Genomic DNA, 538,152 nt, shown 5'->3' with positions numbered 1-538,152 from the left:
GATTTTCTCCAAAGCCAACCTCTCACTAAAGATTTCTTTAAGTAGATAGTTTTTGGTAGTTTATTTTTGTTAAATGTTAATGTTAAAGATCATTTGTACCGCGCACTATGACCACCGGAGTGGTTCCTTGGCGCTCTGGCGGATCTGAAAGTGGGGGTCGGTCGGTTAGTAGGGCATAGCGGGAAGAGGAAGAGCGAGTGTTACGATGCCCTATTGACAGCTTCAGTTTGGTTTGCACAGTTCGCTGAGCTTGGGTGCGGTTTAAGGATGGGTAGACTCCCATGATCTGTTGTACATCGGATTGTGGTTTGAGTGTGGTGAAGTGCATGCAGATTACTGTGCAGGGAGAAGGTTGCGTTTATTTTGTGTTTGAAAGGTGTATGTAGAGCTTGAAGTTTTAGGGTTGGGTTAGTGGGGCTTTTTCTTACCTCGTTGCTTCGGACTTCTGTGCTCAGCGTCTCTGCCTGTGTTGCCTGCTGGGTTTTTTGTAGTGGTTCAATTGCCGGCTACTGTACACAGTGGTGTCTTTCCTCTGTAATTATCTAGAGGTTTGTGGGGCATGTGGAGAAGGGTAGGTTGTGGGTTGGCTCTCAGTTTGGCAAGGTTGCCCCTACCAGTGCATGGGCGTGGTCCCCACCCTCCGCAGACCAGGAGCTCTAAGGCCTCCAGGTGTGCCAGTTATTGCCTAGTGCTCCCCCCATCTGCAGTTAGGGTTCCTGTCCCTTGGGTGATGTCTGAGGTGGGGTAATGTGGGGAGTGGGTCTTTCCTGGGCTCCCTCCCTGGCATGATCCCTCCCTAGGGTGATGTTTATAGTGGGGGATTGTTTGAAGTGGCTCTTTCCTGGGCTGCCTGCCTAGCTTGTTCCTTCCATGTATGCTTGTTGCAGTGTGTTCTGTTTCTGGTGGAGTCTTTGTTTTTTCTAGTCATTCACGTCTGATTCTGGGGTGAGGAGCCAAGTTTCTAGTAGTTTTGTGAATTTTAGGTGGTCCTTTGTATTGCCTATTTCTTTTGGGAAGGTGTTCCAAGTTTGTGCTGGCAGGTGGGAGACTGACAACCCTCCAAGTTTTTTTCTTGTGTATGGTTTCGGTTCTAGGCGAGTGTCGTTGCTTGATCTGAGTGCTCTCGTCGGTCGGTAGATGGTTATTTTCTTTTGTAGGCATTCTGCTCCTTGGCCGTGGATTACTCTGTGCATTATGCACATTGTTTTGAACCCGATTTGCTGTTTGATGAGTAGCCAATGTAGCATTTTTAGCGCTGGGGTGGTGTTTTCCCTTCGCGGTAGTCTGAGGAGAAGTCTGGCTGCTGCATTTTGGATACATTGCAGTTTCTTTAGTAGGCGTTCTGACATTCCAAGGTATAGGCTGTTGACATAGTCTATTCTGGACATGATGAGGGAGATGATGGTGAGTGTTTTATGGGTGAAGGAGAGGAACTGTAGGATCCTTTTTACTGTGTGCAAGAGGAAAAAGCATTTCTTGATTATTGTGTTTACTTGTGGTTCTTGTGTTAGTTTGTTGTCCATCAGGACTCCAAAGGTTTTGACTGCTGCTGATGGCGTCTGTGCTGTTCCTAGTTCTGTGGGCCACGGGATGTAGTGATTGTTTTCATGGTTTTGGGTATAACCATTATTTCGGTTTTGCCTGGGTTGAGTTTGAGACTGTTTGTGTTCATCCATTCATAGAGTTCTTGTAGACAGTTTTCGAGTGATGTGTTTTCTTCTTGTGCGTCTTCTATTTTGTAGATGATTTGTGTGTCGTCTGCGTAGTTGTAGCATGTAAAGCCATGTTGTTTTAGGAGCTTGATTAATGGAGTCAGGTAGATATTGAAGAGCAGCGGGAATAGCGACGATCCCTTTGGTACTCCACAGTTGGTTTTCCTTGTAGTGGATTTAAAAGGTTTAATCCAGACAGCCTCCATTCTGTCGGTTAGGAATTATTTAATCCAGAGTGGGGCTAAATCAGTGATTCCTATTTCTTCTAGTCTCCTGATAAGAATGTAGTGACTGACTGTGTTGAATGCTTGCGTAGAGGTCCAGTAGTATCAGAGCCACTACACCTTATATTATATTTGTATTTTCTTTTCTTAAAAAAATGTATGATTCATGTGGTGAGCCAGAAGAAGGACTCAGACAAGAGGACATGTTTTAAGCATATATTTATTTAGAAGAAAAGTAAACGCCTCACTGGCCCTAATACTAAAGTGAATTCCCTTCCTAACCAAACTAAACTAATGTGCTCGTCTGTTATCCAAAACAAAAATAGTGCTCGCTCCAAACCTATCTACTGAACTGGCCCTACCACTAGTAAAATGTAAAAGAACTGTAATGACTGCCCTGCACTCTTGGATCGTCCCAAAGGTCCCTCAGCCTTTGCCAGGAATCCCTCCTGGGCCTTGAAACAATATTAGGAATTAACAAAAGTTCCTCGAAAGAAAACAGGTATTGTCAGTCTATGAAAAAGTTCTTCAAAGAATCCCAGGGTTCAAAGTAGACTCAAGTTCCTGAGAAAACAAAGTCCACAATCGTCTTTATGTGGAGGGATATGTTCCTGATCCCCTTCCACCAACTTTGTTGATCTTTTCACACTTCGACCGGACACTCTTGTGCTCCCGTGATGTATTCTCTTCACTCTGCTTATTTTGCCCCTGGGGCTCGTCTGGGTTCCCCTGACCCAATATCTCACTAATTGAGCTGGGGTCCCTGTGACCATTTTCTACTTCTGGCTTTCTCTGTTTTCTTGGGTCCCTGGGACCCTTGGATGGGAGTCATTTTCTTATGTTCTCCGGATCTCTGTGATCCTTTTGTTGGCTTATGCTGCAATCCTTTAACTCGTCTTGCTCTCTCAGACTTCTGTCTCGCTCTCTCAGGCTTCACAGGTCTCTGAGACCCTTGGATGTGGCAAGATAAGTATCTCCCTGCTCCCCACTTGTTCTTTCAACTCTCTTCCTTCCTCCAAGCCTTTCTCAGTTTTCTTTGGTCCCTGTAACCCTTGGATCAATTCAGTTTACTTCTGCTCTGTGGGTTCATGTGACCCATTTGTCAGCTTACTCTGCTTGGGTTTCTCTGACTCTTGCAACCCTTTAACTCGTTCTGCTCTCTCAGGCTTCTCAGATCCATGTGACCCTTGGATGGGGTGTCAGTAGTCTTTCCCTGCTCCCAACTTGTTCTCTCGACTTTCCTCCTCTCTTTGACCTGGGCAGGCCGCGTACCTGCTCTGATGCAGTGTTTGCTCCAGGGAGGGCCCATCTCACAAGCGGCAGCAGCGTTCTCTGCAGCTTACTGCTTTCCACTAATGGGTGCTTGCGGTCTTTGAGTTCCGCCTATCTCACTTCTCTCTCGCTTTTTGCTGGCTCTTGTACCGAGAGAGGAGGATCCAGTCCTCCCTTTGTTCCTGGACTCAGTGTTGGTTCGCAGGCTCCATGCCCACCGTATCCTGTACGTGGTCCTGCCTCCAGGTCCAGTTGGCTCCACGCAGCCTCGGCTTCTCCAGTCTTGTGTGTTTCCTCCACTGGCGTGTGGCATCTCAATCCGGAGTCTGTCTCCTTCTGCACTGCAGAAGGTTTCACTGGTCTGCATTGCTCCTCCCTTTGCAGGCGGCCGCACGTCAGGTAGTCGCCTCTGCCTGGTAATCTCCTCCTCCATTCAAAGCTCATTGCCCCTTTATTATTGATCCTGTAATGAGAAGGGGGTGTTGTTCATTACAAGTTGTCAAGCAGGAGGAAGTTCAGTATTACCCTTAGCCAATATAGATGTCTTGTTCCCTTTTATTACTCCTATGTAGGCAGAGAGTACATTGGGTATATGGAGTTCCCCATCGAAATGGGAGTCCTTTTCCCCTAAAGCGGAGCCACTTCTAGTGAGGTCCCACTTGTCCAAACCACTAGAGAGGGTTTTGCAGAGCGGGCTCACCTCTCTAGCCTCAAAGCGGGTGGCTCCCCTCTAGGGAGAAGTGATGAATTTTCCATATTCGTCACATAACCGTCCAGTTAATTGGGCGCTCCCCTCTTCTGATGCTCTATTCTGCTGAGGTTGCCATTTTCCCAGACTAACACAGATTTGTCCTTCTTTTCTGCAAAGCTTTCCCAGGAGGATAAGGGAGAGTACTTCTTTGAAGGATTTCCCAGAGGAGGGTAGGTTAATAGATTCAGAAAGGTGTGCAAGTCCGTACCTATGATTGGCCTAGAACCACTGCGGCTGTTACTCTGGTGGGATAACCTCTAACCTCTAGGGTGATGGGAATTTTAGGATAGTTCTCTACATCCCCATGCAGGCAGGTGCTTTTTAATGCTCTCTCCCTTTCTGCATCCTCAGATGTTATTGACTCAGATGGTTTCTCGAGCTTGGAAGGGCTGATGGGTGCAGTAGCAAATGGCTGGTTTGTGTCTCGTAATGGGTATTTCGAGACACAAACCAGCCATCCCCCATCCAAACATGAACTTTGGGGGAACCAAATATTAAAATAGTCCAATCCAAGACTGCAGGTATTGAAATAGTGAATAATCAGAGTCTCATGCAAATAGGAACAACCTGGCCAGGCACCAGTCCTCCAGACTCTCCAGGAGTCGAGCCAGTCGCAGCCAGCAACAACGGCTCCATGCAGATGCTCTCAGAGACCAGCAACCATCCACCTGAGAAGCTGAGGCAGCAGTAGCCAAACTTTGCAAACAGCAGGAGAAACGTCCCACTGATGCAGATGACCTTGCAAAGCCACATTTAAAGAAAATACACTAATCCGCTGCCCTCCCTACAAAAGCATAACCCTTATATGCACCATAACAGACATTGGACCTCATTACGATTATGGAGGTATGGGAAAAATGCAGAACACTTCCTTCATAAGTGTTAACTCTATAACCCTTAATCCACCCCTCTAAGTTTTTCAAACACTCATTCACCCAAGTAGCCCAAGGGGTACTATCATGCTTTTTGAGGGTCCTAAACCTCTTAAGGTACTGGGAAGAGGTCTTCCCAAATCTAGCTATCAAAGCTCGCTTCACACATTCATAATCCATCCTATCCACCTCCCCCAACTCCATTACCACATCAGATGCAACAGGGGGGAGCCTAGAGAAGAACCAGGGGATCAGCTGATTCCCTGTGATGTCCTGGAGCCCATGATTGTATTCAAACATAGCTAACCAATCTAATACATCCAACTTAGGTTCATACATACCCACAATCTCTTTAGGCATCCAGGGTCTTTTTGGACTGGAGGATCTAGAGGATTCGGGGAGAGAAGCATTTTCCAAAGACAATTTCTTCATCTCTAGCTCATTGTTGAGTTCTATTTCATTGAGCCTTAGTTCTGGATGTCTCTGTTCAGTTTGGGCACTAATTCTTTTGAATTCAAGTTTAAGTCTAATTTTTTCCAGAGTGATAAATTCAGGACTTAATGTGGGACCTGACAATGGTCCAGTAGCCATAGGTTGAGGCATTTGAACAGACAAAGGGCCAAAGGGGGTGACATTGTTATCCTCCTCTTCCTCATCTGCTTCAATAATAACATCATCAACATTATCCTCAATATTTGCTATATTTGCTGGAGGGGTAGGCACTACAGCCCCAGAGTCTCCAGACTTTGTTTTTCTAACAATCTTTCAATCATTTCTGATTTCTTGCCTTTGACAGGAAGACCTTTCTGTCTACACAGATCCCTTAAATATTCAGCAGTTATTATAGCTGGCTATAACTTTCCATCTTTGACTTTCTTTAAAATTAACTTTTAATGATGTTAAACCTTGTGGTTAATTGAACCAAGGTACTAGCAGCACTCTAAAATGTAAATCCAATACATCTATCCTCACTGCTGTACACCAGTTATAGGCAGAATCCTGTGCAGTTCCCTTAGGTAGCACTACAGAAGATTAAGAAATAGTGAATAATCAGAGTCTCATGCAAATAGGAACAACCTGGCCAGGCACCAGTCCTCCAGACTCTCCAGGAGTCGAGCCAGTCGCAGCCAGCAACAACGGCTCCATGCAGATGCTCTCAGAGACCAGCAACCATCCACCTGAGAAGCTGAGGCAGCAGTAGCCAAACTTTGCAAACAGCAGGAGAAACGTCCCACTGATGCAGATGACCTTGCAAAGCCACATTTAAAGAAAATACACTAATCCGCTGCCCTCCCTACAAAAGCATAACCCTTATATGCACCATAACAGACATTGGACCTCATTACGATTATGGAGGCATGGGAAAAATGCAGAACACTTCCTTCATAAGTGTTAACTCTATAACCCTTAATCCACCCCTCTAAGTTTTTCAAACACTCATTCACCCAAGTAGCCCAAGGGGTACTATCATGCTTTTTGAGGGTCCTAAACCTCTTAAGGTACTGGGAAGAGGTCTTCCCAAATCTAGCTATCAAAGCTCGCTTCACACATTCATAATCCATCCTATCCACCTCCCCCAACTCCATTACCACATCAGATGCAACAGGGGGGAGCCTAGAGAAGAACCAGGGGATCAGCTGATTCCCTGTGATGTCCTGGAGCCCATGATTGTATTCAAACATAGCTAACCAATCTAATACATCCAATTTAGGTTCATACATACCGACAATCTCTTTAGGCATCCAGGGTCTTTTTGGACTGGAGGATCTAGAGGATTCGGGGAGAGAAGCATTTTCCAAAGACAATTTCTTCATCTCTAGCTCATGGTTGAGTTCTATTTCATTGAGCCTTAGTTCTGGATGTCTCTGTTCAGTTTGGGCACTAATTCTTTTGAATTCAAGTTTAAGTCTAATTTTTTCCAGAGTGATAAATTCAGGACTTAATGTGGGACCTGACAATGGTCCAGTAGCCATAGGTTGAGGCATTTGAACAGACAAAGGGCCAAAGGGGGTGACATTGTTATCCTCCTCTTCCTCATCTGCTTCAATAATAACATCATCAACATTATCCTCAATATTTGCTATATTTGCTGGAGGGGTAGGCACTACAGCCCCAGAGTCTCCAGACTTTGTTTTTCTAACAATCTTTCAATCATTTCTGATTTCTTGCCTTTGACAGGAAGACCTTTCTGTCTACACAGATCCCTTAAATATTCAGCAGTTATTATAGCTGGCTATAACTTTCCATCTTTGACCTTCTTTAAAATTAACTTTTAATGATGTTAAACCTTGTGGTTAATTGAACCAAGGTACTAGCAGCACTCTAAAATGTAAATCCAATACATCTATCCTCACTGCTGTACACCAGTTATAGGCAGAATCCTGTGCAGTTCCCTTAGGTAGCACTACAGAAGATTAAGACTACAGGTATGAGCAATAAATCCCCTTTGGTATCAGTCTGTACTACAAATATTTAGTTGGTAGATGTGGCTGAGCAGTCAGACTTATCTCAAGAGGGAGATGAGCAGTATTCAGGGTTTACACATTGGGACTACAATACTATGGAACAAGGAAACACTGACCAAAGCTTGGTATCAAAAAGAATATATATATTTATTTTACACATTCTGATGTTCACACACAAATCACTATTATAAAAGCAAGTTAAATCAGTCAAGAAAAGTATACACAACTCCCTATTTAAAGTGTAGACAAGTTTGAGCAAGAGTGAAAACTGAGCAAAATGGCACAGTGAAAACCAAGCAGAAATGGCACTCTATCAATTTCTCAAAAGGGAGGAAAAGGACAAGTTATACAGGAATATACTCTTAAACACACCAGCAACACTTCCCAAGAAGATTGTGAACAAGTTAGACAAGGCAGTACTTTAGCATGTATAATACCGAGGTGAAAACCAAGCAAAATGGCACTTCACAAGTTTAAAAAGTGGGAAGGAAAAGGTGGTTATAAGAGTTAGGTGCACCAACACATTTCTAGGTGAGAAGCAATCTAGAGAAGGCAGTTGTAACAGATTTAGCCAGAGTCAATAGGCCTGTGCCAGAGTCAGTGGTACAGAGCAAAGTGCCCAGGAGCAAAATGTTCTTGTAGCTGCAGTCAAGTCTTTGTTAAACGATTCGAAAAGGTGGTTGCAGAAGGTGAAAGACAATGTTAGATGATAGGGGCGGCCAACCCAGTAGGTAGGTAAAGGATTTAAAACACCTTTAGCAGTACCCAACGGAAAGGGAGGCCTGGCGGAACAATGTACCTTAAAATGTAGAAGAGGCTCCTGCGGTGGCGGTAGTTCCTGGCAGTTCTTGCAGTTAGGTAGATCCAGCAGAGGAACAGATGCTCTCATCGTGGAGGAAGGTTCGAGTTACTGTACTGCCCAGGGATGAAACCAGCCGCAGTGCTGCCAAACGAAATAAAAGGTATGCTCCTTTAAATCGCATTCCGGGTGGACTGGTGCCTGGCTATCCGGTCTCCTAGTGCTTGGCACTGGCGATTCGACCAAGGCAGGTCCGGGAAGGCAATTGGCGAACTGGTTGGCCCCACCAGTTCAAGGGAAGAAGACTCTTGTAGGCGAAGATCTTCTTGAGTCGTTGGAGAAAAGTGGTGAGGATCCGCAGCAGGGCTTCACCGGTGGTTCAGTCATTGCAGATGTCTTTGGCTTCTCTCCTCTTCAGCTTCATAGTTCCAGTGGCGACGTCTTGTCCTACAGTCCTCAGGACCCTGGTTTTATGCAGCAAGACCCCCATTCATACAGCCTAGCTGTCACTCACACAGTGGGGGGGCTCTCCTGGCGGGAGAACCCCCAGCCTATCGGGGCAGAGTGCAGCTTGGGTTGCATAGGCAACCCTGTCCAGGGTGCCTATTCCCCCTCCCAGATATCCTGTCTACCCCAGACTCAGTGGCGCCAAAAGGAGGACTTTTGTGCAGAAGCCCGCCAAAAGGACGAACAAAGGATCCCTGACCTGGGTTAGGACTATAGAGAAAGACATGAGAAAGAAATTAAATCAAAGTTATGGCAATAAAAACCTACCGGAGTAAAGTTAATATTAAAATAAACCGGCGGTATGTTAAAGGCCATCAGTAAAAGTGGTAGCCTCGAACAATGGGAAAATCCCATAGGAAAATATTTGCGGTCGAATATTTTCGGTAGTAACTACTGCCACCAGCCAGAAACTTTTGAGAGAGGGACTGTACGGAACCCCCTCGAAAATGAACACTAGGGAAAAACTATTAACCCTTCCCAGTACCTCCATAGTAAGATGGGTTGTACTGGTTTTGTTCATAAGATTTGACTAGTAAAGTCTATGGGGACTTTACATGCCTTGGGAGACGGTAGTCAGTCCCAGGGTATGGATTTTATGTTTGGGGGTCGCAATGACACAGAGGGTGCTGTGTACCACACATGAAAAAGATGATTCGTATGAGGGTGAGAAAAACCCCATAGACCATAAGCACACAAAGATAGCCTAAAACACACACTAGCAATCTGCCTAAGAGTGGGAAAAAAGGGTCTCACTCTTAGCAGGAGAAAAAAATAAACCCCTCAAATCCAGCAAAGCTGCTGGGGGACTCTATAGGTAAGGGAAATTAGCCATAGAAGAGAATTCTCCCGAACAGTGTCTGCAATAGGAAGGCCTGGGTTGAAGCCCAGTATGTCCTTAACTGTCTCCCGGCCAGATTTAGTGAAATGAGAGGGATAGGAAATAGAGGTGCAGTTAGAGAAGATAGAAGAGATGGATAGCGACCTAGATAGCTGCAGTGGTGAGGAGGACACTTACCAGGCTGATGGCACAAGGAATGGGGTGGGGGGAACACAGGGGATGGGGGACAGTGGGTAGGGGGGAGGCAAGAGAACAAGGTAGGACATATAGGACGTTACTGCACGATGTACTCGCAACAAATGCTATTTTTAAGAGTAGTAAAGTAGCAGTTGTGCACCCAGCAAAAATATGTTTGTTTTCCTTCTTTTTAAAAAAAATGGCAACAGCAAGTACAAAGCCGTGTTCGTTTCTAGCTAAAGCTGAATGGAACACAGTGCAGCATGGTGCAAGGGTAACAGAAGCACCCACATTTGAATTAAGCAACACACCCAAATAACGTTTTGAAATGCAGCAACACTGAATGCAGATGGTGCAAGGGAAACCAAAGCACCCAAATTCGAATTAAGCAACACACCCCAAAAACGTTGGGGGTGGGGCACAGTGGGTGGGGGGGGTTCTCCTCAGCCCATTGCGACAGTTGCTTTAATAATAGAGATGCAAATAATTTAGAATTGGAGTCGAGCATCGAGAGCAGTCTATAATTGGAAGGATCATCCCTGCCACCTCTCTTGTAAACTGGAATCAGGATGGATTTCCTCCAACTATTCGGTATCGGACCACGGTATCGGATCACTTGCCATGATTCGATGGAATAGCTTACACATTTGGCGTACCCAGAATTCAGGGTTAGAATTCAAGACCACGTTTGCGATCGTATCTGGGCCAAGGGCCCTAGATGGCTTCAATGTATGTATTAGTACTAAGATGTTGTCCACGTCCCAACTAGAGATAGACCACCCGGCCCCTTAAAGAATCATCGAAGGGTGAATTAAGTTGTTGCAAAGAGTTATCACAATATAGAGAGGAAAGATGTTCCAGCCACTCTTCTTCTGATACCACATTTCATTCCAGAAGGCCTAAATTGGCTAAGTGCTGTCTGGAATAAGCCAAACATTTCTTGTTGTCATTGGTTTTTAGGAGGCTAAACATAAACTACAAATTTACATTCTTCTTGTCTATGTCTGTGCCATCTCAACTAGTTTTTATATGTGGTGCCAAGGGCAACAAGAGATTTTGTCATTTTGCACTCAGTTTTGATGGTGTGTTTCCTAATCTTAGTTCTTTCCTTATTATGAAGCCTTTTGCGTTGATGTATGGCTATATCAAAGACGTTCTCTCAGCCAAGAGGTTGACATTTGATACGATTACCCAAATAAATTATGAACGCACCCAAATCCCATGCCAAGCTTCCAAACATGGAATTCAAAGCCTACCAATGCAGAAATCTTTCCAACATTAGTATCTGACTATATTATGCGGTTCCCTTGTAAATTCACCCTACAATTAGGGTTGGCCTGATTAAAAGTACGAATGTTACAAAGGGTTTGTGTCCATGAGATTGGGAAATGGTCGCTAATTGGCATTTCTGTCACTGCAATAGGACTGGAACATGTACACAAAGAGCAATCCAAGAAAACGTAATGAACACCAGATGAATAATTGCCATTAGTCCACGTCCGTTTCAGTTTTTGGCCCCTCATTTACTTCTTATAGAGACATACAAAGTCAATTGAGTTGCACCATTTCCCCCATCCATGGTCAAACTTGTTTTCCTTGGGTATCGTATACGATAAAGGTGCTTCAACTTCATCAGAGTCACTGCAGTTATGAGTTTCAAAGGCAATATGCGTGTTAAAATCACTGGCAAAAACCACGTTGCCGCCTGGGAACTGATCGAACATTGCCACTACCAAAACGTCTAAATTTTCCTGAATGGTCATCTTGTAGTCCATTATCAAATACTAGTCCATTGAAGTTCTAGTTGGGAAATGGATCACAGAAAGACATGATTTCAGCAAAATTACAGAGTTATATCTGCGATTTGGAATCCCTAACTCCTTTCAACAAACATCCAGCTTTTTTATTTTTAAATGGTTCCTGACCCTATTTAACCATCCAATTAGTAAATATGCAAACTTTATAATTTACCAAGGGCTTCACTGGGATCTGTGATGAGAAGCGTAGGCCCAAAAAAGTGCCTTTTTTAAAGTTCTTTGTCCTGCAAGGAAATGTAAAACTGAATATTTATATACATATAAACCTGCCTCTGTCCGTCCCCCTGTGCCTTTCTCTTCGTTTCATGTTCACCAGGATTTATTCTAACTTTAGGTAAAGCATGTTTTAGGGTTTTGTGCTCTTATTTTGCCCTCTACCAGGCAACTGGTGCCCATTAAGTCCTTATTGCATTCTCTGCATGTTTGTATGTGTAGATTTCCATTACCATTATAAAACACTACAGGTCCAAGAACTCGGAGGTAACCAGGGCTGCATCAGCATAATCTGTTTTCATTCTTTTTCTTCAAGAGAATGATGCATAATATACATGCAGCAAGAAAAGATACATTTTTGTTTGCACTAGAAAAATACTTTATTTTGTTGAGGTAAACAATGGGTAAGCACTGATGAATACAGATTTTGAAAAAAAAATGAAAACCCTGGAAATCCCCGCTAGAATTAGGAAAACAAACACTGAAAATCAGAAACCCTACTTATAAATATAAGGCATACGTTCTGATGTATGGAACGGACGGAGTGCAGGGAACGGTTGGAGTGCATGGAACTATTGGAGTGTGCTCGATCTCAAGCACCTAAGGTAAACCACCATATCACATCTCCACGCTTACTCTCTTCTTTACACCACCACTCAACTAGAACACAGCGATACTATGACAACATTCTGTATAGCTGTTCTCATACCATCACCTGCCTCATACTCCCCATCATCCTAACTAAAACACAGCTGGTTACACACCCTCTAGCCTAGGCGTTCTCCTCAGGCCTAACGCAGCCAGAATCAGTCTGGATAACAACCGGCCAGAACAAACGCATACTCTTGATCTCCCAACCACCACACCTACTGCTAAGAAGCAGCTATCACACGAATACAACACCTGCTGCACACATATCCGGTGCTCACATGCACCTTACGTCTCTCTCTCTCTCTCTCTACTGACTTGAACTTCGGTTCCCGAGGGCGTTCAACCTACCAGCGCCTTGAGGACATACCAATGGTACATAAGGCGCTATATAAATGCAAAGTAACATAACATAACAGTGAAAGCATGAGATAGGAATTCCCAGGACACAAAAGGTATACTCCGAGATTAATCAAAGTTTTATAAGAGTACAACCAGCTTTTGTAAGCTAGGTGCAGAACAACTATAAGCTAAAAGACTCCTTGAAAAATAACTCAAGAGTATCCCCAGTGGTTAAAGAAAACATGACACTTGTATCAATCTTAGCTAAAATCCCAATAAATGCAGGGTGAAATATTTCCAAGCACGGTCCCATCACACGTAACTCATAATTGAAGTACACTGTCTATTCATTAGCAGCAAACACAGATAGGACACCTGCTTTACTCCCCACACGTATCCCCAGACATGAGACACCACACACAGCAAAATACAGGGAGGTCACTCTGGTTTATGGCCTAGCAATTAGAGATGGTATCTACTTTAACCTCTCTCCACATACTCCTGTCTGGCTCAAGTCTTGATGGCCTGTCTGTTTACATGGTTGGTTGGTAAGAAGCCAACCAATGAAACTCTCTAATTTTACGCTGCCCATGAAGCAAGGTGCCAGCCAATTACATATTGAAGAGACGTTTATCAATTTAGAGGTGGTTGCAGGAGGAGCCATCAGACAAGTGTTGCCCAATTAGAAATATAACCCTTATAGAATGTATACGTAATCACCACCATTAACCAATTCCCATTCCCCTTAGGTTCTGGTAACTAAGATTACAGTATGATGTGAGTTATGACAAATATAGAATAGATAAACTATTGTTTTGTATGCAACGAATGAGAGCTCCAAGAATGCAATGATTGTATGTTGTCCCTGCTTTATATGGATGATAATAAAGCTGGGATTTGCCTTTTCTTTCTTATCTATTTCCATTATTGAGTCTGGTTTGAACTGGCTGCAGAACCTATGTGTAATTTGGGACTTTCCAGGCCATAGCCGGACCGATAGCACAGCGAGTAGAGCGCTCGCTTTGACATCTGTACAGAGCCTGCTGACACAGATTCAAATCCCAGCAGGGCCAAACTCAGCCTTTCATCCTTCCAAGGTCAATAAATGAGCACCACACACTGTGAGTAATAATAAGCAGCGCTCAGGTGCCTGAGGGTTTGTAGCGCTATATAAATGCAAAATTATTATTATCCTAATAGGACCTATACTCAGTTCACTATCCTGCCAGGAATTCCCTTTGTTGGGTCCCAGACCCTCTTACCGTTGGTTCCTTTTCTCTCTCGTAGTCTAGACAGCGCTGGTTTCTCAATCTAATAGAGACTGCCTCTCTCTGTTGGGTCCCAGACCCATTTTGTAGGTATTTGTTTCTCTTGGGTCGCAGACACTTTTGTATGGATTTTATCTTTGTATGTGTTTCTTTCTCTTGGATCCTAGTCCCTTTGTGTGGCTTTACTTTTCTTGGGTCCCAGACCTCTTTGTTTGGCTTTCTTTCTCTTGGGTCCTGCCCCCCTTTTTACAAATGTCTTTCTCTTGGGTCCCAGGCACCTTTTTATGGATTTAATCTTTGTATGTATTTATTTCTTCTTGGGTTCCAGAGCCCTGTGCATGAATTTCTTTCTCTTGGGTCCTAACCCCCTTTGTTTGGCTTTTTTTCTTTTGGGTTCCAGGCCTCTTTGTGTGGCTTACTTTCTCTTGGGTCCCAGACCCCTTCGTATGGCTTTCTTTCTCTTGGGCCCGACCCCTTTTTATGAACTTCCTTCTTTATCCCATAGTCCAGGCAGCCCTGGTTTCCCAGTCCACCAGGGAAAGAAAATAATTATGAATGTCACTTCTTACTGGGTGCAGGTCCAGTGTGGTAAGGTCCCTCATTGTTCCCAGCAAGCCTCCTGGGTTTCCTACCCCTTCTCTGGCTGCTCACTGGTCTTCGTTCATGGCTTCTGGTCTCTCGCCCCCGCTCCGGGAACCTCCTTCTCTCCCTCGGCTCTGCAGCGGTTCCGGAGCGGCTTCCTGCTTTTGGGCAGCATGCTCGGCATGGACAACACACTCCAGCTCCTTTGTTCAGCTAGGTGACCAAGCACTGGCTTCCTTCTTCTACTCGACCGTGGTAGATCGATCAGGGATGCCTCTGCAAGCAGGCAAGCATTCTATTCTTTGCACATTTGGCATCCAAGTCCCTCCAGCGGCTCACAAAGCTTCAGGTTCCTCGAGGGAGGATCTCTTTCACTCTGTTTGGATTTCCCTCTTCTATTTCAGGTATGTTCTGACCAATAGAATGTCTATGTAAACTAGACCACTCATGATGGTTTCTGAAGGTGATCTTCATTCTTCTGCACTTCTTTCTTGTCCCAGTACTAATCTTGCGAACTCACAGTGGGTCAGTTGGTCTCTCCTTCATCTCAGTACATAGGGGATACAAGTCCCTTTTGTAGTCTATACTCTTCCTCGTCCCAGTACTTTCTATATTACCGATATGGAAAAAGTACATGGGTGTGTTAGGGTTAGGTGGACTATGGGTATACCATGTTCTCCCCAGGTCATCACTAATTCTAGAGGTGGGTTTCCCTCCCCATGCAATCCACATGCTGACTAGAACTCCCATGGGAACTATCGAGTAGCAGCCTCACCTCCCTGGCCTCATGGGATGGGGCTTCCTCTAGGGGAGAAATTATGACATCTGGGGATTTGTCACATTACATATGTAGAATTTCCACTTGCAAATCTGACAAAATCCCCATGGCGTCCTATGGACTCCAAAATTGGGGCTTTTCTATGATATTACCTCACTAGTAATCCCTCTGTAAATCCACAGGAAAGAGTGGCAGTAACAGTAAATGAGTTTGGCAGTTTTTTCCAATGGAATACACCTCTTAATGAGGTCCATTGACAAGATGCACTAAATTCATTGTCGCCTCAGGACACGCCCCAGGGACTACACACCATAAACCCCTAGAAGCTTATCTGTCTGCATTCAATCTGCACACATCAACACAACACCAAGGGCTTCTTGCACCTCTCCCTCTAATCCTATTAATCACAGCCAACCTTTCCCCTGCAGGACCAAGTGCACCAAGAAACCATGAAAGTTGTAGCATCTGTGATATAAAAAATGCAATTACATAAAGTAAGATTCTTGGCCTAACATCTAAGCTTCTGATTAATTGGCAGGCATATTTCAGTACATTTTCTTACCCTGTAAATCTACTAAGAGCATGAACTGCCCCGCCTTATCTTGTTGCCATCCTTCACCAAAAGTCACTTGCTAGGCTTGGTTCTTTCCCTAGTCACCCTGGTTAAACTACTGGGCAGTCTCTATTTACTCTGCACTAATCGATATCTTATGGTTGTTTATCAATGGGAGCTTGGATAAGGGTGCCATTTCTGATCACAACCCCCTCAAAAACATCACAGGTCCAAAGAGTCCTAAGACTTGTCATGGTCTAGATCGAGAATCTCATGAAAAGCTTAATAGGTTGTTTCTAACTTTCAACCACGCAAATGCTGCAGACTCCCATAACCAAGCATCTGTAACGTCCAGTTAGAAAAGAGTTAGCTAGTTCCACCAAGCCACAAACAGCAAAGTCACAGATCAAAATCTTGAAGACATATTTGAAAATGAGCTGAGATCTTCCAACATACTGGTTCTTTATCACCCGCCATGACTTACTACAGAAAACGGTTGATGCGTATGAACGATTTCCAAACACAAACCACACAACCACTTTCAGATCATTCAGAGCTTTGCCTTACTTGACTGTGTAAATATCCCACCCACCCTCTCTGGAGCGATGTTCTGTTCTTATTTACTTATTTGTGGGTAATATTCAACAAACACAAATATCTTCAGCAAAGTAAATCCCAATTTCACCTCCTTACAATGCTCAGTCCCACCCTCTGACTTTTGAACAGTGGTACGGGTCATTTTGATCTCTCATAACAACACCGACATTGCTCTGCCTGTGATTCCAACACCCCCTGTGTCCTCATATTACTTGATCTCTCTTCTGCCTTTGACACGGTCAACCATGCCATCCTGCTCAACCGTCTCTGTGATAACGTGGCTATCACTGATCAGGCCCTGGGTTGGCTGACGTCCTTCCTCTCCGATTGGCCCTCACAGGTCAAACTTGGGTCCTTCCTCTCCTCTATCTCTACCTGTGGTGTTCCCCAGGGGTCTAACCTCTCTCCCTGGCTGTTCATCCAATACTTGGGACTTCTTTCCCACTGCATTGCCGCTCTCTGCCCCAACTTTCAGTGCTATGTGGATGACACACAGCTCATTTTTAGGCTCCCTTTAGCCATCTCTTCTCCTTCTCTCATCTCTGAATGATGTCTGTCCGCCATCCAGGAGTGGTGTGCCGCCAATGATCTCTGCCTTAATGCCAGTAAAACTGAGATTCTCTTCATCTGCACACCTGCTCCCTCCTTTCCTGTCACTCTCTGGCCGGCCTCTCTTGGCCATCCTCCTGCCCCCACCTGTGAGGCTGAAAACCTCGGGGTCATCTTTGACTCCACACGTTCCTTCTCTCCTCACATCTCGGATGTCTCTAAGAAGTCACACTACCAGCTGATCCTCCTCAGAGTTATTTTTTCTTTTTTCTCCTTCCCCAGAAGCTCACTGTCTTTAGAGCTCTGGTTCTCTCTAGGCTGCAACAGCCTCTTTCTAAAGCTGCCTGCCTCCACTTTCTGTCCTCTGCAACTCATCCAAAACAGGACTGCGAGACTTGTCCTTGGCCTCAAGCCAAAGGATCTTATCTCTCCAGGACTGAAATCTCTGCACTGGCTTCCCGTGGTGGCGAGGATTAAGTTCAAAACCCTCTGCATTGTCCACAAGACCTTCGGGGGCCTGGGACCCCAATACCTTCAACTATCTCTTCCTAAATATCTTCCGTTTCAAGCTCTTTGCTCTTCCGCCTCCAACTCCCTCAGGGTTAATCGCTTCTCCAAGCAGCAACTCCCTCAGCGTTAATCGCTTCTCCAAGAGAGAGATCTCTCTCTTCTGCTGGGGCCTCCCTCTGGAACAGCCTCCCTGCCTCTCTGAAACTTGAGGAGAACCATCTTCGGCTCTGGAAGCACCTCAAGACCTTCCTCTTTGCTTCTGCTTTCTCTCCTCCTCTCCCCTGCTGATCTCCTGGCTGAAACTGCACTGGTTACCTGGCTACCCTCTGAAATCGGGCCCAGCCCCCACCCCCCACCAGTTGCACACCTGCACTGCCCCCCTGGCAACCCTTGCACTTGGGGGCTGTTTCTGTATCTCTACAACCCCCTCGCACTTGACACCTGATGCCTGCACTTACCCTTGCACTTGCCACTAGCTAGCTGCACTTTTATTTATTATCTTCATTTATTTTACTGTTATTCTATGTACTGCACTGCACCCTTTTTCCCCCTGCACCTTTCCCCTTCCCCCTCCCCTGCACTTGCACGATCTCAATGTCACCTGGCCTAGTAGGATCGTTGTTTCTGTCTTCCCTCTGTTTCCCCTCCCTTGCCTCGTCGCACCTTGAAACACTTGTGTATAGGCGCGTAATGAATGCCCTATCATATCATATCATATCATGGCTGGCACACTCGCTCCCATCCTTCCTAGGTGGATCCCCATGCATTTAACTTATTGATCATAGGATCCAGACACTAGATTCTAATGCCCCAGTCCTTAACACTGTACGATGCCTATTGGTGAAGGTTTCTCTGTATGGAGCAATGCTGAGGAGGTTTTTGATTCCCCTTGAACCCATCCTCAAAGTGTGCCTAAGCCCTTTGGAATCTGCTTTGTGCTAGAAAAGACACACAGAGTTGCCAATGTATTATTAGCTAAAACCCCTACTTCATCCTTGGTGACTCTTGATCCTCTAGAGCGATTCGTTAGAAACAGTAATTATGCTGGATGCTAATTATGCACCTCTTCCTCAGCCATGCACAAGGACTGCCAGGGCATATGAGGGAGATCATGTGAGCGGCGACATAAGCCGAAGAAGCGGTGAATCGGTCACCTGAGACATAACCCGGAAACTACGTTAACTGAAAAGTCGCTGGACTCATCTGGGCTGCTGTGAGGCCTGAGGCCTCATCCTGGATTTATTAAAGATGGCAAAACAATCAATGGACGCGGGGGTAACGAGTAAAGTAGAATTTGATACTGATATTATTGAAAATTATGAAACCATTTCACAAATTCTTGAGGGGGGTTGCATCTTGGAGGGCAATGTCATTTGCAAGATCACTTTGAGGAGTCATAATCCAAAAAATGACAATCTGGATTTTCCTGTTACTGAGGTACAGAGACAGGATTCTGGGCATCTGTGATCAGCTACTCAGGCAAGGAGATTCTGCCATTTCAGCTGTGTAGATCCTGTTGATCATGCGAGCTGCCTTTGATACCATAGAAAAAGGAATTTGCTCCACAGCTTGGAGCTGCTGTTTGGAACGTGAGACTTACTTGATTTTGCTCTGGTGCTTCTTCTCCATCCGGGTTAGTCTTGGAGAGCACTATTCTCAGGAGCTCTGGGTGTCTTTTGCTGGTCAATGTCCACATGCTCACCCTGGCTGTGAGCATTGAGGACTGTTGCTTGGTATTCAGCACCCAAACAGCGCTGGAACTTGACAGTGCATAACGGGATGTAACTGTGACGAGTTACTGCTCATGGACTACCAGATAACAGCATGTGCCCAAAGCCACTAAGTCTGAGGTCATCTTCCTGGCTGTCCATCCAGGTTTATGTCTCTTGCCTTGTCTTTGCCCAAAGTAATGGGGTATTCACATTTGCTGATCGGGATTGTTTGTATTGTGGGTGTTTTGTTTGATTCCACCTTGCATTTAAAACTCAAACTACAGATCAATGCAGTTGTGAAGACGTCACATGACCTTTTTGACTCATTGCAAGAATCTGTCTTCTTTCAAGACTGGCTCACCGGACCATCCTCCTCCTGGCGCACTCTCTAAGCTTCGGTTCTGTAAAGACATCTAAATGGACCTTTGGTCCATTGTGATGAAAACTAGAAATGGTCCAGAGTAGAGTGAGTTGTCTAATACTATTATCATTTAAATCTGTTAATGGATAACTTAGCTTGGCAAACTACTGGATAGCAACTTAAATCAAAAGCCAAAAGTTGTCTCGGGAGGATAGCTCAGGGGCAGGTGCTCGCCTTGGAAGCAAGACGACATGGAGCAACACAGGTTCGAGCCCCGGTTCCACGCTTAGAAACCTCTGGGTATTACGCGCGTTATAAATGATCTATCATATCATAACTTAATCCTGTAGGAAGGGTCCAACCTGTCTGGGTCCAGTTAGCTTGCCTCTCTCCTCACATGGCACATATTATTATTTTTATTATGTATTTATTGAGGGCAGACAGAAGCAATAGAGTGCTTTATAATCATAGAGGGAGGAACATGGTGAGGGGTGCAGCGAAACAAGGGATTGGGGAGTTGACAACAGGGGAAGGTGGGCAGTTGGTGGCAAGGGATCTACAAGCAACTAGGGGAAGAAACAGTGGGGATCAAATCACCCAATCTCAGGTAGGTTGGGGAGTGTAGTGTGTGTGGACTTAGGTGTTAGGGAGGAGCCATTCTTTGAAGAGGAGTTACTTGGGCCCCTTCCTGAACTGTAGAAGCGAGGGGCACGCCTGATGTTGACTTGGAGGAGGCTCCAGAATCTTGGGGTGTAGATAGAGAAGGCCTGTCTTCTGGTTCTTTCCTTCCTGCACCAGCAAAGGCCTTACTTCTGGTGAATCGTAGGTCTAAAAGTGCAGGCAGGATGTTTGCATATCCCACAAAGTGCATGAGACCATTGGATGTTTTTTTTTTACACAAAACAAACCCAAACCACTTGACATTGTCCACATATAGTGTTTTCAAAGTCAATCTGCTCAATCTAAGCATGCTCTTTAACGTATGTTGCATTCCTTTTACGAATAGCAACAGCTTCCTCACCCTCTCTATGTGCATGCAATGTTTGCTTATCGCATATTGTAGACACAATCCACACAATTGTCAATTACAACACTTTTAGTTAAAACCGTATTGTTTATTAAAACTCACCTCTGTTTCTTCTTTGCGATTAAAGAACCCCACCATTTCTCTACACTTTCTCAGATTTCTGGGTATCCCTCAGGGGGAAGCAACGCTGCTTATGTCATGTCATTATTAGAACTCTAAAACTATACATTCAGTTAGAGTACACCTTCTCTCTGCCCTTTCTTCCAATGTCTTTTGCCAAATCTTTTCATTGTGTACTTAGGCAGCAGAAACTAAGAGTAAAGTCCCCCTGAAGAATACCCAGAAACAAGAGAAAGGGTAAACACAAATCAGGGTTCTCCTTGCTTCCTTTCTGTGTTGTTTAAATGCAAAAAAGAAACAAAGGAGAATTGTTGCAAACAACATCTGCTATTAAAGAAAGTGTTATAATAAACAATCATGTTGAGTGTTTGTACATTGTGTGATGAGCAAACATGCAATGCATATAGATCGGGCGAGGTAACTGTTGTTACTTGTACAAAGTATTAAAAGAATACATGGAAATGTATGCCTATGTTGAGTTGTTTGACTTTGGAAGCACTCTATAGAGACCTTGTGAAATGGTGTGATTTGTTTTGGTGTCAAAATCATGTATGATGCCCAGAGTAACACTTCCACGTTAGTTCGGGGACCCTGCATTTTGTGTCAATGTTTTGACGCATGGGATGTCCAGGCAGTGATGGACTGGCCTACAGGGACTTCTGCAGAGGTCCTGGTGAGCCTCTTCTCCACTGGCCTTTTTTTGGAAGTACCCTTTTTTATCCCCACCTTTTTGTCACCCACCTTTCCTTTCCAGCTCTCATCATTCCCCACATCCCTTTTAAGCAGAGAATTTGCTACAAAGCTTACAGTGTTTTATTCCGAAATAGTAAGAAATGTCTTATGTCAGTTTGTTTGTTAGGTTGAACTACACTGCATGGGGATGGTATGATGTTGTTACATGGCCAGTATATCTTATAGAGTTTTTTGCGGAAAGTATTTCAATGAAAAAACTCATTAAAACATATAGGGGTGAGGGAACAGAGAGTAAATAATAGGAGAGGAGGAGGGTAAAGCCCCCCAAATATAGATAACAAAAAACATGCGTTTTTTCAACAACAAAATGTGAGAACAAAAAAGGGGTAAAAAACGAATCGAAAAACAGACTGATGATGGATCAACATAGAACCTGGGGACAAATGTGTTTTAAAATTCAATATTAGGACCGATTTCCCCAAATGTTCTTGGGCTCAGAACTCTTCCTCTCCAGTTAAAGGGGTGGGGCCTGCTCGCTACCTTCACCCCCCTGCGCTTGAGTATTCTTCCCTCACTGAAGACCTAAAATATTTAAGCTTTACATATGAGCAAACCTGTAGAATAACTAATGCATTCTCTGATGAATCCTGTCCTGAGTCTGCATTGTCTTTTTTTTATGTAGGGCCCTGAACTGTTTGTGTAACTCAGATAACAGATGAGGGTTAGCATGAGGGTGAGTTGCAGACTAACCAGGTATGAAAGCGTAGCCCGGTTGAGGTGAGGCGGGAGTGAGTAATCGTGGTGAGCGTGGGGATTCAGAGTGTGGCAGACCATTGCCAAGAAGGTGCAAGAGTTCGGCAGTGGTGCTTGTGATGTGGGAAAGAAGCACAGAGTGGAAGGATATTGACATGGGCTGATTGACGGGGAAGACAGCACTGTGCAAAGAGGGCATTAGAAATTGACTGGTTGAGTCACTGCTCTTTCGGAGTAGCAGTGCAAAACTGCTCAATCCCTGACAGGCACCTTTCGTTAGTAGCTTCAGTGGCCCTCCACTTGAAGCCAATGAGAGGGCCCCTCCCTCACACTGATGCTGGTGTTTGCACAGCGCGTTGGGTCACAGATGGTATTCCTGCTAAGCGAAGGACATGGACTTTCCCCTTGGCTGTGTGAGCCTCACGAGGCAATCAGACTCTGTGTGTAATCAGTGGACAAGATAGGACTAAACCTGACTTTCAGGGCAAATGACACTGAGAGAGAGAACTAGGAGCCGGACAGTTGAAAGGTGGAGGGCCCTGACTTACCGGGCAGTCAATAAACTTGATTCAAGTGCTGTCCTAACTACCCTGGGAACCACTGCTCCTATGAGCAAATAAAGGACCGCACATTTCCAGAACATGCTATAAATAAAAGGGGATATTCCACAGAGGTATGTGACCTTTCCCGCAGAGCAATCTTGCACAGCGATCCAGACGCAATATTGTACAGAAGGATTCTCGGATTGACCAATCCCTGTCTTCTGTAGTGCACCTCTGTGAGTACCAGGGCTGCGCAGTGCACTGAGCTACATAGCTGGAGATGACCCATATTCAGCGGCTACTCAATGAACTGGGCTACAGAGGTGGCGATGGTCCATATTCAGTGGCTACTCAATGGACTGGGCTACATACCTGGAGACGGTCCATATTCAGTGGCTACTCAATGGACTGGGCTACATAGCTGGAGATGGCCCGTATTCAGCAGCTACTCAACCGACTGGGCTTCATAGCTGGAGATGGCCCATATTCAGCGGATACTCAATGCACTGGGCCACATAGCTGGAGATGATCCATATTCAGCAGCTACTCAATGGACTGGGCTACATAGGTGGCAATGGTCCATATTCAGCAGCTACTCAATGGACTGGTCTACATAGTTGGAGACGGTCCATATTCAGCAGCTACTCAATGCATTGGGCTACATAGCTGGAGATGATTGTTACGCTTACCTGATCTCTGCAGAGGCGTTGGGGCATGGTTGCAGCCCTCCCTGGACTTCAATCACCCCCTTCAGGCCTCTCCCTCAGTAGAAAAGCTGTGAGCACTGCTGCTGGAAGAACCACCTGAACCGTGTAGATTGTTGTGGTGTGGAAGAATGAGAAGATTGGTTCATTCCAGGCAGTGGAACCTGTCCTGGTTGTGCTTGCAGCATTTGTCTTGCCAATTCTTCAGTTCTTTCTCGAGTTACAATAAGATCCCTCCGTAATGCATTGGTTTCCTGTCTTGAAGCATGTACTTCAGCCTGTAATTCCCCTAGTAAGAAGGCTAACTGATCTGTTTCTGAAGTTTCCATAACGCCCAGGCAGAGAGTATTAGAGTCTTCAGGTTCTGTTACGCTCACCTGGTCTCTGCGGAGGCGTTGGGGCACGGTTGCAGCCCTCCCTGGACTTGAATCACCCCCTTCAGGCCTCTCCCTCAGTAGAAAAGCTGTGAGCGGTGGTACATTGTGACACTGCTCCTGTAAATTATGGAAGATAAGCTCTCCGTCCTGCTACTTCTGGCAGGGGCGCATCGAATGGGATCTAGTTCCTTCACTGACCACTGATAAGGATTAGTCCAATCCGGCTGCGACTATGCTTCTCCTTAAGATTGGTAAGTCTTTCTTGAGATCTTGTGAAGCTGTTCGTTCTATTTAATGTTGTTATATGTTGCTCCTAATTATGCCCGCAATAATGTCTCTCTTCTGTTTTCTTCCCTTAGATGGAAACGCAGCTTAGAAGCAGCTGTGAGACGTCAGACGTGACCGGAGGGAAGATGAAGGCTACCACAATGTTCAACAGCAGGTAAGCGAAGGTTTAAGGTAAAGCGTGAGGTATGGCGAAGCGCAACCTTAAAATGACTGTTTTTTCAATGTCTAACCTTGTCTTCTGTTTCTCCTTGCAGGCGCTGCTGTCGACAATGGAGCGTGTCCTGCTGCGTTGCCAAGATGAAGATTTCGGCGTTCCGGAAAGTGTAAAGATAAATACTTGGCTCGCCAAAGAGATGTACCGGTAAGAACAGCTTCCCTCAGTTGGTAAGTATGCTGGCAGGAAGCAGGATGTCCGGGAAGCAGGATCTTCAAAGGTAAGTCTGACCTCAGGCGACGGTGAGCGTTACGCTGCTTGCAAGTGCAGAATAACGCGAAGCACTGGCCTTAAGGATGAGCCACGCCCACCAGGTTCAGCCTGCATGCCACACCCAAAGCCAATCCATTAGCAGCCACACCCAAGAATACACTTGGGGCTGCTTAATGAATAGAATGTTCAGGATAATGCATTCTGCTAATGGATGAAATGTTCAAGGTTAATGCATCTGCTTAAGGGATGGAATGTTCAAGGTTAATGCATCTGGAGTGCTATGTCCATAATAAAGGCTTTTGGTGTTAAATGGATGTTCTTGTTTACCTTTGTTCATGAGCCTGGCGCCAAAGGCGCCAGGACAGCGTCCACCCAAGTCTCCTGTGCATGGTACCCCTGCATGCCTGTGCCCCTGACTTCATTACCATGAAAGCATTCCCCTCAAGGCCCCTCTCAAGGGTGGTTCTCCTCCCGGTCTTGGTTTGGTGGGATTATTGCGATGGAACTGTCTGATTAAACGTGGAGCATGGACGTGTTCACTGGGTTCCCAAGTTCGGTCTTGAGGTCCGTAACCTTTCGAGTCAATTAGGTAATACAATTTTGATCGAACCACCTTGGAATCCAGGATGGATTTGACTTCATATTCTGGTTCTCCATCTATTACTTCGGGTTCTGGTGGAGAACTAAGCCATGTATTGGGTTTCATTGGTTTGAGGAGGGAGACATGAAATATGGGGTGAATTTTCATGTGAGATGGTAACTCCATTTTCATGGCGACAGGATTGATTATGGACTTTATAGTATAGGGGCCCAGGTATCTTGGGCGGAAAGCTCTTGGCTCCTTCAGGGGAATATATTTGGATGGTAACCACACTTTTTCGCCAATCTGGTAGGCAGGAGCTTCCTTCCGATGTCGATCAGCAAACAGTTTTTGTCTTTCTTTAGCCTTGATCAGATGTTCTGTCGCCTCCTTAAAAAGTTGAGTGATTGTTTTATGCACGTTTTTTATGGCTGGCATTTCCAGGGTATTGGGTGGATCAAATACTGATGTCCTCGGATGTCTTCCGTGCACAGTGTAGAATGGAGTTTGCCCTGTGCTTGTGTGGACTGAGTTGTTGTATGCATACTCAGCTATCCAGAGTACATTTGTCCAAGAGTCCTCGGACTGTTGCAACATACACCTGAGATATTGCTCTAAAGTTTGGTTGGTTCGTTCAGTTGGCCCATCTGTTTGAGGGTGATGGCTTGTGGACAACCAGAGATCGATCTTGGCAATCGTACAACACTTTCTCCAAAAGGCAGAAACAAATTAAGTTCCGCGATCAGACACTAATATTGATGGAAATCCATGCAATCAAACATTTTGCTCTAGGAACATAGAAGCGAGAGTTGACACAGTTGGGAGACCCTTTAGAGGGATGAAATGGGCCATTTTGGAGAATAAATCCACAACAACTAATATGGTGTTGTATCCCTTGCAGGGTGGAAGTTCCGTGATGAAGTGCATCGACAGGCTATGCCAAGGTGCTGGCGGTACCGTTAGGGGATGTAGTAAGCCAGCGGGGTTCTGTTTCTGAGACTTGTGTTGTGCACAGACTCCGCAGGTTTAAAAAATTGAGCGATGTCCTTTCGTCAGGTTGACCACCAGTAGTTTTGTTTTACTTAGCCTGAGTTTTGGCTATTCCTAGGTGTCCTTCCACTAATGAATCGTGGTAATTTGTGATGATTTGCTTTTGCAGTTCTTGGTCTTGGACATATAATCGTCCTTGGAAACATGGTAGATTGTCTTTGATGGTGTACTGGTCACCTTTTAACAGCCATTCCTGTTGTGTTGATCGATCCATCAGTGAATTCAAACTGGTTCTTTGGTCATCCACACGCATAGTGGCAGCTATTCTGGTTTGAAGCCTTTCCTCAGGAATTATGGCCACGGGGTCGGATGTTGTAAAAGCCTCTTTCTCTTCACTCATGCATGATAGAGTACCGGCTTTCCCATTGCGTACTCCAGGTCTATAAGTGATAATAAATCATATTCCGTGAAGAAGAGAGCCCAACGCAGTTGGTACGAGGATTGTGCTTTGGCGGTTTTCAAGTATTGCAAGTTACGATGGTCCGTGATGACAGTGACTGCATGTCTCGCCACTAGAAGGTAATGTCTCCAGGTCTTGAATGCTGCCTTTATCGCCAGTAATTCCTTATCTGTGATTGCGTAGTCCAACTCGGGAGCTGAAAATTTGCAGGAACAGAATGCGACTGGGTGTAGTTGTCCTGTCTCGGGGTCCCGTTGTGACAATATTGGTCCCATGGCGATTTTAGAAGCATCTGTCTCAACTATGTAAGATAGGTCTGGTTGTGGATGTAGAAGAACTGGTGCTTTAGTGAATGCTAGTTTCAACTTCTGGAAGGCTTCTTCAGCTTCTGTCGACCAATGGAACTTTTGATTTTTCTTTAACAACGAAGTAATTGGATGTACAATTTGTGAAAACCCAGGTATAGACCAACAGTAAATGTTGGCAAACCCGAGCACGCTTTGCACTCCTTTCATGGATGTTGGTGAGGGCCATTGTAGGATTGCATCCAACTTTCGTGTATCCATATGTATGCCTTGTGGTGTGAGCATGAAACCAAGAAACTCGACCTCGGTTACATGGAAAAAACATTTGTCCAAATTGGCATACAATTGGTGTTGTCGAAGCTTCTCTAAGACTGCCCGGACATGGCCTGCATGTTCTTCCATGGAGTTTGAGTAGATAAGAATGTTGTCAATGTAAACAAGAGCACAAACGTCCAGTAGTTCATGAAGTGCATCATTCATAAAGAATTGAAATGCCGCGGGGGCATTGCATAGCCCGAAGGGCATGACCTGGTATTCAAAGAGGATGTACTTTGTGCGGAAGGCCGTTTTCCACTTGTCTCCCTCTTTTACTCTTACAAGATGGTATGCTCCTCTTAAATCCAGTTTAGTGTAGATTTGGGCATGTTTCACTTGGTCCAGGAGCTCTGGTAGAAGCGGTAAAGGATATTGATTTTTACTGTGATCTGGTTGATGGCTCTATAGTCGATGTAGTTCTTAAGTCCCCCTCCTTTTTAGACACAAAGAATAATGGCGAGGAGGCAGGTGACTTGGACGGTTGAATGAAACCGTTCGCCAGGTACTGATCCAGGTAAGTTCTAAAATGCTGATTTTCCTGTTCTGTCAGAGCATGAATTCGGCTGCAAGTTATCTGGGCTCCGGATACAAGATCTATTTGACAATTGTAGGGTCTGTGCAGGGGCAGAATGTTGGCTTGCTCTTTTTTGAAGACATCCTGGTTATCTTGGTATTCAAGCGGTAAGGAGCTGGTGAGGCCCAACATGATTCCTTTCTTCGGTTTCAGATTGGTGCCATCTTTTTTGTAACATGTGTCGGCACAATCATGAGGAAATGTCAGAACTCTTTTTCGCCAGTCGATCCTAGGATTGTGGGTCTCCAGCCAGGGCATTCCCAATATCATCTGGAACTGAGGAGCACCAATGAGATTGAAAGTAATTTCCTCTTGATGCCCGTCCTGACATAAAAACTTGACCTTCTCTGTGTATTGTGTCACCGGGCCGGATGATATCTGATAACCATCCACAGCAGTGATGTTTTCCGATTTCTGCTTCTATCGGAGATGAAGACCTATTAGTAGAGCCAAATCTTGGTCAGTGTAGTTACCCACAGCTCCACAATCAATATATGCCTCCAAGGCATGTATTTTTGATGGTTGCTTGTGATTCACCAAAAGCATTGGAAGGATTGGATGTGAGGTCTGTACAGATTCCTTTTTCATGCTCGACAAGCGGACCCCTACAATTGCCGGGCATTGGCGTTTCCCAAGTTCTGTTGTTCTTCCTCAGTTTTGTCTGTCGCTCCAACCGATTTCTTGGGTGGTTTTACAGGGCAGTCATGGAGGAAGTGACCTGCTTGTCCAAAGTATAAGCAAAGCTGTTGTTTTCTTCTTTTTTCCCTGTAGACTTTGGTAAGGGGACTTCGTAATCCACCAAGTTGCATTGGCTCAGACTGTTCATGTGGTTTAATCTGATTCTCACAAGGTGTACGTAAACTGACTGTCCCTCCGATCTAGCTCCATCCATTTTCCGATTCTGCAACCTATGATCGAGTTGCACCATCAGGTCTATGTAGTCCGCACACCTCTCAGGGGGATTCACCACTTGCCCCAACACATCCTTAAGTTCTCCATGTACCCTCGGTAAAAGAGTGTTGTTCTCTTCTCTTCTGGCCAGTGGGTCTGGGTTTTGAGAAGATTGAAGGTTGCAATATAGGTTAATAGATCTTGATTCCCTTGCCTGAGTAACAAAAACTCATTGCCCAGAGCTTGTTCTTGTGTGTGGCGGGCAAACAATTTCTCCATCTCATGTTGGAAATTTCCAAAGTTCCGGAGTAAAGGGTCATCTTGATTTTCCAGAGGTATAGACCAGTCCGCTGCACTACCTCCTAAATACGAGAGTACAAACACCACTTTGGCTTGGTCATTAGGAAAGGCTCCTGGTCTGCAGAGGAAATGAAGACGACATTGGTTCATAAACACAGCAAACTTGTTTGGGTCGCCGATGAAGCATTCAGGGGGGGCTAGAGGCACTGCTGCTGGAAGAACCACCTAAACCGGTGTAGATTGATGTGGTGTGAAAGAATGAGAAGATTGGTTCATTCCAGGGAGTGGTACCTGTCCTGCTTGTGCTTCTAGCATTTGTCTTGCCAATTCTTCAATTCTTCAGTTACAATAACATCCCTCCGTAATGCATTGGTTTCCTGTCTTGAAGAATGTACTTCAGCCCGTAATTCCCCTAGTAAGAGGGCTAACGGATCTGTTTCTGAAGTTTCCATAACGCCCAGGCAGAGAGTATTAGAGGCTTCGCGTTCTGTTACGCTCACCTGGCGTTGGGGCACGGTTGCAGCCCTCCCTGGACTTGAATCACCTCCCTTCAGGCCTCTCCCTCAGTAGAAAAGCTGTGAGCGGTGGTACATGGTGAGACTGCTCCTGTGAATAATGGAAGATAAGCTCTCCGTCCTGCTACTTCTGGCAGGGGCGTGTCGAATGGGATCTAGTTCCTTCACTGATCCCTGATAAGGATTAGTCCAGTCCGGCTGCGACTATGCTTCTCCTTAAGATTGGTAAGTCTTTCTTGAGCTCTTGTGATGCTGTTCGTTCTGTTTAATGTTATATGTTGCTCCTAATTATGCCTGCCATAATGTCTCTATTCTGTTTTCTTCCCTTAGATGGAAACACGGCCTAGAAGCACCTGTGAGATGTCAGATGCGGCTGGAGGGAAGATGAAGGCTACCGCAATGTTCGACAGCAGGTAAGCAAAGGTTTTTGGTAAAGCGTGAGTTATGGCGAAGCGCAACCTTAAACTGACTGTTTTTTCAATGTCTAACCTTGATTTCTGTTTCTCCTTGCAGGCGCTGCTGTTGACAATGGAGCGTGTCGTGCTGTGGTGCCAAGATGAATATTTCGGTGTTCCGAAAAGTGTAAAGATGAATACTTGGCTCGCCGAAGAGATGTACCTATAAGAACAGCTTCCCCCAGTTGGTAAGTATGCTGGCAGGAAGCGGATGTCCAGAAAGCAGGATCTTCAAAGGTAAGTCTGACCTCAGGCAACGGTGAGCGTTACGCTGCTTGCAAGTGCAGAATAACGCGAAGCACTGGCCTTAAGGATGAGCAGCTTATATAGCTGAGCTTCTGAAGCCACGCCCACTAGGTTCAGCTGGCCTGCCACACCCGAAGGCAATCCATTAGCAGCCACACCCAAGAATACACTTGGGGCTGCTTAATTAATAGAATGTTCAGGTTAATGCATTCTGCTAATGGATGGAATGTTCAAGGTTAATGCATCTGCTTAACGGATGGAATGTTCAAGGTTAATGCATCTGGAGTGCTATGTCCATAATAAAGGCTTTTGGTGTCAAATGGATGTTCTTGTTTACCTTTGTTCATGAGCCTGGCGCCAAAGGCGCCAGGACAGCGTCCACCCAAGTCTCCTGTGCATGGTACCCCTGCATGCCTGTGCCCCTGACTTCATGACCATGAAAGCACTCCCCCTCAAGGCCCCTCTCAAGGGTGGTTCTCCTCCCGGTCTTGGTTTGGTGGGATTATTGCGATGGAACTGTCTGATTAAACGTGGAGCATGGACGTGTTCACTGGGTTCCCAAGTTCGGTCTTGAGGTCTGTAACCTTTCGAGTCAATTAGGTAATACAATTTTGATCGAACCACCTTGGAATCCAGGATGGATTTGACTTCATATTCTGGTTCTCCATCTATTACTTCGGGTTCTGGTGGAGAACTAAGCCATGTATTGGGTTTCATTGGTTTGAGGAGGGAGACATGAAATATGGGGTGAATTTTCATGTGAGATGGTAACTCCAATTTCATGGCGACAGGATTGATTATGGACTTTATAGTATAGGGGCCCAGGTATCTTGGGCGGAAAGCTCTTGGCTTGTTTACATTTGTTCATGAGCCTGGCACCAAAGTGCCCACCCAGGTCTCCTGTGCATGCTACCCCTGCATGCCTGTGCCCCTGACTTCATGACCATGACAATGATCCATATTCAGCAGCTACTCAATGGACTGGGCTACATAGGTGGCAATAGTCCATATTCAGCGGCTACTCAATGGACTGGCCTACATAGCTGGAGATGGTTCATATTCAGCAGCTACTCAATGCATTGGGCTACATAGCTGGAGATGATCCATATTCAGAAGCTACTCAATGGACTGGGCTACATAGGTGGCAATGGTCCATATTCAGAGGCTACTCAATGGACTGGCCTACATAGCTGGAGATGGTCCTTATTCAGCAGCTACTCAATGCATTGGGCTACATAGCTGGAGATGATCCATATTCAGCAGCTACTCAATGGACTGGGATACATAGTTGGCAATGGTGCATATTCAGCGGCTACTCAATGGACTGGCCTACATAGCTGGAGATGGTCCATATTCAGCAGCTACTCAATGCATTGGGTTACATAGCTGGAGATGATCCATATTCAGCAGCTACTCAATGGATTGGGCTACGTAGCTGGAGATGATCTATATTCAGCGACTACTCAATGGACTGGGCTACATACCTGGAGATGATCCATATTCAGCGGCTACTCAATGGACTTGCCTACATAGCTGGAGGTGATCCATATTCAGTGACTAGTCAATGGACCGGCTAGATAGCTGGAGATGATCCATATTCAGTGACTAGTCAATGGACTGGGCTAGATAGCTGGAGATGATCCATATTCAGTGACTACTCAATGCATTGGGTTACATAGCTGGAGATGATCCATATTCAGCAGCTACTCAATGGATTGGGCTACGTAGCTGGAGATGATCTATATTCAGCGACTACTCAATGGACTGGGCTACATACCTGGAGGTGATCCATATTCAGTGACTAGTCAATGGACTGGGCTAGACAGCTGGAGATGATCCATATTCAGTGACTACTCAATGGACTGGCCTACATAGCTGGAGATGGTCCTTATTCAGCAGCTACTCAATGCATTGGGCTACATAGCTGGAGATGATCCATATTCAGCAGCTACTCAATGGACTGGGATACATAGTTGGCAATGGTGCATATTCAGCGGCTACTCAATGGACTGGCCTACATAGCTGGAGATGGTCCATATTCAGCAGCTACTCAATGCATTGGGTTACATAGCTGGAGATGATCCATATTCAGCAGCTACTCAATGGATTGGGCTACGTAGCTGGAGATGATCTATATTCAGCGACTACTCAATGGACTGGGCTACATACCTGGAGATGATCCATATTCAGCGGCTACTCAATGGACTTGCCTACATAGCTGGAGGTGATCCATATTCAGTGACTAGTCAATGGACCGGCTAGATAGCTGGAGGTGATCCATATTCAGTGACTAGTCAATGGACTGGGCTAGATAGCTGGAGATGATCCATATTCAGTGACTACTCAATGCATTGGGTTACATAGCTGGAGATGATCCATATTCAGCAGCTACTCAATGGATTGGGCTACGTAGCTGGAGATGATCTATATTCAGCGACTACTCAATGGACTGGGCTACATACCTGGAGGTGATCCATATTCAGTGACTAGTCAATGCATTGGGCTACATAGCTGGAGATGATCCATATTCAGCAGCTACTCAATGGACTGGGATACATAGTTGGCAATGGTGCATATTCAGCGGCTACTCAATGGACTGGCCTACATAGCTGGAGATGGTCCATATTCAGCAGCTACTCAATGCATTGGGTTACATAGCTGGAGATGATCCATATTCAGCAGCTACTCAATGGATTGGGCTACGTAGCTGGAGATGATCTATATTCAGCGACTACTCAATGGACTGGGCTACATACCTGGAGATGATCCATATTCAGCGGCTACTCAATGGACTTGCCTACATAGCTGGAGGTGATCCATATTCAGTGACTAGTCAATGGACCGGCTAGATAGCTGGAGGTGATCCATATTCAGTGACTAGTCAATGGACTGGGCTAGATAGCTGGAGATGATCCATATTCAGTGACTACTCAATGCATTGGGTTACATAGCTGGAGATGATCCATATTCAGCAGCTACTCAATGGATTGGGCTACGTAGCTGGAGATGATCTATATTCAGCGACTACTCAATGGACTGGGCTACATACCTGGAGGTGATCCATATTCAGTGACTAGTCAATGGACTGGGCTAGATAGCTGGAGATGATCCATATTCAGTGACAGGTCTTCTTGCTCTTTGGAATGACCTAACTATTGATACACGCTACATGGAATGCATGTAGTTGTGCACTGGAGTAGCTTCTGGGCAACTTATATATTATGTTCTACTTAAGGGGTATGAGCAGTGTTTGTTGTCCTGAGTATGATTGAATGTATAGAATTCACGTTCCAGGTTTTCCTATACCTTCATGGGTTTTGCATAATGTATAAGGGAAGCCACTTTAACATATACACATTATTATTGTTTATGCACATTCAGGTATGGATATAACGGAGAGGAGGAAACAAAACACAGGAGGTAGCTGTGTGCATGCAGCACATCACAACCGGTGCTGCTGTTGACTTACACCAACCACAGAGCACGCGCACCGTCTATCCTGCTGCACAGATGCTATTAGACCAGTTGACTGTGGTCTGGATACTTTATTGACTAAACCAGGGGTGTTGCTAGGTCTGGAAAAGACCCGGGGCTACGCTAATGTCAGAACTGTTGGGACTGGGGGCTAGCTGGCCCATTGTTTGTAGCTCCTGAGATTCTATCCTGGGCTACAACCAAAAGACCAGGGGCTATAGCCCCCTTATGCACCCCTTAGCAACGCCTCTGGACTAGACAGGTTGCACTTCAGATGTTCAGTCCCATAGATAAAATGCTCTGTGCTATCAGCCAAGCACAGGTTCTTATTAGCATATTTCATATTCTAATCCTAGAATAATTCATTCATTCATTCATTCATCTTTGGCAAACGTGTTGCCTCTCGATACCATTTTTGGCTATGCTCGATGCACGGCCAGCAGTGGGTTCAAAGCACATATTTTCCAGGAATGAGGCCATGCACATTCATTATTTTCCCCATTCCAGTGAAATATGCCTTCCACCCAATGGGAAGCATAGAATTGCAACCTGGTGTGTTAGAGCCATTGCACCCTACACCTGCCGATCACTGCAAAGAATCAAAGCAGCGTGTGACTCTCCATCTTGCAAACCTGCGCATTGGAGCACACAGAGCGCTCTGCAATGCACCAAGCAGCTGGGATTCAAGCTAATCGGTCCCCTTTGATTAATCAGGGCCTGTAACACAATGTGATCGATGCTTGTTGTTTAACAAGCAGCTACCACACACCAAATATGGGCCTCATAACAAGTTGGGCAGTATTCCGGCAGTAAATCCCCAGAATTACCGTTACTGCCACTTGTTCCGGCAGAATTACCGCCGGATTACAAGTGATGGTGGCGGTGTTAGTCCCTATTAATTTAGAGTCCATAGTACTCCATTGGGGATTTCGGCGGAATTACCACTGGCAGAATTACTGTGGTGGTAATGTTGGCGATTTTCCAGCGGCACGTGGGAGGATATGCCTCCAGCACGATGCTGGAGGTAATCCCCCACTCCAGAGCAGTACTCGCACTATGGCGGAGCAGGGAAAGTGCCAGTGATTCCGTTACCGGCACTTTTTTCCTGCAATGCCATACTCGTAATGAGCCCCACATGTGCCGCAGTAAATCAAACTTAATGATGTACCATATAAAGAGGTGTAGCCCTTGAGAATGCAAATCATTATTATTATTTGTATTATTAGGGTATTTATTGAGCACAGATTTAGCTTCAGGAAGCAACAGAGTGCTTTACAAGTCATAGGGGGAGGAGGACACAATAAGGAAAGCAGATCGCAAAGGAACAATACACGAGAGCAGGGAGCTAACAATGGCGGACGGGGAGGCCGGGCAGCAAGGGATCTACCTGCCACCGGGGTAGGAAACATGTGGCAGCATATTACCCAGTCTCCGGTAGGGTGTGGAACGGAGAGTGTGAGGACATGGTTGTTAGGAAGGAGCCATTCCTTGAAGAGGAAGGTCTTGAGCTCCAGCCTTAAATTTAAAAGCAGCGGGCGAGAATCTTGTTGATGGGGAGGAGGGCGCGGGAGGAGGGCTCAACGTCTGGAATTGTAAACGAGGTGACAATAAAGCATGAAACATGTTCATAACAAGTACTAAGGAGCTCATTTGTAGGGCCTTCTGCCAAGTGAAGGCCTTTAGTCACTGTGAAACCTAGATATTCATTAACATGAAATTGTAAAAAAGGCATAATGACTACCATCTGTGTTCACTTCCAAGAATGCCATTGAGTGGTTTAGATTACATTTATAAACCACTTGGACTTCAGCCTAATGCCACCTGAAATTGTTGATGACAATATTGGGCCCTAACATGTGACTTCCCAGCATATACCGCCCTTTAGGTTACTTTGTAAATTGCCTATTTTGTTATATACATTTTGTTTCGGTTGTTTTTCCCCTGCTAAAATGTCCTAATCTTTTGCACCATCATAAACTGACTCAGCACTTGTTCGCATCTTTATTTATTTTTATTTTTACATTTGTATAGCGCACTTAACCCTTAGGCATCTAGCGCCTAGATTTAAGATTACGGTTACAGAAATGACACTTAAGGTTGCGTTTACAGATTAGGTCAGTTACATTTGACGATCGGCACATGAACATCCCTCAGATCTGCAGAAGCAAGACAAGTAGGTAGGTATCTGTGAACAGTCTGATAAAAGCCCCCTTAACAATGGCGACGAGGGCTGGAGACCGCGAATGTATGGTGGCGTTGGCCGCTCTCGTTGAGGTGGCTCCGCAGGTGGCCCGGGTCCCTGTGTTCATGGACACGGGATGCCTGGTGCCCGTATGGGAGCTGTGATGTGCGGGGCCAGAGCGGCCGCGCTGCCCAGGAGGCGTGGCCTGGTGGAAACATCCGTGATTGAAGTAAGGAAAGAGGTGGATTAAGGAGTATTCGTGTTTGCACCACCCCGGGCTGCGGCCCTCATGACCAGGGGTGCTCATGCGGTCGGGGTCGGTGGGGCCTGCCCCTCTACTGTGTGCTGTGACAACACCGGCGGATGAATGATTTGGCGGCCGCACCGCAACGGGATGCTCCCGTGCGGGGCTGGCCGCAACAAAGCTGGAAGCGGCATCGGCAGCGTTATGGGGAGGTGGAGCTCAGCCCCTACGAAGAGTGGAGATACCCGGCGGCAGAGCCTGGTGCGATAGCGGCATCGGCCGCTGAAGAGGGAGCGATTGCGGTGAAGAGACGCTGCCCCCACCGAGAGGGGGAGGACGTGGCCTTCGCCACCACAGACGGGGCGGGTCGTCCCGCGGTGTAGAGGAGGCCCCAGGAAGAAATGCGGGCGATCGGAGCCGCAATAAGATGCCCTGCGGCCCGCCCGCCAGCAACAAAGTGGAGTGGCCCCTCCCCCATGGGAGTGGCCATGCACGCGACATTGGCCGCGGGGTAGTGAGCTGCCCCATCCCTTTAACCCCGAGGATAATGGCTCTGGTTCGGAGCAGTCAAAAAAAAAAAAAAAGGGGGAAGGTTGCTGCAAGCAGTGGGCCCTCAAGTAAGGGCCGTGGCCTGAGACATGCAGCCCAGTGGAGCGGGGCAGCCCCATTGGCCATGGTCCCCAGCTCACCAGCATCCATCAGGTGGGCTGGGCGTGTTCCGGGCAACCACACGGGCCACTCTCCACGGCCCACCGGCCTCCATCAGGTGAGCCTGGGGGGGGGGGTTCCAGCCCCAAGGCAAGGGAAGGTGTTGTAAGGAGCCCCCAGAAGCCGGGGTACCCTGTTTTCGCCAGGACAAAAAGGGCAAGGGTGAGAGCAGGCACCCATGGGTGGCTCATGGGCACTGTCCTGTGCACCCATCGCCCCCAGTGAAAAACAAAAGGGGGCGAAGGACCGGAAAGGGGTAGCTCCGCCAAGGCCACCGAGAGGGTCTGACATGAAGGGTCCCACACCCAACAGGTGGAGAGGGCAGCGCATCCTGCCCGGAGAGGGCTGAAGTCATCGCCCAGCCACAGGGTAGCGGCTCCCCAAGGGAGTGCTTGTGCGCCCTAAAGGACTCTTTGATTCGGAACTGATCCAGGGGTGTGGTACCAGTGGGCATGGCTGGAGAACATCAATGAGCCTAGTGCGGAAAAGGGAGTGCGGGAAGTGGCCCATCGTTGAAGCCCCACCATGCCATCGGGCTGCCCGAGTCTTCCTGCAACTACCCAGAGATCGGACTGGGTGGACGCCCCGGCATCCCAGGGTGCAGTGCTGCCTGCCCTGAACATGGAGATGGCCAAGCCAGCAGCCGGCCATGCGATCTGCCTCCATCAGTGAAGGACTAGGCCGACGCGGCCGCTGGTGTCCCCAGGTGCGGCTTTTCCGGCCACTGAACTGTGGTGTGACTGTCCTAAATGAACATTGGCAAGGGTCCAAACTGTTTTCCTGCGACTCCACGGGTGCACTGATGGACACTGTAGACATCCCCATCAAGGCTGGGTGGGGGGCAACCTAAACTGGTGAACGTCGGTGGATGTGGAAGGCTTTAAGTGGTGCCGTTCAGTGACATGAGACCCGCTCACCCAGGTTAATAAAGGGTGCATGTGTGTGGGAGTTATGGTTTGCAGTGGTAGTGTGGGCATTGTTATAGTTTTCCACTTATTTCATTGTTATGAAAAAGGAGGAGTGTTGCATGTCTCCCCTGTTGGGAGGCATGGTATCTCCCAGTCTGTTGTCTTGGTCACGTGGGGAACCACGTGACCAAGTTAATAAAGAGAATGAGCCGTTTCCGGGCTCGTCAGTCGATGCCATCCTGACTCCTGTGTATCTTTGCACCATGATGGTGCTGCGCAGCGCGCCGTGGGCCCAACACGTGGCCCGGCCTGAAGACGGTGCCCCTGCTGGGCAACACCGTCTACATTGAGGAATGATGCCGTCTGAACACGGCGCTTGTATTGCCCAGGCCTGGGTGCACCCAGGACCGGGGCAGATGGACCTGTGGTGCCAGTGCCCCGGAGCCCAGGAGCCCGCACGGTGACCCCTGCGGTCCACCAATAGCTGAATGTTTAATCCGGTGACCCGGATACCAGAGGGTGCCCCCTCTGGTCTACCCGAGCGCATGGATGCGTATTGGGCAAGGGACTGGTGAACCAGCCCCCTTAACAGCACCCAGACCGCAAGTGGCCTTTCAATCAGTAGCAAATCCTCAGGCTGAAGCAACTGCCTGGCAGCGCCGCCATGTTTGTCGCGCAGCCCGCGTCAACACCAGCCCCCTTCTTTTCTGGGACTGGTGCCAGGCACGGAGGCAGAAAAACTTGTTATATTAATTATAGAAAGCAGGACATGTTTTATTAACAACTCCCCTGCTGCATATTCTGTCAGACTGCTTCCCCCCTGACAGCAGTATTCCTTTTGCTGTGTTAGAAAGGCTAATGAATTAAAAAACAAACAAAAGTCCTCTATTCCCCGGCAGTGCTGCCGGATTAATCTGACGAATTGATGGGATTCCAAATTTACAACTTGCATGGACTGAGAGACTGAGGAGCGGGGCCGATCCTCGTCTGTACTCTAGTGCATTGTAGGTACGCCAATCAGTGCCGTGAACTCATTAAATTGTTTGACCCAACTGGGCTAAAACGATTATGGATCAATACCTTAACCCCCAGGCCCTACTTCGTCTCCTCTTGGTCTAGGATGGCAGTCAAGCGCACCAGTCCCCCCAGGGTGGAGGTTTCACTGTCATTGCTTATTGGGTGCAGAGTTGACTAATTAACAAAGGGAAGGAAAGCTCTACTGAGCCAAGCGCATGATTATTCGTCAAGCAAATTCAAAGAAATTGGGGAGAAAGCAAACTCTTCCTAGGGGACCCACTTTGGAAGTGTCAACCTCTGGCTGTTCAGAATGGGCCTATGCGCCTGCAGAGGTCTGATAAGCAACTGGACCACCTGTTTATTTGGGTCCTACCTAACCACACAGTCCTTACTTGTAAGCCGCAGGCGTTGACGTTTCGATGGCCATTAGGAGATTTTCAGAGCCTGGCAGCCCTCGACAGGCCCTCAGAAACCCTACCAACCAATCAGCCTAAGGCATTTCATTTGAACGTGTGTCCACATGATTATAGAGCGTAGCAAAATATGTCATTATGTATGCAATAGAAATACAGAACATTCAGCGAATACGGTAGGGCAATAAAAAAAATGAATTACAGCTGCAGTATTTGTAAATTCCATACTATAAAATGCCATACCTCCCCTCTTCGGTCTGAACAATAGATTTATAATGAAGTAATCATCATTTTTTGACAAGATCATATTTTAATAATATCCTGAAGAATTTCTCTCTCTAGTTCCCGGGTTAGACTTTTCTGATTTTACTAAGCAAAAGAAGTTGAATTTGAGTTCTTATTCAGTTTGCATTTTCACGGTCATCGTCAGGAGTTTGGGAACCATAGTGGCCTTCCTATCCAACGGGCAACTAAAGTTTGACTTTATATTTTAGCAAGATGGGAAATGTGAACTTCATTGCCCAACAGGGGCACACAACTTGCTGTACAGCAAGGTGATGTAAAGAAAGGGAATGAAGATGCAAACCTAGGGCTGAGACGGTTGCCACACCAAAGCATAACCCAAATATAATGAGCTAAGCAATATGCAAATCATTAAGCAATAAGCCCCGATCTTAACCGGTAATGACCCTCCCCCAGCAAGGGGCTTATTTCTATTAGTACTCTGGCCCATTAGACTGGTGTACTAACAATGTTCAGCATTTCGCAACTGAACAAAAAGTGGAGAAAAAGAGTAAACAAAGAAGATGGCCGCCATGTAATGGGAGAAGGGACAACCCGTATTTGACATGCATCGAAAGGCTTTGTCGGCTGGTAATGCGTCCGCGAGGGCCTATGAGATCGCCAGTCACTATCCAGGGACCAGCCAAGGAGAACAGCAGTTGAAAGACACAGCAGCCCAACGGGGGCAACTTCCATAGGATTGCCAAGCCACAGATACCTGTGGCTCACCGCAAAACATTCAACTGAGCCAAGGAACCGGCTCCACTTTGCTAACAAGATTGTCCAACCAGTAAGCCAGTAACCCATCAACCATAGCCAGCCAAGAATACATTTAGCCTTGAGAAAGACCATGATGGGTCGAAACACATGTCGGCTGACCGACTTAATCATCTTCCTTATTATCAGAGCAAGCATTACGGGGTCCAACCCTTTCAAACAATAGGATTGTCCCTCGCCGGGTACTAATCTCAATTACAATTAATTATATCCACATGTGTCACTTACACATTGATTGTGGATAATTTCAAAAGCTGACTGGGTTTTACTGTTGGTGGGTTGACAAATCAAGCCCTGCCCAGAAATGTGGACAGGTCTTGTGTATTTTGGCTTCGGTTATTATTATCAGTGAAAGAGGTTGATATTTTCGATTTTTCAGTCATATGTGTGAAATCAGGCTCACCCAGCGGGTGATATAGCATGGTATGCCTCGCAAGTCAAGCATGCTGTGATCTGTTGCAGAAATGCCAATATTCTGCCAACCATATGTCACTGAATTTCTCAGAATTCGGTGTGGTGAAGTAGCCTGGACCTCACGGAGAGAGTTTCTACCATTACCACAAAATAGCGTGGGAGTTCAACCCTGCTTCCTCCAGTTTTTGCCTATCCTACTGGTGTCACTCAGGGCCATATGTGCAAGATCCACGCTGCCTGGTTCCAGATAACCCTACCCTGGAAGATAAAACCCTTCCTTCCACCTGAAGATTTCAGAACCACAGTCTAGGCATTGGTAATCTGCCACATCAATGGGGAAAAGCCCTCCTCACTGGAAAACTGGTGGCGCACCTGGCCTCGTGCAAGGAAAACCGGCACGCCGCAGCACAACTCCTAAAAAGAAACAAGCAATTCAATCAGGTTTCTACCGTCCTAGGGGCGCTGCACTGACTTCCCATCTCCACCACAACACTCTTTAAGACCGCCTGCATTATCTTCAAGGATAATAACGCTCAGACACCTGCCTAACCAACTGCCAAACTCTCAGGTGGGTCGTTCTCCTCCAGGAGCCAGGCCATTGCAAGGCTAGTTATGAAATTGGCACACAAGGAAAAAAACTGGAATTAGGCCTTCTCTTGCTCTGCTCCTGCCTAGTGGAACAACATCCCAGTGGGAATCCAGACTATGCCAACACTCTGGTGGAAGTTCTAAGAGGAACTGAAGGCCTTGCTCTAAAGCAGTGTGCCACCTAGGCTCATTCAGTTCTTGCGTCAAGGCCTTCTCTTGCTCTGCTCCTGACTAGTGGAACAACATCGCAGTGGGAATCCGGACTATGCCAACACTCTGGTGGAAGTTCTAGGAGGAACTGAAGGCCTTGCTCTAAAGCAGTGTGCCACCTAGGCTCATTCAGTTCTTGCGTCAAGGCCTTCTCTTGCTCTGCTCCTGACTAGTGGAACAACATCGCAGTGGGAATCCGGACTATGCCAACACTCTGGTGGAAGTTCTAGGAGGAACTGAAGGCCTTGCTCTAAAGCAGTGTGCCACCTAGGCTCATTCAGTTCTTGCGTCAAGGCCTTCTCTTGCTCTGCTCCTGCCTAGTGGAACAACATCCCAGTGGGAATCCGGACTATGCCAACACTCTGGTGGAAGTTCTAGGAGGAACTGAAGGCCTTGCTCTAAAGCAGTGTGCCACCTAGGCTCATTCAGTTATTGTGTCACACCTCACCCCCATGGCTGGAACATCCCATGCCACATATCATAGCCTGCCCCCCCTTACCTCATATGTTACCTACGATGACATATCGAGTACTCCCTTGCTGGGTTTGTGCTATATAGAACGCAAAATACAAATACAAATGAGCGTTTTTCCCCATCTCGTCATTTCAATGCATTGAATGTGCTACACATGAGCTGTGCTAATATTATGTTTTTTCGCCTTTTGTGTTTCTTCTACATGCTCTTTGTGGTTCTTGCTCTTCTTGTGCACTACGCCTTCCAAATGTGGCTTTTTGTTGGTACCCTGGCTTGTCCTTCCTTGCTCTTAATGACATTAACTATGATGGTTTATTGCGGTCAGATGTTTTCAGTTGGCTGCACCATTGTTCGTGGATGTCTGTCTATTAGGACATGTCTCGGGGTAATGACACGGTTGTGTGTGCGTGTGACAGTTGTCGTTATCTGTCCTCATGTCTGGATTTCAAATATTCTGAAGAGCCATCATGGGTGTCCTAAAATGAGTTCTAATACACTTTGGCTATATTTTCAGTAAAAAATAACTGCAGGTTCCATTCTGGCCAAACCACTGTGAGATCTCAAACCATTGCCTTCTCGATTTTTCTTGAAAACATCCCTTGATAAAGTATCCTGGAACCAGTAGAACCCAACCCAACCCTAATCCAATACCAGCCAATTCTCTGACAAAAAACACTTTATCAATTTCCTGAATTGTCCTGCAAACCTATATTTGCTCAACAATCCATAGACACATAGCGATCCCATCTACCCTCTCTTGAAAGTCGATGCTTTGCAAACTAACAACTAGCTACTGCGGGAAAGAACAAAGTGGAGGAAATTGATCGAAAAGCAAAACTGCTCATCAAGAGAAAATTGCCCACTCTTCTTACAACCCTAAAGTGCCATTTGGTATGGCACAAAGGGTATCTAATCTGGCCACATAACAAGGATACCGGGTCTATATCTGCAATTCTGCATTTCGCTAAGCAACGCTATCTATGTAAAACTTAATATAGTAGCAGACTACATCACACAATTAGTCAATCCCGTCACTGACCCCATGCCCATTCCTGGGCATTTAGCCTTACCTTTAAAGTCACATTTTGCTTTTCCTCAATATCGCATGACTTCATTCTCTATTTTCTCAAAACACTGGAACGAGCCCCCTCCTCAACATCATAACTTTTAGGTGCTGAAATCAAGAATGACAAGCATTACCCTGGAGAAAGCTATCTTAAGTTATGTTATTTTTTATATTCTTATAAAGTGCACGGTCGCCGGGGGCATCATGGCACTAGGGAGTGTCTAGATAGGGAGCTGCCTGGAGCAGGTGGGTTTTCAGAGGGCGGCGAATAATAAAGTGGTCCTCTGTGGCTCGAAGAGAGAAAAAGAGAGCGTCCCATAGCTGCTACATAGGAAAATGTGCGACAGCCCAACCGGGTGAGGAGGAATCGGGGGACCACGAGAAGGAGAGCATCAGATGAGCGGAGGGAGCGGCTGGATGCATAAGACTGATACCTTTGCTGTACATCCTCTGCCCGTAATAGGGCCAGAGATTTAAAGGCACTCGCTTATGAACTGGCGGCCAGAGGAGTGACAGGAGAACCCGAGAGATGTGCGAGCCGTAAGGAGTAGCAGCGGCCACCCGTGCAGCGAGATTTTGCAATAGTTGCAGGCGATGCAGGAAATGATTCCTGCGGGAGATGGGAGGCAGCCTGAGGGCGGTGCTTGTACAGCATTGTTCTGGAGCATGAACAGAAAATGCAATGAGAGAACTCTTCCAGTTTGGCTGCTTCCAACGGGTGACCCTCTCCAGGGCTCTTTCCCTGCAAATCCAGGTTACACCTACACATTGAAGAGCAACACTGAGCTATTTGGTGGTGGGGGGGGGGGGTGAAATGTGTTATGGGGTTTGTATTTGGGACCCAGGAACCCATGGATGCTGTGAAGACTCAGTGGTACCCGTTTCTCAAGTAGAGAGAGCAGTGACAATTCCACCCTTACCTTGCATCACGCTCAGCTCCCCCTCCACACACCCGTCCCACATGGACTACATGCTACAGCTTCAGCGTGCCCTGCCCCTTGCCAATCTTCAATTACTCCAGGCAGGGGCATTCAGCACCATTGCCCACGTCCACTATAACACATCACAACAGGCAATTCCCCTTGACAGTATTTCTGAGGATTTGGAGGAGCACAGAGCCATCACAACCCAAGATGACACCAGGGAGAACATTGTTCTTCAGTAGAACTGTTCATTCCGCTTTACCTCACTTTCCCAGTCTAAGAAGGCACACATATGGGCACCATTATTTGTCTGGTGGTATCCTGTTGGTAAATCTTGCGATGTCTACCAGGCAGTAATACTTTTACCGGCACTTTATCTGCTGGAATTACCAGCAGATTACAGGTGCCTTTAAGGATAAATTAATCCCCATTCCTGCAGTTTTTTGCCGGTGGGGTGACTGATTTACCTCCAGCTCTTGGCTGGAGGTAAATTGGGTCTGTAAATGTGCCGGTAAATGGAATTACTGGCAAGTTTATTCCATACCGGAAAAACGTATAATAACCCTAATAGTAATGGAGAGGAATGAACAGCCATCCCAATCCAAGATGGCACCCACCAGGATATCCTACGTCACAAGGTTTATACCTACCTACTTCCTGTGTAGAAGTATAATCGTAGCTGTGCATCTAACGTTTCTTATGGCCACCACGCCTGGTTATTACAACTTAGACCTGACCTCATTACTTATTTGATCCTGATTCTAGTTTATTACTTTGAGTCATGTACACATTGTTTGGCTTTAGGAATCCTTCAGCTTGAGGCATTTGAATAGACATGTTATTATTATGGGGACTGATGATGAAAGGAGCTCATGTGATGTCTCTATTACAACCAATGCCTGTCGCCGCTCTTTCCATAGAAGGGCAATACTGTGGGGTTCCATTTTTGAGACCTCTGAGCCAGTATAGTAGGATACATTGGAGTTCTTTGATGCACACTTCCGAGGTAGGTTATTGGGTACTTTGGCCATTCTCAGGATGGTCAACAAAAGACTGGTTGTCACTGGCAAACCCGATCCTGCCTTATGACGCTGCAATTTGCTTGACCTAATTCAAACACTGTATGCCCTTGCTATGATAGTCGGAAGCCTTATTACTGCATGTTTGAGATGAAATTCTCGCACCCATGTATAAAGGATATGTCACACGCTCTGCCCTCTGGGATAGTTCAGCAGATTGTGACTTTGAAGACCTACTGACAGTAATAGATTGGCTCCTATCAGTGTGAGGTCTGCAAGGAAGTGGGAGCAGCCTGGATCTTGTGGCTTGACCAAAATGGAATTATTATGGGCAACTCATTGTATCTCTATGTGCCTCCAATTGAAACCTTGTGCAATGCAGCAGCGGAACTCATTGTGCATTGCTCTCTATAGTACGGACCCAACTACATAGTGCCATTGCATTCTGGCTTCGATTATCCAGTCTCCAGCATACACCACACTGTTCTCTGTGCGTCACAGCATGTTCAAGATACTCCCTGTACAATGACTGTTCTCTATAAAGTGCTGGGTTGCTGCTTCGAGTTCGGTTTGTGCTTTATGATGCACCTAAATATTCGCTAGCAACTGGCTAAGCACTTTCTGTGTGCACCATGATCATTGAGTTCAACTCTAAGAATATGTCTCTGAAATCTGTAAATGGCTTTTTGGGGTCCAGTGCTGGTCAGTCATAATTATGACGACATTCTCGCATCTTTGGCTATACGCCATTCTTCTGATTGAAGCGAATTCACCTCTTGCTTCATAAATTCCTCTTTTGCCCAAGGTACGGTCCCAAAGGATCTAAAAAGATAGATTCTGACCCCTCTGTTAAAGAAACCTTCCCTGGGTCGCCTGAGATCATCATCTACTTGACCTGTTCCAATCAGCTTTCCGGCCCCATCATGGAGCAGAGACAGCACTTCTTGCTGTCTGGCATCATGACATCCTAAGATCAGCTGATGAGGGCGACCTCAGTCTGCTCTCTATGCTTGGCATCTCTGCGGCATTCAATCATTTTCGATATACTCAAATCCTGATTGATCGAAGTCACCCAAGTATCGGAAGATTCCCTAAAGTGGTTCTCTTCTTTCCTGTCTGAATGGACTCAATAGGTCAAAATGGGAGTCCACTACTCCAGCTCTCTCTCCGTCCCTCGTGGTGTTCCACGAGGTTCCTCTCTATCGCCTTTATTATTTCATATCTACATTCGACCACTTCTGAGAATCTTCTCCATATTCATCCTATTTTTTCCTTCTTTTGCCAATGACACACATATTTACATTAGGGTTCACAACTCCTCAGACTCAATCAAGTGGATGTTTGACTGTGCACAACACCAAACAAGCTTGGATGATGTCAAATAGGTTGCAACTAAATCCACCAAAACAGAGGTTATTTAATTTGTCCCTAAGCATCTTCTGGCCAATCTTGTCACCCCCACCCCACCTGTCGTGCTCTATTTGATCTGCCTACGTCTAATACATATTAAGTAAACATTCTTGGTTGTATTTGGCAGGCTAATATTAACTGCAATCATCAGGTCAGTGAGACAGTAAAGTCTATCTAGTACCGGCTCAGACTACTTCGACCCATTCGTCCTCTCATTTCAGAAAAGGACCAACCAATAGTCATTGGATCACTGGTAAACTCTGAAACTTGATTACAGTACTGCTACTCTCGCAGGGACCCCAGCAAATCAAATCCATTGCCTGCAAGTTGCCCAAAATGCAGCCATCAGATTTCATTTTCATCTGCCAAAATCCACACCGGTTTCTTCTTACAGTTTAGTTTAGTTTATTGTTTGTAGTGTGCTCCAGACCCGAGGGTATTCAGGCGCAAGGCAGAAGGATATTCAAAGCTTGGTTACAACATGAAAAAATACATTTGTGTGCCAGAGCCGATTGGTTACATGTTGGCACAATCAGGTTGCGATGTATATAGGCAGGTACATTGAGGCATGCATAGATGTACAAGGTAGATAGAAGGTGCTGCTGGTGCCTGCAATGTGGAGAAGGTAGCGGGCATGTGCCTAGATGTCAGACTCTTTGAGCCAACTAGTGATGCAATGGCGGAACTTGTGATAGGTTTGTAGATTCTTAGAGGGGATGGTAGCGAATTCCATAGGAGTGCTGCCTTGACCTGTATACTGCTGCCTCCGATTTTGGCGCATTTGTATCTGGGGACCCAGAGGTAGTTGGTGTTGGTGAGTCTGGTGATTCTTGCGGTAGGTTTCAAGGTGAATCGGTCGCAGAGGTAGCAGGGTGCTGCGTTGTTAAAGCATTTGTGTGTGAGGGATGCAGTTTTTAGTTTTATTTTATCGTGGGTGGAGAGCCAGTTGTTGGCTCTTCTGGTATTGGAGATATGTTCTCTCTTAGGGATACCTAAGGCTGCTCTCAGCGCGTTATTTTGTAGGAGTTGGATTTTTTTTGATGGTTTGTTTATTGGCTCCTATGTATAGAGCGTTGCAGTAGTCCAGCCTGAATAAGATGAGGGCTCTGGCTAGGGTGATGCAGCTGTCTTGTGACACGAAGGCCTTGCCAGCTCTAATCAACGTGCATGTATATGCCGTGGCCGAGGCCAAGGCACTGACATGCTTGTTGAAGGAGAGAGTGGAGTCCAAATAGAAACCCAGAGTTTTAACCTCTTTGGCAACAGTAATGATATTATTGTCTATGTTAAATGCTGAATATTTGGGGCTGAGTTTTTTGAGGGTCGAGGGAGTGCCCAGGATGATGATCTCTGTTTTGTCATCATTCAGGCATAGACCGTGGGTGGCCATCCATGCCTGGATGATGAGATATATCCTGTTCACCAAGGCCAAATCCTTGTCGTAATCACCGGTAAGCGGTAGGAGAATCTGTGTGTCATCAGCATAGTTAGTGTAGGTGACACCCAGAAGGTCCAGATTATCGAAAAGGGGCTTGGTAAAGATATTATGGAGAGTGGGTGAGACGCAAGATCCCTGGGGCACTCCGCAGGTTATGGGGATGGGGTTGGCTGCTGCCGTAGGGGAGAAGACTCTCATAGTCCTATTGGTTAGGAAAGATTGTATCCATGCTATGGCTTCTTTGGAGAAGTGAGCTGCCGAGTCCAGGTGGCTGCATAGGACTCTGTGGTTGACCAGGTCGAAGGCAGCTGATAAATCCATGAGTAGAAGGAGGGCTGATTTCCCTTCATCCCGGAGTTCATCAATCTATGACTTGAGGTATAGGAGGGCTGTTTCTGTCCCATGTTGGTGTTGGAAGCCAGATTGCCTGCTTCCTAGTAGAGAGTTGGTTTCTAAGTATTTTTGTATCTGGGAGTATGCCATTTTATCTAAGATCTTTAGGAGAAAAGGCACTATGGTAATCGGGCGGTAATTGGTGAGTATTAGTGGGTCTAGGGTCTGCTTTTTCAGTAGAGGAAGCACCCATGATTCTTTGAGGTTGGCTGGGATGGTATTGGTGGAGAAGGATGAGTTGATGAGTTTCATGATAAAGGGGGCTAGATCTCTGGCTGCATCCTTTAGAAGTTGAGCGGGGCATAGGTCACCTTGACAGTTGGTGGGCTTGAGAGATAGTATGGTATTTTCTGTGTCTTTTATGGTGACTTTGGAGAACTTAAATCTGGGGTGATTGATAGGGTTGCTTGGTTGCTCTAGGTTGATGCTAGTAGGTTTGTTGCCAGGGAGTGTGGCTTTTTTCTTGGCAATTTTTGTTTGAAGTGTTGTGACTTTGTTGGCTAGAGCTTGCTGTATGTTGGAGCACCAGAGTTGGTCTTTGATGCAGTTGTCTGGCACAGGGATGTTGGAGCACCAGAGTTGGTCTTTGATGCAGTTGTCTGGCACCGGGATGTTGGAGCACCAGAGTTGGTATTTGATGCAGTTGTCTGGCACAGGGATGGGCGCTTCTAGCGCTTTGAGGATGACAAAGAGTTCTTTCGTGCTAGAGTTGGCTTGGGCAATTCTGGCGTTGCAGGTTTCGTGTTTAGCTAGGATGATTTCTTTTTTGTATAGGGCTGTAATGGAACTGAGGTTGGCTTTGTTTTCGTCAGAGGGTTGTGCTCGCCAAGATGTCTCGCAATGCCTTTTTTGTTTGCGCAATGATTTTAGGTATGGGGTGTACCATGAATTGAGATGGGCTTTGGGTTTGCTTTGTCTAAGTTTGAGTGGTGCGATGGAGTCTAGAGATGTGGTCATGATGTGGGTGAATTCCTTAATCATAGCTTCGGGGTCCAGGTTTTCCGGGATGGCATTGAGTGCGGGGAGGATGAGGGGTAGCAGTTTGTCACAGGTAATGTTTTTTTGTTCCTGGTGGGGATGGACAGCGCTAGAGGTGGAGGTGCCAGGGCAGGTTTGGCGGTGGTTAGGGTAAAGGTTATGAGGTGGTGATCTGTCCAAATCTGGGGGGATATGGAGACTATCGTGGCATTGCAATTATGGTCTGCTACCCAGTCCAGCGTTCTGTCTTTGTTGTGTGAGGCGGAGAGCACTCTTTGGGTGAATCCTTGTTCCGCTAGTATGTTAGCCACATTGGATGCGTGTATGTCTTTGGAGTCGTTGTAGCCTAAATTCAGGTCGCCTAGTAGTAGGACTTGAGAGGATTTTTTTTAGGTTATTTGAGATGATATTAGATATGTCATCTTCAAAGGTCCCGATGGGGCCTGGAGGTCTGTAGACCAGGTATATTGTGAGGGTCTGGATGTTGCTTATGTTTATTTTGGCTGTCATGAGTTCACATGAGTTGATGACTGGGGATGGCTCTAGTCTGCAAGGTAGGTTGTTTCTTGTTATGAGTGCAATGCCTCCACCCCGAGTATCGGTTCTATCTGATCGCGATACCTTAGCCTTTGTCCAACCCAACATAGTCATTTTCCAAACTACCATAGTCATTCACCAACTTACAATAGTGACTTCCCGGTTCACCAATCTTACCACTTTCCAACTCACCTTATCACCTCCCAAGTCACCACTGTCACTTCCCAACTCAACCTAGGCACTTTTCAACTAAGTACATTAACATCCATGTTGAGCATTCAGTACTATACAGTACTATACAGTACTATACAGTACGTACGGGCCTCATTACAGTTTTGCCGGTGCAATAAATGTGCCTGTAAAACTGCCAGCAATTCGAGTACTAGTGCTTTTACTGCACCGGCAAAATACAAGTTTGCCAGTGGGGGCAATGATCTACATCCAGCCAAGAGCTGGAGGTAAATATTGCCCCCCACTGGCATAATGCTGCAATTACTGCCAATCCCCTCCATGGAATGCTATGGGACTCCATAGAATGGGGAATTGCTTCCGCCAAAGTTTCCGCCACTTGGAATATGCCGGTAATTCCGGCATTCCAATTGGTGGAAACGCAATTACTGTTTGGGTGGCATCCCAGCAGATTTATTGGTGGGATATCACCAAAACTGTAATGAGGACCATGTCTTGTCATTATATACAGCTCTGAGTTTTCATTGAGAGTAACACATCAGGCAATAGCCCATGAACACCTGCGACAGATTGCAGCTGCTTTTTGGACCATTTTTAGTTATGGCTGGGGAAGGTGCTGTACGGGAAAACAACTGATATCGAAAGTATATGTGTGCATGGCGTGGCACTTTTTTTCCTGCCATTTGTAGAGTGCAATAGGTACCCGCCAATACCACGAGCAGTAGCACATTCTCTGCGTTATCTAAATGCGTGTCACACTCAGGTGATTTAAAATGGTAGTTTCTGCCTGCCACAACACTTCTATGAATGGAACGCATGTCATATTCAGGTGGTTTAAAACAGGAATTTCGGCATGCTAAAACAGTTGTCCAAAAGGTACAGGGTTAATTGCAGCTATTAAGCACAATCTGAAGTAATACAATCTTCTTAATCAAGTGTGCGGTCAACCACTTAATTTCTAAGCAAACAGCATCCCAGTACATAGCACTGTGTGAAAGCTTTTAGATTTTCTCTTATTTGATCTTTTTGCATGGAGAACAGTAACATGTTATTGTTATTTTGTAAAGAAAAGGTAAAGACCAGTATTATCATGTTATCTATTTTATTGGGAACATTTGTAGAAAATTGTAATATAAAAGCTGTAATCTTGAAAATATCTGAATGAGGGTGAATAACTGCCAACAGAAAATCTAAAGCTGTTTATCTTGCCAATGGTTGTTATGTTGGCTTTTGTATTACACCAGCATTTCTCCAGTATTTGCATACACTCCACCCACAAATTCAGATCACAGTTCGGCTTCCTGATCACCAGATAACAGAGAAGAGCGCTGTCGAAAAGTTCACTTTTCTCTCATCTTGTCTCTTATCCAAGGTAGGAATTTAAAGACGTGAGCATAGACGCCAGGTTTATCTTTGACACCACAGTCTTCTCCCCAGCTCACTACTCCAGCGAGATGGAAGGGGCCGTCCCCCTGACACGACAACGGGCCTCCGGAGTCGCCCTACGGGGAAAGCACAAAGGTCAGTGTACATTCAATGCCCAAACCAGCACAGCCTCCAAATCCAGAAACAACCAATACTCTATTTACATATTTGTTTATTTTTAATATTTACTATGCCACACCCAAACCCTTTGCTTCACCCAAGGCCTTTGTCGGGCTGTATGAGTTCAAGAGAGACTCTTTATTCTCTAACGCCAACCAATATATGATCCTCTTTAGTAAAACAATATCTTCAGGTCATCTTCTCTGGCCCAATGATTTTGCGTTGCTTTGTCTGTACCATAGTTTTGTGGTAGTTGAGGGTGAGGGGTCCTCTACAATGAAGTTGGGATCAGGGGATGATGGGTTTCCCACTGGAATGGTGTGTGATGACAATGGGCTTGGGGTCGCGAGGTGGCACTGTATAAGTCATTTTCCAATGCTTCATATTTGTCATTGGAGGCAGTCTGAAAGGATAGATATTTTTTCAGAGGGGAAACCAAAATGTAAGTTGTATTTTTGGTGATTGTTGGACAAATCTGGAGAAATTACAAGAATTAGAAAAGGGCTAAAAAAGAAATGGCCGCAACAATTCAGCGTCGTTCTGAACTCGTGGTCCTGCATCTTAGAACCACAGTACAATGTTAGAATTGCCATCCCATGGCCCACGTCCAAGGTCTGAGACTAGGGCCACACCCAACATGGTGGCTAAAATGGGTGGCATGAGGATCCATAAAGTAGTGCTGCAAGCCCGACAGATGTTAAGAAGGACCGAACCATTGGAAGGAAGAAAGATGTGTCGTCTCTCTATACATTATGATGAGCCCTGACATGGAACATGTGGTCCACATCTGGAGATGGAATCCCCAAGAGAGAGCAGAGCCTGTCCACCAGTGGCTCCCAAAATGATGTATGGGCTGCATCACATGTCTTCAAAAATGGGAGCTCAATGATCAAATCTGTTTACGATGAAGAAAATTAGGAGAATTGAAGTGGAGCCAATCAAATTCTCCTAAGGTCTGAGCAGGATATGGGGGACCAGTGTCTGAAGAATGGAAGATCACCAGACCTGCATAGAAGGGAAAGAATAAGTCGAGACAGCTCACAAATTACATAATTGATCATTGAGTATTTATAACACGCTTAATACCTAGAGGTTTCTAAGCGTGGACCTGGGGATCGAACCTGTGTTGTTCTGCATTGTCCTGCTTCCAAGGCGAGCGCGTTGCCCCTGAGCTAGCCTCCCGGCCATATAGTGACATATAGCTTCATCGATAGACCTGCCCTGCTGCAAACCTTAAAACTTTAATGAATTTGAAAAATCCATGGAATAGAGGCAGTGGAGCAGTGGCAGGGAACAGGAATGCACCTCGACGAGAGTAGGTAGATAAGGAGGGCATGATGCACTTGGTGTGTTCTCATGCTAGTAGATAGTTCTCCCGGCAGTGGTGGTGATCCTCCCCCTTATCCTCCTTCTGTGGTCACACTTTCTCCCGTGCCTGCTGCCTTAGGGTTTCCTCGTCATCTCCTTCCCCAGGTTCTACTGCGGTGGCAGAAGTCGCACGACTTGGCCCTGTTCCTTCCTCGCTGTTTACTATCTTTCCTGCTATTTCGCAGCACTCAAAAAGTTTCAGGTATCAGCTGTAATGAGATAATGCCAAACCCTACGTCCCCATCGCAGAGTATCCTCTTCAGCACGAGGCATAGACTGTGCAGGGCCTGAGCAGGTAAGTACCCCCCCAAAAATCTGTAAATGCCCACTCTGCACCGCTGTGTGAGCATTACAGGTGTTAATGTCACTGCAGTGGGCCCACCTACTTTAGCTTCTGGCTCTACTTGTTAGATGATCCTGGATCCGCTTCTGGCTCTTGAGGGTCTATTGCCTTAACCTCTGTAGCAAATAACAGTCTCGCATGATCGCCACTTAGTTGTTACTATCAAGCCTTCCCTCTCCTCTATACAACACATCCAAAATCTTGCGTCCACATTCTGCTTCCTGCTCTACAACATCTCCAGTTCATGCCCCTTGCCATCCGCTCAAATAGCTAACATTCTTAAAGGCCTCCTGGTGAGCTCTCATCTTGACCACCTCAACCTCTGATTCACTGATCTTGAGCGATCCACGATTTAATTGAATGCCAATCAGGTCAAAACGGTGCTCCTTTAATCATTCCCCCACCCCTCGCTTTGCAATGCTTTATTCATCCTTCTGTACTTTTAATGACTGTGCTTCTCTGCCCATCACCCACAAGGATCCCGCACTCAATCGCATGGTCCTGGTTCCTACAGAGACAGCTCCATATCGCTCCTCCCTTCTCAGCACAGACCACCCTTCCCATCAATCTATGACTGTGTCACTCCTACATTTCTTCTTTGTCGAGTCCCCCTTTTCCAGCAACACTTCTTCACCTGCTCAACTCTATGCCTCTGGAACGCCATGCCTGGCCCTGTCCTCCAGGTTTCCTCACGCACCATCTTGAAATGTCGTATTAAAACCCATATTATCTGGAAGGAGTCTGCCCCCTGTCCTCAGACTCCCTCTTCGACATTAGTCCTTGCCTACTGTGTGCTTGCTCTCTCAACCAGCCCCTGCTGCATGCTACCATAGCACAGCTGTCCTCCTCTGCATAATTCAATGGACTTATTCATGAACATTTAGTAAATGCAACCAGTTGACTCCACGTCACCGGGACACGAGTCTTACAGTCCTATGGTCTTTTATGTAAAACACTATTGCATTCTGGGAGTGGTCAATGTAATAATACATGTTTTTAATAACATATTTCTGAAAACTGAACAATTTCTGCTGAATTTCACCTTTTGTAATACAATCATCTTTGTATCAACTGCCTTGCTTTCCTCATAATGTTATTTGATCTCTGCTTCTTATTTTTTTCGTTTTTAAACTCCCACTTTTAATTGACCCTTTCTCCCTGTTTACCCCCTTCAATCACCATGTTGTTTTGTCGCTCTGAATCCTTTCCAAAATGACACCGGTTTCCTCTTCCCGGTGTCATCCAGCACTTTCCACATCCTTGAGCGCCACTGCCACGTCATTCATTTCTTGTTCATTTTCTTTCCAATGCTGCTTTGGAAAGCGACACCTCCTTTCTTTCATTAATTCATTGTACTGTGAGGAATCCTGCAGAGCCATCACTGATCACCAGCCTAAAGTCTCCTCCCATGTGGCCAGGGATAGGCCGCTACTACCTGATCCTGACCCTGGGGGTGGTATTCTGAGGGTGGATCACATGGGAGGAGATGGCTGACAGGGAGACTGTGACTCCACAGGGAGAGAAGCAGCATTCTTGTTGTGAAGAACATCCCTTAATTCGAGAGTTTCTGACGGCTTGCTGCCATTACTCCAAACCATCTGATTATAAAACTTGAAACTACTTTTAAACAGAACCCTATACAATCTCTATTTGTGCATAATGAGCACAGAGTATATGAAACATCTGACAATTTTGATGAAGGTATTTCAAACACAACTGTTCATCAATGTGATCCAAAATCATTCAAAACTTATGGGAACTCAAAGTCCCAGAAATCTCTAAGTACTGTGACTAGGAGGAGGCACAAGGAGTTCATTTGGAGGAAATGTGACTTACACAGTGTGCAGTCTAGTTGTTGTCAGCCCAGTCAATTACACAGGTGTCAAGGGGCTTGATGGCAGAGACATGTCCACAAAAAAAGATGGGAGAAAAAGAGGGGAGAAAAGTGCACACAGAGGAGTGTAAGGAATTATGCAGACATGAAAGGGTAGGCAAGTACTACAGACAGTTGTATACGAATTGTTCTAATGTCAATTGTTCGAATAACAATTGACCTTCTGCACAATTGACCGAATTTAAACGGTCAATTAGGATATATATGCGTGGGGAAACCCCCTGCAGGCCCCCACCCAATCCAACCCCTACCCCAACCCCCCTCCCAATCCCCTTATATTATTATTACACCAACCCAACCCATAATATATATTAAAATGACCATACGGTCAATTGTGCAGAAGGTCAATTAGGATCCCTATTATTAGAACAATTGTGTCATTCGAACAATTGTAAACGAACAATTCGGGTAATACCCTACAGACAGGCAACAGAGGCAGTGAACAGAAAGGGTCGAGGAGTACAAGTAAGGCAAACACTTTAGGTTCCCACTTGAGGTGTAATCAGAATGGGGAAATGTTTCCCACAGGGTCTGGTGAAACTCTCGCCTTCTGAGCTGGTTACTGTTACAGGGCCCCACTCTGAATGCTCATGGAAAGGAGCAGCAGGAGAGGGTGTCTGTGTCTGCACCCTAAGGCACACATGAGGAAACAGTTCCTTTCCTCTCCTTCCCCAGAAGCACACTGTCTCCAGAGCCCTGGTCCTCTCTAGTCTGGACTATTGTAACAGCCTCTATCTAAATCTACCTGCCTCTACTCTCCGCCCTCTGCAATTTATCCAGAACAGAACTGCGAGACTTATCCTTGGCCTCAAGCCCAGGGGTCGTATTCCTCCAGGACTGAAATCCCTGCACTGGCTCCCTGTGGCTGTGAGGATTAAGTTCAAAACCCTCTGCATTGTACACAAGGCCTTCTGGGGTCTGGGGCCGAAATATCTTCAACAGTCTCTTCCTAAATATCTTCCTTCTCGAGCTCTTCGCTCATCCGCCTCCAACTCCCTCAGTGTCAGTCGCTTCTCCAAGCAACGAGTTGGTGGCAGATTACTCTCTTCCGCTGGGGCTTCTCTCTGGAGCAGCCTTCTCCCTGAAACTTGAGGAGAACCATCTCCAGTTCCGGAAGCACCTCAAAACCTTCCTCTTTGCCTCTGATTTCTCTCCCCCTCTCCCCTGCTGATTTCCTGACTGAAACTGCCCGGGTTATCTGGCCACCCTTTCTGATCGCTGGCCCAGGCCCCGTCAATTGCCAACTGCACTGCCTCCCTGGCAACCCCTGCACCTGGGGACCATTGTTCTGGATCCCTACAGTCCCCCTACCAGCACTTTGTCTGCACTTCCTTGCACTTGCCACCAGCTGGCCGTTTATTTATTTTCTTATTTATTCCACTGTTTCTCATGTACTGCACTTTCCCCTCTCCCTTCCCCCTCGCACTTTTACTTTTCCCCCCTTCCCATGCACTTGCCCGATCTGAATGACACTTGGCCTAGTAGGATCGCTGTCTGTCCTCTCTCTGTTCCCCCCCTTGCCACGTCGCGCCTTGAAACACTTGTGTATAGGCGCGTTATAAATGCCATATCATATCATATCAAACTGACAAGACTGAAGCCTGTACGGGTCCAGCAGCCAAACTCTGAACAAAGGATTTACACAAGCACAAGTGTGGACAAGAACAGTAGCAGAAATATCCAGGGAAGAATAGGAGGTCAAAGTAAGCAATGTTCAGGACAGAGACCAGGAATGAAAGAGGAAAAGCAAGAAGAAAATAATCTAAGTGCAATGGTACAGGAGACTGGAATTACAGACTAGAAACTAAGGACCGGAATCATGGAACCACAGACTGAACTATAGACCACAATCAAGAAACGCCAGGAATGAAACTATGGACTAGGAAAACAAGGACTGTACTGCAGACTGGTAACAAGGGATTCAATTAACTGCACATCTGGACTGGAAGAACAAGGGCAGGACTGCAGACAAATAAGAAGGAAACTCCAGAATAGAAAATGTGAAGATAAAGCAAGGTAAAACGGACTATGGGCATAGAACAAGGAACTGCAGGCAAGCAACAAGATAATAGGTGGTAGAGAGCAAGGGGCTGCAGCCAGGGATCAGAGGACTGCAAGCACATAAGCAGGGCTGCACGGTAGGAAGCACAGAGGTGCAGGGTATAAGACAGGGGAGTGCAGGCAGAGTAGCAGGGTTGCAAGGCAGGGTGCACAGGGCACTGGAACAGGAGCAAGCCCTGGAAGCAACAGGAAACAGCAGACATCCAAGGATCAAAGCACAAAGGGCTAGGAGTGAACTCAATGCAAGAGCCCTGTGCTTCTGCAGGTAGCTTCTTAAATACTGACCTGCCCTGTGTTGAAGCAGGCTCATTAGCAACACTTGGAGCAGCACACCTGAAGGTAATCTGCCTCCTCCTTCTCTAGTCCTGGGAAAGTGAAAGCAACACTGATCTCTAAGGTTTATGGGGATTGAAGTTCTAAGACTGCTGCATAGCTATAGCCAGGGAATGAGAACTGTGCATTATCGGATATGTAGTTCGTGAAATTAAGCAATGAAGTACCAAAGTCTTGCGAATGGAAAGTAAAGACAAAAAATATGAATAGGTATTGTCAGGAGAGGATTATGGTAATGAATGAGTCCCAAATAGTCCAAAATGGGTGCTAATTGGTGCTCGTGTTGCACAGTCGTGACAGCGGGCCATTTACATCCCCCGATCAGCTATGGAAATGGAGACGCCAAGGAGAATGTCTGTACAGAAGAAAAAGAGAAAAGGAAGGCTGCAGAGTGAGCAGAGCGGGAAGCGTGAACAGTGGCGGAGGAAGACCTTCGGTGGACCCGGGGTGAGAGTGAGAGATGCCTGACCGAAGCAATCTGGTGTCTCTTAGGACCGGAGGAGAACTCTGGGAGAGAGAGATAGCGCAGGTGAAGCTGCACAGGTCTTGGCAGCTGAAACCAGGATAGCCGAGGCGGAGACCCAGAGAGACTCTGGACGGATGGGGAAGCTAGCCCCTTGCAAGCACATCTCAGCCACTGCACAGTGAACTGGTGAGTCAGCCTGGTATCGAAGGGGGCCCCGGACATGCGCACATGGTAACCAGCTTTGTAAAAGTACTTTTGAATATCGACCAAACATAATTGAATGAAAAAGGCGAACAATTGTGCAATTCTCCTGACATGAAATGTCAGTTGGGGGAAATCTGTGACCAGCATTGTCTAAGCCAAAAGACAATGCTGAAAGAATAACTGGGGCAAATGTGGTGCAATTCTCCTTACCAAAGAGGTCAGTTGGGAGAAACCTGGAACCAACATTTACAAGAGTCAAAAGAGATTCTAAGAGAACGAAAGAGGCAAAATGTGTAATATTCTGCTGACACGAGATGGCAGTTGGGGGAAACCTGGAACAAGCATTGCCAAGAGACTGTACAAGAGAGCTTGACAAGAGGAGCTTGAACAAACCCTCATATAAGTAATGCCAGTGTGCGGGAGATTGGTGCAAGTACTAACTTAAGTTCAAGAGTGTTGTACCACTGGAGAGGTGCAACTGTAAGAATATTTAAGAGAAGAGTGAATGTTGCAGAGAAGCCTGATAAGGATATCAGGTAGGGAAACCTTTTTGGAAGGAGATACCTGGCAGAAGAGTACACCACGGGATTAAAGTGTAGAAAAAGGGGGATATTCGTAGCAGGAGAGTAAACCAGGATATCAAGAGTTTTTTTCAATTGAAGTTGAGAGGTTTCCTGGCAGGAGAGTGTACTGGGAAACTTATTTTGAGTTGGTGTTTTAAAAACAGACTTATTAAGTTCTTGTTTCAATTGAAAATGTTGTCAACAAGAAACTTTGAAAAGACATGCCTTTTGCCAGATGTTTTAAGCTGGCTGTTTTATGGGTTTATTTATTGTATTTATTCCACTTCCCATGTACTGCACTTTCCCCTCTCCCTTCCCCCGCTTACTTTTCCTTTCCCCCTTTCCCATGCACTTGTGCGATCTGAATGACACCTGGCCTAGTAGGATCGTTGTCTGTCCTCCCCTTGTTCCCCCCCTTGCCTCGTCGCGCCTTGGAACACTTGTGTATAGGCGTGTTATCAATGCCATATCATATCATATCATATGTGAATCACTATTCTGAAAAAGACATTTGCTTTGCTATTCTGGAAAGCAGTAAAGACTTTTCCTTACTTTAGCTGAACCATTGTTTTGAAAAGAACATTTGTTTTCTCATCCTGAGAAAAGTAGTAGGTGAATGAGACATTTGTAATGTTTCTAAGAGACTGGTCTTGATCCAAGAACATTGTGAATAACGTACCTGAAGTAATTATGGGGAAGAGAGATAACCCTTGATACAAGAAGGTTTTATGTTTGGGTTATAAGTTTGAGTTGTTGCACTTTTCTATAAAGTTGAACTTGGAAATATTTACCTTGCACTGTTTGCTTGTACATGTTAGTTTGAGGGTCGGATTGAGTTTGGACACAGGTTCATCCTGCTCTAGTTTTTATTTCAAAGGAAGGTACATTCACGTTAGGATAGGGAAAGTTAGGCCTTCATCCTTTCTGCTTTTTCTGCTAATTAAATTACTAATATTGAGAAAAGTATCTCTTTGTGTCTGCCTCTCATTGCTGACCCCTAACCACTGCCATTGTTATTTAGTGAGCGGATGTGTTTTTGATGGAAAAATGTATTGATGAAGTTGCTTTGAATGAGAGGTATTCCTTTGGAGGTCTTTCTAAAGAGTGGTGTTTTTGCATGTTGCCTACTGGAACTTGTAGTCTTTCATTGATTTCATTTGAAGATATTGGACTTCCTCTCCTGATACCAACAATTATTTTGGGAGAGAGTTCAGGACACAAAACCATGGTGTCGCTGTCGTATGAAGGCCTCTAGTCACCCTACCAGAAGGACAGAGACTGACTTTAATGCTTCCTATCCGGTCGCTGTCCTGATTGCATCTTTCAGTCAATATCTGTTCTTCTGTGAAATGCGATGTGATTCATTGTGTGATGCTGTACTGTAAAGAGCTGTGCGAATGCACTCTACTTTATAATCTAACTATCAAAAAGTACCCATACTCTGCACAGATTCTGTAGGCATACATAGAAACACTCTCTTCAATTTTTGGAAATTGATGATCTTGTAGGTCACTGTTACGTTTCACTTATCATTTGATGTGCTTTCCACCCTGAAGTAAACTGAATTCAGAATGGATGTGTGTGGCTGGCTTACATACCAGACGTGGAGGGGAGGCGAGAGTGGTACTAAGTGAAAACATTGATTACTGTTAATCGATTTAAAAAACGACCGATTTAGAAAGACCGCTCGGAGAGGTCTTTCTAAATTGGACTGTCAACCCTGCGATGCACACCAGTGATGACATGCACGGCGGGACCCAGAGGAGGAGTCATGGGAGACCAAGGTGAGTGTGTGGGTGACTGTCTTTTGGTTTATGTGTGGAAGGTGGAGGGGCAGGGTGTAAATGTATCTGGTTGCAGGTTTGCGTGTGTGTGAATGAAGTGGGGGATTGACTGTGTATGCTTGTGGCGAAAGGAAGCAATGGGGGCTGGGGATGAACCCCCCCCCCCCCGAATTCATGCTATTTCAGCTTTTTGAGAGCCGCACATAAACAGGCAAAATAAATCGTCTTTTTTATGTGCGGCCTTCAAAAAGTGGAAAATGTACATGGTTTGCCTGCTGAAGCATACTGGCACCTACTGTGTGCTCTCATAACCTGTCACCTCACCCTCACGCTGTACTGTGTCTTGTGGTGTGTTTCGATGCAAATATCTTGGAAACGGTGTGTCCTAGGGTTTTGAAACAAGTTTTTCTTCTGTGCATTTTGTTTATCGTGTCGAGACACTTAAAATGAACGCTGTCAGGTACTTCTACAACCACATTGATATTTCACTGATTTCAGGCACCCGCAAAATCTAGGGAAAGGGTGGGGTGTGCAAATATCACATAGCCAGCAATGTCAGGAGGGTCCTAACAGTTAAGTATGCAAATGTGGTGGAGATTGGTGGAACAGTGTAGAATTCTCAAAGGAGCTATCAGGTTCTTCGATGGCCAAGTCTCCTTGAACAAAAGTCTCTTGCCTTTGAGGCTTGATGTTCTCGACAAGCATACACAAAGTTCTATTCCACTAATACTTTGGATGATTGCTTCACCCTTGCTCCCCCTCTTCCGGGTGCCGACCCCTCACAGTTGTTCCTCAACAATGCTATTAAACAGTTCTTTTCATACGCTAGTTAGGGTGATGACTTTACACCCTTGGATCTCGCTCGGCAAGGCTCAGACCACAAATGACAGGTGGGACACGTCACTTACCCTTGTCTTGCAGGATTTCCTGCTTTCACAAATCTTACTTGTAAATCTTCAATGTCTTTTTATACAGTTCATTGGGCTTTGCAGTTGGTTGTCGGCTTACCTCTGCCGGGTTCACTCTTGTCAATTTTACAAAACACAGTTCATTACTGATTTCACCATGCGGGATTCACTTCCCTTCTTCACAATCATCTGTCTGTCAAAGACTTTAGATGGTACAGAGGATTTTGGAAAACCCCTGTATGACCACTTTGACCTCTCTTCGCCTCTTCCCAAAGTCTTCTAGTTATGGTAGTCTCTACCTTCGGGTAATCACCCAGAGTTTTCCATGTGAGCACCCACGTGGTGCCGGATGACCCTGTTGCAGGCTTTTCCCCCACTTTCTCAATAGTTTACTGAAAGCTAAATTAGCCGTTTGCTACATTCGTTCAAAACAGTTTGGTTTCTTTATCAGTTTTCCCCTCGAATCACCGGCTGTGATGAAATTGCTTTGCTTTCTTGTCTGTAGAGTCAAAGCCGGTACCATTGGGCCATGCGTCTCTCCCCGGCTTGGCTGTGAACAGAGGAGGCGCCCGGGCACCGTTGACATCTGCTGCAACACACTGGGTATTGTTCGGGGTCTCCTTGGTGTCCCACTCCAACTCCCCCATCCAGGTGATCCTACGGCACTGGTCCACCCCCAGGAATTGGACCCAAAAGCAACAGGCGTGTCCTGGCCATCTGGATGTCAGATCCCCGGGTACTAGACAGGGAGACACCTTCAGGTTACAATGATTTAATCCTCCTAAACTGAAGTAAATTACGAGTTTCCCTTATTTCTAATGATGAACTGGTCCGCAGTCTAGCTCCCTGGACTGTGCAGGATCTGCCAAAGGATTTGATTCTTTGAAGTCTCGGGACAGATATCAGTGAATTCATAGTGGATTGCAGAGGTCTCAGAGAGATGTTCCAGGAGAATTGTTGTTGAGAGTACAAAGGAGCATTGCCTTAAGAAGCTTTGTGAACAAATGGCAGTAATTTAAACGTAATATTGGCTCCAAAGGCGAGCCGGTGTTGCCGCTTGAGGATGGGAGTAACATTGTCAAGTGTATGGCTGTTTGCAACAATACGAGCCACAGAATGTTGACTGATTTGCAGTTGTTGAAAAGGTTGTTTCAATAATCAATTTTATACCCAACAATGGCCCTTGCTAAGATGGCACATTGTGTTTCCAACAAAAGGGGTCTCAATTGTCTAAGAATCATAAGATGATATTTAATGGAACTCACAACATTCCTGATTTGAGGTAGAACAGACAGGAAGAACTACACAATCATCCCGAGCACCTTCTGCAAAATTTGTATTGGACAATTGGAGAGTGTAATTTCTTTGAGTGGGGTGATTTTCTTCCTCATTGCTAATGGTGGAATCAGTAGTAACCCAATCTTATCTTGGTTTAAATGAATGCAATTTGTTAACATCCAGGTAGAACATTTAACCATAGATTGAATAAAGACCATGTTGTCCCGAGGTATCCTATTAATTGAAAGATGATCTGGGTGTCGGCTGCATGTTCTAGAATGCCACAACCAGATCTACTGGCCATAAAAGACTTGACATAGATAGTAAGTAAGAGAGGAGAAGTGTGTGACCCCTGAGGGACACCACATGTCATCACCTCTGGTTCCGACATATAATCATCAATTTGAACTCTGAAGGTTCTTTTGGTTTGAAAAAACTCAAACCAGAGTATAGCCCTGATCTGACACCAAGGCAGCGTCCTTTAATTGTTGCAGTAAGGTGGAATGCTGCAGACATTCCAATAGCATCCGCAGACCTGAATCATCCTCATCTGTGATCTTAAGAAGAATATTGATTACATCGATCAAAGCCTTCTCTGTGCTTGAGGTAGAACAGACAGGAAGAACTACACAATCATCCCGAGCACCTTCTGCAAAATTTGTATTGGACAATTGGAGAGTGTAATTTCTTTGAGTGGGGTGATTTTCTTCCTCATTGCTAATGGTGGAATCAGTAGTAACCCAATCTTATCTTGGTTTAAATGAATGCAATTTGTTAACATCCAGGTAGAACATTTAACCATAGATTGAATAAAGACCATGTTGTCCCGAGGTATCCTATTAATTGAAAGATGATCTGGGTGTCGGCTGCATGTTCTAGAATGCCACAACCAGATCTACTGGCCATCAAAGACTTGACATAGATAGTAAGTAATAGAGGAGAAATGTGTGACCCCTGAGGGACACCACATGTCATCACCTCTGGTTCCGACATATAATCATCAATTTGAACTCTGAAGGTTCTTTTGGTTTGAAAAAACTCAAACCAGAGTATAGCCCTGATCTGACACCAAGGCAGCGTCCTTTAATTGTTGCAGTAAGGTGGAATGCTGCAGACATTCCAATAGCATCCGCAGACCTGAATCATCCTCATCTGTGATCTTAAGAAGAATATTGATTACATCGATCAAAGCCTTCTCTGTGCTTCTGTAAGGGCGTAATCCCAGAAGCGTATCCCCTAGAAACCATCTTGACTCCATGTGAGCTGGAGTTGAATGTTTTGATGCTTTATCTAAGATCTTTAAAAAGGAGACGTTGGAGAGGTCAATACCTGGCACAGTTTTCCAGACCAAAGGGGCCTTTTTCAGAAAAGGTTTAATCCAGGGCTGCTCTAGACAATAATGAATACTTAAGTCTTGAAATGAAGCATTTATTACATGGGAAACACTAACAGATAAAACATCAACACATTTGTTAATTACCTGAGAGTGGCATGGATCATCAGGGCGATTGATCAGAATCAAATTTAAAATAATATTTTTATTTACGATAACAGTTACATTTTTTAATACGCATTGATCTATGGGGCCCACAAGGTCACTCGCTCATACTGCTTTAGATGGAATGGTTTTATTTAAGAGGGATTTCTGCAATTTATTGCACCATTCACTGGATCAGTGACTCTTATTTGCTTTTGTTAAGGGGTTTCATTGTCCATCTAAAAATGTAAAAAGCATTTCCATGGAAGATCCGGCTGAACAATGCATTTTTAAATATGTTTTTGAAGGGAAGCCGATGTGGCAATCCACTATTCCAAGGTCTTCCACGGTACGTATTAGCATTATTCCCACAGAGCAGGAAAAATAGTAATTTGCCCATTGGAAAATTGTTAGCCAAGAAACACTGGATGGGTTGTAGAAAACTGATAGTGTTCCAAGAGAAAGAGTGGACATGTGTTAAATCAGTTCCTTGCCGGTTTCCCGGGGACGGTATTGGCGTATAAAGTACCTGTATCTCTGTTGCCACTGAGATTAGCAACTCAGAGGGGCCAGCTCATTTAAAAGCTGACAGCCCCAGTGGTTCGCTGGCTTGGAATAGAGGTTTTCAGTGAGGGCAAGGGTAATCCATGGTGACCTCTGGGTGAGGTCCCATTGTGGTCTTTGTGGGATCTTACTGCAAACCGCTATAACGCGGTATTAGGTTATGACATAAGACAATAAAGATGCCAATTTCAATAAGACACAACGAGAAAAAGACTGAGGAATAAAGTGGGACATTAGCGATGGAGTCAGTTCATCTTTGTAACTATACCTCCCATTGGGCTAATCAATCTGGCTCCCAACAACAAAGAGCCTCCGCATCAGAGGAGGCAGAAGCCAACCCGTGCACCACAAAGCACATGCAACAACGACATGATAGGGGAAAATGCAGTCAAGTGTCAAAGCCAATGTGACAGCGAGAGGAGATCATGGATCCGGATCAATGGAGAAAATAATAAAGACACCATGAAGTAAAACACCTGAAGACAAGGTCCATTCAGTTTCCAGGGAACAGCAACAAAACGGAGAAAAGGACCAAGGCGAGAGGTCATGTGCATGGTGCATGTTGCCCAAGGTGTCCCCAGCTTTACCATGTGTGCCAACATGATGTGTATGAGGAAGCAGTACATTCATCCTGAAGAGCGAAGGAGGCCAGCCCTAAATCTCACTTCCAGCAATTCTATAAAATGATTTTCACATAGGACTTTACCATTTTGACAGAGGTAGGTACTGAGACACAAGGCAATGTCTTTCTGCACTAAGGGTCTGCACTGTGATCAAGGCTAAGAGACATGAGAACTTACCTCTCTGGATCCTTAAACGAGAACTCATCCCCCAGACCAGATTTACTCCATGTGACACCGGGCGCTTTGCAGGATTCATTCCCTTAGAGCGAAAATGTTGGGCAAGGTGCACTCTTGAAAGAATTTCCTTAGAAGATAGGTTGCCAGCTAGTCTGCATGCCAGCATTACAGAAGAGTAAACCAGCAGGACCGACCTTTGAGGATCCCACCACAGCAGAGATCAAAGGGATACTGTGGCCCACACATGCACACACATGTGTTGAAATAGTAGCAATAACCTTGCTAAAAATGAAGACAATTGCACAAAGATTCATTTGTTATTTCTTATTCAAACATTGCTGTATTGGTTTTAGTTTGTGGTTCTGTTGCTTCGGGCCTGTCCTGCTTCAGCAATTGGCCCTGGAAATGTTTGAGCGTTATCAAGTTTTGCTTGCAACAACTCTCCTACAGCAGACGTAATGCATGGGAGTGGACCATATTGACTGTGGAGGAGAACCACAATTTAACGATTAGATTTCTGATGTATGTTCTACAAAGAAAATTCCTCATTACTTCACTCATTCAGTCACGTGTTCATCTATTCATCTGTTTAGTCACTCACTCATTGACTGATTCACTCACCGTTTTACCTATTTACTCATTCACTTCCTTCTTCACTCATTCATGTGCTCATTCACTCACCCATTCATGGTTTCACTTTCTCACTCACTAGGTTATGCACTCATTCACTTGACTGTGTGCTTGTTCATTCAATCACTAGCTTGCTCAACCCCTCACCTAGCTATACATTGATCTCCTCACTCTCACTCACTTGTTCCCTCATTTACTCACCCGATAACTCACTCAGTCATTTGCTATCTCGTGTATTAACTCAGACAAGCATTGACTTTAGTAGCATTGGTGTGATCATTGGAAACGATTATCACTAGCCGTGGTTCACCTATGGTGCTGTAATTAATCGAGGCTTCAATTCACCACCTTCCATGAGCAATACTCTTAATAGTAGGCAGAGACCGTAACTAACCTGGCATGAGTCGGCACCTCCTTCCAGGATACCAGCACAGAGCATGGAGCCATCAATGTTCTTTCCATAGGACCGGGCCTCAGAGCATCGATCCTCTGAGATGATCATGACATTGGCGTGCATCAGCTGGGATGTAGCACCTATGGACATTAGATTAGAAGCTTGTGAAAGAACATTAAAGAATCCAACATGTTGCACATATCCGTCTATGGTCCCCTACCCATGAAAAAATATAGATAGATTCAGTGACAGTCTCTGTTATAGAAATAAGCAGCCCCGTCAGGACCTACTATGTTTCCTATGTACTCGCTGAAAATGTTTGCCCATGCCCTGCTCTATTCCGTTTACATATTATAGAGATCTTTGAACTTATGAGTCCAACAATACAGTCTTATTGCAGGTAATCTGGGCTTATTGTTAACAATACATTGGGCCTCATTCCGAGTTGGGCGCAAAGGGATTACCGGCACCGGTAAGGACAACGGTGCCGGTAAACCCTTTGCGCCCTATTCCGAGGTCCCTTAGCGGGTCCCTCCTTTAACGCCTGGTCTGACCAGGAGTTATGGATGGGACCCGTTAAGGGACTTCAGAGCTAATAACGGTACTGCAAATTGCGGTACCGTTATTAGCTACTTCCCCATTCCCATTGAGCCCTATAGGGGCTCAAATGGGAATGGGGAATGGATTTTTCAATGGGGACTTACCGGTGCTGCAAAGATCAGACTACACCGGTAAGTCCCCATTGAACCAAGTCGGAGTCGGTATCAGTATGGGAGGTAGTCATGGCACAAATCACTACCTCCATACTCGGAATGAGGGCCACTTAGTCTATAAAGACTCAGATTTTAATGTTGATAACAGTCTCTAGTCTCTAAAGCCATTATAGTACAGTCTCTAGGATCTACATTTTCTAAAGCCGACACATGTTTCTCGGCTTCCTAGTTCCTATTCTAGCTGCACGAGAGCTGATGGGCCATTGCGGAAGACAGCATCTGCACCGGGGCTGCAGGTAATGAAAGAAATGTTTTTAGTTATCTGTGTATGTATTTTTGTATATATGTATGTATGCATGTATGCATGCTAGCATTTCTATCTGTAAGTGTGATCGAGTGAATGAGAGAGTATCTTTGGAATGTGTGAGGGGTAGGAGAAATTAATGAATGTATGACTGCATGTGTGTATATGGGAAGGCAAGTCTCCAATTATATGTGCTAGGGAGGAGGTATGGGTATTTGTGCAGCAACGGCATAGCATTTTTTTAACTGACATTCCAAGGTAAAGAAAACATGATAAGTGTTGTTACGTGGCAGGACTATGTTGGTGGGCCAGTGTGCATATATTCTTCCTTTTGTGACATGGCATGTTTTAACGGGCATCAAGAGTACAGCAAACATGATATCAAACATGATATGGTTTATTACATGGAAATACTGGCCTACGTTGGTGGGCCAGTCTAGACATATTTTCTTATTGTGATCTGGCATTATTTAATGGTATCAAGAGGAAAGACACCTTAATAAGTGTTATTATGTGGCTACACTGGCCTACTTTGGTGCAATTAGTCTGGATATATTTCCTGATGTGGCATTGAATTCTTTACTGGCATCAAGGGTAAAGCCAGTTTGATGAGCGTTCTTATGTGGCTAGACTGGCCTACATTGCTGGAGCCTGTATTGACATGTCTTCCTAATTCGGCATGACATTTTTACTGGCAAAGCCCATTTAGGTATTTTCTTGCGTGGGGATACTGGCATATATTGGCACAGCCAAAAGGCGTGGACATGTTTCCTTATAATATAATTGCTGGCATTGTGTGCAAAGCAAACAGGTATGTTGTGACATTGGAATGCTGGCAGATATTGATGCACCCAGCATGGAAATGTATGTGCACAGCCAGCATGAACATGTTTTTATACTGGCATGTATGGATAAAGGGATAAAGGCATCATGAAAATGTGTTGCGAAATGTTCCTGCGCACTGTTGTTAACTTTCAAATTTTGGATTTTTCCATGAGTAAACCTGGAAAACCGATTGCAAACTGTGTGGCTTTTTACCCAATTTTTCAAAAATGTGTGTTGTAAAATACGCCCATTTTAACCCATTTTTTTTTCTTCTCGCCGGGCAAATCCCCACCGTCTCCTCGGACCGCTCTGTGTTGGTTCCGGCTCACTCACTACGCTTATATAATAATATATAACAATATACTCCTGTATATTGTTGTAAACATTTGCACCCCTCCTATAAAAAAACCCAGTTGCCACTTCAGTATTTTACATTTATTCGCCAGTAATACTCTCCGGGCTCATCCCTATTGGCCTCTTTCCCTCCACCCCCAGGAGTGTACACAACGCCCTGGGGTTCTGCAAAGGCCTTAGGATGTCAGTTTCTTATTTGCCTTGGCCCTTAGTGACACACAAGAGCATCCCCTGTGTCATTCTACTTCAACCGAAGCCTACCTATAAAGACTTAGCCAGCTATCTAGACTGATGCTCACAACACATACCAATGGCGTGGCATCCTACCTATCCTACCTATTAACTGGTCTCCTTTGCGACCACCACAAGGCTGTCAAGCAGCCGCAAGCTCACGTGGCACTCTGCAAAAAGCTTAAACCAATTACATAAAACAATACATTTGATATCTGCTTGCCATATACACAAGTAGATAATGCTAAATAAAGCATGAATGTGCAGGGAATATGGGCCATCTAGGACCCTGTACTGCCTGGTAATGTGCAATTTGATATATGATGAGGCAAGGCTGACGTCCAAAGAAGCTGCATACTTAGGGTCAGCGGCAGGTGACAGTGGGCTTCATTATTAAGCATTGTTTAGGGATCACCAGGTTTCCTAGTAATACTGACATTAGCCCCCTGAAGAGGGACGTTGCTTTTCTGGGGGGACCAGGATCAGAGAATTGTTTAGGAGTCATTAGGTTGCCTAGTTATGCTAAAATAAACCCCTAGAGGCGGCCCTGGGTGTTACTGGAGGCACAGGGATCCGAGAATTGTTTAGCGTCCCTCAGGTTTCTTAGTAACAAGGAAGGTATTCCTCAAGATGCTGGATCAGAGAATTGTTTAGGAATCCTTAGGGTTCTTAGTAAGACTGATATTACCCCCCAAGAGATCACCTTATCTTTTACTGGAAGCGCTGGAATCAGAGAACTGCGTAGAGGACAAATAACTCCCTCAGAGAAGGCCCTAGCATTTACTGGAGGCATCAGGGTAAAATAATTGCTTAGAGCTTATTGGGGTTCATAGTAAAACCGAAGGTACTCCCCCAAGAAAGGACAGTAGCTTTTAGTGGGGATGCCAAGATCATAGAATTGTTTAGAGGTCATAAGGTTTCCTAGAAATACTGAAGTTACTCTGCAAGTTGGGATATTACCTTTTACTGGAGGTGCTGGGATCAGTGAACTATTTCATGGTCATCAGGTGTCCTAGTAATACTGAAATAACTCCTGTCCCTAGAAAGGTCCCAATCTTTTACTGGGGGCAGAGAATAGGTTAGGGCTTAGTGGGGTTCCTAGTACCGCTGATGTTACTCCTCAAGAAAGGACCTTAGCTTTTACTGGGGGTACCATGATCAGAGAACTGCTTAGCAGTCATCAGATATCCTAGTAATACTGAAGTAACTCCCCTAGAGCGGGCTCAAGGTTTTACTGGGGGCAGAGAATAGCTTAGGGCTTATTGGGTTTCCTACTAACAATGATGTTGCACCCCATGGTAGAATTTTAGCTTTTACTAGTGGCAGCACTGGGATCAGAGAACTGTTTAGGGGTAATCAGGTGTCCTAGTAATACTGATATAACTCCCCTGGAGATGCCTCTAGCTTTTGCTGGGAACATGAAGATCAGAGAATCGGTTAGGGCTTATTGAGGTTTCTAGTAACACTGAAGTTACTCCCCAAAAAAGGACCTTAGCTTTCACTGGGGGTGCCGGGATCAGAGAACTGCTTAGCGGTCATCACATATCCTAGTAATACTGAAGTAACTCACCTAGAGAGGGCTCAAGGTTTTACTGAGAGCAGAGAATAGTTTATGGCTTATTGGGGTTTCTAGTAACAATGATGTTGCACCCCATGGTAGAATTTTAGCTTTTACTAGTGGCAGCACTGGGATCAGAGAACTGTTTAGGGGTAATCAGGTGTCCTGGTAATACTGATATAACTCCCCTGGAGATGCCTGTAGCTTTTGCTGGGAACATGAAGATCAGAGAATCGGTTAGGGCTTATTGAGGTTTCTAGTAACACTGAAGTTACTCCCCAAAAAAGGACCTTAGCTTTCACTGGGGGTGCCGGGATCAGAGAACTGCTTAGCGGTCATCACATATCCTAGTAATACTGAAGTAACTCACCTAGAGAGGGCTCAAGGTTTTACTGAGAGCAGAGAATAGTTTATGGCTTATTGGGGTTTCTAGTAACAATGATGTTGCACCCCATGGTAGGGTTTTAGCTTTTACTAGAGGCACTGGGATCAGAGAACTGTTTAGGGGTAATCAGGTGTCCTAGTAATACTGATATAACTCCCCTGGAGATGCCTGTAGCTTTTACTGGGAACATGAAGGTCAGAGAATAGGTTAGGGTTTATTGAGGGTCTTTTGTTACACTGAAGTTACTCCCCAAAAAAGGACCTTAGCTTTCACTGGGGGTGCCGGGATCAGAGAACTGTTTAGGGGTCATCAGGTGTCCTAGTAACACTGAAATAACTCCCCCAGAGAGGCCTGAGCGCTGATTAGGTGGGGGCACCAGGATCAGAACATTATTCAGTTTTCTCTGGATGCCCAGAACCATGGGTAGAACTGAAAGCAGGAAACAGATGTTCCACTTCTGTGATCCATCTTGCCTATTGCAGTAGGACAGATGTGAGGGCATTGACAATAACACACATATACCAGAGAGTCAATGGTGTTGATTAGATGAAGCTTAACCCTTACCTGTTTCTGTCACACCCCAGCCAGAGATGAAGCAGTTCTTTCCGGGAGGAAATTCTATATCTGGTAAGCAGATGGTCTTCACATATCTGGTCTCCTGTGCACATTTGCCATTTACTTTTTTCAGTTCCAGAAGTGCTATTGAAAGGGAAAAAATATATATTTATGCTTTTCCGTATCGGAAGGCAAGGTGGTGACAGCGAAGCATGTCTCTCAGAGGACATCTGGTGAGGAATGAAAACAAAGTTTGAAAACTCCTCTCTGCTGTGACAGCTAAAATGTTTACTATGTGAGTCCCTGTGACTCAGAACCTGGATCATAGTGTTCCTGCTGTCATCTGTTTGCTCGAATTTAAGAGTAAAGGGGGAGGGATTTCGGTCTTTTTCCCAGCAGGAAAGAGTAAGGATGTCACCCCTTTACACTCTATAGGAAAAAACGGGCGTCATTATTTTCCCAGCAAAAAGACGTTGGTCGTAAAATAAGCACAAGCATATATGCCATACATTGTGATATGGAAGGCTGTTGCATAAATAAGGAAACCCTGCTTCTATGCTGTATTCCAATTCCCAAGGACAATGCACATGTCTGGTTTTGGTGCATTTTGGTGGTACAAAGGGCCACCATATGTATCAAAGCCTTTTGTTAGACTGAAGAGAGAGCACAAGTGAGAGAAAGCAAGAGTGACAGAGAGGGAGAGAGAGAGAGAAAGAGGGAGAGAGAACGAGAACGCTAAGTAACTCTAAGGAAACAAGAGTATCTGGTAGGGATGGCTACTGGCAATGCTGCTGGCATGAAACAGAAAAATCACAATGAGATCTACAAAACCTGAGGTGCCTTTAAATTCTCGTACTTTGATACTATATCGGTGTGCTGCAATCCTTCCTATGTTCCTGCTCAGCACCAATTGGCCGTCCAGATGTTCTAAATACAGCACAACACCGGCTTCCCCTTCCAAGTGAGCTTAGCCTCACTCCCTGCAACTTCATCTCCACAGCCCTCTCCCTGTCTTCAGTTCTATTCTATGACCATAGTCGTAATGCCGACCAATTCACTAGAGTCCCTTCACTATGAGCCCGGCTTGCTCACAATCGCGTTCCCGAACAACAATCTTTTTTTTTCAAAAATGTTAGCTGTTCATGATCTTAACCGTCACACCATGTTTGTTTTCACACATGCTTTTGGTCTCTTTTAAACGGAATGTGTGCTTTATTTAAGCAAGTAAGTCCAAATTCCCTCAGAAAGAGAACCAAAACATGTGTAAAAATAGAAGAGATAGGATCATGGTGTAGACATTTGACTAGGAAAGATGTCTTTTTTTGTTTCACAAATCTCTGCACGACAGGTAGAGATATTATCATTCCAAGTGGGCTAAGTCGACATGTGTGAGAACATTTTTGAAGGATGTGTTTTATAGAGATGGGTTTCCCCAGCACATTGTTATGGAAAATAGCATGCAGTTCTGTTCGGAAGCAAAGAGGACATTTCTGGAAGGATTTTCCATTAAGCATAGCCACACTGCACTTTACCATCCCAGGGCGAATGGATTGGTAGAGTGGATAAATAGGTTAATCAAGTGAGACATTCAGCTGGCTGTCATCTCCGGGTTGCCATGGCAGGAGGTGCTTCAGCACATGACGTGGGAGTACTACACTACTCCTCACTCTGTGACAAACCTATCACCGTTTGTATCGCTTAAGAGGCATGAGCCAGGCATGCAGTTGTGTCCAGGCCGGTTAGGGTTGGCTACTGATGTGCAAGTGCATAGGGAAATCATTTCCACTGTTATCAAGGAGGGGCAGGAGCATTAAAAGCGACATTCTGACTGTGAGAGGAAGGTCAGGAGTATTGATTGGTCTGTGGGGGATTCTGTTTTGATTCTGAACCATGGACTTGGGCACATGTGTCAGGAGAGTACATTTCAGGGGCCCATCAACATTACTGTGGTGAAAGCGGGGGTGGTAATTGTACAAGGTGGTGAGGTGTGCTCAATAGGAAGGTTGTTGCCCAGCAGTGGGGTGCGAAGCGAGGAGGAAGGGGGTGATGAGCAGGAGGGAGGGAATTGTGTGAGGACAAGCAGGAGATTGAAACGCCAGCCATCCTGGCAACAAGACTATGGGCCTCATTACAAGTTTGCCAGACTGGAAACAACAGTGCTTGTAAGCTCACCTGCACCGTTGTTTCCGGACCGGCAAACTACAAGTTTTGCGGGCGGGTCCGTCCTGCCCGCCAGGTCAGACCGTCAGACTTTAATGGAAGCACCGACACTGTTGCGCAGAGTGCCATTGCCAGTGCTTACATCTTCCACAGGAATGGAGATTAACAGAATTGCAGACGCCGGATTTACCGGACCACTGGGGCTGTAATGCCCTGGTTAATCCGGAAAGTCCGGCGCCAGTAAATCACTACGGGTCCGGCGGCAGCCTGCCGGTTTTACCAGCACGGCTACTGCCGGACTCGTAATGAGGCCCTGTGTGTGTTCATGAAGGTATTAAAGGACAATTAGCCTTTGGTGTCTCTGGTGTTCAAGTAACCTCAATAAGCATATGTATTCTTACGTTTTTTGTGTTATGCCTTTTAAAGACTTCTTGCATTTTCTCTTTTTATTGCCTAAAGGAGTTGTGGGTGGGGGTGGTTCTTAGTTGTTTAGGTTGCAATGTTTAAATTGTTTATTATTTTGCACTGGTTTCAATAGGTACATGCTATGTGTCACTTGTGCAGGACCGTCCAACTGGGTTTGGTGTTTCACTGAAGGGAGGGAGATAGGGTGTGACATGTGCTGTCACCAGTTCCAAATGTTCCCACTGCTTGGAACTGGTGGCAGTTAGTGAATGTACAGGGCGAGCGTAAGAGCGACGGTCCGGCAGTCCGTAGGCTGAATAAAGGACTCAGCTATAACTGGATCCAGCAGTCCATTCTATCCTAAGCCATCAGTTATTTTGTGTGATATGTGAGTGGGTAGGCAGGGAGTCAACGGAAGTCTTGTCATTTGCTTACCCTAAAAAAATAAGCACTGAGACGAGGAAAGGTTAAAGGCTGGTAATTCACCAGTACATTGACGGTAACCCGCATTACACTGAGCTACACTGTTCCACCAGCATGGATGGCCTCTTTGTCCACCAGTTGTGTCATGGATGAAGATGGCTGAATGGCTTAACAATTCACCATCATCCATCTGCCATCTACTGTATGGGTTTTTGCAGAGGGCGGCCCCCTTATCTGCTTGGGTGGATTGCAAACAATTAGAGAAGCATAAAACGCGCCCAGGGCACACATATTATTGACCACCACGCCATCTGATGGTCTGTTTTTAACCAATCCGAGGGATCAGTACAGCCCAGCCTTCTTATTGGCTGAAATGTCTGCATGTTGTGCAGTTGGTGGGGGGACAGATGGTCTTTCCATGATGTCCACAGTAGAACTTCTACCCTTGCTTCAGTTTTCTCTTTCCACTCCTACTCACCACGTACTTGATTCCTTTCGTCCCACTCTCTTGTGCGCGGTCTGTCTTCCAACACTGCATATGCTGGGCTATCACACAGGAATGTCCTTGATGAGAGATCAGGTATACATGTGCTCAGGGCCAGAGGAGTGGCTAAGTATTTTGGGGTTCATTTATATTATATATGCTAATTGCATGCAGGGCCCCCAGCCAACAACACGTGCACTTTACGTGTTGTTGGTCCACTGCAGGCAATTTTCAACTTCTGAATGACATAGCGCAAAAGCAAAGAGCAAAACAAGGTGAAATATCCTTTGCTCTTTACGTTTACACTCTGGCAAAACAGTAAATGACACCTACAAATGAAGCTTTGCAGGCAGCGCTTACTTATAGAGTCCTGTGGAACCTGTCTGCTCATTAGCACATTCTAATGCCAGTTGGACTCCACAGGAATCCATTGTTTTTACGTTGCATCCCCCGTCTTGATGCGCTCTTCCAAGATGGCGGAGGAAAGCATGGCAGAGATGCAAACTCTTCTTTGTGCCCCTGTTTTGCATTGGAAAAGGATGAACATCGCTGGAGCGGTAAAGCAAGGCGTAAACGCATTATGCCTTCAACGTATGCCTTGTTATACTGCTCTGCCCTGTGTACAATGATCTCTCTTGTGTTAGATTTAAATGACCAGCGCTGCTGCATTGTTCCTGGATATTGACTCGCTGTCATGAAGTAAAAATAACCGGGAGGAAATGGAATACTCAGTGTTAAGGACAGCAAGTAACAACTTGTGGCCACACTGGCATGATAGGTTACTTGACTAACTCATGTTTTTGTCATCGAGCTTTAAAGACCTCATGTTTTTCTTCATTGGCTGGGCTAAGGCCTTCTGCTGCTTTGAAAGCTAGCAGCAAGAAGCCAAACATAGACTATGTTATGCCAGGGTACACCACACATGCTACGAAGGGAAAATGAGAATGGTCTCCAATTCAGGTATTTTGCCCCCAATCCCCCGGATGCATAGAGACGTTGAGGCAATCCATTCTGTATCTACTGCTTATCTGTGGGTGCGCTCAAAGCAGTAATGATGGCTGTCACTGTAGCTCCTCTGGTAGAATTTAGGAAGGTTCTTCTTTGCCCCAGGATCTCTTGGTAAATACACATTCAGAGAGGTAGTCTAGACAACTCCTCAGTGTGCGGCATGATCAGATCCATAGTGATTGGTTGGAACCGGCACGTCTTTTCACATAGGTGCTGTACTCTAATGCTTTGACTGCTGGGTAGGATAGCTTCATGACCTGTGTTCTTTTTGGTTGCACCGCATCTGTGCCTTACAAGGCATCAGTGACCTTTGTTACCGTCCTCTCGGATCTTGTGTCCAGGCCACATCTGCCTATTGGGGTTGAAGCTCAAAGGAGGCTGTTCTTTCAGTGCACGCTAGTAGGCTTTGGAATTCCCTCCATTCTCACCCTGTGAGCAACAATGGACTAATATCAGAACCGTTTACCTGACATGTCCCAACACAAGGGATAGGCAGGGTCAGGCAATTGCCAACAACTACACACACCTGACTGCCCTACTGGGATAAAAGGCAGAGCACAAGAGCACACTCTGAATGCACGAGGAAAAGAGTATTCCAGGACGGCAGTTCAAATGGAGGAGAAAGGTGGCAAGACCTGAAAGGACATCAAGGAGGGAGTTGTCCTTGCCCTCTTCAACCCAGACCCGTGAAGCCTCCGACAAAGGAAGCATAAGATCGGGACTCGCAACTGGCGAATGGTTTGACGGATGTCAGCGGTACATGGAATAAACCTGCACTGAGAGCCATGGTGGGGAGACGCAGTTGCCATTGTGGTATCATCCTTGACTCCAGTGGCAAAAGAAACGCCAAAGCGTTCAACACAGACGGTGAGTCGGAAGAACCTTATAGTGGGCCAGACTGTGTTAGACTCAAGGTCGCAGTGGCAACATTATAAAGAGACAGAGGTCCTTTGTGTGCGAACTTAGTACCGGAGATAGAGTGGTCCATGCAACGTGGGTGAGTGTCTGAGGTCTCTAACTGGTACCCCTCTCCTGGACAGAGAGACAGTAATTGAACCAAAAAAGGAAGGAAAATACCAGGACCCAGAGGCCATAGGGAAGGCCGACATGAGGTGTCAAGGTGCTCATACACGGGTCACGCAAAACCCTGTGTACAATCGAAAGTCCTTAACACATTGCAAAAGAGTTTTACATTTATGAAATTGTGAACCCTATTGAGGGAAATGCGAGTCAGGCGTTTGCGCCCGGCAGAGGGCAATGCTGTGCAAACTGGTTATTGTAAATAAACACGCCCTTGCCATAGGGTAAAAAGTGACTCAGCGAGACGTGATCTGTCTTCGGAACGCTTTGTTTAAAGTTGGCAAGTTCTGTGTAAGGTCTGAGCCCAGATGAGGAGGACCTAACTAAAAGGTGGTTGTTTAAAAAGATAAGGAAATTGTGATTAGAAGACGATAGTGAACCCGACTGCGTAACCTCCAAGAAAAAAGTTGTGAAGAAGCTAAGCGAGCAACACTGTGATGACAAGTATGAACCCAACTGAGTGATGTCCACAGTGAATGGTTGGTCTGAGTCCCATTGAGGGGGCCTAATCACTGAAAAAAGGATCAGAACCAGGCTGAGAGGATCCAAGGGTGAAGCATAATCCCCCTGGGTGAAGGTTATCAGAAGGAACGTTTGTTTTGTTGTTTTGGCATATCAGTCCTCTGAAACAAGAGACTTTGCATGAGAAGACACTTGGGTACAGAAGGTCCTTATATAGAGAAAAGGAATTGTGAGCTTCTGCAAGAGAAGCCCAGGAGTGTGCTGTGCTCAAGAGTCCCACCTTGTCCCATGCTAAACACATGGAGAAGGAAGACCCCGGCCATATCATCCTGATTTATCATTCTGTGAACACTTCTTTCTTTTCTTGTGAACTTTATTCCACACCATTTTATAGCATAGCGTTAACGATTGGCAATAGGTTTTCTCACTATAGGGCCTTTTTATTTGACTTGACTCCACTAGGACTGTATTCTTATTATTTGATGGCCGTAGCACGGTTCCATCTTAGATTTATGATTAGATTAGGTGTTTATCTCACCCACTTTACATTTTAATAAACAGCCTTCAACTGTGATCACTTGTGTCTGTCTTGCTTTGATACCATGCCTTTCTTACAGTTCCAACCCTCGAGGAAGTCTATTCCACACTAAGAGTCTTCCCTCAGGAGGAACAAGAGGCTGCCTGTCTGATCAATGGTTTGTTTCACTTGTCTATGCCCCTGCCAAGTTTTCAGATAGTGGTTGGAGCATGGCCTACAGGTTGGCTCTTCAGTAGTTTTGCACCACAATTCCGATCACCCATTTCAAGAATAGTCAATTTTGAGAAATCCCAGTCCCAGTCTAAAACATCAAGAGAGCTTCAGGTTGAAGATCCCTGGCCTAGAGGAAGGGGGAGCACCTCAAAAGGAAATAACTTTAAGAGAAGCAGCAGAGGGAAAGGAGGCTAGCGTAAAGTTTGAGAAGTTGCATAGAATAAAGGACAAGCAATCTAGAGTCCAATCCCTTGCCAAGTTTCAACATAACTCCTGGGTCTCTGCCGTGGACAGTGCCCTGGAAGTTACACTGAATCACAGAGTTTTTTTAGTGTTCCAGCAACCTTCTTTCACAGTGATGTTGTCCTAAATGTGGGTTTGCTTCTTTGTCCTGGCAGTGGTCTTTTTAATCTGTCTTGTCTTGCTTTGTCTCTTGGTCATGGATTGAAGTAGAGGCAATGGTCTCACAAAGCTTCTTTTAACATTTTCCTTGTCTTTCGGAGGTGGGGACAGCCTAACAACAGCTACATTGGGAAAGAAAGACATGAAACGTATCTTGCCCTACAAGTTTCTCTCCGAATAATGATGATAGGCAGTCCATCCCCAAAATCTTCAAGTTCTTTTGGGTAGGATCTACGAACCCTGCCCCATCTGTCACCCACTTGGGTTTGAAAGCATTTGTAATACTTTTTTATTTGAGCTACCTGCCCTGTTGCTCCTAGCAGAGTATCAAGGCTAACAAGGCTTATTTACTTGAGCTGGTGTCCTTGGAACTCCCATCCGGATCTCCACCTTAACAGGGCTCCTTTTCTTGTGCTGGTGACTTTGCAACTCCCACCACGTTATGGACGACAGACCCCATCCGGCTTCACTCTCACTGCTCCAAGGCTCTATGGTGTGTCTCCCGCCAGGCTCTGGGCCCAGGTTCTCAACAGGCCTCTCCAGCTAGCCTGTCCTCTCAATTTGGCTTCTCCTAAGCTGTGGCTCTTCTGATTTAGCCAACTCCGTGCCTCTGGTTTGCCCTTTTGGCATAGCCAACACAAGTTATGCTCTCCTGCTTCAGTCTCTCGCTCTCCTCACTATGGAACCTCTCTCGCTCGGAATGCTGTCCTATCAGCCACAATGTGAGGAGGTTTGTGCCTCTCTTTTTACAGGTGGCGATAGAAAGAGTGAAATAATTACAGATGTGATTCACGGGTGTGTTACCCTATTAGAGAGCTGAGTGGAACAATAATGATACTTGAACAGAAGTCTACGATTAGGCAACTTAACACCTGAGGAACTGAAAAATGAAAAAGCATCATTGCATTTGGAATGCTGCAAGCAAAGTACTCATAAGGCAAACATGGATTGAAGCAAAAGGTTGTATGGAGTGCAATTATGTGAGCCAAAGCCGTCTATCACCAGCCATGAAGAAGAGGACGAAGAAGAACCAAGCTACACTACAAGATAAAATATACCTATGTATGACAGAAATAAATGCTTCTTCTGCAATAAAAAAGGAAAAAGAGGAAAAAGAGGAAATCAATTGCATTTGATAGCAACTTATTCAGCAGGCAACTGTTTGAAGAGAGCAGTAGAACTGTTTAACAATGGCACATTGAAGATTCATCTTAGCGATTGTACAGATCCTAGAGACCCTCACGCAAGTGAAATTGCCTCCCTGAAACTTAAGGAGAACCATCTCCGGTTCTGAAATCACCTCAAACCCTTCCTCTTTGCTTCTGCTTTCTCTCCTCCTTTCCCCTGCTGAACTCCTGGCTGAAATTGTCACTGGTCACCTGGCCACCTCCTGATCTCGGGCCCAGGTTCCTACCCCACCAGTTGCATACTTGCACTGCCCCCCTGCCAACCCCTGCACTCTGGGACTGTATTATGTATCCCTACAGTCCCCTACCATCATTTAACACCTGATGTCTGAATTTACCCTTGCACAAGCCACCAGCTGTCCGCACTTTTTATTTATTACTTTTATTTATTCTATTTATTTTCCTACTGTCAATCCCATGTACTGAACTGCCCCCTCCTGAACCCCCCCACACTTTTTCCCCTTCTCCTGCACTTGACTCAATGTCACCGGGCCTAGTAAGATCGCTGTCTCTGTCTTTCCCCTGTCCCCCCTCCCATGCCTCTTCAAGCCTTGAAACACTTGTGTATAGGCGCATTATAAATGCCATGTCATTTCATACCACAAGTTGTGTTGGACCACACATGTAGTGAATATCTTACGACGCAAACCTACACTAAGCAGAAAGATGCAGCTAAATTCACTGGCTTACGAAGCAACAAATGTTGAATTTGTGTCTGAAATCAGTGATTTTCTGCTTGAAGGCAACGTAACAACAATGGGGGAAACTGAAAAGCTTTACAGGAAAATTGCAGCTAACAATGGTTAAGAAGAAGGACAGATGAAAACAAGAAAACAAATCAAACGTTTCAAAGAAGAAGAGCTTGAATGTATTGGCATTATTTTTAGTAATCCGAAAAGGGTAAATGAACCACTTCAAGTGTCACTGAAAGTAACAGCAGACGTTGCAGTATCTCTTGCAGAAGAAGAATTTAAGTTTATTAAGAACAATAGGAGAACCCTTCTCGAAGCAGTTTTATAGAGAGCAGTTATGTCTTGGGAAAAATGACTTGGGAAAAATGAAAATTCACTGGAGGATTTGAAGAAGTGAATTTGGCAGATGTTATTCCAAAGAAGTTGCTCTTTTGTACAAGTGGTGCTGTCACGGACAGATGGGTATGAAAAGTAATTCAGAAAAGCGGGATACCACTGTAATGAACAGGGCTCATAAATTGTCACAGATGTTTTTTTATGAAACAGAGAATACTCACAAAATGCCCTTGAAAGTGGTAGTTGGGCTCACAATGCACACATCTACCCGCAGCAAATTCATCATTCAATTTCTGCATAGCATGGGATCTTCTATAGGTTACGCCAGAGTCCTTCAGTTTGAGACACAGATAGCCACAGCGGTAATAAAACACATGGATGAGTTTGGAGGATATTACGTTCCCTCTGAGTTGATCAGAGGCAGATTTGTCTATTGTGTTGTTGACACATTGACTTCCTTGAGGATACTCTGTATGGTAAAGGAACTTTGCACGGTACCGTTATTGTGGTCTATCAGGAGAAGGAGGATTCAGATGTCCTAAGCCTAATTGAAATATGAGGACCATCACCACTTTGATCACTGCAGAAGATTCCTCAGTTCCTGTCTGAAGTCATGTTTTACAACATTCTCAAAGGGTGTAGACCACAGAATCCTGTAAGCAGTCAAATCACTGATCATAAAGGGAGGAATTAGGTTATTTTAGATTCCAACATGCTTGAGGACCTACTTTGGATTATGGCGGAAGTCTTTCCATTGAGTGATTTGCAAGAATTCTTCAATCAAGCGTTGCTGGATACAGATAGTAATCTCACTGAAGAAACCGAGATTGATGAATGTGAGACAGAGTCGGACACACTCACTACAGTTCCTACTTGGTTAGATTACAATTCTATTATAAGTGATCCTCCAACTAAATAAACTAGAGTTTGTGTACTCCCACTAATAGATGCCAGCACAACAAACACACCAACACGGCTGACATTCATGAAGAGGTTGGAGAAAATAACATCTGTTGTCGTCCCAGAATCAAAAACAGTTGTAAAAGTGGATTAGGCCGTTACAAGCCTGTTTCAAAACTAGTTATGGCTAAAAATGACTTGTCAAATGACTGGGTGCTTAGAACAGATGAGCTACATATAATAATGGTGATGCTTTGAGCTGTTGGTTCTTTCTTGGATGGTACAGGCATTGAGGCCACCTTAACTGCACTTTATTATGCAAATGTTGTGTCGAAGATTCTATCAGGGAAGTGCAGTTGAAGCACACATGTCACTTAGGGTTGCACATTTAAATGCATCATTGATGAATTCTTCAAAGAGCATGTTGAAATCAAGGAGAGGATGGAACCTGTGCTTAAGAAGTATCTTAAAGGTTTACAAGTGGATGAGGTTCCATGTGTTAAAATCGCAGCAAAAATGGCTGTGAACACAAAATATTACAGCAAAAAGGCTGTGGTTTTGTCGCCCCAATCCCTGTAAAGTATGCGGGGGACTCCCCCACAACCCCCGGACACATTATACCATTTAAGGTGAGTGGGGGACACCCCCGCAACTCCCGCTCCCCTTAAATGGTGTAATGGGGTACATGTTTAACGGGTCACACACTTTTTTTTTCAGGTGACATTTTTGCCGCGATTTTATCACTGCATACCGTGGATGATTCCCAAGAAACAAAATCAGTCCATAATTACGTTCTGACAGTTCTGACAATTTTGAATGTGATAATCAAAATGGAATCCTTTCAGGCTAAAGAATCTGAAGAAAAACCAACACAAAGAGTTGCTCTTGAGAAAATTCATATGGTGGATACAATGCTTTTATTAATCACATTGGTCCGAACTGCAAACTGGGATTTACACCTTGCATCACTTGGAAGAGTTTGCTAAGTGCTTTTTCACCCTCAATTTGATCAACTCAAGTATGATAGAATGGTACTTAGCAGAGATGAAACAGCTTGAAAGCAAACACTTAAGACTTGTGGAATGAGTTTCGGAAAGACAATTGGGTAGTAAGCAAGACAAAAGTGGCCTTTTGTGCTTTAGGTTCAGATGAAGCTCTGGAGCATCAAAACAGGGCCATGAAAGTACTGATGGCGTGGTTAATAGTACTCAAAAGAAACAGGTTGCAACACAATTCTTTTTAGCCTCTCTTGAGCTGTCAAGGCTGTCTACAGAAGCAAACAAAACTGTAGTAATCACAGATTACGAATGGTCAAAACATCAACACCTAACAGCATCCAAAGCAACACGCCAAAAGGAAGATGTTCAACAGATCTACAACACAGTCATGCCATTGACTAATCCTGTGAACTATGATGGAATAGAAGAACTCATCAACATCTTTTCAAAGGCAGATAGTGATGAAAAAATTCAGAAGGTCACATCAAGAATGAGAACAAGGTTGCCAGATGTACATCAGCTTTAAAGAAGACCGGATTGAATCAGACAGTTGTAGCCTGTGGGCACCAATGAAGACAGAGAACCTTTAGCTGTATAAAAGTGCACACAAAGTTGTTAAGACAAAAGTATCAGGCACCATAGTGCAGTGAAGGCAGATTGTTCTTTGTTCACACGTTTGCTGATTGCTTCACAAAGTCGAACTGACATTGATCTACAGGAACGCTTAAGTAATTACGAATTCTCTGCCGTACCTCTTTCAATAGTCAACTTAGATGGTACAATGATTTTAGCTGGAAACAAAAGCAAGCTGATGAAGATACTGGAAGAGGAACAACACACAGAGGTCTCTAAGAGCACAAGAGGTCTCTTCATTTGTTACCAAGGACAGATTTCTGTACCAGAGCAACCATATTCAGCAGCTCTCTTTGACGGAATGGCAGAATTAAACTTTCTAATTTAGTGAGCATCCAGTCGAAGTTTTGCGATGAAGTAGCAATAATTTATGAGACTATGGGCCTCATCACGAGTTGGGCGGTAACGCTGGTGCTATTAGCGCCGGCGCTAATAGCCCTATCGCCATACCCGCCGGCGCTATTAGCGCCGGGTAATGGGTTTGGCGGAACGGTTAGTGCCCATTCCCCATTGGGCCCATTCGGGAATTCCTCATTCCCCATTGGGCCCAATGGGGAAAATTCACGCTATTACCGCCAGCGTATTTCCTGCTGGCGGTAATCGCGCCGTAAATCAGCAAATTTGCTGCGGATTTCCCCCCAGCTCACAGCTGGAGGGAAATCCGCCAAAGCCAAGATCTGGCGGACCCTTAAATGTGGCGGTAATAGCGCTACTGCTGCATTTAAGGGTTACCACCAAACTCGTGATGAGGCCCTATATGTCAGAAAAGGTCAAAGATATAAAACTATTCCTTATATGAACTTTTCTATTCCTTTGATCATGCTTAACAACATATCTACCACTAGAAGCACCCTAAAAGTAGCTAAACTCAAAATCGAAATTAGTATCCGTAATGGTGGCCATCTTGGATTAATGACATTACACACGCACACTGCCACAAATTCATACAAAACCCCTGGTAGTACATGATCGTGTGCTTCATTATCAATGCATCCCCAGTAGGCAAACCTTCCCTTCATTCAAAATCCCACGACTACGTTATTGTAACAGATGCCCCTCAACTAGGTGGCCAGTGTTTGAGATTGCCTGCAGGTGCAGTGCCTCTTTTATTAATGAGGATTGACATGTACTCTAGTCTCCATGGCCCAAAGTGACCAATACCCTGTCTGCTATGTTGGAATCTGGTAGTTTTGACCTGGCAGGCCTGGGACCCGGAGCTCTAGCTTCTAAACCAACTTGTGAGTAATTTATCCTCTCTGTTGGCATCTGTGCATGACCTGCAAGTATTTGCTGTGCATACCTTTTGTGTCTGCCACATGGTTTTCTCTCATTCCTGCTTCATGCCCAGACCGGTTACCAAGTGCTGAGCAATATGAAATCTCACTCATAAATGTGAGGTATGTAAAGCACTTATTATGGGGTTCATTTTTGCTGGGTTTTCCCATCAGTGCCAAATGGCTGGACTCTAAGACAAAAGAAGCAACCCTGTTACCTCCAGCCTTGAGGCACATCCCCCCCAGACTGACCTGAAATTCCTGTTCGCGGCCTGTAGGTCGCACCCCTTAGAGGTCAGCATACACAAGGCAAGTAAAGAAGGCTGTGTCCCATATGCAGGCCTGTAGGGGAATGGTCTACACGGAAGCCAGAAGACTTTGGGGCCTGTTGAGTTAAGTTGGTAGTGTGATGGCAGGGCCGTGCAGCCGGAAATGATAGGAGGGGTGATGCAAAAGACTGGGCTGAAGGGGGGTGGTCTTCTAGGTTTCCGTCCACAAAGTTGGTTTTTAGTATGCAGGGTTTAGACCCCAAACCGAAATTCTTTCACTTTTCTGGGGCTCTAGTTTTGGCCACTCACATGCAGAAGCCTGAAGTGCTGCACCAGGACCTCAAAGTCCCCTCATTTTCCATTCCAGCAAGCTATTTTCTATTCAGGGATCAACAGCAATGCACCCTGTAGGTGCAAAAAGGGTTCTGCCCTACTTAGCCAGATATGTAATGTGGGGAAAGATGCAGGGTCTGTGGGTGTTCTTTGGCTTTTCACCACCCATGGACGTTCCTACCCATTCTGTGCCCATCCCCACCCAAAACAAACACCGCCAGGATCACTTTGAACTATCACTGATGTTAAGTGGATGAATTAGAGCTTCTCAGAAGTCATGTGAAAGGTAATGGCTTAATTGCAGCTGTAAATCAACTCTTGGTGTAATAGAAATGTCTAAAGCAGGTGTTCATTCGGCCACTGGATTAATAAACAGTAGCAACAGTAAGTGTGTCCTCACATATGTTTCTTGCACAGAATCTCTGTTAAAAACCGGCATTGGCAAAACCAACAGTTTGACACTTAGACAGGCATTAGATAAGCAGGTAGCAACCATATTTGTTTCTATCTTACAGGCAGGTTCCTGGAATGTGCCTATAGAATGCCTATACACATGGAAATACTTCAAGCCAAACATAACACGTTCTATTACCCAATGGCAGAAGATATGAACAAATGAGATAGGTGACCGGTATCAACAGTGGGCAGAAGAGAGTTAGTAACAGCAATAGTCTCACTTCAATTTCTTTCACTATTTGAAGGACCTGCTTGGCCTCCTCTGCGATTCCCAGTCCAGATTCTGCCCCAAATGAAGCAGTGAGACGGCAGCCATCAGAGTGGTGGACGGTGTGCTGCGAATCACCACCAGAAAGGGCTCATGCCTGCAAGTCCTCTTAGATCTCCCGGCTGCATTCGACACAGTCAATGACCTAAAACTACTCATCCTCTGCACCGACAAATTGGGATTCTCTGGAACCATCCTAAAATGGTTCACACCCTAGCTATGCGGCAGACGCTAGGCCCTGCATGTGGGCTCTTTCAGGTCCAACTGACTCCCGGTGATGTGGGGGATTCACCAAGGTTTAATCCTCTCCCCAATCATCTTCAATCTTTACATGGAACCCTTGGGAACTCTCCTAAAAGACCCCATGTAGCCATCCATCAGCATACTGACGACACTCGAATGTACCTTAAGGTCAGTGGCCCCTAGGACACTGTTTGCCTCTGAGAATGTCTGGCTACTATCCAAACATGGATGTCAGGTGCCTACCTTAAATTAAACTCCACCTAGACCAAATACGTCCTCTTTCCTCCCCCATCAAATAACTCATGCAACACTGGCAGGACGACATGTGCCTAAAGGATTCACCCCTCAGCTGTCAAACCCAGCCAAATCCCTGTGCGTCCTTGATGACTGTAGCCTTTCCTTTGAAAAGCACATTGCCCAAAAGTTGCAAACTGCTTGGCTACAAATCTCCACAATCCACAAAATCAAACTCTTCATCCTTCCCCATGACATCTGCACGGTGTTCCACACCCTTATGATTTTAAAGATCGATGGGGGAAACACCCTCCTTGCTGGACTTCCAGCCACACACCTAGCTTGCCTCAAGTCAGCCCACCATTCTGCAGCTGGCCTCTATACAGGCACCTGTAAAGTTGACTGTGTCTCTCCTACACTGCGCAAAGTTCACTGGCTCGGACTCCCCAACAGAATCATATTCAAAACTGCGTGCATAACCATGAAAGCAATCTCAGCGGCTAAACTCTGCACATCTGGAGGCTCTCACGCCTCACATAGCACATTTATCTAAGGGTTGAGGTCTATGCTAGCCCATGAAGAGAAGACTTGAAAGCGCTCTTTTCCTGCCACGCTCCGACAATCTGCAACTGAAATCTGGCAGAGCATAGGGTCACAATGCCCCCCCCCCATTCCCTAATTGGCTCTTTCAACAATACCTGTCAGATAAATCGCACCCTCCCTCGACCAATAGTACTGCACTACTGTATAAAATGCCAAGCACAATGCTGGCACCCTACTGTTGTAAAACGCTCTGCTGCTCCCTGGCTAGGTTCACACTATAAGCAATAAAATAAATAAATAAACATTTCCCATAGAAATCTCCAACTCTTCTCATTCACGGGTGCCATCACCTGTTAATTCTGCTCTATGGTCAAATAAATCCCCTACAACTTTATTTGGCTGGATCTAAATCCTCCACCTTAATACCACTATTTGGAAGAATTACATCATGTCTGGCATCCAAACTTGCAATGAGGCCGCTTTCGTGGTCTTAATGTTTACAGCGAGGAAATATTCATTCACCATTTTAAATGAATACTGCTATTATTTTGATATCAGGGAGTGCTCCAAATTACATGATCTCATCTGTGGTCTGGCATTATTCAGTGAGTTACCGGAAGGTCTCCTTGATTGCTCATTAATAGCCTTCCATTTCCTGTAAACTCATACCCCCAGATAAAGAGCATTGTACTATTTGTATTTCTGTTTCTATTTGGGTTTATAGAGAGTATGTCCAGATTTGGAGGTCTCTTAGCGCTGTGTCAATCAATCAATCAAACAATCAATTAATGCAGTTATAGAGCAAACTTTCACCGAAGATGTTTTGAGTCTACAACTTGTGCATGGAAAGTGTGTCACCTACCAATGTCATTGTGATAACTTTCCTTTCGGTCTTCATACTGCTCATGGACAATAATCGACTTCACATCAAAGATTTGCTCACTCGTCTCATTTTTCAGAAGGTCCTGTTTTCCGAGCGCAATTGTGAAGTTTTCTGGCCGCACCCTAAATGTCAAGAAATTGAAGAAAAATGAGAAAATATGCTCTGGCACTAATACAATGACACCTCTTGCATTTAGGGGTATTGCACCTATTCAGATTGGGTCTAACACACTTGATTAGTACCTAAACCAGAGCTAGCCCCCGTCGTGTGCCCCAAATCCTGCAACATTGGATCATCTCCAAATCATCCTCTTACGTTCAAGCCTGTCAAGATCGGGTCATACCTTTAGAGTCTGAGTCTTCCCACTGAGCCAACATTCCCAAAGCCTAGCTGTATTTGGAGTAATCCATTTTGTTGTGATCTAATCTGCATTTTGGAGTCTAGATCTGTCAATATCCATTTGAATAGGGTGAAACTTGGATATGACATAATATAATTTGAAAATAATTATTGTGCAAATATTGCTATGGAATTGAATGGAAGAAGTTACTGTCTTCCGTAAATCCTCTTTGAGCAAAAGCAAAACATTCATATGCCTGGATAACCTAAAGGGCCAGCTCATTTCAAAACTTTCAGTATGTAAAATTGACCCACGAGTGGCAATGAAAGTCTCAAAACATATTCAGTCCAGTATCCATCAAACAGGGCACTACAAAGACTTTATTTTAACAATTCCTGTTAGAGAGGGAACAAAAAGATTATGAACAAGTTAGAGTTAATATTCAAGACCAAAAATGGTTTAGGAAATGGGGGCTCAGACTAGACCTCATTGGAATTCCTTTGATTAGTATATGCTGCATGAACTGACTGCCCCCCTACAGTAGGTCGTCCCCGCCTCACCTCAGTGGTTGATTCCGTACAATGAAATATTTCTCCATCTCACCCTTGTCTGTCAGACTCTCTTCCAACTAATTTTCCCATTTGTGCCAGAGGACATCTTGTTGAAGACAATAATGCAATTCCGAGCCAGAATAGCTTTGGTGAACCACAACACCACACAACGATTTGGTGATCACTCCCCCATTTAGGTCCAATCTTTGGAGCGTCTAGCAACCTCTTGCACTGTTGCCCTTTGATGTTTATTTTAGAGAATTTGGCAAGAACGTGAATATCTCCAGGAGCGACCAGACTACTGAGGAGAAGGTCAATCTCTCAAAAAGGTTTTTTTTAACGAAAGCTTGAGGGTAGAGCTTTAGATGCCACCATACATTTGTTGAGGTAAAGTAAGGTAAGTGGTTTTATTTAGCGTACCTCTGCAGTAATGTTGGCCTCACTGTACGTAGCACTGTAGAAAAGGGGGTGGGAGTTTTAGTGGGATAAACGGAAAGGCACATGAAGAAGTATGTTATGTTAACGCAGATCAGAAGTACCTGTTACCTGTGTGATGGTATGTAAACTCTGTGTTTTGGGGCTAGGGGTATACACTGGTTCAGATTTACCCATAACGCCAGACCCTGGCTACGGAAGCAAAGATGGTTGTGGTGAGGTGTTTGACAGAAGGTGGACAGTGAAGGAGTCTGTTTAGTACACTGGACCTTGTGGTTGTCTGATGGGGAGTGAATGAGGTGTAAGGTTCCAAGATTCTAATAGTAAGGAGTTAGCAAGGAGTGATGGAGGTGGAAGCAGTGTGTTGGGTAACCTCCTGGGCCTTGGTTGTACAATCTTTCTTTGGTTTGAGAGATTGAGGTATGGTCTAGTGTCACATGGCAATAGAGATTGGCATCCGGATGGGTATCGGATAAATGGTTATCTGCAGTGGATCGTACAACAGGATGTATTGGTAACATGTTCTTTGTGGGATTGTTATTTGTGGATTTGTGGATTAAAGCGCATATTTTATTATGTTCTTTTTCCTGTTGTGGCACCTATTCGTATTTGGGTGTGACAATATCCCTTGGGAAAAAGTTGTCAAGTAGGTGATATTTTTCCCTGCGCCCCTAAAAGCCTTCCACCCGCATATTCTAAAATGGGTATGGGTTACTAACTCCAGTCCTAGAATATTTGGGGAAAGTGCTTGATTTTCTTGGCAGTGCAAATTTGGGGAAATGTCGCCCCCCTGTTCATCTTTTCCCAGGTGACTTTATCACTGGATATTGAGGCAATTAGTCTCTCTAAACATAAGCTATAGCAGGTTGGTCTCCAATGTAACATGTTTTGTGAAAACATTCTGCATGCCTAGTCCCTGTATGAGTTTTGGAACCAGGGTAGTTTCTTGTTGTGTAGTGCTTGATTCATTGCTGTTCCCCCAATATGTTAGTTGCTTGAGCCATGTCTTCAGCTGTTTCCTGAAGGTCATGTGTTTCTCTTCCAGGTGGACATGCTTCAGTAGGTTGTTCCAGAGCTTGGTAGCCATAAGGGAGAATGAGGATCCTCCTTCTGATTTCCTATTTAAGTTAGGAACTAGAAACAAAGCAGCAATAAAGGACCTTGGTGTCTTCAAAGGTGTGTAGTGCTTGATCTTGCTTGCAAAGGAAAATGAGCACTCCATCTTCATGTTAGGAGGAGTAGGTCATGCAGAGGGTTTTGAAATGCTTTATTTACTTGACAGCCAATGGCACAGTCGATGGTGAGTATGTAGTGCTGGGGTAATATGTTCAAACCTTTTTGCTCTTTGTAATGTTTCCATGAGGTCTTCCCACAGTCCAAGACAGAGGTTGTTTGCGTGATCCAGTCTTGTTAGCAAAAGTGATATCAAAGCCAGTTTCTGTTGGTGAATGTTAAGTAAGGTATGATCTACTGCCATGCACAGGGTTGGAAAAAGCAATTTCTGACAATGGCCCTTACACGTTCAAATGTAAGGGTGCTGTTCACTGTGTTATCGAGTTTCCTTACCATGTCAGATGGTATTGGGCACGGACCCATCTCATCTGTCCAGGGGCAGTATTTGAAGGAGATGGACAGTGTATACAATCTGTTTTAGCTGGGTTGAATTTTAGCCTGTGTCTCTCATCCATGCATCCACATGTCTAAAGAATGTTGTTATATCTGGAGAATTTGTTGATGGATTGCTTGTGAGTTTGTGGATTATTTGTGCATCATCTGCATAGTTATAGGTGTCATGTAGATGTTTAAATGAGGAGGTCATTGTGTGGATCCTTGAGGTACACCACAGATCAGCAGGCATGGCTGGGATTTGTAGTGGACCGTGATGGTGGTTTCGGTTCTAGCATTAAGGAAGGAAGTGACAAAAGTGTAGGGGTGTTCCTTTAATTCCAATGTCTCCCACTCTCTCTAGAAGCATCTTGTGGATAATTGTGTTAGAATCAGCCGAGAAGGAAGGATGAGCACACTCTCTGAATTATCTGTGCCTCTTCCAGAAGGTTGATTGTTTAAAGGAATTCCCAGCGTGGACTGTACATGTTTTTTTCTAGTTTTCTTCAGATGAAAGGAGTGTTTGAGATGGGGTGATAGCGAGCCGGGTCATTCTGATCAGTTCTTGAAATTTTAAGAAATTAGTGGGACATTCCCATTATTGATCGAGTCATTAAAGAAGTATAGGACAATAGGTGTCATTTCTAGATGGTTTGTGATTCATTTATATAAGTTAGAAGGGCACGGTTCCTACGGAGATGCCGCTTTGTTGCATGAGTCATTGGGGGCTAGGAGGTCCTCTACAGCGAAAAGGCAAAATAAGGTTGGAAAGGATGAGGATGGGATGACGGGTGCTATGTTCTTGGTAGGGCACAAAGGTGACCATCCTTTACTAGGTGGATGTTCTTGGCTTCATCGGATATTATGCTGAAATGTGCTGCAATCTGATTGCCGAGTTCTTGAGTTGGATGTGGCTGGGTTGTGCCGATTCTATGCTTAGGGAGTAATGCACTTTCTTGGCTTTGATGACTTTTGTCCCGTAGATAGCTCCTGAAGTTAAGCACATTTGTCTGTTTGCAGATTTTGTCCACTTTATGATTTTCCTTTTTCATGTGGTTCGGTATGAGGGCGAACCATTTGTCAAGTTTATTCTTTATATCTTTTCTGAGTTCTTAAAAGGTTTCTTTGGACTGAGGGAGAAGTCATCCAGTTATGAATATGGCAGAGTTTCTTATCCGGTGTAGTTGGTGCTTGATCTGCAGTGAAGATCAGATCGTTTGCTTCGAGTCTTTCTAATTGAGTGTTGATGTGTATGTCTTTCCACAGTCTGGTCATGGTTGAGGCCCTTTTGGATTATTCAATGGGAAGATTGTGAATGGTATTAGTTCTTAATATAAAGTGGTCCTAGTCTCCCTCTAAGTACTATCACCTGATGTAAGATACTTCAATTTCAGTTGAGAAATATAGCCTCCGGAGCAACTTACAAGAACTTGGCTCAAATTTCAAACAAATAGCCTCAATGAGGTTAGTCCTTACAAACAAATGCTAGCCTCCAATGAGCTACTTAATAACAAGTGAAGTCTGAGAAAGACAGACAGTATCACAGAAGTTCACCACACAGGTTTAACATTTGTAGCAGACGTACAGTCCCTCACTGTGACAAAATCCTATTCAGGACAGAAAAGGTACAGGAGAGAGCAAAGGCTAATTTTCACTATAGCGGAAGTTATACTCCAACTTGGCTCAGAGGCTTTGCTGTTGGAAGATTAAAACAGGTACAAGTTTCTAGTATACCGCTCTCACCACTATGATGGTCACAGACAGAGGTCATTGTATACTCCGCAGAAATGTGCAGCAGCAGAAGCAGATGTTTACAAGCAACAGCAGTGCAGTAATCTTCAAAATTAAAGGAACATTCAAGCAGGCCTCTAAAAATGATAGTCTTCACTAAAAGCACATAAGCACTAATTGGGAATCATCAGAAGTTGGCCGGTATCCCGTTACTAAATCTGCATGAATACTGCCCAACGCATTTGCCATTACCATTACCACCACTTGGTCCGGCGGTATTACCTCTGAATCACAAGTGGCGGTGTAAGTCCCCATTTTATTTAGTCCATAGGACTCAATGGGGCATTTTTCGGCACAATTACTGCAGCAGTTATTACACCGAAAGTGGCTGTGAAGACGGCAAATTCACCTCCAGTCAAAAGCTGGAGGTGAATCTCCCGGCTGTCCCCCAAAGTCGTGGGTGCTGCGGTAATGCGGCAGTAATGCTATTACCACTGCATTTTTACCACACTGCCCAACTCCTGATGAGGCCCATTGTCCTTAAGGAACCACAAAGTAGAGGATCTTCACTGGACTGTGATATGCAAACACCCCATAAACAAAGATATGGCTATAGACAAAGAAAAACTATTCAAGAAAGAACAAGAATGTATCTTGCTCACAAAGGGCAACTTAAAAGGGCTCAATGAGAACGGTTGAGTGGTTGCGAGTGAGTCAATCCCGATAATCCAAGAGACATTCCAGTACGTGGGTCAAATCACCACTTAAAGACAGCCTAATCAAAAAGTATTTATAGACGTCCATGAGCAGGTATAGAGTCTGCAGATATAAGGAAGAGTAGATAATGCAAGCCCTATGAATATGTGATGAATCCCACCGTGATTGAGTACCAGCACCTAGAGATAGCAACCGAGTGCAAGAAACGCTAGAAAATTTAGACTGCATAAAATCCAATCTCCTGCAAGTAATCCAGCACCACACGGGAATATAGGAAGCAGATTTGTTAAACTACAGGACCAGCGAAAGAAGAAAGATATAACACTGCACCAGAATAGTGGGGTACGTCGAACTAACAAATATCAACTAATTTAGTAAGTAAGTACAACCACGCCTTGACAATATTATAAAGTAAAAAATAACAAAAAGAACAACAGCCAAGGATAATACAAGTACCATGATGCCCGGCGAGAAATGATAAAGTCGGACGTACTGCATGCCAGGAAGTGTAACGTTACAGGAAACAGAATACAGTAGGATTACAAAGGCTGCAGTGATGAGCTGCAAGCCAGCAACTGCTCAAGATCTACGGAGGGACACACTTGAATGTTGAAATAGGTAAGAACATTACACGAGGAATAAACAAGTGTTGAACGACTGAATGCTGATTCAACACGCGTAAGCAAGGCGGGTGTGTCTCCACAGGTCACAGCTATAACCTGTTTGATCCCGGTGGTAGAATTACGTCACAGCCACCAAAGAGCGGGTACGACAAACGCAATTAAAACAATCACGTAAGTGAATTATAGATCTCGAAGCAAGATAGCGATACAGTTTAGTGACAAAAGGTTCCAAAAACAGTAAATCAGTGACTACTAATGATATTACAACAATGTTAACATATATTTGTAGCATAGGAATTGTCAGCAAGAATCCAACAAAAAGATTCCACCGAGACAGATCACGAGTAACCTGGGAAGAATCCCTAAAGCACCATGTATCACAAAATTAATAATATATAGCATGTGGAGGTGGAATAATTTCTGCATGTAGTGTTAAAATGAAAGTGATAGTCTGCGACTATTAGACACGGTCGAGAGGTGAACAGTCAAGTTGTTAAGAATAGAGACACATGGCAGAAGTGTAAAGCTGTAGAGATTGCCCTTAATAAAAAATCATGTTCTTTGTTTGGCAGCATGCTACATATTAATTAGCATTGAGAGACGATTATGTTAAATGCTCTATATCATACCTGTATATGACTAAGTAATACAAGATGCATGTTTTGTTTAACTACAGGAGGATAAACTAAAAGATCCAATGTAAAGTAATACAAGACAAAATAGTCAAAGATTTTACTAAAAATACGCCTAATGAACTTTGAGAACCTGTAGTAACAAGCAAAATCGAAATGTAGAATTCCAAGAAACACATAATATAGAATGTGTAGAAATATATCACAGACAAACACCATAGTGTTTACAGACAAATTAGCCCATGAAGAAGTTCCAGAGACTCACACTCAAGCTAAGAAGGAACGAAACATGTTGGGCAGGCTGAATTTTGTATTAAAATCATGTAATGGTTTTTAACATAAATAAGATTCATCAAATCATTGTCTGAAATTTAGCACGTTTGCACTTTATGTATGAATGTGTATTAATGGAGAATGCCACAGTGTTTATTCAGAAATCTATGTTAGTATTCTGAGTTGTCTGAAACAGTGGGTGTTTGTATATGTTTTAAGGTAATCTAGATAGGATGCATTACAAATTTGTAAAATAGCGGTACACAGTAATGGAATTGTTAGAGTTGTCAGGTTTTTTGACAAAGTATTTTTACATAACTCGATCAATCAAATAAAAGAATGCAAGACTGACACCAGCAGTGCAATTCTTGTCTTCCGGCATATGAGTTGATGTGTTTACATATATTAGTTTCAACAAAGACAGCAATGCGAGACAAACTGAGGTTCGACTTTCCTAACAAGAGGAAAAAAGGCCTAGTTTCAACACAGACAGCAATGCAACACAATTCGACTGTATTAGAGAGATGTGAGTGATGGTTAAGCAATACAGGTCACTGATGCTTAGGTGAGGTGCGATAAGATCAATAGAGTAATTAGAGGGGTTGTTCAGTTTAGTGGGGTGCAGTAATTGCTTCCCCCCCTCACCGTTGTCAAAGCAGGTTGATGGCTGCTAGCTTCCTGCTTCACCATGAAAATAAGAGGACTAGTAGCCAATGGGGATGGTGGGTGAGGGGCGGGACACAAGAGGAAGACAAACAAGGAAGGAACACTCACAGGGAATGATGGAACAACACAAAGGAGAAAGGAGTCACTGCAAAACGGCAGACTTCAGAAAGGGCCCAGCACAGACGATTAGTTGGCCTTCCTTCAGCGCCCGAAATGAAAATGGGGCAGTGACTTAACTCAGACTTGTTGATGGTTCAAGGGGGTAAAGAGGATGAAGGGGCCACTCAGCTGGTTGCGGTATGAAGTGGCACTAGTTAGGCAGAGGCTCAACTGTGTCTTGATGGCTCAGAATTGTCTCAGTCCTTTTCTCGTTCAGCTGAGTGACAGCAGATGTCAAAGGTAATGAATGCCCTTTGACTTTAAAGTAGTGGGATCAATTAAAAATATTTGTACAGCTCTATCTCTCCTCAGTACTTCCTTGTCAGGGGGAAGTATGCTAAGCAGCCTTAAGGGGAACTGTCTCCACTCTGGGTACCTCCACGTCCCGGTCACGGGTTCTCAGTGTAGGGAAGCTCTGAAGGACTTTCAGCAGTGCCCCAAATGTTCCCCAGGAATGCTAAAGGAAGGATATCTCTCCCCTTTCCCCATTGAACGGGGCTTTGAATTGATTGTCACCAATCCCAAAGCTACTCAGCAGAATATTGGGTTCCCACTCCATTTATGGGTACATTCTAACAGTGGATAGGTGGCGTCCTGATAGAAGCCAATGGCAGTGTCCACCCTCATTTTCAGCAATACCCACATTAACTTGCTTATAGATAAATAAATTTGGGGGGAGCAGGGAAGCATACAGGAAGACATCAAAATTATTGAAATGTACTTCCCTAAACCGGAGCTTTCATTCTTCCTTAGTTCCGCCCCCAGGTCTTGCACCTATAGAAAAAAGCACTCTGCAAAAAGGTCTTCCCTGGCCGAATACTCCACTGGGATCTAATGCTATGTAATGGGTTCAATCCACACTGTAAAGCTGTCAGCTCCAAATGTAAGTCAGGTGTGAGAGTGAAGCACTAAGGAAGAAAAGACATCCTAGGTTGAGATATCTTCTATTCACAAGCGTGGAGAGTGAGATCATTTCACAAGAATCCCTAGTCTGGTTCTCCCACACCTGGTGAACATTCTGTGGGACAAGGCAGAGAAGTGACTCATCGTCACACTAACCCTGGTTCAATTACAGTCCATAAAACCGGTAAATGTAAAATTGGGCATTTCCAGCTGCTTCTTGTTTATATTTGTTTATATTTGTCCAGTATCCAATTCTGAAGGGCGTGGAGTGAAAAAATCTTTTATTATTTTGGAGTTGATTTAGAAAGAACATGAGTGTGGGCAGTTACTGGCAGGTATAAACTAGAGTAAAAACGTAATCTGAATGTGTTGGGTCAAGAAGCAATTTTAGCGGCCTTTCTCAAATATGTTGATTTTTTTTTTAGAAAGGTTGAAAGGGCCAAGTCTGTGGGATGGTGGATGAGTTCCAACTGGCTTAAATTGAATGGGCATAAGATGGAGGTACTCGTGGTTGGTCCTCTGTCTATGGCTGCCACGTGGACCCCTCCTTTTTGGTCTGTCTCTTTGGGATCCTTTCCCTCTCCTGTGACTGTTGTCAGGGATTTGGGAGTGAAGCTTTCGTCCTCTTTTTTGATGAAAGGCCAGGTTGGCACCATCTCTCAGGGAGGGCATTTACAGCTGAAAACACTGCGGAAAGTTCTTCCCTTTCTCCCAAGACATCTTCATGCACCGGTGGTAGCCTCCTTGGTTCTCAGCCGTGTGGACTACTGTAACTCATTTAATTTGGCACAACCTGTGTATCTCATCAGCAACAGCAGAATCTGGCGACTCGGTGGTTACTGGGTCACCTTACGGTACGCACACTACACCTATCTTGCGTAACCTTCATTGGCTCCCGTTGGCTAAACGTATTGCGTTCAAGTCCTTCTGTATTGTCCATCGTGCCATACATGGCCTGGGAGCTGACTACCTGTGGGTTAAGTTTCAGCTTTATGTCCCTACCCACACACTTCATCCTCTGGATAGCTATCTTTTGGTGGTTTCGTGTTTTAAACTGGCCAGAACTGGTAGACGTGCATTTTTGGTGGCCGCTGCCAAGTTTATGGAACACGCTGCCATGTGAAGTTCGAATTATAGCGATTCACCTTATGTTTAGGCGTGCTTTGAAAACCCTCTTATTCTGATCTGCATCAGGATTGTACCCTCACCCCCAAGATGCCTCTGGCGAATGTATTCTTTACACATTTTACAACATAACATAATAGGAATCAACAGAGAGAATGGAAAATAGAGCTGGGCGACATTGTCTGTGTTTCTAATAAGCTTATAATCTGTGCAAACCAACACAAAATGCAAAAGATCTTCCACAGCTTCCACACATAGGGGGCAGGTCGACATGTCAGGGAAGCTCTTCCATTTTACAGTGTAATTCCTTAGCAGTAAACAGTTCAATTGAGCTCGGGTGATCAACCAGCGGCCAGCCTTATTATGACTCAGTGTAAGGTAAGGCAGGAAGGAATCGACCCCACTAATAACTGCGTGCAAACTGTTCACTCTAATGCACATTTCTTTGCGCCTCTCACTGACTAACGAAACAAGAGAGCTCTTATAAAAAGTTTGTTGTTCAAGTAGCAACAACATACTCAGGGGGGGGAGTGTTTGAGGAGTGCAAGTGCATTCGTCTGTAGCAAATACTCTTGTAGAGGACAGCCATGGGAGTTTGTGGCAGTCTTCCCCAACTAATAATGACTTAATGATAAAATGGGTTAAGCCTGCATTAACGTTTAACCACAAACGCAATCGATGGAAAATCGGGGGCGAGACACCAATGGTCCTCTAAAAATCCCACCGCCAGTTCAATGTGGACAGCAAATTCGGGGGTGACCCCAGAAGACCCAGTAAGCGTTTAAAATACCAATGTATTTACAAGCGCCCAGATGCTTCCGGGTTAGGTGCGCTATATAAGTGTCAAAATAAATAAATACGTGCATTTTTACCATGGCGAAGCATGAGGACGTATACATAAATCTTATAGGTCTCATTAAAGTTATACTTACCCCGATGGGATGCAATGGGCTGCACTTAGAACCCAGCATGCAGAAATGAGAGATCCACCACATAAATGTCCCGGCTGAATGTACTGGACTCGTACCTTCAGCCCGAGAGAGGCCTGCCAAGGGTGCCGGCCTGGTGTTACCCTTTTCCCATGCAGGATGCGCCCTCGTGTTGCTGGTAGCTCTGGAATTCCACAGGTAGAAAATGCGGCTTTAGCAGTGTCAGGCACTGTTGTATTTTCTGTGGGTGTTGGCATGGTTGGCCTTGTAACTGACATTGGAGCAGGAATACTGACGAGTCTTAAGGCTGAAATAAAGCAGAACCAATGCCTCTGTTTAAATCAATGATGTGCCTCCACACAAGTGAGTAGAACAGTGGCACAGATCACTGCACAAGCTGCACCAATCTGTATGTGGTGGGTGTGCTTACCCTTCTCTGTGGGCCTTGGTGCACTCTTTGGAGTTGAATTTGAAACTGGACTCAGAGCAGGGATACTCACAGGAGTTAAAGCTGAAAACAACAGAACCAGTACCTCGATTCAACTAAATGATATGAGTAGAACAATCAAAGAAAACATTGTGGACGCTGCGTCAATCTGTGTGTGTGTGGGGAGGACTTACTCTTCTCTGTGGACTTTAGTGCACTCTTTGGAGTTGATATTGGAACTGGTCTCAGAGCAGGGATAGTAACAGGTGTTATTGCTGCAAAAAACAGAAACATTATCTCAATTCAACATGCTGTATCAATCTGTGTCTGGGGAGTGTGGGGGTGAGGAGGGGCTTACTCTTCTCTGTGGGCCTTGGTGCACTCTTTGGAGTTGACTTTGGAACTATCCTCAGACCAGGTACACTGACAGGAGTTAATTAGGCAATAAGCTCCAAGCCTGTTGGCCATTACTGCATAAGGTAATGCCCCTGGGGCCCATAGTTACAGGCCCATGTATAGCAAGGTCCTTAACGAAGGTACTAAAAGCATTTTTTTCTGTTCCGAAACACTCTGGCGTTTCGGAACAGAAAAATAAATGCCATATAAAGGGCCGCCGGGGAAGGGAAAATGAAGTCGGTTTTCCCTTTACATGGCGGCAATTGAAAATAAGTGAAAAAAAGTAAACAAACAAATTGCCCGCCATTGGAAAGGGAGAAGGGACTACATGTAGTCCCTTCTCCCTTTCCATGGCGACCATTCAAAAATAGAAAAAACAGTAAACAAAAAATGGCCGCCATGGAAAGGATGTGTAGTTCCTTCTACCTTTCCATGATGGCTTGTTGCAGATCGGGAGCGGCGCACTGGGACCAAAAGTGTTCCCAGCGCTTCTGCTCTCAAAATGGACAGAAAAGAAGGCAAGTGGGGTGGAGGGGGTGGTTCGAGGGAATTCTGTGAATGGAGGAAGGGGGAGGAGGAAAGACTTAACCGATTCCCCGGCGAAGGGATTAAGGCGCTATATAAATAACACATCATTAACATTAACATCAATCTGTGTGTGTGTGTATGGTGGGAGGGCTTACTCTTTTCCGTAGGCCTCGGTACACTCTTTGGAGTAGACCTTGGAACTGGTATTGTAGCAGGAATACTGACAGGTGTTACTGCTGAAAAAAAACAGAACCAGTACATCAGTTCAAATCAATAATGTGCGTAGAGCAGTCAAGCACAGCATTGCAGACTCTGTATCAACACCAGAGTGCAGAGTGGGGTACACCATTGCAGAAACATACAGCACCCCTTTTCTTTGATTTTGCATCACAGTTATTGCGTGACGCTCATCTGCTCCATGGTACCCAGAGTGAGCACTCACAAAAAAGCCACCTGGAATTCTTTGCCACCCCCCACACAGCAACCATAACTATCAAGGTGCACCCCTGATTTGATATTATAACTGTACCTCCTTTATGGGGTTTGTGTAGCATCTCCCCTGTGACTTATTGGGCCCAGACAAATTTAGGAAAAACCACGGGCTACATCACGTTGTTAGTGGTCAACTCTTAGCATTCTGTTATAATTTACATTTTCATTGACGTCATTAATTGTGCTCTAAAACATGATGCGTACTCCCTGTGAGTGAGTGTCAGCATAGTTTATGTTAGTCACTTATCTTATCCTACACCGCCTCTGTGGTGGTAGCAGTGCGTGGTATAAGTCAACATAACGTAACATAGCATAACTTGTGGGCGCAGCAAAACATATTTACAGCTGGGAATTTGTTCTTGCTGAAACTAACAGCCCTTGTTGAGCTATGTTGGAGTACTAACAGCCCTTGTTGAGCTATGTTGGAGTACTTCAGAACAAGCAAATCGCTTCGCTTTCACAAGGCCATTATGCCCGATAATGGCATGGGAATATGAGCGAGCTTTGGGTTGATGTACCTTTATCTGCCCAGGTGGGACACACATTTTAATCATTGCTGTGCGCACAGGTGTACTGGAAGATGACCAAAATACACAAACACGCCTGCAGTCATTAACGTAATGTAAGATCATGTAATGTTCCCTACCAGAGCAACTGCCAAATGGAATGAACTCCCAGCTCACCTCAGACTAGAATCAAACTATCTTAAAGTTTAGAAAAAATCTGAAAACTGTGCCGTTCAAATAATTTGGCAAATACTAGACCTCTCCCTCTTCCTTCACTGCTGTACCACTCAGACTGTCCTGTCTCTACTTTGTTGTCCTAGTCTTTTTGTGATGCACTCTGATGCGCGTGGGCTGCAGCATAAATAAATAAATAAAAATGTAATGCACCGGGAGTGGTGGCGTACAGCGCCCTTCTGCCACTTCTGGTGGCTTTGCTATGCATATTTCGGCATCAGGCCTTGCTTGATAGGATGAATACTCCTGTCACTCTCTTCATCTTTTCATGGGACTTCTGTTCCCCCTTTCTCCTCCCTCCCCCACACCTGATGCCCAGCATTGCCTTGTTCTCATTGAGTTGTCTGTCACTCTCTCTCTCCCCCTCTCTCTCTCGCTCTCTCTCTTTCACTCTCTCGTTCTCTATCTCTCTCTCTCTGGCTCATGTGTTCTCTTTCTCCATGTGCCAGCCAAAGAGTCCCAGCTGAAGTGCAGAGTGAAGAAAGACTTCCGCTGCGTTGCTCGGCGCGGTGGCAAAGTCAGCGGCTGCATGATACCTCCCTGGACCAGCACTCACCTCCAACCTAGCAGAGGTGAGCAGCAAAATGATCTTCTGCTTGAAATCACTCACAGAAAACAGCTACAGTCTGTCTTAGTGGATAGTGTCCCAGATAATGGAACCACACAACAGGGTTCCATCCAGCAAGGGTGCAGGAAAGTCTGATATGTTTTCTCTATTGAAAGGGGAAAAACACAAGCACTGTTAACGCTTGTCAATTCAACTGATACGAGACCTGACTGGAAGCCACATTTCAGAGGTTGCTACTGTGTTGTGGTTTACTGAAAGCTGCTAACCAATATCCCTTAGTGCATCAAGGGAGTGTGAGGCGATTGCTGTTGAGCTGCCTGACTCTAATCCACTGTGAACATTGTGCGGCGGTCTACAACGTTACCTGGATATACACAACTAAGACCTCACTGACTTGCATGGAGGCACATGGTATGAGACTGGCATTACTGCTGCTACAATTTAAATAGCTGAACTTAATCTTCCATTGCAGAGGAAGACTAGCCACGCTGCCTGACCCGGACCCGCTACTTAAGCTTTGCACTCGCGCATCATGGGAGTGTGAGGCGAGTGCTGCTGAGCTGTTTAGCTGCACAGCCAGCGCCTCACTCGCCCCCACCGGCTCCCCCTGCCATCTGTTACTGTCACAACTGTGACCAAGAATGTATAATTTAAAAACGACCATGCCAACTCACGACAATAAACTAACAGCAGCCACTCTCTTAGCCACACCGGTGGTCACGAGCTATATTAGAGAGCAAGAATCAACATCTGCCACAAGTAAGAGCGATACAGCGGTGCAGAAAGAAAATGGTCCAAGTCACTGACTACGGCCATTAGACGACTTTGGTCCCTGAATGCTCGACCCTACAACTCGCGTTTTATGAACAATCCTCTACAGGAGATTGAATCTAACTGCATCATTCCCAATGCACGGGACATATCCGAATGAATCCAAAGATTGCCTGCAATGACAGCGCAGATCACGGATGCTGAGATTCTGACCATTACAACGCAAGCTCCACCAAGTTGTGATCATATAGTGACATTGTTGATGCCAAGTAGCCACCATGGAGCCATCTGGCTCAACGTGCACCACGGTTCCTACTATGCTCGAGATGCCGCGCTGTGAGCTGACCTCCACTCGAGCCACCATACACATGGCAGACACCACCCAATTACCACAACTATACTCTCAAGTGGTCAAAACATCAACTAAAGAAGCAGAGTCTCAAGGGATGGCACCTGCGCACTTAGATAAGCATCGACCAGAGGCTACAATGACAAATGAGGAAATGTGATTGAATGTCAACATGTGCAATGGAAATGCCACAATTTATGAAACGCAGATAGATGAACTACTGCTTAGAAAATCTATAAATCTCTCTCATTCATCAATATTTTACCCAATAATGAACTCACCAATACCTTTGTATCCTCACCCATGTCCTATGTAAAGCCCACCCCTCGCCCGTCCTTTAGGTTGAGACAACCTGTAACATCACCACATGAGACTACTCTCAATGCCATAAATAATGGAATTTTTATTCTTACCAAATTATTTGAAACACTGGAAAAAAACAGAGGCCCAGGAAAATTTGGCCATGCTAATCTCGCTAAAGCCGACTGGATAGCGAATGAATTAAGGGACTGCCAACCAATGGTGGCCCCATTAATTATTCCTAATGAAAATTCAGAACCACATGATCAACCCCAGGCATCGAAGGAGGTGGGTTTGCAGACAGCTGAGACATGGAGGTCCGAGGAGCCTGTGGACACGAACCCAAATGGATCAGCATCTCTATTTGTAAGTGTTGTTAATGACTGTGAATTATTAGATCCCCAAGAGCCAATGTATGAAGTTTTTCAATGCCAGAAAGGAAAGAAAAAACAAAATGATCTGGGAGTTCAAAATGAAAAACATACAAAATGCTGCAAGAGGAAAAACAAATAAATCTAAAAAAATCATAGAACAATTGACCACCCCAATCACATCTAAAAAGTCTAATAACAATCCTAAAAAGTTTGGATTGCTCGGAACACTCCTATAAAACAAACAGCAACCTTACAAAAGGTGGCTACATGCATTGATTTATTCAAACCTGTACCACCTGACATCGATATTACGAGCCAGGAGGACAAATTAATGAATCTAACCACATACTCAGTATCCACCCTACCTGCATTTAGACCACTGGTAGAAGCAACTGACTACACAGTCTCCCCAAAAAGCAATAAGTTGGTTCATAGACATACTATCGTAGAAGACTCTGATGATGTGGATTACCATACCTTTATGACGCTAGAGGAAAAAAAAACGACGCATATGTAATAATCGGAATAAACAACAATCAAATCCTCCCGCAATAATGGCTCTAAATACCAATGAGATCCTAGAACAAGATATTCAGAAATCCCGATCCAAACAAGATCACACAAGAAATAAACGGGACCATGATGAACACTGAAACAATGACAAAAATTGGGAAATTAGAGACCCATATCTTAAACAATCGGATACCCTGATGCTAACTATGCTCAATCGATACAGGGAAGACCCTTATCCGAAGGCATGTGCCTTGGACACTGAAATGTCCATACTGAATTCATACTGTAACCCTGCTATGATAAAAGCCAACTATTTCTTACAACTGGTAATCAACATGCTTGACCTCATTGCATCAAATCCAAAGATAGGAACGACTGCTATTGTGGGTGATATTAACATAAAATGTATTTGCATTAAAAAGAATAAACTATCAAATTGCGCTAGAGAATGGTTAAAACCTATGAAAGAACAGAGATTCTTAATGTTAAATGGTACACTAGAATGAGATTCTCCACCTAATCCAATCTGGACTAGAGAATCCACAATTACAATCCTGGATTATGTTTTCATATCCGAGCAATCACTCAATATGTTTGGCAATTTCACCATCGCACATTCAACACTAAGTGACCATAATATTCTAGTGATCACTTGGGTAGCTAGGCCACAGAATATAGAGATCCCATAGAATTAAATGGAAGAAATTGAATCAAGTGGACCAGCCACATACTGGTAAAGCTATCAGAAATACTGCAGCATTATCTTAATTCCACAGACCCCATAACAAGAACATCCTATAGTGAAACCTTACACTTCTTTGCTCAACCATAATTAAAAGGTCTTCTATACCACTCGATTCATAAATATACATTGGATCCAATTATACAAACCATGAAATCTAACAAGAGGCGAGCAATAATGCAAATCAAACCATCTAAATCACCAAATATGATAGGAAATATAGCCAATATTTGTACAATATACAGAAACCATTTATGACTACACAAGGAAAGGAAAATACAGATAGCCCTAGAGCGTATGCTCTCAGTCATTGCGACCAAGTCCAGTTCTGAGATATGGTGATTATTAAGAGAGGGGTCAAAGTACGCCTCTTCCTTGTCACTATTAAATGCAATTAGTGCTGATACATGGACAATATATTTCACAGCACTATTCGCAGCGCCTGCTGAAGACATTGATAAAACAGTTATCTTAACCTTGAATTGTAAATCGCTCCTATTTGATCACCAAGATTTACTCATGCAAATCCATAGATTGAGCTCATCCCATGCCCCCGGGCTGGATGGCCTATGGAATACAGTACTGAAATCAAACCCACATCAATAGGCCCACATATTGAATTTTAATTTTCAAAAGATTTGCCACTCCGGACAGATTCCAGACTCATGGAAAACCTCTATCATCATACCAATATTTAAGATGGGCAATAGGAAAGATCACCTGAACTACCACCCTATTGCCCTTCTTGCTATTCTAGGGAAAATCTTTGCACGCTTAATATTGAGAGATTTCAGCAGGTGAATAAAGAAAGAAGCCAATCTTGAAACTCATCAGTCAGGCTTCATAACCGGTCTTGGCAATTGCTTTAATTTACTAATCCTAACTGCTATTAAACACCAGGTACTAATGACAAAACAAAATATCTACCTAGCCTTTGATGACTTTGAACAAACTTTTGATTCGATATCCAGAGAACCACTATGGAAAAAACTGAAGAGAGCAAACTGCCCATCCGTCATTCTAGAGCTTATACATCAGTTTTATAGCAACACATCTATCAGAGTGAAACTAAACCAAGATGGTCTACTACCAAATTCCATTCCAACACATCGACTCCTAAAACAAGGCTGCTTATTAGTATCCACGCTATTTAACTTCTATATCCATGATTTAAACATCACAATAGATGCAACACGTTCCTTTCCACCATAAGTAGGTGAAACTTCCATCTCTTGGCTCCTGCCGACGATTTAGTCATCCGATGATACCGGTGCTGGAAATACTGGTGATTTTTGCCAGTAAGGGGCCTGACTTACCTCCAGCTGTTAGCTGGAGGTAAATCAGGCACCTAACCGGGAAAACTCGTAGTTGTCCGTTGGGGTAACGTGCCGGTATACGGTAATACCGGCACATTAATACCGCACCAGCCAACTCATAATGAGGCCCAATGTGCATTCATATGAAATGCTTGTTATTCAGGAGGAAAACATTCTTACAAAAAGGTTCTCTACATCTCTATGACTTCAAAGCCAAACTGCGGAAAAAGTTAGCTTCTTGTTAAGTCCAATCTAAAGATGTAAGCGACCGTGCAAACATGCTTATCCAGCTTCAGCACTGAAGGGCTTCCGTTATTCAGTGCTAGTGGAAAAGCCGGAGGCATCTTCTTTCTCACTGCAGACATCAGTTGTTCCCTTGCCCTTGTCCGGTGATCTTATGAGTCTTGCTGCAGATGGCTGCCAGCTGCTTTCTGTAGTGACTGTGTACCATTACTATGGGGTTTTCATCTTGGGTGGTAATGTGAAGAATGCTGCTATGAACTTCATAGCACATATATTGTGGCAGCTGTAAAAGGCAAGTGCGAGGATGGATGGGATGCACATTCCCCTACTAAAAGTATTGAGAGAGAGAGTAGCATGGCTTCCTTGTACATTGGCTGTCTAGACACTGAGGCGTTCCCGTGACGTGTCCGTCTTGTGGGCCCATCTCTCTTATTCAAATATGTAAGTTAAGTCCTCCCTCGCAGTCTTCCCCCCGAGTACTTCAGGATGGTGAGGAATGAAGCCATAGTGCAGACCCCTGTAGCTAGCCAACTTGACACTGAACCAAGAAATGACTACCCCTATATAATGGACATCTGGTGTGACTCGACTATGGTCTTTAGCTCCACGATTGGACGCAACTGTGAGGCATCCTTGCTAGCTATGGATCAATACTCTAAGCCAGTAACGTATCTAACACAAGACAGACATGGCATTCAAACAACCCACGAATCTGCCCAATGATGATGGAGATGATGTGACCCATTCAGTGATTGGCTATGACAGAAATGAGCTGCAGGTTCGGATTGGAAGGAGCCAAGCCAGAGTGTGGCATGAAGAGGCACCATCCAAAGGTCACCTGAAAAGATACAAGAGCCATGTTTATGTGGGAGGGGAGGGATGTTCACTCATTGCTTTGTTTTCAGGTCTCTGTGCGTTAATACATCCTCTTTGCTACTTCCTGTTGGTGTCGGTCTCGTTGCTCTTGGATCAGCTTTCTGGCGGGGATCTAGAGTGAGAGAGACGGCTCCTCCGAGGTGCATCAGATACAGAAAGAGCCGCCAGTGCCCAAGAGAGGTAGATGACACAAGGACCATCCATCCTGGGGTCTGGGCATCCTGTCGATGACAAGGCCTTGCTTCCCTTTGCTGAATAAGAGTGACCTGGGCACTGGGCACGTTGAGTTCTAGGGTTTAAATAGACTAACCAGGGTGAAATCTAGACATTGGCCAGGATATACTGATGAGAGAAAGACAGTAGATGTCATCCTTTCTCATGGTGCCTAAAACAAGCAAAGCAATGTTTAAAGGTTTTGTTAACCTGGGGGTTCATGTCCACACCCAGGTTATGGGCCTGATTCACTGGACTATGATCGGCAGCTACAACTGAATCCTAAAAGCTACCAGATAATAATAGGTACCAGTTAATAATAGGCGGAATGGGTGGATCATAATGAACATAGGGTTAGTGGGGGCTCTGGATATTTACCAGCCATTACACCAGGCTATAAGGCTACATTATTGCGGTGCTTGAATCAGGGTTAGGCTGATATTATTAGCTGCAGTAGCTCTTTCTGCTAGTTGCCTGACGAAGACCTCATGCCTGATAAGCACTGTCGGGAATGTTAGCTCATGTCGCATCTTGTAACCTTTATTTACATCATGGGTGCACACCCAAGGATGGAAGGAGTTTTGAGGGTGGGGAGAAGGAGCATCATTCTACAATCTAGCGGCGAGGCTCCACAGCCAGGCATTATTCCTATAAAGGTAGGTGTGCAGCCCAAGCATGGTCATAAATAGACACGGCTCACCTGTATGAGGTTTCCAGAGGCACGGCAACGGAGAATTAATTCTGGCTGGGATTGAAGTCGTTGTGAAGCAACATACTGCAGGGAATAGTTTGACCACCACTGAATGGATGGATGTCTGAATGTTTTAATGGATTCAACATTTTGATTGGGGTTTAGAACTCTTACCCTACCACAATTTCCCACAAATGAGACAATGTTCAACAGGTAGTGGTTATTGTGTGGAAGACGCTAACCTTAAGACAAAGTGCAGATCCCTATGAAAGAAACCACAAGACCCTTTAAGACATATTGAGGATTAAGCTATCCCTGCTATCTTGGGGAACCCCACTCCCTACATTTCAGAGCAAAGTGGTGCTTCTGATCTATGTCTCTGCCAATCAACAAGGAAAACGTCTAGAATCGTGTGCATTCAGCTGACCCCCAGCCTCTGTCAGAGAAGGGAATGAGGGGGCCAGCCAACAAAAGAGGAAGCCTGCTTCAGGTACAGTCTGTGATCTGTAGATGTTCCTCAAGATCGGGTTGGGGCCTGTGAGGAGAGGTGCGCATGGTGACCTCACTGTCCTGCAGCAATAGACTTCTATTGATAACCAGCATCATGTAGTGCCTACACTGCCTTTGCAGGAACCCCCGCCACAGGATCCTGTGTTACTGTTGGATTGGCTGGTCTACACTGCACTCCAGCGTGAGAGAACTTCACTTCTTTGGACACTCCACCACTCACAAGCAAAGACTCTACCTGCAACAAAGCCTGATGCCACCAGACCCAGAGAAACCTGGGAAGCTGGGATATAATATTCTCTAATCCTAGAAAGCCGAGGTTTACTCGCACAGGGCCTTTGAGCAGTGGCTCCCGTTTGCTGCGAGGATCAAGTTCAAAACCCTCAGCATCATCCATAAAACTTTCTGGGGCCTAGGACCTCTTTACATCCAGCTTTATCTCCCTAAATACCTCCCTGCCAGAGTCCTTTGGTCTGCTAGCTCCAACTCTCTGCAGATGAGATGCTTCTCCAAGCAGAGAGTGAGGGGTAGATCTCTCTCCTCCGCAGGTGCCTCCCTCTGGAATGGCCTCTCTGCCCCTCTCACAGTTGAGCCGGATCTCCTTAAGTTCTGGAAGCTTCTCAAAACCCTCTTTTTCACTTCCTCCTTCCCTCTCCCCCTCCCATGCTAACTTTCCCCCTCTGCCTCTTGACTGACTGCTTGGTTCCTTCAGATGCTCACCCACTGCAGGGTCAAAGACAGAGATCAAGCAGGATGAGAAGAAATTAGAGGTGTCCTGGTGATCCATAGTGAGAAAGTGGGTGAGCGCTGTGTCTTGGGAGTCTGTGCTATGGAATCCAGATTGGAGATTTTTGATAAGTCCATGACCCTCGAGGAATGTAGCTAAGTGGATTACAGCAAAATGTTCTAACAATTTTGAGTAGTGCATGAGAATACAGATAGGTTGATAGTTAGCCGGGTTTTAGAGCCCCCCCAGTGGGCTTCTTTAAATTGGGTATGGCAGTGGCTTTCTTCAAGTAGTCTAGGAGGGGGGCTGTGGAAAGTAATAGATTGCAAAGAGAGTGCCATCTTCAGATCAAGGGCACCAGATACATGACAGTCTTTGGTGAATAGGTCAATGGGCCCACAGGGTGAATTTGTCATCCAGTGGATGGGTGCAAGTTTGGTTGGGGTGGTAAGGGAACTATGATAGAGAAGAAAAAGTGCAGGTGGGGGTGGTTAAGAGAAGGGGTTGTGGATGCAGAAAGGGGAGGCTGTTGGGTTTTCACACATCTCCTGATGTTTGGCCTGTGATCAGAGATGTTAAAATGTATTTAAATGTAATTCTCACATAAATAAATGGAAATCCAATGGCAGCAAAGTTGTGAAAAGTTTTGCCGCTAGAACAACCCTTGCTGGAAATTGAAAGTGGAATATCTTGCAGGCAGGCAGTAATTGTATCTTTCGTTATCCGAAGAACATCAGCTTATAGTTCATACTCTGTTTTGTTTCCACTCTGCACACTATTTGATGCAGCTTTAGTCGGGGGATTAAATGGGTCAGTAACGTGAGTTTACAACTCTTGGCGAGCGACCAGAAACTAGAAAATGAGGGTGGTATTTTTCTTGATAGGAGGCCCACAGAGATAAATAGTTTTCACACCCCACTCAGTTTTGAACAACACCTAAAGTTTATATTTCAGATTATCCTGTCAAAAACGGAGGGCCACTGGCTAATTCACAATATTCAATATCCTAGACTAGATTCACACAGCAACATTTCAAGACCGATTGCACAGTTTTTCAAACTTCAATACAGAGATTATAACATTTTGAAATGTCCAATGTTTTGCCCATATTACTAACATAAACATGCTGACTGTTCAGTTAGGTGACTTGCAAGACCCAGTTCCCTGCAAAATGTAGATATACGTAGACGATCCCTCAATATACGTACATTTTGCACATGCGTGGATAGAGCACAGGTCCCACTTGAGGGTCCCGTTGAGGCCTCTGAAGTAGCACCAGGGCTTCTCTATGCCGTCAGGGTTCCTGTTTAAAGGAAGCAAGTTGGACATGGTCAAATGAACACATTAACTCTGAAAATGGGCAATGAAATTATTCAATCATCTATGTTTTAACTCTTTGATCAAGGACCACAGTGCTCCACATTTCTATCAATGAATCAAAATATTAATAAAGGCGTGAAAGATTAAGTTTCCAAAGAAACAAGATTAAGAGATTTCTGTGCGGGGAAGGGCAAAAATGCATCAAGGTGGACTTGTGTTTCATCCCAATGAGAAGAAGCCCCAAAGAAGGAGAATCGCCACTCTCCCCGTTGGCTCAATGAAAAAACAGATATGCATTATTATTATTATTAGTATTATTATTATGTTTATTATTATAATATTTTTTTAGCGCTGACCTAGCTTTGAGAAGCGCCAGGGTGAAACTCAGGTGCTGCTGCTAATATTAGAGTTAGCCTGGACATTCACATCCAGGCACGAATTAAGTTTATATCATTCAAGCGCAGGGAGGCATATTAGACAGCCTTACGCGGGGTGAGGGAAGGATTTCCATAATGTGCAAAAAGGAAAGCAAATACATAGACAGAAATAGCCCAGGTGTTGATAAGCATTCAGCAGTTGTAGGCCGCCTTTTTACAAAAGAGTGAGGAGTTTGATCATGATGAATTACTGAAGGCCCACAGAAAGTACAAGGCACTTGGCTTAGATCATGCGCGATGCCTCCGATGGTAAGGCAAAAGAAGGGTCTATAGTGGGAAAGATAAGTAAACAACTGAATGGTTGATCGGGAAGGAGGAAGTGGATAGCCGAGATTAGTACTGACAAAGGGGTAACCATAGGGGAAGGTACAATGATTGTAGAGGCATATAGCGAAAACCCGGCATCCTAATCGGCTCTCTGCTGAGATATGGAAATTCTTGGGTAGGGACATGAACACACATTCCTGCTTAACTTGTATAATGCCAGTAAATTGAAGGATACCCTTCCGAGCAACCTGCAAACATCCACATTGTTGGTGATTCATAAACTGTGAAAACAGTCCAATTTGTGTCTGATTTGAGTAATTCCTTTTGGCTGATCTCACATCTGAATGGCAAGACCAAAATACTAGCAAACATATTCGCGAATCATCTAACAGGATTTTCCAACTTCAGGCCTCGAGGGCGGGGTCCATGCTGGGTTTTCAGGATACCCCTCATTAATATTAATGAGATACATTTTCATACAATGATTCCAAATGTCTATGAATTTTTCCTCATGAATACTAATAAGAGATATGCAGAAAATCCGTCAGGATTGCAACAACCTCATGCAATCACTTGGCTCGTCCGCCCAGACCAATATGGATTCAAACACGAGAGATCTATTCCGATGAATCCACAGAGGTTATTTAATGTCTTGGCCTTCTCTGATGCCATTGCTGATTTCCTGCATGCGTGTAGATGCACGCGAAGTATTCAGTTCAGGTGAATGGTCCTTTCTAAAGGCAATGCTAGAACAAAAATGAGATTTGGATCGGTCTTTAGCAACTGATTCAAGTTCTTGTGCAAGGACCAGTTTGTTGCCATCAGGATCAATGTGTACATGTCAACATCTTTTCAGCTGCGCTGCTGTGGGGTATGTGAGAGTGATGCCCATGTCTCATTTACTGTTTGCGCTAGTCATGGAACAATTGATTGATTGATTTATTTATTTATAGAGCGCTTTACACCAAGGCAGGGTTGCAGAGAAGCCATTGGTTTTACAGGGGTTGTGCTGGCCCGCGAATGCAGAGGGCAGAGTTTCACTATATGCAGACAACTTTCTCTTCTATCTCCGTAAACCACGGTTGTCCTAGGGGCTTGTGGATACATTGGGATAAGTTGCGTTTCTCAGCATTGGGGAGGGATGATCTGGGCCCTTGTGCAATGAGCCAACTTCATTTAAATACCTGGGAATCCACCGAGCAATATCAAGAGAGCCATTTCTCGGCCTGGACTGGGTTCTACTGTTAAGGAAGTTCCTGGTAATTGTGAGGCATTGGGTTTCCCTGCCCCGCACTCTGATGGGCAGAGTGCGACGTTTAAGATGGTGGCATTTCCAAAGTTTCTCTTCATATTACCCTCTCGGTACAAAATACTCAAGACAGATTTCAATAAGTTAAAAGGCTGCTGTGGGATAATAAATCCCCAGGAAAGCCCTACGAACGTTGAGCAGATCAGGCTTCCCAGATTTGCATAGATATTATTGGGCAACTCAAATCGCACTGGCAAATAACAGGGGTCACATGATTAAATTGAGCCCAGTTATCAGGCTGAATCAAGCTAATATGAGGTCCAGGGCACCGTTGCTAGTGCTGGATGGCAAGCCGGCGAGTTCTCCCCCTACCACCCAGAAAGATATTGCAAACCTGGCACAGACTGACCAAAAGAGTGGGATAATATACTCACACTGGCAGCTACGCTATGGCAGAATGTCATGTTGAAAACACACAAGTTTGTTAATATTAGTTAGAGGGGCAGAAGGGGGAGTATATACAAAGGTGACCTGATACACCAACTGAAATCCTCCTGCAAAATGAAAGATGCCTTTGATTTGCTAAGCACAAGATTCTTCTATACCTACAGATTAGACAGCACCACAAAACCTATGGGTATTGTCAACTTGCCTGATTCAACACCTCTGGAAAGAATCGCTGGGAATGGACTGCTCGATCTCATTGACATACACCCGTTATTGGAGACAAGGCACTAAACCTAGAGGTAGATGGGTAGATGGGAAGAAGACTTGGAGAATTTGAATGAGGGGGATTGGACGGAAGCCTGATGTGCACAGGAGGAGGGCAACATTACTTCTAGGCATTGCTTAACACATGTCAAGACTTTGCATAGGTCTTATTGTTCACCCATGAAACTATACAGCATGGTTCGGCGGGAAAGGTGGTATGCCGAAGATGTCACACGCACAAAGGGTCATCATTTCATATACTGCGGTCCTACGCACTTATTAAATGCTATTGTGGAATGTCTCTAAAACTCTGGAAAGAGTCCTACGTTGGACACTATTGCTGGAACCCACGTTGGCTGTCTTGGATGTGTGGAGTCAACTGACCTGTTCCCATTATGAGAAATAGTTTATTGTAAGAGCCCTTGTAATTGCTAAACAGGATATTGCTAAATGTTGGGGAGCCTCAGAAGCGCTCACGTTTAGGGAATTGAAGTTGGGAGCGGACAACTGTAGAGACTCTGAGAAATTAGTGTACAAGCAGCAGAGATGTGTCCAGAAGCTTGAGAAAGTAATTGCGGAACACCCCAATAGAGGTCTGAGTCAGTGGCCCTCATTACGACCCTGGCGGAAAGTGACTGACCGGACCGCCACAGCGTAAATAGCGTTTCCGCCATTGCACGATGGAGCAAAGTGCGGCCCATTCCGACCCATCGGGCACGAGCACCACGGCATGGCGGAAGTGCAAAGTCCGCGATGGCGGAAATGACCCCAAAACGGCCCACACCGCCGCCGTACGGCGCCCTAGGTGCAATACCGCCACCCATCTTAGCGGACACCGCAGTGAGCGCCAACCGGAAAGTACGGTGACCGTAAATATACGGAAACGGAAGTAAAAACATGGGCCCGGAACGGGAAACAACACGCCGTACACCTATAAAACCACAAAATCCACACAACCACTAAAAACACTACCCTGAGACACATCCCAACCCGCCATCCACCCTAGTGAAACCAAGAAAAATGGGAAAAGTAGCGAAGAAAGCGTGCGACCGCAAGCGGCAGGTCCACTTCTCCCGTGAGGAACTCACCGTGCTTACAGAGACCCTCCAGGAGAATGCCGCCGCCGTCTTCTCCACGCAAATGACCAGGACGGCACTTGCGAACAAGAAGGCCATATGGGCCCTGGTGGCACAGCGGGTAAGTGCGGTGGGGACCGCACCCCGCAACCCACAGCAATGCAGAAAGCGACGGGACGACCTGCGGATACGCGTCCGTAGCATACTTTCTGCCAACCGCAACATTGCCACAGCCACCGGGGGAGGATCGGAATCACCCATCAAGTTGACCCCCTGGGAAGAAATCTGTGCCTCCACCATTGGAATGGAGAGCATAGAGGGAGTCGGAGGGATGGAGAAAGGAGTGCAGACATCCGGAGAATCCGGTAGGTGGCCCAAATAAAACCATGCCAAATCCACAATGTCCAATCATGTGAAGAACCATGTGTCCACATAGCGCAACAGCAACACATGGCCAGGAGAACGTCCACACACATTGGCCTGATAGCGCACTTTAAAACTCACAATAAATACATAAATAATTAAAAACCCCAAAAACACCCACTACACGTGCAGCAGGCACACCCTAACTGCAGGCTGCCAAACAACTGCACCCTCACTCCACACACAAATGAAAGCACCTCCAAGGCCCCGACCCAAATCACCCTCAGGTACCACCCCAATGCATGTGATACATTGCCATTCCAATTCCCACAGACCCATTAATAACGCTCGCCCTCCTTTACTCCACCACAGGGTCCGATCCAAACGACGAGCTGCAGGACACCCCTACCAGCACACCTGCAAAGAGGGCCAAGACCAACGGCCAAAGACCCTCCACCTCAGCTGCACGCATCAAGACACGGCAGCAGCACAAATCAAGTGGCAGCACAGAGGAGGGAACATCAACAGGCACCCCAGCAGCCAGCATGCCCACAACAGCAGCACCACAGGTCCCCCCAATGGATGCCACAGAAGGCACTGCCTCTGGTGGCAGCAGCACCATAGGTGACACCCCATTAATGGCAGCATGCTCCGACACAGAAGACGGGGATGTCGAAGTCAGATCCATCCATGACCTGTCCCAATCCCCCTGTCTGTTCCATCCCGTACACCATGAGGATACCACGCAGGGGCACCCACAAGACGACGACTGGCCATCCCCCACAAGCCCTGTGGCAAGGCAACATGAGGCGAACAGCCACTCTGTGACACCACCGCAAATGGCCATGGCCCAGCAGAGGCAACAGTCCCTCGACCAGTTAATCGTGCAACAGCAGCAACTGGCCACGCTCCTCAAGGACCATGCCGATGAATGTGGGGGCACTAAGGCAGACATAGAAACATCAACTGAGACACTTAGGGCATAAATGGAGAGAAGTACAGAGACACTAAGGGCACAAATGGAGAGTAGCACCGAGTGCCTGAGAGTACAAATGGAGAGTAGCACCGAGAGCCTGAGAGTCCAAATGGAGAGAAGCACCGAGAGCCTGAGGGGGGAACTGCATGCGACGTCCAAAGACGTATGTGCCGAACTTGCCGCAGTGCGCCGTGTGCTCACTGAGCTCTCACAAACCCTTAGGGACATGCATGGACGTGAGCAGGCAGAGACATCATCCGTTGCAAGTTCCGTCCAGGGTAGCCCCCAACGTAGATCTGGGAGGAACCTGCGCTCCACAGGCAGGGGTGCCCCTGATACCCGCAGAGGGGGCTTGCAATAGCGACTGCCCACTGACAATGAGCATCTTCGGACACTGGTGTTCGGGGGGGAGGTAGGAGGGTGGAGGGGGTGTGTTGGGCTCACTTGGGTGGCGGGTCGATAGGGTGTTCAACATGATATCACATATGCCATAAACAATGCACGATCAACCAATGAGATGTGTGGACAATGATCTTTGTGTACTAGGCCATCATAGGCGTACAGTCCATATTGTGCATGTACCAGACACACACAGTGCCACGAGTCCCGTGTCCATGTATCAGCCACCAGGCGTGAGTGCTAGAAGCATGCATCAATGAGATGCTGACGAATGTCACGGCCCTCCTGTGCCTCGCGGACTCCTTGAGGTGCTGCCACATCCCCACCCTCATCATGACCATCATCATGTGCTTGCAGTTCTGCGTCAGGGGGCATGGGCACATTTCTACGTACGCACATGTTGTGTAGCATGACACATGCCATCACCATCTTTGCAACCTTCTCATGGCGGTACAGGAGTGCCCCGCCAGACCTGCTGAGGCACCGGAAATGAGTCTTCAGTAGGCCGAATGCCTGTTCAATGACTACACGGGTACGTGAGTGGGCATGGTTGTAGTCCTCCTCATGCTGGTCCCGTGGGTTCCGGACTGGTGTGAGGAGCCATCTCTTCAGTGGATATCCGGCATCACCTGTATGTGGACGATAAACGAATTATGTGGAATGCCATTGCTACGTACGCACCCCCCCCCCCTTCCTGCCAGGTCATTGCCGCATCACATACCCCACGTCATCATGCATGAAATGAGACTCACCGAGTAGCCAGGATCTGTACCCTGCGTGTCGCTCCATGTAGCGTGGTATTGTTGAGTTCCTCAAGACCATAGAATCATGGGTTGATCCAGGGAATCGGGCACAACAATGTGTAATGATCCTGTTGGAGTCACACACCATTTGTACATTCAGAGAATGAAATTGTTTTCGGTTGCGGTACTGGGCCTCCATGGCATGTGGGACGACCAATTCCACATGGGTGCAGTCGATGGCACCAAGGCAACCCGGTATGCCGCCAAGTGCATGGAATCCCACTTTTGTGTTGGTAATTTCCTGCTCCGAGCGTGGTAGAGAGATGTAGTCGTCTGCGTGCTGCAGGAGGGCATCGAGCACTTGCAATAGTGTCCGTGAGAACAGTGGCTGAGAAATGCCATGCAACTGTCCGACTGTGTGCTGGTAGGTGCCTGTGGCCAGGAAGTGGAGTACAGACAACACCTTCAGTAGGGGTGGGATGGCGGTTGGGCTATCTATCATGCTGACAAGGTCAGCCTGTGTCATGTCCACAATGGCGGCTATGGTGTCCCGGTCCAAACGGTAGAGGGTGTGGATCTGCTCATCAGTGAGGTTGAACGGATGTGCTCGGAGGCGTGGGATTGCGGGCTGCCTGCGTGGTGGTAGTGGCTGTGCTGGCGGCCCTTGCTGGCCCTGCCTTGCCCTCCTCCTCCTCCTGCGTCTCCTCCGTGCGGCCGGTTGTAGTTGGTGTTCGTCTTCTTCTTGGAGTTGGAGTACTTGCAGTGCTATCAGGTCCCCCAGGGCCAACATCGCGAGTCCTGCCGGTAGCATTTCGGAGTGGGTGTGGTTGTGGGAGGAGACTGGGTGTGCAATTTATGTGTTTTCAGGCTGTATGGCCTCCACCTGTGGTGATTCATTCCACCTGTGCAAGCTGCTCTCCCCTTTGGCCGAGCACGTCCCGCACACAACGCTGCAATTCAAGGAATGGCATCTTGCTATTACAATCATGTATTTGTACCCGATGGCCGTGTAACATTGGTTGATATGTTCATTCGGCTATGGTCCCATTGTTTCACATACAATCTTTGCAGTCGCGAACAGACTTGTGAAGGGTCAGTGGAACGTAGTACTCGAGTAACGGTGGACCCTCATGCATCACTGTACCGAGTTGCAACGACGGGCGGGGCGTCCCATTTGTGAGTGAAGGCAGTTGCCATTTTCACACACAGCCGCACTAGATGGATTAATTTGTGATTTCAAGCGGCCACAGATGCCTTTTCGACGTGATGTTGCAAATGAGGAATTCGAAGGGCGGCGCTTTCGGTTATCAGCTAGCGGCGAGGAGATGCCCACAGGTCTGACTGCAAATATAACGTTCTATTGTTCAATGTCCTTGGGACAGGGGCCATGGCGAGGATGCAATGATTGATATGAATAGTTTGGGATGCGCAATAGCGAAGTGGACGATGAGGCCGGACGTTCCCAAATACATGTTACTTCACAACACTGGAATTACGGGCTGGGGCACAGTGGATTTTGCAGGCTGCATAACGCACAGACTCAATGGAAATTTCTAATGTTATGTGAGTAAATATTCAGGCGTTTTTATACCGGGATGAGGGAATGATGAATGGATGCATGGACAGATGATTTGATACAGTGTTTGCCATGTACAGGGCTTCTTGGAATCTGTCCGCCTCCCCTGCGCTATGTGATGCAGGGCTGCCATAGTGGGACCATCGTCTATCTGGCCTTGTTGAGCCCTCCCTGTCTCGACGCGCCCTCAGACACTTGTGTCCATGCACGTTACCAATCCCATCTGATGGATTCTGTTTTCACAGACGCATGCACAGGTACACTTGTTTGTGATGGTGTTTACACCTCGATATAGATAGTTATGAGTCGCAAGTGGTTTTGGGGTGGTGATGATCCTTTGGAGTGGGCTAGCATGCATATGGCTGTGGATTTAGTGTGATCATTGAAGTGAGTTGTTCGAATGTAGTTCTGATGGCCATTCTGTTCTTTTTCTTTTCTTTTGTTTGACAGGTATCTCCTCCCCTTTTGCCACTGCCATCTGTATGCCACTCCTGCAGATGGCTTTTACTCCCGACACCTGCTGCTTCGTGTTAATCAGTGGAGCAGCATTACGATCTTATGGGACGATCGCCAATGGGCCACATGCCCTTACGCAGTACTAGTGGCTCGGAGCAACATTTCGGCCTTTCAGCTGGACTAGTGCCTCCCCATTGGGACGGCCCTGCGGTTCTGTGCGCTTCCATGTTGCCTTTTCGTGCGAGAATGCGGCCCTGTGTACCATGAAGGAACAGGGCGTCACACAAGAAGTAGCTGGTCATTTCTTGCGGATGCAGCCCACAATGGTGAAATGTGTTTTGGAGTTCATGGCCTAATGGCTGTATGGGCTTGGTGAATTTGTTGTGCATTAAATTTCTATTCTGATATGGGCCGTGTAGCGTTCTTCTTTGCAAGTGATGTGGCATATTCCTATTTGGGGAGCGATGTATTGTGAGGAGATCTGCATTGGGTTCCAGCTTCGGAGTATAGTTGCGTGGTACTGTGCTGGGCACGTTTGCCTACGAAGCCCAGTGAGGTCAGGGATGAGGCCTGCCAATATGACTGTTTGAATGATGTCATGCTCAGGGGCGGGGGATTAGGTTTTGTGTAACAGATGCCGGTCAGCCAGGTGGACTGGTGGAATGATGTGATTTTCGGAATATTGCTGGTCACAGGTGCCTGTGTTTGCGTGCGTTTCTTGGTGGGGGACTGAGGTCATGTCCATTGGAATGGCTTCTGTATTCGTGCCATCTGTGCCCTGCAGCTCCCATTGGCCCCTCTTGGAATTCTTTTGTTCGTTGGCATGCATGGGTGTCTTGTACATTTCACTGGTTGCATTGTGACTTCATTGCACCTACGGGGAGTTGTACTATGTGGCCAGGGAGCGGTGTACGGGCACTCAGTGGGGCCGTTTACGGTTGATTCGCGATGCCGTACTTCTCACCATGGCGGAATGGTACTTTCCGCCGTGCTTGATGGCGTTAGGTACATGTCCGCTAGGGTCGGAATTCGCATACCCTTGCGCCATGGTGGTTTTTACGGTTTGGCATGGCGCGCGCGCGCGTACTTGGTGCTGTTAGCGTTGGCGTTCACTACGGTGTCGCTAATGGCATCGTACTTTGCAGTGACGGGTCATAGTCGCACCGAGTGCTATTCGATGGCGGTATTGCATTTCCGCCATCGTTTTTCGATTTCCGCCAGGGTCGTAATGAGGGCCAGTGTCATGTTATGGTCATTTTGTGGTTATTTTGAATTCCTTTGTTGCTGGTTTAGGACAGGGAGGGTTGGGGATACAGCATCCATTTTGTTTCCTTGTTATCATTGTGTTATGTATGAAATGAAAATAAATGTTATTTAAAAAAGCGGGTGCTATGCAAACAAATGCAAACAGATCAGACACTGGCGGCACCCTACATTTCCATCTGATTTTGATGTTTTGACACTGGGTCATTGAAGGGGGCATACGTCCTCCACTTACATTGGGACCATTGGTGGCTGGTGGCATGCATTAAGGGTCTGCAGGGGTAGTTGATGGAACACCTGGGGCACCCCTTGCAACTTGCGGCAGTGCCTCTGCGACCCCTGATCATACAGCGCTGCAAGTTGTAGATCAAGGGTTTCTAGGCTGCCTGCTCCACCAAAAGGATTTAAGCATGCGATTACTATTTCTTTTATCAAAAAAAGCTGCATTTTTTTAGATAGCCTGGGGGAGGGGATGCACAGAATCAGAGTGGAGTACTGATTTGGACTGGAGGTCTGCCTGGCCCAGAGTCAAAGGGCCCAAGGTGAGGTCAAACTAGGGTCAGCACCAAATAGAATGCTCCAACTGAGAAGAAAGAACCCCTGGATAGCTGCCTGGTGCAGAGTGTGAGACTTTGGGCCTCATTACATGTTGGCCAGAGCGGAATTAGCGTGCCGGAATTAACGTACACTGACATGTTTCTACACCGGCTAACTACAAGTTTGCCAGTGGGGTGGACGAATTACCTCCAGCTTAAAGCTGGAGCTAAGTCAGGCACCTCACCACCCGAAATCACTGGTATTACCGGTGCCGTTAATACTGGCAAAATCCCCCATGGAGTCCAACAGGACTCCATGCAAGGTGGTTTTACACCTGACACCGGCACTCGTAATTCGGCAGTAATACCGCCAGACCAAGGGCCGGTGTCAGTATTTCCATTTTTTGGTATCCTGCCGTATTTACCACCAGGGTACCAGAAAACCTGTAATGAGCCCCTTTATATATTTTTTTATTTTAAAAAAATGTTTAATTGACCTGCTGGATCAGGGTCTCAGGGGAGTTAGATGAGTCCCCTTCCTCTACTGTGATAGTCATTGGCACTCTTGATCACAGACTCATCATATGCAGGGCAATCAGGATTTTGCATGTTAAACCTATACCTGGTGTGCACGGCTATAACTGCCGTAACATGGCGGATCTGATTTTAGGAGGTTACACTTGTCGCACTAAGGCAGCAACTCAGAATGTGCAGCTGTATTTAGCATAGAATTGCTGTAGCTGGCCTATCAGGCTATAGCTGGCATAGAATGGCAATAACTGATCCTATCCAGCTGCACTGGAATATATAGCCTGTGGACTTGGACTATGCAGCATGATAAGCCAGGTGTACACTCAGCAGAGCACCTGGGCATGTCATTTTGTTAGCACGTATTTATGTGAAATGTAATGTTTTGATTGCATTCCACCGATCTGTATATGAAATGTGGCTGTTTGTAAAGAGATCATAACTATTATGATTATTATTATTCTTGATAACATTATTGGTTTAATGATAGGTGCATTTTCCATGGGGAAGGTTTATTTAAAACTGTAATCGAATTATACATAGTAATTATTTGTTATTTTATTAATATTACGCTTTTTTACAATACTGTCACTTCCTGTGCTGTCATCAGTGTCAATGGTCATGTGGCCTCACTTCCTGTGATGGTATCACGGTCAAAGCACATATCCATGATGCCTAGGATATTCCTTGCATCACACCGGCAGTGATTGTTCGTGCAGTGATCAAATAGACAGAGCTTCATGGAGGGTAGGGCTGCTGTGCCAGGGTTCAGTTTCTGGGGCACCCTCACAGTGCAGCATAATATTATTAGTAGATGCGCAAGGCAACTAATGGCAGCATTGGAAAGTGCCATGGAGCTGGAAGGGGCCCTTATCAGGGCTGCAGGAAGCATGGCCCTATAGTTGCAATTATTGAGTCACCACAAGTCAGTGGAGATCTATGGGGCCAGGAGAGCACTGTTGGAGGGGCAGCAAGTGGATTGTTAGTACAGGCCTGAAGCTGCAAGGGAGAGGATAACGATGAGGAAAATAGAAATAAGGCAAAGTCCTTCATTTAAGGGCTGGGGGTTCATAGATGTTGGCCAAGTGGAGGTATAGGATGTGGACAGTCACCACATCCCTTCGTATTTCCCATCTGAAGACCTCATAATGGGAAGTAACAAAAATATGAGGAGGTTCCAAAGGCCTCCTGGGTTGTGGGGGAAAAGAAAATACACTTGATTATTCATAGAACAATAATATCTTTTGAAAGTAGAGATATACAAATGATCCCCAAAACAACCTGTAACCCAATGGCTAGATGACAAAGAGGCTGCGTATGTGGAATGGTTGAGTCCCTGTAGAGTTGAGGTAGACTCGTCGCTACTGAGTTGGAAACTCCAGTTCTGTATGGCACAGGGAAAGATTGCCCAATTCCCATTGACACAAGGTTGGATGTCTAAGGCCCAATGTAACAAGGTTGGATTATTCATTGTCGTGAAAACAAGAGGATGGAATGTTGAAATCCTAATGGGACAAGGGGAAATTAAGGAAAACCTGAGATATACAGATATGCAGTCCAAGATACTAAGGAAGGTTAAATGAAGAAGCTAAGGCCAAAACTGGAGGTCAGGCAAATAAAAGGAAAGACGAACTGCGGCAATCAAATCCAAGGGGCATACATGCAGACACAGGGAAACCAGACAGACAACCAGGCCCACAGAGAACACCCCGACAGGAATTCACCACAGAGGGAAGACATTTCAGAGCCAGAAGAGGCCAAAAAGCAGTGCCTTATATAAGAACATGGTTGCTGTGTGTTTGTGTGTGTGTGTGTGTGTGTGTGCACACACACATGTGTGGTTATGTGAATATGCTTGTGAAACAACAAAAAAATATACCACTGGTAAATTAAAATATTTCATTGATCATGATTTAGATCAGATTCACTTGGGTGTGGACTTTACATTAATTGTGCTGCTTACCATGATCTGGTCTCAGACACACTCTCTGAACCGGATCAAATTTAATATTTTTTATTTTTACCTTAGTTATTTTTTTATTTTTTTTTATTTGATTCGGCTGATAAATCAACCTTTCAATATAAAAACATACCTTTATGTTTTTAAATACAACAATTTAACATTTCATAACTTGATTACAAAACAAAGGTAAATACAAAAGAAGAAAGAAAAAAAGAAAAAAGAAGGAAGAAAAGCATGAAGGTAAATAAAATCTAAAAATGTCTATCTCATTTTTTTTCATATAAACAAGTTCATTTGAAATATCATTTGTATATGCTCCTCACATTTGATTATGTTTCTATTAAGTCTTCTTTTGCCAGTTTCACTTCGTCTAGGAAGTTTGAAATCGCATACCTCATACTTTTGAATCTCATATGAAAGATTATTTCCCAGAGCCTTTCGACATTTAAGTGAACACATGATTCAAGATATTTTTTAAAATTCTTACTCCTTTGTGCTCATAAAGTGGTGCATTCAACCATTACATGTTCAATGTTTCATCTGTCTTATGACAATATCGGCACAATTGATTAATCAATTTTAATGGATACCATCTGGATACCATCTGCAATGATTTCCTTGGTGTCCCATTCATTAAACATAAAGAGCATGAGACCTCCATGATGTTGAGCGTTAGTTGACTTCATCAAGTAACATTCAGTAGAGCCATATAGTTTTAACAGGAATTGGATTATTTCTAAATCTTTATACTTAAAGCATTGTTCCCTAGTTTTTATCCAATCGTTCTCCCATAATTTGGTTTTAGCTCTCATGGGGTTGGATAGGAGTAAATCCTGAGATATATTCGCCTCGTGGAGGTATTCATGAACATTTAGTTTCCATGATTTTATGAAGTCGTCATTGGAGCTGTTGCAGTAAATTTCCGAAACAGTGTGCACATCTTCCACTTATAATGCGCATGGAGTGTTATTAAACCAAATTCATGCCTAATAATGACTATAGGGATAGATAATGGAACATTTAGTAACGTCTTGAAAATTTACTTTCCATATTATCCCAATACAAATCAGATTTCCATCTTTTGGTTTGCCGAGCCATATAATATGATTGGAAACATTTTTTGTTTGTAATAGGTCAGAATTAGGCAGATTGAAAATTTACAATATCTGGCACAGATAATACTGGCTTGTGATATACTAGAGGCCAACTTAGTTTTTAAACTCTTGTCATAGGGCAAATCAGAATGTTGATTGTTTACATTGACCCCTAGATAGAGATAACTAGAAACCACTTGCAGGTTTGCATTGCCTAGATGCCATTCATTAGTTTTATTTTTCCCTTGTTTCAAGGTTCCAAACTGTATTATCTGTGTCTTTTTTGTATTGATCATCAACATGTTAATGCATGCAGAATCTCCCAGAACTTTTAACATATTGCGTAAGCCGACAGGTGTTTTGGAGATCAGGACAAGATAAGCCACGTAAAGGAGCCATTTTACAGCATGAATTCCTACTTTTGGAGCATCTGTTATAATATTCTTGAAACCCAACCCTACATCTTGCATAAAAGAATTTAACAAGGCTGATGCAAAATGCATCCTTGCTTCAGCCCTCTTGTAGTTTGTATGGGAGAAGACAAGGAGCCATCGAGGTCTAGTCTAACTTGTATTCTAGTGTGTTCGTGGAATTGAATTAGCCATTTTAATATAGATCATGGACCGTTATGATCCATTAGTTTCCTAAAGAGTATTTCTCTGTGAACCGAATCAAAAGCGGTCTGAAAATCCATGAATGCCATGTATACAGACTGTTTTTCCGGATAATTGTGGGCTATGATTGCATTCAGAATGATTAGATTAATGCTGGTCCCGAGACCTGCAATAAAACCTGTTTGACTGGGGTCCTGCACATTTTGTGAAGTTAACCATTGATTAAAATCCCTACGTATTAAACGTGCAAACATTTTACCAGGGCAATCTAGAAGGGCTATTGGTCTATAAAACGATGGTTCTGTTCTGTCACCCTTCTTAAACAAAGGAATCATTATTGATTTCTTCCGAGATAACGGGATTTGACCATTACATATTATTTGATAAAATATTTTTTCCAATATGGAAGCCCATATTTCAGGGTAGCTTCTAAGCATTCTATTATTAAGGCATCAGGCCCCGGGGTATGTGATCGACTCAGCTTGGATATAAAGTACAATATATCAGATTTATCAAAGTTAACTAGATGGTCCCATTTTGCCATTTAAAGATTTATTATACAAATTTGTAATCAGGTTTGATAAATAGACTGGTAATAATAACCCAGGTTTTTTCTGCAATAGGATTTATTTGCACCGATAATTGTGAAGTACAGGCGGCTGCATTTAACAAGTCCCATATGCCCGCAGATGATTTAGATACTATTTCGTTTAGCATGTATTCACTATCATTTTGGAGTAGAAGGGATTTCCTCCCACGCAACCAATATTTGTAGGCCAGCTTCAAACTTTTTGTTCTCATTAATCTTTCTTTTATTGGAATATCTTTTAGTGCTCGTAAATTCTATCTTATGTAGACTTATTATTTTTTACAATGGGATCAAAAGCATGTAAATGTTTGGTACCATTGATAGGTTTTTTAGTATACTATAGATGTAACGTAACATTGGTCTTTTCGATTAGTTAATGTTTTATCAAAATTTAATAAAGATTCAGGACTATTTTAAGCGGATCTTTCTACTATTTGCCAATACATGCTCTTCAATGGGATTTTTACATTACTTAGTTCGGCATGTCAGTCATAGTTTTAATTTAAACCATGTAGGGAAAGTAAAATAGTATTTAGAATTAATTAGTACATGAGCCAAAATTACAAAAAACTTGAACATCAACCCATGAATGAATCCTGCTAATTATTAATAGGGTGACAAAGAAGAATAGAAGTTTAAATGAAAGATGAGACCCGAAGTGGGTAATAGGGATGGAATAAAAATCACGTTAGTGAAGTGGGTCAATTGATATGGGTCAATAATATTGTTCCTTATTGACCTGAATCTTAGGTGGCAGATCAATAAACACATGAAAAACATATTTTTAAAACATCTTCACAAGTTCCACAATAAATTGCATTTGGGAAACAATTTTATAATTGTTTCCCCTAGACCAGATTCTAAATTGGAAAGTGGTTCTTAGTAGGCCCTATGAATTACTTCTTTGTTTACATGGCGTGGAACTGCATTAGGTTTGGTATCATCTCTTGATGCATCTCCTAGGATGTGCTAAGGGACATTCATTCTTGTCACTCAGCATCTGATTCATTGTCCTTGTAGTCTGAAGTAGTTGTAGATCGTTTAATTGGGTCTGGCAATGTGAAAAGTGAGCTAAGCAAGGTTAGCTGGGGTAGGTCAACTGTGAACATGATTCTCCGATAGCAGGTCACGTTTCGGCGGTGCCACTTTAGGTTTAGGAACTGGAAGCCGGACCTGAGGAGCCCTGATTCTCTATCTGCTTCCATACCAGAAAAACTGATCAGTCCACACTGACAAATAGATGCCCAGATCGTCTGCTGGATGCAGTAGTCCCCCACCAGGGTTGCAAGATATGGAGTTGCAACCCTGGGTTCCTGCTAGAAGCATCAACATTCACTATCATACTATCATCAGTCCAGCCAGTGCTAACATATATGTATGCTCTTTCAGAGTCTTTAATTGATGTCCTGAGCAAGGCAGTCCCTCACCAACAACGCTGCCGAAACGTGACCTGCTCTGGGAGAATCATTAACCTTTTCCCTAGTGGGTTGTATTTTTTTTGGCAAGAACATTTATGGGTGCACCTACATTTGGTGACCCCTACGTGATCCCATCACCCGTCGTACTTGCGGAGGTGTCCAGGCAGCATCTCCTAAGGGGCGGCACCCACCTACAGCGATCAGTCACAAAACGTTTATTTCACAGTGGCCGTGCAGGAGCCGTCTTTGCAGAATTCCTGTCGGCTCTTTGGAGTGGGGTGCGGCTCCGAGGAGAAGTGCAGGCCGGTGTTGTTGGAACTCTGTGACGGAGGAGTTCGGGTGAGCATGCGCAAATGAGTATAGCCTTGCAAGGGATAACAAGTAGGGGATAGATGTAGGGGAGAGTGTGAACAGTGTGAACACGCAGATATTGAAATTGTGAGTGTGGAATGTATGTGGTTCATTTTGTTTTTTGGTATTATTCATTTTTTTAAGAGAACATTAAGGAAACAAAATGGAATGGTAGGGGACCTCCTTGAGTGAGGGGAGATGGTGGCACCACTCATACTGTGTAATGGAGGTAAAGGAATTCATAGGAGCCCCGTATAAATAGATGGCTCAGGAATAGTAGTTGTTGTTATTTTAGCTTGTTATTTTGACTTGTTTTATTTGTGTTTTTATTGTATATGGTGGAGTTGTGGGGGGGCATTGTGTGATACGTAGTATATTTTGAATGTGTGTGTGTGGCAGTGTGAAAGGAGAACAAGGGAGGGGGAAAGCAAAGAGCATTTTTGAATTTTCTGACAGAAGAGAGGGGGTGAAAATTGATTGTGTTTTTTGACAAACTGTAACAGTGTGTGCAGCGCGTTAGTACAAGCATAAGGACTGCAAGGGCGTGACTACCACCACCATAGGAGGAGAAACCCCAATAGAGTATATGTGTAAGGCCCTACTGCTGTTCCGATACAGACTTTGAGAAGTACGATAAGCAGTGGGGGGAAGGTGGGGTGGACCCAGACATGTTTATCTACAGCATAACAGTACTCATGGAAGAAGTGCCACAAATTGACAAGGCCTGCTGGAGAGTGCCAACCGATTTTATTTTGCACCCTGTAGTGACCCAGAGTTGGTGGCAGGTACAATCCTGTCTCTAGACTTACAAGGGTTGGTGGTATTTGCAAAAAGAGTGGTTGTCCTCAGAACAGACAGACAAGGGTGCGAATGGCATACTGTATTATGCATCAATCCAACTGTACCCTCAGAGAAGTAACAGATGCAAAACTTTTTTTCGAAAACAATGACACCGATGGAGAGATAATACCAGAGATTTGTATCCCCTGTGAGATCATGGAGCAATACAGAAGGGTGCAGTCCCCCCTGATGGCTGTTGTTGCACCACCCCCCTTCATTGAGGCAGACTTGGAGAATGTGTCCGCAAAATTGTGGACGACCTACATAGGACTAAAAGAATTGACCCCAGTACACATTACACTAAAGGATGGAGCAATATTACCCAGACTCAAACAGTACCCACTATCAAGGGAGGCAGAAGAAGGAATAAAAGACAGGATACAGGCCCTACTTAATCAAGGTATAATAGGACATTCCACCTCACCGTGCAATACTGCGATCTACCCTGTCAAAAAGGCCACAGGGGGAAATTGGAGAATGATCCAGGATTTATGCCCCCTAAATGATGTAGTACAGAAAGAATTTCCTGTTATTCCGAACCCAGCCACCATTTTGTGTAGTATCCCCAAGGAAGCAACCCACTTCAGTGTTTGATTTAAAGAACGCCTTCTTTTCAATACCTTTGCATTCTGACTCACAGTACCTCACCACCTTTACCCATGGTGGGGAGCGCTATGAACACACTTGTTTGCCCCAAGGGTACTGCAAGAACGCAAGAATCTTTAACAGAATACTGCACGCTGACCAAGGTAATATCCAAGTGCCCAGCATGGTCATCCAATACATGGAGGACGTGCTTGTGTGTAATGACAGTGAGCAGGACTGCCAAAGGGACTCCATTACTCTCCTACAACCTTTGGCCCACAAGGGGTACAAGGTTGACAGGGCCACACCCAGACCTGTGAAAGTGAAGGGCATGCAAAAATTCCTAGGGTTGTGCAATTACTGTAGAGCATGGATTCTAGATTATGCAGCGTACATGAGGCCACTTCTACAGGGTCTCAAAGAAGCACAGAAAGGCAATCACCAACTCGAATGGTACAAAATGTCAATGATTTGAAAGAAGCGACATCTACAGCCCCAGTTCTCACCACCCAGACTATACACAAGAATTATACATATTTTCGCATTCATACGACACACTTCTGACCACCAAAACGACCCAGAAATTTGCAATGGGCCACAAGCCATTGGCCTATTACAGCGGTACGCTGGACTCAGTTATGCAAGGGCAGTGCGCATGCGAAAAAGCGCTTGCTGCAGCTGCCTTTGCAATTGAAAAAAGCTCCACGATTGTGATGAGATGCTCAGTAACATGGAACATTCGGTATTTGCAAGCTTAGAAAGATAGAAGTCTACCCTGACCACACAGATAGCATCGGTATACAGGATTATAATCTCAAGCCCAAACATTCATGTTGTGCGATGTAAAATGGTGAATCCCACCACGTTCCTAACAGAAGTGTGTACAGACGAAGACTTGCAAAGACATGACTGTGCCACATCTGAAGGGGAAGAGGATGACATCCCCAAAGCAAAGTATAGCCCATTAGTGGAGGGGGAAGTACTCTTTGCTGACTGTTCATTGATAATTGACCAGGACACAGAACAAAGGCATACAGGCGCATCAGTGTTGCGACTCAAAGGAGGAGAATATGAAACACTAGTGATGAAGAGATCACCCATGCACTATTCAACGCAAGCGGCAGAGCTCATGTGGTTTTTCAAGACACTACATGCATCACAAGAATGTCATGGGACCATTTATTCTGGCTCTGAATACGTCACTACAATACCGCATGCCAGGTTGTCACGGTGGAAGAGAAGAGGTTTCCAGAGAGAACACGGTTCCCCAGTACAACATGCCGCACTACAAGATACATTGATTTCCGCATTTGACACAACCCTCTGTGGTGACGGTCATCAAATGCACCGCCCACACCAATAACACTGACAAAATGTCATTAGGGAATGCTGCAGCGGATGCTGCAGCCAAAATGGTGGCCTACCTCTCTGTCCCAGTAATTTCACAGTACATCATAACAACACCAACACACAATCAACAAAGCACACCATATACAGCATTGCCCATTACTCAGCTCATCAAGCTGCAGGGCAAAGCACCAAATGAAGAAAAAGAACTGTGGTCAAAGAGGGGCTGTACATAGTCCCCCTTGATCTACTATGGAGACAAGAATGCACTGGCAAAGCAGTTATGCCTGTAGAGCTCTTGGAAATATCATTCAATCAGCTACACCACCCATCCCACAGCTCCAAACAGCACATTGCAGCAGACATACAAGAAGATTGGTTTATACCAAACCTTCAAAAGCATCTCACAAACATGATTGTACACTGCACCACCTGCCAAACTTTCAGCACTGTCATGATGCTGCGGATATTACGGGGCACTCTGCCCTGCCCCATTGGCCCATTCTGTGAGCTACACATAGACTATGAAGACATGGGGGAAAGGTGCAATGGTTCCCAATATCTAATAGTTGTAGTACGCTCTTTCTCACAATGGGTTGAAGCTGGACCTTTTGCTCATCTGGATGCCAAATGCACTACTACATATTTGTTGCACAAAGATTTTCCTCGATGGGGCATGCGCAATGTATTGAAATCTGACAATGGCACCCACTTCTTCAATGAGCTCTTCAAGGAGATCACATCACTGTTTGCTATTAGATAGTGGATGTGCTCAATGTACCACTCCCAAGCCAACAGCATTGTTGAAAGAATAAACATCCTCCTTAAAAGAAAGCTCTCCAAGCTCTACACCACATTAAAGAAAAACTGGGCGCACTGCTTGCCCTTGCCCCTCTTCGGGCTTACAAACACAACCAGGTAAAGACCACCAACTTTCACCCCACAAAATATCTGCTGCCAGACACATGCACAAGCCCATCTCCCCAGTTCGAAGGGCATCAAATACCCAAGGGGTTGCAGTGGTTTTGTGAGAAGAATTCAAAGATTATTTGACAAACCTAACATGTGCAATTAAATATGTCTCCCGACAGATTGCACCACCCCAGCTAGAAGACACACGGAACACTGCACAGGCACCTACGCAGACTCCATGCCCACCCAACCACTGCTGTCAGGAGAACTAATATACGTCCAAAGCTCTGTGGGTAAATGGAACAACCCCAGATTCCATGGCCCTTATGAAGTTGTGTTTTCCACCCTTCTCGCTGTAAAGGTAAAAGGGCTTCGGTATTGGATTCACCTCTCAGATGTTCATAGAGCACCCTCAAATACCTCACAATTGCCCTAGACATCTACATCAAAATGAATAGCCTGACTACATGTCACAGATAATAAACATGTATATCTGCTAAAAGCATGAGCACGTTATAAAAAGAAATATCTCTCTCTCTCTCCCTCCCTCTCGCTCCCTCTCCCTCTCTCTCTTTTACTTTTTCTCTCTCTCTCCCCCCGACTCCTGTATTTGTTTTCTCTACAAGAGTGAAGAAAATGGAACCCTCAATATCAAATGATTCATTGTACAATAAAACACAAACTAAGTGTAATATTAATTCTAGATGGTTATCTTCATACACATGTGGATTACACTTTAGCTCCTTAGTATTTACTATATTGATGTTTATGTTAGGCATTTATTGGGGCACATCTTTTATCTGGGCAAGCCATCTAAAAGAGGAGGTGAAGGGGAACATAAATGGAATTGTACTGCTAAACAGAACCAGCAACGCCACTGTAAATATGTATAACATTTCCCATGGGAGCAGAAACAGTATTGACACACAAGCAAATGTATCTGGACGGATGAGTGTGAGTAGAATATTATAAAATGTATTTCCTACCATTTTGAGAAACATTTTTTTGCAGCACAAATACCAGTAGCAATGTTAGCAAGAGTACACTAATGAAAATATATATATCAAGGTATGGTAGAAAGAGAAGGCAAGCAAGTAGGCCCAAATACGATGCATACCTTGGCCTTAGCCTGGATGCTATTGAAGATATTAGACACCCTGAGCTATCCAACAGCTAGTACACTAACATGAGTGCGGTAGGAAGACAAACAACCAAGGGTAGCTGCTATGCATGCTCATTAATACTGCACGCATCAGGGGCACCCAAGGTTTTAGTACCACAGGAACTTCCAATTATAGAGGCACAATTCCTGGTTCATCTTGCGACGACAACCCAAGAAACCTCAATTGCCTACGGCATCCATACTTAGTTATTGACAGACTGAAATATATAAACAACAAGTGGCAAGAAACAATGCTCAGATACCTAGTGGAAGGCCTTCTGGAGCACGAGAAAGAAGTACTGGCTTTAGTGGAAAGAACCTGTGCACAAATATGGACAGAACACATTACAAAATTGACATGGATTGCGGCAATGGAAAAGCCAGTGAAAGTGCACCAACAAGAGATGTATGTACTCTGCTTCTACGGTGAAGGAACTCACTTTATCGGCTCTAACGAACGATGTAACAGAACATAGTTGATTCCGGACTTGAAAAGGGGCATGGGGGCAGTGACGGACTATTACTGGTTATGTGGCTAAGCAGCATGCTTGCACCTCCCACCATCATGGAGGGGCTATTGTTCGCTGGCCACGCTGCACTCAGTGCTATTAGTAGTCCCAGAAGAACACCTGAAAGGGGGGCCAGTCCCAGATACAGAACCAACAGTTCCTCCAACATTCAAAGAACAAAACCCACTACCATCACCTGTGTTCCACATCTTACCCGGAAGGGGGTAGTATGAGGAACTAAAAAGGTGAAAGTGGTTGAACTACTTATTGAAAGATTCATCTATGCATACCGACTTTTCAGTTCAGCAGAAACATTCTTTGCTTCACTGCTGCTGCCCGGCATACAAGCAGCAACCAACGCCAAGTGACTGCAAATTGTGCGCTGGGAACTGTCCGGCTGGCAAATGACACTGAACGCGGATTCACGTCATAAAGGTCGAACTAAGAGCACTAAAACTGATGACGATACAGAACAGGTATGTGCTCGAAATGCTGATGGCGATGGAAGGAGGTGTTTGCTGCAAAATTGGCAATTCAGGCCCCCAGAAGACGCAGAGAATGGGTCACTATCTTATATAATCGCAGTAGTGCATGGATTAGGAGTTTTCATGAAGAAAGAAGGAGGATTACAGGGGGGTGACTGGTTTGATTTGACCTTCGATTGAGCCCCTCTTGGTTAGGAGCCATCGTAGAGATGCTAGTACCTGTTATCGTGTTCATACTGGTCATCTTCTGCACCTGGAAAATGGGACTCCGCTGTTGTGCCAAAGCCGTGCCTAGTAGCACAATGATGATTGTATCAAAAGTACCTTGCAATACAAAAGAGATTGAAATACAAACCGACCACCTCATTCCATGAATGTTCCCTATCCCCTATGGAGATGAAGTAGACCGCCTATACCACACCATCATTATCCCACCCCTGAAAATTATGAGGAAGTATGGTTCGATCTAGCAGGAGATGGGGGATGTATTTATATGACATGCACACCCGAAGAATATGCACAAGCAGGAGAAAGATTACAGTCAGTATGTTGAGCTTGGATGCCAATAAAGGGAACCCCACCATATGAGGCCACAGTAAGAAGGGAAAATTAGCACATGTATGCAGAGGAATGTGTTTCTGTCGAAGTAACGAAAGGTGGGTATGTTGGGAAGGAGATTAACCTACACCACCCACCTAGGCACTTTAGAGTACGGTGAATCCCATAAATACACTTGTGATGTGCCAATGCGGAGGGGTCCTGCTACGGGACCCTGCACAGGCACAATACTATGCAAAATGTAGATGCTTAGACTTAGTGCATGCATATAAACAGGTGCCATTTTGTAGCTACGGTAGAAACGTTTGGGACCGCATGGCAGTGCGGTAGACAAAGACCACAAACCTAATGAAGAAACCTGAATAGGCACAAACGCTGATGATAGAGAGACCCATGCTGTTAGCTTCCATAGAAAGTCTAATTTGTTACACATCTGTTGTCAATACATGTTATCCCGAGAAGGAATGTGCCCAGCAAGGCCACAAGAAAGTACCAGGTCGCTCCCAGTGCAGGTTCATCATAGCCAGGCCAAAGCAGACCTCTGACCCCCACCCAGCCAACCATGAGTTATGGCACCCAGAACCGTCCCAGTCCAGAGACTCCTGATCTCCATGATAATAGGTGACCCCTGGCCACCGACCATAAACTACTCAGCCTTTAAAGATCCAAGGAAATAACTGTATCATCATAAGCCTACCATGAGAAGAGGTGTAATGCGAGGAACAGGGAGGAATACATTATAGTCCAAAGTGAGGGTGGAAGACTTGGGTGCTGATGGTGCAATACAAAATGAGTGAAAATTGTGTGGGTCAGCCTGACCTCAAGATTCCCTATGTGTCAGTCCCCGAGCCTTCCAGGTGTAGGTCATAATGATAGAGTAGCATTGTTTTATATAGTAACTCATTGCAAACTCAATCTTGGTTCCCCGGAGATGAAGAGCCCAGCAGACCCCACGTGATGGAAGATGGGTGGACGGGGCTGGAGCCAATGGGCTGGCATCTCCTATAGAGTAGGCTGACCATGTATAAGGTCTCACCAACCAGTCACATGGGTTTTTACTATATATGTTTACATCACTGAAGATGATTTGTTTCCTTATAACATTCTGCTTGTACCATTTTTCAGCAGAACAATCTTGGGCACCACAGTTATTTGCTGGCATACCTATTTTTGGGTAATTAAAACTTGTTACCCTTGCAAGAATCTCTTGGCTTTTTTTCCCTAACGGGTTGTATTTCTTATGGCAAGAGCGTTTGTGGGCATGCTTTTAATGGGAAATATAGTTCTCTAAGAGAGGAAAGGGAGGACACTTTGCAAAGGTTTGAGAGATGGCATAAGTCTAACAAGTGACAGAAACAGCAGTGATAGCAATCACAGCGGTTCAAGAGACCAGTCCACAAAGAGACATCAATGACCGGTTTTAATACCAAGCCTGAATTGCAAATAGAGAGGATGATAGCATACTCTGGGCCAGACCTGATTATCTTATACAATCCACATGGGACAGTAGAGGAAAACTTCTTCAGAAAGTAGACCCCTGTCCTGGCAGCTGCAGATGAGGAGCATGGTCATGGGCTACAACAAGAAAGGGCTACAACAAGAGGGTTTTCAACAAACAAGAGGGCTACAACAAGAAAGGGCTACAAGAAGAGGGTTAAACCTCTCCAACAACAAATTGGAGCAACAACACTTAGATAAGGGAACCTCAACGTTTTACTAACAAGCCATTGTTTTCTATTTTTTTAAATCAGTGGACAATCTGACAATATTGCCCCCTGTAAAACTTGTGAAATCAACAAGGAATTTACTTGTAATTTTTGAAGAATTATCTATTTTGCTTTACAACCTGAGCAAATACAAAGTTTAAATACAAAAAAAAAACCTTGACTTTTTTCCTTCTTTCAAAATTAAGGGCGCGGGGCATGAAACAGTGTTTCTTTTGTTATGATCAAGGACCATGGTTTCATGAACTGCAATTTGGGATTCACTTACAGAGCTGTCACAGGAAAGGTGAGCTTAGAAGACAAAGGGATACCAAGATTAGAATTGCACCATAAGAAAAGCATGTGCATTAAGCTGGACTCAAACTCGAGAGAAAAGCTACTTACAGTTATAAAAATGAGCATCGATGAAATAATGTGGAAACATCATGGACTTTTCCAGCCCTCAATAGGTGTTTCTAAAGGTCATGTTCCTCAAATACAGGTCAAGGATGGGGCCACAACAGTGAGCATACAGTGCAACTCATGGTGGCGACTGCCTGCAAGAAGTCATGGGGAATCTTGCAAGACATGATGACTTGGACCATCGAATGGCTGAGCCCCACAGTGGAATCACACAGAGATCAGCCCACGAAGCCTAGAGTTTGTTGGACCCGCAACAGTGGCACTTTATCAATGCACAACAGCACAGGACTGGTTCTTTCACAACGTGGCACAAAGAATGTCTGTGCAGCAAATGTCAACAGGAGGAACTACCCCAGAGGTCAAAGCATCTGATGTCGTGTTTCACAAAATCAGAAACCAGATTGTCCAGTGTTCGATGACTCAACCTCAATCTTCTAAAGAATAAAGAGAAGGAGGCAGAACAACATCCATCTGGGACGGTAGTCACATCCACAAACAGACTTCATGGCTACACAATGAGACACTTGAGAAGATCTGCACAGTGTGAAGCCACAGCAGCAGGTTCTGCTTAAGGAAGGAAGAGTGCCAGTTCCACCATGAGAGACCTGGCTTTCTAGGGTACTTGCTACTGTTCATGGGCATTCAGCCCAAGGAAAGTCTGGTTGCCCCCTAGGATAATGTTACCTTTGTAAGTCACCTGTTTTTTTGTCCTCGGTATATGTTCCACTTTGTTGACACGTTCATAAACAGCTCACCAGGGGCCAGATTACAGAAACTTTGCACCGGTGCACGTGCAGTTTGGCATGGTTTAATCACCAGGGCAAAAAGTGTCCTACTGCAAAAAAGATAAATGTTGGATGCAATTGTGCACCAGGGCAAAGTTTGCCCTTGTGCTAATACCATTCCATATTATTTCAGTCAAATAACACCTTGAAGCAGAGGTCCAGCACCCTCTTAATTACTTCAAATGCAAACAACTTTTAAAGTCACATGAAGGTTCAAATGATGAGTGAGTGGCCAGGTGACCAGTGTGCAGAGCAATCAGGGACATCAGCACGGGAGAGGAAGAGAGAAAGCAGAAGCAAAAAGGAAGGTCTTGAGTTGCTTCCCGAATCGGAGGTGGTTCTGCTCAAGTTTTATAGAGGCAGGGAGGCTGTTCCAGAGGGAGGCCCCAGCCGAAGAGAGAAATCTACCACCCACTCTCTGCTTGGAGAAGCGTATGACCCTCAGAGAGTTGGAGGTGGATGAGCAGAGGGCTTTGCGAAGGAAGATGTTTAGGAAGGGAAAGTTGGAGGTAGTGCGGTCCCATGGCCCAGACAGCCTTGTGGACGATGCAAAGGGTCTTGAGCTTGATCCTTGAAGCCACACGTAGCAGTGGAGAGATTTCAGAGCTGGAGGGATACAATCCCTGGGCTTGAGGCCAAAGTCAAGTCTTGAAGCCCTGTTCTTGATCAGTTGTCAAGGTCAAAGAGTAGAGGCAGGCAGATTCAGAAAGAGGCTGTGACAATAGTCAAGCTAGAGAGGACCAGGACTCTGGAGACAGTGAGCTTCTGGGGGAAAGTGAGAAAAGGCAGAATATCTCTGAGGAAGTGCAGCTGATAGTGTGACTTCTTAGAGACGTCCGAGATATGAGGAGAGAAAGAGAAGATGGAGTCGAAGATGACATCAAGATTCTTGGCCTCACAGGAAGGAGCAGGAAGATGGCCTATGGTGGGTGGCCAGAGAGGGAGAGGAATGGAGGGAGCAGGTGTCCTGATGAGGAGGATCTCTGTTTTACTGGCATTAAGGCAGAGATCATTGGTGGCACACCATTCCTGAATTGCAGCCAGACAGTCTGGTATGAGAGAAGGAGCAGAAGTGGCTGGGGGGATCCTGAAGGAGAGCTGGGTGTCACTGGCATAACACTGAAAGTTAGAGCAGAATGTAGTGATGCAGTGGGCAAGAGGTGCCAGGTAGTGGTTGAAAAGCTAGGGAGAAGGTTTAGACCCCTGGGGAACACCACAAGTAGAGAGAGAGAGATAGAACAGAGGAAAGACCCAAGTTGGACCTGCGAGGGTCGGTCAGTGGAAAAGGAGGTCAACCAGGCCAGGGCGTGTCCAGTGCTACCCAGGTTGTCACGGAGGCGATTGTGCAGGGTGGCGTGGTTGGCCGTGTCTAAAGCAGAGGATAGATCAAGAAGAAAAAGGACAAAAGGAAGGTTAGAGTCAAGATTAGAGAGCAAATCTTCACACAAGTCTTCACGGGTGTTCAGGAGAGCAGTTTCCGGCATATGGCAGCTCTGAATACTGGTATTCGTGAAGACAACCAACATATTCAGTATGCCTATTAAACTGGCAGATGGCTTCATTAGAAGTGGGTGCACAAGGGAGTGCTTAAGGGGCAGGGGACGGTTCCAGTGGCAAAAGAGTGATTGTTGAAATCGGCCATTGCTGGAGCAAGGGTGTTGATATGGTCCTTGATGGTTCTGAATGAGCAGGAGAGAACCTGCTTTGACAAAACCTTCATAGATCGGACCTGTCTAGAAACATTGTCAGGGGTGACCAGGGGAAAGGAGGAGAAAGGAAGAGGAAAAACAGCCAAAGAGGGGCCAGGGTTGGTAGAGGAAGAGGAGGCAACAGAAGAGAGAGTGGAAAGGATGTCCTGAGTTTTAGTGGTGAATTGAGAAGCCAGGGCCGTGCAGAGGACCTGGGAGGGAATAGGAGAGGTAGAGACTACAACAGGATTGGCCAGCTCCTTGCAGATTTTGGAAAGATCGGCCAAGTTATTAGATGCTGCAGGGACGCTAGCTTGGATATAGTCTCTCTTAGAGAGGACAGACAGTCTGTCCTGCCTTTGGAGCAGGCTGCAGGCTAGTTTGTCAGGGGGTTGCAACTGATGCCCTCCACTTCCTCTCAACCACCCTACACTTGCTTTTAAGGGTGGCGAGGTCAGAATCGTACTTGGATGTGTACTTCAAACACAGGCTCATGACAGGGGCAAAGAGGTCAAAAGTGTTAGAGATAGAGAGATGAAGGTTAGAGAGGGCTTTGTCAGAGTGTGAGTCAGCCAAAGGTGTAGGAGGAGAGAAAATAGCGGCAAAAGCCTCAACTGACAAACGCTTCAAGGGTCGGATGACCCGAGAAGGCGATTGACAGTGCTGGGTCAGCTTGGCCTGAGGGGTAGCGAGAGAGAGGCTGGAGGAAAGAAGAAAGAGATCAGAACATCCAGGGTGTACCCTGCAGAGCGAGTCGGGCCAGAGGGAAGAATAGAGAGAGAAAGAGTCCCAGGGGTTGCGAAAGAGCCCCGAAGAGGGGCTAGTAGCAGCCTGGTTGATGTTCAGGTCTCCGAGGCGAAGTTGAGAGGTAGAGGTAAGTAGGAAGGAGGAGTGGTCATCCCACTCAGAGAGGAAGAGGGTGACCTGGCCAGGCGGCCTGTAGATAGTGGCCACAGTGAGAGAGAGACCAGGAGAAATAGAGAGCCTGCAGATCAGGAATTCAAAGGAGGGGTAGTCCTGCGTTGGAATGATAGAAGCAGGGATCCAATACAGGAAAATCATGGCTACACTCCCTCTGGGATGGTTGGGTCTGGGTTCGGAGAGGATCGTGGAGCCATCGGGAAGGAGAGTGTCAAAACTTGTGAGAGTGCTGGCCCATGAACCAAGTCTCGTTCAGACCGAGTACATCCAAATCAAACTCTTCCAGAGGATGGCAGATGTCAGAGGAATATTTGACAGCGGAGCGAGAGCTGAGATTAGCAATGTGGAACAAGTTGCAACCTTTGAAGGACTTACGTGGAGGGGAACAAGCCAGAGGTATACCCTGCGGAAGTGTTGGAGGTGCCCCAGAATAGGCACAGGAGTAAAGAAGTGATGGCAGGGAAGTTAGATAGGAAGAAGAGATTGCCAGAGAGATGGCGGAGGAAGGAGGCAACAGGGTGGCCAAAGAAGCAGCGGAGGGTGCCGGTTAATAGGATTGACTTAACAGCGACATTTTGGAGAAGGCCAATCTACCACTCCTTGCATCTCAGGTTCACTGGCTACAAACGGGGAGTGGTTGGTTGCAGCCAAACAGCAAGAAAGACTTATGGGCAGGTCCCAAGAGATTTATTTCGGTCACATTTCAGTCGAATAACACCTTGAACAGAGGTCCAGGATCCTCTTAAATACTTAAATACTTCAAATACAAACTTCTAGTCACATGAAGGTTCAAATGATGAGATACAACAGATGCAACAGCAAATCAAACTCAGCTCACCCTCAAAAATAGTACTTGTAGAGACGTTTAAACACTACACCAACAATAATGTATGACAGAGAGCGAGGTGGCATCTTGGCACTCGCGGTTCCTTTTTAAAATGTGTCTAGTATGGCTACACCACATTTTTAGAGCTTCTGGTAGGGAGATGATCAGGGGAAGCAATGGAGGTATGGAGGAATCACAACGTCCAACATGAACAGAAGAGGTGCAACCTCCCGCGCAACATTCTTCATAGTGCGCTATTGATTGCTAGTATCTCTAACAGCACCAGGCATCTGTAAGCGCCAACTGTGAGGCTTCTTGCTGCTTTATTATTAATGCATGCTTATTCCGAGTGGCTTGTGGTGATCACGTCAGCCTGATTCTTTGACTGGACCCTACGGTTCACCTTATTAGGTTTAAGTATATTGGGACTATGGTGGTACAGTTAAAATTGTGATGGCAATGTAGTGTCCCACTATTGTATCCTGTCCTATATCTATGTCTGTGCATCCCTGTCCCATGTCTATGTTTCCCAGCTCTGGGACAGGAGAAGGGGTCATGTGACAGGAAGAGGCGGGGGTCAGGCAGAGTGAGGAACACGTGATATAAAGAAGACACATACATACTTGCCAACCCTACAGATTTAGTCAGTATGCTACTGCTTTTTAAGCAGTCATACCACCTACAGATTTCAGTGACAGATCCTACTGCTTTTTACAGTGGGTTGGTAGGTGATTACTTTGATTGGGCTCAGACCAATCCACTGACCTGACAGCCACTTGACTCTGTCTTGCACTCTTGCCGGGACAGCCCTCAGGTGAACCACCAGTGAAGGCAAGTGGCAGAGCGTACCACCATCACACAGCATCTGCCTATCAGACTGAGGGGGGTATCAGTCGCCATGTCATTCAGCGTTCAACTTGCAATAAATATGTAATTCCTGGGCTGCCCCTACAGAGCAGTGGCAAACGTTGCCTACCAGCTCTGTGTGATTACCTTCTGTGAAGTTAGGTAATTAAATGTGGTGCTAAGTCACCATTCAGAATTATTACTTTTGAAACTTGCAAAAATACTACATCTTTTTGGTCACAGAATGTTGGCAAGTATGCACATACTCCTCAGCTCTGTGTTGGTGTCTTAACTGCAGTTGCTGTTTGCTTGCTGATATTAACTGCAGTGTACGATCCCAGTACCCACATGACAGGTAATGGAATGACTGCCATTTTTACCGCCTCACCATACTTAGCTGGGGGAAGTTTCTCCACATTAGCACTCAAACGTGGATGAATTATTGGAGCAGAAATACCAACCACAGTAATGCCTCTAAAATCAACATGGAGTCTCAAGGACCCTGGAAATGAGAATTAGCCCTGGCATTCTGCCCCTTGCAATAAGGTGCATTTTGCCCGATTACAAGTAGCGGTATTGCTAATCAGCTTATAAGGTCCATTGCTATCCCACAGTCACCTCCAAAATGATTGTTTTTTATAAATGTATTGTGATATGTTTTTATGGAAAATAAAACCTTTAGCAAATCAAACACTGAGAAATAGAAATACATTTTTACAGACTTTCCTTATAATTATGGTATTTGGTGGCTTCAGGTTTGCTAGCCCCATGCAGTTAAAGTCACGCGCATAATGTAGACTGCTGAGAGTCCTTGATCGAAGTTATGTGAAGATGAAGATAAAATAACTTGAGGTGTACAAACAATAACAACATCCAAATAAAGGTTCCCACATTTTAGTCCCTTGTTGCAGCTCTTGGAAATTATGGGCAGGCGATGCATGCAAGACCGTCACCTGGTAGGCATTCAATGTTACCTGCAATAATTATGCTCTCCAAGGCCATGCAGTTTGGCCCCGGGCATTAACGCATTGTTAATCTCTCTGACGAGCAGGTAGGAGTCCCAGGGAAGGCAGGTACGACCTTGTTCAGTGCGGCTCACCTTTCCTCTGTACTGAGCGCCATTTCCTTCATAACACTCATTAAACGCTGAAACAGATGACAGATGTGTTATCTTAAAAGTAGCATGAAGACACACTCGAAGCATTGCCACATGGGTTGGGTACATTACAATCAGCATAGAGGCACTTTTGCTAGACAGCCATAGTGTGTATGGCCTAATGGTGTGCAAAATAATACGCAGTAAAGAGTTAAGAAAGGGGCACTATAATGGGATAATCTCCTCCTTTTAGGTTTTGAGATAACACAGAATATCAATCGGGGAAGGGCTATTGTCCTGAGGAATAATAACCCGAAAGCGGTATATAAGACTATGGGCCTCCTTACGAGTCCGGCGCTAGCCGGACCTGTAATACCATTCCACCTCCGTGATTGCCGGATTTACAACCCCAGTGACCCGGTAATTCCGGAGGCGGAATTCAGTAAATTCACAATCCCATGGAGTCCAATGGGACTCCATGGGGATGGGGACCATGGAATTACTGGTTCCGTCTATGACAGAGCCGGTGTTTCCATGTCCGCATGCATGACTCGGAATCAGCCGGTCCGGAAACAACGGTGGTGATTTACCTGCACCGTTGCTTCCAGACCAGCTGACTTGTAATGAGGCCCTATTAGTATATTGTGATTATAGCATTATAGGTATTTGAGTTGTGTTACAGAAGTAACATTTAATTTGGTCAATTGCATTGATTACAAACTGCATTCTAAGCGTTCTGATTGGCAGTGAGGCAGTTAATGACTGCTAGATGGTAGATCATTTGATGTGCCTCTTCACTTTCAGAGAAGTTGTGTTGGTGCAGGGCTTGCCGACCCACCAAATAATGAAATCAGTAGGGTTTTCAGGATATCCACAAAAAACAGTAGCTAGAAATTAATATTTTGCATTTTTCTTGGTCATTCTGAAAAACACCACTCCTCTGATCACCAAAGTCCTGAAGAAGCTGCCACATGACAGAAACATGCACAATAATATTAAGTATAGTCTCAGCATGGACCAGATCATTTCCATTGCCCAACAGATGAAGCACTGGTCTGTTTGTAAGAAGCTTCCTGGTACAGTCAAGGAAAGTCTTGGCACTGCTCAACCGGTTGGCAACAATGTCAATGGTAGACAAGCACCTGCATCATTGACTATATAAATAGTGACGCAGTTGAACGCAGATCTTCTTTCATACGGCATGCAAAGATCAATAAAAAAAGGTTAAATCGAAGGAATAACAAGATAGTTCCTCCCTACTTTCCAAGGTTGGTAAACAGGAGTAAGGCTGCCATTCTGTCCACAATGACGATGAACGTGTCTTCAATGGGGCTTACTGACTGGGGGGGCATAAGGGTCGTTAAGAACTGTCTTGGCAAGTACATCATTCGCAGGGGGTATTCATTCTATTACTTCTTCAACAAGGGCATATTCACACACACGACACAGTTCTGTTAAACATACAGTAAACATTTCATAGGTTCATACACAGAGAATAGATTTGCACATCCGTCTGTCTTAAAAACGTTTTTCAATGTGTGTCTTTTACACAATATCCAGGGATCACAGACAATAACAGCTCGAACAATAAAGTGCATTAGAGAACCATTTATATACACATGTTTTGTTGTAATCTCTACTTGGGAAGCATACAATGCACTGAGTAGCTCTCCCATCCATAGTTAACACGTTTTCAACAGATTTCTAATTGTGTACCTGTTTATTATTTTGGTTTTATTACTGAATTTATTGTTTTAGGCTGAAGCCAATTCATCAGCCCATGTCATTCTAATTTCCATCCTCACAAGTTACAGCCTAAGTGTCTGTGACCCAGGCTTATCCAGGTAAACAGTCAATGATCTTCCAAGTCAGGCTAGCTGCTTGAGTCAATTATCTTCCAGATCAGGCTAGCTGCTTGAGTCAATGATCTTCCAGGTCAGGCTAGCTGCTTGAGTCAATTATCTTCCAGATCAGGCTAGCTGCTTGAGTCAATGATCTTCTATGTCAGGCTAACTGTGTGATTCAATGATCTTCCAGGTCAGGTTAGCTGCTTGAGCCAATGATCTTCCAGGTCAAGCTAGGTGCTTGAGTCAATGATCGTCCAGGTCAGGCTAGCTGCTTGAGTCAATGATCTTCCAGGTCAGGCTAGCTGCTTCAGTACTGGTCCGTGCATTTTAGTTTACCTTCACTCCTGACTCACAGCTCAAGGATGCTCAGAAAGATGTAGTTTTGACTTGGATGGACTGGGCCATCGGCAGGTTCAGCTACCATCCAGTTGTCTCCAGCGCTTTGGGATTAAGTCCCTCAGTCGAAACTGCTCAGCAGTGTTGTGACATGCACTCACCTAAGTACTGACAAACATCTCTTTCTTGTCTAAAGGTCCATGTTCACATAGCTTTCCCATTATGATAAACCAACATAAACAATATTCTTTCATGGGTCAAGTGGAGTACTTGCTTCTCTAGAAAAAAGGCAGCTTGAACCTTCCCCCATCATCCTCACTAAAAGTGCATGCTGGCTTTAAACAAAGATCTTGCAGGAAGCGACAGTGGCGTGTCCAGTGAGTGGGTGGCCTGGTAGTGACATGTGCTACCCCTGGAATCTGATTGGCCACCTCAGGTGCCATCCATTTATCCTACACTATGATGATTTTGTGTGTTTATGCTCGTACTACATGTGCCACCCCTGCATAAGTCAGTGCTCCACTTGGGCCACTCCAGTCAAAAGAGTCTGGACACACCATGGGTCCATGTTTATCACATTGATGAGTGGTGATGCTTGTTTACTGCCTACGCTGTCAGGGATAATCACTATTGCAGTGCAACTGAGAAGAGTTAGAATGGGTCTGAGTGATAGATTGGATTATTGCCTGCCACAAGATGTAATGTCATCTTATGGTATGTCATTTTGAGCTTCTAGTGCATGAAATCCCCTACACGAAGGGATTCTTGTGCTGAATGTCAGATAATTTTCAAATACAGCGGGTTATTCCTGATTGTCCTAGCTAAATTGTCTGAAGAAGTATATATTCAAGATGTCACAGAGAAGGAAAACACAGACTTAGAGAAACACACAGACACACACACATGCGTACACACATGCACAACAGTAAACAATATCATTGTGAGATGTGTCCCACGAATCCACGATGGCATCCATGAAAGTAGTACTTAATAGTACTACTAGTCTATATGCAATGGGCCCATCAAGATGTACGGACTGCGTCCTGAGTAGCTGATTCAGATGGATTGCAAGCAGTGTTATTACGTGGAGGTGGCCTCTCCTGCTCCTCCTCTCTCCCTGGCATCATCCATAGCTTCTGCCCCTCCCCCGGCCCAATACCACAATGGTGAGAAATGCTACTCACTGAGACAACCGTACCACCATTATCCCAGGCAGGCACATCAGGATGTGGAGACAATCTAAGCTGATGATGGCAAAAATATTCAAACTAACATTGTAACAGTAACAAGCACATGCATTAGACACAAAGCAAACATGCACTTCACATGAAGAACACGTACACTAGGTAAAATATGCATCTATACATGAAGAATAATAACAGTGCATCCACAGACATGAAGACACTGACATGAGCAATGTATATGGGGAATGTGACATGAATGACATGCAAATACAGCTCACTGACACAGAAAGAAGAGTGTCATTGGGCAGCCATCTTCTTACAAATGGAAGCTGCAGCATGCTTCAGAATGAGCAAAGGCCTCAGGACCTTAGGAAAGTGCAAAGAGCGGAATCTACAGAAATACATATCCCTGCATAGTCCAGACCATAGCTGGCAATTAGTGCCAAGGTTAGAATGAAATATGGGAGGACTGGAACAGCAGAACGAAGGCACAAGATAATAATTCCCAAGACGAAAGCAGGATACTCCCAGATTAATTAAATGTTTATAAGAATACAACAAGTCTTTGTTAGCTAGGTGCAGTAGAATAGTAAGTCAAAAAGTCTCCATGCAGAATTACTTAAGAGTGTCCCTGGTGGCAACAGAAAACACTAGACACCAATTAATATTAGCTAAAACCTCAAGAAATAGAAGGTAATTCGATTTCATACACGGTCGTCTAGCACGTGATATATAGCTGTCGAACACTGACTATTCATTAGAAGCTGACATAGATAGGACACCTGCAGTACTCCCTAAAAGCACACATAAACACAAGCTGCCATACAAAGCCAAGTATAAAGAGATTGCCCATTTTCATGGCCTAGGAATGAGGGATTGTAACTTTTAATCGGACAAAGAACGGTCCATGGGCTTCTTTCTCCCTACTCTGTGTCTGGCTCATAATCTTGATGACTTGTCAAGTGTTCAAGGTTGGTTAGCAAGGAGCCAACCTATCAGAATCCCAAGTGTCAGGCCGCCCATCAAGTAGTATCAACCAACCACTTGTCTTAATGATGATGTATTTTTTACTTTATCAATATAGGGGTGGTTCCAGGTGGAGCCATCCGATATGGGTAACACAATGAAATGTTTAACTCCTATAGAACTTATATATTGCCAAACCCATTAACCTATCCCCACAGGTTTTCTAAACTGAGATTATGGGGGTCATTCCGAGATTGGAGGCAGTCATGGCGCTATTTGCGCCATGACTGCCTCCAATAACGGGACCGAGTCTGGTGTGGTGTAATGGGGACTTACCGGTCTAGTCCGACCCTGGCGGGACTGGTAAGTCCCCATTGCACCAACCATTCCCCATTCCCTTTTGAGCCCCCATAGGGCTCAATGGGAATGGGGAGGGCGCAAATAACGGGCTTGTGAATGGCAAGCCCATTATTTGCGCCCTGGTCCCTTAGCGGGACCGTAAGGGACGTGTAGTCTGACCACACGTCCCTTACGGGTCCCGCTAAGGGACCTCGGAATTCTTACTCAATCTCCTTACCGGTGGCCGGTATCCCCTACCGCCCACCTCAGAATGACCCCCTATGTTATGACGTCATTGAGGACACATTTTGAGTACTTAAGTAATTGTTTTCTATTAACATGTGGAGAGTGACAAGACTTTAATGCTTGTATGCTGTCCTGGCTTTGTTTGGATGATAATAAAGCTGGATCCTGCTGTGCACATTGTCTACTCCGTCATTAAGTGTGGTTTGGACTGACTCTTAATTTCTCTTGGTTTATTTGGGACTCTGAGACAACCATAACAATCCCAGCCTCTCTGCCAATTTCTCTCACTTACTGTGTGTGTCCCCTACATACAGCGCTCTCTGGATTCCCAGGTACATTTGCACTTTATGAATCCTATACATACACATACATGCATACATAAAGGGAGTGTGTTGCCGCAAAATGCATGATAAACAATTGCATTTCATGTGTATGCTCTTAGAGGGATGGTTTTCCTGTAGAGAGCCTAAACAGTGTTTTTTAGGTGTTCTTCACAAGACTGCCAAGTAATTTGATTAAATGGCCTTGGACTCAGGCAGCCCTGTCCAATGAGAAGAAAATATGGCATTAAAGGGCACCAGCCAGCCAGACCACGTAATCTGGTGGAGACTAGGCTAGATAATGAATTATGAATCGTGTAGGTGAGGTGCCTTACCCACAACATCTGGCAGGTTGGCAAACAGAGTGTGGCACCTGTAAGGTTTATGCTACTCAGACACCCCCATTCCTAAGGAAGGGTGTGGCAGGATTTAGAAGGAGGCACGCATCTTCCTTATTTTAAGTCACTGTATTTTCATGGGACTGTATCCCATATGGACTGTGACCCTGATTATACTCTTCATTGTGTTGTTTGTGCTTCTGTGCTTAGAAATCCAGCGCTTTCAGAATACTTGCTGAGTGGGGATTCTGCAAAGTCGCCATCAGGCCGCGTTTGAGCATGATTTGCTCTAACTCATGGCTAGCTTCTGTATAGCATTAAAGCTGCAACAGTTATAAAGTAGCACTGCAATAAAAGATGTTACAAACGCTCGCAGTAAGGAGTGCTTGGGGTGCTTTGTGTCCATAATAAATTAATACATTATTCAGATAGCCTGGGGAGGGCTGGTGCTCTCAGATCTCAACCCTGGGTGTGAACGAGTGAGGGAGGATCACCTGTTCTTTGCCACGCCCCTATGATTATTCTTTCCCGAAAACCCAACCTACCTGGTCAAAACCCTACCAGTCCCGTCCCTCTGATTGTCATTTTCCAAACTCTCAAATGGCATTGACAAAACACTATCATTCCCACAATTCCCCCTGTTCCTTTCACAATAATAATCCCGGTCAGTCCTGTATGTTTCACAAACCCTATCCATCTCATCATTCTGAGTTAACCAACCAACCCCAGTCTTTTAATACCTTTTCCCTATCTTATTTTGTAAAATACTCAGATACTCTAATGTCCCCCTTTTCCCGAAACAAACACTTTCACACACCATAGAAGACAATGGACCAAGTCCAAAACCTGTTTACCTGACATGCCCCAACTCAAGGGCTAGGCAGAGTCAGGCAATTGACCAGAAACACACACTTCCTGACTGCCCTTTCCTTTTTTCACATGGATAAAAGGTGGAGTGAGAGAGCACATTATGAGCAAGGCAGAACACACGACGTGAGAGCTAACTCAGCATGGCAGTTCAAGAGGCGGAAAAAGATGGCACAAGTCGAGAGGATACCAAGGGTAGAAGTGACCTTGCCCTTATTGACAGAGACCTGTGAAGCCTTGAGAGAAGGAATCATAAGACCGTGAACAATAGCCAGCGTGTGTTGTAGCAGATGTCAATGGTGCCTGGGCGCCTCCATCGCTGAGAGCCAAGCCGGGGAGAGACGCATGGCCCAATGGTACCAGCCTTGACTCTACAGACAAGAAAGCAAAGCAGTTAATCACAGCCGGTGAGTCGAGGGGAGAGCCGATAAAGAAACCCAATTGTGTTGAACGAAAGTAGCAAGCAGCTAACTGAAATTTTGATGAACAAAGAACTGTTGATAAAAGAAACAGGGGGAAAACACGCAACAGAGAAGTCTGGCACCATGTGGGTGCTCAAGTAGGAAACGCTTGGTGATTACCCTGCTATTTGAACAAGAGTAACCAGAAGGCCCTAGGAAAAGGCAAAGGGGGGTCAAAGTGGTCATACGGGGGTCTTGTCAAATCCTCCTTACAAATGAAAGACTTTGACCAACATATGGTTGTGTAGTCAAGGGGAAAGAATCATGCATGGTAAACGTTTTACGCGAACAGTGTGTTGTAAAGGTAGGCAAGAGTGAACCCGGCGGAGGGATGCTAACAAGAAGGAACAAAGTCAGAAGTCCCATGAACATTGTGTTGACAGAAGTGAACCAGGGAGAGGGATGTCCACAGTGAAATATTTGAAAGGACATTGGGATCAGTGAATGCAAGAAAAGCGATTGTGAACCCGAAGGAGGGAAGCTGATGATTGAAAAGGGGTCTGAACCCAAAGGAGGGAGATCCAAGGGTGGAAAGTTATCACCCATCATTCGTTTAGAAAGAACTTGGTGAGGCATCTGCTCCCGGAAGAGTGGGACCTAGGGGTGAAGTCATCACCCTGAGCCATACGTGAAACAGAACTTTGTGTTTGTTTGTTGGAAAATATCAGGCCCTCGAAGGCAAGAGACTTTTTAGTGAAAAGAGACTTAACCATCGAAGAACCTGATAGCTGGACAGAACTGTCGGCTCGGGCTGGGAAAGCTCGAGTGTGTGCTGTACTCAGGAGACCCACCTTGTCCTGTGCTCAAAACGTGGAGAAGGTAGACCCCTGGCAATCACATCCTGACGTATTATTTGTGAACACTTCTTTTTTTATTAAAACCCTATCCCACACTCTTTCTTTAATTAGTTGTAAGGATTTGGCAATAGGCTTTTTTAGTTTATGCCTTTGACAAGATGACACAAGGGCCGCCTTATTTTTCATTTTAATGGTCAAAGCTTGCTCCACCCTAAGATTTAGGTTTGGATTAGGTGTTTTTCCACCCTGCATTTACAGTTTAATAGACACCCTTGAACTGTGATCACTTGTGTCTGTCTTTACTCTTGCCACCATGAGTTCCTTACAGTAGAGGCACACATGTTAAGGCACACTTGTGATGAATTATGGCTGGGATGGGAGAGTGTGGTACTACTGCTGCTTTTATTCTCAATACAGATGAGCTCTATATTCTTGGTGATGTGTGTCTGTGGGGCCAGGTGCATGGGGGCAAGGAGACCAGGAGATGCTACTGGATAATTGCTCATCAGTTGCTCTCCTTCAGATGACTTGTCTTCACCTGAGACCCAAACCAAAAGTTGCATTATGGGATGACGCAAAACTCCACAAAACAAGAGAATTTAAGGAGCCCTTAAACTCAAGAGTACAATCTTCCACTCATATCATTTGTGTATGTCTTAAATGTATTTGAGGTGCTCTGACAAGAAGCCCTTTACAGTTTCCCTGGGACGCATAGTACGCATGGAGTACATGGAAGATGATTCCAACGATGGAATGGTGATGGTGAGAGGCCCAGTGCAATCATACAATCAGGGCTTTAGAACTGGATGCCAGGTCACTCTAGGGTTCCTCAAGTAGGAGATGGCTTTTAGACTAGTGCTTAAAAAGAAGTCTTATTCAAAAGAGCTTGCTTCAAAAGGATTGAGGGGACTTCTTTTTAAAGCAATCTATGTCTTGATCAAATAGGTATTTTTTTCGAGTTTAGGTCTAGTCAATAAAATCACAATCAACATTTAACAAATAATCTATCTTCATAACCTACTCACCATTCCTAAAATGTATTTATCATAGTATTTGATTACAATTGATCACACCTACCAAAAAAAGATATTATGCCATCTTACATTGCCTGAGCAGTATTTCATGAACTAACCATTTTTAAATGTATTTCTATATCAAAGTAAGGCAGGACCTGTGAGAAATGTGAACATGAAATGAGAAACCGAGCATAGAATATCACCATTCCTAAAATATATTTATCATAATATTTGATTACAATTGATCACACATACCAAAAAAAGATATTATGCCATCTTACATTGCCTGAGCAGTATTTCATGAACTAACCATTTTTAAATGTATTTCTATATCAAAGTAAGGCAGGACCTGTGAGAAATGTGAACATGAAATGAGAAACCGAGCATAGAATATCACCATTCCTAAAATATATTTATCATAGTATTTGATTACAATTGATCACACCTACCAAAAAAGATATTATACCATCTTATATTGCCTGAGCAGTATTTCATGAACTCACCATTTTTAAATGTATTTCTATATCAAAGTAAGGCAGGACCTGTGAGAAATGTGAACATGAAACGAGAAACCGAGCATAGAATAAACCTTCTGGTCAAAAGTAGGTGCCGGGTTCTAGGTTATTAAATATGATCATGTCTTTCTATACCAATATTTGGGTTAAACTTTGATTGGGCACTTCTGCAGAATGTTCATGTAACCCCTATTTTCCGGCCATGGTCTGTGCAAGGGTGTTCACTTCCCCTCCCAGAGCAGGAACAGTCCCCATGGTTACCAACACCTCCACCCCACAGGCCTGCTTGGTAGGCAGAACCCATGCCAAATTAAATCGCTGTTATTAGGAGATCGCCCACGCCCTAAGTTTTTAGATCACTAATGGACACAGACCTAAGAGGAAATTTTACAGGGATCGCAACAGAGAGCGCTCTTTATTTATAGTAAACACTTAGAGCCTCATTACAAGCTAAGTGGAAGTTCTTCAGTAAATCCGCCAAAAAATTGCCCTAAGGAATTACTGTTACCGCCACTTGGTGAGGCGGAATTTCCTCCTGATTACAAGTGGTGGTGGCAGTGTAATTCCCCATTTATTTTGGGTCAGTTGGACCCAATGGGGCATTTTTTGCAGACTTACCGCAGCAGTATTTCTGCCATTACAGCCCATTCTTTGGCGTTTTCTGGGAAGCTTTACCTCCAGGGTTTTCCTGGAGGTAAATCCTCCACTCAAAACCTAACCTCATAATTTAGCACAGTGGCAGAATTGGCGGTAACTCAGTTACTGCCAATTTTACCACTTACTGCCTAACTCGTAATGAGGCTGTTAGACTTTTAACTACCCCTTCCTTTCCAATTACATAGGATTCCCTTGGCGTGAGCACCAACTAAATGGCAACCTGAAACGTTAGCTCACCCTTCCTTGGAGGGGTCTCGGGGACCTGGAGGGTGAGTCTGACGCAACAGACGCCTTACCCAAACTCAAGAACCACCCATATGATGTGTGGTTGGTCCCATCTTGCTAAGCTGCTTCAAGCAGGCCGCCATGTTATCACACTACCTCACGCCAAGCTACCTCTCCTCTACCACCTTTTTCATATCTAAAATCGTTACCTATATTTATCATCCTAAACCTACATGAAATTGCCATAAAAAACTCCCTACTTAAGGTTTAACCTACTTAACAGTAATTAAATATATACATATAACTACACATACATATAAATTTACATACAACATATAACACACATAAAACACTATGTCACAATGGGTTGACTGCTCCAGTCTGCCACCCTCTTTACAGTACCTTTGTGGGTCAGTCCAGGTGGTTGGCTGGATGGCTGCATGGCTGGTTGCATTGGCTAGCTGGGGGCCTGTCCCCATGATAACAGATGGGTGCCTGGCCCCTTTGCTTTCTTCAGGGTGACTCTGCCCACCACATGGGGCCTACCTGCGCTCACTGCTGCAGCCGTGGTATCTCCACATTTTTCAGGGTGACCCCGTTAGAATGGGGGCTGGCCCACATCACCGCTGTGGCCATGCGCTGTCATTACAACTTCAGGCTGTGTCCCCTGAGCCGTGGGGATTCTGCCACTTTGACAGCCGCTTCCATGGCCATCTTAACTTCCGGTGGCATCCCCTTAGCAAGGGGGACACGCCACGCTCACCTAGATGCGCCTATCATCAATAGGTTGGCCCCCTGGATCACTCTCTGGAGGGGCTCCCCATGTGGTGCCTGGTGTCATAGATCACTATAGGCTGTGGGGGACCGCTCGAGGCAGTGGCCCCCAGGTAAGTCTCTCTCATTCTATTCTCTGCTTCTCGCTTTTCTCTTCTTTTTACTGTCCCTCGCTAACTGTCCTCTTCAACTGTTTTCTTTTTCAAAATCCTACTGGATTCTTTTCTCTCCCCTGCCCAACCCATTCTGGGGCAGGGGAGTTCTATTCCTTTGTTTTCTTTTCTTTCTCCTGTTAACATTCCATCCAGCCCCATGGTCAGCTGGATGGTTTAGTCAAATCAAATACAACCAGCACACACATAAATAAAGCAAAAACACACTACACACTTAATAAAATACTTTTAACCAGGGTAATACAAGTATTTTATTAAATGTGTAGTGTGTTTGCTTTATTTATGTGTGTACTGGTTGTATGTGATGTGGACTAAACCATCCAGCCGACCATGGGGCTGGGGCATGGGGCAGATACCAATCTGCCTCTTTATTTCTAGGTGCAAGAATGCAGCCCCGATTAGACGGGCCCGTGGGGCGACGGGCTGCACTTAGGTCTTGTTTACAGCACCTGTGTGTTAAAGAAGGGGGCATGATACCCCCGCTTTAGTTTGAGGGGCCGCATTATGCAACAATGCTTGTACACACCGACAAGCTCTGCAAAGGCACAGATTTAAGGTGTGCACAATTTCTAAGCTCACCTCCTGCAAGCAGTTTGCAAATACCAACACAAAAGTGATCATAAAACCTCCAGGGCGAGGAAGTACAATTATATATTGTGTTATATATTGAAGATACATCCCGACCAGTTACGCTGCCACGCAGGCGCATACTATTCCATGTGCGCTGGGTGATATAGCTGGAAGTTAAACAGCAACATCATCACCAAGGTACCCAGCAACAATTCTCCTATGTGTTGATGACATGCCCAACAGCAAGCCATTCATAGGGAACACACAACTCTTTTCTCTAAAAGCTTCAGCTTAAGGGCAGGCACCCTAAACTGGAACCATCCTGGATTCATATGTCATCCATTCCTTTCCCCAATCACATGGGACTGTGTTTTCACAAACAATTTGTCTTCAGGATGTAATTGGCTGTGACGATCTTTTGAAATTGTATGTGGGATAACATCACTGATGTTCTAAGCAGATCGCGCGGTCTGAATGACACCTGGTCTAGTAGGATCTTTGCCTGTTTTTCCCTTGTTCCCCCTCCCTTCCCTCGTCACGCCTTGAAACACTTGTGTATAGGCGCGTTATAAATGCCATATCATATCATATCATAGCATTGACGACAATATCATGGTACACAATGTTCACAGAGCACCATTACGTTGGCCTGCATCATGGTTATTAATATATTATAAGCCAAACATAGCCCTTCAACAATACTGGCACAACATTTCCACCGACAATCTAACAGCAGATACTGCAACTCCAACAACCATCATGGCAGTATTGCCAGGGAATAACAAACACAGCAGACTATTTACCATGCCACCGACACATGCCTACACCACAAAACAGAACACTCCTCAGTGGGGGCTGAAAATGTCAACATGCCAGTATAAGATGCCCTCACCAAGCCAATTATGTTTGCACACATTTTGCCGGAATAGGTCCGCTTCGACTCCCTGCAGATTTCCCTTGAAGCCTGCAGCAAGTGCTCCTGCCCAACAGATCCTTGGAAACTTAAGGAAATGTTGGAAAAAGAAGAAGTCAGTTCCCGGGGCATTAATGCACTCGTGGAACAAACAATACTTTACTGCCACTGTATAAGGTAATAATATCCCTTTATATATGGTTGCCATATATAATGTCGCCGGGAAAAGGTTGCAGCAACATTATATAGGGGACCATACATATAGGGACAGGGGGAGCGAGGGTTCCATGTAACAATGTCCCATCAAAAGACGGCCACATGTGCCATTCTAACCAACCTCAAAAACTACTATAATTGTCATAACAGTGCCAATCCCTAGAGCCCCAGGTTGCAAAAATCGTTGATTTTTTTGATGTATTGGTGGGAAAACACCCTTTGGTATCGCAAAGCTTCTCCAGATATCCCATAGTCCAAGACTGATTACACTGCCACAGAGGTAATCAAACATATAATGGACAAAACCTTAGTGGACCATGGCATAGAAGAGGTACTCCTGTCCAACAATAGACTACTCAGAGACACAGCCACTACTTTGCTCAGTTCACACAACCTCTAGGATTTCACCAAAAATAAGTAATCCTATAGTAGCGACAGGCAGAAAGGGGCAGCAGGGGGCTTATGCCATCCCCCAAGAAAGGCACTGCGCATCATGCAGATGGGCGACCGCGATCTCCTGCCCACAGTAATCAGATGTCTGTGCATGTTCCATATAACATTGCACTCCACACCAGGAATTCCACTGGCCTCTCTTCTCTTCAGCCGCAGTAATAAATACATTATTTCTCAGGCAGAAGGAGACTCTTAAATCCTGCCTCAAAAACAGAGGTGAAGTGCAGGCTAAAGTGCAGTCGCGTGGCAGACTGCAAGTGGCTTACAGTGTATTAGTGTTTGGACGTTCTCTCTATGTGTTGGACCCTTACTGCAGGAAGAAGAGGAGGGGTTACCTTCAAAAGCCAGGTGTGGAGCGAAGCGCCGGTGTCAAGTGAGGGCTAAAGTGCAGTTGCATGGCAGTCTCACGAAAGGAGCAAGAGAGGTGATTGACCACCCTGCACCTGTGCTTACGGTGAGACTTCTGTGTAACCAAATTTGTGGTGGAATGACACTAAGAACTGTGTGTTGTGTGTCCACTCACTGCTAGTGCCTGATATTTTTAACAAAATGCCTACAATCTACACGCTACTTAGCAAAGCAAGACACAGCTCCACCCTACTGATGTGGTCCATCCAGACCTAAACACATGTCTGGGATTGTTGTTGGTACTCTTGTTCAGAAGAGAATTGCCTAGCATTTCGGTGCTGGACTGCCCCAGGGTAGGACAAAGACTGATATGTTTTGGATATTTCTCCTCTGTGAAAGATAGTGAGATAAAGACTCTGGGTAAGACTCTCATAACCAGGACTAATGTCTGGCAGAGGGACTCCCAGGACCCCGCTTGTTATTTGCATATTTGAAGTAACTTTGGGTCTCACTCTAAGTTACTAGGGGGATCTAGACATGGACCCCTTGCTCACTATTTTTAGAGAGGAGCAGCTCCACCCTACTGATGAGGTCCAACCAGACCAAAACACGTGTCTGGGGTTGCTGTTGGTATTTTTGTTCAGAGGAGAATTGCCCAGCATTTCAGTGCTGGACTGCCCCAGGGCAGGACAAAGACTGATATGTTTTGGATGTTTCTCCTCTGTGAAAGATAGTGAGCGAAAGACTCTGGGTAAGGCTCTCATAACCGGGTTTAATGTCCGGCAGAGGGACTCCCAGGAACCCCTCTTGATTTGTTGGGGTTTAATTTAAAACAATTTGATATCTTCATGCTACAGGAGACCTGTCCGACCTCGTTACCCGTAGTGGATGGTTACTCAGTACTTTTAAATCCTGCCAATAAGAACCCAAACGGTAGACCAGCAGCCAGTCTCTTGATAGCAGCCTGTAAAACGGTTGATTTGGAGATTTCAAATTGGTCATCTCCTAACCCGTCCATCCAAGCGGTTAAATTAACCTGGGAACTGTTGTGTTACTTTTTGTTGATCTACACATACCGGAATCAAGCAGATATTTCCCCGCAAGTATTTGCATATGCTCTGGAAGGATTATGAAAGGAGTGGGTATGTAACATAAGGTGGCATCGTGCTGGGTGGTGATCTGAATGTTACCTGCATATAAGTATAGAGAGCCCCGGGTTACAGTGTCCTCTGAGGCTTCTGGATGACGAGGTCGAGCTTGGTTCTCACTCATGGATTCTTGGGGGTTGCATATGGTGAATGGGGACAAGCCAGCAACTAATACCTGGTTGAGAGAGCCTCAATATGCCCTCCTTGATTTTTCTTTTGTTTCAGCAAATTTCTTTTTTAGATAAAGGCTCTTTATATAAACCCTACCAGGTCTGGTGACGATGTCCCTCTTCAAATGTTTTTCAACTGTGAGATTGCTACTAAACCCTATTATAACGAAGCATAAATGGTTTTAAATCAAGTTCAAAATAGATCTGGAGAACAAATATTGTGTCCAAATTCAACACTCGTCTTCAAGAGGCTCTGCAGAGTGTTAGCAAAGCCAAGCACAGACTGCAGTTAATCTAGGCTGCTATTCTGGCAGAGTTTCAGGAACCAGACTTCCTTTCATCAGAAGGAAACCCCAGTTCTGGCAAAACACAGATTTAATTTAGATGTTAAACTTAGGAAGTCCACCTTCAGACAGAACATCAGGAGCCTCGGGAAATCATCTCTCCTGAGATATGGATTAAGATAAAAAAATGAAACCTGAACCTTAAAAACCAGCTAACAACCAACAAAGCGCAGTTACTTCAGGCAGCCGCAGAAGAAAGGCTGAATGTTCACTTGACGAACAGTTCAGCGGATTTCTGGACTTTTATTAGAAAACTTGACCCCCCCACAGCAAGCTTTTCAATATAAATCCTATAGTGGAGGATCCTTGGATGACCTATTTCCAACAGACCTCTGCAAGGGTTGCAGTTCAGCAACTGGGTTAAATCTATCTCTGTTTCGAGCTGGCAGTTGCCGCTCAGGAGAGAGGATATTCTTGAATGAAGCTTTTGAGGTTCTATGTGAAGGAAAGGCTGATGAAGAAAGCTAGAGACCTTGGGTAGATGGATGCAGAACAATGTTCTTTAATGATTAGATCAGAGAGGTCATTGCACAAAGAAAATGATTTTCCAACTCAAAGCGAATGGCAAGAGACAAGAATCTCTCATAACATATGGTCTATCTTGCGATACTCAAGGTTGTTATAGATGGGATTACACACTCCTTTACAGATCATATGAAAGCTCATTCATTTCTGGAAGGTTTTCAGACTGCGGGCGTGAGTGCACAGCCCAAGTGATGATTCCTGGTAGTAATTTTGACTAACATTATTTGTTGTTTTTTTTTTACAATACTTTTGTTTTGATTGTTTTTCTGTTACAATTTTAATGAGATAAAATAGGGGAAAGAAAATGGCGTTGTTTTTGGTAATGTCCATTTTCCATTTCATTTGTTCCGTTGCTTCAGGACACTGCAATGTGATGCCTGCACTGTTTGGTGGGTCCTTTTTTTCTAGCCCGGTCCAACGTTATTTTCCCTTGTTAACGGGCTAGAACAGGACATTGTCGCTGTATGGAGGATGGAGAGCTCCACTTCCCATGCTTCATCTCGGACACGCAGCTTACCTCCTTCCCTGAGGTAGGCTCTTGGTAACTTACTGCTGTGTGAGCGCTTCCCTCGACCTAACCTGCAACTTCGCTGGCCGGGACGTCCGGGCTGGTAATGGCTACCCACCTTCCTATTAAAGCTGAGAGACTCAGTCAGCGCACTTACTATAATTGCAGATACCGTATCTTAAGTTCCGCGATTTTACAGTCGGGTGAGGAGGTGTCAATTTAGTGTCTGGTTGATCTTGCACACAGTTGTCCTGACTTCAACATTGCAGACTCCATCTACTCATGGATTGCCGGCTCAAAGGGAGGTAACTTCTTTGAACTTTCTCTGGGGAGTTGACATCAGAGCATATTTTATGAGCATTCTCCCTTTCCTCATCTTCCCCTAGAAATTCTATTTCTCCAGAGCTCTGGTCGTCTTTAGGCTGGACTACTGCAACAGCCTCTTCCTCAGTCTGCCTTTATCCTCCCTTCACCCCCTTCAGCTAATACAGAATAGGACTGTGAAACTTATCTTTGTCCTTAAACCCTGGGACTGCATCTCTTCAGCCCTAAAATCTCTCCACTGGCTCCCTGTGGATGCGAGGATCAAGTTTAAGACCCTCAGCATCATCCACAAGGCATTCCGGGGCCTGGGTTCCCATACATCCAATTCTTTCTCCCTAAATACCTTGCTGATAGAGCCCTTTGTCTTCTACCTCTAACTCTGCAGATCAGACGTTTATCCAATCAGAGAGTGCCTCTCTCTGGAATGGCCTCTCTGCCCTTCTCAGGCTTCAACCAGATCTCCTTAAGTTCCGGAACCTCCTTTTCTCGTCTTCCTTCCCTCTCCCCCTCCCTTGCTAATGCCGCCCTCTGCTGCTTCGACTGGCTGCCTGGTCCCTTCTGAGTTCTACAGGGCACCAGGCTCTCCTAGCCCAGTCCACCCAGCACCTCACCTAACCTGCACTTGCCCTTCTTGACACCCTCCCCCTGAGTAGCCTGTGGTTGTGCATCCCTACCAAGTCTGGTCCAAGCCTGTCCTCTCACTCATCATGTGGTTCTCACCCCACACATCCCCAGGCACTTGCGCAGCTGACCTCCCCTTAGCACTTGCCTCGCCCCTGGGGCCTACTTCTTCCCCCCACCGCCACCCCCTGCACTTGTATGCCACCCTCTGCCCCACTCTTCCCTCCCACCCTAGCATTTCCCTTCCGCTACTTCCTTCCCTGTGCACTTCTTGTTACCGCAATTGCACGATTCAAATGACACAATGCCTAGTAGGACCATTCCTGTTGCTTTCTTCCCTGTGTGCATCTCCTGTGGTGCCTTGAGACACCATTTGCTGTATAGGTGCTTTATAAAAAAAACATTCAGTTGCTGATTCTATGCAATCTGTGTCGATAACCGTTATTCCTAAACCGGGAAAGGAACGTTTTGATTGTGGTAACATCGACCTAATATCGTTATTGAATGCAGAAGTCAAACTTTGGTGAAAATATATGCTAGGAGATTCAGTGTTCTGCTGCCGGCACTGATTTCTAAGAATCAAACTGGGTTTGTATAGGGTAATTGTAATTGGTTATTTATAGATAACCCATAGATTTCTAAGCGCGGACCCGGGGATCGAACCTGTGTTTCTCCATGTCGTCTTGCTTCCAAGATGAGCGTGTTGCCTCTGAGCTACCCTCTCGAGACTAAGGTAGAAATAATTATGATAATCTGAGAGAACTGTTCAATGTCATTCATCTCAAGAAACATTCTGAAGATGCTAATGCGGCTGTTAGCATTGATCCTGAAAAGGCCTTTGACAGGGTGAATTGGGTACATCTCCATCAGGTTTTGCTTAACTGTGGCCCACCAGTCTTGCAGCTTTGTAATGCTTTATATAGTGGTGCAAGGGCCACAGGGACCGTTCATGGATATACATCTGAATCCTTTGCAATCCAAAAAGGGACCCGCCAGGCTTATCGCCTTGGTTGTGTGATTTATTAATAGAACCGCTAGTTGCTGTGGTTAGGGCACAACCGAGTATGAAAGGTTGTTTCATTTGGTGAATGTATCTCAAAGGTACTTCTATATGCTGACGACCTCCTGTTGTTGATTTCAGATACGGAACGCTCCTTTTGTGAGTTGATGTCAATGCTGCAAACATTTGAAAGTGTTTCAAATTATAAGGTCAATGTCTCTAAAACACTGTTCTTCCTGATTTCACGTTCATGTCATAGAGGGTTCCTTGATGTGCAACGGAATGTATGGGCTGATGGTGGAATTAGATATAGGCTACTCGAGATGTTGACGTACTCCTTGCTAGTAACATCAGGCTCAAACTTGCAGAGATAGTTAGGTTGCAGCGTAAATGGGGGAGATTGAACTTAACTCTCTGGGGTAACATTAGTGCAATTAAAATGACCTTGCGCCAAAAGTTTTTATGTTTTTAGCATGCTTCCACTTCCACTCTCAGGTAAATTACGTTTGGGAATAAATACACATTTTAATAGGTTTCTGCGGGGCGAAGGTGGGAAGTCGCGAATTCCAAAAGACATTCTTCAGAGGCCTGTACACTTGGGAGGTTTTGGCTTTCCTAGTTTAAGACAGTATCATTCTGCTTTCACGCTTCGCACATTGCATCACTGGCTCATGGTGGGGCAAGTCAATTGTAGGAATTGGGTCTACATTGAGAAATGGGTGGTTTCTCCGGCTCCACTTGATAGTTTGCTATATATGGAAAAGCGACTCCCTGTTGGCTCGACTCTGCCGTTTATAAAACATCTCATAAAGGAATGGAAGAAGAGCAATGAGACCCGTGGTGAGAAGTATCTGCTTTGTGTGGAGTCTAGTCTGTGGAAGTACCCGGCTGTGATAATTGTTAATTCCACTCTTTCTTGGATCTCTTTGCAGAAGGCAGGTATCTGGAGGATCAGACAGGTTCCTGATGGACAATGTTAGTTTGATTTTGAGTTGATGCATTTTAAACACAAGCTGTGGGTGTCTGAGAATCGGCGCTATTATTCTTTGAGGGATATTTTTGATGTGTTATTTTCTACCACGAATGCTAGATTTCATGGTCCACGCACGGTATTGCATTTATATAAGAGTATGCCGCTTTCTGCCTCCTTGCTCTATAAACTTCTCACGCCCTCTGAGTTCAACATGGCCTCTCAAAGTGATAGGGATAATTGGAACTCAGACTTGGATTATGAGATGTCTGATAAGGAGTGGAGCTGTGTATGTGTGGGTCCAAGCAGATTTAAAATGGATATGGAGCTGCGGTACAATCAGCAGAGGATGGCTCACTATATACATTGGTCCCCTCTGAAAATGTGGTCTTGTAAATTGCCCCAGGAGAATACCTGTTGGAACTGCAACGGGGGTGTGGATGCCACGTTACACATGTTTTGGTCTTGTAGGAAGGTTCAGTTGTTTTGGGGCGGGTTTGCAAACGTATAGATCTGGTGTTGGATCTTTCTCGACCTCGCACATCACTGGTTTGTGTATTAGGTTCTTTCGCTTCTAACTTCAACCTGCCTACTGGTAAGCGCTTCTGGGTGTATAATGTCCTCTTAAAGTTTTGGAAGAGTGATGTTAGGCCTACTGGTGATGATTGGCTGCATAGTTCTCACATCTTTCCAGTAGGGAGAGGGTATCTTTCCAAATTAAACAGCGGCAAAAAAAGCATGATGATACCTGGAATACTTTCCATGAGTTATATGTTTAACTGAGAGACCTCTTCTATGTTTTTTTCATTTTCTTTTTCTTCTCCCTTTCTTCTGCTTCTACTTTCTCACTCTTGTGTGGTGGTTGCATTGTTGCTCATGTGCATCTATTGTACTTTTGCATGACTGCTGTCAGAAACCTGAGGGTATTCTCACTCTTACCCCCCCTGGATCCTCTTCTCAGGTGGACAGGGACAGGCCATCGATTTTGAATCCTGACCCTGGGGGTGGAGAAGCGAGGGAGGATCACCTGGGTGGGGGGCCCTTGGGGATTGGAGTGGAGTACCCACATGCGAGACAGGGTAACCCCCTTTCCCTATTGAAGACCAACCTAACTTTCCCCCAGCCTTTATTGGCTATTGTAAAACATCTCCCCTTATTTCCCCACACTTTACCTATGACAGTGCTGCGACGAGGAAGTGGCGACTAGGAGTAATGAATGCTAGTAACTGCTTTCACCACTGAAGTACTGGGACGAGGAAGAGGCGAAGAGGAGTAATGATTGCTAGTAACTCCTTTGACCACTCTAATACTGGGACAAGAAGATGCCTGCAGAGCACTGTGAAGGTCAGACATTTCCCTCTAACTATAGTCAGGCAAATCTGATTGGGAAGTCACACCTGCAACCTGTCAAGTGGTTGCATTTGTATAAAAGAAGAGGCAAAGAGCAGCAAGAGGATGACCTACAGGGAGGCCTGTGCAGGAGAGACCAGCAGGGGACCCTGCTCATGAGGAGGCAGCAGTGGTCCTGCAGAGATGCCAAGATGCTGCCAGAAGACCCCGGAGACCTGTGGAACCCTGGACAAGTTGGGCCTTTGGAATTCTTCTGGTGCAGTAGCCTCTGTGGTTGATGAAATGCAGCTGGAGCAGCGAAGAAGGAAAAAGAAAGTAACCCGTTGAAAGCGTCCGCAGAAGCAGAGCAGAGCTGCTGGCGATCCCAGAGAGGCATTAAAGGTGCGAGCGAGGTAAGTTGGCAGACGGAGCAGAAGGAGTCCAGCGCATCTACCCAACAGGACCGCCAGAGACCGGTGAGTGAGCGGGAGAATCAGTCTAGACCAGTGCGCTCAGAGGAACTGCATGAAAACCTTGAGAGCAAAGAAACTCACTAATGAAGATTAAACGGGAAGGTTCTATGTCATATCATCGACAGTCATTTTTATGACTTAATTTTACGAATACATTTTGCTGAAAAACGTCATAGACATTTTTATTTTTTTATTTTTGAGGGGTTCGACCCCACAAACTCCTCTCCCCCATCTATTTCTAACTGTTCCCAACCGCCCAACCCCTTATGTCCCACCCCCCTAAATTTTGATGATTTTTTTGGCAACGTGTATTCGTAAAAATGATGGTCGATGAAACGACCTTGTACCAATGGGAAAGCACTCATTTGAAAGCAGCATATGGAATGCGAACGCAAGTGTGAAAGAGCATGACAGAAATGTGGGGAACAAACTAAGACCACTGCAAAGTGAACTTTGTGGATAAATACAATGCGGCAAAGCCCAAGACTGGCATAAGATGTGTGACACATTGTGGCAAAGCCAAGAGGCTAATCAGGGGAAGCCAGGAAAGTGTGAAACTGAACATAAAGCCAAGAGGTCGTCACGAAGAAGCTAAGTGAATGTGAATCTGTACACAGGGCAGATACAGAAGAACCTGTGTGGGCTGAAGAGCCTAAGGTTCCTGGTTGCGCGACTTGTGATGGGCAGACCAGGTGGTCTGACAACTGTGCCTTGACCAGGGAACCCTCCATTGTGAAAGCCAAAGACATTGTCAAACAAACCAAGAAGTAGCCCTGTGGATGCAATCCAGAAGGTGTGTCAAGTCGGCCTGGAGTTGTGTTAAACATTGAAAGACTGAGAACAGTATATGTTGCTATGTTGAAGTCTTGGAGAAGGGAACCCTGAGACTTGATGAACTGCCAAGCAGTCTTGAGGACGAAGCCTCAAGACCCTTTTTTCTTCCTTTGAACTATGTTGCCTTAAGCTTGGGGAAGGGAACCCAGAGGATTGTGTGAAACTATATTGCATTGAACTTAGGGAAGGGAATTTCCAGGATTTGTGGAAATTTCTTGAGCTTGCGGAAGGGGTGCTGAAAAGGAAGCTAAGAGCTGGAAGACGCTCAAAACTCTGTTTCGATCACCATTTCTTTGATTCACTCTGTTATTCCTTTTGTAAATAAAACTTTAAAAAATGCAAATTAAAAAAGAAAAAGGAAGAAGGCTTCCGCTGCGGGCCCTGATAGTTTATCAAACATGCTTCTTAAAAAGAACCCTGATAAGCGGCTAGACTCCCTGTATACAATTTATAAGCATGTATTGAGAAGCCAACAGGTGCCCCTTTCCTGGAAGATGGCAGTGGTGGCTCACGTTTTTGAAAAGGGGCACCACCTTGACCCAAAGTATTGCCGCCAGATAGCGCTTTTAGATGTGTTGTGGAAAATCTTTGCTTCACTTATGTTCAACCAACTGAATGAATGAAGTAGAGCGAATGACAGGTTCGATATACATCTGGAGGGGTTTGACAAAGGGGTGGGCATGGAACTAAATGGCTTCATACTGAACTTGAAGAGCTATTAAAGAAGGTTCGGTTATCTATTGTGCATTTATTGATGTTGCACCTGGATTCGATAGCATGAACCAACCTTTGCTTTGGAATAAGCTCTCAGAGTGGAACTGCCCTTTGTATTTGATAGAGAAACGAAGGGATCTTTATTCGGGCTCCTCGTTAAGAGTGAGATTAAATCAGGAAGGTGTCTTCTCCGACAAGTTCGGACGCATCAGCGTCCAAAGCAATGGTGCATTTTAACACAGGTACAATAACCTCTTTCTTTCAGATCTGGGCATGACTCTATCCAAGGTTAGATATTTTCCTCCGTGAAATGCTGGTTTGGCGGTGAGCTCTTTATTGTATTCAGACAATTTGGTCCTGCCAGATCAGACTTCCGTGGGTCTGCAATGACAGCTCATCCCCTTGAGCATTACACACAGGAGAACCGCATGGTAGTAAATGTCGCTAAGTCGAAGTTGATGTTTTCATGCACTAGTAAGAAAAAACCGAATAGAGGCCTTACCGGGTATTATAACAACATTGCACTGGAGAGGATTCTCTCATTTATCTGGGTTTTTGCCTGACGAGCAGCAGTAATAGGGAGCTATGCCAGACCCACTTAAAGCATAAGGTAGCTGCATTACCCGCCCAAGGCACTAGATTGTTTAATACATTTGGGTGCTTTTCCTTAGTACCCTTACCGCATGCCAGTAAAGATCTGTTAATTGAGAACCAGATGGCACTGAAGCAAACATGATGGTGGAAGGATTGGGTGTGCAAAGGACGGGATTGTAATCAGGATAATCGGTTTTATCATTTTAATCTGGAAATTAATTCCTTAAATGTGTTACCTAACTATTTAAAACGCTTCCCAAATGCCATCTGGCGACACTAATTTTTAAGTGTCCGACTAAATCTCTGACCCACAAAAGAGGTATTGAGCCCTCAGCTCAATTTAGACAGAAATGCACGTTTGTGTCAATTTTGCAAAGAGCCGTCGACCATAGAATCGCTACAACACCTGGTGATTTTTTGTACTATTGTATTCTATCTGAGAAGCGTGCACTTTGAGCGTTTTTCAGCTCAATACCGGACCTACACAACCAATGACTGGTGGGCTATTGTGTGCAGTGGGGCGCACACAGTTTAAAGGACATCGATTGAACAGATTATTTTTAGCGATAGAACATTTTATGATAGCTGGGTTTTTACAGCATGGATTCGTAACAGTTTTTAACACGAGTCACGTTTTTAGTGAATTGTAAATTGCACTAGTGAACGTTTTTTATAAACTTCCTTTTAAACTTTGTAATTCTTTGAACTGTTCTATACCTTGAACCTGATTAATGGGATGATGTTGATGGGTGAAAAGGTTCTATGTAAAGTCAAAACACCAATAGATCAAATAAATAACTAGCAATAACAAGCCCAAAAGAGCACTTAAATTATGAGTCTATATGCCCAACTGAGTTTGGTCCAAGTAGGTGACTAGCTCATAATTCGAGCATGCACAAAACCTCTCTGAATTGAGCTTGTCACAAAACCATACACAGTCATATCTCTCAGAGGGAACCATGGTGACCAAAATTGCACAGCACTTTGGGGCAACTACCACACACACCCCACAGATGTACCCATTGTACTCATATAAAGACGGGCTTCAGACAAACACACTATGATTGTCCTGCGTCGCCAGATACTGTGAAACATACATTATTTTCAGGGAGAGGGATGTTGTGTCCAAGAAAATCCAACACCAACAATGTCCTCGTGGCCACCCATTAAATGTAAGACCCTGGCCATCTTGGTAGAACTTCCTTGCCAGAAACAGAGTGCTTGTTCATTGTCATTTCTGCCTCTTTTTCTATTACAGGAGGGGTTCTATAGCCCCCTGCTTAGAGATGTTTCAGCCGAAATGTTGGTATCCTGTCTCATCAAGCAGAAAGAGAATCCATTATACATTTACCATAGGCGTCTGATGGGAGAAGAACATTGAAATCTCTATTCAATTATACACCATATCTCTTGAAAGGAGTTTCAACAAAAGCATGTTATAGTAATCTAATGAATATTGTTCATTTATATTGAGCTGCTTGCACATGTTTACATGGTACTCATTGTGTGGCCTTTCAGATGTTTTGGACTTCAAATCCCATCAAACGTATTCAGCACAGTCAGTGGAGAAGGATTATGGGAGTTGTAGTCTGAAAAAATGGAGGGCCACAGAATGAGTTCAAACGAAGGTTTAAATCATCTGCAAATGAAGAAAATATTTAGGATATATATATTCACCTGTTTCGCAGAATTTTCCTTTGTAATTGAGTGGGCATAAACATACAAATTCGTTATTTGGTCTCCCTCCACAGTCTCCTCCGTTTAGGCAAGGATTTGGGTTGCATGGGTCTAAAGCTGAAAGGATGAGAAGAAATGCATGACCCTGTTAGAGCCGTCAGTATCACCACCAAAGCTAAAACATGTCAGATGGCAAACAGCAAGTTGTGTAAATGGCAGTCTCCACGTGTTGACCCCTGATGGCCTTTACCTGCGTTTCACATATATGTCACTTGTTGAATTTTCAATGCATTGCATGACTTTTCATTTTCCAACTGTATTTTACATATTGCACTGTATGTGACTGCACTGTATAATCCCTGCTCCTGCCCAGGCCCAGGAAAACCAATGCCCCATGAGAACTAAACTCATTCCCAAGCTAAGCGACTGCTTCAAGCTTTACAGCCAGTGTAAAATCTGCAACCAGGGGGCTGGCCCTTTCCAGAGAAGCGTCCTTGGAACTATTGTGTCTATCAGGAGGGAGGGGAGGGACTGTGGAGTGGTGGGGACAGAGCCTTATAAATGTGTGGAGGGAGAACCTGGGTCTCTTTTTGATTGCTGCCGGTGGTGTGCTGATGTGTGGGGACAGACAAGCTTAGGAGGCCCTTTGAGCAGGTATCCTGTCTTTCCTTCTCCATTCTTCCCCTTTTCTCCTCCTACTCCCCAGCCTGCTCTGTTTTTCCACCAGTGGGCCTGCTGGCCTCTCTGCCTCTCTGCCCCCTGCTTCTTTCTCCTTCTCTTCCCTGCTCTCCCCTGCTCCCCTCTTCTCTTTTCCTCTCTCTTCTTTTTTCTTTTGCTCTCTTTCTCTCCCCCATTCTCTTTCCCTCTCTCTGTATCTTTCTCTCTCTCCTCAATTGCAATTCCTTTCTTTCGTCCCCCTTCTCTTAGCAGCCCCTCTATGCCAGCCACCTTCTCTGCCCTCTCTCACTATCTCCCCACTGGCTATTTCCCTCCTCACTCCCCACTCACTCCCTCTCAACACTCGCCAGCTCCCCATGCTTTCTCCTTTCTCCCCTGTCCCCAATCTTTCTCTCTCCCTCTCTCCTCCTTCCCAGCAGCCTCCACATTCAAACATTTCCCTCTCCAACCCTTACCTTCCTTTCTTGGGGTCCCATCAACCTCCCCTGCATCCATGGGTACTCCACCACTCCCGGGGTCCAATGCCAGTTGATGTGTCTAGTTAGTATGTTTGCCATCAATGCCCCAAATTGTGGCTGCAGCCAAGTGGAGACAATCATCCATGTCCAGTGTGCCTAACGTACTCGTCTGGAAATAAGTCTACTTCTCTGCCTGTAATAAACGTGTTCTGTGAAGACATTGTTTTTGCTCGTTGGTGTTCTTTTCGGTGTAGCATGCCTGTTATTGCCCGAGGGGGGAACCAGTCTGTCTGCATACACAACGCGCCTTCCCGGGGTGTGTTCATTCTCTGGCCCAAATCTGCGGCTCTGCCTGGGGGCTCCCACACAGCCTTCACAATTTTGGCCTGCCTCCCACATCCACAAAGTGTGCACCAGGTGATGCTTCCATGTAGTAGATGCGCTGAAACTAGTTTGTACAAAGTCTCAGCCACTGTATTTTGAGGACTTTAAAGTTTTCAAACTTTCACAGAGGTTCAGGCAAAAATTATTCTAGCAAGTTTGACCTTTGCCTACATATGTAACATGCTTGTGTGGATCATAATTCGTCTCGAGAAGGCATTCAAAGAGGTTGGAGTGTGCTGCTATGTTAAGGCCGGTGCTGGGAATGGAAAGGTTATTAAAATGAGTATTTAATATTCAATTACTGTTGGATTAGAATGAGGTTACAATTAGAAATAGAACTCTCTTTAAATAAGAATTAGAGTACATTTTAGAGTACAACTTTAATTGCAGAAGAATTCTATATCCCTTCTAGCATAATATCACACAGACACACACACACGCATGCAGACATGCACCAACACACACAAACCCCAACACATTCCTAAAATCCCGCTAACTCAAGATGCGACACCACTACGTCCCTTGTACAAGCTAAAGAGACAGCGATAGCACAGGTAGCGTAAAGGCGCGTCTTGATTTAATTACATGCTATAAATGTTAATTTCCCACCACCATCTACCAATCAAGTTGAGTGCTTCTGAGTTTCCCATAAAGGCATATGTGCTCCTGTATGTTTAGTGCAGAACATCCCTCACTTAGTTCAAACCAGACAAGCAAAGGCCTGCAAAACCATGCCCCCTGGCTCTTTGGCTTGCTGGGTCACTGGATCTCTTCCTGCCAAAGGCCCTGCATCTTGCAACCTCTCCCTGCTCCGGTTCTCCATTGCTATTTCCACCCTCTTTCCACTTCACTAGCTCAGATCCTATTGTTGCAGACCATCCCACACTGGTTGCATTTGTTAGCCCCATTTGTGGGTCACCATGTATGTTATGTACCACCTATATGGATTTAATAGGTGCAATCAGATCCAGGAGTCTATGGCTAGAAATGAATGATCAGGACATCTTGCAGGCCCCCCCATAGCACACCATGATTACCACGTGAGGCGTGCCCTGCATAGGCTGGGTGACATCATCCCACTGGCAACAGCCTGGAGAGTGCAGCAGCCCCTTTACAGAGGAGATGGGCAGCGTAGGCACGACAGCTCCAGAAGCTGGGTGTGTTGGTCCAGACCAAAGGAACCATAAGCCAACGAATGGTGCTGTTTAAATGAGACCAAAGGAGGTTGTAAGGAAGAGCATTCCTGGAAGTAGCAGGGCAGTGAGATGGCACATTAGACCATGCAAGAAGTCAATAGATGATGGTTTGCCTATGGTTTTGACAATGGTTAACCACATGTGGCAAATGGCTCAGAGATAGATAATGGATAGCCATGGTCAAGTGGTGTCCATGTTCCCCATACCTGCTTTTCTCTGGTCATAAAGAATTTAGATAGCTATGATTAACAACAAATAGACATGAACATTTGGATGGCATTTTTTTTTATCATTTATCCATTTTGCTTTTCAACAGTCAACATGGTAAACGATCTTCGCCTCAGCGATGGCTAAAGCAATCCTTCCAACTGAAACATTTGTTTGCCAGCAATAAGAAAATATCCCTTTCAAGTACACAGTCACTAAGAAAACATTTTCAAGATATGCAGACAAAAAACATACCTTTTATCAAAGTTCATGCTTTCATCTCCAGTGAAGCACACGTTAAGACCACTATCATTCAAACAAAAATCATCCAAGATGGCCACCATGAAAATGGAAAGCAGGGCTCCAAATGGAGCCCTTCTTCAATTTCCATTGTGGCCCAGGATCCAGGAGCAGCGAAGGTGGCAGTGGCATTCCAAAACAGAAATAAGGTGAGGGGTGAAGGGTCAGGCGGGCAGAGGCAGTGACTGGATGGACTGGGAGGTGGGGGGAAATGGAAGAGCGTGTGCAAGCAGCTCTTGGTTCGCTCGGATCAGAACGTGGTCTTGGATCCTGCTGCTCAGCCCACAATCTGAGCAAAATGATTGATTGCAGCACCCGCCCAAGTAACACTTAATAGTCACAGCACTATGAAATGGCAAGAACTGTTGCAGTGAGCACCACATAAAAAACAATATAGTGTTGATATTATTATATGCCTAAAGTCCTGTAGAAAATGATCATACAAGGATCCTATGGGTTTCCCAATAGAGTTTGCTATTATATTCCATCTTGCTTTTCCCATGGAAACCCCATAAGACTGTGTACAGTCGCTACAGCAGGATTATGATGCAGTTGGTTTGCTGGCCCTGGAGGAAGTGACTCTAGTGTTTCCTCTGTTGCCATCAGCTACCATTTAGGGGGGCAGCAGTGCCTCGTTTTCTTTGCTATGCTAAACCTTTGGTTCCAGCTCCTGCTTCCAGCTGAGGGTTAGCTCGAGGTACAGCTTCCTGATATTATATGATCTTAACAAGTGAAGAGGAATTATCTCACTTGGACAGTATCTCGGCTCATCTTGTCATTTTCTTTTCTCACCTTTGGATAATTTTGTATCATAACTGATATTGTTCTCTCTTGCTTTGGTCTGATTATTATATCCATCTATTCAACCACTTGCTTATCGCTTCTCTATCATTGGTAAAGCTCTTGGGCATGAAGGGCAGTACAAGCACAATTAAATTACATTAATAAATGTCTATTATCTAGAAATATATGCATGATGTGGTTGTTCTTCCTGTTGGAGCACCATCTCCCTTTAGAATTTGAATGACTAGGCTTATCTCTCATCAATTTGGAGAACCTCTGTACCCTTGCCCCTTTAGACACTCCACAAGTTCAATATGTTTACATCAGTGGGCGTCTCCAGTGCTCTTACCAGCACTGATGACAACTCACCCTCCTAACCACGCCCCAACCCTGACTTGTCTCTCATCTAGAGATGAACAATGTCTTTGTGGCAATTTGCCAACAAAAAAGGGGTAAGGCCGCAGGTCCCGGTAAGATTCCTATAGACTTGTTGAAAGATGAGCCGAGTATTTGGGCACCAAACCTGACAAGAATCTTTACTGCTGTGATTAACACCGGATGGGTCCCTGAATCCTGGAGAAGAGCAGACGTCATTCCCATTCATAAAGAGGGCGGAAGGGGAGAACCTATCGGCCCATCTCCCTTCTCGATAGTGCAGGGTAAACATTTGCTAGAGTAATACTGGGATACCTACAAGAATGGCTTGATGGCCATGGCACCAATCACACACTCTAAGCTGGTTTCCAGAAACATAGGAGTACTATTGACCGGTGCTTCCGTTTGTTTGTGCTTACTCGAAACCCTAATGGGGATGAAACTTTATGCGGTCTTTGTGGACCTTCAAACTGCCTTTTATGGAGTTCCCTGAGCCTTATTGTGGAGGGTTCTCTGTAAAAGGCAAATCCCCCAGCACCTGAATTATACCTGTATAGTGAAAATGAATGGGTGGTACGCTACGGGCTGGGTGGGTAGGTCTCAGATTCCCTCAGGGTCACAAAAGGCGTCAGGCATGGGTGTGGTTTTTGCCTCAAAATCTTTTGGTTAGGTCATTGATGAGGTTAGCATGTAACTGGTGGACAATGGTCTTGATGCGCCAAGGTTAGGCAGTGACAAGGTCCCAGTTCTTTTTTTTGCTGATGACGCTGTCCTCCTGCAAATTGACAAGGGGGGTCCTGGGAGTCTCTCTGCCAGACATTAGTCCTGGTTGCGAGAGACTTACCCAGAGTCTTTAGCTCACTATCTTTCACAGAGAAGAAATATCCCAAACATATCAGTCTTTGTCCTGCCCTGGGGCAGTCCAGCACCGAAATGCTAGACAATTCTCCTCTGAACAAGAGTACCAACAGCATCCCCAGACACGTGTTTCGGTCTTGTTGAACCTCATCAGTAGGGTGGAGATGTGCCTCTCTAAGAATAGTGAGCAAGGCCACAACACCACAACACCAATGGCCACAACACCAATGGGCATGAAAAGCACAATGGCAACGTTCTTGTGGAAATGTGTAGAGTTGGGGCTCACATTGAATGTGAATAAAACAAAAACAATGGTGTTTAAACCTAGGTCAGTGAAAAAGGTCACCTTGAATGTTATAGCAAAGGGTTGCAGATTAGAGCAAGTTACCTTCTTGGACTACTTAGGGCCCGGCTAAGATTTCAAGAAAACTGCTCGTGGTTCACACAAACACTGAGAGCCTGCATCAACCTTGAAAAATCTAGGAGTGCTGCAAAGGTGTTTCACAATCGTTGTGGAGGTGGAGCAGTCTCCCCAGCCCTTGAGTTGTATAAGAAACAGGCAATTCCATCAGCCCTTTATGGCGCAGATCTATGGGGGTATGTCAATACATCCAAATTCTCGGTAACAGAAAATCTGTTTCTAAAAATGTTGTTGCTGACCCCCACAGCCCGGCTCAGCCAATGCAATAATTTATATGGAAAAAGATCTTTGTCCAATAGCTGATCAGTTCTCAGTTAGACCTGTACTGCATTGGCTCAGATTGTGGACAACAATGACACTTGTTATCGTGATACCCTTAGTCATCTATTGGACCGAGAGGGGGAGGAGCCTCCTGTGGGTTGCCCATGTGAAGGAATCCTTCAGAAGGTTACACAGCTGAGGATGTGGGCCAATGCCAACACGCTGGTTAGAGCCTCATGGCAAGGTTCATGGAAGCTGTTTTACACCTTCCTAGAAGAAACATGGTGGACGCATATTAACATTTAAGCTTGGGGCCAAGTTACCTTGAATACAAAGGGGATTTTGGGTACGAGGAGTACCTGGATGTCATCACCCTGGGTTATGCGAGATCACTGTTTCTAGAATTCAGAATGGGTACTCTTAGGCTGGCTAAATTCACATGTGCATGGAGGCCAGGTCATACGAGCACCTGCCCACTGTGCGATTTGGGCGATGAAATGGTTCCACGCTTTCTATTATTTTGTGACAAATAACAATCCCTTAGATCACAATATTTGAAGCCCATTTTGAGGGCAAGAGTCACGGGTTCCATTGCAGAGGTGATGCAATGGTGCAGATGTACTTCTGAGCCATTGGTGGTGGACCTAGTGTCCACATAGATTCATCGGGCCGGGTTGCGCACTGGCAGTTTGATTAAAGCACGCATTTCAGATGAGTGACAAGTCATAATGTAGTCATTGACAAAAGATCAAATTTTTTACAATTGCAATTGAGATTGTGTTTTATCTTTGTATCAAGAATTATTTTTTACATTTAGATCCGTGCCCTGTTTTTAGAGACTTTATTCTTCTGCTTTCTTATGCATTGTCAATTTTAAATACTGATGAATTAATATTGTACCATTGAATATTGTTTTACATTTATGTTATTGGTTTTATGGCTCAGGCTGAATAAAAAATATGATGATGATGATAACTTGTCTATCACAGTCCTCCGGACAAGAGGATGTTGCATTAGGGAGAACCCACACTGTACTTGTGCGGACAGTAGTGTGGGGCTGCATTTGCCCAGCCCTAATGTGGATGTCTTAGCAGCATCTGTTTGTCATTATGGGGTGTGGTAATGGGGCACGTGATTTTAGTTGTTTTATGTGTATTTGTTTTAGCTGCATTGATGCTAAATTTGTTATACCTCTGGCCCATCCAAAGAGATATTATTTTGATCAGTGCTGCCTCTTTCTACCTTCCACTTCCACCATCCCTCTCTCCTGCACTCTCCTCCCTACACCGACCTTCTGGGCTCTTCTCCTTTTTTTGTTTAAAGACGCCCCAGTACATTGTCAGCACAATATCCAACATAAAGAACACAACACAACAAATCTGTCAACACAACAAACAGGTGTTGATAGATGCACAGAAAATTCATCATACACCAGTGCCAAAAGAACCTTCGGAAATAAGGAGTTTTTTTAGGGATGGTGGCATACTGTGGGCGATTCGTAAAAAAACGTAGCTACTATTTCAAAGCCACTACATCACCTAACAAGAAAAGCCCATCCAGAGCAATGGACACAGTCCAAGGAAACAGCATTCTGAAACAGCAAAGCTGCCCTCACCTATGAAACCACAATGGCTTACTTTGGCCCAAGCAAGCCTACCAAAATAGTGGTTGATATAAGTCCCATCGGCCTGGGAGCTGTACTAACCCAGACGAACAGGGAAGTCAGAGTAGTGGCATATACCAATAGAGTGCTGTCGTCCACAGAACATAGATGCTCTCATATTGAGAGAGAGGTTGTGGCAGTCCTATATGGATATAAACACTACCACATTTATATATATGGTGAACCGGATCAATAGTGAAAGACCACAACAACCTAATCCCCATTATATTCGGAGCAGCACCACCCCCTCCAGCGAGCATTGAAAGGTGGATGCTTCAACTCCAAGAATACAATGTCACTCTATCATACAGACCAGGCAACGATAATCCAGAGGATTAACTCTTGAGACACCCAGCAAATCCCAACTCAGGTAAACATCTGGATGAAATGGATCATGAAGCGCTCATTCACATGATCGCAGAAGCGGCAATCGCTTAATCCTTGACTCTGTAAGTAATAGTAGACGATTCAGCAAATGACGAGTGCATCCTGCTGATCATGAAAGTGGTCAAGACCGGACCCTATACCAAAGGACGCCAGGTGCTAAAATGACACTACAAATGATGTGGAGAATTAGACATGAACTATATGCATCTCTTGAAAGCATCCTCCTTAGATACTTGAGCATAGTAATTCCCGAAAACATGACACTAAAAATATTCAGATTAGTCCATCAAGGCCATCAAGGAATAGCAAAGAGTAAGGCTCGACTAAGCCAGAAGGTTTGGTTTCCTCATATTGAAGAAAGGTTGCAAAACTACATAAAGCATGTGTATGGTGTCAAACATCAATACAATGCAGAATCAATCAGGCATTCAATCACCCAACGGAAGCCGTCAACTGTGGGAGCAAATAAGTATTGTTTTGGATCGCCACTTCCTAGTAGTAGTTGATCAATGGTCAAGTTATCCTGAAGTTAAATTTATCACTACCATATCAGTCCACAGTGTGATAACCATCCTTGACCAGTGCGGCCCTATGCCAATGGTGATGCAGAACGAGTCATGCACACCCTCAACAAAATATTCAGTATTGTGCACAGTCAGGAAACGATCCTGAGCAGGGCTCTATATGAATTATTGGCACAATATGGCTCTACACCACAGTCTTCAATGGGGGTTAGTCCCGGCGAAGCCCTCAGGGGGGGGAGGATTCTGTGTGGAAACATTGCCAGAGCAAGACAATTCATTGATGACCCCACAGTGACAAAAAAGAGGAAACCCAAAAATGACAAGGAAAGCTCACGCAAAGAATGCGCCTTGATGACATACAAATAGGGGACATGGTAAAAATTACGACCAGAAAGATCGCTGGCAAAATAGCTTTGAACTATGAACCTCACCCTTGGGAGGTAATTGCCACAAAAGGGTCAATGGTCACTGTAAAAGATGACAAAAAGAGTGTCACCCTCAAAGTGACCTACTTCAAGAAAATGGAGACATCTAACTCGTCCCATCATTCAGGAATTTACAGGCCAACGACAGTCATTATGGATACTCCAACCAGACCTCATCCAGTGGTTATAGAATGCTCCATTGGACGTCCAAACTGCAGCCAAGGAATGATGGTGAGTGAAGAAGTTCAGATCGAAGGTGAATCCGAAGATGAAATACCGATACAGAACAGCGAAGGACAAAGATTGGACCTAGATACCCCATGAGGTCAGCGCGATGCAGATTCCGACACATAGTACAGGGACGATCCCATAGACTCAATGCATGGTACATGCCCGGACTAAGGCGACTTATTTTTGTTGAGTTTTGTTTTTAACTTGTTTGTTATCAGTTGCGGTGTAGATGGGATGTCACATCCCCAAGTGCTCTCTTTAAGCTGGAGGGAACCTCATGCGTCACGGCACATAACGAATAGAGGACTCAGGGCCGACATGAGTCAGTCCATGCAGAGACCTCAACTAACTCACAGCAGTGTGTCCAAGTATTTTGTAAGCGTGTGCAAAGTACATTTTGAACTATCGAAAACTTGCTTTAATGAATGCAACACCCCATATCTTCCCCCTCTCCTTTCGCTGCCTGTTCCTGTCTCTCTTTCTGCCCTCTCTCTTTCACCCTCCACATCTTTCCCTCTTCCTTCCCCACTCCTTCTTTATCTCAATTCCATTTTCTCTCTCGCCCTCCCTCTAATTCACCCTCCCTCTCTCTCTATTGTTTTTTTGGGGGCAAATCCCCCAAATATGTATAGAATTAATCTTAACCTCTGGCATTGCTCTGGGCAACCATATAGACCATCGTGCTTGGCCTGCCAAGCTATTACAAAGGGGGGAAAGACCATATGAAAATCAGGCTTGGTCCCACCCCGAAAGGGGCAGTCCAGCCCAAGCTACTTGGTCACATCCCTTCTGCACTAGACCCCAAGCATCCCCAAACATGTTTCAGCCTCATTGGGTCTCATCAGTGAGGAGTAGCTTGGGTTGGAGTGCCACGATTTCCACTTCATCCAAAGTGATTGGATTTCTTTCTACCAATGCCTAACTGCAGCGCATGCTCGCTCCTTTCACATGTGTGCTAACAACTTTGATTATTTTTGGTTAATGTATAAACCCCAGCCCAGAGAACACTATGATTAATGTGCACAATGATATTATTGTACACCAGCATTCATAACATTAAAGCAGTGTTCAATTGATGGCCCACCCATTAACGCGGACAATGGTGCCATGTTTAAGCAGGTGCCCCCAATTGAATAAGGCTACATCCCATCTCCCTTTGACCCTAAACTGCTCCCTGTCAGCCGGGTGGTAAGGGGAAATCCCCAGAAGACCCCTTTTGAGTGTTCTTTCCAGAGTACCTAAGGAATTCAAGCATATTACAACCTGCTCCATAAAGGTGGAATCCTAAGTAAGCCTGTCCCTATACCCACCCACCTGTTATGGTTTACAGTTTGCTTTGAGACAGGGGCGGCCCTGATTTGTGCATCCACAACTCTTCAAAGGTGCAGATGAGACACAACTCTCACCTGCCTAGGTGTTGTGAAGCGGCACCGCCATGAGTTAACACATTATGTAACTCAAACTTAAGTAGCCCACTGCCTCCTATAGATTTTAATGGGCTCCCTTGCCCAAGCAGACCTATACCACCCTAAAATTAAAAGTGGAGGTGACTTAAATGGGTCCACACGCCACAAAACACCTTAAATCGCACTCATTGGCCGCTCCACAGGCTAGAAAGTATGACTGGGATTCAGGATACTCAACCTTCCTCTGTAAAGTGGTGTGTGTGCATTCACCCCCTTTTTGGAAGCATTGCGAGTTGTGGAAGTTGACATTCCCATTCCCGTTGAGGTAGCCCAGCCACCTCTTTCTTTCGTTCCTTTCTCTGAGCTCTCCGTGTGGTGAGCACACACTGACCTGTGATGCATCGTTGGCCACTATAGGGATGTTGGCATCGGCATTTCTGTCGAGGCAGCGTTTTGGTGAGCACACATTCTCCACGGATGCAGGAGCTCCTCCGGCAGAGGTGATTTTCTTAGGAAAGAAACAAATTGTGTCATTTTATTATATCACTGTACCTTCCATTCTTTCTCTATGTGCATATTTTATACAAACAATAGAGGACACGTATGTAGTCCTTGCCAAGCCCAAGAAGAACCATTATAATTAGACTACGCCAACTATACCCTCTGCCAACAAAACTAGTGTTAGGGCCTCATTACACGGTAGGCGTTAAGGGATTACCGGCATCGGTAAGGGCACCGGCACCGGTAATCCCTTAGCGCGCTACTACGAGGTCCCTCAGCGGGTCCCGTCCTTAACTCCTGGTCTGACCAGGTTTTAAGGACGGGGCCCGCTAAGGGACTTCAGAGCTAATAACGGTACTGCAAATTGCGGTATCGTTATTAGCTCCTTCCCCATTCCCATTGAGCCCTATGGGGGCTCGAATGGGAATGGGGAATGGTATTTGGCATGGGGACTTATCGGGTCCTCCAGGGTCGGAATGACCTGGTAAGTCCCCATACCGCCTACCCGGACCCAGTATGTGGTAAGGGAGTAGCCATGCCGCTAATAGCGGCATGGTTACCTCCTACCGTGTAATGAGGCCCTTACTCTTTTTGGATTGTTCATATTGTATCAAATCCTCAAGGTGTGTATTTTGTGATATAAAGAGTTATTATGGTACTGTGATGATCTTGATTTTATTTATTGTGTATCGTTTTCCGAATCATCTATATTTCCACCAAAACTTCTCAAAGAGATCTAAAGTTCGTAAACTTTAAGTCTAATGGTAGGGTTGGATGAATATTAGCTGCTCCCAAATGGGTCAATGATTCCTTGAAACCTCATCCATTAAATTCAAGTCTTATGGTTGTTCTTTTTTGAGAATTCAACTGAATTCTGGGTTTTAACTTTAAGTTTAGGCTAGTGGAGCAAACCTATTGGTGTAGATAGTGGGAGAAATCGAACACACATCTGCCTCAGTGATGTGCCATTATAGCCATCAAGCCCAGTGTTTGGTGGCGTACAAGTAACATCAGGCCAGTTCTAGCTTACAGGATACAGGGCTGCTACCGGCACTGTGCACACCCCAATGTGGGGAAGACCACTATTCGTATACTGGGGATACTGCTGGGGGCGGGGACATTATTTTCAAGGGTTTTTTTTTCATGGTAAATGGGCTCTGCATGTATTTTGAATGCCCAATTTCCAAAGAGAAAAAAGTCAAACAAAGATGGCCACTGCAATGGGAAATGGAAAAGCAAGCAACTCCCTTTCATATTTCCATGGTGACGGCGAGGGAGCACGGCAGGTCTGCTAGAAGAGGGCCCCAGGGCGAGCAGGTAAATGGTGTGGTGTGGGGGCAGATGGTGCGGAATTCTGTCAGGGGCCAGGAGGATGGAGGGGAAAGGTAGAGGAGGCTCCTCTCAATCAAGAATGACAGACACATATGGAACTATTTCCTCCTTTTTTATGTTTCCGGTATCGTGTTTTCTTGAAAGGTGAACATTTTGTGTTTGCCTTAGCTGATTGGTGATCTCTGTGGAAACGATCACAGATGACTGAGGCTTGACAGAACAGTGTTTGTTCTGCTCTACTTATTCTGTATGAAGTGTGTGGCTGTTTTGCCGTGAGTGCCATAATGATTGCTGGCAATTGTAACGGTGAGTAATGTATTCCTGTCTTTCACTCGTGGCATGACTTCTTTTAGTTGTTTTTATTTAGTTGAATGTTATTTGAGAATTTCCTTCTGATGCAGCACTGCAGGTCTGGGCGCAGGGTCTGCTAATGTTATCAGTTAAGTCATTGCAAATGGTGTCAGGCTTGCTGTTGGAAACATCTGGAAACATCCTATCAGAAAGCCTTGCATTGCTGAACAGAAAGCATGCAATCAATAACAAAGCAATGACAAAATTCAATCTCTGATATTTGCATGCTATTTCCAAATAAATACGGTAAATGCAAAAGGTTGAAACTTCCATCTGAGTAATATTTAAACGTATGTCTACATGCATTTAAAAAAAATAAAAACAATACAATATGATGTGTGAATGCAAGAGCAAACCGAATGCATATTTGTAGCTAAATTGTTAATAGACATTTACACCAGAATTCTCAACTAAGACTTTTTTTTTTAAATAAGTTGTATTAGTATTTCTTTAAACGTCAACATCGGGACTCAACATTGTCCCAAGCCCCCCTTTCCTACCCCCATCCCTCCCGACCGGTATTAGTGTCTATGCAGTCCTTAGAATCCCATGCTTGCTTCGGTTTTAACTTGTGAACAAATCCAGGATACGATTGTTATGTGGGCACCATTGCAGCATGTACTCACTTTGCAGGAATTTGATGGCGTCTCCCCAGTCTGTAGCGAACCGCTGTCTGTCCCCTTGGAGCTTATATGTGAGTCTTTCCATCGCCACATATGTCCAAATCCTGTCGAGCCATTCTAGTGTGGTTGGGGGAGACTTTTGTTTCCATTTTTGTGCTATTGCTAGCCAGGCTGCAATGAGGAACCCCATAAAGTTTCGCTTTTGTGTCTTGTTAAGTGTTTTATCTCCAGGGGCCCACATACCGCACATCCAAATTCCTTCTTCTAAGTTGGCGGTACCCTTAAACATTACTTGCATCTGAGATTTCACTTCCGTCCAGAATTTTTGTAGTTCCCCACAGTCCAACCAGATGTGGCCCATGTGCCTACTGTGTCACACCCCCTCCAGCAGTTACCTTGAGTAGTCAGGAACATTTTGTGAAGCCTCTCCAGGGTATAGTGCCATTGGATCATCACTTTGGTCCAGGCTTCCCTTGTTTGTATTGCTCGTGTCCACTTGGGGATTATTTGCCATAGATGTGTCCATTGTTTCCTCGAGATTTGTTTTCCTAGCGTGATTTCCCATTTTTTCATGTAGTACCATGTGATGCTTTCTTCTTGGACATTGAGGAATTTGTAGAGTGTGGAGACTAATTTCTTTTCTCCCATTTGGGTCAGCATGTATGTCTCGAAAGGGGTGGGATCCCTTGTCAGAGCCTTCGTTATTCTTGGCATCGTGAGTCAGTGGTGGATCTGTTCATACTGAAACCTGTTCTTCTCTGTGAGACCTAGTAGTTCCTGGCATTCTGTGAATGATCTGATCTGCCTTCCCTCGAACTTGTCTCCCACTTTTGTGCAATCGGCATCCCTCCATTTCTGGAATGACCCTTTTTCTACCCCTGGGGGGAAGTCTGGGTTGTCAAACATTGGTATGAATGGGGCGGGGTCTATCGTGAGGGATTTTCTCTTGGTAGCTCTGTCCTAGATTTCCATAGTGGTGCTCATGACTTCATTTAACTTAAGGTTTTGGTGTCTATGTTCGGGTCTCTTCCACAAAAGGTGGCGCAGGTTTGATCTTGCGACGGTTCGATCCTGTGCCAGCCACCATTTATCTGATGTGTCTGTGATTCATTTGTTTAGTACCCACAGTAGAGCCGCCTCGTAGTACTTCCTGAAGTGGGGGGGTGCCATTCCTCCATCTGATTTTAGTGCTGTAAGCACCTGTTGTGAAAGTCTAGGTGTTTTGTTTTGCCATATATATTTGGAGATGGTTTTTGTGAGTGAGTTGAAGAAAGATGTTGGAATCCTTATGGGGAGTGCTTGGAAATAATAGAGCAATCTGGGTAGGATCGTCATCTTAATGACGGTTATTCTTCCCCACCAGGAAATTGTCAGGGGGTTCCATCTGTTCAGATCTTTCTTGACGTTTTCCATGAGCTTTGTGTAGTTTGCCATATATAGGTTTTGTGTCATAGGCGTTAAGGTCACTCTAAGACATCTTACTTCTTCTTCTGCTGTTTGTAATTGGAGATCTTTCATTAACTTGTGGATCTCGCCCTTGGTCCTCCCAATGCCATTACCAACGATTTCTGCTTGTTTATTTTCAGCCCCGATATTTTCCCATAATCGTCTATCAGCTGGATAAGAAGCGGGAGCGACCTGCTCGTTTCGGTAATAGTCATCATCATATCGTCGGCGTATGCTGCTGTGTTATGTGTGTGTGTGTCCATTTCTATCCCTTTTATGTCTGGGGTCGCTCTGATTTTTGCCAATAGGGGTTCCAGAAAGATTGTGTACAGCAGGGGCGATAGGGGGCATCCCTGCTTGGATCATGTTTATGAAATCGTTTCCCATACCCATTTTCATTAGAGTAGCAAATAGCATTGACCATTCGACCCGATCAAATGCTTTTTCGGCATCTAACGAGATAACTGCTGCTGGGAGTTTCTTGATGCCTGCCTTCTCTATGAGGTGTATTATTCGTCTTATATTGTTGTGGGTTTTCCTGTTGGGGATGAATCCTGCTTGTTCTTGATGAATCAGTTTGGGGAGTAGTGGCACCAGTCGGTTCACTTGAACTTTAGTATAGAGTTTCGCATCTACGTTAATCAGGGCTATTGGGCGATATGAGCTCGGGTTTTCTGGATCCTTCCCCTTTTTATGGAAGACGAGTATCTTTCCCTCGTTCATGGATGGTGTGATGTTGTTCGAGGTCTTGAAGGTATTGAATAAGGTGGTCAGATGGGGAATCAAACTTTCCGCAAATATTTTGTAAAATGCCGCCGTGAAACCATCCGGTCCTGGGGCTTTGTTCTTGGAAAGATCTTTAATTGCTTTCTCAACCTCCTCTGGCTTTATTGGCGCATCTAAGGCCTCTTTCTCGGAAGGGGTTACTGTCGGTAGCGTGATTCGTTTTAGGAAGGCCGCTTGTTCCTTATCGTTTGGGTGTTGTGAGGAGTATAGGTTTTGGTAGAAATTTCGAAATATGTCTTTGATATCTTTTGTTTGTGTTTTCCTTGCTCCATGTTCGTTTTTCAGGGTTTGCACCATTTTCTCCTGCCGTCTGCCTTTTAGTTGTCTTGCTAATAATTTGTCTGCTTTATTTGATTTCATCGCATACCAATGTTTTGTTTGTAGTATTTGTGTTTCTGCCCTTTTAGTTCTAATCAGGTCTATCTGGCTCTGGATGTGTCTGTATGTTCTCTTGATTTTCCTGGATGAGTTCTTGGTCATTTCTTCTCTTATTTCTTCCAGTTTTATCCCCAATTCTACCTCCCATTTGTATGAGAGCTTATCTTTTTGTGCTTTTAAGGCTATTAGTTGACCCCTGATCACCGCTTTGAAGGCTTCCCATGTTGTCCTTGGGGAGACTTCCGGAGTGTCGTTGTCCTGGAAATACTCCTCTATCTTTTCTCTGATGCTTTCTCTTGCCACGGGATCCTATATGATGTCTCTAGGAAGTGTCCATCGCCATAGGTTCGATCTTTTCGTGAATTTGGGGAGCATGAGCCACACCGGAGCGTGGCCTTTTTCGATGTCCTGTATTTCCCCAACTAGGGTCCCTGTTGTCCAAATATAATCTATCCTGGAACTGGTATCATGTACGTGCGAGTGGTATGTGTATCCCTCCGTTGTTCCTTTGAGTCTTCGTCAAACGTCCTCTAGAGCCAGATTTTGCATTGCCTGTTTTAGCGCCGGAGAGGGAGATCCCAGTTGGTTGCTTTTGGGGTTCGAACGGTCTTCTGTGCGATTCCATGCTAGGTTGAAGTCTCTGGTCAGAATCAGCTCCCCTTCCATGAAGGATTCTAATTTGTTGATCGTGTCCTTGATAAATCCCTCCTGTCCAGTGTTTGGAGCGTATAGGGTGGCTAGGTTCAGTTGGCGGTTATCTATCAGGACCTTCGCGAATACATAGCGACCGTTCTTATCTGCTTTTGTCTCTTTGATTTGGACCTGTAAATGGTTTGCAAAGGCTATGAGCACTCCTTTCTTTTTCTCTTCATCGTTTGACTGGAGAATTAGTTTATATCCTCTTATCCTGAGCTGGCCTCTCTTTTTTTTTTTAATATGCGTTTCTTGGAGCGAAATTATATCATACTTTTCTCTGTGCAGGAAGTGTTCCATTTTTTTCTGTTTCACCGGCGTGTTCAGACCTCTGATATTGTACGTTAAGATTTTCAGCCCCATCCTTTTAGGTTGGATTGTATTTCCATATTGGTTCTACCTTGTGGGTCGCTGTGAATTGTATTAATACCGGTAAGGGGGACTCTTCCCCTTAGAACTTCCCCCTCAACTTCCCCCTCCTCCCCCCTCCCTCCTTTCCCCCACAACTTTGTCCCTGAGGAGGGCACTGGGCCCTATGGTTGCTCCGGCGTCATGCCATCGCTCCATGCCCTCTAACATCTCAGGAATAACAGTGCGCAGGGATTCCTAAACCCTTCTTGTAGTGCTCTAATTACGGCGAAGTCCCGTGGCTCGGCCGGCAGCGATTGATCACCTGATCTTCTATAGCTTCTTGTCTCTATTATTGTCTCTCCCTCCTGTATCGGTTGTTCCCAATCTATATTTCTAGTTGGTTTCGCAGTGCGGGATTGGAGCCTCGTCCTTCGTTTAGTCGTTTGCCATCCCCCCTGGACTCTTCTTCGTCTCTGTGGGTCTTTATCGAGTAGAGGTTCTGTCTCCTGATCTGGGTGTCCTAGAATCCGCAGCCCTTCCTCACATGTTGTGATACAAACTTGCCTCTCCTCCCAAGTGAACAGGAGACCGAAGGGAAATGTCCACTTATAGCGTATCTGTTTCTCCGTGAGGAAGTTAGTGACTTGGTGCATCACTCTTCTTTTTCTGAGCGTGGATTGGGCTAGATCTTGGAAGAGTTGAATTTCTTTGCCGTTCATTCTAATCTGATCCATTGTCCTGGCTCCCCTGAGGATCTGTTCTTTTTGTGTGTATCGTGTTAGGGCCACTAGCATGTCTCTTGGACGGGTTCTGGGTTCTCCAGTTCTCCGTGGACCTACTCTGTGAATTCTGTCTATTTGGATCTCTTCTCCGGAGCCATCTGAGATTATGTCTTGGAACACCAATTGTACTGCGGAGCGAAGGTCCTTATCCTCTACTGTTTCCACCATGTTCTTAATCCTTATATTTGATCTTTGGGATCTATTTTCTAGATCCTCACATTGTGATTCTAATTCAAGTGCCAGTCATGCTAAGCGGTCTTGCGCTTCCGCTTGCTGGAGTGTTTCCTCGTCTAAGTTTTGTACCGTCCTTTCAAGCTTGTCCGTTCTTTCTTCTAAATTCCCAATGTCCTTTTTCAGTTACTGAACTGCCTGTCTCATTTCCCCCTTCATGTTTTCAAACTGGACTTGTGTGGAGGATATGAATTGGTCTTGAAATTCCTTGAACCAAGTTTTCATATCGTCTTTTGTTGCCATTTCTGCCTCTCCTTCCTGGTCTGATGCGTTCCCTTCCTTTCTTTTCTGTTTGTTAGTCTGCTTTGCCGTTATTTTGTCTATTCCCCAGATTCTTGACAGGTCCTGATCCTGTCCGTGCTTATTGTTGTGCTCTGATGAGGGCTGTGTCCCGTGCCGGGATCTGGGTTTTGGCATGTGTGTGTCCTTATGGGGGGTTCTCTTTCCCAACTCCTGGTGCTCTCCTGGTAAATTTGTGTGGGTGTGCTTCCTTTTACGTATTCCTCTGGCGTTTTTCTGGGTGTTGCCGCTTTTGGGTCGTCTGCTTAAGGTTCTGCGTGTCTGATCCCCTCCGGCGCCGAGTCTGGTGGGCCACCGTGTCCTTATGGAGGTACCGAGATGGCTCTTGTGGTGTTCCAGTGGGGGAGTCCCCCCACCGTACCTGGAGGGGTTGTGCGCTGTTCCGTGTGCCGTGGTATTTTCTGGTGGCCCCCGGGTTGGATAAAAGTCCCTCGTGCTTGGGAGGGCCCCTTTGCGGCTTTATGAGTTGTAGGGCGCTCGATATCGCGGCCCCGCCGATGCGGTTCTTGTTTCCGCCCCCTCTGTGTTTCGGGCTCGCCCTCTAGTTATGGTCGGCAGGGGGCTGGGGAAGGCCTGCCTCCTCAATCTTGGGCCTTCGTTCGGTCCGGGTGTGTATTTTAAATGTTGTGGCCTCTTTCGGGATACGCTCACATTGTTGGGGGTCCGTGTCTGTCCCCCCCGGAGGTGTTCGGGGGGAGGTTCTGAGACCAGCCAGGCCATAGAGGGCCTGCTATGTCCTTCCCCCCTTGGACCTTCGTGCCTCTTGTCCGGCGTCTCTGGTGGAAGTCGCCACCTTCCCGCTTCCCTTCGATCGGGGGCCGGCCTCCGTTGGACTCGTCCTCTCCTGCTTGGACGGCGCCTTCTCCCTTCCGGGGCACTCCTGCTCAGGATCTTCTCCACGGGCGGTACCTGTCCACGAGCCCCGGACTGGGCTCCTCTGCCGCTGGGCTCCCTCCGCTGCGTGAGGGCTTCCTCCCTGCCTCCGCTCGTCTCCGTCAGGAACGTTGGGTCTATGCGGCCCGTAGACTTCTCCTTGTGTGGGTCGGTACTCCGATTGCGACCGCACAAGGGGGGGGGCCGTCCTGGACGCTTTCCCCGCGACTCGGGAACTCCCGACGCCCGCTCTGCTGGGTCTATACGGAGGCGTGCCTTCCGATCCGAGGGGATCTTCACGGTGGTATCACACTGCGGATTTAGGTTTCTCGGGCCGAGGCTTGCGCTGAGTGTCTGAGGGAGGCTGCACTTCGAAGATCGGTGTCAGCTTAATTGTATTTCCTCTTTGTTTTGCGGCCCGAGCTGGGGGACGGAGCTCCGCTCACACACGTCTACCTGGCTCGGCCACCATCTTGAACCACCGTGCTTTTTTTTTTAACAGTGGTCAGCTGTAGTAAGAGCAGAGACACAGCACCATGGCATACATGCCAACATTATCCATTCCATTCGGGAGATGGTAGTCCAGTTCTGTTTTAGCCTTGCATTCTGTGTCTTATAGTCCTGGATTTATAACGGGGAAATCAAGGACTACAAGTCATAGAATGTAAAGTGAAAACCAGGAATGGACTAGCCTCTCGCAAAGGGAATGGATCATGTGGGTATGCATGCTATGGCATAAGAAATACATAAATGGGCATGCTTTTACAGAAGAATATAAATCGCTGATCTGTCTATAAGCAAACAATCTGACACAAGTGCACGTTTCGAAGGGCTATGGCACGGTCTGGCAGCTCTTACTAAGGAAACAGGATTCTGAGGTATATGTCCCAGTGCAGAGAGGTCTTCCCCCAACATTCAGTGCAGCACAACACGACATCATTGTATTTTTGGAGGCTAGCTTGCCGTCCATATTGGCGGTCTTCTGTCTCAGTGATTAAGAAGGTTGAATACAAAATTATCGATGGTAGCTCATCTGGTTAAAGCATCACTTGCAAGGTTGCGTAACCTCAGTATCATGAGTTCAAACCCCAGGCAGCCTTCTTACAGAGGAGCATAAATCAGGCCCCAAGTTTGATTCAGTCAATTGTGCTGATGATGGATACGAATATTATGCAGCTGGGAAGGCATGTACTTTAAATGTGCTTTGGGCAAAAGCATGATAACAATAGTAAATCGTGACCGCTCACCAGAGGACCCAAAAATATGTTTGTATTATCAGGGATCTCGAGCCTTTCACTCTCCAGGTCTTGTAGTCCACACCTCCTATCGGCCCTAACCAGCATGATCAATGGTCTGGGATCATGGAGGTTGTAGTCCATAAAATCAGGAGAGTTACAGGTTACAGACTCTGAACCGAAAGAGACTGCCTATATGAAAAGGTGGTGTTCAAATGATTGAGAAAATGTAACATAAAAACATTGCCAGAGGGCTGTATCTGTTATCACAATTCAACTAGCACAAAGATCAGAGAGTTTAGACCTCTGCACCCATATGTGGTGGAGGGCCGGCCTCTAGGCACTCAAACCAGTTATACATTGATTGAAGGAATTAGGTTTGGCTGAGTGAGAAGCCTCCCTATGTCACAGCTTGAAATCCCAGCATAGCTGATTTAGCTTTTCAAGCTTCTGAAGCCCAGGAGCTCCTGAGTATCATTCAGCTGAGTGATAACAGTGAAAAAAAGAGATTGTTAACAAACAAGTCCATGTCTCGCGTCTTCCGAAGGAAATTCTCCTCACTCCCGCAGGGTGCTAGCGATATTTGGACCATAATTGTAAAGTACTTTCCACCCAGGGTAGAGGCATGGAAGTTAGATTGATAGAGAAGGTTAGCAACTCCATGTAAGAATATGTACCGATAGCTGTCCAAGAAGGCAGAATGGGCTTGCCCAAAGTGTGCCTTGAAGACCGAGCATTCTACCTCAAACTCAATTGTTGGTGAGACCGAGAAGCAGTGTGGAGCCTCTTCCCTGTGATATTTGATCTCTTTTCCCAAAGTCTGCATGCAATGAAGCATTTTGAGCATTTTTCCACTGACCCACCAATTTATTTTGTATTCAGTAGTGGAGCAGTGAGTTAAATCTGGCTCTTATTTCCAAATCTCTGTGGCACTGGTGGGTGAGTGGCAGGATTCTCCTCTTTTATAGCTTTTGTCACGTGTAGGTGGAGGAATACACTGTTAACTATGCTCTGAACCCTTGTGTTTAGCGCTTGCAGGCTGTCCCTCTAGTCTGTACCCCTAAGTTAAAGGTGGCAGGGGAGACCCCTGGAGTATCCATAGTGGGATGTAGGCTGGGAGTGGAAGAGAAACAGAGCTAAGCTCACCTGGTCATTCTTTTTCAAAAGAAACAAGGAAACAGTTGAGAGTTGGCAGGGATCTCTTAGCCTCTCGGCTAATCAGGTTGATAGAATTGGATGACCTATGGAATTGCAAATGGAGCTTAGGTTGACTACCCAAGACCAGGGTGCTCTCAGGCGTCCTCAGCTGCTAGCCGGTTGTACCAGATGGTTTCTACTTCGGCTGGAATCAATCAAACAGAAGTCAATACTATTGCTTTACTCAACTTCAGCTTACATCTGCCAAGCCACAATCATCATGATTGTCTGTAAAATTAGGAGGACTGTACTGGATACATGGTTGTTTTTAGCAAGGCGCCCAAATAAAAGTTGCATCGCCGAATGATCAACTCTTTATTTGTTATGATTTATTTACCCCCTCTTGCAGGAAGTGGTCACCAGTTTTAGTAATCATGTGAGCAACTATTGTGTGAAACATTGATATGGGCCCGTCAAGGGCTATGTCACCAATATGCCCCTGTGAAACATTTTGGACATAAATAAAATCACCTCAGTAGTTGTTGAGTTGAGTGGTTCCCAACATTATCAGTGGCTCAGGTGCAATTATTTGGGTGATTCAAGTAAAAAGGGACAGTTTGATTTCAGGGTCAGTTTTGTTAGCCGGAGGATGAGGATGGAGGTTGCCAGAATAGTGTAGAGAATAAGCTTTAGATAAAGGTGAAGTGTGGTAAATAATTAAAATAGACTTTAGTTACAAAACTGAAATAGGATTTAGTTGAGTGACAGGTAGGAAAATGAAATAGGATAGGACAATATTTTGTCGCTACTACTAACTCCACCACATCCAAGTGACCACTGTGTATGGCATTAACTCATGTGACATTTCTTGTTAGTGTGAGGACGGTATCAGGTAATATTATCCCCACCAAAAATATTGCTGTATATATGGTCGTCGGGAACGGCCATAGGCGTTATTTGTATTTGGGATAATATTAGTGTTTTTTGGGAGTAGGGGTTGCGGGGGTGACCCCGCTCCTTTTAAAATAATATGCGGGTTGCAGGGGTGTCCCCCGCAGGTTCCATGCCTTAATATTGCTGCACAAATATGACAGTATTTTTGTATGGCGATATTTTTGCGGGGATATTAACACATGGAACCGTGAGGACGAGAACACCACAGGATTGTTAGTAGATTGGTAGGCAGGACATGACATTACATTCCGTAGCTGGAAGTGAATGTGCCATCTATTAGTGGGCATACCAAATACTAGTTGGCAGATGCAGAGTTGTATAAATCTTGATAGTTGGAAGGAAATTACCTTCTGCGGATGTAAACTGAGTGCCTTGTCTTTTTGTGGCAAGACCAAATACTAGTTGTAGAGAAAAAGTATTTTATTCCTTGGTAGGCAGGAGGAGAACATTCACATGTTTCGTGGCTACAGAGAAATGACCAATTTGAGGACCTACATGTATGGAGCACCTAAAGGTGGCAGGAGAGAGGGAGGCATGCAGAGAAGGTTTAGCCAGCAGTCTCTGTGGAAGAGGCGTGAGCAGATTTGCAGATGTCATCTACTGACAAGTAGGGAGAACAAGGACAAAGGTGCAAGGTGTGGAATGTTTCTGGCGTCCTTCACTCCCATGCAATGCAGATATATCTGAGCATGGTGATGAGGATGATGATGACGATGATGGCAATCAAGGTAAATGTTGTGACTCATCTGGGTCGAGGACCCCCACAACACATTACTTTGGAAGCCCATGATTCAGAGGAGGTTGTGAAGGCCGCAGGTAAGGAGAGGAGGGAAGGACAAAGCTACTCTTCTACATGTCTACAACTGGCGCTTATTAAAAAGATAATGCCCAGATTGGGAAAACAGCATGATCTGCTTTAGAAAAGGGCATGAGTATTGAACAACAGTTAGTGAGAGCCTATATAGAACTCCAAACACCACCACTGAGAGAATTGTGGGGTTTGCCACAAAATTGGGGGCATTACCCGTGTGGTGGTTGCCTATCATGTCATATGACTTCCGTATTTGAAGTCTTTGAATGCAATAATTTGAGGTGAAAACATACGTTGCAAAAGATTCAAACACTACAGAACAATGCTCTTAGAGCCGCCCTAGGAATTCCAAGAAGAGAGCATATTTCAGAGGCTAGAAGACAATCCAACTGGCTTTCCACAGTGGACAAAATTAAACTCAAAACAGCCTCTTTAACATTGAAAAGTATCAACGATCTAGCGCCCAAATACCTAACTGAAAGATTCAATAGAAAAACCTCCTCTAGACCTACTAGAGAAGCATATTCCAACCAGTTAGTGGTACTCCCATTTAAACTAAGTACTGCCGGAGGAAACAGCTTCCTGGTCAAAGCTGCCCAGCTGTGGAACTCCCTCCCGCCCTGCCTAAGATCTTCCCAATCCTATTCACACTTCAGATCTAGTTGCAGTCAGTGGATTAAAGAAAATGATTAAAGAAAATGATCTATAAACCGGCCTTATGCCTACATAACCTCGGACTAACAAGACTAACTCTGCATACACCCTGTATATAATTGTATATATTCCTTACTCTCCATATAACTGTATATATCCTGTACAATGTATATTTACCTTACTGTCTTGTACTATGTAACTGTTATATGCAAGTAACTACAATCTGTTACATGTGTAACCTGTAAAGCTTAAAGTATTCTTGAACAACGCGCCCGGTTACCCTCGGGTCTGGTGCGCGCTATAAATAAATAAACAAACAAACAAACAAACATAGGTTCCACACTAATAGTAATTACAAAAATGTGGTCATTGTCCATGTAACCTATTGTACATTGCATCTACCTCTAGAACGAGGTCTACACGATTGAATGAACACAGACCATATTTGAGAAAAGGCACAGCACCAAATAAACTTGTTCAACACTTTTTGGAAACATCACAGACGTAGAATGATCTTAATTGGGCCAACATTGAGAAATGATCACAATCACGTAGAAAAGGTAACAGAGCTCATAAATTCAAGATGAGGGAAAAATATTAGATGCTGCTCAATAATTCTATTCGAGGAGGTTTGAATGACAGAGTAGAATTACTATTCTCCCAATAACACACATGGCGACTTTACCCGACACGCGTATCGTGAGTGACGCAGAGCCAAGAATGCATACTGTGTGGATGTGGGAGATAGGTAGCAAACAACGGTAACAAGCTAAGGTTAGCCGTTGGTTCACTTGGAGGTGCAGTGGGAATTATGGATCGAGGGATGGTATCTCCTTTAAAGTTTTCTCAATATCGAAAGTTCATTCAATCTCTTCTATTTCTAATTTTAATGACATGCATGTTATATCTTATGTTTGTACCTTTGTAAAGGAGGGACTCAAAAGTTATGGCAGACCCTTTTCATAATAACATATTTTTGGTTATATATTTTATAACAGTTTTATATATGTATGTATTGTGTAATTATTGTTAATGGCTAACGCCAAATAAAATTATTTCTCTCCCTCTTCTATTTCTCGTTTAAGAATTTGCAGTTGCACGACTTGACAACATGCAAACAATTCTCATAGGACACAAGATAAGAGTAATAACTACCCCGTCTGAGAACATAAGTACAAAAAAGCAGGATTCATCAATATTTTATAATGTTTGCCCTATATCATATTTCATTTGGTTTCCGATTACGAGTACACCCCTGAACTAACAAAAACTAAAAAAGTGTTTTCATGTTTTATCATCAGAGACAAACTTATTGAATAATATATCAAATATATCAAATAAAATCAGGATGGGCAGAATATAAAAGCAGTTTGTGATGCATTTTATCAGTGACATTTGGTTTGTATGAAGAATGTTATGATTCTTGGCATGATAACATTGCCAATTAGTGGGGACACTACAATAATTGTGAATTTCGATTATTTTGAGGACGTTTCATGATATGAAGAAAGAACATGCGGTTGCATGTTCATGGTTGCATGTTGTACTTAATTTAGTTTGCAGACCACAGATTGTTGAGCTTGGAATAGAATTGTGGTTGCCAGTGCAACCAAAACCCTGAGGAAGATGAGGCAGGGTTGGGATTTGCAAAGATTCATCTCCTTGGACTGAAGCTGAGACTGAGTTTAAGTGTGGCTTCATAATCTTACACCTCCCACATGTCGGTTCTTGGTAGGCATGTGATGGACTTTTAATTCGGCTTTTAATTGTTTTGTTTTATAATGCATTTAATACTGGAGACCAGGCTTTAAGTGTGGGAGTGGGATTCGAACCAGTAAACGTTGTGTTGTTTTGCTTCCAAGACAAACACGTTGCCCCATGAGCTACCCTCCCAGCCCCACCTTTGGACAGAATACGTTGCTCTCTTTCTAAATATTGTGTACTATGTTGTGTTGTGTTTCATAACTTTGTCAGAATCGAAATAACTGCAGTACTTAGATAAAATGTATAAATGTATCCATTCCTTGTATGACTGCACAGTACTATTTTGTCCCATGATATGAATAAGGGTGTTGGAAAATAATGTTACAGACTTTAGTTGATCATGCATTTTTAACAATAAGCAGTGAATCATTTTGTATTTTTATACCATGTTTGTACAGCGTCTTTCGCAGGTGGACGGTCTATCTTGGCTGCACAAAGTGAGTGTGTGGAAGCTATAGCACAATATCTGCTGCCTCCAGAAGCACCTTTTTGGCCACAACTCATTGTGACCCTCTTGCACATCTGGAGAACAACTCCCGCAGTTTTTGGGGACCGTCCTTTTAGCCCCCAAGGCAGTGTCTCCACCAGCCATTCTCCTACCCTGTTGCTCAGTGAATGGTCAGTCACCTATAGAGGGGTATGGTAGCATCAGTACCTCTCCACGCTATCAAGAGTGTCTTGTCATTCAGTTCCCCCTGACCTATAGTATTCTGGTAATATATGTACATACCAGCATGAACAATTATTCAGCCACTGCATGCATACTCAACTATCCACACACACACACACACACACACACCCCTGACTACCAACAACAAGCAGCAGTGGTGGTGCTAATGTGGTAACATGGCCCTTCTGGTGGATGGCGTCTGCAGAAACGTCAAAGGTGTTTGGGAAGGCTGCGACAGCAAGGATACTGCGAGCTGCTTCTGCTGCTATGGCCGAGAGCAGAAATGGGCAGAAGCGTTCTCTCTGCCCTCCCCAGTGCTAGAGAGTGTGGTAGGAGTTGGATCAATGGAGCTGGCCTCCATGCAGACTAAGTCAGGTCATGCTTCTGAGGCATGAGGTTGCGCACCACTGTGGTCCCCAAAGATAAACCATTCTTTGGTGTACCCTGCTTCACTGCTGGGTTGCATATTAAAGTGCCTTCCTGTCTAAATACTGTCTTCCCCTCTGGCAACTTAACGTGCTGCCACATCCATAACGATGTGGGCAATGTCTGAAGCCGGGATGTCACCTTGCCACCTGACACTTAAAAAGCAATTCCTGTGCCTGTCCTGCACCCTGTGCAGGGGTGGGAACAGTGCACGTGCCTCAGTCTCTTCCTCCTCCTGAGAGATCTACTGAGTTCCACTTCCGTCTCTTTCACTTTCTGCTCTTCTAGCTCCTCCTGCACCACCACCTACGCCCTCTCTTTATCTATCTCGTGACCTGTGCTGCACTCTCACCCATCTCCTCTACAGCTCCAGAGTATGTGATGGCATTGCCCAGGAATGAATTTAGTGGATCCACAGTTATGATGCCCACTTCCTGTATCAGCTCAAGTCTTGCCCACCAGTCCTCCCCAGGTCTTGTCCAACACCTCTGGCATACGAAATCCCTGCACTCGCCCTCCGCCTCCACCTAACCTCCGTCCACAGTGAATGCTCAGATCCACCCCGCTTCTCACTCACACCCCACCCAAACACATCATCCTACAGCGAAACCAGATTTACTATTGTGCCAAAACACATGGCATATCTAATAAGCACAAGGCAACATGCAATGCACTAAAACATACTATGCACTGCGCAAACGCAGCATGTATGTTAAACCACAACATATTACATATAAAAAAAGATACCACAATATGCAACATGCACATCACATTTCATGAGTGCAGAAAAGAAGACACTGAACCACCATAGGCACATTTTCCCAATGACATGACAACTTCTATCGTACTAGCCAAACAACAAATATCACTTTAGTCCATTGTTGTATAGCTGAATAACAGGGAGCCCAGAGACCTACCCCTCCCCGCACTCATTCTACACCCAACACATGATCTCTTTACAAAATAAAATGTACTAATGTGCCACTTCAAATGGCATGTCTGTGTAGCACAATGTACTACAAAAATATCAAAACCTGGAACACCACTACACAGAAACATACTACGTACCATTAATAAAGAGTAAAATAGACCCACAAAAGTGAAATATTATCTGTTGCAGCTTAGCAAAATCACAAGCGGGAACCCCTGATTCCCAGATCAGAAACATCTGATGAACAGTCTAATCGCAAATATCACATGCATATAATAAACAATGAATGGCCTTGTAAAGGTGAATGCGAGGCAGAGAAAGTAAGTGTACATTAAGTTTATTAGGCGAGCCCGCCGACTACAACCGCTCTGTCTCTTCCATAATACTATCATCAACCTCAAATTTTGTTTCATCAATCGGCAACCTAGATAAACAGTCTGCAACTATATTTTTCTTTCCTGGAATAAAACTCACCTCAAAATTATATGCATGTAGTCCTAAACCCCATCTACTTATCCTGGGTGAACCTAAAGCCCACCTCCCACTTTCAAATAATGGTGCTAAAGGTTTGTGGTCTGATCTAAAAACAAACTGTCTGCCCCACAAAAAATACTTAAAGTGCTTTATGGCCCAATACATAGCTAAAGTCTCTCTTTCTATAACATAGTACTTAGATTCCGCTCCTTTTAAAGCCCTTGATGCAAATGCAATGACTCTCTCTCTCTCTTATCCTTGTCATATTGTACTAACGTAGCTCCAAGCCCCAGTATACTTGCATCCACTACTAAAACCGTCTTATCACATGGATCAAATCTTCCAATTGAAGGAGCTTCACTTATCCCTTCCTTAATATCATTAAATGCTGCAACACACTCTAGAGACCATTCAAACTTGGCGCCCTTTTTGAGTATCATTCTTATGGGCGATGAAACCATTGCAAAATCTTTGACAAATCTATGATAATATACAGCAAGCCCCAGAAAAGATCTCACTTGATCTTTGCTGGTTGGTACTGGCGCATTCTTAACTGCCTTCACCAGGTTTCTCTTTGGTTTCACTCCAGACACATCAATTTCATGCCCAATGTATTCGACTTTACGAACTGCAATCTTGCACTTATCTCTCCTCACTGTCAAACCAGCTTCAGACAGTTTACTCAATACATTGACTAAAATTACATCATGCTCAGCTACACATATTGCATACACCAGCACGTCAGCATGAAATACTATAATATTCTTTATCCCTTCAAGGACAGTGTCCATCACCCTCTGAAATACTGATGCCGCTGAGGCAAGTCCAAAAGGCATTCTGCAATATTTGTAAGTACCAAAGGGTGTTATAAACGCAGTTAGATGCTGACAATCCTCCTTCAACAGAATCTGATGTTATGCATGAGAAAGGTCTATCACAGAAAACACACTAGCTCCTCTGAGAGCAGATAGGATATCTCCAATTATCGGTAATGGGTGTCTGTCCACTAGTATGTTACGATTTACATCCCTCATGTCTACACACAGCCTTATTTGTCCATTTGGTTTTGCAGCTACCACAATTGGGGACAACCATTCCGAGCTCTCACATTGTTCTATGATCCCCTTCTGCATCAAAGTCTCAATCTCCAATTTCAGTTTTTCACCCAAATCGTGAGGTATTTGCCTCACTTTGTGCACTTTTGGTATTGCTCCTGACTTCAGTCGTATTTCATGTTCAAACCCTGTGAGCATCCCTAAATCCTCCTGAAATACCTTGGTAAAGTCTCTTTCCCACTTCTCCTTCACTTCTGCAACTGTAACTGGTTCTTCTGCACTTGCTTGAATCCGAATACCTAGTTTACATTGCTCACTCCAACCTAAAAGAGAAGAACCTTCTTGTGTTACATATACTTCCGCTTCACAACTTCTCCCTTTATACTTTATAGCTGCTTGAAACTTCCCCAACACCTTGCTCCTCACGTTGCCATAAGCATATGGTTCAATGCCATGCTCCTTCAGTTCAGAAAGTTTACCTTGCAAACAGCTTTCATAGGTTTTTTTAGACACTAAAGTCCACGGTGAACAACTATCCACGTTTAGTGTAACAACTCTTCCATTCATTAAAAACACATCCGTTGGAGAATTGCTCTTATTGGAGACTTCCGCTATCTCCAACACATGTTTGGTTTGCATGTTTTGAACTGCATTCACTCAATCCTCTTGCTCAGGAAATCTCGATCCAGATTCAATGTCATGAACTTGACTTGCCTCTCTACAAACCCTTGCCAAATGTCCTCTCTTTTTACACTTTAAGCAGTTAATATTCCTCGTTGGGCAAAATGCACTCGTTGAAATGTGGCGATTGCTGCCACACTTGTAACACTTGATTTCTCTATTCATGTTCATTCTTCGAATTCCTTTCACCAACGCCACTTCTCCCTCCTGCTTGTCCCCTTTCATCGTCGACATGTACTTATGCGTCTGTTCCATGCTTCTGGCAGTTTCCACCGCTACTTCTAAAGATGCATCTTTGGTCAGAAGTCTTTCCTGAATCTTCATGTTGTTGGTACAACGTACCAACTGATCTCTTATCAGCGAATCTGTCAATTGCCCAAACTCACATGTGTGGCTGAGAGATCTTAATGCTGCTATGAAGTTTTCCACTGGTTCACTCTGATATTGTACTCTTTGAAAAAATGTATGCCTTTCAAATGTTATGTTTTTCCTAGCCTCAAAATGAATTTCCAGCTTCCTCCCTGCTAGTGTGTACTGGTCTACTTCTCCTTGCCCCTCTTGTGGAGGCTGTGGCAAACCTTCATACACACTTCTTCCTTCCGTGCCTAAATTGTGCAGTAAAATTGCTTCTTTTCTTGTCACAGCGAATTTATCACCTTCAATTGCCACAAGATATGTATCAAAAAGCTTCTTCCACCTATCCCATCTTATATGTGGGACTCCTGGTTCCATCAGGAAAGGAGGCGGTGGGCCCATACTAGCTGCTGTTATTATGAGGATTCCAGAGGCCACAAACTTATTCAGCGATAAATAAAAAATATTATCTTCACTCCTGCTCACTTTGACTCTGAATAGATTATCTGCTTTCTCTCTCTTTGCCATCAACCTTTGTATATACGTCTTTTATAACCTTCCTTGCTTTCTCTGCACTTCGTGTTATTTAGATCAGTCTCATTAAGAATTCTGTTCTCTGACTCAAAGTCCATGAGAAAATTGGGCACATTCCTCCCTATTCATCGTGGCTGTAAACTTGTTTATTTACGTACAAGTCTGTGTGGCGGTGGAGCTTGTTTTCCACTTTCTTCCTGATTAGTAGGCAGACCTGGGTCGTGGGCCACACTGCCACTTAGCTGTAAGAATCAGTGCTAAGCGGAGAGAGAACGCCCCTGTGGCCTGACTCCTCCCCGCTCTCCCCGATGCCCCTCCTCACCTAGACATCTGAAGGCGGAGAGCGGGGCTGGAGCGTTCATGCCTCACACCTGTCGGTTTCACGGGATGTTGTGCTGGGGAGGCTGGCAGCAGGCTCCAGCGGCGCCTCACACTACTTTCTACCGAGAACACAGGGAGAGTAGGGGTGCCGGAGCACACCGTTGGTCTCCTGACCCTGGCGGTGTCCCGCTGCAGCGTTGCTTTCCGCTGCGAACTCGCTACAGAGTTCGTCCTCGTCGCCAATTGTAAAGATGAACACGAGGCAGAGAAAGTAAGTTTACATTAAGTTTATTAGGTGAGCCTGCCGACTACAACCGCTCCTCCAGCTGTCTTCACCAACTGTCAATGCAGTCACGCGAGCCCCTCTCATCAGAGCAAGCCAGGTGACAGAAGCTCGCACAACGGCACGCTCAACACAGCACTGCTATTCCCAACAGGCCTCCTAAAACAGAGCGAACACTGAAATGAAAGCAGTGGGATGTCTTACAGATATAACTGTACCCACAGGTGACTTCAACAAAGTGAAACCTCCTTCTTCATGGAAATTAACTGGGAAATTGTTTTATTGATTTTATATGAAATTGCTCTATTGTTGAATTGTATGTAATGTATTTTATAATCTTATATTTTATGATGATTTTATGATCTTTGATAATGGTTGATAATGGTTGAAGCTTATTTTAACTGTGCTTAAGGTTTTTGTATTAGCCAAAACGCAAAATAAATAATAAAACTAATAAGTAATGCTGTTTAGTGGTTTAGTCACTAATTCAAGTTATTGTTCCTACTTTGAAGTTATTGTTTATTTTATGTTAATGACACTATTTAGTACTTAGGTAAACAAATAGGGGTGGCTTGCTATTAAGCTCAGCATTGCTTTTTGACTTTTCACCTACTGGAATGATAGTGATGCTTTGTGTGCACTTTCCTCTCCTAGTTCCCACTCTCTCCTGTTCTGGTTTTCTCTGCATGTGATTTGTTGCTTGTCAATCTGTTTTCTCGTTTTCACTTATGATTGTTGTTTTAATAATATATTTTAATGTGATTTTTCTATACAATTGGATAAGTATATGTACTCGCCGTGAAAAAGCTCACAGAAGTGGCCAATGAATGTGGTAGAACCCACTCTGGTAAACCCATGTAGACACATAACTCCTTTATTTAGTTTTGTAACTAAAGAAAAATCTTTTTGGTTGGCAAAGGAATTCACCCTCCATCGTTATTATTTTGATTCGTGTAACATACCTGGGGGAATGTCAATTTAAGATTTAACAATGTGAGAAGATATTAAAATGCATTAGTAAAAGAAGAACAATGGAAGAATCATGCATTTTTTTAATGTATATAAAATAAAAGCAAAAGTAAGACCAACATTATTGGAGTCTTAACTCACCCTAAAAAATTATTTGAAAAAGTGATGTAAGCAACACATAAATAAGAGTATAGGGAACGCACACCAGCAACATGCACAGCAAACATTCAATGCACACTAAAGCACATTGCATGACCATGCAACTAGTTAATAATAATATTCACCTTATATTAAATGACCTTTGAACATACACCCAAAATCACAACTTATATAAAGATCCTCAAAATATACAGCTACATTCACAACGTATGTTAGATGACCTCAACACATAAACTTTCAATTACATTTTATATTAAATAACCTCAACACATGATATGATATGATAGTTTATTTATATAGCGCCTATATTTATTTTTAAATTTGTTTATTGGCATTTCTTAATATTACTTTCACAGCATCTTTATCGGCATAGAACACCAATAGTAACATTTGAACATAAAATACAACAAAACAACACAAATTAACTGCGGTAGTCTCTGATGTGGAGCATTGAATCCAGCTAGGTAAATGCGATGGGTGCATGGTGGGTGAAAGTGAGATATTGGGGAGGGAGGGGGGAAATGATGAAGTGGCATTGGTCCATGTGCTGCCGTTCCCAGGAGAGCAACTCTGTGGGTTGACACGCTGATTTTCAGCAAGATTATTTGCTCAAGGCGGTTTGTCATCCGAAGGAGTAACGGCACCCGTCTGCAGACGGAAATGGAAACACCAGCACCATTAATTAGGGTGCCGGTGTTTCCATGGTCCCCATCCCCATGGAGTCCGGACTCCATGGGAATGGGGTGTAACGTTATTCTGCCTCTAGAATTACGGGACCACCGAGGCTGTAATGCCCCGGTAAATCCGGCAAGTCCGGAGGCGGAAATTCATTCTGGTTCCGGTGGCAGCCTGACGGTTTTTCCGGCACGGCTACCGCCAGACTCATAATGAGGCCCCATGTGTTTCAAAGCACTTCAAGGTAAGGGAGGGAATGAGGGAAAATACGACATTCTTACAGGCTATGAACAGTAAGGATGTGAAATTAACTATCGTACTCAGCCTGACGACATTTCAAGAGCCGAGACATAGATAAGGAAGGGAGGGGGAGAGTGGGAAGGAAATGGAAACAGACAGGTGACTACCATACTAGGCCTGACAACATTTCTGGTAGAGCTGGAGAAAAAACAAAAGGTGAGGGATAGGGGTGCAGAAAGGGAGGGGAGGAACAAAACAAGCAATTATCGTACTAGGCCTGACAACATTTCCAACAGTACTGGAATGGGAAGCGGGGGGTGGCCAAGTAAGGGGAGAAGGGGGGGACAGATGAGGTTGCTATCATACTAGGTCTAAGGACAATTCTGATAGAGTAAGTGCATAGAAGAAAGTAAGGGGAGGGGATTGGAAAAGGAAGAAAGAGAGAGGAGGAGAGAACAGAGAGTAAGCAGTCAAAGAGTGGAGAAACAAGAGGGGAGAGCGAATACAATTGCAGAGGTCAATAATAACACATAATGTTGCAAGCCAGGATACAAGATCAAGATGGGAACAGCATGATTCAGGGCCACCATCAGTACAAGATGCAAGAGTTGAGAAAAGGTGACTCACCTGAATCAATGAAGGCCATAAAAGTCAAATCCAGCACTGGCCTCAAGACGGTGATGCTGAAACCAGAATGTATCAGGACAGACGCCTGCAGAAGTAGACTGGAGGAGGGGGGGTAGCAGGGTAAAAGAATCACGCAAAACAGGCAACACATGTGTGGGAGAATGGGGGACACACGGGAACATCACAGGGGACCAGAGGGGGTGGGGATGCCTGTGGGGACAGGCTCATAAAGAATGGACGCTTACCAACATCTTGATACCACGCTAAAGATAAAACAACTACCATTAACATGCCACATACAAACAAGCACACAAACACCATCACTATACAAACTAAAGACAAAATACCAGTAACACATGAGCACATGCACACTTTACCTCCTGGGCGCTTCACCCTCGTCCCACACTACACCACATCACTGGTGTCACCCACAGACAGACCCTAAATAAGAAAATGAAAACAAATCTATTCATATACTCAGCTTGCACCCCTTCCTCTCTATGATTGGAGCCATTTCAGTGGAGGTATGAATGGGGCACGGTGGCCTGTGGAGCAGACACAACATCACAAATTATGTTAGATGCTCTGGAGAGGGGCACTTAGGTAATGCAGGACGTATTGCACAATGATTACGGTGACGCCTGAGGGAGCCACATTGACTTGTTGCTCCACAGATGGAAGAGAGGAGCAAAGCAACAAGTGGGATCAATGCTGATTTCTGAAAGAAGTGGCACCAAATCAGACAGTTGTGGGTGTGCATGTCCACAATGCATACTGCGTGGCGATAATGGCGAACAATGCGAATAAAATATATATTTTTAATCACACTGGCAGTATGGACAGCAGCCGATCTGAGCAGGTGTGATTAAGTCAGACTGAGCAACTGCCATGCAACGGAAGTATGGGCTTCTCAGACACATTGGGCCTCATAAAGAGTTTGGAGGTAGCCATGCCGTTCTTAGCGGCATGGCTGCCTCCAAACTCGTGTCCGTTTCCAAAAAAAGGGAATTACCAGACCATTCTGACTTTTGCGGGCCCGGTAATTCCCTTTTTTCAGGACCCGGACCCGGTACATCCCCATTCCCATTCGAGCCCCTATAGGGTTCAATGGGAATGGGGAGGATGCTAACAACGGACCCGTTAATGACGGGTCAGTTGTTAGCATGCTGTTCTGCTCGCGGGTAGCGGTATGCACGTCTGGTCGGGCCCAGATGTGCATACCGCCACCCGCGAGCAAACTCGCAATGTGGTGGCCCGGAATGAACGGTGCCGGTAGCCTACCGGCACCGTTCATTCCGCAGCCACCATCCTTGTAATGAGACCCATTGTGTTTCAGCAGCAATAACAGCTGCTCTGTTGTAGGATCCACTGGGCGGTGTGAAACCTTAGGACCCCAGGATGGATCTTTCCACAATCCATGGATTGTGCTCCCCATTCACCATATTTTCCTTTGGAGGGTGGAGTCTATGTATTTCTACTATAAGTCATCCTCGTCTTTGGATCATTGGAGAAGTGCTTCCTTTCGTTGCATGTGGGCTCTTATTTCCTTACTTCCCGAAACACTCAACTTGCAAGCTCTTCCTCTCCTTTGGGTTTTCTTTCTCCCCTCCCCTAAGACCCGGCTGGTTCCTGCTCCCTCATTCCATACAGCACCTCTTCCTGCTCAGCGTGCCAACGCCACCATGCCTGAGCTGTACAGAGCTCATGCCAATGACATAGACTGTGTCTTAATGAGAAACTGCAGTCACGCCGTACTCCTCTCATCTTTTGCCAAGTGGCATCATGTCCGGAGGGATAGCAATGAATATCCGGGGGCCGGTGGGCCCAAACACGTCAGCTTCAGGCCCGATTGTTAGACAATCCTGGCTACGCCTTGGATGCAGAGCTGCTTATTCTTCCTCCCCTTGAGTTGTTTTCCACAGGTGGTATCTGCAAAGGCGTAGACAGGATAGGACCTGAGCGAGCAAGGCCCACCCAAAATCTGTAAATGCCCAATCATTAGAGCCGTGTGGGCATCTATGGTGGTTAATGTCACTGCTGTGGGCCCAACTACAATAGCTTCAGGCCTCACTTGTTAGAGAATCCTGGCTACGACTCTGATGCAGAGCTGGCTATTGTTCCTCCCTTTGAGTGGTTTTCCAAAGGTGGCATTTGGCTCATCGAGCTACAGAGCTACAGACTCTGTGGTCATTACTTCCCTACCGCAGTTTTGCAGGTAGTCAAACATCCCGCTAATGAATGAAATTGCCGTTTCTTCTCTGGTATATGATATGATATGATATGATTGGGTATTTATAACGCTCTTAATACCCAGCGGTTTCTAAGAGTGGACCCGGGGATCGAACCTGTGTTGCTCCGTGTCGTCTTGCTTCCAAAGCGATCACTTTGCTCCTAAGCTATCCTCCCAAGACAGTATCTCATTGCTACTGTCAGTGGCACGACTTAGAGATGAGCCAGTGGTTATATCTTGTCTTCGGTGTCAACAATTATTATAAGAGAAGACTAAATACAGACATATTACATGGCCTGCGGTAGTGGTCCTGTAGTGATGGTTAAGTTGCTCAACCCATAGGAAGAGCACTTTTTTTATGGCTTATAACTTCACCCCCCCCTTGACCAATCCTCGCAAAACATTTCAAAAATTGTATATGGCCCTTTCGGATCTATCCTGTGAAGTTTGGTAAGGTTTCATCATGGGGGTGCAGAATTATAGGGGGAGGTCCCCAAATGTGTGTTTTTTCCCATAGATGCAACGGAAATAAAAAGTTGCTCGCGCCTACAGCCGAAACCACTAGAATCCTTTTCAACATATTTGCGACAGGAGCTGCGGCGTGGTCCCAAAAGTGTGATTTTGTAAATTTGATGTAAATTCTTCTAATATTTCTTTTTAAAATGACAAAAAAATACAACAAAATAAATGTGTGATATCGGGGTTTGGTCCACGGACCCACTTCCCTATTCGGCTCGGGGACAGGCCTCCAATTGGTCCAGAGGGCGGCGTGAGGTCCGCAGACATTGGATACGCCCGCTGATTGGATGGTGAAAAGCTTGAGGTGCATCATATTTTTGGAAGTGTCCGCCATGTTGGTTTCGCGGACAGGCATAGCTGGCCGCAGACAGCACTGTGGGGAAAAGGTGTGGAAAACACATTTGGGGTCATTTGGTAGTAGAAAGAGGGGCTGGGTAACAAGATGCTAGGGGGCTGTTTTTGCAGGTTCAGAAAAGTTAAGGCAGGTGCCGTAGCTGTTCGTGGACAGCCCTGTGGACAGGTGGATCGGAAAAGACCTTTGAGGTCATTTGACGGCTTGAATAGGGAGCACAAATGGTAGGGAAGCGGAATGAAGGCAATGTGGAGCTGTTTTTATAGGTGAAAAAAATTGTTCGGGAATGCCACAGAGTGTGCAGTCTATTTCGGTGTCTGCGGACGTCAGTGGCCAGAATAGGTTCACCGAGTACAACCACCACAGTAGTAATATGTGTATAGCAATTGTATGTAATGTAGTGGGAGCACAAATTGTTTGTAATATGAAGGAATTATGTAATTGGGCTGGATGTAATTTGACATGGGGGAAGTAGGTACAATGATAAGTGGCTGCAGATTGCAATACACCAAAGGTGTATGTGCCACAGTGTTAGTCAACATTGAAATAACAGGAAAAGGAATGTGTATTGCCAATGTGCATTATGAACATGTGCACGTGGCATTTGCACATTTACATCCTACGTTGGAAGACAATGAGGGGCGTGTGTAGAAATCCAGAAATGGATATGATTGTGCGAATAGATGTATGCATAAGCTAGTAAGCCTGTACTCCACTGTTCATATGTGTACATTTTTACGTGATCAGTGTACTTGTATTTGAGTTACTATTTTTCGTTCAGGTTCCAGCAAATATGGCGGACAAAGTGTGAGGCTTTTGTGGTTGGTTTAAGGATGAAAGTCAAGACCCTTGCATTATGCACAAGGCTGTCTGAGGTGTGGGAACACACTATTTGCAGATCTTTGTCAAAGTCTCTGCTGGGGAAATGCTTACGATAGCAGAAAGCAGGGGACAGATTATTATTGATGTGTACGGAAATGGTACCTGTGCGCACCGCGTCTGACGTTTTTTAAAGAAAATGTAAATGTATTGGGAACAGGTGCATCGATAGTGGTAAAATGGAAGTAAATATTGGGCTATGTGGTTTACTTGAAATATTTAATTTTTTTTCAGTGCCCTGACTGCCAGTAATATTGTTCATTTTTGTGGCATGTGTTTGTAAAAATGAAACTGACCCGGGCACGCTGTGAACACTACATGAAGGGTCTCATTGTTTTGTGTCTTTGAATACACTGAACTAAGATTTTGAAGGAGTAAATGTGTCAAAAATTCACAAAGAAATTATAAGATTGACTATATGAAAAGCCAATGTTGGAAAGTAAATTTTCGATTTCAGAAAACTGTGTTTTGAAGAAGTTGGTACATCGGAAGAATGGATTTGCAAAATGCAATGTAAACAAGATTTTAAAAAAATATTTATTGAAGTGTGGATTGAAAGCATATTGTGTGCCATTTTATAAATGTGCTGACAGATGAATGTTCAATTTGAGGCAAATAATAGACATTGTCACTAAATGCATATGCAAAATGAGAATGCACTGTGTATATTGAACTATAAAGTGGTTACTGAAATATGTTTTTCACTTCTTCATTTCATATAGTTATATAATCCTGATGTGTGTATGCCACAGGTACAGCCTAGCGGCCAACAGCTTTTTCAACAGTATTTGGACAATAATTATTAACAACGGATATGTTCTAGCAATCATCTGGGAAGACCGTCAGACAACAATCTGCCCTTTTGCGGTTGCAGTAACAAGGAGTGCATAGGCTCTAGAAACATGCGGATGTCATAGAGTTTTTCTTTTCAATTTTAAAGAACTAATTTCTCCTCTGTAATGGAGTGGCCTGTGCGTACATTATTCGTTGGTCATGGACGAAAATTTCTGGTGAAGAATGCAAAGACTTGCATTAAATAAATTGATGATCGGATTTGGCATTAGAAGATGACCATTGACAGTTTTACTGACAAGGGCAATGATACAAAGTTTGGTAGCTATGAACTGTATTTCAAAAAGTTAACCAAGGTTTTGTGGACTTAATTGAATGTTTTTTTTCGTCGTGTGAAAATGAAAAATACTGTTGTCTTCTTCTTCAAAAAAGTTTCTATCAAAGAATGAAAACTTTTGCATTTGTTGTAGATGTCTGTGCTTAAGTTCCTCATTTTGGGTTAGATAACTTTATGACGTTGGTGATAACAGGGTACTTTTGGCTCTGCTGCCCACTGACATTATTGAAATAGGTGGAGCTTATTTTGAACGTATAGGGATGTTAGCGTTATGGGCGGGGTAACATAATCAGTGCCATGAGGGCTTTTGAAGTGAGGGTGATAGAATCTTATTGACTCGATCTACTTTATTGAGAAATGTACAGTAGATGGAGACTATAGTATTATTTTTGTTAGTGCTATTTTTTTTTACTGTGAAAGGTGGTTCCTAAAGAATCGTTTTTTGTTGTTTTTTTATTATTAATTTTATTTTTTGCATGAGACATTAGAAAGTACTGTGGGGAGGAAAATGAGAGAAGAGGCACCGACCACAAGTGTGGAGAGGCAGTTGCACAGGGGAAGAAGTTGTGGATGTGTTACATCTAAGGTAGGGGGCAGGGTTTCTCATGCTTTTTGATTAAAGTTTTGAAAGCAATTCAAAATTGCTCCCCCCTGCAGAGTGGTGTTTTGCAGGATATACAGAGTACTGTTGTCTTCGAAAGATATGGATCAACAGCCTCTTTTATTGCTTGCAAGGTAGCTGGTGGGACTTTGTGTCCCACAGAAGTAGGCTGTGTGGTTACAGTAATGATTGAGGAAGATGAGTTGGAGGCAGACTTCCTACTACTTGCTAAGAAAGGAACAGCCTTTCCGCGAGCATTGCGGTAGTTGGATTGGGTGTGGCGGCGCATGGAGGTGGTCCGGTAGGAGTACTGTCCAGGTAGTCCACAACTGAGCACTCAGTGCATTTCACTTTGATAACTTTAGCCTTTAGATCATTCCCAACAGTGGTAAAGAACTTCCACACCCATGATTCTCTCTTTGTGCTAGAGGCGGGCACTTCCTTTACCTCATCCTCTTGGTCCTTTTCATTTTCTTTGGTATTACGGTTCTTTTTTTGCTGTGTGGTTACTGCAGTTGGTGGTGGTGGCTCTTGGGGGGAGGGATGGCAATAGCAGACGCCATTTTTAAGATAAATAGCAGTTTTTCTAATATTCCTCCATGTATGTGCTGATTGTTAATGGATAATGAGTAAGACTAGGTGTAGGAGCTGTGCAAGGGTAAAGTATGAGCTTGAAAGTTCCTAGATCAGTAGAAAGTGCAGTTTCAAAGCATCCGTGAAGCATAGACCCGATTGCGGAGTGCGGACGCGTTTGCGAACACGTCATCAAGCCGCGTGTGAGTGTGGGGTCACGTGACACTGTCCGGAAGGTCCACGATAACATATTAAATTAATTTTTATGAAAAGTCCCTAGAAGGGCTTGTGTTTATAATATCGGTAACAAGATATCAGGGGTGATTGGGAGACCTCTCATGAACTACTGAATCTACTCTTCTAAACAAAACATTATATTGGAGTGCTGTTGTTAATACAGGAACCTAATCCTACATAAACATAGGCAATGGCTGCAGCATGCACCACAGAAGTACAATATTTTTAATCTTGTAATTTTGCATAGTAAAATAATGAATGCTACCTTAAACGAGTTTTGAGTAATGGTCAACATTTAATAAATAGCTAAAAATCCAAGACTTACTACACATGTGTACTAGTACAAACAATATATATGAAGACCCAGAATGCATACAAATCAGAGGCACACACAGAAAACAGAAACTAAAGAAAGGAAGAAAGAAACATCATCACCAGAAAATATTTATAACATTAAAGTTTATCTTTATGTACACAAATGAGTTGTGTGTTCGAGGCCTGCTTATTACCCCATGTATCTGCAGCACAAGCTAAGGTAAGTACTTTAAAAATATATAACAAAGTTAACCTCTGGATATATAGCACCTTTTGAATTTTAATATTCTGACCGGTAGTGAAAAAAAAACACCTGCCCTAGATATGAGAGTGAACAAAAACAAGTGGCCCAGATATGTGATGTTATCAATGACATTTGTGATGTCATCTTTGATGTCCTGGGTGTTAGTCTTAGCAGTGCACGGTGGTGGCGCGAGTTATGGTTGCTTAGTTTAGCTTACCATAACTGGTGATTTTTCTGAGGTTTTTCGGTTTTACTTGTAACTATAACGTCCCTTTAACAACGTTTTTTCATTACATTTCATAGGTTTTTATTAGTGCAACTTAACCATAACGTCCCTTTAACAACGATTTTTCATTGTATTTCATAGGTTTTTATTAGTGTAAGGTAACCATAACGTCCCTTTAACGTTTTTTCAGTGAATTTATATATACATATATAAGGGGCACAGTTCATGGAAAATAGCGCATTTATCCTGCAAAGGCCACGTGCCGAGAATGACATTGTGCAAGCCTGGAATTCATGGCATTTTTCTGCGCAAAGTAACTTGTATAACCAATTCATGCCCGGAGCGCCCCTGACACGTCCCCAGGCAAAGCAAAAACAGCCAGAACAGCTACCATTGCATGCTACCCTGGGTGCAAATACATGCACCCTTCAAACAGTGTGTGGGGATCCCCACAAGTGAGCCTGCATCCCAGGGACCCTGCGTGGGGTCCCCAGTAACAGTTACCGGCACCCTGACAACATGTGCAGAATTTATCGTAACTCGGGTAAAACTCGGAACATCTGTGTGCGAACCCCCATAAAGCGTTCCTGCACCACACTACACTGCGTACGTGCACCCCTAAGTTAGTTCCGAACCCCAGCTGCATGTGCGCACCCCTAAATCCGACACCCAATCTTACCTCTGCACAATGATTCCCATGCACTAGTGTCTGTACGCCTGCCTTTGGCTGGCGGATCGGATGAGGGCTTTCTGTGGCCATTTGCCTGTAAAGAGGTTGCAAAGTCGGGTACATGAATACGTATGGTTCCATGCAGTAGTGGGTGTGAGATGGACTGCCTGCGGGCCGTCCCTCGTAATGCCCACATTTTCCATTGTTCTTCCTCATTTTACGCATTTCACCCCTTTCCGAGTCCTCTGCGCAAGCCACGCCCACGCTTTGCATAGTGTCTCGGCAAGGCACTCGGCCTCTGCAGAGATATGCCGAGCCTGCGCAAAGTTCCTGCAAGGTACTAAAAAGGGCCACGCATTTGATTCCATGAATCGACAAATGGGATTTCACGCGTAGTTTGGCGCGTAAATTCTCCATTTACCATGCAAATAATTCCATGAATTGGGCCCATGGTCTTTGCTGCTCCACAAGGCAGAGCATGCGTGCATGGTCACACACTGCCAGAAAGTGATATATATATACTGAAGGTGTAGCCAAAGAGTAATTTTGGTGAGGCCAAGAGGCGCAAGATGATTTGTGAGTTCTTCCTGAGAAAAGTACACTCTTAATGCCCGTGTAGTGCCTGGTGTTCCTTTAGTAAGGACAGGGCTAAAGTCGAGGGTACACGCGGGTGGACAGAGTCCACCCACTTTTTTCAGAGGGTGGACTCAGCCCACCCCAGCTAAAATGAAAATCATTGAAAGTCATTCTTGAATTTATGAATTAAAGCCGACCTTGTCGGACACTTCACTGCACTATATAACCGGATGATAAATAACAAACAATTAAGGGTGAAAGTCCAATTTCGGTACTGCATCTTCCATGGGAAACATTTTTAGTGGTTCTTGGAGTTTAAAACATGCGCCCCTTTTAACGTTTTCTAAAACACTATTAGAAGAAAATATCCTCTCTTGGTTTTGTGTGTGTGTTGATTTTATGAAAGGCAAATGCCATTAGTCCTGTGCAATGTGGGTGGTTGTGCAATGCAAATTTATTGAAATGTGCATATTTCACCTTGATATGCTAATTTCTGGCGACGTCACATCCCATTGTGATTCCCGATGAGTCTCCCCACTTTTATTTTTAGGACTTGACCCCTGAGTAAGGAGTTGTGCAACTGCAGCTTTCGGTTGTATAGTAGGGCTTGCCCTGCTTGCACTGTTGATGTTAGTGCTGTACAAGGGGTCCTGCTGTGTGGGAAGAGTACACTGCCATGGCGTGGGCTGCGAAGTACTTCTTCTCTGTGTGATGGGTAACATGTGCTGCCTGTGTCTCAGTGTGAATGCATGTGTGCTTTAGCAGCATATGCTGTCCTACTTACTACTCACTTACTGGTGTCTCACTAGACTTTCACATTTATGTGTAAGTGTAACACACCCATGCCTTTCACACCTTCGCCCTTCTCCCAAGCTCCCACTTACCTGTCAGCATTCAGTATCCTGGCGCCTGTACCCATGCTGGCATAGGTCCTTTCTGCGACGGATGCCTCGTCCTGGCATCGGGGGCTGCACCACCATGCGCGCCGCCATGGCCGTTGTATCACTCATGCGTCGGGGCATGGCTTCCACGTTTCACGCATGTGCGGTATGGTGGCAATGGCACTGGTTGGCAGATACTGCCAACCAGATACGGGAAAGCTTTGCTTTCATGACGCGGGCTTATTTAAGCATGCGAGTGCAGGTGCAAAGTGTGTCTTATTACGCTACAGCAAGTAACTAGGTTCCTGCTGTTCCTTGTTCGATTTGCCTGGTCCTCTCTCTTCTGCCAGTTGTCCTTACCTCTTGCCTTGCTCCATTCCTGCCTCTTGCCTTGCTGCTTCTTTGCCTTCCTCTGCCTGCCTGTGTCCTCTGCCTGCCTTCTGCCAACCTGCTTTTTCTGCCTTCTACGTTTGAGCGTGCTGGGCCAGGAAGTAGCCTTCCTACGCTTCAGAGCATCATCTGGAAGCGCGATTTCATCCAACTTGGTGGCTGACCTTCTGTCAGTGTCTCCCCTCTCAGCGTTCAAACTGTTCTCGCACCACGAAAATACAGGGGAGGTCTTACGTGGTGTGAGGAGCTGGGTTGGCAAACCTAGGTACCAGATCCCTCGGGTTTTTGTCAAGCCGATTCCCTGCATCGCCATGGCAACACGTCTGGATACGTCGCAACGGATCACCACATCAAATCAGATACGAAACTTCGGTGGGACGCCACCCTTGACAGTAAGGAATACTGCACTTCAGTTTCTGTGAGCTTTGTATACGGGGAAATACGGTTTTGCAATGGGCCTTGGTGTGTACCTGTTTACTGTGTGATTGATGGTTGGTGCTCTAATGTTGCATATGCTATGCCTGTTGCAGGGATGGTTTGACGTTCTTTGGGAATGTAATAATATCACACCCCTTCTAGGATCTATCCTTGGATGATCCAAAGTATGCTTAACAGTCAAGTTCTGAGAGGCTTCATTGCAACAAAGAGAAGTAATGGTCAGATTACAAGCAGTGATCACACTCAAAGCCCTATTCATGATCATTCTAGTCCTTACTCTCTTATGTATGTCTTCATCCTTAATCAGACTTCTAGATAATGGGAATAAGCCTTATAGTCCCTGCAAAGGCAATTATTGTGGGATAATGACCCGCCCCAATTATTGCCCAAGGCGAAGCCAAGGGTTATACTTTGGGAAAGGGTCATTCTCCCAAGTTACAATGACTCCTCCTGAGGTCTTTAACACTTTTAGCACAAGCTGTTGTGCAACTAAAAGGGGAAGTGCTTTTGTTGTGGGGGGGAAATGAGTACACACTTGTAACTTGTAATGTTAATTTAATGAACATGGAGTTAGTAACAAAAGTTATACATGTTGCGTTTCATTGCTGTTTGTTAATTAAGGGAATTGAACTGTGCATGCTCCTCTATGACTTTACACAGCTAAAGTGAATTGTTTCTGTGCCATTTGACAGGCAGCTATCCAAGGCAGAATGCTTAGAATTAGGTCTATACTAGAGATTACAGACCGCATTTCAAGCATTCGGATTGGCTGAGAGGTGGTATTTAATGGAATCCGTGTGCTAATGAAGCAATAATAAATGGATTTGACACCCTGAGCTGGCTGATGCCACACATGGCATATCAGCGTGGCATTGAATATGTGTGTTTTGGGGTGTGCTTGGAGGGGCATTGGACTGCACCTGGAAGGTACCGGGTCCTAGATGGTGGGCATATGAGTGTAGGCTGAATCGCGTGGCTTTTGGTGTGGTGGCAGGCACGCAGTGCGCTGGCTCGTGTTCCCCCAATGTGTCCTTGTTCAAGGGTGAAGCCTGGTAGCTAAGTGAGTATTAGCTCCTGCTCAATATATATTTGTTCTTTGATGCCCGTATATTTATACCTATAGAGGCCTTTCCATAGATAATGATTGTCATAACATGGCCTTCAGTTGAACGGAAATTACGGCAGCTTAAAGCTACTGGAATACAACTCCCTTCAAGGATAGTGTTAAGGAGTGTAACTCCTGGATGTATGTCCGACTTGTCGTTCACATCCTCGACGGCCCTGCGTCCTGAGTAGAGTGTTCCGCTAAATTCAGGATTTTTCACTGAACCTTTCAGTTTCCAGCAATTTTGCACCCAGATTGTGTGCCTGCTATGAATTTGATGACTTCCGGTTCCTAACTGCTGGGTTCATGCTGCGGGCATCTTAAGTGATGGATTTCCTTGAAACTGGCAGCATCCTCTCTGATGGCGCAATTCTGCTGGGGAACTTTGAGGACTTTGAGGGAGCATTTCAACAGTTGAGTTCTACACGCGTAGGCTGCTGAAATTCCTTGTGTATACCTCATATTCCCTCTCGTCCTAGCCTACCTAATTGGGGTCTCCCAAACAAGTCTTGCTGCCATGCAAAACTTGCCAATTGAACTCTTTCTGATGTTTATCTCAAACTAGTAACGTGGTTCCAGTGACTGAGGTTATGGTAATGCATGTCTACAATACCAGGAGGGTCACCCTACTTTTCTAGCGGCTTCTTTCTCACACCAGCAGTGGACACAAATATGTGCAGCACCTGTTGGGGCTAGGTTATGATATGATATGATAGGTTATTTATAACACGCTTAATACCCAGAGCTTTCTAAGTGCGGACCAAGGGATCGAATCTGTGTTGCTGCGTGTCGTCTTGCTTCCAAGGCGGGCTCGTTGCCCCTAAGCTATCCTCCCATGACGACGGGAGCTATATGTGCGCTATATTGAAAAGCTAATGATCTTTAATCTTAACTGGTCACTGATAAGGGTGAAGCAGTGTGATCTTTCTCAAGATCATATTTGTTGACTTGCAAGAGGAACGGGTAGACGCATGTCAAAAGTTTTCGTCGAGCAAGAAATGTCTGACCTTCTGGGATGATGTTATGTTATGTGTCATTTATGCTGCACACGTCACCAGCGCGGGGGTCTTAAAGCGCTGAGCCTTGTCTGTGTAGAGGCGATCTCTGATCCTGCTCAGGGTGGCAGCCAGACCATTGTGTGTAGGGTGCAAAGGAAACTTGGCAAAGGAGAGCAAGAAAAGGTAAGAGTGGGAAAAGTCAGGCAGCTAGAAACATACTGAAGGCCTAACTCACAGCGTTCCATAAACATCATTCATTTGATAATAAACTCCTTCCTCCTGGCCTTCCAGAAATTGTATGTTTTGGTGCCTCGAGCCCTGCAAATTCCTGCAATGACCACCAAATCTACAAAGAGTGACATTGAAGGCCAACAATCAATTTCTCAACAGCATCCGACCCAATATAGAGACTTGACCTAGTGTACTTTTTTCTCTAAGGGAAAAGGCATGTTTCAGAGGAGAGGCCACCAGGAAGATCCCCAGCTCACATGGTCCGGCTTTAATGATAACTCGACATGAGTGATCCTGACCTTCTCGTTGGGATACTCTCATCACCTGTGTATGTCGACAAACTCTCCCACTTGTTTGTCCCTAGGGGATGTCTGTGGCACTGCGAGGTGATGTGATCTGGGCCACAATTGCAGACGACATAATAGGTTGAACATTCAATTATTTGCTGGACTTAATAATTCCTCTGTTACACTGGCTCCCATGTTATTAACTGTATTAAAAGTAGCAATACAATATTTTTTGGGGGAAAACCTAGCAACTCTTAAAGTGGAATTTTTTGTTAGCTATGAATGACTGTGCTCTCACGCCTACATGGATTTGACATGTGTGTTTATATATGATGCTATGGCAAGTTAGAGAAAGAGTCACCACTAGGCCTTTGCCACTCGTTGCATGCTCCCCCCATCTCCCCTCCAAATAATAGAAGGTGTTTAATGTCTGCTTACAGGTGGATGGCATCGCAGTGCAAGGAGGGGACTGACCTACCTGACCATCAGTGACCTTTCAGCTGCCAGCCTTGCTTTTTTTCTCCTTTCTGGAAATTCTTTTGACTAGTTTTAATGTTGGTGTTCCTGTAAATCGTCATCTTTACCTCTCAATCCCACTGACGTTGCCCCCCGCGACCCCCTTTCTATCAGCCTCAGAGAGGGTTATGGATTTCGGATCAGGGTTGCAGGGCACTACGCTGTAATACAGGCCCGCGTTCCGCGCCCGCCCTGAGTGTTTCCGAGACGCGGCCGCGGTATCATGTGCAGGCCGCGAGGCCCTGAATCAGCAGAGCGCGCGCTTTCCTAAATTATGAATGAGCTTGAAATGCTAATGGCATTCAGATGGCGCGGGAAACAGCCGCCCGCTGCACCGCATGCTTGAGTGGTTGGTGTAAACATCATATCATGTCTGAAAGGAGATCGGCTCTCCCCGGGTGAAAGGCCTCACTTAAAATGTCAATAAAAGATCTACGGTAAATAAGGCTGTGGTTTATAAAAAATAAAAAAAAGTTCGCTCCAAGCGATCAGACAGGTGATTGAGCGAGCTGGAAATGCTGGCTTTCTAACCTTGCTTGATGAAAGAATGCCCTGCTTAACACAATGGCTTCATTACGGTAAAATAGTGGTAGTAAATCTGTTACCACCACTTTTCCATAATGTCAAATCACAGGTTTGGTGGTAAATTGGAGGAGGTCTGGCAGTATCTCCATTTCACTAGCATAAAGTGGCAGATTTACGGTAGGCTGAATTACCTCGGTGGTAAATCCACAATGGAGTCACCAGGACTCCAGAAATGGGGATTAACACCACCATACCACCACTCGTGAGTGGCAGTAACAGTAAATATGTTTGGCAGTTTTCTGCCAGAAATTCCGCCAAACTCACAAAGAGGGCCCACGATGACTTCACAGCAGGAGCCTGGCAGAGAGTGACCCTTTGCTCTGTGTTATAACCTTTTGAAGGGCAGATGGATAGCTTACATTTGATGGTTGGCCATTCATTTAACAGGGAAATGTCTGGTTGCATTAACATAGAGAAAAGACTGCATACTCGGAAGGGTTCAAGGAACATGACGGTCAATGTAGAGAATACTTTGATGGCTTATGTCATTGAGCTCTGACATGAATGTCATCCGTAAAGGTCCAGCGTAACATTTGTACGCATGTCACTTTTATGCATGGTCTCGGGAGGATAGCTCAGGGGCAATGCGCTCTCCTTGGAAGCAAGACAGCACAAAGCAACACAGGTTCGATCCCTGGGTCCGCGCTTAGAAAACTCTCGGTATTAAGCGTGTCATAAATAAACCAATTACAATTTATGTAAAAACTCATTTTCGATTATTTGTATGGTGGAGAGTAGGTGCGGATGGTAAGTTCGGATTATTCCTTGCACTTCCTCTCTGCCACGCAAATACTCCAGCACTTGCAGAAGAATGCATTTCCATGCCGGCGCAAATGCTGTCGATTCCAATGGAATCCGCCTGCATTCTAAACAAGCAAAAAGCAAGCAGATTCCATTGGAAACCATTGTAAACGATGCCCGCTATGCTTACATGTCAAGCAGCGTTCACTCATTTTGCAAAGCAGAGTGCAAGATGGTGGTGTAAAAGTGAGTATGACAACTTTTTTCAAACCACTCTTGCACTCCACCGTCAAAATTTAAAAATTGACATAGAGAAACCGGAGGGGACCTGCCAAAGCAAAAGAGTAAAGTAACAGGCCCCCTTCGCATAATTGACACAAACTCAAAAAGGAGCTCCTTTGCAGGAGCACAGCAGAGCAGATGACCAAGGTCAATCATTCAGGCACACTAGCCCTATTTGCAGAGATATCTTCCTTCTATAACTGTTTTCAGATTTTCTTTGCTGTAAGTGGTAGAAGTCAGGTGGCGAAAGATTACAAAATGTAATTCATCTGTGTCCTGCTGGCCAAGTCGGGGAACAAGTAAAATACCAATTTCTGAAGCTGAGGTTGCAATTCTGCCCATTTAAGCCCAGTATGGGCATACATTTAGCTGGCAGCAGTGATCTTTGCCCAAGTCCCTCTTCTGCCCCAGTGGAGGACTCTCGGAAACAGTGCCTATGTTAGGGGCTGCTTGAAACTATGCTAAAACGGGATGCAGTTCCAGGGTGAGTAGAGGGAACAGCAAATCCTAATGCAAAAGCATGGCGAATGCTTCCGCAGAGTTAATTATAGCTCGATGCCGGTGCAGTTTTCAATCGAAGTCCACAACTCTGCAAGTGTTCCTTAATGGTTGGAGTTTACTGCCCGGCAAAAAACATAGGCATCAATTGGCATTAGTGGGCGCAGAGCAATAACCGTACTTACGTCTAGAAACAGACAAAAAAGGTACCTCTAGTCCCATGGAAGCAGATGGCGGAATGGGCAGACAATTCATCATCTGCCATATACCTCTGTGGGATGGCATTCAAGGCAAAAGCTGGGCTCTTTCTCTAATTGTCTCGGGAGGACAGCTCAGGGGCAACGTGCTCTCCTTGGAAGCAAGACGTAACGGAGCACCACAGGTTCGATCCCCGGGTCCGTGCTTCGAAACCTCTGTGTATTAAGCGCGTCAAAAAATAACCTATCATATCATATCATATATCATATCATTGGTGTGACAATAGCCAAACAGTGATGTAGGCCCACTGCATAAACATTTCTGTCCATCTGGGGGAATGTTCTGTGTACTCTCAATAACTGAAATGCCCCGTATTTCAGCTACTATAGGTATGTGGACTATTACATATTTCAGAGTAGCCAAAATGTGTGCACACGACCTGGGAACAGAATTGAGTTAGTACATGCTCACGATTTCCAGGAAGTGGAGGACGGGAGCAAAAGAGGTGAAATCCACCAGTTCCTTTTCAAATATTTGGCCATTCAGGGCACACACTCTTAAAAAAAAAGTGGGGAGCTCATTAACATAGGCAATGGAAGTGATGATGTAGGAGCCTAAGCTGCTAGGGGTTGGGGTAAGGGTCAGGGCAGGAATGCATATGTTGGACATTTTTGACCTGCGACAGCAGCAGCAGCTGTTGTGTTGGAGAAACCCCAATAGTTTGTCGGGCTCTGTGCCTATCATGAGAGTAAATCGGTAGTTTCATATCTCATCCTCTGCAAAGAACAGGAATATCTGTCTCCAAAGAATCTGGTGTGTCAAGAAGAATGTAGCTGTACATGGAGTGCCTTTGCACGGGCATCAGGCGCCAGACGGTGGAGTTCAGGAGGAGGAGGAGGCGAGCCGCCATCAACCGAGGCGCAAGAGGGAGAAGATATGACATCTGCTCAGCAATAAAGCAAGTCATCTATGGGTGAGGAAGAAGAGGTGATTCAGCGCCACTTATTACCATGGAATCAGATGACAATGAACAACTTTACAAAGATGATGCTCTATCCACTGATTCCAGATCACTGATTGTTTACTTTGACAATATCACAGATACTGAGGGAGACAAAAGGACAGAAGAAGAGGAGGGTGCAGGCATGGACCAATCCACAAATGGGCTTTTAAAATGTCACAAAATATCATAAAAGTCACAGAAAGTGATGTCTATTCAATGACAAACCTGCTGCAATGCTGCTAATGGATTTACTACCCTCTTTGATTGTAGAAAAGCATGGAATCAGTTGTCTCCTTGGCCTCGTTGGTACCCTAAGAGAACTTCTGAGTTAACAATACCACAGGCAAAAGTCAGTACCGCGACACCACAACCATGTTGTGAAAGCAGTGGGAATGGCACAGACATACTGAGAGGGTTGTTAGCAAGGACACCTAGTTGGACCAGCACTTGAGACAGAGACTTCATGGCCATCTCGAACCAATGGATCGCCTTCACCTGTACCTCTCATCAGCAAAGCCCAAGACAGCAGCCACCAAATGTTATTTGCCAGAAGACCGCTTTGTGTATGGATGTCTTTGACAGCATGTCCCACAGGGGAGTTGATCTCTGGGAGAACGTAAAGTGTTTGTGGCACATTGGCTCACCCCTTGTGGTCTGCAAGTTGGCTCTGTGGCCGCTCACTATGGTTTTGGTCTTGTAATTGCACTGCAGATAGGCAAAGCTAGGCATGTGCCCTGCTGTGTCCATGTCCTCCATTTTGTGGTGGCACACATCATAAACCAATGCCCAACACTAGATGAGATGGCAAGTCTGACCCACAAAATCTCCACTCACCTTAGTCACTCCCACAGTGCCCAACATATGTAAGGAAAGCTGCAGACATGGTACCAGTTCCCTATCATTAGAGACATGCAATGCTAACTCAGTAGAATTCAACCTGCATGAGCTGGAGTGTTTGCAAGAGCAGTGCAACACAGTGAATGGTCACTAAAGCAGCCACAGCCGCAGACTGGATGGTGCCTACGTAACACCTACATAGCTTTAAATGTTGGACAATGTTTCTTCTTTCCTCCAGCGCATGGCTCTTCAAGCCATCCAATGCGTGCGGTGTCCTGTACACTATCTGCCACAGTTATATCTGTTGGAATTACAACTAATCAACATAGTAAATGAGCACAAACTGTGTGGAGATGCAGAAACAGGGCAACTGACTATGAAAATGCTATCAACCTTCTTTCAGAAACCACTCATTTTTGGGATAAAGGCAAATATGGGGAACCTCCCTTTTTAAATGTTTTATGTGTGGTTAGTTTATTACAAACATTTCACATTTTATGTTTCCATATTCAAACTTAAAATCATTTTTCAATTTCTCCAAAAACCATCTCTGGTTGCGTGACCTTAAAAATCCTTAGAAATGTACTTTAGTTCATTTTCACATCTTCTGTTGGTCTTCTTAATGTACTCTCCATGACTTTTGTGGTCACAAAATTAATTCTTCTGTTTTGGCACCCGCCTGTGAGTTCCCGCCATTTGCCTATATCAAGCCCTCCCAGCGCTATTCATCGAAAACTGAAGTGAATAGACTCAGGTCCTTCAATTTTGGGCAAAATAAAATCAGATGGCTCAGCGTCTGAGTTTCCATTCTACATAAGCGGCATTTGACGCATCCTTGGTGTTTTCCGTATGTTCTAAGGGTGGTTTGGTTATGGGGTACATTTAATCGGCGTCTCAGCAATAGATCACGGTGTTCACAGTGTGGGAATTTTTGTAAGTATGGTGGTATTTTATTCATCAATCCGTAATTATTTTTGGACAGGGTATGCGTTGAGGATTTTGTTCTATTGTACAGCATGCGCTTGAGCATGAGGACGATGCACAGGGTTGTCAATCACAGGAGGACATTCTAGCCTTGTCGAAGGATGCACTAAAGAGATTTTTCGGATAGCGCACACTCATTCTCCTGACGCTATTTCAGGTGGCACCAAGGAAAGCTTTTAGAAATTGGAAAAACATAAGAGGCTTTGGGACTGCCTCCTCTCCCAGACTGGCTTGCTATATGCATCAGGGTCCCCATGAGACTTCAGCGGGGCCACTGCAACCAGATGGTTGATGCCTATGTTCTTGATGGTTCATAGTGATAATCTCGAATGGCAAAATCTCGAAAGTCAAAATGTGGAAAAAAAAATGTCGAAAAAAAAAATGTCGAATTTTTTTTAATGACATTTTTTGTTTGAAAATAGGGGGTTCCACCCTCAACCCCTCTTTTTGATTTTTTTACCTATTTTTTATATATATACTAGAGCCAAAAAAAAATATATAAAAAAAAAATAATTCAAAATATTTTTTTGGGGACATTTTTTTTCGACATTTTTGTCTTTCGACATTTTATTTTCGAGATTATCACTGACCACCGTTCTTGATACCTGTCAAGTGGGTAGGGAGGAAGATCTGCTGCTATTGCGGCTTGGCAAGGAGTCACTGTGGCCACCTTTACTTGTTCAATTAGCTGTGGAAAGCCTAATTTGCCCTCTGGATATAGTGCAGTGTGAACAGGCTTTTCGCACTGCTGAGGCTGTTGTGCCAGACTACAGGAGATGCCTCGCTGAAACACATGTGACAGAGATTATTTTCATAAAAGTGAACAGGCATTCTATCACTGAAGATGAGCTAGCACCAGGTTCCGCACTTGGAAAACTAGAAAACATATATAAGACTTTGACGGTAATGTTTGAGTGCATTTCAAAAGCAAATTGTTAGTTTTTTCTTCACCCTCAATTTATTTGGCTCTACCAACTGGCAGATCCACTCCCTGACTTTTAGTACCACTCTCACAATCTGGGGGTTCTGCCTGAATTTATTTGACTCTGCCAAGCATGGGAGCCACACAAGATCCTCTATCGAGTAGTACATTCGTGACTACATTCGTCCGATTAACACCAACATTGGATTGAGTTGCGGCTCTGCCTCAATCTATTTGGCTCTACCAACAGAGGAAGAATAGCCCAGGGGCTACGCGTTTGTCTTGGAAACAAGACAACGCAGCGCGACACAGGTTTGAAACGTGATCCTCTGCCTAGAAACCACTCCTTGGTATTAAGCGCGTTATAGAAGAACTATACTAATTGTAATATAAGCAGAGCCACTCTCCGAGTCCTAGTCACACACTGATTGTTCTACCTCCTTTTATTTAGCTTTGCCGCTTGCAGAGGCACTAATGTCTTTTTTCTCCACTCACCTAGTGCACCATGTCCTTCATTTACTACCCTCTTGCCCAGTCATCTAGAAGAGGGTAGGATAGTGCACCTGCATGCGCTTTTCCATGGCAATCGCCTCTAGTATTCAACCATCTCACATTGACTGGCAGAGGTCAGCCAATGCAAGTAGCATGAGCCTGCATTCCTTGTCACTCTTTCTCACCTGTTCTGCCTAGATTGCACCACACTCTCTGAATCCTATCACCACTAACAGAAGGCCGTGGTGTGAGTGGTGGTAAAGTGGCCCTGCTAGTTGATGGTGCCACTGTATCAGGCTGTTCTGGGTCTGGCATTGGGAAGACAGGAAGAAGCTTGGCTGGCCTAGAGTCAGAGGCACCAAGGCCTGCTAGAGCATGATCTGGGGTGAGCTGTAGTGCCATCTGAAACTATCTTGTGACCACAGTCTCTGCTGCAGGAGGGTGCTGAACCAGCTGCAACTGTTGCACGTGATATGCACTACTTGAACACATCATTGTGCCACAGTCCACATTGCCTGCACATCGAAGAGCTTGCCCAGATGCAGCGTCTTCAGGCAGAGGTTGCATACTGCACTGCTTGTGTCCCCTCAGTGGTCACACCCTCTGCCAAGCAGAAGTAGTCCCACACCCATGACGGGATAGGTGCTGTGTCATTGATAGGGATGTCTATGACTTCTGTCCTGACTTCACCATCTTAAGGAATGACTGTATACACCTCACCCCGGCACATGGCAGGAAATGGTGCACTGCCGCAGTCTACTCCTCCTGTCGAGCCATCTCCTCTCCTGCATGGAGCTCTTTGGTCTTCTGCCACATCACTGCCCCATCCTCCTCCTTCTCTCCTCTCTGCCCTTCGTCCTCTTTCACTTCTGTGGCTATCCCTTCATGCTGCTCGTGTATCAGCCCTCCTCCCCACCAGTCCCACGGTCAAGGTACCTGCCCACGGCCTGCAAGCACCATTCGAGTAACTCTGCAGACACCACAACCTACTCTGGATTAGCCACATCCTTCTCCTCAATCACTGCAACCCCCAGGGGTGTTGCTAGGCATTGAAAAGATTAGGGGCTAAGCTAATGTCGGGACTGGCGGGATTCGGGGCTAGCTATATCCTTTTGGTTGTAGCCCCTGAGCTTCTATCCGGGGCTACAGCCAAAAGACCCGGGGCTATAGCCCCCTTAGCCCCTCCCCTAGCAATGCCTCTGGCAACCCCTACTGTCTCCCTTCCTCAACCACCATCTTTCCTTACTCAACTACTCACTCTCCCTCCTGAAACTCCATTTCTCCTTCCTCAAGAACTATCTTCCCCTCCTCAACAACTGCCTAACCATCCACAAACCAGCATCTGACCCTTTACAGTCACTGTACGAGTTTGGAGGCAGCCATGGTGCTATTAGCATCATGGCTGCTTCCAAAGTCGTGTCCGGGTTCTCTGAATGGGGATTTACCGGGTCATTCTAACCTTGGAGGACCCGGTAAGTCCTCATTCAAAATACCCTTCCCCATTCCCATTCAAAATACCCTTCCCCATTCCCATTCAAGCCCCCATAGGGCTCAATGGGAATGGGGAGGGAGTTAATAACGGGCCCATTTTTAGCTCCCTGATCCCTTAGCAGCTCCCGCTAAGGGACCTCGGAATGCAGCAGTAAGGGGTTAACGGCACCGGCATCCTTACTGGCGCTGTTAACCCCTTACCGCCGCACTCGTAATGAGGCCCACTGTCTTTCCCACCGCACACTCCATTTCGCCTCCCTTTGCCCTCCTCCTCAGGCTATACCTGAGCCTCTGAGGTAGAGGAGTAAGCCAGCTTCTCATCACCTCCACCTGGAAACTCCCTCTAAATGAAATGATATGTTGCCTAACTTCTCAATGCATAAAAATAAAATGTGCCAAACTGGCCGAAGGTAGCACTGTGGAAGAAAAAAAAGAAGACAAAGGGATTCTCGCAAGACTTATGAGATGGGAAAGGGTTCCCAATACCTCAAAACAGTAGGAAAGGTGACTTAGCACAGGACTAGAAGACTTTTCTGGTTCACACGCAAAGGTTTCTCTAAAAACACAAGAAAGGGAAGATGTTTGTAAATATTTTTTGTTTTTTAAAAAAATTGTGAGGTGACACAAAGGGAAAGAGAACATACAAGAGGAACATTTTGTTTGTTTTTTATATTTTTTTTATAAGGGCACAAGTGCAAAAACGGGCGATCCGAGAGTGAGTCTAAATAAAACACACAAACAGACCAAAGGGGATAAAACAGGCATCAAAATATGCCACAAATATCACTAAAAACTAACAAGCGCCTCCAAAACTCCTAAACTCCCTTAAGCCCACAAAGCGTGCTCCACATCTCTACCAAAACCACTTGTAGAGGAGCAGTTACATGCCTCTGCAGGAAACCCCGCCCCCCTACCTCCTATATTTTGGAAGCCTGAGATTGTGCCATGTTTGACACCAGCAGTTGTGCCCATACCGCAGTGAATATTCGAAAGAAGGTATCCACTGAGAAAACTCTATCTAATGTATTCCTGAAGAGACGACAATCTGAGGGAGGAACTCCCTGAAGGAATATATAAAGGAGGAAAGAGAGAAGCTAGTGATGTCACAAGAAACATGTGTGACACCTCGGGAATACTGGCTGAAAGGAATGCATGGATTCTACAGAAACTGATGACGAAGTTAAGAACCGGGTAAACTTTCATATGTGAAAAGAAGATTGCATGTGTGCAAAGTGCTGCAGAAAATCAACCGTTCAATAATTGTACAGATGCTGAAACGCAAGTAGATTGAGTAATCTTAGAAGCTAGCTATATATAGTGAATAGATTGCAGGCAAAGCCACCATTTTATAGGAGCTGGACATCAGTGTCATGAATTTAGGAAGCCAGGACCCATGGAGAGAAAAGGGGAGAATTGTGTTGTAGCAAGAATAAGCTGAGATCATGGAAGCACCGGCTGTCTGGCTTGGTATCAAAACTGAAACAGCCAAGGTCGGTTATCTATTCTTGAAATCAGTGAACATTCAAAGGATGAATCACCCCTTGGTAAAGTGCACTGGTAAAGTGCACAGAAAGAACACCAAGAGTGCCAAGTTTTATCCATTTAAAACATTTAAATGCTGCAAAATGGACCAAATCATGGTCTCCTCTCACGTGAGCCAAGGATGGAAATATAGTCGCACTTGGAGTCCTAGAACAACAATAGTGAGTGCCTGCACTCCCATATATTCCCAGAGACAAGGATACTTTGCAAGGCCAAGTTCAAAGACAATCTGCATGGCAGAAGGCATGGGTGATGAGAGATGATGGGCTAATTGGGTGGGGAGGTAAAGTCAAGTCCACTTCCTGGCACCTGGGTTTGAGCGTATGTGCTGCTAAGTGGACTGAATGTTCCAGACATGGCACAAGCATGCCAACCAATTGTAGAGGGCCGTATAACAAAGGGCCTTAGAGTTTGAAAATCAATGATAAACTGTGTACTTAAAAGTGTTGAAGATTACATCTTTTAGAGGTAGGCATAAGTTGTCCATGTGACAGTGGGCAGCCAATCACAATCCTAGTCCCTATAGAAAGTATATTTAGACGTCTCCCTTAACCAATCCCCAACCTTGATAGGTTTTCTATTATTTGCCACATAGTATGATGTCACTTCTGATGTATTTATTGCATGTAAGGCTGTTTTTATGAGATAATTGTTCAGAGCCTGAGTGAACGTCGGTTGATGTCTGTTGTAACTCCCTGTTTTAGATAATTGTTAATAAAACAGTATCTTTGCCATCTTCCTGAGTTGGTTCGATTATTTGGTGTCAGAGTTATTGTGCAAACCCATCCATTGCATGCACGTTACTAAAGGGCCATAAGCTCACACTGGTCTGTGAGCCTGTCCTATCCAATCCTACCTCAACCACCAAACAACCCCCACAAAGGAATCAGGAAGCTAGTTTGGCCTTTTAAAGGATCTCAAAACAGCTTTGAAATGGTTCAGGGCATTTGATTGGTTGTTCAAACTACCCTCTAGAGTTTAATACCTTGTAATTGGGCATCAGGCCTCAAACTTGTTACCTGCAGCAGGGTTCGATCCTTGGGAAATCTTGTATGAATTCCAAGGAGCAGGCTGAACTTGCCCAGAAAAGCTTGTCCTTCCAAGAAGGCAGATTTTAGAAAGTTCAAGCTTCGCGATAAGAAACAAACATTTATCTGGTATCTTCACAAGAGTATGCAATACATTCACAAGCTTTATCCATACTTTCGACAGTCCAAAAATTGCTTTAGACCTTTCTAACTGTAGGGAACTTTTCAAGGGTGCAGCAAATCAACATGCCAAAGTGACTGATATAATGTTAATGTTAAAGGTATTTGTACCGCGTACCACCACCATGATTGCTCGTCTGTGCTTTGACAATGAGAACAAGGGTCATTCTGTGGCACCAATGTCACAGGACTATAATTTACAAATACTTTCTCCTCTCGTGATGGGTGCGGAAATCTCACTGGCGATTGCTAGCTTTTCTTAGGAACTGATTGAAAAGCGGCCAGTGGAAAACCTCTATGGGGTTAAGGGTGACTACCCGGTGAAACTGATTCATTCTGAATCATGTCTTTGCCCTGGTAACATTTTTGCTATACAGGTATTCTTGTGAGCCCAGTATAACATGCAGAACGTTAATCAAGCAATGATAATGGAAGAATGCAGTCTATCAATACAACTCTCTGTCTGGGAGGGAATACAATGGGAAAAAGTGTAGGTTCCTCCAACTGGCTTGTCTTGCTTGCTGCACTCTTGTTAGAAGCCATACTATGAGACACGCATCCCAGCTCCTCTGCTACCCCTGCACCCAACTTGTAACCTCTGTGTGTGTCCTCTTTGTACAGTGCTCTGTGCTTTCCAGCAGCTAGGTTCATGTTTTATAAATCCCATAAATACACATTCCTCCTGCGACGACCGCCTCGACCACCATCCTTCCCTCAACAACCGCCTCGACCAGCATGCTGTCTCCTGTTGGAGACAGCACTGACTGCAGTGCGCCTGATCCGCTGGTTGATCTGGTGCACCTACTCCTTTTCAAGATGGCCGACGCTGTATCAATGCACTGCAGCAAGCCCCGGCCTCTGAGTTCCCTGATTGGCTGAACTCCAAGGTATACATGACCTCAGACCTTAGCCAGCGGGCAAAGCCAGCCCTCACCAAAGAAACACCTAAAAGGAAATCGACAACGGTCTTGGCCGGTCTGGGTCTGAATGGTCCTTGGCCCCCTCAGGACCTATAGGATGCCCCCAGCCCTCCAGTACAAGATAAACACTTGCAAGATGGTGTGCCAGGTGGTGTGTTCCAGACATCGCATTGTTTGCTCAACCTCAGCTGTGACCTTCTCATCCCCCTCCCCCTACCTAATTCCTTCATCCACACTCAACTCTGGCTCCTTTAGCCCTCACACTCAACACCGCCACCAAGGTACTCTCGCCCAGCACACATGCCCCCTCCCTCTACTCAATCGGTGGCCAATTGGAGCTGACTGCCCTTTCTCCTGCATTCTCCCATCAGTGGGCCTGCATCATGCACACCTCAGTATCACCCCACTGACCAACACCTGCTCCTCTCTTAGGTCTCCTCCCACTATAGCTCCCCTTCTCTCCAACACCAAGGTCCTAACTATCCTTGCACGTCCCTGCCTAGTATCGGACCGCTGCACCAAGCTCTCTGCATGCACTTAACACCTATTGCCTCCCCCTCTCCCTCCCACCTCCATTACCCATTTGCAATATCCATAAGTAGTCAGACCTCAGCACCTTGCCTACCTCCCCTCAACTGCACCTTTACAGGTACACCCTCACCACACCCTGCCTCACCCAACCTCTCCCTTTCTACTACATCCCCTGCATCCCCCAATTGCTCGTCCAGCCTCAAATGTGCTTTGATCAATACACGTTCGCTCATTACCCATGCGCCAGACATCCTTGACCTGATCACCTTTAATGACCTCGACATCTTAGCCATCAGGGAAACATGGCTGCACAATGCTGCTGGTCCTGCCCTCTCCATTGCAATGCCACCCAACTATGCTATCACCAAAAATGACAGAGACACACATAAAAGCGAGGGAGTAGCCCTCATCCATAAGGATACACTTCTCATCCGTAGCAAACCTTCCACCCCCCCTGAACTGCCATCAATCAGAGCCTAGATATCACTGACACCTATGTCCACCATAATCTTCCACATTGCCTACCACCCACCACGGCCCACCACCTCCTTTGAGGCAGACCTCACCCAACTTCTCATATGCAACCTTAAACCAAACTCCAAATCTATTGCCTAGGCAAACTCAACCTTGCCTACACCGACCCACTTGACGAGGACGCAGATTCCGTTGCCAGTTCTGCTACTGCCTTAGGATTCCCCCAAAAAATCCTCACCCTGACGCATTCTCTTGAACGCACCATGAATTGGCAACTAGACTATAACTGCAACACCATGCTCCTATCTAACCTCCCCTGTGCATGGTCTGACCACCACATCATCTCTTTCGCCATTCCCCTCAATAGCAAACCTGTACTATCTCAGCTCGCCGGGCTCCTGTCACGTTGCACTCGCTACCTCGCCGGCGACTGCCTCCGACCACTTCTTGCTCACCTTCCTCCTCCCCCACCCAACACTGCTAATGTTGATCTCAAAGTCAACCACTACAACTCCTCGCTCACGTCAACCATCAGTACACTCACATCTCTTAAAGAACGAATACCTAAAAGTACCAGCGCACCAACCTGTGGTTCACACCTGAGCTTTGCACCATGCTCTCCACAAAGTGTGCTTCCGAAGCTATCCGGCGCAGGCACCCTTGAGCTGCGATTAATTCTAGCTTTTCACTCCTCTCTACAGACTACGCTATCCAAGCCCTCAAGGCTTCCACCTATAACAATTCGATTGCAGCTGCTCAATCCAGCCCGTGTGAACTCTTTACCATTGTAAAAGAACCAGAGTCCCCTACTCCCCCTTGTCTACAGTTATCAAGAATGATACCTGGTGTGGTGAAGTCCAGAATGCGCCTTCCCCATTCCCATAGAGCCCTATGGGGGCTCAAATGGGAATGGGGAATGGTTGATTGAATGGGGACTTACCGAGTCCGCACAGGTCGGAATGTCCAGGTAAGTCCCCATTCACCCAGACCATACACGGACCCGGGTTTGGAGGCAGCCATGGCGCAAATAGCGCCATCGCTACTTCCAAACTCGGAATGAGGCCCATTGTTGCATTCCAAATTCAGCTAAGAACATATTGGGCCTCATTACGAGTTTGGAGGTAGCCATGCCACTATTTGCGGCATGGCTGCCTCCAATCTTGGGTCCGGGTTCCTTGAACGAGGAATTACCGGGCTATTCCAACCTTGGAGGACCCAGTAATTCCTCATTCAATTTACCCATCCCGATTCCCATTTGAGCCCCCATAAGGCTCAATGGGAATGGGGAGGGAGCTAACAACGGACTCGTTAGTAACGGGCCCGTTGTTAACTCCCTGGTCCCTTAGCAATCACTCGTAATGCGGTGGTAAGGGGTTAACGGCACCGGCATCCTTACCGGCGCCGTTAACCCCTTACCACCGACCTCGTAATGAGGCCCATTGTGTTAGCCACATGGGCAATCAGTTTCGATAATTGATATTTCTCTTGCCGCTGCCAGTCTCAAATGCTCTTTGGTCAAGATCTATGTGTGTTTTATTTATGTATTTATTTATTCATTATTACATTTGTAGGAGCAGACTAAGCCCTCGGGCGTCTATTCGCAAGTTACAAGCAGATAAAGTTTTGGTACTAGACGAGCAGGTAGTGGCTGGTAGAGAAACTAGATGAACAGGTAAGTCTTTCATTTTTTTGAGAAATTCTGGTAGGAGAGTTCTGCTTGTAGGGTGGGTGGGAGCGAGTTCCAAAACGTGGCAGCTGAGAGCTGAAAGCTGGAGCCTCTGGATTTGGATCTCTTGAATCTAGCAATGTTCAGGCAGTTCCAGTAAGCTGACCGTGTTGATATTGATATTGATATTTTATTTCTATCGCACTCATATACAAGTGTTTCAGAGCGCGACAAGGCAAAGGGAAGGGGAACAGGGGAGAACAAAAACAATGATCTTGCTAGGCCCAGTGACATTGGCCCTCATTACAACCTTGGCGGAGGACCATGGTGCTATTAGCACCATGGTCCATGCCGTTAAGGTTACGATTCCGCCATGGTGGATGGCGGAATTACCGCCCCATTACAAGGTGAGTGGGGCGGTAATTCCCCATTCACCAATGGCCCCTTCCCCATTCCCATTTTTGCCCCATAGGGCATAATGGGAGTGGGGAAGGCGTTAATTACGCCACCGTAAATTACGGTGGCGTAATTAACAACAAGGTCCCTTAGCGCCATGGACTAAAAGCAGGTAAGGGTCGGCGCTGTTTACGCCGCCGTAAACCCCTTACCGCCTGGGTCCTAATGAGGCCCATTGTTGGTCTGGCAGTGGATGGTTTGGATAGTCTCTGGGCTAGATAGCTCGGGGCAGTCTTCGAGAGGAATAGATGGGTAATGGTGAGGATTTTAAATGTTATTCTTTCTCTGACAGGATGCCAGTTTGCTTCTTTTCTAGCGTGTGACAGCAGGAGAGACGTTGATAGTGTAGTTGTCGAATGATGAAGGATTGGTAGGGTGGGCACAGCTTGGCAAGGCAGGCCTACAAGGAAGAGTTCTGTTTTTACATTGTTGAGCATAAGTGTTGAGTGGCCATCCAGGCTTGTATAGTCTTGTAGATGGAGTTAAGTTTCAAGGAGTCCTGGTGGTGATGCCGGATAGAGGGATCAGGAGCTGAGTGTCATTGGCATAGTTTGTGTACTTGATGCTGAGTGAGTCGAGATAGTTGAAAAGTGATTTGGTTTATACACTATAGTGGTTGGTTGGGTGAAACAAAGGAGCCTTGAGATACCCCACAAGTGGTGACAGTGGGGGTGGCAGAGTGGTTGTCGGAGAAGCCTCTGGAGATGCGGTCTGCAAGGAAGGATGGCATCCAATGGTTTGCTGCAGTCAAGAAGGAGGCAGAACTTGTGATGTGGTGACAGATGGTGGAGTGGCCGATGAGGTTGACTGCAGCCAATAGATCTAGAAACAAAAGGAGTGAGAGTCTCTGGAATCGTCCAGCTGATTCATGAGGTCCAATAGTACTGTTTCCGTGCTGTGTCTGGGGCGCAAGCCGGATTGGAGGGGTTTTGTTCTAAATGTTGCTGGATCTGAATGTAGGCAGCTTGATCGATGATCTTTAATTGGAAGGGGACTGTGGTGATGGGCTTGTAGTTAGTGGGGATAGCTTGGTCAAGTGAAGGCTTCTTAAGAAGGGATGAGATCCAGTATTCTTTTAGGGAGTTCGCGACAGAGCAGGAGGTGAAGGAGGCATTGATAATGGCCGCAATTTGTGGTAGTAGGAGGTCGGCACATTCCTTGATGAGTGGAGCGGGACAGATATGGCCTCTGCATTGAGAGGGTTTGAGGCCTTTTAAGATGTTGCCAACTTCAGCCTCAGTGACTGAGTGGAATTTGAAGGGGGGAATGTGTTGGGGGAGTAAGGGACATGGCAGGGGAGATGTAGACTTTAAGGCATATCGCTTCAATTGGATTGTGTTATGTAGCAGGTCAATTTTAACGTGCCTGTTATCAGCGCCCTGGTCCCTTAGTGGGGCCTGCAAAGGACGAGTGGTCAGACTACACTGCCTTTGCAGGTCCCGCTATGGGACCTCGGAATTGGGTGGTAAGGGTTTAACGGCACCGGTCTCCTTACCGGTGACCGTTCACCCTTACCGCCCAACTCGGAATGAGGCCCAATATCTTTTAGAGCAGTCATCCCAGGGGCTTCTCGTCCATAATGGGTCAGGGGGCACTTGCTGCAGCCGAGGGAGTGCTCCTGGCCTGGCTTGAGCTGGCTTGAACTGACGAAGGGAAACAGAGTTTGCCTTTGACAGTTCTGTTCTCCAGCTGTAGATGTCCCAAGGGCCCTGCAAGGCCAGTGCATTTTGCCTCCCCAGCCTTGCATAGCACATTGGGGATGCTGGCTGGGGAACTGTATGTTTAAATGTGCTCCTCCCTGCACATACAAATTGGGAGGTGCACCACGTTATCAGCCCCCAGCTCCTGCATGCATGAGCAGGAACCAGGAAGCTCCCTGTGCTTCCTGTTTCTGTTCTTGTGTGTGGAAGCCAGAGGGATTTCTGAAGGCCGTGGCGGAGCTAAAGCCAGACAGGAGCTGCGTGCAGGTAAGAATTTCTTTTCTCCATAATGTATTATAATGTGTGTATGAATGAGTGAGTGTATGTTGTAGTTGTATGGATGCACGTGTGAATGAGTTAGTGAATGCTGTGTGTGAATGTGTTGTCTGAATGTGTGCTGGGTCGGGAGCAGGTGGAGGCGGTAAGTGGCAGTGGGATGATGGGTGGGTTCTGTGCAACAGCAGATTGTTTACTGGGCATCTATCATAGATGTCTAGTAGAAAGTCATCATCCTTTCTTTTATCAACCTGTGTTTGATTTTTTTTTTAAAGGGATGAAGTGTTATTATGTGGCTTTACTGGCATTTTGGGGAAGCCAGTCTAGCTCTTTCTTACTGTGGCATGACCTTTTTTCTGGGCATCTATGATAAACGAAGCATGGTATGATGTATTACTTAGCTAGACTTGGGGATGCCAGTATTGCCCTTTCCTACTGTGGTATGACTGTTATTCTGTGAATCTTTGATAAACCAAGCATGATATTTGTTACTTGGCTAGACTGGCTTTTTGGGGCAGACAGTCAAGCTCTTTCATGCCGTGGAATGGAGTGTTTTCACTGGGCATTTATCATAAACCAAGCATGATATGTGTTACTTGGCCTGGCTAGTATTTTGGGGCAGCCAGTCTAGCCCTTTCCTACTGTGGCATTTAAAAAAAAAATCTGGGCATCTATGATAAAGCAGGCAGGTTAAGTTGTATTATGTGTCTGGACTGGACTACATTGTGCAGCCAGTTAGGACATGTTTTCTTATTGTTTCATGGCATGTGTTAAGGCAAAGCCAACTAAAGTATGTTCTTTTGTGGGGACACTGACATATATTGGCATAGTCAGTGTGGACACGATTTCTTATAGTATAATTACTGCCTTTATGTGCAAAGCTAACATGAGTGTGTTCTTACACAGGAATTCTGGCATATATTGGTGCAGCCAGCATGGGAATGTATGGGCACAGTCAGCGTGAACGTGTTTTTTACTGGCATATATTGTGGCTGAAGTAATCATGAAAATGCACTGGCAAATGCTCCTGTGCACTGTTGGTGACTTGCAGTTACTGCATTTCGTAAGTTTCATCGAAAGTGTTTTTCCTGCATCCTTCCAGTTCATGCCATAACCTTTCCCCTATTTCTGCAAGCCATGTGTTTGATGTCTTTGTTTTCACTTCGATGGTGATTGAACACAATATAATGTGCTGGCACAAGCACAAGAATGGTAAATAAAACTTATATTGAGAATCCAAAACATGATTTCCTTCTTGCCTTCTGACTACTCCACTTTTTTGTCCTTTTCATGAATACTGTAAATATTTTTGCAGCCATGGGTGAATCAACAGTCAACTGCCCATCCCACTGGCCTTGCTGCACCTTTCTGCTCCTTTTTAGGGAAACTGGTCACCCGGGTGCTTAGGACAGCTTCCTAGTCTTTCCCTAGAAGCAGCCCTAACCCTCCACCTCGAACAGTGGGGGGAAACGTGGGTGCGACCCCCCATATGTTTTGATATAGAACTCCCATCAGCACTAGACAATATAGGCAACAATGAGGTATCCTGGATGTCAGAGGGGAAAACATCTGGAGGGCTACGTTTTGCTCACCACTGGCCTAGAATGTCGGTGCACGATAAGCTGCACCAGGCCACAACAAACATTGGGCCTCATGCTGAGTTGTGCGGTCCGGTAACATAGTGCTGGTATCCATGGATAACAGCAGTTTACCGGACTACCAGACTACGGGTTTGCCGGTGGGGCACCTGGGTTACCTCCAGCCAAATACTGAGGTAAGCCAGGTGCCCTACCAACCAACAAAGCCCTCATTACTGCCACCAACAATGCCAGTGGCGGTAATGATGGAAAATCGCCTCACGGAGTCCTATGGGACTCCATGAATGGGGATTTACACCGTCACTCCGGCATCCGTAATCCAGAGACAATGCTGCCGGACTGAGTGCCGGTAAAGGTAAGTACCAAATGCCGGTATCCTGGTGGCTCTACCGCCAGGATACCGACATACTCGGAATGAGGCCCCTCTGAGCATTAGAATCTACCCTAAAACAACAAAACACGTACTGCAAATCCCATATCGATTTTTTTTTCTGATAATTTGATTTTAACACATTTCACACTCAGCCCCCACCCTACATCCCCCACCATAATTAATACCCCAAGCCCCATTTATGATTTCGATGAAATGTGTTAAAATGCGATGAAAAAAAATAATTGTAATGTGATTCTCAGTAATGTGCTTCGATGTTTTGGGGTAATTCCGAGCATTAACTGTTTTCTGAAGAGTCGAGATTGTTGGTTGTGGTGCTGTCCGGTGCCCTCCAGCCACATTTTGATTGGCTACAGTACGAAACACATCATGATGCACAGATTGCAGCTTTTGGCCTATGCGGCCACTGAGTGGAAACTCAAGTTGAACTAGCAATCAGAGGTTAGCTAAACGAAATCCTAGGCTGTGTCTAGCAGAGAGCACATTCCAATCTTTGCTGCCTCAATCTGATGTACTGAACAGTGAAAAGACACCCTTTTAAGTGTCTTCAAGACAATTGTGCACAATGTAAATATTGTGACTAATCTCCTCCCAGGATGTAAAACATTAAACATTTAACTGATAAGTACCATCAGTTACCTTCAGTAAATTTTTAACAAAAAATTGTGAAATCTCTTGAGGGCAATGCAATGTTTACTGTGGCCATTAACCTGGCATCAATGAGATCTGAAAAATGGGCAGCAACTGTTCTGTTAAAAAAGGGTTTGTTAACGTTGCATTTTGTTATAACGTAGATTTATTCGAATTTGCAGCCAAGTCCACCTATTTTTATTGTTAGTGAAAAGTACATCTGATAAAGGAAAGATGTCTATGTGTGGATTACAGAGCCAACTATTTAAGAATTGACCAATACAACCTTCCATATTTAAAAAGATCTTTTTTTTAAATATACATATTTACAGCCATATCTCACTCACCTTTTTCACAATATTTCCCAGTAAAAAACATTTTGCACAAACATTCAAATCCATTGCTTTTGGGTTGGCAGCTTCCCTGATTCAGGCACGGATTGGAGAGGCAGGGATCTGAAAAGAGAGACATAATGCAACATGTTACACGGTTAGATCTCACACGGTGCAGCCTTTCGATCCATGTTACCCCAGTGATCGAAGTGAGCGGGAACGGTTACACTATGTTTCTGCCTACCCTCTCCCCTGCCGAGATCACAACTCCAATACTTTTTTTCGGTACACTTCTACCATTGAGTTACCCTGCAAGAAGAAGAAGAATCACTGGCCCATTATGATATGTGATTTGTGGATAATACCTTCACTTTACAAAAGAGGTATGTGCAATGTGTAATGTCGCTTCGGATCACGTGAGTAACCTAGTTTCTTTTAATCCTGGTGGTGGATAATCATACAGGGGCCTGAATGTTCTGCCTTGTTTGTCACAGCTCTTGAGCACTCGCCGTAAAATAAAAGGGGACCTGCCTATGTGAATGGCCAGGCCTGTTTCCCTACTTCCTTTGTGTACCTGCCCTTCCTTTGTGCACCCTTCTCCGCACGGTCTCCAGCTTTGTTTTGCAGATATGTTTAAGAATGGGCAAACAGGGCCAACGGGGATCGTTTGGAGGTGTGTAGTCTGACAAAGCTGCACATTTCTCCTGGATTATCTGTAGCAGAGATTTAGAGTACATTTTGGTTATGTGTTTAGTTGTTCAATACAGTGCATTACCCCTAGAGGGTTTTATCACAATGAAAGAAGGGAAAGCAAGGTTTGGAGAGTTTCTCAGTTTGTAATGTTCTCTGTCGGGACCTATGGATGAGATCAACTGATTCCGAAGGTTGGGCCCAGCATTGCCAATGTACGAGCCAGCCCCGTGCAGCTAATCTACAACAGGTCGAAATAAAAGGTAACGTATTATCTAAGTGCTTTGATGCTCAAGAGGGCACATATAGTTGAGCTTCAGAGGCCAGGTTAGCAGGGCAAATGCATTTAGGAAGCAGGGTCTGCGCCTCCACTGAATGCGACTGGGGAGCTTGCAGAAAGATGTTTCTGCTTATTGAGGCCTAGGAAAATGCAGACTCCAGAACTGTCTCCCTTTTGTAACTGAGAAATCTGTTTTGTGGAGATTATGCTAGCAACTGATCATTTAGTCAAGCCTTGTCTGCAGCTAATGTCCACGGGTAATAAGGCATAAGGTGAGTTATCCTGACCAACATGTACAGCTACAAAGGGACATTTATCGTTCTGTTTTTAATTTGAGGAAATACTAGTCATATTGCTGTCCATATTCATTCACAAATTCCTAATTATGGGACTGATAAATCCCACGCTCAAGGAATGATGGGAGGGGCAGAGGGAAACCCTGATCCGTCTGCAGACTGGCTGACCAAAAAAGATGTCCTCTAAGTCGCCTGCATTCATCTAAAGCCAACTCCTTCCCTACAAGGCCTCGCACATTACGTACACAATGTGGAGTACCCCACTACTGTTCACACATGTTATCCAGGCACAGTGTCAGACCCCAACAGTGATTAAACATATAACCTCTGAGTGACCACCCTAACACTGCAAAATACCACCCCTGCACAACACTAGCACTCAAACATTCAAACATCTCATTACTGATTTAATGCTGCAATATTCACCACTGGACAGCACTCAAGCACTTTAGTGTTCAAACCTCTCACCACTTTACTGTGCCTGGCTATACTAATGCTGGAATATTCACCGCTGGGCAGCACTAGACCACACTAGTGCTCAAACATCTCACCACTGTACTGTGCCTGGCTATACTAATGCTGGAATATTCACCGCTGGGCAGCACTAGACCACACTAGCGCTCAAATCTCTCACCACTGTACTGTGCCTGGCTATACTAATGCTAGAAAATTCACTGCTGGACAGCACTAGACCACACTAGTGCTCAAACATCTCACCAGTGTACTGTGTCTGGCTATACTAATGCTGGAATATTCACCACTGGGCAGCACTAGACCACGCTAGCTCTCAAACACCTCACCACTGTACTGTGCCTGGCTATACTAATGCTGGAATATTCACTGCTGGGCAGCACAAGACCACACTAGCGCTCAAACACATCACCACTGTACTGTGCCTGGCTATACTAATGCTGGAATATTCACCACTGGGCAGCACTAGACCACACTAGCGCTCAAACATCTCACCACTGAACTGTGCCTAGCTATACTAATGCTGGAATATTCACTGCTGGGCAGCACAAGACCACACTAGTGGTCAATCCTCTCACCACTGTACTGCGCCTGGCTATACTAATGCTGGAACATTCACGACTGGACAGCACTAGACCACACTAGAATGTACCACTGGACAGCACTAGACCACACTAGGGCTGAAACACCTCACCACTGAACTGTGACAAGCTATACTAATGCTGGAATATTCACCACTGGACAGCACTAGACCACACTAGCACTCAAACATCTCAGAACGGAACCGTGCCTAGCTATACTAATTCTGTAATATCACCACTGGACAACACTGGACCACACTAGCGCTCAAACATCTCTGCACAAACTTTGCCTTGCTATACTCATGCTGCAACGTTCACCACTGGAGAGCACTGGATGACACTAGCACTCAAACATCTCACCACCAAACTGTTCCTGGCTTTACTCATGCTGGAATATTCACCACTGGACAGCACTGGACCACACTAGTGCCCAAATATCTCACCACTGTACTGTGCCTGGCGATACTAATGCTGGAATATTCATCACTGGGCAGCACTAGACCACACTAGCGCTCACACATCTCACCACCGAACTGTGTCTGGCTATACTAATGCTGCAACATTGCGTGGCTGAACAGCACCACACCAGCCCATCCCCCTCTCTTTCAGATCCGCTAGAGCACTTGGAGACCAAGCAAAAGGCAGCCGTGCATGGTACAAATCCCAGTAACATAACATAACATAACATAGTGTTTGATTTTCAAATGCAGGCAGTGCTTGTGGGCGAGTAAAGCCAGACCATAGCATACTGTTTCCATAGCGAGCGCCTCTTCACAAACCTTCATTCACCTCGGAGCTGTAGGCCATCACTTCGCCCCATTGGTGGAAGAAATGGTCCGTTTCCAATTCATCAGAGCGGCTGCCACCTTCAGAGTAAGCACAAGAGAAATCAGAGGTAAACACAAGCACCCACCCCCCAGCAGAAGACCATGGATTGTTCCCCTATCAGAAAGCAAAGTAGGACTCTTGAGCAAGATGTTGAGTAGACTCAAAGACAAGGGCAACGCTTTGAGAAAGAAAAGGAAACACATGGGAGCAGGTGCATACCTGTCACTGCAGGTTGACGACCGTGTAGCTTGGTGGTGGGACTGGGATGTCAGGAGGACGACTGGGATGGCAGGGGAGGGGCTTGGATAGCAGAGATAGGACTGAGGTTGCAGGGGAGGGGCTTCGGTAGCAGAGAAAGGAATGAGGTTGCAGGGGAGGGGCTTGGGTAGCAGAGATAGGGCTGAGATTGCAGGGAAGGGGCTTGGGTAGCAGAGAAAGGAATGAGGTTGCAGGGGAGGGGCTGGGATAGCACAGAAAGAACAGGTTGTAGAGGAGGGCTGGGCTAGCAGCGAAAGGAATGAGGTTGCAGGGGAGTGCCTGGGCTAGCAGAGAAATGACTGAGGTTGCAGGGGAGGGACTGGGATAGCTTTAGAAATGACTGAGGTTGCAGGGGAGGGGCGGGGATAGTAAGAAATGACTGAGGTTGCAGGGGAGGGGCGGGGATAGCAGAGAATGGATTGAGGTTGCAGGGGAGTGGCTGGGATAGCAGAGAAATGACTGAGGTTGCAGGGGAGGGACTGGGATAGTAGAGAAATGACTGAGGTTGCAGGGGAGGGGTGGGGATAGCAGATAATGGAATGAGGTTGCCGGGGAGGTGCTGCGATAGCAGAGAAATAACTGAGGTTGCAGGGGAGGGTCTGGGATAGCAGAGAAAGGAATGCTGTTGCAGGGGAGAGGCAGGGATAGCAGAGAATGGAATGAGGTTGCAGGGGAGTGGGTGCGATAGCAGAGAAATGACTGAGGTTGCAGGGGAGGGTCTGGGATAGCAGAGAAAGGAATGCTGTTGTAAGGGAGAGGCAGGGATAGCAGATCATGGAATGAGGTTGCAGGGGAGGAGCTGGGATAGCAGGGAAAGGACTGAGATTGCAGGGGAGGGCGGGGATAGCAGAGAAAGGACTGAGGTTGCAGGGGAGGGGCTGGGATAGCAGAGAAAGGAATAAGGTTGCCGGGGAGGGGATGGGATAGCACAGAAAGGATAGGTTGCAGGGGAGGGTGGGGATAGCAGAGAAAGGACTGATGTTGCAGGGGAGGGGCTGGGATAGCAGAGAAAGGACAGGTTGCAGGGAAGGGCTGGGATAGCAGAGAAAGGACTGATGTTGCAGGGGAGGGGCTGGGATAGCAGCTAAAGGAATGAGGTTGCAGGGGAGTGCCTGGGATAGCAGAGAAATGACTGAGGTTGCAGGGGAGGGACTGGGATAGCTTTAGAAATGACTGAGGTTGCAGGGGAGGGGCGGGGATAGTAAGAAATGACTGAGGTTGCAGGGGAGGCGCGGGGATAGCAGAGAATGGATTGAGGTTGCAGGGGAGTGGCTGGGATAGCAGAGAAATGACTGAGGTTGCAGGGGAGGGACTGGGATAGTAAAGAAATGACTGAGGTTGCAGGGGAGGGGTGGGGATAGCAGATAATGGAATGAGGTTGCCGGGGAGGTGCTGCGATAGCAGAGAAATAACTGAGGTTGCAGGGGAGGGTCTGGGATAGCAGAGAAAGGAATGCTGTTGCAGGGGAGAGGCAGGGATAGCAGAGAATGGAATGAGGTTGCAGGGGAGTGGGTGCGATAGCAGAGAAATGACTGAGGTTGCAGGGGAGGGTCTGGGATAGCAGAGAAAGGAATGCTGTTGCAAGGGAGAGGCAGGGACAGCAGATCATGGAATGAGGTTGCAGGGGAGGGGCTGGGATAGCAGGGAAAGGACTGAGATTGCAGGGGAGGGCGGGGATAGCAGAGAAAGGACTGAGGTTGTAGGGGAGAGGCTGGAATAGCAGAGAAATGACTGATGTTGCAGGGGCGGGGCTGGGATAGCAGAGAAAGGAATAAGGTTGCAGGGGAGGGGATGGGATAGCACATAAAGGATAGGTTGCAGGGGAGGGAGGGGATAGCAGAGAAAGGACTGATGTTGCAGGGGAGGGGCTGGGATAGCAGAGAAAGGACAGGTTGCAGGGAAGGGCTGGGATAGCAGAGAAAGGACTGATGTTGCAGGGGAGGGGCTGGGATAGCAGCTAAAGGAATGAGGTTGCAGGGGAGTGGCCGGGATATCAGTGAAATGAGTGAGGTTGCAACGGAGGGTCTGGGATAGCAGCGAATGGAATGAGGTTGCAGGGGAACGGGTGAGCAGGGATACAGTGCGGAGGGAATTGCTGTTATAGCAAATGGAGCACTGGGAGGCAGGGTAAGGGCTGGGATGAAAGGGGCAGGACATGGGTACCAGGTGAAGGGCTAGAAAGCAAGATTAGTAAATCGAAAAGCACACAATGAACCAGAATACAGGTTATTGACTGTGATAGCAGGCATAGGACAAGGAGACCATGGGAGGGACTGGTGTAGCACATGCAGGGCGGATATTCGTGTAGAAAGACTGGGAAACCAGTGAAAGGCTGGTCTACAAAGTGAAGTAGTGGAATACCCCATTTAGGACTGAAGAACCAGTTAAAGGACTGCTACTTGAGAAAGGACTACGATAGCTGTAGTAAGACTGGGATAATAGTCGAGGGAAGGGAATGTCTGGCAAATGGCTGAACTAACGGTCAAAGGAGTGTGAAACAATAGGAAGGGCTGGGATAACAGAGGAGGGACTTGGGTACAAAGGGCCATCCGGCGATGCAAGGGAAAAGGCTGGCATACTCGGTGAAGAACTGGGGCACTACTGATGGTGAAGAACTGGGAAACTTCTGTTGGTGAAGAACTGGAATACCGATGGTGAAGAACTGGGGAACTACAGTTGGTGAAGAACTGGAATACCAAGGGAAGGACTGGGGAACTACTGATGGTGATGAACTGGAATACCAAGGGAAGGACTGGGGAACTACTGATGGTGAAGAACTGGAATACCAAGAGAAGGACTGGGGAACTACTGATGGTGAAGAACTAGAATACCAAGGAAAGGACTGGGGAACTACTGATGGTGAAGAACTGGGGAACTACAGTTGGTGAGGAACTGGAATACCAAGGGAAGGACTGGGGAACTACTGATGGTGAAGAACTGGGGAACTACAGTTGGTGAAGAACTGGAATACCAAGGGAAGGACTGGGCGACCAGTGAAGACCTGAGATACCAGATGGAATGTATTTGACATCAGAGGATTCATTGGCAAATCAGAAGAACGCCAGCGGTGCCAGGAGAAGTGGTTCATACCAGGTGGATGGAAATCCCAGCGGAAGGGCTAAGATCTTAGGTACAAAATTAGGGTAATTGATGAATGACTGGGATATCAGAGGGAGGAGTGAGATAGACTGAGGTGGCATGCAAATTAAGTGTATGCATAATGTTTGCAATTTCAGTAAAGTAACTGGAATACAGAGCACATGACCGCAATATCAGCCAATAGGTTGAAATATCAAGGGGGAGGGGACTCAAGGAACCAAGGAAGGACCATGATCTCAATAGAAGGAACCTGGGGCAATGCAGTGAGGACATAGTACTGATGTTGCAGTGGAAGGACAAGGGACAGCCTAGAAAAAGCCAAAGGGGGGAGGAACAAAAATGAAAGTGTGTTCTTAGGACATTGGGCCTCATTACGACCCTGGCGCTAAGGGGTTAACAGCGCCGTAAAAGGCTGCGGTGCCGTTAACCCCTTAGCGCCTAATTACGAGGTCCCTTTGCGGCTCCCGACCTTAACGGCTGGTCTGGACCAGCCGTTAAAGTAGGGACCCGCAAAGGGACCTTGAGGGTAATTACCGCCTTGCCCATTCCCATTGAGCCCTATGGGGCAAAAATGGGAATGGGGAAGGGCCAATGGTGCATGGGGAATTACCGCCCCGCCAACCTTGGAATGGGGTGGTAATTCCCCATTGCACCATGGCGGACTCGTCACAATACCGGCAGCAACCATGGTGCTAATAGCGCCATTAGTTACCGCCGGTGTTGTAATGAGGGCCATAGAGCTGCTAGTGAGAGAACAACAGAGTGAACGTTAGAAGCAGAGAAAACAAGGAGAGTGAAACAAAGAAAAAGAGACAGATGAGTAGGTGAGACAGTGACGGAAAGAGAGAGAGATGGGTGGCAAGAGAGGAAGAGGGGTAGAGAAGAGGATGAAAAGAAAGATGGATCGGGCAAAGTGGGAAGAGATAAACAGACACACCGCATAGAGAAGACGCATTGCATGCAATGTGCCCAGAGCTGCCCAGGCTATTGCCAGCCTCTCCCCACCCACCATCCACAGAGCTCCTAATAACTCCTCTTATTCGTCACGAGGCTTAGAAAGAAGCTCACATTGCCTATCCCTCTGCCCATCAGTTCACATCTGGTGCCCGCCCCCACTTCCACCTTCCTCAGGGGAATATGCAAAGGGTGCACCCCATTAGGCAATAATTAGGGGGGACTTCAGGCGCTATAGTCTGCAATAGAGGTTTTTACGGGTGAGTGATAACGGTTATATTTACCACGTGGGCCCTCGCGGAATTCAACGCGGTGTTCATGACTTCTGAGGTGCTGACAAAACATAACATGGGACACAATCTTAGTGACATCAAACGAGAAGAATCCCCACCATTTTAACTTCCATGTTCCTCGCACATTCCATCTTTAAGGGAGTAACAGAAGAGTGTGCATTCACGCTGAAACCACGCATAGCACAAGGCCCCCAAGAATCCAGCCATACAGGGAGTTCTCCCCAAAATAATGGCACACGCAGAAGGTGGGGCTACGAGACTCCACACTGGGGAAAACGTACATTTTAGGACCAGTGATTTGGCGTAAAATCTTAGAATAAATTCCAAATGGTAATTTTAACATGCTAAGATAGCTCAGTGGGTTCATTGCTCTCCAATGGCTTTTGCTTATGCTCTGCAGGTTGTACATTTAAATCAGTGCTGTGGTGACTCATGTTTTCGTCATACACTGTAAAACCACACCTCTACAAACCGACTTATATACCCCATTTGGGGCAAATGAATCCTAGCTCCACAGGCACACAAGCCTCCCCTTTGGACACTAATGCCTCTAGGCTATTGATATGGAACACCTAGAAACGGATCTATTGCAGGGCTGAGGATGCATCCTGGAACACCTAGAAGCGGACCCAGTTGCAGAGCTGACGATGTGTCCCGGAACGCTTGCAGGGCTGAGGATGCTTCCCGGAAACCTAGAAATTGACATGCTTACAGGGCGGAGGATGCGTCCCAGAACACCTAGAAATGGACCCGCTTGCAGAGCTGAGGATATGTCCCAGAACACCTATAAATGGACCTGCTTGCAGAGCTGAGGATGCATCCCAGAACACCTAGAAACTGACCCACTTGCAGAGCTGAGGATGCGTACCGGAACACCTAGAAACAGACCTTCTTGTAGGTCTGAGGATGCATCCCATAACACCTAGAAACTGACCCGCTTGCAGAGCTGAGGATGTGTCCCAGAACACCTAGAAATTGACTCGCTTGCAGAGCTGAGGATTTGTCCCAGAACACCTAGAAACGGACCCTCTTGCAAAGCTGAGGATGCATCCCAGAACACCTAGAAACAGACCCACTTGCACTGCTGAGGATTTGTCCCAGAACACCTAAAAACGGACCCTCTTGCAGAGCTGAGGAAGCGTCCTAGAACACATAGAAATGGACCCGCTTGCAGAGCTGAGGATTTGTCCCAGAACACCTAGAAATGGACCCGCTTGCAGAGCTGAGGATGCATCCCGGAACACCTAGAAACGGACCCGTTTGCAGAGCTGAGGATAAGGACCCACTTGCAGGGCTGAGGATGCGTCCCAGAACACCTAGAAACGGACCTGCTTCCAGAGCTGAGGATGTGTCCCGGAACACCTAGAAACGGACCCGCTTGCAGAGCTGAGGATGCATCCCGGAACACCTAGAAACGGACCCGTTTGCAGAGCTGAGGATAAGGACCCACTTGCAGGGCTGAGGATGCGTCCCAGAACACCTAGAAACTGACCCGCTTGCAGAGCTGAGGATTTGTCCCAGAACACCTAGAAATGGACCCGCTTGCAGAGCTGAGGATGCATCCCGGAACACCTAGAAACAGACCCTCTTGCAGAGCTGAGGATGCATCCCAGAACACCTAGAAACGGACCCACTTGCACTGCTGAGGATTTGTCCCAGAACACCTAGAAACGGACCCTCTTGCAGAGCTGAGAATGCGTCCTAGAACACCTAGAAATGGACCCGCTTGCAGAGCTGAGGATTCGTCCCAGAACACCTAGAAATGGACCCGCTTGCAGAGCTGAGGATGCATCCCGGAACACCTAGAAACGGACCCGTTTGCAGAGCTGAGGATAAGGACCCACTTGCAGGGCTGAGGATGCGTCCCAGAACACCTAGAAACGGACCTGCTTAAAGCTGCGTCCCATCAGCATGCATCAACACAAGAGCTGCCAATCTTCAATGTCCCTTCTCTTCCCACTCCACTCACACCATCCATCTCTTTTAGATCCGCGACACGGCCTGGAGACCAATCACATAGTATAGTTAACATCTAAAATGTAACACAAACTTCACAAAGTAAAATTCCTATGTTTACTTCTGAACATGATAATCCTCGTAGACTGGTCTCAAAATGTGCCCTCGCCACTAGCCATTGGCTAGTGATTATTGACTATTGGAGAGTTAGAAATGGTATGCTGCGTGGCTGTGGAGAACTGATGCGGCAAGTGGCTTTTGTAGGCCTGCATAGTAGCTTCAAAGTTGACATTTTACCATTAAGGTATCTTACAGAATTGTCAACCATCTGTTTACACTGTCAACATATGGCTGACATTTGTCTCAAGTACCTATAGTGGTAGGGCTGGTTTAAATAGCACCTACACTTACACGGTCAGAATAGTGGCTATTACATAGTGTTTCTTTATTTGTAACCCCCTGCATGGTTGTCAACAAAATAACTCCCCCAACATTATAGGCAAGTCTGCAATGTGGCACAATATTCTCTGCAGAAGGTTAACGTGGTACTAGCCAGTTATATTGAGACACAGATGGAGGGTTCACTGTGCTTTGGGAATCTTTATATATAAAGCTGAATCTATGTGTGTGTGTGTGTGTATGTTTGTCCGGCTATACAAATACACACCGTTGAACCCACTGCTACCAGATTGTGCATGGACTCCTCATTTGTCTGGGGCAAGATTGTAGTCTATGTTTGGATGCAAAGAATTCACTCCTTAGACACCTTCATTTAGTGATGCTCACCCTGATGCAATACAGTAGGTACTAGAAGGAGGCAACATTTGGAAAAGTGTCTGAAGCAAAATGTTCGATGTGATGGTTATTCCTTTGAAATGCATTACTATTTTTAAGGGAAACTAAACAAAATAATAATCTTTTTTTATCAGACCAATCCAACTATGGGAAATGGCAAGGTTACAGTTTACTTCAGTTCATTCACAAGAAGAGAGCACAATCAGTGAATCTTTCCACAACATTTTCTCAAATGTGCAGAAGCCATTGAGTGACTGAACATGCCGCACAAAAAACGAACATCACTTGGAAAAGCTCCATCTGATGCAAAGAGAAAATCAATATCAAGAACTTCTGAAACACAACAACAAACAGCAGCACGACTTGCCGACTAGAGGACAACAGCAACTTTCTCCAGGGCAATGAGATGCCAGAGCAACATCCTCCAGGGCAAATGAGACACCAGAGCAAACTGAAGCAAGACCTGCCGACAAGAGGACAAGAGCAACATCCTCCAGGGCACAGGAGACACCAGAGCAAACTGAAGCAAGACCTGCCGACAAGAGGACAAGAGCAACATCCTCCAGGGCACAGGAGACACCAGAGCAAACTGAAGCGAGACCTGCCGACAAGAGGACAAGAGCAACATCCTCCCGGGCACATGAGACACCAGAGCAAACTGAAGCGAGACCTGCCGACAAGAGGACAAAAGCAACATCCTCCAGGGCACATGAGACACCAGAGCAAACTGAAGCGAGACCTGCCGACAAGAGGACAAGAGCAACATCCTCCAGGGCACATGAGACACCAGAACAAACTGAAGCAAGACCAGCCGACAAGAGGACAAGAGCAACATCCTCCAGGGCACATGAGACATCAGAGCAATCTGAAGCGAGACCTGCCGACAAGAGGACAAGAGCAACATCCTCCAGGGCACATGAGACACCAGAGCAAACTGAAGCGAGACCTGCCGACAAGAGGACAAGAGGAACATCCTCCAGGGCACAGGAGACACCAGAGCAAACTGAAGCGAGACCTGCCGACAAGAGGACAAGAGCAACATCCTCCAGGGCACAGCAGACACCAGAGCAAACTGAAGCGAGACCTGCCGACAAGAGGACAAGAGCAACATCCTCCCGGGCACATGAGACACCAGAGCAAACTGAAGCGAGACCTGCCGACAAGAGGACAAGAGCAACATCCTCCCGGGCACATGAGACACCAGAGCAAACTGAAGCGAGACCTGCCGACAAGAGGACAAAAGCAACATCCTCCAGGGCACATGAGACACCAGAGCAAACTGAAGCGAGACCTGCCGACAAGAGGACAAAAGCAACATCCTCCAGGGCACATGAGACACCAGAGCAAACTGAAGCGAGACCTGCCGACAAGAGGACAAGAGCAACATCCTCCCGGGCACATGAGACACCAGAGCAAACTGAAGCGAGACCTGCCGACAAGAGGACAAAAGCAACATCCTCCAGGGCACATGAGACACCAGAGCAAACTGAAGCGAGACCTGCCGACAAGAGGACAAAAGCAACATCCTCCAGGGCACATGAGACACCAGAGCAAACTGAAGCGAGACCTGCCGACAAGAGGACAAGAGCAACATCCTCCAGGGCACATGAGACATCAGAGCAAACTGAAGCAAGACCTGCCGACAAGAGGACAAGAGCAACATCCTCCAGGGCACAGGAGACACCAGAGCAAACTGAAGCAAGACCTGCCGACAGGAGGACAAGAGCAACATCCTCCAGGGCACATGAGACACCAGAGCAAACTGAAGCAAGACTTGCCGACAGGAGGGCAAGAGCAACATCCTCCAGGGCACATGAGACACCCCTCGATCAGGACACAGGCAATGCTGGGTACCCCATCTAGTCACAACTAAATTACTTGTGGCTGCAGACACTCCAACTGGCATGTTTTTAGACCACAGAAGTGCATATTGAAATACACTTATAGAGAAAATGCTACATCATTACACTTGCTTTAGCACTAAACTTTATTCCTAAAAAGACCACCTTCTCAGAGCAGGTGTCATTTAGAAGAGTAAAAGTGGACTCACTCACGAGAGCCAAATACGATAGGCCATCAACTACAACAAGCCACATGTGGAACAAACTAGCAATTAAGCGATTGGAACAGCACATATGCCAGTTCAAACACTGTTACAGTTTTGTAAGCACACTGCACTGGCTACAACTGAGCGATGTATGGAAAATCCTGTTCAAGGCACAGTTGGCCCAGCAGTGACAGCCCTACCCCAGGCATCCCATCAGCATGCCTGCCTAAGCCCCCCTGAAGGCAGCTCAACAGCCTGCATCCCAGCCACGAATGTACGTAGTCCATCGCCTGCTCCCCAGCTCCCCAGGTGGCAGCGCAAGGATAGGGTGGGTTAAAAGAGCTCAAAGGCCCCTATGCACCAGTCTATGGGTTCAGGCTGTCCCACCTCACCCTTATAGATCAGCAGGTCCTTGGCTCCTTGCCAACTGCCCTGGCAACATGCTCGCCTTGGAAACAAGAAGATACGGAACAACACAGGTTCGATCCCCGGGTCCAAGCTTAGAAACCTCTGGGTATTAAGCGCGTTATAAATAACCTATCATATCATATCATATCATTTTCATTCATTCTCTCACAGGTGCTTTCTGCCATGTCACACCAATCCTGTGACCCTCAACCATATAAGGTCCCAGGTTTATGCAATAGTGGGGTTCACCGACATGGCTGCGGCTGTAGACTGCACATACATGGCCCCTGGGACCCACTCAGGACATGAGATCAGCTGTTCATAAACAGATGCATGCAGCACTCCATCAAAGAGCAGATGGTCTGTGGTGCGGACCTGGACTTCATGCCCGTGTGTGCCAGATTCCCTGGCTCCACCCATGATACCATGATCCCGGCTCCGAGCAACCTGCCATCTATCTTCTAGGCACTACCTCATCACTGGGCCTGGCTGCAGGGCATGCACATGACACTCCACCACCTCTCAAATGTACATGGGTCACACATGGCTCTCATGACTGCAGTGGACAGTGGGCATATTGTACTGGGCCTCACTGTAGACGCATTGTACTGAAAGTGGGCATAGTGTACTGGGTGCACTCTACCTTCACATGTCAAATGACATGCCATATTTAAAATCTCATGACCATCAGAGCAATCAAAGTACCTCTCATGCTAGTGGCCCCATGTGCTGAGCATAAACCCCCATGTGCAGAAATCTGTACCACCAGTCAGCACTGGGGTCTGTGTCTCTGTGGAATGGAATTACTGCAGCGTGAAACCACATGCGTACTTTTGACTCTGTCTCATGCAAGCATCCTTTTTTGGATGCAATATCGGACAAGCAAAGCTGTACACAATATACAGCAATCAGATGTGCCGTGTAGGCCACCGACTGGCATACAAACGATAGCTGTACCTGCATATAGGTGCGAATACTTACCGCACCTTGGTCGGGCCAAGGGAAGTGTGGCTACAATACAAAGCACCATATGTGGAGAATGAGGCATCAACATATATGACCTGATTATCATACAAAGCCAGTACCTTGGGCTACTGTACACGCACATGAGTGTCAACTTGTGTACCCTCCAAGAAATCGTGGTCTATATTGATGTGTTGCCTAAACAATCAATCCTGCACTGCAAGCCCCAGAATGCACTAAACAAGCATTTTATGAGTGAAAGAGCGCATGTTGGTAACAACACTTCAAAATCGCACATGTCGAACCCCTTCTAAAGAAAGCATCCCTCGACCCTCCCCAACGAATCAACTACAGGCCCATTTCCAACACTCATATCTTGGTAAAGCTCATCGACCGCACTGCATACTCACAACTCAACTGTTTCGTGTAATCCAACAACCTCCTCGACCCCGTCCAATCAGGTTTCATCCGCACCACAAAACAGAAATCACTCCGATCTCTAGCTGGGATCACTCCAAAGTCACTGCATACTCAGAAGGATGCGCAGCACCTGTTCTTCTTGACCTTGCGGCAGCGTTTTACACTGTTAACCACATGATCCTCCTTGACAGATTGCACTTTCTAGGAATCCGAGATTTGGGGCTCACCTGGATCGCTTCATTCCTCACTAAGAGAGAGCAAATCACCTTTCTCCCCCCTTTCTTCTACACCGCATGTGCAGTGAGCACTGTAGTACCCCAAGGCACCTGTCTCTCATCCCTTCTCTTCAACCTCTACGAGGGCTCATCCACTCTCACAACCTTACCTGCTATAACTACGCTGATGACACACAAATAATTCTGAGAATTCCCAAATCTATCTCTGGTTCTCGCCCTGACCTAGCAACATGCCACACCTCTGGATGACGAGTAACCATCTCCTTCTGAAACGAAGGAAAATGGAGATCATGGCGTGTGGCAAAACAGCCCTATTACCAAAGCCATCTCCCTTGACACTCTCTCTCAGGCCTCCCCCCCCTCCCTCCCTACCTCCACCAGTGTCAAAAACCTTGCCTGCACAATGGACTCTGACCTAACTCTGTCACACCACATTAACAATGAATCAAAATCCTGCCACTTCCACTCTAGGCTTCTAAACATGTCATCCGGTCTCTCATCTACCCCAACACATTGGCTGCAATTATGTCCATTGTTATGTCCAGACTTGACTAACTATGCAAACTCCCTTTACCTGGGTGCACCGGCCTGCCAACTAAACAAACTCCAAAGAGTCAGGAATTTGGCTGCCAGACTGCTTCTCGCACTGGGACCAAGGGAACGAATCTCCCCGCATCCTACACTGGCTCCCAATTGGTCGAAGGGCCACCTCCAAAATCCTGTGCATCACTCACCAAGCGGTGCACAAATCCGGACCCAAATACAAGAAAAGATTATGCCTTACGTCCCAACTCGCACCTTGAGGTCAAGCACGGCCCTCCTCCTAGCTGGTCCCTACTCCAACTGAGCCAGGATAGGAGGATCCAACCTACTTAACCCAGGCACCAACATAGTGGAACTCAGCGCCTCCCCGCATTCGACACTGCCAAGACAACATGGCTTTCCGAAAAGCACTAAACACCTTGATTTTCTTATAAAATCATGAAAGGGACTGTTTGAGCCACTCGACCTAGATAATGCCCACAGCCATGAAATGGCTTCGAGCCCCATCATTACGGGCAGGTAAGAACAACCACGACACAGAAGCTGGCTCCAGTGACTGATTAAATTTGACGCAATGAACCTGCTGTCCCCCTACATGTTTTGGCAATGAACACCTAGTCGCTCTCATGAGCCAACACGTTGACTGTGTTACACTAAACCAGTAAAGAAATTAATGCACATCACCCCAAATCTCAGGCATAGTAGCACTTATGTTGCTACGCTATGACTGGGTCTGTTCATCGTCTCCCACCAGGTATGCACTACGTCCTCAGACCAGGTAATGTTTATCTCTATTTTAACTGGAAACGAATGCCCAGGACTCTGAACTCGAGTCCTAGCAGCACTTATTTTCTTACGCCTTGACTGGGCTTGATCAATGCCTTCCTCCAGGGAGGCACTGGGCTCTCAGTACAGAAGGTGTCTAGCAAATTCATCTTTACTTATCTGGAAATTAATGCACTTTCCTCCCACAGCGCCTAGTAGCATTTATGTTCAAATGATATGTTTGGCCCTGATCTTGTCGTCCACCAGGTTTGCAATGTGCTCTCTGATCAGGTGATGCTTACCCTGATCTATCTAGGAATTAATACCCTGATCTCCTTACGCAGGACTGAGTATCACCTATACTCTGAAGCTTGGATTGGGCTAGCTCTTTGCTCTCTGTCTCTTGCAGATGTGCACTACACTCTCCTATCAGATGAGACTTCTAGCACACTCAGCTCTCGCAAGGGGCAGTGTTAATTTCATAATTCATACCATAAATTAGGACCGGAATACCCATCCCCTGGCTGTAAACAAATACCCGGCACGTGGAAAAATGGGCCTGTTAGCATGTATGCACTAATCATTAGAAATTGACTGACTACGCTCACTGGCGTAACAGGGGCCCCCGCAGCCCCCGCGGTGCGGGGGGGCCCACGGTGTGGGGGGCCCCACCAGCACATGGCTGGGAGGGGGCCCTAGTTAAACAAAAAAAATATATTTTTTTCTAAAAAAAAAAAAGTTTCTTTTGAAATTCACTCTGCATTCATAAAGAACATTTCTGTAACAGAAATAATTTCTTTATGAAGGCAGAGTGACTACAAAAAGAAACTTTCTTTTTGAAGTCTGAGGGCCCCCGTACCCCATGACATGGAAGACCCTAGGCTGGAGGCCTCCATGTCATGCGGGGGGGGGGTGGGGAACCCTGGGCACCCCCCTGCATCTGGCCATCTGCTCCCCCTGGGCACCTCAGCACAGAAGCCCCTACCGCCTCCTGCGCCCATAGAAACACGCGCGCCGACATTTTTTCAAAAAACAAGATGTCGGGCGCGATGCGGCCCGAAAGCGAGGCTTAGCATTACACGTTGCCTAGCAACGGTGTGTAGGCTGCTTTTAAGCCCACACATCCGCCGGCAGGCGGAAGCCGGCGGCCACTCAAGGCCAACATAAGGCCGTCTGCCCTGTTTGCCCCCCTCAGACCCCCATCGACGTGGAGAGGGCAGGAGCCCCCCACCACCGTCCAGGACCGCAGGACGTCCAGGATCGCAGCCGAGACCCGACGGAGGCGGCGTGTTCCCCTCACAGGATCCGCAGAAGATTTCTGCCATCTGCCCCCCCTGGGCACCCCCCTGCATCTGGCCATCTGCTCCCCCTGGGCACCTCAGCACAGAAGCCCCTACCGCCTCCTGCGCCCATAGAAACACGCGCGCCGACATTTTTTCAAAAAACAAGATGTCGGGCGCGATGCGGCCCGAAAGCGAGGCTTAGCATTACACGTTGCCTAGCAACGGTGTGTAGGCTGCTTTTAAGCCCACACATCCGCCGGCAGGCGGAAGCCGGCGGCCACTCAAGGCCAACATAAGGCCGTCTGCCCTGTTTGCCCCTGTTCGCTCCGGGGAGCTACTGTTACTGCTAGTCCCCTGACCCACGCAAAGTTCAAAGGCAAACTCCGCATTACGGAAAAACATTTTTTAATGCACTGAACGCGGATGATCGTATATATACTGGACATTATTCCATGTGAGTACTGCTACTGTTAATCTGCTATGCTATAACTAGCCACAGTAGTGCTCCCCTGTTACCCCTGTCACGTGCTATGCCCTGGATCAGACACCCATTGTCCTATATTGTGCTTTTGATAGTTATATGGTTCATGCTATGCCTGGTGTTGCGCCTCACGGTAACCCACAAGTGAATTGTGCCCTATGGTCGCCCACAGACCAATTTAGAATTGTATTGTGCCCTATGGTCGCCCACAGACCAGTTTAGAATTGTATTGTGCCCTATGGTCGCCCACAGACCACACTTCAGTATTGTATTGCGCCCTATAGTCGCCCACAGACCAGTTTAGAATTGTATTGTGCCCTATAGTCGCCCACAGACCAGTTTAGAATTGTATTGTGCCCTATGGTCGCCCACAGACCAGTTTAGAATTGTATTGTGCCCTATGGTCGCCCACAGACCACACTTCAGTATTGTATTGTGCCCCATGGTCGCCTACAGACCAGTTTAGAATTGTATTGTGCCCTATGGTCGCCCACAGACCAGTCTAGAATAGTATTGTGCCCCATGGTCGCCTACAGACCAGTTTAGAATTGTATTGTGCCCTATAGTCGCCCACAGACCACATTTCAGTTGTGTTGTGCCCCATGGTCGCCTACAGACCAATTTAGAATTGTATTGTGCCCTATGGTCATCCACAGACCACATTTCAGTAGTGTGTGCCCCTTGGTCAAAATGCTTTTTTGTGATACTGACTGCCCCAAACTGCCCTGATTTACTTTGTGATCTGAGCTACAGCGTTTTTGCCCACCTACCTGCACATCTTTTGTTTACCAATGCAGCCCCCTAGCCCACACCCAAATGCGCCTACACACATCCCTTCCACTTTTTCCATCTTTCTCACATCCCTCTCCTTCTTGGCCACCTGCAACATGCTGCATGCACACCCAAACCAACATGCCCACCTTTGCCCTACCCCACAATCTGATCTCATACACAACACACCACCATATGCACTCCATCCCACACTCAACTTCCTTACCGATCAGGTCGGACACCACCCACTCCACCTCAGGCTCTGTAGACTAAGAACTCGCACCAAACACCTCCTTACTCTCCGCAGTACTCCACACTCCACACTCCTTAGGAACTACAGACTCAGCTCTCGCACCCATACTTCAGCCGCCCAGATTTCCTTCCCTGACCACGCTCACTACCTTAGCTCTCATCACGCTGCATGTGCCACGCCCAAGCCTCACACACCCAAATTCACACCGCCCACCCCCAGCACCACCAACACTCACACTCTACATCCAAATTTAAGATGCGCTCTCATCAACGCGCGCTCTGTCCATGCCCATGCCATTGAAATCAATGACCTTATCACCACCCACAATCTCGACATACTTGCCTTTTCCGAAACCTGGCTCCATGAAGCCTCCAGTCCTTCCATTCACCTCGCTCTCCCTGAAAACTATACCATCCTTAAACAGGACCGTAAAAACTTAAAAATTGGTGGCGGCGTGGCCCTCATCTTTAAGGACACCCTCTCCATAAGAATGTGTAATCAACAATGGGTCAATAACGCCGATCTCCTCACTGCCAAACTAGCCCTTTCACCTAATTGCACCATAAACTTCTTTATCACCTACAGACCACCAGGATCTCCCCTTGACTACCAAAAGCAGCTCCTCCAAAACATAGGCAACAACCTCAAAAGCACCACCAAAAGCATCCTTCTAGGGGACATTAATCTTGGCTTAGCTGACCCGAAGGACAAAACAGCCGCAAATTTAGCCAAAGAATTATCTAACATGGGGTTCGAACACAAAATTACTGCACCCACTCACAGCAAAGGCAGATCCATTGACTGGCTAGCTGATCACAACTGCTCATCTGCAATTACCTCCATCTCAGCCCTTCCATGGACGGACCATCACCTCATCCAATTCACCATTCCTACCACGCCCACTCATAAAACCTTAACTCATGCCCCACCCGCTAAAGTAAGAAGCTCCAAAAAACTCACTGCTGCCAACCTCGCCCCTCTCCTTGATACCCCGCAACTCAAGCATCCTTTCCCCCTTGACCCCACTTCTCTAGCCAACATCTACTCCAGCACACTCACTCAAGCCATCGATTTCATTGCCCCGCTAGAAGAAAAAAAAGGAAAAAAATCAATACACTGCAATTCCTGGTTCACTGAAGAACTATCCGTCCTACGCACTAAGAAACGCAAAGCCCTATCCAGGTGGCAAGCAGCGCCTAACCAATCCTCGCTTAATGACTTTAAAGAGATCTCTCTGACCTACAAAAAAGCCATATTCCTTGCTAAATCCGAATCCTACAACCAGAGAATCACTAATGCCAGTTCCAAATCAAGAGAAATTTTCTCCATATTCAAAGAACTCACCACACCAGCCTCCAGCCCAGACGAAATCATCAAGGACGAAGCATGGTGTACAGGCATCCAGGCTGCTCTCCTCAACAAAGTTAAATTACTCCAAGACAAAATAGCCTCCCAACGCAAAGCTCTCAACACTCCCACCTGCCCGCCCATACCTCTCACCTACAACTCTCCTTCACAAACACCCCTCTTTGCCTTCAGAGAAGTCTCAGAGACGGAAGTCAAGGACCTCCTTAAAAAAATCAAACCCTCCACATGCAAAGGGGATATCTGCCCACCCTCCGTAATCAAAGAGTGCGCAGAATACCTCACCCCCATCATCACGGCTTTTATCAATGCCTCTTTCGCGTCTGGAAGTGTACCACAATGCCTAAAAGAAGCCTGGGTCCGCCCACTCCTAAAAAAACCCTCTCTCGATCCTTCCTCCCCTAACAACTATCGCCCCATCACCACCGTCCCCTTTCTCCTTAAAATCCTAGACAAAGCCGCACACAATCAAATCCAACACTACCTGGAAACCAACACCATCCTAGGAAAAAGACAGTCAGGTTTCCGCAAAGGCCATGGGACTGAATCTGCTCTTCTAGATTTAAAAAATCAAATTACTAAAATAATGGACACAGGCAAACCTGCCCTCCTCCTCCTACTCGACCTTTCAGCAGCATTCGATCTGGTCGACCACAGCATTCTCACATCGCACCTCTCCAATGCTGCACACTTCTCTCACAAGGCTACCACGTGGATCACATCCTTCCTTGAAGGCAGGGCCATGAAAGTGTACTCTGACCAGGATAGCGCCCCCCCCACCACTATCAATTGTGGAGTCCCACAAGGGTCCTGCACCGCACCGACCCTCTACAACCTATTCACCAAACCCCTCTTTGACTTACTGGACTCCCTCAACATAGCGTATACCAACTACGCTGATGACACGCAGGTCCTCCTCCCCCTCTCTGGAGACTACGACCTTGACTCAGAAGCCCTCATCAAAATCTACTCGACTATCCAAACATGGATGGCTATCAATGGTCTCTGCCTAAACGGAGACAAAACCGAAATCATCATCCTAGCCCCTAACAAAACGCTAACCAAACTCAGCCCCGATTATTCGCACATGAACATCGACAGTATTAGCATACCTGTCTCCTCTGCCGTCAAGACCTTAGGAGTCTACATTGACGCGACACTCTCAATGACAAGACAAACCAGCGCCATTGCCTCAGCTTCTGCTCTGACTACCAAACTCATCTACGCCATAAAACCCTACCTCACCACGCCCAACTGCCTCTCAATAGCCAGAGCTACGATAGGAGCCAGATTAGACTACTGTAACGCCCTCCTGGCAGGCACTTCGTCAAAAAACCTAAACAGGCTCCAAATAGTGCAAAACAATGCCCTCCGTGCTGCACTACACATTCCCAAAACTGACCATATCTCACAGGCCAGAAGACGCGTCCACTGGCTCCCAGTCAAGGAAAGGATCAACTTTAAAATCCTCACCCTCACACACAAATGCATCAATCACACAGCACCCCCCTACCTATCTGAAACTATAACCAAGAACTCCTCCATCCGCCCCAGAAGAAGTCATCACGCCAACCAACTCCAAGTACCCACTGTAAAAAGAGCCAAAGCCGGCGGCATTGGCTTCCCTCACATAGCACCTAAGCTCTGGAATGCCCTCCCCAACTCGCTCAGAGCAGAACCATCGCTGTATCTCTTTCGCAAATCCCTCAAAACCACGCTATTCAACTAACTCCTCCTTCCCTACACCCACTTCAGCTCGCACGCATCTGATACGAAAAGTTTTCGACACGAAATGCTTGCTGTAATGAAAATTGCTTTGTAACCATCTTCCTTCCATTGTAACCAGACTATGTATGTATTCATGTAACAGCGCCACGATGCCCCCGGCCTGACGTGCGCTTTAAATAAATCCGAATAAATAAATAAATAAATAAATATGCCTTCAAAAAGAAATTGTTTGTTTTTGAAGCCACTCAGCCATCATAAAGAAATTATTTTGATTATGGTTCGGTCCTTAACTGAAATAATTTCTTAATGAAGTTATAGTGACTTAAAAAAGAAACAATGGGGCGCATTCTGACCATGCCGGTCCGGAAACAACGGTGCTGGTAAGCTTACAGGCACTGTTTTTTCCGGACCGGCATATTACAGGTCTGCCTGGTGGGGCTGCCGTGCCCGACAGGTCTGACCCTGCCAGACACAGCAGCCACGGTAGGCAGACCTGTCACGGAAGCACCGGCACCGTTAACAATGATTAACAATGATTTCCCAGCCGCCGGACTTGAAATAGCACGGTGGCACCGGGAAGTCAGGCCATAGTAATTTTTTATGGGTCTGGCGGCAACCCGCCGGTAGCACCGGCACGGTTACCGCTGGACCCGTAATGAGCCCCAATTTCTTTTTTAAGTAATAGGGCCCCCCCTCAACTCCATGAGGTGTGCGTGTATGAGTCTATGGTGAAAGGGTGCACACTCAAATGTATAGCCGGCTGCCTGTGTGTGTATGGTGAAAGGGTGCACACTTAAATGTATGTGTGGCTGTGGGGGTGTGCCTGCATGGTGAAAGGGTGCACACATAAATGTATAGGTGGCTACCTGTGTGAGTGTATGGTGAAAGGGTGCACACTTAAATGTGTGGATGACTGGGTGTGTATAAGGTGAATGGTGTGTGTGCTTGTGTACAGGGGCACAAGAAAACCTTCATTTCGGGGGGGCTAACCCTTCAAATGTTGGGAGAGGCGCTAACTTCACATGTGGTGGGGAGGGGGAAACTTATTTGTGTGGGCGCATCCAAATTATTTACGCATTTTAATGAGACTATTCTAGTGCAGATTCAATGTTACAAGCAGTTAGCTCTCTCCTATAAGTCTCCTGTTCCCTCTCTACCCTTCCAATCACTCCCCTGGCATGCAAGTACTAAACCCACATCACGATTTCAATAGCCTAAACAATGTGGAATTTGAATGCAGGTACTAACAGTGAAATGCTTTACGTTGGTAATTGCTGGGTTCTTGTTAACAGCAAAAACCAGGTGCGGTTTAAAATCTGTGTCCTGTTCGGTCTGGCAACTGCTCTAAAGGTTAGCCATGTTGAGTCAATATAGCCCAAAATGTCAGGGGGGGTAGTGCTGAAGCCCAGTCAACTCAATGGTGTTGCGCTACTACTTGTGTTTAATGCCTTGCTTACTCCTAGCCCTATTCTTCCTCGTCGCAGTGGCGTAACACAAAATGTGGGGGCCCCCCTGCGAGCCATGCTGAGGGGGCCCCCCAACTCGGCAACAAATCACGGGTTGCGCCACACTCTGGGCCGGCCTAGACTGTCACGCTTGCACAATACGCATGAACGTGCTGCTGAAGGGGTATGCCGCACACTGCACTAGGAAAAAGATATAAATATGTGTTTTAATGCAATATACAGCACACTTTCTGAGATAAATTGGCTATAAAGCCAGAGTGTTTGCAATTGTTTTGTAGGGTAACACAATCCAATACATGCAAGTCACCAACAGTGCACAGGAACATTAATGCTTCCAACTGGCTGCACAATGTAGACCAGTGTAAACACGTAATAACATTATAGTACAGAATGCCAGGCCACATTTAGACATACCTAGACTGTTTTCAGCAAAATGCCAGTCAAAGCAATAACACTCATCAAGAAGAGAGCACACAATAAAGCATGTGTCTCCATGGCCTCGAACAACACGGCCAAACTCTTTAAAATCTGCAAGGAACTGGTCAATCCTGTTGTGGTCTATACCTCTTCTGTTCCCTCCCATGGCCTCTGTACAGCTCTGGCCTCTCATTTCTCTGCTAAATCTCAGGACATCCTGTCCTCTATGTCCTCTTCCTCTCTCGGCCCATTTTGGCCATCTCTTCTCTCCTCCTCCTTTTTCCTCTTTCTCTCTGACAACACCTGACGAGGTTTCTAGACAAGTCCGATCTATGAAAGTGTCGTCCAAACAGGTGCTCCACTGCTCCTCCAGAACCATCAAAGCCCATATTGACACCCTCGCTCCAGCCTTGACCGATTTCTGTAATCACTCTTTCGCCACTGCAATGTTCCCCTCTCCCTTTGAGCACTCCCTTGTGCACCCACTCCTCAAGAAGCAGTCTGCTGATCCTACCTGCTGGAAAACTATCGCTCAATCTACACCTTTCCGGAGCAAACTCTTGGAAAAGCTTGCCATCTCCCAGCTTACTCTCCACACTGAATCTGTTGGTTGTCTCCATGACCATCAGTCTGGCTTCAGAGCTGCCAGAGGCATGGAAACTGCTCTCCTTAACACCTGCGCTGCTCTCTAACCTTGATTCCAGCATTCCTTCTATTCTCATCCTTCATCTTTCCTCTGCTTTCGACAGGGTCAACATCGCCATCCTGATCAATCGACTCTGTGAGAACCTGGGCATCACAGATCAGACCCTAGAGTGACTGACCTACTTCCACTTGGACCGCCACTCCGCTCCCAGGTCGATCGTGGTCCCATTCTCTCCGCCTCCTCTCTCTACCTGTGGCATTCCCCAGGGCTCTATCCTCTCACCCTGGTTTTTCAACCTCTACTTGGCCACTTTGGCCTCCCTGATCTCTACCTTATCCTCTAACATTCAGTGTTGTGCGGATGACTCAGCTTTCCTTCAGGCTCCCCTCATCCTCCTCTCCTCTCTTGCTCATTCCTGACTGTCTATCCACGATTCAGATTGGTGCGCCTCCAACAATCTCTGCCTTAATGCCAGTAAGACAGAGATCCTTTTCATTGGGACCCTTGCCACTGTGTTTCCTCTCTCACTATAGCAGACCACCTTGGGCCCTCTTCCTTTGCCTTCCTGCGAGGCAAAAAACCTTGGTGTCATCTTCAACGCCACACTCTCTTTCTCTCCTAACATCTCGGACATCACCAAGAAGTCCCACTACCAGCTGCTCCTCCTCAAAGGGACTCTTCCCTTTCTCACTCTCCACCAGAAGCTCACTGTCTGTAAGCTGGACTACTGCAACAGCCACTTTCTCAATCTGTCTTCCTCTAGTCTCCTTCATATGCAAATAATCCAGAACAGGACTGCAAGACTTAGCCTTGGCCTCAAGCCCTGGGATTGTATTTCTCCAGCCCTGAAATCTCTCCACTGGCTGCAAGGATCAAGTTCAAGAACCTTTGCATTGCCCACAAGGCTTTCTGGGGCCAGTGCCAACACTAAATCCAATGCCCTCTTCCAAAAAACCTTCTTTCTCTAACCCTTCACTCAGCTACCTCCAACTCTCTAAGGCTTAGACATTTCTCCAGGCAGAGAGTGGGGGTAGACCTCTCTCCTCTGCTGGTGCCTCCAACTGGAATGGCCTCCCTGCCCCTCTCAAACTTGAGGCGGACAACCTGAAGTTTCGGAAGCAGCTAAAAGCTTTCCTCTTCTCTGCTGCTTTCGCTCTCTCTCCCCCCCCGCTGACCTACCTGACCTACATGTCTGCTGTACTGACTGGCTGCTTGGCTACCCTCAGAGTCTCTCTGAGTCCAGGCTCTTTCTTGATTGGTCACTCTTGCACTGCCTCCGGGCCTACGATGCACTATGGGGCTGTAACTGTAACCCTGCAGTCCATTGTTCTCCTTGCACAACCAATAGCTGCTCTGCCCTGGCTGCACTTACTGAGAGCATTGCTGCCCTGTTTTCCCCTCCCCTCTCACTTGCACTTCCCTGCTCCCTTTTCCCTTGCACTTCTCGTTCTCACAATGACACAAGGCCTAGTGAGATTGTTTGTCTTGTCCTCCCTCTATCATCCCTCCCTTGTGTACACTTGTGTACAGGCGCATTATAAATGACTTCAATCACATCATATCATTTTATCACAGATGCCCAGAAAAATATACAATGCCGCAGTAAGAAATGGCTAGACTGGCAGCACCCAAATGCCAATCTAGCCAGGTAATTAAAGTTAGCAGGACTACTTTATCAGAAATGTCCAGTTAAAAGAAGGTCATACCAAACTGAGGAATGACTAGACTGGCTAAATCAAAATGCCTCTCTAGCCACTAATACCACATATCATGCCTGCTTAGCCTAGACATGGACAACCTTTATGATTTATCACACAATCCTGCCCCCCCACACATCCACTCTCCCTCCCACCCACCACCCCTACCTCCACAATCAGCTCCTTGGCCCAGAATTACCTCTGCGTCCCTCTTCCTTGTCCCAGAGCTTTCGTATGAGGCTCCTTGCCTCATAGGTAAGTACTGGGATGAGGAACAGTGGGACTAGGAGTGATGAAGATTACAGGTAGCTAAATCAGGCATTACCTCCATGTACCTCTACCTCTTCCCAGTACTTTTGTATGAGGCAGAGTGCCTCGAACACACGTACTGCCTCGTATATAAGTACTGGGACGAGGAAGAATAGGGCTAGGAGTAAGCAAGGCATTAAACACAAGTAGTAGCGCAACACCATTGAGTTGACTGGGCTTCAGCACTACCCCCCCTGACATTTTGGGCTATATTGACTCAACTTGGCTAACCTTTAGAGCAGTTGCCAGACCGAACAGGACACAGATTTTAAACGGCACCTGGTTTTTGCTGTTAACAAGAACCCAGCAATTACCAACGTAAAGCATTTCACTGTTAGTACCTGCATTCAAATTCCACATTGTTTAGGCGATTGAAATCGTGATGTGGGTTTAGTACTTGCATGCCAGGGGAGTGATTGGAAGGGTAGAGAGGGAACAGGAGACTTATAGGAGAGAGCTAACTGCTTTTAACATTGAATCTGCACTAGAATAGTCTCATTAAAATGCGTAAATAATTTGGATGCGCCCACACAAATAAGTTTCCCCCTCCCCACCGGATGTGAAGTTAGCGCCTCTCCCAACATTTGAAGGGTTAGCCCCCCCGAAATGAAGGTTTTCTTGTGCCCCTGTACACAAGCACACACACCATTCACCATATACACACCCAGTCATCCACACATTTAAGTGTGCACCCTTTCACCATACACTCACACAGGTAGCCACCTATACATTTATGTGTGCACCCTTTCACCATGCAGGCACACCCCCACAGCCACCCATACATTTAAGTGTGCACCCTTTCACCATACACACACAGGCAGCCGGCTATACATTTGAGTGTGCACCCTTTCACCATAGACTCATACACGCACACCTCATGGAGTTGAGGGGGGGCCCTATTACTTAAAAAAGATATTGGGGCTCATTACGGGTCCAGCGGTAACCGTGCCGGTGCTACCGGCGGGTTGCCGCCAGACCCATAAAAAATTACTATGGCCTGACTTCCTGGTGCCACCGTGCTATTTCAAGTCCGGCGGCTGGGAAATCAGGTGCCGGTAATTTCGTTAAACCCCAGACTCCACGGGAATGGGGACACAGAAGCACCTGCACCATTGTTAACGGTGCCGGTGCTTCCGTGACAGGTCTGCCTACCGTGGCTGCTGTGTCTGGCAGGGTCAGACCTGTCGGGCACGGCAGCCCCACCAGGCAGACCTGTAATATGCCGGTCCGGAAAAAACAGTGCCTGTAAGCTTACCAGCACCGTTGTTTCCGGACCGGCATGGTCAGAATGCGCCCCATTGTTTCTTTTTTAAGTCACTATAACTTCATTAAGAAATTATTTCAGTTAAGGACCGAACCATAATCAAAATAATTTCTTTATGATGGCTGAGTGGCTTCAAAAACAAACAATTTCTTTTTGAAGGCATAGGGTTCCCCACCCCCCCCCCCACCCCATGACATGGAGGCCTCCAGCCTAGGGTCTTCCATGTCATGGGGTACAGGGGCCCTCAGACTTCAAAAAGAAAGTTTCTTTTTGTAGTCACTCTGCCTTCATAAAGAAATTATTTCTGTTACAGAAATGTTCTTTATGAATGCAGAGTGAATTTCAAAAGAAACTTTTTTTTTTTTAGAAAAAAATATTATTATTATTTTTTTTTTACTGGGGCCCCCTCCCAGCCATGTGCTGGTGGGGCCCCCCACACCGCGGGCCCCCCGCACCGTGGGGGCTGCGGGGGCCCCTGTTACGCCAGTGACTACGCTACCCCTTCAAGTGTATACACTCTTAAATCAGGTGAGAAATCTGGCTCCTACAAATGACACCGATGTGCTGTCGCCTGTTTTCAATACTCAAACCACACACTAGAGCAGGAACACTCTGTAGCACATAATAATGTCAGTCAGACACAGCACCAATATAAAGGCCTGGTCGGATACTGGATTGTCGGGTTCACTGAGTACTGGTTATCACATCTAGGAAGTACTCGTATGTCCAACAGAACAGAACTGGATATATCTGCACACTGAAAAGGTTCTATCCAATAAGCAACTGCAGACTCTAGAAGACACTGGGATGACCTTCGACTTGCAATCGCTTAGCCCAGTAACGGATTGGAACCGGGCAACTCAATACCGATGATACCGTCAAGTGGAGTAACACACAGCTGAAACTTGCTAAACAGAACAAACTCCACAGTAGACTGAGAATATCTCTTGGAGAACTAAAGCTCCAAACCTCTAAAACAGGGAGATACGGTCACTGGGGCAGGCTCTGAAAGGTAATCAGAAATAGGGTATTCCCTCCAATTACTCACACACACCAATATGCTAATTCACTCTTCTGCACCAACAAACAATAGGATGCAGCTTTGCACCGCAATACATTTGTCCTATCGGCACACATACTTACACACCTTCATGAACACCTCAACCGTTTTTCGAAACGCAGCTACCCCACGCAAAATCAGCTTAGCTGCACACATAATCTCATTTACAAGCACCACCTCTCACACAACCACTGCACCATGCCTAGCATTACAATGCAGCTACACACCACTTAAACCGCCATGGCTGCACATATACTGAGTGCACCCAAGCACTATTCACCACCCTACCCTCTCTACTGACTTGGACTACGGTCCCCGAAGGCATTCCTCCCACAGCGCTTTGAGATCATACCAATGGTAAAAAAGGCACTATTCAAATGCCCAATAACATAACATAACATAACATAACATAACATGACGAAGGCGTTAGCTCGAGTCACATGTGTGGTCCAGGAGGGTCATGGGGCTGGTGGTCATGCTGGGCTAAGAGTTGTGTGTGGCGGGACATACACATTAACGCACACTGAACTTATCAGCTGGAACGTAGTGATGGGCAGGTGTGTGCCAAAACCCTTGGTTATATGAAAGGTCAATTGAGCTGGGCAAGGGTCATTCACCCAGCCTATTCCTGGCATGTGCCTGCCCCAGCAGCAGCAGCAGCCAAGTGGGATCATCATAAACCATTCAATGTCAGAACCAACATTGTTCTGATAAAGCACAGAAAAGGCAAACACCTTGTGATTATTCCGCAAATCCATGTTGAGAGTACAGAGGGGACAGCATAAGCTCCCCCTTATGCGAAAGAAGCAGCTCCCTCCACCAATAGTACAACGCGACAGTATAACATACCAAGCCATATGCCGAAAATTACAATTGTAAAGCGAAATCAAATACAAAAAGGAATACATAAGAAATAAGGTGTAATAGTAACACAGAGAACCGTATGGTTCCTGGATTCCATACTAGAATTGTAAAAAAGCACACCTGTAATGTAAATGGCTCCTGCCATGTATGTGCAGGGTGTGAGCTATTTAGATGGATTCCAATGGATCTGAGTGCTTTTACTTGGTGCAAAACAGGTGGGTTCCCCAGGAAACTAATAGTCATCACCATCACCATAATACCTTTATTCGACAGATTGCCAATTGGCATACATAGAAAATAAATATATCATCAGCAAAAAAGAAACATTATCAAAATACCACTTAAACATTTTCCAAATTTGATGAAAAATAATTTAAAAAAAATACAATCATGTCTAAAAAGCATACAGCATCTGCAATATGATCAAGAAACCGGGATAATGTTCGTTCTTATCCGCCACGCATTATTAATACATGTTGTGGATATTAGTAGCTTTGAGAAAGGGTCTCAAGTATTTGACACCCGGTATCCTATAACTAGTACATAAAAAGCAATAGTGTTGCACCTGCGCCAGACCCAAACGTCATGCTCGTTGTAAGCCCAGGTGATGTAGAAAAGGCTGGGAGAGATGGCCATCCCGTTCCATGTCCACGCTCTGCCAGGAGAAACCATGTTAAATCTGGTGGCATAATATAAACAAGTGCCAGTGTGTGCACACTGCAGACTTCAAAAATGTCCCCCATCCTGTGTGTCACAAAGGATCCCACTTAACCCCCTGAACTGACACCATGCATGTTCCAGTGATCCTTACAAACGCCCTTCATCTGCTTCTTGAGACACACATCGATTTATTCATGAATATTTGTGTTGTTGTGCATTTAAGAACATGCTGCTGTTTCGAACAGAAATGACTCACAGCGCAGGCATGCCTACGGGGTCCCTTTACACACCAGCACTGAGGGATTGAATGACGAATACCGGGCGCTGAAGGAGTCAGAAGGGGAATATAAACCAGGGGCAGGGATTGGAGAACATTACAACATTTTAAACATTGAGTGCTGAGGCCAGTATTTACAACTTTGCCGGTCCTGAAAAAAAAAATGCCGGTAATTCTGGCAGTGGCATTTTTTCCAAACTGGCAAAGCACAACTTTGCCGGTGGAGGACACAGATGCCAGTAGGTCGGACTCCCAACTGAAGAGAAACGCCTGCATCACTGGCGCGGGTAATGCCGGTGTCGGTGACTCAGTATATCCCATCCCATGGAGTCAGAAAAGGAACGTACCGGCTCTCCGCCACCCATAATATCCCAGTAATACCGGTATATCAGACAGCAGAGACAGTAAGTGAAGTTTGCAGGTATGCCACCAGAATGACCAGCGGGATACTGGCAAACTCCTCATGAGGGTCTAGAGTAGTCTAAAGGTAGAAAGCAGGAGTGGTGGATTGGGTGGCTAGTTTTGGATACGCGGGTAGAGGGGTTTGCAGTGCCCCTCCTTTTGGTGGCAGGTGGGAGTTTGAGTCTTGTTTTGAAGAGTTTCAGTGAAGCCATGTCTTTGGTGGCTGTACGGATAACATTCCAGCGGAGTGGGGCCAATAGGGAAAAGGAGCAAACACAGGAGGAAGCAGAGTCAGGGTGGGGGACTGATAGGTTGAGAGTAATAGAGGGACAGTACAGTGAGATGCATTCAATGAGATAGTGGGGGGTGTTGTGGACAAAAACGTACCCTGGCCCCCTTAAGAGAGGCTACACGGGGGAATGAAGGGCATGTGGGAGCAGGGAGGACAGGGAGGGCCTGAGGGAAGGGAAGTTAGTTATTGGATGTCCTCGACTAAAGAGAGTTGAGTCCGTCCACGGACTCCATGTAAATTATGAAATCCCTGGGGCAAAGCCCCAACAACTGGTGACGAGGTGGCCCACGGCAGTAGGAAGGGCTTAACCTGTCACCCGACAGAAGGGTACAGTGAACGGAGTCAGTGAAGAGGTTCAGCAGCCGTCACTGCAGGGGGCTCGGTGCTGCGGTTCATACACCGGATCGCCGGAGACCCAGCAGAGGCACGCAGGACTGAAAGGAAGAAGAGCCTCGCTGTGATCAGCAGTGGTGTGCGTGGTCTGCTGGCTGAGCCCCGGTGCGGCGGGGAGAAGCGATAGGGAGCTGCAACATCCCGCCTCCCTGCGCGTTGCTGCCACCGGTAGGGAGAAGGCCTGTGGGGAATAAGGAAGTGATGCAGAGGGGCACATGGTGGAGCAATACATCCCGTGGTTACGGGATGTGAGGAGCACAGCGCTGTCCTCAGGGGAGACAGAAAGAGCACAACTCCGCTGCCAAAGAGAGGCACGCAGTGGTGAAGAGGTGAACAGTGCATCACTGTGCCACGGGATGTGAAGAAAAAAAACGAAGTGGAAAACCTTGATTTAATATATATATATATATATATATATATATATATATATATATATATATATATATATATATATATATATATATTACATGGCCACGGTAGTGGCCCTGTAGTTATGGTTAAGTTGGTGTTTCCATAGGAAGAGCACTTATTGGGCGGCTTATAACTTCGCTCCCCCTGGACGAATCCTCACCAAACTTTGCAAAAAAAGTATATGGCCCACTCTGAAGTTTTTTGCAAAGTTTGGTGAGGATTCGTCAAGGGGGGGAAAAGTTATAGAGGGGGTCCCAAAACTTTTTTTTTCCCATAGACTGAATGGAAAAAAACTTTGCGCACGGCTACAGCCCGAACCGCTGGATGGATTTACACCAAATTTGCGGCAGGAGCGGCGGCCTGGTCCCGAAAGCGTGCTTTTGCAAATTTGGTGTAAATACGTCCAGTAGTTTTTTTTAAAATGACCAAAATGTAAGGCAAAAAAATTAGTGATATCTGTGTTCGCTTCGCGGACAGACTTCCCTGTTCGCTCCGCGGACAGCACCCCAATTGGCCCATGGCCTTGCGTCATGTCCGTGGACATGTGACGTGTTCGCTGATTGGACGGCGAGGAGCGCGTCAGATTTTCTGTGGCGCCCGCCATCTTGTATTCGCTGTCGACCGCGTACAGCGCAGTGAAACGTGGATAAAAAATTGTATTTAGTGCCCTATGTTGGTGTGTAAGAGTGTTTGGGGAGGGTGGGGGAGTATGAGATAGGTTTAATGCTTTGTTTTTTTATGTGCTAGACGTTTTTGTTGCATTCGATTTGTCTGCGGAGAACACGGCTGTTCTGACATTTTGTAAATAAACTAAATGGTGGGGTGTTTAGAGGACGGAGTATGTGTCATTTTTGTTCGCAAGGAAGGTAAACATGAGCTATGAAAACTCGCGGTGTACTTAATTAACTGGGGGCGTCCTCAGCACGCTGTGCGTATTGTAATCTGTCTAGTTAAATGTGTTCTAAGAACACTCGCGGTGTCCCAAAATGGTTGCAATTACACAAAATGGGGGTGTTCTGAGAACGTTGTTTGTATTGTTCGTTGTCAGGGTGAAAGTGTTTTAAGACCACTCCTTTTGTCCGCTAATAGTACAATTTCCTATGGGCGTCAACCGACTTTTTGTCCACTAAAGAAACGATAAAGCCGGCTGGTGTGCACCGACATTATGTGATAATCCTATGACTGGCGCTATTGACCTGGCTGACTTGCTTTTGCGACACTAAATCATATCTCCCGCCACTAAGCCTGATATTATCAAAGCATTCATATTCCCCGCCTCTCTCCGTGACGTTACAGGGCGCGTCCTCTCCAGTCCTAAGTGACTTTACACAGAACCCGGAAGACAACACATATTATGTCACAACACAGAGCGCCACAATTCGGAATATGAAACAGTGATTTAAAAGCAAACAGCAAGATTGTAAATTTTGTAAAGCACATTTATTTGACATCAAATGTTTAGAGAATATTCAGCAATTTGCATTTGTCTTTGTTGTCGATCCGCAAAAGTTCATGTTGAGGCACGCGATGTTCCTTTGCGGTACAGAGGGTGTTAGATCAGCTTACAACTCAGTGCGCAACAATTCGGAATATGAAACTGTGGTTTAAAAGTAAATAGCAGGATTGTACATTTGGTAAAGTACATTTATTTCACATGAAATGTTTAGTGAATATTCAGCGATTTGCTATTGCCTCTGCTGTCGATCAGCAAAAGTTTATTTTGAGCCACGCGTTGTTCCTTTGCGGTAGATAGACTGTAGGTTTATAATAAAAGCAGTAAATGGTCGCTCTGATAATCGGAAGGTTGCTCCAAAAACGAGCCATTAGACCACCCTATTGGCTGGTACGTTGTTTGTAGCTGCTAGTACTGCGTAAGAGCATATTGGTCCTTGGCGATTGTCCCATAAAATGGTGAGGGTCATGAAGTTGCATATTTGGACCAGCACCTGCAGTTGAAGACCCCATCTGCTGGAGTCTGTAAATCGTGACATAGGCAAAATGGGGCCACATACCTGTTTTAAAAAACATAAATTAGTCTCACCAGCCGATCTTCATTAAAAATCATCATTTTATTATTAGGGCGTGAAACTATTTGCTATCGAAGATAGTGAAACGGAGTATGTTAATAATAAAATAATAATATTTTCCCATTCATATAGCGCTAAGAACCGTGAGGTATCTAAGCGGTGCTTATTATTAACCATGGTGTGTGGTGCTCATTTATCGACCACGGAAGGATGAAAGGCTGAGTTTGGCCTTGCCGGGATTCGAACTTGTGTTAGCAAGCTGTGCACGGATGTCAAAGCGAGCGTTGTACTCGCTGTGCCATTTGACAGACTACAGTGAAGTGGCACAGCGAGTAGAGCACTTGACCGCCTATAGACTGGTTAAATTGTTTCTATTAACCCACCCTGTGTCGTCTGCCTTTTTCAGAGCCCTCTAAACAACAGGGGATCAATTCGGCGGTGATAGTGCACGGTAGAAAACATTATGCCACTTTCAACGAACAAGTTCAACTTGAGTGGTCTTTAATGCTATGCTATTGTAATTATATTTGGTATAAAATAATCTAAAGGGTTACTTACAGTACAATTGCAATTTCCATTGTCTACGAGTGTTGCAGTCCCCAACGATCTTTCGCATAGTGATATAATATATAAAAGTGGTTTCGTTTCTTAAATTTCATCATTATCTTCTCTTACGTTTTAGCAACACTCCTTCAAGAGAAGTCTATCATCACAATCTCTGTCTGTCAAGGTCAAAACACAATACAACCTTATAGTCCGCTTCGTGAGCCTCTCCGAGGCCCGAGAACAAAATGGAAGCAGCTGACCTTCACTGTGAACGAGCATAAATTCTTACTTTGCAACATTCTGTGTAAAGCCATCTGTGAGAAGTTGGTTTTTGCACACCATGTTTGTATATTTTTTGCGTGATATTAAAAAAAGTTTGTTTAAAGGACGTTATGGTTTTAAGTACAGCCGAAAGACCCCTGAAAATCGCAAGTTATGGTAAGCTATGAAAAATAACTCGCGCCACCACCGTGCACTGCTAAGACTAACATCCAGCACATCAAAGATGAAATCGCAAATGTCATTGATGAAATCACTGATGACATCACATGTGTATGTTCTTTTCATGGAATTTGTGTACTACGGATTTTTATTATAATGTTGCGAAAAAAGTGTCAAGGATATTGCAATAAATATCATACCGTTATTAGTGCTTTGAACGATGCATTGATATAAATAGCATTGTATTATGGGATTCTATCTAGTATACTGAGCTACTAATGGAGAAACATAGCATTGTGTGCAGAGTACAAGATGAAAGTATAATATTTGTAATGTTAATATGTTGAATAATTAAATGATAATTGTCCTGAAATGTTCGAAAATTCACAAAATGGGGGTGTTCTGAGGACGTTATTCATATTGTGTGATTGCTTAGCTGTATGCAATGAGGGAATGGCACAGAGAGTAAAGTGGAAGCCGTCCGCGGACACCGCGGCTGTTCGTGGACAGGGCGTGCTACATCCGGGTTTTTCCAGGAAATCCAACATGGAAAGAAGACTGTACGGATCAGCCAATCAGATGTCGAGGTTGTGGATTTGTGTTGAAAGAGACTGTGTGTGGTGAAGATGGCAGAAGTGGAGAAAGTCAGGGTGTTGGTGCTCGGAGATATGTTTGTGAATGGTTTACAGCAGTACGCTGAATGCAGGCATGTTGCAAAGAACTTTGATGTGAAAGGAGTGGTGCAAAACCATAGTGCAAAACTACCACATTTTCATCGTGGCCATATCCTCACAAACTTGTACAATTCCCTGTACATTGCAATCAGGCACAGTGCTCCACACCACGTCCACTCCTTTCACATCAAAGTTCTTTGCAACATGCCTGCATTCAGCGTACTGCTGTAAACCATGCACAAACATATCTCCGAGCATCAACACCCTGCTTTCTCCACTTCTGCCATCTTCACCACACACAGTCTCTTTCAACACAAATCCACAACCTCGACATCTGATTGGCTGATCCGTACAGTCTTCTTTCCATGTTGGATTTCCTGGGATGTAGCACGCCCTGTCCACGAACAGCCACGGTGTCCGCGGACGGCGTCCACTGTACTCTCTGTGCCATTCCCTCATTGCATACAGCTAAGCAATCACACAATATGAATAACATCCTCAGAACGCCCCCATTTTGTGAATTTTCGAACATTTCAGGACAATTATCATTTCATTATTCAACATATTAACATTGCAAATATTATACTTTTATCTTGTACTCTGCACACAATGCTATGTTTCTCCATTAGTAGCTCAGTATACTAGATAGAATCCCATAATACAATGCTATTTATATCAATGCATCGTTCAAAGCACTAATAAAGGTATGATATTTATTGCAATATCCTTGAACTTTTTTCGCAACATTATAATAAAAATCCCTAGTAGACAAATTCCATTAAAAGTACATAAACATGTGATGTCATCAGTGATTTCATCAATGACATTTGCGATGTCATCTTTGATGTCCTGGGTTTTAGTCTTAGCAGTGCACGGTGGTGGCGCGAGTTATTTTTCATAGCTTACCATAACTTGTGATTTTCAGGGGTCTTTCGGCTGTACTTAAAACCATAACGTCCTTTAAACAAACTTTTTTAATATCACGCAAAAAATATACAAACATGGTGTGCAAAAACCAACTTCTCACAGATGGCTTTACACAGAATGTTGCAAAGTAAGAATTTATGCTCGTTCACAGCGAGGGTCAGCTGCTTCCATTTTTTTCTCGGGGCCCGTAGAGGCTCACGAAGCGGACTATAAGGTTGTATTGTGTTTTGACCTTGACAGACAGAGATTGTGATGAAAGACTTCTCTTGAAGGAGTGTTTCTAAAACGTAAGAGAAGATAAGGATGAAATTTATGAAACAAAACCACTTTTATATATTATATCACCATGCGAAAGATCGTTGGCACACGCAGAGTCGTATTTTGGGAATGCACCACTCGTAGAAAATGGAAATTGCAATTGTACTGTAAGTAACCCTTTAGATTATTTTATACCAAATATAATTACAATAGCGTAGCATTAAAGACCGCTCAAGTTGAACTTGTTCGTTGAAAGTGGCATAATGTTTTCTACCGCGCACTATCACCGCCGAATTGATCCCCTGTTGTTTAGAGGGCTCTGAAAAAGGCAGACGACACAGGGTGGGTTAATAGAAATAATTTAACCGGTCTATAGGCGGTCAAGCGCTCTACTCGCTGTGCCACTTCACTGTAGCCTGTCAAATGGCACAGCGAGTACAACGCTCGCTTTGACATCCGTGCACAGCTTGCTAGCGCAAGTTCGAATCCCGGCAAGGCCAAACTCAGCCTTTCATCCTTCCGTGGTCGATAAATGAGCACCACACACCGTGGTTAATAATAAGCACCGCTTAGATACCTCACAGTTCTTAGCGCTACATGAATGGGAAAATATTATTATTTTATTATTAACATACTCCGTTGCACTATCTTCGATAGCAAATAGTTTCACGCCCTAATAAATAAAATGATGATTTTTAATGAAGATCGGCTGGTGAGACTAATTTATGTTTTTTAAAACAGGTATGTGGCCCCATTTTGCCTATGTCATGATTTACAGACTCCAGCGGATGGGGTCTTCAACTGCCAGGTGCAGGTCCAAATATGTAACTTCATGACCCTCACCATTTTATGGGACAATCGCCAAGGACCAATATGCCCTTACGCAGTACTAGCGGCTACAACCAACATACCAACCAATAGGGTGGTCTAATGGCTCGTTTTTGGCGCAACCTTCCGATTATCAGAGCGACCATTTACTGCTTTTATTATAAACCAACAGCCTATCTACCGCAAAGGAACAACGCGTGGCTCCAAATAAACGTTTGCTGATCGACAGCAGAGACAATAGCAAATCGCTGAATATTCACTAAACATTTCATGTGAAATAAATGTACTTTACCAAATGTACAATCCTGCTGTTTACTTTTAAACCACAGTTCCATATTCCAAATTGTGGCGCACTGAGTTGTAAGCTGATCTAACACCCTCTGTACGGCAAAGGAACATCGCGTGCCTCAACATGAACTTTTGCGGATCGACAACAAAGACAAATGCAAATTGCTGAATATTCTCTAAACATTTGATGTCAAATAAATGTACTTTACAAAATGTACAATCTTGCTGTTTGCTTTTAAATCACTGTTTCATATTCCGAATTGTGGCGCGCTGTGTTGTGACATAATATGTGTTGTCTTCCGGGTTCTGTGTAAAGTCACTTAGGACTGGAGAGGACGCACCCTGTAACGTCACAGAGAGAGGCGGGGAATATGAATGCTTTGATAATATCAGGCTTAGGGGCGGGAGATATGATTTAGTGTCGCAAAAGCAAGTCAGCCAGGTCAATAGCGGCAGTCATAGGATTATCACATAATGTCGGCACACACCAGCCGGCTTTATCGTTTCTTTAGTGGACAAAAAGTCGGTTGACGCCCATAGGAAATTGTACTATTAGTGGACAAAAGGAGTGGTCTTAAACACTTTCACCCTGACAACGAACAATACAAACAACGTTCTCAGAACACCTCCATTTTGTATAATTGCAACCATTTCGGGACACCGCAAGTGTTCTTAGAACACATTCAACTAGACAGATTACAATACGGACAGCGTTCTGAGGACACCCCCAGTTTGTGTATTTACGAACAATTAAGTACACCGCAAGTTTTCATAGCTCATGTTTACCTTCCTTGCGAACAAAAATGACACATACTCCATCCTCTAAACACCCCACCATTTAGTTTTTTTACAAAATGTCAGAACAGCCGTGTTCTCCGCGGACCAATTGAACTCAACAAAAACGTCTAGCACATAAAAAAAAAAAAACATTGAACCTATCTCATACCCTCCCACCCTCCCCAATCACTCTTACACACCAACACAGGGCACTAAATACAATTTTTTATCCACGTTTCACCGCGCTGTACGCGGTCGACAGCGAATACAAGATGGCGGGCGCCACAGAAAATCTGACGCGCTCCGCTCCCCTCGCCTTCCAATCAACGAAAACATCACATGTCCACAGACATGACGCAAGGCCATGGGCCAATCGGGGTGCTGTCCGTGGAGCGAACAGGGAAGTCCGTCCTTGAAGCGAACGCAGATATCACAAATTTTTTTGCCTTACATTTTGGTCATTTTTTAAAAAACTACTGGACGGATTTACACCAAATTTGCAAAAGCATGCTTTCGGGACCAGGCCGCCGCTCCTGCCGCAAATTTGGTGTAAATCCGTCCAGCGGTTCGGGCTGTAGCCGTGCGCAAACTATTTTCCCATTCAGTCTATGGGAAAAAAAAAAGTTTTGGGACCCCCCCTATAACTTTTCCCCCCTGGACGAATCCTCACCAAACTTTGCAAAAAAATTCAGAGTCACCCATATACTTTTTTTTGCAAAGTTTGGTGAGGATTCGTCCAGGGGGAGCGAAGTTATAAGCCGCCCAAAAAGTGCTCTTCCTATGGAAACACCAACTTAACCATAACTACACGGCCACTACTGTGGCCATGTAATATAAATATTACACAGCGATAGTGGCTGCGTAGTTATGGTGAAGTTGCTGTTTCCATAGGAAGAGCCCTTTTTGGGTGGCTTATAACTTCACTCCCCCTGGACGAATCCTCACCAAACTTTGCAAAAAAAAAAAGTATATGGGTCACTCCAAATTTATTTGCAAAGTTTGGTGAGGTTTGGTCCAGGGGGGGCAAAGTTATAGGGGGAGGTCCCAAATCTTCTTTTTTTCCCATAGACTGAATGGGGAAAAAAACTTTGCTCACGCCTACAGCCCAAACCGCTGGACGGATTTTCACCAAATTTGGACCAGGAGCAGCGGCTTGGTCCCGAAAGTGTGCTTTTGCAAATTTGGTGAAAATCCGTCCAGTTGTTTTTTTTAAAATGACCAAAAAGTAGGTCACAAAAAATTAGTGATATCTATTTTCGATCCGCGGACACATTTACCTGTTCGCTCAGCGGACAGTGTCCTGATTGGCCAAGCGGCATGCGTCATGTCCGTGGACATGCAATGTGTTCGCTGATTGGACGGTGAAGAGCGTGAAGCGCGTCGGATTTTCGGGAACACCCGCCATCTTGGATTTGCGGACGTCCGCAGACAGCGCAGTGAAACTTAGTGTAAAAATAGTATTTAGTAGAGTGTGTTGGTGTGTAAAACTGTTTGGGGAGGGTGGGGGAATAAGAGATGGGTTAAATGTTGTATTTATTTAGGTGGTAGACCACCTGTTGTGTTTGCTTTGTTCGCGGACAATGCGGATGTCCTGAAATGTTCTAAATAAATGAAATGGAGGTGTTCTGAGGACACTACGCCTGTAGGTATTGTTCGCAAGCAAGCTGAAACTGGTCTAAGAATACTCGCGGTGTCCTAAAATGTTCGAAAATAAACGAAATGGGTGTGTTCTGAGGACAGTAAGCCTGTCCGTTTTGTTTGCAGGCAAGTTGAATCTGGTCTAAGAACACATCATGTGTCCTGGTATGTTCGTCAATAAAAAAATGGGGGTGTCCTGAGGACGGTATGCCTGTCCGTACTGTTCACAAGCAAGCTGAAACTGTTCTAAGAACACTGGCGGTGTCCTGAAATGTTCGAAAATAAACAAAATGGGTGTGTCCTGAGGATGCTGTGCGTATTGTTCACTGGCAAGTTGAAATTGTTCTAATAACACATCATGTGTCCTGGGTTGTTCGTAAATAAACAAAATGATGGTGTTGTGAGTACGCTATACCTGCCTGTACTGTGTCCTAAGAACACACGCGGTGTCCTGAAATGTTCGAAAATAAACTAAATGGGTGTGTCCTTAGGACGGCATACCTGTCCGTTTTGTTCGCAGGCAAGTTGAAACTGTTCTAATAACACATGCAGTGTCCTGAAATGTTCGTCAATGGACGAAATGGGGGTGTCCTGAGGACGCTGTCCGTATTGTTCGCTGGCAAGATGAAAGTGTTCTAAGAACACATCATGTGTCCTGGGATGTTCGTAAATAAACAAAATGGGGGTGTCCTGAGGACGCTATGCCTGTCCGTACTGTTCGTAGGCAAGTTGAAACTGTTCTAAGAACATTCATCATGTCCGCGGACATTAAAAGTGCCCATATGGCATAGTTAAAATGTTTGACTCTATGGGTGTGATATGCTACAGTGTCCTGAAATGTTCGAAAATAAACTAAATGGGTGTGTCCTTAGGATGGCATGCCTGTCCGTTTTGTTCGCAGGCAAGTTGAAACTGTTCTAATAACACATGCAGTGTCCTGAAATGTTCGTCAATGGACGAAATGGGGGTGTCCTGAGTACGCTGTCCGTATTGTTCGCTGGCAAGATGAAAGTGTTCTAAGAACACATCATGTGTCCTGGGATGTTCGTAAATAAACAAAATGGGGGTGTCCTGAGGACGCTATGCCTGTCCGTACTGTTCGTAGGCAAGTTGAAACTGTTCTAAGAACACTCATCATGTCCGCGGACATTAAAAGTGCCCATATGGCATAGTTAAAATGTTTGACTCTATGGGTGTGATATGCTGCGGTGGTTGTGGCCAGGGCATAGAGTCTTAGGAGGATGGCCATATGGCCATGCACCCAAGACTCTATGCCCTGGACACAACCACTGCAGCATATCACACCCATAGTGGCTTATAACTTTGGGATCCAAGAACAAATTTATAAGCAACGAAGTTATAAGCCACTATGGGTGTGATATGCTGTGGTGGTTGTGGCCAGGGCATAGACTCTTGGGTGCATGGACAAGACCAAATTTATAAGCACCAAAGTTATAAGTCACTATGGGTGTGATTTGCTGTGATGGTTGTACTTGTTATAATATAATTACTGTTTGGTTTAGTAACTGGAGTAAATGTATTTCTTGTTCATTTCTGTGATAAAAGAAAAAGTCATGTTAGTATTGGTATTTTGTAACGACTTATAACATTGAATAATCAACATTTTTTATTTTACCCTCATATTTAGTCGATTACAAACCAGTGTACTGTGCAATTTGCTCAGTTTCTGTGTTTGTTGCTAAAATCATTGGGTCTGTGGGAGAAAAAAAAAATCCATGTTGGATTAAAAAAAAAACTTTTTTTGTTATGCTACAGTCTATTTGTTTGTTTGTTTTCAGTGTTCACTTGTTGTTTCTGGCTAATGCTCTATATATTGGCTTGTTGCAGATTTTTGGAGCAGTTAGATACCTGTTGACATATTTTAACAGTCTGTTTTTGTTATAATGAAGTGGTATTGATTTATCTGTTTGGATATTGTAAAGTTTTGGGGCCGTTAGATACCAGTTGGCGTATTCTAACTGTCTATATTTTGTTATAATGTAGTGGTATTGATTTATCTGTTTGGTTATTGAAAATCTTGAGGTAGTTAGATACCAGTTGGCATATTCTAACTGTCTATTGTTTGATATAATTTAGTGGTATTCATTTATCTGTTTAGTTGTTGTAGAATCTTGGGGCAGTTAGATACCTGTTGGCATATTCTAACTGTTTATAGTTTTTTATAATTAAGTGACATTGATTTATCTGTTTGGTTATTGTAAAATCTTGGGGCAGTTAGATACCAGTTGGCGTATTCTATCTATTCTTAGATATAATTTAGTAGTATTCATTTATCTGTTTAGTTGTTGTAGAATCTTGGGGGAGTTATATAGCTGTTGGCATATTGTAACAGTTTATATTTTTTTAATAGAAGTTTAGTTAATGTTTAAGTACAGTTTAGTTAATAAATTTTGGTTTTAAGAAGATTAAATAAGCGTTTGTAAGATTTGCAGGTAATTTCTGCTTTAGACTAATGGTACTATCATTACATTCAAACCATCCACATTTTTTTTATTATGCAGTATAGTGACCTGCATTGGTTGTGGCTCCTGTGTGGTAGATTATACCTATTGAAGTGAAGGTTTTCTTACCAAGTGATACTTGACCATGTGTGAATCCAGTCAGCTTGCAGTTGTTTTTGGTACCATCTGCATTGTAACGTAGAAGAATTAGTATTACGTATTTACTATGTGTTTGTATTAGTAAGGTGGAGCGATTATCCAAATTGCAGGTAGTACATAATATACCATGGTTTGCATTTTGTACAAGTTGCTGAAATGGAACAGATTCACAATTAGGTATTGATACATTCACAAAGCGCTCATTGGGGATTTGTTCTTGTGTCACATTGTTGCAGAGAGTGCATGTAGGTTTCCACATGTATGAAATCTTTCAGATTTCATTTATAGGTATGTTTTTGTTTTCCAGTACATGTAGTAAGTACATTAGAAATTCTTGTGGATCTTCCTGTGAGTTTATAGTGAATTTCACCATTCCAGCACAGTAGTCCAATTGTTGTCTTATTCCATAAACACTATACGTGTTGTCAGTATTATTTGTTGCGTTTCTATGAAGTACTAACATTTGCAAACACAATTGGTCTGTACTGTGTAAGTAAATGTTGTCAACAACTGGTGGTAATTGAAATAGAATATTCATTGCTACATTTGCGTAGCAACTTACACAAATTACATTTGAAAGTTTAAATGGACCAGGTAGTTCTGTATCTGAGTGCTTTTTTTGGAGTTTGTCCTCCTTCTTTGAAGAGGTACCTGGTTAACTTTCCCTAATAGGTTATTTTTTGCTTGTGGTACTGAATGAAGTATTAGTTTTTTTTTTACTCTCTTTGGAGGATTTACAGTGACATCCTGTTGCATTTCTGTTTGATTTAGTTTTCTTTTAGAACATTTTACTTTTTGTGGAACAGGATATGTTTTTGGATGGGGGTGTATAGTGAACAAAGTCTATTGATTTCTAAGTTGCAAGGAATATCAGCGTTTACTTTACTTGCATCAAAGTTGATTAGAAATAGACCGTCAAGTGTACGTAAGCGTGATAGTGCTATGTAGCTCATGCCTTCTTTAAAGACTGTGTTACCAATGGCTATCAATGCTTTGTCTAGGGTAAGACCTTGTGATTTATGAATGGTGACTGCGTATGCAAGAGTTAGAGAAAATTGTTCTCAGCGTACATACATGTCTTTGAAGAGAAGGAATCAGCTGTTGAGCATCCTATCCTTTTCACTTCTGAAAGTTTGTCAAAGAGAATATCGACAAACTGAAGGTTGTTGTCACGTGGGTATGTTTGAAAGGCAACAACTGTACCCAGTGCTCCATTAACTAGTCCTAGATCCACGTCAAGGTTACGTTTAAGCATTACTCTGCAATTTAAGGATAATTTTAATATTTTTTCCAATCCAGCTGTGTTGGAGATTGAATTTTCTAAACTATTTAGTCTTGTTGTGGCTTGTTCACACATGGGTAGTGTCATACCATGTATGTCTAGTTTGTCTGTGGCGCTAATTTCAATTATTGGTTGCATTTCTTTTTTTAACATTGTTTCATTGAATTTGAAATAGCTTGCAAGAGTTGGCATTATGGCCATACAATTGACATTTTTGTGGGCTAATTGTTCCATAACATCCGTAGCAGATGCATTATCGCCATACAGTGCATGAATGTGCCAGGTTTTCAATATTGCTTGTGCTTCTAGTAGTATACCAACTCTAATTCTTTTTAAGATGTTGGCATCATTGAGATCTGTAGATTGCCGCATGTTTTCTGTTAATTCTCTGAATTGGAAATGTTGCCAAAGGTTGACATTTCCAATGCTGCCAACAGTTTTACAGCAGAGTTTGTGCCTAAGGTTTTAAAAATAGGCTCACCTTTCACTGGTGTCAATTGAAGAAGATCTCTGAAAACAATAACGTGTTTTCCTCCAAAGAGCTCTTCGTAGTTTGTTTTGAGTACTTCTTGTAATCTGAGGTGAATCAAAGCCAACATTAGGTTGGAGACCATGCTCACTTCATCTATTAGTAGCATTTTCATTTGTTTTTCATTTGAACTCTGTGTAGTTCCATTGCAGCTTCTGTGGAAAGTTTGTAATAGTCTAATTTGTTTTGGTGTTCTACGGTTAGGAGTAGTAATCGGTGTAAAGTGACACCGCCTATGTTGTAGGCAGCTAAACCTGCGGGGGGAGTGACAACAGCTGACAGTTTGTTGTTTGTCAATTGTTGAAGGAATTTACTGATGATTTTGATTAAGAATGTTTTGCCAGAACAAGCTTCACCACTGATGTACAGTAGTATAGTTTTTTTAATTTTGGCAGGTGCATTCTTTGTTTTCATGTTGTATACCATGTGCAATTTCTTTTGTTACTTCTTTAAAAATGCTACGCTGCTCATTGCTTAGTTTTGATTGTATTATAGTTAAGTCTTCTTTATCTTCATACTGACACATGTGCCCTCATTACGAGTTTGGCGGTAACCATGCTGCTATTGGCGGCATGGCTGCCGCCGAAATAGCGTCAGGGTCCGGGTCCTCAGAATGAGGACTTACCGGGCCATTCTGAGTTCGGAAGGCCCGGTAATCCCTCCCTCTGAGGACCCGGACAAGGTCCTTCCCCATTCCCATTTCAGCCCCCATTGGGCTGAATGGGAATGGGAGAGGGAGCAAACAACGGGCCATTACGAGATGGCCCATTGTTTGCTCCCTCTTCCCCTCGCGGGACCCGGTAAGCACGCCTGGTTTTCCCAGGCGTGGTTACCGTGTTCCGCGAAGAGAACTAGTAATGCAGCGGTACGGAGTGAACGGCGCCAGCACCTTTTACGGCCCATTCACTCCGTACCGCCAGGGTCATAATGAGGCCCATGGTGTTTTCTACTTCTGTCATAGCTAATTCTGCCTCATTTGTTATTAGTAGCTCTCCCAGTGGTTCTTGGCTTCCTGTTACAGAATGTTGACTACTGTCAGGAGTGTCCTTATCTAGTTGGGCCTGGAGTTCTTCTTCGTGTTGCTGTTCATTACGCAACATTGTTTTGTACTCTGTAAAGTTTACATCAGTTATAGTGCTTTCATTTGCTTTGAAAGCGTCTTCATAGGAGTCATAGTTATCTAGTATTTCTTCTTCTTTTCTCCATGGTTTAAAGAGTTGTAGCAGGGACATGTAATATAGTTCTTTATGTTGAGGAGTCTTTAATGACAATTTGATATGATTCATTAAATTTGGTTTGGTGAGTTTTACTAAGCTGCCTTCACAATTTGTCACTCTGTATTTACCTTTTTTTTCATCGGGTTTTATATTATTTTTGTATGTGAAGTTTTGGGCTATGTGGAATAGACACATGGTTTCCAAAGTGTTACTTCTTTTTTGGGTAGTATGTGTCCAGTAAATTGTTTTTTAAAATGTCTTGGCTGTTGGGATCATGTTTGGCTATTGTTTCTATATCTTCGTATGATTTTAGAACTCTTTTTCTAGATTTAGCAGGACCAAGACTTAGCCATACTATATTTTCAGATTTTCCATACAAAGCAGTACCAGTTAAACGATCTGCTGCTTCATAATAGCCACATACTCTACGGGAGAGCATTTTTATGCCCAAGCTGTATAATCTCTGAGACAGTGTTTTGTCTGATGACAGGTCATTCCAGAGGTCTTGGAGCCCTGTTTTTTCTGCTTTGGTTAAGTATGCTGTAACATATTGTGCAACTGCAGTGGAATTGTCTGCAATGTACTGCACATCTATATTTGCATTCCATAAGTGGGCAATGATTGCATTATAATCATTGATATATTTTTCTACTTCTGTTCTTTTTATGTAATATGTATTTTTAGGTGAGTTACCTTTAACACTATGTCTAACTGAAGACAAGAAGTTGTTCACTTGACCTGTTTTTGTAACCGGTCTAGGGAAACCAAAGCGGCATTTGGTGTAGTATTTCCCTTTGTTTTTGTATTTGCGAAGACAATATTTGCCACATTTGTGTCTTTGAAATTGTAAAATTTGTGCATGAAGATCACTATTTGTTGCTTCTGATGGAATTTCACAAGTGACATATTTTTCAATAAACTGTAAAACAGTGGCATCACTGTCTTGACCAAATTTAGGAGCATCTTTAATCCATAAAAGCATGTGGATATGTGGTGATCCTCTGGCTTGGTATTCTTTTCTCGAAAAGAAGTGTTGCACTTCTCCAAGGGGAGGAACAGTTTTATTACAAATAAAGTGTAGCATAGCAATGAAGTGATGGTGAAAATATCTTGAAACATTAACAGGACCTAGAGAACAAAGTTCTCTGGGTGTTAGTATATCTATGTTTGTTTTGTTTTTGTTTGATATGCGTAGGAAATCATGTAAATCTTCCCATGCATGTTCTGCACAACTTAATGTAACAAACCAAGTGGGTGGGCCAAGGTTTCTTATCATACAACGTACTTCTCCATGACGTCGAAACCAGTACTCTTTGGTGCCACGCATGTTTGCTAATAGATATGTAATATTTGATTGTAAAACCTCATCTTTTTGTTGCACTTTTTGTAATAATTGTGTAGCTGACATATTTTGGAAGTGGGATCCTGATTTTAATGTGTGTGCAACTCCGTAACATAAAGTTGCTAGTTCACTTTCAAGGAGTAGGTGGAATATGTATTCCACATTTTGTCTAAATCTGGGATCTTCAAAATACATCCGTACTGAGCGGTATTCTGATGCTGTTATTTGAATAGGTCTATCATAGTACCTTCCTCCTTTGCCAGTAGGAAAGAGTAGAGGAAAAGCACGTGCTTCTATACTTTTTTCCCATTTGCTGATTGGTGATCCTTTTGTTTGATGCATTTGGTACGTTTCTAGTGCATCTTCTACGGTGTCATTAGAGTGCAATGGGTGAATTGTATAATGGTCTAAAATATTGGATATTGTAGTAGGATCTAGGAGCTCAAATTGACCAGCTTCTTGTGTCTCTTGAATTATTTCAGTGGCATCCTTCAAGTTTTCTTCAATATTAATTTCTTTGTAGTATTCATTATTGTCTTTTAGATATTGCAAGGCTTGTCTAACTTTATGTAAATCTACCAATTGTTGCCAAATTTTTTGGTTTGGTCTTTTGTAGGTACACCATTTACTAAGATAATTAAAGATTGCTCCATTGGACATTGCACTCCTAGAGTGTGCACATTTTGTTTTAGATCTAATGGTACACTACTTTTCCACGAATACCTTTCACTAATTCAGAGGGAGGTAATTTTGCTGTTTTTGGTTGAAGGCTTATTATTGCTTGAAAGGGGTGCACTGTTTGAATTATGATGCTCTCATATAAATTGAGTTGTTGTAGGGGTTTTGGCAGTGGAAATAATTCCAAATTATTTGTGATAGCACGTGAAGGAGTTTGGTTGTTGTCAGGTTTTGTAGTGCAGTACCTGCAAAGTATTAAGGGGTCAGTTATTTTGTATTTGTTTTCTGCTATAAGGTAGAGAGCTAATTCAAACCATTTAGAATCTTCATTGTCTTCTATTTTGTATGTTAGGTCTACAGTTTTTGTGTTACTTTTATAAAAAGTTCTACAGCAACATACACACACATGGTTTGGTACTTCAGCAGATGTACTTTTAAATGTCAGTATTTCTTTTTTGTATGTGTGTAGTAGAAGGTTGCCATGCATAGAATTGTTTCTAATTTGCTTTAAAGCTATTTCATTCTTTAAGTGGCTTTCACTTCGAAAATATTTTTTCTGGATATAGTCGATTTCTTCAAGTAGGTCTTTTGCTGTAGCATGTAGAAGAATGTTATTTAAATTGGCTAGTGCTAAAGCAGGACTTTTAGCATAGTACAGTTTATAGACTAGATTTCTTATAGTTGAATGATGTGTTGGTATCATTTTGATATAATGGAAGGTGGTTTTGCAAGTAGGTCCTGAAATGCAGGCCAATGAATGTCTTTGTAGGCCTGTGTACTTGCACACTGGACAGGTATCCATATTTTGCAGTAGTTTATTTTTGATTTTGTCTTTGCCTTTCACATATTGATTGAGGAATTGGCGTAAAGACTTGAAAGATTATTTGGGAATGTTACACATTGACGTGCATGACCATTTGTATACTAGACGTTCTGATTCAGTTGAATGGAGAGGTAATTCTAAGTTTTCTGGGGATATTTTTGTAAGCTGTATTTCTTGTTCCATTATGGTATTATTAACTTTTTCATAGCCTCGTCCACTGCTATGTATGGCAATTGTATTTGTTTGCTTTTGTTTGTATGCTTCTTCATTAAAATATGGTTCTGTGCTTGTAGTGTGACTCCACTCACCTCCACAGATACTTAAGAAGTTATTTCTGTTGACATTTCATTTATTGAGAAGTCTTTTTTGTAATTTAGTCATTAGTTTTGTTAGTGTTTTCATTTTGTTTAACACTAAAATTAATAACTTTCTTTTGAGAAGGATTGCACTGTCTATCAACGTTTCTAAGAGTAATTTCCTACGATAGGTTTTAAGGGTTGTGCCTGATTTCGCTCCTGTTTTTATAAGATTTTGAAGGACTCTGTGATGGAACATTTTTGCTAAAATACTTTTTTTGGTATGTGTACTTTGCACTATATCAAGATTTATAGGAGAAGTTTTATCTGTAGTGGTAGCTGAATTTTTGTTAATTGTTTTCTGGTTTGTTTTACATTTTGATAGAGGAGGCAAAGTTTCTGTACTTGAAGCTTGTTTTGTTTCGCTAAATGACTGTATTAGCTGTTTTGTTTGAACTTTTTTTTACAAATTCTGCTAGAGATGGATGCTTATTTTGGACAGTTCTATTTTCATTTGCTCTGCTTCTGCGTTGCTTTCTACGGACTTGATTTTTGGTAGGCATTCTTTAGGGTCTGTTTAAAAAATAAAGAAGGTATGGGTTGGGGTGTTCTGCAATGCATGTGTGCTCTGTGCATGAGTGTCTGAGTAAGATGATAAAGATGTGTGTAATGGTGTGTGATTGTGCCTTGGCCAACTACAACTAGTTGGGATGGGTATTCTTGAATTTATGTGCTACTAAACTGGGGTTCAGATGACAGTAGAAAGTAAGGTAGTGGTGTGGAGAAGAACAAATAGTAAATCTAATGGTATACAATTAAAACAATTGTTTGTTCTATGATATCAAAATTCTAGGGACTGAGTTGGGTCATTTGTGTGCCGAAAAATAGGAATCTGCCTGTAAATCTCTGTTTAAGAAATGGGGATTTGTGGACAGAATGGTGCACAATCTCTATTTTTAGGCACAGAAATAGCATGAATTAACCTTACAGTGTGTTTGAGTAATAGTACAAATATTATGGAGGTATTCAACTTACTTTTTTTCTGGAATAAGCAGGTTTATTCTTAGTTGTTCTTTGTACTTCAAATTTGGCTGCTTCTTTTCAGGAGAATGGTCTTCACTGCAATTGTCAAGGAAACAAATTAGTAATTTTGTTTGTATATAGCACTGTTTTTAATTTAGATATTGATTTTTTTAATTGACATTTACCCTCAGCGCCTTCCGCAAAACCATGAAAACTATCTTATTCACATAAGATGCGTCGCACCAGTTGAATACAAATCATATGTTCTTAATGCATAAAATGCATTGTAATAACTTACTGTACCAACCAAAATATCAGTTCTATGCCTTGTGGAATTCATAATGTACCACTGAATACCACTATTCCTGTAACTAAGCTCTTGCAAGTAACCGCACCTCAATTCCATGGGCTGCTTGGGCACTATATAAATATAAATAAATAAATAACTTTTTATGTTTTTGTACAAGTATTGTTGTTTGATATTTGAACATACTGTGTGCATTCAATTTTGTTTGAGTATATTAACTCTTTATATTGTACTTTAAATGTGTTAGTTCAACATGCTTTGAAAATGTGTGTGTAAAAAGAAATTAAATAGCAGATAGGTTTGGAAGTGACAGTTGATTATAGGAGATGGAAAAAATGGCTGTAAGTTCATTTTATAGATTATACAAGCTAAAAGTCAGTTAATCTGTTTATATGAATCTATAAGATTTGTACATGTACTATACAGAAAATATGCATACCTGTAGTTTGTGTTCATGCATATGGATATGCATGCAACTGCAAGTAGAAATCTTGGAGACTTGTACAGTATTTCCTGTAGAAGGTGCTTTCCAATGATATGACACTTGTACTCAGAGAGATTAACAGTACATTTGAAGTTCTGATCTATGATGATGCAGTTAGATGTAGAGGTCTTGGATGTGATTGGTGGATGGTTGCGTGACTTCTTAGCTATATCCAAAGAGGGAATGGCACAGAAAGTAAAATGAAAATAGTAGAAGGACTGTCCATGTTACGATATGTCAGCGGACATGACGGTAGTCTGCGGACATCACGTGTTACATCCGGGGATTTTGGGGTGGGGAGGCATGCAGTGAGAATGAGCAGAGCAAGGGATTGGTCAGTAAAGTTTAGTCGGAGTCTTGTGCCAGGAGAGAGTTTCTCAGATACTCTTTTTGCTGAGAGAAGAACAGATAGCTATGGCTGTGTGTTTCAGAAAACAGATTGTTTGGATTTTGGGAGACTCGTGGATACATTGGTTGAAGGTGCATGCAGAAAGCTGTGGAGTAGCTGTAGATCTTGGATTCCCACATGTGGAAGTGCACTGGCATGGAGTACGTGGAATGAATTGGTTGGACTTGCTACCTCTCTGTGCTACTTTGGAGACAGAGCAAAATCCAGACATAATTGTAATTCATTGTGGAGGGAACAGTTTAGGACATGTGTCTGGAATTTCTTTGCAATTTGCAATGAAAGAAGGACTTGGGAAGGTCAAGGACATGTTTCCAAATTCTCAAGTAATTTTTTCACGGATTGCGCAGAGACAAATGTGGCTTCATTCTTCTTCATTTGGTCCACAAATGGAGAAAGCAAAGCGCAATGTCAATAAGGCTGTTTGTGCCTTTCTAAGAGATTTTGGCATGTCCTCTTTTCACAATGAAAATATTATGTTTCATAGTACATACATTTTTCGCAGAGATGCAGTCCATCTTACTTATGCTGGCAATCAGATTTTTCTGAGAAATGTACAAAATGCATTTTGGAATTACAGCATCCATTTTGTAGTAGGTGTTGAGCATTTCAAATGTTTCAAACACAAACAAACACCACCAAAAGGCTCTTTTCAGAGCCACCACTTCCTCCCAGACAAAACTGCAATGGTTATGATAGGGCAGCACCCCAAAATTTTAGATGTTCGCGGACTGTCCGTAGACTTCTAAAAAATACAAAGGGCCCTGCTTCATTTATTTTCACTTCTATTTTTAAACTGTGAAAGGCGGCTCTGAAAAGAGCCTTTTTTCTAAAAATGTTGTTGTTTTATATTTTATTTGTTTTTTATACACGACACACTAGGAGAGGAGGGAAAAGGAGGGAAAGGGGGAGACACCAACCATGGGGATAAGAAAGGGCAGGTGGAGAGAGGAAGATGTAGAGTGGGTTTTACTTGGGTAGTGAGCAGATCTTCTCGTGCTCTGAGACCAGAGCCTCAAAAGCACTTCGAAGTCTCTCCCCCCTGCACAGTACTGCATCACAGTACATACACAGAACTGTAACCCTCGAAAGGTAAGGGTCATCAGTATTGCGTATGGCCTGTGAGGCAGTTTGAGGAATACGCTGTCCCACAGGAGTGTTCCTTGTGGTGACAGGATCGGAAACGGAGGATGAAGTAGAGGAAGTCAACCTACTACGCTCCTCACAAGGTACAACCGTGCGAATGGCCCCAGTGTGGAATGACTTTAGGTGTCGCTTCATGGTAGTTGTCCCAAAGCTGTATGAACCAGCCCTCCCGTGACTGAGTACCATTTTGCAGATGACTCAGTTCGCATGCGCCTTAGGAACATTACCATGAATGGTAAATAAGCGCCACACCCAAGACTCACACCGATTGCTGGTAGTAGGGAGTTCCTCTACCTCATTCTCGTCATCCTCTTCATCCTCCTCTGCATCCTCACTCCTGTTCCCCTCTTCAGGCCCTTGGGGAGGTGGTGGTGGTGGAGGGGGTGGGGGTTGGGCTGAGTCAGATGTAGCACCAGGTGGCAGCCATGGATGCCTGTAACGCTCACCTGATTCTCGCAGAGGCGCCCGTCTTGACTGGGCGACTACCGTATCTTCAAAAGTGATGTGCACCACCCGGTTGGCTCTTTGGGCTGTACCTCTGTGCACTGTATGCCTGACTCGAAGAGTAAGATGTCTGCAGATAGAAAATATGGGATTAATGAACTGGGGTTATTGGGGTGTCCCTATCTCTTTCCTTTTCTCCTCTCCTGTAGAACCCCAAAGGTTAACGCTCTCACCTTAGGTAAGTGAACGCCGAGCTCTCCATCTGCCTCGGGGCAGGGTGCTGTAACCAGTTTCTTCACTGGATAGGTAGCGCAGGCCTCTTGACTTCAGAGGACTGCTGTCCGTCGTTTACTTCACGAACGGTGAGTTCCGAATATTTCAAATGTCTTTAAAAGTCTTTTGTAATGCTGTTTCTTATTTTGCAGGGTTCCGGCGATGGCGGTTGACTGGCTGAAGTGAGTTGAGGATGGACCCGTATGCGGAATAGAAGCGCCTGGAAGCGCATAAGTAAGCGCTTGTTGCTTGCTTCACGATGCGCACTAACTGGCCTTTTATTTTGCAGGTACCAGTTCGGAGCTGCTGAAGGATGCCGGAATGCCCACTGAGTTCGGCGTGGATGGAGTAATGGCACGTGAGTATTGAACGTTACCCAATGTCTTTAAACGCACCTTCTTTTGTCTTACAGATGCGGGATGCAGCGCCGAAGGCCTCCGGAGCGTGCGAAGAGTTGGTAAGCTTTTGTCTTTCAGATGCCGGAATGCAGTGCGATGACCTCCGGAGCGCGTGAAGAGTAGGTAAGCCTTTGTCTTTCAGATGCAGGAATGCGGCGCGAGGCGTTGATGACAGCCGATGGACCAGGTAAGAGATGCGCTGTCACTGAAGACCGTAGTGCTAACCTGTTCTTTCTTGTCTTTATAGATGTTGCTGAAGACTGGATTCAGGATGGTAAGCCTTTTTCCTTTAGGCCCAGGATCAGATGCAGAAGACACGATGAGCGTTCTGCTGCAGAGGATGCAGAATAACGCAAAGCAAGATTCATCCATCGGGTGTGGTTTAAATAGCCTCCTGTAGTGCTTAGGTGTCTCCTTCCACAGCCACACCTAGGTAAGAAAAGAGTTCCTGCTTTCCAGAAGAGTTCCAGTGTTCTGAACCTAGGGAGTGGCTCCTGCCCCACCCAACAGGAAAAGTAGTCCCAAACAGAAGAGGATCAGGGGTTCAACTGGCAGGTAAGTAAGCAGCATGGTCTGCTGCAGGTAAGTCCACCCAAGCATTATGAGCCCGGCGCTTGCAGCGCTGGGACTGGGCATATCTATGAGCCTGGCGCCACTGGCGCCAGGGCAGGGTCCAAAAGGTCCCAATTGGGACTGGCTGGCACTCGGAACCTGGGTTATGGGTCTGCTTCCAAGGGATTTGAGTAAGTCCTGGCCTTTTGGAAGCAGAGATCATGACAATGCCATCAGGTTTCAGATGAAAATCTGGAAAGTTGGCAGGAAAATGCACTGTGTTCTGTAAGATAGCCAGAAACACAATGAGAATGAGCTCCAGGGTATGACCTTTTATAGGGGTGCTTGTGCACGGTTTGCGGACATGCGTGCTGTCCGCGGACAGATCGAACACCAAAAAAAGGTTCAAAAAGTCCCAAAAAGTATGTAGAAACTCAGGATTACTATGTGGGACTTGTGGTATGGTGAGTTATTATTGAAAAATATTGTGGATTGCTTGAAAAGGTAGTTTAAAATTGTTCGGGGACACGAACAGTGTTCGCAGTCAGAACACACGTTCAGCGTGGGTGCGGTCATATGATAGCTTCGCGAACATGTCCGCGAAGGCAGCGGGTGCCCACAGGATATCAAATGCACTGAAAATGTTTTGCACATGTGCGTTGGTGTTCTACGGACAATGTTCGGGTCCTGAAACTAATTAAAAGTGTGTCACAAGTGAAACGAACAGTTACGGACAGGCGTTTGTTCTTAGAACAGTTTCAACTCGCGAACAATACGGACATGCATAGAATCCTCAGGACACCCCATTTTGTTTATTTGCGAACATCGCGGGACACTTGATGTTTTCTTAGAACAGTTTGAACATGCTTACGAACAGCACAAACAGGTCTAGCGTCCCGAGGACACCCAGATTTTGTTTATTTACAAATATTTTCAGACACCGTGTGTGTTCTTAGGACAGTTTTAGCTTGCCTCCGAACAATACGGACAGGTATAGTGTCCTTAGGACACCCCCATTTTGTTTATTTACAAACATTTCAGGATGCTGCCTGTGTTCTTAGAACAGTTTCAACTCGCCTGCGAAGAATACGGACAGATCTAGCGTGCTCAGGACACCCCCATTTTATTTATTTACGAACATTTCAAGACACAGCGTTTGTTCTTAGGACAGTTTCAGTTTGCCTCTGAACAATACGGACAGGCATAGCGTCCTCAGGACACACCTATTTTGGTTATTTACAAACATTTCAGGACACTGCGTGTGTTCCTAGAACACTTTCAACTCACCTGCGAACAATACGGACAGGTCTAGCGTCCTCAGGACACCCCTATTTTGTTTATTGGCGAACATTTCGGGACACTGTGTGTGTTCTTAGGACAGATTCAGCTTGCCTCCGAACAATACGGACAAGTATACCGTCCTTAGGACACCCCCATTTAGTTTATTTACGAACATTTCAGGATACTGCCTGTGTTCTTAGAACAGTTTCAACTCGCCTGCAATCAATACGGACAGGTCTAGCGTCCTCAGGACACCTCCATTTTATTTATTGACGAACATTTCAGGACACTGCATGTGGTAGTTTGATTGCGGACATCCCGAACACCAGCTGTGTTCTTAGAACAGTTTCAACTTGCAAGCGAACATTACGGACAGTTATAGTGTCCTTAGGATGCTACCATTTTCGTTTCTTTACGGACATTCCGGACACCCGCGCTGTCTGCAGAGACCTGAACTGCTTTTTAAAAAAAGACAAGAAATGAATTAGGACACAATATAATAATTTTACTTTATTTTATATGGATGTTCAATTTATGACAGAGAAGGTGAGGCAGAAACTGAAACAAAAACAGGAGAATTGGGGGTTTCAATAGGATTTATATGAGGTGAAGAAGGGATGGAAGTCTCATCAAAACGTTTTGGTTCATGGAGAGGGTTTGGGGATAATTGACTGGGATATGGTGAGGGGGACAGGTACATGTGGGACAATGGTATCTAGTTTTTTGTTTCAAGTGATCCTCCACAAAGTTTTTTAAATTGTTAAAATTTGCCATGAGTAGGTCAATTTTTTCTTCTATATGCTGGAGAGTCTTATCCAATACTTCTTTTTATTTAGTATTTTCAATTTTTGTATGGTCTGTACAAAATAAAAAGTATATGTTAAATGTATATAAAATAATATTTATTAATTGGTTTATATAGTAAAGTGTCTACCATTAGGTTCACTATCTTCAGACATTTCCTCACGTGGGAAATGCTCCTGTAGCCACTCCAGAGTACTAGACATTTCTGTGAGAAAAAAAACATAATATCACTTTTTTTGTATCTAATACAGAAAGTTTACAATATATGAGTAAAATGCAGTACACTTACTAGCTTCTGGTAAGGTGTGTTCTTACTGTTGTGTAGATCTGCTGTTGCTCTTAGTTGTGGAGTATCTTTGAGGTAATCATGTTGGAAGACTATCTTTCTTCTTTCGGTATATTCCATTGTAGAACATATTGTATTTAAATTAATGGTTAATGTGTTATATATATGGGTTACACATCTTATTTATTACTACATATAATGTGTATGTGTGTTGGTTTGTGAATTTGTAAAATGTTCATATGTTATCATATAACAATTAAACATACACCCCAGACTTTTTGGGTAGTGGTGCTGTAGTCCGCATATGTCCGCGGACATTAGAAGGGTTTGCGGACATCAAATTCAGTAGAGGGGGTTCAGTATGTTCTATGTTACATGAACATAAAGTCAGAGATATTTTTCTTTAGTTGCGCTACTAAAAACCTATGAAATTCAGTAAAAAAACTTTGTTATAAAGGGACGTTATGGTTAAGTTGCGCTACTAAAAACCTATGAAATTCAGTGAAAAACCTTTGTTAAAGGGAGATTATGGTTAAGTTGCGCTACTAAAAACCTATGAAATTCAGTGAAAAAACTTTGTTAAAGGGATGTCATGGTTCCAAGTAAAACCGAAAAACCCCTGAAATTCGTCAGTTATGGTAAGCTAAGCAACCATAACTCACGCCACCACCGTGCACTGCTAAGACTAACACCCACGACATCAAAGATGACATTACAAATGTCACTGATGACATCACTGATGACATCACATGTGCATTTACTTTTCATAAAATGTCTGTACAAAGGATTCTTATTATAATGTTGAGAAAAAAGTGTCAAGGATCATTGGAATAAATATCATGAGCTAATTAGTGCATTAAGCAATGCATTGATATAAATAGCATTCTATTATGAAGTTCTATCCAGTATACTAAGCTACTCATGCAGAAACATAGGCATTGTGTGCAGCATACATGATGAAGGTATAATATTCATAATGTTGATATGTTGAATAATGAAATGATAACTGTTTTCTTATTAGAGTTTTGCGTACTGTGAAATATGTAATATGTAGCTAATAAAACCCACATACTACATAATTGCATCATTACAGACAAAACACAATAACACATACAAATATGGGTATATACAGGGAAAGTGAAGTAAGCAAAAAAGCAGAAGTAGTAGCAGAAACAATTCATAACCTAACTGATTATCTTTATGCAAATAAATGATTGCTCTGTTTCAAAGCTGCTATTTACCCTATGTATATGTATCACATGATGTGACTGGACCCTAAGGAAAGTAGTGTGAGTACAATGTATATACATGTGAGCATATACAGGGAAAGTACAGTAATAAAAGAAACAACAGAACTATCAGAAAGTGCTGATAACTCTACTGATTATCTTCATGCACAGAAAGGATTGCTGTCTTTCAAGCTTGTGTCTTCCCCTATGTATATGTTTCATATGATATGACTGGACCCTAAGAGAATTACTGTAAGAACATAGTTGAAGGATAAGTCTACAAATATAGTATGTTTACAATTTTTAGTTCCTGACTGTTACTGAAAAAACCATGTGGCCTAGATATGTCAGTAAAGGAAAAAAGAGGGAGACAGACATGTGATGTCATCAGTGATGTCATCAATGACATTTGTGATGTCATCTTTGATGTCGTGGGTGTTAGTCTTAGCAGTGCACGGTGGTGGCGCGAGTTATGGTTGCTTAGTTTACCATAACTGGCGAATTTCAGGGGTTTTTCAGTTTTACTTGAAACCATAAGGTCCCTTTAACAAAGTTTTTTCACTGAATTCCATAGGTTTTTAGTAGCGCAACTTAACCATAACGTCCCTTTAACAATGTTTTTTCACTGAATATATATATATATATATATAGTGAAAAATATGTATATATATATATATCTCAAATGTACGAAATGAACAACACAGGACTGCAAATACAGCAAATAGCGTGGGTGGAAGACCTCCAAGCTGCAAGGCACGCACTGCCTGATCAGGCCACAGAATGCAGGCCTAAAGCCAAGGAGGGGCACAGTGAACAGCACTAAGATGCAGGGCCATCTTAATCACTTTTGGCGCCCTGGGCACGGACATCTTTGGGGCCCCCCTCCACCAAACCAAACGAATTAAGGGATCAAGAATAATGGTCGCACCCCCCGCCTGTTGCGCTCACAACCTATAGGTTGATATGCTGTCTTGCAGCATAATGAGCACGTTTACTCCCTTTAAGTCCCCTTACCTTTGTCATTCTTGCTCTAATCAGAATGATAAACAAGTAGCATTTGAAGACCAACATTAGCAGTCTATGAAGAGGTTACTGCTCTGGTGCTAGTATTAATGCAGGACCATATGTAAAAGGTACATATCACCCATAATAGACAGAGAACTCACATTAGCTGCCTCACAGAATGCAAAAGTGCTCATGCATGGACAAAGGAGACCAATTGGAAGGAAGGAGAACGCTACACATACCGTAGCCTGGATAGTGGATGCAGATTAGACGCTTCCAGAAAGGTGTCTTTATCCAGACAGATTGAGATTAGAAGTTGGATATGGTTTTCAAATAGTGTTGCCATTAGATATCAAAGGAACACATGCCTGTGGTGTGGGATATGAATATGCTCACTATTAAAGTGGAAGCAACCCTATAGCCAGTGAAACCATAAATAAGTCTTTTATGAAGATCATACCATGAGAAGGAAATCACTATGAAGGGATGACAATTTTGAAAGGTTTAGGGACTGGCAATATAAGATTAAATGAGATGCCAAGGATCACACATTCGTTAAGGGCTGACGGGGTGAAGCTGAGATTTGTGCCAACACTGCAATTTCTGTATTTAAACACTTTCTTTTCCAGTTCTTACCATTAACTAAAACAATCTCATTTTATAAAAATGGACTTGGAATGTACACAATTCACATTACCAAACATGACCATTTTAAAAAAAATATTATAGAAGGATTCTATGCAAAATGGGAATGGTTCTAGCTTCATTCTCTCCATCATCAAGGGAAGTATATAAGTACCAGCATACCAATCGATGTGATTTAACAAATGTAATCTGGGTTTGCCTTTTGTATTTTAAAGCTTTAAATACTTCCAAAACAATGGCTTGTGACAAATTCATTTATAAACATGCACAAAAACCTTTGACTTTTACCAAAAAGTTAACCGTTTTTGTATCAAACAAGAAGACCTTGAAATATGCTTGCCTAAGGCCAGCAACATCTGGTCCGCTGTCTTCTGTCTACCACCCCTTCCACTCAAATGGTCTACATATGAAGAAAGATTTAGTAATGGGCTAAACGATGCCAGAAGCATGCAAGAAGGCACACCTCACAGAAGACAGCAAAGTAATGTAAGATATATTAGATGATTTGACCAGGATCACTGTATCGTCTGCTGGCAAAGCCAGGATACAAGCATGAACGCTTTCGTTCCATAGTCTTGAATTTGGATACTTATTCACCTCTTGGACTAACAGTTTATGCCATTGTTAGAGGCGATTGGCTAGGTTTTACAACACCTCATCTGAACAAACCAATTTCTAAACCTTCACCATCCGGATGACAAGTTAGTTTTTATAGCATACCCTATCTGGTACAGGTATTTGTATTTGTATTTGTTTTATTTGTATAGCGCAAACCAGGCCCGGAGGCTACCGGGCGCATATCTTGAAAGCAATGGTTACATAAGTTGCATACAGTGATTACATGACAAGCAATAAATATAGCATAGAAGGCATAGGTAGGTAGTACAACGATACAAGATTTGTCGATTACAACCAAACAAAGGTTATCGCATCACGTTTCAGAGTGTAGCTTGGGCATTGGAGGAGACTAGCCAACATTTGGCTCTGTGTTTGAATAGATTGAGGGAGGGGAGGTTTCTGATAGTCAAGGGGACAGTGTTCCACAATTTAGCTGCCAGGACTGGGAAGCTAGATCCACCAGCTGTTTGGAGCTTGTATCTCGGTATCAGTAGGCTCTGGTTCAGAGTAGATCTAAGTGAGCGAACTGGGGTGTACAGCGAGAATCGTGAGAAGAGATAAGTGGGGGCCAGGTTATTCATACATTTGTAGGTTAGGGCGAGCGATTTTAGTGAGATCCTTTGGGTGACTGACAACCAATGAAGGCTCTTCCTGGTATCCGAAATGTGTGCGGATCCGGGGATGTTGAGGGCTGCCCTGATGGCGTTATTTTGTATGAACTGGAGATTGTCTAGGTTACCCTGATTAGTGCCCTGGTACAGTGCATTACAGTAGTCCTGTTTGGACATGACCAGGGTCCTAGCAAGGGTAGTACAGTTGTGCGTGGAAAGAAAAGGGCGACAGGCTGTGATCAACTTGTAGGTATAAGCGGCGGTGGCCGCAACTGCATTGGTTTGTCTTTGAAGGGAGAGGGTTAAATCGAGGTAGATTCCAAGCGTTTTGGTATCTTTGGATACTTTTATTAGGTTTCCATCGATGTTAAAGGAACTGAACATAGGGTTCAACTTGTTTAGTCTTTGCTGAGTACCTAGGTTGAGGAGCTCTGTCTTGTCATCATTGAGACAAAGCTCATGTTGGGCCATCCATGTTTGAATGACGTGGTAAACGTCATTTAAGGCTTTAGAATCTACTGTGTAATCACCCGTGATGGGGATGAGTATCTGGGTGTCATCAGCATAATTCGTGTAGGTGACACCCAGATAGTCAAGCACATCAAATAAGGGTTTAGTAAATACATTGTAGGGGATACACACGATCCTTGGGGGACACTGCAGGGGACTGGTGCAGGGTCAGCAGCGGAGGTGGGCGAGAATACCCTCATCTGTCTGTTATCCAGGAAGGATTGAATCCAGTTTGTGGCCGTATTGGAGAAATGAGCTGCAGTTTTTAGATGGTGACAGAGGGTTTGGTGATTAACCAAATCAAAGGCCGCAGATAAGTCTAATAGTAGTAACATGGCTAGTTTACCTTTGTCTTTGAGATCCTCAATTTGGGTTTTGAGATCGAGGAGGGCTGTCTCCGTACCGTGCTTAGGTCTGAAGCCAGATTGTCTCGTGCCTAATAGGTTGTTTGATTCCAGATAGTTCTGTATCTGTAGATAGGCTGCTCTATCCAAGATTTTTAGCAGAAAAGGGACCGTTGTGATGGGCCAGTAATTGGTTGGAACCTCCGGGTCTAAGGTGGTTTTTTTTAGGAGAGGGATGACCCAAGCATCCTTCAGGTTATTGGGGACCACTCCCGATTGAAAGGAGGCGTTGATAAAAGTGGTGATAAAAGGGGCGAGGTCATGAGCCGAATCCTTGATGATCGGGGCTGGACAGGCGTCCCCTTGGCAGTTTGAAGGTTTTAGGTTACAGATGATTTTTTCAACCTCCAGAACAGTGAGTGGTGTGAAGCTGAACAGCACCGGGGAGTCAGGGGTAATTATTTTAGGTGGCCTGGTATTACTAAATATAGGGGTGTGGAGGGTATTTTGTTTGGCGTTGATTTTGGATTGCAAGGTAGATATTTTATTAAGAAGGGCATTTTGTATATTGTTGCACCAGGTGCTGTCCTTGGTGCACGTGTCTGGGGCAGGTGAGGGAGATTCTAGCTCTTTGAGGATTTTAAATAATTCTCTAGTGTTCGATTCTGCCTGGGCTATGCGTGAATTGTAAGTCTCCTTTTTGGCTTGTGATATGGCCTCCTTATAGTTAAGAGAGGTGATCAAAAGGGAGGCTTTATTAGTTGCGCTCGGTTGACTTTTCCAAAGTGCTTCGGCCTTGCGCTTTTCTTTGCGCAGCGCGTTGAGCTGCGGGGTGAACCAAGAGTTCTGGTGGGACTGTTGTTTGGCTTTGCAGATCTTTAGTGGAGCTAGGCTCTCAATGGCATTGGTCATTAGGCTGTTAAAAGTGTCTAGTAAGACAGTAGGGTCCTTGTCCTTGTGCTGTGAGGCAAGAGTGTTTAAGCAAGGGAGGATAAGAGGAAGCAGTTTCTCCCTGGTGATATCTTTTTTATTTCTAGTCGGTATGGCGGGGGCTATGGTCGGTGTGGGCTGGGGGTTGGTGGCTGGCAGAAGGAAGGTAATAACATGGTGGTCGGACCAGGCGCAGGCATCGTTAGAGATGACATTAGTGTTACAGTTAAGGTCTGCTAGCCAGTCGAGCGTTCTGCCTTTGATGTGTGTAGGATCACGAATGCGCTGCTGGAAGCCTACGTTGGAAAGGGTGGTGTCTACTTCAGCGGCCATGTGGTCCTTGGGATCTGAGAGGCCTAGGTTAAGGTCGCCTAGTAACAGTATCTGAGAGTTAGGCTTAGTATTAGTCGACAGGGTAGAGGCAACATCATCAATGAATGAGCCCAGTGGGCCTGGCGGTCTGTATATAAGGTGGAGTGTTGCTGTGTTGGTAGGAGAGAGCGATAGTTTCACTGAAAGAGATTCTGCAGAACTAAGTTGTATGTGGGGAGCAACTCTCATAACAATTTTGTCACTATGTATAAAAGCGACTCCTCCTCCTTTTGACAGGTTGGATTGGCGATCGTTTCTAATAATGGTATAACCCTTGGGTAGTGATAGGGCGAGGAGTGGGCCAGAGGCATCATGTAACCAAGTTTTGGTGATAGCTAGGAAGTCAAGGTTCTGGACGGTGATGAGGTCTGCGATGTCAAGGGCATGAGCCGTGAGGGATCTTGCATTGATAAGGGCTCCCTTTAGTGCTGAGATGGTTGTGGTGGCGAGTGGAGGACTAGGCGTTTCGGTTGAGTTGGGCAGTGAGGGGGCAGAGCGATTGCGCAAAGTACAAGGTGGTCTGGGCAGTCTAGTTCTAAGTCTACAATTCCTTTGTTGTAGAGTACATGGAATGTTTGGAGTAGGTTTAGTGGCAAAGTGCTTGAGCCAAAGGGCTGGGTCTTTGAGGTAAGGGTTTGGTGGAGGGTCAGGATAGTGAAGGGAGAATGGGTTGGCAGTTATGGGAAGTCTTAGAGGTGCTTGTACGGTAGCTGGCAGCAGTGCCGGCTGACAGTCCTAAAAAGACTGTGAGTATAAGGACAGTGCTGGCAAAGGTTCTTAGCTGCATGTCGCAGCTTGTATTTCTCAGGGACTGAGGAAGTAGATATATGGGCTCTAGACATAGGGTATAAAGAGATAACGTGGTGCAAATAAGCAACCAACAGAAAAGCAAATCTGGTCAATAGGCACAGTAAAGGGACATCTAAATTTGAAATGGCGAGGTTAGACGACCAACAGTAGTGCAAATCATGTCACTAGGCGCAGTACAGGGACATCTAAATTCGAAATGGCATAGTTAGGCAACCTACAGCAGTGCAAATCATGTCAATAGGCACAGTACGGGGACATCTAAACTCGAAATGACACAATTAGGCAACCAACAGCTGTGCAAATCAGGCCAATAGGCCCAGTACGGGGACATCAAAATTCAAAATGGCACAATTAAACAACCAACAGCAATGGCACAATTAGGCAACCAACAGCAGTGTATAGTACAGCGACATCTAAATTCGAAATGGCACAGATAAACAGCCAACAGCAGTGCAGATCAAGTCAATAGACTCAGTACAGAGGCATCTAGTTTTGATAATGGCGCAAATTAGGCAGCTAGTAGCAATGCAGAACAGTTCACTAGGCACAATAAAAGGCATCTAGAATCGAAATGGCATACATAATATACTGGTAACTCATGTGGGCTGTAATGAGAGGCCTAAAGAAGAAGGGCAAATAAGAGAAACACAGCGTGCAGCAGTAGGTATAGAGCATGTGGTCCATAATAATTATAGCTGCGAATCAGTGGCAAGGACGTTCAACGAGGGTGAGTCAGGTGGTGGGATACGATGTATCCGGGTGTCACGGCACGTTAGGGGCATGGACAGCACACTTGTGTGCAGCCATGCGGGATGGTGGCTTAAATTAGGCAGGAGCGAGGGAGATGCGAAAAGAATTAGATGGTTCTGGTCAGTAATTGGGGATATGCTTGATCCTGGCCCTTGGCTCCTGTGGCTCCAGACAGGCTCACGACAGGCACCTTTGTTGGTGTACCTTCGTTGGGGGAGCCGGCTGCCACCTGCCGGCGTCTGGTTGGAGGAGAAGTCTGCAGAGCAGACCAATCAGGCGTCGGGGGCGGGATGCAGGCCAGCAATGCTCAGACGAGGTGCAGGGCGGCCATCTTGGCCTGTGGTGGTCCTCGTGGGGTACAATGGATGTAATTTGCCCAAATGGACAAAATGCAGGCCAAACAGCCTGGAAGAGCGTTTGCACAGCGTGCAATATGGTCGCAGGAAAATGTGGATGAGGCTGTGATTAAATGCGGATTTCACCGCATTCGCGCAGGATCAGCTGTAAGCAGCCGACAATGCTCGCAGGGCCCACGGGCTCACCTGGGCATGTTGAAGATGCAGGGTGCGGGCACGCACTGCTCCTGCAGTGCGAGAGGCTCCAACCTCTCTCTGGGGCTCCGGCGCTTCTGAGGGCTCATTGCTGAGGGTACATTGCTGATACCAGCAGATGTTGTTCTGCAAAACCAAGTACATATGCAGGCAGTTTTATAAACTTTAGACATAGGAAAGGTTCAGCCAGCCTTGCCGGAATATGATATTCTAATTTTGTTTAAAAATACATATCTCTGCAATGGGTGCTTCACACACTGAGCTAACTTCTGAACCATTGTCGCACTCAATTTATCAATGTGCATTTCACTTTTGCTATTGCACTTGATCAACATAATTCCCACAGGAAGGAAAGAATGCTTCATAGCTGTGCTGTAAGGAACACACAAACTATGTATAACACAGTGAACACAGAAAGCAATACAATATGAATTATCAAGGCAGAATGTACTTGTCAAAACAGAAAGGCAATGGGATTAAGGACTCAGCAGCACCCCATAAAATATCCTGATGTGTGCTATTTAACACTGGTTAACAATGTAATCTTACTTCTTCAGATCAGGCAGCTTTTTTGGGGTCCCCCCTCCAAGGTGGGGGCCCTGGGCAAGTGCCCCTTTTGCCCTCCCATAAAGACGTCTCTGCTAAGAAGGTGCAGAGAAAGTGAAGCTGTGGTGTGTAGCCACACCCAAGGACACCCACAGGATAAGAAGGTGGCCTGGAAGAGGGCTGTAACAGAGAAATAATAAAGAATAACCAAGGGACAATGCCACCAAGGACAGACAGCCTGAGATACATAAGGGCACAGAAGGCCTGCACACAAAGGGGGAAAGAGCACCAAGGCAAGTGCACAGCTATCAGTGGGCACATGAGAAGGGAAAGAAGAGTGGACACATCCACGAGACAAGATGGTGGACAACGTGAAGGCAGCTGCAGACCCTGGGGTGCAGGTGGGAGCAGGGGCGCCAGCTAGAAACTTAGCAAACATGTCTTTGAGAGCCCCGTTTTTAAGCAGGCCAAGCCCATTTTCACTACAACCTCAACATGGCCAAGGCCAAAGATGGGAGGAATAAATGGAAGAATTTGATGACTTTATAAAGGCGGTGGGTGACCAAGGAACACCCAACATAGCAGATATATTTACCAACCTGGCACAGAAAGAAATTAAAAGCATCATAAAGACAATCCCTCTGCAAGAGAGAACAACTTACGCAATGCTGACTGCAGTGTTGAACATGAAACTAGTGGTGCTGGCCAATCGAGACTATGAAAGGTACTCTTTCAATTAGTGTGTTCAGCTTCCCCATGAGACAATAGGGGAAATTGTACGCAGGTTCCAAAAGAAAATTCCGCACTGTGACTTTGTGAACTTATTATTCGATATTTAGGAAACACCTGCTAAAAAAAACCTTGTCACTGCCAGAAATCATGGATCTGGCTAGGGTCTAAGAGAGAGTAGATGTCCAAGCCAGGAGAATACCAAGAAAGCAGACACTGTGGCTGTAATTTAAACTACGCCAGTAGGAGGTTTCAGGAGACAAGGTGGTCCCATTAGGGCAGGACAAGGTGGTCCATATCAAAGATACCAAGGGCAGAAGCAGAGCTGCAGGTGTGGATTTGAATCCGCTCAGCTCAATGCCCAGCCTTAGGGCAAATGTGCATGAGGAGTGGCCGGAAAACGACTTCCAGGTGATGTGCAAGGAAAAAACACAGACTCTCCCAAACTTGAGGAACCCCATGCCATGGAGGCCAGTGAGATGCCAAAACTATACCCGAGGATTCAACAGGATGTTTCCCGAACAGAACATCCAGAGACATCCTCCAGGGAAGCCCATACAACCACCACAAACCCACACTAGGTTTGACAGAGCGATGGAGGACCTCACCCTGCAGATGCCTCCACAGTAACATTTGAAGCAAGAGTACCCACATAACCCCATGGAGTTATATACATGCCACCACAAAACATATGACTTGAGTTATATGAGAGACCCGTATGAGAATCCCCCGGCGGAGCAAAAAGAAGGCATGTATGCTCAGGAAGACTACGTGCAAACTGATCGATAGAGCAGCAAATTTGTGTGACTAATCAGTGCAGAGACCAATAATGGCACGGCTCCAAGAGTGACCATCCAAATAAGGGTCTGAACCATCAATTCATCGTAGACACTGGGGCCAATGATTTGTGGCATCTACCCGCTGACTCCCTATAAGGCACAGATATTCAAATGGGGTGGAGCACACCTTCTCCCGTAAATGGGACAATTCCAATTTGACCTGCATCACAAGGGGCATATAGTATCCATGACCATACATGTAATACAGAGTCCCACCACTGGCCAATGCCTACTGAGTTACCGCACTGCGAGGGCTCTCGTCCTCATTGACATCCACTATGACCAGTAAGAGGTGGTGAAGGGGCTCCCAGCGAGAAAGAACTAGGTGAACCTGATAGCAAACAAGAATGATGATCCAGCGAATACAAATAACCTTTCCGGCACTGTTTGAGGGTGTGGGCATGCTCAAGGATTCAGTTATAAGACTCCAAGTAGACCCGCCAGTGGGTATCTGGCAGAGACTGATGAAGGGGGATGAGAAGAGACTTGTGAATCCCCCGGCCGGCCCTAACGGGTCATTCAGAAACCCTTGGAGCTCATTGAACAAATGTGAACCCGAGAATGATCAATATAAATAGGGGGAGATGTTGTGGACTAAAACGTACACTGGCCCCTTTAAGAGAGGGGACACAGGTGAATGGAGGGCACGTGGGAATTGGCAGGAAGGGCAGGGTCTGAGGGAAGCGAAGTAAGTTATTGTATGTCCTCGAATATAGAGAGTTTGGTGTGTCCACGGGCTCCGTGTAAATCATTAAAACCCCGGGGAAAAGCCCCAACAGGGGGCAAAACTGTGGATGGATTAATAGATGAGCAGAAGCAATTAAAAGAGAGAGGCATTTTGCATTGAGACTCATCCAGAAAGGTGATAGTAGGTATTGCTGGTGGATCATCTGGGTTTGCTGAATAGTGTGCATTCCACAAAGCTGAGAAATTTGAGGAAGGAAACACAGTAGAGGGGTAGACCAAGAAGTAGGCTCACGCAGTAGATCCCTTTGCTGAGCACAAGATTAGACATAATGGTTTTGTCTGGGTGATGTGTGCCATGAGGGCAGTTTTTTCTAATGCTTAAGAGGTATAATCAAAGGTTGCAAGCCATTGATGTGTGAGGAGGTTGGGGGAAAGATAGAAGAGGAGAAGAATGGGTTTGGCATTGGAGGAAGGGTGAAATGATAACGTCCGATTTTGAAGAATTTAGACTGTGGCAGTGTAGAGCCTCAAAGCACTATAGATGGATAACAGATGGTAGGAAGCTGATCAGATGCTCCGGGGCTGCCTTTGATGATGTGCAGTGAAATGTGGTTTGCCGGTCATAACTATAGTTCCCCAGCATGCATGCCCAATGGGCCATACAAGACTAGAGACATGTTCTTCCCTTGCGTTGTATGGCCCAATGGGGATGTAGACTTGTGAACCTCAGGGCCAAATGTGCAAAGCGGGCACTCCTCTTCCACACTGCACATTTACAGGTCCTGGGCAGCAAGAAGGTGGCTATCCAGCTCTATCGCTCATATATAGGAATTAGGAAGCTCTGCCTCCTTCCTGGTTCCTGTTTTCATGGTCTGCAGAAGCCGCAGGGCCATTATGGCAGGTGGTGTGAGGCTACGTTGGCATCTGGAGTGCGTGCTTGCAGGTGAGAATAAAGTCAGTGTGTGTGTATGTATGTATGTATGCATACAAGGATTTGTCTGTTTGGGTGTGTGTATGTGTGAATGATGGCCGTGCATATGAATGAGACAGTGTATATGTTGTATTGGTGCATGTGAATGAGAAAGAGCATATGTTGTATCAGTGTATCATGAATGAGATAGTGTGCATGTTGTTTGGCTGTGTGTATGAATTTGTGTAGGTGCTTGCAGGCTGTCCGTGGGTTAGTCCTCTGATTGAAGTATGGAGGGGCTACATCAGTGCAGCAGAAGTCTACATGGATATTGATATGTTTATGGGCAAAGCCAACATGATGAGTGTTCTTATTTGGGCGGGGGAGGGGTCACTGGTGCAGGCAGCATGTTCATGTTTTTTTACAATGGTCATAGCATGTTCACTGGTATTAGGGGCAAAGCCAACATGATGAGTGTTCTTATTTGGGTGGGACAGGGGTCACTGGTGCAGGCAGCATGTTCATGTTTTTTTTACAATGGTCATAGCATGTTCACTGGCATTAGGGGCAAAACCAACATGATGAGTGTTCTTATTTGGGTGGGACAGGGGTCACTGGTGCAGGCAGCATGTTCATGTTTTTTTACAATGGTCATAGCATGTTCACTGGTATTAGGGGCAAATCCAACATGATGAGTGTTCTTATTTGGGTGGGACAGGTGTCACTGGTGCAGGCAGCATGTTCATGTTTTTGTTCAATGGTCATAGCATGTTCACTGGTATTAGGGGCAAAGCCAACATGATGAGTGTTCTTACTGGGGTTGAGGGATGTGTAGTAATGCAGGCAGCATGGTCATATTTCCTTACTGTGGCATGGCCTGTTTTTCTAGCGTTATGGACAAAGCCAACATGAAGAGTGTTCTTACATATCCATACTGGCAGAAATTGGCATTTATTACTGTCATTGTGTAAAAAGCCAATATGATGAGTGTTCTTCTGTTGGGGGAGTCATTGGAGGGATTGAGTTTATGGCCCTTAGCATGTGCATTTATGGATGGATGGGATTACTCCAGAGTAATTCTGAGTCCAAATAACTGGACAAACTCAAGAAGATGGCAAGTTGCTGTTTTATTAGCGATTATCTAAAACAGTGAGTGTACAACGAAGATCAACGGACGTACTCTCATTCTCAGCCATTTCTACAAAAAATACAATTATATACTTTTTTTGCGTCAGAGTAACCTCAGTGAAATACCTATCAAGGGTTGGGATTGGTTAAGGGACACATCTAGGTATACAATCAAATAGGAGTTAGGTTTGTTATTGACTGTCCAATATCAGGTGGACAACGTATGCCTACCTCGTCATACTTGTCATTTGAGAAAAATGTGTTAAACAGTGTTTCATTGGTTTTCTAGGCTACAAGGTCCTTCGTTATACAGACTAATACAATTGGTTTGGCACACTTGTGCCATGTCTGGAACATTCGGGTCATTTAGCAGCACCTAACCCAAGACCCAGGAGCAAGTAGATAGGACATGAGGCTGCCCTACCACCCAATAACCCCAGCATCTCTCACCACCCATGCCTTCTGCCATGAAATCCTCTTTGTGCTTGGCCTTGCAGTGTATTCTCGTCCTGGGAATGCAAAGGGGGTGAGGGCATTCACTATCATATCTGGAACTCCAAGTTCAAGTACTATTTTTATCCGTGACTCACGTGACAAGAGACCATGATTCTGTTCATTCTGCAAGCTTTTAAATGTTTTAAATGAATTAAGACTTGGCATCCTTTGTGTTCTTTCTTGCACCTTAATGTGAGAGGATTCATCCTCCGCACACACCACCCGTTCAGTGTAGATAGCTGACCTCGACTTCCTAATACTTGACTTCAGGCCAGACATCCTCCGCTCTTTGTCTTATTATTTTATGTTACCAATGCCCAGTCTCTGTACAATGGTGGCTCCATCTGCATTTTATTTACTACTTATAGCTTGCTTATACGATGACTTGATCTTTCTTGCATTTAATTCTTCATTCCTCTGATTTCTACAGCACCTTTTACATGCAATCTTCTTCTTTTACACTTGAGAGTTCACCTGATTCTTTACTTCATCCTTTCTCTTCTAGGATCCATACATTGTCTTCCTTCCGTATCTTGAAACGCTGTGCACTCTTTCTTATGACATCATAGTTTGTTTTTGTAGCTTTATTGCATATTACTTCAGCGAGCTCCACCTGCAAGCTGTCATCAACTCGAGGGTACCTTTGATATGGTTGTCTTAATGGATACCGTCTTCCATATGCTCGTTGCATTATTGGTACAGTAGCTGAGGTTGGACAGGGCTTGGTCTCATGGGTCCAATACAGGGGAGCTATGGGGAGAGGAACTCCTGCGGATATGAACGTCTGCTCCTCTACATTCCCCCCTCTGGTTGAGTCCTCAACCACCTCCTCAAGATTTCCTGCTTCTTTGAATTTTCTCTTGAAGAAAGGTTTCTTTGGTATCCATATCTTCATCACCCCCTAAGGGTTCCCGCATTTTTAATGTGTTCGTCCACACTCCAGGTCATATAACTACATTCTCCACTTGGGGCACAGAAGATCCAACGTCCCATTTAATTCTTAGGGTCACTTGGATACAGGAACTTTGTTCCCTCATATGCCACAATACTTGCTTTTATGCAGTCTCTGATGGCACTTTCAGTCTGCCCATTGTCTTCTGTTTCATCCTTCACATCAATAAAAATCTTAATTCCTTCATTCCAGCCTTTTTTGCTGTTTTCTGACACTGTCCAATCATTAACCTTATGACAGAGAATCCGAATATTATCATCAACAATACTGCTCCAAGGAACTTGAATATACTCACCATCCAGTCGGGAATCCATGAAAAAAGGTATGAGAACCAATCTTCATCTCCAATGATGGCCTCTGTCTCCTCCTCCAATTATGGATTTAAATCCCTATTTAGTGGCATTGTCTGTAACAGCTCCCACCTGGAGATCTGCAGCCATTTGGCATCCAGGCATGAATATAGATGTCATTATCATAGCAGTCTTGCTGAACAACTTGTGTTCATCAGGAATGTCTTTATATGCCTTTATTGATTTTGATGAGAAATAATTCTCTCTCTTCATCCGCCGGAGTATAAGTGACCTTCTTTTTCTCAAGTGCTCATCCACTTTGGGAAATCCCTCGATATTTAAGTCACTCTGAGGAATCACCAAGACTGGAACGTGGATGAGTACAATGGAGTACACCCCTCCCCAGTTCCTGGGCAACTTCATATATGCTCTGGATACACAGACCCAATATTGATCCATTAGGACAGCAATCCCTCGCTTCATTCCAGGAATATACATTATGTTCTTGCACCCTTTATTTTCTCCAACTTGGACTTTTCCATTGCTTCGAAAGCACATTGTCACATTAACCAATGCAACTACAGCCATTGGTCCTGATTTGTCATCCACCCATGTCAGCAGTTTAGAGTTCTTGGCCCAGGACTTTAAGCATCCATCATTCACTTTCTGCACCTCGTACACTGGTTCTTTCCTTAGTAGATGAGCTGCACAGGACATCATCCCATCTTTCCATCCCTTGGTCGTAATCACTCATCCATGGATCAACAGCTGTGAGTGCTCCCAGCATCCAGGTATTCCATTTCTTATAGTTTGTCAGAGCAATTCATCATCTTCATTTCTTCAATTATTACTTTGTCTTGTCCCATGGACGGATACACAAGCATATTGTCTGTCCATCCAGGCTCCTTTTCCATTGGCGTTGTGTTGATGTAATCATCCTGTATGGGAATGACTGTCTTGATCACCATCGCAGATTTGCCCAGCTCCCTCAGAACTGTCCTCTGGTATTACATGCTGCTAGATGACCACTTCTCTTTTGAAATGAATGTTCTTACTGTGCTCATGGCATCGGGGATGAGAGAGCAGACATAGCAACTCGCATCGGATGCTCTCTCCCCCACCTTTTTCATGTGCTGGCACCACATATTATTCCCCAAGTGAGCTGAATTAGCAAGATAGGTATTTATCCCCTCGTAATCTTCTTCTGCATCCCTCCTATGTCACCTGACCTGCCCATAGAGGTCAAAGTCATTATCATCATTTGTACTTATACTGGGGAAGATCATAGGTGTTGTGTTTTCAATTAAACCAACAGAAGGATAAAGACTTTGAAATGTAAGGTACAGAAAGAAAAAGAGAAAGCACATGCATATATATATATATATATATATATATATATATATATATATATATATATATATATATATATATATATATATATATATATATATATATATATATATCAGGCATAAGAGTCTAGAAAAGCATTTTGTGTGCCACACCATTTCTCTTTGAACTGCTAGTCTCCCTGCAACTGCATTTTCTTCCTCCTGAATAATGTGTAATGCAATTTCTTCAATCACAATTCGCAGCTGCACAATCTGCTAAATTATTGCAATTAAAAGCCTTCTCATGACTGTGCTATTCTTTGGATCATGGAGAAAAGTTACAACAACAATATCTCTTTTGACAAGGGTAGGGTATGACTTGAGTATAAACACAAACAACTGCTACCATAAACCTATGTGTGTCACTATCAAGGGGTGCCATGTGTTTATTATTAAAATAGATATGCTCCCCGAAATGAATCTGCGTATTGATCTCTTTTCCAGTTTTTAATAAGGAATTGGCGCTTGGGCATAACGTCAATCTGATTTGAAAAGTACATTTAAGCTCTGGAATTTGCTACAAGTCCATGCACTTCCTGCAATATTTTTAAGGAGTGTCCAATGAATTCCAGTCCAAATTAAATGTTCTAGTCGCACACTGTATTATCGTCCATCCTCTTGGTCATTGAACGATTCTGCACACGTGGCAATTCTTCTTCTTTTCTTGCTTCCTGGTCAGCGGGTACTAGAGGGAGGGTCTCCCTTTGCAGATTTTTAGATCTCCTAAATGTAATCAAGCTCTTCTTTCAACCACCCGAACTGCAGTAGGGGAACCTTCTTCTACACAAAAAGTTCTGTTAAACCATAGCACTACGAAATGAGATTTTAAAGAAGAAGCTGGAGATTTGAGAAAAAGGCTACACCACTGGGGCTATCCAACAAGCTTAACAGCTCAAGCCCTAAATAGAGCTAGTAACAACAATCTAGAGTCACTTTTGGAGTACAAAGAACCACAGATAATGAACAAAGAAGATGGGAAACTAGAGATTGTCAAAACTTACAGTCACCTCTCGAACCCAATTAAAAAGATCATTAATAAAAATTGGAAGATTCATGAAAAGGGCATAAATCCACTCAGTAAACCAATAGAAGCTTTCAAAAGAAGTAAAAATCTGAAAGATCAGATAACATGCAATGATATAAGCGTGAAGTTACCCACACAGAAGACACTACCAGAAAAGTGAGGTATGCCCGAATTGAAGGGACATGATCCCTGTGGAACTTATTCTTGTTGCCAATTAACCACTAGAAGTATTCAGATTGACATTGGCCTCCATCAAACCGTGGAAACAAACTAGTTTTACGAATTGTAATTCAAAAATGGTTATATACGGGATATGGTGCTCTTGTAAAAAAACTTTACATTGGGAAGACTGAGAGAAAAATTTAAACAAGAATAATCAAACATAGAAGTTGTATAAAAAAAATGGATTCTCAATGTCCCCCTTGAAGCCCACTGGATTGAATTTTTACATACACCAGAAGAAATAGGGTGGTCAATGGTATGACAACTTAAAACCGTGGGAGACACAAACGTGGACAAGATGAAACTACTTAAAAAAGAACAACTTATTTTTTTAGCCGGAGGTATTGAAAGAGGTCTCAACGAGAAAATGGAATGGTAGAACGCTAACCCTTAAGAGGGCCAAGATTGGGCCAAATATGATTTGTGTTGAAAACCTGATAAATTACAAACATACTAAGTTAATGTAGACAGATGTATGTTCAGTGTATAGTAAACAATCACATTTGGAATACATTGATGTCCATATAGCTAAATCCTTTCCATACTCAGGAGTAGCATGTCCATCACTAGCCCAATGATATAGGTTTAATGTTCACTAACTAGACGGTCAATCAGTCAAGCTGAAGCTCCATTGATATAATGAGCTAACATTTGGGTTGAGATGTCCATGTAGCCAACCCCTCTTAAGACACAGGACTAGACCAGCCATTATGAGCCGAATGATATAGGTTGGATGTATACTATCTAGATTCGTTAATCAGTTGAGCTCATGCTTCATTGATAAAATGGGCCATCATTTGGGTTGAGATTTGCATTTTAGAAAAGGCTATCATTTGGCAAGAATAGCTTTTAGTAGAAGGACTACTGGACGAGCCACAATACTGCTGGAGATTATATCATGAGACCTATGGATAACTGGTGCAGCAAAAGTCCGTAAATTGCCTGAGCATCAAAAAAGTGATAGAAAGAGGACTGACTACAATCGAGCCCTGTGCCTCCAGAGCAATTAATATTCATAGCAATGTACCTGGCAATAGGTTGAATCAACCACGCCCAATGGAGACCGAGATTTCAGCCATGGTGATTGAAAGAGGACTCAGTCGATTGCAACCCCATTCTTTGTAGTAGTGTATTCCCTCCACCAGGAACATTGCAATAGGACTAAGTCACAACACTCAATAGAGATCTAGCCATATATATCGGTTAGAGATCATGAGGCTGGAGCTTCCGTTCACCCCAGCGAAACACGGACAAGAATACTGGAGGATACGATATGAGAACCAGCCAAGTTTGGAAAAAGATTAACGATTAGCACGGTGAGTGGACCCCAAGTGACTAGTGGGAACAAACTGTAGTCTAGCTAAGATATCATAATAATTTAAAAGATTGCACTGTAAAACCATGCCAATATTTGTTGATCTACAGCAGTGGAAGCAATGGCATGCCGGTATGCACCTAATGTAATCCCTATGCATTTTGAACATGTGGTTAACCAGTAGAACGCAGACAGCGATTCTCAACACGTCAGCATTGGGTAAGATCTCCTCGATTTTTTTAGAGAGATGCAACACCTAGCTTTGATGTCAGTAAGGATACCAGCACTAGTGAGTTGCACTGTTAGATTTCTCACATTGTGTTTTCAGTTAGATGGTGACAATATCTGCACTGTGTTGACAGTTAAGCTGTTTTTGAGACTCTTCATGCCCCAGTTAATACCAGCTACACACTAGATACCAAGTCAAAAACTCTGTAAGCTATTATGCTGACGCATCCATTTTCTATTCAATGCTTCTCTAATATGGCCCCCTACCAGAATCCTTAGAGTTAACAGAGACACCCAATCCATACTTGATACCAAGTTAAAACCAGGTAAGCAACTAAACTGACACTTATATTTTCTACTTGATGCTTCACTATCGGGGCTTACTTCTACAGTCCTTAGAGCTAACAGAGATACCTGTGCTCTTGATACTGGAACACTTTTAGCCGTAAAGATTAAGATGAGAGCAGACACTATTTGCAGAATGAAGTAAATTGTTGAAACTAAAATGAGACAGTCCCATATGGGGCAAACCTGTAAGGTAGGTGGAGACAGAGCCAATCCCCACATGTGTTACAGAGTAATCCTCTGGTTGAGTTTGTGCTTTTGTCTAAAAATGTTACAAGTAAAATATAACTACATGAAATTGAGCCACATTTGTGTGCTTGAGGTACCGATGACCTATGAACATATGGCAAATTAAAACCAATATTCCGATCATTTAAGGAGAGTATATCGGGTCCAGTAGAAGCAATAAGAGTTTCATGTAGCACAATGAAGAAATTGGACCTTTCCCTAAACAAAGGAAGTGGAACTGAAGTTATAGATAGTGCCGCTAATTGCAAAAAGAGACAGTCACCCCCTGATGAAATTCCCAGAATGTCAATATAATACCAGACATGAAGGAATGAAACATGTTGGGTTTGTTTGTGTAGCTTGAATAGAATGAATGAGAGGGATTGCGTGTGATAAGTGAATGATGAACTTGTGTAATTTTTCTGTAGAGCATCGAACAGCACACAGCACTTTATTAATTATAGACGTGTTTAAATATTGTGACTGTCTTTTGATGTGGTTTTACTGTTTTTATCAAATTATATACTAATAAAATATGGTTTTTAACTGCTCTAGTTATTAATTGAAACACTACAGTTTGCCCATTATCGTTTGAGGATTCAACTAATAGGAATTCACTTGAAACGCTGACCCGTACGCCTTTGAAATGATACAGATCCATGAGCACTGTTATCTATTGTAAAGGTTAGTAACCTTAAGAGGGGCTGCTCTATGGGCCTGTTTACCTAAATTGCCCTCTAGCCTCCTTTTTGTTTTGTTAAACCTTTGCTCATGCCATCTACGGGTAAAGTTTTTAATAAACACTTGGTTGCCAACATATAACTTAGGTGGTTTCTTGACCCCTCCCTCTGATGCTTGACTTGATCTGAAATGAAAGAAACACTGGTAGTCATACATGCCAAATAATTGTGCATCTCATCACCTAGAGTCTGCGCTACAATCTGGGCATCACTCCTGACTGTAGATGGGGGCATAAGGGGCATCCTCCTGCAGCGACCCTGTTACTAATTCATGGGGGTGTAAGGTGATGGTCCGAACCTGACTGATTTCGAAGGGCATACAAGGCTAAGGGTAGGCAATATAGCTATCCCTTTTTCAAAGTTAATCTGATCTTTGCTATCCTTTCCTTAAGGAGGCCATTGAGCCTCTCACATACCAGTTTGCTTGTGTGTGATAAGCAGAAGAAAACATACACGTTATGTTCAACAGAACACTTATTTGTTCAAACAGCGCATTGACAAAGTGTGGCCCATTATCTGACCTCAAAACTTCACACACACCCCATCTTGGAAATACTTCATGCACTAGAAACTTTGCTGTGCAGGTGGCATCGGGATTTGTACAAGGACCTGCCACGATCCATCGAGAAAAGGAACACTCGACCACTTAACAGATACCTATATCCATTACATGTCTGCAGCATATCAACTTTGTCGATATGCAAATGCCGAAACAGGACATTTGGATGAGGCATTACTCCTCTGATTGTTCTTAGTGTGTGCCCAGCTGTAAACTTCTGACACACGATGCAATTCACAATGAACTGTGCAATATGTTCCAATAAATTGGGAACAAACCAGTCCTCTGCGATGGTGGCAGCAAGACTTTCTCTGGTTATATGGACGGGGTAATGTAGCTGCTCAAGTGCGACATTCAGTTATGCCACTGGCATCACTGGCTTTCCAGTGCTTTCCTGTCTCCATAATGTTTCTGTGTGGGATAATAAACACCCCCTATGTTTCCATTACTCCTGCTCATCTTGTGGGGCTTTACCCTGGATCTCGATTAGTTGCGTAATTGACACCATATTAAATCCCTCTCATACCAGCATGCTTCTACTCAATACTTCTTTAACATTGTCAATATTGAAACTAGAAATTTCTGAGGATTATGCAACCCTTTTGGCTTCTACATCTGCAACTTTGTTTCCAAGAGAGATAAAGCCTGTGTGTTTAGTATGCACTGCACATTTTACGGCTGCTATGGCTACTTGGAGCTGTAGTGCCTTAATAAGCCTGTCCAATAGAGATGCATGTTGCACAGGAGTACCGTCTGCACTGAGATAACCCCTCCTTTTCCAATGTGACAGCCTTGTGTGTACAGTTGACGTCATGTAGGTGGAGTCACTGTACACTGTCACTTCCTGATTCTTGTGTTTCTCGAGCTCAACATTAAGTGCTACAAATTCTGCCGCCTGTGCTGAAAAATCAGACGGTAGTCTTGCACTCGCCAATTCCTCAAATTCACCATTTAATCTGTGTCTTACAACTGCAGATCTTGAATGCCTCTCCCCACTAGTTTGGTCAATTTTTGAAGAAACATCAATAAAGAGAATCTCCCCTACCGCTAAAGCATTCTCTTTCACACGGGGTATATAATCATAGAACTCGACATAATTAGTGCAGTCATGCATATGATCACCTTCTTTTATGGTTTCAACTATGAACGTGGCTGGGTTCACTATTTTACACCTTACAACTTTAATTGCTGGATTAGATATCATCACTGCATAAGCCAAAGCTCTTTGTGTTGTCAATGTACCTTTGGGTTTCTCTAAAATGGCAAATAAAGTGTGCTCTACATAGAGCGTCATAGCACAGCCCATGGTAATACTTGTGGACTTCTCAATTGCAAACGTGGCGGCAGCCAGAGATTGTTTGCATGGTAAATGTCCTCTCATAACTGGATCTAAAATCCCACTGTAATACGCCAAAGGTTTGAACTCTATATTGTTCTTTGTGTAAGTACTGCTGTCATTACTGACCCATTAGTGGGCAAAACAAATACAATTCTTCACTATAATTGGGAATTTCCAAAACTGGAGCTGTACAAATCGCCCTTTTTAATTCCTCAAATCGTTCCTCCATTTCTTCAGTCCATTCTATATTTTCCTTGCCAACCTGTGCTTTCTTAAAGTGCTTGCAGAAGTGGTTTTGTGTATGTGCTGTAATCGAACACCCAAGCTCTGCAAAAATTGCATAAACCCAGAAATCACTTCATTTGCCTCACTGTATTTGGCTTTGGTGTCTTCATGATAGCTTCGAATCTCTCAGGTGTCACTTTCTTTCCTTCATGTGAAATCAACTGACCTATGTGCAAAACCTCTTACTGGCAATACTGTAATTTCCCTTTATCTACTTTGTATCCTTTGTTTGCCAAGTATAGTCATTAACTGAGTCCTGCCTACATTCATCCTCTGTTTCACTACAGATTAATATGTCATCTACGTACTGAAGTGCCGCACTCTTGAGCCCAATGATACCTAAATTCATCTGTAGGACCACATTAAAGAATGAAGGGGACTCACAATACCCTTGAGGTAAACAAGTATGTTTTAGTCTCTTTTGTATGAACGCAAAGGAAGTAAGGTCTTGTTTAACGGGATCGAGAAAAACACATTTTCTTTTCAAATCGATCACTGTGAAGTATTCGGAAATAATCGAAACTCTGCTTCTACAATCTGATTAAGAGGGTGCAGGTCCTTGATAAATCTCCACAACCCTCCTTTAGATTTCTTAATCGGATACACGACAGCATTGCAGGGGGACTCCGATGGCACTAGGATTCCCTCATTCATCAATGCTGAAATAGTCTTAAATATGCCTTCATCAGCTTCTCGAGACATGGGGTAGTACTTTGCTCAGGGTAAAATGTATCCTGGCTTAAGTTTTATTTTAACCTCCCCTATTCCTTTAATAGGCCTTCATCATATGGGCCCGTAGTCCAAAGAACACTTTGCACCTTTTCAAGGTCTTCCTGAAAGAATGCTGGTCTTTGCTGCATCAGTGCCATTCGCTGAGACCTTCCCTTTTCTCAATCTTTATCCAGTATGTAATGCTTATGAAAAACACTACCTCATCATCTATACATTCATCTCTGAGCATGTCTTCATCTCTTATGTAATTCAATCTGTATCCCTCCTCAAGAACTATCACTGTTCTTCATGATCTGCCTTCGTCATATCCCCCTTCAAGCATTGCTATTTCCCTTTGTACTAAAGCTGCTTGCAGTTTTATAGGAATAGTCTGCCCTTCTTCCTCATCCATAGGTATTTGTGCTCTAAATAAAAATTCATCACGTATCTCACAATTTCCCCTCCTAATCCAGGTAGCTATGTTAATAAAATGCTCACCCCATATATGAAGACTCCCAGATCTACCAAATTTTCTTTCTAGGTACGCGCCTGCCAGCGTTTGTTTGAATAGCTTTGTTAGTTGTATCCTGACTGATAGCACACTATGCTGTGCTTAGTTTATTTTTACAATGTTTTAAATCCATTGTTAGTTTTCTGCTTTTGAACTAACTGGGTCCTGGGGTTTGAATGTGTGCTACGAGTGGCTGAGAGAATAGCACTCTCATTTTTCTGAATTGCGTGACTACAAAGCGCCTGGAACTACATTTCCCAGGCACCTTATTGTATATATTTTGAATTCAGGCGCCGGCTCGCTCTGCGGGTTCCTCCTCATGACACTCCATGGGATGTGTTTCTGTTCATTCTGGTGAGTTACTCATGGAATTTTATTTATATTTGACACACGGCTCGCCGTAACCAGCCTCTGTGCTGGTTTATACCGTGCTTGTGTTGCTTCTCGCACAAACCTCTTCTGGTGGTTTGCTTATTGCTTGATCTTTTGACCTGCTCCCAGCCATCATGGGTTCCAAAAGTAATTTGAACTCACATGGCTACAGGCTTAAAAATATTTCCCCTGTGTTGGTTCTTTCACTCTCCCTGCTAAACACATGTTCATTAGTAAAACATGGAGTAGAGATTGGTGATTATGTGGTGGAACATAGAGCCGATGTATTTGGGCTTACTGAAAACATGGCTTAACCAACTTTTACCCATATATTCCACACTTTCCACACCCAAGTAGTATGTGATGTTTCAGGGTGTACGGACCCATGGTAAAGTTGGGGGGGGTGTTGATTATGTGTAAGCAAACTTTGGATTGTCACACCATTCCCCACACCAGTCCCGAAGAGTGTGAATCATTATAGGTCAAAAGAAGAACTTCACCTAATACTTCTTTCAATGTATCGACCCCTTACAGACCTCCCAAGTTAATGCATCAGTTTGAAGAGCAGCTGTTTGAATTAATAGCTCTTATATCTAAATCCAAGAATCCACTTGTCATAATGGGCGATTTTAATTACTGGCCCAAGGACCCCTTGGATAACCGGTGAGGTGCACTCTTGGATTCTTCCTTATCCACACGACTTAGACAATGGGTTGAAGTACCCACTCAACAAAGTGGGCACATATTAGATTGGCTAATTTCTCAAAATCTAGCAGTCTCTCAACTACATGTGGTCCCATGTGCCTGGTCTGATCATTCTTTGATTCAAGCGATCATTACTCTACCCGCTCCTCCAGCCAAACTGTGTTCACTAACTGGCATTCGCAAATTGACTCGCAATCTAAAAAATATCACTGCTGCCAATTTCTCTGCCCTACTATCTTTGCGACTGCAGCCTCTGGCCAGTTTTTTGGACTCTTCTTCTCTTGTGGAAAATCTGTCTGCCTCCATAAATGAAGCTATCTCTGACCTGGCCCCATTGAAAGCCAAAACTATCAAACCAGAAAGGTATCAGAACAATTGATTCTCAGAGGATATTATCTCCGCCAGGCAAGCCAAGAGAGCCCTAGAGAGAGCTTGGCGGAAAAACACTAATGAAATTACCATTACTGCGTACAAACAATCCGTCAAGAAATTTAAGGCCATGATCATCTCTTCTAAAACCACATACTATAATAAGAGAATCATAAACACCTGATCGAAGTCTTTAATATCTTAGCTGGCTTCCAGGCCTCTCCTTCCACTAATGTCAATCCTGTAAAGGATTCTGCCTGGTGTCAAGAGATTCATAATGGCTTTATGACCAATATTTCCTCTCACAAAAAAAACATCAAGAATATCCAAACTTCATCCTGATGCTCTGTTAAACTTCCCTCATGGGCCCGTTGGTAATACCAATGATATGCCATGATTTACATTTTGCCATTACTCTGCTGAAGGGCAAGTGTGTAGGATCATTCAAAATTTACAATCCACCTCCTGCCTTGGGGATGGTTGTCCTACTGATGTTTTTAAAGATTCCCTCAAACTTTTGGTGCCTTGTATGACAAAACTCATCAACCTTTCGTCTGATGAGGGAACAGCTCCATCCTCCCTTAAAGTAGCTTGGGGTACATCCCTGCTTAAAAAAGCCAGTTTGGATCCCTCTGTGAGTGACAATTACATGCCCATTACTAATATGCCATTTATCTTTAAAATGTTTGATAAATTGGCTTATCTTCAGTTTCAAAAACATATTGAAGGACATAAGATCTTGGGCCAGTGACAATCTGGCAACAGAGCACAGCATGGGACTGAAACCACCATACTGGACCTTAAATCCAATCTGGCCGGGCATGTCGGACAGAGGTCATCCAGCCCTGCTGATGCTTCTGGACCTCTCTGCGGCCTTCAATCTAGTAGACCACTCTCTACTAGTGACTAGACTCTGGGAGGTCACCCACTGTTCCACTCAAGCATCCAGTTGGATATCATCCTTTTTGTGACCCCTGATTGGTATTTGCTGGGGATGATCACTCTACACGAGTCATCCAAACATGCTGTGTCCCCCAGGGCTCCTGTTTGGCACCGATTTTATTCAACATCTACATCCGGCCTTTGCCTGACCTCTTAGACGCCCTAGGTGTCCGGCATACAAATTACACCGATGACACTCAGGTTGTTCTTGAACTCAGTGGTCATTATGAGCAGGACCAATGTGCTATAAATAACATCTACAATGCCATCCAGACATGGATGGCATGTAATCAATTAGCACTTAATTGTAAGAAAACAGAACTCTTGATTGTTGCTTCTAAAGCAGGCTTGAGCAAATTGGCACCTTAGCATTCTAACTTTCGGATTGCAGGTAATATTTTTGCTGTCTCGAAGAAAGTCAAGACTTTGGGGGTAGTTCTTGACAAGTAACTACCCATGAGGCCACATTTTTACATTTGATATACATGTCGTCTCATCCCCAAACATATAAACTACATTCGTCCTTTCCTTACTGTTGAGAACTGCCACTGCTCTCGTTAATTCAAGACTTGATTATTGTAGCAGCCTGTTGGCGGGTACCATAGTTCTCAACATTAGGGCCCTGCAAGTGACCCAGAATAATGTTGTCTGAGCAACCTTGGGACTTTCTCAGCATGCACATGTTTCTGTTGCCAGGAGAGCATTGCACTGGCTTCCGATCAAACAGAGGATCACCCATAAAATCCTGACCCTGGCCTTCAAATGCCATTCTAAAACCTGCCCGGCTTATCTCTTAGATCGTTTTAAGCCAAATCTCAACACAAGGAACCTCCGTTCCTCCATGGCGTCTACTTTTATTCAGTCTAAATTCAAACTGGCTCACTTCGTTGGGACTTTTTTTGATGTCCAGGCACCCCTATTATGGATTCTTCTTCCTGCTTCCATACGTCAAGCTGTTAATCTGACCACTTTCAAGAAGGCAATTAAAACCCATTTCTTTAATCTCAACCCAGACTAATTTAGTAGTCATCCTCTTTTGCCCGCTCTAATCTTGAACCCTGTTTGTCACCTCACTTCTCTGGTGTTTGTTTGTTATGTTTATTGTGCGCTCTGAGGCCTACTGGCATGTGGAGCTCTATAAAAATTAAAATAAATAAACTCCTCGTAGAGCCACTTGTCCTGTAAATGCCAGTATAAACTCACCTACATTTTAATAGTGTATTCCTGGAGTGGAGCACACTATTCCTCGATCAGTGAATGAAATCTTCATGTTAAGTTGTGTTATTAAATCTCTTCCCAGAATGTTAACTTGCATTTGTCACAAATATAACAAGGGGGCAGATATGTCACATTCCCCTATTGAAACAGGTAATGTATCAGTAAATGGAGCAAGATTCATAGCTCCAGAGAACCCTCGAGCATTCATGGCAATACCTGACATTGGGTACTTGCCCTCCCTTAAACAAGATCAAGTTGCCCCAGTGTCTAGAAGAAAAGAAAAAGATTTGCCTCCTGTGATCACATCGACCCTTGGTTCCTCTTGGGAGTCTACTATTACTGATCTGTCCTATTGAGGGTACATATTCATCCCTGTCCCTGGGAAAGGGTTCCCTCCTACCACAGTGACACCCCTTATGCTAGGTGTTAGTACTTGTCCTGTGTTCGCATTATTGTGTCTGCATATGTGCTTGTTGGGGCTGCCCTTGCAGTGGGTGCATTTGCACTGGCCCCTGCTGCTATGCCTGCTGCGCTTGTGGAACCTGTGTCTGATAGGATATGTGATCCTGAGCGAAGCCCACTCGTGATTGTGTACTGTATGGCGGTGGATAAGCTATCCCGCCCTCTTGAAAATGGTTCATTTTGTTGCACTTTTCCTCGGCTTCTACATACATGTGCAATATGCCCTGTTATCCCAAAATTCCAACACACTGGGGGTGGTCCTATAACCAACCCTCCATTATATTCTCCCTGAGTATTCTGACTTCTGCTCTGGGCATTTTGAAATCCACTGTGAGTGTTCTGAAATCCCCCTCCTCTTCCTCTGAGGTTTTCGGAACCCCTTCCTCACAGCCAAAACCCATACCCACTTTGATCTACTGGGTGTACATTATTCAGCTGCGATGCACCAGTTATTTCTTGCGTTCCTCCTCCTTCTCCACTTCTCAATACTGCCCCTTCTATAGCAAATTTTGACAATTTCTTCTGGACTAACTTGGCTTCTTCAATCATTCTGTTCTCCTCTTTCTTTCTATTCTTCTCTTTTAATTATCAGCAATGATTCACTTCCATTCTCACTTGTTTTTTCATTTGTCTCTGTACTTATTCTGGCAATCCCTGACAAAAATATATGATAGAATAATACCACTGCTTTTTCCCCAAGGCTCACAAATCTCAAGCTGCCATTTCTCTTGCATATCCTGAATATAAGCAATGGGATCTTCCTATTCTATCATTTTACGTGTCATGATTGCACCGATATCTGATGTATCAGGATACTGTACCCTGAGAGCCCTCCAAACATCTGCCCTACAATTATTAAATCACACTCCATCATGCGCTGTGTTCTGTGCTGTCACACCTGCATATCCTGCTCATCTCCAAATGTCGTCAGCTCTCTCTCCAAGAGGAGCTGCCAACAGACCTTTTATGCGCCCTATGGTTAACATATTTCCCCTTGTCATTTTCTCTCATTCATATATCCATTTCCCAGCCCCCGAAGTCAAACTAGAAAACTTAGATTTTAAGTTATCCTTATCCATTTTAGGCCATGGAATATATTGCAGTCTTGCCCCCCCCTTCTCTAGCAAGGGGAACTGTGAAAACCCCATCCCATAATTGGGCTCCATTATTCGTTTACCCAATGCAGGGGTAATCGATCGCCCCTATTCATCTTTGTGTTGGTAACAACATTAACCTACTCACATAAGGTGGTGATTCTCCTCTCTCACTACACAGTCATCTTTGGGGATGTTCTGGATATGGTATAGGATCTGGTGTTCTTTCCTTAGGGCATTTCAGATCTGACCATGTTGCATTTCTTTTTTTTTTCCAGACTCTGACTTCCCAAGGGGACGCATTCACCTTACCGTTCTATCTCACGACTGGACCCCCTTTCTTCATCTGACATAGCTCTACCGCAACTGGTGTGACTACCATCCTCCTCTTCTCTGTCTAGGTTTAATCTGCTCAAAGACAGTGTTCTGCATTCATCACTGAACATGTTTTCCACCTCATCCTGTGGTTTTGGTATCAGGGATTGTCTGCCGCTCCCTTGAGTCCCATACTCGCTATTCTGCCTCATCTGGTGATATGTCCTATGGATTCTCTCTCCAATACTTTCTGCATCATATCTGTCCTCGTCTTGAGCCACTTTTAGGTATTTCTTGAGCCCTTTCTCTCATTGTAAAAACTTTGCTTATTGTTTCCCATTGCCCATGTATTTCGTTGCTTTGTCTTATTGGTTCTTTAAGAAGGAGACTGGCGTCTAGATGTCGCTGCCTTTCATTCTGTTTTATTTCTTCTTCTATTTCCCTTTACTTTCTCTCCTCCCTTCTTACCCTCACTTCTTCTTGCTTTTGTGCTTCCCTTCTTACTTCTTGTCTTTGTTCCCTTTCCCTCTGTTCTTCTGCTCTTCTTCTCTGTAATCTTTTTTCATTCATTCCTTGTGCCTCTTCTTCTTCTTCTCTCTCCTATCCCTTTCTTCGGACTCATATTTCCTTTGTACCTCCGCCCACTTTTCATCTTTTTCTTGTTCTTCTCTATATACCTTTTCCTGTCGTTCCCTGCTTTTCCTTCCTTGCTCATCTTCCCTCTGCTTTTCTCATTCCCTATGCTTCTTTTCTTGCTCGTCATTGTCATCCTGCTGCTTAATTTCCTCAATACTTTTCCCATCTAACTCGAGAAATATCTATCCTTCCATCCATTAATTCTGTACAAGCGTTACCTCTTCGGCCCTATCCTATCCTTTCCATCTCATAATTTCTTTGTCTATATCTGTTGATATATTCGATCTCTCGCCTCTTTCCTCCTTATCTCGTATGACCATACAGTCATCTTCCTTCTTTTTACTCTGGGGTTCATATGTTGGGTTACTATACCCCGCTGCTGCTTTTAATTATTTTAAAGGATACAATCCTGTCTCTTCTACATCTACATTCTTAGTTTCACCTTTATGCTGATTAAGCATCCACTCCTCCTGTGGTTGGTACTCTTTCTCCTCTTGATACATTTTCAAAAGTTCTAAAACTGCCAGTCTTTTCGCTAATGTCTTTGCTGTGTATGCAGTGTGCACTTATGTGGTTAAGTGTTTTAATGATACCCCTTGTGGCCATGGAATGAACATTTTATCAGCTGTGCCCTTTACCCATTCGCCACGTTACTGTTTAAGCTTGGACGCATGTCATGGTAATGATTTACAAAGGTGTATAAGAAGAGTGTCCTCCATTATGACAAGTCTCAATTAACAGTCGATACTTACTAGGTCATTACCTTATTTATAATGACTACATCTCTATTTATCTCGAAGACTATTGCTCAACACTTTTAATCTTAAAAAACAATAAATATAAGCAAGCACCATCAATCGCCGCTCAATCCTCTTTTGTATCGCCAACCTATCTGTCTTCAGACTAGCGCCAATCATTACTGTACTTTAACTAGAACCAACTTCAATTCTAACTTTCGCAATTTATTGTTTTTCAAAACTTCATGCATCAAATATCAATCACAATGACAACACAATACACATTTAACAACAAACTCTGTGATCACCGTCCCTGTTCCCTATCACCATTTATAGTAATAGGTATTCTCTCTATGCCTACACTTACATTACCCCATACAGAGTTTAAGACGTCACCTTACAAGGTCCTGGCCATGCGTATTCTCTCTCTTAATATTCTGACTGGAATTTGAGAGGTCTTCTTCTATCTCCCTTGAAATAGGATTTCTTAGGCGTTCCTTAATCCACACAAAACTTCCCTTTACCCAAAAATATCACAATCCCGCACCTTTATATTGCCATTTCCCTTAGTCTACTTATATCCGTTTAATCAACTCGAGGCCTTCGGTATCGACTCCTCCTCCAATCCGACCCCATCGCCTTCTATCCATGCAGCGCCCGTGGAAACGAGCAGGGATTTCTTCAAAGAGGGACCTGCCCACCATCTTGATTCTTCTTGCATGTTTATGTCTATCGGCCGCTCTCCACAGGAAACTCTAGGATCTTCCAGCTAATGGGGGAAGATGCCCAATCCTCCGAAACTCTGAAGTCAAACTAGTTTAGATCTGAAACCATCCGCACCGCTACCCCATGAGCTTATGGCCCTTGGAACATGCATTTATGGCTGGATGGGATTACACCAGAATAATTCTGAGTCCATATAACCGGACAAACTCAAGAAGATGGCAAGTTGCTGTTTTATTAGCTATTATCTAAAACAGGGACTGTACAACTAACATCAACGGACATACATTTATTCTCTCAGTGATTTCCACAAAGAATACGATATACTTATTTTAGCATCAGGGTGACATCATGCTATGTGGCAATAGTGAAAAACCTATTGAGGGTTGGGATTGGTTAAGGGACACATTTAGGTATACAATCATATAGAAACTAGTTTTTTTTATTGGCTGTCTAACATCAGGTGGACAATCTATGCCTACTGTTGAGATGTCTTCCATGATGTAATGAGATGTATTGAGAAGAGCTGTATCATACATCATCCTGCGTCATGTCACGGAATGTTGTTGTTGCATTGTTCGGCTTAAATTCTAATATTGTCAGTTGGAGCCAAGGGCTGAATGAGGAGGAGCCTCTTAATGCTGGCGGTCTCCTTCCCTCCTAGTATCCAGAAAAACTAAAATAAATACTATTAAACCCTTACCTGTCTCCGCCTGCCATCTTCATAACAATGGCGACGAGGATGGGATGGTGAGGCCATCAGAGACAGATGGTCGGAGACCTCCAGCAACCGACCACATCCACTCTGCCTTGCCCCGGCGTTGAGCGACGGTCGATGAGCAGCAGCGTATTACTCTCGTGGGCCGCTCCGCCTGCATCCGGCGTAGAGTGACCACAGCTAGAGCGTCTAGGAAAGCCCCTGAACCTTTCCCCGTGTGCAGTCCGTGGAGTCAGTGACCCCCCGCTTGAAGAAGCGTCCACCCACGTCTGCCGTGGGCTGCTCCGCCTCCTGCGTTGAGCGGCCCACATCCACCTGAAAAAGCGTTCGCCGCGACTGCCGTGGGCTGCTCCGCTGCCTGCGTTGAGCGGCCCGCAACGAACACTAAGAAGATCCTAACAGGTGACGTCCTTTGGAGTGCCTTCCTGCGAGTGTAACCCCGGGCGCAGAAGGGACAGCCCCGGCAGGCCGCTACGCTTGCACTGGCGTTGAGCGGCCGCCAACATCCTGACCGGCATCCGGCGTCTTCGGACCACTCAACAAGTAAGTGCTGCCCATTTGTTATGCGCCACATTCAGCAGCTGTTCCTGCAGAGGGATTGGATTCACGTAGCACCAAGCCTGAGGATTCCGTGCGTGTAGCGGGGGGGAGCCACCCTTTCCTACCGCATCACGCCTAAAAGAAGGGGATCAAGGAAGCTACCAGGGAATCGATCAAGAGGTTTGCGGGAGCTACCGTACTGACCTTAAAAGGGGAGAGGCAAATTGTTTGAAGTGCCCATACGCTTTTCGAGGCAGTCACTGAAGTGCACAGGAGAGGGGCGCATACCATGTAGAACACACTACACGCGGTAGTGTGCTACGCATGTGACATTGCCATTTGCAGGTTTTTAAAAAAAAAAATCTCAAAACCCACGGTCACATGTTATTTTAAGAAAATTGCAAACAAAATCCAGAAGGAGAGAATTGAAGTTCTAAGAAGTTCAGAGGGGACTTTATTGTGCAAACCAAGTCTCATTTTTTTGCGTAAACACTGAATATGGCAGCCTTACCTGGCATATCAGGCCCACCCATTTTCATGCCTGCTCCTGGAGCAGCGAAGATTGCGTGGCCCCAATGGCGCAAAGGGTTTATGCACTATATGAAAGCTGCTGGGGGAACAGCTTATTCCAGCGAGAGGAAAATGGCACTATTGCTGCATTTTTTAGGTTACGAGGGCCAAAGGATTTTTGAAACTCTTCCCCAGCTAGTAAGTGATGGAAGCGGTGATGAATTAAATGAATTTGAATCAGCATTGCTAAAACTTGATAAGCACTTCAACCCAAAGAGGAGCACAATTTTAGAACGCTACAATTTCCGTATGCGCACACAAGCTCAGGGTGAATCCGTTGAGGACTATGTGACTGCATTGCGACATCTGGCTCTGACATGTAAGTTTCAAGGAAGTTTCGACGAACAAATTCGAGATCAATTTATGACACATTGTCGATCAAACAAGATTCGGGAGGAACTATGGCTGAAGGATGAGCCGAATTTAGATGAGGTATTGGACTTAGCCAAACGTGTGGAACATTCCCTAGCATGTGTGGCCAAACTCTCCAAAACCGAAGGAGGAGAGTCCAAAGAAAATAAGGCGGAAGTATTAAATGTGTCTGAAGGAAAGAACAAAAGGAGAGGAAGAAACAAACAGTCAGGGAGGAGCAACCCGGAAGAAAAGAGGAACCAAGATTTAATGCAGAGAAGTGAAAAGAAGGAAGACAGAAAGGACGAGAGACTATGTTATCAATGCGCTAGTGCGACACATTTTACATCTTCAGCAATATGCCCAGGGCGGAAGAGCATTTGCACTAAGTGCAAAAGAAGAGGACATTTTGTGACATGCTGCAAGAACTATCAATTTGGACAATCAAGCCAAAGAAAGGTTCTTTATATAAATGAGGAAGAAGATGGGAGGTCATCAGAAGACGAAGTAGTGATGCCAGTGCAAAAGATTATCGTTAATACTGTTAATGTTGTCACAAATTGTGGAGAGATGGATGATTGTGAGCATCCATATGCAGAGTTAACTGTGAATGGGTGTAGGATATCCATGATGGCTGATTCAGGATCGAAAGTAACCCTTGTGTCCAGAAGGGCATTTGAGTGTGAAATGAAAGGGGAAGTCTCAACATTGTCAGAGCCCGACATATGTCCAGGGGGATACAACCAAGATCGGATTGAGTTACTGGGTTATGTATGGAGTAAGTTCGAATTCAAGGGACGCAGCTGTGAAGGGAAGGTGTATGTTACCAAGAAGGGACAATCCTTATTGGGATGGAGAGAACAAAAGATTTTGGGAATCAAACTTGATCCAAATCACCCAGAGCAAGTATTGCAAGTTTCTGAAGTGTCATCAACACATGGCAGATAGGTGTCAGAGTATTGGAAGGTGTTCCATGAGAAATTGGGAAAAGTAAGAGGGTTTCAGCACCAGATAGTATTGAAAAAGGGCAGTGTACCCATTGTGGCAAAGCTCAGGCCGGTGCCTTTTGCTTTAAGGGACAATGTAAAGAATGAGTTGCCGAAGTTACTGAGGTCAGGAGTGATTGAGAGAGCTGGGGGGGTTGAGTGGGCCTCCCCAGTCGTGATTGTGAGTAAAAGTTCAGGGGATCTGAGATTATGCGTTGACATGCGCGAGTTGAATAAGTGTGTGTTGGTAAACAGGCACCCTCTGCCCAACATGGGTGAGTTATTGACCATGGTGGGTGGGGGAAAATACTTCTCTAAACTGGACATGACTTCAGCCTATCATCAAGTCGAACTGGAGGAGGCTTGTAGGAAAGTTACGGCGTTTGTAACACATGAAGGTGTATTTCAATTTAGGAGGATGCCATTTGGCTTGGCATCTGCCTCTTCAGTGTTTCAGAAAATCATGGATCGTCTGTTGAGAAGAGTGAAGGGGGTGTTCTGTTTTCAAGATGATGTGTTGGTGAGTGGAGAGACGCTGGAAGAGCATGACAGGAATTTGAGTGAAGTTTTGAAATATTTGAGGAGAGAGGTATCACTTTGAGAGGAGAGAAATGTACGTTTGCGGTGACAAAAGTGGACTATCTAGGTCATGAAGTCTCGGGGGATGGAGTTAGGCCCAAAGAAGACATGGTGAATACCATAAAGAGTATTGAAAAACCAAAAAGTAAGAGTGAGCTGCGATCTTTTCTGGGAATGATGGAATTTTATCATAAATTTGTAGTAAACTATGCTGACAAAGTGCAGGAATTGAGAAAGATTCTGAGAAAAGGTGCTGACTTTGTGTGGAATAGCAAATGTGATATGGAATTTACCAGAATAAAGGAAGAGATAAATATGGCTCGTCCATTAGGTTGTTTTGATACGAGGAAGCCATCCATCATCACAGTGGACGCTAGTGAAACTGGTCTAGGAGCTGTGTTATCCCAGAGGCAGATAGACAGATCTGAAGAGGTGATAGCCCATGCCTCGAGGGGTATCAAGGGGCCGGAGTTGAGGTATTCTGTTCTAGAAAAAGAGGCTCTGGCATGCTTTTGGGCTGTGGAACGTTTCAGAAATTTTGTGTGGGGTGTAGAATTTGTAGTACGGACTGATCATAAACCCCTGAAAGCCATTTTTGAAAATAAGGGCTTAGACAAAGTTTCACGCAGAGTGGTAGGTTGGGTCACCAGGATGCAGACACGCTGTTTTAGGATGGAAGTTATACCCGGAAGGGAAAATGTTTTGGCCGACAGTTTGTCGAGAGTAAGGGTGGCAAACCATGAAATGGTGGCGAATGAGGACATGGAACTAGTGTTTGTCAACACAGATGGTATAGTATCCAAACAGGAGTGGTTGGAGGAAATTGAAAGAGATGATATCATAGGGTAATTCCCTATGTTGTGTCTGCGGCATGGCCAAACAAGGTGGAATTGGCGGAGGGCATGAAGCCATTTTGGGAGGTGAAGGATGAATTATCAGTAAATTATAATATTTTGTTCAGATGGGGTAGGGCAGTGGTCCCGATTGGATTAAGGAAGAAAGTGATAGACCTGGCACATAGGGGTCACATTGGTGTTACCAAAACCAAAGGAGTACTAAGAGAAGATTATTGGTGGCCGGGTTTTGATAAGGAGATAGAAAATTGTTTGGCAAACTGTCAGTTTTGTGCCAAGAGTGGAAAGGGAGTAGTGGCCAAAAAGCAGCCATTGGTGGATGTCGGTCTCCCATCTAGGATATGGAGTGATCTTGCCATGGACATACTAGGTCCCGTGGAGCTGTTTTACGGCCGTGGAAAATATATTGTTTTGGTTGTAGATTTGTTTTCCAGATGGGTGGCTTTTAAAGTGGTAAGAGGCCTCACTGGTGAGAATATGATAAAGGTCCTACAGGAGATTTTTGCGAATGAAGGTTTACCTGAAACCGTATTGACGGACAACGGTCCCCAGTTTATAGGGGAAAACTTTACAAAATATTTGAGGAAATGTGGAGTTGGCCACAAAAGGACTTCATTGTATCATCCCGAGTCTAATGGGGTGGTTGAAAGGGTGAATAGATGTGTGATGGAGAGTGTACATATGGGAGAGGAGTGTGGTTTGGACAAGCTGGTCATGATACAGAATAGAATATGGGCTTTGAGGATGGCACCTCATTCCACAACCGGTTTGTGTCCGTTTGAGCTTATGAGGGGCAGGAAGCCGTATTCCATGGCGTGTCCACCATGGCTTGGTAGGAGCAGGGAGACGGATCTAGTCATTGATGAAGTGAGAAAGTCATTGATGAAAAAGAAGACAGAGTGGGTCACGCGCGAGAACATGAGGAGAGGAAAGAAAGAGCTTCGTGTGGAGTGTGGAGATTGGGTCAGGATAAGGAAGGGTCTGGTCAAGAAGAAAGGGGATTCTCTCTATTCTGATCCTGTCAGAGTTGTAGCAGTCATGAGCGGGGCTGTGCGAGTGACTGGTGGACAGGTGTGGAACAAAGACAGAAATGCCGCCGTAAAGAGAGGCCATGTGTGAGGTGGTGTCCGTACAAGTTGGTCACGCCAAGGTAGTGTTGAGTTAATAAATATATAGTGATAGATTAAGTTTAAAAAAAAAGGGGGACGATGTGTTGAGATGTCTTCCATGATGTAATGAGATGTATTGATAAGAGCTGTATCATACATCATCCTGCGTGATGTCACGGAATGTTGTTGTTGCATTGTTCGGCTTACATTCTAATATTGTCAGTTGGAGCCAAGGGCTGAATGAGGAGGAGCCTCTTAATGCTGGGGGTCTCCTTTCCTCCTAGTATCCAGAAAAACTAAAATAAATACTATTAAACCCTTACCTGTCTCCGTCTGCCATCTTCATAACACCTACCTCTTCATACATGTCATTTAAGAAAAATCAGTTACACAGTGTTTCATTGGTTTTCTAAGTTATAAGGTCCTTCATTATACAGACTAATACAATTGGTTTGGCACACTTGTGCCATGTCTGGAACATTCGATTTGTTTAGCAGTACGTAAGCTAAGACCCAGGTGCAAGTAGATAGGGCATGAGGCTGCCCTACCACCCAATTAGCCCAGTATCTCCCATCACCCATGCCTTCTGCCATGAAATCTTTTTTGTATTTGGCCTTGCAGTGTATTCCCGTCCTGGGAATGCAAAGGGAGTGAGGGTAACATATTCACTAACATATCTGGAACTCCAAGTTCAAGTACTATTTCTATCTTTGACCTACGTGACAAGAGACGAGACCACGATTCTGCTCATTCTGCAAGCTACTAAATGTTTTAATTGAATTAAGACTTGGCATCCTTTGTGTTCTTTCTTGCACCTTAACGTGAGAAGATTCATCCTCTACAGACACGTGCCCTTCAGCGTAGATAGCTGACCCCGACTTCTCAATTCTTGACTTCAGGCCAGACAGCCTCCAAACGGAGCTGCAACAACCTGCTATTCTACTGTGACACAGCCTTTAATTCTTTATCCATGATTCTTTGGCTTCTTATTTCATGATACCAATGTCCAGTTTGTGTACAATGGCGGCTCGGCCTGCATTCTATTTACTACTTCTAGCTAGCCTATATGATGACTTGATCTTTCTTGCATTTAAGTGTCTGTACATTCTTCATTCCATTGATTTCTACAGCACTTTTTGCTATGTAATCTTCCTCTTTTACACTTGACAGTTCACTTGATTCTTTATTTCATCCTTTCTCTTCTAGGATCCATACATTGTCTTCCTTCAGTATCTTGAGACGCTGTGCACTCTTTCTTATAACGTCATCAGTTGATATTCTTAGCTCTTTCGCATATTCCTTCAGGGAGCTCCTCCTGCAAGCTGTCATCAACCCGAGGGTACATTTGATATGGTTTTCTTAATGGATACCGTCTTCCACATGCTTGCTGTATTATTGGTACAGTAGCTGAGGTTATACAGGGCATGGTCTCATGGCTCCAATGCAGGGGAATTAGGGGTGTAGGATATCCTGCGAATATGTACGTCTGCTCCTCTACAGGATCATTGGTGCAAGTGGCACTTACATGTTATCTTACAGTGGGCACGTTGTCCCATTCTTTGAAACAAAATACTTACTTAAGTTGGCCTCCATGGATTTGGAAGCTGGGGCTCCATATGGAGCCCGTCTTCCATTTCCATGGTGGCCAGCAGGGCCACAGGCAAGTGGCAAGGGTGCCACCGCTGAACGAATCAGGTAAGTGGGACTGGGTGTGGGAAGGGAGCAGAGATCAGAGGGGAATGAAGGAGAGGGAGGAGGGAAGATAGCAGGGTGAGGGAAGCAGTCATTAGGCTGCTCGGAACATGGGCTGAGATTATGGGATTCAGCCTGCAATTAAAGCAACCTGATTGGTTGCCTCTCCTGCCCTGAGTGCTAATTGAAAATAGGGCAAAGAAGTACACTGAAAAAGCTGAGGTAGGGATAGGGATGAGGTAGTGGTAGGGGTGCAGTAATATTAGAGCTGGGGTAGTTGTAGAGATGAGGTAGTGGTACAGTTGAGTTAGTGGTAGGGATGTGGAAATGAGGTAGTACTAGGAAGTGCAAGGCGGAGATAGAGAAGAGGGACTACCTCATCCTTCATAGATGAGCTAGTGCTAGGAATGAGCTAGTTGACTAGGCAATGATGAGGCATGAGTTGGTACCAGTGATTGTGTAGGACAATATGTGGCTGCGGTACAGATTAGGTAGCTCTTGGGATGTGTTGGTGGTGGACAGGAGTAATGGGGTTGGGGTGAGTTATTGGTACAGGTGACGTAGTAATAGTAATATGGTAGAGGTCGGGCTGACACAGTTGCAAGGATAGGAAAGTTGTATTATGGAGGGTATGGTAAGGATGACGTAGCGGCAGACCTGCCTATATTTGAAAACCTTGCAGCAGAAATAAATATATATTTATTTATTTATTCATTTATTAAATATATATATACGCATCCATGTTGTGCAGTGGTCGAAGTGTACGAAAAGAAGTAGTGGAACTATGTTCCCTGCTGGCCTGTCCCCGCTCCCCACAAACCCCATCACTGCGCCCCCTCCCACACGCAATCCAAACCTCCAAACAAACACACCTGCTATTTATGGGAATGTTCAGTGCACTGCACTGAAGTGCAAGCTTCAACTTCTTCCTAAACTTTTATTTTAAAACGAAACCATTCCAGAACAATTTCTTTTTAAAATAAAAGTATAGGAACAGTGAAACTTAAAAAAAAAGTATAGGAGCACTACTCCCGACCGCTTCCGCCCACTTCGACCTCTGCTGTTTTGTTAATAAATCAAAACAACTGCACACATATGTTCTGTTTAATTGTTAGCTCTTCATCTATTCAGCGCAAAAGCAGAGCTTACACATTTATCATTAAAACTCAGTAGATAAAGAACATGGAGATAAAATTACTCGCTCAGGAGCGCACACTTTAAGGAGTGAAGCCCGGATATGAGACAGGTCCACAACTTAATCACCTGACCACATATCTAATCAGGTGGACCTGTTAACAATATGTGTTAATGTTGGGCTTTCAAGAATACTAGCTTTTATTAACATTACTTGAGCAACACATAAATCGAAGAAAAACTGCCCTACAAATAATCCTTAAAGAAATGTTATTAAGCAAAAACAGTATCATTGTAGATGTCTCCCCGCTGCCGTGCCCCGTGAATGTAGGAAGCAAGTTTCACAATGCAAAGTATTAGAAGCCTAAAAAAGACCTTTAGGTTTTGCAAAAAACGACTTTCAAGACTTAAAGCAACCTAACAAAAGATACTGTGATGAGATCACCTGCTTACTAGTTAGTTCACATATATCCTGCTTAATTATATGAAGAAAATATTACATTATGCATATATGCAAATCCATCTGTGTGTGTGTCAAATAAGAACACGTAATGAACATGTGAAACAATTTAAGGATATTTCACAGGAGTTTGGTTTGGGCATTCGAATGCAAAATGGCTAATTCCTCCCTCAGTTCTTATCTTTTGCCGAAGACGTGCTAGTGTTTAAATGTCCCAGTGGTGTCTCTGTGGACTTTGCTGCCTGAGCGGTGTGCACTGTGTGTGCATTGTGTTTCTCAAGGGCACCCTTTGATCCCTGCCGAGAGAAGACAGGTAAAGCATTTTATTGCAGTCCTGACAAACTCGGAGGTTTCATGCTCCGCCCCAGAGACCAGGAGAAGACCATGAAAACCCGGAGGCTCCGGGACAATCCCGGAGGTTAGGCAGGTGTATGCGGTAAGGAAGAGAAACCAGCAGAGAGGAAGTAGGGATAGTGATTACCGGGTAATAAGGGATGACGTGGTGGCAAAAATAAGGTAATGGTAGAGGTAGGGATGATGTGGTTGCTGGGATGGGATAGTAGTTGAGAGTAGGCAGTGGCAGGGGTGATGGAGTGGCATGGATGTGGTAATGCTGGTGATGAGGTAGTGGTAGGAATGGGTTAGAGAGGCAGGAAGAATAATGAGGTGGGGTTGTGGGATGAGTTAGTGGTAGGGTAGACGTTGTAGTAGAGATGAGCTCATGGAGAGATGACGTGGCAGTGATGATGTAGAGGTAAGGATATTGTAGTCTTGTAGGTGAGATAGTTGTAAGAATAAGGAAGTGATATAGAGCATCTAGTGGTATAGATGAGTCTGTGGTAGTGAGGTGGTATTGATTTGTATTAATTGGTGGTTTGAATGCAGTTATGGTAGAGATGAGCTAGTGGTAGGGATAAGCTGCTGGTATCGATGATGTAATAATAGAAGTGGAAGGAGCAGCTGGAGATGGGTGAGGTGGTGTTAGAAATGAACTAGTAGCCACACAGAGCCATGGTAGAAATGTGGAAGAGGCAGACAATGGCATGGTTGTAAGTGGTGAGGAAATGGTATAGAAGAGGTAGTGGCAGCGACAGGACTGTGGCATGAATGAGGCAGTGGAAGGGATGAGGTGGCGTTAGAGGTTGAGATAACGGTAGGGATGAGGTAGTAACGGACAATTTAGTGACTGGAATTAGTGATGAAGTTGAGATAGTGATGGAGAGAGGTAAAGATGAGGTGGTGGTAGGGGTGGGGCAGTGGCAGAGTTCTGGAAGGTACACATAAATATAGAAATGAGATAGTGGTAGGAATGAGGTAGAGCTGAGGGATTAAGTAGGCTGGTGATGAAGCAGGGAGGTATTGTGGTTGTGGTAGTAATTACGCAGTTGTTGAGATAATGATGTTGTAGAGTAGAGGTAGCGGCAAACCTGTGCACTCTACCACTACCTTATGCCTATAACTTCCTTATCACTAGCTATACATCATCCCTACCACTACCTCATCATCATCACAACCTCATCATTATCACTACCTTACTCCTACCCCTGAGGCAGTGATAGAGGCAGCATTTAGCACTGCTGTACGTTTTATATGCACAAAAGGTTCCATTCTGAGCCTTTAATGCAAAGCATGGGTATGTTAGTGAGGAAAGGCTCCAAAGATGCCCCCCCTTTCATCCCCTTACAATGGCCCTTGATAAAAAATATTTTTTACTGTATTAAAAGAAAGTGCCTACACTTCCTATCTTTACAGGTAAAACATTTCTCCGGAAATTGGGTCCAAATTTTTTTTTTAATTCCACCTCTTAGGCGGAGGTAAAAATAGGCTGGTTTTCAGCGGAAAGTCTGCCTAAAATACTGCCATCGGTGTTCCCATGGAATACTGCCAGTGGTATTCCCAAGAAATACTGCCGGTGGTATTCGAAACCTTGAATTGGGGCAACAGTAAAATCCACTGATTTTACCACTACTACCCAACTCTCAATGACTCCCACTAAGATTTTCATTTTATGTCTTTGTCTTGTCGAGAACATTCTTATCTGACCAACAAAAGACACACATACAAAACGGACAAAAACATCAGCCAGTACACTGTCAAGGTTGAACAATTAAACAAACTTTATTTTAACAATTGCAGTTTTTTATCCATAAAATCCAGGTTTCCCAGCAGTAATGAAATGCCTGCAGACAGACTGACGCGTTTCGCCACAAGCTAGTAGCTTGATCACAGTAACTCCACCGTAGTGAAAGGAAGCTTTAAAAACACACCCGTAAATGGTGAACATTGAGAAGGTGACTTAATGACATGTTGAGCATCGTGCGGCCATGTTGGTTTGGGCTAATTAAAATGTGTAAAATGTGTAATCCTCATTACAATGGCCTGGTAAAATATCGCTTTTCATTGCTCCGTGTTTTTTGTCACTGTATACACTCCATAACGAGCATAGTGCATTCCTATGCAGATTGTCAGCATGTACGGTCAATTACCAATGTAGACAGTAATAAAGCATAGCTCTCAACCATTTGTGTTGCAAAGGCGGGTGAAATCACCCCATTTTGTTTTCAGCGGGTGAGACGCCCATTAGAATGAATGGGCGGGCAGAAGGCTTGGCGGGTGAGTCAGCCCTTTACAGGGCGGGTGACACCAGCCAAAAGCGGGTGAGTTGAGAGCTATGAATAAAGTGCTTAGTGCATTTTCATAACAGTTTTTACTGCATAAAAGCAATCCAAGGCCTCATGCAATCTCATAATTATCAATATGCATGTGTATATATAGTATCCATCTGCATTGCCAATACAGCCATATCTAAAGTGCCTTCATAATGCGTATTGTATTAGTCCTTGGCACAGACAATACTTAAGGCGTACTGGAAATCTGCATATAACACAGGCCATTGGATGCCAAAGATCAAAGTCTGGCACTGTAGTATAAACTGATTACTTCTAAATATCTACAATAATCGTCTATGCTAGCAGTTTATCCAGCAGAGATGGGCAGAAGGCAGGTATGGCAGACAGTGAGTTACGTGATGCAAATGCTATCGCATGACGCCTTCAATTCTATATAGGCAGTAAAGTGCATGGTGCATCCTATGAAAATATGTAAACGGTGCCATTATATTCAAGACCAGGTTAGATGGGGCAGGCAATGAAAACAGTTGTCTAAAGTTTTACATAGCATGCCAACAGTAAAGTGCATAGTGCGTTCGCATAAAAGTTTATAGACAATTCTGCTCCATATAATGGACTCTACTATATGTGCATAAGATTTAGCACAGAGTTCAATCTTTAGAGTAGTACATTCCTATAAAAGTATATGAACAGTTCTTCTGTAACAATGGCACAAATTAATGATGGCAGGCATCACAAATAATACAATGCATGATGCGATTCTCTGAGGTATGCCGGCAATAAAGTGCATGGTGCATTCCTATGAAGGTATGTAAACATTTCTGCTCTGTGTTATTGTCTATGCCACATATAGGTGAATTTGTGCGCTGGATACAGTCGATTCTCTGAGGTATACCAGCAATAAAGTGCATAGTGCATTCCTATAGAAGTATGTAAACCATTCTGCTCTGATGAATTTTTACACTGAATACAATCAATAAAGTGCATAGTGCATTATAGAGATGTATGAACAAAGATGTTCTGTAGGAGCAAGCATGGTTGTCATATACATGTTGACTTTGCTTGTACAGATTTATGATTCGCCCAGAACGGATTATCATATGACAAATAGACAGGGAGCATCTGTACAAGATGTCATTAATCTCAACGTAAGAATTAAAATTAAAAAGCTAGAAACCAAAGAATCAGAGAACAGGAAGAGGTAGAAGAGAAGAATAGAAAATAGATTTAAAAAAAGGCAATTCCAATTCAATAAATTATATGGATATAAGTGTGATCATAATGACTCTTCACTGCTTGAAACAAAAGAAAGGAGAGCAGTAAGATCTGGAGAAAAAAATAATAAGACATCTTGAAAAGAATCATCACATTCAGAAATTCGGTTTCAAGTTCTGCATATGGTTATCAACGATATTTTATACCCCCAAAAATGTATATAGTTCTTCATCGGCATTATGGCGGACAGGATTCTTGATCTCAAAGTCAATGATAAACCTAGTTTCCTCCTTCCGGAGTAAGCCTTCCATATCTCCACCCCTCGGGCCAGCAATTACTCCATATGTGCCAAAATATTTCAGACTTTTGGGGTCTCCATCATGAAATTCTGAAAAATGCTTGGCCATGGGATATGCACAGTCTTAGTTACAAATGGCTCGGACATGCTGCAAGATAAAAAATTTAAGTTTGCATTTCGTGCTTCCGACATATCACTTGAGGCATGGGCAGGTCAACATATAGACAGGTGAGTTTGCCCTTAATGTAAATGGAATGAATTTAACTGTTACAGTTTTCTGAATATTTGCAGATTTTTACATCTTAAAGAAACTGTCTCCCCCTGTGGAAAGCCTACTTTTTCCGGAGCCATATAGCTATTAACCACTGTATTTTTAATGGAGATACTTTAGCGAAAGGTAATGTCAGGACAATCTTTCAACATCCTGCCTAGATCTTTATCAGCTTTTAGTGCATTCCGTTATTTATTGATGATTCGTTTGATGATTTGTGAATGGCTAACAAATGTCAGAATCAATCTGGTGGTATTTTCCTCTTCCACAGAGCTTGAGTTGGATTTCTGTGTTGTCAACAGTTTTTGTCTATCCATGTCTCACACCTTTAAGTATGATTGGCTGGCTTGGTCAAAGTCTGCAATGTCGCTACAATTTCGTCTAATTCGGATAAATTCCCCGATATATATGTTAATGTTAAAGGGCATTTGTACCACACACTACACATCCAGCAATCACACAAACCAAACATAAACAAATGCACAAAACCCCCTGCACCTTACTTGAAAACACAAATGAATATGATAGTTTGATCTTACTCCTTCTCCATCACCAGATCCCTGATGACACTCCTCGCCGTTCCCTCTGGTTCCATGCACTGAAATATGCAGCAGACTTTCCTGAAAGTGCATCTTGGGAGCGCAATTAAAGCCATGCCCCCCATGTATCTTTTGCTCTGCATTGTCCAAGGGCAGACCCTATAGCCACATTTACCCGCAAGACCCCAAGCACTGCCTTTCGTCGTGCCTGGCAGAGGCTGATTAGCAAATCAAGGTGGTCTGTTGTTTACATGTGAGCCAGGGCAATGGAAAAGGGGGTGCGTGACAAGGAATTGGTGACTGAGCAATGTGGGGGAGTAAAGGGTGTGCAAGGGAAGGTGATTGAGTTAAGGGACGGTGCGAAAGGGTAAGGGAAGGGACGGTGCAAACGGGAAAAGGAAGTCTGAAAGGTAATTGTATGGAAGATGCTGAAGTGGCATGAAGGATGGGGTGCCAAAGGAAGGATACCAGAGTGTGATGGGAAAGGAAAATAGGGTAAATGAGACATAGGTACACATCTGGAAAAGTAGGCCAGAAGATTGAATGCCTCTTCCTGAGATCCGTGCCTAACTTGCATGCCACTGTACCCGATTGTGGTGCGACTCAATCCCTTTCTTTTTTCTGACAAAGTGATCCATACTTGCTTTATGAAAATATGTCTCAATTAAGTCTTCTCTTAAATTTGGTCAGGTTGCATTGTCATGTGACCTGGTGCTTTGAATACCAGATTTATCGAACAGTGTTCTAGTTTAGCCATTGAATAACAACTCTGCAGAAAGCATTTTGATGGTTCAATTATTAAAGATGGAACCGGAGAAGATGAAGTCTTCTCTGATGTCCAAGTTTAAAACTGTGGAACCAGCAGTGCTTTAAGTGGGGCAAGAAATTGAGGGGGGGCCTCATTTGGGGGCGTGGCATCCATGGTGAGCATGGCCTGAAATGTGCACAAACCGTAGTATGGTGTGCAAACAAATATATAAATGCATGTAAGCATGTATATATTTGTGTGCATACCTTACTATAGTTTGTGTACTTTTCAAGCCAACTTTTATAAACCTAGAAATATGTTACATAGTGGTACCTATGTTACATATTTCTATGTTTGTAAAAAGGTGGCTTGAAACATGCACAAACCATAGTACAGTACACACACTTGTGTGCGTACCTTACTATGGTTTGTGTACTTTTCAACATACATAGAAATTTGTAACATAACATATTTCTATCTTTATAAAAGATGGCTTGAAAAGTACACAATTCAAGCCATCTTTTATAAAGCTTTGCCAATGGACAAAGATGCCTCAGAGTTGGTGATCTGCTCTGCAGAGAAGATAGATCACCGAGCCTGAGGCGTCTTTGACCCTCTGCGAACCCGCGGCTCTGTGATCTAATCTGCAGATTAGATCACGCAGATTAGATCACAGAGCCACCAGGTTCGCCGAGGGTCAGTGACTTGGGGAGGGGAAACAAAAGGACCATAACTTCCTCTTGTGACCCCTCATTTGAGGGGTCACAAGTGTATGTTACAGTAACTGACAGAAGTGCCAGGCCGCCATAGCGTTGCTGAAACTGCAATTTCTAGTGTCAGTGATGCTGTGGCTGGCTGGCATTTCTGTCAGTCACACAACTGCCTGACTTTAAAATGGTGGGTGCATCTTCCATCGCGGCTACGGCCGTGGCGAGATAATGTGTCCCGCCATGGTGTGGTGGAACCGGGGGGTGGGCCGGCAAGGCCTCGGTTCAGCCGAACTCATTGGGGGCTCCGGGGTCCAGCCCCGTCTAGCCCCGGTCCACTTAAAGCACTGGGAACCAGGAAGCTAGGGCTTACATTCCCGCCTACCACAATTGACACATTAAGTTACCCTAAGCAAGTCACTTTTCATCACTTAACAGTCAGTAGGGCAAGTCGCACTCATGTGGGTTTATCATCTATAGTGTTAATCCATCCATAAATATTGGCGGGAGGCAGTATGCCAAGTGAGGTCCTTGTGTTGTGGGGGACAGGGTGGCAGGTATTGATTGTGTGTTGTGCAGTGGGGAGGCAGCAGGTTAGATATGGATCTTTTGCCACGCCAGCGCGTGTTTGGCTCTTAGATGGAAGCCAGACTCCCTGACTCTGCTCTACCAATGGAGATGTAGCCTGCTGTCCAGTTGGAAACTTGGACACAAGAAACCCGGGCTCAAACCCCAGGTTTCCCATTTCACCAAATTCTATTGTCCTGGTGAAATATTGTTACCGGGTGTGGTATGTGGGTGAGCTTCCCTGGGGCCTGGTCCCTAGGAAGACACAAACATAACTGAAAGATATGTTGCCTAGGAGGCAAGTCATGTCAATGACATCGTGCAGGGGTGGTATTAAGTTTAGTTGTCTCCCGAAGTCCTGGACGCTGCATTGTGGGCCTGAGAGCTGTACCTGCCCCTCAGGCTAAAAGCTGCCATTCTCCCCCTCCCCTCGTGATGAGCTCGGAAGCGATAAGAGGGCTGCAAGGTGAGGAAGAGGCTCATTTTAGAGACGTCGCAGGCATCAGAAGGATGACTCGGTCTCCATCGGAATGGCGCCATACCTTTGCCCCGGGACACATCTTTCAAGGCACACCCGGCGGCCATTAGCACGTGTACACTTCTTTCCGTGCGTGACGTCATAAACATTTACATGTATAGACACTGTAATGAACGTTCGAGGGCCCTAGTAAGTACTCACGCAGTCTGAGGTCGCTGCCAGCAGCAGGACGAGGGCGGCGGCCGGGACCGCCCTTCCAAGACTCTGCATGGTGCCAGTCCGTTGCGTGTGCGCGTGGTGATGACCCCGCGGCCCTTTTATACCGCCATACATTGCACGGGTCAGAGTCTCTGTTGGCACAGCGCTATCCATTAACGTGTGCCCTGTCCCAAATTCCCCACCAGGGCCGTGGCCTCCCCCTGCCCGGCTGCTTTCACAATCGCTTCACGCGGGGGCCACCACCTTCAAAGCTCAGAGGCAACAGCACACACGTGATAACGGCAGGGCACGAACAGAGACAGAAATACACACGACGGCGCTTCAATGCAGGGTTATTCAAATACATGCGCCAGGATTTACGGGAAAATAAATCAAGTGCATATGTCTACTATACAAAGGAAGAGTAACCCAGCAAGAGTACTGCTAAATTATGTCGTCAATAAATTCATATTTGGTTTTTTGTGTAGTGCTACCTAGCAGGAGTAGTGGTTTCAGAGCGCTTTGCCAATCAGCTCAGCAGCATAGCTTCATGATGGACGGCGTAGGCCGGTGACCAGACGTCCCGGTTTTCCCGGAACGGTCCCAGCATTTGGTGCTCTGTCCCCTTTCTCAAGATTGTGTTCCCATTGGAATCTGCAGTGGTCCTGGTTTTTGGTATTATGTCTTCATGGCTGACTTAATATAGTGTTAGTTTGTGATGAATTAATAATTATTTATAATTTGTGTTTCTTTGAACAACCCCCTTCTCCTCCAAATGCTAAAAAAGTGTAGTGCCTTGAGAGCCACTTTCAAGAGTTAGTCCTACTTTTATGTTAGTTGCCCTGCCCCGTTTTTTACTTTTAAAATCTGGTCACCCTATGGATGGGCGAGCTGGAAATATTGTTAAGGAATAACATGCTACTTTCTATGCAAATGTGTCAGCCAGGCTCTGTTAGCATTCTAGGCAGGTCATATTGGCCTGCAAGTTTCTCCACAGCAGAAACTCTCTAAATAAAACGGGAAACCGTGGGAATATTCTACCAGTGCACCCAAGGGCCCAGAGTCCAGCCAGGACCTTATATTATCTCAAGGAACATTTCTTGGCAGTGCCTTACGTGGGGTGGTGCAATATTTGGGGGTGGGGCCTAAAATGGTCTCATGCAGCCTCAAATCTCATGTGCCCATTAAATCTTTAAAAGAGCAGTGGCCTAACAGAGCCAATCGACTTTATATATGTGCACCGAAAGGGCAAACATTCTGGTTTAAAAGATGCATTTATACATGGTTAATGCGTGTACAAATGTTGGCTAAAATAAATATATTCACATATGAAACAGAACATCAAAACAAAAGGGGTCAGTACGCCATGCAATGCCACAGTTCTTCTAAAAGAAATCCATTGTTCGTACGTACTAATGAAAGGCATTCTAATGATAATACTGTAATACAATGTGTGGCAAAAAATCAAACCATGTATTCTCTTACAGTTTCCCTTTCCGGTTTAAATAGTACGTAATTTCAAATTTCTTTAACTGATCTTGTGATTTGAAACATTACTGGATCGGACATCTACTTGCAAAGAGCAGTATTGCCACTCATATTTTTAAGGAAATTTGGTAAAACAAATCAGTTCAGAGAGGCTCTGGCTCAAGGGCAATATTTGTAGACTGCCAGGGATGAGCCCGGATTAGCCCTGGCTCACTTCAAGCCCTGTTGCTTGGGGTTAATTACACTTTTCTTGCAAAGGCAAGGACAGGGCTAGAGGCAGAATCAGGGTTGCTCTGTGGCAGCCATCGAAGAAATGGGAGGGCTAGAAGAGCACTTGGTGGTTCTTTTCTGCTTCCAACATCAATGCATTTACAAATTGAAAAGTTGCCGCTAGATTTGAGAAATGTTCCATGGCACCATTTTGTTTTGTAGTGAATGTAAACAAAATGAATCGTTCATTATTTATTTGTTTGTAAAGCACACACAACACAATCATTTGCTATTAGGCACTTGGCAGAATAGCAATCCGTCCACGATGGGTAGCGACAGCCACAGGATCGAGGCTGAAAAGTCTGGTCTTTAAGAGACACCTGGACTGGAGACAGTGTGTGGGTAATGGCCAATGGAGGACAGGAGATTGGTCAGTTGAGACGGTGCTGCAACTGATTTTCTTCTTACATCGTTGCTAGAGTAGATGAGGACGAGGTACAAGAGAGACACTGCATTTAGTAGAGATGCTGGACTGCCCTTGGGCAAGGCAAAGACTGATATGTAGTGGAAATTCCTCTTCTGTGAAAGGATGGTGAGCTAAAGACTCTGGCTGAGACTCTAACCCAGGATATAGGCTGACAGAGGGACACTCCCAGGAGGCCCCTTGTTTGTGCATATGAAGTAGCTTTGGGTTTTCACCCTAAGTTACTAGGGTAATCCAGACATGGAACCTTTTCTCACTGTTCTAAGAGAGCAACAGCTCTACCTCACTGACGAGGCAGAAACACGTGTCTAGGGTTGCCGTTGGTACTCTTCTTCAGAAGAGAATGGCTGGCATTTCGGTGATGGACTGCCCTTAGGAAAAGACAAAGACTGATATGTAGTGGAAATTCCTCTTCTGTAAAAGGATGGTGAGCTAAAGACTCTGGTTGAGACTCTAACCCAGGATATAGGCTGCTAGAGAGACTCTCCTAGGAGCCTCCTTGTCTGTGCATATTAAGTAGCTTTGGGTTTTTATCTTAAATTACTAGGATAATCCAGATGTCGAACCTTTGCTCACTGTTCTTAGAGAGCTCCACCTCACGGACGAGGCAGAAATACGTGTCTGGGGTTGCTATTGGTACTATTGTTCAGAAGAGGATTGCCTGGCATTCCGGTGCTGGACTGCCCTTGGGCAGGACAAAGACTGATATGTAGTGGAAATTCTTCTTCTGTGAAAGGATGGTGAGCTAAAGACTCTGGTTGAGACTCTAACCCGCAATATAGGTGTCATGCTGCAGCAAATCTCACGTCAAGGCGCACTTACCTGCAGCAGAACAGATCGACTCCGCCGCCTCCGTGCTCGCTCCTCAGCGATGCTGTGCCCCGCAGCACACCCGGAAGTGACCAAGTGCAGACCGCGGAGGTTGCGGTCTCTGCGGCGTTGGATGGTCACGCTGGAAGTTGCCATGGCGACTACAGGTCGCTAGGTTGGCGCCTGTAGTCGCTCGTGATCAACATGCTGGTCGCATGATGCATCATGTAAATACGGCAACTCTTTATCTGTACATTCTTGTAATTTGTGAAATATGGTGTAATATTGTAAATTCATTTATATAACATTGTAACATTGTAAGCTTCGCATATACTTGTTGCTGCGCCCGGTAACCTAAGGGTCTGGTGCGCAATATAAATAAAATAAACAAACAAACAAACCAGGTCAACGGCCATAAAACTCCTCCTGTAACAGAGGACGCCGCTTCTCAGCTGTTTCTTCTGCAGCCTGTCTAGCGTTCTACTTGGACTTTTCACCGCGTTATCCTTGCTACGGACTTCTAGCCTGTTTTTTCCTGGTACTCGTGTTTGGATTGCCCTTTTGCTCTGGTACTCAGGAGTTGGACTGCTTTCTCTGCCTCTACGACGTCTGGCTCCTCTTACCTGGATTGCTTTTTGGATTTTTCCCCTTGTCTCTGGCTGATTCTGGACTTGCTTACCTGAACTATTGCAACCTGGTTGCCCCTTGCATTTCCCACCGCTGGGGGAGTGTGCAGGCTGGACTGCTTTCCAGCTGTTAGCCTCTCTAACAGCCTCAGCATCATTCAATACCCAGGTCTTTTTTGGAACCCTGTTGCCTAGCAGCTTTTGGGCGAGGAGTTACCTTCGGGTTTCCTGAAGACTGGCACCTCTCCTTACCCATACAGCTCATGCAGTATCCCTCTTAGGTAGGTGCATCCACTACTTCCCTGGTTTTCCTATAGTTAGTTCCAATGTACATGATCTAACCCTGCAATTTCCTCCTTCTGGCTATCTGGATTCCTGCTGCTGCTGCTGCTGCTGTTCCAAAAACAAAACCTGTGGCCCCAATGACTGGCCAGTGAGTGTTTTTGGCGGGTACTTGGGGACAGAGGTGTTCCATATCATCATTGAAACCACAGTTTATGACAATAGGCCAGTAGAGAGGCACTCCCAGGACCCTCCTTGCTTGTGCATATTAAGTAGCTTTAGGTTTTCACCCTAAGTTACTAGGGTAATCCAGACATGGAACCCTTCTCACTGTTCTTAGAGAGGCTCAGCTCCACCTCACTGACGAGGCCCATGCAGGCCGAAACACGTTTCTGGGGTTGCTGTTGGTACTCTTGTTCAGAAGAGAATTGCCAGGCATTTTGTGCTGGACTGCCCTTGGGCAGGACAAAGACTGACATGAAGTGGACATTTCTCTTCTGTGAAAGGATGGTGAGCTAACGACTCTGGTTGAGACTCTAATCCGGGATATAGGTGGGTAGAGAGACACTCCCAGGACCCTCCTCGCTTGTGCATATTAAGTAGCCTTTGGCTTTCACGCTAAGTTACTAGGGTAATCCAGACATGGAACCCTTGCTCACTGTTCATAGAGAGGCACGGCTCCGCCTCACTGACGAGGCCTATCAATGCCGAAACACGTGTCTAGGGTTGCTGTTTGTACTCTTGTTCAGAAGAGAATTGCCAGGTATTTCGTGCTGGATTGCCCTTGAGCAGGACAAAGACTGACATGTAGTGGACATTTCTCTTCTGTGAAAGGATAGTGAGCTAAAGACTCTGGTTGAGACTCTAACCCGGGATATAGGCGGGTAGAGAGACACTCCCAGGATCCCCTTGTTTGTGAATACAATGTAAGCCCATGCCTTCACGTTGATCTGTTTTATTCTTTAAAGGAGTAGTTTACTCAAAAAGGTTACGCTATAAAAATGTTGACCATAATAAAAATTATATATTGCCATTGTTTTAAAAAAAAAGGCATCTATGGAAAATAATTTTTGAAATGACCATTCCAGTGTTGATTGAAAGCGGAGAGACTATTTAAGTAGAGAAAGGGAAGAGCTGATCTCATCAGGACCATGTGATGCTTCCTGCACAGGTCTATTCAACACTCACGTCGGATGCTCTGAGATCCTCTCCGACCTGGGCAATGTCCTCTGTGTGTTTGCAGGATTTTGCTCGCATGCGCCATGATGCCAGCAGCAGGGAGCTAGAAATCTGGAGTGCAAGCAAAATGCAGCAAACACACAGAGGGCAGTGCTCACAGACTTTCAAGCACTGTCTTCTGTGTGTTTGCAGGATTTTGCTCAGACTTCAGATTTCTAGCTCCCCGCTCCAGGTATGCGCCAGGTTGCCGGCAGCGGGGAGCTCGAAATCCTGAATGCGAGCAAAATTCTGTGAACACACAAACAGTGCTGTCCCTCTCCCCATCACCAACATCCTCTTGTTCTCTTTCCCAGTCCCTCGCCACATAAAAAAAGACTGATGCTGCCCTTCTAAACCCCCCTCTTGCATGTCGCCATCCCCCTTGACCTCCACCGCAGGTCCAGCCACCATGCTACCCTGGCTCAGCCTGCGCTGGGCTACGAGAGCCAGACCCAAAGGCTTGGTCCTGGCTCTGCCCTACCCCAGTGTTCCCTGCCTCTGTCAGCTCTACTTAGTGACAACATGAGAAGGGACATTACAAGAAGTTTCACTGACTAAGTGGAAAAACACATATCTTTGGTGTGAAATACATGTATGTTCACTGCTATTTACTTAATATTTACTTGTGACAAGGCACTTAAATACGGAACTTACATTGAAGACTTACTTGCAGACTTCGACTTGCTTCTTGCCTTCTGCATACCACAAAACTACTGAAAAATCAGGCATTGCCACAGCAGCAGGTGCAAAGCCCCAACTGTTGGCTTTACCAATGCTTGTTTTTTAATGCGAAAGGAGTGCTCTGGAAGGACAATTCCTCGCAGTGGCTTCCCTGCATTACTGGTGCTGGCTAAGGGTGTTGTAAGTGGCAAAACAGGGGCATTAAAGATGGGACTCTTTGATGACAGTAGGCCACATTGTTTCTTTGACAGAATATGGTGCTTTTTGGAAAAGTGCTGTTCCTCTCTGGAACAATACTATTTCAATTTTAGACAGTCCTCTGAATTGGGTCCTCTGTCATGTTGTAGGGGCTTAGAGAACATTAGATAAGATGGGCACCACCCTAAGGTTAATATGCAAAGCAGTGATGTGATAGCAGTGGCATAGTTCTTACCAAAGGTGGATCTTCAAGAACAGGAATTAAATGCTAAAGAGAAGTTATCACAGATTTGACATCCAGGTGATAGAAGAATCGACATTGGATGGATTATCCGTTTAAAGTCAAAAGACAATCTGATTCACCCAAGTACCTTCTCTTCTCTTTTTCAAAACCTTTGTCAAAACCTCCCTTTTCCGCCTCCTTGATTCTGCTAACTTGGACCCTTCTCCTTTTGGTTTAGCTTCTCTCTCCTCCTCTCCTCCTCTCCTCCTCTCCTTCTCTTATCAGGAACGGATGATGTCAATTTGGACAACATTGTACATGTATTTGATGATCACAATTTGTATAAATTGCATACGAAATGAAATCAAGTGAATACAAAAAATAAAAATAATTTAAAAAATATGCAAAGCTACATATTGTATTGGTGCATAGAACCAGCTTCCGTACTACACATATTACAAAAATAGGAATTTAAGGAAATCTGATGTCCATGTACATCAGAACTGGTTGCATTCCAAAGCAAACATTACACAGAAATTCACTGTATATCTCAAAAAGAATTCATTTATAAACAGTCCTGATATTGCAATTCTTTATTGATCCCTTTCTTCTTTCTCACGCATCAGCATTAGTGTAGAGATAGATGCTAACTCTGCCACTGCATTTGGCACCCCTGCTCCTTCATCAGGGCATACAGGACCTATATTGACCAAGCATTAGTCTACAACCTCCCACAAAAATTGGAGCAATCCAACATCATTTAACTTATCATAAAGAATATATGGCACCGAGCTGTGCTGATGTATTTCTACAGGAAACGTCTAAACAGTTCAAAGAGTGCATAAAATAGACAATCACTAAAAGTGCCATCCATCCAAATAACCACGTATAACCACATGTACACACAGTGCCCATGCACTCTTTCTAGAGAACACTTCAACATTTCTGAAAACAAATGGATCATACCTTATTTGGTGGCGGCCATCCGCATGAGTTCAAGAATGGATTTATTTATTTATTTATAACATTTTTGTAATGCCCTGACCATTAAGTATCACAGCGTTTGGTACAATAGCCAGAAGTAAGAGGTACATTTGATACAAGCATTCATTGTGTAAAACATGTGGAGCAGCGTAAGCAGCAATTGATTTGCTTAATAAAGATGGAACTGAAAGTAATAGAGAAAATAACCGATCTATATCACACTGCATCTTGGTCCAGAATACATCCCTACAGGATAAAGAGATAAGAATGTCTGAATAAAGGAGCAGCATCTTCATGCGATTTAGCTGCTGCATAGCACGTATACAGCAACACTCTAGGGTAATGGCCTAGAGTTAGTCCATGAAATACAAAATCAAAAATGGAAGCCGCGCGCGTTAGTGCGTGATGACGGCATCAAGTGCTACGCGAAGACGTAATCCGCTTACATCATGCCGCAGATAGCGGACACCAACATAGAATATTGTTGTACCATCGTGCAAATCAGAACTTATGCCTATGGTGATATTAGCCACACATCTGCAATGCTCAATAAGATAGTTTAAACAAGGCTATAATATATACATTCATTTTCATAAGGGCTGTTGGGAAAATCCTGTATATTTCTACTCTAACACAAAGGGGGTATCTAACACAATTGCCATAATCCGCTTTTACATAATTTACATATATACATGGGACTTGAATGATGCAATAAGTGGCATAAACACCTGTTCTAATACAAAAAAGGAATCTGTTGAGATTGTTTACAAAATGATGAGAGGAAATCCACCTACATACGCAGCCATGGTGGGGTGATTGTCATGCTGAAAATTAGAAAAGTAAAATACAAAAAACAGTTGCTGCATAGTCATATTTGCTTTACTTCCCTTGGCTGTTTGCTCATTCGTATGGGAAAACTGATCAGTTCACACTATTATTAGTAATGGGAGTCTGTCTCTCTTAGTAGATTTCGTGCATTCTTAATATTGCACACATCACCCTAAAGTGAAGTGCAGTTAGGATAATGTATATCAATTACAATGTGGCATGGATGGCTTGAGACAGTGAATGTTCTTTTACTGCTTCAAACCTTTTACTCTGCAAATGGCTACACAAGTTGGCTAGCATCCTAAAATGGCCGTGCCAAGAGGATTTTGCTTATCCTTTGGCCATATTGATCTTTGGCCTTCTCCCTGCCCTCTCAGTTCTGGAATTGCAACGTATGGGAAGCCTTTTCTCTGGGAAAGCTACTGCTTTCCCAGTGAAGAGGCAGTTTGTGTGTGAGCCCGTGTGTGTGGGGGCTGAGACTGTCTGGTCCCAGTAGACATTCTGGTGCTTGAATGTGTGCTGCTGAGCAGATGTTTGGGAAGTGTCTATCACATTAGGTAGCCACTGCCAGTTTGAGCGGTGCAGATCCATACCACTGGTGGACCTGGGTGAGCTTCCAGTCCAGATCTTCGATGCAAAGAGGACTCCTGCAGCCATTCTTCAGATCATCGTTGGAGCCAAGTCCTCTAAGAAGAAGAGCAGCTGATGACCTGAGGGTGACACTTGCAGTTGACCAGCTCCAATTCCAGTGAAGTCCTGGGGAAGCCCGGCTCCTCTGTCTGATCTCTAGAAGACCCTCATCAGTGCTTTGACCCCCTGGCCCATTGGAAACAACCAGTTTTGACCCGTGCTCGAGGATGCAGGGCTTCTGAGCCTCCAGAAGTGTCCCTTGACTAACCAGTGAAATGACCTGCTCTCGCATGAGCTACCTCCCTGCAGCCGTTGCCGTTCTGAGTGCACCCTTGGATCCTGGAGGATCTTCAACGTGTACTACAAGACGCCTGCCCCTGCATTTTCAGCCTTGTTGCATCAACAGAAGCTGTGCAGGACCTGCTCCTTTGTTCGTCCCTGGAAGATTGCCTGTCGCCATCCAACTGTGGTGACTTCCATTGCAATAAGCCTTCTTTGCATCCTAGAGGTGTCCGGAGTTAGCCTGTCTGCAGAAATCTTCATTGTTTCTTCATTTGGGTGTTCAGCTGAAAGGTTCCTGGAACTGATATCTAAGCACAGCGACTGACCAAAACGAAATCCTATGTCCAAAAGTGACCTCTGCAGCCACAACCACGGAACATTTCTCAACCGGACGAAGCACAGAAGACTATGTCCCCAACGCGTTTCAGAACCTCAGCAGTGGTCTCAGGAGAAATCAGTATCCGGGGGTATGTTAACATACATGTTCCTTTCCCCCTGTTCTCAATAGGGTTACATGGGTGTAAAACCCTGTCCCTCAGTCACCCGTTCCTGACTCTGGCTGGTGGAGGCCTGGCCAACGATCCCTTCCTAGGCCCATCGCATTGTATGGAATTGAGTGAATTTACTTACCTGAACTATACTTATCTTTTTTACTTTTTTATCATAACCACTGGCATTCTCCAATCTCTTAGTAAACCTATCTGAAAAATATAAAGAATTGAAACAATCACACTGTGCATATACACAAGGAATGTTATCAGACAATTCGGTATGTTGGTTTCAGCCTATTGTTATTGTTACTTTGCATTTATATAGCGCCTTATATACCATTGGTATGGTCTGAAGGCGCTGGTAGGTTGAACGCCCTTGGGAACCGAAGTTCAGATCAGTAGAGGGAGCAGAGAGAGTCAAAGGTGCGTGTGAGCACCGGGTATGTGGCAGCTGGTGCGGCATTCGTGTAATAGCTACTATTTAGCGGTAGGTGTGGTGGTTGAGAGATCAGGAGTATGTGTTCGGTCTGGCAGGATTTATCCAGACCGAGTGTCGCTGCGTTAGGCCTGAGGAGAACGCCTGGCTGGGGGGTGTGTAACCAGCAGTGTTTTACTCAGAGTGATGTGGAGTATGCGGCGGATGTTGGTATGAGAGCAGTTATACCGAATGGTGTCATAGTATCTCTGTGTTTTAGTTGAGTGGTGGTGTAGAGGGGAGAGTAAGCGTGGTGGTGTGATATGATGGGTTGTATGCTCTTTCAAAGCGTTCTCTGCATTTTAAACCATACTATATACTATATACATCACGCGATTCTATGCGCTCCAGTCCGTTCCATGCACTCCTATCCACTCCATGCATCCCAATTTGCTCCACACACTCCGGTTCGCTCGACACACTCATGCGCTCCCGTCCGCTCCACGCGCTCCAGTCCGCCCCAAGGGCTCCAGTCTGCCCCACGCATGCACTATGCATTCATCTGTTTTGCACACTCGCCCCCTCTACGCACTCGCCCCCTCTATGCACTCGCCCCCTTTACGCACTCATCCCCTCTACGCACTCAGCCCCTCTACACACTCAGCCCCTCTATGCACTCAGCCCCTCTACGCACTCATCCCCTTCTACGCACTCATCCCCTTCTACGCACCCCTTTTTTCATATGCACTCTTTCGCTCATATGCACTCGTTTGCTCTATGTACTTGTCGGCCCTACACACTAGTCTGTTCTATGCAGCCATCCATTCTATACGTTCTTCTGGTCAGCTCATCCATCCCGCTCCGCTCATCCATCAGTTCCCCGCACTCATCAGCTCTGCATGCATTCCACATTCATCTGTTCTACATGATTATCCATTTTGCGCACTCATCCGGTCTATGTAACTCCTCCGCTCTAGGCATTTGTCCTCTTTATCTCCTCGTATGCACCATACCTTCATCTGCTCTACGCATTCATCCATCCTACGCAGTCACATGCTCCCTGCACTCGCCCACTCCCCGAACTCACCAGCTCTCCATGCGCATCCGCCCTCCGCACTCATCCGCCCTCCGCACTCATCCGCTCCCCGCACTCATCCGCTCCCCGCACTCATCTGCTCCCCGTACTCATCCGCTCCCCGTGCTCATCCGCTCCCAGTGCTCATCCGCTCCCCGCGCACCTCCTGTCCCCACGCATTCAACTACAATATGCACCCATCAGCCTTATAAAGTCATTCGCTAATACGCAGTAATCCTGTTCTATCTATTCGTCTGCTCTCTACGCTCATCTGCTCTGTACACCCATCCGCTCTGTACACCCATCCGCTCTGTACACCCATCTGCTCTGTACACCCATCCGCTCTGTACACCCATCCGCTCTGTACAACAATCCACTCTGTACACTCATCCGCTCTGTAGTACATTCAGGCGCTTTGTGCACTCAGGCGCTCTATGCACTCAGGTGCTCTATGCACTCAGGCGCTCTATGCGCTCATCCGCTCTACACACCCAACCGCTTAACCTGATCATCCATTCTATACACTCATCCAATTTAGATATTCCTTCGATTTATACACTCATTCAAATTATATAGTCGTCTGTTCTTCCACTCGTGCATTTTTCCACTCAGTACATTCATCTGGTCCACATGCTTCATCTGTTCTAACTATTTCACCCACACCATTCATTTCGTTCACTCCTCATGCATTATGTCCATTTCAGGAGTTTAAGTCTCTTTACTGTTTCTGTACGATTTATTCTTATTAACCACTTCACTGTTTTGATCAATGTTATTTGGATAATTCTGATTGTCCTTTTAGTTTATGTTAGGGTTTTACTAGCTGTCAATTTCTTGCATCAGGTAGTTTGTCAGGTTGGTGTCATTGAGATGCTGTTAGTCTGTTTGGGTTAGTTTGGTATGGGCTGGTTTTAGGGGAAGAGCCAGGTTTTCAGCAGTTTGCGGAAAGACGTTAAATCCTCAGTTAGGCGGATGTGGGGTGGGAGTGAGTTCCATAGGGTGGGGGCCAAGGCTGAGAATGATGATCCACCTAATCTGACTGCGTTTGTCTTAGGTATGACTAGGAGGCCGGCGGAGCTTGATCTTAGGATGCGTGGGGGCTGATAGGGTTTTAGCTTGTCTTGAAGATATTGAGGTCCGGTTTTATGAAGTGCTCGATGGGAGATGGATAAGGTCTTGAAAGTCACCCGCCGCGCTACAGGAAGCCAGTGCAGCGTCTTAAGGGCTGGGAAGCTGTGGTCTCTTGGGCCGAGCGCAAGTAGCATTTTGGCTGCTGCGTTTTGTGCCCTTTGGAGTTTATTCAGTTGGTAGGCATGGATTCCGAGGTATAGGGGGTTTGCGTAGTTCAGTCTTGATATAACGATTGATTGGACCGCTGAGAGTCTGTTGGGAAAGGAGAGATATGGAAAGATGCGCCTAAGGGTTTTAAGGTGGTAGTGGCAGGACTTTGAGACGTTGTTGACTTGGCGCGATAGAGTTAGGTCAGAGTCGAGGGTGCATCCAAGATTTTTCACTGAGTTGGAGGGGGTCGGTGAGTTGCCCATGGCGGGTGGCCAGGGTAGTGGGTGCGGAAGAAGATCGGAGTTGCCACAGACCATGATTTCCGTTTTGGAGGGGTTTAACAAGAGGTGGCTTTGGGACATCCAGAGTTCTATGTCAAGGAGGCAGGAGGCCAGGTCAGGTCGGGAGTTGGGTTTTGAGTTCAGGAGTTTTAGAATTAGTTGAGTGTCGTCGGCATAGTTGTAACACAGGATGTTGTGTGAACGGATTATTGGTGGGAGGGTGATCAAGTAGAGATTGAACAGGAGGGCTGATAGGCATGCTCCTTGTGGGACTCCTGTGTCGACCGGTCGGGCTTGGGAGGTATAGGTGGAGAGTATCGTTATTTGGTATCTGTCTTTGAGGAATGAAGCTATCCATTTAAAAGCGGTTCCACGAATTCCTAGGGAGTGGATGCGGTCTAGGAGGATTGAGTGAATGATTGTGTCAAAGGCGGCAGATAGGTCAAGAAGGATTAGTGCGGCGCATCCCGCGGAGTCTGCTGTCATTTTAAGGTCATCCCAGATCGAGGTTCGGGTGGTTTCAGTTCTATGACGGGCTCTGAAACCTGATTGTGCGGTATCTAGGAGATTGTTGGCTTCGACAAAGGCATTTAGTTGGGAGTAGGCGGTTCGGTCAATGAGTTTGGCAAGGAACCTGGTGTTTGAGATGGGGCGGTAGTTTTTGGGCTCGAGAGGGTCGAGGGAAGGTTTTTTAATCAGAGGTTTGACATGGACTGTTTTGAATGCGTCAGGAAAGATACCAGAGGAAAGGGAGGCATTTATGATGGAACTAGCGTGTTCTCCTGCGCAGGTGGAAGCGAACATTTCTTTGAGGGTTGTTGCTGGGCAAGGGTCTAGCGGAGAGCCAGAAGGTTTGCGGGTCTGGTGATATTGGACTAAAGGATTCGAACGTTCGTTGCGTAGTGGTTGCAGCTGGTGGGCAGGTCGGTATGGGGGGGGTATTGCCTAATGGATGTAAGAGCGCCAGTTTGGTGGCTAGTGTATTTCGAGAGCTGTGGTGTAAAAGTGGAGGGAGAGTGAGTCGCACAGTGATTGCGAGGGGGTTCGGACGGTCGTGGTGCAAGCCAGTTTGGTGAATTCGGAGATGATTTTGTGGAGTTCTTTGCCCCGGTTTTTGCAGTTTAGGATTCAGGAGTTGTAGTGGGCTTTTTTTGCTTTCCGGATTTCGGTCTTGTACTGATAGAGGTGTCGGGCCAAGGTGGCCCTGCTCTCTTGGGTTTTGTCTTCTGCTATTTGCATTCTAGGTATTTATATAGTTGTTTAGTGGTCTTCAACTCAAGAGTGAACCATTTGGGGAAGAGGCCACGGCGGGTTGATGGTTTGCAAGGGGGTGTGAGCCGCATCAGAGATGCGTGGAGCCATGAGTCAAAGGCATCAGGAGTTAGTTGTTTAGTGAGTTGGCAAGTAGGTGGTGGAGACAGGATGAGCGCTTCGGCTAGGTCCGGGACGATAATTCGTTTTTTTGCCTAGATTCAGAGGTTCAGATTCGAGTACAGGAAGGGGGTCGGGTGAGCGAATGGCGAACGAGAGAATGAAGTGATCGGACCAGATGATAGGGGTGGGGGGGTTTAGATGAATCCGGGTGTTGGAGCTAAAGATGGCATCAAGAGTGTGTCCTTTATAGTGAGTCGGGCCATTTATGTGGGGTTGGAGGTTAATTGCGTCTAAACCGTCAACCAGAGAGTGTGTCATAGGGTTGGTGGGGATGTCGAGCCATATGTTGAAGTCTCCAAGAAGGGTGAGGTTGGGATGGTTTAGTTGAAGGTTGGCAATGGAGTCGCAGAGGTTGTTTGCGAATTGCCTACCATAGCCAGGGGGCCTGTAGATTATTAGAAAAATGTGTGAGAACGAGGCAGAGAGGGATAGTTTAACGAGGAGAGATTTGCAGGAAGGAATGGAAGGTTGGTTGTCGATGATTGAGGTGTGGAAGAGAGACTTGAAGACGAATGCTACTCCCCCTCCTCTGGAGGGACGGTTCAGTGGGATGAGGGAGTATTCAGGGGGAAGGCTTCATTAGCGATTGGGGCAAAGTCATCAGAGAACCAAGTTTCGGTGATGAAGACCAGGTCTGGTTTGTCAGAGGCGAGGAGGTCAAAGATGTAAAGGGCCTCATTACGACCCAGGCAGTAAGGGGTTAACGGCGCTGTAAAAGGTGTTGGCGCCGTTAACCCCTTACTGCCTAATTACGAGGTCCCATTTGCGGGTCCCTATCTTAACGGCTGGTTTTTACCAGCTGTCAAGGATTGGACCCGCAAAGGGACCAATGTGGTAATTACGGTACTGCAATTTGCGGTACCGTAATTACCGCCTTCCCCATTCCTATTGAGCCCTATGGGGCAAAAATGGGAATGGGGAAGGGCCAATGGTGAATGGGGAATTACTGCGCCGCCAACCTTGGAATGGGGCGGTAATTCTGCCATCCACCATGGCGCTATCATTAAAATACCGGCGTCAACCATGGTGCTAATAGCGCCATGGTTAACGCCTGGGTCGTAATGACCCCCAATGTCTGTTTTTTGCTACGGATCGGGCATTAAATATGATGCAGTTTACATCGGCAGGCGAGGTTGGTCTCTGAGCTGGAGCGGAAGGGGGTGGTGGCGGAGAGAGTGGAAGTTGCAGAGGGAGAGGGGGAGGGTCGGTGATGATCGATGGGAATAGTGGGTGAGCAGAAGTATTGGCGGGTTTCGGGCGGGATTGGGTGGCTGCGTGTGTTAGGATGATCCGGTCTGGCTCGGGGAATTTGAAGGCGGGGTGTGGGCGGTTAGGAGTTTCAGTTGCAGTTGATGAGAAATCGATGGAGAGGGGTTTCAGGAATGGTGAAGCCACAGGGGAAGGAGGTGAGTGGGGGAATGAGGTGGTGGGTCGAGACAGGGGAGGCGAAGAGTGCTGAGAGATTGTGGGGGACTAGGTACGTTTCCTCTTTAGTTTTTTTGTTGCAATTGGAGTGTGAGAGAGGGTAAGGGGATCAGAGGGGGAGAGGGATGCGGCTTCGGTTCTTGCTAGGGCTAGGCGTGCAGTTATTAGGGAGGGGATAAGGTGCGGTCGGGGGGAAAGGTGGCGGGGGTTTGAGGGCAAGGCAGCGGGTGGATGCTTGCAGGGCAGGGTGTGCCAGGTATGATAGTGAGGGGAGCTGGCATGGTTAACGTTGGCTGGTCAGTGGTGGGGTTCAGGTGAGGAGTGGTCTTAGGGTGGTTGGCTCGCCATCGTGCCCCTCTGGCTTGGTGTTTGGAGAGAGGAATGGCAGGGAGTGTGAAGGAGGGTGGGGTGATTTGGGAAGGGGGGGACGGGAGGGAAGGCAGATCGGGGAGTGGGGGCGGTCCACGGCGGTCGTTTCCGACAAACTGTGGGTTTGTGGATGCACTCATGCTTGGTACTGGCTTTTAGGTGGATTTAGGAGGGCTTTCTAATTGTAGTTCTAAATTCAGGGACACTTCCAAGTTCAAATTGCACAGAGATGATATTAGGCTATTAGGTACTATTAGGAACACTTCTAGGATCAACTGTACACAGAGATGATATTAGGTCTAACTCTAAATTCAATTGTGTATAGAGGGGATATTAGATTATTAGGCACAGTTCTAGATTCTACATGACACAGATATACTATTAGGTATACTAATAGGACTAATTAGGATATTTAAGCACGCTTCTTAGCCTCAATGGTGTCGTGCACACTTCTAAATTGAACTAAGCGCAGAGAGACTATTCTGGACACTTGTCAGTTCAGTTAGGGCACGTTAATAGGCGCACTTCTCTCAATTCAACTTTATATAGGGAGGGTATTAGGCATGAATCTAACTCATCTTTGCCCAGAGAGGTTATTAGGGAGATTAGTCAATTCAACCCGGCAAGGTATTAGACTATTATGATATTTCACAGAGAGGCTATTGGGCACACTTCTAAATTGAGCTTTCACGCAGAGGCTATTAGGCACATTTCTAAATACAACTTCTAGATGTACTTCTAAATTCAACTTTTCACAACATGTCTATTGGGCACACTTCTAAATTCAGCTTTCACACTTCCAAATTCAGCTTTTCACGAAGAGGCTATTGGGCACACTTCTAACTGCAACTTTCACAGAGAGGCTATAAGTCACATTTCTAAATACAACTTCTAAATGTACTTCTAGATTCAACTTTTCACAACATGTCTATTGGGCACACTTCTAAATTCAGCTTTTCACAGAGAGGCTATTGGCACACTTCTAAATGCAACTTTCACAGAGAGGCTATTGGGAACACTTCTAAATTCACAGAGAGGCTATTAGGCACACTTTTAAATGCAACTTTCACAGAGAGGCTATTGGGCACACTTCTAAGAGCAACTTTCACAAAGCGGCTATTGGGAACAATTCTAAATGCAACTTTCACAGAGAGGTTATTGGGCACCGTTCTAAATTCAACTTTCACAGAGAGGCTATTGGGCACACTTCTAAATGCAACTTTCACAGAGAGGCTATTCGGCGCACTTCTAAATTCACAGAGAGGGTATTGGGCACCCTTCTAAGTGCAACTTTCACAGAGAGGCTATTGGGCACACTTCTAAATTCCACTTTTCACAGAGTGACTATTGGGAACACTTCTAAATGCAACTTTCACACAGTGGTTATTGGGCACACTTCTAAATGCAACTTTCACAGAGAGGCTATTGGGCACATTTCTAAATGCACCTTTCACAGAGTGGCGATTGGGCACACTTCTAAATTCACAGAGAGGCTATTGGGCGCACTTCTAAATTCACAGAGAGGTTATTGGGCACACTTCGAAATGCAACTTTCACAGAGAGGTTATTGGGCACACTTATAAATGCAACTTTCACAGAGTGACTATTGGGAACACTTCTAAATGCAACTTTCACAGAGAGTTTATTGGGCGCACTTCTAAAATCAACATTCACAGAGAGGCTATTGGGCACACTTCTAAATTCACAGAGAGGCTATTGGGCACACTTCTAAATTCACAGAGAGGCTATTGGGCACACTTCTAAATTCACAGAGAGGCTATTGGGCGCACTCCTAAATTCACAGAGAGGTTATTGGGCGCACTTCTAAATGAAACCTTCACAGAGAGGCTATTGGGCACATTTCTAAATGCAACTTTCAGAGAGTGGCGATTGGGCACACTTCTAAATTCACAGAGAGTCTATTGGGCACATTTCTAAATACAACCTCTAAATGTACTTCTAGAGGCAACTTTTCACATCATGTCTATTGGGCACACTTCTAAATTCAGCTTTTCACGGAGAGGCTATTGGGCACACTTCTAAGTGCAACTTTCACAGAGAGGCTATTGGGAACACTTCTAAATTCACAGAGAGGCTATTGGGCACACTTCTAAGTGCAACTTCTACAGAGAGGCTATTGGGAACACTTCTAAATTCACAAAGAGGCTATTGGGCACATTTCTAAATGCAACTTTCACAGAGAGGTTATTGGGCACACTTCTAAATACAACTTTCACAGAGAGGCTATTGGGCAGACTTTTAAATTCACAGAGAGGGTATTGGGCACACTTCTAAGTGCAACTTTTCACAGAGTGTCTATTGGGAACACTTCTAAATACAACCTTCACAGAGAGGCTATTGGGCACACTTTTAAATACAACTTTCACAGAGAGGCTATTGGGCACACTTCTAAATTCCACTTTCACAGATAGGTTATTGGGCGCACTTCTAAATTCACAGAGAGGCTATTAGGCACACTTCTAAGTGCAACTTTCACAGAGAGGCTAATGGGCACACTTTTAGATTCTACTTTTCAACGAGGGAATATTGGGAACACTTCTAAATGCAACTTTCACAGAGAGGTTATTGGGCACACTTTTAAATGCAACTTTCACAGAGAGGCTATTGGGCACACTTCTAAATTCCACTTTTTACAGAGTGACTATTGGGAACACTTCTAAATGCAACTTTTGCTGAGAGGCTATTGGGAACACTCATAAATTCCACTTTTCATAGAGTGACTATTGGGAACACTTCTAAATGTAACTTTCACAGAGAGGTTATCGGGCACACTTCTAAATGCAACTTTCACAGAGTGGCGATTGGGCACACTTCTAAATTCACAGAGAGGCTATTGGGAGCACTTCTAAATTCCACTTTTCACAGAGTGACTATTGGGAACACTTCTAAATGCAACTTTCACAGAGAGGTTATCGGGCACACTTCTAAATGCAACTTTCACAGAGTGGCGATTGGGCACACTTCTAAATTCACAGAGAGGCTATTGGGAGCACTTCTAAATTCCACTTTTCACAGAGTGACTATTGGGAACACTTCTAAATGCAACTTTCACAGAGAGGCTATTAGGCACATTTCTAAATACAACTTCTAAATGTACTTCTAGATGCAAGTTTTCACAAAATGTCTATTGGGTACACTTCTAAATTCAGCTTTTCACAGAGAGGCTATTGGGCACACTTCTAAGTGCAACTTTCACAGAGAGGCTATTGGGAGCACTTCTAAATTCACAGAGAGGCTATTGGGCACACCTCTAAGTGCAACTTTCACAAAGCAGCTATTGGGAACAATTCTAAATGCAACTTTCACAGAGAGGTTATTGGGCACACTTCTAAATGCAACTTTCACAGAGAGGCTATTGGGCACACTTTTAACCAACCACTCTAACCAACATACCGAATTGTCTGATAAAATTCTTTGTGTATATGTGCAGTATGATTGTTTCAATTCTTTAGCTTACCAATTGGTGGATTCCATGGGCAGGGGTTCCACCTTCCGACGCAATCACCTACAGCAGCCTCACAACTAGCGACTAATTAGGCTGCCTTTGAATAGATTGCACTAGTATTACCTGGATAAGCACTGTGGTCTCCAGTCTTTCTCTGCCCTGGCTGGTTTCATACCTGAAAAATATAACTTTGGACATTATGACTTTAGCGCACAAGGCCCCAAACCATTTTAGGGCTGACCTCACTAAGTGTTGAGAAAAACTGCTCTGTGGTTATTCTAAAGTGTTTTTAATGAAGCTCATGATTCTGACTACTTATCTTTGTTACACTGGTTATTGAATAATTGCTTTCTTTCTTCTCCTAAGGGTAACTGTATATTTATGTTTTAAAGTAAGTGTGTGAAAATATTTGCCGGCAGGCTTTGCTCCCTTAGTTTGAATTTTAAAGGCCTAATACATCATTGTATATTTCTGTACCTACCTATCTAACAGGAATTATTGGTATATTTCTGTGTGGACTCATTGTAGCCTTAGGCCACCCTCATGGCCCTCTTGAGACTACTGCTTGCCACTCTGCAGTCTTAGCTTGATTTTGTTTGACTGGATAGCAGTGTCTCCATGTTCACTACAATAGATTGGCCTCACACAATCCACCCCCAGGGTTGATTTTGGAAATCCATCTTAACATACCAAAACCCTTGAAATATTACTTTTTGTCTGGTCCCTGTTGCGGGGGGTTGGGGAGCAGTCACCCTAGTGCCCTATCACAGCTTCCAGAAAGTTTTCAAATCTTTTGAACCATTTTTCTCATTTTGATCCCAGTGCTTTAGTCTGGACATTTCAGACAGCAGTGGTCTAAAAAAAAGTACACATTATTGCTTTCTGTATCATGCATTATTGCAGCAGTACATGTGTGTGGCCCTTTGTGGTTCTTTATGGCCATCGTCTCCAGCCCTGTAGTACTTTCCCTAAATGCTTATTCTTTGTTGCTTTTCGTTTTTTATTTTCACCTTATTAAGACGGTTCTAAACTGCTAGATCTTTCCCCATCTTCATATCCAGGTGTAGGATTCCTGATGATCCTTTCTGACCGAAATCCCATACGAGCACTGGCATCTACATACAACAGAATCCGAAGGTGAGTGTAATGACCTCCGTTAGTCTTCCCAAGCAATCTGCAGCCACTGCTTTGAACTTAGCTCATTCTTATCTGACCACTCCTTCTACTTCAAAGGTCTGCAATTCAACCTGCAGCTCTCCACATGTTTTGAATTACAACTCAAATCATCCCCCATGATTGACTGTGCTGGCTAGGGTTCATGTGGATTGTAGTACAACACATCTGGAGAGACAAAGGTTGCATACCCCTGCTCTACCTCGTCCACAACCAGCCTACCCACTCTGATGGGAAAAATGTTAACATTGTCTTCCTCTCTCATTTGCTCTCCTCCTCTGACCCTTTCAATTGACCCCTCTAATTCTGATCACTTAATTTTTCATTTTAGTGTCACAGAACCTCCACCCTCTCCTCCTCCTCACCCCTCTTAAATGACAAAAAGGAAATTCAAGTAGGACTCTCTTGCCCCTTACCGTGATGATGCGAGGACCCCTGCCCTGTCTCTTTCCCCTATTCATTCCTCTTCCATTGGCCATGCTATTTCTGACTTTCACTATGCTCCAATTACTCACTTGGATCAACAATACTCTGCACGCACATTCACACCTTCCCACTGCCATCCTTGGCACTACATCACCTCTGAGATCCAGAACTTCAAAACATGCATATGCCATGAACTGTGGTGCTCCACAAATCCTGGTACTGCATTCTACTCCTAGCATACATGAATTCCCCTTGCTGTTCTCTCCGCTGCAATGCACTCCAAGACTGCCAAATCATCCTCTTTCCCAAACCTAATCCCCTCCCTTCACATTCACCACTGCAAACTTCCATCTTCCCTCCAAGCTTTTCTCACACCCCCAAAACCAAAATCCATTGCCTCTTCTATCTTTGCTAATGACTGCACTTAGCGCTTACCACTTTTCCTCTAAAATATCTCCCCTTATCTCTATGAGAGGTTAAACCTCTTTCCCTCTCTTTTAGACTCTTTCCTTCCTCCTTCGAATCTTCAACTAACCTAAACCTTTTAAAGAAAACCACCTTGATCCAAAGGTCCTGCCAAACTACTGACTAGTTTCCCTCTTAGTTCATTATCTAAAGATCATGGCTCGGGTGGTCTTCAACCAGATCACTAAGTACCTTGAGAATAATGGCCTTAGAGATCCACTTCAATCTAGCTTCAATAGTAAACACTCAATTGAGATGAATGCTTCCAACAATCTCTCATGTTCATCAATGCAAACGTTCTTCTATGTTCATCTCCTCGGACCTCTATGACACTTTCGAACCTGTCGACCGCTCTTCTCCCGTCCTCACTCCAGGACCATGAGTTTCGCAAAATCTGCTCTCGACCGCTCTTCTCTCGTCCTCACTCCAGGACCATGAGTTTCGCAAAATCTGGTCTATCCCTGATTAACTCCTACCTGGAATACTGGTCATGTAAAATCTCCTAAATAATGCAAACCTCTGACCCAACTATTCTCCCTGTTGGCCTCCACCAAAGGATCAAACATTAGACCTCTGCTGCTCACCATCTATTCCTCTGTCCTAGGGAGACCCATCTCGTTTTTTGGCTTTCATTATCACCCACCACTCCCTCAATTGCTGTGTAGTAAGGCAATTGTGTAAATGTATACCATACTCTTCTTTACATTGGAGGAATTGCTCCCCTACGTCAATGTTTCTTTACTAGTTTTGCCCCTGGTATATGTCCCACTTTGTTCACACCATTGTAAACGGACTCACTACGTGTTCTCATCTTTGTGCTATTGTAAAGGCGCTCATTCGGGGAATGTCTCTGCCTTCTCTAAATGTGTTAGTATAAGTCACTTCTGATCGAAATTGATAACCATGTCCTTCAAATAAATACAGATAAGGCATCTTTCTTCTCGTTGATCTACTATACATTTGAGTCTGCATGCAAAGAGCTACCACACATCATCCCTCATCCTCGACTCTGTACTCCCTTTCCAAACATCACTTCCTGTCCAGCTTTGCCCACAGGGAGTGGTGTTGAGTGGCAGGGTCAGCCTCTTCACAGCTGTCCTGGATCCCACAGGGACTACATCAGTTTGATCTTCCCCAAGCATTGTGTTTTTAATGCAACAGCACTTAGTAGTGTATGATACCTCCAGAAGTGCACTATTTCGGTTACGGGACACAGGCTTTACCCTATCCATGTATAGAAGTCTATTTTCCACTGCTGGCAGTGCTATGGGACCCCCGCAGTGTAAGTCTCCTCCATGAGTACATTATCAATGCTTTAGAACTCTATCAGTATCTGCATTCCTAAAGAAATGTGCTATCACTGCTAAAGATCCCTAGCTGTGCTGTGTCCACTTGTAACTGAATGACCTCGTGATAGATTGTCATTTGGCAAGGGTGTAGCCGCCCTGACAATTTGATTTTAATTAAAATAATATAATTATGCAGTAAGTTCCATCTCTGAAGGGGGAATCTGCTAATAAGATTCCTCTTTCATAAACTCCACGCCAAGTGCATAGTGTGTACCTATGCCCTGCTGCATCAGTATCCTGATCTGCATCACCTACTTTACTTGTGGCACAGAGCAAGTTCACAGGTACCCATTTGACAGCTGCAGTGAAAGCCAATTCTCTGCAGCACAGGGGCTGCATTTATCATATGTACCCCTGCACCAAAAACCCACAATTATTAGTCATCTGTTCTGGTTGTAGAATAATCTCTAGATATAAGCCATACCAGAGTTAGAGTATGCTAGATGAAATTTCTCATAATTGTTCCAGTCACATGTGACAGTCCTATGAGCCCAGCTCAGCTGTCAAACTATTTATGTGTATTCTCCACAGACAGGCTGCACATTGCCACTGCTGGTAGCCTTGGGGATTACCTCTCTTTAAGGGCTTCATCATGAGGTCAGCGGTGTGGCCAAAAATGGTGGATGCCACTGTATGACTGCTGCACCACCGCACCTTCAAACTATGGGTTTGGAGAGAAGGTGGAGGAAAAACTGGCAGTAATGGTATTTCCGTTTGGTGGTTTCTTGGTGGATTCTCTGCAGAGATACCACAGAGCTGATAATGAGACCCTTTGTTCCTTTATGAGAGCAGGTAATGCCCACCCCAGAGAGACAGCCACTCCACAGGAAGCTGGCCTGGGAACAGAAATCAAAGGACATACCCATTCACAAAAGGTTTGGCCTCATACTGGAGTGCTGCATCTCTAAAGACCTTTGATTCTATTGAGAAGGAAAGAGGGTAGCCTAGTGAGAGGGAGCTCTTTACAGTTGGAGGAAGGTTCCACCATCTTGTTTCTCTCTGCCTTTCTCTTTTGTTCCTCTCCCCTCCACTTCCTGTGACATAAAGCCCTTTGGGTTTGATGTCAGAAGGCAAAGTCCACTTGTTGTATGAACAGGGATTGCACCCCTAAAGAAGGCTATCTTTAGTCCAATCAACCATGGGCTTTTGTCTTTAAAAGAAGGAGTCTCACACTTCTTCTTTCATTCCCTCTGGAACAAAACCCTGAGAAGGATTAATTTGGACCTCTTTTGGGCGAGTTGCACTTTCCAAAGCCCTCATCCACTGAGATGAAGAAGGAGTAGTCCAAGGCAGAGGAAAGCTCTGTCCCCTACTTACTCCAAGGCCACATTGGGCTGACTCTTGCATGTGGACCTGGATCTGTCACTCAGTACCAGAATCTCCAAAGGCTGGAAAAGCAGACCCTGAAAGGACTCATCCTATCCCAGAGCCCCTGGATTGGGTTTCACGGCATCTGGAGGACACAATTACCTACTGCTTCCTGTTTTTCTCCATTGAAGTGGTTGAACTAATTTAAAACAACGTTTGCTGCCATTGAGCCAGAGGGATCCTGGCGGGGCTGCCGTTGGAACTTCTGCAAACATTCAAACGATGATGCCTGCATCTCAAACCAGCTCCATACTGCACCAGGCCCTCACTGTGCCCATCACCTTCTAGGCTCGAATCAACTGCTTGTCACTGGGATCCAACTTGAACCGCTGGAGTGTAACTCGCTGACTTAAACCAGAGGTTACAACACAACACGTCCCAACTCACCTTCGAACTGCCACTTCGACAAACCGCACACCAGAGCAACAGGATCACCCCTTCGAACTATCGCCACCAACTGACTCAAACCGCTGGAGCGTCACTCATCAACCCTACCCAGTGATTAAAACCCGACTCAACCTGCCTTGACCTCAGATAGATCCTGGTGACTGCCCGACCTGCATCGCCAAACTCCATCTTTGAACCACAAGGAGCTACCTCAAACAAACTTGTACAACTCCGGCTTGCAGATTGGGCTGCATGATCCAACATACCCGAACTGAGCTCGATCAGCTTGTACCACTGCTCGAAGCCAGATTTGATGCTGTCAAACTTCCAAGATCCACAAGAAGGTACTATTGACTATTAACTGCCCCCTTGGTCCAGTTCTGGGCCCTAGAGAATGGTTAGGTCATTCATTCTCTTTCTGCATCCAAGAAACATAAACTCTTAAAGAAGATTGTGGTTGTTACTTGACTTACACCCCTCATTCATTACACAGAGTGCTGCATTATGCTATTCCTGCTTATTCTCTTTTCTTTTCCTCGCCTTGTTGTTTGGGTCGCTACTGAACCACATTCACACCCTTCTTGAGGGTGTAGCCTTCGCCCGGCACAGGTTAGACAAAAGCTGAAGAAGGTATATCTCTTAATTGTTACTGTTTTGCCATTGTTTTTATGATTGTGTTAGCGCTTGGTTTGTAGAATTGTGAGGGCGGAGAGGCCGTTGTAGACTCTACTCATCCTTGTACTCCTTTGGTGGCAGAAGTCAATTTGTTATAAACCTTCTTTGAGTTCTATAGCACGCTAAGCTGACAGTGTGTGGCAGAGCCTCTATCTGTGTGAGCCACCATTAGCAGCACTCTATGATGGCTCCAGGGGCCCACCAGTGTAAGCTTATTCCAGTGGTGCCTTGACAATGATATATGGTTCTAGCAACATGGACCTCCTAAAGAAGACCATAGTCACTGTTGCAGGACACTGCCAGGGATGTAGGGTTTGAGCAGTTTGAGCTTCCTCTAGCAGTGCCCCATCAGTGCTATAGGACTCCACACATGCAAGCTTCCTCCAGCAGTGTCCTGTCAAGGTTTCAGACGTCTACTGTCAGTCTTACTGGGCTCAAGCCGTGTGATCCCCTGAACACCCCTACATGCCCAGTCAGTGATAGAGACTACAGCAAGGTGAGCTTCTCCAAGCACAGCCCTGTCAGTGTGACATAAGCAGAGCAGTGTAAGGTTTCTCTGGAAGTGTATTGCCAGTAGTGCTTTGTGCCCCCAGCAGTGTCCTTTGAGTCATGCAGAAGATCTTCAGTGTGAGCTTCCACCAGCAGTACAGTATTAAGGGCTACATGATTCCATCAGTGTAACCAGCAGGACAGCAAGGCGTGCGAGGCATTGTGCTCTGATGGACCCTTTTCACTACTCCAAGCTGCTGACCCATGCCTTTACTGAGCAATGTGACAGAAACCTTTACTTTCATCCATATATCTATTCCTCCAGCAGTTCCCTATGAACAAAGACCAACATGAAACATGAATTTTAAAAAAAGAAGAACTCTCTATTCTAGGTTCCCGGAGGCACAGACACTCAGGGGATCAAAGGACATGTTCCCGGTGTCAAGACTGTGCTCTCCACCTCTGGCCTCAACCACCTTTCCTGATGAAGAACAAGGCATCCACCGGACGCACCCACTGAAATCAGTGCAAATCAGCTTCAAAGCCCAGTGCAATTCATTGACATAAATGCCCGATCTCAACTTGAAGCATGTGGACCACATGTAAGACGAATAGCCATGTTAGTAATGTCAGTGCTGTTCTTGTACTGACCTTACTTACTCAATGTGCTGTCACGCCTAAATTGCTATGTTAAGATTATCTTTGCGCTTTGGATTCTGTGCGCATTGTGCTTTGTGACTTTTCCCGACGTGAAGTTGCGCGTTGAAATCCATGAATACAGTTGGGTATGTGCTTGAAAGGGCGTGCAATTTCTTTGGGTGGTCGACTGCTCACCACGGCCACATTATTCCTTCTTCTTCCTCATTTGTCTGCGAGAATGGGCAATATGCATGTTCTGACCATTATTTTTTTGCGTAGGCCAGTCCCAAATTTTATGTGGTTTGTCCCACAACCCGCTCGACTGCACTCAAAGACATGACAGACCCCTGCAGAGTCCCCGAAATACATGCAAACTCTGATCCATGAATCGGGAAAAGGAGTTTTGCGCGCTGAAAATTGCGCAAGGTAATGTATCCGCACCCAAGAAAATTCCATGATTTAGGCAATAAATGCCCATAGAAAAAGTAGACTTTGCTTTTCTATTAACAGAGAAAAGATGTATATATGTGTGCCAGAAATTTAATAAGAAAAATAAGTATATTGATTCAAAAAGCATTTTTATTTTGACAGTTCGCTTCATAGTTTTACTTCTGTACAGGTCAAAGTAATACATATTTGCTGCACAAATCCTGTGACGCCAAATGCACTTTACTGCTCACACTAAACAGGCCCTTCCCAGTGCCATTGCAAACCTTACATAAATTTGACCATACCACCCACTCCCAATATGTCAGCAGCGGTTTCTCCCTTTCTGTCTCTATTGCTCCCTTCCTTTCATTCTCACTCACTCACTCATGCTCTCGCACCCTCTCTATCCTTATATCTCTCTGTATCGTTTTTGCTTTCTTTCCTCTGACACACTCTCTCTCTCTCTGTCCTTATATCTCTCTTTCTTGTTTTTGCTTTCTTATCTCTGACACTCTCTCTGTCCTTATATCTCTCTTCTTTCTCGCTTCCGTACCTCTGACATGTTCTCTCGCTCACACTCGTTTGCGCTATCGCACTGTCTCTATGTCTCTCCGCTATCCCTGTCATATCTGATATAATGCTGAAACTTTGTCTTGATGCTGGTGTTTGGCTAAACCGCTTTTTTGATTAAAAAAACATGCACTTTCTGGTAGAAATGTTTACAAATAATTACAAACATATTACACTACCCTACAGGTGCGAGAAACAACCCCACAAACCATTGCTTTTCAGTCATTAAAGAAGGGCAAAACCTTAAGTAAATTAGGTATTTTCCACCACAGAAGGGCAGTCCATCGTGAACTTCTGGGCCACGTCCGTTCTGCGCCAGACCACAAGCAAACCACAGGCCTTGTGGTGTAACTTGGCCTGGCTATCTAGGCCAGAGGACTGCAACCTGCGACTCTCCAAATGTTTTGGACAATGACTCCCATGATCCCTCACCATTGACTACGCTAGTTGCGACTGATGAGATTTGTTGTCCAAAACCTCTGTAAATCCAAAGGTTGCAGACCCATGCTCTAGGCATAGCAAGCTCAGACCCCACTTCAGCGCAGAGGTACCCCACTCACGTGACTGTCTCTACACCGAAGAAACCACCTGCAATGCACTGGGAAACCCTCCAAATCTTTTGCATTAGTGAGGGGGAAAGACCTTATGCACATCGTGCCTAGGCTTTCTGCATTCTATTTGGTATGTCATCTTGCAAGGCGTTCAACCATTAAAGAGCTAAGTCTAACAAGTATTAACAGCAAAAGAAATTACTGTTAGTTCCCTGCACTCTAATAGAGAATGGACTCTGCAATTATTTTCAAAATCAAAAGTTATTTAATTCAAATCAAACATTATAATCTTTATCGTTTCAAACTTTAATTTCTGTGACAATAAACTGTTGTTATATACTTTAATTTCAAACAAAAGGTGTTTTGATGTGTTGAAAACTGTACACATTCATTTAATGACTTTCAAAATATACAATTCAGAAATAAATGTTGTTTTAAAAAACAAATATGAAGAGAGATTATGTATACAAGAAAATCCTATTCATATACAATAATCAGTAAAGTTTCCCTTGTACAGATTAATCTATTTTTCGCTTCTGGAATTGGAATATTTCCCAACGCGTTTCGGATTCATTAATCCTTTGTCAAGGTCCAATCCTGTCTGCTTCCCTCTAAAAATATATTTAGATATTGTGTAAATATCTGTTAAATCGGCTTCAAACTGTTTGTTAATTATCCCGATGGTGAGACATTTTATTGAACAGGGTCACAGCCACGAAGACATTAAGTGGATCATACTAAAAAGAATCCACAGGTCAAGTAAGGAGGAAATCAATCAGAGACTTTTGACCTTCGAACCATAATGATCTTTAAAACTCAAAGTCATGTGATCAGACTAAATGAAGAGGTGGAGTGGCATAATGTCAATTGAATATAGACATACCTTGTACAGTGAGGGTGCTCAATGGGTCTGGGTATGAATTGTGAAATTCTGATTGTGTTCAGGTTCGTAGTATGCATATGTGCCTGTCATGGCTGTAAACCTGGAAAATGTCCCTATTTACATTAATACTGAATATGATCATGTATACATACTATGCAGAATGCCCTATAGTAATAGTCAACATGTAGTAGGATATACTTCCTGGGGGTTGGTAGTGATTGTTAGTAGTACAGTAATGAATGATTTAGAGTCTATTGATGGAAGGTTCCTTGTTACTAAACACAACCATTGAGGAGGGTGATTATTTTGAATGATACACTGATATAACACTAGACCAGGCCTGGGGAGCTTTTGAATCATGTGTTTTCTCTTTTTCCTTACAACTAAACAAAACGAAAACATTTTTTTTTCTCTCATTCTCTTTGCTTTCATATGGAGTTAGCATTATAATTTTTTCATTTTGAAAGGATGTCACAAGGGATCTCCACGTGTAGTACACAAAAGATATCTTTGTCACAGTGAGTGATTGTGTATATGCTGCATTGTTTGAGATTTTGGTATTATTGCCATTGGATATTGCAGTGACTACAATGTTGTAGGATGGCCGCCATATTATGTGTTCAATACTCGTGGGGGCATGAACGGGAAACGCGTAGTCCCCTTACTCTGTTGACATGTCAATTGGACGTGTTCTCTGGTGTTTCATGAAGACACCGCTTCCTTGCACTGGGCTCTCACTTTTGGCGATGCAAGATCAGCGACTGGTGGGCGTTTTTAGTTTTGCCGATGTGCTGGAGGTAATAAGTGCCTGGTGCATGCAGGCTTTGTGTTTTTGTGATGATTTCTTGCATAGAGAGACATGAGGGGGTTTCTTTGATAATGGACAAGTGCAGGCTATACATCTTGTCTGGTGACGTTGTTGCTGCCCACATAGGTTTCACTAAATGTGAGTTTTTTCCGCATTGGGTGCATTGGAACCTTGTTTGGTGCTAATGATGGTGGTAATGTTTCACAGTTCACAGAGGTGATGGTGTGTTGTCTCTTAGTGGTGTTGCAGGAAGAGGGATACACCTTTTTCTTTTTTAATCTTTTTACCATTCAGAGAGTGACAAGCATCGGATTTATCTCTGCTGGTGTGGGAATAGATATCGCTATTCCTTGACATTTGATGGTTAATTCCAATGGTGTAGAGCATTAAAGTGCATACACTAGGTCTGTGGGCTATGAAAATGTAGCTATGCCTGGTGTTGGATAAGGATGGAGGTGCATTTTGAACTGGCCCCCTGTACATTGATCGGTTTGGGTATGTGCATTTTGTTTTGCAGTGGGTCGTAGAGGACATTTGAGGCCATTTGAAGAAAAAGTCCTATGATGAAGGATTGTGGGATTAATTCTCCAGCGTATGGGTGTTACCATGCATAATGAGCAGGTACCCTTTTTCATGTTTTGGTTTGTGTTTTTACAAACCCATACCAGATGAAACATAAACTGTTTGTTCTGGCTCATATAGATGGATTAATATCCTCAATGAATTTTTGGTGACTGTCCCTCTTTTCTTTTCCCTTCTCTTTCCCCTTGTTTATTTGTATGTTGGGGCCACAGTATTAGAAAGTGTTCTTAATGTGAATGACAATATCCACGATACAAGAATCAGCAGCTCGACTAAAGATTCACAATGGACAACCCCTGATGAATGCCTGACCAATTTGATGTTAGGGACATAAACATGTTGGGCCTATACGTGTGGAGACACAAACTGGACCAAGTTCAATTCAGTTGTTGTCCTACTGTGTTTGATGTGATGTTTTTTTAGGAGTATATCGTTAGTCATATATGTACGTATTATATGTTTGATGATTCTTGTATTCTATAATGTGCTTGAGGATGTTCTTCGGTGAATGTTTTTATATTAATGTTTGAGATTGATACTATGCTGAATTTTGATATGATGTTGTAATAAAATGTGTACTGTAATTTTATGGTCCTGCTATTAGGTCCATTCTTTCTGCTGGAATTAATATCAGACAGTCACTTGGATTATTTTAATTTGCTGTCCCTACCCCTTCTTTTTGCATATATACAAGAAAATCCTATCAATATTCAATAATCAATCAAGTTTCCCTTGTGCAGATTACTCTATTTTTCGCTTCTAGAACTGGAATATTTCCCAAAGCGTTTCAGATTTGTTAATCCATTGTCAAGGTCCAATCCTGTCTGCTTCCCTCTAAAATATATATAGACATTGTGTGAATATCTGTTAAATCTGCTTCAAACTGTTTTTTAATTATAATAATTTAGTACTAACCTTCTATTCAATTGAATCTTGTAAATGGTTTTGAGAACCTTTGCTCTTCACATTTAAAATGTAATTTCATCCATTAACGTTATCGTCACATATGTGAAATATCTACCAAAGAAGTTTGTGTTATATTAGCACCCTGGCGAGAGACAATCAGAAAGCAACAAGCATTCTGATTGGCTCTCTCCAGGTCCCTACCCGGCCGGGAATACCTCCGCCGGGATTCCACAGCCTTTGTCCCCAGTGGGGGGCGTGGCAGCCCCTCAGCCAATGAGGAGGCTCGAAGCGGGGCCATCCCTGCTCCGAGCTTCCCCGCGGCTGAGAGGCTGCCTTCGCCACCCGCCGGGGACTCGGGTAAGTCTTTTTTTTTTGTTTTCTCTTCCCTCACCTCCCTCCCACACGCCCCCCCAACTTACCTTCTTGATCCTGCGTCCCCGGGAGGGGACGAAGGAAGCCTCCAGCCGTGTGGAGACGCAGGAACTTTTTTTTTTTTCTTTTTCCCCCGTCCCACTCCCGCCCTCCCAACCCCACTTACCTTTCTTTTTATCCTTTTTCAGGAGCGGATGCGCGGGGAACACTTGTGTTTATCCGCTCCCGATGGCCGCCATGGAAAGGGAAAACAGACTCCGTTTTCCCTTTCCATGGCAGCGGCCATTTTCTTGGTGGGTTTTTTTCTCTGTCCCAAAACGCTGCAGCGTTGAAACGCTGCAGCGTTTCGGGACAGAAAAAAATGCTTTAGTACCCCGGTCACGCAAATTTTGCAGGCCGGGATACTAATAGCAATAGAACCCGAGCGGCGGGGGCATTACCGACTCTGGTAATGCCCCGGGGCCTTCGGTAAGGCCCTCGCTTCACTAGGGTCGTTACCTATGGGCCCCGGGGCATTACCTGAGTCGGTAATGCCCCCGCTGCTCGGGTTCTATTGCTTAAATAATAGTGGACAGATGTTCCATACAAAATGTTGTGTAAACTAATTATAATAGACTCACCTCAAGGGTGCCCTTTACACACAAGTATCACAGAGTTCTTTTAACGAATAGCATCAAAGCCTGCAAATAATAGTAATGACATTTTAACCGTATACCGATCCATCTACAGTGACTTAACTACTTTTCTATAGTTTATTTCAAAGCCTTACCATGTTCAAAACCTCTTAGAGCATCCCAGCAGCGTCATCTCCAACTCAGTTTTGAAGAAACCATCTGGCTTTGTTTCTCTGCTTTTTTAAGACCAGAAATGTATTGAATACATTGAATTTAGTCATTTACGAGTGCACCGGACACTGCTTATACCGCTCAACTATTCAGGGCTGCTATATACTTGCTTTTGAGTTCCTTAATGAGCACCCCAATTTACACAATGACATCAGTCTAAATGCCACTCCATGATGAGGGAGGTTATTTCATTTGGGGCTAATGGCTTTAGCGATCCTCAAAATGGAGTAAACCGTTCATAAAAATGTCCAGTAGGAACTCTTGGATGTGAGACACGTGCATTAGACTGATATCAGTAGCAAACGAGACTAGAGCTCCCTAAAAATATGAATTATTCTGGGTCAAATTGGCTGCACAATGGGTGTGTGGTGTGTGAAGGAGAACCAGATTGTTTACATATTGTCTGATATCTCAGTAAGTTAAAGTGCTTGCTGCTGAGATCTGTGTGCGGTGTGCAGGTCTGAAACTGTGTAGAGATGCAAGGCATAAAATAGGCAGTGTTGCATAGCAATTTTTGATGCAATTCTGAAGGTATGCTAATTAAATTGACACTTATGTGACAAAGCTAGCTATTTGAATTACCCTGTTCATTGAAAGCACAGCTCACTGTGCCTTCCTCTCTTGCCCAGGGCCCGCGCCACCCTCTTTTTTCAGTTCACTGCAAGTTCAATCGGGCTAATAGAGAGAGAGTGCAGTAATCATCTCCTTTACTCTTAAAAGTGCCAAAGACCTGTTTGTGAGTGCTGAGGAAGAAAGGTTCTTTTTCGAATAATTGCAAGCACCAGTGTCCATTCATGTAGCACACCTTTACGTTTTACAGACTCATCTCAGTGTTGTCTTTCTTGGTGGTACAAACAAATGATGCTCTTTTTATGTGTTGGGTACACATAACTTCTTTTGACATTAAAAATATTAGTACAGCATTGCTAATCAAATTGGTTTGTTTGCTAATCAAAAATATTTTCATTAGCAAATTCTGCTAATCAATGTTTGAAAACTAGCTTATGCCTTGAGAGGACTTAGCCTTTCATCCTTGCATAGTGAATAACCAGAGTACCATGGCAGTGGGTAATAGTTATAATTGTTACTTACAGTGCTATGAATTGATAGGCATGGAGGAGACAGGGGCTGTATAAAAACAAATGATTATTATTTAAGCAATGTTGTGTTGTGCATGTATAACTTTGAGCACACTGAGCATTTATATAGCTCACACCTCTTGACAATTAATATGCATTGTTATTTGTTATCTGTCGCATCTCTATCTTTTTATTTTTTATTTTATATTTATTTACAATGCAAGAGCATCCATGTCATATGCTAAAATTGAGCGTGGGAGTGAGCAGCCTAATATTTAACGTGAATGTTGTTAGGTGACTATAACATTATTCTGAAAGGAGAGAGGGTGAAAGTTTTGAATTCTTCCAACCCCCCGCATCAATCTATTTATGAGTTAATTAAATTAAAATTCAGTCACATTTGCTAAGGGTCTACACACTCTGCCACCCACCCACTATTTAGGGAAGAATATTAAGTGAAGCAGATCCCCCACTATTAATTTTGCTTTGGGTAAGTTACTTACATGGGATTTCTCTGGGTTTGGTGCACTTGCGCTAGACAGCCATGCTCCTCTTTGGACAGCTCAGGGTCTGGTCACTTCAGGCAGAGATCGTCACCAGCTTTCATCCCTCATCTGGCTTCTCCTTAAGGATCAGGGCCTAGTCAGCTGTTGGCTTCCCCAGTTCTTCTCTTTCCCAGGCAAGGTTTAAGGTTTCTCAATGTTAAGGCCTCTCCACCAAAGATGGTTTTAGGCAGCTGTCGCAGGATACCTCCAGGGGCAGTTCTCCTTCAAGGTGGTTTTTAGGTAGGATCTCCCCAGTTCTCCCCAGTTCTCACTTTTCCATAGAGCAAGCCCTAATTACTCTCAAAGCCCCTCCTATGGGAACCTAACATTTGGAAGTGCTAACTTATGATTTCCCAACCAGGATTAGACATATACATTTCTCTCCACCCCCAAAGTCCAACCCCTCTCTAAGGATTAGTTCAGGAGTCCAGAACATAATATTGCAACTCCCCTTTGAGATTCACATTTTTTTTCATTTCCAGATTTACCCAATAAGTCCCTACATGGCAATATGTTGTACGTTACCAATAAATGCCATGGTATATAGACATATATACTCCCCTCCATATGACAGATCAGTAGAAGTTATTTTTATTTCGGAACACTACAGCATGGACGTGCTATGGTTTTTCACCTTTTACACAAAAAGTATTGTACTTATGTATATGAAATTTAATATCAAGATACCTAATTTAACAAGCCACAGCTTGCCGATTACATCCATGAAATTTTTGGGGAAGCTGAAAATACATTTTAGGTTGTAACTGAAATTCCAAAAATCACACATGAATGACAATACCGCTGCCTTGAAATTGGCTTTAAAAGGAGTTCTGAATGGATCGTTGCTGAGAAAATGCACAATTATTATTGTCCATTGTCCATTTAAACAAATGGAAATGTTACAACATAGATGCAAATCCAAACTTCCATTTCTCCTTGTAGGTTTCATTTCTCTGAAAACACGTGGTTCAAAACAGATGCATCCTCTTGGGCTGAATGTTGGTTTATGGGTGGGGTAAAAGTCATTAGCCTTTTGTTCTTTGAGAGTTGATGGATATCCTTATGCTGCAGAAAACAGTTCAACTCTGCCCTGTGATTTCATGAGGCCATGCTGACATCTGGCATTCTGTTCTGGTAATCTTGAGTCGGCCATAATTTTGATCTAAAATTCTGTATTTTCAAGCATTTTCCTCCACCCAATCCGGTCCCGTTGTCCATCAGCCTGTTGTAACTACCTGGTGTGTGTCAGCTTCACAGAAATCTCCCTTCCAGATAAGGAGCCAAAAGACCTACAGTGGGGAAAGGCACTTCAGCATTTTCCCCGACCACCAGGAACATTTGTCTGTTTTGGGCCTAAATGAGATTACATGTGACCTATAAAACAAAATAGCCTTTTCAATAGTTTCCTTCAATTCTGAGTGCCGCATTATACTTCTTTAAGCAGTTTCCATCTTTCTTGGTGAAATGCATTTTTGAATCAGGGTATTTGGTTTGTGTTGCACTTCCACTATTTTTCTGACTGTGGCCAAACTGAAAGTGAAGTGCTGCTGTCAGTTATATCACTCACAAAGGCATTTTCTTTATTTGCAGAATGTTTGTTATGAAAAATGTTGCTGCTTGTCTCTCAGCCAACACATCGATGTACCTTTTTCATGTTTTGATGTTCCTTGTGTCAACTGCAGAAATACCTGTGTTGATATTTGCTAGGCACATTTAGCAGTATTGGCGTTTTTAAGGCAGGCTTTTCATTCACCAGTGGGCTCAGCCATAAGTACTTGTATTTTGCAGCTAGGTGTAACCTGGCCTTTTAGTTATATCTGTTGGGGCTGTGTTTAAACCCCACAACACATGGTAATGAGGCTGGGAGGATAGCTCAGGGCAACACATTTGCCTTGGAAGCAAGAATCCCAGTCTTGTGCTTAGAAACTGATCTCCAGTATTAAGCGTGTTATAAAAGAACAATTATAATTATTCGGAGTGTATAGTTTTGAGCTACTGGTTTCATAGCAGGGTTGTTGATTATGGTGTGGTTGTTCTAGTTGTTTATACGTATTGTGCCAAATTGTAATCTGGACATGTTATGCAGAGTATATAATTTTGTGTACATTATTCTGAGTGGATTATTATGATTGTAATAATTGGAGCCTATTGTTTTGTGTGTAAGGTTTTTAGTGAGGGAGTGGGAGAGGCGAAAAAGGGTGTGCGTGTGTTGTCCTTTTTCACAGCTGTCTTGAATACCTGATACGGCGACCTATTTAAATGCAACTAAACAAATATGTGATGGTGGTGTTTTTAGAATAATGTACTCCCTGTACTTTTGTGCGATTTGATAAATGTGTGAGAGTGTGAATAGAAGAGTGGACTCTTTGTATAGGCAAGGCGTGTCCATTATTTTATTTGATGTTCTTTGATTTATATATATATTATGTTTAATATTGCGCCTTTTTGATCGTTGGCATTTCATTGTATACACTTATGAGTGGGTACATTTTTTGCGTGTTTTCATATTGTGTAGCAATACAAATCTTTGTGGATTATATCTGATTTGAATTTGTAATTGTTTTTAAGTTAGCTAGATTACCATTGATAATTGCATTGATTGTTCTGGCGAGCTCAAATTAAGCTTGAAGCCATCTGCAGGTTATTCTAATAACAGCCCCCGTCATCTTTTTCTGTATATTAAATATCTGTATGGTGGCAGTATTCTTGATATCCAGGTTTAGGGAGTTCTAGTGGTGTGGAGCATGAAAGTCGAAGGAGCAGGCAGTGCCAGGGGTGACGGAGAGGGGTGGAGAGGTCAGGGAGGGACAGATTAAGCAGGGCTTGAGACTGCTTGGTGGAAGATGGGCAAGAGTTTTAGGGCCTCGTTATAAGTATTGCAGAATGGGTTAATGGGTGCCGCTAATGGTGGCGGACCCATTAAACCCATTCCGCAATATTACGAGGTTCCCTCGTGGGACCCGATGTGGATGTCTGGTTTTACCAGACGTCCTTACCGGGTCCCGCGAGGGGACCAGGGAGCTAACAACGTGCCGGTCGTAATCGCCCCGTTGTTAGCTCCCGCACCCATTCCCATTGAGCCCTACGGGGGCTCAAATGGGAATGGGGAAGGTCTGGGCCCAGGTTCCCTGAGGGAGGAATTACCGGGCCCTCCAAACTCCGAATGGCCCGGTAATTCCCCATTCAGGGAACCCGTACACGGTTTTGGAGGCAGCCATGCCCTTATTAAGGGCATGGCTGCCTCCAAAGTCGCAATGAGGCCCTTAGTCAGTTTTAGCCAGTGGGGGGCAGCCCCATTGAAATGACTTAAATACAAGGAACAGACATTTCAGAGGGGGGGGGGTGCGCTATCGCATGCAGTGTCCCCGCTCCCGTGGAGGCAATGGGAGGAGGTAGGAGAGGATGCAGGTAGCTGTAGAGAGTACAGATGCGTTTTATAATGGTGCAATCCCAAAGGAAAACGTTCTGTGAATTAGGGGCTAAGTGTTGAAAAGTGTATTAATCCCCAGAGAAATGCAGATCGCTGAAGAGGCTGGTCAACTTAACCACATCAAGAACTGGCGATGAAAGTGCAAATAAGACTAGAACACGAAAGGAAAAAGGGACTGCATTCAACATAAAATCAGAAAGAAGTCAGAACTGGCAGAGTACATGAGTGAAGTGTTTTAGTGAAACCTGCTACCACTAGAGGGCAGTGACGCACAAGTTTACACAATGAACCCTGGCCTGCACAGCCCCACACGTCTACTCTACGGTGTTTTTAAGGCCAGGAAGATTGATGCGCTTCCCTGCAAAGTTGGATTCACTTCTGAGTGGTAGATTGGTTAGAAAACAGAGTATGCAGGCCTTGTTGGTCCAATACATGTGCACTTGTTTTATGTTAACGCCAAGGGGTCTGATTCACAAAGAAGTTACTGGTAGCTTCCTTGACCAATCCTTGGCTTTCTCCTGAACAGAGACTATTCGATAAACAAAGAAAAAGAATGAGTCAGGAGTAAGTGAGAGTTACTGCTGGTAATTTCTTCGTGAACCAGTCTCTTATATTTGTATATAACTCTCATAAAAACAGCCTTTAGCACTTCTGCATGTTTCAGACAAAGGGAGCAAGTCAGGAAGAGCTATGTATGCCCAGGATCACAAAACATGATGAACTGGGGAAGCCAGGATTACAACTCACATCAAATCTCCTGGCCAACAGGCAGGTAAAACTGGGATGAATAAACAAATCAAGTAGTCATTGTTTCTTCATTTAATCAAACCTATGCCTGCTTGCTAACAGATTTGACTTTGAAATTATTTATTTATTATTAAAAGTTTGATAGCCTTTTGAACACTCCCCCCGGCCCGGCCCCGTTTTTTACAGCAAAATGCGTGGGACAGAGGGACCTCCCACACCCTGCCTTACCCCACGCCCCCGAAAGTTTCTATATTGCCATTTCCAAACCCATTATCTAACAAAATCCATAAAATCATTCGGTAAAACACTCTCACTTTTGAAGTTAGAGCAAAACACAGGAACCCAGCAAATAGCCACATGTATTCTGTGATGCACCGCGGTGCTGCAGCTCACTCTCTCAAGAGCTACACATGAATAACGCCCTATAACTTGCAGATCTCAAGTCAATGTACTCGCAATGCTGCTTGATTATAGCTTTGTAATATGTGTATTTTTTTCTTTTCCCTTTCCAGATATAGTTTTACAGAAAAGAATCCTGGTCACATGTGTGTCAACTTGTATGATGCTGCTGTGAAGGCGCAGGAACCCTTTCTCCAAACCTCACCCTCTGCCTCGCGGGCATTTTACTCTTTTGTTGGGCTAATAAGGACAAGCATGTATGTTTGTAGGTCTGCCACTGAAATTTGGGGTGTGCAGTGCCTATTCGCAGATTACGGGGACTCCCGAATTCGACCATAAAAAAACCTTCCTGTCATATTTGAACATGCATGCCACTTAACTTGTTCCATTTTACACCCATTATGCCATTTGTGGTTGTATTGTTGTTGTTCTCTCCTAGATTTTCAGTTGACATGTATTGTGTTTTAATGGGAACAACATTTTAGTTTGCTATATGGCATTTAGTGTCCATTTGAACATTATAAATACAGTTAAAAAAAAAAACCTTCAATGAAAATTGAGAGAATCTCCAGGGAGGTGTTTTTTTTGTTAATGCCCAGTGGAAAGGGCAGTCTGCTCAAGGGCAGTTTGGTGCCTTTTTGGTTTTTCTTCAAGCCTTATGCGGGGGTGTGGGGTGCATGGCTTTATTTTTAAAGACACTCCCCCACCCGAATCCTCTGGGCCTACCCCCAGCTGTGCTGCATTCTCTTCTGCTCCGAACCAGGCAAATATGGTAGAATCAAATGTTTTTTTCATGTGGGGATTGTTTTTAAGTAAGGATTTGCAGAGAAGTTTCTGAAATGATCTGAAGTTTTCAACCAATCAGATGTTAAGTTTAGGTTTTGGTTTTAAGTACAGAGGCCTCATTACGAGTATGGCAGTAACGAAGCAGGACGTTTCGGTGCGGCTCCTTTGGCGCGACTGTTTCAGCACAGCTACTTTGCCACACAGCCCCTGTTGGCGCCAGTGGTCGAAGTGTACAAAATAAAGTAGTGGAACTATGTTCCCTCTGCCCCGCCCCCTGTTCTGCCCATCACTGTCACCCCCTGCCCCTATTTATCCCCATAGCTGGGTCCTTCCTTGCCTCCACTCCAACATGCAAACATTGTGTATTACAACAGCTCTAGTAAGACTGAAGAAAACACCATGAAAGAAAATGCATTTAAATGACATCCATTAGTTTGCCATTGTTCCACTTGGCATGTGCCTCCATGCAGCCTCCCCTTCACCACCCACCATTCACACCTCTTAAAGAACATGGCCAGCCACAGACACACCCCTCCCTTTGCCTGCTTACAAGTCTGAGCCTACAGCAGAGGTCTACAAACTGTGGGGCGCGCCTCCCCCCAGGGGGGCGCGGCCTCATGCCAGGGGTGGGCGAGGGGTTTGGCGGGGGGTCGAGAGTCCAGCATGAAATGAAGAAAAAAAATCTTTTTTCTTTTTTTTTTAGATTGGAGGAAATGGACAGGGGCAGCTCACATGGTCAGACTGGACCATAAAACGGCCTTAGGTACCAATGAAAAAGTGGCCAGCAGTTGCAAATGGATATTCAGTCCTTTAGTCACAGACTGTTTGAATAGTACCCATGGGGGTGTGTGTTTTTTATTCAAATGTAAACAAATTGTGATATGTAACGAATATTCAGCAGCAATGGTCAAAACTACTAGCTGCATAGTGAAGTAACTACTCAAACTGGCCCATGTTGGCCAAAAAAGTGGCCCATTTTGACTGGCCTACACTAGCATTTTGCATTTTTAGTAGGGTCATCGCCCTATTGCCCCATAGGCCAGTGCAAGCCTGGTGGCTCATCCATAATAGGTGAGGGGGAAACACTGAGCAGTCCCTCAGCTGCTTTTCCCAGCTGAGGGAGTGCTCCTGGGCTGGCTGAACTGTCAAAGGGAAACACAGTTTCCCTTTGACAGTTCAGTTCCCCAGCCACCCATGATCACTGAGCCATGCAACGCTGGGGGCGTTTTGCTTCGCCAGCTTTGCATAGCTCATTGGAAATGCTGGCTGGGGCACTGCCTCTCTGTATGTGCGAGGGGGTGCTCCTGCGCCTCCTCGCACATACGGGCAGAGCAACCTGGAGCGGGGCATTTTAGCAACCATGCGCAGGCCCCTGCAGAAGGTACGTTTATGGTGATTTATTTTTTATTTAAATATGTGTATGGGTGCATGTATACTTGTGTTATGGGATAGTGGTGGGAGCATGGTGGGGAGAGTTTGTATTGGGAGTAGGGTGCAGTGACGGCGCACAAAAGTTCATAGCGATTTCTACATACTGTCCATCTGGCACTTTTGGGGGGGCCCAGCCTGCCCATATTTTGCTCAGGGGAGACCCAGGCCAAAAAGTTTGAAGACCACTAGCCTACAGCCATCCATACACACATTGCGATGAAGCTGGCGGCTTTGGCTGCTTGAGAATGGGCTTTGTATCCCAAGCAGCCAACTGAAATAAATACTTCCCATCCTGTGCCTGTGAGATAGCGCAGTGCAATGTTGCACTGGTTTGTTATCAGCAGTGCTCAAGGTCGCGACCCCAATGGGGATGAAGTTTTTAAAAAAAAGTATTTTTTTAAAAGTTGCCATCCTGGAACGGTATTGTGGGTTGCATAAAGTAAGGGAACGAAGACGGGTTGCCCTGAGAAGTAAGGGAACATTATACCCCTTAGTCCGCCCCCTGGTTGGTGCACACCGTTGGCCGTGGCCAGCATAGAGCAAGGATTTATTGGTGTTGGCCAAATCACTGCATAATTCTGGCACAAGTAAAAATAAATGTAACCGTATTTGTTGAGATCCGAATTCAGGTCCCAGTCCCATCTTCAGCGCTCGCACAAGACCTAACAGAACTTATACTTTGGTGGTGTACAGCGATTATACTTACTCTGCAAACGTTCCGTATATGCAGGATAAGTATGAAACTTCTGCATAAAACTATAAGCCCTCTTTGGGCTTATGGCAAAGTGCTGCAAGACTTAAAGACTGGTGGCTCGGGTTCTTATGCCAGTGAGGGCAGTTACATTTGCTTTTTATATATGCCAGGATTATGCACCCTTTTGGCATGAGTGCGATTTAGACAGAGCTGCTAAATCACCCTTGTGCCGAATAAGCAGCACCGAGTTGGCTGTCGCGCCACAGTGGGCGCGGCGAAAGGGGCTCTGCAGCCACAGTAGTACGGCAAAATGGTCCACGGCAAGAGGCTCACCAAAACGAGGGGCACTGTGGCAGTAATTCTGCAATGTTTCTGTGGAATTGCTGCCAAATTCATTTACTGTTACCACCACTTGATCCGGCAGACATACTGCCAGTTTACTAATGGTAGTGGCTGGTTTTAATCCCCATTTTTGGGGTCCATAGGTCTCCAGTGGGATTTTCGCCACTTTAGCCCCCAGTGGTAATTCCGCCTCAGTAAATCTGTCAATTTTTGGTGGTAAAGTAGAGGGTTCACCTCCAGCTATGGTACGCGCCGAAGGTAAATTCTCTACTTTACCTCCATTTCACCACCACGCTCGTGGTTCTGTGCTGGTCTAAAGTTTTTGGTAACTCAGTTACTGTAAAAAGAAATGACGGTAACGGAATTACCACCAAAGGTTAATCACTGCACCAAACTCATAATGAGGCCCCATGATCTTGATTTCAAGATTTGGAAGGAAGCGTGCCATAATATCTCAATCCCACACAAGCTCCGATGAAATGTATGGGAAATTCAGCATGAACCGTGGCACCGAATTTCAACATTCGTGAAAAAGCACATACGTCTCCTTAAGGTGCGTGCAAACTGTCTAATCAACTATTTTGGTGTTCTCAATTCCCCAATAGTACCAGAGGAGAGTTCAGTCTCAAACTCTTTTTATAGGACCCTTCCTGAAACATCCACACTTGGCAGAGTCGTTCATACATACAGATGTATATTGCAGACTCGGCAGAATCATGGATAATCCGCATTTTAGCATTAGCGCTTTACTAAAATGGTACATAGTAAGAACTACCATTCGCATTGCGAATAATTAAAATGGGCGTTAGATGGGCATTTGCATCGTGCTGCAACCATTTGACCTGGTACTCACACCATCTACCAGCTGGGTTCCTCTTATGGCTAGGTAGTGCCATCTATTGCCATGGTATGCCCAGGTACTCACATTATGTGGCAAGAATTGCTTTCGTATACCAGACATTGCCATAACGTGTGCAGGTACTAACATCACTGGCAGCCATTACCATTGAAAGTTAGGTACTCAAACCCTTGTCATCGTAATGGTGCAGAGAGTGTTTGTGTGCACCGCAATGTGTGCTACGTGCTCTAGAATGACTGTGTCTCCCTTTTAGAGAGGATGGGCCCTCAAATCCTCATTTACAGGTTCACCCTATTACACCACCAAAGCCATTCCCTTTTGGCATGAAGTACTAGCTCTCTGCGCCATATTGCTACTCTGTGGTATTCTTATTCTGAGGGAGGGAGTTGCCTGGAATTTGCTGGTGGGCTGTCATTTTGGACACAACCAGAATGAGATGCAAGTGATGTTCTCCTCTGATTTGGCACAGCCTTGAATGCAGACTCTTCTGAGAAGGACCTATCACATAGAAAAGGTCATTGGCCCTGAGTCCTTCTCACTACAGGGACTCTCTCGCCTTTGTCAAATGTTGAAACGCGGGGGGTTAGTAAGGCTATACCAGATGTGGGCCCCTTGGTCCCTCACTTATGGGGCCCAACTAGGCGGAGACAGGTGTCTCGAGTTTGCCCGTTGTACTCTTGCTTAGGGGAGAAAGTCTTCTGGACTGTTTTTTTTGTTTGGGGGCGGGGAGCGGGTAGCATATTGATACGCAGTCATATTTCATCACCGATGTGGCACAAAGAGCTGAAACGTGGTTGTGGACCCGCCTAAGTGGGCACCATTTAGAACAGAACATTGCCCTTGTTTGTTCTCTGAAGTGGGGCATATATATATATATATATATATATATATATATATATATATATATATATATATATATATATATATATATATATCAGTAAAAATGCTTTGTTAAAGGGACGTTATGGTTAAGTTGCGCTACTAAAAACCTATGAAATTCAGTGAAAAAACTTTGCTAAAGGGACGTTATGGTTCAAAATAAAACCAAAAAACCCCTGAAATTCGGCAGTTATGGTAACATAAGCAACCATAACTCGCGCCACCGTGCACTGCTAACACTAACACCCAGGACATCAAAGATGACATCACAAATGTCATTGATGACATCACTGATGACATAACATGTGCATTTACTTTTCATAAAAATCTGTACAAGGGATTCTTATAATGCTGACCAAAAACTGTCAAGGATCATTGGGATAAATATCATGAGCTAATTAGTGCATTAAGCAATGCATTGATATAAATAGCATTCTATTATGAAGTTCTATCCAGTATACTAAGCTACTCATGCAGAAACTTAGGCAGTGTGTGCAGTATACATGATGAAGGTGCCATATTCATAATCTTGCCATGTTGAATACTGAAATGATAACTGCTTTCTTATTAGAGTTTTGCGTACTGTGAACATGTAATAAGTAGATAATAAAACCCACTTAATACATAATTATTACAGACAAAACACAAAGAGACAACAACACATACAAATATGAGTATATACAGGGACAGTGACGTAAACAAAAAAGCAGAAGTAGTAGCAGAAAGAGTTCATAACCTAACTGATTGTCTTTATGCAGAGAAACTATTGCTCTGTTTCAAAGCTGCTACTTACCATATGTATGTGTATCACATGATGTGACTGCACCCAAAGGAAAGGAGACTGAGTATAATGTATACAAATATGAGCATTTACAGGGAAGGTAGAGTAATAAAAATAAGACTATGAGAAAGTGCTGATAACCTTAATGATTATCTTCATGCACAGAAAGGATTGCTCTCTTTCAAGCCTGTGTCTTCCGCTATGCATATGTTTCATATGATGTGACTTGACCCTAAGTCTACAAATATAGTACCTTTTCAATTTTTACTTCCTGACTGTTACTAAAGAAAACTATGTGGCTTCGATATGTCAGTAAAGGATAAAAAGGGAGAGCCAGCCATGTGATGTCATCAGTGATGTCATCAATGACATTTGTGATGTCATCTTTGATGTCCTGGGTGTTAGTGTTAGCAGTGCACGGTGGCGCAAGTTATGGTTGCTTATGTTACCATAACTGCCGAATTTCAGGGGTTTTTCGGTTTTACTTTGAACCATAACGTCCCTTTTACAAAGTTTTTTCACTGAATTTCATAGGTTTTTAGTAGCACAACTTAACCATAACATCCCTTTAACAAAGTTTTTTCACTGAATTTCATAGGTTTTTAGTAGCGCAACTTAACCATAACGTCCCTTTAACAAAGTTTTTTCACTGGATTTCATAGGTTTTTATTAGCACAACTTAACCATAATATCCCTGACTTCATATACATGTAACATAGAACATACTAACCCCCCCGTTGTGATTTTCATGTCCGCGGACTACCGCCATGTCCGCGGACATATCGAAAATCTGAGCGTGGTGAATGTAAATTTAAATAGTGTGCCCCATTTCCCCTTTGAAGTTGGCTCTGAAAAGAGCCGTTTTTTTGTTTTTTTTACAGATGCTTGACAGACACCTGTTATTTTGTATTTTCTTTCTTGTTTTTTTTTCTTACTTTACTCCTAAAATCTTCACATAACCTTCTCCAAAGCAACCCTTAAATTCCAAAATAGAAAGGCATTTCCCGTAAAAGATAAAGAAATGCCATCTTCTTTAAAATTAACAGCATTACTGGCATCAATATTCTCATTATTACAGAAGAACATACCAGCTCTAAGCATGAAGGCACACATGCCTCGGTTGATGACACACCTAGCAATGTTTTGCTGAGGACAAAAAACAGAACTATTGTCCCATATTGCCCTAGGTAGTAATCCAGAAAAAATTACTTTCGCATTTGGAAGGATCTTCATTACGGCTTGAACCAAGTGTTCCAAATCAGCCAACAAAGTAGGGGCACTTGCGTTGCCCAAATAGAAAGCACCATAGTGCAAAACTACCACATGCGGACTGTTCATAGTGGCCATATCCTCACAAACTTGTACAATTCCCTGTACATTGCAATCAGGCACAGTGCTCCACACCACCTCCACTCCTTTCACATCAAAGTTCTTTGCAACATGCCTGCATTGAGCGTAATGTTGTAAACCATACACAAACATATCTCCAAGCACCAACACCCTGACTTTCTCTACTTCTGCCATCTTCACCACACACAGTCTCTTTCAACACAAATCCACAACCTCGACATCTGATTGGCTGATCCGTACAGGCTTCTTTCCATGTTGGATTTCCTGGAAAAACCCGAATGTAGCACGCCCTGTCCACGAACAGCCGTGGTGTCCGCGGACAGCGTCCACTTTACTCTCTGTGCCATTCCCTCATTGCATACAGCTAAGCAATCACACAATACGAATAACGTCCTCAGAACACCCCCATTTTGTGAATTTTCGAACATTTCAGGACAATTATCATTTCATTATTCAACATATTAACATTACAAATATTATACATTCATCTTGTACTCTGCACACAATGCTATGTTTCTCCATTAGTAGCTCAGTATACTAGATAGAATCCCATAATACAATGCTATTTATATCAATGCATCGTTCAAAGCACTAATAAGGGCATGATATTTATTGCAATATCCTTGACACTTTTTTCGCAACATTATAATAAAAATCCCTAGTACACAAATTCCAAGAAAAGTACATACACATGTGATGTCATCAGTGATTTCATCAATGACATTTGCGATGTCATCTTTGATGTCCTGGATGTTAGTCTTAGCAGTGCACGGTGGTGGCGCAAGTTATTTTTCATAGCTTACCACAACTTGCGATTTTCAGGGGTCTTTCGGCTGTACTTAGAACCATAACGTCCCTTAAGCAAACTTTTTTTAATATCACGCAAACAATATACAAACATGGCGTGCAAAAACCAACTTCTCACAGATGGCTTTACACAAAATGTTGCAAAGTAAGAATTTATGCTCGTTCACAGTGAAGGTCAGCTGCTTCAATTTTCTTCTCGGGCCCCGGAGAGGCTCACGAAGTGGACTATAAGGTTGTATTGTGTTTTGACCTTGACAGACAGAGATTGTGATGAAAGACTTCTCTTGAAGGAGTGTTGCTAAAACGTAAGAGAAGATAAGGATGAAATTTCTGAAACAAAACCACTTTTATATATTATATCACTATGCGAAAGATCGTTCGCACACGCGGAATCGTATTTTGGGACTGCACTACTCGTAGACAATGGAAATTGCAATTGTACTGTAAGTAACCCTTTAGATTATTTTATACCAAATATAATTACAATAGCGTAGCATTTAAGACCGCTCAAGTTGAACTTGTTCGTTGAAAGTGGCATAATGTTTTCTACCGCGCACTATCACCGCCGAATTGATCCCCTGTCGTTTAGAGGGCTCTGAAAAAGGCAGACGACACAGGGTGGGTTAATAGAAATAATTTAACCGATCTATAGGCGGTCAAGCGCTCTACTCGCTGTGCCACTTCACTGTAGCCTGTCAAGTGGCACAGCGAGTACAACGCTCGCTTTGACATCCGTGCACAGCTTGCTAACGCACATTCGCATCCCGGCAAGGCCAAACTCAGCCTTTCATCCTTCTGTGGTCGATAAATGAGCACCACACACCGTGGTTAATAATAAGCACCGCTTAGATACCTCACGGTTCTTAGCGCTATATGAATGGAAAAATATTATTATTTTATTATTATCATACTCCGTTGCACTATCTTCGATAGCAAATAGTTTCACGCCCTAATAAATAAAATGATGATTTTTAATGAAGATCTGCTGGTGAGACTAATTTATGTTTTTTAAAACAGGTATGTGACCCCATTTTGCCTATGTCACGATTTACAGACTGCAGCGGATGGGGTCTTTAACTGCCAGGTGCAGGTCCAAATATGCAACTTCATGACCCTCACCATTTTATGGGACAATCGCCAAGGACCAATATGCCCTTACGCAGTACTAGCGGCTACAAACAACATACCAACCAATAGGGTGGTCTAATGGCTCGTTGTTGGAGCAACCTTCCGATTATCAGAGCGACCATTTACTGCTTTTATCATAAACCAACAGCCTATCTACCGCAAAGGAACAACGCGTGGCTCAAAATAAACCTTTGCTGATCGACAGCAGAGACAATAGCAAATCGCTGAATATTCACTAAACATTTCATGTGAAATAAATGTACTTTACCAAATGTACAATCCTGCTGTTTACTTTTAAACCACAGTTTCATATTCCGAATTGTGGCGCACTGAGTTGTAAGCTGATCTAACACCCTCTGTACCGCAAAGGAACATCGCGTGCCTCAACATGAACTTTTGCGGATCGACAACAAAGACAAATGCAAATTGCTGAATATTCTCTAAACATTTGATGTCAAATAAATGTACTTTACAAAATTTACAATCTTGCTGTTTGCTTTTAAATCACTGTTTTATATTCCGAATTGTGGCGCGCTGTGTTGTGACATAATATGTGTTGTCTTGCGGGTTCTGTGTAAAGTCACTTAGGACTGCAGAGGACTGAGCGCGTTTGATGACGCACCCTGTAACGTCACGGAGAGAGGCGGGGAATATGAATGCTTTGATAATATCAGGCTTAGGGGCGGGATATATGATTTAGTGTCGCAAAAGCAAGTCAGCCAGGTCAATAGCGCCAGTCATAGGATTATCACATAATGTCGGCGCACACCAGCCAGATTTATCGTTTCTTTAGTGGACAAAAAGTCGGTTGGCGCCCACAGGAAATTGTACTATTAGCGGACAAAAGGAGTGGTCTTAAAACACTTTCACCCTGACAATGAACAATACAAACAACGTTCTCAGAACACCCCCATTTTGTGTAATTGCAACCATTTCGGGACACCGCGAGTGTTCTTAGAACACATTCAACTAGACAGATTACAATACGGACAGCGTCCTGAGGACACCCCCAGTTTGTGTATTTACGAACAATTAAGTACACCGCGAGTGTTCATAGCTCATTTTTACCTTCCTTGCGAACAAAAATGACACATGCTACGTCCTCTAAACACCCCACCATTTAGTTTATTTACAAAATGTCAGAACAGTCGTGTTCTCCGTGGACAAATCGAAGGCAACAAAAACGTTTAGCACATAAAAAAACAAAACATTGAACCTATCTCATACTCCCCCACCCTCCCCAAACACTCTTACACACCAACACACGGCACTAAATACAATTTTTTATCCACGTTTCACAGTGCTGTACATGGTCGATGGCGAATGCAAGATGGCGGGCGCCACAGAAAATCTGACGCGCTCCACGCCCCTCGCCGTCCAATCAGCGAACACGTCGCATGTCCGCGGACATGACGCAAGGCCATGGGCCAATCGGGGTGCTGTCCGCGGAGTGAACAGGGAAGTCCGTCCGCGAAGCGAACACAGATATCACAAACTTTTTTGCCTTACATTTTGGTCATTTTTTTAAAAACTACTGGACGGATTTAAACCAAATTTGCAAAAGCACCCTTTCGGGACCAGGCCACGGCTCCTGCCACAAATTTGGTGTAAATACGTCCAGCGGTTCGGGCTGTAGCCATGCACAAAGTTTTTTCCCATTCAGGAAAAAAAAAGTTTTGGAACCCCCCCTATAACTTTTCCCCCCCTGGACGAATCCTCACCAAACTTTGCAAAAAAATTCAGAGTGGGCCATATACTCTTTTTGCAAAGTTTGGTGAGGATTCGTCCAGGGGAAGCAGAAGTTATAAGCCACCCAAAAGTGCTCTTCCTATGGAAACACCAACTTAACCATATCTACATGGCCACTACCGTGGCCATGTAATATATATATATAGTGTGCATGAAACGTCACCAATAAGGCAAGCAAATTGCCCGAAGTGGCCTGGCCAGATTGAGCACTTATGCCAAAAATCACATGCACAGAGCCCTTACCTTCCACTGGTGCTGACCCACCAAGTTCAAGCTATTCACGTCTTAAGAAAATAAATAAATATCTATATATTCGTACATGTGCAGTGGGAAGGTAATATCAACGTTAAGTGATTTAGCATATAACGCATACACATGCAGCAGAAGTACACAATGACCGAAAATAGCACAATCCAAAGAACATGTGTGTAATACAAATCAGCCCAATGGACATCCTGCAACAACAACATGCAGAAACCAAACACATACTACTAGTGGAATCCAATTCTCATCAATGGGACCAGAGCAGATGTACAAAAAACTCACCCAAAACCCAAAGCAAAGAAAATGCCCACTATGGAAGCAGAATTTCCACCTCCATTAACCCCATGCAGGGAAGTCCACAAAATCCTTGGGGAATTCAACTCACCTAGTTGCCTAGCCGCCCCCTCCTCTAACTCACAAGCTCTCTCTGATGAACTTTCTGACCACATTCATAAAGTTACCCTTTAAAGACATCGTGACATCAGCACAAATCTAGTTTGGATCCCGGCTACCACTCTCTCAAACCCGGACCTTTCCCTGCCCTCCCAACCAACGTTCTCCTCTTTCTCACCCCAAGGCCGATTTCTGCAAGCTACTAGCACTTAGCCGACCCTCAGTCTCACCTGGAGACACTTGCCCACCTCCACTTCTAAAAAAGATCCTTACCTCCACCTTTGCTGGCAGCTTAGCCCTCTCCATCATAAATGAACCGCTCTCACCTGGCACGGTCCCAGAGGCCTTCAAAACCTCTCATGTCAAACTGCTACTCAAAAAACCCAGCCTCGACCCGCTCTCTCCATCAAACTACCACCCAATCTCCAACACCCACCTCATTGCTAAACAAATTGATTGAGCTGCATATAAGCAACTTGGCCTCTTTACAGAAGCCAATAGGGTTCTGACCCCTCTGTGGAACGGAATACTCACTGGTTTGAATCTGGGATGCCTGAAAAGAACTTCCGATTCAGAAGGGTGTGCTGCACTCATTTTCCTGTATCTATCCGCAGCCTTTGATACCATCGACCACTCAATACTCAGGAACAGCCTCCTCACCCTAGACATCAAAGACACCGCCCTTAATTAGATCACCTCCTCTATTTCCAAATGATCACTAATCAGTCTCCTCCCTCCTTTCTCCTCTTCCCCTCGACCCATTAGAAAAGGGGTGCCACAAGGATCCTCCTTTTCATCCCTACTCTTCAACCTCTACTTAAGCCTACTGCCAGCTCTCATCCGGTTACACAACCTTACTTTGCTACAACTACGCAGACAGCACCCAGATCATTTTCAAAATCCCCAAGACTCCAGCCTCCCACTCCCTGACTTCACCGATTGCCTCTCGGATATCGACCTATGGATGATTTCCAACCACCTTATCCTGAAATCAGGCAAATCAGAAAACTTAATTTGTGGCAAAACTGCTCTAATTCCCCAATCTTTACCGTGGCCAATTGCCCTGGGTGCCCCACTGGCCGCCTTCACCTCCGTTAAAAATGTTGGATGCACCCTGGATGCAGACCTATCTCTCTCCAAACACATCAACTCTGTATCCAGAACCTAGCACTTCCACTTACATATCCTAGAACACATTCTAGGCCATCATCAATTCCCGACTAGACTAGGCCAACTTCCTCTATCTCGGAGTCCCAGCAGGACAGCTCAGAAAACTTCAATGGATCCAAAAACGCAGCAGCCAGACTGCTCCTTGCACTCTCACCCAGAGAACCCATCACGCACGCACCTAGAATATTGCACTGGCTCCCAGTTAGCCTAAGAGCAACCATCAAAGCCATGTGCATCGAACACCAAGCCCTCCAAAATATTACACTACCAACAACCAGAAGCATCAGATCAGGCTCAGGTCTCCTCCTCGCTATTCCCCCTTACCACTCCATCAGAGAGGGTGGCTTGGCTTTCTCCATCCTTGCGCCCTCCATCCGGAACACTCTTCCTTGGCACATCAGCTGCACCGAAAATTACCTTTCCATCAAAAAAGTCCTCAAAGCCTGGCCATTTGCCGCATTAACCCAAAACTCCTTCCTAAAACTTCCAATTTAGAAACACTCAGCACCAGCCGGTGCCGGCTGCATTCGCGGTGGCCCCGACCTCTGAGCCCCAGGTGACGCCGGCTGCTTTCGCAGCAGGTCAGGCCACACACACCGTCATATACCAATCAGGACCCCAGTTTCCCACAAGCACCTCTATCTGAACCACAAACCTTCATATATGAAATGTCACAGCATTACTGAGTCACAGCACCTGGTATGTACAGGGAAAACAGAACATTTGCACTCGAAGTGGTGGAGTCACAGTGGTGGGACAGAATCACCTCCATCGCAATCAGACAGATTGGGATGCACTGCGGGGAATTGTCATGGGAGGACGTGAGCTGTGACCCGTACTCCCTGTTGTTGTTTTTTTTTTCAGCCTCAAGTATCGACAGAAGCCATTTTACAGAGTAGGCGCACAAACTACATATCACCACCGAATTCTGCTAGGTATGCATAACGCACCACCCCGGTGGACACTGGCTGCAGTCATTGCTACCCACACACATCGGAATACAGCAAGGGCTATGACAAAATGTGGTTGTACTGTTGACATACTTCTCTTCATACTTACACCCGACTGTGCCTCAACTCCTCTGACAGAATGCAGCGCAGACCTATGACAAATTTGGGCACGCTGAACACATAGGGAGTCCCTAGTACTCACGCCATCTCCTTACTCCTCTCAGCATCCATCCACATGCCCGTCCTCATGGGATGCTCTCTACCAGAGCCTGGCCAGCCCTGGCAGGCCTTATTCACCGAATGCACACACGCATCCTAATCGTACTCCTTGATCTCCAACACTCTGGACTTCGGCCTTCTGAGGGTGATCCCACCATCAGCGCATTGAGACTATAATAATGGTAAAAGGTGCTATATAAGTGACAAGTACAATCCAGTCCAATACAATACAATAATGACAACACGCTTAGAAAAAGGTGTGCATAATACAAATCAGAGTGTCAGACAGCAGGCATGAACAACATGCAAGAATCACAATGCAAAATGAAGGGGATATAATCGACCGCAAAAAGGTCAATACAAAATAGATGACCAATACGCACATACAACACGCAAGTGAGGAAAACAACTCAACACAATAGTCAACGACCACACAGAGCTACTTCATGCATGTATCAAACAGGTAAGGACAGATCACAATTGACCACAATGTGCCCAATCAAAACAGATACATCACACACACACACACACAAGCGCACATTCACACACATATAAACACACTCCACACAGTTGTGCAGGCTACAATACATCACAAAAGTCATGGGCAGTATGTATTTATTCATATTTTTGCAGTAAAAGGATATTATGGAGGAATGGACACTTCGTGTATGACGCATGCACATACAATAGCACACGATGAGCATCATCAACATGCTTGGAATAACAAGCACAGAAAATATACATGCACCACACCATGTCTCGGGAGGATAGCTCATGGGTAACGTGCTAGCCGTGGAAGCAAGACGACATGCCCAACGTAGGTTCGATCCCCGGGTCCGCACTTAGAAACCTCTGGGTATTAAGTGTGTTATAATTAACCCATTATATCATATCATGAAAAAAACATAAATGCTTAAAATAACATACGCACAGAACAAACACATATCAAATGCTTACTAGCGGAATGCAATACTAGGTGCTTTCTCATATGACTAATGTACATACACGGCCATTCCATGACCAACTTCAACACACAACAAATAATATGTATAGACAAGACGTAAAGATCCAATATTTTAATTGTACAATGTGGTCATACACAATTTTACAATGGGCCTATGCAGAAAGCACAAAACAAAGTGAGAAATACACACACACTATGTTATTGCTACACGAGCAAACATGCAGTTTAAAAAAAAAAGAGAAAATCAGTGGGAAAACACATTTTTTTAAAGTATTATGTTTATGACCTACTTATATTAACAGGAAGTCTGTACATGTTGGGAACGGCAAGTTGAATGTGCACACACTCTGTGCAAATGCAACAGGATACACACATTCAGTCCAAAAGCAACAACATGGACATTCTACACATGTTTGGAGTGGCAATGGCAGGCAGTATACATGTATGCATTCCACAGGGCCCCTGCCTGTAGTGGGCACTGCCTGTGTCCACCGGCATGGGTCAGTGTTCTCTTTCCTCCTGGCATGCCTTCATCCATGTGTGGGGTCAGTGAACATGGCCTGTAGCTATGGCCTGCTGTCATTGTACCCAGATCATGGTCTTTAGCCATGTTGCAGGCTCCCATAAACCTACACATGGCAGACACTGGCAATGACTCCAGTTATCACTTTGCCCAGGGCCTCCCAAGCCACCTGTAGTGGGCACTTGCCATGTCCGCTTGCCATGGCCAGTGATTCCCTGGCCCAGGGCAGGTCTTCTCTCAAACCCCTTAGTGGTGGGCATTGGCCATGTCTTACAGCCACTGCCAGTGGTCACTTAGCTGGAAGCATGATCTTATGTCATTCTGCGGGGCCACGAACACACACTTATTGGGTACTCGCCATGGTGTGTGACCACTGCCAGTGGCCACGTTGCCTGGGGCAGAGACTGCCCATGCTGCCAAACGGACCACTAGTGACCAACAAACATAGCCTTTGACCATGCCTGATGGCCTCCATGCCTACCCAGCTCATCCGGGCATACCCTACGCCTCCGCAAACCACTTGCAGTGGACACTGACAATGGCTACTCTCCGAAGCAAGCCATATTTATCACTGCCCATGAACTGCTGCATGGCCAGTGAACTCTTTGACCATTGTCTTGGGAGGATAGCTCAGCGGCCAAGTGCTCGCCTTGGAAGCAAGACGACACAGAGCTGCACAGGTTCGATCCCCGGGTCTGTGCTTAGAAACCTCTGGGTATTAAGCGTGTTATAAATAACCTATCATATCAAATAAACAACCTATCATAGCATTTCATGACTTTAACTATGCCCTGGGACCATTGGTACCCTAGCGGCCATTAAGTGGGCCTCTTGGCCGAAAGGGCCATTTATTTTATTTTGGGGGGATATACTTCACCCCATTGGGTAGCCTTACTCTTCTTATGGTGCAGAGACACCCAAAGGACAGAAAACAGCTGTTTATGTCAGTTTTGGGCCATAGTCTATTCTTCCCGGGGTCCCCTCACCCACCTTAGGGCCAGGGAAACCCACAAAGCACTGGAATATGCCTCTTTCTATAGGATTTGTAGTGCAGGGTCCCCAAAAACCTGCAAAAAGTCTGCAACTGTTTGGAGATAATGTCCAACCCCTAAACCAATCAGATTGGCTGTTTTTAAACTATTCAATTTGGTAACGCCCTACCAAAATCTCTACACTTTTTTCGGGTCGGCACACAACAAATGGCAAATCAGAAACCATTAAAACAGCCCTCCGGGTCTCTGAACATTTATGGTGAACCCAGCGGCCACTGGATTTCGGTCTCTTTTTGCCAGATTTAAAAGAAACTGCTAGTGAGAAACCATGATCTCAGCCCCACAGCGCTCATCTCCTGCACTTCCTTTCACTCGAACTAGATAAGATGAATCCTCTCGCATGATCTCAGCCCCACGGCGCTCATCTCCTGCACTTCCTTTCACTCGAACTAGCTAAGATGAATCCTCTTGCATGATCTCAGCCCCACGGTGCTCATCTCCTGCACTTCCTTTCACGAGAAATAGAGAAGATGAATCCTCTCACATGATCTCAGCCCCACGGCGCTCATTTCCTGCACTTCCTTTCACTCGAACTAGATAAGATGATTCCTCTCGCATTATCTCAGCCCCACAGCGCTCATCTCCTGCACTTCCTTTCACTCGAACTAGATAAGATGAATCCTCTCGCATGATCTCAGACCCACGGCGCTCATCTCCTGCACTTCCTTTCACTCGAAATAGAGAAGATGAATCCTCTCACATGATCTCAGACCCACGGCGCTCATCTCCTGCACTTCCTTTCACTCGAAATAGAGAAGATGAATCCTCTCACATGATCTAAGCCCCATGGCGCTCATCTCCTGGACTTCCTTTCACTCGAACTAGTGATGATGAATCCTTTCGCATGATCTCAGCCCCACGGCACTCATCTCCTGCACTGCCTTTCACTCGCAATAGAGAAGATGACTCCTCTCGCATGATTTAAGCCCCATGGCGCTCATCTCCTGCACTTCCTTTCACTCAAACTAGATAAGATGAATCCTCTCGCATGATCTCAGCCCCACGGCGCTCATCTCCTGCACTTCCTTTCACTCGAACTAGATAAGATGAATCCTCTCACATGATCTCAGATCCACGGCGCTCATCTCCTGCACTTCCTTTCACTCGAAATAGAGAAGATGACTCCTCTCTCATGATCTAAGCCCCATGGGGCTCATCTCCTGGACTTCCTTTCACTCGAACTAGAGAAGATGAATCCTCTCACATTAACTCAGACTCACGGCGCTCACTCCTGCACTTTCTTTCACTCCAAGTAGAGAAGATGAATCCTCTCACATGATCTAAGCCCACAGTTCTCATCTCCTGCACTTCCTTTCACTCGAAGTAGAGAAGATGAATACTCAGCACATGCCCACCTCAACACGCTCCCTTTCTTTTCCTGCATTCTATTGTGTTGTTACCGCTTGCTCCAACTCTCTCTCAATCAACCCTCTCATCTTCCCACCACAGAACAAGGTTTGGAAACCTAGGTGCGGGCAAAGCACGTAATATATCCTCGCCCAAGCCCCAGCCCCCGGGAGACCACTATAGTGGTAATGGCAGTAGCATTATTGCTCTACATTACATTATATGGATGCACTCTGCTCCTCTTCCTTATGTGTTTAGCACCAACCCCTATACACACAATGCAAGATATCCCCTTGGACAAGCCCCAGCGCCCGAGAGACCACTACAGTGGTAATGGAAGTAGTATTGTTGCTTTCTAAATAACATTACATGGATGCACTCTACTCCTCTTCCTTATGCGTTTGCACCAGCTCCTATACACATAATGCAAGATATCCCCTCGGGCAAGCCCCAGCGCCTGGGAGACCACTACGGTGGTAATGGCAGTAGCATTGTTGCTCTATACATTACATTATATGGATGCACTCTTCTCCTCTCCCTTATGCGTTTAGTGCCAACTCCTATACACACAATGCAAGATATCCCGACGGACAAGTCCCTGCACCCCGGAGACCACTACAGTGGTAATGGCAGTAGTATTGTCGCTCTGTACATTACATTATATGGATGCACTCTGCTCCTCTTCCTTATGCGTTTAGCACCAGCTCCTATATACAAAATACAAGTATCCCCTCGGACAAGCCCCAGGGCCCGGGAGACCACTACAGTGGTCACGACAGTGGCATTGTTGCTCTACATTACATTATATGGATGCACTCTACTCCTCTTCCTTATGCATCTAGCACCAACTCCTATACATACAATGCAAGATAGCTCCTCGGACAAGCCCATGCGAATGCGAGACCACTACAGTGGTAATCGCAGTAGCATTGTTGCTCTCTACATTACATTATATGGAAGCATTCTGCTCCTCTTCCTTATGCGTTTAGCACCAGACCCTATACACACAATGCAATATATTCCCTCAGACATACCCCAGAGCATGGCAGACCACTACAGTGTTAATGGCAGTAGCATTGTTGCTCTCTACATTAAATTATATGGATGCACTCTGCTCCTCTTCCTTATGCTTTTATAACCAACTGTTATGCACACAGTGCAAGATATCCCCTCGGACAAGCCCCAGCGCCTGGGAGACCACTACAGTGGTAATGGCAGTAGCATTGTTACTCTCTACATCACATTATATGGATGCACTCTGTTCCTCTTCCTTATGCGTTTAGCACCAGCTCCTATGCACACAATACAAGATATCCCTTTGGACCCCCCGGGAGACCACTACAGTGGTAATGGCAGTAGTATTATTGCTCTACATTACATTATATGGATGCACTCTGCTCCTCTTCCTTATGTATTTAGCACCAGCTCCTATGCACACAATGCAAGATATCCCCTTGGACAAGCCCCAGCCCCCAGGAGAACACTACAGTGGTAATGGCAGTAGCAGTGTTGCTCTACATTACATTATATGGATGCACTCTGCTCCTCTTCCTTATGTATTTAGCACCAGCTCCTATGCACACAATGCAAGATATCCCCTTGGACAAGCCCGAGCGCCCGGGAGACCACTACAGTGGTAATGGCAGTAGCAGTGTTGCTCTACATTACATTATATGGATGCACTCTGCTCCTCTTCCTTATGTGTTTAGCATCAGCTCCTATGCACACAATGCAAGACATCCCCTCAGACAAGCCCGAGCGCCCGGGAGACCACTACAGTGGTAATGGCAGTAGCATTGTTGCTCTACATTACATTATATGGATGCACTCTGCTCCTCTTCCTTATGCATTTAGCACCAACTCCTATGCACACAATGCAAGACATCCCCTCAGACAAGCCCGAGCGCCCGGGAGACCACTACAGTGGTAATGGCAGTAGCATTGTTGCTCTACATTACATTATATGGATGCACTCTGCTCCTCTTCCTTATGCATTTAGCACCAACTCCTATGCACACAATGCAAGACATCCCCTCAGACAAGCCCGAGCGCCCGGGAGACCACTACAGTGGTAATGGCAGTAGCATTGTTGCTCTACATTACATTATATGGATGGACTCTGCTCCTCTTCCTTATGCATTTAGCACCAACTCCTATGCACATAATGCAAGACATCCCCTCAGACAAGCCCGAGCGCCCGGGAGACCACTACAGTGGTAATGGCAGTAGCAGTGTTGCTCTACATTACATTATATGGATGCACTCTGCTCCTCTTCCTTATGCATTTAGCACCAACTCCTATGCACATAATGCAAGACATCCCCTCAGACAAGCCCGAGCGCCCGGGAGACCACTACAGTGGTAATGGCAGTAGCAGTGTTGCTCTACATTACATTATATGGATGCACTCTGCTCCTCTTCCTTATGTGTTTAGCATCAGCTCCTAGCTGACAGGGCCTTTTGCTTTTTTCGCCTGCTTTCCCAGTGCAGGAAGGTTTCGTATGTTTCCTGACAGTCATAAAGCAGCGGGAGGGGAGAAGGCTACACTTTAATCCACGTGGTGAGTGTGTAATCAGCCTGGATTGGCCCTCACTGCTTAGTAAGAGCAGGAGCAATAGACGGCACATTAAAAGCTGCCATTTGGATCTTTAAGTTCCATTATGTTCATAACCTGATAGCCTGGGCCCCAGCTGCCAGGAAGCACATCTGAAGCGGCTCTGGCTGGGACAGGCACTCTTAATACCCCGCAGACTGCCTTTCCAGATGGAGTCAGGTTTAAATGGCCGCAGCACTTTGAGATTATCTCTCCCCACTAAGCCCCCTATTATTTTTTGTAATACATACATTGTTTGTGCGGGTTGCCAATGTACCTATGCGCCATCAGCGCGGATGTCAGGAAATGTCATTATTGTCACGTGGCGCGAAATATGCAACATCTCCTGCCGTTGTTAACTCTGGAATTACAGATTCAAGTCCCATCTGTGCTGGATTGTCAGCGGCTAATGATGGACTTCAGAGAGCTATGTCCAAATGCAGCGTCCAACCCGCGGCGGTTTCGCAATTCGATCGCCCGTGCTGCGATGAGCCCTTTCCACTTACGTGCAATCGCCGAGGAAAGGGTGGATCCTCCGACCGCAAGATCATCATTTCAAATGCAGCGCAAGTACGGGAAATACTCATTCAAACCTTTAACAACGTATTACAAGCAAAAAGTCATCCTAACTATTCTATATGGTACAGAAGCCATGATGAACGCCACCACATATAACTGGCCACAATTGGAAGCCTGCTTCTGGCGCAAGATCCTGCAACTTCCACCCTCATTTCCAAGGCCCAGAATAAGACATGAAATAGCAGTACAACCAATCAGCTTGATTGTCCTATGGAAGCATCTTGATCTATACCGTAAGCTGTTAGCGGTCAGCAATCCAAATCCTAAGATCACACCAGAACACAATGAACAATACCATCCTTCAATAATGGAAAGACAACCTTGATCGGCACCTGATAGGCGAAGACATCTCTCATGAAATGCTCACATCGCGCCCCCAAAAAGCAAGGACAAAGCTGATGAGAATTGATAGGATAAAAACAAACAACCAGAAAAGAAATTACAGTTTGAATCTACAATGCAAAACGGACATAAGGGCGATCAACGACCTTCCAGCCTATTTGACTATCTTCCAAGACAACAAGATTCGAGCAACATATCTGAAAATACGGATGAACACTATACCTACTTGCTTCTACCTAGCAAAAATGAGGCTGATCCTCTCTACAGAACAATTCTGTTGCTTCTGTCCAGAGACACGGAACCCAGAAACATTACACCATCTCTTGCGAAAACCTCTCAGCACAAAGGCTTCGATTTGGTGCCTTCTTTAAGATCTCTGAACAGAACATGGATGCAGAAGAAAGATGGCCATTGATGCTCAATGGCAAATCAAAGAAACTGATTTTCACGATATGCCAATTTCTTCAAGAAATAGTAGAGTTGGACAAAGATACCAAACATTAGAAATACACATACATGAAAATGGCGGTCATTACAACCTTGGTGCTAAGTGCACCAACTTTACCACCATGGTGTAAACTATGTTTACACCATGGTGGATGGCGGATTTACCGCCCCATTCCAAGGTGAGTGGGGCGGTAAATCCCCATTTCCCATTTTCCCTTCCCCATTCCCATTTTTGCCCCATAGGGCATAATGGGAGTGGGGAAGGCGCTAATTACGCCGCCGTAAATTACGGCGGCATAATTAGCACCATGGCGGGTTAGCGCCATGGACTTTAATGCCTGCCAAAAGCAGGCGTTAAAGTGGGAATCCGGCGTTAAGGGTTAACGCCGTCGTTAACCCTTAACGCCGGGGTTGTAATGACCGCCAATATCTTAGAAACTGCGACAAATGAAAAGTTTAAAAATTAAACTATAGCATTTTAATTAAAAAAAAAGCTTCCAGGAAAGTGATCGAAAAATGTGCCAAAGCAATACAAATATTGTTAATATTTTTGTTAACGCATATCTATGCAGTATCGGACTCAAAATCAATTAATTACACACAAAATATTACGTGTTGTCATGAGATGATGACTGGGAACACTGGGGTGATTAATTTCTAGGTGATTGATCCTAGTGTGCGTTAAATAAATAATAACTTGTTTTGCATTTATTGCAACCAATGTTTGGCCATTTTATGGCATCCAACCTGATGGTATTCATTTTATCAACTTTGAAATGATAGAGGGTTCAGTCAGCCTTAGTGACGTTTAAGCGCCAAGAAACTATGCATTCTGTGGGATGCTACAGGTAAATAATAAATATATTATTAAATCAACCTCTTGAATGCAGGTTGGACCCACATCTCAGCTTGAAGTGTCTGACTCAATGAGCACAGAGAGGGACAGGGGCAACTCTACCTTACCTCTACTTTAAAAAATGAAAGATGGTGGTAGATCAAAACTCTATAATTTCCCACACAAGTAGGCGGAAGGTCTGGCCAGACTGAGGCCAGCACAGTGAGCTGGAGAGTGAGAGAAAGTATGGTCGGAAAAAGATGAAGTGTACACCCATTCTGCAATTCTAAGCTGAACATTCTGTGGATTAATGTCACATGGAAACATCAACCAATCAAAGAGCCAGAACATTATGTGTACCCTGATTGGCCAGCGTGACAGTTAATCAGATGGCCAAAATGCTTCGATGACTCCAACCTATTGGAATGCAGCTCAACTGTGATTGGCGATTACAGCTCAGCTTGGCCACCTTTACACACCCAGAAGAGAGGCGTGTTTATGCATGTGAATGAGCCAAGCAGGGTCTTCGTGAGAAAGAACAGAAACTGTACTGTGGAGTGGGGTGGGTAAAAACTGTTTATGGATGCAGTTATAGCAGGCATCTGCAATCTTTGGCTCCCTAGATGTTTTTGACTGTACCTTGCATGAGATCTATCCAACATTGTCAACCTAAGGGATCATGGGAGTGGTAGTCCAGAACAGCTTGTGGGCCGCAGGTTGCAGACCCAATTTCATTTACAGCGGGTGAAAGAATAAACCATCGGAAGGAAGCCAATAATCTGAAGTGAGAGCCGGATAGCCGGAAAGCTGCATCACAGGTTATGTCTCCTAAGGTAGAGGATCCTTCAGTCATCTAATGATAACAGCACAGGCTTATTTAGGAAATAAATATATGAACTCTTTGGCCCCAGAGAGGAGGAGGTTTTGAATGGTTGCATAAAATGTCCTTATTTCAAGTTTAATATTGGACTCAGAAGAAACTTCACAAAATATGACTGTCTGGCACATGGTCATATCGTGGTGGTCGGCGATGCTACAGGAAGATCCTGAAGTTCATCTCCGGGTCATATCAATCCAGAGACACATGCCTTCTGAAGAGTCCACAAACTCACGCAGCTCATAAGGAGGGGAGGACTTGGCGGTTCACTTCTAGATCCTGCGCGTTGGACCGTGCTCCTATGACAGTGGTCTTCATAGCCCCACTGTCTTTGTTTTACTTATTTTGAGGCTATTGCTTATTTTGAGGTTATTGAGGTTTTGAAGTTATTGTTTTACTCATTTATGGTTATTAAAAAAAGAACACTTTGGCTGAAGATTTAGAAACAACCTCTGCCAGGAAAGATAGGTATGTTAGGGAGAATTCTCAAGAATATGCTAATTTCCCTTACCTTTTGAGACCACCAACAACTTTGCTGGATTTCTAGGATTTTAACTTTTTACCTGGAAAGAGTGTGAGCCTTTTTTTCCTCCACTTTTTCGTGCATTTTGATGTGTGCTTTATTTTTGTGTTCTTTGGATATGGAGTTCTAAACAACACCATGGGCATCATCTTTTTCTTGTGTGTCACGCAGCACCTTCAGTGCAGTGGCACAGGGATGTCTTTCAGACATCACAAGGTTTAAATACCTTCTCTGGGACTGACTACTGTCTCCCAGAGCATGGAAAGTTAAATTGACTTTACTAGTCTTTTTAAATGTACAAACCCAGCACACACTATCTTCCTATAGAGTGCTGGAGGGGTTGCCTAGCATCCCCTGAGTCTAAACACTCATGTAACAGTCAAATGTTACCCTTTTCTACTTGAAATGGCAGGTGGCAGTGGTTTCTAACAAACTACCATGATGTTTCCCGGTAGCTAAAAATAGGGTCAGCCATTTTTTTCAATATGGCGCCCAAGACCTGTCTGGTCGACTTTTTCACTGTTTCTTTTAGAAAAGGTCCTTCGCGTGTTTAAATCTGCACACCAAACCAGATTTGGTCCCTTTGTTCGTTGGCCTTTGGCAGGCTTCAGTGCTGAAGCCCTCCTCAGGCGCCTGAGTGTCTGGGGTGGACAGGATGTGAGGGAGGTGCCCGAAACTCCCTGTGCTTAGTCTCCTAGGAGACCTGAATGCACTCTCGAGTGATTGACTGGCTGAGTGTCCGGCAAGGACAGCCACCCTGCTGTGTGAGTGACAGCCAAGCTGGAATGAATGGGGGAAAACTGTTTAAAAGCAAGCCTCTGCGACTTGGAAAGCAGAGTCGACCACTGGAATGAGAGAACCGAAGACGAGCTGAAGGAAGACGACTGCTGCAACTCCTGATCCACCGGTGAAGCCCTGCTGCAGGTCCTAATTGCCTGAAACTCCCTCGTCAGAGAAGCCCTTCAAGGACAACTTCTTCCCTTGAGTTTGGTGGAAACAACCAACTCGCAAGTTACCTGGACACCGTCCGTATACTGGTCAAATTTTCTTCAGAGTGCTGTTGAAAACCGGATAACCAGTGAGAAGGATACCAGTTTGCGGTCTTTAAGGCACTCACACCTTAAACCGATGTTTTGCCAAGCTTGTGGCCGCTTCCCTGGGCAGTGCAGGAACCTCCCGACGTCCTCCTTCTTGTCCCCATGATTGAAGCTCAGGAACAGCGAGATCTGCAGGAACTGCCAGGAACAACTGCCTCAGCTACAGCTCTTCTTCATTTAAAAGGTATTGTGCAAGTGCGGTCCAGAACTCCGTTCGGCCGCGGTGATAGTTTGTGAAACTTTCCCAACTTTGAAGGCTTGCCCTTTCCTAAACCAACATCTAACTTTTCGTCTGACCAACTACTTCTAAAAACCGTGGCAAAGACTTAACCGTTTACTACCAGAATTGTGCTATCCTATCCAAGACTCTGAACCATTGACTTTGGCCCAGGCCTTTTGAATGTAATTGCTGGTTGTAGTGAACTGAAACTGAAAGTATTGCCCTGCCTCTGAAAGTATTTGTGCTTTTCATTCTTATAACCTTGTCTTTTTGCCCCTTTTTAAAGTAACTGAAGTGCCATTTTGCTCCCACTTCAGGGGAGCTGAACTTGTTCAGAAACTGATTGGTTGTGTATTGTAGTATGTAGATTGTGATATTGAGCTGCTCTTGATAGTGGAATGTTTTCCAACTGACTGTGTAAATAAACGTATATTCTTTTACCAAGAAACCTTGAGTAAGTGTTTGTTTGAATCACTGTGATTGCTAGTCCCTGTGTACTGCTCACTTTAATCTTGAAATAAGTCTGGCTGCTCAGCCACTGCTACCACATTACTGTGTAGTACAGGCTTGTACCAAAGGTGAAATTGTACTGACACGTGTAGCCTTAATTGTGTGTAGTGTTCCGAAAGGGTACTGCATGTAATTCTGCCTAACACTGGTATACAGTGGTGGGATAAAGTATAGTTGTTACATTGAGAGTTGTGCTCTTACCTTTGTTCAAATAACCTTCCTAAGGCTAAGCACCACTAGAGAAGCAATTCTTTTATCATGTTTGATATGGATAGCTACAGACAGGAGACCCTAGTCACTTTAACAATTGATCAATTGAGAGAAATGTGTAAAGCTAGGAATATTACTATAAAAGGCAAATAAGTTGAATTGATAGAAAAGTTGTTTGAATACCAAAGTCTGAGGAGTGGGTCTGAAACACCTACCCCTGCAGCAGATGTGGAAAATGATGATGAGGATGATAGTATGTCAGAGTACAACTCAAATTTTATCGATGAGTTAGATGAGGCAGAAGAGGCTCAAAATGTAGGCCCTGTTTTACCTCTACCTGCTCATAGGCCTCAGCCTTTGACCACAGGGACCCCATCAGGTCCAACACTAAGTCCTGAATTTGTCTCTCTTGAAAGAATGAGACGTGAGTTGGAATTCAAAAGAATCCAAGCCCAAACTGAAAGTAAGCATCAAGAACTTAAACTCAGAGAAATGGATTTGAATCCTGCACTCGAAATGAAAAAGTTGTCTCTTGAGAATGTTTCTCTCCCAGAGTCTTCTAGGTCTTCCAGTCCTAAGAGGCCTTGCATGCCCAAAGATGCAGTAAGTATGTATGAGGTGAAGCTTGATATTTTGGATTGGCTGGCAACTTTTGAATATAACCATGGGATTCAGAACATTACAGGGAATCAGTTGATTCCTTGGCTCTTTTCTAGGCTACCCCCTGTTGCATCTGATGTTGCAATGGAAATGGGTGAAGTAGATAGAATTGAGTATGAAAGTGTGAAACTAGCTTTAAAGCTAGGTTTGGGAAGACCCCTTCCCAGTATCTTAAGGGGTTTAGAACCCTCAAAAAGCATGATGGGACCCCTTGGGCTACCTGGGTGTGTGACTGTTTGAAAACATAGATGGGTGGGTTGTTACAGAGTTAACACTTATGAAGGTATGAGAAATCTGTTTATGTTGGAGTCTGTTTATGATGCCTGCTCTCCTGAGCTGAGACAGTACTTGGCTGACTCTAAGGAAATTGATCGCAAGAAGTTGGCAAAGGCTGGTGACTTGTGGGTTGCCAACAGGGCTACTCACAAAGATTAATTCTGGGGCAACTCAGAAGTAGGATGAGGGAAAGCAGCACAAGAAAGATAAGAAAGAGAATTCTAATACCTCCACTCCAAATGAGGGCCCCAAACATAACAAGGTTAAGCCACAAGGGAAACCGAATCAGGCTAGTGTATCTCCTGGTGCTAAACCAGAAAATGTTATGCTTGTGGGTCAACTGACCATGTGAACGGGGATCCCAGATGTAAGGGTAAACCTTCAGGGATCCACACTGTCTCCTTAGCCTTCTCCTCAGAGGATGAAGTACCAATGGAAAGTGGAAACTTTCACTCACTGGCCGAGGAACCCATGAAAGTCTAAGCCAGTGTTTCTTTAGTATCCCTGGGTCTGTGGGAACAGCACAACTTAGATGTCTACAATTCAATTCCAGACAATACTAAAGAGTATTCCAAAGATAGTGTTCTTGTGAATGGTCAGGAGACCCCTGCCATCAGAGACACTGGGACCAGCATTACTGTAGTTGATTAATATTTTTTCAAGGTAGAGGATGTTGCTAAGGCACCCACATACATCACTAAGCTTGATGGAGGCCCTTTCCAAATGCTTCCACAGTTACCAGCTCTCATCCAGTGCAATGACATGACTGCCAAGATACCTGTAAGTTTGCAGAGTGAAGCACCTGGGAGAGTCCTGTTGGGAATGACTTAAAAACTCTTGGAGTTGTATCAAGCCCCCCCTGGCCTCCCAGCAAAAGGAAACAGGAGCCGACTAGGAAGGCCAGAGAGAGTACCCTAAAGGACTCTCAAGGGGAGATTATAGAGGAAACTATAACCCCCAGTCCACAGGACTTACTGACTACAATCTCTAAGAGAAAGGAGGAAAAGGGGAAACCTAAAACCTCCAGGAAAAAAACAGCCAGCGCTCCTGTGCTACCAACAAGGACATCCCCGAGAGGACTGTCCAAAATCACACCTGTGACTCCTCCACCAGCTGAGCCTTAGTGCGTGGAACAACCTAGTGTGGTTGAATCAGCTGCTGAGGAATCAGAGCTGGAAGAGGACCTTGCTCTTGTTGGAGATCTGGATCCTGCAGACCATCCTGAGCTGCAGTCTTTACTGGCAGAAGGTGGACCCTGTAGGGCAGACTTCAGCAGAGGTCAAAGAGAGTGTCCTACTCTTGAAGGTCTTCGCCAACAGGCAGCTTCCCAGCTGGATGGGCAAGAGCCAGAGAAGCATAGGTTGTACTGAGAAGATGGCCTCTTCTACAGTGAATTGAGTCTATTCCAGGGGACTACAGAAGACTTGTAGTGCCTCTAGAAAGCAGACTCCAGTTCCTACAGTTAGCCCATGAGATACCTTTGGTTGATCACTTGAGTTTCAAGAAGACCTAGGAAAGACTCTCTTTATATTTCTACTGGCCTAAGTAGGGGTCTGATTTAGATAAATTCTGTAGCAGTTGTCACACTTGCCAAACCTATGGCAAGATTGGAGCCAAGAATATGGCACCCTTGGTGCCTCTCCCAGTGGTGGGAGTCCCTTTTGAGAGGGTAGGAATCAACATTGTTGGTCCCTTAGACCCTCCAACCTCTTCAGCAAACAGGTTTGTCCTGGTTGTAGTAGACCATGCTACTAGGTATCCTGAAGCAATACCTATGAGGACTACTAGTGTTCAGGCTGTTGCTAAGGCTCTACTTGATATTTTTACCAGGGTAGGTTTTCCTAAGGAAGTTATCTCTGGGGATCCGATTTTATGTCCCACTACATGCAGGCCATGTGGAAAAACTGTGCAGTAATTTACAAGTTCTCAACTGCCTACCATCCACAGACAAATGGATTGGTTGAGTGGTTTAACTGTACAATGAAGAGCATGATAGGTGCTTTAGAGGAACCCCTTAGAAGAAAGTGGGACCTTCTACTGCCATACCTTCTATTTGCTTCTAGAGAAGTCCCTCCTGAGGAGTTGGATTTGATCCCTTTGAGCTTCTCCACGGCCATTCAGTTAGAGGTCCCTTGGCCCTAATTAAGGAGGGGTTGGAGAGTGCTCCTTCCCCCAAGCCAGTAAGAGTCACTGACTATGTGATAGGTCTTCGGATGAGAATGTCACACATGATGGCAGAGGCATCAGATAACTTTAAGGCAGGTCAGGCTCTGGTAAAGCATTGGCATGACCAGAAGGCCAACATGGTTGAATTTACTCAAGACCAGCAAGTTCTAGGTATGGTCCCTACAATGTAGAGGGTCTTACAGGACAAACGGATAGGACCCTTCAGGGTTGTGGGAAAACTTGGGGAGGTCAACTATCTTGTTGACGTATGCAATCCTAAGGAGGCTCCCAGAGTCTTTCACACCAACTGTCTAAAAGCATATGTCTCAAGACCAAAAGTAGGAGCTTTGCTTCTAGCTTCAGCTCAAGAGGAGGAGGGGAGTGAACCTCTACCTGACCTACTCAGAGGACAGCCTTTAGATGAGAAGATAGAAGGAGTCAATTGCTCTTCTAATTTAACACCTGAAGAACAGGAGGAGTGCAAGTTTCTGTTAAATTAGTTTGCTTCGCTGTTTTCACTATCACCAGGCTTGGCCCCTTGGGGCCAGCATGTTATTCTCACTGTTGACTGTTTACCTGTTAAAAGCAGAGGTTACAGGATGTCAGCTCATGTAAGAACCCACATAAAGGAGGAGGTCAACAAGATGCTTGATCTCGGGGTAATAGAGCCCTCTACCAGTCCATGGTCTGGTCCAGTTGTACTAGTGCCAAAGGCAGGATCCAAAGAGTTGAGATTCTTTGTGGACTATAGAGCTCTTAAAAAGACTGATGCCCACACTTTACCCAAGACAGATGAACTGGTGGACAAACTTGGTTCAGTCAAGTACCTCAGTACATTTGATCTCACTTCAGGCTATTAGCAAATAGCACTGACAGAACATGCCAAGGAGAACACTGCATTCTCAACCTCAGCAGGCCTCTACCAGTTTAAGGTAATGCCTTTTGGACTAAAGAATGCACTTGCAACATTCCAAGGGATGGTTAACCAGGTTCTGAATGGGATGGAGGACTTCTACATGGCATACTTGGATGACATTTCAGTGTTCAGCCTTACTCGGAAAGAACATGTTGACCACTTAGGATATGTTTTACAGGCTCTTGAGCAGGCCCATCTGACCATAAAGGCGAGTAAGTGTCAAATTGGTCAGAATAAAGTGGTCTACCTTGGACATGAGGTAGGAGGAGGTGAAATCAGGCCATTGCCTAGCAAAGTACAAGCTGTACAAAACTGGGCCACCCCTACTACTCAAACCCAGGTGAGAGCCTTCCTAGGCCTCACTGGTTACTATAGGAACTTCATAGAGAACTATGAGACCATAGCGTCTCCCTTGAATGTGATCTCCTCACCCAAATTTCCTAAAAAGGTTAGATGGAATTATTTATTTTATTTTATTTTTTACATTTGTAAAGCGCACTGCAGCCCGAAGGCATAGAGGCGCTGAAAGCGGTGTGTAAGAACTCTTGATTAAGGGTTACAAAAAAGCCACCCCTGAAGAGCTCTTAGAATATACATACAGTGTTACAGATACACAGGTCCTAGGTAGCAGACAAAAAACAGGCACATTATTTGAAGAGACTAGTCTTGATGGCCTTGCGAAAGGCAGTGTGAGAGTCAAGTAGTCTGATATGCGGTGGAAGGGAGTTCCAGAGGGTGACTGCCATGGTGGGGAAACTAGTGCCACCAGCACGCACTCTGCGGGTTTTTGTCACAGTTATCAAGTTGGAGTAGGCCACTCTGGAGGGCCTGGAGGCACATGGGTTTAGGAATGAGGAGGGCACTCAAGCATTTGAAGGTCTAAAGAAAGCCCTTTGTCGAGCTCCAGTCTTAAGAGCTCCTAACTATAACCAAACCTTCATTGTGCAGACAGATGCTTCAAATACAGGTATAGGTGCAGTTCTGAGTCAGCTGGATGAGAAAGGTAGGGAGCACCCTATTTGCTTCATCAGCAGGAAGCTGAAGGAATCTGAGACAAGGTTGGCAACCATTGAACGTGAGTTTTTTGCTATTGTCTGGTCACTGAAGAGGTTTAGACCATATTTGTATGGCTCTACTTTTGTGATTCAGACATTCAGACTAACCACCAACCCTTGAGATGGTTGATGCAAATTAAAGCGGAAAACCCTAAACTACTAAGTCAATCAGCTTGCAAGGGTTTGATATTACCATTGTACACAGGTCTGGGTGTCACCACCAAAATGCTGATGGTCTCTCCAGGATGTTTGACTGACTGGAGTAAGGAGATTCATCCAGGAGTGGATTAAATCCTCCTGTTCCTTAGTGTGGGGGGGACGAGTGTTAGGGAGAATTCTCAAGAATGTGCTAATTTCCCTTACCTTTTGAGATACCAGCAACTTTGCTGGATTTCTAGGATTTAAATTTTTACCTGGAAAGAGTGTGAGCCTTTTTTTCCCACTCTTTCATGTATTTTGATGTGTGTTTTACTTTGGTGTTCTTTGGATATGGAGTTTTAAACAACTCCATAGGAATCATCTTTTTCTTGTGTGTCACACAGCACTGTCAGTACAGTGGCAAAGGGATGTCTTTCAGACGTCCTAAGGTTTAAATACCTTCTCTGGGACTGACTACTGTCTGCCAGAGCATGTAAAGTTAAATTGACTTTACTAGTCTTTTTAAATGTACAGACCCAGCACACACTATCTTCCTATAGAGTGCTGGAGGGGTTGCCTAGCATCCCCTGAGTCTAAACACTCATGTAACAGTCAAATGTTACCCTTTTCTACTTGAAATGGCAGGTGGCAGTGGTTTTTAACAAACTACCATGATTTTTCCCGACCGCAAACACCGGTAGCTAAAAATCGGGTCAGCCATTTTTTTCAATATGGCGCCCAAGACCTGTCTGGTCGACTTTTTTTCACCGTTTCTTTTAAAGAAGGTCCTTCTTGTGTTTAACTCTGCACGCCAAACCAGGTTTGGTCCCTTTGTTCATTGGCCTTTGGCAGGCTTCAGTGCTGAAGCCCTCCTCTGGTGCCTGAGTGTCTGGGGTGGACAGGATGTGAGGGAGATGCCCAAAACTCTCTGTGCTTAGTGTCCTAGGAGACCTGAATGCACTCTGGCGTGATTGACCAGCTGGCTGTCCGGCAAGGACAGCCACCCTGCTGTGTTAGTGACAGCCAGGCTGGAATGAATAGGGGAAAACTGTTTAAAAGCAGGCCTTTGAGACTAGGAAAGCAGAGTTGACCACTGGAACGAGAGAACCGAAGACGAGCTGAAGGAAGACGACTGCTGCAACTCCTGGTCCACCGGTGAAGCCCTGCTGCAGGTCCGATTTGCCTGAAACTCCCTTGACAGGGAAGCCCTTCAAGGACGACTTCTTCCCTTGAGTTTGGTGGGAACAACAAACTTGCAAGTCACCGGACACCGTCCCTATACTGGTCGAATTTTCTTCATATTGCTGTTCAAAACCGGATAGCCAGTGGGAAGGATACCAGTTTGTGGTCTTTAAGGCACTCACACCTTAAACCGACGTTTTGGTAAGCTTGTGGCCTCTTCCCTGGGCAGTGCAGGAACCTCCCGACGTCCTCCTTCTTGTCCCCATGACTGAAGCTCAGGATCAGCGAGATCTGCAGGAACTGCCAGGAACAACTGACTCAGCTACAGCTCTTCTTCATTTAAAACGTACTGTGCAAGTGCGGTCCAGAGCTCCTTTCGGCTGCTGTGAAAGTTTGTGATACTTTCCCAACTTTGAAGGCTTGTCCTTCCCTAAACCAACATCTAACTTTTCGTCTGACCAACTACATCTAAAAACCGTGGCAAATACTTAACCGTTTACTATCAGAACTGTGCTATCCTATCCAAGACGCTGAACCATTGACTTTGGCCCAGGCCTATTGAATTGAGTTTCTGGTTGTAGTGAACTGAAACTATTTGCCCTGCCTCTGAAAGTATTTGTGCTTTTGATTCTTATAACCTTGTCTTTTTACCCCTTTTTAAAGTAATTGAAGTGCCATTTTGCTCCCACTTCAGGGGAGCTGAACTTGTTCAGAAACTGATTGGTTGTGAACTGTAGTATATTAGATTGTGATATTGAGCTGCTCTTGCTAGTGGAATGTTTTCCAACTGTGAAAATAAATGTATATTCTTTTACCAAGAAACCTTGAGTAAGTGTTTGTTAAAATCACTGTGGTTGCTAGTCCTTTGTCTAACCCCTTGTACTGCTCGCTTTACTCTTGAGATAAGTCTGGCTGCTCAGCCACTGCTACCACATTACTGTGTAGTACAGGCTTAAACCAAAGGTGAAATTGTACTAACACTTGTAGTCTTAATTGTGTGTAGTGTTCCCAAAGGGTACTGCATGTGATTCTGCCTAACAAGGTAGACAATTTGTTTTTTCACATGAATTACCCCTAATTCTAAGGCTGCCCGCGCAGTGCGCACCTGTGCAGTCTGTGGCTAGCACACAGCATGGCTTGAGTGCGGCTCAAGATGGCCGCGACCAGTGCTATTGCGGCTTCAGAGAACTACAGTTTTTAACCTCTTGGACGCAGGTTCTGACAGTGACAGACCACCCAGCAGGGCCTTCATTTAGGCACTCAGGCATTCATAGGCTTTCTATTTACATAATGAGGCCAATTTTCTACATGAAAAAATGTCATGAATTCTGGGGAATTTGCTTTACTAGGAATTGATATGGTCGAAAAAAAATTGTGAAATCATTCAAAAAGAGAAAAGCAAAAAGTGATGGACGTAAATCCCGGAGAAAATGTTTCTTGAGCTCTAGGAAGTGTTCCATTCCACCTTCTTTATTTGTTTAGGCAGTTAGGTAGCAGAGCCACCCATAAGCAGAAACTATGACATTAGTACAGATGGGGAGACATGGCATATGAGGAGGGACACAAAGATTGTAGGTGTTGTTTACCCACCCACTGACTAGCCCTGCTAATCTTTATGACCATTCCCACCCAGTTCCTGCCCCTCCACCCAAAAAAACATCCTCATGGGAACTCTTTCAGCTCACTTCATTCAAGCCTTACCATCAAACTTTGCACTTGAAGTGCCTGTATTATTTCACGGCAGTCTTCTGACAGTTAATGACTTAGTGCTAGCAGTAAACACACTACTGGTGTGATGATATTATCTTAAACCGGTCTGCCTTCAGAGACTCGCCTTATAAGCACTATGCACGTCCTTCACTGAAGTCCTGTTCAAAACAAGCATTGGAAAAGCCATTCGATTTGCATCCGCTACCATCAATGACCGGTCAATACCACTACAACTGTGGCTGGCAAGTGCCTTTCTCATTCCTGCACAACAGCCCAAAATGTTGGCATTACCAATGCGTGTCTTATTTGTGTCAGGGCTCCCCCAAAATCCATCCCAGATCTAAGCAGAGCTGAGATGGAAATGTGTCTGACCTTGCCCAGACCAACAGGTCTTCAGCTTTGAGACAGTTGATGGCGTGCAGGTGATCGATGCCCCTAGTTTATACAATACATGGGCACACATGCCAACATGACCCATTCCAATATGTAGGTGCTTATCCTGTCCTGTTTTTTTTCTTTGCATTCTGGGACTTGTAGTACGAGTTTTACAATGGGAAAAGGTGAACTACAAACCCCAGAATGCAAGGAAAGAAAGCAGGACTGGATAAGCCCCTAGAGATTGGAATGGGTCATGTTGGTAAGTATGCGGATGGGGACCTGTTGGCACAGTTATTTTATTGGTCATTGTGTGAGACGGGAGAGAACTGAGTTTCTTCGCTAGACTGGCTGATTCGCACGTCTTAAGAAGCTTTCAAATTTCGAAAAATATATTTATGTATATTTCCTGGGACTCCTGATTTCTTCCGTTTTACATATTTACAAGACAGGCCGAGCATCTTAAGTCTTGTGATGAGAATGTCATTATTAACAGCACATGAAGGCGATGCCAAGATATCACCGTGTCACCTGATGATTAAAGAACCCAGCGCAGGCGGGTATTTACTGGTGCGCCTGCTCAGCACCCAAACAAACGCCAAAATGGCATTTCAAACGGGAACTGTCAGGTTTCATGCAAGAGGTACGGCTGTACAGTTTTTGAGAAAAGCAAGCATTGGCAAAGCCAATAGACTTTCCTGGGTTTTGTGCGTGGAAAACGCTTTGGCCTAAATTCCGATGATAGTGATTAAATTGCAAGAAAGTGCTCACTTGCTGGTCCCTCCCTGTGGTCTGGCTCTTACCTGCGATTCTGATCCATCTGTGGGCATGCAGCAGGCGGATCCACAGTCCACCGGTACCACATGTGGTCAAGAGTACTGGAACCCAAGGCCAGCCCATGGGCCAGTGCACTTCACCCCGTCACAGTTGCCAAAGTGGTCCATTCCAATCTGTAGGTGCATATCCAGTCTTGTTTTTTTCTGTGCATTCTGAGACTGCTAGGACTGGATAAGCACCTGCAGATTGGAATGGATCATGTTAGCAACGGTGACCACGTGCAAGCAGTGACTGCTACACCAAAGATAGAACGAGGATACATTGCATACCACAACAATTGTTTATTCAATCATGACATCATTTTATAAAGCTGCCAAAGCTGGATAATACTTTTGTTGGAGACACATAATACAAATCGACAAATACAATTTCATCATTTTAAAAAAAAAATCACAATATACATACATATAAAATATCATAAAGTGCAATGTGTGATGTGCAAAAAGTGCTAACGTCCAACCACCACAATCCGATCACTGCAGATTGGCGGTACAAGAGACTCTATAATCCTAATCAGTTAGGGTGCACAAGTATGTGTACACCCTGGAGACAAAACCCTAAACATGGGTGCCCTGATTAATTTGAGATAAACATCATCAAATGGAAACAACTATTGCCTGCTAGGTGAGACAGATTTAACAACTGTCTTCCAAATTTTTATAGCGCTGCGCCGGAGGGTCTACTTATTTTCCCACCTCCTAGTTTCAACATCCCTTCGGTCTGAGGATAAGGTTGTCAACAGAACAGGTGTGTCAATGTCTAAACGGAACAGGAAGAAAACAGATATAATTCAATCACAATCTATTCTCCCATATAACATGTCAAGCCAACCTAATACATAAATAGTTACATGCACTTACAGATTTCCACACAACAAGTGCATGGGTCGAGTCAGTTCTCCTAGAACGATCAACTGGACCCTAGATCACAAACGACAGACAGGGGGAATTGCTAGGTCTGGAAAAGACCTGGGGCTAAGCTGATGTCAGAACTGTTGGGTCTGGGGGCTAGCTAGTCTTTTGGCTGTAGCTCCTGAGATTCTATCCGGGGCTACAACCAAAAGATCAGGGGCTATAGCCCCCTTAGCCCCCCCCTAGCAACGCCCCTGGGCAACAGCCCATTAGTAGTGCAGCCTGACTTGCTATATCTGCACATCTACTGCGGAATAAAAAAGACCACTTGCAGTATCTCTACCTCATCATGTGCTCGTGTTCAACAGTAAATACTTCCAGCCAGTTGCATTCATTTGCCACTCGTGCGACTACCACCCATAGGCATTTCGCCCATAGGAGTCGTGATCCCCTGAAGAAGGAAGAGAGGATAGAATGAAGTGGGTAGACTGTGGCATACTAAATTACCAAGCAGCTTCCCATCTTTTGCTGAAGCCGGTGCTCAGGCAACAGCAATAACAGCCTGCCGCCTAACGCATAGGCCTATATCAAAAGCGGGCCACATCTTGGTGACTCCTGTAAGTCTCTCTTTACTCTCTTTTATTCCACAGTAGATGTGCACCTATGGCAGTCAAACTGCAGCTTGCCGCAGTATGCATTTTAGCCCTTCTAATGAGGTATTTGCGGCTTTCCTACCCTTTGATGTGTATAACACAGGCAAGCAGTGAACAGGCGGTGATCTGTCACGCGCGTATGTATTCGGCCGAGATCTAAAATGGTGACCCCCATTGCGCGAGTGGGGCCGCCATTATCCCGTTGATTTTAGCAGATTGTGCGTGTGCTGTCCAGGGGTAAGGGAGACGGGCTCGATAGGCAACAGAATGGCTATCACCGCAAGTATGAGACGTCTCATACGGGAACCCAGATGCAGAGTTCCTGGGCCGTGCGAGGACTCCTCTGTACGCGGAGACAAGGTGCAGGAAGTCATAACCAGTGGACCCATATGCAGACAGAATGATAACATTACCTGGGTTTAAGAATACCATACCCTTCCCCCCAGGTACTAACACAAAGACATTGGGTGAGTGTTGGCAATAAAAGGCTGTGGGATTTTAATGCACAGTTATGGTCATAACAAAACACAATCATTATTACAGTAACCATAATATGCTGCACTTTTGGGCATCGGGTCCTGAGGTTGCCCCCTCTGGCCCGTGCCGCCATGACCTGGATGGGTTACCGGCTATCCAGGTTCCCCCAAAAGTTGCTCCTCATCTCTTCCCTGAGCCGAATTGCCTGTCCCTTTTGGTTGGGGCTCACCTCTTTGCCGCGTCTGGTACTGATCCTGTGAGGGTTTTGTCATTTACCTGGTCTTTTCCTTACGGGTGCATTTTTATGCTGTAAAACATTCCAGCTCCTTGCTAGCTTGCAGTTAAGTGCGGCCGTATATCGTGTGTTGGCCTCTCATTTCCCCTTGCACAGCGGGCTAGCTTATTTCTTTTTAGTAAAACCAATAACTCCAGCTTGTTTAAGATAAATTTAACCTTGGCTTCCCCTTGGGTTGGATGGCTCCTGCTCTGGCGGTTTCTGGTCCTACCAGTTCTGAGCCCCCTTTTATTTCATATGTGCGTTGCAGTCCTTACATCTATATTATGTTTGTTTTGGGCTGGCTTAGAATTTTAATTAATTCACTTCCCGCATTACGCTAGCGCTTGCATCTGCTCTTTTGGGAGCCCCGGCGTGTTATCCTAGTTTCTGCCATTACTGCTACCAGCCGACTTTTGTTTTTCAAACCGTTTTCAGGTATCAGCTATTTTCCGGTCCCTTGGCCCCTGGCCCTCCAGCGTTGGCCTGTTATATTGTGCTGTGTGGTGTTAGCCACTGTTTTTATATATATATATTTTATTTAATAAACCTGTTTTCAGGTTTAGAGCTACTTGCAGCTCTTTGGCCCCGGCCCTCCGGCTTTGGCCTTTTCTTTGTCTTAATTGTTTCTTACAAATATTTCCTCTGACTATTTGTTGCTGTCTTGTGAGCTGTGCAGCCCTATTTTCTCAAATTCTATTGTAGTATTTGAGTGACTTGTTTCTGTCTGTGATTTGTCTCTTTCCTGAGTGCGTCTTTCACTATGCATGTGTTGGTAAGTGAAATGAGTTGGTGGCTAAATAATTTAGCATTTATATAGCGCTACTACCCCTCGGGTATCTGAGCACTGCTTGTTATTACCCAGGGTGTGTGGTGCTCTTTTATCGACCTTGGAAGGCTGAAAAAGGCTGAGTTTGGCTCTGCCGGGGTTCGAACCTGCGCCAGCAGGCTCTGCACAGGTGTACATGTGTCAAAGTATTCGAAACTGCGTCAGCAGTATCTGCACAGATGTCAAACATACTCGCCGTGCTGTCGGACTGGCTAATTGAATTGTTGGGGTGTTCCTATGTTATGGGCCCTCCTTGTGCTTGAAGTAAACACTGTTATTCTTTTTTATGTTCCTTCACCCTTGTTGTTTTCCCGCTCTTTCTTGCTTTGCTTTTATACAGCTTGGCGGGATGGTGTCTATGCTTGTTAGAGGTGTCTCACCCCTTCTGCTCCTTTGGCTGCTTGTTGTGGCAGGCCTTGGATTTTTATTCTGGTCCCAGTCTTGCTTGTTTTCCTGCTTACTTGCGCTGATGTGTCTGCTTCTTAAACCCTGTCAACTGGATACTCTCGCAACTGGGACTCTTTTTTAATCAGCTGAAAGGACCCTGTGCTCCTTTGTTTTCCTTGAGTGGATCACCCCTGTCGCGCTCTGAAAACTGGAACAAAACTGGTCACCATCCCATGTAACTCATGCAGCACACTGCGGGAACTCCCCCCTTCTGGAACACTTCTTGATATTTGTGTGGCATTCATATTTTGGAGTTGCACCTTGGGTTAATATTGGTACTTCACCCTACTACAACTTTATTTACCTTGTGTCCATGGGTGACCCTCCCATGCACAGGCGTTTTTCTCCAGAATTGGGCTGTGGGTTGTTGTTTGCTCTTACCTGGCTCAGCTCTGTGGCTCGCTGGTCTGCCATTTGTGTTCTTTCTTTAACCCATATATTTCTGTGGGTGTTTACAAGCCCCCCCCCCGGTACGGCCCGGTGATGCTTCCTGGCACCACGGTACCTTCTTGTGCCCTATTCTGATCATTTGCCTTTGCCCAAGTTTATCTTGTGCTCTGCCATTTTTGTTCGATAGGTGCTTTGTTCGCAGTGTCAAAAGCCAATTGTTTTGACTTTATCTAGCATGTGAGAGGACCTTTTATCAAGCCTCTGAGGCTGCTTTTTCCCCACCCTTGGTTATGTGATGGACATCCCGATTTTATAAGGACGGTGGGCTGTGTTTGGCACTGCCACCAACCAAACTTGGATCTGTAGTCTCCGAGCAGATGTGAGCAAAAACAAACGCTCTGCTCGCTGTGCTAACTGACTGTTTGGTTGTCTAACCTTTCCAGTTGTTTGTTTCGGATTTTAGGAAGTTTTTGGACTAGCCTTGGTTTTTGTCTGCCTGAGTGTGTGCTTTTTTGGGCCCCCGGCTGGCTATGGAACCGTTGATCAAATGCGAAACGTGTGCCTTCTATTGCCCCCTTGGGTTCTCTTTTACCCACCTGGTCTTTGGTGTTTTGCTGCCGTCTCCCCGTCTTCTCATGGCTCCTTACCGCTAGCTCCCGATGTCACGCCTGTTTCTGTGCTCTTTTGCTGGATTGGCGTCACCCCATTCGTGCTTGCGGTCTAATTCTGTTGCACTCCTTCACGAGTGTTGCTGCAACTGGGTCCCCCGTGTACGGTTCACCTTATTTTGTGAGAACTGCAATGTTTCAAACCCTGTTTCAGGGTTCTGTTGTTTATTCTGCGTACACAGAAATATTTTGCCATGCTCCGTTTTGGATAGCTGCGTGGAGTTGGAGATCCCTTTTTAGGGGTTCTCCCTTTTTTTAGCTTTCTGTTTCTGGTTGGATTATTTTGCACTTCTGCTCCCTTAAATTATTTGGGGAGGCATTTAAACGTGGTTAGCTTATTGCTGCGTTTTTGTTGTGGCTGCTTTGTGCGCATTATTGCTGCAGTCCATCTTCTTGTAGGCATAACACGTGCCTTCGCAATGGTGACTGATTCACATTGGCCGACCCTGTCGCGTTTCAAGACTGCGTCAGCATGTTCTGTTCGGATGTACAATGTGAGCACTCTGACAGCTGAGCTGACTGTTTGGAGTGTTTTAAAGTGCTGCGTGACCGCCAGAACTTTCTCCTTTGCTCTGGGTTCTCCCTTGTGCGTCCGTCTTTGTATGGATGGTTTTCTCTGTATTTCTTTGTTCTGAATAACGTGACTCCTTGCCAGGCGTGCCTTTGTTGTTGGATGTGCTTTCATGTTCTGGTAGGTAATGTGCTGCTTTCTTGGGGGGCTGCTTTATGGCTTCTTGTGCCCCGTGCTCAGGGTACTGGGTCTGGAGTTAAAAACTGGACTCATGTTGTATTCCAGGATACTGTTCTTATGGCGAACTTTGTTTTATTTACCGGGTCTTGGTGCAAAAGGATTAGCTGTTCCTCATTACTCTGTTCTTGAGGACTTAAACAGGTTAGTGTGCTTATACTGCCGTATATCGCATCACGGTTTCTGCCTCTGCCATTGTATGCTGTATGGCACGGCTGTGCTACATACATTTGTTTTGCACCGGCCTGTGTGGGGGAGCTCTGTACCTGGTTTAGTCTTTGCCCCTCTGCAAGATAAAATCTTCTGTGCCCCCTGTTCAGGGTACTGTTTTATGGAGTTTTAGCTTGACTTAGCTTATTCTTTGTTCTACTCTTAGCGAAAAACTACCCTTTTGGCTGTAGGTATGTTCTGTTTGTGAAGTTGCTCTTGATCCAGCCACTATAGCGAGCACTGGGTTGTGCAATGCCCCTTGCTCCATGTCACCCTGCTTCCAAAAACCTTGAGACTAGCATCGTCAAATTTTGCAGTGTTAATTTTGTTGCTTCATGTTGTGAAACAAATGCGACTGTTCGCCCCCTTCCGAAATGCTGTTCACAGCGCAATGTTTTTCGCTCTGAACTTTCTGTTGGTAGTTGCCCGGGTAAATTAGCCCGGTCGCTGGATTTTCGCTTACCGCTTGCTCGGCTTCAAGATATGAGACTTGGCCTCGGTTTTTCCAGCTCAAAGTATGCGGTGTTCACAATTGCTAAAAAGAACTTGGCATGGGCTCCAAGTTGGTTCAAATTTCTCTTGCTTCTCCCTTTGTTCTGAGTATTGCAAATCGCATTTCTTAAAATTTGCCGCTGGTTTTAGATTTGAGCAAATGTCCTTGCTCCTCGTCATCCTGCTCCAAAATGCCTTGTCACCAGTTTTTGTTTTGGTTCGTTCGTTGCCTGGTAAAACCCTGTAGGGGATTTCTGCAACAACGTTTTTCTCTTTCAATCGAGTTTTTCTTCGGCTCGCCCCTGCCACTTTTTTGGTGGCATGTTGCTGACTTAAGTTGTGCCCCGTCTTCCGGGTACTGCCCAATGACTGCTTCTGTATCTTATCCGTTGCACCCTGTCCCAATTGCCTTTCTGCCCTGTGGCTGTAAAATGCTACCTTCAACGAAATCCTGTGCTCTGTGCAAGTAGGCTCTGCTTTGCCTGCAACTTCCTGGAGCCTCTATTCGATGTGTTCGGAGCGGGCTGAGCCTTCAGGATTCCGTAGATTTGTATTGCACCATACATGTTTGTCTGTGTTTTTGCAGCGTTGTGTTTGTTTTCAAAATGAATGTCTCGCGCTTTCAGTCTGTGAAGAAATTATTTCTCTTGCGCGACGTGTTCAGGGTGCTTTTTTTCGTGGCTGGGGGGTTCGGCTTTGTTGTTCCGGCGTGCAGTGTTGTGTCTGTTACATGCAAAGTTAGCACTTGCTCCTATGTTGAAAACAAAATCACCTCGCTCTGTGTCATCCTGCTTCCAATTGCAGCGTTTACTCTGAAACATGTTGCCGTAAATTGCCTGGTTTTGCTATGTGCTGCACTTAATTTTCAACAAATTTATTTTTTGGCTGCTCAGAGTGCTGTTTTCAACGCGGTGCCCTCACTTTGCTGATGGTCACCAGGGCAACCTTCGCCGGGTTTCGCTTACCCGTGATTTTGCCCGGCTGGATACTTTTTCGTGTTGGCCCCGCCTTCAGTTGGAGCCTCGTAGCTGGGTGTCCAATCATAATGGATCAAGTAATCTAGGGTCCTATAGTTAGTAGAACCAATGAGATGTCGTACTTTTAGTGACGTTTACAGTAGCCATTTTGAATGAAGGGATCAGATGCCCCATCTGACAGTGTTTATCCAATCCCCTCTCCCGGTACCATATACAGATATAGTGCCTATATTGAAGTTACCTACCTAGAACTAATAGAGTTGCATGCTAAAATTACACATCAATGATGTCGAGTTTTTGTTATAAATACTGTTTTTTCTGAAATTAATTGGAGTTGAAGTGAGAAGGAAGATCGAGTAATTGCTGATATTCAGGGACTCCCCGTTTTTTGTACTTGTCATTAAACAGACTCCCTTTGCCAAACTATCGAGTTGTCATTGTTGATTTGATGCGTGAGTATTAATCTGCATCCCCATCCATCTCAAGGGTGCTGCTGCTCATCTTAAAGTGCTGTTGGGAAACCCCCAGTCCTATTGGCCGGCTGGGGTCCTACTGCACAGCTGTGACAGAGAATATGATGGAAGGTGCCAGGGTATAAGGCAAACAACCCAGCTCTTGTACAAATTAAGACCAGGGGTCTCATTTACAAAAGCATAACTCCCATTGAAAAACACCTTGTAAATCCGTCCCTCGCTCTTCTATGTAAACCCTCAGCCTTGCCTACGAAGTAAGCCCAGTTATAACCGAGAATAAACCCACCTGTCCCAGGAAACAGTGCCAGCGGTGTGTTGTGGGATGAATCTAGCAGGGACAGAGATGAGACACATTCCTTGCACTAAAGCTATCAGTGTCAACAAAATGAACACAGCTATGCCGGGGATTTGTATTTGTATTTTATTTATTTGTAGCGCGCACTAGGCCCATGGGCATCCGGGCACGAATAACTAGAGAGCAAGGTTACAAAAATTACATCATATACAAGATATACAGGAAAGCGTAAATCTACAGAAGTACAGAAGTTGTGTATAAAAAATATATTATAATAGACATAATTACAGAAAGGAGTGGAATATGCAATCAAACGTGAACTTACAGTGAAAGCATAGAAATATACATCATATACATCATATACAGCAGAGTGAAGGCTTGGTCACTCTGAGCAAAGTGTCCGGACCAGACAGTAGTGAGTAGGTTGGAAAGTAGTGGAGCATAGTCAGACACATAGTGTTGCATAGTCAGTCGCTTAGGCAGTTTATCAAAGGGACATAAATTGAGCGAGGCACAGTTTCAGTGGGGGCAGATGACTCTGGGTGATTGCTGCAAGCAGAGGCTGAGTCAGATTTGAGCATTGAGCCAAGATTTCGTTTTCTGTTTGATGGAATTGAATGAGGGCTCAGATCTGATGTTGGACGGAAGAGTGTTCCAAAGCCTAGTAGCCAGAACAGGGAAACTCACGCCCCCAGCTTTTTGAAGTTTAAGTCTAGGCAGAGATAGGCTGTGTGTCTGAGCTGTTCTTTGGGGTCGTGACGAGGTGTGCAGGGAAAGGCGGTTGGATAGGTAGGGTGGGGCCTTGTTAGTCAAGAATTTGTGAGTAAGGGCAAGCGTTTTCAGCGTTATTCTCTGTTTTACAGGGAGCCACTGCAGGTTAGTCCTGACATCGGAGATATGTTGGTTTCTTGGAATATTTAAAGCCGCTCTGATGGGGTTATTCTGAGTGATTTGCAGTTTCTTGAGGTTAGCCTGGCTAGTCCCCAGATAAAGGGCACCACAGTAGTTGTCTATTTTAGACACGATGAGCATTCTAGCAAGAGTGATGCTGTTCAGGGTAGTCAGAAAAGGTCTGCAGTCTGCGATGAGTTTGCAGGTGTAGGCGGACGCTGGTCTGACTACATTGGTTTGTCTTGTCAATTACAAGGTAGGGTCAAGATAGATACCCAGAGTTTTAGTGTCCTTGGACACCTTAAGGACGTTGCTATCAATGATGAATGACGGATAGGAGTGAACTAGTTTGTTAAGCCGTTGAGAGGAGCCCAAGATGAGGAGCTCCGTCTTACCATCATTGAAGCAAAGTTCGTGTTGGGCCATCCAAGCCTGGATTACCAGATATACTTCATTCAATGCCTTGGTGTCCGCAGTGTGGTCACCAGTGATAGGGATGAGTATCTGGGTGTCATCAGCAGACTGACATGCAACACAATGAATCCGGTGGACCCAGGAAATAAATAAACTGTGATATGCCACAGAACGACCCACGCTTGGCCTTAAAAGAAAACCAAATGGGCCAGAGAAAAAGGTCAACTGCACCAGAAAGCAAAGAAGGCAGTACAAGACAGAGAGGCCAAAAGTGCCATTTCATAAGCTTCAGAAAATAAACCCAATTATCGTAGCAGTGCCAGATAATAAACACAAGCGTACCAGAAAATAAAAGAATCTATTCCAGAGAGAATGCCAACCGTGCCAGAGAATAATGTTAACTGTGCAACAAATAAGTAACTTTACCAGATAATAAATCCAGCAGTGCCAAATAGGGCCAACTGTGCCAGAAAGAAACTATGCCACAGATTAACAACAACGATTTCATATAACAATCTCTGCTGTGCCAGAGAATAAAATCAACTACTAAAGAGATGAGATAATATTTGGCACATAGTAAGCTTTTCCATTCCTGGGCTACTCCTCTGAATTCTGATGTTTGTAGTTTTGTTTTTGCCCTTGGAAAGTATTGACTACAAGTCCCAGAATGCAAGGAAAACACAAAAACAGAATGAGCTACTCTTTCAAACCCTGAGTCAAAATGAAATAACCTTCGACACCAGCCGAAATGGGCTTTAATGGTGTCCCGTCAAAGTTTTGAAAACATAGTTTCGAAATACAATAGTTTCGAAACAAAAGCATAAAATAAATGTTTTGAATGCATTTTTTTTAATGTAAATGTTTTTTTGTTGGTTCATATAGTAAATGTAGTGGTTTTTGCAAAAAAACAGGAGTTTAGGGGGGGTACCCCCCCAAAAAAGAAAACATGCATTCGAAAAAAATGTTTTCGATCCTTTTGTGTCGAAACTTTTGTATTTCGACGCTATGACTGTCGAACAATTGACTATAAACCACCTTTAGTACCACATGCCCCAACGGTGAAAGCAAAGGCAGAGTGCAAGCAGACTCACCTGAGCCAGACTTCATCTGGCAAGTGAATAATCAGAGTTTCACATAATGGCCCTCATTACGACCCTGGCGGATTTCGCGGTGCTAAATGCACCGCGAAGCACGGCGGAAAGCCGTCGATAGCGCCATGGGGGTTGGCGGATTTACCACCCCATGCCGACCTTGGCGGAGCGGTAAATCCCCAATCCCCATTTTACCCTTCCCCATTCCCATTCTTGCCCCATAGGGTATAATGGGAGTGGGGAAGGAGTTAATTACGCCGCCGTAAAGTACGGCGGCGTAATTAACAACGAGGTCCCTTAGCGCCATGGTTTTCTCCGCCCGGTAAAACCAGGCGGAGAAAACCTCCATGGCGCTAAGGGAACTCGTAGTACGGCGGACGGGTCCGCCGCGATTAGCGCTGGCGGAAACCCACTCCGCCAGGGTCCTAATGAGGGCCAATATCCATGTTCATAAAATAATGACCATAATTGTATTTCAGACGCCAAGGCTAAGCCCCCTCAGTATTCCACTAGTGTGTGCGACTGAGGAGAAAGGAGAAGCTGTGATATGCCGAAAACAACGATGGCTGAGCTCTATGAAACTGAACTCACAAAGCTGCTGGTGGGTTCCACCTGATAGCTCAGAGGCGACACACTCATCTCGGAAACAAGACAATGCTGTGCAGCACAGTTTCGATACCGGTCACGTGTTTAGAGGCTGTAGTCTGGCAGGAAGCGGGATATTAGAAACCAATTTAATTTTGTTTTTCTATTGCCAGATCCAGTGATTGAATGACCCATTGGGCTCCTTCTAAACAGAAATCCACTTTCATTAGAGTTAGAACTAAATTAGCAACCAGGACACGTAAAGCAGCCAAACAGGCTGTTCAGAACACGGGCTGAATCTGATTATCCAAGCCTGAATTCTGAGCATGCTCACCACTGCTTGCACCCACCTGCCATCTTCCCTCTCCCTCCCCAGGGACCCTGCCGCTTCCTCCTCTCTGTCCCCAGCTACTGCTAACCTTTTGCTGTTGTAGCAATGTCGCCCTGCTCTGAGCAGCGCTCTGAGTCTTGCTTCCAATCGCAATGGAGCTGACTAGCACAAACAAGTTATAGGACTATAAGCGGGAGCTACTACGTTACAGTGGCGCTGACAGGTGGGAGATGGAGCTGATAGCAAAAATCAACATGGATCTAGCCGTAGCTGAACATGGGATACTACTAAGAGGATTTTTTCTCCTCTTACTGCCCTCCCTTCAAAGGAGCCTGAAGTTGATGGCCCATGAAGGTCTCTGGGTGGACAGGGGGGAAATCTACCAAGAAGATGCTCAGACAGACTGTATGGTTCCCATTTATGGATCACATGGTGTAGGAAGCGGTCAAGACATGCTTCACGTGTCAGTGCATGTCCAGGAACAAAACACCACTGCCACTCCAAGCGACTGGAATTCCCTAGAGGGCATGGCTCAGGGTCGCGATGGATTTCTATGGGCCGTTGGAGACAGGAGGCTATCAACTGGTCATCATGGATGAATTCTCAAGGTTCCCATTTGTAAAGAGGACCGCTTTCACAGCTTTCACCCAGGTTATTGTTGTGATTGACGAGGTCTTCAGTGAGTGGCGTATCCCCCACACCATGAAAACAGACAATGGGCCACTGTTCAATGGCCATGAATTTCAGAAATGTGCAAAGCACTTGGGGTTTGTACATCAGAAGATAACGCCCCTGTGGCATCAGGCCAACATAGCCTTGGTGTAAGTGCCCTTTAAGAGCAAATGTGTGAGCAGGGGGAAGAGGAGTCACAGCCCTGGATGCAGTTAGTTAATAACGAAAGGTAAAAGCGTATCACGTCTCCCGTGTCCTCCTTTTCCGACTCCCATTGGGAGCTGACACGATGGTCCTAGGAGATTGTCCCTGTAGGCCATTCAATCATGACAACTGCACTTGTGAGGGATACATTAATGCTTTTGGGCAAGCCATGTAGCATGCCCTTCAGGGTTGTCCAGCTCCAGGCCTCGAGCGCCTGATCCATGTCGGATTTTCAGGATACTCCCATTAATATTCATGAGATAAATTTGCATACAATGCTTTCGAAATGCATGAAAATATTTCCTCATGAATATTAATGAGGGATATCCAGGGCATGGGTGACACTGTAGTATTGTTTTAGCTGTATGGCACACTTGGCCATCGCTGTAGTTGCAGGGCCAGGAGTCATCAGACTAATTTGTATTTGCAGATCAACGACGACTGTGATGGCTGACCACATGCTCTTGTGGGTTTGCTACTTGGTGTGAAGAAGCACGCCCTGAGAAGCCTACCACAGCTCCAATGGGCACAGATGCCGCTGTGAGTATGTGAACATCTGTGCTGGCAGCATCCTCATCCACTGAGTTGCAGCCAACACACTTTACCTTTTTCCAACAAGTGTGTGTGCTATGAATGTATTTTTTATTTATTTATTCACATTTGTTAAGTGCACAGCAGCCCGTAAGCATCGTGGCGCTGGTTACAGTGGTTATTCAAATCTTAGTTACTTACAACATACAGTAGGCGCAGTGGAGATGATGCGCTTGTTACCGTGGCGTGACATAGCCTAGTTGCATACAAAAACGTACCATAAAAATTAGCATACCGGCAAGGAAATCCAAGTTGTGGGACGTGGTGGTGCAGAAGGTGAGTGAGCAGGAGTGGATACTTAGTTGAAGAGGGCAGTTTTTAGGTTTTTACGGAAGGCATGGAGAGATGGGGTGTACTTTGATTTCCTTGTGTAATCTTATCACTGTCGTGCATGGTTCATGATCACGTGGGAGACATTTGACTTTGTGATCAGTGGGTATTTCCAAGGGGGTGGGGGGCTATGTACCTGCCAGTGAAAATGGGCAGTGATCTCTGAACCCATGGCATTCCTTTGGTTTTCAAAATGCATAGCTTGTGACTCCATCTGCACTTGTAAGCTTGGAGCCAGGGTGTGATCCCTGCATGCTGCATGCCGCATTTCTCCGTGAAGCGTGCTTCATGTTTGCACTTGTGCAGTATTTTTTGATGCTTGCTGTAGTCCTTTGGCTCCCAGAAGTCATTTCGTTAAAGCAATGTTGCCCATTTGTGGGGTTTGGTGAAGGAGTGCTTTGGTCCCTGAGGTATTGGCATCCTGGTAGTTGCGTCAAAATAGTGCAAGTGACTTAGCTTGCAGCCAAGTCTTCCAATGGTGTTTGCGTTCTGCCCTCTTTTGGTGTAGGGACATTTTGCACGTTTCTCAGCGTGTTGGCAAAGAGGATTTTCACCTGTTCGTACTTGCAATGGTGATGGTGTGTGCAAATACAAAGTATAGTGACATCCTCACACCATTTCCATTCTTCCCAGTAACTAACCTACTGCCACTTACCCTTTCTGATCCACGAGAGCGCCTGGAGACCATACAAATGGCAGCGGTGCGCGGTATAAAGCAAGATACCATTGCATAACATAATACATGCCTTGTCACTTCAACTGTAAATATGAGATGACATGATATGATAGTTTATTTATAACACGCTCGTACACAAGTGTTTCAGAGCGTGATAAGGCAAGAGAGGGGAACAGGGGCGAACAAAACAACAATGCAGGCTCTTCCCGCATGCCTGCGTTTTTTTTCTTTTGCGGTGGCTTTGGTATCTGTCACACTGTCCCTTTACGATGTGACCAGGGTGCTGGGGATAGGGGTTAGGTGAGAAAGAGGAAGAGGAGGAGTCAGTAAGAGGAGGAAGAGGAGAGAGGAGAGAAAGAAATAGTGCATTCTTCCATGAAGAGTGTGCCCTCTGCCTGGGGCCCACACGACCAAAACTAAGGTAGCGGTCCTGGGAGGACACATCACAGAAGCAATTAGAGTCACACAACTATGAGTGCCGAGGGACCGGATTACAAGCCTCGTTCACGGGACCTCTAATACATCACATCAGACCTACTACTGCCACCACAGCGCTACATCCATCGGTCAATCCAAAAAGGCAACTCCTGCACATCCAATAAGACAGCTCCTGCCAATCTGGCCTCAACTACCACATACAGCCATTTCAAGGAGCAATCCTGCACAAATTGTCACATTCTGGCAAGTCCTGCCACCACTTCGCTCCTGAAGTGTCCTGGTTGCGTTCCTAAAGCATCATACTAACAAGCTCTAACATTATTTCGACCCTGAAGTGTCCTGACACCGCACTCAGTGCTCTTCGAATAGTCCTTCCAGAGGCATCCTGATGGGCGAAAATGAATGTGGCCCTCAGGATCCCACAACTTCAGGAGGTAGGGCTGCGTTCCTCAGGAAGCCCTAACCTTTCCAGATGCAGCCTCAGCACGATAAAGAGCCTCGGTGGGCTGAATGGCTAGAAGAATTCCACGACTTTATCCGGGCATTGGGCTCTGACAACATACCCGCCATGGCAGACATCTTCACCAAGTCAAGCCGATTTTCCAAACATTCCCTGAAGAAGCAAGGGCGCCTTATGACACACTCATAGAGGCGCTCACCAAGAAATGTATCATCTATGAGAGATATGAATTTACTCAAAGGGCCCAATGACCACATGAAGCCATCGACAAATTTGTCATGAGATTAAGACAGAAAATGTTCCACTGCCAATTTGTGAACTACTGTGATAAGGAAGCCATCCACCTCAAGAAAAATAGAATAATGCACCTCGTCCACGTTCCGCAAGCAACTAAAGACACCACTGCCCTAGACGATATCTTGGAGCTGGCAAGTGTGTGTGAAAGAGTGGAGGTGTAGGCTGCTTCCATTGAGTCCCCGAAGAAGAAGAGAGAGAACGAAGAGAAAATAGCAGCATTCCAGCCACCCAGAACCGCTGACAAGTCCACAATGGCATATCCAATGCCACGGAGAATACCCAACAGATCATACAACCAGCAGGCCCGACAGCCTGTTAGATCAGCAAGGAAGTGCTACAGATGTGGATTCGCATTCCCGCACACAGGGGTGTGTGGGGCGATCAACCAACAATGCACCAACTGTGGGAGGCAAGGCCATTTCCAGACTGTCTGAAGGGAAGGAAGGCGATTCCCTGTCATGAGAGAAATCTCCAGAATACGTGGAGACCACTTATCAAGCCTCTGTAAAAAACACACCCAATGGAGGTCATCTCAACCCCATCAGAAGGACAGTGCACATTTGTGAGGGCTGTGGAGGACATATCGGACTACGAGAATGACCAGTATGAGGGGCCATTTGTCCCATACATGGGGCACACTGATCAATATTGGGCGTGGGTCACATGTCTTATACCCAGAATATGCTGATGCGTTGCAGGAGCTATATCCCGAATACTCTGATGAGTGTGTTGATTCGATTCATCGAGATCTGGAAGCGGAGGAAGCCCAAGAGTGACAATTGACATGGGTGGCGTATGTCACTGCTTCCTAATTGGCACTGGGGCCAGTGTCAACATCATAGGAGAACAGGAATTCCTCCAGATGGCAGATAGAAGGATACTGTTCAGGTCTAGAGCAAGGATTTTTTAGTGGGGTGCAAGTACACCGCTGCCACCCATAAATCAGTTCCAACGCACATTAGTACACAAGGGACAATCGACTAATGCCACGCTCCATGTGTAGCGAAGCCCCACAAGAAGACGCTGTTTACTCAGCTATACAACAGCAAATGAATTAGGGCTCCTAGAAGTCTGTTTCCAGGGTTCTGATGTGGTACGATGCATTGCAAGAACCACTCAAATGGCCCAGGCAATGCATGGAACAACGACCACCCCCTGTCTAAGGAATCGGTCTGGGAAAACTTTCCAGAACTTTTTCGCTGACTATAGAATCTGAAGGGGATGATTGTAAAGCTGCACATTGATGAATCAGCGCGCCCAGTACCTCAACACCGTAGAAAAGGAGGATTCCACCTCCAACCGGCAGTGTCACACAAACTGTGCCAACTGTTAAACAATGACATAATCGCAAGGGTTGATGGTCCTACAACCAGAATATCGCCCCTGGTAGTGGTACCCAAGGAAGGTGGGCGTTTTCACTGATGCATAGATATGAGAGTGGCCAACACTGTGGTACAAAGGGAAAGGCATCCAAGACCAAATATTGAGGACATGATCATCCAAATGAATAGGGCCACTAGATTCTCCAAACTAGATTTGAACGAGGGTTGCCATCCATCAGCTGGAGCCACACTCCACATTAAAGAGTAATAATGATCCAAATGCCTTTATTTTGGGATTTCCTAAGCGTACATGATTTTTCAGGAGGCCACCAGACAGGTGCTTCTCCCGATAAAGTCAGCGTTCAATTACAGCAACGACATCCTGATTTATGGCACATCCCAGGAAGAACATGACCAGGCGTGCTGTTTGTATGGAACTTTGGGCAGTCAGGCTGACACTAACCTTTGACAAGTGCAACATCAACAAGAGGAATATCCGATTGGTCACATCTTTTCCGATGAGGGGATGAGGATTGATCCGAGAAGGTCTGCACCATTAATGACCTGGTGTCTCCCACACGGTGGACAGTCATAATGTCGAAAAAAAAATGTCGACAGACAAAAATGTCGACAAAAAAATGTCGACAGACAAAAATGACGACTTTCTCTTTTTTTAATTATATATTTATTTTAGGGGTTTGGGAGCTAAAAAAAAGGGAAAAATTAAAAAAAAAATTAAAAAAGGGGGTTTGGGGGGGGGGGAACCCCCCCATAAAAAAAAAAAATGCATTGAAAAAAAAAGTCGACATTTTATTTTTCGACATTTTCTTGTCGACATTTTGACTGTCGACATTTTGACTGTCGACATTATGACTATAAACCCTCCCACACAGGTGTGGGAAGGAAGGTTCTTCCTTGGCATGGCAGGCTGTTGTGACAGGTACCTGCCAGCTGTGCCACCGCAACTGAACCTCTGCAACAATTACTCTGAAAGGAGACTGTTTTTCAGTGGTCACCTGAGTGCCAGCAGGCATTCAACAACATGAAGAGGGCATTGGCCTCAGCCAAACAGCTGGCATACTTCAACCTGTCCTGGTACACCGAGATCATCATAGACGCCAGCCCAGTGGGTCTTGGGGCGATCTTGGCTCAAAGCGACATAGCAGACTCCATGCCTAGACACATAGTGGCATATGCCAACAGGGCATTGTCACCCACAGAAGGTGTGTACTCGCAAGCAGAGAAGGAGAGTTTAGCAACCGTATCAGCATGCACACCTTTCCAGCACTTTGTCGTCGGCAGTAGGTTTACCTCAGGGTCAGACCATCAGGTGCTACTGTCACTGTTTGGGAACCGAAGAACATCTGATGTCATCAGTTTGTGATGTCATCTTTGATGTCCTAGGTGTTAGTCTTAGCAGTGCATGGAGGTGGTGCGAGTTATGGTTGCTTAGCTTACCACAACTGGCGAATTTCTGAGGTTTTTTGGTTTTACCTGTAACCATAACGTCCCTGTAACAATGTTTTTTCATTGAATTTCATAGGTTTTCATTAGTGCAACTTAACCATAACGTCCCCTTAACTATGTTTTTTCATTGAATTTCATACGTTTTTATTAGTGCAACTTAACAATAACGTCCCTTTAACAAAGTTTTTTCAGTGAATTTCATGGTTTCTTTTACCAGTGCATGCTATTTTCCTACAACTTACTAATATCATACTTAGCCAATAAGCAATATTTTTGTCCAATTTACAAAGTTTCACCTTAAAACTCTGCCATTTTCCACCTTGTAGCATCATTTTTAACACGTCTATACACTTTTTGCAACTTTTGGAAATAATTTTGAATCCATAGATGGCCGGGAACGTCTGACTTACTCGCAGACCTTCTGGACAGTGCCAGGTGACCATATGCTTGTTGCGTGTGGCATGGTGGCGTGTTTGCGAAGGCGTCTGCACTCCGTGATCGGATCCGTGCTTCGAAGACAGTTTGGAACTGCATTTTCTACTGATCTAGGAACTTTCAACTTCAAAATTTCCTTTGCACACATCCTACACCTTTTCTTACTCATTATCCATTACCAATCTAGTACACAGTACATACTTAGAAGAATTTTAACAAAACTGCTATTTATCTTAAAAATTGCATCAGTCATTGCCATCCCTCCTCCCCAAGAGCCACCACCACCACCAGCTGGAGGACCTTCACAACAAAAAAAGCTCAGTACTTCCAAAGACAATGAAGAGGACCAAGAAGATGAGGTAGAGGAAGTGCCTACTTCTAGCACCAAGATCGAATCATGGGTGTGCCAGTTCTTTGATACTGTTGGGAGTGTACCACAGGCTAAAGCTACCAAAGTGAAATACACTGAGTGCAATTTTATACTCAGTCGCTGACTACCTGGACAGTACTCCTATGGGACTATATCCATGCACAGCCACACCAAATCCAATGACCGCAATGCTCCCAGAAAGGTTGTTCCTTTCTCAGTAAGTAGTAAGCTGTCTTCCCCCACCTCATCTTCCTCAACAAATACTGTAACCACACATCCTGATGTCTGTGGGCTTTAGTACGTTACAAATAAATAAATAAATAAATAAATAAAGAGGGCTACGGACCATTATCGTCCATTGCAGTCCCTGAAATGGGTGATAAAGGCCATTAGCACCCCTGGTTCCCAAAGCGGGAACCCAGGGTGCTAAAACATAGATTTTTCTTCCTATGGCGTGGCGCCTGAGGTGTCCGGCTGTAAGAAGAAAGGATTATCCTTCCTACAGCAGGATGCCTGCAGCATGCCGCTGTGGGAAGGAAAATCCTTTTACAAGTCAGCCAACATGGAAAGAGAAGGTGGGGCTCCGTACACAGCCCCTCTTCCCTTGCCATGGCAGCCTGCAAAACCCTATGAACATATTACCATAAGCACTTTTTTTCCCTTTCAAACCTATCCTACCTTCAAATAACTTTACCACATAGCCGGTCCCGGATAGACATAGCCACTTTAACACAATTTTACGTCCCTAGCCTTCATGACCAGTAGCCAGATTGTCCGCATCATGACCTTATGCCATGACCCAGACAATCTAGCTACTGCCCACGGCCACAGGCTATACCTCAGTCACCAAAGGTCACCAAAGGTATTTGACTATTTTTTGTACCTACATTATGACACTTGTCAAAAAATAAAACATGGGGACATTTGCATAACCATGCTTTAATGTCCTTGCCAATGCTCCTCACGAGTTTGCTTGAAATCCGCCCATGTTTTATTTTTCAAAAAGTATCAAAATGTATGCACATACAATAGTCATATAACTTCACAAAATCCATTCAGTCGTTACACAAGCATTGAATGTTGGGTCTATAATCTTTCTCAAAACGTTTGTCCACATTTGTCAAATAGCAACAAAGTTATAAGCCATCTAAAAAAAGTTGAGACCCCCCTCTAATTTCGCTCCCTCTTGAGAAAATCCCACCAAACTTTAGAAAACCATATATATCTAGATCCAAAATCGTTTTGCCAAATGTTGTGCAGATTCGTCAAATGACACCACATTTATATGCCTTTACGATATTTTAGGACCCCCCCTCTAATTTTGCCACCTCTTGACAGAATCCCACAAAACATTGCAAAACCATTCAGATTAGTTCTAGAATAACATTGCAAAATTACATGCAATTGAGTGGTGCAAAAGTTATAAGCCATCCAAAAACTGCTTTTCCCCAACCCTGTAATGCAGAAATAGGTACAGATGTCCTAGGACATCTGAGGTGTCTGCGAACACCATAGGACTGCCCCAGGACATCTGGAGTGTTCGCACACTTTCAGGGGGTGAAACAGCCCGTTTTCTGTCTTCTTATGGCCATATCCAATCCAACCCCCCACCTCCCACATCCCCAGAGATTGTTTGCTGCTTTTTAAAAATGTTTTGACTGCGCTGTCCGTGGACCCCAAAAAAGTCCACAAATCTAAGATGGAGGGCGTTTCAGGAAAACCGACGCATTTCACGTTTTCTCACAACCCAATCAGCGGCCACTTCCAGATGTCTGCGGACCATGCAAAAGTCTGCAAATTTTTCTGGCCAATCAGAGGCCAGTCCGTGGACCGAACAGTCAATCAGTGGCTAGTCCGCGGACCGAACAGAGAAGCGAGTCTGCGGAGCGTACATAGATATCACACATTTTTTTGCCTTAAGTTTTGGTCGTTTAAAAAAAAAAAACTTCTGGACGACTTTACACCAAATTAACAAAAGCACGCTTTCGGGACCAAGCCGCTGCTCCTGGCGCAAATTTGGTGAAAATCTGTCCAGCAGATTGGGCTGTAGGCGTGACAGAAAAGGATTGCACTCTGCAGAAAATATTTACACAAGTTTTGTTGGTTTGAAAGGTATGCATCTCTTATACTTTGCTTGCACCGTCATAGGAAATACTCCTCTCTTGGGTTATTTCCCAGGTGTTAATAATGAATACCATGAAATGGAAATGTTTATTTAAGGAGGGTCTTAGGAAAATATCCCGTGAGCTCCAGCGACATCCCCCACACTCTGCCCGCTGGTGGGATTTAAAGTTAATAATTTCCATTTTCAGCACTGGCCAGCGCCATAATCTACAAATACCTGCATACATTGCAGTCACACTGAGAAAGTGCAATCATGTAAAGCAACGTCTGAAATCACATTGGATCATCACATACTGCTTGTCCCACTGGTCAGTAACTCAAATGGAGGGCCCAACACAGAATATATTAAGCCTTTGTTCAATTAGCCTTTACTCTGCAATGTCTTAAGCTCTATGCATTGACTCCAGGTCCTTGATGTCCTATCCTACCAGACTTCTAGACCCTTGGCCAGCTTTTCCCGTTCCCTTGCTCCTACCCTAGACCTCTACTAATACTTGCAGACTACTTGTCTTGTTCTCCTGATGACTTTGGTTCCACCCTGGTCAGTGCCTGGTGTCTGTCAGTCCTTTGGGCACTACATAATTACCTGCCTTATATATCCTGGCCCACAAGCACTGCCACGCATCATTTCCAAAAGATCCTCTGTGTGCCCTACAGCAACAGGCTATGCAGATTTTGGCATCATTCATTTGCATTTCTATTTGTGTTTGTATTTATTCATCACACGTATTGTGTGTTTTGACCAGAAATAGTTAAAAAAAAGAAACATTTGACCACTGGCATAATGGGGACCCCAGCATCCCTTGTGGGATGGAAGATCCCACCATCCCAGGTTGAGGGGGGAGGGCCCGTCCAGCCCTCACCCTGACTTTCAGTGAGAGGGCTGAGCTGGGGCAGAATGCAGCTGGGGTGAATGAGTTGCACCTCCTCTGGCTCATTCGCTGCACACGTCAGAAAACCGAGTCCCCGATTCCTGTCTGTGTACCGCACCAGAGCCGGAGGCCTGGAAGGCAGAAAGAGCGTCGCTCATGCAGTATGTGTATTTGAGCGCCTGTGGTGATTGTGTATTTAACTTTATGGATGCATGTATGCATCTCTATCTGTGCGTGCATGTGAATGGTGCATGTATTTATGGGTGGTGAGTGTGCCTGTGATGTGACTGGGAATGCAGTGTGTGTGGATGAATGTCTGCAGTGCTCATGAGGAGAATGCAGTGTGAGCGAATGTCAATGTGAGAGATGTATGGGTGAGTGACTGGCGGGTGAATGGGTATTAATGTGATTGTGTGCGTGAATGTTCCTGGTGGGTGCCTGGGTGAACATTGCAGGCTGAGTGAAAGTGAGAGAAAATGTTTGGGTGTGTGTGAAGATTCTGGGTGGGTGCCTGTATACAATACAGTGTGAGTGAATGTGAAAGGTGTGTTGATGAGTGTTAGGTGAGTGAACATGTATGAATGTGACTGCATGCTCTGGTTAGGTGGGTGCCCGTGCCCAGGTGAAGAATGCAGTGTGAGTAACTGAGAGAAGGTGTATGGCTGAATGGATGGGTATGAATATAACTGTGAATGTTCTAGGACAGTGGATGCATGTGTGTGGGTATGAATGTGACTGAAGGTTCTGGAGGAGGGGGTGCTCTGTGGAGAATGCAGTGTGAGTGACTATGGGAGCAGGTGTTTGGGTAAATGACTGGTGGGTGAATGGGTATGAATGTGATTGTGGATGCATGTTTGGAGAATGCACTGTGACTGCTCTGGGTGCATGTGAGTGAATGTGAGATAAAGTTTATGGGCGAGTGACTGGTGGGTGAATGGGTATGGATGATTATGGGTGTCTGTGAGTCACTGGGGGCCCCGAGGAGCATGGGAGTATGACATTTTTTTTAAGTTACATGGCTTATTTTAGTGTCATTTTTCTGGGCGCCAGATTGATGTACGTTATTATGTGGTTAGGCTGGCATTTTGGTGCCCCCCCCACTTGTCAATTTGCATAATTAAGTAACTTTGGGTCTCACCCTAAGTGACTAGGGGAATCCAGACGTGGACCCCTTGCTCAGTATTCTTAGAGAGGCACAGCTCCTCCCTACTGATGAGGTGCAACCAGACCGAAACACGTGTCTGGGGATGCTGTTGGTACTCTTGTTCAGAGGAGAATTGCCTAGCATTTCGGTGCTGGACTGCCCCAGGGCAGGACAAAGACTGATATGTTTGGGATATTTCTTCTCTGTGAAAGATAGTGAGCTAAAGACTCTGGGTAAGTCCCTCGTAACCAGGACTAATGTCTGGCAGAGGGACTCCCAGGACCCCCCCTTGTCAATTTGCATAATTAAGTAACTTTGAGTCTCACCCTAAGTTACTAGGGGAAACCAGACGTGGACCCCTTGCTCACTATTCTTAGAGAGGCACAGTTGCTCCCTACTGATGAGGTCCAACCAGACCGAAACACGTGTCTGGGGATGCTGTTGGTACTCTTGTTCAGAGGAGAATTGCCTAGCATTTCGGTGCTGGACTGTCCCAGGGCAGGACAAAGACTGATATGTTTGGGATATTTCTTCTCTGTGAAAGATAGTGGGCTAAAGGCTCTGGATAAGTCCCTCGTAACCAGGACTAATGTCTGGCAGAGGGACTCCCAGGACCCCCCTTGTCAATTTCCAGTCTTGGCTTGACATTTTGTACCTGGCATCTATGATAAAGTAAGCAAGCATGATATGTGTTATTACATGGCTAGACGGGCATTTTGGTGCTGCAATCTTAGCTATTTCTTACTGTGGCATTACATTTGTTTGCTGATCATCAATAGAAAAGCAAGTATAAGCATACTTGTATGTCCAGACTGGTCTACATTGGACCTAGTATGGACATTTATTCTTATTGTAGTATGGCATTTGTAATGGTAATGCCAAAAGGAGTATGTTCTTAGGAGAAGGTACTGGCATATACTGGTGCAGCCAGCATGGAAATGTATGAGCACAGAGAGTATGAACATATTTTTCATACTGGCATATATCAATGGTCAAAGTGTGCGAAAAGAAGTAGTGGAACTATGTTCGCTGATGGCCTGCCCCCACTCACTACAAACCCGTTTCCTTTGCCCCCTCCCACACGCAAAACAAAACCCCTCAATGAACGTGCATACTGTTTAAGGGAATGTTCAGTGCAATGCACTGAACTGCAAGTTTCAACTTCTTCCTACACTTTTATTTTAAAACATAACCATTCCAGAGCGGTTTCTTTTTAAAATAAAAGTATGGAACAGTAAAAATGTAAAAAGTAAAGGAGCACCGCTCCCAACTGCTTCTGCCCACTCTGCCCACTGGCATACATTGTGGGGAAAGGCATAAAAATGCAATGGAAAATGTTCCTGTAAACTGTTGGTGACTTGCAACCTATTTGATTTTTTATGAGTTGCCCAACAAAAACAATTGCAAACTGTCTGGCTTTTTACCCAATATTTCACAAAAAGTATTCTGTATAATGTACCATTTTATCCCATTATTTGATAGTTTTTCACAGGGGGGAGAGCCCCCGTGAACCTACTTTCATTGATTTGGGCTCTCTCAATACACTTGGTCGCTCTTGCATACTTGTTACAAATATTTACACCCCTCCAATAAAAGAATTCACCAGTCGCCACTGTTGGCTCATACACGTGGGTGCCAGAGGCCAGTCACTAGCCCCCTTGTTTTTACACTAGGTGAAAGATTTAAGTTTGATTAAAAAACATGTATCTTTCACCTATCGCAGTGTGCACGTGCTTTCAGCAGCATAATCATCATGGATGTTGCACACGAATGGTGTTCCAGGCCAGACCGGTGTGTGACACTTCATGTGCTTTGTTGAGGAGCTTGGGGGTGGGGCTGTGCCCCACCAGCATGGCTCGAAGGGTGCCCCCACATTTTGTGTTACACCATTGGTTAAAGAAGACGGAGGCGATGACACACCAGAGGGCGCAGCTACAAGAGAACCCAGCAACCTGACAGAGGGTGTCGAAAGCACATGGAGACTAGAATAGCGAGGAAGGAGAAGTGAAGATGAGCTCCCCATGAAGAAGGATTTGGGAAGACCTCAAAGGACAATCAAGGGGCCAATCCGCCGAGTAGAAGAGATATGAGATGGACCTAAGGACTTATTTTATCTATTTAGAGGGTATTTATAATGCGCCTATGCATCACAAAGTGTTTCAAGGCTATCAAGATAAGGGAGGGGGATGAAGGGGAGAAACAAATAAAACCAATAAGGATCCTACTAGGTCTTGAGGCATTGGGGTGATGCAAGTGCAGTAACAAGAATTCAGGGGGTGGAGGAGGGGAGGTGAAGGTAGGCGGGGCACAGGGAAGAAGACAAACAATAATGTTCCTACTAGGTTGTGAGACAATTCGGTGCATGCAAGTTCTGTAACAGAAAAGATGGGTGAGAGGGAGGAGGGGAAGTGAAGGTTGGGATGACAATAATGAGTGAGTGCGAGAGAGTGTGTTCTCATGTGGACACCCTGCTGGAGTCTGCTTACCGTGTCTATCCTGCTGCAGAGGAGGAGCTACCAGTCATCAGAACGCTCAAAACGCTACTACTGGAGTGAGTAGTGGAGTGAGTGCGAGAGAGTGTGTTCTCGTGTTACCGTGGTCCGGCAGTCCCGGTAGTGAGAACTGCAGGGAATCTCAGGAGGACACTGCCACTGAAATGACGGACACAGCGCTACCTCAGGTACTCTATAACAGTGTCAATTCACTAATTATTCACTTGAACTTTATCAAACCCTGTATTGAGACTGCAACCCTTAAACCAGTGAATACTCGGGCATGGTGGGAATTTGGCCAGTGCTGCGAGTCGAGCGTGACTTAAGTCGGAGGTCCAACCAAAGCTCCACCCTGAACGTGCAGCGGCTGCAATTTATGACCACATGCAACAGCCTGTGCGTTCTTACCATCAAGGACCCGACAGGGATCTAAATAGCAATAGGGGCTGGAGTGTTGTGACAATTGCGAGGGAGACTGCAGAGGCTAGACCTCTTTGATCCCGACACATTTTGGCTCCAACCCCAACTAACCAGCACGATCTACTATCACTATTACTAGGAAACGACTACATTACAACATAACACAAACTAATATCTATTGGCCTGTGCTGAATTCCCAATAGCGGGCGATCATTCCACCTAAGGGCAAAACTAGTAAGTCTAACTACAATCTTAGGAAAAGTAATAAAGCACCGGATAAAGCATCACGAAAAGCAAATAAGGAGGCAATCAACCAAATAGGACTGATGGAGAAGGGGACAATACCTGCCCTCTTTCAAAAAATCACTCCTGTGATTGAAGGAAGTGCTCACCCTATTGACATTACATCGCCCAGTCAAAATAACAATATCCCAATAGAAACCACGAATTATGAGGACATTGATAACAATTCTTTACTAGACCTATGTCTATCCATCCAACGATCAATGGCCGCAAGAATGAGAGAGGAGGTAAATGGTAATAAAGACCGGATGGTGGTCGAGGCACAGGTATTGAAAACTGCAAACCATCCTAATACCATCTCAATGAATCCTACCAACAGTTCTTTTACCACCAATCCGGGTGATCACCATACGCCCCCCCACTAGCAATGGATTATCGGTACCATTAACTGGGCGATTATCTGAGTCTCCTAATCTGCTAATTGATCTAGAAGATCTAAGGCCAATAGAAGAACTCAGGTCGAACAAGACACAATGCTCTAACATAGGAGCAATTGCAGACCTACAGTCCTCAATGGCCTCTATGCAATTTGCACTGAAAATACTGCTGAAATTATGTGGTAGAATCCATGTAAATTCGGTACTACAATTAGGACTTCCTGATCCCAGGACTCCCTATATTCCTGGTGAATACTCCAAACCAGCACCTACTAAAGATCAAAAGGAGATCACTGTGCATGAAGAAATTAACCCGACCCAGAAATAAACTCTGTTATACTCCTCTCAAAAAAACAGAGACGAAAAGCAAAAAGAACAGCAACTAACACAGGCAATGCTGATAAGATCCTAGAAGCCACTGCAGCTCCTCCACCGACTAAATAAAAAAAGCCCGCAAAACAAAGAAACGCCAGGCAAATGGTCCTGGAACTTTAACCAGCTGGATTTTATCAGAAAAACTGTGTGAGACTCAGCAATAAACAGTAACGACACAGGCTCAACATTTAACACAACGGACGAAGATAGTGAGGGTGAAAAGTACTCCACTCCGCGCAGAAGGAATACATCAAGGGTCCCGGTGGTTGTGTCACCTGAAGTGGACAGGCCCTCATCACAGAAGAAAACTAAAACTCAAGAAAGTGCAGTATGCATCATAAAAAATATGAATCAAAAGAAGAGGGACAAATGGCTAACAAGATCAGAAGTTCTAACAAAGTTACATCTTGTACCCCAATTGCGAATGATTCTATGTGAAGACTTCTTATTTGTGGAGCCACTTAGAAACCGAAATCCCAATGTAACAGCACTGCACTGTAGAGACCTGACCAGTGCTCAATTGATACAGGACTCCAAAAATAGTCTTCTGCAAGTTGATTTGGAAGTGGATGCAGACCAAGAAGCAGACGATAGCAACTTACCTTTGAGAGTCACTAAAAAACCTAAAAATAATCATAAACCGATGCTACCTGGAGGGAAGAAGGTGCAAATGAGTGATATCCAGGAAACTCTAAAATGGCTGGCAGATTCTCTTCCACTAGTGTTAAAGTAGCCCTGAGATTGTTCGTTAACATTGTGGAGCACTCAGGCCTTCAAGCACCTATTAACCAACAATGGATCACTGCCCGCCATTGTGAAACATACCTTCTTACTACTTCAGGAGACCTGGTTAATGACACCCATTGCAATAGATGGATTCACTCTCTACCACTCGCCCACAAGCAAGGGGACACAGGGCCGCCCTTTTGGCGGCTTGATAACTGGTGTTGTTAATTCACTGACTAGCAGGAAGCTTACAACCACCTCTGAAGACTTTGTGAGTGCGGTAGAGATCAAGCTGCCGGGGGAGGTAGAAGATGATAATCTACTACTGGTGAACATCTAGAACCTCCCTGGCGCCAGGTACCGAGATCGGATTCAGGCCTCGCTACACGACCTCTTAGGCGATTGATTATACGATACAAAAAATCATTCTGTTATTGTGGCTGGGGACTTGAATTGTCATATTAAAGGACGTAGTGGCACGGCTAACAATCCGCTACTATACCCTCACTGTATCATAGATCACAACATCGATCACATGGAGGGAGACTGCTGGCAGAGTTTTTTTGATGGGTGGGAACTTGAGATCATCAATGGTCGAACTCAAGGAGACAGACCGGGCAAGAGCACCTGGAGCAACGGCTCTTCCTGGAGTAATCTTGATTATATCTTCACAAGTGACACTATCACCACTAGGATTAGGGATATGAAAATATCCAAATATCCTTACAGTGACCATGATCCACTGATTATGAACCTTGGACTAACTAATCAATTCCCTAGGATTATCAATGCTGGTGAGCTAATGGTAAACCATGCAGCTAACAAGATACAATGGTCAGACAGGAACATCAATAAAGCTCTAATGGCATCCTGCGATTGGGATGAGAGTAACGCAGAGGGATTTAACTAAATGACACTTGAAGAAATTTAAGGATGGATCACTAGGTTTGTGTGTAAATATGCCACCACCCGTGTCCCCTGAGTTATAAAGGATCAGACGAAGGATGAAATTTACCATAAAGAAATCAGAGATGCCAAGCGCAAGCTGAGAAGGGGAATTTGTGAAATAAGAGCAAAACATAGTTCTGTGATTGTGATCCATAGAAATAGCAGGGCCCTCAAGATTAAACACAGCCAATGGACTAAAGTATGGAAGAGGAAGAAAAAGCTAGAACAATGGCAGAAAACGGTCCACACATTATGCTCTAAAAATACCCGTAAAATATGGGCACTTCTAGGGGAAGTCCGGGGAAACCGGAAGAAACCACTGATCAACCCAATTGGTGCAATTGAGTGGACTAAGTTTTTGGAAGATCCGAATGGGCCAGAGACCAACCAAAAAGGGGAAATCATGAAGAGAGCCCAGCCCATTCGACCGTTCACAGTTTCAACTGACAAACTTCTCAAGATCAGCACGTTGAAATCCTCAAGGGCCCCGGGGCCTAAGGGGCTGTCTTATATGGTTATGAAAGGCAAAACCCAAATTTTGGGCAAGTCTGATGAAGATCTTAATTGACAAAGTACTGACAGACGCCAGAATCCCAGCAACTTGGCAATCAGCCATATCAGTTCCTGTCCATAAAAAGGGAAACAAATCAGACCCGGGAAATTATCGATTGCTTTCCATGCTTGACTGTACGGGGAAACTATTTGCTTCCTTTCTATTAAAAGAACTTGAAGGATGGGCAGACAGCGCCGGGATCCTGGACTGCTTCCAGAGTGGCTTTAGAACAGGCTACTCTACGTCACATAATCTGATTACAATGGACTTGTTAAGGAATAATGCTTTGAAACCAAACAGTCCCCCATTATATGCATTATATATTGATTTCAGATCAGCTTTTGATCTAGTAAACAAGGGAAAATTATGGCATAAATTGCATGCCATGAATTGCCCTGAGGAACTGATATATTATCTGAGACTTGATCATAAGGGGACTAGGACTAATGTGATTAGACAGAATCGTGGTGTAAAGCAAGGATGTACTACTGCTCCCCTGCTCTACAGCCTTTTTGTCTCGGATATCCCAGAATTTATATTGGGCACTCACAACTGTCTACCAAGGGTCGGCACTTTAAAGTGTACCATTATGGCTTATGCAGATGATATTGTGCTTTTTGACCACACATTTTGCTGCCTATTAAGGTCAGCAAAACAACTTTGGAAATACGCCAAAATAAATGAACTGGTCATAAACCACAATAAAACTGAACTTATATTATTTACTGCTGGGAGAGTTGCTCGCCCACGTATGCTTCTGGAAACAGTCGAAATCAGATACTTGCACTCTTATAAATATCTAGGGGTGGACTTTGAAAACAGGGGCAATTACGAGCAGTGCATCCAGCATCAGAAGATAAAAGCAGCACAATTAACAGCAATGATCCATAGGTTCACACAAAATCAGAGCGTCTACTCGATCTGGGGTGCTCGACACTTATATGTGCAATGCCTGCTACCTATGACAACTTATGGTCTTGAGGGACTGATCACTATGAATCTAGAGTGGCTCCAGATCATAGAAGAGAATTTTTGGAGGAAGCTGTTGGGCCTACCGCAAGACATCCCCATGGCTATCCACAGGCTTGAACTGGGAATCCCGTTGTTGAAAGCTATTGTCCTGGGGAAAAGGGCAGAATTATACCTTAAAATCTGTTTCTGCCCTAACACTGCTCTAGTCTTTAAAGGAGGCTTTGATGGGAGGTCCACAATCTAGGTTAGCAACTGAAATGGACAGCTTTTTTGAGTCAATGAATTGGACACCCCGCTGGGAAGAGGATTCTGAGCGCATAAAACATCATATGTGCAATTGATTGAAACTATGGGATTGGCAGAAGAATTACGCCCATTTAGCTAGTCTAAAAATCTATCAATTTGTGTCCCATGTCTTATATACCCACAAAAAAGTACAAAAATACTTGAAACGCTGCCCATCGGAACACCTTAGGCGATTTATTCTGTTACTACGAATCAATCACCTCCCTACTTTGTCGACTCTTGGACCTGAAAGATCCATACCTGAAGTAGATAGATATTGCAGGCTATGCAAACAGCAAGCTATACCAGAAACAGCTAGGCATATACTCACGTGCTGCATGACGCTGACTACTAGCTATGTAAGGAATTATGGGATGCATGTCCATAATATTGATCACATTATGGAAAAGGATTTCTGGCACCAGTGTGTTAATACTCTTAGCGCTAAGCTTCAAATGTCACTCTTCAGAGTCTGGAATGATGCAGACAAAATTATGAACTCAGAGTCAACTCTTGGTTGCAGAAGGAACACTAATAATAACACTGGACAATAAACAATATTTAATAACAACTTTGCAAATAAGTGACGGCTAACGTCAATATTTTGTAATATTTTGTCATTTGAATAATATTATCTGCATCTATCAATTATTGTGACTGCCACCTGATAGGTAGCATTTAAGCTACCGCACTCATGATCATCCTCCTCTTTTTTCCATCTCTCTATTGCGTCTCAACATCACAATTTCGAATTTCGAATTACCAATTGTGTCTCATGGTTATCATTTATATTTTCCTTTTTTTCTATCTTCTATCTTATTTTTTAATTGATATTTTTTTATCTTTTTATCTTGAATCAGAATGTGATTTCATGATTTTATGTTCAAGTTCAAATTTTGGATATTGAACTTCAAAGTGGAAAATAATTATATGTATTTTGCTTATGTGTAAAGTTTTATTTAAAACTGTATCACATAAAAAAAAAGAAATAACATTCCTACTAGGTTGTGAGACAATTCAGTGCATGCAAGTTCTGTAACAGAAAAGAGGGGTGAGCGGAGGAGGGGAAGTGAAAGGTGGGGGTGAACAGGGAAGAAGACAAACAATAACGTTCCCACTAGGTTGTGAGACAATTCGGAGCGTGCAAGTGCAGTAGCAGAGATGAAGGGAGAGGGGGAGGAGGGGAGGTGAGGGTTAGTGTGCACAGGGAAGAAGACACACAATAACCTTCCAACTTGGTCATGAGAAAATTTGGAGCATGCAGGTGCATTAGCAGAAACTAGGGGATAGGGAGAGGAGAAGAAGTGAAAGGTGGGGGTGAACAGGGAAGAAGACAAACAGTAACGTTCCTACTAGGTTGTGAGAAAATTCGGAGCGTGCAAGTGCAGTAGCAGAAATGTTGGGAGAGGGGGTAGGAGGAGTTCAGGATGGGGAGGAGGAGGAAAGCTCAGGCGGGAGGGAGGAGAAATGTGCAAAATTGAAGGTGGATAGGTTCACTTGCACTTTGAGAAGAGGGAGCACAAGGAGTGCTTGAGGGCCAGAGGGAGGGAGCCAGGGATGAGGAATGACAACAGAATCACCCAGATATGTAGTGGGGGTGGTGTTGGATCTGGTACAATCAGCACGCGTAATGGGCCAGCTCTTGCCGGGTCCGAGATCTGGCATCAGATGTCTGGCCGGATCTCAGGACCCAGCCTGCCTTGGCTCTGACCAGGCTTTACCGAGCCCCCAGCTTCGCCAAGGGATGCTGAGGCTAGGTGATCGAATGCTGCGAGAATGGATTGTGTGTTATCGCGACAGTCCTTACTGCATGTCACTGCACCTCAGATTACCTGAATATCAATTTGTCTTACAGGCGCGGCACAATTTATCTACCCTTTATGTGTGATTGTCTTCCTACATCATTCAATGAATCCCTGTATTTTCATGCTAATCAGTTTTTTTGTTTTGCATAACTGATTTTTGAGGGAGCTGCAAAGCCTATAACTGTGATGCCTTAGGTATGTGCAATTACACAAGGAAAGTGGTGAAGAATGTTTGTGCAAGTTTCTCCCCCCCCTCACCCCTTTTCACCAGCCGTCATTCACGCATCTGCAGGCTCTATTTACTCGACCGGTTTTCTTTCTTCTGGCCTGCAAGTGACACCACAGGAATCAATGGGTGATGACTATCATTGGGTGGGGCCATCACTGTTCTAAGAAGGCTTTCTACCTGCTGAGCACACTATTGTTTTCCAAATGTGCATTTCACACTTTCATAGAAAAAAAAAGTAATTTCCAAACTCAAAAATGCTGCTTGCATTCACTAGTTCACAAGTTTTCTGTGAAATGTGTTTTTGTTTTGGTCGGACTACCACACAAAATTCCTGTCATTTGTGTGCCCCTTCCTTTGTGTTTTATCACAGGTTATATTTATAAAGATGCTATATGCTGCTTATCAAACTGGCTAATCACAAATACATTCTTCTGTTGTGCTGACAGCAATTATTAGGAAATTAAACGGTGTGTTCATGGGTGCCAACTTTTGATTTTCACTACAGGGGCACTACTCTGCTCTGAATATAAGCAAGCAACTAGCCCAACCCATCCCCTGGCCAAACATATTTTATAGCACTTGTTTTTTTTATAAGCAATTGCAAAAAGTCATACGATTAACAACTAGTTTTTGAATATATAACATCTCAGCAACTGTCTCTCAACCTGCTGAGCTACCCTGTCTACGGATCCCTTAATGTACTTAAAAATCACTGCATTACAAACAGTACTTTGGGTGCACCAATGCCATGGAAGTGGTTTAAAGTGGAATTGATGTACAGTGTGGTGCTTGGAAAGAAGCAACATGAAAGAAATTGCACAATTTTCAAACTGTTATTTTGAACATTTCCTTTGGGCGGAGTCCAACCGCCAGCTCTGCCTCCTCGGAACTTCACCCCCTCATCCAAACTCCACCCCCACCACGGCCCTAGTGGGATCCCCCTTTAAATTGTTTCATTTCCACCACTGGAATGTCCATTTACGGTGTGACCAGGGTGCTGGGGTGAGGGGTCAGGTGACAAAGAGGAAGAGGAGGAGACAGTAGGTGGAACGAGAGACAGGAGCGTGGAGAGAAATAAAGAGAGGGATTAAGAAGATGCGTGTGTGTGCCGTCCGTTATTTCCAGCACCGTTAACAGTGGCATGCGCAGTAGAAAGGCATTTTGCGGGGCGATGAGTGAAGGGTGAAGCAAGAGACAGCCTTTAAAGGGAGCATATAGTCTAGACATAAATTGCCCCTGAGGGGCGCACCTGCTCATTGTATTCTGGGGTGCCAAAGATTTGGTAGGACTGCAATGGCCTGCTATGGAAAAGGTGTTAATTAACCAAGTCCCTTGAAGTCCTCGGGGGTCACAATTGTTCCCCTAATTCGGGAAAGATTGGTAGGGGTGGGATTTTTTTGCAAGGGAAACTGGAAAAGGTTTGTGGGGCCTCTCCCCAGGCTGTGTATGGTAACATAAGGGAGCTGGGGCCCCAGTTCACAGTGCAGGATTCCCATATGGTGCTGGGCATTGCATTAAATGTACTAAGAGTACAAATATTGCTAGTGCACCACAATTGGTGTATTATTTAGTTTTTGTTTCTTTTATTTTACTAAATGAACTTTTAGACTAACCCACCCTGTCTCACTTGCATAGCAGGATTAAGGGGCTATCGGGTCCGCTGTCCTAGAGCCATCTAAAGCAGCCCTATTAAGGGCATAACGAGGGGCACGAGCGCGAGAGTGTGTCGGCAACCCTCAGCAGCACGATTTCCAAGTTGAGGGGTTTGGATCGGGGGAGACACCTGGGCAGCAACCTTGCTTAGGCAAGCATTGTATGTCGATGCAAGAGAGAGCAGAGAGGGGCAGTGGAGCAGAAGGAAGGGGAGACATGCTGGAGGTCTGGGAAGGACTGAAAGTGGAGATGTAGGGTCTGCAGAGCAGGCGGGGGTGGGGGGAGACAAGAGTCCTGGCGAACGATGTGGCATTGGAGGGGAGAGAAGGCGCAGCAAAGTCCAACAGGCTGGAGGATGAGACCTCGACCTGGACTGGGCCTGGGAATGAAATGATACCAGATGGAAAAGATAGAAACGTGGGGGTGACAAGCTTGGGGCTGGTGGCAAACAGTAAGTCATGAGGCCGTTGGTAGGGAACTGAAAAAGCAAAAGAATTACCTTCAAGGCACAATTATTATAATTGTTCTTTTATAACGTGCTTAATAACAGCGAGTGGTTTGTAAGCGGGGATCGGGATTCGATCCTGTGTTGCGCTGTGTTGCCCTTGAGCTATCCTTCCTCACCCATAGACCATGCAGCTCTTCAGAGTCACACTATTTAAGAAGCGGGCAGGAAGGATGGGAAAGAACTCAATGATGGTGATGGTGGAAGGACGAATAAGATGGCGGACACAAGAGGAAACAGAAGCAGAAAGAGGACGTGGAGCAGGGTGACTACATTTGAGGAGGAAGCGCCTGGTGTGGGTAAGGCGTGACGCCACAGTCGGGCGGGCAGTGAGAGGGAAAAGCAAGAGAAATGCATAGCGAGTTGGAGGGCCTATTGTGATTCTTAGAAAAACCTCTGCAGAGCCGGAAAAGCCATTCCGATAAATAGTAAAATGAGGGGTGAAAAATAGCCAGTTGTAGTGGCTCACCGGAATCAAGCGTAGGGTGAGAAAAGGAAAAAAGAGAAGCTAGGAAAGAGGAAAGAAGCAGAGGAGACATGATGACAGCCAATGGGCGAGTACGCAAGGGAAAGTGGGAGGAAGTGAAGGGGCAAAATAAAGGAAAATGAAATCTATATTTTGCAGGTGACGAACAAGGGCCTGGAGCGAATATTTTAAAAGTTAGGAGACTGTCAGTATTGTAACATGAATGTTGAAACACTGAAAGACCTTTGTACTGAATGCTTTGGCCTAACCGTAGATCGAATAGAAAGGTTCATTAGATTTGCGTACGATACTGATGGGGTATCTTCCCAACCGTTTTGGATACGCATTTTGAACGCTAACGAGATCTCATTAACAATCGCTGTATTGGATTTTCTTAATGCAATTTCATGATTTCAGTGTTATCATGATGAATTTTATAATTGCTTGGTTGTATAATGTGTGAAAAGTTTTAATCTTAAACTATACCGGGCATTAGTACCCGGCGGGGAGGGGGGTGCCAGCCTCTCAGCCAATGAGAAGGATCCGAACGGGGGATTACCAGCTCAACTTGAAATAAACCGAATTGCCAAAAGACTGGCTGCCCCAGCCCTGGATCTTGAGTGAGCGTGAAATGTTTGCCTGACTTAAGTGTTACACTCAGGCCGCTCAGCAGGCGCCTTGTGGAGGCCGCTAGGTGGCGATGACGCAGCAGTCTTCTGAAAGGAGGTGAGAATAACTCAACGCCATCTTAATGGACCCGCTTTGGCTCATGCATTCAGGAAGGGATACGTGGCCCAAGTGTTCAAGTTTGTTGCAAACCTTTTAAAAGGAAATGGCGGCCATCAGTCCTGACACAACACATTTCTCTTGCAGATATATATCTGCTTTCAATCCCATTCCGGAAACAACGGCCAGATGTCGCTGGGACCGGGACACATAGTACGAAGAGCAGACAGCCCTTTTATCCCAGCTTCTGCAGTAGTGCTTTTGTAGATGGCAAAAAGCGATTCTAACAATAGGTGCAAACTTAGAAGTTTTCTGTGGAAGTGCTTCTGTTACGCCCTTTTTGGACATCCAAAAAATCCCACAAATAGAGGCCACAAATTCAAATACTTCACAGAAAGCAGTGCTTAAAACGTGAGTTTAAATTGTACAGCCTCAGAAATATTTTTAAAGGAATCTGGTGTTTTTTACAAAAAAACTTTTATTTTCCATGTACGGCTCCGGAAGGAATGTCACGCCCTGACTCCGCTTCCTGTGGCCTGATATGATATTTTATTTATATAGCGCCGATACACAATGTGTTTCAAAGCGCTTCAAGGCAAGGGAGGGAACAAGTGAGAATACAATGACATTCTTACAGGCCATGAACAGTAAGGATATAAAATTAACTATCGTACTCGGCCTGACGACATTTCAGATAGGGCAAGAGCTAAAACATAGATAAGGAAGGGAGGGGGAGAGTGGGAAGGAAATGGAAACAGACAGGTGACGACCGTACTAAGCCTGACAACATTTCCTGTAGAGCCGGAGAAAACCAAAAGGTGAGGCAGAGGTGTGCAGAAAGGGAGGGGAGGAACAAAACAAGCGACTATCGTACTAGGCCTGACAACATTTCAGATAGGGCTGGAGGTGGGTGGGGACAGTAAGGGAGGTGGGAGGAGACCTACGAGGTTGCTATCATACTAGGTCCAGGGACAATTCTGATAGAGTAAGTGCATAGAAGAAAGTGAGGGAAGGAGATGGGAAAAGGGAGAAGGGGAGAGGAGGAGAGAACAGAGAGTGAGCAGTCAAAAAGAGTGGAGATGCTGTTATGTTACGCTACTTGTTATTCGTATAGTGCCTTACTGCCGTTGTTATGGCATCACAGCACTGTGGGGTGAATCACCCTTCGACAGTCCATAGTCTGAACAAACATGAATAAAGACTATTACATTGCTTTCAAATTGTATTTCGAATTTCAGGCTACTGTACAATTATTAGCAAAGATATCTAGTGTAGTAGCATTATAATAGCATTAGTAGGAAGGGGGTTCAGGCATGCATGGATTGCTATGTCTGTGACCGCGTGACAGCTGGACCGAATTTCTCATGGACTTAGCCGTGCTATAGGTGGAACGGTGGCTAGTACAAATCAGTCTATCAACCCCAAGGACAACTGTCTACAGTTGATGGCTCCGCTATACTTTACATACCAATGACATGCACAATCAATAACATGCAGTCACATGCAAATTATATGCACATTTGTCAGATATGGCAAAGATACATTCATTGCATTGCATGTCTACTTGTCAGGTCGCATTTGAGAATGACAAGATGTATATGACATTCAAAGTCCAGATATATGGCATAAGCCATACGTTCACATAGTACGACATACTAATTAATTGATGCATCAATTATTTAGGGTGTATTGTGTTCCCACCCCAGGGACACCGGACCTCAGCCTGAAAACAAGGTGAAAATAAGTCTGACACACACAAAAAAAGAAAGTTGTTCTAACAGAAAACCTGGGCTTACAGCCACGCTTCCTCACGTGACCACTCTGTGTGATCCACAGCAAATCATTGTACCTCAATGGGTATTTGTTTTTCCCATCAAAATTGAAATCATCTAAAAGGGGTTTTGTTAGGTGTGCACTCTACGCAAGACATCTTTCAAACATTGTTTAATACACTACAGTGATTACTGCAAACATTACGATGATATTGACTATATAGTACTCAGAATTGGCTCCATTGCTCCTTTGCTTGCTTACTTCTCATGCCAAAGCATATCTGATTTGGATATGTATGTTCCTTTTAGGCTATCTGCAATAGAAAAAGAGATATCACAACTCTGCCTATAGCGAGTCATACCCCTTCAACAATTACTGTTCACCACCTTGGTCATTAGAAGTGGGTGGATTTAGAGGTAGGCATTGTGAAGTAAAACAGTACATATTGCAGAACTATGATCACCAGCAGTGATATGCATGGTCTTGTCTGATATTTTTTCCAGATATAAGGGCAAAGAATTTACCATATATAACAAAAGCTGAACAGGGATGCCATTTCACCAAAATGCCAGGGGTAGCAGAAGTGACATCACATGACCCATGACCCTTTGATGGCATCACATTAAGTGATGTCATTTGACCCCTCCCCAGGTGACATAACGGGCAGTGATGGCAAACAACCTTCAGATTGTTCAGATACGTCTAACAGCCGTGTTTCCAGTTGCTCTCATTTCAGCCAGATATAAGAACCGAGGCACAGAGGGAGGCATGATTTGCCATGATGCAAAATTTGGGGAATGCCATTTTCCAGATTCGATGTGGGGTCTATATGTTAAACATACATAATGCAGTATTTGTAACACGTTAACCGAAATCTCTAACGCAGGCTACAGCTACTGTAGGAAACATCTATAGATCAAGGGACATAGAAGTGTGTGTTATCTGTGGGGTACAACGTCCTTTCATTGACACCCATTTTTACGATGGGTGTTTTCCGCAGAATTTTTGCTGGAAAACCTTTTTTAACATGTTTTGGGGGGTGGGAAAGGGCATATAAAGCATTGGGGGGGGTCTCAAATAAAAACAATCGGTAGATGACGTAGGGGTGGGGGGAACCCCACAGAAATAATGTTTAAAAAGTCGATCAGTTTTTTCAGCAAAAACTCTGCTTAAAAACACCAGTCTTAAAAACGGGTGTCGATGAAATGACATAGAACCCTCGTGGCAATGCTGTGTTATACAAGCCAAAAAAGCACTGACTGGGGGAGGCGTATGCTTCTGTTTACCCAGCAGGAAAATGCTGCACGAGCAAGGCCTGAAATTAAATAATTGGCCATGATTTAGTATCAACAAAATTCCCTGTTTATAAATGTATCTATGAGTCAGCTACCACTATGATAGAAGAAACCTACTGGTCTGCCTGCACAGAGGGGAGTGCACCTGATAATGTTATCTTTGCTGGAGTACAATACCTGGGAAAGGTTCTTTCACTATACCCAAGACCCCCCATAGTTTTATTATCTAAGCGTAATACTAGGTGCCAGAGGACTTTACTTTAGAAAAACCCACCATTTAATGTAATGTCATTGCTGCACACATAAATCCATGGCACCACACAGTTATTTTAAATTCAAAACACCCACAAGTTGCTTCTCACCCGGGGCTCACTGCCAGACGTAAAGCGCGCACGGCACACTACCCCTTTATCAGACCAAGTGGTGCCCAATGGCATAGCCAGAATTTGGGGGCTCCCCTGCGAGCCACGCTGTGTGGGCACCCCCACGCCCCGTAACAAAGCACAGGGCATGCCACACCCAAGACGGGTCTGGAGCACCATGTGTGCTCAATGTCCATGATGATTCTGCCGCTGCAGGGGCACGCACTACTGCAAGTGAAAGAAGTAAATGTTTTTAATGAAAGCTTAAATGTGTAACATAACATAGAAAGCAGGGGGCAGGGCCCGGTCCACAAATATACCAGGTGTTTTTTTGGAGGGTGTAAATATTTGCCACAAGTATGCGATTGCGACCGAGCGTAGCCAAGGACCCGAACTAACAAAAATGGGTTTGGGGAGGAGGGGTCAGAGGGGATTCTTCACCCTCCCCTGAGAAAATATTTTGAATAATGGTGCAGTACACAGCGCACTTTCTGTGAAAATGTCTGTAACAGGCCAACAATTTGGGTAAAAGGCCAACAATCGGTTTTGTAGGGTGTAGGGTAAATCATGAAAAAAGTACAATAGATGAAAGTCACCAAAAGTGCACAGGGCATTTCCCAATGAATTATCATGCCGGTGCCTGAAATATATGCCAGTATAAAAAACATGTTCATGCTGGCTGTGCCCATACACTTCCATGCTGGCTCCACGAACATATGCTAGTATTCACATATGAGACCATACTCTTGTTCGCTTTAAGATGTTTTTTTAGTATCATTACTGGCACTGGGCATAAAACTGTCTCTGCCAATATATGCCAGTATTCGTATGTAACAACATACTCCAGTTGGTTTGGCCATTAAAAGTGACATGTCACAATACGAAAATATGTCCACACTGGTTCCAATGTAAGCCAGTCTAGACCCATAAGAACACTTAACATCCTTGATTCGTCATGGATGCTCAGTTAATAAAAAGTCAAGCTACAGTAAAAAAAGATACAGACCACTACACCAAAACATCAGTCTAGTGAGGTAACACTACTAATCAGGCTTGCTTTTTTAAAGATGCTGGGTAATAAATGTCATGCCACAGTAAGCAATGGCTAGACTGACTGCACCAAAATACCAGTCTAGCCAGGTAATGACACACATGAACTTTTCTCTGCCCGAAAATACCAGTAAAACACGCAAAGTCAAGAAAGGATGTGGCAAAAATGCTCTAGTGATCCCCATTCTCCCAGGGCCTTACACACACACATGCATCCCCTTTCATCCACCTGTCACTCACCCATACATCCACTTTCACATTCACACACACACACTGGATTCACCACACAGGAACACACCAAACCCCACGCAGAACATTGAAACACACACTACCACATTTATACTCATTCACCCACCAGTCACTCACTCACACCTCCTCTTACATCCACTCATTCCATTCTCTACACAGGCACACACCCACCCACTCAGAAGATTCAAAAACACACCATCACATTCATACTCATTCACCCACCAGTCACTCACTCATACACCTTTTCGTACCTCCATCCATTGCATTCTCTACACAAGCAAACACTCACCCACCCAGAACATTTAAAATCACACATCACTTCACATCACTTCTTATTCACCCACCAGTCACGCACACCTTCTCTTACATACACTCATTGCATTCTCTACACAGGCACAAACCCACCCACCCAGAACATTCAAAAACACACATCACTTCTCATTCACACACATCACATACATCTGACACGCACTTCACACGTGCAAAATACACATCATTTTTTAAAAATCATTCTTACCTTTTTCTTGCAGCTTTGGTCTGTCCTTCCAGGCCACCCTCTGCGCTGCTCACAAACAGAAACCGTGAAGCTGCGAGAGCTTCCTGGTTCCTGTATATGAACTGCAAGGAAGCCGAAGGAGAAGGGGTTGGAGCTGAATGCGGCATGTGACATGTGCCCCATGTCACGGTCAGCTCCAACCCCTAGTGAGCGCCTCCCCAGCCCAGCCTTCAGCCTGATCGGTGAGGACTGGCCCGGGGACCCACCAGATCGTGGAGGCCCCCTCCACACCAGGAGATTTCCAGGTTTTTTTTTGATTTTTTTGATTTTGTTTTAAGTTGGGGTCACAAGGGATTTCCCAGGGATTGCAACTGTGGCCCCCAGGGGGTGCAGTTGCGACCCCTGGTGGCCACCAAATGACGTCCCATGCAGCTGAGTCAGAAGACTAGTTGGTTCCCAATAAGCATCATTTTGAAGGTGAGTTCGATTCACATACACAGTTTTGATCTTTCAAAAACAAATTTATAATTTAAGAGTGAGAAGAAAACTGACTTTAGTTTTTTATTTACTTTATAGATGAAATAGGAAGGTTGAAGCTAGAAGATTGAATCAAGTATTTGAACCTTATGAATTTTCGGCTCCTGATGAAGGGAGTTTGTCTCCCGAAACACGTTGAGCTAATTTAGCTATATTTGTATTTCTATACCGCCTATTCACATGACCGCCCTGTTGTCACTGGCCAGCTGCTGCTTCTATCCTTACAGCTGGTTGAGTTGGTGCTTTAATTTGTACTCTTTAACACTCAAAATGTAATAGATATATCTCGACTATCTTGGTGAGAGGACACCTGTAATACTTACATAAAGTTAACTTCTTTCCCTAACACCTACAACCATTGGCAGGGTCCGAAGGTTAGTACAACGTGTTAAGCCTTTACATTACATAGCTATATATACTACTCATATACTTACCCATACTGAGTCTCAATATCTATAACTCTCTAGGTATCTACAAGCAAAACACTATGCTTCATAGGAACTTATAGCTCACTTGCCTTGAAGATGGATCACTAGAAATCCGAAACGCGTCGGCCACGTCACAATCTGAAATTAGCTATTGTGGATGAATCTTGAACTCATTGGTGCACAACCAGCCCACTTGTGTGAATGTTGTAAACACAAGTCTCTGAATGTTGAAACTGACTATGTTTTGAGAGGTTTTCAATATGTGTTGTTGCGCATTCAAATTAACAGTATGATTCTATGTGTGGAACTTTATGCATTTGCAATCCTACTATGGTCTGTATCGGTACCTCCTTTATACTGATGAGATAAAGATTTTACTTTTGCACAACAACGGGTATTATATTATGTTATTGAACTCGAACCACTCAGGAATTGTCACGTCGAAATCCTCTGCGATGTCTATGGGTACCTCTGTCCCCAAGCACCAGTGAAGGAGAGATACAGTATACTCCTTCACCAATTATTGAGGCCACAGGTGTGAAAGGTCAGGAACAGGGGTAACAGGTGCTGTAAGGAAAAAGCGGGTAAGTGTGAGTGCAAAGACAAGAGACTGGAGATGATCAACAATAAAGAAAACAGAGAGGGACCTACCTAGTATGTAAGGTGAATCAGGATGGGGAGCTATCAGAGAACACTGAAGACAGACCCCCTTAACTAGGCACTTGACGTGGTACACAGCTGAGGTCCAAAACAAACTTGAGCCCAAAGGAGTTTCCAGAGGCAGTCCCAAAATGTTCAAAGCAGAAAAGGTCCAAGATCCGTGGAAGGCAAAACCCAAGTGTTCAAAAGCCAGAAGTCCGAAATCCGTAAAGAGCAAGTCCAAAGGTGCAAGCCAAATGTCCAAAGTCCGTGAAACTGAGTCCGTGTAACAAATCCAAGGAACAGGCAAAGGCAATCCAAAATCACCAGAAAACAAGGTCCAAAAGCCGGAATATCAGGATCAGAAAAAACACGCCACTCGAGATGCTGAGAACAGCTGAGAAGCGCGCAGGACCGGCTTCAGTGTACTTTTAAGCCGGTGCTTGGGTCACGTGATCGCTTTCTCATTGGACCACGTGAGTGGTGTTGCGTGTCACGTGACACTCGCAACCGGGAAGCAGCAACAAGATTGGCTGGGCGGGCCGCCCGTTTAGTATCACGTGAGCGCTGCCTAAACACACGTGACCAGGAAGCAGGGTCAGTGGAGACCGATCCTCCCCAGCGCCACCGCGGCCATAGTCTCCATGACGCCGTACGCTGCCTACTCCATGCAGGGAACCCGGCGCCATGGACTCTGAAGGGGCGTGCCCGGGAAGGGTTACGGCCACAGGTATGGTGCTGCTGGGAAGTGGCTGGTGTTGTGTGGGTTGTGCGTCTCGTGACAGGAATGTATAACTACCAGATATGAACAGGGTTGCATACCTTGTATTATTTCACTACATGTCTGAATAACAATCTCTGATTCCTTGCAGAAATTAATTGTAAAAGATACTGGTCTATGGGTGTAGATGACACATGCAGTCATATATGCTGGAGAGGAAGCCAATGTAGTTTGCGTAGCACGAGGGTGATTCGGTCACATTTTCCGGCGCACCCGTAATAAGACGTGCTGCAGCGCAGTGCATTGCTTGTATGGCAGACAATTGAGCGGCTGGGAGCCCTGTCAGGAGGGCATTTCCCACCTTCAATGTGCTGGACAACAGGGGCCTGCACTGCGGTCTGGAAGTCCTGCGGCAGAATGAAGGGTTTGATGTTGCAATGGGTGGAAATTTGGAGCCAGGCTGTTTGGGCCTTCTTGGCTATGTGGTTCTGGCAGAACAGGCCACTGTCAATTGTGAATGTTAAGGTCGTCGCCGGGTCTGTAGCTCAGTGGACTAAGGCACCCACTACAGATGCCTTTGTTTGATGTCATGGTCACAGGTTAAAATCCCAGAAGGTCCCCTCAACTCTTCATAATTCTGAGGTCAATAAAATGAATAACATTAATTTCAGTAACACAAAACATCTGTTATTAGCACCAAGGTGTCCCTTTGGGGGTGAACATGCGCTTTACAAATATGCCTGTTATGTTTGCTGAATTCAGGAGTTGCTGATTAAATCCTTCTAGACACGTATCATTGACCCAATGTTGGACAAGTTGTTGCTTAGGCCCTTGTTGGACAGTTTCTTGTTTAGTGAGGGGGGGTGGGGCTATCACCAGTATGACCCAGTTGAGTAGACCTGGGCACGATGCACTCCGCTAGTATTATGCTACAGAAATGTAATTAGCAACAGCAGAGTAAAAAAGCCATTCCTTAGTAGACAGTCCTTATGACACAGGGGGCTGCAACATATTCTGACCACCATCCACTGTCTGTATTTGCAACACCCACACACACACAAAGTGCGCTATGTGCAAACTGCAACTGTTTTTCTGCCCCTTTAACTCCCCTTTGTACGCCTATTGCTTGGACCAGCCATGGCCCTTTAAAGAAAGTGACACCATTTTGTGATCATATTTTTTTTTTAGCACGTGTTCTTCCTAAAGACCTAATTCTGATGGGGTGGATGTGGGAAAAGGCAGTTTACTCACATCAACCTCCTAAATGACTCGCATCTCTGGGCCCGTGATTTTCTTTAACCCTTGCATAACAGAATATAACTGGAATATGATAATGCCTGCTTGGGCGGCGACATAAACAATGGGGCTACAAGTGATTGTAGGAGATGTTTCCTTGGCACCGGTACACTGGCACAAAGCCAATCAGGTTGTGTAGTTCACATACCTACTTGTCCATGCCTGTGTTCAGAACAGACTTTTTGGCTGCTACGCCGCTCAGTCTCGCTACCCAGCCTTCTGCTTTGGCGACATGGTTCCCTCTCCACCTTCCCCCATCCCCCAGAGAGAGGCACTTACCTTTCAAGCCTGTCGCTCCCACGCCACCATCTTCTTCGCACCCCGTTTACATGATCACAAATGTTCAGGATTCCCACCATACACCATCTCCATGCGGGCCATCATAGCCATATTTTACTTTGTGGGATAACATGAGTCGCATGCTTTATGCAGCCTATATTTTATAAAAAATAAAACAGGCCCTGAGCACTGAGTGCTGATGGTGATAATGACGCTTTTGGGGAACAATATATTGTGACAACAGCCCATTGCCCAAGTTCTTTGCTGCGCTGAGGCCTGTTAACTCAGGTTGGGTGCCATTAGCTCCCTTTACAGGAGAGTTACTTTGCTGAAAATGTTGGGAGGGCCATGACACCAAAATGAAAGGGGCCCCTGCCAAATGAGTGGGACAAAATGTGTGCCAAAAACGTTGTGGAGGGGCAAACTCCCTTGTCCCCTCTTAAATTACCCCCAGACCCCCGTACAGATTTCCAATAACGTCCTCCTGCCCTAATTGCAAACTTATCGCCCACCACCTAAGTGCTGTCCGAAAGCAGAAATGTCCAGAAGAAATGCCCTGGAATTGTGGTCAAAGTGAGTTGGAAGCCATGACCTGAGGTGCCAATTTCTGAAGTTTACATGCGCGCGCATTCAGTTTCAGGGCGTTAATACTGAATACAAGAGAAAGATAGGCTATATTATGCGATATCAAACTTTAATGCCCCAGAGCTCCTTCACTCTTAGGCTTCTACACGGGAAAATGTCTCATGAGTCACCCAGATGGAGACCGAACAAAAACATTTAATGACCTAATAAAAATGATGCACAAGCTGACCTTTATCATCTTGTGCGTTGCTTTTTGCCCTGCATCCTTTCAACTTGACTTATGCTGCTAAGTGCCCTGAAGATGCCTCCAGGTGCTGTGGACGCTTTATACAAGCCCTACATGAAGGCAACAGGTCTTCTCTTCTGCAACCCACATGTATGTAGCAGACATGCACACCGTTTGGCTCAGAAGTCGTAAAGGCGAGTGCCTGTACCGTTCAGTTATGAAATACAGTCAGTCACGTATGTTTTGGATACAATAGGGAATGACTATTAACCAACAAATGAAAACAAAAGAAAATTGTGGGAACAGTGATGAGAGACATTTAAAAGGCTCACTTAAGCTCAAATCTGACGCTGATGCCTATCATGTCAAAGTGTCTGGACACTGATGAAGCACTGTGTAGTGCGAAACAGTGTTCAGAGATGCATTGGGTGTGGGGCATTTACTATGTGGTATATGGACAATATGAATTGGACTGGCATTTAATACATTATTGTGTGGGATCAAGGATTAGGTATGCAAACACTATTTGAAATCTGTGTCTTTGTATTCGGTAGCAATGAAATATAACTGAACGCTTACTTTCCTGAGCTTTTCTTTTTGTCAGAAATATCTTTTGTCCAGTTTTTTGCAGCCTAACAATTCGAGGGAAGAAAAGGGGGCCAGGCATGTAAATCTTCAGCCCCTGGTAACTCCTAAATAGTGTATGCTTATATGTGTTTGGGCTACTATAAAAAGTACAAAGATAGCATAGATTAGCACTCAGGGCACACGAGTCACTTCTTCTGAACATATGGAGAAATGCTTAAATGAAGTCTTCACTATATCAAGGCATGATCATGGTGTTTTCTGCGTGTTATTAGTGCTATAGTGAGAGGGGTTGCTCATAAGAATGCTCTTCCATGAGACTCAGAGTTGTGTTCTTGTTGACATGCCCAGTTCTGCCTCTTCCAGCTTTGCCCACCAAACAGTGACTACTTAAGGTCTTGCTTTTTCCCTCACTTGAGAAGTTCCTCATCTTGTTTATTTGTTTGTTTGTTTATTTATTTATATAGTGATCCAGACCCGGGGGTAAAAGGGTGCTTAGGACAGGTCACAAGGCACAAAATATATAGGGCCTCATTACACGGATGGCGGAGAACCATGGCGCTATTAGCGCCATGGTTCATGCCGGTAAAATAGCGGCACCGCCTTGGCGGAAAGGGGAATTACCGCCCCATTCCAAGGTTGGCGGGGCGGTAATTCCCCTTCCACCATCGCCCTTCCCCATTCCCATTTTTGCCCCATAGGGCTCAATGGGAATGGGGAAGGCGCTAATTACGGTACCGCAAATTGCGGTACGGTAATTAGCTCCCTGGGTCCCTTTGCGGGTTGGTTTTTAACGCCTGCAAAAAGCAGGCGTTAAATCCCCCAACCCGCAAAGGGACCTCGTAGTAAATCCTTACCGCCATCCGTGTAATGAGGCCCATAGTATTTGCAGTAATACATTTGTAGAGTTATGTACAGTATATACAGACAGAGGTAATTATAGCTTACAGACGCAGCATAGGTGAGGTATGTACAGTATAAGCAATTTGTCATAGGCTTGGTCTAACTTAAGGTTAGTGTTTAGTCAGTAGCCAACCAATAGCAAGTTTCCTGAATAAATGGAAGGATTTGCTAAATTTAATGTTCAAAGGCAGGGTGTTCCATAGTTGAGAGGCGAGGACCGTGAAGCTTGAGCCGCCGGCTCTTTTAGAGGTGAATCTAGGCACAGTGAGGCATATCGTGTTGGAGGATCTAGTGATTAAAGTGGCTGGTTTCAAGGTGAATTTGTTAGTGAGGTAGGGAGGGGCTAGGTGGTTGAGTGCTTTGTAGGTGAGGCAGAGAGTTTTTAAGTAAATTTTTTGTTGAATGGACAGCCATTTGCATGATATTCTGGTGGCAGATATGTGTTCACGCCTAGGAATGTTTAGTAGCGCTCGTAGCGCATTACTTTGGAGGACCTGAAGTTTGTTGATTATGGATTGCTTGGCACCAAGGTAGAGGCTGTTGCAATAGTCAAGCTTAGATTGTATGAGAGCCCTAGCAAGCGTGAGGCAGCTGTTAGTGGATATAAAAGGTCTGCAGGCTCTAATTAGTTTCCCTGTGTAGGCGGTAGCTGAGGCAGTCGTGTTAACTTGTTTGGTGAGGTTGGTTTTGGCGTCGAGGTAAAGGCTTGGGTTTTCCCATTTTTGGCGATGGGGATAGTGTTGCCATCAATAATGAAGTCGGAATAGTCAGGGCTCAGTTTTTGTAAGTTCTTAGGTGATCCAACAAGGAGAAGTTCAGTCTTCTCATCATTCAGGCAGAGGCCGTGTGTGGCCATCCATGCCTGAATGGCATTTAGTTAATCCTAGTGGTATCGGTATTGTAGTTGCCCGAGATGATGAGGAGTATCTGGGTGTCATCCGCGTAGTTGGTGTAGGTGACACCCAGATGGTCCAGTTTGTCAAAGAGAGGCTTTGTAAAGATGTTGTATAGGGTGGGTGAAACAAGCGCCTTGTGGGACCCCGCAGGTGATAGAGATAGGGTCTGCTGCTGCAGTGGAAGAGAAGACCCTCATGGTTCTGTTGGCCAAGAAGGATTGTATTCATGTGTCAGCCCAGGAGGAGAAATGGGTGGCGGAAGAGAGGTGGTTACAGAGTATTTTGTGGTTGACCAGGTCAAAGGCTGCTGAGAGGTCTAGAAGGAGTAGGGTGGCAGCTTTGCCTTTGTCTTTAATGTCATCAATCTGAATTTTGAGGTCAACAAGGGCGGTTTCTGTTCCATGCTGAGGTCGAAAGCCAGATTGACTCAGACCTAGTAGTTGGTTAGACTCCAAATAATCCCAAATTTGCAGGTAGGCAACTCTATCAAGGATTTTTAGAAGGAAAGGGACCGTTGTGATAGGCCTATAGTTAGTGGAGATGGCTGGGTCTAGTGATTGTTTTTTTAGTAGAGGGAGAACCCAAGATTGTTTCAAATTATTGGGTACTGAGTTGGTGGCGAATGATACATTTATTAACTTGGTGATGAAGGGGGATAAGTCTCTTGCTGCATCTTTAATGATCTGAGCGGGGCAGCTGTCCCTTTTGCAATTTGATGGTTTGAGGGATGTTATACTTATTTGGATTTCTGGAGTGGTTACCTTTTTGAATGTGAAGCCTGAGGTGCCACTGCAATAAGGTCTTGCTTTTTCCCTCACTTGAGGAGTTCTCCATCTTGCCCCTGCAAATCAGTAACTACTTAAGGGCTTGCTTTTTCCCTCACTTGAGGAGTTCCCCATCTTTCCACCACAATAAGGTCTTGCTTTTTCCCCTCGCTTGAGGTGTTCTCCATCTTGCCCCCGCAAATCAGTGACTACTTCAGGACTTGCTTTTTCCCTCACTTGAGGTGTTCCCCATCTTGCCTCCACAAATCAGTGAATACTAAAGGGCATGCTTTTTCCCTCACTTGAGGTGTTCTCCACATTGTCCTCTGCAAATCAGTGACTACTGAAGGGTTTGCGTTTTCCCTCTTTTGAGGAGTTCCCCATCTTACCGCCGCAAATAGGTGATTACTTAAGGGCTTGCATTTTCCCTCACTTGAGGAGTTCCCCAGCTTGCACCCGCAAATCAGTGACTACATAAGGTCTTGCTTTTTACTCTCACTTGAGGTGTACCCCTCCTTCCCTCTGCATATCAGTAACTACTTAAGGGCTTGCTTTTTCCCTCACTTGAGGTGTTCTTCTACCAGGCTCAGAGAAGTGTCCCGGGTCAGTGGGTCAGCTCTGCATCATCCATCAGCTTTGCGTACTCCAGCCCACCAGCAAGTCAGGAGCCTCCTGCTAATCCTTACATCCAGTCTTCCCTAGTCATCCTCATTGCTGGCATCCTCCCCTATTCCAGCCCACCAGCAAGTTAGAAGCCACCTGCTAATCCTTATGTCAAGTCTTCCCTAGTCGTCCTCATTGCCGGCATCCTCACCTATTCCAGTCCACCAGCAAGTTAGCAGCCACCTGCTAATCCTTATAGCCAGTCTTCCATAATCATCCTCATTGCCGGCATCTGCACCTATTCCAGCCTACCAGCAAGTTAGGAGCACCTGCTAATCCTTATATCCATTCTTCTGTAGTCATCCTCATAACTGGTATCCTCACCTAGTCCATCCCACCAGCAAGTCAGTAGCCTCCTACAACTCCTTACATCCAGTCTTTTGTAGTTATCCTCATTGGCGGCATCCTCATCTATTTCAGCCCAGCACCAAGTTAGGAGCCACCTGCTAATCCTTATATCCATTCTTCCCTTGTCTTCCTCATTGCCGACATCCTCACCTATTCCAGCCCACCAGCAAGTTAGGAGCCACCTGCTAATCTTTATATCCAGTCTCCTGTAGCCATCCTCATCGCTGGCATCCTCACCCATTCCAGCCCACCAGCAAGTTAGGAGCCTCCAGCTAATCCTTATATCCAGTCTTCCCTAGTCATCCTCATTCACGGCATCCTCACCTATTCCAGCCCACCAGCAAGTTAGGAGCCACCTGCTAATCCTTATATCCAGTCTTCTCTTGTCATCCTCATTGCCAGCATCCTCACTTATTCCAGTCCACCAGCAAGTCAGGAGCCTCCTGCTAATCCTCATATCCAGTCTTCTCTAGTCATCCTCATTGCCAAAATCCTCACCTATCCCAGTCCACCAGCAAGTCAGGAGCCTCCTGCTAATCCTTCTATCCAGTCTTCTGTAGTGCTCCTCATCACCGGCATCCTCACCTATTCACACCCATCAGCAAATTAGGAGCCACCTGCTAATCCTTATATCCAATCTTCCCTAGTCATCCTCATTGCCGGCATCTTCACCTATTCCAGCCCACCAGCAAGTTAGGAGCCACCTGCTAATCCTTATATCCAATCATCTGTAGTCATCCTCATCGCCGACATCCTCACCTATTCCAGCCCACCAGCAAGTTAGGAGCCACCTGCTAATCCTTATATCCAGTCTTCCGTAGTCATCCTCATTGCCAGCATCCTCACCTATTCCAGCCAACCGCCAAGTCAGGAGCCGCCTGCTAATCCTTATATCCAGTCATCCCTAGTCATCCTCATTGCTGGCATCCTCCCCTATTCCAGCCCACCAGCAAGTTAGAAGCCACCTTCTAATCCTTATATCAGGTCTTCCCCAGTTATCCTCATTGTCTGCATCCTCACCTATTTCAGCCCACCAGCAAGTTAGGAGCCACCTGCTAATCCTTATATCCAGTCTTCTCTTGTCATCCTCATTGCCGGCATCCTCACTTATTCCAGTCCACCAGCAAGTCAGGAGCCTCCTGCTAATCCTCATATCCAGTCTTCTCTAGTCATCCTCATTGCCAGCATCCTCACCTATTCCAGTCCACCAGCAAGTCAGGAGCCTCCTTCTAATCCTTATATCCAGTCTTTTTAGTGCTTCAAAACACCGGCATCCTCACCTATTCCAAACCACCAGCAAATTAGGAGCCACCTGCTAATCCTTATATCCAGTCTTCCCTAGTCATCCTCATTGCCGGCATCCTCACCTATTCCAGCCCACCAGCAAGTTAGGAGCCACCTGCTAATCCTTATATCCAATCATCTGTAGTCATCCTCATCGCCGACATACTCACCTATTCCAGCCCACCAGCAAGTTAGGAGCCACCTGCTAATCCTTATATCCAGTCTTCTCTTGTCATCCTCATTGCTGGCATCCTCACCTATTCCAGCCCACCAGCAAGTCAGGAGCCTCCTGCTAATGCCAATATCCAGTCTTCTCTAGTCATACTCATTGCCGGCATCCTCGCCTATTCTAGTCCACCAGCAAGTCAGGAGCCTCCTGCTAATCCTTATATCCAGTCTTCTGTAGTCCTCCTCATCACCGGCATCCTCACCTATTCCAACCCACCAGCAAATTAGGAGCCACCTGCTAATCCTTATATCTAGTCTTCCCTAGTCATCCTCATTGCCAGCATCTTCACCTATTCCAGCCCACCAGCAAGTTAGGGGCCACCTGCTAATCCTTATACCCAGTCTTCTGTAGTCATCCTCATTGCCGTCATCCTCATCTATTCCAGCCCACCAGCAAGTTAGGAACCACCTGCTAATCCTTATATCCAGTCTTCTGTAGTCATCCTCATCGCCGGCTTCCTCACCTATTCCAGCACCAGCAAGTCAATAGCCTCCTGCAACTCCTTATATCCAGTATTCTGTAGTCATCCTCATCACCGGCATCCTCATCTATTCCAGTCCACCAGCAAGTTAGGAGCCACCAGCTAATCCTTATATCCAGCCTTCTGAAGTCATCCTCATCACCGGCATCCTCACCAATTCCAGCCCACCAGCAAGTTAGTAACCACCTTCTAGTCCTTATATCCAGTCTTCCCTAATCAACCTAATTTCCAGCATCTGCACCTATTCCAGCCCACCAGAAAGTTAGGAGCCACCTGCTAATCCTTATATCCAGTCTTCTCTTGTCATCCTCATTGCCGGCATCCTCACTTATTCCAGTCCACCAGCAAGTCAGGAGCCTCCTGCTAATCCTCATATCCAGTCTTCTCTAGTCATCCTCATTGCCAGCATCCTCACCTATTCCAGTCCACCAGCAAGTCAGGAGCCTCCTGCTAATCCTTATATCCAGTCTTCTGTGGTGCTCCTCATCACCGGCATCCTCACCTATTCCAACCCATCAGCAAATTAGGAGCCACCTGCTAATCCTTATATCCAATCTTCCCTAGTCATCCTCATTGCCGGCATCTTCACCTATTCCAGCCCACCAGCAAGTTAGGAGCCACCTGCTAATCCTTATATCCAATCATCTGTAGTCATCCTCATCGCCGACATCCTCACCTATTCCAGCCCACCAGCAAGTTAGGAGCCACCTGCTAATCCTTATATCCAGTCTTCCGTAGTCATCCTCATTGCCAGCATCCTCACCTATTCCAGCCAACCGCCAAGTCAGGAGCCGCCTGCTAATCCTTATATCCAGTCATCCCTAGTCATCCTCATTGCTGGCATCCTCCCCTATTCCAGCCCACCAGCAAGTTAGAAGCCACCTTCTAATCCTTATATCAGGTCTTCCCCAGTTATCCTCATTGTCTGCATCCTCACCTATTTCAGCCCACCAGCAAGTTAGGAGCCACCTGCTAATCCTTATATCCAGTCTTCTCTTGTCATCCTCATTGCCGGCATCCTCACTTATTCCAGTCCACCAGCAAGTCAGGAGCCTCCTGCTAATCTTCATATCCAGTCTTCTCTAGTCATCCTCATTGCCAGCATCCTCACCTATTCCAGTCCACCAGCAAGTCAGGAGCCTCCTGCTAATCCTTATATCCAGTCTTCTGTAGTGCTTCAAAACACCGGCATCCTCACCTATTCCAGCCCACCAGCAAGTTAGGAGCCACCTGCTAATCCTTATATCCAGTCTTCTCTTGTCATCCTCATTGCTGGCATCCTCACCTATTCCAGCCCACCAGCAAGTCAGGAGCCTCCTGCTAATGCCTATATCCAGTCTTCTCTAGTCATACTCATTGCCGGCATCCTCGCCTATTCTAGTCCACCAGCAAGTCAGGAGCCTCCTGCTAATCCTTATATCCAGTCTTCTGTAGTCCTCCTCATCACCGGCATCCTCACCTATTCCAACCCACCAGCAAATTAGGAGCCACCTGCTAATCCTTATATCTAGTCTTCCCTAGTCATCCTCATTGCCAGCATCTTCACCTATTCCAGCCCACCAGCAAGTTAGGGGCCACCTGCTAATCCTTATACCCAGTCTTCTGTAGTCATCCTCATTGCCGTCATCCTCATCTATTCCAGCCCACCAGCAAGTTAGGAACCACCTGCTAATCCTTATATCCAGTCTTCTGTAGTCATCCTCATCGCCGGCTTCCTCACCTATTCCAGCACCAGCAAGTCACTAGCCTCCTGCAACTCCTTATATCCAGTATTCTGTAGTCATCCTCATCACCGGCATCCTCATCTATTCCAGTCCACCAGCAAGTTAGGAGCCACCAGCTAATCCTTATATCCAGCCTTCTGTAGTCATCCTCATCACCGGCATCCTCACCAATTCCAGCCCACCAGCAAGTTAGTAACCACCTTCTAGTCCTTATATCCAGTCTTCCCTAATCAACCTAATTTCCAGCATCTGCACCTATTCCAGCCCACCAGAAAGTTAGGAGCCACCAGCTAATCCTTATATCCAGCCTTCTGTAGTCATCCTCATCACCGGCATCCTCACCAATTCCAGCCCACCAGCAAGTTCGTAACCACCTTCTAGTCCTTATATCCAGTCTTCCCTAATCAACCTAATTTCCAGCATCTGCACCTATTCCAGCCCACCAGCAAGTTAGGAGCCACCTGCTAATCCTTATATCCAGTCTTCTCTTGTCATCCTCATTGCCGGCATCCTCACTTATTCCAGTCCACCAGCAAGTCAGGAGCCTCCTGCTAATCCTCATATCCAGTCTTCTCTAGTCATCCTCATTGCCAGCATCCTCACCTATTCCAGTCCACCAGCAAGTCAGGAACCTCCTGCTAATCCTTATATCCAGTCTTCTGTAGTGCTTCAAAACACCGGCATCCTCACCTATTCCAAACCACCAGCAAATTAGGAGCCACCTGCTAATCCTTATATCCAGTCTTCCCTAGTCATCCTCATTGCCGGCATCCTCACCTATTCCAGCCCACCAGCAAGTTAGGAGCCACCTGCTAATCCTTATATCCAATCATCTGTAGTCATCCTCATCGCCGACATACTCACCTATTCCAGCCCACCAGCAAGTTAGGAGCCACCTGCTAATCCTTATATCCAGTCTTCTCTTGTCATCCTCATTGCTGGCATCCTCACCTATTCCAGCCCACCAGCAAGTCAGGAGCCTCCTGCTAATGCCTATATCCAGTCTTCTCTAGTCATACTCATTGCCGGCATCCTCGCCTATTCTAGTCCACCAGCAAGTCAGGAGCCTCCTGCTAATCCTTATATCCAGTCTTCTGTAGTCCTCCTCATCACCGGCATCCTCACCTATTCCAACCCACCAGCAAATTAGGAGCCACCTGCTAATCCTTATATCTAGTCTTCCCTAGTCATCCTCATTGCCAGCATCTTCACCTATTCCAGCCCACCAGCAAGTTAGGGGCCACCTGCTAATCCTTATACCCAGTCTTCTGTAGTCATCCTCATTGCCGTCATCCTCATCTATTCCAGCCCACCAGCAAGTTAGGAACCACCTGCTAATCCTTATATCCAGTCTTCTGTAGTCATCCTCATCGCCGGCTTCCTCACCTATTCCAGCACCAGCAAGTCACTAGCCTCCTGCAACTCCTTATATCCAGTATTCTGTAGTCATCCTCATCACCGGCATCCTCATCTATTCCAGTCCACCAGCAAGTTAGGAGCCACCAGCTAATCCTTATATCCAGCCTTCTGTAGTCATCCTCATCACCGGCATCCTCACCAATTCCAGCCCACCAGCAAGTTCGTAACCACCTTCTAGTCCTTATATCCAGTCTTCCCTAATCAACCTAATTTCCAGCATTTGCACCTATTCCAGCCCACCAGCAAGTTAGGAGCCACCTGCTAATCCTTATATCCAGTCTTCTCTTGTCATCCTCATTGCCGGCATCCTCACTTATTCCAGTCCACCAGCAAGTCAGGAGCCTCCTGCTAATCCTCATATCCAGTCTTCTCTAGTCATCCTCATTGCCAGCATCCTCACCTATTCCAGTCCACCAGCAAGTCAGGAACCTCCTGCTAATCCTTATATCCAGTCTTCTGTAGTGCTTCAAAACACCGGCATCCTCACTTATTCCAAACCACCAGCAAATTAGGAGCCACCTGCTAATCCTTATATCCAGTCTTCCCTAGTCATCCTCATTGCCGGCATCCTCACCTATTCCAGCCCACCAGCAAGTTAGGAGCCACCTGCTAATCCTTATATCCAATCATCTGTAGTCATCCTCATCGCCGACATACTCACCTATTCCAGCCCACCAGCAAGTTAGGAGCCACCTGCTAATCCTTATATCCAGTCTTCTCTTGTCATCCTCATTGCTGGCATCCTCACCTATTCCAGCCCACCAGCAAGTCAGGAGCCTCCTGCTAATGCCTATATCCAGTCTTCTCTAGTCATACTCATTGCCGGCATCCTCGCCTATTCTAGTCCACCAGCAAGTCAGGAGCCTCCTGCTAATCCTTATATCCAGTCTTCTGTAGTCCTCCTCATCACCGGCATCCTCACCTATTCCAACCCACCAGCAAATTAGGAGCCACCTGCTAATCCTTATATCTAGTCTTCCCTAGTCATCCTCATTGCCAGCATCTTCACCTATTCCAGCCCACCAGCAAGTTAGGGGCCACCTGCTAATCCTTATACCCAGTCTTCTGTAGTCATCCTCATTGCCGTCATCCTCATCTATTCCAGCCCACCAGCAAGTTAGGAACCACCTGCTAATCCTTATATCCAGTCTTCTGTAGTCATCCTCATCGCCGGCTTCCTCACCTATTCCAGCACCAGCAAGTCACTAGCCTCCAGCAACTCCTTATATCCAGTCTTCTGTAGTCATCCTCATCACCGGCATCCTCATCTATTCCAGTCCACCAGCAAGTTAGGAGCCACCAGCTAATCCTTATATCCAGCCTTCTGTAGTCATCCTCATCACCGGCATCCTCACCAATTCCAGCCCACCAGCAAGTTAGTAACCACCTTCTAGTCCTTATATCCAGTCTTCCCTAATCAACCTAATTTCCAGCATCTGCACCTATTCCAGCCCACCAGAAAGTTAGGAGCCACCTGCTAATCCTCATATCCATTCTTCTGTAGTCATCCTCAACACTGGCATCCTCACCTAGTCCAGCCCACCAGCAAGTCAGTAGCCTCCTGTAACTCCTTATATCCTGTCTTTTCTAGTCATCCGCATCGCCGGCATCCTCATCTATTCCAGGCCACCAGCAAGTTAGGAGCCACCTGCTAATCCTTATATCCATTCTTCCCTTGTCATCCTCATTGCCGACATCCTCACCTATTCCAGCCTACTAGCAAGTTAGGAGCCACCTGCTAATCCTTATATCCAGTCTTCTGTAGTCATCCTCATCGCCGGCATCGTCACCTATTCCAGCCCACCAGCAAGTTAGGAGCCACCTGCTAATCCTTATATCCAGTCTTCCCTAGTCATCCTCATCACCGGCATCCTCACCTATTCCAACCCACCGCCAAGTCAGGAGCCGCCTGCTAATCCTTATATCCAGTCATCCCTAGTCATCCTCATTGCTGGCATCCTCCCCTATTCCAGTCCACCAGCAAGTCAGGAGCCTCCTGCTAATCCTTCTATCCAGTCTTCTGTATTGCTCCTCATCACCGGCATCCTCACCTATTCCAACCCATCAGCAAATTAGGAGCCACCTGCTAATCCTTATATCCAATCTTCCCTAGTCATCCTCATTGCCGGCATCTTCACCTATTCCAGCCCACCAGCAAGTTAGGAGCCACCTGCTAATCCTTATATCCAATCATCTGTAGTCATCCTCATCACTGGCATCCTCACCTAGTCCAGCCCACCAGCAAGTCAGTAGCCTCCTGCAACTCCTTATATCCTGTCTTTTCTAGTCATCCGCATCACCGGCATCCTCATCTATTCCAGCCCACCAGCAAGTTAGGAGCCACCTGCTAATCCTTATATCCATTCTTCTGTAGTCATCCTCATCACTGGCATCCTCACCTAGTCCAGCCCACCAGCAAGTCAGTAGCCTCCTGCAACTCCTTATATCCTGTCTTTTCTAGTCATCCGCATCGCCGGCATCCTCATCTATTCCAGCCCAACAGCAAGTTAGGAGCCACCTGCTAATCCTTATATCCATTCTTCCCTTGTCATCCTCATTGCCGACATCCTCACATATTCCAGCCTACTAGCAAGTTAGGAGCCACCAGCTAATCCTTATATCCAGCCTTCTGTAGTCATCCTCATCACCGGCATCCTCACCAATTCCAGCCCACCAGCAAGTTAGTAACCACCTTCTAGTCCTTATATCCAGTCTTCCCTAATCAACCTAATTTCCAGCATCTGCACATATTCCAGCTCACTAGAAAGTTAGGAGCCACCTGCTAATCCTTATATCCAATCATCTGTAGTCATCCTCATCGCCGACATACTCACCTATTCCAGCCCACCAGCAAGTTAGGAGCCACCTGCTAATCCTTATATCCAGTCTTCTCTAGTCATACTCATTGCCGGCATCCTCGCCTATTCTAGTCCACCAGCAAGTCAGGAGCCTCCTGCTAATCCTTATATCCAGTCTTCTGTAGTCCTCCTCATCACCGGCATCCTCACCTATTCCAACCCACCAGCAAATTAGGAGCCACCTGCTAATCCTTATATCTAGTCTTCCCTAGTCATCCTCATTGCCAGCATCTTCACCTATTCCAGCCCACCAGCAAGTTAGGGGCCACCTGCTAATCCTTATACCCAGTCTTCTGTAGTCATCCTCATTGCCGTCATCCTCATCTATTCCAGCCCACCAGCAAGTTAGGAACCACCTGCTAATCCTTATATCCAGTCTTCTGTAGTCATCCTCATCGCCTGCTTCCTCACCTATTCCAGCACCAGCAAGTCACTAGCCTCCTGCAACTCCTTATATCCAGTCTTCTGTAGTCATCCTCATCACCGGCATCCTCATCTATTCCAGTCCACCAGCAAGTTAGGAGCCACCAGCTAATCCTTATATCCAGCCTTCTGTAGTCATCCTCATCACCGGCATCCTCACCAATTCCAGCCCACCAGCAAGTTAGTAACCACCTTCTAGTCCTTATATCCAGTCTTCCCTAATCAACCTAATTTCCAGCATCTGCACCTATTCCAGCCCACCAGAAAGTTAGGAGCCACCTGCTAATCCTTATATCCATTCTTCTGTAGTCATCCTCAACACTGGCATCCTCACCTAGTCCAGCCCACCAGCAAGTCAGTAGCCTCCTGCAACTCCTTATATCCTGTCTTTTCTAGTCATCCGCATCGCCGGCATCCTCATCTATTCCAGGCCACCAGCAAGTTAGGAGCCACCTGCTAATCCTTATATCCATTCTTCCCTTGTCATCCTCATTGCCGACATCCTCACCTATTCCAGCCTACTAGCAAGTTAGGAGCCACCTGCTAATCCTTATATCCAGTCTTCTGTAGTCATCCTCATCGCCGGCATCGTCACCTATTCCAGCCCACCAGCAAGTTAGGAGCCACCTGCTAATCCTTAAATCCAGTCTTCCCTAGTCATCCTCATCACCGGCATCCTCACCTATTCCAACCCACCGCCAAGTCAGGAGCCGCCTGCTAATCCTTATATCCAGTCATCCCTAGTCATCCTCATTGCTGGCATCCTCCCCTATTCCAGTCCACCAGCAAGTCAGGAGCCTCCTGCTAATCCTTCTATCCAGTCTTCTGTATTGCTCCTCATCACCGGCATCCTCACCTATTCCAACCCATCAGCAAATTAGGAGCCACCTGCTAATCCTTATATCCAATCTTCCCTAGTCATCCTCATTGCCGGCATCTTCACCTATTCCAGCCCACCAGCAAGTTAGGAGCCACCTGCTAATCCTTATATCCAATCATCTGTAGTCATCCTCATCACTGGCATCCTCACCTAGTCCAGCCCACCAGCAAGTCAGTAGCCTCCTGCAACTCCTTATATCCTGTCTTTTCTTGTCATCCTCATTGCTGGCATCCTCACCTATTCCAGCCCAACAGCAAGTCAGGAGCCTCCTGCTAATGCCTATATCCAGTCTTCTCTAGTCATACTCATTGCCGGCATCCTCGCCTATTCTAGTCCACCAGCAAGTCAGGAGCCTCCTGCTAATCCTTATATCCAGTCTTCTGTAGTCCTCCTCATCACCGGCATCCTCACCTATTCCAACCCACCAGCAAATTAGGAGCCACCTGCTAATCCTTATATCTAGTCTTCCCTAGTCATCCTCATTGCCAGCATCTTCACCTATTCCAGCCCACCAGCAAGTTAGGGGCCACCTGCTAATCCTTATACCCAGTCTTCTGTAGTCATCCTCATTGCCGTCATCCTCATCTATTCCAGCCCACCAGCAAGTTAGGAACCACCTGCTAATCCTTATATCCAGTCTTCTGTAGTCATCCTCATCGCCGGCTTCCTCACCTATTCCAGCACCAGCAAGTCACTAGCCTCCAGCAACTCCTTATATCCAGTCTTCTGTAGTCATCCTCATCACCGGCATCCTCATCTATTCCAGTCCACCAGCAAGTTAGGAGCCACCAGCTAATCCTTATATCCAGCCTTCTGTAGTCATCCTCATCACCGGCATCCTCACCAATTCCAGCCCACCAGCAAGTTAGTAACCACCTTCTAGTCCTTATATCCAGTCTTCCCTAATCAACCTAATTTCCAGCATCTGCACCTATTCCAGCCCACCAGAAAGTTAGGAGCCACCTGCTAATCCTTATATCCATTCTTCTGTAGTCATCCTCAACACTGGCATCCTCACCTAGTCCAGCCCACCAGCAAGTCAGTAGCCTCCTGTAACTCCTTATATCCTGTCTTTTCTAGTCATCCGCATCGCCGGCATCCTCATCTATTCCAGGCCACCAGCAAGTTAGGAGCCACCTGCTAATCCTTATATCCATTCTTCCCTTGTCATCCTCATTGCCGACATCCTCACCTATTCCAGCCTACTAGCAAGTTAGGAGCCACCTGCTAATCCTTATATCCAGTCTTCTGTAGTCATCCTCATCGCCGGCATCGTCACCTATTCCAGCCCACCAGCAAGTTAGGAGCCACCTGCTAATCCTTATATCCAGTCTTCCCTAGTCATCCTCATCACCGGCATCCTCACCTATTCCAACCCACCGCCAAGTCAGGAGCCGCCTGCTAATCCTTATATCCAGTCATCCCTAGTCATCCTCATTGCTGGCATCCTCCCCTATTCCAGTCCACCAGCAAGTCAGGAGCCTCCTGCTAATCCTTCTATCCAGTCTTCTGTATTGCTCCTCATCACCGGCATCCTCACCTATTCCAACCCATCAGCAAATTAGGAGCCACCTGCTAATCCTTATATCCAATCTTCCCTAGTCATCCTCATTGCCGGCATCTTCACCTATTCCAGCCCACCAGCAAGTTAGGAGCCACCTGCTAATCCTTATATCCAATCATCTGTAGTCATCCTCATCACTGGCATCCTCACCTAGTCCAGCCCACCAGCAAGTCAGTAGCCTCCTGCAACTCCTTATATCCTGTCTTTTCTAGTCATCCGCATCACCGGCATCCTCATCTATTCCAGCCCACCAGCAAGTTAGGAGCCACCTGCTAATCCTTATATCCATTCTTCTGTAGTCATCCTCATCACTGGCATCCTCACCTAGTCCAGCCCACCAGCAAGTCAGTAGCCTCCTGCAACTCCTTATATCCTGTCTTTTCTAGTCATCCGCATCGCCGGCATCCTCATCTATTCCAGCCCAACAGCAAGTTAGGAGCCACCTGCTAATCCTTATATCCATTCTTCCCTTGTCATCCTCATTGCCGACATCCTCACATATTCCAGCCTACTAGCAAGTTAGGACCCACCAGCTAATCCTTATATCCAGCCTTCTGTAGTCATCCTCATCACCGGCATCCTCACCAATTCCAGCCCACCAGCAAGTTAGTAACCACCTTCTAGTCCTTATATCCAGTCTTCCCTAATCAACCTAATTTCCAGCATCTGCACCTATTCCAGCTCACTAGAAAGTTAGGAGCCACCTGCTAATCCTTATATCCAATCATCTGTAGTCATCCTCATCGCCGACATACTCACCTATTCCAGCCCACCAGCAAGTTAGGAGCCACCTGCTAATCCTTATATCCAGTCTTCTCTTGTCATCCTCATTGCTGGCATCCTCACCTATTCCAGCCCACCAGCAAGTCAGGAGCCTCCTGCTAATGCCTATATCCAGTCTTCTCTAGTCATACTCATTGCCGGCATCCTCGCCTATTCTAGTCCACCAGCAAGTCAGGAGCCTCCTGCTAATCCTTATATCCAGTCTTCTGTAGTCCTCCTCATCACCGGCATCCTCACCTATTCCAACCCACCAGCAAATTAGGAGCCACCTGCTAATCCTTATATCTAGTCTTCCCTAGTCATCCTCATTGCCAGCATCTTCACCTATTCCAGCCCACCAGCAAGTTAGGGGCCACCTGCTAATCCTTATACCCAGTCTTCTGTAGTCATCCTCATTGCCGTCATCCTCATCTATTCCAGCCCACCAGCAAGTTAGGAACCACCTGCTAATCCTTATATCCAGTCTTCTGTAGTCATCCTCATCGCCTGCTTCCTCACCTATTCCAGCACCAGCAAGTCACTAGCCTCCTGCAACTCCTTATATCCAGTCTTCTGTAGTCATCCTCATCACCGGCATCCTCATCTATTCCAGTCCACCAGCAAGTTAGGAGCCACCAGCTAATCCTTATATCCAGCCTTCTGTAGTCATCCTCATCACCGGCATCCTCACCAATTCCAGCCCACCAGCAAGTTAGTAACCACCTTCTAGTCCTTATATCCAGTCTTCCCTAATCAACCTAATTTCCAGCATCTGCACCTATTCCAGCCCACCAGAAAGTTAGGAGCCACCTGCTAATCCTTATATCCATTCTTCTGTAGTCATCCTCAACACTGGCATCCTCACCTAGTCCAGCCCACCAGCAAGTCAGTAGCCTCCTGCAACTCCTTATATCCTGTCTTTTCTAGTCATCCGCATCGCCGGCATCCTCATCTATTCCAGGCCACCATCAAGTTAGGACCCACCAGCTAATCCTTATATCCAGCCTTCTGTAGTCATCCTCATCACCGGCATCCTCACCAATTCCAGCCCACCAGCAAGTTAGTAACCACCTTCTAGTCCTTATATCCAGTCTTCCCTAATCAACCTAATTTCCAGCATCTGCACCTATTCCAGCTCACTAGAAAGTTAGGAGCCACCTGCTAATCCTTATATCCAATCATCTGTAGTCATCCTCATCGCCGACATACTCACCTATTCCAGCCCACCAGCAAGTTAGGAGCCACCTGCTAATCCTTATATCCAGTCTTCTCTTGTCATCCTCATTGCTGGCATCCTCACCTATTCCAGCCCACCAGCAAGTCAGGAGCCTCCTGCTAATGCCTATATCCAGTCTTCTCTAGTCATACTCATTGCCGGCATCCTCGCCTATTCTAGTCCACCAGCAAGTCAGGAGCCTCCTGCTAATCCTTATATCCAGTCTTCTGTAGTCCTCCTCATCACCGGCATCCTCACCTATTCCAACCCACCAGCAAATTAGGAGCCACCTGCTAATCCTTATATCTAGTCTTCCCTAGTCATCCTCATTGCCAGCATCTTCACCTATTCCAGCCCACCAGCAAGTTAGGGGCCACCTGCTAATCCTTATACCCAGTCTTCTGTAGTCATCCTCATTGCCGTCATCCTCATCTATTCCAGCCCACCAGCAAGTTAGGAACCACCTGCTAATCCTTATATCCAGTCTTCTGTAGTCATCCTCATCGCCTGCTTCCTCACCTATTCCAGCACCAGCAAGTCACTAGCCTCCTGCAACTCCTTATATCCAGTCTTCTGTAGTCATCCTCATCACCGGCATCCTCATCTATTCCAGTCCACCAGCAAGTTAGGAGCCACCAGCTAATCCTTATATCCAGCCTTCTGTAGTCATCCTCATCACCGGCATCCTCACCAATTCCAGCCCACCAGCAAGTTAGTAACCACCTTCTAGTCCTTATATCCAGTCTTCCCTAATCAACCTAATTTCCAGCATCTGCACCTATTCCAGCCCACCAGAAAGTTAGGAGCCACCTGCTAATCCTTATATCCATTCTTCTGTAGTCATCCTCAACACTGGCATCCTCACCTAGTCCAGCCCACCAGCAAGTCAGTAGCCTCCTGCAACTCCTTATATCCTGTCTTTTCTAGTCATCCGCATCGCCGGCATCCTCATCTATTCCAGGCCACCATCAAGTTAGGAGCCACCTGCTAATCCTTATATCCATTCTTCCCTTGTCATCCTCATTGCCGACATCCTCACCTATTCCAGCCTACTAGCAAGTTAGGAGCCACCTGCTAATCCTTATATCCAGTCTTCTGTAGTCATCCTCATCGCCGGCATCGTCACCTATTCCAGCCCACCAGCAAGTTAGGAGCCACCTGCTAATCCTTAAATCCAGTCTTCCCTAGTCATCCTCATCACCGGCATCCTCACCTATTCCAACCCACCGCCAAGTCAGGAGCCGCCTGCTAATCCTTATATCCAGTCATCCCTAGTCATCCTCATTGCTGGCATCCTCCCCTATTCCAGTCCACCAGCAAGTCAGGAGCCTCCTGCTAATCCTTCTATCCAGTCTTCTGTATTGCTCCTCATCACCGGCATCCCCACCTATTCCAACCCATCAGCAAATTAGGAGCCACCTGCTAATCCTTATATCCAATCTTCCCTAGTCATCCTCATTGCCGGCATCTTCACCTATTCCAGCCCACCAGCAAGTTAGGAGCCACCTGTAGTCATCTGTAGTCATCCTCATCACTGGCATCCTCACCTAGTCCAGCCCACCAGCAAGTCAGTAGCCTCCTGCAACTCCTTATATCCTGTCTTTTCTAGTCATCCGCATCGCCGGCATCCTCATCTATTCCAGCCCACCAGCAAGTTAGGAGCCACCTGCTAATCCTTATATCCATTCTTCTGTAGTCATCCTCATCACTGGCATCCTCACCTAGTCCAGCCCACCAGCAAGTCAGTAGCCTCCTGCAACTCCTTATATCCTGTCTTTTCTAGTCATCCGCATCGCCGGCATCCTCATCTATTCCAGCCCACCAGCAAGTTAGGAGCCACCTGCTAATCCTTATATCCATTCTTCCCTTGTCATCCTCATTGCCGACATCCTCACCTATTCCAGCCTACTAGCAAGTTAGGAGCCACCTGCTAATCCTTATATCCAGTCTTCTGTAGTCATCCTCATCGCCGGCATCGTCACCTATTCCAGCCCACCAGCAAGTTAGGAGCCACCTGCTAATCCTTATATCCAGTCTTCCCTTGTCATCCTCATTGCCGACATCCTCACCTATTCCAGCCCACCAGCAAGTTAGTAACCACCTTCTAGTCCTTATATCCAGTCTTCCCTAATCAACCTAATTTCCAGCATCTGCACCTATTCCAGCTCACTAGAAAGTTAGGAGCCACCTGCTAATCCTTATATCCAATCATCTGTAGTCATCCTCATCGCCAACATCCTCACCTATTCCAGCCCACCAGCAAGTTAGGAGCCACCTGCTAATCCTTATATCCAGTCTTCCGTAGTCATCCTCATTGCCAGCATCCTCACCTATTCCAGCCCACCGCCAAGTCAGGAGCTGCCTGCTAATCCTTATATCCAGTCATCCCTAGTCATCCTCATTGCTGGCATCCTCCCCTATTCCATCCCACCAGCAAGTTAGAAGCCACCTTCTAATCCTCATATCAGGTCTTCCCCAGTTATCCTCATTGTCTGCATCCTCACCTATTTCAGCCCACCAGCAAGTTAGGAGCCACCTGCTAATCCTTATATCCAGTCTTCTCTTGTCATCCTCATTGCTGGCATCCTCACCTATTCCAGCCCACCGGCAAGTCAGGAGCCTCCTGCTAATGCCTATATCCAGTCTTCTCTAGTCATACTCATTGCCGGCATCCTCGCCTATTCTAGTCCACCAGCAAGTCAGGAGCCTCCTGCTAATCCTTATATCCAATATTCTGTAGTCCTCCTCATCACCGGCATCCTCACCTATTCCAACCCACCAGCAAATTAGGAGCCACCTGCTAATCCTTATATCTAGTCTTCCCTAGTCATCCTCATTGCCAGCATCTTCACCTATTCCAGCCCACCAGCAAGTTAGGGGCCACCTGCTAATCCTTATATCCAGTCTTCTGTAGTCATCCTCATTGCCGTCATCTTCATCTATTCCAGCCCACCAGCAAGTTAGGAACCACCTGCTAATCCTTATATCCAGTCTTCTGTAGTCATCCTCATCACCGCCATCCTCATCTATTCCAGTCCACCAGCAAGTTAGGAGCCACCAGCTAATCCTTATATCCAGCCTTCTGTAGTCATCCTCATCACCGGCATCCTCACCAATTCCAGCCCACCAGCAAGTTAGTAACCACCTTCTAGTCCTTATATCCAGTCTTCCCTAATCAACCTAATTTCCAGCATCTGGACCTATTCCAGCCCACCAGAAAGTTAGGAGCCACCTGCTAATCCTTGTATCCATTCTTCTGTAGTCATCCTCATCACTGGCATCCTCACCTAGTCCAGCCCACCAGCAAGTCAGTAGCCTCCTGCAACTCCTTATATCCTGTCTTTTCTAGTCATCCGCATCGCCGGCATCCTCATCTATTCCAGCCCACCAGCAAGTTAGGAGCCACCTGCTAATCCTTATATCCATTCTTCCCTTGTCATCCTCATTGCCGACATCCTCACCTATTCCAGCCTACTAGCAAGTTAGGAGCCACCTGCTAATCCTTATATCCAGTCTTCTGTAGTCATCCTCATCGCCGGCATCGTCACCTATTCCAGCCCACCAGCAAGTTAGGAGCCACCTGCTAATCCTTATATCCAGTCTTCCCTAGTCATCCTCATTGTCAGCTGTGTTAGGACCTGGACAGGGCCAAGGGCCAGAACCCAACTTTTTTTGAACATCAAGGGGACAATCCGGTTTGCCTCCTACAGTCACAACCATTCCCGCCCTCTCAAGGCCTGGACCATCAACATACACTGAGCCCCTGCTTCGTGAGAAGCTCATCCGCATCCCTCTCATCACCACTCCACACCCACGGCTCTGCGCAGCCTGATGCAATTCAACACTCAGCTGTCCTCCAGGCTGCTGACATCACGGACCTCATTTCTGCACACAAGCTCAATGCCATCTTTATCACCAAAACACAATGCTCTCCTCCATCCACACGGGAGGATAGGTGGAGGTGTGACAGTCATGCATGAACCCAACCGGGCCTTCACTGTGCTTAACTGGGCGTCTATGCACTCCTGGGACACCCCACCTGAACCTCCCACTTTCACAACTATCAAAGTGCCGCTTTCCATCTGTATCACACACTCTTTTATTTTGGAACTTGTGTACTATTGCTGTTTGGGCAGCTACTGTCTCACATTCACATCCCTTCTAAGAGTATGGCCTTCCCTCGTCTCACATTCCCACGAAAGGCAAAGGAAGTACTTGCTTGGCTGTGCCTGTTTTGCAGCTGTCATAATTAGACATATAGTTGCCTTGTCATCTCTTTTAAGTTGCTGAAGATGGGCGTGATTGGGCACGTGATCAGTGGCAGTGTTTGTAAAGGGGATGAAAATGGCTGTGCAAAATAGGAAGTGACTCAGCTGTGAGTTGAACACGTGGGGAGCAAGGACAGGGAAGACGCAGGCTAATTGTGAACGTCTGTGGGCCTTTCTGCACATGCTGGCTGTATTGCCAATGGGTGATGAGGCCGTACCTGGTTGGTCACCAGAATGGTTAGGGTTTGGTCGGAATGCAAAGGCCAGCAGTGAGGATGGAAGCACCTTTTTCCATTACAGTTCTTTTATCATGATATCAGTCCTAGGGCTTCTCTGCTACTGTCAGTGAACTCCCTTCAAAACCCCAGCTGAAGATCCTCAGCTTGGGTTTTTTGCCAGACTACATTGGGCCTCATTAAGAGTATGCCGGTCCGGAAACAACGGTACCTGTAAGCTTGCGGGTACCATTGTTTCCAGACCGGCATACGTCGAGGTCTGCGGGCGGGTGCCCTCCCGCCCACCAGGTCTGACCTGGTGGGCGGAACAGCACCCGCCCACAGACCTTGATGGTAGCACCGGCCTCATCTGGTACTACCGCCCACTCCCTTCCCGTTGAGTACAATGGAACTGAAATGGGAATGGGGAGTAATATTTTCTGGTTCCTGGAATGGGCAATTACCGGGTCTGCTGGGGCTGTAATGCCCCGGTAATTGCCCATTCCCGAGCGCGGAAAAATAATGACTCCGGCGGCAGCCATGCTGGTTTAACCGGCACAGCTACCGCCTAAGTCATAATGAGGCCCATTGCTGGTGAAACGACTAAGCGGCTGATGCCAAATAAATAATTATAATATATCTGTTGACATCCGGGGTGCACCTGTCTTCTATTCAGCAAATAGCAAATGGCTGATGACTCCACTGATGACATGTTCACTCGGTTGAGTTGTGGCGGGGTGGGGGGGTGTTCCCTATTCCATGTTGTATACTATTGTTATTTGCCAAACTTGAACAAGAGCTGGGGTAAGGCACTGTAGTTGCTTCACTATGTATCTAGTAGTTCCTGTAAGTTCTATAAGAGAACCCTCTAAGAGATCATTTGTATGTGTATACATATAGGGTGAGAGAGGGGTGGAGAGAATGAGAGCGAGAACGTTATGCCGATGTCTCCCCGCTTCTAACATATGCTATGTAATAATTGTTATCATTAAGTAAATTAACAACCTCTGAAGATTGAAAGGACCTTGAGAATAGCAGGCTGGTCCTGTGTCTGCGACCAGTGATGAACTCTCTGAGCTATTCTACAGTTGTATGTAAGATAATTGTCTAGACTTGATTGGACAAAAAAAGACTTATGAAAATATAACCAATCTCTAATATTCCTCAAAGGACAACGTAAGAGACTTAAAGAACATGCATTAAGTAAGTGAAGTAGCGGGGGCGTGGCTAAGCGCCGAGGAAAGATGGCCGCCTAGAGGTACCGCTCCGCCTCACAATATATACATTATACATTACATCTCTTTTATTCTATTAAAACGTACCTTATATCCTGTGTGGCTTGCGTCGCTGACACTTTGAAAGGGCTTTCTGCATTTTCGGTGCAGTTCCGACGCAGAGAACTGCTTCTTCGGTGGCCGCGTCGCACTCAGTGGACAAACACTGAGATTACGCCTGAAGCGCGCCGTCCCTCGTGTGGAGAGTTGCGGCATCGCACATTAAGTGACGCGCCGGCTCGGGCCTGGTATTACGGGCTCCTCTACACCAACCCGCCACCTGGTGGACAGAAGAAGGAAAAGGAAAAAAAAAAAAGGAGAAAAAGAGTAAACTTCTTAACAGTTCATTTAGCAACACTGAAAATAGAAGAACACAGGCAAAGTCTAAAAGGTGAGAGGAAAAGGAGAAGGGGCTGCAAGAAGGGAAGAGTGCTATAAGATTTAATGAACAAGAACAGAGGAAGAAAAAGAGAAGGGGAAGGGTGGATACATAATTAAGATATACGGTTGAAATTCAAGTACTCTGCCCTATATATTGAACTCTTCTCGCATTAACACTCCTCTCCTCTATATATTAATAACAATTGCCACGTCTTCTCTCCAGCAATATTTATTTACTGTCTATACAGATTGGATTATTAACACCCAACCCTCACACCTCCACAGCTTTGCATGCTTGCTCCTCTCTTTGTTGCAGACTGCTCTGGATAACTGCTTTTGGATTCCTTTACGATAATGCATTTTCATACAGGATCTCTTCAATCTTTTTTGCTTCTGTAGTATATGCCTTATTATTCTCTGTTTTTCCATTTTGGTCTCTTTATCTAAGAGTAAAACATGAAGAATAACATGGATGTAATAATTGTATACTATGAGACCGCATAGAAAACATCTACAAAGAAGCATTACCAAACCCTTCCAAGTGAAGAAATCACTATAACTTTTTAGAATAAGGTGGTCAAACAATTAAATGCAAGCTGACTATTGTTCTGATTTATGACTACCTTCAATTCTTCACCTCAGTTTAACGCCTCAATAAGAAGCATCAGTCAACAATGTTCAACTATGGCAGCCAACAAAGCTAGTCAAAAAAATGTTTCCTCTACTAAAGATGCCACCTCCTCTTCAACAAATCTTAAAAGACCTAAAAGTGACTCACCACCTCTAATAGGTATTTCAGATACTGCCATTGAAGGCATTCATTCTTGCAGAAATCAGGGCACTTAAACCCTTCATTGAAACCACAAACACTAAGCTACAGCAATTAGATGAAAGGTGAATGGGAGTCAACAATAGAGCGGAGGAAGTAGAGAAAAGAGCAGGTGATCTTGAAGACATATCTCCTAGGGTTGCACAGTTAGGAAAAACTATTAAAAATCTCCAAAGACATAATGAAGACTTGAAAAATCGCAGCAGGCGCAATAACCTACGCATCTCAGGCTTGCCAGAGGGAGCTGTGGGAACCGACCCCATTGTTTTCCTACAAAAATTCTTACCTGTCATCCTACATTTGCCCTTGGAAACTACAGTTAACATACAATGGGCCCATAGAATTGGGCAACCTACAGTCTCTTCCATATCTCGTCCGATGCGTAGGACACTTATATTTTATCTTTTGGAATACTCCCAGTTACAACTTATTATCTCCACAGCAAAAGAACGCAAATCTCTCATTTGGCATGGCAGCAAGCGATTTATTTCACAGGATGTGGCCAGAAGCACGGTACAAAGAAGAAAAGTTTTTCTATCATTCCGTCCTGCTCTAAAACAATTAAATATCCGCTCTGGTCTATTCCACCCATGCTCCTTTAAAGTTACACATGAGGGTCGCACAGCAGTATTTGATAATCCAGCTGAATTGAGGTCCTTCATACAATCCATAAAAAGTGACGGTAGGGACACCTCCTCTCCTGCAATGGCCTTAACATCATCTACTACTTGAATTCTAATCTTCATAACTGATATACTTTTTTTTATGCTATTTACCTAATGCAATGATTATCCAATTACATTTATTGGTGTCGCTCTTCCACTGATGGTCGCTCTTTTCCTTTTGGCGACCCAGTTGGCATTACCTATCCCCAGTATATCTTTCCTCCCTGATCCTTCTCCTATGTCCTGTTTGATCTCGAAAACCGCTCGTATCACATTGTCTGAGTCTTCTCAATGTTTGATCAGACCCCTTCCTCCCCTCCCTGATCCTCAATGTTCTATCCTACTGTATAATTATTTGGGTACATGTGATTTAAACGACATGACTAAGGATCTGTTTCTATTATCACTCTACAGCCATAAGTTGCATGTCTATCAATATGTTTCTGACCAAATGATCTTTAAGTGTATAACATGGAACATCAAGGGATGTAAGAATCCCATCAAAAGATGCAAAGTTACATCTCACTTGAACAAATTTAAGCCAACGTTTGCTTGCCTAAAGAAACTCATTTATCCTATTAATTAGTAAAAAACAACCCTTCAAAATTCTTGCCCAAGATGCTGACACCAATTGCAGATGGGCCTGGGTAAAACTTTTAATTGATTCCACACAAGTATCAATTCTAAACATCTATGGACCCACACTACCAGATCCCCCCTTTTGGAATGCTATAAAACAAATGATACTTAAAAATAATTTTACCAATTTGATAATGTGCGGAGATGTCAATCAGGTCCATGACCCTTTTTTAGATCAAAAATCCAGCTGCATGTTCGAACCCAATAAAACTCACATGTCCTTTGTTAACTGCCTAGCAGAGACGGGATTAATTGACACATGGAGGCTATCTCATCCCACACAATTGGACTATACCTTCCATTCCCCCAACACAATACATTATCACACCTAGACTATATTTTTGCAATTAAAACCCTCTCTGGATCCATTATAGATTCTAAAATCTCTAATATTATTATATCAGACCACGCACCGGTTATCACATCCTTTTGCCTTACAGATGCGAACAAAGTTGCTACCAGGTGGAAACTCAACAATTTCCTTCTAAATGAGTCACAGTTTGTTCAATCCGTTCAAGCTTTCATTCAACAATATTTCAATAACAATCAAGACTGTGATACCTCTGTTGTAAATAATTGGGATGCTTTCAAAGGTGCTTTAAGAGGTCACATAATGGCCCTCTCAGGTATGAACAAAAAACTTAGGAAAAAACATCTAGACAACCTTTACTCTAAACTCATCCTTGCAGAGCAATGCTAGTATGCTGACACTAACTGAACAAACTTACAACAAGTAATAAAAATACGCCTTGAAATCAATAAAGAAATCACAGAGCTTGCGGCAGGCACCATACTTGAATACAAAACAAAGATATATCAAACGTCAAATAAAGCGGGCAAAATGCTTGCTTCTTATTTAAAAACCAAAAAGGAAAAAGTTAACATTTCTCACATTAAAGTCTCTCAAGGCATATCTCATCACCATTTTGATGAAATACTTGAATGCTTTAGGAGATTTTATACTGACCTCTGTACTCCAGAAAGCTCTATTCCCAAAGACAATATTGATTCCTTCCTCAATAATTTTAATCGCACCTCATACTCCAGATCAGACCTATCTCACCTTGAAAATGATATTACCTCCTCAGAGATCACTAAAGCTATTCACAGTCTGGGTAAAGGCAAAGCACCCGGCCCCGATGGACTCTACACCGAATTCTACATCAATTTATCCCAAGTATTAACCCCAAAACTTAAAACACTTTTTTCATACTTTATATCACAACAATCTTCCTCAGGTTCCTTCTCTGAAGCTTTACTTATCATTTTCCCTAAACCTGACAAAGACCCTACCCTTCCCAGTAATTATCGACCCATTTCCCTTATCAACATAGAAAGCAACATTTTTGCTAAAATACTAGCTAACAGAATTAAATCCTCACTCCCAAATCTGGTTAAAGTGGATCAAACTGGTTATGTAAAAGGACGTAACATATCCTCTAATGCTAGACTTCTACTTAATGCCATCAAACTAGCAGCCAAAGACAAAAAAGACAATCAAGGCTATGCTGCCATTGCATCGGACGCAGAGAAAGCTTTTGATCGTGTAGATTGGAATTCTATGTTCCAAACCCTACGCTGGCACGGTTGTGGTGAAAAATGTATCTCACTTGTTAAACTCCTTTATTCAGCCCCCAAATCTGCTATCTACTTAAATGGTCAAACATCCTCATTCTTTCCCTTGCTTAGAGGCATGCAACAGGGCTGCCCCTTTTCACCATTATTATATATTCTCTCACTTGAACCGTTACTGGAATTAATAAGATCTAACAAGAACATCCCGGGAATTCAAGTAGTTGCCTCAATTACCAAAATAGCCGCATATGCTGACGATATTCTTATCTTAATCAAAAACCCCAAACTTCATATACCTAACCTCTTAGACGCACTATCTCAGTTTGGTCATGTATCAGGATACAAACTAAACAGACAAAAATCAGAAATTATGCCCTTAAATCCCTACTGTCTCAAGCATGACATTGACATTTTTGGTCTCAAATGGTGCAGTGGTTCCATCAAATATTTAGGACTTCGTTTTGCCCCTACAATCCAAGAAACCATCAAGCTCAACACTAAAACGTTACTGGATACTCTTAAGGACCTTACATCCAGATGGTCCCCCATTTACCTTTCCTGGTGGGGGCGTTCAGATACAATTAAAATGATGCTAACTCCTATAGTACTATATAATCTTCAGCTTCTCTCCGTTCCACTATCCCTTTCCTTTTTCAAATCTATATACTCCATATTACAAAATTTTCTTTGGGGAGTTGGAAAAAGTAAAAGAATTGCGCTAACTAAACTTAAAGCACCATACGAAATGGGAGACGTTAGATTCCCTGACTTTAAGTTATATCACTCTGCATTTCTCATAAAGCAGTCTCGCCAATGGTTCACAGATCCCGAATTCACTGACACCCCGACATGGTGTACATTAGAAAGACATACAGTTTATCCACACAATATTACTGATTACATATACATATTTAAACATACATCAAAAAACATCTTGGAACCTATTAAAGCATCCATTTTAGCTCTACAAACTTTTCTCTTTCCCCATACTAAAATTCCCAATGAGTATCTTTCCCCTTTACTGTGGCATAACAAGAATATAGTAATAATTAAAAAGACCCTCAATCAAAAAACATGGATTAAAAAAGGAAGTAGATTGATCCAACACATTATAGATGGTCCTTATATTCTCTCCTTCCAGCAATTCTCTACCATATTTACCATACCTAAGACAGACTTTCAGTTTTACAATAAATTAATCAACTCCTGTCTTGATGCACTCAGTCACTTTTCCTATGAGATTCTTTCTCCAGACGCCCTCAGACAACTGCAGCTAACCATGACTGGCGAAGTTAAAGCCTCATAAATGTATAATTTGCTCACCTCAACATTTAATGTGTGCCTAATTCGTCTGAAATGGGAATTTGACTTATGACGTATGTTTGAAGATCATATTTGGCTCTGCTTGTTTTCTAAAATTAAACAATTATCGGTGTCAGCAAATATTACACAACACTATTACTTCTTCATTCATAGAGCTTTCATTACTCTGGCTAAATTAGCTAAGGCTAACCCGAACTATGATGTTAAATGCTGGTTATGTGGTTTATCTCCCGCCACATATATGCATATGTTCTTTAAATGTTCATATATTGTCACATTTTGGCATGATATTTGGAAGCTTATTAAGTGTATCTTCTATGTTGATGTTCCATTCTCTTCTGTGAATATATTTTTAGGAAGTTTGGCTATTACAACATACATGCCACCTGACTCAGCCAGATTATATGATCTATTTATATGTATAGCCTTAAAATGTATTACATCTAACTGGAAAGACTTTCGATTGCTCTCTACTAAAGCATGGTTGAATGCTATTTGTCACACTCATAAATTGGAAATGTGCATGGCTAACAATCAGAATACAATTCCTAAATACAATGCTAAATGGTACTATTTCTCCGGTTATCTTAACTGTTTCAATGCACCTACTCATGGCTCATGAACATATAACCTCATATTTACTTCACTAATCTGATGACTATACTTATATTCACATGCCTGGTTTATAGTATCACAAAAATGAATAGATCAGTTTTATGAAATCATTTCTTATACCCATCTCCCCCCCTTATCCTGTTCCCACCTGCTTTCTGTATGTCTCCTGTTTGTCTCCCAGTACGTCTCCCCATATTTCTATTTTTTTTCCATATTAGCTACTTTTTACAGACTAGTTTTATAACAATCCATGTTTAATTAGCAATATCTCCAACTTCGAGTCTACTCTTGTTTAAATTGGTACAATTAGCTAATTGGATCAATTAATGTTTTGTATAGAAGTCACAATTTCGTTTGTTAAGATTGTTTACTCTGTTCATCCTTAATGGTTACCTGTTTCACGCAAAGTCTGTAACTTGCTAACACATGTATAATTTTCAATATCTTGATCAATAAAAACCATTAAAATAAAAAAATAAGTGAAGTAGCTCAGTGAACTAATGCACGCATTGCAGACATCTTGTGTAACCAGTCCCAGAAGTGTACCGAAGATAGTAGTGGAACTGTGACCCCAGTAGGAGGTGGGTGAACGTGCAACATATTTTTAAGGGTTGCAGCCATGCTGGTTCACAGCCAATTGAATTGAAACAGATTTCAGTTTAGCTCTAAAGGCTATTGGGTGGCAAAGGGGAGAAGTGTGCTTTAACTTCACAAAGAACAGTTCCCGAATGGTGAAAATGTTTACAAAGGTAGTGAGACTGTTAACAGTAAAAAATAAAAGTAGTGGAACTCCGCCCCTGACCGTTCCCGCTCACTTCGACCACTGTGCATAACCTAAAAAACAAAGGTTCAAATTGTGGCAGCCCCAAGCAGCCTTTCATCCTTCCTAGGTTGATAACATGGGCACGATTGCACTGGATAATGGTAACCCCTTAATTTCTCTGCTTTGACAATTAGCTGATGATGCCACAGCACTCAATTTTCCTGTGGTCATTTGTGAGAAGTCCATCCATTTCTGTTTTGCTTGGAATTATGGAACATGTAGTTTTCCTACATTTCAAATTGGAAAGAAACACAGTACAAGTCCCAGATTCCTAAGGGGAAAAAAAGCTGGAATGGCTTGCCGGCTCACGCATGACCACGGCACATGTGTGAGCTCTGTGATGCACGATATAAGCAACCGGTCATTATAGGGGTCTAGATTCTATTAGCCCGCTGGAGGCTGGTCATGACACAGTAGCCTCTTCTGAAGTCAGTGTGTGATTGGAGCTGGCTCGTTAGGCCCCGCAGGGAGTCTATGATCAGACAAGGAAAGGCTGACCTGAGCAAATGCTGAATCGTCCTGTAGTGTGGATTGTTGTGCTGATGACGTAATAGCTACACCATAAAGCAATGCACATTTATCTTATGAAAATGAATGAGGGGTATCCTAAAAAGCCAACATGTTTCTGGCACTCCGACGAATTTCCCATATCTTGGACTTCGGTCCGCCAAGGGCGTTCACCTACAACCGCTCTGAGGCCATACCAATGGGAAGAGGCACTATACAAATGGCAAAAACAGTATATTGCGCTCGAGGCATGGCGTTTGAAACCCCTAGAAATACATGAATACAGATTCTAAATGCAATACAGATAATCTGAAAGTCAAATATCCAGTCAGTGTAGGTAAGATAACCTAGTGAACATGAGCGTTGAGCGTAGAACACCATGCAACCTCTAATAAGACAAGTGGGGCACGGATCTCCTGGCAAAGGAGTCTGGCAGAGGTTCCTAGCACCTAAAAGTACACTGCAAAGGATTTCTTCTCCAGGGAAACCAAGCAGATTGCCGGAACCGTGATATATGCCACAGGGAAATAGCATTTTGAATCACTTCCTAAACTAGCTCTGTCTCGGATTTAATAAAGATCCCAGGCCATCTAACCCTTGCTAGAGAGAAGACCAGAAGCCCTCCCCTGTCATTCACAGGCTAGAAAGTGCATTGCTCTGATTCAATATTGATCTAGGCGGCTGATGTATGGATCACAGATGTGAATGAAGAGTTAGCAGCTAAGCTATCAGCCCTTGACAGAACTGCTCATATAATATTAATGTCAGGTTTTCATAGAGCACTTCAAGAAATACTGAGGTCTGGGTCATTATGACGGGGTAATGACCCATTCCCAAGTTATGGCCCTAGTTGAATCCCAGGGCCAAAAGTTGGGAAAAGGTCATCCCAAGTGATAATGGCCCCTCCCGGGGTCTATAAGCCCATAGTGCTCGCAACAATAAAGTTTGGGAGTTGACTTGGTGAAGTAAAACAGGTCAATTTAATAATGAGTAAAGTATGCAATGCATGTCAGTAAATTAAGTGCGGTTTCATTGTGTAAGTATTTTAATTGAACACCTGGGAGGACTGGAACTGTTTCAGAATGAGCTTGCTTTAGACGCAATGTTAAATAAAGTGAACCTTTTTCCTTTGCAAAACTGAACGTATTGTTCCCTGCTTTAGATTTCACTTTGTTGTTTTAAATTAGCTTGGAGTCAATGATGAGAGAAATCTTGCTGGAAAATTGAATTGCTACTTCGTGAAAGCAGAGAAATGCTTTTTGTTGTTTCTCTGGCTGCTTCTGACGTCAGAGTATCTGGAGTGAACACCAGAAGGTAGTGACTGCATTCAAAATATTCTGATTCCATGGCAGGAAGTCAATAATGACTTCCATGTGGTAAGTAAGACATATTACACGGGCGGGGGGCATTCCCTGGCTGGGGGGCATTACCAGGACAGGTAATGTCCCGGGGGCATAGTTTCATGGCCGCCTGAAGAGAGGGCCTTAACAAAGCCCTGGGGCATTACCAGGCCCGTTAATGCCACTCCAGCCTGTGTAATATTGCTATTAGTACCCTGGCAGGATGAACCGCGGTACTAATAGCCTGTTGTGCAAAATAAAATAAAAAAAAGATGGCCACCATGGATCCTGTGAGAAGGGACTATGTAGTCCTTTCTCCCTTTCCATGGTGGCATGTTGTGTATCGGGACTCGCCGGGAAAATTATGATTACCTGCAAAGGACATGAAAAAAGAAGGTAAGTGGAGCGGGAGTGGGAGGGTGTGAAATCTGTGGGACGGGCAGTGGGAGACACTTTGGAGCACTTACCTTGTTACCCCATGGGGAATATGGAGGCCTCCAGCACTGAGAAGGCTCAAAACGGTGGAATTACCATATGGTAATGCCCTCGCTTCAATCCTCCTCCTTGGCTGGGAGGACAAAGCCACACCCACCGGCTACTAATAGCTTTCAATATTAGCCCATTGAATGGTACTCATAGATGAAGGACTAAGTCAGTCCTGCTGGGATTTGAACTTGTGCAATGCCAGCAGATGCCATGTCAGAGGGGAGCACTTAACAGTTGTGCTATCTTCCCAGGCATGATATGGAAAATTGTGGATAGCCTTCATGTTATCCTCCTTGCCTGACTTGTTTGAAAGCCACATTGAAACGCCAATCTTTTTGATTAATGAAAAGTAGAACAATAAAAGGATTGTGCCAGGAGACGCAATCCAAATGCGCGCAACGTGCAGACAAGTGGCATCCATCTTGTGTTGGCTTAAATGCACTTGTGGGGCTTAGGCATATTCCAAATTGTTGCTGCTGAAGCAGTAGCTAGTCATTATCACCGTGAAGAAGTATGTTTCTAAATCCTGTCGAGGGAACGATATGTCCTGGGCACAACCAGCTTAAAAGGAGGCGTGCCTTTAATACGTTGAGTGCGGGGCCGCTCTCACTGTGTCTGGGGAGCAGGTCTTGTACCCACAAGGCGAGGGACTGTAACCCGTGAGAGGTGGGATGGGTGGCACGAGGCCAGGTGTTCCAAGTGATATCATAGACAACTCTCTCTCCATCCAATGATGGCACTCAATCTGCACAGTGCAAAGCATATCCTCTGTTGAGTCCCGCCTATGAACATGCTGACATGTCAAATCAGTCACAGCTGCATCACCAGGTTGGCTATGCTAAAATATTCGGGAGGCTTGGCACACTCGATGGCTACCGATATCGGTTGCCTGATTCCGTGTGGCCTGGAGACAAACCTTGTACCGCCCTATTTAGCCCTAAGCAAAGCTGTGAGAGTATTCCCAGGCAGCCCTTTGGCCATCGGTGCTCGCACAGCTGCAATGCACCTGGAAGCAATGCTCGTTTCATCAGCTGTTAGGGCACCGCATCCCAACAGATGGGACTGTGCTTCACCCTCCAGCCTGCTTGTCAACACAAAGAGAGGCCCTCGTGCGCAAGGGTTTGGGCTTTGTGACTTCCCTGCTTCCCTGACCTGTCAAAGTAGTCTCAAAACATTTGGTTTTGAACTTGCATGATGTTTTAAATGGGGAATTTGTGAAATCGTTCTGCAATTTCAGTCGTTTTTGGAAAGGGGCCTTTAAAAGTCCAGACTGCGTGCTAATACTCTCTTTTTTTGTAGACTTCACCGTAACCTTGAATGGCTACTATAAGAGACAGCGAGTTCCAGGTTTAGGTTCTGGCCTGTGGGATGCACAGTTCACTTTGCTGATGCAGGTGTTGGTCCTGGAATGTGGGATGCACAGTCCACTTTGCTGTTGCAGGTTTGGGTTCTGTACTGCAGGATTCACAGTGTACTTTGCTGTTGCAGGTTTGGGTTCTGGACTTTACTGTTGTAGGTTTGGGTTCTGGGCTGTGGAATGCACAGTTCACTTTACTGTTGCAGGTTTGGGTCTGAACTGTGGGATTCACAGTGTGCTTTTCTGTTGCAGGTTTGTGTTCGGGACTGTGGAATGCACAGTTCACACTCTCCTGTTGCAGGTTTGTGTTCTGGACTGTTGGATGCACAGTTCACTTTGCTGTTGGAGGTTTGGGTTCTTGACTGCAGGATTCACAGTGTACTTTGCTGTTGCAGGTTTGGGTTCTGGACTTCACTGTTGTAGGTTTGGGTTCTGGGCTGTGGGAGGCATAGTTCACTTTGCTGTTGCAGGTGTGGGTTTTGAACTGTGGAATGCACAGTTCACTTTACTGTTGCAGGTTTGGGTCTGAACTGTGGGATTCACAGTGTGCTTTTCTGTTGCAGGTTTGTGTTCGGGACTGTGGAATGCACAGTTCACATTCTCCTGTTGCAGGTTTGTGTTCTGGACTGTTGGATGCACAGTGCACTTTGCTGTTGGAGGTTTGGGTTCTTGACTGCAGGATTCACAGTGTACTTTGCTGTTGCAGGTTTGGGTTCTGGACTTCACTGTTGTAGGGTTGGGTTCTGGGCTGTGGGAGGCATAGTTCACTTTGCTGTTGCAGGTGTGGGTTTTGAACTGTGGAATGCACAGTTCACTTTACTGTTGCAGGTTTGGGTCTGAACTGTGGGATTCACAGTGTGCTTTTCTGTTGCAGGTTTGTGTTCGGGACTGTGGAATGCACAGTTCACACTCTCCTGTTGCAGGTTTGTGTTCTGGACTGTTGGATGCACAGTTCACTTTGCGGTTGCAGGTTTGGGTTCTTGACTGCAGGATTCACAGTGTGCTTTGCTGTTGCAGGTTTGGGTTCTGGACTTTACTGTAGCAGGTTTGTGTTCTGGACTGTTGGATGCGCAGTTCACTTTGCTGTTGCAGGTTTGGGTCTGAACTGTGGGATTCACAGTGTGCTTTTCTGTTGCAGGTTTGTGTTCGGGACTGTGGAATGCACAGTTCACACTCTCCTGTTGCAGGTTTGTGTTCTGGACTGTTGGATGCACAGTTCACTTTGCAGTTGCAGGTTTGGGTTCTTGACTGCAGGATTCACAGTGTGCTTTGCTGTTGCAGGTTTGGGTTCTGGACTTTACTGTAGCAGGTTTGTGTTCTGGACTGTTGGATGCACAGTTCACTTTGCTGTTGCAGGTTTGGGTCTGAACTGTGGGATTCACAGTGTGCTTTTCTGTTGCAGGTTTGTGTTCGGGACTGTGGAATGCACAGTTCACACTCTCCTGTTGCAGGTTTGTGTTCTGGACTTTTGGATGCACAGTTCACTTTGCTGTTGCAGGTTTGGGTTCTTGACTCCAGGATTCACAGTGTGCTTTGCTGTTGCAGGTTTGTGTTCTGGACTTTACTGTAGCAGGTTTGTGTTCTGGACTGTTGGATGCACAGTTCACTTTGCGGTTGCAGGTTTGGGTTCTTGACTGCAGGATTCACAGTGTGCTTTGCTGTTGCAGGTTTGGGTTCTGGACTTTACTGTTGCAGGTTTGGATTCTGGACTGTGGGATGTACAGTTCACTTTCCTGTTGCAGGTTTAGGTTCTGGACTGTGGGATGCCCAGTTCAGAGGTTGCTGTTGCAGGTGTAGAGGAACAGCTGCATGCCTCTGCAGGAAGTCCCACCCCCTCCCACCTATATGTTGGAAGCCTGAGATCGTGCCATGCTTGATAACAGCAGTTTTGACCATACCACAGCGAATATTCGAAAGAAGATATCCTCTGAGAAAACCTGATCAAATATACTCCCAAAGAGACGACAATCTGAGGGAGGATCTCCCTGAAGGAATATGAAAAGGAGCAAAAAGAGGAGCTAGTGATATCACAAGAGACAAGCATGACACACTGAGAAGACTGGTTGAAGACAATGCATGGACCTTACAGAAACTAATGACGAAGTAAACAATCGAGTAAACGTTCATGTGGGAAAAGAAGATTGCATGTGTGTGCCGCATAGCAGAAAATGCCAGCCATTCAATAACTGTACAGATGCTGTAACGCAAGTAGACTAAGTGATCTTAGAAACAGGCTATACATACTGAATAGACTGCAGGCGAAGCCGCCATTGTATAGAAGCTGGACATCAGGGTTATGAATTTAGTGAGCCCGGAAGAGGAAAGGCCAAGAACTGTGTCGCAGCAAGAATTAGCTGAGATTGTGGATACGAATGGCGAGGCTGTCTGTCTTGGTACCAAAGCTGAAGCAGCCAAGGCCAGTTATCTATTCTTGAAGGCAGCAAATGTGAGAAGCTGAATCATCCCTTCTTAAGGTGCAAAGAAAGAACACTATGCATGCCAAGTTTGATTAATTTAAGACATTTAAATGCTACAAAATGGACCAAATAGTGATCTCCTGTCACATGAGCCAAGGATGGAAATAGAGTTGAGCTTGGAGCCCTAGAACAATGATAGTGCGTGCTCATACTCCCTTATATTCCCAGAGACAAGAATACTCTGCAAGGCCAAGTTAATAGACAATCTTCATGGCAGAAGGCATGGGTGATGAGAGACATTGGGCTCATTGGGTGGGGAGGTAAAGTCATGTCCATCTCCTGGCAACTGGGTCTGAGCTTACGACCTGCTAAGTGAACCAAATGTTTCAGACATGGCATGAGCGTGCCAACCAATTATAGAGTGCCATATAACGAAGGGCCTTATAATTTGAAGACCAATTATATAAGGTGTACTTAATCATTTTGAAGATGACACGTTTTGGGGGTAGGCATAAATTGTCCACCTGAAAGTAGATATCCAGTCACAATCCCACCCTTTATAGAAAGTATACTTAGATGTTCCCCTTGAGCCACAACCCCTCGTAGGTTTTTCTCATTTGCCACCTAGTATGACATAACCTATGATGAATTATTAGTATATAAATGTGTTTTTATGATAATTTCACTGAGAGCTGGAGCGAACGTCCGTTGATGTCCATTGTAACTCCCTGTTTTAGCAACCTTTGCCATCTTCCTAAGTTGGTTCAATTATTTGGTGTCAGAGTTATTCTGCATCCCCATCCATTGCATGCACGTTATCCAAAGGGCCATATGCTCACAGGTGTGGGTTCTGAATTGTGGGATGCACAGTTCACACTTGCCTGTTGTAGATTTGGGTTCTGGACTGTGGGATGCACAGTTCACTTTGCTATTTTTCTGGGGTACCTTGCTAGTTTACAGAAAGACCTATTGCACCTGGACATTTCTGAGGGGCAATGCTCACATGACCACTTTTGCCGACGTAGAGCACCCTCCCAACCCCAAACAATGCCTGTCCTACTTATGTTTGCTCAAAGTCCTCTTCAATCTAGTGATACCCTATTAGGGTGTGTTTGGAGTACAGTAATTCCTCAAGTCAAATCACATCAAAATCGGTGTGAAGTGGATTGGCCAAAGCAAATACTTCTCAAAAGTAGCTTCGTAATAATGAACCCTTTAAGGCAGATCCTTGTCGCCAACTGGGCTGCTCCTATTATTAGTAAACACCCACAAATATCAACATGAAAAAGATTTTAAGAGGCGTTGCCAACAATAAACTGCAAATGTACATTTTTCAGTGCACCCAGGACAGAGGTATATAGTAAATTCGCTGAAATGGCTTGCTCTACTTAGACATTTCAGTACGTGCTTTTCAAACCTTTCGAACGCCCCATAACTTTATTGGTGTTTGCTAAACATACCCCAAAGCTCCAACTGCAAGGATGTCAAACTATACTCCACTGATGAACCCCAATAGGGGTGAAACATGTATGCAGTTCCCTGCTTCCTTGAGAGCTGTCTGACTTGGGTTAAAAAAGCTGTGTATAAAATACCACTGCCCTACAAGACAAAGACAATGTTCTGGAGCAAAAAGCTTGCATTTGGGCTCATTTGCAAGCCAACCACGCATTGCTCATTTGGCTCAGAACCGGTTGCAGTTGACAATATGTTATTTCTGATGAGCTGCATACTTAAATGAGCGATGGACAGAGCGGACCCGCAGTCATTACTAGGCAATGACGCAGTAACCACAACTACGTTTTTGTTAGGTGACACAGTAAGAGATTCAATAGATTGGCATGTACATAGGAGCCCAAAAGGCTATGCGGAAATGATGTAGGCCTCTCTCTCCAAGGCCCAGACATGCCAAGCGACGTGCCCCTAATCACACAAAGGTGTGCTTAGCTGTGTGAGAACTTAAACGGGGATAACGAGGGCACAAGGTGCTTGATCAGGTAATATTACATGTAATGGAAAGATTATGTCAAATGAGTTGGCCAAACACAATTGTACAGGTCTCAAATGGTACAGTAAAGCCATGCCTTCCAAGGTGCGTCTCTGCAATTCTAAATCCTGCCTCTCAGAGTCTCGACGTTGGAGGGTTCTTCCTAACGATTGGTGACAGACCTATTTTTATACACACTTGCATCATGCTAACTACATATTGCAGCATGTGATTGTTATTGGTGTAATAGCCTGTGGCCTTTGAGCTTTCCTGTAAGCTTGGAAAATGCCGGGAGATTGATATTGCTTTGGCAGGGGACAGGTGATTTATGTAGACTTTGTGGTGCCGGAGGGCTGGTTGGCTTTTATACATCTTTTGCAGTTGCACTTTATTAGCCCCCCTCTAATCTTAGTATCCTGTGAGGGTGAGGTTTCACATTTTAAACTCCAAATCTGATTCCGAAGTAATTTGAGGAAATTGATGGCAAGACCTACACATTTTCTGCTGCCATTCTGTTTCTTGTATTCTTATCTTGACTTGAATTATATAGATATTACTGATATGGGGTTGTTTTAATGTTTGTATGAATTTGTTCGGGATAGGGACTAGGGACGACCTGGGTTAGGGGAGCGATATAAGACGTTGGAGAGTAGGCGCATGAGAACGTTGTGTGTGTTGTGATTTTTCCCTTCACTCAACCATTGATTCTTTGCTTTCAATGTTATGTGCAAGTATTTTCTGAGTGTTGATGTAAATAAACTGGAGTTATCATTGTAATCATTCCCCTCGCTAAGATTGCAGCAAGGATTCAAGGTTCCAATAAGGGCAATTGTTGACAATTTCTAAATGCCCAAAGCAAAGGATGCTACTTCCGCAAAGAAAGCCATAGATTAAATGATGAAATATTCTAACAGGTTCAGGCTATAGATCCTGAGAAGAGATCTGGGGAAAGTCAGGGCTTTTCTAGAGTTCTTAGCTTTCACTGGCAGGCAAAATGAAGCTTCCTCAGAAAAACCATGTCCTCCAAAACCAACGCAAATGTGCAATAGAATAATGGAATAGGGATGACGTCCATCAATAGGTTTCTACCAATGCAGAACGTATCAGATGAGGAGTGAGGAGAGGGAGGCATCGTGGAAGTGCATGGGGTCCAACTGGGACAACAGATTTATTTATTGGTTTATTTATATTTATATAGCCCGCAGACAGCCCAGGGGCATTGAGGCACTGTTACTTGTAAGAGCTTAGTTACAGAGGTATAGGAATGGTAGCAGTCATTGGTACATTATAAATACTACGGACATAATTCTGTCATTACAGCTTATGCAGTTGGTCATTACATTACAGCTTATCCAATAGGTCATATGTATAGTATTCATGCTGATACGAGGGACCTTATGACCTTAGGGACTAACAGAGCAGCTCTCTTTCTGTGATTAGTGAGAATTTAAAGGAAAAAGTCCAGCTATGTGGTGCAGATGTTTCCTATTCAAGTCTTGAAGGTGCTGCACTGTCGAAGAAGATGCCTGAGAAATAAAAGGATACCCTGCAGGTGGGGCAGCCAGAGATGTAGTCATAATGAAATACCTACCTTATCGCAGAAGGGACATGAATGAATTGAACCCTCACAACCAGACAGCTAGCCAATCCTTCAGGGCAGCTACAAGTAAAGATCATTGCTAATTATGAGTAAGAAGCTGGTGTTAGTGGGAGAGATTGTTTTGTGGATTTCACTGCAATTCTATGTGGGGGGGTTGGGTGATATATAAAGTAGGCAAAGGGTCTGGAGGGTCTCACCCTGCATATAATTGGGCGAAACGAAAAACTGAAATTCAACATTTTCGGATTCATCATTTAAAAGACGCAGTGATCACACAGATCCAGTGAAGGCCTGGGGGGAGGGGTACATCTGTGCACAAGAGAAAAGTGATAGAAGGTCCGTAAGGGTTGGGTAAGGGAATGGGTGCGGGAGATGTCTGCCCTACACCTTCACCCATGCATCATAGTATCCAAGCCACCTTCATCAGCTAGCTAATTGATATGTTTGGGTTCCCTCGGTTGAGAATAGTACAAGGGCGGCAAAGAGGACCTTATCATTAAAGACATACATTGGATAAGATGTGTTCAGTCATGTAAATCTGTTATTGGGAGTGATGTAAACAATGGTAAAAGAATGGAGAGTAATAGTTCTGGGTTGTATTGATTCAAATGATTTCATAGGTATTACCTGTGGAAACTGACTATGGTCTGTGGACGTACAAGAGCCTCGGACCGTGTAGAACAGCGGCCATCATTGAGGCAATGATTTTGAAAGAGCCGCCATGCTGAGAGGTGGTGAAGTGGACAAAATGCTGATTGGTCGGAAACAGGTGCTTGTAAGACTGCAGGGGGGGTGCAGTAAGCCATCTTCCCATGCCCAGGTATGCCTAGCTACATGCCCTGTATTAGATGAGAATAAGCTGCCTGAGAACCAGAATAGCGATCACTTGACTGCAGAGTCAGCAGTTTTGCTACCATTAGGTGTGATGGAAAGCTGCAAGGGAGAATAGGTGACATGCGTCATGTGGGCGGGCTGAGCAGTATAACATAAGGCTTGGATGCCTCTGTTAAGGTATGCCACCTGGATGTAATGTTAGTAAGTCCAATGTTAATGTAACAGATAAACAGGGTAATTCATAGAATTTCGCAGAAAAGTGTCGCAAGCGGCTGGCGCAGAGTGTCCGCGTGCGATTGTGTGCGCCAGGCACGTGCGCTAAAACCGATTTCCGCGCACAGCGTATTCATGGATTTCATGCTCCCAAACCAGCCGTGGCGCAGAGTATCGCAGCGAGCCTGCAGCAGCGCCAGTAACGCCCCCAAGAACGCCCTCGCGCAAGGAAAAGCCATCAACATCGCTAAATCATCGCAAAGGGCTGCGCTAACCCTGGACCAGTTTACAGGGCTGCCAAACAAGGAACGCAAAGCGGGCAACCTTCATATCAGGAGTACGCGGGAAGTTTTACACGCGATTAGCCAGGGTACGTGTATTACAGGGGTACGCGGGAAGTTCAACACGCGATTGTCCAGGGTACGTGTGTTACAGGGGTACGCGGGAAGTTCAACACGCGATTGTCCAGGGAACGTGTATTACAGGGGTACGCGTGAAGTCTTACATGCGATTAGCCAGGGCACGTGTAATACAGGGGTACGCGGGAATTATCACACGCGATTTGGCAGGGTACGTGAATTACAGGGGTGCGTGTGAATTATCACACGCCATTTTGCTGGGTACGTGTATTACAGGGGTGCGTGGGAATTATCACACGCGATTAGGCTGGGTGGGTCCTCACAGGTGTTCCCTGTACACCCTCCACGGCCCCTGCAGGCAGCCCACAAAACAGGGGACTACCCTGCACACCTGCTCATGTCCCCCTGCACCCCCACCCCCCAGCCACCAGGGGCACCCACCACCAGGCCCCCACCCATGTCTCCTACCACCCCCACCCCCCAGCAGTGCAGGGGCAGCCTCCACCAGGCCCCCACTCATGTCTCCCACCACCCCCACCCCCCAGCCACCAGGGGCACCCTCCACCAGGCCCCCACTCATGCCCAACTCATGTCTCCCACCACCCCCAGCCCCCAGCCACCAGGGGCATCCTCCACCAGGCCCCCACCCATGTCTCCCACCACCCCCACCCCCCAGCCACCAGGGGCACCCTCCACCAGGCCCCCACTCATGCCCAACTCATGTCTCCCACCACCCCCACCCCCCAGCCACCAGGGGCATCCTCCACCAGGCCCCCACCCATGTCTCCCACCACCCCCACCCCCCAGCCACCAGGGGCACCCACCACCAGGCCCACACCCATGTCTCCTACCACCCCCACCCCCCAGCACTGTGGGGCACCTGCCAGCAGGCCCCCACCCATGTCTCCCACCACCCCCACCCCCCAGCCAACAGGGGCAGCCTCCACCAGGCCCCCACCCATGTCTCCCACCACCCCCACCCCCCAGCCACCAGGGGCACCCTCCACCAGGCCCCCACCCATGTCTCCCACCACCCCCACCCCCCAGCCACCAGGGGCACCCTCCACCAGGCCCCCACTCATGTCTCCCACCACCCCCACCCCCCAGCCACCAGGGGCACCCTCCACCAGGCCCCCACTCATGCCCAACTCATGTCTCCCACCACCCCCACCCCCCAGCCACCAGGGGCATCCTCCACCAGGCCCCCACCCATGTCTCCCACCACCCCCACCCCCCAGCCACCAGGGGCACCCTCCACCAGGCCCCCACCCATGTCTCCCACCATCCCCACCCCCCAGCAGTGCAGGGGCAGCCTCCACCAGGCCCCCACTCATGTCTCCCACCACCCCCACCCCCCAGCAGTGCAGGGGCAGCCTCCACCAGGCCCCCACTCATGTCTCCCACCACCCCCACCCCCCAGCCACCAGGGGCACCCTCCACCAGGCCCCCACTCATCCCCGACTCATGTCTCCCACCACCCCCACCCCCCAGCCACCAGGGGCATCCTCCACCAGGCCCCCACCCATGTCTCCCACCACCCCCACCCCCCAGCCACCAGGGGCACCCACCACCAGGCCCCCTCCCATGTCTCCTACCACCCCCACCCCCCAGCACTGTGGGGCACCTGCCAGCAGGCCCCCACCCATGTCTCCCACCACCCCCACCCCCCAGCCACCAGGGGCAGCCTCCACCAGGCCCCCACCCATGTCTCCCACCACCCCCACCCCCCAGCCACCAGGGGCACCCTCCACCAGGCCCCCACCCATGTCTCCCACCACCCCCACCCCCCAGCCACCAGGGGCATCCTCCACCAGGCCCCCACCCATGTCTCCCACCACCCCCACCCCCCAGCCACCAGGGGCACCCTCCACCAGGCCCCCACCCATGTCTCCCACCACCCCCACCCCCAGCAGTGCAGGGGCAGCCTCCACCAGGCCCCCACTCATGTCTCCCACCACCCCCACCCCCCAGCCACCAGGGGCACCCTCCACCAGGCCCCCACCCATGTCTCCCACCACCCCCACCCACCAGCAGTGCAGGGGCAGCCTCCACCAGGCCCCCACTCATGTCTACCACCACCCCCACCCCACAGCAGTGCAGGGGCACCCTCCACCAGGCCCCCACTCATGTCTCCCACCACCCCCACCCCCCAGCAGTGCAGGGGCAGCCTCCACCAGGCCCCCACTCATGTCTCCCACCACCCCCACCCCCCAGCCACCAGGGGCACCCTCCACCAGGCCCCCACTCATGCCCGACTCATGTCTCCCACCACCCCCACCCCCCAGCCACCAGGGGCATCCTCCACCAGGCCCCCACCCATGTCTCCCACCACCCCCACCCCCCAGCCACCAGGGGCACCCACCACCAGGCCCCCACCCATGTCTCCTACCACCCCCACCCCCCAGCACTGTGGGGCACCTGCCAGCAGGCCCCCACCCATGTCTCCCACCACCCCCACCCCCCAGCCACCAGGGGCAGCCTCCACCAGGCCCCCACCCATGTCTCCCACCACCCCCACCCCCCAGCCACCAGGGGCACCCTCCACCAGGCCCCCACCCATGTCTCCCACCACCCCCACCCCCCAGCCACCAGGGGCATCCTCCACCAGGCCCCCACCCATGTCTCCCACCACCCCCACCCCCCAGCCACCAGGGGCACCCTCCACCAGGCCCCCACCCATGTCTCCCACCACCCCCACCCCCCAGCAGTGCAGGGGCAGCCTCCACCAGGCCCCCACTCATGTCTCCCACCACCCCCACCCCCCAGCCACCAGGGGCACCCTCCACCAGGCCCCCACCCATGTCTCCCACCACCCCCACCCACCAGCAGTACAGGGGCAGCCTCCACCAGGCCCCCACTCATGTCTACCACCACCCCCACCCCACAGCAGTGCAGGGGCACCCTCCACCAGGCCCCCACTCATGTCTCCCACCACCCCCACCCCCCAGCCACCAGGGGCACCCTCCACCAGGCCCTCACCCATGTCTCCCACCACCCCCACCCACCAGCAGTGCAGGGGCAGCCTCCACCAGGCCCCCACCCATGTCTCCCACCACCCCCACCCACCAGCAGTGCAGGGGCAGCCTCCACCAGGCCCCCACCCATGTCCAACCCATGTCTCCCACCACCCCCACCCCCCAGCCACCAGGGGCACCCTCCACCAGGCCCCCACTCATGCCCGACTCATGTCTCCCACCACCCCCACCCCCCAGCCACCAGGGGCATTCCCCACCAGGCCCCCACCCATGTCTCCCACCACGACCACCCCCCAGCCACCAGGGGCATCCCCCACCAGGCCCCCACCCATGTCTCCCACCACCCCCACCCCCCAGCAGTGCAGGGGCACCCTCCACCAAACACCCCACCAACCTGGATGACTCCGTGCCATCTTCCCCCGTTGGGCCCTGTGGGGTCCCAGCTGCCCCTTCTGCTGCCGAGGAGTCCAACTCCGACCTCCGCCTCTTGGACCTCCCCTCGCCAGCTGCGGCCTGGGACGCCGCACCAGACTCCTCACTCCGAGATCACAACTTGGGAGGGGATCCGGGCCTTGCGTCTTCGGCTGGTGGTGCGACCCCTGCCGCTGTGCTCCACAGCACCTTCTCCGCCCTCTTCATCAGTTGACGCTGCAGACAGGGAGAAAGAAAACACAGGCATCAGGGCACTGTAAAATGGACTCATACACACATGACAGTTATACATGAGTGGCATTGGTAAACCTCACACATGGCATCACAATCCCCAACACACATGTCATTTCAACTTGCACACATGAGCCATACCACAGCCATAATGCAACAGCCAGCACCATCCATTCACATACAACAGCATGGGCAGCCAAAGGTCATCCACACATCACATGCAACATAGGGAGTACACTACACATGCACACACAACACCAAACCTGCATGCATGTGTACACCTCCGCCAACTGTCGCAGTGTCTCGATCGACATCCATGTCACACCTGACAATCATTCCTCCACATCCTGTGCCATGCAAGCCCACACACACAAGCACCATCCATGTGTCACACATGAGACCCCTCGCATGTGTCACCCTCACAGCCCTGTACAACCCCCCTACTTGGCCACATAAAAATACATGTTCAACCTGCACACTCCTGGCACACCACCACACGCACAGCTTACAATCAGTATGCATGTACACTTACCGCTCGACTCCAGACGAGTCTGCTTCTCAAGGACCTGGATGTGGAGCGCTGGGGATATGCGTTCCAGGACACTCATCTGATCTTCCGACAAGTGGCCCCGCCCGCCCCTTAGCATCTGCTGCCATCATGAGGCGCCGGGCCTTGTTGAGGGTCCTGGACCTGAAGTCCTCCCAGCGCTTCCTGACACGTTCGTAGTCGCAGACTGCCACCTCCGAGTCCGTCCTTCCTTGTCGGCGCGCAACCTTCCGAAGAGGGCATCATACTGCCCCAGGACATGCTCCACCAGGACACCAACTTCCCTGGCACTGAAGCTGGTGCCCCTCTGCCTCCTTGGCCGGGGGTTGCCACTGGTGCCAGATGTTGTAGTGCCCGACATGGCAACCCCAGAGGCAGGAGTGGGTGGGCAACTGGGTCCTGGGGCTGGGCTGTGGGGCGACGGAAAAGCAGTCGGGAGCCTTTGGTTCCAGCAGGGGTGGTCACAGCAACAGCACCCCTGGCTGATGTGCAGGCAGCAAATGGCAGGGCACGTGGGCAGCAGGCAGTCAGGCAGCAGCAGATGGCAGGTGGGAGCGTGCGCAGGGCTCTGGGGGGCAGTAATTTGGCCTCCTGGGCAGGAGCGTGGTCTTTCGTGTGTGAACGCGTGGACAGCTTGATACGGAGTGATTTTGCACGTGAAAATCCCACACGTCTGCGTGTAAATCGATGAAAGGCCCTTAGCGCATAAACGCGTCACTAGCGTATGCGCGTCTATGAAGTCACGTGCACGCGTAGGAAAAAGTTGCGTGACACGTCCGAGTGTCAAAGCGTGTTATTGGTGGAAATAGCCCTACACGCAGAAGTTACAAAGCGTGTAATTGGTGAAAATGGACCTACACGCAGAAGTGTCAAAGCGTGTAATTGGTGGGAATGGGCCTAGCACGTACACGCCGCGTAAGTGACGCTGTACGTGTGGGCCTGCATATAAGGTACGTGTAGAACACCAATTCCTTGTACGTGCTTTTCGTGGAGAGCGAGTGGGTGAATTCTGTACTTCTTGTCGTTTCACACGCGATTTACTTCACGGCGTTTCAAGTTTGTACTCCCTGTTACCTCTGACAGCTTTTTCTATTTTTTCTCTTGTACTGGTTTACCTGGGCCTGTTCCCTCAAACAGTGTTCCCTTCTACTGTTGTCCTGTCTCCTCAGACAGCGTACATATCTTCTTTTGGCGGGGGTGTTGCCAACCAAACGCGCTCATTTTTCACGCTCTTTTACCTGGCAGACGGTGAGTCACGCACGTATCTAACATCTGTGCTTGCCCCGTGTGTAGCCTACCCCTTCAGAGGTCATTCTAGGCTGCGTGTGACACGCATACGTTCATTCTTGTGTTACTGGGTGCCACAGCGTAGTGCAGGTTTTTCTTTCTGCACACGTGGTCTAGGAGGGGTTGCGTGCACGTCATCTCCCTTTTTTGGGCCTCCTGTGCGTTGCGTGACCCGGCATCTTTCCCCAGGGGTTACATTCAGCCTTGCTAGAGCACTAGGGTACAATTACCATCTGGTACCCAACCCCTTTGACCCCCAATTGCCCAGGACAATAGTCTACAGCCACTCCCATACGCACATTAATATCAGTGCCATGGCTGGGAGGCGAGGATTCCGTAAGGGTGGCAAAGGTGGAAGAGCCACAAGTGGTGGCCGTGGTGGATCCGGTAGGGGACGTGGTCGTAACTTGCAGGGTGAGCCTGTCCCCCCATGTGTGGAGGACCAGTCAAGGGCACCCATAATCCCCCCCCCCCCCTCCCGTTGAGGCTGATGTGGCTGACACCATCCATGCTCAGCCCTTGTTGGACCAGCCCATTGTGGCACCAGACCTGGCTGACTCCATGGCTGACTTCCAGGTCAGCAGGGCTACGACACGTGCGCTGGTGCACGTTGATGCCATCATGCCACGTGGATCTGGGGCAGCAAGGTCATCTGCTGCCCCAAGTAGGCAGGGCGGAGAGGCTGCAGGGGCAGCTGCGGCTCCATCCACCCCAGCTCTCACACACCCAGCCAGGACAGTGTCGGTCCTAGTCCATCCTGCTGACATTCCCCCTGACACCATTACACTTGAGCCAATGCCTGCACCAACTCCCATGCTGAGTGTGCAATCCCACACACCTGATACAGAGCCCACCAGGGCTCCTGCCCCTAGTGTCCAGAGCGGCGCAGGACACTCAGGATCACCACCACCTTCCAAGCGGAAGAGGAAGAGTGCTCGTCCGGCACAGGCTGATGCCCCAGACACGGCTACACAGTCCGACCCGTCGAGGAAGCCCAGCTTCACGGATGACGAACTGAATGCACTTGTCGAGTATGTGTCCGGACATGATAACGAGATGGTCATTGTTGCAGGATCCAAGACCACACCTGCACAATGCCAGGCACACTGGCAGACCGTTGCGGACATCGTAAGTGCCCTTGGAATCGTGAGGCGCACAGCCAATGATTGCTATAAGCGCTGGAATGACCTAAAGCGCAGGGCAAAGAAGAAGCTGGCCTCAAGTCATGCCGCAACTCTAGTGACTGGAGGTGGGTCTCCAGTAGTAGACATGGAACTCACTCCACATGAGTCAGTCGCTGGGACCTACGTCACGGAGGAACAGATCCAAGGCGTGGGAGATCTGCCTGATTACGAGGCATTGTCCGGTGAGTGCACATGCATGTGTGTGTCATCCATGTGCATGGTGTGTGTGTGAGGGCTTCTGTTTGTGTGCCAGGTGAGAGTGTGTGCGCCTGAGTCGTATGGGTCAGCCATGTGCTTCATGCAATACATCCTGCGCAGCTGCATTTGGCCATTGCAGTATCCCTTCTGCCAACAGTAGACATCTAGCCCAACAGCACGCCAGTTGCCCTTGAAGTGTCACCTTGCCACAACATTGTTGCTTATTTTTCTCTGTTCATTCAGACAGATTGTTTGCATTCCACCACTTATACTAGGCATTTCTCAGTCCTCTAGTCACATGTCTGGCATGGCTATGGTAAAGTGGAGTGCCTTTGTTACCTGGATGTCATATGTTCACACATGTCCCTGTGCAATTGGACCATTTAGGACTGCCAGCTCCAGGTGAAAATCAGACCTGTTTGATTTAGAAAAGCTATTACATGCGGGAACTGGACTGAATGAATAAGTGCTGCCCTCCTCTCCATCTTGCTTCAATAGCAATGGTACATGCCATCTGTGTGATGGCATGTGTGTGTCACCTGGCAATCACAGGCCAATGTGTGATGCCACTGCCAGGCAGCATGCAGGAAATGTGTTCATCTTCCATCTTTGTGTCATCAGTGTGTGCCATTTGCCTGCCCTTCATACGCAGTGAGGGTGCATGCATGGGAGGGTCTTAGTCATGTGGGACATGTGTCAATCAAGTACTGGTTCTCTTGCTTCTCAGCCCTCATTGTGTGCCATGGTGCTAATGCCTGTTTCCATTTCTTTGTTATTATGTCTTTGCAGGGGAAGACGCACCTGATACTGCTGGGGTTGTGGAGATGGTGCAGAGCCAGGAGGGGTCCGAGGGCCGACCAACCACCAGTGAGGGACGTGGTGTGCTGGTGGGTGAGAACCCACAAGTGCTGCAGGTCGTGCTCTCAAGGGGTGTCTCTGGCTGCACCTCCCCCGAGCTGTACTCAGCTGTTGATTCGGATGATGAGACCTACGTGCCGTCGCAGGTGAGTGTTCCAGGGAGGGATTCTGTTCTGTCCCACCCACCTGCACCAGGGTCAGAACCCTCAATGGGGATGTCAGTGTTGGCAGCTAGGCCTTTGGTGGTTACGGATGCAGGGTCACACTCCGCGACATCTGATCCTGTTCCTGGGCCAGCAGATCAGAGGGGGAATGCAGTCCTGCAGCCTCAGGCAGTGCCGGCACAGCAAGGCGCAGTCCGCCTTGCCCCAGACAGGTGTGGTGCCCGCCGACGTGGTGGCCGTACGCCACCTGGCAATACCGCATGGGAGCAATCCATTTACGGTATGGCTACCCAACAGGCAGCATCATCCGTGATGATGGCTCAGGCCATGGATAGGGTGGCCACTTCCATTGTCCCCCCTGAAAGGCTGATGGAGCGACTAGAGCAGGCAACCGACTCCATCTGCCAGTCACACAGGGAGGACATGTTGGCGTCCAACAGGGACAGGCGGGCGGCACTGGCGACTCTGCAGGAGGCCATCTCCATAGAGTCCCAGGGCCACAGGGAAGCCCTGAGGCAGGAGCTCCATCAACTCAGGACGACTCTTGTTGAGCTTGAGGCTTCAACACACCAAAGGACAGAACAGCAGCTGGAGCGTCTCACCCGTACGCTCTCAGCTGAGATGCAAGCAACGAGGGCGGAGGTCCGGGCATCCCGTGAGTTGTTGCATGGGGACCTCCGCACCCTCATCCTCCAGAACGAGACCTACCACACCCGCATGCTTGCAGCCATGGAGGAACAGAGTAGGGCCTTGCGTGGGCTGCCTCCCATAGTGCAACCACCTCCGGATGCAGCTGCACAGGGTGATAATAGCGACAGCAGTGATACTCCCACAATAGGGTAGCCGTGTGGGCCATGAGCCCATGGAGGTGTTTTTTTTTCCCAGGATCCACACAGGTGGGTTTTGGTGTGCACCCTGTCCTCGGACCTCCTGGGTGGCCTCCCCAACCCCCCCGGGCCCATTAATGGCCATTTTTTATTTTTTTTTATTTTTATTTTTATTTTTATTTTTATTCTGATATTTTTCCCAATTTTTTTGGGACAATTTGTTGGCTTCCGTGGTTCCTGTGGGCATACGCTGCATTGTGGCTGGGCACATGCAGGCTTGTCATGTATTTGGTTCAGATGCCTGGGTTTGAGTCACACACACCCCTCCTGCTTCCCGTTTCCATGGGCTTGCAAAGGGTGTGCCCAAGTGACATTGAAGTACATGGTGACATTGGACTCCCACTACATGTGTGGGTAGTCTAGTCAATACTGTGTATACATTCCTAGTGCATATTGCTGTTCTGTTGTACACTGCATGTTGCATTGATGTGTAACTCATCATCTGTGTCTGCCTCCCAATTTGCAGGTCCCTTCCTCATGTCTACACAAGGCCCTCTAGTCTGGAGATGGGGTCCTTGTTGGCAGCAGTGCACCTACAACTCTACATGGCGCCAACACTGTACAGTTGGAAGTGGTGGGAGTGCAGGTATTTCCAGGTGGTGAGACTACTGATTTATTACATTAGTGAAGTCATGTTAATGGTAGTACCTGCTCAAGTTTGTTGTTGGTCCTGCATTACAGTGAGCATTTCAGGTGTAGCAAGTTTCAATTGGGGACACTGTACATCGTGACACTTGTCATGTTGTGGGCATGACTTTGATTACCTGCACATAGCATGACATGGCACGGTGTGTTGTGTGGCGGTGCTGGGGATGGGTTGGGTGACATGGCACTGTCCTCTTGTTGCATTTAGCAAGTGGGTATTCATTTTAGCTGCTTGAATGTGTTTCTTCACAAAACTGCATTGGTGGTGTGTGTGGGTAGGGATGCACACATTGTAACACTTCCAGGTGAACAATCTCAGGCTGATATGCTTTTCACGGTTGAATCTCCAGACATTCAGGATCAGTGTCAGGTTGAGTCATCATTGATTGTCAGATGGAATGTGCCAGGCCAGTGTGCACTCCACAGGGGTGTGATCACTATGTGAAGTAATTAGCCACTAGCTGTGTACGGGCTGCCTCCCCCCGTGCCCTTTCCCCTCCCATGCGCAGCGGCTGTGCATGTGGTTGGGGATGTGGGGCCACCACCATGTCCACGGCCAGGCCCCGGCGTGTTGCAACGTTGTGCAGGACACATGCTGCCACTATGATCCTGCACACTACTGGGGGAGCGTATAACAGCTGCCCGCCAGAACGGTCAAGGGAGCGAAAGCGTGACTTTAGCACTCCGAATGTGCGCTCCACTATGCCCCGGGTCGTAATGTGGGCTGTGTTATATCTTACCTCGGGTGGCGTGGTGGGGTTCCGAATTGGCGTCATCATGTGGGGGCTGAGAGGGTAGGCACTGTCCCCTGTGGAGGTGGTGATTGGTATCATTGGTGGGGTTGTGACCTTGCTCAGTATCCAACATGCATGCATGTGCAGTGGCATACATACTCACCAAGCAGCCATGTATCGCCATGCCGCCCAGCTTCTAGGTCCCGGCTTAGGGTGGACATTCGGTAAATGAAGCTGTCGTGGGTGGACCCGGGATAGTTGGCATATACTGAGGTGATGATTCCCTTGGCATTACATGCTACCTGCACGTTGATGGAATGCCAGTGCTTGCGGTTCATATAGATGTGCTCAGATGCCCTGGGGGGACGTAGAGCCACATGGGTGCAGTCGATGGCACCTAGCACTTTGGGGAATGGTGCCACACCGTAAAAATCCAGGGCGGCAGCATGCCTTTCTGCAGGTGTTCTGGGCAGGTATATGTGCCTGCGGACTGATGGGCGTGCAGTGATGATGTTCAAGACCTGGTGTAGGCAGCGTGACTGGATGGCCTGTGACACCCCACCCACTATGGCACTTGTCCGCTGAAATGATCCAGTGGCTAAGAAGTGCAGTACATTGAGGACCTTCTCCAGGGGGCTGAGTGCTTGGGAGCACAGGGTGGGTGATGTGAGGTCATCCTCCCACTCACTCACCATGTCCAGTATTATGTGTGGTGGAAACCTGTACCTCCCATACACCTGGTCATCAGGCATCCCGAAAAGGCTGGTTCTGGGTGTGAATATTCTGGCCCTGACTATCCTCCTCCTCCTCCTTTGGTAGCCCACTGCCACTGCTGCTAGGAACGGTATGTTCATCCTGGTGTCTGAGCTTGTTATTGTTAAAGTGCGCAAATTTATGCTTTGCGCGTGTTCTAGGCGAGCGTGTGACCCGCGCACCCCTGGAATCCAGTTCCCAGTCCAATAGCGTGTGGAAATTCCCACGCACCACGGGATACAGGTGCGCTGACGTACTTGCGTGTGTAAGTGCCCGCGCACCCATGAAATACACGTACATAGGCCAATCGCGTGTACGCGCACTTTTGTCCAATTACACGCGATGACACTCTGACGTGCAGTATTTCCACGTGTGCTCCATCATCACGTGCTGAGTGGGGAACACCCGTGCGGGTCACGTCACAGACGCGCTTACGCGCTGAGGGACTCTGGTCCAATAGAATCGCGTATGCGTGCTGACGCGCTTACGCGCTAAGGGCCTTTCCTCGGATTTCACGCTGACGTGCAGGATTTTAACGTGCCAAATCACTCCGTATCAAGCTGGCCACGCGAAAACACACGGAAGACCACGCTCCTGCCCAGAAGGCCGAGTTACTGCCCCCCAGTGCCCCGAGCAGCCTCCCACGTGCCATCTGCTGCTGCCTGCCTGCCTGCCTGCCTGCTGCCACCGTGCCCTGCCATTTGGTGCCTGCACATCAGCCATCTGCAGGGGTCCAGTTGCTGTGTCCACCCCTGCTGGAACTGAAGACTCCCGACTGGGATTACATCGCTCCACAGCCCAGCCCCAGGACCCAGTTGCCCACCCACACCTGCCTCTGGGGTTGCCATGTCGGGCACTTCCACATCTGGCACCAGTGGCAACCCCAGGCCAGAGGGGCAGAGGGGCACCAGCTTCACTGCCACCGAAGTTGGTGTCCTGGTGGAGCATGTCCTGGGGCAGTATGATGCCCTCTTTGGATCGTCCCGCGCCAGCAAGGAAGGACGGGAGAGGATCTGGGCCGACTGTGTGGTTGCCATCAACGCGGAGGGGGTGGCAACCCGCAACGTCCTGAAGATCAAGAAGCGCTGGGAGGACTTGAGGTCCAGGACCCTTGTGAAGGCCCGGCACCTCGTGGAGGGGGGCCGGGGCCGCATGAGTTCCATCCAGATGAGGGTCCTGGAACGCGTACGCCCAGCGCTCCACGCCCAGATCCTTGAGAGGGAGGCCCGTCTGGAGTTGAGCGGTAAGTGTCCAAGCATTACTGTGTGAGACAGGGCATGTTGTGGTGTGCTGGTTCTATGATACTTGCCTGTATGTGTGCCATAGGCCATGTATGCATGTATGTTTGCAGGGACATCATGGTAATGCATGTGCGACCAGTGATGTGTGACCCACATGGTTGTTGCATGTGTTCAAATGCCGCATGGGGAGCCCTATGCAGATTTTGAACATGAGAGCATGCCAGTCTCTGTACCTGGACATGGGTGGGGGTGAGGGATGGGTGCTGATGCCAGGTACATATATGGTAGCCATGTCTGTGTGCCTGACCTGCGTGTCTGTGACTTGTGCATGCCATGGATGCATGACACATGTGTGTGACAATGCACAGATTCAGTGAAGCAGCCAAATTACCCTTGTATCCGCTGTGTTTGGTGTGTTTGGGGCCAGATGGATGTGACTGAGGTGAAGTGTGTGCATGTGATAGGCATGAGCCATGATGCATGTGAGTTACATATCATTGAATGTTTCAAGAGTCCATTGGACATGCATGGAAATGTCCATGGCATGCACCATGCCTGTTACTGTGTGTGTTTTGCCTGGACTGACCCATGTGTTGTGGAGGGACAGGATGGAAGTGTACTTTGACAGTGGTGCTCATCTGCTATTGCTTCCTGTCTAGGGGACCATTGTACAGTGCCCTGATGCTTGTGTTCTTTGTCTCCCTCTACGCAGCGGCTAGTGAAGAAGAGGGCGGAGACGGCGCTGTGGAGCAAGGCGGCGGGGATGCCCCCACGGCTGCAGCGGAAGGGGTGGGTGAGCCCCCACAGGGGCCTGCTACGGTGGGAGACGGTGAGGAGCCATCCAGGTTGGTGGTTTGCACAGAGGAGGAGGAGGCCGCCACTGGGGCACACATGGGGCCTGGTGGGGGCATCCCTGCTGGTGCAAGTGGTGCAGTCCAGGGCCAGGGGCAGGAGGCAGCACAGGTCACCGTGGAGGGGCCTGTGCATGTCGCTGTCCCTGACCCTGTGAGTGCACCACCATGCACCAGCAGGGATGCCCCGTCCCAGGCCCGTCCGCAGGTAGAGGGGATGTCCATGTCACCTGACTCCCCTCCACCTGCGGACGTGGGAACCCCTGGCCGTGTGGAGAAGGTCCTGATTGGGGTCACGATGCGCACGGCTGTGATTCGTGATGCCGTGCGTGCTTCCCGGGAGGAGCACGCACGTCATCACGAAGTGCACCGTGCCGACGTGGCCCAATTGGGATCGGCCATGTTCGGGGGTTTCCTGCATGTGTTGGCCAATCTGGCGGCCCTCTCCTCCTCTGTGCAGGCTATACACCAGTCGTTCTCCTTGCCGTCTTCCGGCCCAGATGCCACCAGGGCCCCCTGTGGACCTGCCCCGACCAATGCAGCCAGCTCGGTGGGGATCCCATCCCTGCCACAGTTGGGAGTCGGAGGTCCAGCAGGGGTGGACAACACAGCAACTGGACCCCAGCAGATGGAAGATGTGACAGCATCATCGGGCAGGGCACGTGCACGACGGCGTCGGTGGTTTCCATCAGCCTGGATGCCGTCGTGCTGGCAGAGCCAGTGGCGTCGGAGGCAGCAGCAGGCTCGACGTGGGAGGCATCATGGCTCGGGGCCATCAAGATCAGAGGGGCAGGCATCGGCCGGAGGGCAGGGCAACCCTGGGATGGTGGTGTCTTCCGTGTGGGAGCAGTTGGTCCAGCGGATAGGTGCGGAGCGGCAGCGGGCGGAAGAGGAGCGGCTCACCATGGTCAGGGCGGAGTTCTCCATGCGTCGGGCGTTGAGGCGGGCTGAGTGCCTCGAGGAAGCTCGCAGGGAGTTTGAGCTGGACATGGGGTTATCCCTGCGAGACCTCGGGGCCAGGACAGAGTCCCGCCTCCAGGACATCGACATGGAGTTCGATGATGCCCTGGCCAGCAACATCACCGAGTGAGCCGCAGGACTTGCCCGCTGCCTTTGTATATAGTTATTTAGTTAGTTAGTGTTAGGTTTCCTTTATTAATTTTTATTTTTTTGGACCGCTCGGACAATGGCCACTTTTTTGTATATATTATTTTCATTAGGTAGTAGTAGGTTTCATTAATGGTGTTGGGTTCATGGACCCTGGAATATTCGTGTATATAGTTTGCTTTTTGAAGAAACATTTTTTTTATTAATTATTGTGTTCACCATGAGGAAATGGTTTTTCATTATTTTCCTTCCACATGATATTGCTTTGGACAACATTTGTTTTTGGATTACTTTGTTTTTTTTATTTTTACATTTGTTCTCGGACATGGACCATTTATTTTGTTATCCCCATTGTTGTATGTTTGATTTGTTTACTTATTTTTCATCTTTAATACATGTTTTTTTAACTTTCACTTGTGGTATTTTCTCATTGGTTTCATACATGTCATGATATGGGTTTTGACATTCACTTGCACCCATTGTGTATGTGTGTGTGACGGACATGTGTTCATTTACAGACTTGCCATTGGGGTTGTATCATGTAATTGCATTCACTATGTGGGTGGATGCAATCCTTGCCTGGGTGTTTGTGCTGGGTATGCTGCCCATTACTGCCATGATTGAGTATCGTCAGGACCTGGGGGCAGGGGGACATGTGTGGGTGCCTGGTGGAGGCTGCCCCTGCACTGCTGGGGGGTGGGGGTGGTGGGAGACATGGGTTGGACATGGGTGGGGGCCTGCTGGCAGGTGCCCCACAGTGCTGGGGGGTGGGGGTGGTGGGAGACATGGGTGGGGGCCTGGTGGAGGATGCCCCTGCACTGCTGGGGGGTGGGGGTGGTGGGTGACATGGGTGGGGGCCTGGTGGAGGCTGCCCCTGGTGGCTGGGGGGTGGGGGTGGTGGGTGACATGAGTTGGGCATGAGTGGGGGCCTGGTGGAGGGTGCCCCTGGTGGCTGGGGGGTGGGGGTGGTGGGAGACATGGGTGGGGGCCTGGTGGAGGCTGCCCCTGGTGGCTGGGGGGTGGGGGTGGTGGGTGACATGAGTTGGGCATGAGTGGGGGCCTGGTGGAGGGTGCCCCTGGTGGCTGGGGGGTGGGGGTGGTGGGAGACATGGGTGGGGGCCTGGTGGAGGATGCCCCTGCACTGCTGGGGGGTGGGGGTGGTGGGAGACATGGGTGGGGGCCTGGTGGAGGATGCCCCTGGTGGCTGGGGGTTGGGGGTGGTGGGAGACATGGGTGGGGGCCTGGTGGAGGGTGCCCCTGGTGGCTGGGGGGTGGGGGTGGTGGGAGACATGGGTGGGGGCCTGGTGGAGGATGCCCCTGCACTGCTGGGGGTGGGGGTGGTGGGAGACATGGGTGGGGGCCTGGTGGAGGATGCCCCTGGTGGCTGGGGGGTGGGGGTGGTGGGAGACATGGGTGGGGGCCTGGTGGAGGGTGCCCCTGGTGGCTGGGGGGTGGGGGTGGTGGGAGACATGGGTGGGGGCCTGGTGGAGGCTGCCCCTGGTGGCTGGGGGGTGGGGGTGGTGGGAGACATGGGTGGGGGCCTGGTGGAGGGTGCCCTTGGTGGCTGGGGGGTGGGGGTGGTGGGAGACATGGGTGGGGGCCTGGTGGAGGCTGCCCCTGGTGGCTGGGGGGTGGGGGTGGTGGGTGACATGAGTTGGGCATGAGTGGGGGCCTGGTGGAGGGTGCCTCTGGTGGCTGGGGGGTGGGGGTGGTGGGAGACATGGGTGGGGGCCTGGTGGAGGGTGCCCCTGCACTGCTGGGGGGTGGGGGTGGTGGGAGACATGGGTGGGGGCCTGGTGGAGGCTGCCCCTGGTGGCTGGGGGGTGGGGGTGGTGGGAGACATGGGTGGGGGCCTGGTGGAGGATACCCCTGCACTGCTGGGGGGTGGGGGTGGTGGGAGACATGGGTGGGGGCCTGGTGGAGGATGCCCCTGCACTGCTGGGGGGTGGGGTGGTGGGAGACATGGGTGGGGGCCTGGTGGAGGGTGCCCCTGCACTGCTGGGGGGTGGGGGTGGTGGGTGACATGGGTGGGGGCCTGGTGGAGGCTGCCCCTGCACTGCTGGGGGGTGGGGGTGGTGGGAGACAAGGGTGGGGGCCTGGTGGAGGATGCCCCTGCACTGCTGGGGGGTGGGGGTGGTGGGAGACATGGGTGGGGGCCTGGTGGAGGGTGCCCCTGCACTGCTGGGGGGTGGGGGTGGTGGGTGACATGGGTGGGGGCCTGGTGGAGGATGCCCCTGCACTGCTGGGAGGTGGGGGTGGTGGGAGACATGGGTGGGGGCCTGGTGGAGGATGCCCCTGCACTGCTGGGGGGTGGGGGTGGTGGGAGACATGGGTGGGGGCCTGGTGGAGGATGCCCCTGCACTGCTGGGGGGTGGGGGTGGTGGGTGACATGGGTGGGGGCCTGGTGGAGGGTGCCCCTGGTGGCTGGGGGGTGGGGGTGGTGGGAGACATGGGTGGGGGCCTGGTGGAGGCTGCCCCTGGTGGCTGGGGGGTGGGGGTGGTGGGTGACAAGAGTTGGGCATGAGTGGGGGCCTGGTGGAGGATGCCCCTGGTGGCTGGGGGGTGGGGGTGGTGGGAGACATGGGTGGGGGCCTGGTGGAGGATGCCCCTGCACTGCTGGGGGGTGGGGGTAGTGGGAGACATGGGTGGGGGCCTGGTGGAGGGTGCCCCTGGTGGCTGGGGGGTGGGGGTGGTGGGAGACATGGGTGGGGGCCTGGTGGAGGCTGCCCCTGGTGGCTGGGGGGTGGGGGTGGTGGGAGACATGGGTGGGGGCCTGGTGGAGGGTGCCCTTGGTGGCTGGGGGGTGGGGGTGGTGGGAGACATGGGTGGGGGCCTGGTGGAGGCTGCCCCTGGTGGCTGGGGGGTGGGGGTGGTGGGTGACATGAGTTGGGCATGAGTGGGGGCCTGGTGGAGGGTGCCCCTGGTGGCTGGGGGGTGGGGGTGGTGGGAGACATGGGTGGGGGCCTGGTGGAGGATGCCCCTGCACTGCTGGGGGGTGGGGGTGGTGGGAGACATGGGTGGGGGCCTGGTGGAGGATGCCCCTGGTGGCTGGGGGGTGGGGGTGGTGGGAGACATGGGTGGGGGCCTGGTGGAGGGTGCCCCTGGTGGCTGGGGGGTGGGGGTGGTGGGAGACATGGGTGGGGGCCTGGTGGAGGATGCCCCTGCACTGCTGGGGGTGGGGGTGGTGGGAGACATGGGTGGGGGCCTGGTGGAGGATGCCCCTGCACTGCTGGGGGGTGGGGGTGGTGGGAGACATGGGTGGGGGCCTGGTGGAGGCTGCCCCTGGTGGCTGGGGGGTGGGGGTGGTGGGAGACATGGGTGGGGGCCTGGTGGAGGCTGCCCCTGGTGGCTGGGGGGTGGGGGTGGTGGGTGACATGAGTTGGGCATGAGTGGGGGCCTGGTGGAGGATGCCCCTGCACTGCTGGGAGGTGGGGGTGGTGGGAGACATGGGTGGGGGCCTGGTGGAGGATGCCCCTGCACTGCTGGGGGGTGGGGGTGGTGGGAGACATGGGTGGGGGCCTGGTGGAGGATGCCCCTGCACTGCTGGGGGGTGGGGGTGGTGGGTGACATGGGTGGGGGCCTGGTGGAGGGTGCCCCTGGTGGCTGGGGGGTGGGGGTGGTGGGAGACATGGGTGGGGGCCTGGTGGAGGCTGCCCCTGGTGGCTGGGGGGTGGGGGTGGTGGGTGACATGAGTTGGGCATGAGTGGGGGCCTGGTGGAGGGTGCCCCTGGTGGCTGGGGGGTGGGGGTGGTGGGAGACATGGGTTGGACATGGGTGGGGGCCTGCTGGCAGGTGCCCCACAGTGCTGGGGGTGGGGGTGGTGGGAGACATGGGTGGGGGCCTGGTGGAGGCTGCCCCTGGTGGCTGGGGGGTGGGGGTGGTGGGAGACATGGGTGGGGGCCTGGTGGAGGATGCCCCTGCACTGCTGGGGGGTGGGGGTGGTGGGAGACATGGGTGGGGGCCTGGTGGAGGATGCCCCTGCACTGCTGGGGGGTGGGGGTGGTGGGAGACATGGGTGGGGGCCTGGTGGAGGATGCCCCTGGTGGCTGGGGGGTGGGGGTAGTGGGAGACATGGGTGGGGGCCTGGTGGAGGATGCCCCTGCACTGCTGGGGGGTGGGGGTAGTGGGAGACATGGGTGGGGGCCTGGTGGAGGGTGCCCCTGGTGGCTGGGGGGTGGGGGTGGTGGGAGACATGGGTGGGGGCCTGGTGGAGGCTGCCCCTGGTGGCTGGGGGGTGGTGGGAGACATGGGTGGGGGCCTGGTGGAGGGTGCCCTTGGTGGCTGGGGGGTGGGGGTGGTGGGAGACATGGGTGGGGGCCTGGTGGAGGCTGCCCCTGGTGGCTGGGGGGTGGGGGTGGTGGGTGACATGAGTTGGGCATGAGTGGGGGCCTGGTGGAGGGTGCCTCTGGTGGCTGGGGGGTGGGGGTGGTGGGAGACATGGGTGGGGGCCTGGTGGAGGGTGCCTCTGCACTGCTGGGGGGTGGGGGTGGTGGGAGACATGGGTGGGGGCCTGGTGGAGGCTGCCCCTGGTGGCTGGGGGGTGGGGGTGGTGGGAGACATGGGTGGGGGCCTGGTGGAGGATACCCCTGCACTGCTGGGGGGTGGGGGTGGTGGGAGACATGGGTGGGGGCCTGGTGGAGGATGCCCCTGCACTGCTGGGGGGTGGGGGTGGTGGGAGACATGGGTGGGGGCCTGGTGGAGGATGCCCCTGCACTGCTGGGGGGTGGGGTGGTGGGAGACATGGGTGGGGGCCTGGTGGAGGGTGCCCCTGCACTGCTGGGGGGTGGGGGTGGTGGGTGACATGGGTGGGGGCCTGGTGGAGGCTGCCCCTGCACTGCTGGGGGGTGGGGGTGGTGGGAGACAAGGGTGGGGGCCTGGTGGAGGATGCCCCTGCACTGCTGGGGGGTGGGGGTGGTGGGAGACATGGGTGGGGGCCTGGTGGAGGGTGCCCCTGCACTGCTGGGGGGTGGGGGTGGTGGGTGACATGGGTGGGGGCCTGGTGGAGGGTGCCCCTGGTGGCTGGGGGGTGGGGGTGGTGGGAGACATGGGTGGGGGCCTGGTGGAGGCTGCCCCTGGTGGCTGGGGGGTGGGGGTGGTGGGTGACATGAGTTGGGCATGAGTGGGGGCCTGGTGGAGGGTGCCCCTGGTGGCTGGGGGGTGGGGGTGGTGGGAGACATGGGTTGGACATGGGTGGGGGCCTGCTGGCAGGTGCCCCACAGTGCTGGGGGGTGGGGGTGGTGGGAGACATGGGTGGGGGCCTGGTGGAGGCTGCCCCTGGTGGCTGGGGGGTGGGGGTGGTGGGTGACATGAGTTGGGCATGAGTGGGGGCCTGGTGGAGGGTGCCCCTGGTGGCTGGGGGGTGGCGGTGGTGGGAGACATGGGTGGGGGCCTGGTGAAGGGTGCCCCTGCACTGCTGGGGGGTGGGGGTGGTGGGAGACATGGGTGGGGGCCTGGTGGAGGCTGCCCCTGGTGGCTGGGGGTGGGGGTGGTGGGAGACATGGGTGGGGGCCTGGTGGAGGATGCCCCTGCACTGCTGGGGGGTGGGGGTGGTGGGAGACATGGGTGGGGGCCTGGTGGAGGATGCCCCTGCACTGCTGGGGGGTGGGGGTGGTGGGAGACATGGGTGGGGGCCTGGTGGAGGATGCCCCTGCACTGCTGGAGGGTGGGGGTGGTGGGTGACATGGGTGGGGGCCTGGTGGAGGCTGCCCCTGGTGGCTGGGGGGTGGGGGTGGTGGGTGACATGAGTTGGGCATGAGTGGGGGCCTGGTGGAGGGTGCCCCTGGTGGCTGGGGGTGGTGGGAGACATGGGTGGGGGCCTGGTGGAGGCTGCCCCTGGTGGCTGGGGGGTGGGGGTGGTGGGTGACATGAGTTGGGCATGAGTGGGGGCCTGGTGGAGGGTGCCCCTGGTGGCTGGGGGTGGGGGTGGTGGGAGACATGGGTGGGGGCCTGGTGGAGGATGCCCCTGCACTGCTGGGGGGTGGGGGTGGTGGGAGACATGGGTGGGGGCCTGGTGGAGGATGCCCCTGGTGGCTGGGGGGTGGGGGTGGTGGGAGACATGGGTGGGGGCCTGGTGGAGGGTGCCCCTGGTGGCTGGGGGGTGGGGGTGGTGGGAGACATGGGTGGGGGCCTGGTGGAGGATGCCCCTGCACTGCTGGGGGGTGGGGGTGGTGGGAGACATGGGTGGGGGCCTGGTGGAGGATGCCCCTGGTGGCTGGGGGGTGGGGGTGGTGGGAGACATGGGTGGGGGCCTGGTGGAGGCTGCCCCTGGTGGCTGGGGGGTGGGGGTGGTGGGTGACATGAGTTGGGCATGAGTGGGGGCCTGGTGGAGGGTGCCCCTGGTGGCTGGGGGGTGGGGGTGGTGGGAGACATGGGTTGGACATGGGTGGGGGCCTGCTGGCAGGTGCCCCACAGTGCTGGGGGTGGGGGTGGTGGGAGACATGGGTGGGGGCCTGGTGGAGGCTGCCCCTGGTGGCTGGGGGGTGGGGGTGGTGGGAGACATGGGTGGGGGCCTGGTGGAGGATGCCCCTGCACTGCTGGGGGGTGGGGGTGGTGGGAGACATGGGTGGGGGCCTGGTGGAGGATGCCCCTGCACTGCTGGGGGGTGGGGGTGGTGGGAGACATGGGTGGGGGCCTGGTGGAGGATGCCCCTGGTGGCTGGGGGGTGGGGGTAGTGGGAGACATGGGTGGGGGCCTGGTGGAGGGTGCCCCTGGTGGCTGGGGGGTGGGGGTGGTGGGAGACATGGGTGGGGGCCTGGTGGAGGCTGCCCCTGGTGGCTGGGGGTGGTGGGAGACATGGGTGGGGGCCTGGTGGAGGGTGCCCTTGGTGGCTGGGGGGTGGGGGTGGTGGGAGACATGGGTGGGGGCCTGGTGGAGGATGCCCCTGCACTGCTGGGGGGTGGGGGTGGTGGGAGACATGGGTGGGGGCCTGGTGGAGGATGCCCCTGGTGGCTGGGGGGTGGGGGTGGTGGGAGACATGGGTGGGGGCCTGGTGGAGGGTGCCCCTGGTGGCTGGGGGGTGGGGGTGGTGGGAGACATGGGTGGGGGCCTGGTGGAGGATGCCCCTGCACTGCTGGGGGTGGGGGTGGTGGGAGACATGGGTGGGGGCCTGGTGGAGGATGCCCCTGCACTGCTGGGGGGTGGGGGTGGTGGGAGACATGGGTGGGGGCCTGGTGGAGGATGCCCCTGCACTGCTGGGAGGTGGGGGTGGTGGGAGACATGGGTGGGGGCCTGGTGGAGGATGCCCCTGCACTGCTGGGGGGTGGGGGTGGTGGGAGACATGGGTGGGGGCCTGGTGGAGGATGCCCCTGCACTGCTGGGGGGTGGGGGTGGTGGGTGACATGGGTGGGGGCCTGGTGGAGGGTGCTCCTGGTGGCTGGGGGGTGGGGGTGGTGGGAGACATGGGTGGGGGCCTGGTGGAGGCTGCCCCTGGTGGCTGGGGGGTGGGGGTGGTGGGTGACATGAGTTGGGCATGAGTGGGGGCCTGGTGGAGGGTGCCCCTGGTGGCTGGGGGGTGGGGGTGGTGGGAGACATGGGTTGGACATGGGTGGGGGCCTGCTGGCAGGTGCCCCACAGTGCTGGGGGTGGGGGTGGTGGGAGACATGGGTGGGGGCCTGGTGGAGGCTGCCCCTGGTGGCTGGGGGGTGGGGGTGGTGGGAGACATGGGTGGGGGCCTGGTGGAGGATGCCCCTGCACTGCTGGGGGGTGGGGGTGGTGGGAGACATGGGTGGGGGCCTGGTGGAGGATGCCCCTGCACTGCTGGGGGGTGGGGGTGGTGGGAGACATGGGTGGGGGCCTGGTGGAGGATGCCCCTGGTGGCTGGGGGGTGGGGGTGGTGGGAGACATGGGTGGGGGCCTGGTGGAGGATGCCCCTGCACTGCTGGGGGGTGGGGGTAGTGGGAGACATGGGTGGGGGCCTGGTGGAGGGTGCCCCTGGTGGCTGGGGGGTGGGGGTGGTGGGAGACATGGGTGGGGGCCTGGTGGAGGCTGCCCCTGGTGGCTGGGGGGTGGGGGTGGTGGGAGACATGGGTGGGGGCCTGGTGGAGGGTGCCCTTGGTGGCTGGGGGGTGGGGGTGGTGGGAGACATGGGTGGGGGCCTGGTGGAGGCTGCCCCTGGTGGCTGGGGGGTGGGGGTGGTGGGTGACATGAGTTGGGCATGAGTGGGGGCCTGGTGGAGGGTGCCTCTGGTGGCTGGGGGGTGGGGGTGGTGGGAGACATGGGTGGGGGCCTGGTGGAGGGTGCCCCTGCACTGCTGGGGGGTGGGGGTGGTGGGAGACATGGGTGGGGGCCTGGTGGAGGCTGCCCCTGGTGGCTGGGGGGTGGGGGTGGTGGGAGACATGGGTGGGGGCCTGGTGGAGGATACCCCTGCACTGCTGGGGGGTGGGGGTGGTGGGAGACATGGGTGGGGGCCTGGTGGAGGATGCCCCTGCACTGCTGGGGGGTGGGGGTGGTGGGAGACATGGGTGGGGGCCTGGTGGAGGATGCCCCTGCACTGCTGGGGGGTGGGGTGGTGGGAGACATGGGTGGGGGCCTGGTGGAGGGTGCCCCTGCACTGCTGGGGGGTGGGGGTGGTGGGTGACATGGGTGGGGGCCTGGTGGAGGCTGCCCCTGCACTGCTGGGGGGTGGGGGTGGTGGGAGACAAGGGTGGGGGCCTGGTGGAGGATGCCCCTGCACTGCTGGGGGGTGGGGGTGGTGGGAGACATGGGTGGGGGCCTGGTGGAGGGTGCCCCTGCACTGCTGGGGGGTGGGGGTGGTGGGTGACATGGGTGGGGGCCTGGTGGAGGGTGCCCCTGGTGGCTGGGGGGTGGGGGTGGTGGGAGACATGGGTGGGGGCCTGGTGGAGGCTGCCCCTGGTGGCTGGGGGGTGGGGGTGGTGGGTGACATGAGTTGGGCATGAGTGGGGGCCTGGTGGAGGGTGCCCCTGGTGGCTGGGGGGTGGGGGTGGTGGGAGACATGGGTTGGACATGGGTGGGGGCCTGCTGGCAGGTGCCCCACAGTGCTGGGGGGTGGGGGTGGTGGGAGACATGGGTGGGGGCCTGGTGGAGGCTGCCCCTGGTGGCTGGGGGGTGGGGGTGGTGGGTGACATGAGTTGGGCATGAGTGGGGGCCTGGTGGAGGGTGCCCCTGGTGGCTGGGGGGTGGCGGTGGTGGGAGACATGGGTGGGGGCCTGGTGGAGGGTGCCCCTGCACTGCTGGGGGGTGGGGGTGGTGGGAGACATGGGTGGGGGCCTGGTGGAGGCTGCCCCTGGTGGCTGGGGGTGGGGGTGGTGGGAGACATGGGTGGGGGCCTGGTGGAGGATGCCCCTGCACTGCTGGGGGGTGGGGGTGGTGGGAGACATGGGTGGGGGCCTGGTGGAGGATGCCCCTGCACTGCTGGGGGGTGGGGGTGGTGGGAGACATGGGTGGGGGCCTGGTGGAGGATGCCCCTGCACTGCTGGGGGGTGGGGGTGGTGGGTGACATGGGTGGGGGCCTGGTGGAGGCTGCCCCTGGTGGCTGGGGGGTGGGGGTGGTGGGTGACATGAGTTGGGCATGAGTGGGGGCCTGGTGGAGGGTGCCCCTGGTGGCTGGGGGTGGTGGGAGACATGGGTGGGGGCCTGGTGGAGGCTGCCCCTGGTGGCTGGGGGGTGGGGGTGGTGGGTGACATGAGTTGGGCATGAGTGGGGGCCTGGTGGAGGGTGCCCCTGGTGGCTGGGGGTGGGGGTGGTGGGAGACATGGGTGGGGGCCTGGTGGAGGATGCCCCTGCACTGCTGGGGGGTGGGGGTGGTGGGAGACATGGGTGGGGGCCTGGTGGAGGATGCCCCTGGTGGCTGGGGGGTGGGGGTGGTGGGAGACATGGGTGGGGGCCTGGTGGAGGGTGCCCCTGGTGGCTGGGGGGTGGGGGTGGTGGGAGACATGGGTGGGGGCCTGGTGGAGGATGCCCCTGCACTGCTGGGGGGTGGGGGTGGTGGGAGACATGGGTGGGGGCCTGGTGGAGGATGCCCCTGGTGGCTGGGGGGTGGGGGTGGTGGGAGACATGGGTGGGGGCCTGGTGGAGGCTGCCCCTGGTGGCTGGGGGGTGGGGGTGGTGGGTGACATGAGTTGGGCATGAGTGGGGGCCTGGTGGAGGGTGCCCCTGGTGGCTGGGGGGTGGGGGTGGTGGGAGACATGGGTTGGACATGGGTGGGGGCCTGCTGGCAGGTGCCCCACAGTGCTGGGGGTGGGGGTGGTGGGAGACATGGGTGGGGGCCTGGTGGAGGCTGCCCCTGGTGGCTGGGGGGTGGGGGTGGTGGGAGACATGGGTGGGGGCCTGGTGGAGGATGCCCCTGCACTGCTGGGGGGTGGGGGTGGTGGGAGACATGGGTGGGGGCCTGGTGGAGGATGCCCCTGCACTGCTGGGGGGTGGGGGTGGTGGGAGACATGGGTGGGGGCCTGGTGGAGGATGCCCCTGGTGGCTGGGGGGTGGGGGTAGTGGGAGACATGGGTGGGGGCCTGGTGGAGGGTGCCCCTGGTGGCTGGGGGGTGGGGGTGGTGGGAGACATGGGTGGGGGCCTGGTGGAGGCTGCCCCTGGTGGCTGGGGGGTGGGGGTGGTGGGAGACATGGGTGGGGGCCTGGTGGAGGGTGCCCTTGGTGGCTGGGGGGTGGGGGTGGTGGGAGACATGGGTGGGGGCCTGGTGGAGGCTGCCCCTGGTGGCTGGGGGGTGGGGGTGGTGGGTGACATGAGTTGGGCATGAGTGGGGGCCTGGTGGAGGGTGCCTCTGGTGGCTGGGGGGTGGGGGTGGTGGGAGACATGGGTGGGGGCCTGGTGGAGGATGCCCCTGCACTGCTGGGGGGTGGGGGTGGTGGGAGACATGGGTGGGGGCCTGGTGGAGGCTGCCCCTGGTGGCTGGGGGGTGGGGGTGGTGGGAGACATGGGTGGGGGCCTGGTGGAGGATACCCCTGCACTGCTGGGGGGTGGGGGTGGTGGGAGACATGGGTGGGGGCCTGGTGGAGGATGCCCCTGCACTGCTGGGGGGTGGGGTGGTGGGAGACATGGGTGGGGGCCTGGTGGAGGGTGCCCCTGCACTGCTGGGGGGTGGGGGTGGTGGGTGACATGGGTGGGGGCCTGGTGGAGGCTGCCCCTGCACTGCTGGGGGGTGGGGGTGGTGGGAGACATGGGTGGGGGCCTGGTGGAGGATGCCCCTGCACTGCTGGGGGGTGGGGGTGGTGGGAGACATGGGTGGGGGCCTGGTGGAGGGTGCCCCTGCACTGCTGGGGGGTGGGGGTGGTGGGTGACATGGGTGGGGGCCTGGTGGAGGGTGCCCCTGGTGGCTGGGGGGTGGGGGTGGTGGGAGACATGGGTGGGGGCCTGGTGGAGGCTGCCCCTGGTGGCTGGGGGGTGGGGGTGGTGGGTGACATGAGTTGGGCATGAGTGGGGGCCTGGTGGAGGGTGCCCCTGGTGGCTGGGGGGTGGGGGTGGTGGGAGACATGGGTTGGACATGGGTGGGGGCCTGCTGGCAGGTGCCCTACAGTGCTGGGGGGTGGGGGTGGTGGGAGACATGGGTGGGGGCCTGGTGGAGGCTGCCCCTGGTGGCTGGGGGGTGGGGGTGGTGGGTGACATGAGTTGGGCATGAGTGGGGGCCTGGTGGAGGGTGCCCCTGGTGGCTGGGGGTGGTGGGAGACATGGGTGGGGGCCTGGTGGAGGGTGCCCCTGCACTGCTGGGGGGTGGGGGTGGTGGGAGACATGGGTGGGGGCCTGGTGGAGGCTGCCCCTGGTGGCTGGGGGTGGGGGTGGTGGGAGACATGGGTGGGGGCCTGGTGGAGGATGCCCCTGCACTGCTGGGGGGTGGGGGTGGTGGGAGACATGGGTGGGGGCCTGGTGGAGGATGCCCCTGCACTGCTGGGGGGTGGGGGTGGTGGGAGACATGGGTGGGGGCCTGGTGGAGGATGCCCCTGCACTGCTGGGGGGTGGGGGTGGTGGGTGACATGGGTGGGGGCCTGGTGGAGGCTGCCCCTGGTGGCTGGGGGGTGGGGGTGGTGAGTGACATGAGTTGGGCATGAGTGGGGTCCTGGTGGAGGGTGCCCCTGGTGGCTGGGGGGTGGGGGTGGTGGGAGACATGGGTGGGGGCCTGGTGGAGGCTGCCCCTGGTGGCTGGGGGGTGGGGGTGGTGGGTGACATGAGTTGGGCATGAGTGGGGGCCTGGTGGAGGGTGCCCCTGGTGGCTGGGGGTGGGGGTGGTGGGAGACATGGGTGGGGGCCTGGTGGAGGATGCCCCTGCACTGCTGGGGGGTGGGGGTGGTGGGAGACATGGGTGGGGGCCTGGTGGAGGATGCCCCTGGTGGCTGGGGGGGGGGGTGGGAGACATGGGTGGGGGCCTGGTGGAGGGTGCCCCTGGTGGCTTGGGGGTGGGGGTGGTGGGAGACATGGGTGGGGGCCTGGTGGAGGATGCCCCTGCACTGCTGGGGGGTGGGGGTGGTGGGAGACATGGGTGGGGGCCTGGTGGAGGATGCCCCTGCACTGCTGGGGGGTGGGGGTGGTGGGAGACATGGGTGGGGGCCTGGTGGAGGATGCCCCTGCACTGCTGGGGGGTGGGGGTGGTGGGTGACATGGGTGGGGGCCTGGTGGAGGGTGCCCCTGGTGGCTGGGGGGTGGGGGTGGTGGGAGACATGGGTGGGGGCCTGGTGGAGGGTGCCCCTGGTGGCTGGGGGGTGGGGGTGGTGGGAGACATGGGTGGGGGCCTGGTGGAGGCTGCCCCTGGTGGCTGGGGGGTGGGGGTGGTGGGTGACATGAGTTGGGCATGAGTGGGGGCCTGGTGGAGGGTGCCCCTGGTGGCTGGGGGTGGGGGTGGTGGGAGACATGGGTGGGGGCCTGGTGGAGGATGCCCCTGCACTGCTGGGGGGTGGGGGTGGTGGGAGACATGGGTGGGGGCCTGGTGGAGGATGCCCCTGGTGGCTGGGGGGGGGGGTGGGAGACATGGGTGGGGGCCTGGTGGAGGGTGCCCCTGGTGGCTTGGGGGTGGGGGTGGTGGGAGACATGGGTGGGGGCCTGGTGGAGGATGCCCCTGCACTGCTGGGGGGTGGGGGTGGTGGGAGACATGGGTGGGGGCCTGGTGGAGGATGCCCCTGCACTGCTGGGGGGTGGGGGTGGTGGGAGACATGGGTGGGGGCCTGGTGGAGGATGCCCCTGCACTGCTGGGGGGTGGGGGTGGTGGGTGACATGGGTGGGGGCCTGGTGGAGGGTGCCCCTGGTGGCTGGGGGGTGGGGGTGGTGGGTGACATGGGTGGGGGCCTGGTGGAGGGTGCCCCTGGTGGCTGGGGGGTGGGGGTGGTGGGTGACATGAGCAGGTGTGCAGGGTAGTCCCCTGTGGTGTGTGCTGCCTGCAGGGGCCGTGGAGGGTGTACAGGTAATACCTGGGAGCACACAGCCAAATCGCGTGTGGAACTTCCCGCGCACCCCTGCAATCCACGTACCCTGCCTAATCGCGTGTGGAACTTCCCGCGCACCCCTGAAATCCACGTACCCGGCCAAATCGCGTGTGGAGCTTCCCGCGCACCCCTGAAATCCACGTACCCGCCCAAATCGCGTGTGTAACTTCCCGCGCACCCCTGAAATCCACGTACCCTGACAAATCGCGTGTGGTACTTCCCGCGCACCCCTGGAATCCACGTACACGGCCAAATCGCGTGTGGAACTTCCCGCGCACCCCTGCAATCCACGTACCCTGCCTAATCGCGTGTGGAACTTCCCGCGCACCCCTGAAATCCACGTACCCGGCCAAATCGCGTGTGGAACTTCCCGCGCACCCCTGTAATCCACGTACCCTGACTAATCGCGTGTGGAACTTCCCGCGCACCCCTGAAATCCACATACCCGGCCAAATCGCGTGTGGAACTTCCCGCGCACCCCTGAAATCCACGTACCCTGCCATATCGCGTGTGGAACTTCCCGCGCACCCCTGCAATCCACGTACCCTGACAAATCGCGTGTGGTACTTCCCACGCACCCCTGTAATCCACGTACCCGGCCAATTCGCGTGTGTACCTTCCCGCGCACCCCTGAAATCCACGTACCCTGACAAATCGCGTGTGGTACTTCCCGCGCACCCTGAAATCCACGTACACGGCCAAATCGCGTGTGGAACTTCCCGCGCACCCCTGCAATCCACGTACCCTGCCTAATCGCGTGTGGAACTTCCCGCGCACCCCTGAAATCCACGTACCCGGCCAAATCGCGTGTGGAACTTCCCGCGCACCCCTGAAATCCACGTACCCTGACTAATCGCGTGTGGAACTTCCCGCGCACCCCTGCAATCCACGTACCCTGACTAATCGCGTGTGGAACTTCCCGCGCACCCCTGAAATCCACGTACCCGGCCAAATCGCGTGTGGAACTTCCCGCGCACCCCTGAAATCCACGTACCCTGCCTAATCGCGTGTGGAACTTCCCGCGCACCCCTGAAATCCACGTACCCGGCCATATCGCGTGTGGAACTTCCCGCGCACCCCTGCAATCCACGTACCCTGACAAATCGCGTGTGGTACTTCCCACGCACCCCTGTAATCCACGTACCCGGCCAATTCGCGTGTGAGACTTCCCGCGCACCCCGGTATACACGCACACGTTTTTTTTCTGTCAGCGCGTGTCTGTGTTTGTGGGTACCCCTTTGCACGTCATTTGTCCTGGAGGGCCACAGTATTGGGCATTCATCATGGCTGTATATAGGTGCTATTTGTTGGCGCACCTTTTGGCGCACATTTCTTCCAGGCGCAGAGACGCTACCGCCTGCTTTCTTGTGGCGGTCGTGTTTGTGCCTGTGCGCTGGTTTGAGCGTGCGCTTTTTTGCCCTATTCTATTCCATGAATACGTGTTGTAGGCGAGCGTGTGGGCGTTCCGCGCACTTGTACCCTGTGCTTCCCCCGTGACGCCCACATTTTGGCAAGTTGTTCCCCATTCCGAGTGGTACGCCCCGTGTTCCGCCTACTTTTGTTGCGTGCGCCGCGCTATGTGCGATTTTCGCTCTGGCCTGTGCGATTTTCGCTGTGACCTGGCGCACGCTGTTTGATGGCCTGTGCGCCAACGTGCGCCGCGCACTTTTTTATCGCACATCCGCTGGTTTTCTCGCGCACGGACTTCCATGAATCGATGTGCGCTGCTTTTCGTGCGATTTTCGCACTTGCACTGCGATTTTCGCTATTCCACTGCGAATCTCACGTTTTTGCCCACTTGCGCCGCGCTAATTATTCCATGAATCGGCCTGAAAATGTATCATACAGATTACCTGTATGCGGTCCAGTGAGTTAAACTGTATAGAGGAAAACCAATGTTTCGGTGCTCAGGGATCTCATTTTTGGTATGGCCATACTATGCTGGTTTCCCAACCCATTTCTGCCTTTGCCGTCTGTCTCCCTGTTGAATTATATGGTGAATGGCTACGGGTTTCTGCATGCCACTGAACATGCTTTTATCAGTCAAAATGCAGTGTCTCTCGCTCATTGAAACTAAAATCCAGTTGAGAAGTGAAACTTTTTATGATAAATATCAGACAGGACAAGGTGCCCATGTGACTGAGGTTAGGAATTGCTCAGTAAGGAATATCAGTTCTGTTAGTTCACTGGATTTGATGACTCAGCAGTCCTTAAAAACACAGGCACCTGATTGCTCTGAGCAATAACTGCAGTAACTCCAGAGGATTCTGAGAATACTGATTGTTGCTGTTGCAGGTGTAGAAAAGGCAATGGGCTTCATTTCGAGGTTTCGGCCAACCCTGTAACACCGAATCCGGCACCTGACTTCCCGGTACCACCGGGAAATTACAAGTCCCAGCGAAGCGGGAAGTCAGGCACCGGATTTTGTAACTCCCCATTACCATAGAGTCTTGAGGGACTCTATGGGAGTGGGGAGACGGAAGCAGCGGCACCGTTGCTAACGGTACCAGTGCTTCTGTGAAAAGTCTGCCTAATGGGGCTGTTGCGCCCGACAGGTAAGATCTGCCATGCGCAACAGCCCCGGCAGGCAAACTCGTAGTAAGGCTGTCCGGAAACAAGGGTGTTGGTAGACTTACCGGCACCCTTATTTCTGGACTGCCACACTTGTAATGAGGCCCAATGTCTCAAAAGAAGCAACAGGATGAATAGCTGGTAGGAGAGGGTAATATGCTGAGCCAGAGGAAAGGACTCGATCCATATGTGGTGAACGCGCACCTTGAAGGTTGCAATGCCAAGGAAAGAAGTAGAGATAGTACTCTTGCGAAGGCCCCTGCAACTCGTTCCTCTGACCCCGGCACACATGCAAAAGAAGTGGATTGGCTTGTACAGACAGTTTGTGGGGAGCCTCACAGAATCTCTGAGCAGAATGTCCTATTCACAACTGAGCCACCTGTGGATGTGACAGGAAAGGCAAAGAGATATTCCCAATCATTGGGCTGGAACACAGAGGGATCTGCCTCTAGATTGAACGACTTGTGCTGTGTTTCCTTTTTATCAACGTTTCCTGTTTGCTCTTTTGAGAAAAAGTAGATTTTGGACATCAGTTTTACAACTGTTTTGATTACTGCCAAGAAACTCTAGTGAGAGAGGCCTATCAGGGGATTATCGACTTGATTTTCTTTTAAAGTTATTGATATAGCGTTACAGATACCAACAGAATCCCCAAATACTTAGCATATTAGAGTCACACCAAAAAAGTGTTATTCTTTAGATATTAACTATGTATTTACCAGTGATGTGGAGTAAACTCGGGAATTTTTAACTATATGGGTCTTAAAAGCCCTAGTTGTAGACTGGAGGGGTAAAGGATAGAGAACAGGTAATAGGTGAGGGTTTGATATGATATGATGTCATTTATAACGCACCTGTAGACAGGTGTTTCTAGGCGCGATCAGGAATACTTCTCGAGAATAGTAGGGAGATTTGGCAATGTGACGGGTGAGGCTGGGGGGATCCCTGAGATGTGTTTCGCAAGCTCATGTGAAAGGTCCAAGAAGGCAGGATTGTGTTTGTTGCGACTTTTGTGATCATTTTATTAAAGGAAGAGAGATATCCTGTATATATGCCTACTAGTGATATAGCTAGGACAGGGAAGAGGTTCAATCAGATTGCAATCCTATAGCAAAAGCGGAGTCCTGGTCTTTAGGATGCGATTTCAAAGATTTAATCTCCTGGAGAGTGGCCACCACCGGACAGGGTTGACAAGCTTATTCTCACTGGGACAGAGAACAATGAAAATCAAGTGGTGATGCAAACAATCATAGATGGCTCAGGGCTCAGAGAGATCAGATGGGCTGGTTTGGATCTTGCTGAAGTGATCGTCAATGCGATAACGCCTGATATGGTTGGGTTACAGAAACTCCTAGATCTCGTCCAAATGGATCCAGATGCTTTGATGACTTGCTTTGAAGTATATCTCCATTACTGACGGATCAAGACCCAAAGAAAAATTGATGGTTGGTTCTTGGTTTGATAAAGAATATCTGACCTGTTAAAAGAGGCTGGCAAGGTTAGTCAAAAGAGGAGGTTCCGAGGAGTGGCTGTCTTGTCAAGTCTGAATCAGGCTTGGGATATAATACATTGGTGGTGGTAAAAAAGGGAAGCACAACAGTGAACCTGGTGTGAGATGATGCTCGCAAGTAATAACAAATATATTACTTTTTGGGACTTAGTGTCGTGGTGAGTAATGGTTTTGTCCCCATGCTTAGAGTGCACCATGATGGATGATACGTGGGCGGATCATTTTCCCACCTTATATGAACTATAGGATCTCATCATTAATGAATAAAATAGAAACTCTGTAGCAGTAGACCCGTGTCCATGAAATTCATGTTTCCAACTATTTCACACTCTTTAAATTTCATTTTTGCCACAAACCAACCCAGCATGACTAGTTGGTGTCCATAATATGAACATGGCACTGTTGTGATTGGATTAAGTGTTCCTACTCTCTCTTGTAATTCTCCTTTGTAATATCCTTTGTGGTACTATTGTATGTAATGATCCTGAGTCTGCCATCAAGTCTATTTCCAGTCCTGCAATCTTGTGCATACAAGTCATTCTCAAAATGTTGACAAATTCTGTGGAATCCTCATCCGGATCACACACCATTAGTATGTCCTTCCTGTGAAAGGTTTCACATCTGCCTTCAACTGTAGTTTCTCCAATAGGCTCTGAAATATCTTGCTTTATCATTGCTACCTCCTTTGTATCTCTTGTGAAGACACTCCCTGGATTTCTATTCCTACGCGCCTTGGCTATGTGTTCCATTCTTCCACATATGTTGCATGTTTTATTATTTTAAAAAAGGGGTGAGGAAGGATAGCTCAGGGGAAACACGTTTGTCTTGGACGCAGCGCAATTCAGGTTTGAATCCTGATCCTGTGCTTAGAAATCACTTGTTGGTATTGAGCTCATTATAAAAGAACAATTATAATTCCTTGGCATGCCTTTGAGATAACAGTGTGATACATAGCACCACATCTGCAACATCTAATGTGGCTATGCTTGCTCTGCACCTCATTGGTAATGCTTGATGATAAGTCATGCTGTTTCTTATCCTTCCTGGTGTCAACTGCACTACCTGAGCATGATCTGGAAATGTTTCTTTAGCAATTTTTGTACACGCTTCAGATGATCTCTCTACGCTCTTTGCTATGCAAAGCAAATGACTTCATCCAAGGGTCGTTCTGACTCTTCCCATATCCTTTCTCTGATCTGGTCATTGGCGATATGCACCATCCATTGATCCCTTAAAACTTTATTGAGAAATTGGCCAACATTGCATTGTGTCGCAATTCCACAGAGAGCCGACAGAAATTGTCATGTGCGTTTACCGGTAATGTCTTTTCAAGTAAATAAATGTCGCTGGGGTATCCAAGGCATTATTTCACAGTGGCCCTCCCCTTAAGTGCCAGGCTATTATGCAAGTCTATGCAAAAAGGACGAGTATACTCGTCAAGTCGAATGTGGAAACATTCCCCCCTTACTGGGAGAAGTGCAATGCGATGTGTTCTGCTGCAGCTGAATTTTGAGCAGCGACAGGAGTTCCACGACCATGTAGAGGAACGAGACCAAAGGCTGAGTTCCTTTATAAGATCAAGAAACTCCAATGTGACGTAGCAATATCCATCCTACCTGCAGCATTGGGTATTTATTTCCTATAAACCACGCCCACACATTGCCATCTCATCCCCTCTAATACCTCGGCTCTTGCTTTATAATCAATTTAGCATCTGTTTGGATTGAAAAATAAAACATACTATTTAGCTTCTACTGTGTTGCAGAAACATTGTTTAAACAGCTTAATAAAATGCATCTAAAAATCGTTTTCACTTTGTGCCTTAAAAAAAGTCATAATAGGCCCATTCTTTCCCTTTTGTTAAACCTCAGCAGTGCACAAGATAAGAATACCACCGTAGGCAATTTCTATTCAGTCAATCGCTGTTAAGATTCACAGTAACCTATTTTACAAGAATGGAATTTGAAAAGTTTGTCAGAGCTCTAATTAAATACTGCAGTGACAGATGGAATTCTGTGCTGTGCTGGCTCAGGCAGCTGGCATTGTGACATCACAAGTGTAGCGTAACAACTAATTACAAGGCAATTGTGATGTCATTTTCTTATTAGAAGTCAGTAGTAATGGCACAACTACTTAGGCAATGTGACCCAAGGAGGGGACTTTACCGGTCGCGTAATGTCCCCGGAGCCGAGCGAAACGAGGGCTTTAACTGAGCCACGGGGGTATAACCCGACCGGTAATGCCCCCCCTCCAAGGGTCATATAGCCATTAGTATCCCTGCACATCGTACCAGGGTACTAATTGAAATTTTTCTCAAGTCGAGAAATGGCACTGCGACCGTTTCTAGACTCGAGCAAAAAAAAAAAAAAAAGAAATGGCTGCCGGGGTGAAGGGGTAAAGGGACTACATGTAGTCCCTTCTCCCTTTCCATGGCAGCCATTAAAACAAATATGAAAAAAGTAAGCAAAAAAAATGTCTGCCATGGAAAAGGGTGAAGGAACTACACGTAATCCCTTCTCCCTTTCCATGGCGAACAGTTACGGAAAGCAAGTGTGACGCCATAGAGGCTCGGAGCCTTCTGAGGGAGGTAAGGCCCGGGCGTGGGCCAATGAGCTTGTGTTTTGCAAGCTCATTGACCCTGGCCGGGCACTAATGTCTAATAAGAACATTATTTACAGGCTTTTATACAGACATTGCAGCCTGCCCAGTATTAGAAGAGCAGTAGTTCCCTATATTATTATTTGCATGGAGAGTTAGAGGAAAAGTGTTGGCTAATGGGAAGATGTAAATTGTTATTCCCCAACCCCTCCTCGTTCCCTCCTCACCCCACTTACCTGCAGTCCACTGCTCTGGTCCCTCGCGGCCTTGCCTCCTTCGTCCTCCTGAGATGACAACCAGTAACACAGAAAAGGGGCCATGCCCTTTTTTGTTTTACATGGTGGCCACGTTGTTTAGGAGGTTTTTTAAAAGCAAATCAGTATAGCGGTGTAGGCAGGACCAGTTTTTCTCTTAAAATAAAGAAAATATTAGCACTGCATTGGGAGCCCCAGTGTGCAAATAGTGTAATGGACCTCGATGTAGTATACTTGGCCGATATTGACCCTCAACCTCGCTCAGGCTTAGCAAGCTGCCCGATATTCGCAATGCCACCTTCCCTCTCAGAATTTAACGCTTAATGCAATGGAAGGTCTTATGATGATTAATATGTCTAAATATTGTATTGTTTCTATTGTGATCATTTATTGTGATTGTAGTAGAAAGTTTATGCAATGAAGTTAAATGAATTGGTTGAAAGGAATGTGTGCTGAGTTCTGCATCTGGAAACTGCTGACCCTCAGGCATGTCAATTCACCAAAATGCCAGGGGTAGAGGAAGTGACATCATGTATCGGGATATGACAGGAAGTGACATCACATGACCTCAGATCCAAAAACATCAGAGGAATGTATGCAATCTGACCTCTGACCCTGGTGACATTGCAAAAGTAAAGAAAAAAGTACAATAAGTATACGATTAACAAAAGAACCGATAATACAACAGTTTAGAAAAAGGCATAGTACCATTGTGGTTTTCCCTAAATATATAATGGGTGCAGGCATTGCATGCTAATGGCACACGCAGCAGAACTATCAGGCCACACACAAGCGCTGCTGTCCTATGCCAGTAGGTCCTCCTATGGCCAGTTACTGCTATCTTATGCCTGATAAAGTGTAGGGCCTTTTATACTAAATACTGCCTCACATGCCAGGCACTGCAAAGCATGCTCAGTGCAGTCTCACATACCTTAATAGTGCCATCCTATGCCAGGTTAACCCTCAGAGGTCATGTACAGTCCACATACATAAGCAACAGCCTCCCAAGCCCAAGTGTGGTGATCGCTGCCAAATGAAGCCTCAATCGCCCAACTTGTGCCATCTTATGCCAGGCAATGCCTGAAATTCTAGATCCATGAGTTAGCTTGTTGCTTGTTTGTTTTTCACATTGCAAACTAAACTGAATCAATTTTGGTGATCCCAAATTTGAGTAGTTAAGGAAAAGGCCCAGTGCGCTAAAGGGATTTGCCCAGCATCACACATGTTGGTCAAATAGAGAAGCCGGGATATACCTAGTAGACCACAACTTCCAGCATTCAAAATGTTAATACTAAGATTTCTGAATTGCGTTTGTTCATGAGCACCAACAGTTCTTTGTGTTTCATAGCGTGGAAATGCAAAGCACCAAGCCCCATGCTAAATCCATCTGAAAATATAAACAGAATCATTATTGAAACCTGTTGGGTGAACACAAGTATGATACATTGTGATGGGGTGCTGGAGGCACACATTAACCAATGGTAAGCACTTCATCCACTGAGCTACCCCATCCCTTTTCACATACTGCATACAATGATAATTTCCAAAGTACTTTCAAATAAGTGCTTTGCACGGTTTACAATGAGATGCCACATGCAAGATATAAATACATCCCACTTTAAGAAGCACAGAGATGTTGCTTGCAATGTACACAGAGGAATGCAACTCTCAACGCAATCATTGTATGAAAAGGCCTCGGCTAATGCCAGTGTGGAAAATATTTAGTTTCCTTACACAAATGGCCAAAGTGTACACCGCATCAGGAAAGAGTCGATTCAGTGGTTCCCATGGCACATGCAGAGCTCATTTTGAAGAAGAGGATGGGACAAAACACACTTAGAGTACAGAAACCGACATCGGTTTTATCACTGCACAATACATGACGCCTTGACATCATATTGTGAGGGCCAATAGAGCAGGGGTCACCTAACTAGTGCCAGGGTTACCAAGCAGGTCACCAGCTGATGCCCATGCTGGCCCTTTCAGTTCCTTTACAGACAGTCCTAAAGCAATGTTCAAATCTTTAGCATCGAAAAAGAGCAGCTTTCAGCCAGATTTAACTAGCGCTTGGGGTTTTACTGGGCTCAGGAAATGAAAGCACTAAGGCAGCTATTCCTTTCATTATCAGGGTGCTGCTTCACAGGCACAGAAAAGAGACAAGTATTATAAAAACCTGGTGCACTGTGTCCAAAAGCGGCGCAGGCTTTACACATCAAGTTCATAAGTAGGATATAGGCTGACACTCAGCACATGTTAAAAACAAGCATTGGCAAAGCCAACAGTTTGAGCTTTTGCAAAAGCATGGGATAGACATTTGCTATGCAGGGTCGGACTGGGGCGCAAAATTGTCTCAGGCACCAATAGAAATAGTTGCCCACGGTTGCAAATGGCAATGAATTCCTTTTGTAGCCAATTAAGTAGTACCCAAAGGGGTGTTTTTTTGATCAAATGTGATCCAAGTTGTGCATTTTAAAGAATATTTATTCAGTAACACTGGGCAAAACCTCTAGCCCATGGTAAAGTAACGCATCAAACTGGCCCACATCGGCCCAAAAAGTTGCCCACTTTGGCCCAGGAAACTGCCCCACGCTAGCATTCTGCACGTGTGCTTTGGTCATTGCCCTATTGCACTGCAGGCCAGTCCAAGCCAGTTGCAAGGCACTGATAAAATGCATTATCTGGCCATAAGGTCGTAACAGCTGTAAAAACAGAGCAATTACCTGGACATATTATGTCCGTACCTGAAAAAGGCTTATTGACTACCCCAAGCCAAAGCTGCTGGATTTCTCTTATATTGGGGGTCCTTACGACCCAGGCGCTAATTGCGCCAACTTTACCACCATGGTGTAAACTATGTTTACACCATGGTGGATGGCGGATTTACCGCCATAGGGCATAATGGGAGTGGGGAAGGCGCTAATTACGCCACCGTAAATTACGGTGGCGTAATTAGCATCATGGCAGGTTAGCGCCATGGATTTTAACGGCTGCTAAGAGCAGCCGTTAAATTCAGAATAGGCGTTAAGGGTTAACGACGGCGTTAACCCTTAACGCCTGGGTCGTAATGAGGCCCATTGTGTTTAACAGGATTTCAGTGCATGGAAGAAATATAAAGCACGTGGCTGAAGGCACACTTGGTTAAGGTATTTTACAGCTGCGATTAAGACACTGGGCCTCATTACGAGGTTGGAGGTAGCCATGGAGCTATTAGCTCCATGGCTGCCTTCAAACCCTTCCGACTCCTCCCTGGTGAATGGAGCAATTACCGGTCCATTCCGAGGTAGGAGGGACCGGTAATTCCCCATTCATCAGGGCCATTCCCCATTCCCATTTCAGCCCTGATAGGGCTCAATGGGAATGGGGAAGGTGCTAATAACGGTACTGCAAATTGCGGTACCGTTATTAGCTCTAGAGTCCCTTTGTGGGTCCCGTCCTTAACTCCTGCAAAATCCAGGCGTTAAGGAAGGACCCGCAAAGGGAACTCGTAGTAGGGAGGTAAGGGATTACCGGCACCGGTGCCGGTAATCCCTTACCTCCCACCTCGTAATGAGGTCCACTATCTCTCAGCAGACTGCTTTGAAAATAAAAACTGTCAGGCTGAAGTATGATGTTACTGTTTGATAAAGCTGGCTCAAAGAGATCCCACAAGGTGTTTAGGGAGGGGAGGGGCAAGTTGTGGGTGGAAACATGGATATAGGTATTAGCACGGGGATGGGCAGTCGACATCTGGGTAAATAACCAAAAAACACCCACAAGTTGTGTGCCTCTCATCACATGGCATCGCTCTCCTGCCTGTCTTCCAATGCAGTAGTTTCAGCTTATAAATGGCGCTTAAGTGACACCTAATAGCCAAACTAAAAATCAGGGGAAACTAGTTAAAGGCTCTTTCAACCTGGCAATGGGTGTTACTATTTCCCAATGAAGGGTATGCAATACTGCAACATTGGAAAGATCTAAGAGTAAGTCGGCTTTCTTGGCATTTGACCTTCTGCCGGCAGGTTTCACACATATCTCAGCAGCAGGCACGTAACCCAAAGATCTTTTTGGTAAGACCAAAGGGGGGAGCTATGGCAATAGGAACCAGCAGTGTTGCCTATGTCTAAGCTTCCATTATGTCACATTGAATTCAAGTGATTAAGGGCTCTATCACAAACTTGCCGGTATCCCGGCGTTAAATCCGCTGGGATACCGCCAACGCAAATAGTATTACCGCAACTCGATATGGCGCTATTAGTACTGGATCCCGTGTCGCGTTAAATCTGTAAGTCCTTAATTTTTTTAAGAGTCTGCAGGACTCGATGGGGCATGCTGGGGGCTATTACCGCGGTGTAATTTGGTAATAGCGCCAAAAATAGGCAGAAAGGGGAGATTTTTACCTCCAGCAAAACTCGGGATTGGGCGGATGGGTAGTGCAGCAGTAATAGCGTTACCGCCACACTTTTACCACTCTGTCCAACTCCTGTTGACCTCCTAAGTGTCTGAAGCCGGACGTACCTTCTACAGCCTATAAGTTCTAGACATACAAACATTTAATTCTTTTTGCTTTCCACGGCTTAGCCTTCTCATTAAAACAAGTGTTCCTATCACAAATACTAATGCGCACGTTGATTTGTTGTGCTTCTTCAATTAGCATCTTGTTTTCAACCCTGCCAAACGCAAACGATTGTCCATCTTCCAGCAATCATTATTACGTAACTGAAGTACCCGCATGACCAAAAGCACTTATCCATCAGCAGAGGTAACAGCTGGATGCTGTTATTTGTGTATCCAGTGAGCTTATAATATGCACTGTTCCCATAGTGTCTGATAGGGCAGTCCATGTAGGCCCTGAGTGGGACACTCAAAGAGGACCTTGCTCAAAAGAAACGATGACTCATCACATTCTTTAAATGATCCCTTTTTGGAGGAATTGTGGCAAATTCGATTAGACCTGGGTACATGGAAAGTTTAAATTGTCCACTAAAATGCATTTCCACAATGAGGGTGGTCTGACACCTCTTGAATATGCTCTGCTCCTTGTTCATGGGCGTTCCTCTATGTATGAGTTGTTTTTTGTTTGCAAAATCAGAATAATGTTTTGGCGGAACTGACTTCTACAAAGAGATGATATTTCACCCTCAAAAACATTCATAATTGTGCATAAGATTATAAGCCACACCATGCATGAGAGCAGCTGCTTCAAATGATTCCTGGAGACTGGTCCATGAATGGGCCACAGGGTAGACGTGTGTGTTATTCGAGTGCGCATGTCTGAGGATTGGGGCAGTTTTGTGGTAGCTGGTGTGCAAGAGCATTTGCGCAGGTGCTGACAGGGAATTGTTGTGGACGCTAACTGCATGAACAAGTGTCACAGGTCAATTCTGTCACGTTTGCACGGCCAGCATGATAACTGGCCTCATTACGAGTCCAGCGGTAACCCAGCCGGAGCATTCTGGTGGGTTGCCGCCGGACTCGTAATATTTTACTGGCTCCTGACTTTGCGGTGCCACCGGGCGATTACAAGCCTAGTGCCCCGGCAAGTCAGGCACAAGTAAAATTTAAGTCCCCATTCCCATAGGACTCTATAGAAGTGGGGACACGGAAGCGCCGGCACCACTGCTAACGGTACTGGTGCTTCTGTGACAGCACTGCCTACCATGGCTGCTGCGCCAGGCATGGTCAGACCTGGCGGGTGCAGCGGCCACGGCAGGCAGACTCCTAGTTTGCCGGTCCAGAAACAAGGACACCCTTGTTTCCAGACTGGCAAACTTATAATGGAGCCCA

At 46.0% G+C, this 538,152-nt stretch overlaps 1 protein-coding gene across 1 annotated transcript; it reads right to left on the bottom strand.

The window, feature by feature from the left end:
• Positions 1 to 50,838: 50,838 nt before the first annotated feature.
• On the bottom strand, positions 50,839 to 338,562 carry HABP2 (hyaluronan binding protein 2). The gene is made up of 16 exons (XM_069611848.1): positions 338,480 to 338,562; positions 241,637 to 241,685; positions 236,993 to 237,079; positions 233,911 to 234,018; positions 177,532 to 177,648; positions 166,584 to 166,700; positions 141,670 to 141,841; positions 110,385 to 110,479; positions 99,910 to 99,990; positions 99,025 to 99,105; positions 98,834 to 98,914; positions 98,407 to 98,710; positions 87,694 to 87,836; positions 71,300 to 71,434; positions 66,366 to 66,505; positions 50,839 to 51,255 (listed from the first exon to the last, which is right to left on the bottom strand). Exons 1-16 carry the CDS (start codon positions 338,546 to 338,548, stop codon positions 51,094 to 51,096), a joined length of 1,941 nt encoding a protein of 646 aa, XP_069467949.1. The 5' UTR covers positions 338,549 to 338,562; the 3' UTR covers positions 50,839 to 51,093.
• Between the last annotated feature and the right edge of the window lie 199,590 nt (positions 338,563 to 538,152).

Source organism: Ambystoma mexicanum, chromosome 8 (genome assembly GCF_040938575.1).
Source record: "Ambystoma mexicanum isolate Mex_15411 chromosome 8, UKY_AmexF1_1, whole genome shotgun sequence".
In the NCBI taxonomy this organism is placed as follows: Eukaryota; Metazoa; Chordata; class Amphibia; order Caudata; family Ambystomatidae; genus Ambystoma; species Ambystoma mexicanum.
Note: the sequence above shows the minus strand (reverse complement) of the source record. Positions and strands in the feature narration are given on the sequence as shown.

Bases quoted from the DNA above. Each gene is read 5' to 3' on its own strand.
- HABP2 (XM_069611848.1), bottom strand. From the start codon at position 338,548: ATGCAGAGTCTTGGAAGGGCGGTCCCGGCCGCCGCCCTCGTCCTGCTG. The intron at 110,480-141,669 runs GTAACATTGAAT...TCCTTTAAACAG, and splicing joins GGAGAGCATAATTATTGCAG to GAACCCTGACGGCATAGAGA. The intron at 71,435-87,693 runs GTAGGTGACACA...CCCTTTCAATAG, and splicing joins AAGTTATCACAATGACATTG to CACTTCTGGAACTGAAAAAA.